Below are 576716 nucleotides of genomic sequence, written 5' to 3'. Positions count from 1 at the left end.
GAAGGAAGCCTTGCCTTCCAGTGTACAATATATACACAAATATAGAAGGGAAAAAAGGGGGGGGGGGGGACCTGGACTGCACATCCTATTACTAAAGATATTAAGAAGTCCCATCATGCTGTGGCTTCTAATACTATGCTGGTGGAAGAGAAATGCAGATGCACACTCCTAGCACTAAGATAACTGATTTTAAGAATAATTTATATAAACCCTCATAATTAACATGGAGTATAACTGAAGTTCTTAGCGCACATTTGCGCAAATATGCGGGCCCACGTACTGCGACCAGGATCACATGGGTTCCTAACATCCTTAATACTATCACATTATATAAATGTATTCAGGACTTACCTCTAAATAGTGCCCTTATTAATGTGTGATCTGAAGTGCAGGAACCTTGCTAATTAAAACACCTGAGGGTGAATGAGAGGGGTTCCAATACCAAAGGAAGGGAGCTTTGCCTTCCAGTGTACAATATATACACAAATATTGAGGGGGAAAAATTAAAGGGAAGTGAGGGAGGGAGAGGGGCGGGGGGGGCGAGCGCCTGGACTGCACATACTGGAGTATGACAGAAATAGCTCTTCCTCACTTCACCCTATGTCACTGGGTGATAGACATCACCCTCCTCTGACGCTGCACACCCAAATAAAATGTGCTACGCACACCTATGCCTGTCAGTGTGCATTACATGTATGAACATTGCAAACAAGAGCAACAGACAGTGAGCACTAGGTGTGTGATCTGTAGCAAAAGCCAGCATGTATTATATATGTGATCTGTGACGGGATCCAGTCTTTAGGTCGACAAGAATTAGGTCGACAATGTCTAGGTCGACCACTATTTGTTGACAGTAAGTAGGTCGACATGGTTTCTAGGTCGACATGGACTCTAGGTCGACATGTACTAGGTCGACATGACAAAAGGTCGACATGAATTTTTCACACTTTTGTTTTCATTTTTTGAACTTTTTCATACACTATGATCCACGTGGACTACAATTGTGAACGGTAACCTGCCCAAAGCATGGCGAGCCAAGCGAGCAGGGTGGGCCACCCTGCTAGCTCGCACCTAAAACCGCCACTGGCGGGATCCCCTAAGCTGGATGACCAGTGACCCTCCTCGCAGCCAACACTCCAACGCCGCCAACAAGGCCCCCCAGTGCACAAATGCACAAGGGCTGAGTGTCCACAGACATGCAGATCACCTGCCTGAGTATAGCCTCCAATGTGAGCAACCCAGTCTGTGCACGCAACTAATCCCAGCAACATGCCCATGTCACCACACACACACACACAAAGCCTGCCCCCCCACTCCCTATACACACACACAGCCTGTTTCCACAGTCCCTACACACACCACACCATCACACACATACAAAGCCTGTTCCACCCAGCCCCCCACACACACCCACACACACACAGCCTGTCCCCTCCAGTCACCATATACACACTCTCTCCCTGTTCACCCCTGTCCCTACAAACACCCCCAGCCTGTCCCTTCCAACACAAATACCCAGTTCACCACAGCCCTCCCACTCTCCCCCGTTTCCCCCAGTCACTGAACCTTTCGGACACAGCAGGAGTACTAGACAGACCGACCAGGAAAGTCAGGGGCATGGCCTAATTACGGACCCGTGACCAAGCCCCCTTTAAGGGAAAACCCCCTACCATTAAGCAAACATCACTAGCCGGCCCCGCAGAGGGGTCACGAGACCAGACGAGCGGCTAAGTCACACTGCATCACGGCAAGCAAGAGGAGCAGCAGAGAAATCTTTCGGCACAGGTAGACTTTCTGTTGCTACTGACTTGCTGTAACAGGAAAAACATTTTTTCCTGTTTCCAGCAGCAGGGAATCCTGTGGGCCTATTTTGATGGGGTGGCCTGGAGCTGCAGTTCCATCCACCCCATTGTTAATCCGGCTTTGGGTATCTGTGTGCAAGACAAAGAGTGGGCACAATGTGCCCTTTACATGTGAGGAGAATGTGGCCTTGATCACGTGAGACATACGCCATTATGACTACCTCTATGGTCGCTACTCCTCCAGGACCAGTAGCCAGAAGAAGTCTTCTCTGTAGTAGCAGATCATGGAGGAGGTCAACTGCTCTGGCACACTTTAGCACACTGTGGAGGTGGCCAAAGTAAAAGGTTGTGTGAAGCGTAAGATGGACACAGCGTCTAGGCTGAATAGGCAGAGTGGCAATCGCTCCAGTCCGAGCAGGAGTGGCTGGAGTACAAAGAGCCACTGCAGGACATAATTACACCCAAAAGTGGTTCAGGCGCTCCATATGCAGGACACGGATGCCCAACAAAAACAAGGTGCGTAATATGCTAAAGCTAACCTTTCTCATGTTAGTATAATTTGCTCAGTGTGTTTGCAAATTTGGCCCAAATTCTGCATAGTGCTTTACTACTAGTAACATGTTTTGTGTTGGACTGAAAATATAAACTAGTCACATTTTCAAATATATATGTCCACAGACACCATGCCATTTTGGTTTTTGTAGCCTATTTTGTATTTGGTTGGTTTTGTAAAGAAAACGTTACCTTTATTAGTGTGAAAGAAAGGGCAGGTTTGTTTTTTGTTCCATCAGTAAATGCATTACAACTCAGTTGCCATCTGCAAAAAGTTTTACATTAATTCTATACAAAGTAAAGCTGCTTATCGGCTCTGGTGATGATTAGGCCAATGTACATTGGATGGCTCTCATTGTTTTTGCCAATTTTTTTCTAGGAAATCATTTTGTAATTTTTTTTTAACCCCACTCGAAATATATTTTCAGAGGTAAAAGTGATAAAGTGCAGAGAAAAATGTCCCGGCCATCCAAAAGCCAGGTTCAGCATCAGTAAGTACAGATGCCTTCTTCACTGGGGAGTGGGGAGGAGCACCAAGTTGAAGTGCCAAACACACCTCCATTTGAGAAGCCATTTGGTGAGTATCTACAAAAGGAATGAAAAAGGTTTAAATTTGCTCTTTCAAACAAATGTGTTTTTCTCTACTTTGATTTTACAAATGTTAAGTTATTAATACATTTTCAAAGCTGTTTTACCAACCAACTTAGTTTTTTTTATCCAGACACCACAATTGGTCATTCTGCTGTTTGTCCCCTTGTATTTCCCCCATTCACTTATACTGACCTCATGTTTTTCTTAAGCCTCACAGTGTAATGAGCCTCAATCAGGATGGGACTTTCACTTTAAATTGTTTGCCTTAACACCACTACAGTCCCAAACTTTGAGGCCACCCAGCCCAGACTTATAGGAGCCAACAATACAAGCAGGTTCTGATGCTGCATTTGTCTTCCTGTCCTCCATGACTACATTACATGACTGTCATCAGACACTATAAGACACACAAATGAAGCACTTGTCAAAAATATGTCATTTGCAAAAAACATGATCTTACAAAAATGTATCCAAATTTTATGCTTTTAAATGAAAATGTTTGTAGTCTGAATTAAAATGTCAGCCATGTTAATACCAATTTTACTGAGAGTTTTGGTGTTATGACCAGAATCTTAGAAGCAAACCACAGTCTTTTAGAGGCACAAATTCAAATATGGCCTTTCAACAAAATTTTATATGCCTGTTTTAAAGCGAAAACAATCTTCTTAGGGGAAAGAATGAAAATTTTGGATCATTAGGACAACAAAATAATAGTCGCCTCCCGAGGCATAAAGTATCTCCAGTAGTATTGCCCACCCCTCACCTGCACCAACCCCCACCCAGATATTGGGACCACACTAGAGGCAGTGCTCCTGGTCGTTGCTCCTCCACTAGCCACCCACCTAAAAGAAGACATTGATAAAAATTTGTGTCAATACTCCCCATGGGAGTGTGTATCAGTAGCGATATAATGCATACCGACTGGACGATAAAATGACTTTGACATAACAATATGTTGTTATCGGCAAGTTTGTTTAAAATGTTGTCCACTGTTTGCCCAGCTTTAGAATTTAGAATGTTTTACCTTCCAAAGTCTTTCCAACCTTAAAGGTGATTTATATGAAGTCTGAAAATCACTGAGTGGATGGACACTTCCATGGATGGATTGACAGCTCATGGTGCTAGGTAGTCAGTGGTTGTTCTTTGTGGTTCTATATTTCTGCTCTCTTTATCTTTAATGTCTACCCTATGGCAGGGTTTTTATTAGAGATGTGCGACAGGCACTTTTCGTGTTTTGTGTTTTGGCTTTAGTTCTGGTTCCATGCTCGTGTTTTGGATCTGGATTAGATTTTCCAAAACCATCCTTTTGTGTTTTGGTTTTTGATCTGGGTGATTTTTGAAAAAAACATAAAAACAGCTAAAATCACAGAATTTGGGGGTAATTTTGATCCTACGATATTATTAACCTTAATAACTTTCATTTCCACTCATTTCCAATCTATTCTGAACACCTCATAATATTGTTTTTAGGCCAAAAGGTTGCACCAAGGTGGCTGTATGACTAAACTAAGTGACACAAGTGTGTGGCAAAAACACTTGGCCCATCTAGGAGTGGCACTGCAGTGTCAGACTGGATGGCACTTAAAAAATATAGTCCCCAAACAAGCACATCATGCAAAGAAGTGAAAGAGGTGCAATGAGGTAGCTGTATGACTAAGCTAAGCAACACAAGTATGCGGCACAAACACCTGGTCCATCTAGGGTTAGCACTGCAGTCCCACTGCACTAATGGCGGATACCAGATGCACGTCTAACACCAACATAGATGTCAAGGCCTCAGTTATCCGCTTTGAAACAGGATGACTGCTGTCATATTTCATCTTCCTCGCAAAGGACTGTTGGACAGTCATTTGCTTAGTTGAAGTAGTACAAGTGGTCTTCCAACTTCCTCTCTGGGATGACTATCGACTCCCAGCAGCAACAACAGCAGCAGCGGCAGCAGCAGCAGTAGGAGGAAGTGGTTCTTTATCTTTCCCTATTTTATCCTCCAAATTTTTGCTCTCCATTATTTTTCTGGAGTTATAGAACAAAATGCAGCAAAGGAGAGCATACCTCTACACCACACAGGGCAAACCCTGTACAAATTATTTGGATCAAATATTAATAACCCCTTGATAAAGCTAAATATTTATCTTATATAACACCCTTTATGAGGTCTAAGAACACTGTACGCTATTCACGTATGGAGTACCGTAAGGGTACGCACGTTGCGTAACAATCGCTTAGCCGTAGTCGAGACGCTCAAGCGTCACGTTTGCTCACGGCCAAGAGATCACAGGCAGGCACGCTATTGGCTGCCGACTAACGTAATGATTCGCTATAGCGTAGCGGACGCTCGGGACCACGAGGAGATCACCAGCGGCGCTGACGCTCACAATGTATAACCTTTGTATCTAAACCATAAACAGTGTAATATGCAGCAAAACCTTAGTGTAGTGATAGAGTGTAGATGCAACCTTGTGTAGCCTGATTATCTTAAAAGCTGATTGAGCGTCACCGACGCTCTGAAAATACTTAACACTATAAGAAATACACCGATACCGTGCTTAGGGTCTAACGCCTTATATGAATGTTATTACTTGCAAAAAGAATAATACAATACAAGTCACACACTACAATATAACATAGACTAACTAACCAGATAACTACGCAGGAAATACAATATAATACAATTACGTTTGTAGGAAAATTAAGAGAGAAAGGGGAGAAGAGAGAGAGAGAGAAATGGCCCACAGTAACAAGAAATACAATATGATTGCGGAGAAAAACTTACGCACAAAGGGGAACGATCGCATGCGCCTCTGGACATCCAGCTCCCGATTATCAGCAATGAGAACCGTTGAAGAGTGAGAGCTGGATGTGATCGGCTTGTCTATTTATGCCCCACACACAATACAATTCAATGGTCCCTACAATCTCATTGTTCATTGGACACAGGAATTCCTCCTCGCATTATAACAAAAGGTCATAGGTTGATTCATACAGGTGGGCTGTGACAATTTCCAACTGCTCAGGTGGGTGGGAAACTAGGTTTCCCGCCGCATGGATAAGTAAGTGCAAATAATAGTAAATGGACATAAACTTCTTATGTCCATAACTATTCGCACGAGCGATTAATTCGCTTCAAACCAACACCGGAATATTGCTAATTAAATACTCTTCCGATGGATACTAAACACCACTGTATTACTCCTGTCTGACCCTTCGTATCAAACAAAGAGGGATTTCTCTGTCCATGAACATTCTACATTAACCAAACTTTCAGATTCTATCAAAGGGACGATAATCTACAAAGTACATTATATGGTGAAAATATGTAACGAAAGAGTCGCCCGCTAGACGCATACAATCTCTACCGTAAATGCGCATACCGTGCGCCTGCGGGTGCCCGCAACAGCGAGTATGCGCACGCACGGGAGAGCGCACGCATGCGCAGCAGGGACACATATGAGGTGCAAATATGGCAGTGTGCATAGTGATATTTTTCTGACTTTGACAGTCCACCCTTTGGCAGTCAACAATAACTGCCACTTCCTAAAACATTTCAAAAAGAGAAAAATATATGTCAGGGGTTAATACATTTCCATGGTTGGGTAAGGGAGGAGAGAGGAGAAGGTGTGAAGAGGGTATGACCTAGTGAGATAGCAGAAGCATGTGTGTATGAATCCATGTTTGGGGGTCATGTATCATCGTGCCGTACGTGTTTTAAGTCAAGCTTCGAGGTATTGCGAAGTATACATTTGAATTCCTTCTTATCCCGTGGTACGGGTCTGTGGATGGGCTGTCAAACTTTACCGAGCTCTTTTCGGATTTTGGTTGCAACAAAATGGGGAGCACATTTTAGTTGATGATACATGAATGGGGGAATATGTGATTGCTGATATCTGTGCCTGTATTCCCTATCGACTATGTGTGTAATTACCTGAAGGTTGTAGAGATGAAGAAAAGACATAATTACGGTAAATGCAGTGGTATTCTATGTCAGGTTAATGAACATTTGTCGGTTGAAGTCTTGTTCGGTGTCTGTTGAATGCAGTCTTCTTTGTGCTTTTGCCAAAAGGCGTGTGGGCAAAAAGCTTTGTCAATGTCCATAGGCTTACAAAGGTGTTGGGCTAGCGTAATTTTAAAATTTCTAGGGAAACTGGGGGTCTATGGCATTGTTCATCAAAAATCTGTGTATAAGGTTGTCAAAACTTCTTCTTTAATCCATCAGTTGTCTGTATACAGGATCATCAAATTCCTCGTCAAAAGTGGGTCTTTTTACCTTGGAAAAACCAGAAAAACAGGTGAAAGAAACGGACCGTAGAAATCGCATTTTCATCACATCATTGTTTCTACATTTGGGTCGCAAATCAAATCCATTGGAATTACAATTTCTTCACTCCTTAAACTCATCACCCTGGTACTTTGTTTGCACTTCATTAAAGCCTGACCGCATCTAAATATCAAGCCAATCGATATGACAACACCTAAGATACATAGGAGAAACTTCCCTACATCCATTATGACTCCTTGAGCCCATTCTCCTAAACCAGAGAACCAATTTCGCGGGTTCAACCATGACACCCAACCAGTCAGCTTATTACCTACAGCAGCAAGAGTGAGATTGTGTCTCCTGCGAAATTCCCACTTCAATTGGAGAATATCGTCCATCTTTTGGTCTATGACCTCGACCGGGTCCTCGGTACTATTCGTTATATATGTGCAGCATTTCACGCCGTACTGCGTTGCCAGTGTGACACAATATCCGCATGTTACTGCCGTGAGATAATTGAGAACAATTCTATGCTGGACCAGTTCTGTTTTATAAGCTTGAAGTTCTCTTCCAGTATACCTAAACGTGTCATCATACATTTCTGTGATATTGTCTAACAAATTTGCAAGCGCAGATATGTATTTATAATTCAACACTCCTCTGGCGGTGCGAGTGATGTCTAACGCGATTAGAAACTGAATCCCGGTGGATTCATGGATCACGTCAGAGGCCGGATGCTCTGTTCTTTCTATCAGGTGCCGTTTAACTACGTGCTCGTAGTGGGTGTGAGTATAAGGAGCTTGGGCAACACGGTGTATATCTTTCATTTTGGCATGTAATACAGTCATTACTTCAGGCAGTATTTTTCCAATATAACACAATCCTTCAGAGTTTGGGGCAAGCCACTTATACGCCTTCCTCCCGCATATGAAATATGCATCATCGGGGAGAACATATGGGACGGAGTAGGACATAACCATATTACACATCTTCCATGTGAAATCTCCTAACCCTAATGCTCCCATCTGTTTAGTACACGTATCAGTTTGTACGATATGTGCGCAGTATCCTGGTGATACCTCTCCAACTCTCGTAATCCTACTTCCTAGGGTATACCTATATCGGAAAGATTTTTCTCTACTGGCTATGTGGCGTATAAGCTCTGTATCTGTAGGCATTCTATCTGCTCTATATGAAAAGGTCATGGTTTGGTTACTCCATGACACTTCCCAATTTCCCGGCTTTCGGGGATTGGAGATGTTAAAACATATTAGGGATCTATCCACATGATATTGGTGGAGCTTCAAACTAGGAGGACTGGAGATATTAAACCTCCTGTCCACCGGTCTCCCACCCTTTAGCTCAAGTACCTCCCCTATCGTTAAAGGAAATGGTACTAGTCCTGATTTGCTATGACCTTGAGGTACTTGAGAGCATACCCAACAATCTGTTTGATTTAACACACTACCCACTAAGGAGTGATAGTCACTCAAGGGGTGCCGGTCCATGTGGATATTAAAACTGGATTGGCATTTCTTGATGCACCCATCCTCAACTACGTTGTCACAGAGCCTACAGATACAGTTTTCTTCAGCTAACAATCCTTCACAATTCCTTCTATTGTCAATGCAATCGGATCGTTTTCTGATACTCGCCTTTACTTGTTGATTAGGTTGCTCTTGGAAAACTACGCCTCCATCTTTGTCATCAGAACCCATTCCAGAACCTTTCTCGACCTCCATGGTACTCTCGCCGGAACAGACTGCTCTGGTCAACATCATGGTCAACAGGAAAATCCGGATCACAGTCTCTTGAGGCAAGTCCATCTTATAGGAGGAAACGGAGAAGAATGAGAAGGGGGAAAAATAATTTGAGGGAGAGGGGATGGGAAGTGGATAAAAACAATAAAAGGGAACAGGGAATCGACAACTGCTTTTGATCTTGTGATTTTTCAATGCTCAGGTGCCGCCTCAGTCCTCCTGGAACAGACACTCCAGTGATACAACTTCCTCTACCGTCTGTTCCTTATCACGGGACCTCTCTGGATCAGCAACCTTCTTACAATGGGACGAATGAACCCAAGTCTCTCTCTCGGCAACTTTCAATGCTGTAGTGCTAGTCAATAAGACTTGGTATGGTCCTTCCCATCTGTCAATAAGGCAACCTGAGCGTAGAAAATTCCGTATCATTACATAATCCCCAGGTTCAATGTCATGACAATTACTACCTGGTAAATCAGGAATCACCAACTTCAAATTATCATTTTGATTCCTTAGCTGTTTACTCATGTTAATCAAGTATTTCACAGTCACTTCATTGTTACACTTCAAATCATCCTGAGGGTTAATCATAACATGCGGTTGTCGACCAAACAAGATTTCAAAGGGAGACAGATTAAGAGGGGGCCTGGGAGTGGTTCTGATGCTGTACAGTACAATGGGTAAAGCTTCTGGCCATGTCAATCCTGTCTCTGCCATAACTTTGCTCAGTTTATTTTTAATAGTGCTGTTCACTCTTTCCACCTTCGCACTCGCCTGTGGACGGTATGGAGTGTGCAGCTTGCTATCAATTCCCATCAACTTACACATTCCTTGAAAGACATCACCTGTAAAATGGGTACCCCTATCACTTTCGATAATTCTAGGGATACCATATCTACATACAAATTCCTGCACAATTTTCTTAGCAGTAAACATAGCGGTATTTGTGGCCGCAGGAAATGCTTCGACCCAATTTGAAAAAACATCTATACAAACAAGTACATATTTCAAATTTCGACAAGGGGGTAATTGGATAAAGTCAATCTGTATTACCTGAAAAGGGCCGCCTGCAGGTGGGATATGAGATGGTTCAGTTGGTATTGCCTTTCCGATATTCTTTCTCAAGCATGTAAGGCATGACATTGCTCTCTTACCTGCATGAGATGAAAATCCTGGGGCGCACCAATATGCTCTTACCAACTTGCACATTCCTTCCTTGCCCAGATGAGTCAGCCCGTGAGCTGCCTCAGCTAAACATGGAAGATATGCTCTGGGGGCCACCGGTTTACCATGTCCATCCGTCCAGAGTCCTGAGGACTCCTGGCCATATCCCTTTGCCTTCCAGACTGCCTTTTCCTGTGTGGAACACAAATTTTGCATTTCACACAACTTCTGTGGGTTGATGGTATTAAATACCATCAGTTGTGTGGTGTCTGTCTGTCTGGGGGTACCGGCTGCTAACTTAGCAGCTTCGTCTGCTCGGCTGTTACCAAGTGATACTGGATCTTGACTATATGTGTGTGCTTTACACTTGATAACAGCCACTCTGTCGGGTTCCTGTATCGCTGTTAGAAGCCTTTTGATGTGAGCTGCATGCGCTACCGGTGTACCAGCTGCCGTCATGAAATTTCTGAGGCGCCATAGGGCTCCGAAATCATGGACTACCCCGAATGCATATCTAGAGTCGGTGTAGATATTGGCTGATTTGCCCTTAGCCAATTCACATGCTCTGGTTAGGGCGACCAGTTCAGCAACCTGGGCTGAGTGAGGTGGGCCTAGCGGTTCTGCTTCTATGGTGCCTTGGTCATCTACGACTGCGTATCCAGTACACAAGTCTCCCGAGTCTGACTGTCTGTGACAACTACCGTCCGTGTACAAAGTTAGATCTACATCTTCCAGTGGGTTGTCACTGATGTCAGGCCTTGCGGTAAAATTTTGGGTCAAATATTCCATACAATCATGTGTGTCCTCCTTTGTGTTAAATTCTCCTTCCCCACCACTCTCATCCTCCACCCTTTGTGCCTGTCCAGGCACACCTGGGAGATATGTTGCAGGATTTAATGCACTGCATCTCCTTATGGTGATGTTTACGGGGGCCATTAGTGCCAATTCCCATCTTGTAAACCGCGCTGATGAGACGTGCCTGGTTTGGGCAGAATTTAGCAAGGCTGACACTGCATGTGGTGTATGAATTGTGAGGTTGTGACCTAGCACTACATCTTCGCTTTTCGTTACTAGCAATGCTATCGCAGCAACGCTTCGCAAGCATGTGGGGAGGGATCGCGCTACCGTATCTAGCTGAGCGCTGTAGTATGCTACCGGCCTGCTGGCATCACCGTGCTTTTGGGTTAAGACGCCTGCCGCGCAACCAGCGCTTTCTGTTCCGTACAGCTCAAAGGGTTTCCCATAGTCTGGCATACCTAATGCTGGTGCCTGCGTTAGGCACTGTTTAAGTCTCTCAAATGCCATCTCGGACTAGTCTGTATGCGAAATCCGATCAGGTTTGTTTGAGGAGACCATCTCTTGCAAAGGTAACGCTAGAATGGAAAACCCTGGGATCCAGTTACGGCAATACCCACACATTCCTAAAAATGTTCTGATCTGTTGCTGGGTTTGTGGCAGAGACATGTCTCTAATTGCTTGAATTCTATCAGCGGTCAGGTGTCTCAGTCCTTGTGTTAGACAGTGTCCCAAATATTTTACCTTAGTTTGGCATAATTGCAACTTGTCTTTGGAAACCTTGTGTCCTGTGTCTGAAAGATGAAACAGGAGCTGTTTCGTATCCTTCAGGGATGCTTCCACTGAATCAGAACACAGTAGTAGATCATCCACGTACTGTATTAATACTGATCCACTCTCTGGTTGGAAAGACTGTAAACAATCATGCAAAGCCTGGGAAAATATACTTGGACTGTCTATGAAACCTTGTGGTAATCGAGTCCAGGTGTATTGGACTCCTCTGTATGTGAATGCAAACAAGTATTGGCTGTCAGGGTGCAGAGGTACCGAAAAGAAAGTGGAGCAGAGGTCAATAACAGTGAAAAATTTCGCAGTGGGAGGGATTTGCATAAGGATGACAGCTGGATTTGGCACTACGGGGAACTGACTCTCAACTATTTTGTTAATCCCCCTTAGATCCTGCACTAGCCGGTAACCCCTCCCCCCACTCTTTTTAACAGGGAAGATGGGACTATTGGCAGTGCTGGACGTTCTTACCAGAATGCCCTGTTGTAGCAAGCGCTCTATTACGGGATACACTCCTAACTCCACCTCTGGCTTCAGAGGGTATTGTGGGATTTTTGGAGCTATCCTACCATCTTTTACTTGTACAACTACTGGAGCTACGTTTGCCATTAATCCAGTGTCCTGTCCATCTTTAGTCCAAAGTGACTCTGGTATCTGGGATGTCATTTCTTCTACTTGGGATGGAGTCCTATTTGTCATAATGGTATGTGACATTAATTTTGATGGGGAGTCTAACATGTCTCGCACTTCCTGAGCGTGATTCTCAGGTATGTCCAAGAATACACCTTCAGGAGTACAATAAATGACGCACCCCATTTTACACAATAAGTCTCTTCCCAGGAGATTAGTCGGTGCCGATGCAGCCAGCAAAAAGGAATGCTTGGTATGTAAAGGCCCTATTGTAATCTCGGCTGGTTTGCTAACAGGGTAGTGCTGGACTACTCCCGTTACTCCTATGGCGTGAATTGTCTTACCAGTGGTTCTCATGCCCACTGTCGAATTTATCACTGATTTGGCCGCCCCCGTATCTACAAGAAAGTTTAATGTTTTACCAGCTACATTCATTGCAATCTCGGGTTCACTTCCAAGATTTGCAATCAGTTTTACTGGCTGGAGATTACAGGTATGGCCACACCCCTATTGGGTATGGTGACCTCCCTGAATCCCGCTGGAAGCAACTACTTGTGAGGGAGTTAGCTGGGAACTACCAGAGGCGTGCCAGTCTCTGTTCGGGGGGTATCTTTTTGTTTCCCCTGTATGTGGCTCATAACTCCGTCTCTGCGGACCTTGATCCCAATGTCGTGTGTCGTGTCGTTGTCTAGGGGGTTGGTATGATCTTTGCGAATTTTTCGCTCTACAGTCTCGTGCTATGTGTCCCTGTTTATGACAAAAATAACATGTTACCACATTTGACTTACCCACAGGGTTTGGTGATATAAACACAGGCTGTTTTGTGGTCAGGGCCTGTATACTTACTGACATTAACTTATCACCTTGTGACTCCCTGTGTCTGGTGATATTCCGGTCATGATCAATAGCAGCCTCTCTCAAAGTAGCCACCGACAGACCTCGCCAACATGGTTGTGTGGTCTGTACCCTGGTCTTTAATGCCTCTTTTAAACCATCCATTAGCACAGATACTGCTACTTCTTGATGGTTTGCATTGGTCCTAATGTCCTCTATGCCAGTATACTTTGCCATTTCTAATAATGCCCGGTGAAAATAATCAGCAGCTGTTTCTGACTCTTTTTGTTTAATGGAAAAAATTCTATTCCATTTGGCTACAGCTGGGAAATACTCCTTTAACTGTAAATTTATTCTTTTTACATTGTCTTTGTTGTACACATCTGTAAGAGGTACATCCTGATCCAGTCCACAGTCAGCTAAAAATTGAGCTGCGTCGACATTGGAGGGTAAACAAGCCCTCAGCAATATCTGCCAATCTTTGTTATTGGGCTCTAAAGTGTTTCCTAGGTCTCTGATGTATTTTTGGCTAGCAACTAAGTCTTTTCTAGGATCAGGGAATTCAGACACTATGGTTCTTAATTCCATTCGGGAAAACGGGCTGTACATGGCAATGTTCCTGATAGGAGTGACTCCTGTGGTGTCCGTTTTCCCATTTGGGACTGCTATTACCCTCACGGGAGCAAGTTTAACAACATCATTCTGTGTAGATTCTACAGTCTGTGGTGAAATAGTTTCAGCATAATGTATGGTGCCGTACTTACCCGTTGATACGACCTCACCTGTCCCTCCGCTAGGGGGCTTTGTTACTAATCTTATGGGTTGGGCCGTGCCTACTGTCGTTTCTGATATAGTGGCTGCTAGAGAGAGCGCCGATATTGTTGCCGATTCGTCCTCTTGATCACACTCCTGGGGAAAGTTCAAAACAGGGTACAACTTGCACGGGTTAATACTTGCATGGGTTAACTTATTAACATTATCCTTAACATTTATACAGTTGCTAAGTGCCTGTTTGTTACCCCCTGATGCGTCATTCTCCGCAACCAATTTCTCTCCTGATATGTATGGTGGCGGTGGGGCCGTGGCTATCAGTTTCCTGATAGGGCCAGATCCCGCCGCCTGAGCCAATCCTCTCTGTATTTCACCCTCCTGTTGCCATAACTGCAAATAATCATAATGTTGGATTCGTCTCTTTGCTGATTTAATGAGACATATCCTTCTCCTTAAATTTTGCAACACTTCTGGGCTAAAGCTACCTATTCTTGGGAATTTCTCCCCGTCATGTACAGTCATTTTCTCCCATTCATCACATAAAATTTCTGTGTGTCTTCCGTATTTTTCACACATTACATACCTTGCCGACCCGACTGGTCGGTTTACAGAATCAACCCGAACCGAGGTTGATCGCCCCCTTCCTGAACAACTGGCCCCCATAATTTGCAGGTGTTGCTTGCTCTACCTCTGACCTTTATATCAGGGTGTTCAGCGAACCCTTACAAAAAAACAAAATATTCAAAGATAGGTTGACGGTGAAGTTTACCGAGCACCTCACTCACTCGCCCACGCCGACCAATATGCCCACACACTGATATAGTGCTGGCGTACTCGACCCAGGGCCCCTATTAACCTTAGTTTACTGGAACATGTAGGTATGATCCGAAGAGCATTAACCCTTTCCAGTAAAGGTGGGGTTGTCGGATAGTTCTAGAGTGACCAGCGAACTTCCCTTTTTGAAAAAATAAAAAATTACACAAATCACGTCAGAATGTACAAATAGCGTTTGTGACCGGGTTTGTACACAAATGGTACTGGTCAGGTTACTAACTAATGCACACAATTACGTGCGGTGCAATCGTTCAGTACATAAGCAACTAATCTTATGTACGGAGCGACCAGTGGAATCGACATTCGGCAGCTGCGAATTCCTTCAGCCTGAGCTTTATTGTCCTATATGGGTGTTGCACCAACCCTTCTTGGTGTTGTGCCTTGTCTCTATAGCGGACTTCTTTGTACCTAGACCTCCTGGTCTGTTATACGACCTCCTGGTCTGCTATACCTCCTGGTCCGCTACACTCTAATGCTCAAATTTTATGTTTAACCAGGGATGCCTCCCTAGCCACCGTGCATGTCACTTACACGTATGTACCTTCACGAGAACTCGATGATTTCTGTGGTTCAATCCCCAAAATTGTAAAAACAAACACTCACTCACCACATATACACTTTTTTTTCTATTTCTATTTCTGCGCAGAAATTTTCTTTAGACCAGATGTGTTGTAAATTTGGAGAAGGATCTGTTAATTTAAATTTCGAATACTAAAATAAACTTGCGCTATTTATCGCCTGTTGCGCTACTTATCGCCTGTTGCGCTATTTATCGCCTTGCCACCTTTTCGCTTGTTAAAAATCAACACTATCGTGTGACTTGAGTTACGTGGGCGTACCCAGACGCTCCGTTGCGTAATTTACGCTGCGTGCGTCGGCCTTTGCGTACACGAGTCTCAGCCCTTTGTTAGAGACACGTGTACACAAAGCCAATGTCCACCGTAACACAATGTACACGTTTATCAATGTAGATGATCCTCGATCCTCTACTGAACCCCACACCAATCTCTCCTTGTACCTTTAGGTAGAGCTGCGTGTGTGCTTTACACTTTATCCCTTAATATTACTTTTACACTTTAACTACGAAATAGCGACAAATCTCTCTTAGCACGTTTTTATCAATTTAAAAAATGGCAAACAGGAGAGTGATATATGAAAATACACGAAAAAGAAATGCAGATATGCGTGTGTGCGTACGCAAGATAGAAAAAAACAGTTTTAAAAGACACTAGCGTGTTGTTCTTACCTCCGGTTCCGGATTCCCTCAGCACCCTTTACTAAGCGAAGCAGACGCTTATCCCGTCAGCACTGCGAAGAATATGATCTCCCGCCCTTTGCTGATGGATAATGTCTGCTGAAATTACCTAGCAGAGATATGTGAAGGACAGGACGAGCCGCCAATTGATAAAGCTAAATATTTATCTTATATAACACCCTTTATGAGGTCTAAGAACACTGTACGCTATTCACGTATGGAGTACCGTAAGGGTACGCACATTGCGTAACAATCGCTTAGCCGTAGTCGAGACGCTCAAGCGTCACGTTCGCTCACGGCCAAGAGATCACAGGCAGGCACGCTATTGGCTGCCGACTAACGTAATGATTCGCTATAGCGTAGCGGACGCTCGGGACCACGAGGAGATCACCAGCGGCGCTGACGCTCACAATGTTAAACCTTTATATCTAAACCATAAACAGTGTATTATGCAGCAAAACCTTAGTGTAGTGATAGAGTGTAGATGCAACCTTGTGTAGCCTGATTATCTTAAAAGCTGATTGAGCGTCACCGACGCTCTGAAAATACTTAACACTATAAGAAATACACCGATACCGTGCTTAGGGTCTAACGCCTTATATGAATGTTATTACTTGCAAAAAGAATAATACAATACAAGTCACACACTACAATATAACATAGACTAACTAACCAGATAACTACGCAGGAAATACAATATAATACAATTACGTTTGTAGGAAAATTAAGAGAGAAAGGGGAGAAGAGAGAGAGAGAGAAATGGCCCACAGTAACAAGAAATACAATATGATTGCGGAGAAAAACTTACGCACAAAGGGGAACGATCGCATGCGCCTCTGGACATCCAGCTCCCGATTATCAGCAATGAGAACCGTTGAAGAGTGAGAGCTGGATGTGATCGGCTTGTCTATTTATGCCCCACACACAATACAATTCAATGGTCCCTACAATCTCATTGTTCATTGGACACAGGAATTCCTCCTCGCATTATAACAAAAGGTCATAGGTTGATTCATACAGGTGGGCTGTGACAATTTCCAACTGCTCAGGTGGGTGGGAAACTAGGTTTCCCGCCGCATGGATAAGTAAGTGCAAATAATAGTAAATGGACATAAACTTCTTATGTCCATAACTATTCGCACGAGCGATTAATTCGCTTCAAACCAACACCGGAATATTGCTAATTAAATACTCTTCCGATGGATACTAAACACCACTGTATTACTCCTGTCTGACCCTTCGTATCAAACAAAGAGGGATTTCTCTGTCCATGAACATTCTACATTAACCAAACTTTCAGATTCTATCAAAGGGACCATAATCTACAAAGTACATTATATGGTGAAAATATGTAACGAAAGAGTCGCCCGCTAGACGCATACAATCTCTACCGTAAATGCGCATACCGTGCGCCTGCGGGTGCCCGCAACAGCGAGTATGCGCACGCACGGGAGAGCGCACGCATGCGCAGCAGGGACACATATGAGGTGCAAATATGGCAGTGTGCATAGTGATATTTTTCTGACTTTGACACCCTTTATTTGGAGTAAATAATATACAGCACAGGACAGCACCACTGAACTTATATGGCAGCAACACTGGACTGGACTTATACGGCAGTACCACTGGACTGGATTTATACGCCAGAACCACTGGATTTATACGGCAGTACCACTGGACTTATATGGCAGTACCACTGGAGATATACAGCAGTATCCCTGGAATTATATGGCAGTACCACTGGACATGTACAGTAGTATCACTAAAATTAAACGGCAGTATCACTGAACATATAACACAGTATCACTGGACTGGATTTATACGCCAGTACCACTGGATTTATACGGCAGTACCACTGGACATATACAGCAGTATCACTGGACATATACTGCAGTACCACTGGACTTCTACAGCAGCACAGGGACACCACCACTGGACTGATGCAGGACAACACAGCACCACTGCAATGGACTGGACTTATACAGCAGCACTGGACATATGGCAGCAGAGGACACCACCACTGTGACTGGACAGATGCAGCACAAGACATCATCACTGGACTGATGCAGCACAAGACACCACCACTGGACTGATGCAGCACAACACAGCACCACTGGACTGGACTTATACAGCAGTACTGGACATATGGAAGCTGAGGACACCACCACTGTGACTGGACTGATGCAGCACAAGACACCAGTGCCGTAACTAGGCATTTTAGCACAGTGTGCAAGAAATAGCATTGGCGCCCCCCCCATGCATGACAGGGGCAGTGTGCGCCGCAGGCGCGCAAAAAATATATAGTGGCGTGGCCACAAAATAATACCAATTCATACTACGGTGCACAGTAGTCTCTATTATTCAAATTACGCCACACAGTAGCGCCACTACACCAGGTAGAGCCCCTTTTACACATTACGACAGACAGCGTCCCCTTTTTACAGAATACGGCAGCCAGCGTCCCCTTTTTACACATTACGGCAGCCAGCGTCCCCTTTTTACACATTACGGCAGCCAGCGTCCCCCTTTTTATACCTTATGGCAGACAGCGTCCCCCTTTTTACATCTTACGGCAAACAGCGTCCCCCTTTTTACGCCTTACGGCAGCCAGTCCCCCTTTTTACACATTGTGGCAGAAGAGAGAGAGAGGGGAGAGAGTGTTAGGGAGAGAGAGGGAGGAGTGTTAGGGAGAGGAAAAAGAGCAGTGCCAGATATGCACATGCCCCCACAGCGCCAGATACGCACATGCCCCCACAGCGCCAGATATGCACATGCCCCCACAGCGCCAGATATGCACATGCCCCCACAGTGTCAGACATGCCAACACAGCGCCAGATACGCACATGCCCCCACAGCGCCAGATATGCACATGCCCCCACAGTGTCAGACATGCCAACACAGCGCCAGATACGCACATGCCCCCACAGCGCCAGATACGCACATGCCCCCACAGCGCCAGATACGCACATGCCCCCACAGCGCCAGATACGCACATGCCCCCATAGCACCAGATACGCACATGCCCCCACAGCACCAGATACGCACATGCCCCCACAGCACCAGCACTCTGTTATTGGTGGAGCCTTCAGTATATATACACACATCTGTACATATACTGTATATAGTCATACATACAGCATACTTCCAAACATACACACAGCATACATACTGTATATACATAGCATATACATTACATACACATAACAGACACACACATATCACATACACATACAGACTACCTCCCCTCTACTGAGTCCCGGATTTAAGAGGCACCTGACTGCTGCAGACTCCGTGGGAGCGTTGGAGGCAGCCATTCACAGCTTTGCCCCTCCACCGATTCCAGTGCAGTGGCTCATCCGGCTGCCTCTCTGCCTGAGAGGAGCTCAGCTGCGCGCTGCTACTGCAGCTCCAACTACAGGCAGCCAGCGGTCACTAGCTCCCCACTCCCCACAGCGCCAAATTTGAAGTGGCAGGCAGAGAACCGGGAGCTGGCACCTGTGACAGCGCTCCAGATTCACTTGAATTGGCGGCGGTGATGAAGACGGAAAACATGCTGCAGTGCTGGCGGGACTCGGAGTGACTGCCCGAGTCCTTTGCAGAGGCGGCGCGGAGGTCACGAGGCGGCGGGAGACAGGCTGCGGCGCCGGCAGGACAAGTATTGAAGTTAATGACTGGTGCTAGCGGACGTGCGCGGGGGGGGGGGGGGGAGGGTTGGTGCCGATGGTGCGCCTTCAGTACATTTGCGCTGTGGGCAAGGCACCTTCGGCACATAGGTAGTTACGGCTCTGCAAGACACTACCACTGGACTGATGCAGGACAACACTGCACTGGACTTATACAGCAACACTGGACATATGGCAGCAGAGGACACCACAACTGTGACTGGACTGATGCAGCATAAGACACTACACTGGACTGAGCAGCACAAGACAGCACTGGAATCGCCACACTTTCCCTACCGCACAGACACGTCCTCTCGCTACACTCTCCAAAGCCGGAGTGGAAATGGCAGTGGCGTGCGGCTCCTTATATGGAATCCAAACCCCATGAGAATCCGACAGCGGGACGATGACGTTTTGCCTCATTCTGGTTTCCGAGTCAGGCGGGATAACCCTCAGGGAACTGAACCCATTCATCTCTAGTTTTTATTCTACCTTTATTCTATCTTCCTTTCCATCTTTCTGTTTTGTGTCTAGTGTTTGGAAATATTGGCAAATATGTGTCACGATCCGGGTATCTGGACGCCATTTCTTACCCATCAGATGCCTCCTAAGGCTGGCTCAGCGCTCCAGGACCGGATTCCATCTGTTATCCTGATGTGTACATTCCTGTATCCTCTCCTGTCACTCTGGGACGCTGTCACAGTAAACGCCATATTACACCTGGCATGGCGTCTCCCGCGGCCTCCGCCGCCGTCCCTGAACTTCTGCATGCAGAGTGTCTGAGTGGCGATTACGTCAGCCGCGGCCTCCGCTGTGTCCGCGTGGTTGGATGTGCATCTGTCAGCCTGGCGCCTCCTGTCTCCGGTGGCCGGCGCCGCCATTACTGTTTTCATTACCACATGGATTACAAACCAAACTTCCCTCCAAGTGTCTGCATGGGCGCAGCCATCTTGGATTCTGTCAGCTGATCATTTCCACCAATCTGTTCTCAGTATTGATAATCTGCATAATTGCCTAGCCAATCCCTTCCTTGCTGCAGGTATAAATACACTGTGCCTGAGCAAGGAAGGCGTCAGTGCTTTGGTTGTCAAACCTAGTTCCTGTTTGTCTCTCTCCTGTGATTGTCTTCCAGGTTCCAGCTCCTGTCTCAAGACTTCCACCATAGAGACCCGCACCAGCATTCCACCTGCGGTGTAGCCTGACTCTCCAATCCATTGTGGATTCATCTGTTTCCAGCTACAACATTACCTGCTTCCAGCTCAGCTTTCAGCAGAGTACAGCTTCCCTTAAAGGGCCGGTGTCCTTTCTACACTTTACCACTCTCCACCGGTATTATTATTTCTCCGCTCTCAAGTTCTACATTTCAGTTCATATTTCATCGCTCCCAAGTTCATCTATTATTTAACTGGTTCCAGCCAGTATCCACTCCGTGCTAACAACAGTCTGGTTCCAGCCAGTATCCACAGCAGCTGTTTTACCTTCAGCAACCCAGCTTTTCCTGGAACACCAGCTGGCACAATCCTGGGTTATCTCCATTGCTACAGTCGGGCCTGGTAAGGACTTTCCATCTAGAAGATCATAAGAACTATCTCACACTACCAGTGCCCTGTGGCTCCTGCCATCCTGTAGTACCCAGGAACTGTATTTATTCTTTGCTGACTTTTACGTTTTCTTTTACTGCTGCTGTGTTGCGGAGTTGTCATAATAAACATCATTGACTTTTATCCAAGTTGTCGTGGTCACGCCTTCGGGCAGTTATTATTCATGTTACTTACATGTCCAGGGGTCTGATACAACCTCCCAGGTTCCGGTACATCTCAGCCCCTACAACTGAGGCTGCCTCCCGTCAGCTCAGGCCCTCAGTTGTGACAGTAAGCACTGACCTAATGAATCCAGCCGGAGACCAGGATCAAGCGGCCAGGCCGATGCAAGAACTGGCAGCCCGACTAGAACATCAGGAGGCTGCACAGGGCCACATCATCCGCTGTCTCCAGGATCTCTCTACTCGGCTGGATGGGATTCAGACAACTCTCCGTGGATCAGGCGCATCTGGTGCGTCAACCACAGTGACTCCAGTTATAACCCCACCCACCTTACCCATTTCTGCTCCACGTCTTCATCTTCCAACGCCAGCAAAATTTGACGGATCTCCAAGATTCTGCAGGGGATTTCTCAACCAGTGTGAGATTCAGTTTGAGCTACAACCTGGCAATTTTCCCAGTGACCGTACAAAAATTGCCTACATTATCTCTCTTCTCAGTGGCTCCGCCCTTGACTGGGCATCACCGTTATGGGAGAGGTCCGACACCCTGCTATCTTCTTACACTGCATTCGTGTCAACATTCAGGCGCATCTTCGACGAGCCAGGTCGGGTAACCTCAGCTTCATCCGAGATTCTCCGTTTACGCCAGGGGTCACGTACTGTAGGACAATATCTGATACAGTTCCAGATCCTGGCATCCGAACTGGCATGGAACGACGAGGCCCTGTATGCTGCATTCTGGCATGGCTTATCTGAGCTTATTAAAGATGAGTTAGCTACCAGAGACTTACCTTCTAAGTTAGATGAGCTAATCTCACTCTGCACGAAAGTTGATTTACGTTTCAGAGAGAGAGCAACTGAGCGTGGAAGATCATCTGCTCCAAAATCTTCTGCTCCTCCTCCTCGTCAACTGTCACCATCTAAAGATGAGCCCATGCAAATTGGCCGTTCCCGTTTAACTCCTGCTGAGCGCCGAAGACGCCTCTCTGAGTCTCTTTGTCTTTACTGTGCAGCTCCGTCTCACACCATCAATGCCTGTCCCGAACGTCCGGGAAAACTCCAAACCCTAGCTCGCCCAGGAGAGGGCCGGCTAGGAGTAATGATCTCCTCTCCATCTCCTCATGATTGTAATCTCCCAGTCTCGCTTCAAGTTGCTCAACGTTATCGGAACGTCATTGCCCTCCTTGATTCCGGAGCAGCTGGGAACTTTATTACTGAAGCCTATGTTAAACGGTGGTCCCTACCCACCGAGAGACTTCCTTCCTCCTTTTCCTTAACTGCCGTGGATGGCAGTAAAATTTTTGATACTGTTATTGCTCTAAGGACTCTACCAGTTCGTCTGAGAGTGGGAGTTCTTCATTCCGAACTTATTTCACTTTTAGTGATTCCAAGAGCCACACATCCTGTGGTCCTGGGCCTTCCATGGCTCCGTCTTCACAATCCTACAATTGATTGGACGACTACGCAAATCCTGGCATGGGGTTCCTCCTGTGCAGAGACATGTTTGTTTAAAGTATTGCCTGTCTGTTCTTCCTCCCCCAGGTCGTCTGATGTTCCACCTCCTCCATATCAAGATTTCACGGATGTGTTCAGTAAAGCTTCTGCTGATATCCTTCCTCCTCATAGAGAATGGGACTGCCCGATTGATCTCGTTCCAGGGAAGGTTCCACCTCGAGGCCGAACTTATCCGTTGTCTCTGCCTGAGACGCATTCTATGGAGGAATACATTAAAGAGAACCTAGCAAAGGGGTTCATTCGACCTTCTTCTTCCCCAGCCGGCGCAGGCTTCTTTTTTGTAAAAAAGAAAGATGGTGGTCTGCGGCCGTGCATCGACTACAGAGGTTTGAACGACATTACCATCAAGAACCGTTATCCTTTACCCCTGATTACTGAGCTCTTTGACAGAGTTAGCGGAGCTACCATCTTTACAAAGCTGGACTTGCGAGGTGCATACAATCTCATCCGGATCCGTGAGGGTGACGAGTGGAAGACCGCCTTTAACACCCGTGACGGACATTATGAGTACCTCGTCATGCCCTTCGGATTGAGCAATGCTCCAGCTGTCTTCCAGCATTTTGTCAATGAGATCTTCAGAGACATTCTATACCGTCATGTCGTGGTCTATCTAGACGATATCCTCATTTTTGCCAACGATTTAGAGGAACATCGTTTTTGGGTTAAAGAGGTTCTGTCCCGTCTCCGTGTCAATCATCTCTATTGCAAATTAGAAAAATGCGTCTTTGAAGTCAAGTCCATTCCGTTTCTAGGGTACATTGTGTCCGGTTCCGGACTAGAGATGGATCCTGAGAAACTACAAGCAATTCAGAATTGGCCGGTACCCTTAACCCTCAAAGGGGTCCAGAGGTTCTTAGGGTTCGCCAATTATTACCGAAAGTTTATACGAGACTTTTCCACCATTGTGGCGCCTATTACTGCTTTCACCAAGAAGGGTGCTAACCCGTCCAAGTGGTCTGAAGAAGCCATGCAAGCTTTTCATCTTTTAAAACAGAGGTTCATCTCTGCGCCTGTCCTGAAACAGCCTGACATCGACTCTCCTTTCATCCTAGAGGTGGATGCCTCCTCCGTTGGAGTAGGAGCGGTGTTATCTCAGAGGGCTAAAGATGGCCATTTACATCCTTGCAGTTTATTCTCCCGGAAGTTCTCCCCAGCTGAGCGCAACTATGCCATTGGCGACCAGGAGTTGCTAGCCATCAAGCTCGCTCTAGAAGAGTGGAGGTATCTGTTGGAGGGAGCTTCTCATTTAATCACCATACTTACAGACCACAAGAACCTTTTATACCTGAAGGGCGCACAATGTCTCAACCCTCGTCAGGCCAGATGGGCACTTTTCTTTTCCAGGTTCGACTTTAAACTCCAGTTCTGTCCGGGCTCTCAGAATCGCAAGGCCGATGCCCTTTCCCGCTCATGGGAGCAAGAAAATGAGTCAGAGTCTTCAGACAAGCATCCTATTATAAATCCGTTGGCATTCTCCACGGTAGGGATGGACTCTACGCCCCCATCAGGGAAAAGTTTTGTGAAGCCGATGCTAAGGAAGAAGCTCATGCATTGGGCCCATGCTTCCCGTTTTGCCGGACATACAGGTATCCAAAAAACCCTGGAGTTTATCTCTAGGTCCTATTGGTGGCCAACTCTGAAAAAAAGACGTCTTGGAGTTTATTGCATCTTGCCCAAAGTGTGCCCAACATAAAGTATCCCGCCAGTCGCCTGCGGGGCAACTGGTTCCACTATCCGTTCCCCGTCGACCATGGACCCACTTGTCGATGGATTTCATTACAGACTTACCCATGTGCAACAAGTTCAATACCATCTGGGTGGTAGTTGACCGGTTCACCAAGATGGCACACTTCATTCCTCTCACCGGCCTTCCGTCAGCTTCCAAGTTGGCTCAAGTATTCATACAAGAGATCTTCCGACTCCACGGTCTTCCTGAAGAAATTATCTCAGATCGAGGAGTTCAATTCACAGCCAAATTCTGGCGAAGTTTATGTCAAGTCCTCCAAGTCAAGCTAAAGTTTTCCACGGCTTACCATCCTCAGACCAATGGTCAAACCGAGAGGGTGAATCAGGACTTGGAGGCCTTCCTCCGCATCTATGTGTCCTCCTCTCAAGATGACTGGGTTCAATTACTTCCCTGGGCCGAGTTCTGTCATAACAACCAGTATCATTCTTCATCTTCTTCAACACCATTCTTCACCAACTTTGGATTCCACCCTAAAGTCCCTGAGTTCCAACCGCTTCCAGCAACTTCTGTTCCCGCAGTGGATATCACCTTGCATCAGTTTGCCAATATCTGGAAGAGCGTACGATCAGCTCTGCTCAAGGCATCGTTCAGGTACAAGAAGTTTGCGGATAAGTAGCGTCGAGCAGTTCCTGCTCTCAAGGTGGGTGATCGGGTATGGTTATCCACGAAGAATTTGAGGTTAAGAGTTCCCAGTATGAAGTTTGCACCTCGCTATATCGGTCCTTTCAAGATTGAACAAGTCATCAATCCTGTTGCTTACAGACTCCAGTTGCCTCCCTTCTTAAAAATACCCAGGACATTCCATGTTTCCCTGTTGAAACCGCTGATCTTGAATCGGTTTCATTCCTCACTTCCTCCAACTCCGAAAGTCCAAACTCAACGAGGCGTTGAGTATGAAGTGGCCAAGATCCTGGACTCACGTCACCGTTATGGTCAACTACAGTATCTTATTGACTGGAAGGGTTACGGCCCTGAGGAACGTTCATGGACCAATGCTTCTGATGTCCATGCTCCTGCCTTGGTCCGGAGATTCCATTCCAAGTTTCTTCAAAAGCCAAAGAAGTGTCCTGGGGCCACTCCTAAAGGGGGGGTGCTGTCACGATCCGGGTATCTGGACGCCATTTCTTACCCATCAGATGCCTCCTAAGGCTGGCTCAGCGCTCCAGGACCGGATTCCATCTGTTATCCTGATGTGTACATTCCTGTATCCTCTCCTGTCACTCTGGGACGCTGTCACAGTAAACGCCATATTACACCTGGCATGGCGTCTCCCGCGGCCTCCGCCGCCGTCCCTGAACTTCTGCATGCAGAGTGTCTGAGTGGCGATTACGTCAGCCGCGGCCTCCGCTGTGTCCGCGTGGTTGGATGTGCATCTGTCAGCCTGGCGCCTCCTGTCTCCGGTGGCCGGCGCCGCCATTACTGTTTTCATTACCACATGGATTACAAACCAAACTTCCCTCCAAGTGTCTGCATGGGCGCAGCCATCTTGGATTCTGTCAGCTGATCATTTCCACCAATCTGTTCTCAGTATTGATAATCTGCATAATTGCCTAGCCAATCCCTTCCTTGCTGCAGGTATAAATACACTGTGCCTGAGCAAGGAAGGCGTCAGTGCTTTGGTTGTCAAACCTAGTTCCTGTTTGTCTCTCTCCTGTGATTGTCTTCCAGGTTCCAGCTCCTGTCTCAAGACTTCCACCATAGAGACCCGCACCAGCATTCCACCTGCGGTGTAGCCTGACTCTCCAATCCATTGTGGATTCATCTGTTTCCAGCTACAACATTACCTGCTTCCAGCTCAGCTTTCAGCAGAGTACAGCTTCCCTTAAAGGGCCGGTGTCCTTTCTACACTTTACCACTCTCCACCGGTATTATTATTTCTCCGCTCTCAAGTTCTACATTTCAGTTCATATTTCATCGCTCCCAAGTTCATCTATTATTTAACTGGTTCCAGCCAGTATCCACTCCGTGCTAACAACAGTCTGGTTCCAGCCAGTATCCACAGCAGCTGTTTTACCTTCAGCAACCCAGCTTTTCCTGGAACACCAGCTGGCACAATCCTGGGTTATCTCCATTGCTACAGTCGGGCCTGGTAAGGACTTTCCATCTAGAAGATCATAAGAACTATCTCACACTACCAGTGCCCTGTGGCTCCTGCCATCCTGTAGTACCCAGGAACTGTATTTATTCTTTGCTGACTTTTACGTTTTCTTTTACTGCTGCTGTGTTGCGGAGTTGTCATAATAAACATCATTGACTTTTATCCAAGTTGTCGTGGTCACGCCTTCGGGCAGTTATTATTCATGTTACTTACATGTCCAGGGGTCTGATACAACCTCCCAGGTTCCGGTACATCTCAGCCCCTACAACTGAGGCTGCCTCCCGTCAGCTCAGGCCCTCAGTTGTGACAATATGTCTACATGCAGGTGATTATTTGATACCAGCTCTCTTAAACTCATAGTCCAGTGGGTTCATGCATCACCTGAATACGTTGCAAACATTGTCCAGGTCTTTAAATGAAAACAACATTTTATTTATGCTTTTCCATGTAATCTAGACTGTATTGTAGTGTGTAGGTAGATAGATACATAACATCATTTATCCTGCTTTATTTGGGAAATGTATGTTTTGGCTAATGGGTCTGTTTATTAATTATCTTGTTTTATACCCCATAAGTATAATCTCTTATTAGCTCTTGTCGTTATAATAAGAAATTCTGAACAGCCAGGATGTATTAAGAAACACACGCAGGGACAGGGGCTAATGTGATCACTTTAATTTCTTCTTCGGGGACCAGAGTGTGCTGTTCATTGTAAATTAAATTGTGCAAACTGTATCCCATAGGTACAATGGCTACTAGGGCCAACCTCCAGAATGTGAAATGAACAATTTTCAGCAGTTATCAGTTTAGAAAACCCCTGGGGGTTCTGCAGCTGGACTTAAAGGCCATGGGGAACTAATAACTTTAATCTATAAAGTGAAGGAAATGGACAGTGTGTTTGACAGTCCAAGGAAGAGATCTACACTCCCTAGAGGTGGAGCTCAGCTTAATAGACCCACATGTGAGAGTGCCCATGAGTGATTCCCGCAAAGTACAGACAGAAGATAATAGAAAGCCAAAGAGCAGCACCCTCCAGAACCTGAGAGAGCTAACAGCCGGGATAGTCTGTATTCCAAAGGAGGCTGTGAGCAGAGCATGCTGGGAAGTATGGAGCTGAGTCGACTGCAGGATCTGCTGAGGAAGGAGCGTCTACAAGCAGGTCATATTGGTGGAAGTTGCTTCATATAAGTAGAGGTGGTTAAATTACATATCTCTGATTAATAAGAGTGGTTTGGACTGTGTTTGGCCATTAGGGCTGAACAGATACTGTATGGTCAGAAAGGGGTGTAGGAGCCAGGGGCGTTTTAGCAGCTTAGGGGGACCGTGTGCACCTCCGAGTGGGCCCCCTCCTCTGTACATAACAGTAGTCTCTGGCATTGTGGAAATATGGTGCCCGCCCTGTTCCGGAGACCAATTTGGCTACTGCGCATGCGCGGTGGCCATTTTGGTGGTGATTTTCGCCATGACTGCAGCACCCAATGCTGGACTCTGGAAAGGTAAGTAAGATTCAGGGGCCCGTGTGCACCGCACACATTGCACCCATTATAGAAATGCCTATGGTAGGAGTGAAGACACTCTGTGTTTGAGCCACGTTGCATCTCAAACACTGGAGTTGTTGTATGTAGAGAGTTGAAGAACTAAAAGCACAGCAGGGGCGTAACTAGAACTTTGTGGGCCCCATAGCAAGATCTTATTGCTGTGGGTATTCTTTTATGGATAGACCAACCCTTTACATTACAATAAAGGGGGTGTTATACTGTATATACAGTATATTATAAATAAATAGAGCGAGAGAGATAAATACAGGTAAACCACCAATAATCTGGCACCCTCGGTTCCAGCACTATGCCGGATTATTAGTATTGCCAGATTATCTGTGGTATTGCTGACAGTGGTGTCGGTGGTATCCTTACCTCCCCCTGCAGCCTAATCCTCTCAAGCGTGTCTCCCATAGCCTAACTCTGGCCACACATCCAGACTCCCCACCAGCAGTACGACTCCCTGCCCACAGCCCAACTCCCCGCCGCAGCCCAACTACCCACCACAGCCAGACTCCCCCACCCACAGCCTAATTAAGCATCCCGCTGCCTAAGTACTTCCCGCAACCTATCTGGATCCTCTCACCTCCTAAGTCAAACTAGCAGCCTAACTTCCCTCGGCACCTGATTGTCACGAACCGGTCTCTTACCTCTGCGGGTTCTGGGGTTCATCCGTTGCCAGTGCGGTTGCTCGCGGTGCTGTGCGCCCGTGTGGGGACACGGCGTGATCAATGGCACAGGTAATGCAGAGTCTGGGAACTGTGAGTGCGGGGACCAAATGGCCTAAGGCACTGCGGTGTGTCTGCTGTATAGGAGGTGGCCATGTTGGAGACCAAATAGCTAATACAGAGCACTTGTGAAAACACCTGTGGGCAGGTGTAAGCCAATCCCGTGCTTGTGCTGCCTTTAAGTAGGCTGGGATTATGTTACTCTGGGCCAGTGCTTTGTTGTATCAAAGCTGTGCTCTAGCTCTGAGCTCTCTCCGTGCATTCCTGTGTGTTTCCCGTGGTCCAGATATCGCCTCCGTTCCCAGAGGTCCGTCTGCAGCCTTCACTGCTGAAAGATCCACCGGCTCTCTGCTGTGCTGTCAGTTAATTGCACTCCTATTGGAAATAGTTGGATTCCCAGTGTCCTGCATGAGGTTACCTTGTCAGTCTGCCTATCATTCAAAGTCTGGAGGATTCTGTTTCTCTCAGCTGTTCGTTTGTTCAACTCTGCATTTAACCCATTCATCACCTTGTCTTCTACTACAGTTTCACAGTGATCTCCGGAACCCGCAAGTAACCCAATTCAGTACTTTTATTTGCTATGTTGTCATAACAAGGATAATTCTTCAGTCTCTCAGTTAACTCTCAAAACTCCATTGCAAATCCTTACAGTTATCTCTTCATGTCTGCATTATCCAGTTAATAACATTCTGCAGTTCAGCATCAAAGCTTGTTTATATTTGCTATGTTGTCATAACAAGGATAATTCTTCACAGTCTCTCAGTTAACTCTCAAAACTCCATTGCAAATCCCTACAGTTATCTCTTCATGTCTGCATTATCCAGTTAATCATATTCTGCAGTTCAGCATCAAAGCTCGTTTATATTTGGACAATCCAACATTTATTCATCAGCTTGTTTTGCATATGTTTCCATGAACATTTCTTTTATGTATTTTTGAGTTTTCTCTTGCATATTATTCCTGCAATACTTCAGTATAATATGATGATTAACAACTTGTCAGTTAACTCTTTACTGAATTGTTATTTTGAATAAATATATGAATCGGAACTTTCTTCGTCCTCCCTGCTTTCTTCATAGCCCAGCACCTACACCTGTGGTTGGTCCCGGGTTAACGGATTCACAAAAACACCCGGGCCTGACAGTAAGCACTGGCCACATGGATCCGTCAAGTGACCAATTCGCAGGAGGCGGTGCTACGTCAGATATCCTTTCCCGTCTGGAAAACCAGGAGTCTATACAGACACAAATAGTGCAGTTTATGCAAACTATGGCAGACCGTTTAGAGACTCTTCATACGGCTATTAAAACGTTCCAAGTCCAGATTCCAACCCCAGATGTCCCAGTTACCACTACAGCTTCTCCTGTGACGCTGCCTACGTCCCGCTTGCAGTTACCCTCTCCGAGTAAGTTTGACGGAACTCCAAAACTTTGCAGAGGATTCCTGAATCAATGCGAGATCCAGTTTGAACTGATGTCTGCCAGTTTCCCATCAGCTCGTTCTAAGGTTGCATATATTATTGCCCTCCTTTCCGGTCAGGCTCTGGAGTGGGCATCACCATTATGGGAGAGAGGTGATCCTATCCTCTCTAATTACAAAGAGTTCGTATCTTCCTTCCGGAGAATCTTTGACGAACCAGGCAGGACCACCTCAGCATCCTTGGAGATTCTCCGTCTACGTCAAGGTTTACGTCCTGTCAGTCAATATATTATTCAGTTTCGCACGTTGTCTTCAGAGTTAAACTGGAATGAGGAGGCCCTGATCGCCGCGTTTTGGAATGGACTTTCAGAAAGAATCAAGGATGATTTAACTATCCGGGATGTGCCAATTAAACTGGATGAATTGATTTCTCTCTGTAACAAACTTGATCTACGTTACAGGGAGCGATGTTTAGAGAAATCCAGGGCAGAGCAATCCAGTCCACGTGATCATCCTAGACCTCGACAAGATTCTTCATCACAGTCTCCAGTAATGACTGAAGAACCTATGCAGATTGGGCACTCTCGCCTCACAGAGGAGGAACGACTTCGTCGTCGACAGGGTAACCTCTGCATGTACTGTGGGTCCTCCGAACATTTAGTTAAATTCTGCAAACTCCGACCGGGAAACTCTCGCCTCCTAGCTTATTCAAGAGAGGTTAAGCTAGGAGTTACTTTAGAATCACGTTCTGGGAAAGAGCCAACCTTGTCTATTCAATTAGAAGTTCCAAGTTCTACAGTGAAAGTTTCAGCCCTCCTAGATTCCGGGGCAGCCAAGAACTTCATCTCCTCAGCCTTTGTCATACGGTCTAAAGTTCAAACCATGCCCCTGGAAGCAGCAGTTGCTGTTACAGCAGTGGATGGAAGTCGAATTCCAGATGGTATAATTACTCATCGAACCGTATGTCTCAAGATGAAAGTTGGTGAGCTCCATTCCGAATACCTCTCCTTCTACGTGATTCCCAAAGCCTCTCAAGATGTGATACTTGGTTTACCTTGGCTGCAGAAACATAATCCTCAACTTAATTGGCAAACCATGGAAGTCCTTTCATGGGGTAAATCTTGTACCAAGGACTGTGTAGCTACAATTGTACCTCTTCGGTCAATTAGCCTTTCCGATCTACCTCCGGTGTATCAATCCCTTGCGGATGTTTCCAGTAAGCAAGCAGCAGACTCTCTACCTCCTCATCGTGAATGGGACTGCCCAGTCGTCCTGGTTCCGGGCAAGACCCCTCCTAGGGGACGAATTCATCCGCTATCCATCCCAGAGACGCGAGCTATCCGGGATTGGTCCACTCCTACAACTCTCAAGGGGATTCAGCAATTTCTCGGCTTTGCTAATTTCTATAGGAGATTCATTAAGAATTATTCTACGTTAGCTGCTCCCATCACAGCCCTAACTCGCAAGGGAGCAAATCCTACGAACTGGTCTTCTGAAGCAATCAAAGCCTTCTCTGATTTAAAGCAAGCCTTTGTGTCAGCCCCCATTCTTCGACAGCCTGATTTGAATCGTCCCTTTCTACTAGAGGTGGATGCATCTACAGAAGCAGTAGGAGCTGTGTTATCACAAGTCTTTGAAGATAAAAAGGTCCATCCCTGCGGATATTTCTCCCGTAAGTTCCTCCCGGCCGAACGTAATTATGCAATCGGTGAGCAAGAATTACTTGCCATCAAGTTGGCATTTGAGGAGTGGATATACCTTCTAGAAGGAGCACAACATCGCATTACAGTTTATACTGATCATAAGAATCTTCTGTATCTGCAGTCAGCTCAGTGTTTGAATCCACGACAAGCTAGGTGGTCGCTTTTCTTCACACGATTTGATTTCAAGCTCACCTATCGTCCAGGGTCTCAGAACAAAAAGGCAGATGCCCTTTCCCGGTCCTTTGCTTCTTCTGAATTAAATGATGCTACCACGAATCAAGCCATTGTGAATCCTACGTCCTTCTTAATGACTCGAACCTCTCCAGTTCCTCCGCCTGGCAAGACCTTTGTCGCCACAAGTCTTCGAAAACGGCTGCTTACCTGGGCTCACTCCTCTTCCTTCATGGGTCATCCTGGGGTTCTAAAGACTCTCAAATTTATTCAACAGTCTTATTGGTGGCCACGTCTCAAAGCCGATGTCCAAGAGTTTATAGCAGCATGTCCTAAATGTGCCCAACATAAGAGTCCAAGAAGTTCTCCACCAGAGTTTCATCCATTGCCAGCCCTAGAGGTTCCAGCAGCAGATCAAGAGCTTCAACGTCTATCTAGCATCTGGAGTTGTGTACGTAAGTCCTTGGTCAAAACTTCCGCTCGTTATAAATCTTTTGCAGATAGAAAACGTAAAGCTGTACCGAGTTACAAAGTGGGAGACAAAGTTTGGATTTCTACGCGCAATCTCAAGTTCAAAGTTCCTTCTAAGAAATTTGCTCCCAAGTTTATTGGTCCATTTCCCATTGTTAAGGTACTCAACCCTGTGTCATACAAAGTCAAGTTGCCACCGTCTTTGAGAATTCCTAACGCCTTTCATACATCTTTACTGAAGCCTTTGATTCTCAATAAGTTCCGTACTACCCAGTCCAAATCTCCTAAAGTTCACTCTTTGCAGAATGAGGAATTTGAAGTTAAAGAGATTGTGGACTCACGTTCCCGATATGGACGTTTACAGTTTCTGGTCGACTGGAAGGGTTACGGTCCAGAGGAAAGATCCTGGGTTTTCTCTGAAGATGTTCATGCTCCAAGACTGGTACAGAAATACTTCTCCAAAAATCCTGATAAGGTTCAAAGGTGTTCGGAGACCACCCTTAGAGGAGGGGGTACTGTCACGAACCGGTCTCTTACCTCTGCGGGTTCTGGGGTTCATCCGTTGCCAGTGCGGTTGCTCGCGGTGCTGTGCGCCCGTGTGGGGACACGGCGTGATCAATGGCACAGGTAATGCAGAGTCTGGGAACTGTGAGTGCGGGGACCAAATGGCCTAATGCACTGCGGTGTGTCTGCTGTATAGGAGGTGGCCATGTTGGAGACCAAATAGCTAATACAGAGCACTTGTGAAAACACCTGTGGGCAGGTGTAAGCCAATCCCGTGCTTGTGCTGCCTTTAAGTAGGCTGGGATTATGTTACTCTGGGCCAGTGCTTTGTTGTATCAAAGCTGTGCTCTAGCTCTGAGCTCTCTCCGTGCATTCCTGTGTGTTTCCCGTGGTCCAGATATCGCCTCCGTTCCCAGAGGTCCGTCTGCAGCCTTCACTGCTGAAAGATCCACCGGCTCTCTGCTGTGCTGTCAGTTAATTGCACTCCTATTGGAAATAGTTGGATTCCCAGTGTCCTGCATGAGGTTACCTTGTCAGTCTGCCTATCATTCAAAGTCTGGAGGATTCTGTTTCTCTCAGCTGTTCGTTTGTTCAACTCTGCATTTAACCCATTCATCACCTTGTCTTCTACTACAGTTTCACAGTGATCTCCGGAACCCGCAAGTAACCCAATTCAGTACTTTTATTTGCTATGTTGTCATAACAAGGATAATTCTTCAGTCTCTCAGTTAACTCTCAAAACTCCATTGCAAATCCTTACAGTTATCTCTTCATGTCTGCATTATCCAGTTAATAACATTCTGCAGTTCAGCATCAAAGCTTGTTTATATTTGCTATGTTGTCATAACAAGGATAATTCTTCACAGTCTCTCAGTTAACTCTCAAAACTCCATTGCAAATCCCTACAGTTATCTCTTCATGTCTGCATTATCCAGTTAATCATATTCTGCAGTTCAGCATCAAAGCTCGTTTATATTTGGACAATCCAACATTTATTCATCAGCTTGTTTTGCATATGTTTCCATGAACATTTCTTTTATGTATTTTTGAGTTTTCTCTTGCATATTATTCCTGCAATACTTCAGTATAATATGATGATTAACAACTTGTCAGTTAACTCTTTACTGAATTGTTATTTTAAATAAATATATGAATCTGAACTTTCTTCGTCCTCCCTGCTTTCTTCATAGCCCAGCACCTACACCTGTGGTTGGTCTCGGGTTAACGGATTCACAAAAACACCCGGACCTGACACTGATGTGTCCGGATTAAAAGAGTGCCAGACCATAAGGTGCCGGATAATCAGTGGTGTACCTGTATAATATATATATATATATATATATATCATACTTGCCAACTTTCTAAAGACCTGCTCTGGTAGAGACCATAGCGGTGGCCCTGCCTCCCACTGTTTAAAGCTGTGGTTTATAGCATTTTACAGTGGAGATAGGGCTACACATCATTGGGGCCAAACCCCCTACTATAGGATGACACAATTCAATGCAAGACACTTCATTCAACCTCCTGGCTGAAGTGGGTGGCACTGGGACATTAGCTAAATTTGTCGGGAGGTCTGAAGAGCCTCACAAATTTGTGACCCTCCCGGATCCTTCTAGAAGAGTTGGCAAGTGTGACACATATGCACTGCTTACTCTTTTTTCTTTGTATATGTTTTATTGGGACTGCAGATTTCCTGAAGCAGCTGCTATAATAACCTGTTTAGTGCATATAAGGTTTATATTTATGTTGTTTTGTTTATCTGGCCTGCCTGTTCCTGTCTGTCTGTGAACCTAGCCTTCCTATTAGCTTTCTCTGATCTTGTGCTGCCCATCACTGCTTGACCTGTGGATCAGGGCTGTCTTAACAGCAGTGTAGGCCCCTGAGCAAAGCAATGCACTGGGGCCCCTACCAATCCTCCAGCAGTATGGGTGGAAGGCAGTTTTGATGTCTCGCAGGCAGTAGGGGGTGTTCTATCGTCCGTTCAGCATGTAGGACCTGGAGCAGTAATTTCTGCTAATTACTCCTTTACTGCACAGACGGTGGGAGATGGGGTGGGAAGGAGAACACTAATCTGTAAGAGGGGACATTGGGACTAAATGGGCCCCAGTGCATGACTTCCAGGGTGGTAGGTGGTGTTTAATACGCAGGGGAGGGGTGGATAGTGGAGTGGGTTTAATATTCATTTTCCGGTCAGAGGGCAACTTGCTTGACTGAAGAAATCTCCAGTTCCTGGACATAGATTTATTAGATTTCAATTGGATAAAACACTAGAGAGTCCCACATTTTAGGAGGTACTGGGGACTTGGGGATCAGAGTTCAGGAGCCAGAGCAATCCACTATCGAACATATAAAACTGCATACCAGGCGTGTGGAGCTGGAGCAGGGACCGTCTGCTGGAAGGCTGATATCTCTGGTTCTGAGCATAGTAGAGACAAGCTGCTAGTGTTCACCAAAAGGGTAGTATCCCAGCTCTTGGTGTATACCCTTAAAAAAACTCTAAGTAAGACAGAACCCGAGATATCTTGCTAGGAACAGCAATTAACAGTCTCAGATGGGGACCACTGCTTTGAAGTCAGATATCTTCGGTTCCCCAGGGCCTATTTTCAAAAATCTGGTACCCCTGGAAAGAGGGTACCTCATCTATCAGCTCAGGGCCCTTATACTCCTGGGGCCTTTGGGTAAGTGCCCATTGAGCCCATACAGAAAGACGGCCCTGCTGTGGATCCTATGTTAGATACACTGTTTTCTTCTATTTTAGCATTTGCACAGTGGAGCAAACCTTGGTGACTCACTGTGAAGTCCATGACCTCCTTGCATGAATCTCTGATAAAGACAGGGCATATATATGATTCCCTGTCTCAGGTAAATTAGCCTTAACCACTGGTCTGGCAGTGGGTCCACAACCACAGCCTTTGACCCTCAGCTTGTGCCAGTGTGATTATATAGTGTATTATGGTATGATATACTGTAATCAGTAAAATTAAACAAACTAGAGATGTGCGGCTGGCACTTTTCGTGTTTTGTGTTTTGGTTTTGGCTCTAATTCCACTTTCGTGTTTTGGTTTTGGCTTGGTTTTGCCAAAACCACCCTTTCGGGTTTTGGTTTTGGATCTGGATTTTTTTTTTTTTAAACATAAAAACGTCTAAAATCACAGAATTTGGGGGTAATTTTGATCCTACAGTATTATTAACCTCAATAACATTAACTTCCACTCATTTCCAGTCTATTCTGAACCCCTCACAATATTGTTTTTAGGCCAAAAGGTTGCACCGAGGTTGCTGGATGACTAAGATAAGCGACACAAGTGGACAACACAAACATCTGGCCCATCTAGCAGTGGCACTGCAGTGTCAGACAGGAGGGCAGATATAAAAAAAAAAAAAAGCCCCAAACAGCACAAGATGCAAAGAAGAAAAAGAGGTGCACCGAGGTTGCTGTATGACTAAGCCAAGTGACACAAGTGTGTGGCACAATCACCTGGCCCATCTAGGAGTGGCACTGCAGTGTCAGACAGGATAGTCAAAAACTGGGCCCCAAACAGCACCTCATGCAAAGATGTAGAAGAGGTGCAATGAGGTAGCTGTATGACTAAGCCAAATGACACAAACAATTGGCCCATCTAGGAGTGGCACTGCAGTGGCAGACAGGAGGGCAGATAGATATATATATATATATATATATATATATATATATATAAAGGCCCCAAAAAGCACCTCATGCAAAGATGTAGAAAGGTGCAATGAGGTAGCTGTATAACTAAGCCAAGCGACACAAACAATTGGCCCATCTAGGAGTGGCACTGCAGTGGCAGACAGGAGGGCAGATATAAAAAAATGCCCCAAACAGCACCTCATGCAAAGATGTAAAAGAGGTGCAATGAGGTAGCTGTATGACTAAGTCAAGCAACATAAACAATTCCCACTGGAATTTTACAGCAATATCACTGAATTTATATGGCAATATCACTGGAATAATATGGCAGTACCACTGGACATATACGGAAGTGTCAGACAGGATGGCACTTTAAAAAAATAGTCCCCAGACAGCACATGATGCAAAGAAGAAAAAGAGCTGCAAGATGGAATTGTCCTTGGGCCCTCCCACCCACCCATATGTTGTACAAATAGCACATGCACACTTTAACAAACCAATCATTTCAGCGACAGGGTCTGCTGAAATGACTGGTTTGTTTGGGCCCCCACCAAAAAAGAAGCAATCAATCTCTCCTTGCACAAACTGGCTCAACAGAGGCAAGATGTCCACCTCATCCTCATCATCCAATTCCTCACCCCTTTCACTGTGTACATCCCCCTCCTCACAGAGTATTCATTCGTCCCAACTGGAATCCACCATCACAGGTCCCTGTGTACTTTCCAGAGACAATTGCTGGTCAAGGTCTTCCTGGAGGAATTTATAATTAATTTTGATGAACATCATCTTCTCCACATTTAGTGGAAGTAACCTCCTACGCCGATCGCTGACAAGGTTAACGGCTGCACTAAACACTCTTTCGGAGTACACACTGGATGGGGGGCATCTTAGGTAAAATATAGCCAGTTTGTGCAAGGGCATCCAAATTGCCTCTTTTTACTTCCAGTATTCATATGGACTGTCTGACATGCCTACTTGGATGCTGTCACTCATATAATCCTCCACCATTCTTTCAATAGTGACAGAATCATATGCAGTGACAGTAGACATGTCAGTAATCGTTGGCAGGTCCTTCAGTCCAGACCAGATGTCAGCTTTTGCTCCTGACTGCCCTGCATCACCGCAAGCGGGTGGGCTAGGGAATCTTATCCTTTTCCTTGCAGCCCCAGTGGTGGGAGAAATTGAAGGAGGAGCTGTTGACGGGTCCCATTCCGCTTGAGATGACAATTTACTCACCAGCAGGTATTTGCACCGCTGCACACTTGTGTCTGCCGGAAAGAGAGATACAATGTAGGATTTAAACCTAGGATCGAGCACGGTGGCCAAAATGTAGTGCTCTGATTTCAACAGATTGACCACCCTTGAATCCTGGCAAAGCGAATGAAGGGCTCCATCCACATGTCCCACATACTTATCGGAATCGCTCTGTCTTAGCTCCTCCATTAATTTCTCCAGCTGCTTCTGCAAAAGCCTGATGAGGGGAATGACCTGACTCAAGCTGGCAGTGTCTGAACTGACTTCAAGTGTGGCAAGTTCAAAGGGTTGGAGAACCTTGCACAAGACGGAAATCATTCTCCACTGCGCTTGAGTCAGGTGCATTCCCCCTCCTTTGCCTATATTGTAGGTGGATGAATAGGCTTTAATGGCCTTTTGCTGCTCCTCCATCCTCTGAAGCATATAGAGTGTTGAATTCCACCTCATTACCACCTCTTGCTTCAGTTGATGGCAGGGCAGGTTCAGGAGTGTTTGCTGGTGCTCCAGTCTTCGGCACGCAGAATGTCGAACGTGGGCTGCAATTTTTCGGGCCACCGACAGCATCTCCTGTACACCCCTGTCATTTTTCAAAAAATTCTGCACCACCAAATTAATTGTATGTGCAAAACATGGGACATGCTGGAATTTGCCAGTTGTAATGCACGCACAATATTGTTGGCGTTGTCCGATATCACAAATCCCCTGGAGAGTCTAAGTGGGGTAAGCCAATGTGCGATGATGTCCCTCAGTTTCCGTAAGAGGTTGTCAGCAGTGTGCCTCTTACGGAAAGCGTAGCCTGCCCAGAAACGAGTTTGGATTTGCGAGATGGTGCTACTGGTACCGCTGCTGCTGTTATTGCTGCAGGAGGCATACATCTACCCAGTGGGCTGTCACAGTCATATAGTCCTTAGTCTTCCCTGTTCCACTTGTCCACATGTCCATGGTGAAGTGGGCACTGGATACAACCGCATTTTTTAGGACACTGGCGACACTTTTTCTGACGTCTCTGTACATTCTCGATATCGCCTGCCTAGTGAAGTGGAATCTAGATGGGATTTGGTACCGGGAACACAATACCTCCATCAATTGTCTAAATCCCACCGCACTAATGGCGGATACCGAACGCACGTCTAACACCAACATAAGTGTCAAGGTCTCAGTTATCCGCTTTGCAACAGGATGACTGCTGTCATATTTAATCTTCCTCACAAAGGACTGTTGCACAGTCAATTGCTTAGTTGAAGTAGTACAAGTGGTCTTCCGCCTTCCCCTCTGGGATGATGATCAACTCCCAGCAGCAACAACAGCAGCGGCGGCAGCAATAGCAGCAGGAGGCGTACCACTCAAGGATCCTCCCGAGGAATCCCAGTTAAGAGAGGACTCGTCAGTCTTGCCAGGGACATGGCCTGCAGGACTACTGATGTTCATGGCTGAGGAGGAAGTTGACGTTGAGGGGGTTGGTGGTGTGGCTTGCAGGAGCTTGGGTACAACAGGAAGAAGGGATTTAGGTGTCAGTGGACTGCTTACGCTCTTACCCAAAGTTTCACAACTTGACACTGACTTATGATGAATGCGCAGCAGGTGACGTATAAGGCAGGATGTTCCTAGATGGTTAACGTCCTTACCCCTACTTATAACAGTTTGACACAGGCAACACACGGCTTGACACCTGTTGTTCAGATGTAAACTTCCTCCTCAGCGCCAGCAACACCCATATCCTCATCCTGGTGTACTTCAACAGTGACATCTTAAATTTCAATATCAGGAACTGGACTGTGGGTGCTCCTTCCAGCACTTGCAGGGGGCGTGCAAATGGTGGAAGGAGACACCTTTTTCCATCCAGTGTTGGGAAGGTCAGGCATCGCATCCGCCGACACACTTGGACTCTCCTTGGGGATTTGTGATACCATCTTAGAACGCACAGTTCTTTGCTGTGCTTTTTCCAGCTTAACTCTTTTCATTTTTCTAGCGGGAGGATGAGGGCTTCCATCGTCATGTGAAGCTGAACCACTAGTCATGAACATAGGCCAGGGCCTTAGTCGTTCCTTGCCACTCCGTGTCGTAAAAATTGCATATTGGCAAGTTTACGTTTATCCTCAGACCATTTAAATTTCTTTTTTTGGGTCTTTTTACTGAACTTTGGCTTTTTTGATTGTACATGCCCTCTACTATGACATTAGGCATCGACCTTGGCAGACGACATTGATGGCATTTCATCATCTATGTCATGACTAGTGGCAGCAGCATCAGCACTAGGAGGAAGTGGTTCTTGATTTTCCATATGTTATCCTCCAAATTTTTGTTCTCCATTATTTTTCTGGAGTTATATAACACAATATGCGGCACAGTAGAGTGTACCCCTACACCTCACAGGGCAAACCCTGTAAAAATTATTTGGATTAAATATTAATAACCCCTTTATTTGGAGTAAATAATATATAGCACAGGACAGCACCACTGAATTTAAATGGCAGCACCACTGGACTGGATTTATATGGATTTATATGGAATTATATGGCAGGATCACTGGAATTATATGGCAGGATTACTGGAATTATATGGCAATATCACAGGAATTGTACGGCAATATCACAGGAATTATACGCCAGTATTCCGAGAATTATACGGCAATATCACAGGAATTATACGCCAGTATCACGGGAATTATATGGCAATATCACTGGAATTATACGGCAATATCACAGGAATTATATGCCAGTATTCCGAGAATTATACGTCAATATCACAGGAATTATACGCCAGTATCACGGGAATTACATGGCAACATTACTGGAATTATACGGCAATATCACAGGAATTATACGCCAGTATTCAGAGAATTATATGGCAATATCACAGGAATTATACGCCAGTATCACAGAAATTATATGGCAATATCACAGGAATTATACGGAAATATCACAGGAATTATACGCCAGTATCACAGAAATTTTATGGCAATATCACAGGAATTATATGGCAATATCACAGGAATTAAACGCCAGTATTCCTAGAATTATACGCAATATCACAGGAATTATACGCCAGTATCACAGGAATTATACGGCAATATCACAGGAATTATACGGCAATATCACAGGAATTACACGCCAGTATTCCTAGAATTATACGGCAATATCACAGAAATTATACGCCCGTATTCCTAGAATTATACACAATATCACAGGAATTATATGCCAGTATCACGGGGATTATATGGCAATATCACAGGAATTATACTGCAATATCACTGGAATTATATGGCAATATCGCAGGAATTATACGGCAATATCACAGGAATTATCCGCCAGTATTCTGAGAATTATACGGCAATATCACAGGAATTATACGCCAGTATCATGGGAATTATATGGCAATATCACAGGAATTATACGGCAATATCACAGGAATTACACGCCAGTATTCCTAGAAGTATACGGCAATATCACAGGAATTATATGCCAGTATCACGGGAATTATATGGCAATATCACAGGAATTATACGGCAATATCACAGGAATTATATGGCAATATCACAGGAATTATACGGCAATATCACAGGAATTACACGCCAGTATTCCTAGAAGTATACGGCAATATCACAGGAATTATATGTCAGTATCACGGGAATTATATGGCAATATCACAGGAATTATACGGCAATATCACAGGAATTGTACGCCAGTATTCCAAGAATTATACGGCAATATCACAGGAATTATACCCCAGTATCCCGAGAATTATACGGCAATATCACTGTAATTATACGCCAGTATCACAGGAATTATACGGCAATATCACAGGAATTATACTGCAATATCACTGGTATTATACACCAGTAACACTGGATATATGGCAGCAGAGGACACCACCACTGTGACTGGTCAGTGGACTGATGCTGCACAAGAGAGACACTACCCTTTGTCTGATGCAGGACAACACAGCAAAACTGCAAGGGATTTATACAGCAGCCAGCAGCGCTGGAGACATATAGCAGCAGAGGACACCAACACTGTGACTCGCTGGACTGATGCAGCATAAGACACTGACTACACTGAACTGAGCAGCACAAGACAACACTAGAATCACCACCCCACTTTCCCGCCCACACAGACACTGAGGACGGAGACACGTCCTCTCACTACTCTCTCCGAGACTGTAGTGAAAATGGCCACGACGCGCGGCTCCTTATATGGAATCCAAATCCCGCTAGAATTCGACAGTGGGATGATGACGTTTTGCCTCGTTCTGGTTTCCGAGTCAGGCAGGAAAACCCGAGCCGGACTCAGATCCGGACTCGGGTAGGGAGTTTCGGTAGGGTTCGGATCTCAGGGATCCGAACCCGCTCATCTCTAAAACAAACATGTACAATTAATCTTCTACACTATCTTTAGAATGTATGCTCTCACAAACAGGGCCCTCAACCCATATGTGCTTATCCTTCTCTTACTTAAACCATGCTCGATGGCACCTAATTCCGCGGTTTTCTGCCACCCTTTTACTTATCAAGAAAAAAAGGCAATTGGTTTCCCCCAGCACCCTGAATGATAACAGTAACTAGATGTAAATCCCACATAATAATAGAATTCAGAGATCTTCGTTACACATATTTGCGCAAATGTGTGGTTAAGCCCCAAAGCCGCATCAAGGCGTCTCTGTATATTTGGGGTCCCTAGCGCTATATCTAGGTGCAGGGTGTGGCACCCCAAAACACCAGCATAAGCCAGAAAGCCCAGCGTAGCATACCAGTGAAAAAACTATAGTGTTAATAAATTAGTATTTAGGAAGCCGAAACTATAGAGAGGGTGATACAAACATGAAATGTAATTAAAATAGAGAAATAGTGTTAAAAAATTAATAAGTGAAAAATGTTAATAGAATGTAAATGTATGCCACAATAAAGCCATCCAGCTCAGCCAGTCCAGAGGCACCACACCTCACACCTCCATTACCCCAATCTGGGTCTAATATTAACCAGCAAGGAGCCACATGATAATGGCTCCTTACTACAATATGTCTAAGGTAAGAGCTACCTACCTTGGAGCAACCCCATAATGCTCCATGTGGCATGTCAGGGCCTGCACCTCCTCCTAATGCAGGAACCTCTCTGCCTCTCACAACAGACATATATTGGTAGATGCTCAATTAGCTTAGTGATATCATTGAGGTGCTCGAAAGGGAGGGGTATTTCTGAGCAAGAAAAAAAGGCATTTAGTTTCCCCCAGCACCCTGAATGATAACAGTAACTAGATGTAAATCCCACATAATAATAGAATTCAGAGATCTTCGTTACACATATTAGCGCAAATGTGTGGTTAAGCCCCAAAGCCGCATCAAGGCGTCTCTGTATATTTGGGGTCCCTAGCGCTATATCTAGGTGCAGGGTGTGGCACCCCAAAACACCAGCATAAGCCAGAAAGCCCAGCGTAGCATACCAGTGAAAAAACTATAGTGTTAATAAATTAGTATTTAGGAAGCTGAAGCACCTCTCTTTCAAGCACCTGAATGATATCACTAAGCTAATTGAGCATCTACCAATATATATGACCCTTTTACTTATGTCAGTGTTATTTACCCTGCACTTGTCCTATATTGTCTTCAACTGTTAGTCACTATTGTCCTGTTTTGATTTTTAATTTATGTACTCTGTAATTGGGCGCTGCGGATCCCTTGTGGCGTGATATAAAGGATAATAATAAAATGATACACAGTATACTTCCTAAATTCCTTATTACCCAAAATGCCTACACCAATCATGCATCATGCTTTCTGTGTGCTCAAGGTTTTCTTTTATGTCTGTGTGGCCAATCTTCTGTATTATGTGCATAGTTTTAGATGTCTGTAAAGCGCCCTTGAGTCCTGTTGAAGAAAGAGCGCTATATAAATAAAATAATAATTATTATTATTATTAATATTATTATTAAAACTCTTATCACTTAGAGCATCCCAAGTTGTACATTATTTTATGATTATTAATAGTGTTTCCTCTTTAAGTAACCTGCAGTCCATAATGTATCCGCAAATTATTAACCCCCACAAAACTCTTCTAATTACAAAGTTTTGAGCAACAATTCATACTTTCACTTGTTGGTGTTTAACTTTATTTTTATTTTTTTTATATTTATGTTGAATACAGGTCAACTGAATTATAATTGCTTGTTACAGTGAAAATAAATTGATTATCCTAAATTATGTACACATTTAAGTGATTTAAATAGCTACACCCCAGGGAAGCTGTACTTTGGATTTGGACAAGAAAACAAATTTTTGTTTTAAAGTAGTGCAGTGTTTTTCTGCTGTGCTGCAGACTTTGTTCTTGCTAAGAAAACTGTCCCTTTTGGCACAGTGTATAGGTAACTGTGGCTTTTTAGTCAAAGATGCCAAGATATAAATTAAAAAAACACTGTTTTGTTAGTGCTCACAGTAAGAGCAATTATTTGAAACACTCATTTAGCATGCATTATGTTGCTGTACATGAAATACAGATTTCTGTACAAACTGGGATCGTCTAGGTATTCTGAACAGATCATCTCTTTGGTGATTCAGATTTACAGTCAGGGTCAGACTGGCCTACAGGGGTACAGGGTAAAGCTCCCCAAGGGATCAGGTTCCATATTGTGAACTTGAATCATGCATATGTTACATTATACTGCACAGGACTATGGTGCATTCCTGTTTTTAATCTGGTACAGTATCATGCATGCACTAGCAGTATTTACAATATATATTTATCAAGGGGCCCAGCCCATGCACTCTCTATTACCCAAAGCCTCTAGGCATGGGCCCCTATCACTGCATTCCACCAGTGCGCCCTTTATGCCCCAGTCTGACACTGTGTACAGTAGATGGTTAAAAAACAGGGGGAATGTGACAAAGCTATTTTCCTAAACTGCTGATCTACTGCATGGTACACAGCTATGGATGAACTACCAAATAGCCTTCATGTTTGGTGTTATTTCATGCATAGAAATCTTATACATTGCCATGTTCAATGGGAGCCAGGTGTTTACCCTACCCCAACGGCTTCCATTGCATTGATGGGACAGACCAGCTGAAGAGGAGGACCACTGTGCCGGGAATATGGTATGTGATAAAGCGGGATGGGAGGGGGAGAACAAGGAGAGGAGTGGGGAGGACTGTGGTGATCCGGCATATTGCAGGTCCAATATACTAGTAAAATATACACAATGGTATTATATTTTCTGTGGGTACTCATATAGTTTACACACAGTGATGGGTGTGGTATATTTTGTCGACATTCATGTCAACATGAGGATGTTGACATTCTACTGTTGACATAGTTAGAATATTGTCAAAATGTCCTTGGTGTTATAGTGGTGATTTATCTGGTATGGTAGGTGGCTCCAGTGGTGTCTTTCGGGGCAGGAGGTGACGGTCTGATGATTTGTGGGCACTTCCAGTAGTGAGTATGCTTCACCCCTGACCCTCCCCTAGTGCACAACCCTAGTGTCCAACCGTTCAACCCAAAGTCTAACCGTAACCCTAGGGTGCCGTAATCCACCCGATGGTGACTGAGTGATCCAGAGCAGTGTCCTAGGGTGCAGCTCAGATCACTACTGCAGCAGGAGGTGTCTGATTGTAATAGACGCCTCCTGCTTCCCGCTGCATTACCATACAGTGCAACCACATCTGTATCGGGCCCAGTATGCAATATCAATAGAATTATTATCATTTCTTAACATAGAGCCACCATATTACTCAGAGTAGTATCCTATACACCACTCCTCAGGTACTCTGTCCCCACAACCATATGTACCAGGTAGGAGAGATGGAGAGTAGCAAGGCATCCGCAGACTGAGGGGCTAAATCAGAGTTGGGAGAAAAAGAAAAAAAACTGTAACTGTAACTGGGCAAAACCATGCAGCACTGCAGGTGGGGCAGATGTAACATATAGGGATCAGTATGAATTACCGACGGTCGGGATGCTGGCCATCAATATACAGACAACGGCATCCCGGTCGTCAGTATGCCTGCAGCGGGGTGAACACAGAGAGTCCCCTTGCGAGCTCGCTATACTTGTTATTCCCACTCTATGGGTGTCGTGGACACCCACGAGTGGGAATAGCCCCTGTGAGCCGGGATTCCAGCTAGCAGCATTGTCAGCAGTCGGGAATCCAGCGTCGGTATCCTGACTGCCGGGATCCCAACTGCCTGCAATTGAATTGCTTCCTAACATGTGCAGCAGAGAGATATATGTGAGAGGTGCATGTCCAAATGTAATTCTAAATTGAGGTGTAAAAAGTACAGCTGTCCAGCATTTGTAATAAGAACAATGGTCTGCTTTTGGATTCCATAGGGGCTCTTACAGAAACTAGGTGATATTTTGTGTAAACACTTTGGCAGACACTTATAGTGAAAATTGTTCTTTTTTTCAAGTAGAATCTGTGAAGGAGATATTACAGTAAATGGTGTACAGAAGCCATAGCACTTATAGAAAGAGCTAAAATGCATGTCACACTTAACACAAGTGATAATTATACAGGATAGTGAGAGGTAGAGGGTGCGATTAGAGTCAGCAGCGTGGGTTTCTTCAGGAGGGCCTTAAATCTTTCCTGCCAAGTAAAAGGTACTGGCTGTAACAGGCAGATGAACGTAGAATAAGGAAAACTTTTAAACTTAAAGCTGATGATTTATTTTTACCCAATGCTTAAAATAACATGAAAATGGGACTGTAAAAAACAAAGCTTAAACTATAATAATGCACTTACAATATAATGAATTAATTATAAAAATAACATTGTTTTTGAAACTCAGGAAGATTGTTTATGAGCTTCCTCTATAAACCGACAACACCTGCGGTGACATGAATGCTGCTTGGCACATACTGGAGCCTCACAGAGGTGAGCAGTGGGTAGGAACGAAAGCGCATTCCAACTTTATTTCACATCAATTCTAAAATTACAAGTACATATGTTAAAGGAGCCCATCGCCTCTCAGACATTTATTCTCTTCATAGCAGAAGCAAACAGCTGCAACATTCTATAAATGTGTGATCTGCTGGAGGACTGACAAGCTGGCACTGATACTACTCTTCCTGTGCTTTTTATGTCTGCCAGCCAACAGTGCTCAGGTGAGGGACCTCAGGCTGGGGAGGCACTATAAGACAAGCCAGGGCATAGGTGTCATCAATTTAACACCAGTTCCATGAACACTTTGTTGTGGCTAGATGTTTCTAAGAACATCACATACTGTGCTATATACTGCAGGACAGTTTTGGTGCATTCCAGTTCCTGTCTGACATCATTACTATACATCTGTGTAGTGTAATTGTATTTTCAAACTCATCCTTGGAAATGCCGGAGAATAAGAACAGATACTGAGAATCACAGCCACATTACAGCATAGGACAAGTTGTAATGCGCAGTGGGCTAAAGAGGAATGCTTTCTGCGAAATGTTTACAAAGTTATTAAACACCACACCACAAAAGAAAAAAAATGTGTTGCTACCATAGGTGCAGGCAGTGCAGCTGCTATGGGGCCCAGAGCTGAGAGGGGCCCATCATCCCTGTCAAAGTTACATGTGTTACTGTATATAAATTTTTCAGGTGTGGTTCGTTTTATCGACAGTATCTAGGTCGACAATGTTTAGGTCGACCACTATAGGTCGACAGTCACTAGGTCGACATGGATGGAAGGTCGACAGAGTTTCTAGGTCGACATGTGCTAGGTCGACAGGTCTAAATGTCGACATGAGGATTATTATTTTTTGTGTCGTTATCTTCGTAGAGTGACCGGGATCCCAAATTAGTGCACCGCGTTCGCTCGCCATGCTTCGGGCATGGTGCCTTCGCTCCGCTACCGCTTCGCTCGGCACACTTTACCGTTCCAATCGTAGTCCACGTGGATCGTTAAGTATGAAAAAATCCCCCCCCCAAAAAAATGTGAAAAACTCATGTCGACCTTTAGACCTGTCGACCTAGCACATGTCGACCTAGAAACCCTGTCAACCTTCCATCCATGTCGACCTAGTGACTGTCGACCTATAGTGGTCGACCTAAACATTGTCGACCTAGACACTGTCGATCTTCAGACCGGATCCCCAATTTTTCGCCATTGGGTGGTACGTAGGGGTCCTTTCAAACTTTTTCCTTAGGGCCTGCAATATATCTAGGTATGCCCCTGGACCTGCTCATTGTAGTGTGGTATAAAATTAACTGTAGGGCATTTTAATGTTATATAATATGAACCGGGGCTCTGTAATGAGGCAATGAGGCACAATATGAATGGGGAGCACTATATATAATAATGTGACTTGGGGTACTGTGTGGCATAATATGCACTGGCAGCTCTGAAGTGTGACATACAGTACTGTAGGGTGAACTTATTCACTACTATGATTCATAAAAGAAACTAGGGCACTACTATGGGGCATAACATTAAATAAGGCTCTGCTATGGTTCAGAAAATAAACTACAGTACTGTAGGACACTATTATAAGGCATAAAGGGGGTCATTCCGAGTTGTTCGCTCTGTATTTTTTTCTCGCAACGGAGCGATTAGTCGCTAATGCGCATGCGCAATGTCCGCAGTGCGACTGCGCCAAGTAAATTTGCTATGCAGTTAGGAATTTTACTCACGGCATTACGAGGTTTTTTCTTCGTTCTGGTGATCGGAGTGTGATTGACAGGAAGTGGGTGTTTCTGGGTGGAAACTGGCCGTTTTATGGGAGTGTGTGAAAAAACGCTACCGTTTCTGGGAAAAACGCGGGAGTGGCTGGAGAAACGGAGGAGTGTCTGGGCGAACGCTGGGTGTGTTTGTGACGTCAAACCAGGAACGACAAGCACTGAACTGATCGCAGATGCCGAGTAAGTCTGGAGCTACTCAGAAACTGCTAAGAAGTGTCTATTCGCAATTCTGCTAATCTTTCGTTCGCAATTTTGATATGCTAAGATTCACTCCCAGTAGGCGGCGGCTTAGCGTGTGCAAAGCTGCTAAAAGCAGCTTGCGAGCGAACAACTCGGAATGACCCCCAAAATTAACAACTGCTGCAGATAAGTGTCTCTCTAGAAGCATTGTGATGGGGGCCCTTTCAAAATGTTGCTATGGGGCCCACAAAGTTCTGGCCACGCCGCTGGGATAATCTAATACAGTGGTTCTCAAACTCTGTCCTCAGGACCCCACACAGTTCACATTTTGCAGGTCACCTAGCAGGTGCACAGGTGTATTCATTACTCACTGACACATTGCAGTGCAGCTCATTATTTCACTAGTGATTCTGTGAGTAGACCTGGAAAACATGAACTGTTTGGGGTCCTGAGTTTTAGAACATGTGATCTAATAAGTACGTGGCCTGCTACTTAAATACATTCTTTATATATGCAATATTTCAATTATAAGGGAAATTCTAATCAGGGCTGCAGTGCCACCGTAGATCTATGCTTCAGCATCTCTTGTGGCCCAAGTCTTTACCTGTGACACCCATGCCAGTTCTGTGGGCACTGCAGTTCAGCATATCTGCAGAGCCACCCACAAGTGACAGGCATCAGCAATCTGTGCTGCCTCTGCCTGTCAAAACATTGCGATTACGTCACTGCTGGCTCAGACTGCAAACCTTTCATGAAGGTGCCAGCTTTGAAAATTAGGTGCCTCTTGGGTCCTGACTGCAATGAGGTAGATGGCAGTCAGGACCCAATTCCCCCTCCCCTCCACATCCCACACCCCAAATCTCTATCCGTGACCCCCCTGCGGTTCTAAGAAAAATAATGTCAGCTGCTGTGATGCAGAGGGTGGAAGACAGCTGTGCTATACTTGTGGCGATCCTAAGAAAGTGCCTCCCATGCCTAATGATAAATCCGTCACTGAATGTAAGCTTATTTTTTAACCTAAATGTTAGATTAGATAGAAAATGGATATTAGTGGTGAAATGCAGGTAGGATATGATTTTTAACAACAACAACAACAACAACAACAACAACAGACTGATCATGTGACTTACTATAGAACTGTCACTTATCAATTGTATATGTTATTATGCATACTTACTATGCAATGGAAGTTTACTTTACTATAAATGTTAGATAGATAGATAGATAGATAGATAGATAGATAGATAGATAGATAGATAGATAGATAGATAGATAGATAGATAGATGGGATCAGTACGAAATCCCGCCGGACGGGATCCCGGTGGTCGGAATACCGACACCGGAATCTCGACCGGCACAATCCCGACAAGGGAGCGAGTGCAATGCAGCCCCTTGCGGGATCGCTGCATTCGCCACGCTGTGGGCACGGTGCCTCGCTACGCTCGGCACACTAATTTATTCTCCCTCTATGGGTGTTGTGGACTGTCGGGATTCCGTCCGTCGGGATCTTGACCGCAACCCAGATAGATAGATAGATAGATAGATAGATAGATAGATAGATAGATAGATAGATAGATAGAAACTAAATAAACAGCAATGTTAAAATGCAGACATGATGTGATATTTAAAATTAGTATGTTGATCATGTTACTTTCTTACATCATAAACAGCTTTTGTGATGTCACTCTGCCTTGTTAGATAGGTCACTGTTTTGTAAAGAACTGTCATATCAACTGTATCTGCTAAGATGACATTTTACAGTGTAAGGTAAGCTTATTTAAACCCAAATAGTAATGGAAATGTTAGATGAATACAGATAGATAAATATTAGTGGTAATATTTGAAATAATTTGGGAGTCCTTATACATCTGCAAAATGTTTTAGTATGGATTTGCTCTATGATTCTGCAGATATATAGCGATATTCATTCCTGGTCAGTACAGATACTGGACATAGTGGTCATTATTTTAGTTTACAAATAAAATACAAACTTGGCAGGAACAGAGACAATAACAAATACGTTTGATAGGCAAAATTTGTAAATAAATGACCAGTTGTATTGCTCCAATGCACCTACTTTTTGACGGGATGCAGTCAATGTACCTGCTGTCTGGATCCCAGCATCCAGGAGACCAACGCCGAAATCCCGACAGCCTGCATTTTACCGACAAATTGAATCCCGACACCCGCCCGGTATTCCCTCTTGGTTGGTGTGTCCACGCCACCAACCAATTGGGAATAGAACCTGTGGCGAGCGCAGCAAGCCACTGGGTACAATGCGTGGCGAGTGCAGTGAGATCACGAGAGGACTCGCTGCCGGGATTCTGGCAGAGGGGATGCACACATTAAGACAAACTTGCATTTTCATGAGTATGCAGATGTTTTAAAATTACTGCATTTTATCATATTGAATTATATATTTTTACATCATCAAATATGCAGTTCATTGGAGAATTTCATGCTTAAGAAAAAAAAACTATTTGAGATGTCTCAAAATTGTCTGCAGTGTTTTTTTTAACATTAAATTTTTATTGAAGTTTTTAGAATAAAAATTAACATACAGAAAAGAACCTACGTAAAAGAAAAGGGGGAAAAAATTAAATAAAACGAAACACGGTACAACCAAAACCATAGAGATGGTAGAATACAGAACACAGAATGTCAAGGGGAGGGAGGGGCAGGCAGTACTCAATGGAAGTACATTAATGAACAGCACAGTCATAAAGAACATGGGTATGCTAAGAAAACAGTGGTAGAATGATTAACTGTCCATAACGAAAGACTCTAATAAAAATGATATATATACTGTACGTAGTGACTAGTATAAAGTTACGTAACAAAAATTTGAACAAAGGGTTCAGTGAACAAGAGAAGATTAGTGAGCAGGTATGAAGCCATGAAAACCGGGAATGCTAAACACCTGTGTAGGCTATGGTGTTAGAAGCCAATGAGGAATAAACATAGGTGGGATTACCAAAAAGGGCAGCCTAAAGGAACACAACAATAATACCAGTGAAAATAACAAAACTTCAATGGAAAATGAAATACTGTAAGTAGATATCGCAAGCATTCAAAGAAATCAACATGAAAAACAAAATCGCAGAGGCAATACTGGCCGTCAGAATCTTGGGTCCAGGGCAAGCAGCAGAGAGCTGGGAAAGACATACTTAGGTGGGGCAGCCCGCCATGGACCAGAAACCAGACACGGACTGCTGGGCCCTTTGGAGGAAATCTCTTAGAGATTCCAAGAGACCAACAATTTAATGCTAACGTGTCACCATTGTCGCTAAGCCATTCCACCTTATGAGCGGTTTCATTGGAAATCCCCAGCGGTGTGGAATTTCAGTCTTCCGAAGAGCCCTTGTAACTGGGTAAAAGGATCTGCAAACGGCCAGGGTGGTAGCGAAAAGGTCCCCAAATAGCTGGAGGTCCCCCAGAATGGTCTGAAGGTCTCGTTGCATGTAGAATTTGTTCCTTAACGTGAAAGTAGTGAAGTTGCATCAGAGTTTCTCTAAGGACATCAGCTTGCGCATTCCTCACCTTGGGCAGACTGTGAATATAGTCTAGGAGAAAGTCAGTAATAGAGACAATGGGTAGCAACTTCATAAAGAGAGTCGTAACATATTCCTGAAGGTCAGTGTTGGAATCTCTTACATCTCGATGTTGTTAAGACGCAACCTATCCTCCAAGTCGCTCATTTTGCTTCTTAGGGCCGCAACCTCTGCCTGGAGCTTCTCGTGGAGGGAAATCAGATAATTGTGTGACTTGACGACTTCTTCCAGTTTATTTTTGAGGTGGTCCGTTCGGCTACCAAGCGGATCAACTGACTGTAACGCAGCAGCAAATTTGTTAGCAGTTGGGCAAAACCATGTACACTGCAGGGGGGCAGATATAACATGTGCAGAGAGAGTTAGATTTGGGTGGGTTATTTTGTTTCTGTGCAGGGTAAATACTGGCTGCTTTATTTTGACACTGCAATTTAGATTTCAGTTTGAACACACCCCACCCAAATCTAACTCTCTCTGCACATGTTATATCTGTCCCCCCTGCAGTGCAGATGGTTTTGCCCAACTGCTAACAAATTTGCTGCTGCACCTTGACATGCCCATGTTCTTTGGTCTATCTGGCAATGAATTGAAGTGGTTTCTCTGAAGTTTGATTTGTTTATCTTTTTGTGTATATTGTGTTTACCGACCCATAATTTCTTTCCAGACAATTCATCACACTAGACATATATTAAAAAGATCACCTGTGGATTCGATTGAATTTTATGGACTTCATCTGATTTGTTTACACCCTGAAAAAAGGAAGAAAACATCTACATCCTTTAATTCTCATATGTGTCAAAATAATTTATTATGTCTGATCTCTTTGTATTATTCTAAGGGAAGACTATATTGATGTCACATTTCCATTGTTAATAATGTTGTGTATATTACTATAATTGCAATTTAAGATCTGTTAGTAATTTCCTCTAGTAATCCACTGTCATGTTTGTAGCAGCAGGCTCCGCTGGAATCAGCAAAAAAAGGAAAAAGAGGTAATGGTGGCGCTGGCAGGCCTGTGTGTGTGTGCACCCTGGGATTAGCTGCCACCTGGTGAGGAGGTAGCCGGCCTCCTCAACAAACAAAGCAATTAGGAAAATTACCAGGTCGGCGCTTAATACCAATTGGTGAACACAATGATAAAAATTAAACCAATTTATTGACAACAAATCACAAAAAACACATAAAAATAAATAAAATTATACATAAACAGGACCACAATATAATAATATAAAACTGAGGTTCCAGGAACCTCTAAATTAAGCAGTAAATTGAACCTTAATTGGGTATACTCAGAGGGCCGTCACAGTACCTATGTTAAAGGATAATTCTTTTTTAGCTGTTTAGCTACATGAAGTTTTCTTGCCAAGATGTAAAAAGGCACAACAGTACTTAGCACAATTGTGCATATAGGTGTCCTCACTTTATAATTTATTTTCCAATTGGGAAAAGTTCATCACTTGCCAATTTTAGTGTGGACTGTGCAGAGGTAAGCAGTAAAGGGATAGCTGTTACTCACAAACTGGACGGTATTTTCTCTTGTTGTACCGCAATGGTACCGGCGTGCATAGCCGCTCTCTATCACCCTTAGCACGGGTGAGACATCCGTCAGCGGTAGGACTCGTCCGTGACGTGAGTAGTTGGTAGCGTCAGCTAAACGACCGCTCTCTCCTCCGGCAAAGTGTGAGTATACCGGTACAGCGTGTTCCACTCTCAGTATTGGTGGAATGATGTTCACCAAATTCAGGTGTTCCCAGTGTGATCCGAGGGACTAAACACTTCAGTTCTTATTGGCAGTAGGTACTGGGGCTCCTTCTCTCTGTATCCTCCACTCTGAGGATACAGAGAGAAGGAGCCCCAGTACCTACTGCCAATAAGAACTGAAGTGTGTCCTCCCAGCAGCTTATCAAAAACCATTGCCGGTAATTGCTACACTTTCTAGCGTGACTGATTCATTTAGTCCCTCGGATCACACTGGGAACACCTGAATTTGGTGAACATCATTCCACCAATACTGAGAGTGGAACACGCTGTACCGGTATACTCACACTTTGCCGGAGGAGAGAGCGGTCGTTTAGCTGACGCTACCAACTACTCACGTCACGGACGAGTCCTACCGCTGACGGATGTCTCACCCGTGCTAAGGGTGATAGAGAGCGGCTATGCACGCCGGTACCATTGCGGTACAACAAGAGAAAATACCGTCCAGTTTGTGAGTAACAGCTATCCCTTTACTGCTTACCTCTGCACAGTCCACACTAAAATTGGCAAGTGATGAACTTTTCCCAATTGGAAAATAAATTATAAAGTGAGGACACCTATATGCACAATTGTGCTAAGTACTGTTGTGCCTTTTTACATCTTGGCAAGAAAACTTCATGTAGCTAAACAGCTAAAAAAGAATTATCCTTTAACATAGGTACTGTGACGGCCCTCTGAGTATACCCAATTAAGGTTCAATTTACTGCTTAATTTAGAGGTTCCTGGAACCTCAGTTTTATATTATTATATTGTGGTCCTGTTTATGTATAATTTTATTTATTTTTATGTGTTTTTTGTGATTTGTTGTCAATAAATTGGTTTAATTTTTATCATTGTGTTCACCAATTGGTATTAAGCGCCGACCTGGTAATTTTCCTAATTCCGCTGGAATCAGCGGCTCATTTTCCCTTCTAAACCAGGAAGTCGCGGTGGAACGCATATTTGCGCGTGGTGGAACGCAAATCGCGGCACCACGTAACTTCCGGTTTCGGCACGCACTTCCGTTCAATGGAACGCAAATGTGCGCCACGATGGTACAGAGGGGTTTGTGGTGTACTGACAAAAGTTTGTCAGCCATGTGGAACCACTTCTCCTGGCACTAATGGCGGGGGGATTATTTACATTGGTGCACTTCCTCTAGATTCGTCCTGTTCCGGAATTATATGTCTATAATCAGTTTAATATATATTGAGTATGCAGTTTTTTGGTTAATATGTGGATCTCTTTTTTATAAATACGTTTTTTACGTTGAAAGAATCAACGTTTTGATTATTTCATACACTAATTGGTCATTCACCTGTGAGGTCATTTCCTGTTACCTCATTGGCCAGTGCCCAAATAAATAGCATGGGGTTTCACAGTGCCCACATGTCTTGAGGAAGGCTCCTGCTGAGCCGAAACGCGTCGACAATTTTGGGCACTGTGCAACTTTTCAAAAAACCAGCCTTCAAGGTATTTCTTTGTTCTATTTTGATTTATACGCTGTGGAAATTTTTTTTTCCTGTGTCTGCATATTCCAGCTTTGACAATTTTTATTCTCCTCTTGTGGAGTGTTTTTATTTTCATGTACTCCTTTCCCAACTATGGGATTTTGTACCTATTAAAAAAGTTTTTATTGAAAGAAATGGATTGATTGGCACCATTTTTTCTTTTTGGATTTACCACTGCTCAAATACCTATTGGCATCTTGAGGCCCGAAACAGCTGTGGATCCAAAAGATACCTTGATAGGAACATCTCCACATTTCTTTCTGTGAGTGTGGTACGCATCTTCACTTTGATATAGGAATATATATGAAAGATACCTTTATATACTTACCGCATCTTCACTTTAATGTGAGTTTAGGTATGCTTATCTACGCATACTTTTTGGTGGAGGACACACGGAAAGGGTGAAGAGCTTCAAAAGAAACCTTTATGTGCACACATTCGTTCTTCCTAGTGTGAGTTGGGGTACGCACTGCATACAGACCCCCTATTCATACTACCACTTTCCTGCTCTATCTGATGGGATAAAAGGACTTTCTTTGAACAGCTTGTAAAAACAATAGTACACATTGTATGTTTTGTTCTTTTTCATGTAACTATGAACGGACATTAATCATACCGACTGAGAACCTCTGCTGAACTACTGAGGACTTCCATCCTGAATACTCTTAAGGGACGTATATTTTAGTTTCATCTTTAATTTACATTGGGCGCTTATACTGAGAAAAGATTGTCTTCCTTTTGTGTTGAATTTCTGTTTTCTGTGGGGTGTGGTGGCATCCCATTAGACAATCTATACTTGTTAAAGCTGCCCTGCGCACATTTCAAACATCCCAAAAATTCCCCTGGTTATCTGGCAAGACCATTCGCCCATTTCGTGAGAGAATGGCTAATCACGACTCTCAATCAGGAATGCAATAACAAGTGGTAACTCAGATAAACCGGTCACCAGACACTTCTGTGAAGCTCGTCACTCTTTAGCGACCTTGAAGAGTATGGTGATAGACAGAGTTCAATTACCAAAGAGAGGTGTAAATCGGGCTAAACTTCTGCTGAAACGTGAGACAGCTTTGATCTATAGACAAGACATGATGCGACCTCGTGGTCTCAATGATGGGATACACTACAGTATTTTCCTGGAAAAAAAATGACTACAACTGAATGTTTTGAATGTCTTGTCTTTTCTGCTACATATCATTACATTTTTATTTTTAATATTTTTCTAATTTTTTGAAAAGTTCCTGTCCTCAGCCCTTTTTCCTATACAACAGTCTGGCATCTGACTTTTTCATCTGGTTCAATTTATATTTGATGGACTCTTTTGAATAATTTATACTAGCTATTCTATGAACATTGAGAAGATATAATGATGATGCTATTATATATTGAATTCATAATATGATGGGTTAATTTTGATGGACTTCATTATATACCCACTATATGTCACTCTCTCTAGTGTCGTGAACTGTGTATTGTTAGATCATATCCCTGCCTTGCAGATCAGCCTTGTTTATTTACATTAATATTTGGATTTACTTAGAGTTATATTGACTAATGTGCCCTATGTGTTAGTGAAGCACCGTTAGGTGCCTTAATATTCTGCACTTTAGAGTGAGCATGATTGTGCTGGCTTAGGCGCGCTGACAACTTCTTGTTGCCTTGGATCACATAGACTTCCAGTCATGTGACCCGGAAGATGCGTTCCATGGACGGGAAGTGCGGCTGGCGGTGGAACGCATGCCACTGCACCTGGTCTGTGCTATGATACAATGCTGCAGCTGCAAGCAGGGGATGGGAGAGACACTGGCCACATGGATTTGGTATGAATAATTGTAATCTTTGTATGTTTTTAATACTTATATAATAGTTTGTATTTGTCTGATATGGGGTGTTGGGGGAGTTGCTGAGATTAACTAGGGGGAGGGTCTATGATAGAGATGTGCGACTGGCACTTTTCGTGTTTTGTGTTTTGGTTTTGGTTCTAATTCCACTTCCCTGTTTTGGTTTTGGCTTGGTTTTGCCAAAACTACCCTTTGGGGTTTTGGTTTTGGATCTGGGTGAATTTTGAAAAAACCATAAAAACAGCTAAAATCACAGAATTTGGGGGTAATTTTGCTCCTACGGTATTATTAACCTCAATAACATTCTTTTCCACTCATTTCCAGTCTATTCTGAATGCCTCACAATATTGTTTTTAGGCCTAAAAGTTGCACCGAGGTGGCTGTATGACCAAGCTAAGCGACACAATTGTGCGGCACAAACACCTGGCCCATCTAGGAGTGGCACTGCAGTTGCAGACAAGATGGAACTATTCAAAAACTAGTCCCCAAACAGCACATGATGCAAAGAAGAAAAATAGGTGCGCCGAGGCTGTTGTATGACTAAGCCAAGCGACTCAAGTGTGCGGCACAAACACCTTGCCCAGCTAGGAGTGGCACTGCAGTGTCAGACAGGATGGCACTTTTCAAAAACTAGGTCCCAAACAGCACCTCATGCAAAGATGTAGAAGAGGTGCAATGAGGTAGCTGTATGACTAAGCCAAGCAACACAAACAATTCCCATTGGAATTTTATGTCCATATCACTGGAATTTTATGTCCAAATCACTGGAATTAAATGGCAAAATCACTGTAATTATATGACAAAATCACTGGAATTATACTGCAAAATCACTGGAATTATACTGCAAAATCACTGGAATTATACATCTAAATCACTGGAAATATACGTCCAAATCACTGGAATTAAATGGCAAAATCACTGGAATTATACTGCAAAATCACTGGAATTATATGTCCAAATCACTGGAATTATACGTCCACATCACTGTAATTAAATGGCAAAATCACTGGAATTATACGTCAAAATCACTGGAATTATACGGCCAAATCACTGGAATTAAATGGCAAAATCAATGGAATTATACTGCAAAATCACAGGAATTATACTGCAAAATCACTGTAATTATACTTCCAAATCACTGGAATTAAATGGCAGTGCCACTGGACATATACGGAAGTGTCAGACACGATGGCACTTTAAAAAAATAGTCACCAAACAGCACATCATGCCAAGAAGTAAAAGAGGGCAATGAGGTAGCCATATGACTAAGCTAAGCGACACAAGTGTGCCGCACAAACACCTGGCCCATCTAGGGTTGGCACTGCAGTTCCACTGCACTAATGGTGGATACCGGACGCACGTCTAACACCAGCATAGTTGTTATGGCCTCAGTAATAGGCTTTGCAACAGGGTATATATATATATATACCGCAGTATCACTGGACTGGACTTATACACCAGTACCACTGTAATTATACGGCAGGATCACTGGATTTATACGGCAGGATCACTAGATTTATACGGCAGTATCACTGTAATTATACGCCAGTACCACTGTAATTATACGGCAGGATTATTGGAATTATACGGCAGGATCACTGGAATTAAATGGCCAAATCACTGAAATTATACTTCCAAATCACTGGAATTAAAAGGCAAAATCTCTGGAATTATACTGCAAATCACTGTAATAATACTGCAAAATCACTGGAATTATACGTCCAAACCACTGGAATTAAATGGCAGTACCACTGGACATATTCGGACGTGTCAGACAGGATGGCACTTTAAAACAATAGACCCCAAACAGCACATGATGCAAAGAAGAAAAAAAGGTGCACCTAGGTTGCTGTATGACTAAGCTAAGCGACACAACCACCTGTCGAGAGTGGACCGCAATTGTTCAGTCCACTGACAGCATCTTCAGCACGTCCCTGTCATTTTTAAACATTTCTGCAATTGGTGGACTTATACGGCAGTACCCCAGGACTAATACAGCAGTACCCCTGGACTCATACGGCAGTGTCAGACAGGATGGCCCTTTTCAAAAACTAGGCCCCAAACAGCACCTCATGCAAAGATGTCGAAGAGGTGTAATGAGGTAGCTGTATGACTAAGCCAACCGACACAAACAATTACCACTGGAATTATATGTCCAAATCATTGGAATTATACGTCCAAATCACTGGAATTAAATGGCAAAATCACTAGAATTAAATGGCAAAATCACTGGAATTATACATCCAAATCACTGGAATTAAATGGTAAAATCATTGGAATTATACTGCAAAATCACTGTAATAATTAGAGATGAGCGGGTTCGGTTCCTCGAGATCCGAACCCCCCCGAACTTCACCTATTTTACACGGTTCCGAGGCAGCCTCGGATCTTCCCGCCTTGCTCGGTTAACCCGAGCGCGCCCGAACGTCATCATCCCGCTGTCGTATTCTCGCGAGATTCGTATTCTATATAAGGAGCCGCGCGTCGCCGCCATTTTCACTCGTGCTTTGGAGATGATAGCGAGAGGACGTTGCTGTATTCTCTCAGTTTCTGTGTTCACTGTTCAGTGTGCTGCAAATATCTGTGCTCAGTGTGCTGCAAATATCTGTGCTCAGTGTGCTGCAAAATATCTGTGCTCAGTGGGCTGCAAATATCTTCGTTCTCTGCCTGAAAACGCTCCATATCTGCGCTGCATTGTAGGAGGATAGCGCAGAATTTTGCTGACCACCAGTATATATATATAAAGCAGTACGATACAGTAGTCCATTGCTCTACCTCTGTGTCGTCAAGTATACTATCCATATCTGTGCTGGATTGTAGTTGTGCGCAGTATATAGTAGGAGGACAGTGCAGAATTTTGCTGAACACCAGTATATAATAAGATTTTACTCACCGGTAAATCTATTTCTCGTAGTCCGTAGTGGATGCTGGGAACTCCGAAAGGACCATGGGGAATAGCGGCTCCGCAGGAGACTGGGCACAACTAAAGAAAGCTTTTAGGTCACCTGGTGTGCACTGGCTCCTTCCACTATGACCCTCCTCCAAGCCTCAGTTAGGACACTGTGCCCGGACGAGCTGACATAATAAGGAAGGATTTTGAATCCCGGGTAAGACTCATACCAGCCACACCAATCACACCGTATAACTCGTGATACTATACCCAGTTTAACAGTATGAAAACAACTGAGCCTCTCAACAGATGGCTCAACAATAACCCTTTAGTTAACAATAACTATGTACAAGTATTGCAGACAATCCGCACTTGGGATGGGCGCCCAGCATCCACTACGGACTACGAGAAATAGATTTACCGGTGAGTAAAATCTTATTTTCTCTGACGTCCTAGTGGATGCTGGGAACTCCGAAAGGACCATGGGGATTATACCAAAGCTCCCAAACGGGCGGGAGAGCGCGGATGACTCTGCAGCACCGAATGAGAGAACTCAAGGTCCTCCTCAGCCAGGGTATCAAATTTGTAGAATTTTGCAAACGTGTTTGCCCCTGACCAAGTAGCAGCTCGGCAAAGTTGTAAAGCCGAGACCCCTCGGGCAGCCGCCCAAGATGAGCCCACCTTCCTTGTGGAATGGGCTTTTACTGATTTAGGATGCGGCAGTCCAGCCGCAGAATGCGCCAGCTGAATAGTGCTACAAATCCAGCGAGCACCCAGCAGGAGCACCCAGTTTGTTGGGTGCATACAGGATAAATAGCGAGTCAGTTTTCCTGACTCTAGCCGTCCTGGAAACATAAATTTTCAAGGCCCTGACTACGTCCAGTAACTTGGAATCCTCCAAGTCCCTAGTAGCCGCAGGCACCACAATAGGTTGGTTCAAGTGAAAAGCTGATACCACCTTAGGGAGAAACTGGGGACGAGTCCTCAATTCCGCCCTATCCATATGGAAAATCAGATAAGGGCTTTTACATGACAAAGCTGCCAATTCTGACACACGCCTGGCTGAAGCCAAGGCCAATAACATGACCACTTTCCACGTGAGATATTTTAGATCCACGGTTTTAAGTGGCTCAAACCAATGTGATTTTAAGAAACTCAACACCACGTTGAGATCCCAAGGTGCCACTGGAGGCACAAACGGGGGCTGAATATGCAGCACTCCTTTCACAAACGTCTGAACTTCAGGTAGTGAAGCTAGTTCTTTCTGGAAGAAAATCGACAGAGCCGAGATCTGTACCTTAATGGAGCCTAATTTCAGGCCCATAGTCACTCCTGCTTGTAGGAAATGCAGAAATCGACCTAGTTGAAATTCCTCTGTTGGGGCCTTTTTGGCCTCACACCAAGCAACATATTCCCGCCATATGCGGTGATAATGCTTTGCAGTTACATCTTTCCTGGCTTTAATCAGCGTAGGAATGACTTCCTCCGGAATGCCCTTTTCCTTCAGGATCCGGCGTTCAACCGCCATGCCGTCAAACGCAGCCGCGGTAAGTCTTGGAACAGACAGGGCCCCTGCTGCAGCAGGTCCTGTCTGAGCGGCAGAGGCCATGGGTCCTCTGAGATCATCTCTTGAAGTTCCGGGTACCACGCTCGTCTTGGCCAATCCGGAACCACGAGTATTGTTCTTATTCCTCGTTTTCTTATTATTCTCAGTACCCTTGGTATGAGAGGCAGAGGAGGGAACACATAAACCGACTGGTACACCCACGGTGTCACTAGAGCGTCCACAGCTATCGCCTGAGGGTCCCTTGACCTGGCGCAATATCTCTCTAGTTTTTTGTTTAGGCGGGACGCCATCATGTCCACCTGTGGCCGTTCCCATCGATTTACAATCAGCGTGAAGACTTCTGGATGAAGTCCCCACTCTCCCGGGTGGAGGTCGTGCCTGCTGAGAAAGTCTGCTTCCCAGTTGTCCACTCCCGGAATGAACACTGCTGACAGTGCTAGTACGTGATTTTCCGCCCATCGGAGAATCCTTGTTGCTTCTGCCATTGCCATCCTGCTTCTTGTGCCGCCCTGTCGATTTACATGGGCGACTGCCGTGATGTTGTCTGACTGGATCAGTACCGGCTGGTGTAGAAGCAGGGATTTTGCCTGACTTAGGGCATTGTAAATGGCCCTTAGTTCCAGAATATTTATGTGTAGGGAAGTCTCCTGACTCGACCATAGTCCTTGGAAGTTTCTTCCCTGTGTGACTGCCCCCCAGCCTCGAAGGCTGGCATCCGTGGTCACCAGGACCCAGTCCTGTATGCCGAATCTGCGGCCCTCTAGAAGATGAGCACTCTGCAGCCACCACAGCAGAGACACCCTGGTTCTTGGAGACAGGGTTATTAGGCGATGCATCTGAAGATGCGATCCGGACCATTGGTCCAACAGGTCCCACTGAAAGATTCTGGCATGGAACCTGCCGAAAGGAATTGCTTCGTAAGAAGCCACCATCTTTCCCAGGACCCGCGTGCAGTGATGCACCGATACCTGTTTTGGTTTCAGGAGGTCTCTGACTAGAGATGACAGCTCCTTGGCTTTCTCCTCCGGGAGAAACACTTTTTTCTGGACTGTATCCAGAATCATACCCAGGAACAGTAGACGTGTCGTCGGAACCAGCTGTGATTTTGGAATATTCAGAATCCAACCGTGCTGGTGTAGCACCTCCTGAGATAGTGCTACTCCCACCAACAACTGCTCCTTGGACCTCGCCTTTATTAGGAGATCGTCCAAGTACGGGATAATTAAAACTCCCTTTTTTCGAAGGAGTATCATCATTTCCGCCATTACCTTGGTAAACACCCTCGGTGCCGTGGAGAGTCCAAACGGCAGCGTCTGGAATTGGTAATGGCAATCCTGTACCACAAATCTGAGGAACTCCTGGTGAGGATAGTAAATGGGGACATGCAGGTAAGCATCCTTGATGTCCAGGGATACCATGTAATCCCCCTCGTCCAGGCTTGCAATAACCGCCCTGAGCGATTCCATCTTGAACTTGAATTTTTTTATGTATGTGTTCAAGGATTTCAAATTTAAAATGGGTCTCACCGAACCGTCCGGTTTCGGTACCACAAACAGTGTGGAATAGTAACCCCGTCCTTGTTGAAGTAGGGGCACCTTGATTATCACCTGCTGGGAATACAGCTTGTGAATTGCCGCTAGCACAGCCTCCCTGTCTGAAGGAGTAATCGGCAAGGCAGATTTTAGGAACCGGTGGGGTGGAGACGCCTCGAATTCCAGTTTGTACCCTTGAGATACTATTTGCAGGATCCAGGGATCCACCTGTGAGCGAGCCCACTGATCGCTGAAATTTTTGAGGCGGCCCCCCACCGTACCTGGCTCCGCCTGTGGAGCCCCACCGTCATGCGGCGGACTTGGAAGAAGCGGGGGAGGACTTTTGCTCCTGGGAACCTGCTGTTTGTTGCAGCCTTTTTCCCCTACCTCTGCCTCTGGACAGAAAGGACCCGCCTTTTCCACGCCTGTTTTTCTGAGTCCGAAAGGACTGTACCTGATAAAACGGCGCCTTTTTAGGCTGTGAGGGAACATGGGGTAAAAATGATGACTTCCCAGCAGTTGCTGTGGAAACTAGGTCCGAGAGACCATCCCCAAATAACTCCTCACCCTTATAAAGCAAAACTTCCATGTGCCTTTTTGAATCTGCATCCCCTGTCCACTGGCGAGTCCATAAGCCTCTCCTAGCAGAAATGGACAATGCACTTATTTTAGATGCCAGCCGGCAGATCTCCCTCTGTGCATCTCTCATGTATAAGACTGAGTCTTTTATATGCTCTATGGTTAGCAGAATAGTGTCCCTGTCTAGGGTGTCAATATTTTCTGACAGGGAATCTGACCACGCAGCGGCAGCACTGCACATCCATGCTGACGCAATAGCTGGTCTAAGTATAATGCCTGAGTGTGTATATACAGACTTCAGGATCGCCTCCTGCTTTCTATCAGCAGGTTCCTTGAGGGCGGCCGTATCCGGAGACGGTAGTGCCACCTTTTTTGACAAACGTGTGAGCGCTTTATCCACCCTAGGGGGTGTCTCCCAACGTGACCTATCCTCTGGCGGGAAAGGGAACGCCATTAGTAACTTCTTAGAGATTACCAATCTTTTATCAGGGAAAGCCCACGCTTCTTCACATACTTCATTTAATTCTTCTGATGGGGGAAAAACTACGGGTAGTTTTTTCTCCCCAAACATAATACCCTTTTTAGTGGTACCTGGGTTTATATCAGAAATTTGTAACACCTCTTTCATTGCTTCAATCATGCAACGAATGGCCTTAGTGGACATTAGACTAGACTCATCGTCGTCGACACTGGTGTCAGTATCCGTGTCGACATCCGTGTCTGCCATCTGAGGTAGCGGGCGTTTTAGAGCGCCCGATGGCCTTTGAGACGCCTGGACAGGCACGAGCTGAGAAGCCGGCTGTCCCGCATTTGGCATGTCGTCAAATTTTTTGTGTAAAGAGTCGACACGTGCACGCAATTCCTTCCATAAGTCCATCCACTCAGGTGTCTGCCTCCACATCATTATCCTCATCAAACATGTCGACACAGCCGTACCGACACACACAGGGAATGCTCTAACAGAGGACAGGACCCACAAAAGCCCTTTGGGGAGACAGAGTGAGAGTATGCCAGCACACACCAGAGCGCTATATAATGCAGGGACTAACTGAATTATGTCCCCTATAGCTGCTGTTATATATACTGCGCCTAAATTTAGTGCCCCCCCTCTCTTTTTTACCCTTTTCTGTAGTGTAGACTGCAGGGGAGAGCCAGGGAGCTTCCTTCCAGCGGAGCTGTGAGGGAGAAATGGCGCCAGTGTGCTGAGGGAGATAGCTCCGCCCCTTTTTCGCAGACTTTTCTCCCACTTTTTTATGGATTCTGGCAGGGGTAATTATCACATATATAGCCTCTGGGGCTATATATTGTGGTATTTTTGCCAGCCAAGGTGTTTTTATTGCTGCTCAGGGCGCCCCCCCCCCCCTAGCGCCCTGCACCCTCAGTGACCGGAGTGTGAAGTGTGTATGAGGAGCAATGGCGCACAGCTGCAGTGCTGTGCGCTACCTTGGTGAAGACTGATGTCTTCTGCCGCCGATTTTCCGGACCTCTTCTTGCTTCTGGCTCTGTAAGGGGGACGGCGGCGCGGCTCCGGGACCGAACACCAAGGCCAGTTCCATGCGGTCGATCCCTCTGGAGCTAATGGTGTCCAGTAGCCTAAGAAGCCCAAGCTAGCTGCAAGCAGGTAGGTTCGCTTCTTCTCCCCTTAGTCCCTCGCTGCAGTGAGCCTGTTGCCAGCAGGTCTCACTGTAAAATAAAAAACCTAATTATATACTTTCTTTTTAGAAGCTCAGGAGAGCCCCTAGTGTGCATCCAACCTCGGCCGGGCACAAAATCTAACTGAGGCTTGGAGGAGGGTCATAGTGGGAGGAGCCAGTGCACACCAGGTGACCTAAAAGCTTTCTTTAGTTGTGCCCAGTCTCCTGCGGAGCCGCTATTCCCCATGGTACTTTCGGAGTTCCCAGCATCCACTAGGACGTCAGAGAAATATATATATATATATATATATATATATATAGCAGTACGGTACAGTAGTCCATTGCTCTTCCTCTGTGTCGTCAAGTATACTATCCATATCTGTGCTGCATTGTAGTTGTGCGCAGTATATAGTAGGAGGACAGTGCAGAATTTTGCTGACCACCAGTATATATATTGTAAATACCAAATTGCTTTCTAACAAATATTTAAAATGCCCGCTCTAATATATATTGTAGACGCCTGCACATCTTATTACCATGTGCCATGAATGTGCGCTATACATCGCAAAACACTGCATCCCATAAGAGAAAACAATACACCCACACATTATCTGAGTTCCAAAGCTCATTGATGTATATATTTGTTATTAAAAGGATATGGATTCAATATATTACAATGTACAGTATACATATAGTTAAATGGTTACAATTCATACAGTAAGCAGTTAATACATACAGTTACAGACCAGCATACCATACCATTCCCTCAATGCATCTCCCTCTTAATATATCTCTCTCTCTCAGCAAATAAATACAGGAACTGGTCTGGCAACATCTCCACCATTGTCTGGGACAAAAACAGCAACTGGCAACTGTGTGTCTCTGTAATGTGTTATCTAGTTTGGGGGAGGGAACTTTCTCATTCATGATGAGTCACTAGTCTGTTCGTATGCTAAACCGGTTCAGCATTGAAGACATCAAAAGGGGCTGGCCTGAGCTTCCTGTCCACCACCTGTTTCTGTAAATGTCTATTGTCCTAATAAAAATGACTTTAGCTTTCATACATTTAATAACTATTTGTTGCAATATCCTGCAACTTAATAACAAGTATCAAATGAATCTACACATTAATGTGCTTGCTGTCATACCAAATATGACAGGTGTATCTTGCTTCGTTCCAATAATACACATATATTACATTACTCCATTATATAATTTTCAATCATTATGAGGTCTGGCGCTTGATATTATTATAATTATGTACTGTATGAAATAAGTGTCGAATCCATCTCTGTGGCATGTCCGTGTAAATGTGTGTGTTACCAAATATTGCTGTGCTCGCTGCACGTATTTGCAAGCATAGCGACATATATGTGTGGAGTCTGTATGTTTTTTCTATGTAATTATTTTTTTACTTCGACAGTCCACCCTTTGGCAGTAAACAATAACTGCCATCAATTATTAACATAAGAAAAAAAAATATTTCAGATAATAATCGGTGACCATTACCCAAGTATGTATTCATTTCGCAAATCAGACACTTGACTATATTTGGGGAAGACAGGGAGGAGGACGAGACATCCTCTATATGCACTCGGCGGTCACGGGACCACTGGTTGGGTGTGGGACAACATTCAACCTAGAGAGTATGCTGGGACAGTGCTTTGGCCTATAATGTCTGATTTGTGACGAACATTTCACACATACATGTACCTACGTCTTTGTACACTGATGTTTGGATTCGATTGAGGTTCTGCTGGGTAGATGAAGAAGACACAATCAAATCGTGAAAGTGACATATAACATTTTCATGATCTACATATTCCTATCATTTTCTGAACATTCATTCATATTGGTAGATGCTCAATTAGATTAGTGATATCATTCAGGTGCTCGAAAGGGAGGGGTATTTCTGAGCAAGAAAAAAGGCAATTGGTTTCCCCCAGCACCCTGAATGATAACCGTAACCAGATATAAATCCCACATGATAATAGAATTCAGAGATCTTTGTTACACATATTTGCGCAAATGTGTGAATAAGCCCCAAAGCCGCATCAAGGCGTCTCTGTAAATTTGGGGTCCCTAGCGCTATATCTGTTAGGTTCCTGGTGCTCAGAACAAGGGAGATGTTGCGTAGTGAGTCCAGAGCACCAGAACGTGACGCTGAAATAAGGTGTGGTGTGGAAATAGCCCCTAGCACCCTACCTCCATTGTTTCACCCGTGTGGTCAGTTCACGCCTGAGTGACTATGGTTTCTTGGGCCCATGGCAGCCGCATTTGAAGGGCGGATTAGGTCTGCCCAACTCCGATGCCCCCAGGTCTTAGAGTGAGACAAGGCGTGAACCGAGACAGGATAATAACAAGGGGACCTCTAACTAAAGCAAACAGAAGGCTAGGGGCTACTAACAACACTAAAACTAAATATATGTGCGGCACGCCGCCAAAGGAAAAGAACAACAAAGGAAATGCTGTCCACTCGCCGACACAATACTGTTGTGTACCGGCGGTGACAGCATAAGCAGAACCCTCTGCAAAACACCAGTAACAAAATATAACCAAAGAATACTGCGGCCTAGGTCGACGGACGCGGCAAAGCCGCTACTCATGGAACTGGTACCAATACTGGCAAACGGACAGGAACCCCCAATGTAGCCGACACAGACTCTCAGAACCGGAGGACAGGCAGAATCCCAAACGACAGACCGGTGGACACCAAGAAGCCAGATACTCGACCAGGCACAGACAAAGCCACAGGACTTCTGGACAGGAACGCTTCACGGCAGGACACGGGATCAGACACTGGAACCGACACTGGAACCGGCACTGGAACCGACACAGGAACCGACACAGGAACCGACACTCGAAGCAGCTAGACAGGAGCTCAGGAACTGGCAGGGACTAGCTCAGAACTCAAGAACCCTGGAAATATCACCAGCGTCTGTGAATTGCACAGAGCCAGAATATAACAGAGAGTCTTAATTAATTATGTCGTGCAGCTGCCCTGCTGCACAACTGAGAGGTGCAATCAACAGACAGGTGAGGCTGAACACATGGGAACAAGCTGCAATTACACAGACTCACCACCGGCAGCAAACAAGAGTTAGTTTCTCAAACCAGAGCAACGGGAAATCCTGGCCTGCAAGACAACTATAAACATAGAATAGGAATGAACCACCACCTGTGGTTCATAACAGTACCCTCTCCTTAAGGGTGAGCTGCGAACACCCCATGACACCCACGGGAACATAAACAGAAGTATAACATAAAATACATAACCAAAATGCAAAACAGGAATGAGCCCAGCCGTGGCTCATAACAGTACCCCCCCCCCCCCTTGAGGAGGGGGTCAAAGGACCCCAAAATTCAGACTTTCCAAAACAAGGGATACAAAAATAAACCTGTCACACTGGTCGAACAGACACAAGCTGTGGCAACAGCTTGTAACGGTGCCCCCCCCCCCCTTGAGGGTGGCCACTGGACACAAGACAAGGGAAAAAAAAATTTTTTTTTTATTTTTATATCAAGGCAAGAGTCAATAATTATTTCTTTTTCTTCTTCTTCTTATTTTTACAAAGTTCTTGAGGTCTGACCAAGGTAATTCCCCAAACATTGTCTGAACTGATGGTACCTCCCAGCAAAGCTGGGTTCAAATCAGAGATTGGTTTCTTAACCTTGGGAGCTGAACATTCAGGCAAAGTACTACTATTAGAAGAAGACAGAAAAGCACATCCTGCAGTCAAAACAACGGGCTGAGACTCTTGTGCCGAGTTTACAGTATATAGTGAACTCTCAGCAGATAAGACGGGTGACGTAGAGGAACCTTAACCAATTTCTTTGGAACCATATATTTTAATAACTGCATCACTGAATGCTAGGGGATCCTGAAGAATGGGATTTTCAGCTTTCATTAGGCTGGTCGCCCACTCAAAAGGCTCTCCTCTAAAGGAATATATCAGATAGAGCACTAGGTTCTCTGAAGTGATGCCCAGAAATGGTCTAGACAACAAAATGGTGTAATAGTGTTTGTAAAGCGCCAGAAATTGGACTAAGTCCCCATCAAAGATTATAGATGTTGAGATATCAACAGAGTCAGGATCTGCTTCCTTCCCATCTGACTGACTAGAGTGCTTTGCTAGGACCTGGTCACTATTGACCTTACTCGAAGCTGAGACTTTCTGAACCCCACCTGAGGCAGTGGCCCTCGGAACCCCACCCGGGGTAGTGACTTTCTGAACCCCACCCGGGGCAGTGACTTTCTGAACCCCACCCGGGGCAGTGACTTTCTGAACCCCACCCGGGGCAGTGACTTTCTGAACCCAACCCAGGGTAGTGACTTTCTGAACCCCACCTGGGGCAGTGACTTTCGGGAACCCCGCTGGGGCAGTGGCCTTCGGGAACCCCGCTGGGGGAGTGGCCTTCGGGAACCCCGCTGGGGTCAGCACCTCGGATTCTTTTACTGGGACCGGGCCGTCAGCCTCCCTCTCTGGGACCGGGCCGTCAGCCTCCCTCTCCGAGTCGATAATTATCAAAACTTCTCCCGGGACAATGACTTCCGGGACTTTTGCTGAAGCTATAACCTTCAGAACCTCCACTAACGCTATGCATCTTGAGTCCTTTCCTGGGGATGCGACTTCTAGACCCTTCTTTGGGGCTTTGTCTCTCGAGACCCCACTTGGGGATATTACTTCAAAGATCCCTTCTGGGGTTTTGCATCTCGAGTTCCCTTCTAGAACTATGGTTTTAGACACCTTCTCTGGAGTTGCGCTTTTCAAGTCTCTACCTGGGGTAACAACTTCTGAGACCCCTTCTGGTATTGACACCTGAGCTATAATATTCGATGTCCCTCTATAACCTAGAGCATCGGGTACCGCTCCAGGACTCTGGGCATCGGGTACCGCTCCAGGACTCTGGGCATCGGGTACCGCTCCAGGACTCTGGGCATCGGGTACCGCTCCAGGACTCTGGGCATCGGGTACCGCTCCAGGACTCTGGGCATCGGGTACCGCTCCAGGACCCTGGGCATCGGGCACCGCTCCAGGATCCTGGGCATCGGGCACCGCTCCAGGACCCTGGGCATCGGGCACCGCTCCAGGACCCTGGGCATCGGGCACTGCTCCAGGACCCTGGGCATAGGGCACCGCTCCAGGATCCTGGGCATCGGGCACCGCTCCAGGACCCTGGGCATAGGGCACCGCTCCAGGACCCTGGGCATCGGGCACCGCTCCAGGACCCCGGGCATCAGGCACCACTCCAGGACCCCGGGCATCAGGCACCGCTCCAGGGGTTTGCAACTCTGCTTCAACAGGAAAATCAAGAGAGGAGAGAAACATTCTCCTTTGGTTCCTGAATCTATAATGGGGCTCCCTAGCCCAAGGACCCCAATTATAGGACAGAGTGCTTTTTAGTGTGGGTTGTGTGACAAGTACCTCTGCCACAGTAGAGACAGGAGTAGGTCTTGTATCCTGACTCAACTTGGCCAGAGGGCAGGACTTGTCGCCACACTTTGGCTTGCGCAACTCACAGGTCTGCAGATAGTGGCCTAAACCCCCACAATATAGGCAGAAATCTAAGTTTCTGTGACGCAGACACTCCTCTTCTGAGAGCCTGGGCCGCAGAAAACTTTCAAACTTTTTCTCTCTAATTAAACCTGAGGATTCACTTGTCACCATACTGTGAACAAGAGTCTCTTTAGAGAATGAACTCTCAACTACTTCTGGCAAAATAAGCAAAATTTTGGTCAGAAGGTTTTGCAGTTGCTTTAAGGATTGCTGCAAAATTTCCAGCCGCTCAGGTTTCAAAGCACTGAAAGCAGAGTTCAGGGCTGAGACAGATGCTTGCAGGGCTTGCATAGTAGGCATAGGAGGATTTCAAACTAGACAAGACAAGACTAAACTAGACTAGACAAGACTGGACTGGATTTTTAAACTAGACAAGACAAGACTGGATTTTTAAACACCGGACTGGATTCTGCACACTGAGTTCTAGACAGGACTGGATTCTAAACACCGGACTGGATTCTGCACACTGAATTCTAGACAGGACTGGATTCTAAACACCGGACTGGATTCTGCACACTGAATTCTAGACAGGACTGGATTCTAAACACCGGACTGGATTCTGCACACAGTTCTAGACAGGACTGAATTCTTGACAGGACTGGTTTCTAGACTAGACACTGGACCAAAAAAGAAAACATTACTATTTAGCTTTGTTTCTTTTTTTGTTGTATGGCTGGTGATAATGTTAGGTTCCTGGTGCTCAGAACAAGGGAGATGTTGCGTAGTGAGTCCAGAGCACCAGAACGTGACGCTGAAATAAGGTGTGGTGTGGAAATAGCCCCTAGCACCCTACCTCCATTGTTTCTCCCGTGTGGTCAGTTCACGCCTGAGTGACTATGGTTTCTTGGGCCCACGGCAGCCGCGTTTGAAGGGCGGATTAGGTCTGCCCAACTCCGATGCCCCCAGGTCTTAGAGTGAGACAAGGCGTGAACCGAGACAGGATAATAACAAGGGGACCTCTAACTAAAGCAAACAGAAGGCTAGGGGCTACTAACAACCCTAAAACTAAATATATGTGCGGCACGCCGCCAAAGGAAAAGAACAACAAAGGAAATGCTGTCCACTCGCCGACACAATACTGTTGTGTACCGGCGGTGACAGCATAAGCAGAACCCTCTGCAAAACACCAGTAACAAAATATAACCAAAGAATACTGCGGCCTAGGTCGACGGACGCGGCAAAGCCGCTACTCACGGAACTGGTACCAATACTGGCAAACGGACAGGAACCCCCAATGTAGCCGACACAGACTCTCAGAATCGGAGGACAGGCAGAATCCCAAACGACAGACCGGTGGACACCAAGAAGCCAGATACTCGACCAGACACAGACAGAGCCACAGGACTTCTGGACATTAACGCTTCACGGCAGGACACGGGATCAGACACTGGAACCGACACAGGAACCGAAACTCGAAGCAGCTAGACAGGAGCTCAGGAACTGGCAGGGACTAGCTCAGAACTCAAGAACTCTGGAACTCTGGAAATATCACCAGCGTCTGTGAATTGCACTGAGCCAGAATATAACAGAGAGTCTTAATTAATTATGTCGTGCAGCTGCCCTGCTGCACAACTGAGAGGTGCAATCAACAGACAGGTGAGGTTGAACACATGGGAACAAGCTGCAATCACACAGACTCACCACCGGCAGCAAACAAGAGTTAGTTTCTCAAACCAGAGCAACAGGAAATCCTGGCCTGAAAGACAACTATAAACATAGAATAGGAATGAACCACTACCTGTGGTTCATAACAGTACCCTCTCCTTAAGGGTGAGCTGCGAACACCCCATGACACCCACGGGGAACATAAACAGAAGTATAACATAAAATACATAACCAAAATGCAAAACAGGAATGAGCCACAGCCGTGGCTCATAACAATATCTAGGTGCAGGGTGTGGCACACCAAAACACCAGCATAAGCCAGAAAGCCCAGCGTAGCATACCAGTGAAAAAACTGTAGTGTTAATAAATTAGTATTTAGGAAGCCGAAGTCTCTCTCTTGGCTACTTTCACTGGGATAGTGCTGTCAACAAAACTTGGTATGGTCCTTCCCACCTATTAGGCAACCTGAGCGTAAGAACAATCACACAGTCTCTTGGTTCACAATCAAGACAGTTAGTATTTGGCATACCAGCAATCAACAGTTTCAAGTTCTTTTGTCAAGTTCTCAAATGCTGGCTCATCTCTATAAAGTATTGTACTGTCACCTCATTGGTGTATTTCTGATCATTGGGGGTAATTCCAAGTTGATTGCAGCACGAAATTTTTTAGCAGTTGGGCAAAACCATGTGCACTGCAGGGGAGGCAGATATAACATGTGCAGAGAGAGTTAGATTTGGGTGGGTTATTTTGTTTCTGTGCAGGGTAAATACTGGCTGCTTTATTTTTACACTGCAATTTAGATTGCAGATTGAACACACCACACCCAAATCTAACTCTCTCTGCACATGTTATATCTGCCTCCCCTGCAGTGAACATGGTTTTGCCCAACTACTAACAAAAATTCTGCTGCGATCAACTCAGAATTACCCCCATTGTGTGGATCAATCATGACATGAGGTTGTCTTCCAAAAACAAAAAAACAAAAACACAAATACCAAAACAAAAACAAATTTCGAAGAGGGTGATTCATTAAGTGAAGATCTGGGAGTGGTTCCGATGCTACATAATACTAGTGGCAGTATCTGTGATCACAATGGTACAATTTCAAGCTTTGCTCCTACTTCTAGGGGTACCATTATCTACACACAAATTTCTGCGCATTTTTTCTTTGCGGTAAACACAGCAGCATCCGTGGCGGCAGGAAATGCCTCTACCCAGTTTGAGAAAACATCATTGCACACCAATACATAACAATAATTCCTAAAGGGTGTTAACTGTACAAAGTCGATTTGTATTTCCTGAAAAGATCCGTCTGCAGGAGGGATATGGGATGGCTCTGTTGGTATTGCCTTACCAATATTCTTCCTCAAGCAAGTAAGACAGTTCATTGCTTTCTCACCTGCATGAGAATAAAACCCTGGTGCACTCCAGTAGGCTCTTACCAGCTTGCACATACCTTCCTTACCCTAGGTGAGTCAGACCATATGCCGGCTCAGCTAGGCTTGGGAGATATGCTCTGGGGGCCACTGGCTTACCGTGTCCACCTCTCCAGAGTCCTGGGGACTCCTAACCATACCCCTTCGACTTCCAGACCTCCTTTTCCTGTGGAGAACACAAATTTGTATCTTAATTTAACTGTTGTGTGTTTGCAATGTAGAGTATCATGAGCATAACTCAAAAAAAAGAAAAAGAAAAAAGAAACATCTCTAGAGGAGAGAAGGAAGAAGAAAATGAAAAAGAAAATGTCAGGTTTGCCATTCACCAACAGGCATATCAGTGTCTATACAAAATTTCCCTTCAGCAGTATTCTCATGCTTCCTCCACCCTTTGTGTATGACAAGGCACACTGCAGTAATACTGGTGTTATCGTGCTGTTGATATATTCTGGGTTTGGGCAGAACTCTGAAGGACCTAGGCATCTGGAGTTTGAACTGTACTTGGGTCCATGTATTGTACCACCCTGTGTGAATGCAAAAGATGAAGAGGAAACTGTAAAGAAACAGAATAGAGGCTGACAGATGAGTTTGCAGAGGTGGAGAAGATTTTATAAAAATTTGACAACTGGATTGGGCACTACGGGGAAGTGATTCTCTACTTGGTCTACTCCCCTTAAAAAAATGTCTGTGTTTATCGTATTGCTATTGGGACTATCCCAGCCATCAATCCAGTGTCCTGTCCATCCTAAGTTCATAGGGAACCCGGTATCTGTGAGACAATTTCCTCTACCTGTGATGGACATGAATCTAGAACCATGAAATGTAACATTAGTCTTCGTGGGATATGTGTATCATATCTAACAAAGCTCCTGTTAAGTTAATCAGGGGCCATTTCTGCTAGGAAAAAGAAGCAAAAGTTTAGAGGCCCCATCTTAACCCCAGCAAGTTTTGTCAAAAGGGTAAAGTTGCATTTATTCTGTTCTTCCCATTAACCGAATCTGTGTTTTCTATATGGCTTGTGATTCCTTACTATATGTCCCTTGGTCCTGTCTATGTGTTTAATAATGTGGCTTGTGTTTTCTGTCTAGGGGGTCTATATTGACTATGTGTTCTACTACTCCTACAATATCTGCCAAAATGCCCTTCCTTCCTACAAGTGTAACATATTATTGACCATTAGGGATCTGGGGTTTGGACTGATGGGTCTTTCCTGTATGTGCCAGTATACTTATCATCCTCAACCTCTCCACCTGTTGTTCTCTGCGCCTAGCACTATTCTTGTGATGTTCAATAGCACACTTTCTAAGATTAGCTACTGTGACCCCTTTCCAATTTTGCAAAGAAGTCTGCACCCTGACCGTCAATGCCTTATTGAGCCCGTCCATTAGCACAGAGACTGCCACCTCCCATTTGTCGAATTAGTGTTTACCAGTGATCTTATCCAGATGGAGAGTTTTCTATTACTGCGAAAGACAAAAAAAATAAAAAAAGTTTAACAAGCTTCTAGGTCATGCGAAGTATTCATTCAATCCTTCTCATCCCGTATTAAGGGTCTGTACATGGTCCAACAAACATTTCCGAGCTCATCTTGACTAGGGGCATTACTAGGAATTAATACTTCTTATATGGTAACTGAAAGAAATACCCGGAGGTCCCCTTGTCTCTGTCCGCTTTCCTACTGGCAAATACTAATGTGCGGACAGGTTTTTTTTCCATTTCTGATGTTACTTTCTTGATTTTTTTGTTTTATTTTTGGGTTTTACTATATATGTACACGAATGATACCATACTTACCTGTTCCACTGGTCTCAGCCACTTCCCCCGCAGGCTACTGCTCTTCTTTTACCGGTTGGATACTCCTCTGGGTGCATGAGAAATGGCTGAAAACAATCAGGTCACCTTCTCCTAAATAAAACTTCAACATTCATTAGTACATATATAGGTTACAGTCATATTTTTCATATTTTTATTATTTTCTATAGTTTGTATGCTGGCCGTAACTGCTTCCATATCTACATAAGGCGGTGTACTTGCATTCTCTTTTTTTCTTCCTACTTGTTTATTGTTGCTACAAGTTCAAACAGTTCTTATATTTCCATTCTTGTCTTATATGACTTTTGTGAGACATACCACCTGCAATACCTTAGGATCAAACTCACCAACCCCTCTTGCTGCCACAGGTTTAAACAATTTGTATGTCTGACCCTTTGTTTTCTGGATTTTATCAGACATATTTTAATACCTACATTCTGCAGTACCTCTGGTTCAAAGATGCCCACCCTAGGGAATGATACCCTATCGTTGTCAGTCATACGTACCCATTCATCACAATAAACTTCAGCGTGTGGACCATATTTTCCACACATAATAAACCTTGCTGACCCTCTCGGCCACAATTCTGACCTTCTCGGTCCCAACTCTTCTGCCTGAACCCTGGCTACCATACGTCCCTTAGTTGAGCAACTGGCTCCCATAATTTGTGGGTCTTGCTTTCTCGGCTAATCCCACAAATAACAAAATACTCAATATAAGGTGACGGTGAAAGTTCTCTGAGTGCTTCCACCCACTCTCGTCCACGTTGGCTGGTACTACCATACACTGTCGATAGCGAAGGCGATGTACCCAACTTAGGGCTCCTATCAGACCTTACAGCACCATGATTTCTCTCGGTGGAGGTTCTGTTGGAATATTTTCCTGAGAGAGGCAGCGAAAAATTCCTTTTCGGTATCTTTCAACTGGAATTGTTTGTAGGGTGAAAAACAGAGAAATTAGATAACTATCCTTCACCTTTTCCAGTGGAAGCCCACCAGGGAGATTTCCCGACGTTATCAAAGAAAAACCTCTTTGTCTATACAATCACGTCTGCGTATGCTTTTCCACAGCGCATATGACACAATGGTATCACGTTGTGCTGTGCAGAACACACGGACATGCGATGCAATAGCACAGCCTATAGATACTAGTTATCTATATGCCCTACGATTGCTGTAGACCACCTAGCCTAGACCACTCCAGATCACCTAGTTGTATGGGACACCTAGACCACTTCAGATCACTTAGTTCTAATCACGCAAGGTAGCAAACCCTATGCCACCGGGCCTCTACTAACCCAATGTTACCACTTCAGCCACTTAGACCACTTCAGTTCCTGGGTTCAGCTCCACTCGCTCCGCTTTCACTCACTCAAATACGCTTTGTTTTTCTGTACAGAAAATTTTCACTCGTTCTGATTGGCAGCTTTACCCCCAGAGGTGCTTACAGTTTTTAAACTAAATTTAGAGTAACCTGCTTTTGAAATCGGATAGTTATGTGCTATTGTATTAAATGTCTACTATCCCACCTTAGTTGAACAAATATCATGTGCTTTTATTATGTGCACACAACCCTACGCAAGCTTGCGTAATTACGCAACCGTGCGTACCTCTATGCCACGTGTGCGGCCTTGCGCCATTTTTGTACGCTGTCCTCACGTTCCATACCACGTGTACCAATGTGCGTACGCAATAAAACAAATCACACAACTCTATAAATGTGAGCGATACTAACTATACTCGCTCACAAGCACAACTACTTGTTCTGTGCAACCTTTAACGACCGGGCCAGACCTGCGTGTTGTGCTTTATATTCACTTCCTTAAACACTTTTATTTCAAATTTAACTATATAACAATCAAATGTATAAAATTTCACACAGATCTATAATGACTGCAATAATCTATAATTTAAATGATATGATTCAGATTGGATAGCTATCTTGCAGAACATACACTGATATAAATATACACATAATTATAGTAATATAATATATATGTATCATTCACTGGCCTTCTATGTGACACCTTACCTCTTATTTGTATATCAAAGCTATGTGCTTTCACTGCTAAAAAAAAAAGCAATTACACAGGTTAATTTGCATTTCAATGGCTTTCCTCCCTAGTAAGCAGATTCTACAAGTCTTGGTAGGAAAAAAAACCAAAACCAAAACACTTTCTTTCCTTTTTCTATCTGTGTGCAACCCCCCACTTGATACACAGACAAGAAGGAAAGAAAAAAAAAACTTATCTCACCATTTACTCTCACTAGGCCCAATTGAAACTATTTGTAATTGACTATGGCATGGGTTAAATAAATGCATTGGTAACTCATAAATGGTGCTTGATGTGACAAAAGAAAACTGATTGGTCTGAGCAGACTGAAAATCAGCTATTTAGAAAATGACCTTCCTAAAATGGCCACTGCTCCTCCCCCTTCCACATCCATGAGGTTTACACAAGATGGTGGACAGGCCATGTGGTTAGTCCAAAATGGAGGACAGACCATGCGGCTTCCTTTGTCACAAAGAAATCACAAATCATACAAGCACCAGAAGTTATTTTAGGCCTGAGTTTTACAAAAAAAACGATATCAAGGCTATGCAGCAACTTTTAAATGTACATTTAAATCTACTTAACAGATAAACAATCCAATCTGAATCAAACACAATATGACTTATTTGAACTTTGTTTTGCAACAATAAAAATACATTTTAGCATCTTAAATATTATGAGAAACACATTGTCCCTTGAATTTTCATATCATTGGCTTACTGATAACACAACAGAACACACGGATATGATTTTCTCAGCGTCACGATGCATCCACCACAAGCTGATCGACCACAGCGTCGCGTTTGTAATGTACAGTGCATCATTAAGACCATGATATCGCGGACGAGCCCTCATCTGTAAATACCAAATTGCTTTCTAACAAATATTTAAAATGCCCGCTCTAATATATATTGTAGACGCCTGCACATCTTATTACCATGTGCCATGAATGTGCGCTATACATCGCAAAACACTGCATCCCATAAGAGAAAACAATACACCCACACATTATCTGAGTTCCAAAGCTCATTGATGTATATATTTGTTATTAAAAGGATATGGATTCAATATATTACAATGTACAGTATACATATAGTTACATGGTTACAATTCATACAGTAAGCAGTTAATATATACAGTTACAGGTCAGCATACCATACCATTCCCTCAATGCATCTCCTTCTTAATATATCTCTCTCTCTCAGCAAATAAATACAGGAACTGGTCTGGCAACATCTCCACCATCGTCTGGGATAAAAACAGCAACTGGCAACTGTGTGTCTCTGTAATGTGTTATCTAGTTTGGGGAGGGAACTTTCTCATTCATGATGAGTCACTAGTCTGTTCGTATGCTAAACAGGTTCAGCCTTGAAGACATCAAAAGGGGCTGGCCTGAGCTTCCTGTCCACCACCTGTTTCTGTAAATGTCTATTGTCATAATAAAAATGACTAGCTTTCATACATTTAGTCATAACTATTTGTTGCAATGTCCTACAACTTAATAACAAGTATCAAATGAATCTACACATTAATCTGCTTGCTTTAATACCAAATATGACAGGTGTATCTTGCTTCGTTCCAATAATACACATACATGACATTACTCCATTATATAATTTTCAATCATTATGAGGTCTGGCGCTTGATATTATTATAATTATGTACTGTATGAAATAAGTGTCGAATCCATCTCTGTGGCATGTGCGTGTAAATGCGTGTGTTACCATATATTGCTGTGCTCGCTGCACGTATTTGCAAGCATAGCGACTTATATGTGTGGAGTCTGTATGTTCTTTCTATGTAATTTTTTTTTACTTCGACAATATATGGCAGTACGGTACAGTAGTCCATTGCTCTACCTCTGTGTCATCATATATACTATCCATATCTGTGCTGCATTGTAGTTGTGCGCAGTATATACCGTATTTCCCCGATAATAAGCCCTACCCCGAAAATAAGCCCTACCCCTGCTTTTGGAAACTGGTCCAAAATAAGCCCTACCCCGAAAATAAGCCCTATCAAAATTCCCGTTCCCTGAGTCCGTGCACTAAATTCAATGCCCCCCGCTCCACCCCCGCTAACCCCCTTCACCGCTGCCCTGCTTGATGGATGCTGTACAGTACGGTACTGTATCAGCCGTTGCAGACTCCAGCTCCCGGTCCCAGGGATGCATTGTGCCCTGCGCATGATGTCACCGCGCACATCACGCGGCTTCTGTACACGGCGGGAGCGGAGTAGCGGTGCTGGCGGAAAGCAAGAAGAAGCAACGAACTGGAAAGTGCTGTAGGTGAGGAGCAGGATTGGGGGCATGATGGGGATAAAAGCAGGAATGGGGGCATGATGGGGATAAAAGCAGGAATGGGGGAGCATACTGGTAACAGTCATCATTTTATTTACCATATTATTCTGTCTGTTTTGACCCCCAGACATGAGTGCAAAAAGGAAGAGCTATACAATCGGGTACAAGAAAGCAATTGTGGAGGATTCAGAGGGCAAGAATCTTTCATCTTTCTGTAAAGAAAAGATGTTGGATCTCCGAATGGTCCGAAAATGGAGAGCGGAGTACAATAACCTCAGTCAGCAGGTGGATGAGGGAAAAGCTAAGAAGCGCAGGTCTGGATCAGGTCGGCAACCCTTATATCCTGAGCTGGAAGACATTATTGGTGAATGGATTGCTGACAGGAGAGCAAAGGCGTTGGTTGTGCGCAGGGCTAATATTCAAGCATTTGCCCTTGCAATGGCACCACAGTACGAAATGGTCCCAGAAGGATTCAAAGCATCACAACACTGGTTGGATGGTTTCCTTCAGCGATATGAACTGTCTCTAAGAAGATCAACAACACTGTTTAAGCTGGAAGATGTTGAAGTTATTAAACGTGCACTTGCATTCAAGTCCTTTGTTGATGGGATCGACTTTTCTAAATACCAAACCTGCAATATGATCGCTATGGATGAAACTGCAGTGTTTATGGGTCAAGCGTCTCAAACAACAGTTCATCACAGGGGTGCCACATCAATCTACATTCCCACCACTGGCTACGAAAGTGCACAGGTTACCTGTGTTTTGGCAATTCGTCTGGATGGAAAGAAAGCCACACCTCTAATCATCAGTAAGGGCAAGAAAGATAAGATTGAACGTGTATCAGGCATTTACGTTCTTGAAACCGAAAAAGCCTGGTGCACACAAGCAGTTATAAGGAAGTGGCTGGATTTAATGCTGCCACTTGTTTTGCGAGGTGACCAAAGAGGTCTGCTAGTCTGGGATTCAGCCAGCACTCACCGCGCTAAAGACATGAAGAACTTCCTTGCAGAGAGAAGAATAGATCAAGTAATGATTCCCGCAGGAATGACTGCCTATCTCCTGACGCTTGATATTGCAATAAACAAGCCATTCAAGGACTATTTGCGCATAGAAGTCAATGACTACATTGAAAATAGAATGGAAAGAAATCAGCGTGGAAACTTTGTGAAGCCCCGTCTGCAAGAGGTCGTGACTTGGGTGAAGAAGTCATGGGATAAAATTACTGACAGCTGTGTCGCCAATGCACTACGAGCAGGCTACCTGGACAAGACCTGCTCATTTAAGGAGAGCTATATTGCTGGACATGACAGATTGGGTCCACTTCTCCTGAAGGAAATGGAGGCACAAGAAATCCAGGCCGGAATTCGGGGTATGGACACTTATGATGATGTTATTGAAGAAGATGACATGACCATTTTTGAATAAAGGTTTTTTTTTTTTACACTTACGGTACCTGTTTATTGAAATTGCTGGCACCTGTTTTTTGAAATTTGCTGTCAATGTTAATTAAAATAAGCCCTACCCCAAAAATAAGCCCTATGGTGTTTTTTGTCGGAAAAAAAAAATAAGACAGTGTCTTATTATCGGGGAAACACGGTAGTAGGAGGACAGTGCAGAATTTTGCTGACCACCAGTATATATATATAGCAGTACGGTACAGTAGTCCATTGCTCTACCTCTGTGTCATCAAGTATACTATCCAAATCTGTGCTGCATTGTAGTTGTGCGCAGTATATAGTAGGAGGACAGTGCAGAATTTTGCTGACCACCAGTATATATATATATAGCAGTACGGTACAGTAGTCCATTGCTCTACCTCTGTGTCGTCAAGTATACTATCCATATCTGTGCTGCATTGTAGTTGTGCGCAGTATATAGTAGGAGGACAGTGCAGAATTTTGCTGACCACCAGTATATATATATAGCAGTACGGTACAGTAGCCCATTGCTCTACCTCTGTGTCGTCAAGTATACTATCCATATCTGTGCTGCATTGTAGTTGTGCGCAGTATATAGTAGGAGGACAGTGCAGAATTTTGCTGACCACCAGTATATATATATATAGCAGTACGGTACAGTAGGCCATTGCTATTGATATATTACTGGCATATAATTCCACACATTAAAAGATGGAGAACAAAAATGTGGAGGGAGTCCGGCCACTTGGGTCGCTTAGCTTAGCCATCCAGCGACCTTGGTGCACCTCTTTTTTACTTTGCATCATGTGCTGTTTGGGGACAATTTTTTTAAGTGCCATCCTGTCTGACACTGCAGTGCCACTCCTAGATGGGCCAGGTGTTTGTGCCGGCCACTTGGGTCGCTTAGCTTAGCCATCCAGCGACCTTGGTGCACCTCTTTTTTTCTTTGCATCATGTGCTGTTTGGGGACAATTTTTTTAAGTGCCATCCTGTCTGACACTGCAGTGCCACTCCTAGATGGGCCAGGTGTTTGTGCCGGCCACTTGGGTCGCTTAGCTTAGCCATCCAGCGACCTTGGTGCACCTCTTTTTTCTTTGCATCATGTGCTGTTTGGGGACAATTTTTTTAACTGCCATCCTGTCTGACACTGCAGTGCCACTCCTAGATGGGCCAGGTGTTTGTGCCGGCCACTTGAGTCGCTTAGCTTAGTCATCCAGCGACCTTGGTGCAAATTTTAGGACTAAAAATAATATTGTGAGGTGTGAGGTGTTCAGAATAGACTGGAAAAGAGTGGAAATTATGGTTATTGAGGTTAATAATACTATGGGATCAAAATGACCCCCAAATTCTATGATTTAAGCTGTTTGTGAGGGATTTTTGAAAAAAAACACCCGAATCTGACAAAAAAATTTCAGGGAGGTTTTGCCAAAACGCGTCCGAATCCAAAACACGGCCGCGGAACCGAATTCAAAACCAAAACACAAAACCCGAAAAATTTCCGGTGCACATCTCTAGTAATAATACTGCAAAATCACTTTAATTATACATCCAAATCACTGGAATTATATGTCCAAATCACTGGAATGAAATGGCAAAATCACTGGAATTAAATGGCAAAATCACTGGAATTATACGTCCAAATCACTGGAATTAAATGGCAAAATCTCGGTATCGACTGCCTAGTGAGGTGGAATCTAGATGGGATTTGGTACCAGGGACACAATACCTCCATCAATTGTCTATATCCCACTGCACTAATGGCGGATACCGGACGCACGTCTAACAACAACATAAGAGTCAAGGCTTCAGTTATGAGGGCTTCCATCATCATGTGAAGCTGAACCACTAGTCATGAACATAGGCCAGAGCCTCAGCCGTTCCTTGCCACTCAGTGTCGTAAATGGCATATTGGCAAGTTTACGTTTCTCCTCAGGCCAATAAATTTCTTTTTTTGGATCTCTTTACTGAACTTTGGCTTTTTGGATTTTACTTGCCCTCTACTATCACATTGTGCATCGGCCTTGGCAGACGACGTTGCTGGCATTTCATTGTCTATGTCATGGCTAGTGGCAGCAGCTTCAGCACTAGGAGGAAGTGGTTCTTGATCTTTCCCTATTTTATCCTCCAAATTTTTGTTCTCCATTATTTTTTTGGAGTTATATAACACAATATGCGGCACAGGAATGACTGATGGCTGATGGCCAGGACACTACCACTGGTCTGATGCAGCACAACACAGGAACACTGTAAGGGACTTGTTGTTGTTATTATTATTATTATATGGCAGCAGTGGACATATAGCAGCAGCGTATACCACTGTGACTGCCTGGTCACTGGAATGACTGATGGTCAGGATACTACCACTGGTCTAATGCAGCACAACACAGCAACATTGCAAGGGACTTGTTGTTGTTGTTGTTGTTGTTGTTGTTGTTGTTACTATTATAATACAGCAGCAGTGGACATATAGCAGCAGCGTATACCACTGTGACTGCCTGATCACTGGAATGACTGATGGTCAGGATACTACCACTGGTCTAATGCAGCACAACACAGCAACATTGCAAGGGACTTGTTGTTGTTGTTGTTGTTGTTACTATTATAATACAGCAGCAGTGGACATATAGCAGCAGCGTATACCACTGTGACTGCCTGATCACTGGAATGACTGATGGTCAGGATACTACCACTGGTCTAATGCAGCACAACACAGCAACATTGCAAGGGACTTGTTGTTGTTGTTGTTGTTGTTGTTGTTGTTGTTGTTGTTGTTACTATTATAATACAGCAGCAGTGGACATATAGCAGCAGCGTATACCACTGTGACTGCCTGATCACTGGAATGACTGATGGCCAGGACACTACCACTGGTCTAATGCAGCACAACACAGCAACACTGTAAGGGACTTGTTGTTGTTGTTATTAATTATTATTATTATTATTATTATTATTATTATTATTATTATTATAATACAGAAGCAGTGGACATATAGCAGCAGCGTATACCACTGTGACTGCCTGGTCACTGGAATTACTGATGGCCAGGACACTACCACTGGTCTGATGCAGCACAACACAGCAACACTGTAAGGGACTTCTTGTTGTTATTATTATTATTATTATTATTATTATAATACGGCAGCAGTGGACATATAGCAGCAGCGTATACCACTGTGACTGCCTGGTCACTGGAATGAGTGATGGCTGATGCACAGGACACTACCACTGGACTGATGCAGCACAACACAGCAGCAATGGACATATGGCAGCAAGAGAACACAAGCACTGTGACTGGACAAATACAGCACAAGACACTACCACAGAGGACACTGAGTACGGAGACACGTCCTCTCTCTACACTCTCTAATGCCGGAGTGAAAATGGCGGGGACGCGCGGCTCCTTATATGGAATCCAAACCCCGCGAAAATCCGACAGCGGGATGATGACGTTTTGCCTCGTTCTGGTTTCCGAGTCAGGTAGCAAAACCCGAGCCTGGCTCGGAACCGGACTCAAATGGTGAAGTTCGGTACGGTTTGATTCTCTGAGAACCGAACCCGCTCATCTCTAGTCTATGAGGGGTATATAGGTAACACACGCTCACTTCACTAGTATCTTGAAGGTCAGAACTAGGGCCCTCATTCTGAGTTGTTCGCTCAGTAATTTTCTTCGCATCGCAGCGATTTTCCGCTAATTGCGCATGCGCAATGTTCGCACTGCGACTGCGCCAAGTAAATTTGCTAAGAAGTTTGGTATTTTACTCACGGCATTACAAGGTTTTTTCTTCGTTCTGGTGATCGGAGTGTGATTAACAGGAAGTGGGTGTTTCTGGGCGGAAACTGTCCGTTTTCTGGGAGTGTGTGAAAAAACGATGCCGTTTCTGGAAAAAACGCGGGAGTGGCTGAAGAAACGGGGGAGTGTCTGGGCGAACGCTGGGTGTGTTTGTGACGTCAAACCAGGAACGACAAGCACTGAACTGATTGCACTGGCAGAGTAAGTCTCGAGCTACTCAGAAACTGCACAGAGAAATCTTTTCGCAATATTGCGAATCTTTCGTTCGCAATTCTGCTAAGCTAAGATTCACTCCCAGTAGGCGGCGGCTTAGCGTGTGCAATGCTGATAAAAGCAGCTTGCGAGCGAACAACTCGGAATGAGGGCCTATAACCGAAGCGTTGATGTGAACTAAATGGTGATGGTCTGATTAAAACCACCGATAAATGAAGAATACTTAGAGATCCGAGTTCATGGGGCATAACACAGAAAGAATACAGCTTACAAATGTAATCACAATACATTCTAAATAAACACAATGAGTGCTTTCTAAAATTATAGAGTGTTGCAGAAGCATACCAAGGGACTGGTACATATGCTACTAGTTCACCATCAGGAGCACTCTCTCTTGTGTCATAAACCTTTCCACGCAATGCTGTTTGAAAAAGTTTACAATACAAAAGGTTTACAACACATTTTCAAGAAAGAGCAGGCAATTCAACATAACCAAAACAATTAAATAACACAGAAGTAAAATTAGCCAATCATATGAGTATCATATTAAGCATATGGAAAATAAAGAAATCATGATTAACAGTAGAAAAGTATACAACTGAGGAGAAAGAAAGGAAGGAGGAAAGAGACACAATGCAGGTATTCAGGACTTCGGAAGCAGTGATTTATATGTGTATGACCAGAGGCGTAACTAGGGTTTTTGGAGCCCAGGGCAAGATCAGTAATGGCGCCCTCCCCCCAACAAAAAAAAAAAACTACAAAAGGAAAGTATGTGCACATGCCATCAGTGTCACTGTATATAAAGATGTCAGGGTGTGTATGTATAGATGTAGGTGCAGTGGTCAAAGTGTAATTTTTGAAAAGGGAATGAAAAAGTAAAGGTAGCAATTATGCGCGCGCTCCAGAAAAGGGGGTGTGGTCACTCAAAAGGGGCGAGTCTTCAGTGTAGTAGGACCCCTTTTACTATCTAGTACTGGTGCCCCTTTCACATTATAGCACACGGTATGAGCCAAAATTCACATTATAGCACACGGTATGAGCCGAAATTCACATTATAACACACAGTATGAGCCGAAATTCACGTTATAGCACATGGTATGAGCCAACATTCACATTATAGAGTGAGGGAATCCTACCCCCTTAATTAACACTGTGGTGAAGGGAGCCTACCCCCTTAATTGACTAATTGCAGAGTTTAGCAGCGGAAGGGTTGCAGCGGTTTCTCACCCCAAGCTGCGGCGCTTCTGCCACCTCTGACAGTCCACGTCTTTGGCGCCACCCGGGATGCAGAGCACCACACCTGGGATGCACCCTTTTCAGTGTGGTCTGCTGCGCTCTGAAGGGGGATCTTCTCTCCTGCTGCAGGATCCCGATCTGCGCCGTCCTCCCCGCTGTTACTGCAACGGTAAGCATTAGTATCGTTTACCGCAGAGGCCATTTACTGAGGCATATGTATTAAACCTCGGGAACGGAGATGCCCTTCTCACCGTACAGCTGTGTGGCCGAGCTGGGCGGGGGGACAGCCAGCAGCAGCATGCCGGATATCAGCAGCCAAGGGTGCGGGCTGTACATACTTGAGGCAGCTGTATATTCAGCAGTGCTGAGGGCCTCCGAAGCCTGCACCCCCCCGGAGCTGCAGTACACCGACAGAGGACACCCATCCCCCAAACCCTGCGTAGCCCAAAGCCGGAGATCAGCAGAATGTTCAATGCGGAAGCAGAAGCCGCTTGTTGCCGGCCAACATGCTGCCGATCTCTGGCTTTGGGCTACGCACCGCTTCGCAGGTGCCTTTCAGCCGGCACCCTCGGCTGCTGATATCCGGCAGGCTGCACCTGCTGCTAGCTTTCCACCTGCCCGGCCACCCAGCTGGATGGTGAGTGAGAAGGGCATCTCAGTGCCCGTGGTTTAATACGTATCCCTCTTCGGTAAATGGCCTCTGCGGTAAATGGTACTAATGCTTACCGTGGCGGTAAGCATTAGTACATCCCGCCCACACACACAGACTGCCCCACCCCCTTATTTACACACACACACACACACACACACACTGGCCACCCCCAAACCCCCCACACACCCACTCAGACTACACACGCACTCATACTTTCCCCTCCCCTACACACACTGGACTGCAATAATTAACACACATTCACACTTTTCTTCCCCCCCCCCCACACACACACACACACACACTGGAGTGCAAAAATGAACACACTCACACTGTCTCGCACCCGCCCCACCCACACACTGGAGTGCAAAAATTAACACGCTCACACTGTCCCGCACCCGCCCCCCGACCCCACCACACTGACCATCAAGGCCACACTGTGTGCAGCCTGCAGTACACAGGGAAAACGGTACAGGGACTCTCCCTCCGCCGCCAGTGTCTCCTGTCAGCTGGGTGCTGGACCCCGTCAGCCAGCCAGGCAGCTGTGGTGGCAGCAGGGATATGTGTTGTTTGTTGCCTCTGCTGGAACAGGACAGGCTGTATAGAGCTGGAGAGCAGAGGGAGCTCCCAGCACAGCACACTGCCCGGCTCCGAATACATGGCGCAGCACCGCTTTGCAAGAGAACCTGCCCCATTCTGTCCCTGCCTCTGGGTGGATGTACAATCCTCAGCAGTGCCCTGAGACTGTACGGCCAGCCCAAAGCCCACACGCCGAGGACCCGCTGCCCCGCTCTCTACTAATGTCGCTTCCGGCTTCTTTCTCACTGTTTTCCATGAAACCCTGACGCATGGGGTGAGCGGGCCGTGCAGGTGCCGGTGGAGCCCCACCTCTGCCGTGCCCTGCTCGCCCCATGCTAGTTACGCCTCTGTGTATGACATCTTAAAGTCAATCCAGGCAAACCCCATTTGTTGGGTGTGGATAGAAAGATATTCTCCATAGTCATATAAAAGAAAGGTATTGCACCAATCACATATGGACGGAGGGGGGGGGGGGGGGGGGGGTGTCACTGGGGTCAATTACACCTGTTTTGCTACATGGGCTGTACAAGGATGTCTGAAAAGAGGGTGTGGACTTGCAGGACGGAGGCATAACCACGTGACCCAACCTCATTTTCAAATCATAAAGCTGATATATTATCACATTAGTGGTGAAATTCACTAGGGGATATGACTTAGATAGGAAAAAAACAGACTGACTTTTCAAACAATTGAGTACACCCCAAAATGTCAATAGGCTGATCATCTGAATTGTTTTAAGATGTTTAGTTATTAAATGTATCTCCTGGTGTCTGTTCAAGTATAATTTAAGAAAATGTTAGATTAGCTAGATAATGGGGATTAGTGTCGAAATGCAGATAAGATATAATTTTATAACCTTAATAGACCGATCATGTGATGTGATGTGACGTGCTATAGATCTGTCAGTTATCAATCTCCTGATATGTCTTTTCACAGCGTAATGTAAGCTTATTTTAACCTACATATTAGATAAATGGATAGATAGATAGATAGATAGATAGATAGATAGATAGATAGATAGATAGATAGATAGATAGATAGATAGATAGATAGATAGATAGATAGATAGACAGATAGATATGATGAAATGCAGTCAGGTTGTGATTTATAACCTAAATAGGCTAATTATGTGATTTGCTATAGAACTGTCAATTGCCATCTGTATCTGTTAATGTCTACTGACCATTCATTGTCAGTTTATTTAACCTAGATGTTAGATACAGTAGGTTGATTACAAATAGATAGCAATAGTAAAAATGCAAGCATGATGTGATTTTTTTTCTCTAAGTATGCTGATCATGTGACTTGCTTACATAATAAACAGCCTTTGTGATGTTACTCAGATTTGATAGAAAGGTCTCTGCTTTGAAGAGAACTGTCAGATAATGGTAAAGTACTAGCCACTTCTCTCACAGTCTCGGTGGTCCTAACACTACATGATAATAGTATTCAGTTTGGACCATATATTTGTGCATTGTTAATGGTATATGATACTAGCACATATATTTATGTATTTCTAAATTGAGAGTTAAAGGGGACATGTACTAAGCAGTGATAAAAGTGGAGACGTGAGCCAGTGGAGAAGATACCCATGGCAAACAATCAGATGCTCTGTATGTGTTTATAGTATGCAAATGATAAGTGTTACGTCAATGCTCATTGGTTATCATGGGAAACTTCTCCACTGGCTCACTTCTCCAGTCACCTAGAGACACCCCAAGATCATCCAAATATCACTACAAAAAGTGGCATGCCTTCCAACTACTGATCCCATACATACCTCTCAGAAAAGTGATACAAAAAAATGGCAGCCCCTCCCGGGAAAGCACATGTAATGGACCAATAATTTGTTTTTAACAACTTGCTATAGAATGGTCACTTTGGGGTAAATTTACTAAGGTGGGAATTTTTTAGAACTGGTGATGTTGCTCATAGTAACCAATCAGTTTCTACTTAACATTTATCTAGCTGCTTCTAGGAGATAATAGATAGAATCTGATTGGTTGCTATGGGCAACATCACCGGTTCTAAAAATAAAAACCTCCCACCTTAGTAAATTTACCACTTATAATCTGTTTCTATTAATATGTGTAAGATTTTGTAACCTAAAAATGTTAGATAGCTAGATTATAAATACATAGCAATTTGAAAAATCAGAGGATGTGATATTTCAACTTAGTATGCTGATCATGTGACTTGCTTACATTATAAACATCCTTTGTGATGTCACACAGCCTTGGTAGAAAGGTCACTGCTAGAGAAAGTAGAGAACTTTAAGATATCACCGATATCTGCTAATATAACATTTTGCAGTGTAAAGTAAGCTCAATTAAATAGTATATGAAAATGTTAAATGAATACATAAAGATGAATACGATGGATAGAAAGATTACAGATAGAGAAGGCAGATAGGATATGATTTATAACCTCAATACACTGACCATGAGACTTGATGTAGATCTGTTGGTAATATTATTACTATTATTATTAATCTTTATTTATATATCGCCGCAAGGGATCCACAGCGCCCAATTACATAGTACATAAACAAATCAATAAGAAAACAGTTCAAGACAATATAGGACAAGTACAGGGTATATAAAGAGGTTAGGTACGATATCCCGGCGGAGTGGACAGAATACTGATGACGGCATCCCGAAGTTGAAGATACCGACAGGGGTGAGTTAAGGCTTTTAACTCCCCACCCTAACCCCCTAACCCTCCCTTACCGCAGACTAACCCTAACCTCCCCCCTTAGTTCCTAACTCTAACCTCCCTGGTTAGGGCCTAAAACTAATCCCCCACTTAATGCAGCCTAACCCTACAGACTGGCCACACAGTACTGACAATCACATGACTGACATGTCAGATGCTGTGGTGCAGCCAGTGCTGCCTGTGCACCTGGACAATGCCCTCTCCTTCCTCCCTTACTACACAGGGTAATTGGCTGCTGCATTGGACGGCTCGATGGGCTGGGTGGATCAGCAATGGCTGGACTGAACTCCTCACCACCACCCCCCTCCCCCACCGACCACCACTTGAACCTCCACCTGCCAGAGGGCCTAATTCAGACGTGATCGTAGCAGCAAATTTGTTAGCAAATGGGCAAAACCATGTGCACTGCAGGGGGGGGGGGGGCAGATATAACATGTGCAAAAAGAGTTAGACTGTATTTACCCTGCACAGAAACAATATAACCCACCCAAATCTAACTCTCTCTGCACATGTTATATCTCCCCCCCCCCCCCCCCCCCGCAGTGCACATGGTTTTGGCCATTTGCTAACAAATTTGCTGCTACAATCAGGTCTGAATTAGGCACATTAGCTGCTACCTAGGGGTATTGTTATTCAGAAGGCAAGGGCACGCTGGTGACTTGCATGCACCTCCTATGCATTCAAGGGGATCATCAATCACTGCTTTGGGCAGAGGCTCCACAACAGCTCTCTCCAGCAGTACCACTTCCTATTCCTTACAAGCCTGAATCCTGTGTGACTGCAGATGGCATAAACATAGTTCCGCAAAGCTAAAAAGAATAATAGGATAAACTATGTGTGTTTCATTATACGGTAAAGGGAATTTGTATTGTACTGTATGGTTGGCTTAATGTTTTCATTGGGGTTAAAACTTGGTTCTTTTGATTAGATTAAGTGGATTGGGATGCTTAATGAAAACAAATGTAATTCATAATGTTAGAGTATGGTAGGTGTGAGGGGACTAATAATTAATTAAGTGGATAATTATATTGAATGGGGTTGTTGCTGAAGAAATTAATGATTTTTGAGGAAGGAAACCTAATGATGACATGATATGTACTGTATGGAAGTCACAAAAATGCTCTCCATATTGTAGGGCGTTCAAAAAAATGCTCTTAGTATTTTGTGTGGCAGTCAGTAAAATGCTCTCATTATTATATGGTGGTGACTAAAATGCACTTGGTATTACATGGTGGTCTTGTAGACAATGTTAATGTTATTGTTATTATTGTTATACTGTTATTATATTCATAATTTATGTTATAAATTAATCTAAAAATTAATATAATAATATTTAAAGAAGTCAATTATGTATGTGAATGGCTAGGCACATGGTATTGGTGGGAGCAGAGGCTGTATTGGGTACCTTTGCCTAGGATGTTGTTAATGCAGATTAACATACAGGACAGAAAAGCAATACCTTTTACACTGAAATTCGAGCCGCTGCGGCTGCTGGATGTAATCCTTAACCTACTTACTTTTTACTCACTTACAGTACACACACACCGACACGCTGTAAGCACAATGCAGCTACATGTGTGGCTGAAATACACTTTAAGCCTTAGCAGGAAAGAGACACGACATCAATTGTATTTAAAATGCTGGGATCCGACCCACCAACATATATTTGCTAAAAGGGGGTTACAACAGATATACAATCACAATAAGTGAAAAGAGGCTACAATCAATGGTACATACGTTTTGTTTCGCCAGCGCCACACGGTCCTGGTGCTCAGTCAATCAAGTTAGATGACCTTCAGAGAGAGAGAGTGACCGGCCAGGCAGCTTGGCTTTTTATACATTTGGCTAAAACATAATACAATAGAAACTGTAATCTCTTCACCTGTAGGTCAAAGGGCTGGTCATTTACAGTACAGGAGGGGTCATAGGTTGGTTTGAATAGATGGGCGATGCCTGGTCCAGGTGCATTTGCAGTTGGTCTCCACTGGGTTCCCGCTGAATATCAGAGTACAGTAAATGCAGTATAATATCAATATTCTGTTCCTGCGCATATCTATGCGCAGGAGCATGCTATCTTCTGAAAACTGCCCCGGAATGTTGCCCTTAAAATACCCTACAGCTGGATACCAAACACCACCTCCTAACCTAATGCTGTCCCCTCATATCCTGTAAAGGTGAATCCCTTTGTTGTTGTTCCTTTTAAACAAGTATAACTCACTGGTGTGGTGCATGTGGGCTATGTGTACATTGTTCACTATGTGGATTAAATATGAGATATGTCTTTGTTGCTTTTCCGTGCGAATACAAATGCTACCGTAATTACTCATACCACGCGCTAATGCGCAGGACTGCTTGAGCGGTTATACGCAATTTGCAAATATGCGCACGCACGGCAGAACAAGTACGTACGCGGAGGCCATCTGTGTGGTGTTTGTACGTGATGTGTGTACCATAATATTTTCGACTTCGACAGTCCACCCTTTGGCAGTCATCAATAACTGCCACTCTTAACTAATACACTGAAAATATTATCTATACAATATATATATACAAAGTTTGGATGATCGGGGGAGAGTTGTAGGTGGGAAATGTATAGCCTAGTGGGATAGTAAAAAGCATGTATGTATGAATCAATGTCTGAGGGGCATGTATCATTGTGCCGTATATGTTCTAAGTAAGCTTTGAGGTATTGTGAAGTATACATTAAATCCTTCTTATCCCGTATTAAGGGTCTGTACTTGGGCAACCAAAGACTACCGAGCTCCTTTCGGGCAAGGGCTTTTGACCCTCACCTTTTCGGCTTCTAATACCAACAAATGGGGAGCACATTTATCTGATTATACATGGAGGAGGAACATATGTGAATGCTACTATATGTGGGTAACACCTGTCGACTAAGTGTGCCATTAACTGGAGGTTGTAGAGATGAAGATAAGACACATATGAAAAAACTACATTCACGTAAACATTGGGTAGGGTTGACATCTTTTCCGGTTGGATGTTTCTGGGTAGAGGGGGTGACAGAGAAAAAAATGGTGAAAGAAACAGGCCATGAAATTCATTTGCAATCCTTATCATAACACTGTTTCTACAGATGGGTCATAAATCAAATCTGCTGCGGTAACAACGCCCTCACTCCTTAGACTCATCAAATTTGTGCCGTGCTTGCGCAGCGTTAGAATTCGAACACACCTGAATATCAAACCAATAATTATGATGACTCCCAGGATACAAAGGAGAAACTTTCCCACACTCATAATTACATTCTGTGCCCACTCTCCTAACCCTGAGAACCATTTGCGTGGGTTTAACCATGAGACCCAGCCGGTAAGTTTATTACCCACAGCCGTCAAGGTAAGGTTGTGTTTCCTCCTAAACTCCCACTTCAACTGCAAGATCTCATCCATCTTTTGATCGATGATCTCCGTGGGGTCGTCAGTGCTATTCGTAATATACGTACAGCACTTCACACCATATTGAGTTGCCAGGGTAACACAGTACCCACCTGTCACAGCCGTAACGTAATTAAGGACCATCCTGTGCTGGATCAGTTCCTTCTTGTAGGCTTGTAACTCCCTACCCGTATACCTGAAGGCTGAAGGTGTCATCATACATCTCGGTGATATTATCTATCAAGTTCACCAGCGCATGGATGTACTTATAATTTATAGTTCCTCTGGCAGTACGGGTGATATCTAATGCGAGAAGGAACTGAATCCCGGTGGATTCATGGATCAAATCAGAGGCTGCGTGCTCTGCCCTATCTATGAGGTGTCTCTTGATGATGTGTTCATAATGGGTATGAGTATAAGGCGTCTGAGCGTTGCGGTGAACGTCTTTCATTTTGTCGTGGGTTATGGTCATGACCTCTGGTAGTACTCTCCCAATATAACACAATCCCTCTGAGCTCGGAGTAAGCCACTTGTACGCTTTCCTCCCACATATGAAATAGGCATCATCTGGGAGAACATAGGGGACAAAATGTAACAACACCATATTGCAAATCTTCCATGTGAAGAAACCAATCCCTAGTTCTCTCATTTGTTCAGTACAAGTATCGGGCTGGATGACATGGGCACAATACCCCTGCGATACCTTTCCAACCCACATGGTTTTGCTTCCACGTGTATACCGGTACCGAAAATACTTCCCACTGTTGGCTATCTTGTGTACAAGTTCAGAGTCGATAGGTATCCCATCAGCTCTGTGCGAAAAGGTCATTGTCTGGTTATTCCACGTTACTTCCCAATATCCTGTTTTTTGGAAATTGGAAATATTAAAACACAACAGTGACCTATCTACATGATACTGGTGGAGCTTCAAGCTAGGGGGCCTAAATATATTGAATTTCTTGTCCACCGGTCTCCCACCCCGTAATTCGAGTACCTCATCTATTGCTAAAGGTTATGGCACTAATCCTGACTTACTCTGTCCTTGAGGTACCTGTGAGCACACCCAACATTCTGTCTGGTTTAAAACCTTACCCACTAATGAGTGGTAATCACTCAACGGATGTCGGTCCATGTCAATATTAATATTGGACTGACATCTCTGGATGCACCCATCTTCGACTATGTTCTCGCAATATCTACATATACAATATTCATCAGACAATAACCCCTCACATTGCCTCCGAGCTCCGTGACTACCAGAGCGCTTACTGATACCAGCCTTTACTAGAGTGATGTGCTGCTCCTGAGATCCTACAAATCAGAACCCATTCCAGATCTTTGCTCGATGTCTCTGGGACCCTCACCAAAACAGATTGTCCTGAGCAAAAACAGAATTACCAGACAAACCCGAAACGCAGTCTCTTGAGGTAGATCCATTTCATTAGGGAAAACGAAGGAAAATAAGAAGGGGGGGGGGAGAAAAATGCAGTGGGAGGTGAAAAAAAGAAAAATGGTACGACAACCATCTTTGATCTTGTTGTTCTCCGCACTCAGGTGTCGTTTCAACAGTCCTGCCTCTCAGCTTTCCCGGAACAAACACTCTAGTGATACGAGGTTCTCTTCACCTTGCTCTTTGTCACACGTTTTCTCCGGGTCAGAGACCTTCTTGCAGTGGGACGAGTGGATCCAAGTCTCTCTTTCGACGACCTTTAGTGCTGTCGTGCTGGTTAACAAAACTTGATACTGTCCTTCCCACCTGTCTATGAGGCAACCTGAGCGTAAAAAAATTTGAATTATCACATAATCCTCAGGCTCAATGTCATGACAATTACTGTTCGGTAGGTCAGTAATCACCAGCTTTAGATTTCTTTGTTGATTTCTCAGCTGCTGGCTCATCCTAACCAAATATTTCACAGTTATTTCATTATTGCATTTCAAATCATCCTGGGGGTCTATCATTACATGTGGTTGTCGACCAAAAAGAACTTCGAAGGGTGATAAGTTAAGCGGTGATCTGGGAGTGGTTCTGATGCTGTGCAACACTAACGGTAAGGCCTCTGGCCACAACAATCCAGTTTCAGCCATCACTTTGATCAGCTTGTTCTTAATAGTGCTGTTCATTCTCTCTACCTTCGCACTCGCCTGTGGACGGTATGGAGTGTGCAGCTTGCTATCAATACCCATCAGTTTGCACATGACCTGAAAGACTTCACCTGTTAAACGGGTACCCCTATCACTTTCAATCATTCTAGGGATACCATATCTGCACACAAATTCCTGCATGATTTTCTTTGCAGTGAACACAGCGGTATTTGTGGCAGCGGGGAATGCTTCTACCCAGTTGGAAAACACATCAGTACATACCAACACATATTTCAAAATTCTACAGGGTGGTAACTGTATGAAGTCGATTTGTATTACCTGAAAAGGTCCATCTGTAGGAGGGATATGGGATGGCTCCGTTGGTATTGCCTTACCAATATTCTTCCTCAAGCAAGTAAGACATGTCTCTCATCAGGCACTGTCCCCTCTGCCTTCAAGCATGCACTCATCTCTCCTATTCTTAAAAAACCTACCCTTGATCCAAACACTCTCTCCAACTACCGACCCATCTCTCGCCTCCCTTTTGCCTCCAAACTCCTTGAGCGTATTGTCTACAACCGCCTTACTGCCTTTCTTTCCTCACACTCACTACTTGACCCATTCCAGTCTGGCTTCCGTCCTCTCCACTCCACTGAAACTGCCCTTACAAAAGTATGCAATGACCTCCATGCTGCTAAATCTAAGGGACACTACTCTCTACTTATTCTACTTGATCTCTCTGCTGCTTTTGACACTGTGGATCATCTTCTCCTACTGCAAATCCTTCACTCCATTGGTCTGCGCGACACTGCCCTCTCTTGGCTGTCTTCCTACCTCTCTGACCATTCATTCTCTGTCTCTTCTCATGGCTCCACCTCCCCCTCACTTCCACTAACTGTAGGTGTACCCCAAGGTTCTGTCCTTGGTCCTCTCCTCTTCTCTCTATATATGTCCTCACTAGGTAAGCTCATTAGTTCTTTTGGTTTCCAATATCATCTCTATGCTGATGACACCCAAATCTATCTTTCCTCTCCAGACCTCTCCCCTGCTCTCCTCACTCGTATCTCCAACTGTCTCTCTGCTACCTCTTCCTGGATGTCCCAGCGCTTTCTTAAACTTAACATGTCTAAGACCGAACTGATCATCTTTCCTCCCTCCCGCATAACCTCACCTCCTGCAATCTCACTATCTCCTCTAGCCCCCAAGTGCGCTGTCTTGGAGTAATCCTTGACTCCTCCTTCTCCTTCAAACCACACATTCAGCACCTCTCACAAACCTGCCGTTTTCATCTAAAAAATATTTCCAGGATCAGACCCTTTCTGACCCAGGATGCTACTAAGACTCTTATCCACTCACTGGTCATCTCCAGACTGGATTACTGTAATCTCCTCCTGACTGGCATTCCTGACAAACACCTCTCTCCACTCCAATCTATCCTCAATGCTGCTGCCCGGCTCATATGCCTCACCAAACGCACTACGTCTACCTCTCCTCTCTTACTAGACCTTCACTGGCTCCCCTTCCCTTTCAGAATCCATTTCAAGCTTCTCACACTCGCTTACAAAGCCCTCACCCACTCCTCTCCCATCTACATCTCTGATCTTATCTCCCTTTACATTCCCACATGTCCTCTTCGCTCTGCTAATGCACAACGACTTTCCTGCCTACGGATCACCTACCTCCAAGATTTTTCACGTGCTGCACCACTTCTCTGGAATTCCCTACCTCTCCCCCTCAGACTCTCCACCTCTCTACAAAACTTCAAACGGGCTCTCAAGACCCACTTCTTCACCAAACCCAGCCAAATCTCATCTTAACCCTCTGTTCTACACTCTCCATGTACCACATCTGTGTCACCCCTGTCTGTCTACCCCTCCCCTTTAGAATGTAAGCTCTCACGAGCAGGGCCCTCTTCCCTCATGTGCTTATCCTTTCTTACTTTAATAATCTTCAACTGCATCAACTCCAGCAGTCTTCTGCCACCTGATACTTATTCCAGTGTCATCTGCTGATGTAACTATGTTTATTTACCCTGTACTTGTCCTATACTGTCATCAACTGTAACTTGCTGTTTTCCTATTTGATTATTCATGTACTCTGTAATTGGGCGCTGCGGAACCCTTGTGGCGCCATATAAATAAAGGATAATAATAATAATAAAATGTCATTGCTTTCTTACCTGCAGGAGAAGAGAATCCTGGCGCACTCCAGTAGGCTCTTACCAGCTTGTACATACCCTCCTTGCCCAGATGAGTCAGACCGTGTGCCGCCTCAGCTAGACTTGGAAGATATGCTCTGGGGACCACTGGCTTACCGTGTCCATCTGTCCAAAGTCCTGAGGACTCCTGACCATATCCCTTCGCCTTCCAGACTGCCTTTTCCTGTAGGGAACACAAATTTTGAATATTTCAATTTAACTATTTTGTGTTATCAGTTGTGTGAAGTAAAAACATCTCTGGATGAGAGAAGAGAGGGGAGGAAAAAGAAGAAAAATAGGAAATGTCAGGTTTGAAATTCACCAACAGGCTGGAGCATGCCATTCCCCATCATGCATATCAGTGTCTGTACACAATCTCCCTTCACCAGTTTTCCCATTCTCCACCCTTTGTGCGTGACAAGACACACTGCAGTAATACTGGTGTCATCCTGCTGGTGAGATATACTGGGTTCGGGCAGAACTCTGAAGGACCGAGTAGGCATGTGGTGTTTGAACTGTAATCGTGTCCATGTATTGGACCCTTCTGTAGGTGAACGTAAGAGATGGAGAGGGAACTGTGAAGAACAATGACATATAGGTTGGTAATAGATAAGTTTGTAGAGGTAAAGAAGATTTTATAAAAATGACAACTGGATTGGGCACTACGGGGAAGTGATTCTCTACTTGGTCTACACCCCTTAAAAAAAAAAAAATTCTGTGTTTGTTGTATCGCTATTGGGACTATCCCAGCCATCAATCCAGTGTCCTGTCCATCCTAAGTTCATAAGGAACCCGGTATTTTTGCGAGACAATTTCCTCTACCTGTGATGGACATGAATCTAGAACAGTGAAATGCAACATTAGTCTTCGTGGGTGTATGTATGTAATGTATGTAATGTATGTTAGATACATTGTACTTCCTGAGCGGGAATACATTATATGTATATCATATCTAACAAAGCTCCTGTTAAGTTAATCAGGGGCCATTTCTGCTGTAAAAAGAAGCAAAAATTTAGAGGCCCCATCTTAACCCCAGCAAGTTTTGTCAAAGGGTAATGTTGCATTTATTTTGTTCTTCCCATTAGCTGAATCTGTGTTTTCTATATGGCTTTTGAATCCTTACTATATGTCCCTTGGTCCCATCTATGGCCCTCATTCCGAGTTGATCGCTCGCAAGGCGATTTTAGCAGAGTTACACACGCTAAGCCGCCGCCTACTGGGAGTGAATCTTAGCTTCTTAAAATTGCGACCGATGTATTCGCAATATTGCGATTACTAACTACTTAGCAGTTTCAGAGTAGCTTCAGACTTACTCTGCCTGTGCGATCAGTTCAGTGCTTGTCGTTCCTGGTTTGACGTCACAAACACACCCAGCGTTCGCCCAGACACTCCCCCATTTCCCCGGCCACTCCTGCGTTTTTTCCGGAAACGGTAGCGTTTTTTCCCGCACGCCCATAAAACGGCCTGTTTCCGCCCAGTAACACCCATTTCCTGTCAATCACATTACGATCGCCGGAGCGATGAAAAAGCCGTGAGTAAAAATACTATCTCCATTGTAAAATTACTTGGCGCAGTCGCAGTGCGAATATTGCGCATGCGTACTAAGCGGAATTTCACTGCGATGCGATGAAAAATACCGAGCGATCAACTCGGAATGAGGGCCTATGTGTTTAATAATGTGGCTTGTTTTCTGGTCTAGGGGGTCTATATTGACTATGTGTCCTACTACTCCTACAATCCTGAGCAAAATGTCCTTTCTTTCTACAAATGTAACATATTATTGACCGTTTCTCATCATCAGGGGTCTGTGGTTTAGGCAGATGGGACTTTGCCGTAAGAGCCTGTATGCTTACAGTCCTCAACCTCTCCTCCTTTTGTTCTCTGCGTCTGGAAATATTCTTGTGATGTTCAATAGCGCACTCTCTGAGATTAGCTACTGTGACCCCTCTCCAATTAGGCAAAGAAGACTGTGCCCTGACCCTCAATGCCTTATTGAGCCCATCCATTAGCACAGAGACAGCTACCTCCCTGTAATTTGTATCGTTCCCTATATCCGATACCCCAGTGTATCTAGCCATTATTTGCAAAGCCCTATGGAAATATTCAGATATTTCATTTTCTCTCTGTTTTATGGAGAAAATTTTGCTCCACTTAACAGCCGTAGGGAAATACAATCCTAGTTGTATGTTAATTCGTTCCACGTTCTCCTGATTGTGTTCGTAAGTCAGAGAACCGTCTGACTCTAATTTACAATCCGTAATAAATTTTTGGGTGTCAATATTAGGGGGTAGGCATGCTTTCAAAAGTGTCCGCCAATCTTTGCAGGTTCGTGGGTATTACCCAGATCCTTGATATACTTCTGACATCTGGCTAAATGCTTCCGGGGATTGGGGAATTCTGAAATGATTGACCGCAGATCTTTTCTGGTCCAAGGACAATACATTACATTATTCCTGGTGAGGGTTACTCCCTGACTATCGGTTCTCCCATTGGGAGTTACTATTTCCAAGACAGGATGTAACATAACCATTCCATTCCTAATTTGCTCACTGTGAGGTGTTAATGACTCTGTGTAATGAACAGTCTCACACTTACCGGTAGCTGTGATCTCACCAGTCCTTTCAGTGGGGGATACTGTTACTGTTCTTACTGGTTGGGCCGGGCCCACCTGAGTTTCCTGTAAGGCTACTGCCTGAATGAGAGCTAAGATTAGGCTGGATCCTTCATCTTCCTGTGACCTATAACCTTGGAGAGAATTCAAAACAGGATACAATATACAGGGCCGTTTCTAGACAATTTGGCTCCCAGTGCGAGATTTCAAAATGCGCCCCCCCCCCCCCTATTGCTATAAAAAAAATTGCGTCCCCCCCCCCCCATATAGCCATAAAAAGAAAAAGCACGCGCGCGCGCTCCCGACAAAGGTGTGTGGCCTGATTAAAATGGGCGTGGTCTCATTAAAACGGGCGTGGTCTCGTCTGATATCATCACACCCACCACAGGGGGAAAAAAATAAAAATAAAAAAGTCCCCTTTTTACACATTACAGCAGGCAAGTGTCCCCATTTTACACAGCGCGGCAGGCAGGTGTCCCCATTTTACACAGCGCGGCAGGCAGGTGTCCCCATTTTACAAAGTGCGGCAGGCAGGTGTCCTCATTTTACACAGTGCGGCAGGCAGGTATCCCCATTTTACACAGTACGGTAGGCAGATATCCCCATTTTACACAGTACACAGGCAGGTGTCCCCATTTTACACAGTGCGGCAGGCAGGTATCCCCATTTTACACAGTACGGCAGGCAGATATCCCCATTTTACACAGTACGCAGGCAGGTGCCCCCATTTTACAAAGTGCGGCAGGCAGGTATCCCCATTTTACACAGTGCGGCAGGCAGGTATCCCCATTTTACACAGTGCGGCAGGCAGATATCCCCATTTTACACAGTGCGGCAGGCAGGTATCCCCATTTTACACAGTACGGCAGGCAGATATCCCCATTTTGCACAGTACGCAGGCAGGTGCCCCCATTTTACACAGTGCGGCAGGCAGGTATCCTCATTTTACAAAGTGTGGCAGGCAGGTATCCCCATTTTACACAGTGCGGCAGGCAGGGGTCCCCATTTTACACAGTGCGGCAGGCAGGTATCCCCATATTACACAGTGCGGCAGGCAGGTGTCCTCATTTTACAAAGTGCGGCAGGCAGGTGTCCTCATTTTACACAGTGCGGCAGGCAGGTATCCCCATTTTACACAGTACGGTAGGCAGATATCCCCATTTTACACAGTACGCAGGCAGGTGTCCCCATTTTACACAGTGCGGCAGGCAGGTATCCCTATTTTACACAGTACGGCAGGCAGATATCCCCATTTTACACAGTACGCAGGCAGGTGCCCCCATTTTACAAAGTGCGGCAGGCAGGTATCCCCATTTTACACAGTGCGGCAGGCACGTGCCCCCATTTTACACAGTACGGCAGGCAGATATCCCCATTTTACACAGTGCGGCAGGCAGGTATCCCCATTTTACACAGTACGGCAGGCAGATATCCCCATTTTGCACAGTACGAAGGCAGGTGCCCCCATTTTACACAGTGTGGCAGGCAGGTGTCCCCATTTTACACAGTGCGGCAGGCAGGTATCCCCATTTTACACAGTGCGGCAGGCAGGTATCCCCATTTTACACAGTGCGGCAGGCAGGGGTCCCCATTTTACACAGTGCGGCAGACAGGTATCCCCATTTTAAACAGTGCGGAAGGCAGGTATCCCCATTTTACACAGTGCGGCAGGCAGGGGTCCCCATTTTACACAGTGCGGCAGGCAGGTATCCCCATTTTACACAGTGCGGCAGGCAGGTGTCAAGTGGGGGGGAAGGAAGGGGGAAAGAGAGAGAGATAGAGATAATACTTACATCTTCCCGCTCTTCGGGTCCCGCCGACTCACGGCCCTCGCGCCGGCCGCCTCCTCCTTCCAGGCTTATCTCCTCTCCTCCCTCTCCCCGAGCACTCCTGCTCGGGGGGCGGGGCTTCGCGGAATGATGCGTTTGCGTCGTGACGTCACGACGCAAACGCGTCATTCCGCGAAATTCCGCCCCCCGAGCAGGAGCGCTCGGGAAGAGGGAGGAGAGGAGATAAGGAGTCACAAAGTGCCGTGGCGGGCTCCCCGTGCGGTTGCACGGCTCGCCCGCCGCTAGAAACGGCACTGACAATATACATGGGTTAGGGTTAATACATTATACATGAATTTCCCTATCGTTTTCCAATGCAACATTGATTGTAGCCATTTTCTCTAGAGATGAGCGCCGGAAATTTTTTTCGGGTTTTGTGTTTTGGTTTTGGGTTCGGTTCCGCGGCCGTGTTTTGGGTTCGACCGCGTTTTGGCAAAACCTCACCGAATTTTTTTTGTCGGATTCGGGTGTGTTTTGGATTCGGGTGTTTTTTTCAAAAAACCCTAAAAAACAGCTTAAATCATAGAATTTGGGGGTCATTTTGATCCCAAAGTATTATTAACCTCAAAAACCATAATTTCCACTCATTTTCAGTCTATTCTGAATACCTCACACCTCACAATATTATTTTTAGTCCTAAAATTTGCACCGAGGTCACTGTGTGAGTAAGATAAGCGACCCTAGTGGCCGACACAAACACCGGGCCCATCTAGGAGTGGCACTGCAGTGTCACGCAGGATGTCCCTTCCAAAAAACCCTCCCCAAACAGCACATGACGCAAAGAAAAAAAGAGGTGCAATGAGGTAGCTGTGTGAGTAAGATAAGCGACCCTAGTGGCCGACACAAACACCGGGCCCATCTAGGAGTGGCACTGCAGTGTCACGCAGGATGTCCCTTCCAAAAAACCCTCCCCAAACAGCACATGACGCAAAGAAAAAAAGAGGCGCAATGAGGTAGCTGACTGTGTGAGTAAGATAAGCGACCCTAGTGGCCGACACAAACACCGGGCCCATCTAGGAGTGGCACTGCAGTGTCACGCAGGATGTCCTTTCCAAAAAACCCTCCCCAAACAGCACATGACGCAAAGAAAAAAAGAGGCGCAATGAGGTAGCTGACTGTGTGAGTAAGATAAGCGACCCTAGTGGCCGACACAAACACCGGGCCCATCTAGGAGTGGCACTGCAGTGTCACGCAGGATGGCCCTTCCAAAAAACCCTCCCCAAACAGCACATGACGCAAAGAAAAATAAAAGAAAAAAGAGGTGCAAGATGGAATTGTCCTTGGGCCCTCCCACCCACCCTTATGTTGTATAAACAAAACAGGACATGCACACTTTAACCAACCCATCATTTCAGTGACAGGGTCTGCCACACGACTGTGACTGATATGACGGGTTGGTTTGGACCCCCCCCAAAAAAGAAGCAATTAATCTCTCCTTGCACAAACTGGCTCTACAGAGGCAAGATGTCCACCTCATCATCATCCTCCGATATATCACCGTGTACATCCCCCTCCTCACAGATTATCAATTCGTCCCCATTGGAATCCACCATCTCAGCTCCCTGTGTACTTTGTGGAGGCAATTGCTGCTGGTCAATGTCTCCGCGGAGGAATTGATTATAATTCATTTTAATGAACATCATCTTCTCCACATTTTCTGGATGTAACCTCGTACGCCGATTGCTGACAAGGTGAGCGGCGGCACTAAACACTCTTTCGGAGTACACACTTGTGGGAGGGAAACTTAGGTAGAATAAAGCCAGTTTGTGCAAGGGCCTCCAAATTGCCTCTTTTTCCTGCCAGTATAAGTACGGACTGTGTGACGTGCCTACTTGGATGCGGTCACTCATATAATCCTCCACCATTCTTTCAATGTTGAGAGAATCATATGCAGTGACAGTAGACGACATGTCCGTAATCGTTGTCAGGTCCTTCAGTCCGGACCAGATGTCAGCATCAGCAGTCGCTCCAGACTGCCCTGCATCACCGCCAGCGGGTGGGCTCGGAATTCTGAGCCTTTTCCTCGCACCCCCAGTTGCGGGAGAATGTGAAGGAGGAGATGTTGACAGGTCGCGTTCCGCTTGACTTGACAATTTTCTCACCAGCAGGTCTTTCAACCCCAGCAGACTTGTGTCTGCCGGAAAGAGAGATCCAAGGTAGGCTTTAAATCTAGGATCGAGCATGGTGGCCAAAATGTAGTGCTCTGATTTCAACAGATTGACCACCCGTGAATCCTTGTTAAGCGAATTAAGGGCTCCATCCACAAGTCCCACATGCCTAGCGGAATCGCTCCGTGTTAGCTCCTCCTTCAATGTCTCCAGCTTCTTCTGCAAAAGCCTGATGAGGGGAATGACCTGACTCAGGCTGGCAGTGTCTGAACTGACTTCACGTGTGGCAAGTTCAAAGGGCATCAGAACCTTGCACAACGTTGAAATCATTCTCCACTGCGCTTGAGACAGGTGCATTCCACCTCCTATATCGTGCTCAATTGTATAGGCTTGAATGGCCTTTTGCTGCTCCTCCAACCTCTGAAGCATATAGAGGGTTGAATTCCACCTCGTTACCACTTCTTGCTTCAGATGATGGCAGGGCAGGTTCAGTAGTTTTTGGTGGTGCTCCAGTCTTCTGTACGTGGTGCCTGTACGCCGAAAGTGTCCCGCAATTCTTCTGGCCACCGACAGCATCTCTTGCACGCCCCTGTCGTTTTTTTAAAAATTCTGCACCACCAAATTCAAGGTATGTGCAAAACATGGGACGTGCTGGAATTTGCCCATATTTAATGCACACACAATATTGCTGGCGTTGTCCGATGCCACAAATCCACAGGAGAGTCCAATTGGGGTAAGCCATTCCGCGATGATCTTCCTCAGTTGCCGTAAGAGGTTTTCAGCTGTGTGCGTATTCTGGAAACCGGTGATACAAAGCGTAGCCTGCCTAGGAAAGAGTTGGCGTTTGCGAGATGCTGCTACTGGTGCCGCCGCTGCTGTTCTTGCGGCGGGAGTCCATACATCTACCCAGTGGGCTGTCACAGTCATATAGTCCTGACCCTGCCCTGCTCCACTTGTCCACATGTCCTTGGTTAAGTGGACATTGGGTACAGCTGCATTTTTTAGGACACTGGTGACTCTTTTTCTGAGGTCTGTGTACATTTTCGGTATCGCCTGCCTAGAGAAATGGAACCTAGATGGTATTTGGTACCGGGGACACAGTACCTCCAACAAGTCTCTAGTTGGCTCTGCAGTAATGATGGATACCGGAACCACGTTTCTCACCACCCAGGATGCCAAGGCCTCAGTTATCCGCTTTGCAGTAGGATGACTGCTGTGATATTTCATCTTCCTCGCAAAGGACTGTTGAACAGTCAATTGCTTACTGGAAGTAGTACAAGTGGGCTTACGACTTCCCCTCTGGGATGACCATCGACTCCCAGCAGCAACAACAGCAGCGCCAGCAGCAGTAGGCGTTACACGCAAGGATGCATCGGAGGAATCCCAGGCAGGAGAGGACTCGTCAGAATTGCCAGTGACATGGCCTGCAGGACTATTGGCATTCCTGGGGAAGGAGGAAATTGACACTGAGGGAGTTGGTGGGGTGGTTTGCGTGAGCTTGGTTACAAGAGGAAGGGATTTACTGGTCAGTGGACTGCTTCCGCTGTCGCCCAAAGTTTTTGAACTTGTCACTGACTTATTATGAATGCGCTGCAGGTGACGTATAAGGGAGGATGTTCCGAGGTGGTTAACGTCCTTACCCCTACTTATTACAGCTTGACAAAGGCAACACACGGCTTGACACCTGTTGTCCGCATTTCTGTTGAAATACTTCCACACCGAAGAGCTGATTTTTTTGGTATTTTCACCAGGCATGTCAGTGGCCATATTCCTCCCACGGACAACAGGTGTCTCCCTGGGTGCCTGACTTAAACAAACCACCTCACCATCAGAATCCTCCTGGTCAATTTCCTCCCCAGCGCCAGCAACACCCATATCCTCCTCATCCTGGTGTACTTCAACACTGACATCTTCAATCTGACTATCAGGAACTGGACTGCGGGTGCTCCTTCCAGCACTTGCAGGGGGCGTGCAAATGGTGGAAGGCGCATGCTCTTCACGTCCAGTGTTGGGAAGGTCAGGCATCGCAACCGACACAATTGGACTCTCCTTGTGGATTTGGGATTTCGAAGAACGCACAGTTCTTTGCGGTGCTTTTGCCAGCTTGAGTCTTTTCATTTTTCTAGCGAGAGGCTGAGTGCTTCCATCCTCATGTGAAGCTGAACCACTAGCCATGAACATAGGCCAGGGCCTCAGCCGTTCCTTGCCACTCCGTGTGGTAAATGGCATATTGGCAAGTTTACGCTTCTCCTCCGACAATTTTATTTTAGGTTTTGGAGTCCTTTTTTTACTGATATTTGGTGTTTTGGATTTGACATGCTCTGTACTATGACATTGGGCATCGGCCTTGGCAGACGACGTTGCTGGCATTTCATCGTCTCGGCCATGACTAGTGGCAGCAGCTTCAGCACGAGGTGGAAGTGGATCTTGATCTTTCCCTAATTTTGGAACCTCAACATTTTTGTTCTCCATATTTTAATAGGCACAACTAAAAGGCACCTCAGGTAAACAATGGAGATGGATGGATACTAGTATACAATTATGGATGGACTGCCGAGTGCCGACACAGAGGTAGCTACAGCCGTGGACTACCGTACTGTACTGTGTCTGCTGCTAATATAGACTGGATGATAATGAGATGTAGTATGTATAAAGAAAAAAAAAAAACCACGGGTAGGTGGTATACAATTATGGATGGACTGCCGAGTGCCGACACAGAGGTAGCTACAGCCGTGGACTACCGTACTGTACTGTGTCTGCTGCTAATATAGACTGGATGATAATGAGATGTAGTATGTATAAAGAAGAAAGAAAAAAAAACCACGGGTAGGTGGTATACAATTATGGACGGACTGCCGAGTGCCGACACAGAGGTAGCTACAGCCGTGGACTACCGTACTGTACTGTGTCTGCTGCTAATATAGACTGGATGATAATGAGATGTAGTATGTATAAAGAAGAAAGAAAAAAAACCCACGGGTAGGTGGTATACAATTATGGATGGACTGCCGAGTGCCGACACAGAGGTAGCTACAGCCGTGGACTACCGTACTGTACTGTGTCTGCTGCTAATATAGACTGGATGATAATGAGATGTAGTATGTATAAAGAAGAAAAAAAAACCACGGGTAGGTGGTATACAATTATGGATGGACTGCCGAGTGCCGACACAGAGGTAGCTACAGCCGTGGACTACCGTACTGTACTGTGTCTGCTGCTAATATAGACTGGATGATAATGAGATGTAGTATGTATAAAGAAGAAAGAAAAAAAAACCACGGGTAGGTGGTATACAATTATGGACGGACTGCCGAGTGCCGACACAGAGGTAGCTACAGCCGTGGACTACCGTACTGTACTGTGTCTGCTGCTAATATAGACTGGTTGATAATGAGATGTAGTATGTATAAAGAAGAAAGAAAAAAAAACCACGGGTAGGTGGTATACAATTATGGATGGACTGCCGAGTGCCGACACAGAGGTAGCTACAGCCGTGGACTACCGTACTGTACTGTGTCTGCTGCTAATATAGACTGGATGATAATGAGATGTAGTATGTATAAAGAAGAAAAAAAAACCACGGGTAGGTGGTATACAATTATGGATGGAGTGCCGACACAGAGGTAGCTACAGCCGTGGACTACCGTACTGTACTGTGTCTGCTGCTAATATAGACTGGATGATAATGAGATGTAGTATGTATAAAGAAGAAAGAAAAAAAAAACCACGGGTAGGTGGTATACAATTATGGATGGACTGCCGAGTGCCGACACAGAGGTAGCTACAGCCGTGAACTACCGTACTGTGTCTGCTGCGACTGGATGATAAATAATGATATAAAAAATATATATATATCACTACTGCAGCCGGACAGGTATATATTATATAATGACGGACCTGCTGGACACTGTCTGTCAGCAGAATGAGTTTTTTATAGAATAAAAAAACACCACACAAGTCACACGACGAGTGTTTAACTTTTTCAGGCAATCACAATATAGTATACTATACTGGTGGTCAGTGTGGTCAGGTCACTGGTCAGTCACACTGGCAGTGGCACTCCTGCAGCAAAAGTGTGCACTGTTTAATTTTAATAATATGTACTCCTGGCTCCTGCTATAACCTATAACTGCTCCCCAGTCTCCCCCACAATTAAGCTGTGTGAGCACAGTCAGATATTATACATAGATGATGCAGCACACTGGGCTGAGCACAGATATGGTATGTGACTGAGTCACTGTGTATCGTTTTTTTCAGGCAGAGAACGGATTATATTAAATAAAACTGCACTGGTGGTCACTGGTCAGTGGTCAGTCACTAGTAAACTCTGCACTCTCTAGTACTCCTAAGCTCCAGTAAATCAAGTGTCTCTGTCTCAATCTCACTCTCTCTCTTCTAATCTAAATGGAGAGGACGCCAGCCACGTCCTCTCCCTATCAATCTCAATGCACGTGTGAAAATGGCGGCGACGCGCGGCTCCTTATATAGAATCCGAGTCTCGCGATAGAATCCGAGCCTCGCGAGAATCCGACAGCGTCATGATGACGTTCGGGCGCGCTCGGGTTAACCGAGCAAGGCGGGAAGATCCGAGTCGCTCGGATCCGTGTAAAAAAAGCTGAAGTTCGGGCGGGTTCGGATTCCGAGGAACCGAACCCACTCATCTCTAATTTTCTCCCCTTCGACCTGTGTCGGTAATGGTGTGTTCGTCCTCACATTCCTGCTAGGTTTGGAACTTATTGTGCGAGTCCCTTTGCACCTCCCCCCTCTTGCTGCCACAGATTTAAAAAGTCGTTATGTCTGATCCTTTGTTTTCTAGATTTGATCAGACATATTCTAATACCTACATTCTGCAGTACCTCTGGTTCAAAGCTACCCATCCCAGGGAATGATGCCCTATCATCAGCAGTCATACGTACCCATTCATTGCAATAAGCCTCCGCGTGTGGACCATATTTCCCACACATTATAAACCTTGCTGACCTTCTCGGCCGCATCTCTTCTGCCTGAACCCTGGCTATTGAACGTCTCTCACTTGAGCAACTGGCTCCCATATTTGTGGGCTTTACCTTCTCGGCCGTTCCCACAAACACCAAAATACACAATGCAAGCAGACGGTGAAAGTTCTCTGAGCGCTCTTCACTCGCTCTCGCCCACGTTGGCCAGTACTGCGATACACTGTTGATAGTGGAAGGCAATGTACCCAACCTAGGGCCCTATCAGACCTTACAGCACCGTAATTTCTTTCTGTGGAGGTTCTGTTGGAATCTTTTCCTGAGAGAGGCAATGAAAAAATTCCTTTTTGGTATCTTTCAACTGGAATTTTTGTAGGGTGAAAAAACAGTTTCCTAATAACTATTGCTCACCCTTTCCAATGGACTTCCACCAAGGAGATTTCCCGACGTTATCGAAGAAAAACCCCTTGTTTACACAATCACATCTGCGTATGCTTTTCAACATCGCATATGACACAATAGTATCACGTTGTGCTGTGTAGAACACACGGACGTGTGGTTCAATCGGACAGCCTATAGATACTTGTTATCTATATGCCGTACAATCGCGGGAGTCGAATCCACAAGCTGTGCTCCTCAGCCGGAGCGTAACAAAAAATCTATATGTTTGGGATTCACCTTTACTTCAATTCACAATTACGCTCCTCTGCAAATCTCGTCACAATTTGCGTACTTCCACAATATGTTCACATAAGGTAGCGGTCCTTACGCCACCGGGCCTCTACTAACCCAGTGTTCACCATGGGTTCCCGAATTCCCTGTTCAATACATCCACTTCTACTTTCACTCACTCAGATACACCGTGTTTTTCTTTTCTGTACAGAAAATATCACTCCTTGTGACCGGCTACTTTACCCCAGAGGTAATACAGTTTAAACAAAATATCAAGGTAATCTGCTTTTGAAATCAGATAGTTATGTGCTATTGTGTTAAATATATACTATCCCGCCTTTAATTGAACAACTATCGTGTGATTTATTCTTTGTGTCTGCAATCCTATGCAACCTTGCGTAAACACGCGACCGTGCGCACCTTTACGCCACGTGTGCGACCCTGCGCTACGTGCGCGCTCCTGTACTTTGTCCGTACCACGTGTGCAAACGTGCGTCCGCAATAAAACCACACAATCACTATAAATGTGAGCAATGCAAACTATTATCGCTCACTAACACAACCCACACTTGTTCTGTATAAACCTTTAACGACCAGGCCAGAACTGCGTTTTGTGTTTTATGATTACACCCTTAATACACTTATTTCAAATATATCTATATAGCAAACAAATGTGTCCGATTTCACACAGATCTAAATTGACTGAAATAACCTATGGATCTATGGCAGCAGTATGTGGGAGAGTATGCAAAGTATCAGTACGCTTTGTGTACGCTTTTGGCGCCAAAAATTTTACACGCAAATTTTAAATAGCTTTTTTTCCTTTTTTTACACACAGATTTTTAAATAGCTTTTTTCCTGTTTCCTCCGGGTTCTATCAGCACTTCTGTAGACTAGACAGAGCAGACGTGATCTAATCAGCACAAAAGAGGGTTTTAAAACACCCAAGCAACCAGGAAAAGGTTTTACTGAAAGATGCGTCTCTACCCATTGCTGATAAATCAAAGTCTGCTATGGTCTGCAAGTCTCTATGAATGTGTGAAAGACTGGCCGAGCTCCCAATTGTTAATGCTGATTAACATACAGGACAGAAAAGCAATACCTTTTACACTGAAATTTGAGCCGCTGCGGCTGCTGGATGTAATCCTTAACCTACGTACTTTTTACTCACTTAGAGTACACTCACACTGACACGCTGTAAGCACAATGCAGCTACACGTGTGGCTGAAATACACTTTAAACCTTAGCAGGAAAAAGACACGACACCAATTGTATTTAAAATGCTGGGATCCGACCCACCAACATATATTTGCTAAAAGGGGGTTACAACAGATATACAATCACAATAAGAGAAAAGAGGCTACAATCAATGGTACATACGTTTTGTTTCGCCAGCACCACACGGTCCCGGTGCTCAGTCAATCAAGTTAGATGACCTTCAGAGAGCGAGAGAGTGACTGGCCAGGCAGCTTGGCTTTTTATACATTTGGCTAAAACATAATACAATAGAAACTGTAATCTCTTCACCTGTAGGTCAAAGGGCTGGTCATTTACAGTACAGGAGGGGTCATAGGTTGGTTTGAATAGGTGGGCGATGCCTGGTCCAGGTGCATTTGCAGTTGGTCACCACTGGGTTCCCGCCGAATATCAGAGTACAGAAAATGCAGTATAATATCAATATTCTGTTCCTTCGCATATCTATGCGCAGGAGCATGCTATCTTCTGCAAACTGCACCGGAATGTTGCCCTTAAAATACCCTACAGCTGGATACCAAACACCACCTCCTAACCTAATGCTGTCCCCTCATATCCTGTAAAGGTGAATCCCTTTGTTGTTGTTCCTTTTAAACAAGTATAACTCACTGGTGTGGTGCATGTGGGCTATGTGTACATTGTGCATTATGTGGATTAAATATGAGATATGTCTTTGTGGCTTTTCCGTGCGAATACAAATGCTACCGTAATTACTCATACCACGCGCTAATACGCAGTACCGCATGAGCAGTCATACGCAACTTGAGAATATGCGCACGCACGGCAGAACAAGTACGCACGCGGAGGCCATCTGTGTGGTGTCTGTACGTGATGTGTGTACAATAATATTTGCAACTTCGACAGTGTGTAGAAACCTTGCACCGTCCCTGCATGTGACTTGCTATAGTACTGTCATTTATCAACTGAAGCTCCTGATGTGTCTTCACACCATAACGTAAGCTTAATTTTATCTACTGTACATGATAGATAGATAGATAGATAGATAGATAGACAGACAGACAGACAGACAGACAGACAGACAGACAGACAGACATATAGATAGATAGATAGATAGATAGATAGATAGATAGATAGATAGATAGATAGATAGATAGATAGATAGATAGATAGTGAAATGCTCCAGAGATTGATGATCAATACTGAAAGTAACCTAAGAGTCTGATATATTAAAATTTGGTATGATTGCTTGGTACATTTTGACTTAAAGTTACTGGTCCTCAGGGGCAGACTGGGTCGCCGGGATGCCAGGTCAGTTTCCGCTTAGCCGGTCCCGACGTCCCCTCAGTGGCCTTCACTCACTCACTCACCCCTGTGTTGGGCCGGCTGCCGCGATCGGCAGCGTTGGGAGACATCTTCTGCGCATGCGCAGAAGCTTCAGCAGGCTTAGATGTGCCACGCTACCTCACGCCCCTCTGCACTCACAGGCCAGGAGGTCTCCACTGCCACCACTCTCCCTGTGTCTTGGGACCCCCTCAATCAGATCACCACACACAGCCCTACCCTCCTCACACAGCACCCCCCACTCAGATCCCCACACACAGCCCTACCCTCCTCACACAGCAACCCCCACTCAGATCCCCACACACAGCCCTACCCTCCTCACACAGCACCCCCCACTCAGATCCCCACACACAGCCCTAACCTCCTCACACAGAACTCTCCCACTCAGATCCCCACACACAGCCCTACCCTCCTCACACAGCCCCCCACAGCTCTCCCCCCACTCAGATTCCCACACACAGCCCTACCTTCCTCACACAGAACCCCACCATAGCTCTCTCCCCTCACTCATATCCCCACACACAGTCCTACTCTTCTCACACAGCCCCCTCCACAGCTCTCCCCCCACTCAGATCCCCACACATAGCCCTACCGTCCTCACATAGACCCCCCTCACTCAGATCCCCACTCACAGCTTTCTCCCTCCCACAGCTCTGCGTCTTCCCACTCAGATCCCCCAACACACCTCTCTCCCTCTTACACAGCCCTCCCCTTGAGTTAGATCCCCCCTCATAGAGCTCTCCCCTCCTCACACAGACCCCTCCACACACACTGCTCTGCCTCGCCCCCGCACTCAGATCCACCCACACAGCTCTCCTTCCCTTACGTAACTCATCGCTAAATATATTTACAGGAAGCGATGAGAGGGTCTTACACCTATGATGGGATGGTAATGATATCCCGGCGGACGGGATGCCGACTGTCAGTATACTGATAGCAGCATCCCGACACCAGAGAACCAGCAGTGGGACAAGCGTAAAGAGTCCCCTTGCGGGCTCACTGTGCTCGCAATGCTGCAGGCGCGGTGGCTCAGGTTTTATTCACATTCTATGGCTGTCATGGAAACCCACAAGTGGAATAGCCGTGGCGAGCACTGTCGGCATTCCCAGCTGTCTGGATTTCAGCATCGGGATCACCGTTATGTTAACTACATCCCACATGGATATATCAGCATACAGTATGTCCCCCAGCATATACAGTAGTGGCCCGTGTTAGTTGCTGAGGAGGTCAAATGAATAGTATTTTTTTTTTAACGGGGTGGTCATGCCTCTCCATATTTGGCCACACCCCACTAGTACTACGATCCATATCCGCTCTCCGCTGCCCTGACCCCACCCCCAATTTAGGGCTGCTTCCAGAAATTTCCCGGGCTGGTATTGTATCCCAATCCGCCCCCTGCTGGTCCGTTGCTTGAAATGGTTACTTAGTGCCTGATGCCTTGTTAGGTTGGGAAGGGAGGATCTGCAGGCTGGTACCCCCTCTACATGGCCTACTTTCAAGAGATGTGATTGATAGATGACTTAGGGGTCTATTCATAAAGAAAACGAAAATGGAATTGTTACTTTTCACTATACATCTCATCGGTTCGATGCGATGTTTAGCTGGTATAAGTAGCAATTCATGTATACTCACCTCTCAGGCGAAGCGCTGCGGTGTCCTGGCCTCTAGCAATGCTGCCTCCTCCAGCGGTCCCCTCCTGCTATGTCCGGAGTCAGCCAGCGGGTCGATCTGCGCATACGCTGCCTGTTGACCACCCGACATGCCGCAATGGCTGCTGGGAGGTCGAGAGGGCGGAGCCAGCGCCGGGTGTGGACAGAGAGCAAGGAAGTATTGTGCTTCCCTTCACTTACCACACCACAGTTCAGGTTACGCCATCCTGAGATGGCGAACCTGAACTCCATGGAGTAGCGGAATTCAGAGCTTTCCGCTCCTTCATGAATCGCACTCACCATACTAAAGTATGGTGATGCGATTCAGGCACGGCGCGGACTTGCCACTGCAGAAGTCAGGGACTTCTCCACGGTAAGCCGCTCTGTGAATTGCGGTAAGAAAAGCCCTGTTTAACGCAAAACAGGGCTTTTCTCTGCTTTATGAATAGACCCCTTAATGGGATGCTACCAGATGCTAACTACTGCAATATTTCTGGCCTGGGGGGAGGAGGGGGGACTTTTGCTTTGGGATTCACCTCATCCTCCATTGCAATATGAGTACAACATATTGCCGTGGCACATGTGTATAGACTAACGTTTCATAGACGTACCTTAAAATTCAATATTCTCGGATCTTACACTGCACTAGACCCCTTTTTTATTTATTTTTTGAAAATTTGTTTTCTTTCTCCTAAATTTATTTCCTCTTCATACATTTATTGCACTTGTTCTATTGTTTTGAACTAAATTTGCACACAATGGACAGGATTCAAATCTTCTGTCCCCCCCTCCCGCCCCCATCGTGCCCGCCGGCAGTATTCAAATGTTACTGCCGATGGGTGCGATATCAGCATTTCAGCTCACCACCCCCAGGGGCGGTGAGCTGAAATGCGTAAAAAGTGACCCGTTTGGATGTCAAAACTGGACTTTTCATGATTGTGCCCATGTGTTTAGTCAGGTTTAACTGCTTTACGCGGCTAAACCCGTCTCTTATGTGCGCAATCGGCGCGATAACGGGGGGCCATAGAATATCGCCCCACGATCTCCCGTCACTTTAGACGGGAGATTGGGGGCAATAAAAGATTTGAATCCCGCCCAATGTTTGTACTTCTCCTGTTCATGTTTTGGCCACATTGGCGGAGCATCCCCTCTGACTGAGACGGGGATCCTTATTCATTTAAGAAGGGTAATTTGAGTGACCCATATTTGTTCTTTTTTGTTAAAAAAGTAAATGTATTACTTTACTACGCTGTCAAATTTGTGTGGAACCGTTTTACTTGTCATTGGGAGGGAGTGTCGGGGGCACGCGGGAAGGCCCGGGTTCAGGGGTCCTAATATTGGGTACCTCTTGGGAAAACTACTCCTTGGGAAGAAACTTTCCCAATTATGTGTAACTTACTTTGATTGGTGCAATTTCTCCTCCTGTCAATTATTATTGGCGGATAATAGAGACACTAGAAATAACACTAGGGAAATCTCCCATATCTCTATATCATCATGGAATGGGGGGTGGGGGGGGTTTAAATACTCCAATTAAAAGGAAAAATATTCTTACTCATATACGTCGGAAACGTCCGGCAATAGCTTTTCTGCAGGATACTCATTGGAGGGTGGGGGATGATCCCAGTTTATGCGCACCATAGCTGGCTGAATGTTTACAATCATCCCACTCTTCCAAATCTAGAGGGGTAGCAATCTTATTTCACAGAAATCTAAGGTATTGGATACTGAACTAAATTCCAGACTGGGGGGGGATTTAATTATAGATGTTATAATTGAAGGGCAAAAATTCATATTGGTGAATTTATATGCCCCCAATGTGGCAATAGGGGAGTTTCTCTGCCACCTCACCCAGATTCTGGCACGACGAGTAAATTACTCTTTGGTAGTGGGTGGAGACTTTATCACGGTGGATGACCCGATGTTGGACAAGTCATCTCAAATCTCTCGGCTATCCTCCTCATGTTGGAAATATATACAGGAACTAAAAGAGGCTTTACAACTCAGTGACCCATGGCGTCTGTTACACCAGAACGGAAGATCCTATAGTCATTTATCTAGAGTCCATGGATCCATGTCCTGGATTAATTACTTGTTAACTGCTAATAATTTGCTTAGCCAAATTAAAAAACAACAAAACAACATAAGACGATATAATTATATCAGACCATGCACCAATAATTCCAGCGTTAACGTGGAGGACCCCAGACAACAGCGGACCGTCTTTGGCGTTTTCCGGATTATTTGTTTAATTCAGATGATTAAAAAAAATACCTGGTACAGTCTTAGACTAATTTTGTAGACGATAATATTGAACACTGGGATAATCCTGCGCTATTCTGGGAAACGTCAAAGGCGGTAATGAGGGGACATGTGTTGGGGTACAAAGCTAGATTGCACAAGGATAATGTGTGGAAATATTGCACTTTGAATGAAGCATTGTCCCTTAGCTTTAACGCTTATAAGAACAATCCTACAGAGGAATTACTTGACACATATCTGCGTGATATAAAGCTATTGGACTCCTTCTTAACTGCCCAAGCGCAGCAATGCTTGGATTATACTAGATATAAGTATTATAAATGGGGAAATAAGACAGGACAGTTGTTGGTGACAATGTCCAAACCATGGAAAAAACAATCTTTTGTTACAGCTATAAAGGATGACCTCCTAGACACGACCTACACCGATACAGTACATATCTTGGCACATTTTAGTAAGTTTTACTCTGACCTCTACAATCCCATTCCTCCTCAGTAAGCTTTACAAAGGGATTTAATGTTAGCAGCGAACTTACCTGAACTAACCCCAGAACAGCTAGAGTTATTGGATAGGGACATTACGGAGGAAGAACTGGCGGAGGTTATCTCCAACTTGCAATAGCACAAATCGCCACTCTGAGGTATCCATCATTTACCCAGGCATACACAACTTTAATTCCAAAACCGGGCAGGGATCCGCTAATGAATTACCCTCCTCAGTTCAGACTTTACACTTCTCACTAAGATAGTGGCCAATAGATTACAAGTAATGCTCCCAGAGTTATTAACAGAACACTAGTTTGGTTTTGTCCGGGGGTGCCAGTCAGTCAAAGCTATACATACGGCTATAGCAGCAACGGTAGCCTCAGTCAACAAGACTGGTTCCAAACACGTTATTCAGTCTTGACACTCACAAAGCATTTGACACAGTAACGTGGCACAACTGTTTTGAGTGTAGCGGCTTTGACAAAAGATTTGTGGGTCTTATTAAATATTTATACACGTCTCCAATGACTTCTTTGTTGGTAAATGGTAAGCGTGTGGATCTGATAATTATGCAGAAAGGAACGAGGCATGGCTGCCCATTGTCACCACTCCTTTTTAACTTATCAATTAACCCTCTTTTTCTAATCTTACAGGCATCGCCAACATACCAAGGTATCCAAGTAGGGGAAAAAAGAAATAAAACTATCAGCATTTGCTGATGACATGTTATTATACATAGGTAAACCAAAAGACTCACTGACGGGGATCCTTGAATTGTTAGATAGATTTTGTAAAAGTGTCTGGCTTTGAATTTAATCTAAGTCGGTACTGTAGGTTTATATTTAGGAGCGGAAACTGTTTGGCCAGGATGGGGTAGGCAGTTACCAATAACTTGGGCCAAGTCTTACATTACCTACCTGGTATCAAGCTTCCAAAATATCCCTCGGAACTATATCGAAGAAATGTGAAAGAAGCAATAAAGTCTATAACTTCTGAACTAGATAGTTGGAAACATTTAATGCTGTCTTATTTGGTGAGGGCAAACTTAATCAAAAATGTGTATTTTTTCCATGACTGTTGTATGTTCTGCAGTCCCTGACGGTGATAAGTAGCAGAACAGACCTGACCAAACTTACAATGCTATTAAGACAATTCATTTGGAAAGGAAAGAGCATAGCAATGGTGAAACTCCAGCAAACAAAATTTTATGGTAGAATTAATTTCCTGAACATGCAACTTTATAATCATGCATCTTTATTGAGATTTTTGAGGAATTGGTTTAAATGATACAGAACATACTTTAACACACAGTTAAAAACACAATTTGCAAAAAATGGTAATTTGATCACATTCCTTCATGAGATGGAGGCTGAATTTGATCAGGAACTGAATGATAAACTGTCCACAGCAGGGGGTTATCGCCTTTGGCACATTCTCCGATGTTCTAGAAACATGGGTTCACATTAGTCGTTATATCTCATGTTTTTGGGAAATTACGACTTCTAGCAAGGAATGCAGGTTGAGTATCCCAATGCTTGGGACCAGAAGTATTTTGGATATCGGATTTTTCCGTAGTTTGGAATAATTGCATACCATAATGAGACATCATGGCGATGGGACCCAAGTCTAAGCATAGAATGCATTTATGTTTCATATACACCTTATACACAAATCCTGAAGGTTATTAAATACAATATTTTTTAATAACTTTGTGTATTTAACAAAGTTTGTGTACATTGAGCCATCAGAAAACAAAGGTTTCACTATCTCAGTCTCACTCAAAACATTCCGTATTTCGGAATATTTGGATATGGGATACTCAACCTGTATATATATTATGGATATATTATTTAAAAAAATGTAGCTAACTCATATAAATTAATTCCCTCTGCACAATACCATGACATGTTCTACAATATACAAGAACATATTACTCTGCACATAGGCAATGCTTAGCGGGTTTGACTGATTCGGACAAATGCCATGAATGTCGCACTCCAAGGGTTGATCTATTACACTGCTTTTTGTCTTGTTCTGTGCTACGTAGATTTTGGCTCCAAATCCGAAATTTAACTACTGACCAGTAAGTGAATTTTCTTCCCTTTACAGCTGAATGGGCGATCTTTGGGATCACTCCAGAAAGACAGAGAATTACAAAAGGCTGCAAGACCCTACTGATGGCAATAAGTGCGGCAGCTCGCAAAGCCATATTGCAATCATGGATTCTGCATAACCCCCCGACATTATCTCTATCCAAGTGGAAATTTCACCATATATTTCAGATGAACTGGTTAGAGACATCATTGAATAAGGATAAATTGGTAGGAAAGTTCTGGAAGAGCTATATTGTCACTCTAAAGGTAGAATATGAAACTCATTAAAAAAATACAGAATGGTATGAAACAAAGTTGTTACTTTGAAACCCCCATAGTGCTGGAAATGTACGTTTCTATGGACCCTGGGGGAGGGGGACGTCTCCAGGCCCTGGCCTTCTCGCGTGCTTGGGATGAATTGAACAGTGGGGTTTGTACTATAAAAATCGAGATGTAATGTATTCAAAACCCTATAAAGGAGATGAATGTCACTGTATCTGTACTGACTGTCATGATCTGTATAGCATGCTTGATATGCACCCGAATCTATTTATATTTTATGTAAATCTGTCACTCTTATTTTTTTTCCTTCTGTTGACAAGTATTGTAATGTGAAGTGATGCGTTAATAAACATATGTTTTCTTAAAAAAATTAAGACAGGATGCGATATTTCACCTCAATAGGCCGATCGTGCGATTTGTTATAGGACTTTTAGTATTAACTGTATCTCATGATGTGTTTGTAATGTAAGATTATTTTAAACTTAATGATAGATAGATAGATAGATAGATAGATAGATAGATAGATAGATAGATAGATAGATAGATAGATAGATAGATAGATAAGATAGATAATGGGTATTAGTGGTGAAATGCAGGTAGGATATGATTTATAACACCAATAGACTGATCATGTGATTTGCTAAAGAACTGTCAGTTATCAGTTGTATCTGTTAACACTTGCCTGGCATGGTCGCATCAGATGCTACCATGCCTGCAAGTGCTTTATCTGACCTGGTCACACAGATTGCAACCAGTCAGATAAACAGTGCTAGCAGCGGCAGGGAAGGGAAACTTCCCTCCGCTGCTGCTGTCAGAGGGACGAGAAGGTCCCTCTGACTCCCCGCACTCTCCACCAGTGTTTGCCATGCTGGCGATCCCCCCTCCAGTGGCTGCAGACAATAGCAGCCACTGGGGAGTGTAAATTAACCCCCCCAAGCCACCCCCAGATCTCACCCTGTATACCTGGAGGCTGTCTAAATGAAATCCGCGATGGTCGCGATGTTTCCGATATTCCGATGGTCGCTATGTTCCCGATCAATGTTTCGATGTTTGAAGAAAAAAAACTTTTTTTTTTCTTTTCTTTTTTACTAAAATCATTGTGGATAGGGATAGGGTTAAAGTCTTGTTCTTCACCAAATTCCCTCATAAAAAATCTGATCATTTCAGAGCGGTTTTTTGGGGGGGAAATTGTCAGTTAAGTGGTTAATTTGTCTTCTGATAGGGGTTAGGTCTCCACTAGCCAGAACATTCTTGCCTCCCACCCAACTAAAAAAAAATGGTGTTGCCTCCAGTAATTTGAAAAGATAAAAGAAGACAGAGTACTTCTTGGGAAAGTTTAGGTCATTAACATTAACTGAGACTAACTTGGTATCCGGACTATAGATCTAAAAAGGTCTACACTAAAAAGGTCTACAGTCAATAGGTCTACTGCTAATGGTAGACATGCATTAGGTCGACAGGGTCAAAAGGTCGACATGGTCAAAAGTCAAAATGTAAAAGGAAGACAGTTCAAAAGGTTGACAGGGTCAAAAGGTCAACATGACAATGATCGACACACATAAGGTAGATACAGTCTTTTTTTCAATTCAACTTTTTCATACTTTACCATCCACGTGGACTACAATTGGGAATAGTAACCTGTGCCGAGTTTAGTGGTAGCGGAGCGAGGCACCTTGCCCAAAGCATGGCAAGCCATGCGAGGGGACGTGGTACATTAATGGGGCTTGTTTGTGGCAGAAAAGTGACAAAATACCCCCCAAAAAATATTGTCTACCCTTTTTGTGTCAACCATTTACATGTTGACCTTTTGACCCTGTTGACCTTTTGACACTGTTGACTTTTCCTACTCACTAGTCTATGTCGACCTTTTTACCCTGTCAACCTTTTGACCCTGTCAACCTAATGCATGTCTACCATTAGTGGTAGGCCTATTGACTGTAGACCTTTTTAGTGTAGATCTAATAATCCACACCCGACTAACTTCAGGGGTATTTGGAAAAAGACTTACCAGAACATGACTACCAGCTAGACCAAGTTCTCAAGGGTCAAAGCAGAGAATACTGAGGATGACCCAAGAGTGAGCATCCAAATATGAATGAGATAAGGGAACAGGAACAATCCCTCAACAAAGGGCCAGGGATTGAAAAAAAGGGCCAGGGGAGAAAATGCACAAAAAGACCAATATGGCGGGAAAACATAATGAGAAATAGGGTGGGATCTAGCCTATAAAGCTAGTTAGGGTTAATAATCAAAGGGAAATCTGGGCAACTGAGCAAAAAGGATAATTCAAGGGACAAACATCAGAAAGATGGTCAAGTGAAGGCCCAGAAGGAAAGGAGTGAAACACATCTATAGCAAAGGATACAGCGAAATAGGGCAAACTAACAAGAAATCACCAAGGAGTATAAATAAAACACTTGTCAATGTCAAATGCAACATAGTAAGACACTAGGCCAGCAGCAGGCAAGGAGGTGCTGGCCGGCAGGATGCAGAATCAGCAGAGCAGACTGGCGGGGTATGAGCAGCCGATAAAAATAAATAAAAAAAATGGTACTTACCAGAATGGTGGTATCCACGGCTCCCAATCATCTCCCCATTGGCAAGGGGGCTGCTGGAAGGCGAGGGGGCTGGACTAAGTTCTCTCTGCTGTTGTCTCCAGGGGGGTTAAACACACATGGAGGTCACACACTGATACTTACACACACTCACACATACTTACACAAACACACACACACTCACACATATATACACACTGCTACTGCAGAAGACTGAATCCAGGCGCTGGAGGAAGAAGACACCGCTTTGGAAGGTGAGTAAATAAGGACTAATTAAGCTAGCTGGAAACTTCGAATTGCTTAATTAGTCATTAGGGGGGTACCAGAGCAAGTCCTGGGGATTTCTTCTATAAATAGTGATTTTAGGAAAAATTAGACTTTCTTTGGGAGTGCATGAAAAAGACACTGCGTCTCATTTTCTCTTCTTTAATTAAATAGGAAAAACTACAGCTGAGGGAAAATACCAGGGTTTTTCAAAACTCCTCTCTCTTAATTGAATATGCCCCTTTGTCAGCTGCTTTCCTCAGTGTTTTATAGCTAATATGCTTGGTGGAGGTCTTAAGGGCCCTACACATTTAACGATACGCCGCCGAGCAGCCCGATGGCAGATACGGCCGACGGGTGACCCGGCGGCGGGGGGGCAGTGACGGGGGGAGTGAAGTTTCTTCACTCCCCCCCCCAGTCACCCGGCTCCATAGAAGTGCAGGCAAATATGGACAAGATCATCCATATTGGCCTGCATGCACAGCCGACCGGGCACCAGCGATGAACGAGCGCGGGGCCGCGCATCGTTCATGGCTGGTGACTCCACACTCAAAGATATGAACGTTATCTTGTTCAATAATGAACGAGATCGTTCATATCTTTGAGGATTATCGGCCAGTGTGTAGGGCCTATTACTTTTAAAAGCCAGTGTGCACGTGAGCCTCACATTAGGAAGCATGCCTTATGTTTAACAATAATGTGATAGCAACTGCAATGGTTGTAATTTTGAAAAATAAGGCAGGACTTACCAGATGGGGATGACTTAGATGTAATTGGCAAGGTTACAAGTATATGGTTTAGAGAATACAGTGTCTACAATATATATATGGTGAGTGCAGAACGTCTACACACACACACACACACACACACACACACACACACACACACACACACACACACACACACACACACACACACACACACACACACACACACTGTAAATAAACAATTCAGTAAGATGCTCTTTATTCACATCCTAAACTGAACTGTTGCCAGCAGCAAAACATACAGATGGTGACCCCTGATGGTGGACAATGGATGAAAGAGGGCAACTGCTGAGTAACCTTCTGTGGATTTACAGCTTCTGATAATCATTTCCTGTGCAAAGCAGGATACCTGAATAGAAGGTGACTGACTCATACCATTCTGGATGTTGTTAGATGTCCTTTATCATTTTAACTGTACTTACAATCCCTTTATTGAATATTCTGGAATGAGTGAAAACAGCCGTCTGTAGTTTGTTAGTAACTTGTTATAAATGTATCTTAGATCCTACTAAAATGTTATGTATTCTCTAATAAGTGAGAATTCTTCTATATTTCTTGGTTCTGTATATTGTAAAATGGAGATATAGGGACAGGCCCTTAAATGGTCTGCGGCAGCCAGATCTACTACTTGATATTAGAGCCAAAGCGGGTCATTCCGAGTTGATCGTAGCGGTGCTAAGTTTAGTCCGCCCCGCATGTCTGTGCCGGCCCCCCCGCACAAATACAAAAGCATCGCACAGAGGCGATGCCTTTGTATCTGTGGAGGAACTCCCGGCCAGCGCAGCTCCTGCGGCTGACCGGGAGTTGTGTGTCGCTGCCGCTGGCCACAGCGGCTGCGTGAGATGTCACGCAGCCGCTGCCCCACGCCCCCCAACGGTCTGGCCACATCTGCGTTGGCCGGACCGCGCCTACTAAACACCGGCTTAACGTCGCAGTTCAGCCCCCTCCTGTCCAGCGACCGCCTCTGTCTCAGAGGCGAACGCTGGGCACCGACGACTGCGGCTCCGGCGCATGTGCTGCGACAAACTGCAGCGAGCGATCGGGTCGGAATGACCCCCAATATCTGGCAGTCTGTGCGAGTATCCATCAATCTTCATCAACTGTTTTTCATTTGCATTTGTATCGGCACTTACATCCACCCCATGCTGGATACAATAGATCCATCTGAAACAAGCATTCCTTCTCCATGCACACACTGATACAAGCCCACGATACTCACGAGACGGATCAGTTCCTTCCATGCAGGGGCGTTTCAACAGAGGAGGGGGCCCGTGTGCACCTCCAGGTGGGCCCCCTCCTCTGTACGGAGCTGTAGACTACGGCATTGTGCCAGAGTCTACTGCGCATTCGCAGTACTCCGGAAACATGGCACCCACTATGATCCGGAGACCAATTTGGCTACCGCGAATGCGTGGTGGCCAAATTGGAGGCGGGGTATCCGTCGTGATCGCAGTGGATACCGCGACCAAATTGCGGAAAGGTGAGTGTTAAAATGGGTGCAGTGTGTGCCGGAGTCTACTGCGCATGTGCAGGTCTCCGGAAATATGGCGCCCGCCATGGTCTGGAGACCAATATGGCTACCACGCGTGCATGGTGACCAAATTGGCGGAGGTATCCGCCGCGATTGAGGCGGATATCGTCGCCAAATTGCGGAAAGGTATTAAAATGGGTGCAGTGTGTGTGGTGTGGGCCACCCCTGGACCAAGGGGCCCGTGATCCAGAGAGGCACCAACAGGCTAAAGCGTTAGGCAGTCCCATGATGCATTGTGGGGCCTCCTCTATAACCCCGCCTCCAGGCACTGTGGGCTCAGTTTTTCAGTTGGTGCTGCAGCAGCATGTCACCTAACAGGAGGGCTGTACTGGGCAGCCCTGAAAAAGCTTTTTCTGACAAAAAATTTCTTCAAAACTGGGCTGTCAGCGCTGTATGTCATGGTGACACTTCAGCGCTGCAGCTCCATCACCTCCCAAGCGGTGTCGCATACTCCCGCAGCCTGTTCCCGGGTACTTGCGGCGGAGACACTCCGGCTCTAGGCACACGGTCACAGACACTCTCCTGGTTCACGTGGCTGCTACGGGGAGGAGGTAGAGGGTTCCCCAGGCGGGACCCGCAACTAAATCGCGTTCCTGACGCAGTCTAGGGAGACAGACTGCGACGCTGGCGTGGACACTGTAACCGTGCATGGACTGCACTATATCCACCAGGGCATAGGTGTACAGGTCGGATATACTAATATCCATTTTAATAAGACTCCATAGTACCAGGTGGTGCAGTCCACCATAGGGGAACCGGAGCTTGACCTTGAACTTCATCCCCTGGCCCAGAGTGCCATCTACTGCTGGTGTTCCCGCCCTGGAGCTGCCTCACACTCTCCCTCACTACCTGACTGAGACGCTGGGCACCGTTTTCTAAAATAGATGCGACTGGTCTCCTTTGTAAACCCACCTGTACATCAGCACCATGGTTTTACAAGCACTTAAGTATTCTACATGTCGATATTACGACAGCTTTAGTTAAGAACAAGTGTATCTGTGCCAGAATATATTGTATGAGTATTCTGATATATACATCCGGTCTCAGACCGTGCATTGTTATATACAGTATAATATACATATACATGTCCGTGTACAGTTTTATTGTATTACTAGAATAATTACAGTGTCTGCATTGTCACTGTGACTGTGTGTGCCTGTATCTGCTGTGTGGATTTCACTTTCAGTGTATCCCAGCTATATCTATCACTGTATTCTGTACCCTAAGGGACTAGGCGCGTCAGGGTCCATATATAGTGCTTCACAGTATTTACCGATTAAAGTGTACTCTACTGTGTACTCAGTCAACTAATGCCGGAATTATTCGCTGGTGTTGTGTACTGTGGGCTCAGTCGCATAATACCGGACTTATTCGCTGGTGTTTTTGTACTGTGTACGCAGTCACATACTAGGGAATGTATTCGCAGGTATTGTACTCTGGCTGTATCGTACTAATACGCTCTGTGGTTGCATTCACTAATAATGTCTAACACAAAAGGCGGGAAATCCGAGGATGCTCCTGCATCCTGCAGCGCATGCGCCAAGGATTTGCCTGAGGGGGACGTTTTGTATGACGGTCAGTGTACTATGTGCCATACATCTCCCAGTCAGTCCGCGGCTCCTGTAACCAATCAGGAGCCACCTTGGGCGGCGTTCTCAACTATGCTCAATATGCTTGTGACACACCTTACGCCCCCTATGGGACCTCCTGTGCAATTACAGCCACATATTGTCCCTATGGTAAATTCGCCTTGGGCAGATAATTTGTCTACCCAGTTGCAGCAATGGAGTCACTCCTTGGTTAGACATAAAACTGCCCCAAGTCACTCTCGCGTCACGGAGTCATCTAAGCGGGGTACTTCCTCCTCACAATCCACTAATCTCTCAGAAGATTCTTCTGATAAGGATGGGGAGTATACTGTCCTGTCAGACACTGACACAGCTGCTTCTGACGAGGAATCCACTACTCAGGTTGATGTCCCTAACTTAGTGGTTGCTATTAAGCAGATCCTACAAATCATTGATGATGACGAGGATTCCACTATGGTGTCTAAGAAACCTGATAGGTTTGAACATCAGAAGGTAACTAAAACGTTATTACTTCTGACCATCTAGTGGACATACGACAAGAACCCTGGTCTCTTCCAGGAATTAAATTCTCCCTGTCTAAAAGGTTGGTAGCTCGCTATCCTCTCCCTACAGAGTTGTGTAACAAGTGGGAAAATTCACCACCGGTGGATTCCCATGTCACCCGTCTACTGGTGTCGTCTACTCTGCCTGTCACCACTGTTACCTCACTGAAGGAACCGACAGATAAGCGTGTGGAAGGATGCCTGAAGTCTATTTACTCCCTTATATGTGCTGTACATAGACCCACTATAGTAGCCTCTTGGGCTGCAGAAAGGAATTGAAGCATGGGTTTAGGCATTAGAGGAAGAGCTGCCTCAGGATATATCTGACATTGCCAGACAGTACCTGTCTCACATGACCACCACGGGTGTAGTATGTCTGACCGGCGGTCAGGAGACTGCCGGTCAGCATACCGACGCCGGTATCCCGGCAGCATACCGACGCCAGGATCCCGGCGGGGAGGGGCGAGCGCAGCAAGCCCCTTGCGGGCTCGGTGGCGACCTGTAGTCGCCACGGGTTCTATTCCCACTCTATGGGTGTCGTGGACACCCACGAGTGGAAATAGTCCCTGTTGGTCGGCATGCCGACCATCGGGATAGTGAGGGGGCGGGATGTCGGTGGAGGTCATGTGACCGTCGGTCTCCCGACCGCCGGTCACATGAATACCACCCGACCACCACCACCTATTACACTCAGAAGGCATCCTCTGAGGCAGGTGTATTTTGCGGCCAAGGCATCGACTACGTCCATCCTGGCTCGCCGTATTCTGTGGTTGAGGTCATGGAAGGTGGACCTGAAATCCAAAAAGACCTTGGAGGTACTCCCTTTTAAGGGAGACATCCTGTTTGGGGAAGACCTCAATAGAATTGTGGCTGACTTGGCGGCTGCTAAGACCGCCTTTCTCCCTAACACTGGCCCTCATTCCGAGTTGTTCGCTCGATAGCTGCTTTTAGCAGCATTGCACACGCTAGGCCGCCGCCCCCTGGGAGTGTATCTTAGCTTAGCAGAATAGCGAACGAAAGATTAGCAGAACTGCTACTAAATAATTCTTTGCAGTTTCTGAGTAGCTCCAGACCTACTCACAGATTGCGATCAGCTCAGTCCGTTTAGTTCCTGGTTTGACGTCACAAACACGCCCTGCGTTCGGCCAGCCACTCCCCCGTTTCTCCAGACACTCCCGCGTTTTCCCTGACACGCCTGCGTTTTTTAGCACACTCCCGGAAAATGCTCAGTTACCTCCCAGAAACGCCCCTTTCCTGTCAATCATTTACCGATCAGCAGTGCGACTGAAAAGCTTCGTACGAACACCAGCAAAACTGTTTTTTGGTTAAATAACGTACCATGCGCATGCGTATTTAGCAACAAAATGCAGCAGAGCGAAAATCGGCAACGAGCGAACAACTCGGAATGACCACCACTACTCCTTCTGCACAGAAGGCAAAAGGTACAGTACCACTTTTCGCGCCTTTCGGCCTCAAGGGAAAGCAAAAGGTCAGGCATACCCGAGACAATCTCGTGCTTCCAAAAACCACAAAGCCCAAGGCTAAACAATCCTGGGCATCCCGTCAGCCTGCTTCTAAACACCACAAGTCTGCTGCATGATGGGACATGCCTCCCCATGGGGGACCCCAGGGTGGGAGGCCAACTTCTGTGATTCACCCAGGTCTGGTCAAAGACCACTTCAGACGCATGGATATGAGAAGTTGTGTCTCACGGGTACGCAGTCTTTTTCAAGATTCATCCCCCTTTGCCAGTTCTGCACAACGGTTATCCCTTCGGATCCGTTACAGGTGCAAGCTCTACAAATGGTTGTGAGTTCCCTCCTGGATACAGGAGTGGTGGTGCCGGTACCTCTATCCCTGAGAGGCAGAAGATACTACTCGACCCAGTTTCTAGTACCGAAACCCAGTGGGGCCAACAGATGGCTCATCAACTGGAAGAAGTCCTTGCTGGTCCCTGCTTGGAGCATGGTGCACCCGGGGGCACTGCTGGACACACACAGTAAACGTCTGTTTCTGTCTCCAGAGTAGGTCCTGAAGCTTCAGGACAGGATAAGATACTTCCTCTCTCGCCCAAGAGTGTCGATACACTCGGCGCTACAAGTACTAGGCCTGATGGTGTCGGTTTGCGACATGGTAGAGTATGCTCAATTTCATTCCCGCCCTCTGCAGAGGTTAATCCTTTCCAAGTGGGAAAGGTCTCACATGATCTCCTTGACTCTGGAGGTTCGTCTCTCGCTGACCTGGTGGTTACAGGACCAGCAGTTCAACAGGGGCCATTTCTTCTGGATTCCCAACTGGGTCTTACTGACTACGGATGTCACTCTGAGGGGCTGGGGCGCAGTGTTGGAGCAACACTCTTTCCAGGGTCAGTGGACCAGGAGGAGTCACTCCTCCCGAAAACATTCTGGAATTGCTGGCAGTGTTCAATGCTTTGTCTTTTGCCCTGCCTCTGTTAAAGAACAGGCCTGTTCAAGTATGGTCAGACAACGCCACCGCGGTGGTATACATAAACCATCAAGGAGGCACTCGAAGTCGCATGGCAATTATGGAAGTGTCAAAAATCCTTCGTTTGGCGGAACGCCATCTGCCTGCAATATCGGCAGTGTTCTTTCTGAGAGTTCTCAACTGGGAAGAGGATTTCCTCAGTCGTCAGGACGTGCATGCCGGAGAGTGCGGTCTTCATCAGGAAGTCTTTTAACTCCTAGTGGACAAGTGGGGCCTACCAGATGTAGACCTGATGGCGTCTTGACACAATCACAAAGTTCCGTTCTTCAGATCAAGAACCAGAAATCCTCAAGCAGCGTTTGTGGATGCACTGGCAATTCCATGGAACATTCGGCTGTCCTATGTGTTCCCTCCAGTGTCACTCCTGCCCAGAGTACTACGGAAGTTCAAACAAGCAGGAGGAATACTACTTCTAGTCGCTCCAGCGTGTCCCAGACGGCATTGGTTCTCAGATCTGCAGGGTCTATCGCTAGAGCATCCTCTTCTACTTCCTCAATGCCCAGACCTCCTCATTCAGGGCCCGTGTGTACACCGGACCTGGCCAGACTGGCTTTGACGGCTTGGCTCTTGAAACATCACTCCTGAGGGCCAAAGGATTCTCCGAGGCAGTTATCCAAACTATGCTAAAGGCCCGAAAACCTGCATTTGCACGGATATATTACAGGGTCTGGAATTCTTACTTCACCTGGTGTGCTGCTAAGAATTCTGGCTTTTCTACAACAAGGCCTAGACTTCGGCTTTCGTATGGTGTCCCTCAAGGTTCATATATCTGCCTTGTTGGTGTGGTTTCAGATAAAAATTGCGTCTATTCCTGATGTTCATACTTTCACTCAGGGTGTTTTGCGGATTCAGTTGCTGTATGTCCCTCCTGTGGCTCCATGGGATCTGTCTGTTGTCCTGAATGCCCTGCAAGAGTCTCCATTTGAACCTCTTGAGTCAGTGGACCTTAAATGGCTCACTGTCAAGGTCCTGTTCCTACTGGCTATTGCCTCTGCTAGGAGGGTGTCAGACCTAGGCGCTTTGTCCTGTCGTCCACCTTTCCTGATATTTCACTGTGACCAGGCAGTTCTTAGAACTTGCCCTGGTTATTACCTAAGATGGTGTCATCTTTTCACCTAAAATACAAGATTGTGATTCTGACCTTCATCTCTTCTGGTTTGTCCTCCAAAGAGCGGTCTTTGGATGTGATACGGGCTATCCATATATACGTGGAGAGGACTGCCTATATCTGGAGGTCAGATTCCCTTTTTGTACGGTTTGGTTTTCACAAACATGGCTGGCCTGCGAATAAGCAATCCCTGGCCAGATGGAATAGAATGGTGAATCCACAAGTTAAAGCACAGGCTGGACTCCCAGTTCCTGCTACTATTATTGCCCATTCTACTCGGTCTGTTGGACCTTCTCGAGCGGCCCGCCGTGGCGCGTCTGCTGAAAATTGTGCAAGGCGGCTACGTGGTCCTCAGTGAACACGTTCATTACGTTATATGCCTTTGATACTTCCGCCTCCCAGGATGCTTCCTTTGGACTCCGGGTTCTCATACCCGCAAGGCATGTTCCCTCCCTTGAGGAACTGCTTTAGGACATCACCCTTTGTTTCCCTGTGGAAACCAGTGTACCCTGCTGCAGAAAAGGAGATTTATGGTAGACTTACCATTGTTAAATATCTCTTCCTGCAAAGTACATTGGGTTCCACAGGGCGCCCACCTTGACGCACCTAGCTTCTATGGGTTTGTATGGCATTAGCCGCTGGTCCCTTCTCCTATCGTGAGAATGTGCTTTTATGTGACTAACATCTGCCTTCTCTTTTGCCTGCTCCTACATTGGACTGGTTAACAAAACTGAGCTCATAGTGCCTGGAGGCAGGGTTATAGAGGAGGCCCCAATGCATACTGGGACAGCCTAAAGCTTTAGCCTGTTGGTGCCTCAGGATCAAGATCTACTGTACACCCTGATGTTTCCCTGGGGAACCCAATGTACCTTGCAGAAAGAGAGTTAACAATGGTAAGTCTACCATAACTCTCCTTTTTTAATTTGTTTAAATTACTCGTGCTATGCTATACGTTTTAGATTTTAGGTATGGCAGGTACATTTCAGTTCTGCTGCCTTGTAAATGCTGAAGCATTTGCTTGCTCTGTAGTCATCGGGATCGCTTTACAGTCTCTGTTTTTGGGGTCCCAGTGGACCTTGTCCACTAGTTCTCCTCTCACTCTTCTTTTGCCCAGCTCCCCTTTTCCGTTCTGACATGCCCATCTCCTGTTTCTCTCCTCAGATGCCCAGCTCCCCTCTCCCTCCTCAGATGCCCAGCTTCACTTTCCCTCTTCTGATACCCAGCTTCCCTCTCCTTCTTCTGATACCCAGCTCCCCTCTACCTCCTGACATCCCCAACTCCCATCTTCCTCCTGACATGCCCAGCTCCCCTCTCCTTCTTTAGATGCCAAGCTCCCATCTCCCTCCTGATATGCCCAGCTCCCCTATCCTTCTTTACATGCCAAGCTCCCATCTCGCTTCTGACATGCCCAGCTCCTCTCCCCTTCTTTAGATGCCAGCTCCCATCTCCCTCCTCAAATACCCAGCTCCACTCTATGTCTTCTGGTATCCAGCTCCCCTTTCCCTCCTGACATATGCATCTCCCATCTCTCTCCTACAATGCCCAGCTCCCCTCTCCCTCCTCAGATGCCGGCTGCATGCATTCCCAGTTCTGGGCTTCCCGCCATCGCTGCAGTCAGCAGTTCACTCTGCACTGGCCCTGGGAAGGCTAGAGGTCTCTAGTGGGGGTCTGTTGAAAGAGAGGATATTAACAAAATAAAAAAGATAAAACAGCAAAATAGTAACATGAATAGTGATAATACAATGAAGTACAGAGGTGTGTGCTAACACAGTGATGAGGTTTGCATAGTTGTGCATTTATTTCCTACTGCACTTGTGCAATTTTTTTTTAAAACCCCATTGGTGCAAGCATTACCCTGACTGCAAGCACAAAGGTGCTGTTGTGTACAGAGGTGGTGGTCAGAGACGGCCAAGCAATGTGATGGGTATTCTTGGGCAGTGTCTGGGAGGTGGCCTAAAGGGAACACAAACAAAGGCTGTCTTGTGGATGTGTCTCAGGCATGTCACTGCAAGAGGCCTGCGTTCTCAGACACAGAGCCGCTGCCACAGAGTACATGTTCAGATGGAGACACTGCACCTGCAATAGGGCTGGGGCAACTGTATATGCAAGATGTGATTATGCGCCGATGATGGACTGTGTGCAGCCGCCAGTAACACATAAAGTAAGCTTGTACATTCTGGCACAGGCATCTGCACTGAGCGAAGGATTTTGCATATTATCATCGGTGTTACTCCACAGACAAATGCATGTGCAGATGCAGCAGAGTCCACCTCTGAATAAGGCTCTCTATGTGGAGCACCTTAATAAAAGAAAAAGCTAGAGCTATGGTAGACTTACCTTTGTTAACTCTCTGTCTTCGAGGTTCATAGGGTCCACAGGGGGCTGTAGGTGGTGGATGAGGTAGGTGGTGGATGAGAGTCCGGGCACCAAACAGTTAAGCTTCTGGCTTCCCAGAATGCTCAGCTCCTCTCCCCCCATAACCCCGCCTCCATGCTCAGGCAGGTCAGTTTTGTTAACAAGCCCAAAGTAGGAAGTGGATAGGAGAGAAGAAAGATATTCTACACATAACAACACATTCTCTCAGACAGGAGAAAGGAACCAGTGGCTAATGCCACAAAAACCCAGAGAGGCCAGGTGCGTCTTGGTGGGCGCCCTGTGAACCCTATGAACCTCGAAAAAAAGAGAGTTAACAAAGGTAAGTTTACCATAACTTTTGTTTTCTTCTTCAGGATTCAGAGGGCTCCACAGGGAGAACATCGGAGATGTCCTAAAGCAGTATTTTTAAGGGAGGGGACGCGCCTGAGATGATAACAGAATCCTGACAAAGGAAGCATTCTGGGATGCAAAGGTATCAAATGAGTAGAATTTTAGAAACGTGTGAATGGAAGACCATGTAGTGCCCTTACATAATTGCTCAGGAGATGCATTCCACCCATGAGGGACCTACAAATCTGGTAGAATGGGCAGAAATTGACTTTGGGACAGGCAAATCAGTTTGATTGTATGCTTGTGCAATAACCATCCTAATCCATCTGGCCAGAGTCTGTTTGTTAGCTGGCCAGCCATGCTTGTGAAATCCAGAAAGTATGAATAGAGAGTCGGATCTTCTGATAAAACTGGTTTGGTCTATGTAGATACATAGGGCATGTACTACATTCAAAGACCGTTCTTTTGCTGAAAGATCTGGTGAGACCAAATGCCAGGACTATAATTTCCTGATTAAGGTGAAACCTAGAGACCACTTTAGGAAGGTACCCAGATCTAGTGCGTAGAACAGCCCTGTCATGATGAAAAATCAGGAAAGGTGGATGACAGGAGAGAGTTTCCAAGTCTGACACCCTCCTGGCAGAAGCAATAGCCATCAGAAATTTTGTCTTAGCCATCAACCATTTGAGGTCCACTGACTCTAAGGGTTCAAATGGGGGCTCTTGAAGTGCCTCCAATACTACAGAGAAATCCCATGGAGCTACAGGGGGCACATATGGAGATTGTACACGTATGACCCCTTGAAAAAAAGTACTTATATATCCGGTAGTGTAGCAATTTTTCTCTGAAACCATACTGATAGGGCAGAAATGCAAGGTGTAAACCTAGATTCAATCTTCTTTGAAGAAAAGACGGTATTCTTGATACTTTAAAAACATTTGTATCGTAGCGCTTAGAAGTGCACCATGTAAAATAGATATGCCATATTCTATAATATATACTTGCTGAAGCAGGCTTGCGTGCCCTAAGCATTGTTTGAATTACAGAGGTTGAAAATCCTTCTGCTCTTAAAATGGATGATTCAAGAACCACGCCATCAAAGACAGACAGTTCAGGTCCGGATGTAGACATGTCCCCTGAAATAGAAGGTCCTGTCGCTGAGAAAGTTGAACGGGTTGCCCTACTGAAAGGCTCTTTAGGTCAGAGAACCAGTGCCATTTGGGTCACGCTGCGGTTATCAGAATGAGATTTCCTCCTTCTTGTAAAATTTTCTTATTACCCTTGGCAGAAGGGCTATTGGGAGAAATATGTACGGTAGATGAAAGGTCCATTGTACTGCTGAAGCATCCACAAATGCTGCTTGTGAATCTCGTGACCTGGATCCATATACATGAGGCCTTGTGGTTGTGACATATACCATCAGATCCTCGTCTGGCCAATCCCACCTGTCCACTGGAGAGCCCATTCGCCCGTGTGCACATCCTGATGACTGAGGAAGTTTGCTTCCCAATTCAGGAGGCCTGTTATGAACACTACTGATATGGCGGTAAGATTACAGTCATCCCACTTTAGTATTTTGGCTACCTCTTGCATTTCCCTTTTGCTGCGAGTGCTGCCTTGGTGATTGATATATGCAACTGCTGTGGTGTTGTCGGATTGAATTTGCACAGGTCTGCCTTAGAAAATGCTGTATGCCAGTGTTAATGCTTTGTATACAGCCATCAGTTCCAGTACATTGATTGGTAACAGACTCAGCCAGGCTTCATCTCCCTTGAAATGAGTGTTGTTCGGTTACAGCTCCCCAACCATAAAGGCTGGCATCTGTAGTGAGAACCACCCAATTTGTGATCCAGAAGGGGCAATTCCTGTCTAGGTGATTGCTGTGGAGCCACCAATAATGATAAGCAAACCTCTGGAGTCAGAGTTACTATCTGCTACTTGATCTCATGAGGCTGGTCACTCCATTTGGCTAAAATCAACCTTTGTAAAGGGCAAGAGTGAAATTGGGCAAATTCTACAATGTCAAAAGTAGATACCATCAGGCCAAGGACTTGCATGGTCAAGTGAATTGACACCTGAGGATTGTGAAGGAACCACTGTATTTTGTCCCTTAGTTTTGATATATTTGTTCATTGGTAGAAACAGTCATTGATTTTGAGAGTCTAGCAGGGCTCCCAGATGTACCATCCTTTGGAACGGTATGAGTGAGGAATTTTTCCAGTTGTTAAGCCAACCGTGACTTTGTAGGAAGGATATCATTGTATGTAATTTGCTGTGCAATACCTCCTGTGAACTGGCCAGGAGCAGTATGTCATCCCGATAAGGAAGTATCCTGATTCCCTGATGACGCAGGTGTGCTGCCATGACTGCCATGACTTCTGTAAATGTTCTGGGCGCTGTAGCCAGGCCAAACGACAGCGCCTGGAACTGATAGTGTTGGTTTAGGACAGGTATAGTTGATATGACACCGCAATAGGTATATGCAGATATGCATCTTGTATGTCCAATGACACCATGAATTTCCCCGGCACCATTGCTAGAACTATGGAATATAGGGTTTCCCTGCAAAACTTGGAAATTTCTGCAAATCTGTTGAGAGATTTGAGATTGAGAATAGGCCTGTATGTCCCATTTGGCTTTGAACAAGAACGAATAATACCCCTTCCTTTTTGAGCATGAGGAACTGGCACTATTACTTCTGACTGAGTGATTGAACCACTTTTTGTAGTATCAGAGACTTTTCTGTGTCTGATGGAGAGCTCGTGCAAAATTACTGCTGAGGGGACATTCTTTGAAAGAGATGGCGTACCCATGAGAGACTACCTCTTGCACCAAAGTGTCTGAAGTGGTTTTGATCCAGACTTGTGCAAAGTGAATAAGTTGGCCTCCCACCCTGAGGTACCCCGGGGGTGGATTGGCGCGTCCCATCAGGCTGTGGGTTTATCAGGTTTTGCTGGGGGTTTTCTTGCTGCCCATGGCTGCTTAGTCTTCTGCTGCCAACACACCAGTATCAGATAGTGCTTCCCCAATGTAAGAAGTCGATTTCTTGATACAATCCAGATATATTCTTCACTGTTCGTATATAACTAGAGACAATTTATCCTCTATTGCCTGCAACCAAGATACAATAGCCTTTGCTGCCCATGACGCTGCTATTGTAAGTCTATTTACAGCACCCGTCAGTGAAAAGATAGACTTGAGGCAATTTTCAATGCGTCTATCTGTGGGTTTCCCTAATGATGAAATGGTTGTAATAGGTAAGGTAGATGTTTTTACCAAATGTGTGATATGAGAATCCACTGGAGGAGGAATCTCCCACTTCGCACTATCCGCCTAAGGGACAGGATAGTGAGATGAGAGTCGTTTAGACAGAGGAAACTTCGTACCAGGGGTATTCCATGGTTCCTGTCTAGTTTCCATCAAATGGCCAGAATTTGGAAATCCTGATATGATCGTTTTCTGTCATTTAAATACATCAATTTTCCTAGCAACAGCCGCAGGTTCATCTGCAGATAACTGAAGGATCAGTTTAATGTTTAATTGCATCTATTAATGCCAGTACATCTACAGTAATAGAAGCCTTCGCCTCTGCTACACATGAATCCATGACAGAGAGTGTTCTCTTCACCTTCCTCCTCAGATGATTCGTTTTCGTCTGATATAATACTGGACTGAGAGGAAGATGTAGTATTTCTAGTTAATCTAGAATGCTGTTTATTCCCTGGCGACATCTTTTGAAAAGTTATGGATGTCTGTGCCAGACTTTAAATTGAACTTACCAGAGTTTCCACCCAGGGTGGATTTGTATCTGGGGCTGGTACTGAAATAGGGCGACCCATGGCTGGTGTAAGTATGTCCACCAGGGTACCCAATAACTGTGTAAAGAAAGCCCAAGAAGGTTCCTGGGTAGGTACAGGAGTACAGTAGTTGACTGACCATGAGGTGTTTGACATTTAACATAGTCCATCTTGTACAACCACATGGCAGAACCCCACAGAGCACATTTTACATGAAAGCAATAATAGGGTTTCTGACTGTTTGTAGTATGTGGCAAAAGTCAGCAATTGCACTGCTGCCCAGAATAATCCTGAAAGCACCTGTCTAACATATATTATATTAAAAAAAAAATATATATATATATATAACTTTTACTATACTATACAGTTATACTATACTGTATATGAGAACCAGAGGGACATTTATAACTGAAAAGATAACTTTGTCCGTTGCTGTGAGGTGATGAAACCGGACGATAGCATGCCTGGGAGGTTGGAGCACCCTGTGAGTGTAATAAAATTTGAGGAAGTCTGTGGTGAGGCCAGGGACTAGTTGGAGTAATAAGCCCTCCAGGTATTCTGGAAGCACCTCTGCAGTCAGTCTGAGGAATATTTCTGATGTGGATGTTGTTGCTATGGTTCTGGTATTCCATATCTTTCAGCTGGTGCTTTTAGCACTCAAACTGCTGGGCTGAGGAGAAAAGCTGCAGCTGCTGCTGCCAGGCAAGGGGGAGGGGGCCCGGGGGGCCCCCCACTGGACTCTCATTGGGCCCCTTCATCAGACCTGGGCCCAGGCAATTAGTACCCTCTCCCTCGCCTCTCGGCACCACTGTACAGCCGCGCTTCTGAATTCACGGACTGAGCCACCCACTTTGACCATCGACAAAACCAGGAAAGGGAAGTGGGGGGAATAGCATTCTATAAGGTAGCCAGGGTTTTAAAATGTTTTGGCTATCAATTCTTTACTCCTTATAACTTGTGACTGATCTTATAGTGCTTATTAATAAGTTACTGGACAGGATATTCATTCTGTATCCTCCAGGACTATGGAGTCAGAGTGTGAGTTTTACTAACACTAAACTTTCTTAAATGCAGCAATTTTTATATACCACCCTTGCTATCAAAACTAAAGAAGAACATTGGTATTGTCTCTTTTCTGTGATGTTTACTGGTGTTTATCTAGCATTGTCAGCACCAGATCCAGAAAGAGAGAATGGCTTATGCACCCCTGGATACAGATATTCAATTATGAACTAACTAGTGGATTACATTATAATAACTTTTTTTTTTTAAGGTCTGACATTGTCACATCTATAAACTAGCATATATCATTTTCAGTAATGGTATAAAGCCTTCATCTCCCTATCTTGTGGTTTTGGCACAGAGAGCAAATAGTAATGAGGATGTGCCAGCAAACATTAGTCTAAGTACTCATTGTGTGTCGCTGAATATGTTTTCCCATTGTCAGATGTAACAGATAATATGTTACAAAATGGTTTCATATTATTACTGTTATTAATGTCATTAAACATGTACCAGGAGAGTGATTATTTATCAGACACCAGAAATATAGTCTAATGTAATGTTTGACAAAAACAAAAATGACTCTGTCTGTGGTTAGACAAGACGGTGCCCCAGATACGATAGGAGAGAGACCCTGCACATATTATTAGTAAGGTGATAATACCATGTGCAGAACAAGCCATAGGGATTTCACTGGATTATTTTATGTTGGCTATTTGAGGAGAAAGGGGAGGGCGCAGGGCTCATTCAATATACATATATAAATAGTACTAACTGAGGCTATTGCAACATGCAAAACCAGCAATGCTTTTCAATTTCTACCTGTCTAGCAAGCGAATAGTTAATGCCAGAACATGATTGTAAGGTTTTGCCAGGTTCTAAGTCTGGAGCTCTGGGGTTCAGCAACTGATCCTTAGGCTCTAAGCTATTGAGGAAGGTGCAGGGACTGATTCTGAGTTGCATGGAATTTACACGCAATGTTGAGTCCTGTTGGAGCGCTATATAAATAAAATTCTTATTCTTATTTGATGCTCACTTAGTTGAGTGTTTATTTGCAACTATGCATGTGCAAAAAGTTCTAAATTCCCCTAAGATGCATGCATTACACAGAGTATATGCACAAAGGTGCTGTTGTGATCAAGATAGATGGTATCAGAAAGGTGGCAGGAAAGTGATGGGTGTTACTGGCTGATGAGTGGACGGTGGATAATAGTGCATGCAAAAGTGGTCCATTCATTAGGCATACTATGGGAGTGTCATATATGTGCCAACACAAGGGACTGCAGTAACAGCTGCAAGCATAGGAGAGCATGCTCAGACTGAGAAACTGTACTTGCAGGGGCGGACGGGGATGGAAAACCAGCCTGGGAAACCTCCAGAAGCAGCCCCAATAGAAACAGGGTCTGATAAGGGGGGCAGGACCCATGGTGGGGATGGTATGATGTGGTATCAGATCCCCCCCCCCCCCCCCAAACCGACAGGTCCCAACTCCGGGCCAGACACAGCCATCAGCCATAGCCCTCTCCACATCCCCCGCCATTTCTGCGACTCTGTGCCTACACTGCCAAAAAGCCACTCCCCAGTGGCTTTTTGCACCCGAACACACAACAATAATGCGTCTCTAGATGCCTCCATCGGTTACATCACCCCCATGCTAGGGTTCAGATCACCTGCCCGAGCATGGACTCCAATGTGAGCAACCCAGAGACTCTGCATGCAACCAGCCCCAGCAGCATGCCTATTACCACAACAACACACCCACACCATGCCACATCTGTGTTTGACCAGCCAACTCACGAAACCTCCCAGAAACGTCCAACACAGCTCCAACACACCTCACCCTGGGTGCATCTGAATGTGCACTGCAACTCACCACGAACACCATCGAAAGGCACGTACAGATGAAAAATGCTGCAGAAGAATAGAACAAAATACATTGGCTCCCACAGGAAAAGAATACACACACCACTCCCCACAGGAAAAAAACCCAAAACACATTGGCCCTGATATGAAAAGACAATATACTGACCTCCACAGGAAACAAAACAAACATGTTTCACCGTGATGCCCATCGCTATGCACCCATACTGCCAAAAAGATCAGATTACACACGTTGCGCCAACAATCTTCAATTCACCAACCCACTGCAGGCGTGGGCATCCTAGCACAACTGTCATCACTCTCTACACAACACTGGCAGTTCTGTGCAGGCTACATACAGCCAGATTCAATACTACCAAAAGGCATACATGCATATGAGACAACAGGAGTCACCGATCTGTAAATGATCTGCATGATACACCGATGTGCATAGAAAAACACTGGGCAAAGGGAAATGATCTCTGCCTGCTCCACGTGACATAGACACATCCATGGCAGACCCCAAACCTGTGAGCCTTGTGGCCTCAGTCACTTAGTGTAGTCAGAGACAATCCGACGCCAAGCAGACATGGCAGGGATCCTACTCCACTCATCACCAAAGCTCATGGCAGCTGAAGCCCTGTGGCCCCCGGAAGCTGAATCCCCAGAAAAAGCAACACCATGCAGATGACCTCCATAGTTCCAATGCCTACATGCCATGACAACAGCCACCAACACCAAATAAAAATAATGACAAAATGCCATCAAATGCACAGTACTGCAAATCACAATCAGCAATTTCAAAAACACTCTCAAAACAAAATCCACAATTCAGCATGCACACCGCACTGCCACTAATGCCATCAACACACAAATTACCATGGACACCGCCAGTGCCCCAATGTCAACAAAGCGAATCACCTCAACCACCAAAAATGCACTGAGTAGCACAACATGCTGGAACACATCCAGAAAACACGTCCTGAAAAGCACCACCGCCTGGGATAACCATCTCATGTCTGCAAGTAACGAAATCCCACCATTCCTACAAACCACAACACCACTCGTAGTCCCCCACGCCAACATGCCAAGACCAGTGCAAGTGCACAGCTATACTGAAAGACACCGCACTGACCCTGCTCCTCTGACCCTTCAAACAAAGTACCACTGAGTCCCTGCAAGAATCTGGCATTGGAACACCCAAGTGACTGGACACACAGATACATACACACACATGGTATACAGCTTACAATGTTAGCAATGTGTCACACCCAGAATACTGTAATTGAGCACATGGAACACACACACACACACACATGGTATACCGCACCACACAGAGACGGATTTACACTGCATGAGGCCTTAGGTAGGTTACTGATCTGGAGACCCCCATCCATCCCTAAAAGAAAAAAATAAATACAAATCGAACATAAAGTAAATATAAGCTGAAAGGAATAACACATTTTTTCAATGATTTTAGTCTCTTGAAAGAACAGGTATTGTGACAATACAAGTACCGCCATTATACTTGTGCTGTTCACTGTTGAAAAGTAGCATATTTTACTGCCCTCAAGGGTTTTACAAGCGACAGCAGCATTAGAGAGAAACAGAAGATTGTACTCACCTGCTGTCCTCAGGTTTCTCGCCACTTCTGATCGTCAGCCAGCAGTGCTCTATCGCCTTCAGTACAGAAGGAGGAGAAAGGTAAGGAGTGAAGAAGGAACAAGTCAAAGAAAAGGGGGTGGCAGAAGGAGGAGCAGGGTAAAAGGAACAGTGATTTGTGAGTGGCACAATGGAAAGGTGCGGGTAGTGGTGGCACAGGAAGAGATGGGAGTTTGGGGATAAATTATATAATTAGGTGAGGTAAAGCGACAGCTCCTACGTACATTTACTAGAAGGGCTGTCGCTATCCCCCAGTCGCTCACTTTGTGCTGTGGGCGGGGCTAAAGGTGATGGGCACAATGCATCACTGTACCTGCCCCCAACTGCCAATCAATGCTGGTGGCTCTACCCAAACCATGCCCACTGTCTAAAGGAGAAAGAGCAGGCAGGGCTGTAAACAGACCACCTGGGACTCGGCAAAGAAAGGGCATAGCCCAATCACAGAGGTGTGGCCACACCCCCTTAAAAAACCACAACCATGCAGCAGGAACTGCAAGCTGGCCCAGCACAGGGGCAAGGGACCACCCAACAGGAAGCTACCCGCCATCCCTGCAATCCAATCCGCCCCTGTGTACTTGCCATAGGGCTTGTACAATTTGCAACCAATTGTGGTGTATAAGAACGCAGCATTATTACATTGTGCACGGGCATTAAAAGTGAGCACCTCAGTATTGTGCCACTATGATGCTTTCCTGCTTCCTCGATAGCTGCAGGTGTGTGAATGGCCCCACAGCGCTAATAATGACGGGATCATAGTGTCATTTAGCACACATTCGCACATTAATACATGCGGGATAAGCGGTGTCAGCGCACAAACCATTTCTCCCCCCCTAAAATCGACTCTTAACACATGTGCCCTTGGTTCTTACCGTGGTAGGTGCACCTGCAGTTTTGGCCAAACTCAGAAACCTTTTTAATACTCCATGTCAAATTATACAGTATATTATAATTGTTCTGATTATCAGTATTCTTAGTGCGCAGATGCATTTTTCTTTTTTTTACCTCCCACCTGTCCCGATTATCGTGGGACAGTCACTTTTTTGGGCACTGTCCCACCGCCGGGTCGCAGCATCTATTCATGGGAGGCAGAGGAGCTGGGGGCACAACCAGCAGCTCACAGAGCGCTGGGCGTGCCCCCTCAGTGACAAAAAAATGAGAGGCTTGTTATTGCACTTGCAACATTCCCACAAAGCCACGCCCCCTTTTCCCGATGCCATGACCCCTTTTCGGGCACGCACATGGCTTCACCGTGCGAGGGAGCCCGCGATGATACTTTAGAATCTTGGGAGGTATGTAAGTCTCAGAATGGTAGCAACCCCCCATTTTTGTCCAGGGAACTGGAATTACAAGGTAAAATACATAACATATTAAAATGCATCAAATCCTGACTCATACCTATATGCGCACCAATTGTTGACGTTTCTTTTTTGGATTGTATCTGCGACATCTAATGTAATTATTTGGACTGTGCATGACTGGAATACATATGATATCACAGCAGACGGGATGACAGCTGTCAGTATATAACCACAACAGCCATATAGCTAGTCCCCTCATGGCTTCGCTGCGCTCACCATGCTTTGCATCTCCCACTCAGTTGGTGACGTGGACCCACCAACTGAGTGGGAATGCCTGGCAGTGGTCGGGATTGCGGGCTTCGGTATTTCACCAGCTGTTGGGATTCCATTGTCGGTCTCCTGAATGCCGGGATCCCGACAGACGGTATTTTAACTGCATCCCGTATGACTATGGTTCTTCTGTCTGAAGTTATGTGTATTACTTTCTAAGCTAGGCGTTACTCTATTAATAGTATTATTTTTTTGAGTGAGTTGCTGTATCTCCCTTTCTCCTCCTCCCTTTTTTCCTTTTGTCTTTCCTCCCTCCCTCCCTCCCTTCCTCCCTCCCATTTTACGTTGTTTTTGAAAATCCTTTCTATAAACATTTTTATTAATTTATTGAAATAAAAATCTTACTATATTTACAGTATTATATGTTACATTAATTATTATCATAAGCAATTCACTACTGAATTATTTATTTCATTTCTAGAAGACATTGTTATTGCATTAGAATTAGCTACATTCTTGGAATATAAAGAACTATGTCTAGAATTGACAATATTTTTTCTCTTAGCGCTCACCCCAGCAGTGTCACCCAGGTCTTCCAGCCACAATGCACTCGCTAACTTTAGTTGTCCTATTAGTAGTTGTGTTTATATTGAAACTTCTCTCCCAAATGCCTCATAATAGATGTACTAACTGTCTCTGAAACCCCAGTAGCGTCTCAGGCATCTGAGTGACCCCACAGGTTAATGGCAGTCATTAAAATAAAGTGCCCATGAATGCTTTATATGTGTGTGAGGAGGAAGTGGCTGAAAGCACACAACCATTGTTATATGTCCCTTAGATGCCTAGAGAGACTATAATACAATTATAGAAAAGCATAAACTATACTCCGTTCTTTCACATAATACTTATATAGAAAGAAACATCATATTTTTATTTTGGTTTTTACTACATCTTAAAGCAATAGGTAATCTAATTATATTAGTAGTAAGTTCATATTTCGGGCATTTCTATCTAAATGAATACTGCTTTCCAAACCTTTGACCGTAGACCATTCTGTCTGAACATGAACTATTGTTACAATCCAGTCAGTTAAAAATCTGTGTTATGCTTCTAATCACAATACAGACACGTTATGCTTCTGTCGTGTTGTCTGGTACAAAATGCAAAGCAATCTTATAAAGTTTGATAACAACTGCAAAATTGTTTTGATGATGCTCAGTATGGCTATGTGCGTATGTACCCACTATTGCTGGCTTAACACTGGACGATATACCGTTCAGCCCATCTGCACATGTGTACACACAATATATCTGTGAACGACTTCTTTCACAGCTATATAAAGTATCACATCAGCCATGCTGCATAGCAGATGAGATATATCATACTGATATATCTTTCACATCTTATAGTGTATACACACGATCAAATGACCTCATGTCATGTTGGCTGCAGGAACCATTGCAAACAATATCAAAAGTGGGAAGGCATATTTAAATGGTTATTCTGGCCATATATATCATGCAGCCGAAGTGTGTATGCTTACCAAAATCAGTCGATCATTCCCTCCGTTGTCTAAATGAGTTGCCCGGAAACCCCCCTCCTCTTGGTAAGTGGCTCATATTATGACAATAATAGCAATGGTATGTAATACGATTACTAGAGCTGCCGCCACACCATGCAATTTAAGGAACAGAGCAGAGCTGCTGCACATGACCAGTGGTAGCAGCTTCTTCTATCAAGTTTGGATCATAGAGTAGCTAACAGGAAGAAGAGACAGGAGCCTTTCCATGAGGTGGGAGAATGTGTGCTTAGAAAGTGCAGCACTGGTTCTATTATGTTTGTTTATTTTATTATGGTATGTTTAACCTTTTCCTGACCTCTTATGTTATTTATATTATTTAAATACAATACTATAGACCATCTATTGTGTTAAATAATAATACTGTATTCCATACAGTATGCAGTGTATAAAAAGACCCATGTTTACATTAATGTCCAGGGTCATTACTAGGTTATTCTACCGCTTCCCCAGACTCCCGCACTTGCCCCAATGTTCCATAGAGTAAGAGATTGTGAATTGCATTTGGAAACCTCCCTCTAGAAATCTTGCGTTTGCAACTGCTACCATCCCTCCACAACCAAAAACCATACTTTTCAGCTGCTCACATATGACTTTTGGTATCTAAAAATAATAGTTTTTTACCATTCCCTGTATCCTACAGGCTTCATTCCTATTGATTTATTGAATCATATTTATATATTATATTAATATTTAATATATTACATATGATTATTAATATATAGATACATTTTAATTAATATGCGTTTATCACATATATATTATGTCAGGCTTACAAACAAGGTGGCTGATAAATATATGCAGTACTTATACATATGAAATATGAAATTATGAAGTTATGATTCCTTACAGAGATTTCAGGCTTCAAATTACCGCTCTTATCATCTGATTGTTTATTTACAGGCAAAATCAAATCATACAGAATAAGATATACATAGTGGAGATATATATACTAATAATATTTATGCTTCATTAATTATAGAACACAAAACAACATGAAGACAATTGCTGACATAAAGTGTATATTTGCAAGTACATTGGCCCTCATTCCGAGTTGTTCGCTCGCTAGCTGCTTTCAGCAGCCGTGCAAACGCTAAGCCGCTGCCCTCTGGGAGTGTATTTTAGCTTAGCAGAAGTGCGAACGAAAGGATCGCACAGTGGCTACAAAAAAATTTTGTGCAGTGTCAGAGTAGCTCCAGACCTACTCAGCGCTAGCGATCACTTCAGACTATTCAGTTCCTTTTTTGACGTCACGAACACGCCCTGCGTTCGGCCAGCCACGCCTGCATTTCCCCAACCATGCCTGCGTTTTTATCTGGCATGCCTTCGGTTTTCCACACACTCCCTGAAAACGGTCAGTTGACACCCAGAAACGCCCACTTCCTGTCAATCACTCTGCGGCCAGCAGTGCCACTGAAAAGCTTCGCTAGACCTTGTGTGAAACTACATCGTTCGTTGTAATAGTACGACGCGCGTGCGCATTGCGGTGCATACGCATGCGCAGAAGTGCCTTTTTTTGCCTGATCGCTGCGCTGCGAACGAAATCTGCTAGCGAACAACTCGGAATGACCCCCATAGTTACCATCCTAAAGATAATTTCTTATGTGTGAACATCCCTCTTCCTGCACTTAGCTTCTTCTTAACTCTGCATCTTCTCTCCTTCTGACTTACTTCATCTTCTGACCTCCCTTCCTCCTGACTTCTTTCTCTACCACTGACTGAACTCATGTATATAACTTAACCATCTGCTGGTATATTCTCATAGTGTTTTCAATGCAATAGATAATTATAGGTTTGCCGTCTACATTTCAAGGTGTCATAAAACATGCTCTGCTCAAGTGGATTGTTCTACTCAAGCAGGCATGGTGTCATAAAACGTCCGATGCCCAATTTAGCCCAATCTGCCTCAAGCCTGGAGAGTATTATAAAATTCAGAATGTCTTTTCATCCAAGTTTACCTGGAGTGGTTTAGACCATGTTATATCAAAGGATGTGATCTCTTTTCATAGTAGTTAATTTATGATCCCTAGATTGGCCTATACTGGACAATAGTCAAACCATTAATAAAAAAAAAAACACAGCGCTTATTAATCCACCAAAAAATCTATACACATATACCACTTCAATAAATAACAAATCTCTGCAGCTCCTACTGGCGGTACTGTTCCACCCACTGCAAAACAGAATTACAAAAAAGAATTTATAGGAGCGCTGAAAAAATTTAATTCAATTACTTAATAATAGTTTTATTTAAATACATTCATAAGACAAAATAAAAATACTTTAAAATTGTGCAATTTGATTCAAGCCCATGTCCATATCTCCTTAAAAAGCCATCTCAAAAGGCTATATATGTACCAGTCCAACTGACTGTTTGTAACAGACTTGTGTCTCAGTGCTCCAATGGACACCAAATCTCTTTATGTTACAGTTTTATACAGTCTCTGTGGTACCACTTAAATTTGTATCCAAGCACGGGGGAGAGCGCTGTGACTGCCTGAATAACCACAGCGGTATGCTACGACTCCTAGTTTTTGCAGCCGTAATATGGAGAGCTTGTTGCTCACGGCTGTCACGGTTGTTCACGGCTGTCACGGCTTTAGCGTCTCTTGCAAGAGGAGTGGACCAGTTTTATGATTGCCAAAGGTTTTCTGAAGCTTGATTTCAATCTATCTGTAAGCTCACCTGTGAATTCCAGTATCCAAGTGACAAAAATACTTCTCAGTCACATACCTAACCTCATTTATGGCTTGAGCAGTATAAACCTGTTCCCTACAGTAACACAAATATATATCCATATATAAACAAGCTACTAAATGCTCTAAACATATAACTAACATGTTCAAACCTATTTCATATCTATTCCTTACGATAAAAAATATTCACTACACTATTCACTATGGTTGAAATCACCTTTTATCATTAATGATATTTTCATTCAAACAATATTTGTTTTATCTCAATATTCCTAAATTAAATTTTATGCAAATAGTTACCTATCTGGCAACAATTCTGAAAAAATTACCATTACTGGGTTCCGCCACATCCCGCTCTCGATGACTTACCTACTTACTCAGGCATCTCAATAATATCTACTGTTACGCTGGTTTTGTATTTTTTGCTTTAAAAGCAAATGGAAAGCACTTTGAGTTATCTTAGGAGAAAAGTGCTATATAAATATTATTATTATTATTATTATTATTATTATTAATAATAATAATAATATGTATTGTAAATTAGACAATGAAAGCAAATATAATATTAAATGCAGTGTTAGTAAATGACCATCACTAGATTTAAAAATGTATATTGTTAAATATATTTTTTTTAAATTAAATAAAAGTATCTGTGTTCACTATGTTCCTCTACTGTAACTGTGTTATGCTGTTTGCTGTCCTTACTATCGCTTCCTCTAAATCCCAGAGGAATGTCCGCCTTCACATTACTGAAAATAGTCGCATTACTACACTAGAGTAACACGTCTACAGATGGTGATGTGTGAAGAGATTTCCTAAAAAGATATATTTCTGCTGTGGTAATCTCTTAGCGAGACATTTATATTAAACACATATTAAAAACGTTTTTAAAATAAAGTGTGTGCTAATATTACCCATTATGAACATGCCTACAGTATTGTCACTCAGTAGGAAACGTCAGGATTGATCACTGTGCTCTTCTTACTGTATGTTATTTATCAGTTATTTTTCAGAAAAGATATAACTATCAATCATTTTACCAGAACAACATGGTGGTGACATATGGGGTATACTTATTAAAGTATGGTTTTATAGTCATGAAGATGTTGTCCATAGCAACCAATTAGATTATATCTATTATCTTCTATAAGGTGCTAGATAGATAAGTAAAAGAGTAGATCTTTTGAAATAGCCAAATTAAATTAGTACTAATAGAATATAATGCCTGATTCAGATGCAGTTGAAAAGCGGCTATTGTACGCATATTAGTCAATGTTTTCTTACTGCGCATGCGTCTGAGCTGCAGTGTGCACTTGCAGTGAGTCAATTGCGATGGCGGTCGCACCGAGGAATTAGTTGCAAATTGAGTAACAGGAAGACAGTGTTTGGGGGTGGTAACGGGGAGTGGTCGGCCAAACGCAGACGTGTCAGAGCCATTCAGGCGGCATTTTCTGGGCATACATAAATTAGCAGTTGTGATCTTACGTGCTACTGGAGAGCCCTTTGTGTCGAAGGAAAGCAGCTCAGGTTGCCAGGCCTCAGAGGCTATCAGACTCTGCGACATGTTCTGATTTGCGATGATGGCACTGATCTATCAGCAAGTATATGCCATTGGACAGCAATGATGCAACAGCAGTGGGTGTCCCTATCCTCGGGTTAGCTTCTGCCCATATTAGCATATAATCGCAATTGCTTACGGAAAAAACATAGCAGCAGAAGCAAGAACAACCACATCTGAATCAGGCCCATGATAACTAATTGAAGCAATTGGATGCATACAGTTTTATTTTCAGGAATAACACCCCCTCTGATTATAGTTATTTTCTGGAATGTCAGATTTTCTACATTTCCCATATTGGACTGGTACTGATTTGGGTTACAGGGCCTTAACTAGGTGTGTGAGGAGGGGGCACCACACATAGCGCTGCTGTATGGGGCACTGTTGGTGGCACTCGTCAATTATCTGTTTTAATTACTTTCACTTGCAGCTTGCCCCCTTTTTGAAGACCAGTATCTCCTGACCACTGCTGTCTCCTACCCTGACCCCTTCTGTTGCTAATACCTATACATCATTCATGAACTCAACCTGAGCTGTCTACCCTTGCATAGAAAGGTAGATCATTCTAAGCTAGAGAATTCTAACTATTTGAAGCTTACCTTGTACTTTGTGAAAAATGATCAGCATTGCGGCTGAGCAGATCTATGTAGTGTGTGGCTGCAAGAGATTGGATGTGTGGCTGCACACTACATAGATCTGCTCAATTACAATGCAATTTTTTTTTTTTTTTTTTACAAAGTACTAGTAGCTTCATATAGTGTTCATAGTTTTTATGCAGGATCAAATATCTCAATAAGTAGGGTGTTTGATTAGAATTCAACAGGAATTAGGTCTGAATCCTGGGTATGGCAGTATATTGCAATGTGTTATTTAATAAAGGGTATTGTAACTGACTAACTAACCAGCTCTCAAGCTAAATGCTTGAATGTCGTATAAAGAGGATTTGTGTCCAAATCCATTTTCTTGCAGTGGTCTATAAATGTGTATGTATTATGAGTGGGGGGGACAAGCTCTTTCTCTGGCACAGGGCACCAAAAAGTCTAGATATGGCTCTGTTGGGTTGCATCAGTTTATGTCACTTTAGTTCAATCCATGTTTATATTTGCTAGAGATGGAGAAGCATAATGACAGTTTGACAGCTGGTCTTTAAACTGAAGTGACATATGAGGGGAACCGGACACTGAACAAAAATGCATTTTCTATTTGTAAAATACAAAATCAACTTCTAATATGAAAGTGTTCACTGTTTTCATTAAGTAATTAATTTACAATTAATATAATTGTTAAATTCAGAGTTATGCTCTTTATATTGAAATAAGATATATATTACAGATCTACCTACATGTCTGTATGTCTATCAATTAAATAATTTACTGAGCACCAATATGCCCAAAACCCTAAAACAGCTACAGGGAGGTGTCCTGTTAGCAGATTGTCTCCAAAGCTGTAATTGGTGCAGAAGACCTGACCCTCTTCTGTTCTGAGAATCATGTACTGTGATATAATAGTATTCAGACCCTTTATCCCAGATCTTACTGATAACCATAACCTGAAATCAGTGTGGGACTGGGGCACGAAAGGCCCACTAGGGGAATACAGTGGTAGGGGCTCATGTTTATTGGTGTGGCCAGCCTCCAGAGGGGGTGTGGGCAGCCACCACATTGGTTTGCTGGGCCCCTTGATAAATACATACAGTAAATACTGCTAGTGCTGCATGATAATGTACCAGTACTGTAGAATGTACTGTAGGAAACAGACCATAGACCTGTGCAGTATAAGGTAATATATGCAGGCTTGGACTGGCCCACAGGGGTACAGGGGAAACCGCCGGTGGGCCCCACTGCCTGGGGCCCCACCTCCTGCTCTAAGGATCAGATTACAGACTGTGCACTTGAATTATACATTATACTGTACATATGTTACATTATACTGGACTATGGTGGATTTTCTACAGTGCATTGCTGTTATTAATCTGGTACATTATGCATGCAGCAGCTGAATTTACTGTATATATTTATGAAGGGGCCCAGATGTTGCACTCTCTAATGGTTAGTCAAACCAATGAGGTGGCAGGCCACACCCTCTCTGCAGACTGACCACACCCCTAAACATGGGCCCCTACCACTGCATTCCCCCGGTGGACCCTACATGCCCCAGTCCGACACTGAATATATGTATAATGTATAATTCAAGTGCATAGTCTGGAACCTGATCCCAAGAAGAGGAGGTGATCCTCCCCCAAGCAGTGGGACCCACTGGGGGTTTCCCCTGTACCCCTGTGGGCCAGTCCAACCTTGCCTGAAATATACTTCTATTATCTGGTAGCAAAAAGCTGCACAAGTAGAAAAATGATTAACTCAGGATATAATATTCTTGCCATTGGCATGTGCTTTTTCACCACTGAAATCATTTGTGTTTAATAACTACAGACCAAAATAAATAACAGTGTCTGTGTAAGGACGATTGGTGAGACAAGGAATCTCAACGAAATATGCTAAAACTAAGACAAAAAAAAAAGTCAAAGCTGACGACCTGCAAGTCTGACGCTCCGCACATGCTCTCATACAGAATGAACTGAATCCTTATCCATTTTGGCCACACATTATGCTCATTATCATTCTAAGCCAGGTTAAGGACGTTAGGTATAATGGAATTAGTAATAATGAACAAATTAGGAAGAGGGTAAAATTATATGACAGTGTTTGGATCACCCTGTGCAAGGTCTCTCTACACCCTAGCGCCCCCTAACCTGCAATCCCACCACCACCATCTCTCGGAGGGGAGATGCCATGTAACCATTATGTGGGCTGGGGTGAATTGCCTCATTATATGTGTACATATACACTCAAGGACATTTAAAGTGGAAAAAGTATATTGTAAACAAAGGGGTCTATTTACTAAGCTTTGTACAGAGCTAAAGAACCAACCAGGGGCGTCGGAATAGGGGGGGCAAGGGGGCAGCTCGCTCCCCCCAAACATGAGAGAGGCGCCTCTGCAAAGCAGGGAGGCGCTCTCCGGGCTCCCTGCTTTGCTACTCTGCAGCAGCCGATTGCCGCTGTGCCTGTCACACTGCATGACAGGCAGCAGCGCTGGCATCACAGGGAAGGGAGGAGGGGTTAGCTTGTACTCACTGAGAGCAGCAGCAGGGGAAGTCCCTGCAACTCACTGCGGTGCCTCGTCTCCTCCCCTACCTGGTATCAGCAATAAGGTCAGAAGAACATGTGCCGAGCAGTGATTGGAGGAGCTCGGCACATGCTGATTAGAAGAGCCCCTGATTGGAGGAGCTGTCACATGCCGCTCCTCTGACCCCTGGAACACGGAGGATGTCACACAGCATGGCCCTTGTCTAAATGTGAGTAATGTATTCAACCTGACTCCTCTGTCTCCATAGCTCCTGCCTGTCTCTGCCACCCTCTCTATGCAGCTGCTGTCTCTCTCTCTCTCTCTCTCTCTGACTGCTACATGGTTTTCTCTCTGTCAAGCATCTGCCTCCCCTCCTGTCTCTCTGCCCAGCATCTGCCACCCCTCTCCGCAGCATCTGTCCCCCCCTCTCTCTGCCCATCATCTGTCCCCCTCTCTGCAGCATCTGTCCCCCCTTCTCTCTGCCCAGCATCTACTCCCCCTCTTTCTGACCATCATCTGCCCCCCTCTCTGCAGCATCTGTCCCCCCTTCTCTCTGCCCAGCATCTGCTCCCCCTCTTTCTGCCCATCAACTGCCCCCCTCTCCGCAGCATCTGCCTCCCCTCTCTCTGCCCAGCATCTGCCCCCTCTCCGCAGCATCTGTCCCCCCTCTCTCTGCCCATCATCTGTCCTCTCCACAGCATCTGTCCCCCCTTCTCTCTGCCCAGCATCTGCTCCCCCTCTTTCTGCCCCCCTCTCCGCAGCATCTGTCCCCCCTCTCCGCAGCATCTGTCCCCCCTTCTCTCTGCCCAGCATCTGCTCCCCCTCTTTCTGCCCCCCTCTCCGCAGCATCTGTCCCCCCTCTCCGCAGCATCTGTCCCCCCTCTCTCTGCCAATCTGCCCCCCTCTCTCTGCCTAGCATCTGCCCCCCTCTCCACAGCGTCTGTCCCCACTCTCTCTGCCCATCATCTGTTCCCCTCTCCGCAGCATCTGTCCCCCCTTCTCTGTGCCCAGTATCTGCTACCCCTCTTTCTGCACATCATCTGCCCCCCTCTCCACAGCATCTGTCCCCCCTCCCTCTGACCAGCATCTGCCTCCGCTCTCTCTGCCCATCATCTGCCCCCCTCTCCGCAGCATCTGTCCACCCCTCTTTCTGCCCATCATCTATCCTCCTCTCCGCAGCATCTGTCCCCCCCCCTCTGTCCATCATCTGCTCCCCCTCTCCGCAACATTTGTCACCCCTTCTCTCTGCCCAGCATCTGCTCCCCCTCTCCGCAACATTTGTCACCCCTTCTCTCTGCCCAGCATCTGCTCCCCCTCTCCGCAACATTTGTCACCCCTTCTCTCTGCCCAGCATTTGCTCTCCTCTTTCTGCCCATCATCTGCCCCCCCTCTCCACAGCATCTGTCCCCCCTCTCTCTGCCCAGCATCTGCCACCCTCTCCGCAGCATTTGTCCCCCCTCTCTCTGCCCATCATCTGTCCTCTCTGCAGCATCTGTTCCCCCTCTATCTGCCCAGCATCTGTCCCCCTCTCCGCAGCATTTGTCCCCCCTTCTCTCTGCCCAGCATCTGCTCCCCTTCTCTCTGCCCATCATCTGCCCCCCTCTCCGCAGTATCTGTCCCCCCTCTCTCTGCCCAGCATCTGTTCGTCCTCTCTCTGTCCATCATCTGTCCTCTCCACAGCATCTGTCCCCCCCTCTCCCTGCCCATCATATCTGCCCCCCTCTCCGCAGCATCTGTCCCCCCTCTCTCTGCCCAACATCTGCCTCCCCTTCTCTCTCTCTGCCTGGCATCTTCCTCCCGCTGATGGTGCTCCTGTATACCAGCGCCTCTGCCCCTGCTCACGCCGGCACTGGGAGCGCTGCGATTGGATACCTGCCGCGCAGCGGCGGAACTACTGCATCGGTGCCCAAAGCAACACAAGGGCCCACAGCAGTAGTATGAGCAGTACTAATAATGAGTCAAACTGACCAATTATAGTACTCCAAGTACGCAGCCGGCTGCAGGACATGACAAAGAGGAAGGAGGCGGTCCGGGGGCTTCTGTTTCCTTCCATCCCCTCCTCTCTCCTCTGACCTCCTCCGCTGGTGCTGACACACTGCTGCTTCTGGCTGAGGTCTGACTGTGACATCTGATCTCATGACGTCCCCAGTGCAGAAAATTGAGGAGAGGACACCCACTGCAAGGTACCTGCTTTTGCAAGTTTGGCAATATACCAGAAAGCAGCCAGTGCTTACCAAGCACTATGAGATATTAACTTATGTACTGTATGTGGGGCTGAACTGTCAAGCTGACACAGAGACCAGCCAGGGTACAGTATATATTATTCAACAGCCTGCACACTGTCAGAACACCTAACGCTGCATCCCCATGCACAGAATCCGACACCTGGGAGTTGTGTGTCCTAACCCTCCCCCTCTACCCCCCTAACCCTCCCTACCTGCAGCCTCACCCTAACCCTCCAATCCCCGCAGCCTAACCCTCCCTCACCGCAGTCGAACCCTAACCCCCCGCCCCTCTTTAGTGCCTAACCCTCCCCCCTTAGTGCCTAACCTTCCCTCCGCCTAACCCTCCCCCTTAGAGCCTAACCCTCCCCACCCCGTAGACTAATCCTCCCCGGGGGTGCATAACCCTAATCCCCCCTTCCCATGGCCTAAACCTAACCTCCCCCCCTCCCCGCAGCCTAACCCTAACACCCACTTCCCGCAGCCTAAACCTAACTCCCCCCACTTCCACCCTCCACGGCTTACTTCTTCGGTTGCACATCACACAGACATCTAGGATCCGGCGTCGGGATTGTGATCCTATTCAGGATGCCAACGCCAGCATTCCGAGCAGTGTCGGGATTCCGACGTAGGTATTTCAAATGCCGGGATCCAAACCAGATCCCATGTTTACCATGTTGCTGGTAATGCTAATAATCTTAATGATGCACCGACACCTATGCCTTTCATGTCACCCACTGTCACACTGTTCTGGGAAGCGAGGGGCGCCAAACTCAGATTATATCTTGCCCCCCCCAACCTAAAAACGTTCTGACGCCCCTGGAACCAACCAATCAGCTCCTAACTGCCATGTTGCAGGCTATGTTTGAAAAGTGACAGTTAGGAGCTGGTTGGCTGGTACTTTATCTCCATGCACTTTATCTCCATCCAAGGCTTAGTAAAAAGGCCCCAAAGTCACAAAATTACCCAGCGACACTGCTGGGTGCAGACATGTAGTCAGGTGCTGCTTGCTGCTGGAGAGCCGGGATCCAGGAGCGGCCATGGGGGTGCCCCTCAGGAGCCATACTTACAATTGCCTCCTATGTGCTTTCACATGACTTGATGTTACACATGTCGGTACTGAGGTAGCGCTGAGACACTATGGGGTATATGCAATTGCGGTCGAATTGCCGCAAATGTCGAAAAACGGGGCATTTTCGACACAAAAAAAAAATTTGACAATGCATTACAGTACTTTTCGACAAAAAAAACGGACGTTTAAGATTCGACTTTTTGAAATTCGACAGTTGTCAAATTCGACATGTCTGCAATGGTAAAAATGCGGCTTTTCGACAAAAGTATATTCAATTGAAGAATGTCGATTCGACAACAGTGCTTTTCGACAGTAATTTCGTCAATTTCATTCTGCCTCACTTTGCTGGCGGAATCTAATAAAAAAAATTAAAAACATGTTTTTTTGTGTTTTTTTTATTGCTAATAGCATATCTATATATATTAGAAGGGATTATGTACTTGGTTTGTCTATTAGGAGACACAAGTGTTATTTATATATTTTTTAAAAGAATATATATTTTTTCAAACTGACTAAAATAATATGGAGAGATAAGAGCATGGTTTTCAGTGGGAAGGGGTGGGAATGGGTTAAAATCAAGAAAAAAAAATGCGTGGGGTCCCCCCTCCTAAGCATAACCAGCCTCGGGCTCTTTGAGCCGGTCCTGGTTGTAAAAATACGGGGGGGGGGGGGGGGGGAATGACAGGGGATCCCCCGTATTTTCACAACCAGCACCGGGCTCTGCATCCGGTCCTGGTGCCAAAAATACGGGGGACAAAAAGCGTAGGGGTCCCCCGTATTTTTAACACCAGCACCGGGCTCCACTAGTCAGAGAGATAATGCCACAGCCGGGGACACTTTTATATCGGTCCCTGCGGCCCTGGCATTAAATCACTAACTAGTCACCCATGGCCGGGGTACCCTGGAGGAGTGGGGACCCCTTAAATCAAGGAGTCCCCCCCTCCAGCCACCCAAGGGCCAGGGGTGAAGCCCGAGGCTGTCCCCATCATCCATGGGCTGCGGATGGGAGGCTGATAGCCAAGTGACACAAAGAAAGAATATTGTTTTTTGTAGCAGAACTACAAGTCCCAGCAAGCCTCCCCCGCAAGCTGGTACTTGGAGAACCACAAGTACCAGCATGTGAGGGGGAAACGGGCCCGCTGGTACCTGTAGTTCTACTACAAAAAAATACCCAAATAAAACTTTATTACATACATGCCGACACACACATACTTACCTATGTTGACACGAGGTTCGGTCCACTTCTCCAGGTAGAATGCACGGTGTACTTGAAAATAAAATTATACTCACCAAAATCCAGTGTAGATCTGTCCTCTTCTGTTTTGTAATCCACGTACTTGGCAAAAAAACAAACCGCATTTACCCGGACCACGCACTGAAAGGGCCTTTCCCCGAATGCCGGGACCCCCTGTGACTCCTGTCACAGAGGGTCCCTTCAGCCAATCAGGGAGCGCCACGTCATGGCACTCTCCTGATTGGCTGTGCACGTCTGAGCTGTCAGACGGCACATCGCACAGCCGCTGCATTATCTTCAATGGTGGGAACTTTGCGGTCAGCGGTGAGGTTACTCGCGGTCAGCCATATGTAATAAAGCCGTATGTAATAAAGTTTTACTTTCAGGGTGTCTGTGTACTGTTTTTATTTGGGTATTTTTTTTGTAGTAGAACTACAGTTACCAGCGGGCCCGTTTTCCCCCGCATGCTGGTACTTGTGGTTCTCCAAGTATCAGCTTGCGGGGGAGGCTTGCTGGGACTTGTAGTTCTGCTACAAAAAACAATAATCTTTATTTCTCTATCGTCCTAGTGGATGCTGGGGTTCCTGAAAGGACCATGGGGAATAGCGGCTCCGCAGGAGACAGGGCACAAAAAGTAAAGCTTTACGATCAGGTGGTGTGTACTGGCTCCTCCCCCTATGACCCTCCTCCAAGCCTCAGTTAGATTTTTGTGCCCGGCCGAGAAGGGTGCAATCTAGGTGGCTCTCCTAAAGAGCTGCTTAGAAAAGTTTAGCTTAGGTTTTTTATTTTACAGTGAGTCCTGCTGGCAACAGGATCACTGCAACGAGGGACTTAGGGGAGAAGAAGTGAACTCACCTGCGTGCAGGATGGATTGGCTTCTTGGCTACTGGACATTAGCTCCAGAGGGACGATCACAGGTACAGCCTGGATGGTCACCGGAGCCTCGCCGCCGGCCCCCTTGCAGATGCTGAAACGAGAAGAGGTCCAGAATCGGCGGCAGAAGACTCCTCAGTCTTCTTAAGGTAGCGCACAGCACTGCAGCTGTGCGCCATTTTCCTCTCAGCACACTTCACACGGCAGTCACTGAGGGTGCAGGGCGCTGGGAGGGGGGCGCCCTGGGAGGCAAATGAAAACCTATTTTGGCTAAAAATACCTCACATATAGCCTCCGGGGGCTATATGGAGATATTTAACCCCTGCCAGAATCCACTAAAGAGCGGGAGACGAGCCCGCCGAAAAAGGGGCGGGGCCTATCTCCTCAGCACACAGCGCCATTTTCCTCACACAGCTCCGCTGGTCAGGAAGGCTCCCAGGCTCTCCCCTGCACTGCACTACAGAAACAGGGTAAAACAAGAGAGGGGGGGGCAAAATTGTGGCAAAATTATATTATTAAAGCAGCTATACAGGGAGCACTTATTATAAGGCTATCCCTGTCATATATAGCGCTTTTTGGTGTGTGCTGGCAAACTCTCCCTCTGTCTCCCCAAAGGGCTAGTGGGGTCCTGTCTTCTTTAAGAGCATTCCCTGTGTGTCTGCTGTGGGTCGGTACGTGTGTGTCGACATGTATGAGGACGATATTGGTGTGGAGGCGGAGCAATTGCCAAATATGGGGATGTCACCCCCTAGGGGGTCGACACCAGAATGGATGCCTTTATTTATGGAATTACGGGATAGTGTCAACACGCTAAAGCAGTCGTTTGACGACATGAGACGGCCGGACAATCAATTAGCACCTGTCCAGGCGCCTCAAACACCGTCAGGGGCTGTAAAACGCCCTTTGCCTCAGTCGGTCGACACAGACCCAGACACAGGCACTGATTCCAGTGGCGACGGTGATGAATCAACCGTATTTTCCAGTAGGGCCACACGTTATATGATTTTGGCAATGAAGGAGGCGTTACATATTGCTGATACTACAGGTACCACAAAACAGGGTATTATGTGGGGTGTGAAAAAACTACCTATAGTTTTTCCTGAATCAGATGAATTAAATGAGGTGTGTGATGAAGCGTGGGTTGCCCCCGATAAAAAAATGCTAATTTCAAAGAAGTTATTGGCTTTATACCCTTTCCCGCCAGAGGTTAGGGCGCGCTGGGAAACACCTCCTAGGGTGGACAAGGCGCTCACACGCTTATCAAAACAAGTGGCGTTACCCTCTCCTGAGACGGCCGCACTTAAAGATCCAGCAGATAGGAGGATGGAAAATATCCAAAAAAGTATATACACACATACAGGTGTTATACTACGACCAGCTATAGCGACAGCCTGGATGTGCAGTGCTGGGGTAGCTTGGTCAGAGTCCCTGATTGAAAATATTGATACCCTGGATAGGGACAATGTTTTACTGTCTTTAGAGCAAATAAAGGATGCATTTCTTTATATGCGTGATGCACAGAGGGATATTTGCACACTGGCATCACGGGTAAGTGCTATGTCCATTTCGGCCAGAAGAAGTTTATGGACGCGACAGTGGTCAGGTGATGCGGACTCAAAACGGCATATGGAAGTTTTGCCGTATAAAGGGGAGGAGTTATTTGGTGTCGGTCTATCGGATTTGGTGGCCACGGCTACAGCCGGGAAATCCACCTTTTTACCTCAAGTCACTCCCCAACAGAAAAAGACACCGACTTTTCAACCGCAGCCCTTTCGTTCCTTTAAAAACAAGAGAGCAAAGGGATATTCATATCTGCCACGAGGCAGAGGAAGGGGGAAGAGACTGCAACAGGCAGCTCCTTCCCAGGAACAGAAGCCCTCCCCCGCTTCTACAAAAGCCTCAGCATGACGCTGGGGCTTCTCAAGCGGACTCGGGGGCGGTGGGGGGTCGTCTCAAAAATTTCAGCGCGCAGTGGGCTCACTCGCAGGTAGATCCCTGGATCCTGCAGATAATATCTCAGGGGTACAGGTTGGAACTAGAGACGGATCCACCTCGCCGTTTCCTGAAGTCTGCTTTACCAACGTCCCCCTCCGACAGGGTGACGGTCTTGGAAGCCATTCACAAGCTGTACTCTCAGCAGGTGATAGTCAAGGTACCTCTTTTACAACAAGGAAAGGGGTATTATTCCACTCTATTTGTGGTACCGAAGCCGGATGGCTCGGTAAGACCTATTCTAAATCTGAAATCCTTGAACCTGTACATAAAGAAGTTCAAGTTCAAGATGGAGTCACTCAGAGCAGTGATAGCGAACCTGGAAGAAGGGGTCTTTATGGTATCCTTGGACATCAAGGATGCGTATCTCCACGTTCCAATTTACCCCTCACACCAGGGGTACCTCAGGTTCGTCGTACAGAACTGTCACTATCAGTTTCAGACGCTGCCGTTTGGATTGTCCACGGCACCTCGGGTCTTTACCAAGGTAATGGCCGAGATGATGATTCTTCTTCGAAGAAAAGGCGTATTAATTATCCCATACTTGGACGATCTCCTAATAAGGGCAAGGTCCAGAGAACAGCTAGAGATGGGATTAGCACTGTCTCAAGAAGTGCTAAAACAGCACGGGTGGATTCTGAATATTCCAAAATCCCAGTTAATTCCGACAACACGTCTGCTGTTCCTAGGGATGATTCTGGACACGGTTCAGAAAAAGGTTTTTCTCCCGGAGGAAAAAGCCAAGGAGTTATCCGAACTTGTCAGGAACCTCCTAAAACCAGGAAAGGTGTCTCTACATCAATGCACAAGAGTCCTGGGAAAAATGGTGGCTTCTTACGAAGCAATTCCATTCGGCAGATTCCACGCAAGAATTTTCCAGAGGGATCTGTTGGACAAATGGTCAGGGTCGCATCTTCAGATGCACCAGCGAGTAACCCTGTCTCCAAGGACAAGGGTATCTCTTCTGTGGTGGTTGCAGAGTGCTCATCTATTGGAGGGCCGCAGATTCGGCATACAGGATTGGATCCTGGTGACCACGGACGCCAGCCTGAGAGGCTGGGGAGCAGTCACACAAGGAAGAAACTTCCAGGGCGTGTGGTCGAGCCTGGAAACGTCTCTTCACATAAACATTCTGGAACTAAGAGCAATCTACAATGCTCTAAGCCAGGCAGAACCTCTGCTTCAAGGAAAACCGGTGTTGATCCAGTCGGACAACATCACGGCAGTCGCCCATGTGAACAGACAGGGCGGCACAAGAAGCAGGAGTGCAATGGCAGAAGCTGCAAGGATTCTTCGCTGGGCAGAGAATCATGTGATAGCACTGTCAGCAGTGTTCATCCCGGGAGTGGACAACTGGGAAGCAGACTTCCTCAGCAGACACGACCTTCACCCGGGAGAGTGGGGTCTTCATCCAGAAGTTTTCCACATGCTGGTAACCCGTTGGGAAAGACCAATGGTGGACATGATGGCGTCTCGCCTCAACAAAAAACTGGACAGGTATTGCGCCAGGTCAAGAGATCCGCAGGCAATAGCTGTGGACGCGCTGGTAACGCCTTGGGTGTACCAGTCGGTGTATGTGTTTCCTCCTCTGCCTCTCATACCAAAAGTATTGAGAATTATACGGCAAAGAGGCGTAAGAACGATACTAGTGGTTCCGGATTGGCCAAGAAGGACTTGGTACCCGGAACTTCAAGAGATGATCACGGAAGATCCGTGGCCTCTACCTCTGAGAAGGGACTTGCTTCAGCAGGGTCCCTGTCTGTTTCAAGACTTACCGCGGCTGCGTTTGACGGCATGGCGGTTGAACGCCGGATCCTAAAGGAAAAAGGCATGCCGGAAGAAGTCATTCCTACTTTGATTAAAGCAAGGAAGGAAGTAACCGCGCAACATTATCACCGCATTTGGCGAAAATATGTTGCGTGGTGCGAGGATCGGAGTGCTCCGACGGAGGAATTTCAACTGGGTCGATTCCTACATTTCCTGCAATCAGGATTGTCTATGGGTCTCAAATTGGGATCTATTAAGGTTCAAATTTCGGCCCTGTCGATTTTCTTCCAGAAAGAATTGGCTTCAGTTCCTGAAGTCCAGACTTTTGTTAAGGGAGTGCTGCATATACAGCCCCCTGTGGTGCCTCCAGTGGCACCGTGGGATCTCAATGTTGTTTTGGACTTTCTCAAATCTCATTGGTTTGAACCACTAAAAACTGTGGATTTGAAATATCTCACATGGAAAGTGACCATGCTACTAGCCCTGGCTTCGGCCAGGAGAGTGTCAGAACTGGCAGCTTTATCTTACAAAAGCCCATATCTGATTTTCCATTCGGACAGGGCAGAACTGCGGACTCGTCCGCATTTTCTCCCTAAGGTGGTGTCAGCATTTCATCTGAACCAACCTATTGTAGTGCCTGCGGCTACAAGCGACTTGGAGGACTCCAAGTTGTTGGACGTTGTCAGAGCTTTAAAAATATACATTTCAAGGACAGCTGGAGTCAGGAAATCTGACTCACTGTTTATACTATATGCTCCCAACAAGTTGGGCGCTCCTGCGTCTAAGCAGACTATTGCTCGCTGGATTTGTAGTACGATTCAGCTTGCACATTCTGTGGCAGGCCTGCCACAGCCAAAATCGGTAAAAGCCCACTCCACAAGGAAGGTGGGTTCTTCTTGGGCGGCTGCCCGAGGGGTCTCGGCATTACAACTCTGCCGAGCGGCTACGTGGTCGGGGGAGAACACGTTTGTAAAATTCTACAAATTTGATACCCTGGCTAAGGAGGACCTGGAGTTCTCTCATTCGGTGCTGCAGAGTCATCCGCACTCTCCCGCCCGTTTGGGAGCTTTGGTATAATCCCCATGGTCCTTTCAGGAACCCCAGCATCCACTAGGACGATAGAGAAAATAAGAATTTACTTACCGATAATTCTATTTCTCGGAGTCCGTAGTGGATGCTGGGCGCCCATCCCAAGTGCGGATTATCTGCAATAATTGTACATAGTTATTGTTACCTAATTCGGGTTATTGTTGTAGGGAGCCATCTTTCAGAGTCTCCTCTGTTATCATACTGTTAACTGGGTTTAGATCACAGGTTGTACGGTGTGATTGGTGTGGCTGGTATGAGTCTTACCCGGGATTCATAAATCCTTCCTTATTGTGTACGCTCGTCCGGGCACAGTATCCTAACTGAGGCTTGGAGGAGGGTCATAGGGGGAGGAGCCAGTACACACCACCTGATCGTAAAGCTTTACTTTTTGTGCCCTGTCTCCTGCGGAGCCGCTATTCCCCATGGTCCTTTCAGGAACCCCAGCATCCACTACGGACTCCGAGAAATAGAATTATCAGTAAGTAAATTCTTATTTTTGTCACTTGGCAATCAGCCCCCCATCCGCAGCCCTTGGATGGGGGGGACAGCCTCGGGCTTCACCCCTGGCCATTGGGTGGCTGGAGGGGGACCCCTTGATTTAAGGGGTCCCCACTCCTACAGGGTACCCCGGCCAGGGGTGACTAGTTAGTGATTTAATGCCAGGGCCGCAGGGACCGATATAAAAGTGTCCACCGGCTGTGGCATTATCTCTCTGACTAGTGGAGCCCGGTGCTGGTGTTAAAAATACGGGGGACCCCTACGCTTTTTGTCCCCCGTATTTTTTGCACCAGGACCGGACGCAGAGCCCGGTGCTGGTTGTGAAAATACGGGGGATCCCCTGTCAATTTCCCCCCCGTATTTTTAAACCAGGACCGGCTCAAAGATCCAGAGGCTGGTTATGCTTAGGAGGGGGGACCCCACGCAATTTTTTTTCTGGGTTTTTTAATCATTTTTGTGCTGTCCAAAAAGTCGAATCCAGGACGCACATATCCGTCAATTGGTACGTTTTTCGACAGCGGGACTGTCGAATCCGTTTTTTATTGAATATGTCGAATTTGGGTCCCGGCGGGAGGGTATGTGACTGTCGAATTGTGTTGAATTTAAAAACGGTCGAATTCCAGCCGGAATTCGACCGCAACTGCATATACCCCTATGGGGTAAATTTACTAAGATGGGAGTTCTGTTTAAGATGGGATGTTGCCCATAGCAACCAATCAGATTCTACTTTTCATTTATCTAGCACCTTCTAGAAGATAATACCTGGAATATGATTGGTTAATAGGTGCAACATCCCATCTTAACTAGAACTCACATCTTAGTAAATTTACCCCTATGTTGGGACAGCCTGATAGCAACGACTGCACCTGATTAGACTCGCAGCAGCAGCCAGCACAGTGTAAAAGGAGGAGGCCGCATACAGCGATCCTTCAGTTTTTTGTTAGATGAATTCAGTGGCGCCCTCCAGGGGCCTGCGCCCCTAGGCAGCCGCCTAAAGCTGCCTAATGGTAGAGCCAGCCCTGCCTGTGAGCACCATTGGTTCAGTGCTCACAACATGGAACCTGCATTATACCATATATACTTTGCTTAGAACAATCTGTCTCCCAAATTACAAGGTAACACTGGCCTCCCTGCGAGAGTATAAGGGGCTGCAGAGGTAAGTAGAAGCACGCATGGAGTCTATTAAATATAGCTATAATATCCGTTATCTGCAAAGACTCTAAGCTGTTTTATTCTATTTAATTACATATGACAATCTCCTATATAATAGCCCAGATCTGTGACTCTGTGCCTGTGTGTATAATGCTGGGCGTGGCTAGGAGCTCTCATTGGGTTAGCAGCAGGTCTATCACACCGAGCCCACAGCTGATTGGGTGAGAAACGTCCTCCCACACAGGTTACATCCAATGGGAGGCTCTGCCCTTTGGCTGCTGTGTGTTCCCAGAGCTGGATTAACAATGGGGCTGATGGAGCTGCAGCTCCAGGTCCACTCCCCAAAATAGGCCCACTGCATCTTCAGCAACATACCCTCCAGCAATTTACACATAAATATCGCTACAAATTCGAAAAGGGGGCATGGCCACGGGTAAAGTGGCATGACCATGCCCCTTTTCCTATACTTTCAATGGAAGTCTGGAGAGCCAAAAACCGGTACAGACCATAAAAAAAGGTCCTGTACCTGCCAAAAAGGTGCAGCTGGAGGGTATGCCACTGCATCTGCAGCAAGTCCCTGTGCGGTAAATAGGGAAGGGGGGGGGGAATCCTTTTACTTCAGTGTCCTATGTCCTGCTCCCAGTCCGCCTGCCCCCTCTGGCATCAACAATCCCCACTCCTTAGCCACGGTGCAGGTGGAACAAATGCTGCTGCATCCACCGGCATAGATGTGTATGAAAGCGGCGCAGTGGAAGGCTTTCATGGCCCTCCCTGCGCCACATACTCTCTGAGCCCGAGCCTCTTCTGAGCGTGATGTCACAAAAGTACCTCCCCGCCACAGCCGCCGCGCCCGTATCCCCAGAGGCCCTGACTCCGCAACACAGCACCTGGGCTGCCGGCCTGGAAACCCCGAGATGGCTAATGTAACAGATAGAGTGGGTGACATCGCGGAGGGTAATGTCTGGATGCTGAATCAATGTAAAAGGTGACAGTGCTGTGCAGTGCAGTGGCAGTGCGGTAAGTAGACATTTTAGCACTGTGTGCAAGAAATGGCATTGGCGCCCCCCCTTTATATAAAAAAGAGGCAGTGTGCGTCGTAGGCGTGTGCAAAAAAATAAGAATTTACTTACCGATAATTCTATTTCTCGTAGTCCGTAGTGGATGCTGGGGACTCCGTCAGGACCATGGGGAATAGCGGCTCCGCAGGAGACAGGGCACAAAAGTAAAAGCTTTAGGATCAGGTGGTGTGCACTGGCTCCTCCCCCTATGACCCTCCTCCAAGCCTCAGTTAGGATACTGTGCCCGGACGAGCGTACACAATAAGGAAGGATTTTGAATCCCGGGTAAGACTCATACCAGCCACACCAATCACACTGTACAACCTGTGATCTGAACCCAGGTAACAGCATGATAACAGCGGAGCCTCTGAAAAGATGGCTCACAACAATAATAACCCGATTTTTGTAACAATAACTATGTACAAGTATTGCAGACAATCCGCACTTGGGATGGGCGCCCAGCATCCACTACGGACTACGAGAAATAGAATTATCGGTAAGTAAATTCTTATTTTCTCTGACGTCCTAAGTGGATGCTGGGGACTCCGTCAGGACCATGGGGATTATACCAAAGCTCCCAAACGGGCGGGAGAGTGCGGATGACTCTGCAGCACCGAGTGAGAGAACTCCAGGTCCTCCTCAGCCAGGGTGTGTCCCTGACCAAGTAGCAGCTCGGCAAAGTTGTAAAGCCGAGACTCCTCGGGCAGCCGCCCAAGATGAGCCCACCTTCCTTGTGGAATGGGCATTTACATATTTTGGCTGTGGCAGACCTGCCACAGAATGTGCAAGCTGAATTGTACTACACATCCAACTAGCAACCGTCTGCTTAGAAGCAAGAGCACCCAGTTTGTTGGGTGCATCCAGGATAACAGCAAGTCAGTTTTCCTGACTCCAGCCGTCCTGGAAACCTATATTTTCAGGGCCCTGACAACATCTAGCAACTTGGAGTCCTCCAAGTCCCTAGTAGCCGCAGGTACCACAATAAGCTGGTTCAGGTGAAACGCTGACACCACCTTAGGGAGAAACTGGGGACGAGTCCGCAGCTCTGCACTGTCCGAATGGACAATCAGATATGGGCTTTTGTGAGACAAAGCCGCCAATTCTGACACTCGCCTGGCCGAGGCCAAGGCCAACATCATGGTCACTTTCCATGTGAGATATTTCAAATCCACAGATTTGAGCGGTTTAAACCAATGTGATTTGAGGAATCCCAGAACTACATTGAGATCCCACAGTGCCACTGGAGGCACAAAAGGGGGTTGTATATGCAGTACTCCCTTGACAAACTTCTGGACTTCAGGAACTGAAGCCAATTCTTTCTGGAAGAAAATCGACAGGGCCGAAATTTGAACCTTAATGGACCCCAATTTGAGGCCCATAGACACTCCTGTTTGCAGGAAATGCAGGAATCGACCGAGTTGAAATTTCTTCGTGGGGCCTTCCTGGCCTCACACCACGCAACATATTTTCGCCACATGTGGTGATAATGTTGTGCGGTCACCTCCTTCCTGGCTTTGACCAGGGTAGGAATGACCTCTTCCGGAATGCCTTTTTCCCTTAGGATCCGGCGTTCAACCGCCATGCCGTCAAACGCAGCCGCGGTAAGTCTTGGAACAGACATGGTACTTGCTGAAGCAAGTCCCTTCTTAGCGGCAGAGGCCATGAGTCCTCTGTGAGCATCTCTTGAAGTTCCGGGTACCAAGTCCTTCTTGGCCAATCCGGAGCCACGAGTATAGTTCTTACTCCTCTACGTCTTATAATTCTCAGTACCTTAGGTATGAGAAGCAGAGGAGGGAACACATACACCGACTGGTACACCCACGGTGTTACCAGAACGTCCACAGCTATTGCCTGAGGGTCTCTTGACCTGGCGCAATACCTGTCCAGTTTTTTGTTCAGGCGGGACGCCATCATGTCCACCTTTGGTCTTTCCCAACGGTTCACAATCATGTGGAAGACTTCCCGATGAAGTCCCCACTCTCCCGGGTGGAGGTCGTGCTGAGGAAGTCTGCTTCCCAGTTGTCCACTCCCGGAATGAACACTGCTGACAGTGCTATCACATGATTTTCCGCCCAGCGAAGAATCCTTGCAGTTTCTGCCATTGCCCTCCTGCTTCTTGTGCCGCCCTGTCTGTTTACGTGGGCGACTGCCGTGATGTTGTCCCACTGGATCAATACCGGCTGACCTTGAAGCAGAGGTCTTGCTAAGCTTAGAGCATTGTAAATTGTTCTTAGCTCCAGTATATTTATGTGGAGAGAAGTCTCCAGACTTGATCACACTCCCTGGAAATTTTTTCCTTGTGTGACTGCTCCCCAGCCTTTCAGGCTGGCATCCGTGGTCACCAGGACCCAGTCCTGAATGCCGAATCTGTGGCCCTTTAGTAGATGAGCACTCTGCAGCCACCACAGAAGAGACACCCTTGTCCTTGGAGACAGGGTTATCCGCTGATGCATCTGAAGATGCGATCCGGACCATTTTCCCAGCAGATCCCACTGAAAAGTTCTTGCGTGGAATCTGCCGAATGGAATCGCTTCGTAAGAAGCCACCATTTTTCCCAGGACCCTTGTGCATTGATGCACTGACACTTGGCCTGGTTTTAGGAGGTTCCTGACTAGCTCGGATAACTCCCTGGCTTTCTCCTCCGGGAGAAACACCTTTTTCTGGACTGTGTCCAGAATCATCCCTAGGAACAGCAGACGTGTCGTCGGAGACAGCTGCGATTTTGGAATATTTAGAATCCACCCGTGCTGTCGTAGAACTACTTGAGATAGTGCTACTCCGACCTCCAACTGTTCTCTGGACCTTGCCCTTATCAGGAGATCGTCCAAGTAAGGGATAATTAAGACGCCTTTTCTTTGAAGAAGAATCATCATTTCGGCCATTACCTTGGTAAAGACCCGGGGTGCCGTGGGCAATCCAAACGGCAGCGTCTGAAACTGATAGTGACAGTTTTGTACCACGAACCTGAGGTACCCTTGGTGAGAAGGGCAAATTGGGACATGGAGGTAAGCATCCTTGATGTCCAGGGACACATATAGTCCCCTTCTTTCTGGTTCGCTATCACTGCTCTGAGTGACTCCATCTTGATTTGAACCTTTGTATGTAAGTGTTCAAATATTTCAGATTTAGAATAGGTCTCACCGAGCCGTCTGGCTTCAGTACCACAATATAGTGTGGAATAATACCCCTTTCCTTGTTGTAGGAGGGGTACTTTGATTATCACCTGCTGGGAATACAGCTTGTGAATTGTTTCCAATACTGCCTCCCTGTCGGAGGGAGACGTTGGTAAAGCAAACTTCAGGAACCTGCGAGGGGGAGACGTCTCGAATTTCCAATCTGTACCCCTGGGATACTACTTGTAGGATCCAGGGGTCCACTTGCGAGTAAGCCCACTGCGTGCTGAAACTCTTGAGACGACCCCCCACCGCACCTGTTTGTACGGCCCCAGCGTCATGCTGAGGACTTGGCAGAAGCGGTGGAAGGCTTCTGTTCCTGGGAATGGGCTGCCTGCTGCAGTCTTCTTCCCTTATGGGGACGAAAGGACTGAGGCTGAAAAGACGATGTCTTTTTCTGCTGAGATGTGACTTGGGGTAAAAAGGTGGATTTTCCAGCTGTTGCCGTGGCCACCAGATCCGATGGACCGACCCCAAATAACTCCTCCCCTTTATACGGCAATACTTCCATGTGCCGTTTGGAATCTGCATCACCTGACCACTGTCGTGTCCATAAACATCTTCTGGCAGATATGGACATCGCATTTACTCTTGATGCCAGAGTGCAAATATCCCTCTGTGCATCTCGCATATATAGAAATGCATCCTTTAAATGCTCTATAGTCAATAAAATACTGTCCCTGTCAAGGGTATCAATATTTCCAGTCAGGGAATCCGACCAAGCCACCCCAGCGCTGCCCATCCAGGCTGAGGCGATCGCTGGTCGCAGTATAACACCAGTATGTGTGTATATACTTTTTAGGATATTTTCCAGCCTCCTATCAGTTGGCTCCTTGAGGGCGGCCGTATCTGGAGACGGTAACGCCACTTGTTTTGATAAGCGTGTGAGCGCCTTATCCACCCTAAGGGGTGTTTCCCAACGCGCCATAACTTCTGGCGGGAAAGGGTATACCGCCAATAATTTTCTATCGGGGGGAAACCCACGCATCATCACACACTTCATTTAATTTATCTGATTCAGGAAAAACCACATGTAGTTTTTTCACACTCCACATAATACCCTTTTTTGTGGTACTTGTAGTATCAGAAATATGTAACATCTCCTTCATTGCCCTTAACAAGTAACGTGTGGCCCTAAAGGAAAATACGTTTGTTTCTTCACCGTCGACACTGGAGTCAGTGTCCGTGTCTGTGTCTGTGTCGACCGACTGAGGTAAAAGGACGTTTTAACGCCCCTGACGGTGTTTGAGACGCCTGGACAGGTACTAATTGGTTTGCCGGCCGTCTCATGTCGTCAACCGACCTTGCAGCGTGTTGACATTATCACGTAATTCCTTAAATAAGCCATCCATTCCGGTGTCGACTCCCTAGAGAGTGACATCACCATTACAGGCAATTGCTCCGCCTCCTCACCAACATCGTCCTCATACATGTCGACACAAACGTACCGACACACAGCACACACACAGGGAATGCTCTGATAGAGGACAGGACCCCACTAGCCCTTTGGGGAGACAGAGGGAGAGTTTGCCAGCACACACCAAAAACGCTATAATTATACAGGGACAACCTTTATATAAGTGTTTTTCCCTTATAGCATTTTATTATATATATACATATCGCCAAATAAGTGCCCCCCCTCTCTGTTTTAACCCTGTTTCTGTAGTGCAGTGCAGGGGAGAGCCTGGGAGCCTTCCCACCAGCATTTCTGTGAGGGAAAATGGCGCTGTGTGCTGAGGAGAATAGGCCCCGCCCCCTTTTCGGCGGGCTTCTTCTCCCGTTTTTCTGAGACCTGGCAGGGGTTAAATACATCCATATAGCCCCCAGGGGCTATATGTGATGTATTTTTAGCCAGAATAAGGTACTATCATTGCTGCCCAGGGCGCCCCCCCCCAGCGCCCTGCACCCTCAGTGACCGCTGCTATGAAGTGTGCTGACAACAATGGCGCACAGCTGCAGTGCTGTGCGCTACCTTATGAAGACTGAAAAGTCTTCTGCCGCCGGTTTCTGGACCTCTTCACTTTTCGGCATCTGCAAGGGGGTCGGCGGCGCGGCTCCGGGACGAACCCCAGGGTGAGACCTGTGTTCCGACTCCCTCTGGAGCTAATGGTGTCCAGTAGCCTAAGAAGCCAATCCATCCTGCACGCAGGTGAGTTCACTTCTCTCCCCTAAGTCCCTCGATGCAGTGAGCCTGTTGCCAGCAGGACTCACTGAAAATAAAAAAACCTAACAAAACTTTTACTCTAAGCAGCTCTTTAGGAGAGCCACCTAGATTGCACCCTTCTCGGCCGGGCACAAAAATCTAACTGAGGCTTGGAGGAGGGTCATAGGGGGAGGAGCCAGTGCACACCACCTGATCCTAAAGCTTTTACTTTTGTGCCCTGTCTCCTGCGGAGCCGCTATTCCCCATGGTCCTGACGGAGTCCCCAGCATCCACTTAGGACGTCAGAGAAATATAGGTTCATGGGGAAGGGGTGTGGCCACAAAATAATACCAATTCATATTATGGTGCACAGTAGTCTCCATTATTCAAATTACGCCACACAGTAGCGCCACTACACCAGGTAGAGACCCTTTTACACATTACGGCAGACAGCATTTCCCTTTTTACACATTACGGCAGACAGCGTCCCCATTTTATACATTACGGCAGTCAGCGTCCCCTTTTTACACATTACGGCAGACAGCGTCCCCTATTTACACATTAGGTAGACAGCGTCCCCTTTTTACAAAATACGGCAGACAGCGTCCCCTTTTTACACATTACGGCAGACTGCGTCCCCTTTTTACACAATACGGCAGACAGCATCCCCTTTTTACACATTACGGCAGACTGCGTCCCCTTTTTACACAATACGGCAGACAGCGTCCCCTTTTTACACATTACAGCAAACAGTATCCCATTTTTACACATTGTGGCAGACAGCATCCCCTTTTTACACATTATGGCAGACAGCGTCCCCCTTTTTACACATTACGGCATACAGTCCCCCTTTTTACACATTACGGCAGCCAGTCCCCCTTTTACACATTAGGTAGAATAGATAGATAGATAGATAGATAGATAGATAGATAGATAGATAGATAGATAGATAGATAGATAGATAGATGGATAGATAGATGATACTTACCATCTCTCCGCTGACTCAGGCAGTCAGGCTCCTCGGTGCATGCAGTCAGGCAGATCCCGGGCAGGGGAGGGGGAGGAGGGAGCCGCAGCAGCACACTGTAATTGGTAGTGGCGCCACATGCAGCTGTCCGCCGCCGCTGTGAATGCTGGGATGAGGGAAGCGCATCCCAGTATTCACAGCGGCGGTGGCCAGCCTATGTGGAAGCAGAGGGTCAGCTGCAGCGGTGCCGCTACCAATTACATAGCACTGCTGCAGCTCCCTATTCCCCTTCCCTCCTCCTTCTCTGCTGCCTCCGGAGCTGCTGCTCCTCTCCTCCTCTGGCGCACACAGGCGGCTTGTAATGAGTCAATTTGACTCATTACAAGCCGCTGACTTGGAATGTGGGCAGTTGCACCCTAAGAGCGACTGCGCTGTGTGCCAGGCACACCTGGCACACACGTAGTTACGGCTGTGTGCAGTGGCATACCTCCCAACATGACCCTCTCCAGGAGGGACAGAATGCTCTGCTCCTGGATTTCCCACTTAATTTATGATCACCATCACCTGTGCTGAAACACCTTTCTTATCCATTTACCTGTTCAAAACAGGTGCTGGCAATCATACAATAAGAGAAAAGTCCAGGAGCAGAGCAATTTGTCCCTCCTGGAGAGGGTCATGTTGGGAGGTATGCAGTGGGAGTGCAGTGTCACTGACACTGCACAGCACTCTCACCTTTTACATTGATTCAGGGAGTCAGTCAGTTCTGCCAGCCAGTCACTATTGTTAGCGCCAGTGTGCCAACGCGCCGCATTACAGGGAAGTAGACACACTAAATAAACTACAGCTCCCAGCAGCCCTTAGCGCCGAAGCATTCCAGCGCTAAGGGCTGCTGGGAGCTGTAGTTTATTGAGTGCATCTTCTTCCCTGTAATGCGGCGCGTTGGGACACCGGCGCTAATAATAGTGACTGGCTGCATGGCTTCTGTGCGAGTCTCCGGGAGTGCCACTGCCAGCTTAGCTGCTTCCAAGAGGAGAAGCAGAAGCATTACCCACCCCTCCCCCACTTGCAGTACCTCCAGGCCCCATCCGCGTGCACCCCCACACCCCCCCTCCATCACCCACGCTGGCTACAAACCCCCTCCCTCACCTGCAGCACGCCCGCACCCGCCCCTCTCTCACCCCTGCACCCCCCCACCCGCGGCACCCCACAACCGCTCCTCCCCCACCCGCGGTGGCTCCGGACCCCCTCCCCCACCCACGGCACCACTGCACCAACCCCTCCCCCACCCACGGAACCCCCGCAAACTGCCCCTCTTCCACCTACGTCTCCCATGGACCCCCACACATCTGCGTCTCCCCCGCACCCGCCACTCCCCCTCCCCCAACCACAGCACCTACTAGGTGATTCATCAGGCCATGCGTGCGCTATTCACGCCATTGCAAGGGGCTACAACCCCTTAACCATTGCACGTCCTTTGTCCATGCAATATTTAACCACTCACACAATTATTATTGGAGGTAATACTCCATATAAAAATATATTGCACACCACAAGGGCATGCAAGCGTTAAGGGGGCATAGCCCCTTACGACAGTGTGAAGAGTGCCCGTAGGGTGCGATGAATCACCTAGTAAATGATATAAGACTTATTTGATAAATCTTTTGGTCAAATTGTGTGAAACTAACTGAATTAACTTTTCTTTCAAACCAATCCTGTGATACCATACATTATGTAGATATCAGGTATAAGCATGGATAATGTTGAGTTGAACTACAACATGAAACATAATTTCATACTTTTATACTCATTTATAATCGCACATGAGTGTGTCTGCATAGTCAGAGTGTGTCTGCATAGTCAGAGTATGTCTGCTTGGACAGAGTGTGTCTGCATAGTCAGAGTGTGTCTGCATGGTCAGAGTGTGTCTGCATAGTCAGAGTGTGTCTGCTTGGACAGAGTGTGTCTGCATAGTCAGAGTGTGTCTGCATGGTCAGAGTGTGTCTGCATGGTCAGAGTGTGTCTGCATAGTCAGAGTGTGTCTGTTTGGTCAGAGTGTGTCTGCATAGTCAGAGTGTGTCTGTTTGGGCAGAGTGTGTCTGCATAGTCAGAGTGTGTCTGTTTGAGCAGAGTGTGTCTGCATAGTCAGAGTGTGTCTGCATGGTCAGAGTGTGTCTGCATAGTCAGAGTATGTCTGCTTGGACAGAGTGTGTCTGCATGGACAGAGTGTGTCTGCATGGTCAGAGTGTGTTTGCATAGTCAGAGTTTGTCTGTTTGGTCAGAGTGTGTCTGCATAGTCAGAGTGTGTCTGTTTGGGCAGAGTGTGTCTGCATAGTCAGAGTGTGTCTGCATGGACAGAGTGTGTCTGCATGGTCAGAGTGTGTCTGCATGGTCAGAGTGTGTCTGCATAGTCAGAGTGTGTCTGTTTGGTCAGAGTGTGTCTGCATAGTCAGAGTGTGTCTGTTTGGGCAGAGTGTGTCTGCATAGTCAGAGTGTGTTTGGGCAGAGTGTGTCTGCATAGTCAGAGTGTGTCTGCATGGTCAGAGTGTGTCTGCATAGTCAGAGTGTGTCTGTTTGGTCAGAGTGTGTCTGCATAGTCAGAGTGTGTCTGTTTGGGCAGAGTGTGTCTGCATAGTCAGAGTGTGTCTGTTTGAGCAGAGTGTGTCTGCATAGTCAGAGTGTGTCTGCATGGTCAGAGTGTGTCTGCATAGTCAGAGTATGTCTGCTTGGACAGAGTGTGTCTGCATGGACAGAGTGTGTCTGCATGGTCAGAGTGTGTCTGCATAGTCAGAGTGTGTCTGTTTGGTCAGAGTGTGTCTGCATAGTCAGAGTGTGTCTGTTTGGGCAGAGTGTGTCTGCATAGTCAGAGTGTGTCTGCATACAGAGCCGGCCATAGGCATAGGCAAACTAGGCAATTGCCTAGGGCATTTGATATGCCCAGGGGCATCAGCAGCTTCTGCTGATTAAAATGATATGCGGCATGCCTATATTCTGTGTGTAGCATTTCATATGCAGATACAGCCACAGTCTCACACAGTATATAGGCATGCTGCATATCAGTTTAATCAGCAGAAGCTGCTTGTGCATCCTAGGAACATAGCAATGCAAATAATATGCATTTTCATAAAAAAAAGGTATAACCGGCGTTAGCATTGAGGCAAGATTTGAGGACACATCTGTATCCAGGCAGAGGCAGAGGTCACAGTGTTAGTGGCAGTGTGAGTGCTTTGTGCATGTGAGTGGGTTGGTTGTGCAGTAGTGTTCAGAATGTGTGTAAGGAGCATTTTGTGTCATGTAAAAATGCATTAATAATGTGCAACATATGTGTATTGGGCACTATGTGTGTCATTATGTGTATAAGGGCATTAATAATGTGCAGCATATATGTAACAGGGTACTACTGTATGTGTGTTATTATGTGTATAGGGGCACTAATAATGTGCGGCAAATGTGTAGGGGGCACTATGTGTGTCATTATGTGTATAAGGGCATTAATAATGTGCGGCATATGTGTAAGGGACATTATGTGTAAAAGGGCATTAATAAAGGTTGTCATAATGTGTAAGGCGCATTATGTTCATAAGGACATTAATAAGGTGTCTCATATGTGTAAGGGGCATTACTGTGTGGAATTAGGTGTATAAATGCATTACTAATGTGTGGCATTATGTGTATAAGGTGCTCTACTATGTGGCATTGCGTATAGAAAGGGCACTACTGTGTCGTCTAATGTGAATAAAGAGCAATAGGGTGTGGTGTAATGTGAATAAGGAGCAATTCAGTGTGATGTAATGTGAATAAGGGGCTCTATTGTGAGGAGTAAAGTTTATAAGGTAATGTGATACTATTGTGGGATGTAATATGAATTATGGACACTATCGCATGATCAAATGTGAATAAAGTGGCAGTACTGGGTGGCGTAATTGGATTTGGGGTTACTATTGTGTGGCCATGCCCCTTGCCAGCAAAACCACCCCCCTTTTTGGGCTGTGCGCCAAATGTGGGAACTGTTCCTATTTAAAATATAGGGGGTACAAACACCAAAAAAAGGACTTCTATGGGTGAGGGGTGATGGTGCTGGGAAAGAGGTGCAAGGTCAGAGGCGGAACCAGCAGTGGTGCTAGGGGGCACCAGCCAAAATCTTGCCTAGGGCATCATATTGGTTAGGGCCGGCTCTGTCTGCATAGTCAGAGTGTGTCTGCATGGTCAGAGTGTGTCTGCATAGTCAGAGTGTGTCTGTTTGAGCAGAGTGTGTCTGCATAGTCAGAGTGTGTCTGTTTGGGCAGAGTGTGTCTGCATAGTCAGAGTGTGTCTGTTTGGGCAGAGTGTGTCTGCATAGTCAGAGTGTGTCTGCATAGTCAGAGTGTGTCTGTTTGGGCAGAGTGTGTCTGCATAGTCAGCAGTGCCATAACTAGGCATTTTAGCGCTGTGTGCAAGAAACGACAGTGGCACACCCCCCCCATGTAAGACAGGGGCAGTGCGCGCCGTATGCGCGCCAAAAATTTAGAGGGGTGTGGCTTCATGGGGAAGGGGCGTGGCCACAAAATAATAGCACTTCATACTACGGTGCACAGTAGTCTACATTATTCAAATTACGCTGCACAGTAGCGCCACTCTCACCAGGTAGAGCCCCTTTTATACATTACAGCAGACAGCGTCCCCCTTTTGACACATTACAGCAGACAGTCCCCCTTTTTACACATTACAGCAGACAGCGTCCCCGTTTATACACATTACGGCAGACGGTGTCCCCCTTTATACACATTGCGGCAGCCAGGCCCCCTTTTTACACATTACGGGAGCCAGTCCCCCTTTTTACACATTGCGGCAGCCAGGCCCCCTTTTTACACATTACGGCAGACAGTCCCCCTTTTTACACATTGCGGCAGCCAGTCCCCCTTTTTACACATTGCAGCAGCCAGTCCCCCTTTTTACACATTGCGGCAGACAGTCCCCCTTTTTACACAATGCGGCAGCCAGTCCCCCTTTTTACACATTGCTGCAGCCAGTCCCCCTTTTTACACAATGCGGCAGCCAGGACCCCTTTTTACACAATGCGGCAGCCAGGACCCCTTTTTACACATTGCGGCAGCCAGTCCCCCTTTTTACACAATGCGGCAGCCAGGACCCCTTTTTACACAATGCGGCAGCCAGGACCCCTTTTTACACATTATGGCAGACAGGACCCCTTTTTACACATTATGGCAGACGGTGTCCCCCTAAAAGAGAGAGAGAGAGAGAGATACTTACCTGACAGGCTCCTCGTGCAGGCAGCTCCCTCGGTGCAGGCAGTGAGATGAGAAGGAAGAGGAGGGAGGGGGAGCAGAGAGCCGCAGCAGCGCTATTTGATTGGTAGTAAGCGCCGCTGCAGCATCCCCCTCTTCTTCTGTATTGGCTGCCTGGCGCTGCTGTGGATGCTGGGATGAAGGAACCGCATCCCAGCATCCATAGCAGCGCCGGGCAGCCAATACAGAAGGAGAGGGGGATGCTGCCGCGGCGCTTACTACCAATCAAATAGCGCTGCTGCGGCTCCCTGCTCCCCCTCCCTCCTCCTCCTTCTCTCCGCTGCTCGGCGCTTCTGTCTTCCCCTCCACAGCGCGGCGGCGGCGCACACAGCAGAGGCGGCATGTAATGAGTCAATTTGACTCATTACATGCCGTTGGCCGTTGCGCCCTCAGGGCAACTGCGCTGTGTGCCTAGCCCCCTTGGCACACACGTAGTTACGGCCCTGATAGTCAGAGTGTGTCTGCATGGTCAGAGTGTGTCTGCATAGTCAGAGTGTGTCTGTTAGGGCAGAGTGTGTCTGCATAGTCAGAGTGTGTCTGCATAGTCAGAGTGTGTCTGTTTGGGCAGAGTGTGTCTGCATAGTCAGAGTGTGTCTGTTTGGGCAGAGTGTGTCTGCATAGTCAGAGTGTGTCTGTTTGGGCAGAGTGTGTCTGCATAGTCAGAGTGTGTCTGCATAGTCAGAGTGTGTCTGTTTGGGCAGAGTGTGTCTGCATGGTCAGAGTGTTGGTCAGAGTTAGACGGGATTCCGGCTGGTGGCATTGTCAGTGGTCAGGATTCCGGCATCGGTAACCTGTCTGCCGGGATCCCGACTGCCGGCAACCTAACTGCATCCCCTCAAAAGGGATGTCGTTAAGTTCCTGACAGTCGGGATCCCAGCGGTCAAAATACTGACGCCGGAATCCTGACAGCAGTCAAAATGTCGGCAGTCGGAATCCCGCCCACCGCCCGGTATTCCCTTTAGGGTAGTGGTCCAAGCCAACACACGAGGGAGAATATAATAGTGTGGTGAGTGAAGCTTGCCTCCGAGCCTGCGAGGGGACACACTGTGCTTGATGTCGGGATTTTGACTGTCTGGATTCTGTCATCGGTATTTTGACTGTCAGGAAATCATACTGAATCCGCTCAATATTGTGCCACTACCTCCACCCAATATGTTCTTAGGCCTTCTCTCCCGGCTCACCCAACAGGGGATGTCATTGTATTGCATCCACTAGTAAAAACTCAACAGGTGCCGGGGGCAATGGCGGGTAGTCATGGTCCGAATTCCAGGGGCACTCCAGTGTGCCGCAGCAATGGAGTAGAAAAATCGCTGAAATAAGGTCTATCGTGGTCTTATTGATTACATTTAAACTAAAGTCTGCATGATTTTCCAAAGCTTTGATATGCAAATATTATTGTTTTAGTGAACAATGAGGCTACAGTGTGACACATCAATATGGAAATAAGCATTCGCTGTATAATGTCTCATTAAACAGTTAATATTTTCAGCTTCAGAAATAGTATTATATATTCCTTAGGTACAGTTATCTACTTATTTACTTGCAAAATTCATTCCATAAGCACGTAGCACCCTTATTTTTCATTTAGATAAAGCACTTTGCCATTAGTAAACTAAACGTTTGTAATAATAAGAATTTACTTACCGATAATTCTATTTCTCATAGTCCGTAGTGGATGCTGGGGACTCCGAAAGGACCATGGGGAATAGCGGCTCCGCAGGAGACTGGGCACAAAAGTAAAAAGCTTTAGGACTACCTGGTGTGCACTGGCTCCTCCCCCTATGACCCTCCTCCAAGCCTCAGTTAGGATACTGTGCCCGGACGAGCGTACACAATAAGGAAGGATTTTGAATCCCGGGTAAGACTCATACCAGCCACACCAATCACACCGTACAACTTGTGATCTGAACCCAGTTAACAGCATGATAACAGAAGGAGCCTCTGAAAAGATGGCTCACAACAACAATAAGCCGATTTTTGTAACAATAACTATGTACAAGTAATGCAGACAATCCGCACTTGGGATGGGCGCCCAGCATCCACTACGGACTATGAGAAATAGAATTATCGGTAAGTAAATTCTTATTTTCTCTAACGTCCTAGTGGATGCTGGGGACTCCGAAAGGACCATGGGGATTATACCAAAGCTCCCAAACGGGCGGGAGAGTGCGGATGACTCTGCAGCACCGAATGAGAGAACTCCAGGTCCTCCTCAGCCAGGGTATCAAATTTGTAGAATTTAGCAAACGTGTTTGCCCCTGACCAAGTAGCTGCTCGGCAAAGTTGTAAAGCCGAGACCCCTCGGGCAGCCGCCCAAGATGAGCCCACTTTCCGTGTGGAATGGGCTTTTACAGATTTTGGCTGTGGCAGGCCTGCCACAGAATGTGCAAGCTGAATTGTACTACAAATCCAACGAGCAATCGTCTGCTTAGAAGCAGGAGCACCCAGCTTGTTGGGTGCATACAGGATAAACAGCGAGTCAGATTTTCTGACTCCAGCCGTCCTGGAAACATATATTTTCAGGGCCCTGACTACGTCCAGCAACTTGGAATCCTCCAAGTCCCTAGTAGCCGCAGGCACCACAATAGGCTGGTTTAAGTGAAAAGCTGAAACCACCTTAGGGAGAAATTGAGGACGAGTCCTCAATTCTGCCCTGTCCGTATGAAAAATTAGGTAAGGGCTTTTATAGGATAAAGCCGCCAATTCTGAAACACGCCTGGCTGAAGCCAGGGCTAACAGCATTACCACTTTCCATGTGAGATATTTTAAGTCCACAGTGGTGAGTGGTTCAAACCAATGTGATTTTAGGAATCCCAAAACTACATTGAGATCCCAAGGTGCCACTGGAGGCACAAAAGGAGGCTGTATATGCAGTACTCCGTTGACAAACGTCTGAACTTCAGGAACAGAAGCTAGTTCTTTTTGGAAGAATATTGACAGGGCCGAAATTTGAACCTTAATGGACCCTAATTTGAGGCCCATAGACAGTCCTGTTTGCAGGAAATGCAGGAATCGACCCAGTTGAAATTCCTCTGTAGGGGCCTTCCTGGCCTCGCACCATGCAACATATTTACGCCAAATACGGTGATAATGTTGTACGGTCACATCCTTCCTGGCTTTGATCAGGGTAGGGATGACTTCATCCGGAATGCCTTTTTCCTTCAGGATCCGGCGTTCAACCGCCTTGCCGTCAAACGCAGCCGCGGTAAGTCTTGGAACAGACATGGTCCCTGCTGGAGCAGGTCCTTTCTTAGAGGCAGAGGCCACGGTTCTTCCGTGAGCATCTCTTGAATTTCCGGGTACCAAGTCCTTCTTGGCCAATCCGGAGCCACGAGTATAGTCTTTACTCCTCTCCTTCTTATGATTCTCAGTACTTTTGGTATGAGAGGAAGAGGAGGGAACACATACACTGACTGGTACACCCACGGTGTTACCAGAGCGTCCACAGCTATTGCCTGAGGGTCCCTTGACCTGGCGCAATACCTGTCCCGTTTTTTGTTGAGGCGGGACGCCATCATGTCCACCTTTGGTTTTTCCCAACGGTTCACAATCATGTGGAAGACTTCTGGGTGAAGTCCCCACTCCCCCGGGTGAAGATCGTGTCTGCTGAGGAAGTCTGCTTCCCAGTTGTCCACTCCCGGAATGAACACCGCTGACAGTGCTATCACATGATTTTCCGCCCAGCGAAGAATCCTTGCCACTTCCGTCATTGCCCTCCTGCTTCTTGTGCCGCCCTGTCTGTTTACGTGGGCGACTGCCGTGATGTTGTCCGACTGGATCAACACCGGCTGACCCTGAAGCAGAGGTCTTGCCTGACTTAGGGCATTGTAAATGGCCCTTAGTTCCAGGATATTTATGTGAAGTGACGTTTCCATGCTTGACCACAAGCCCTGGAAATGTCTTCCCTGTGTGACTGCTCCCCAGCCTCTCAGGCTGGCATCCGTGGTCACCAGGACCCAATCCTGAATGCCGAATCTGCGGCCCTCTAGGAGATGAGCACTCTGTAACCACCACAGGAGAGACACCCTTGTCCTTGGAGACAGGGTTATCCGCTGATGCATTTGAAGATGCGATCCGGACCATTTGTCCAGCAGATCCCACTGAAAAGTTCTTGCGTGGAATCTGCCGAATGGAATCGCTTCGTAAGAAGCCACCATCTTTCCCAGGACCCTTGTGCATTGATGTACTGACACTTGGCCTGGTCTTAGGAGATTCCTGACTAGGTCGGATAACTCCCTGGCTTTCTCTTCCGGGAGAAACACCTTTTTCTGTACTGTGTCCAGAATCATTCCTAGGAACAGCAGACGTGTCGTCGGAATCAGCTGCGATTTTGGAATATTTAGAATCCATCCGTGCTGTCGTAGTACTACTTGAGATAGTGCTACTCCGACCTCTAACTGTTCCCTGGACCTTGCCCTTATCAGGAGATCGTCCAAGTAAGGGATAATTAAGACGCCTTTTCTTCGAAGAAGAATCATCATTTCGGCCATTACCTTGGTAAAGACCCGGGGGGCCGTGGACAATCCAAACGGCAGCGTCTGAAACTGATAGTGACAGTTCTGTACCACAAACCTGAGGTACCCTTGGTGAGAAGGGCAAATTGGGACATGGAGGTAAGCATCCTTGATGTCCAGACACACCATATAGTCCCCTTCCTCCAGGTCCGCTATCACTGCTCTGAGTGACTCCATCTTGAACTTGAACCTTTTTATGTAAGTGTTCAAGGATTTCAGATTTAAAATGGGTCTCACCGAGCCGTCCGGCTTCGGTACCACAAACAGCGTGGAATAATACCCCTTTCCCTGGTGAAGGAGGGGTACCTTGATTATCACTTGCTGGGAATACAGCTTGTGAATGGCTTCCAATACCGCCTCCCTGTCGGGGAGAGACGTTGGTAAAGCAGACTTCAGGAACCGGCGAGGGGGAGACGTCTCGAATTCCAATTTGTACCCCTGAGATACTACCTGCAGGATCCAGGGGTCCACTTGCGAGTGAGCCCACTGCGCGCTGAAATTCTTGAGACGGGCCCCCACCGTGCCTGAGTCCGCTTGTAAGGCCCCAGCGTCATGCTGAGGACTTGGCAGAAGCAGGGGAGGGCTTCTGTTCGTGGGAAGAGGCTGTCTGCTGCAGTCTTTTTCCCCTTCCTCTGCCCCGGGGCAGATATGAGTGGCCTTTTGCCCGCTTGCCCTTATGGGGACGAAAGGACTGAGCCTGAAAAGACGGTATCTTTTTCTGCTGCGAGGTGACTTGGGGTAAAAAGGTGGATTTCCCAGCCGTTGCCGTGGCCACCAGGTCCGATAGACCGACCCCAAATAACTCCTCCCCTTTATACGGCAATACTTCCATATGCCGTTTGGAATCCGCATCACCTGACCACTGTCGCGTCCATAACCCTCTTCTGGCGGAAATGGACATCGCACTTACTCTTGATGCCAGAGTGCAAATATCCCTCTGTGCATCACGCATATATAGAAATGCATCCTTTAAATGCTCTATAGTCAATAATATATTGTCCCTGTCCAGGGTATCAATATTTTCAGTCAGGGAATCCGACCAAGCCACCCCAGCACTGCACATCCAGGCTGAGGCGATTGCTGGTCGCAGTATAATACCAGTATGTGTGTATATACTTTTTAGGATATTTTCCAGCTTCCTATCAGCTGGTTCCTTGAGGGCGGCCATATCCGGAGACGGTAACGCCACTTGTTTTGATAAGCGTGTGAGCGCCTTATCCACTCTAGGGGGTGTTTCCCAACGCGCCCTAACCTCTGGCGGGAAAGGGTATAATGCCAATAATTTTTTAGAAATTAGCAGTTTTTTATCGGGGGAAACCCACGCTTCATCACACACCTCATTTAATTAATCTGATTCAGGAAAAACTACGGGTAGTTTTTTCACACCCCACATAATACCCTTTTTTGTGGTACTTGTAGTATCAGAAATGTTCAAAACCTCCTTCATTGCCGTGATCATGTAACGTGTGGCCCTACTGGAAAATACGTTTGTTTCCTCACCGTCGACACTGGAGTCAGTGTCCGTGTCAGTGTCTGTATCGACCTGAGGTAACGGGCGTTTTATAGCCCCTGACGGTGTTTGAGACGCCTGTACAGGTATTAACTGATTTGCCGGCTGTCTCATGTCGTCAACAGTCTTTTGTAAAGTGCCGACACTATCACGTAATTCTTTCCATAAGACCATCCAGTCAGGTGTCGACTCCCTAGGGGGTGACATCACTAACACAGGCAATTGCTCCGCCTCCACATAATTTTCCTCCTCATACATGTCGACACAGCGTACCGACACACAGGACACACACAGGGAATGCTCTGATAGAGGACAGGACCCCACTAGCCCTTTGGGGAGACAGAGGGAGAGTTTGCCAGCACACACCAGAGCGCTATATATATACAGGGATAACCTTATATAAGTGTTTTTCCCTAATATAGCTGCTGTATATATTAATATGCCAATTTAGTGCCCCCCCTCTCTTGTTTTACCCTGTTTCTGTAGTGCAGGACTGCAGGGGAGAGTCAGGGAGCCTTCCTCCAACGGAGCTGTGAGGAAAAAATGGCGCCAGTGTGCTGAGGAGATAGGCTCCGCCCCCTTCTCGGCGGCCTTTCTCCCGCTTTTTAATGGAAAAATTGGCAGAGGTTAAATGCATCCATATAGCCCAGGAGCTATATGTGATGTATTTTTTTGCCGAACAAAGGTTTTTTATTGCGTCTCAGGGCGCCCCCCCCAGCGCCCTGCACCCTCAGTGACCGGAGTGTGAAGTGTGCTGAAAGCAATGGCGCACAGCTGCGGTGCTGTGCGCTACCTTATTGAAGACAGGACGTCTTCTGCCGCCGATTTTCCGGACCTCTTCACTCTTCTGGCTCTGTAAGGGGGCAGGCGGCGCGGCTCCGGGACCCATCCATGGCTGGGCCTGTGATCGTCCCTCTGGAGCTAATGTCCAGTAGCCTAAGAAGCCCAATCCACTCTGCACGCAGGTGAGTTCGCTTCTTCTCCCCTTAGTCCCTCGGTGCAGTGAGCCTGTTGCCAGCAGGTCTCACTGAAAATAAAAAACCTACTTTAAACTTTTTCACTAAGCAGCTCAGGAGAGCCCCTTAGCCTGCACCCGTCTCGTTCGGGCACAAAAATCTAACTGAGGCTTGGAGGAGGGTCATAGGGGGAGGAGCCAGTGCACACCAGGTAGTCCTAAAGCTTTTTACTTTTGTGCCCAGTCTCCTGCGGAGCCGCTATTCCCCATGGTCCTTTCGGAGTCCCCAGCATCCACTAGGACGTTAGAGAAAGTTTTTGTTGGGATTAATCCTGTTAATGGACAGTAGATGTATTTGTTTATCTTGTGCACAATCTGTGTCTGGGCAATGTGGTATGGATGATCTGCATGTCACTCATAAATCGTCCTTTAGCTCTTCCTTCTCCAGTCTGCTAGCAGAATACCTAGAAGTGACAGCAGACACTGTTATCTGCTAGAGAAGGTGTCAGGTTGCATCTCAGCTCAAACTCCTGTGTGCAGAATGTCAGTCACAGGCATCTTCCACAACTATAGCCCTCTCTACTGCGCCTTCGGGGTGAGGGATGCTATGACAAGGACACGCAAGCACAATGAGCAATGTCAAGGCAATAGGTGTGTATAAGTAGAACGTATTAACATTCACAGTCTGAAATAGCAACTCCTGCAAGCATTTAAAAATGTAATAGTATTTTATGTTTTGAATGTGTTACTTGCAAATACACACATACAATATATGATGCAATGTATGTATATATGTGCATGTTTTACTAATTGTAAAGCACTATACAAATTGTTCCCCGATTAGAAGTACTGTATAGTATAACAGTAAAAACTGTAAGGTGCTTTTTTTAATTAGTACTTTCCACTGGACACTGGACATTTTATATGCAACCACATACTTTATAACACATTTAATTTATTTTCATTAATATCATTAAATGAATTTACTAAAAGCTTATTCCACTAAAAAGTAAAACACTTTAGTGCAGAAACCATGAGTCACTGCAGTTGAGGCCGATGTAACATGTGCAGAGAGATTTCCTCTGTGAGATCCTGGAAGGGGCGGTCCCAGGGCCAACTGTGGGGGTTGTGGCAACATGCTTTGTATGATCTTGGCTCTGCCTTCAGGTGTCCTGAAGGGCAAGTATGACGAATATATTTTCAGTTCAACAGAAATGAGTGACTAGTTAATAGTGATTTCATAGGCCACATTCAGTGCTGGGCGGTCTCCACACTGTAGGCAACAGGTTTACTGATACTCCTGAGAAAATGAATGGCATACATAGGGGTCCATGTAGTTAGGGGAGATAAGGGGGCTGAAAGGAAAAGACAGAGAAAACATTTCAGTCGTACAATAGTATAGTATTTCTTATAGCCATAAACTTTGCAGGCTCAAGTTCAGAACATGGGCTTCTACTGTAATCCACGTGGACATCTATTGGAAATAGTAACTTGTGGCGAGCGGATTGAAGTAAGCCACCTTGGCCGAAGCATGGCGAGAGTACGCTTTTACTGTTCTGAACTAGAGATGAGCGGGTTCGGTTTCTCTGAATCCGAACCCGCACGAACTTCATGTTTTTTTTCACGGGTCCGAGCGACTCGGATCTTCCCGCCTTGCTCGGTTAACCCGAGCGCGCCCGAACGTCATCATGACGCTGTCGGATTCTCGCGAGACTCGGATTCTATATAAGGAGCCGCGCGTCGCCGCCATTTTCACACGTGCATTGAGATTGATAGGGAGAGGACGTGGCTGGCGTCCTCTCCATTTAGATTAGGAGAGAGAGAGAGAGATTGACCTGAGGCTGATACTGTAGAAGAGAGTGCAGAGTTTAGTGACTGACCACAGTGACCACCAGCAGTGCAGTTGTTTTATTTAATATATCCGTTCTCTGCCTGAAAAAAACGGTACACACAGTGACTCAGTCACATACCATATCTGTGTGCACTGCTCAGCCCAGTGTGCTGCATGCCTGCATCATCTATGTATATATTATATATCTGACTGTGCTCAGCTCACACAGCTTATAATTGTGGGGGAGACTGGGGAGCACTGCAGTGCCAGTTATAGGTTATAGCAGGAGCCAGGAGTACAAGACAGTCACATACCATATCTGTGTGCACTGCTCAGCCCAGTGTGCTGCATCATCTATGTATATATTATATATCTGACTGTGCTCAGCTCACACAGCTTATAATTGTGGGGGAGACTGGGGAGCACTGCAGTGCCAGTTATAGGTTATAGCAGGAGCCAGGAGTACATATTATATTAAAATTAAACAGTGCACACTTTTGCTGCAGGAGTGCCACTGCCAGTGTGACTGACCAGTGACCTGACCACACTGACCACCAGTATAGTTAGTAGTATACTATATTGTGATTGCCTGAAAAAGTTAAACACTCGTCGTGTGACTTCACTTGTGTGGTGTTTTTTTTTTTATTCTATAAAAAACTCATTCTGCTGACAGACAGTGTCCAGCAGGTCCGTCATTATATAATATATATACCTGTCCGGCTGCAGTAGTGATATATATATATTTTTTATATCATTATTTATCATCCAGTCGCAGCAGACACAGTACGGTAGTTCACGGCTGTAGCTACCTCTGTGTCGGCACTCGGCAGTCCATCCATAATTGTATACCACCTACCCGTGTTTTTTTTTTCTTTCTTCTTTATACATACATACTACTACATCTCTTTATCAACCAGTCTATATTAGCAGCAGACACAGTACAGTACGGTAGTTCACGGCTGTGGCTACCTCTGTGTCGGCACTCGGCAGTCCGTCCATAATTGTATACCACCTAACCGTGGTTTTTTTTTCTTTCTTCTTTATACATACATACTACGACATCTCTTTATCAACCAGTCTATATTAGCAGCAGACACAGTACAGTACGGTAGTTCACGGCTGTGGCTACCTCTGTGTCGGCACTCGGCAGTCCGTCCATAATTGTATACCACCTAACCGTGGTTTTTTTTTCTTTCTTCATTCATTCATACATACTACGACATCTCTTTATCAACCAGTCTATATTAGCAGCAGACACAGTACAGTACGGTAGTTCACGGCTGTGGCTACCTCTGTGTCGGCACTCGGCAGTCCGTCCATAATTGTATACCACCTAACCGTGGTTTTTTTTTCTTTCTTCTTTATACATACATACTACGACATCTCTTTATCAACCAGTCTATATTAGCAGCAGACACAGTACAGTACGGTAGTTCACGGCTGTGGCTACCTCTGTGTCGGCACTCGGCAGTCCGTCCATAATTGTATACCACCTAACCGTGGTTTTTTTTTCTTTCTTCTTCATACATACATACTACTACATCTCTTTATCAACCAGTCTATATTAGCAGCAGACACAGTACAGTACGGTAGTTCACGGCTGTGGCTACCTCTGTGTCGGCACTCGGCAGTCCGTCCATAATTGTATACCACCTACCCGTGGTTTTTTTTTCTTTCTTCTTTATACATACATACTACTACATCTCTTTATCAACCAGTCTATATTAGCAGCAGACACAGTACAGTACGGTAGTTCACGGCTGTGGCTACCTCTGTGTCGGCACTCGGCAGTCCGTCCATAATTGTATACCACCTACCCGTGGTTTTTTTTTCTTTCTTCTTCATACATACATACTACGACATCTCTTTATCAACCTGTCTATATTAGCAGCAGACACAGTACAGTACGGTAGTTCACGGCTGTGGCTACCTCTGTGTCGGCACTCGGCAGTCCGTCCATAATTGTATACCACCTAACCGTGGTTTTTTTTTCTTTCTTCTTCATACATACATACTACGACATCTCTTTATCAACCAGTCTATATTAGCAGCAGACACAGTACGGTAGTTCACGGCTGTAGCTACCTCTGTGTCGGCACTCGGCAGTCCGTCCATAATTGTATACTAGTATCCATCCATCTCCATTGTTTACCTGAGGTGCCTTTTAGTTGTGCCTATTAAAATATGGAGAACAAAAATGTTGAGGTTCCAAAATTAGGGAAAGATCAAGATCCACTTCCACCTCGTGCTGAAGCTGCTGCCACTAGTCATGGCCGAGACGATGAAATGCCAGCAACGTCGTCTGCCAAGGCCGATGCCCAATGTCATAGTACAGAGTATGTCAAATCCAAAACACCAAATATCAGTAAAAAAAGGACTCCAAAACCTAAAATAAAATTGTCGGAGGAGAAGCGTAAACTTGCCAATATGCCATTTACCACACGGAGTGGCAAGGAACGGCTGAGGCCCTGGCCTATGTTCATGGCTAGTGGTTCAGCTTCACATGAGGATGGAGGCACTCAGCCTCTCGCTAGAAAAATGAAAAGACTCAAGCTGGCAAAAGCAGTAGCACCGCAAAGAACTGTGCGTTCTTCGAAATCCCAAATCCACAAGGAGAGTCCAATTGTGTCGGTTGCGATGCCTGACCTTCCCAACACTGGACGTGAAGAGCATGCGCCTTCCACCATTTGCACGCCCCCTGCAAGTGCTGGAAGGAGCACCCGCAGTCCAGTTCCTGATAGTCAGATTGAAGATGTCAGTGTTGAAGTACACCAGGATGAGGAGGATATGGGTGTTGCTGGCGCTGGGGAGGAAATTGACCAGGAGGATTCTGATGGTGAGGTGGTTTGTTTAAGTCAGGCACCCGGGGAGACACCTGTTGTCCGTGGGAGGAATATGGCCGTTGACATGCCTGGTGAAAATACCAAAAAAATCAGCTCTTCGGTGTGGAACTATTTCAACAGAAATGCGGACAACAGGTGTCAAGCCGTGTGTTCCCTTTGTCAAGCTGTAATAAGTAGGGGTAAGGACGTTAACCACCTCGGAACATCCTCCCTTATACGTCACCTGCAGCGCATTCATAATAAGTCAGTGACAAGTTCAAAAACTTTGGGTGACAGCGGAAGCAGTCCACTGACCAGTAAATCCCTTCCTCTTGTAACCAAGCTCACGCAAACCACCCCACCAACTCCCTCAGTGTCAATTTCCTCCTTCCCCAGGAATGCCAATAGTCCTGCAGGCAATGTCACTGGCAATTCTGACGAGTCCTCTCCTGCCTGGGATTCCTCCGATGCATCCTTGCGTGTAACGCCTACTGCTGCTGGCGCTGCTGTTGTTGCTGCTGGGAGTCGATGGTCATCCCAGAGGGGAAGTCGTAAGCCCACTTGTACTACTTCCAGTAAGCAATTGACTGTTCAACAGTCCTTTGCGAGGAAGATGAAATATCACAGCAGTCATCCTGCTGCAAAGCGGATAACTGAGGCCTTGACAACTATGTTGGTGTTAGACGTGCGTCCGGTATCCGCCGTTAGTTCACAGGGAACTAGACAATTTATTGAGGCAGTGTGCCCCCGTTACCAAATACCATCTAGGTTCCACTTCTCTAGGCAGGCGATACCGAGAATGTACACGGACGTCAGAAAAAGACTCACCAGTGTCCTAAAAAATGCAGTTGTACCCAATGTCCACTTAACCACGGACATGTGGACAAGTGGAGCAGGGCAGGGTCAGGACTATATGACTGTGACAGCCCACTGGGTAGATGTATGGACTCCCGCCGCAAGAACAGCAGCGGCGGCACCAGTAGCAGCATCTCGCAAACGCCAACTCTTTCCTAGGCAGGCTACGCTTTGTATCACCGGTTTCCAGAATACGCACACAGCTGAAAACCTCTTACGGCAACTGAGGAAGATCATCGCGGAATGGCTTACCCCAATTGGACTCTCCTGTGGATTTGTGGCATCGGACAACGCCAGCAATATTGTGTGTGCATTAAATATGGGCAAATTCCAGCACGTCCCATGTTTTGCACATACCTTGAATTTGGTGGTGCAGAATTATTTAAAAAACGACAGGGGCGTGCAAGAGATGCTGTCGGTGGCCAGAAAAATTGCGGGACACTTTCGGCGTACAGAAGACTGGAGCACCACCAAAAACTACTGAACCTGCCCTGCCATCATCTGAAGCAAGAAGTGGTAACGAGGTGGAATTCAACCCTCTATATGCTTCAGAGGTTGGAGGAGCAGCAAAAGGCCATTCAAGCCTATACAATTGAGCACGATATAGGAGGTGGAATGCACCTGTCTCAAGCGCAGTGGAGAATGATTTCAACGTTGTGCAAGGTTCTGATGCCCTTTGAACTTGCCACACGTGAAGTCAGTTCAGACACTGCCAGCCTGAGTCAGGTCATTCCCCTCATCAGGCTTTTGCAGAAGAAGCTGGAGACATTGAAGGAGGAGCTAACACGGAGCGATTCCGCTAGGCATGTGGGACTTGTGGATGGAGCCCTTAATTCGCTTAACAAGGATTCACGTGTGGTCAATCTGTTGAAATCAGAGCACTACATTTTGGCCACCGTGCTCGATCCTAGATTTAAAGCCTACCTTGGATCTCTCTTTCCGGCAGACACAAGTCTGCTGGGGTTGAAAGACCTGCTGGTGAGAAAATTGTCAAGTCAAGCGGAACGCGACCTGTCAACATCTCCTCCTTCACATTCTCCTGCAACTGGGGGTGCGAGGAAAAGGCTCAGAATTCCGAGCCCACCCGCTGGCGGTGATGCAGGGCAGTCTGGAGCGACTGCTGATGCTGACATCTGGTCCGGACTGAAGGACCTGACAACGATTACGGACATGTCGTCTACTGTCACTGCATATGATTCTCTCACCATTGAAAGAATGGTGGAGGATTATATGAGTGACCGCATCCAAGTAGGCACGTCACACAGTCCATACTTATACTGGCAGGAAAAAGAGGCAATTTGGAGGCCATTGCACAAACTGGCTTTATTCTACCTAAGTTGCCCTCCCACAAGTGTGTACTCCGAAAGAGTGTTTAGTGCCGCCGCTCACCTTGTCAGCAATCGGCGTACGAGGTTACATCCAGAAAATGTGGAGAAGATGATGTTCATTAAAATGAATTATAATCAATTCCTCCGTGGAGACATTGACCAGCAGCAATTGCCTCCACAAAGTACACAGGGAGCTGAGATGGTGGATTCCAGTGGGGACGAATTGATAATCTGTGAGGAGGGGGATGTACACGGTGATATATCGGAGGGTGATGATGAGGTGGACATCTTGCCTCTGTAGAGCCAGTTTGTGCAAGGAGAGATTAATTGCTTCTTTTTTGGGGGGGGTCCAAACCAACCCGTCATATCAGTCACAGTCGTGTGGCAGACCCTGTCACTGAAATGATGGGTTGGTTAAAGTGTGCATGTCCTGTTTTGTTTATACAACATAAGGGTGGGTGGGAGGGCCCAAGGACAATTCCATCTTGCACCTCTTTTTTCTTTTCTTTTTCTTTGCGTCATGTGCTGTTTGGGGAGGGTTTTTTGGAAGGGACATCCTGCGTGACACTGCAGTGCCACTCCTAAATGGGCCCGGTGTTTGTGTCGGCCACTAGGGTCGCTAATCTTACTCACACAGTCAGCTACCTCATTGCGCCTCTTTTTTTCTTTGCGTCATGTGCTGATTGGGGAGGGTTTTTTGGAAGAGACATCCTGCGTGACACTGCAGTGCCACTCCTAAATGGGCCCGGTGTTTGTGTCGGCCACTAGGGTCGCTAATCTTACTCACACAGTCAGCTACCTCATTGCGCCTCTTTTTTTCTTTGCGTCATGTGCTGATTGGGGAGGGTTTTTTGGAAGGGACATCCTGCGTGACACTGCAGTGCCACTCCTAAATGGGCCCGGTGTTTGTGTCGGCCACTAGGGTCGCTAATCTTACTCACACAGTCAGCTACCTCATTGCGCTTCTTTTTTTCTTTGCGTCATGTGCTGATTGGGGAGGGTTTTTTGGAAGGGACATCCTGCGTGACACTGCAGTGCCACTCCTAAATGGGCCCGGTGTTTGTGTCGGCCACTAGGGTCGCTAATCTTACTCACACAGTCAGCTACCTCATTGCGCCTCTTTTTTTCTTTGCGTCATGTGCTGATTGGGGAGGGTTTTTTGGAAGGGACATCCTGCGTGACACTGCAGTGCCACTCCTAAATGGGCCCGGTGTTTGTGTCGGCCACTAGGGTCGCTAATCTTACTCACACAGTCAGCTACCTCATTGCGCCTCTTTTTTTCTTTGCGTCATGTGCTGATTGGGGAGGGTTTTTTGGAAGGGACATCCTGCGTGACACTGCAGTGCCACTCCTAAATGGGCCCGGTGTTTGTGTCGGCCACTAGGGTCGCTAATCTTACTCACACAGTCAGCTACCTCATTGCGCCTCTTTTTTTCTTTGCGTCATGTGCTGATTGGGGAGGGTTTTTTGGAAGGGACATCCTGCGTGACACTGCAGTGCCACTCCTAAATGGGCCCGGTGTTTGTGTCGGCCACTAGGGTCGCTTATCTTACTCACACAGTCAGCTACCTCATTGCGCCTCTTTTTTTCTTTGCGTCATGTGCTGATTGGGGAGGGTTTTTTGGAAGGGACATCCTGCGTGACACTGCAGTGCCACTCCTAGATGGGCCAGGTGTTTGTGTCGGCCACTAGTGTCGCTTAGCTTAGTCATCCAGCGACCTTGGTGCAAATTTTAGGACTAAAAATAATATTGTGAGGTGTGAGGTATTCAGAATAGACTGAAAATGAGTGGAAATTATGGTTTTTGAGGTTAATAATAATAATATGGGATCAAAATGACCCCCAAATTCTATGATTTAAGCTGTTTTTTAGTGTTTTTTTAAAAAAACACCCGAATCCAAAACACACCCGAATCCGACAAAAAAAATTCGGTGAGGTTTTGCCAAAACGCGGTCGAACCCAAAACACGGCCGCGGAACCGAACCCAAAACCAAAACACAAAACCCGAAAAATTTCAGGCGCTCATCTCTATTCTGAACAAGTTTAATGATGTTCTGAAGCTGTTTAGTAATGGTTGAACCACTTTGTAAACTAATGCTTTAGGAAACCTATTGCAATAACACATCACTTCTTTTCCTCGTTATATTTGTAGAAAATAATATTGATAAATATGCCCTTATGTGACTCTATATTATGATGCTGTATTAACTACCAGGCAACCTCCTATGTTCAGTTCTACGACCTCACAAGTATATAAGTATTTAATGTTTACTAATATATATACTACAGCAGTAAAAATCCTATTCTTCTTTAGGAGTGAAACAGCCTTCCTCACGCAGCTACCGTATGCCCTATAGCGCTGCTCTCCAGCTTACTTAAAAGGTCACAATTTGCACATAATCCACACATGAGCACCTTGTGAAAAGCAGTGGGGTTGCCTTACATGTGCTCTCATTTGGCTGTTCTTAAATATGACCTTACAGGTATGCGTGCTAGCTGGAACTCTGATAATTAAATGTACCTAAAATAATGTGTTTTTATCTTGAATAGATTTTGTAACGTGTGATAACAGTTCTGATTGCTTAAAAGCTTATTGTGGACATGGAGAAACATTACTGTGAAGGCCACTGCAACACGGACCTCCTGGACTTATGTACTCTCAGCATTCATTACACAGTATACTAAATGTCACTATTTCTAAATGGTATATAATCATTACACCTGCTAGAAGGACAACTTCTGCCAATACCTCATATCGGAATCAAGGGGTTTGTGCAGTGATGTTGGAAAAAGACTGCAAATATATATTTATATATACAAGGAAAAAACATTGCATAAGCAAACACATAGGTGGAGATGGGAAGCTACCAGTTGCTGAAATCATGACCACAATAGTAGTAGTATAAAATACAAAAGGGAGGTGGGGGCGCTTCTGCACAGAATTGTGATATTGGCCCTGCCCCCTCCCTACACATATTGGCCCTGCCCCCTCCCCACAAATCACGGAATTACATCACTAGGGGGCAGGGACCACAACCAGCGTGCAAAAAATTGTGTGTGGTTCTGGGTACTCAGGAAAAAAACAGCGTGCACGCATAAATCTTTGTTCTGACTTCAGATCTATTTATACACAAGATTTACAAAGGTAAAGAAACCTTGTTTTCTTAACTTGTTAATGAGGTTGCCCACATCAGGCCCTCTTTTGACTCTCGACTCCTATAGTACAGTATGTGCTTCTTACATTGAAATCCCAAATGTTTACACCTGTGGTTCTCTACCTCAACTCTCTCGGTTTCCTAACAGGTCATGTTTTGAGGATTTCTGCCTGTGGAAGCAGGTGGGATAATTACTGACCCAGCTAAACAGATTAAACCTACCTGTGCATGATTACAGAAATCCATCTAACATGACATGTTGTGGTACACAAGGACTGGAGTTGAGAACCATTGGTTTTCACACACTCAAGATGTGGTTTGACTAGTAAGTTGTTCAGTAGAAATTCCGTATTTACATAAGGTGCCTCTACCCTTTTTTATGGATCACAGGCGTTTATACACGTTTGCCGCTACTGCCTGGCACTGTGCTATACTAGTCAGCTTTCAGTGAAGTAGTATTCCTAAATGCTTTCCCATGTCTTCTCCCCTCCCCCCCACACACAAAATTGTTCCATTGAATGTGTAAGTAAATAATAAAAATGTGTAAATTAAACTTTTATTTATCTACTGTACATTAAATTTCATATGCCACTTCAAAGTCCACTTCCATAAGCATTCAGTAGAGAGTTACTATCTTGTTGATAATGTTGATATTACTACACAGCTTAGTGTCATCAACTAAGGAGACCTTTATTACTGGGTTATCCACAAGGTCATGTCAGATTCTTTATGTGTCGTGGGAACAGAATAATATGAATTAAAACCGGGTATGCTACTTTGCAGTGGTAGCTAAGTACTGGATATATCGTTCCGACGTGGATCGTAACGGTCTATCGGCCATATAAACTAATGTGTATCCACAATCTCATGCTCCCGTGGGTCGTTTGCTAGGTTGTCTCGTCTGTCATGCTGCACACCCAATGGGACGATCCTGGTAACGTCAGCATGCATCCTAAATGCAGCCGTGAAAATTATATATTCTAAAAGGACAGAACATTAATGCACGCTTTTCATTGCATTTTAATTATTCATTTCATCACATAATGATATCATGTACAAATAAAATTCATTTGAGAGTATCCATCAAGAAGTGATCCATTACTTGGATTATATAAAATAGACACGATGGGGTAAGAAATACTAGTCCAGCATAATGGCCCTCATTCCGAGTTGTTCGCTCGCTAGCTGCTTTTAGCAGCATTGCACACGCTAAGCCGCCGCCCTCTGGGAGTGTATCTTAGCTTAGCAGAATTGCGAACGAAAGATTCGCAGAATTGCGAATAGAAATTTCTTAGCAGTTTCTGAGTAGCTCCAGACTTACTCAGCCATTGCGATCAGTTCAGTCAGTTTCATTCCTGGTTTGACGTCACAAACACACCCAGCGTTCGCCCAGACACTCCCGCGTTTTTCCCAGAAACGCCAGCGTTTTTTCGCACACGCCCAGAAAACGGAAAGTTTCCGCCCAGAAACACCCACTTCCTGTCAATCACAGTACAATCACCAGAACGATGAAAAATCCTTGTTATGCCGTGAGTAAAATACCTAACTTTTGTGTAAAATAACTAAGCGCATGTGCTTTGCGAACCTTGCGCATGCGCAGTAAGCGACTAATCGCAATATAGCGAAAATCGGCAACGAGCGAACAACTCGGAATGAGGGCCAATATCCGAAATCGTCAAAATACTAAGACGTTGACATTGTTTCATTATACTCTAATAGTATGTCTAACACTATATATAAAATTGTGGGACATCATACATTAGGTCACATGGATCGGATGTGTTATCCGAATACCAGTCTAATGTGGAACGGAGGATTGCCGATAACACAGTGATCCAGAAGTTATACAAAGAATTGGGATTTCTAAGTATACATCACAGTAATCCATTATACTAATTAACAGGATTATCTATACATATCAGAGTAATTGATCCTAACGGACTTTAGCGCTCAATACGTTTTGAATGACCCGTGTGACATACTGATTGGCCGCGGGCAGGTTAAATAGAGTTTCCGGCCCCAGCCTCCGGTTACCCAGATGAAGCGAAAATGCGAAACGTACTTAGGACCTAGTTGAGCGTCCTACGTGTCTACACTTATTATATGTTATTGTAATTTCTATGCTCATGTGTTAGAATCCATGTAGGCAGGATAAAATTGCACAGCCGGTTTATAAGTGATGCAGATACATCCTTAATAAGGAGCAACATTCTCTGTCAGTGGCGTAGTAGCACAACTATGTGTATGTCTGCCATCGCAACAGGCTGCTCATAATTACTGATGGGGTAACAGTTACAATCCTGCGACAAGGACCGCGATTACAGCATGGCATTCTTCATTGTATACCTTGTTATTTAATCACAATATACATAAAAAATGGCCCAATGAATAAAGGAATAAATACTCCTAATAGGGAACAGGAATCGGTGTCTATATCTTAGTAGCATATTTCTCCTTGATAATCCCTGACAGAGTGACAGTTGCAATCTCCTGGTTGTGACCGCTATTACAGCATAGTACCCCTCAATATAAACTGAGGTATCAAATCACTATATATATCAGGAACGGCCTGAATAATAAAGGAATAAACACTCCAAATAAGGAGTAGGAATCAGTGAACAGGTAACCATATAAAAGAGAACCTACAGAAAAGTCAACGCACTGAGGCGGGCGCCCAATATCCATTACGGGCTACAAGAAAAGGATTTACCGGTAGGTAATTAAAATCCTATTTTCTCTAGCATCCATAAGGGATATTGGGGAGACTTAGTATGATGGGGCTTCCAAAGCTTCCAGAACAGGCGGGAACGTGCGGAGACTGCTGCAGCATCGCCTGCCCAAACTGGGTATCCTCTTTGGCCAGGGTATCAAACTTGTAGAACTTAACAAAAGTGTTCTTCCCCAACCAGGTAGCAGCTTGGCATAGTTGCAAGGCCGAGACTCCACGGGCAGCCGCCCAGGAAGAGCCCACCGATCTTGTAGAGTGGGCCTTCAGAGACTTAGGAACAGGTAATGCTACTGACACATAGTAGCAAATGCACTGTACTTAAGGTATTTTAATGTCACTTAATGTCTTGGCCAATCCGGAGCATGTTAAGCAACATGCTATGTCTAAATACAAAGCACACCGCAGGAGCTCCGTATGTCACTCTCTCACTGTGACAGCGTGTCGGAGCGGTGGGTGCTTACCACTTCCAGGGATGTTCTAGCGGCACTGACAGGTGACCGGGCGCCGCTCGCTCCAGCGGCTTAGTCTGTCGCTCTCTCACTGTGACATGTCAGAGCGGTTACCGCTCGCTGCTTCCAGGAGTTCTGGCGGTGCTGAAGATCACCAGGCGCCGCTGGCACCAAGAGGGTTAGCGGACAGCCACGGTCCCCGTGTTAGCAAGGGGGACTAGCGCAGGTGGCTACAATCGGACAGCCTGGCGGTATTGCAAGTGGAATAAATGAGGCCGTGGAACTGTAGAGAGTGCTAGGATCCTGATGCAGCCCTGATGCGTTTCTCGACCGGCACACACTGGTCGTTTCCTCTGAGGAAACGACCAGTGTGTACCGGTCGAGAAATGCGTCAGGGCTGTTACTCTTACTACGGAACTGATTTATGAGTGCTATCTGAAATCTCCCTAATAAAGCCAGCAGTTGTGAGCACTTTAAATATGAACTGAAGGATATATTGGTTCCATATAAGGATCATTACATCAGCCAATTGGGCATTACTAGTGCACTAGTTCTGTGGGAACATTTAGGTGCCTTTTCTTTGGTAGGTTTTGCACTGACACATAGGCCTGTTGGATTGTAAGCCTAAACCAATGAGCAATGGACTGCTTTGAAGCAGGGCAACCCTTTTTCTACACATCATAGAGTACGAACAAGGAATCCGTCTTTCTGATTCGAGCCGTTCGCTTGACATAGATCTTCAAGTCTCGCACAGCATCCAATTCTTCCAGAGGAGCAGGAGTGCCAGAACTAGACAGAACCACAATAGGCTGATTCAAGTTCAAACGCAGCGACAACCTTCGGCAGGAACTGCTGCCTAGTCCTGAGCTCCGCCCTGTCCTCGTAAAAAGACCAAGTAGCAGATGCCAGGGCCAGTAACATCACCGTCTTCCACGTGAGTTACTTGTCTTCTACCGTTATCAGAGGTTCAAACCAGGAAGACTGTAGAAATTCCAACACCACATTCAAATCCCAGGGTGCCGTAAGTGGCACAAAAGGAGGTTGTATGTGGAGCATCCCTTGCAAGAAGGTCTGAACTTCTGGCAACACTGCCAATTTTTTCTGAAAGAATATTGAGAGAGCTGAAATCTGGACCTTAACGGAACCCAGACGTAAGCTCTTATCCACAACAGCCTGCAGGAAACATAAGAAACGTCCCAAGTGGAACTCTGCAGGTGGATACGTGCGTTCCTCGCACCAAGAGACATATCTTCTCCAGAAATGATGATAGTCTTTCGACGTCACAGGTATCCGGGCCTGAACCATGGTAACAATAACCTTCTTGGAAAGGCCCTTGTGAGCTAGGATGCCAACCTACATGCCATCAAACGAAGTCGCCGTAAGTCCGGGTAGACAAACGGCCCTTGCTGAAGAAGATCTCTTCTTAATGGTAGAGGCCAAGGGTCTTCGACGGACATGTCCAGAAGATCTGCATACCACGCCCTCTGAAGCCAATCCAGGGCAATCAGAACTGCCTGCACTCCCTGATTTCTAAATCGCTTGAGCACCCTTGGGAACAATGGAATCGGGGGAAACAGGTAGACCAGCTGGTAAGGACAAGGCGACGTCAGAGCATCTACTGCCCTCGCCTGAGGGTCCCTGGTTCGTGAGCAATACCAGTGAAGCTTCTTGTTGAGTCGAGAAGCCATCATGTCTATTTGTGTGCAGCCCCACCGGTTGATGATCTGCTGAAACACCTGATGGTGGAGCCCCCACTCCCCCGGGCAGAGATTGTGATGATTCAGGAAGTCTTCCCAGTTGTCCACTCCCGGAATGAAGATTGCTGACATTGCTCTTGCATTTCTTTCCGCCCAGAGGAGTATCTTTGACACCTCACGCATGCAGGCTCGGCTTTTTGTCCCTCCTTGCCGATTGATGTACGCCACTGCTGCGGCGTTGTCCAACTGTACTTGGATCGCGTGATCCTTGAGCAGAGGAGAGGCCTAAAGCAGAGCATTGTAAATCACCCGAAGTTCCAGAATGTTGATCGGAAGGAGGGCTTTGTGGGCTGACCACCTGCCCTGGAACTGAGCCCCCCATCCTCTCAGACTCGCATCCATGAGGAGGATCCAATGAACCCCAAAACTCCAGCCTTCCAGGAGATTGGTGGACTGCAGCCACCATTGGAGGGAAATCCTGGCCTGAGGGGACAGCCGTATTATCTGGTGCATCTGAAGATGTGATCCGGACCACTTGCTCAGGAGATCTGGCATGGAACCTCCCATATTGGATAGCCTCGTATGAGGCAACCATCTTCCCCAACAATCTTATGCAAAGATGGATGGATACTCGTGCAGGTCAGAGCGCCATGCGGATCATCTCCTGAAGTGTTCTCACTTTGTCACCCGGGAGGAACGCCTTCTGGGCCACAGTATCCAGTAACATCCCCAGGAACAGGAGCCGCTGAGTTAGCTCCAGGTGGAACTTCTAAATTGAGAATCCACCCATGGTACGACAGAAGTTGGATAGTGCGGTCGATATGGAGCAATAAAAGTTCCCATGATCTTGTTTTTATCAGAAGATCGTCCAGGTAAGTGACAACATTGACCCCCTGAACCCGCAGCTGGAACATCATCTCCGCCATTACCTTTGTGAATACCCTCGGAGCTGTGGACAGGTCGAAGGGTAGTGCCTGGAACTGGTAGTGATCGTCCAGTAGGGCAAGCCTAATGAGGTGGCCAAATTGTAATATGAAGGTAGGTGTCCTTGATATCCAAGGAAACCATGAATTCCTGTTCTTCCAGGCCCGCAATCACCACTCTCAAATTTTCCATTTTGAACTTGAAAACCTTTAGGTAAGGGTTCAAGGACTTTAGATTCAAAATGGGTCTTACCGAACCATCCGGCTTCGGTACCACAAACAGGTTGGAGTAATAAGCCTTCCCTCATTTTGGTATTGGTACTGGAACAATGACGTGGGACTGGACCAACTTTTGGATGGCCTGTTGCAATGTAACTTGCATATCCTCCAAAGCTGGTAAGCTTAATTTGAAAAATTGTTGGGGAGCACCGTCGAACTCCAGATTGTAGCGCTGAGAAATGAGGTCCTTGACCCAGGTATCCTGGCAGGAAAAAACTCCCAGACACGGCTGAAGTGATGGAGCCAAGCTCCCACCTCGAGATCCCCTCGGGGTGGGTGGGCACCGTCATGCTGAGGACTTAGTGGAAGTAGAACTGGTGCTCTGTTCCTGACAACCGGTTCTTCTTGTCTTAACTATGGTTCTTCTAGCCACATTGGAGACACCTCTGGCCTTAGATCGAAATCTGTTAGACTGAAAGGACTGAACAGACGGCTCTGGGTAGGAACGCCTAGCCGAGGGGGGGGGGGGGCAGAGGGGAGAAAATAAGATTTTAAACCTGCCGGTAAATCTATTCCTCCTAGTCCGTAGAGGATGCTGGGGACTCCGTAAGGACCATGGGGTATAGACGGGCTCCGCAGGAGACATGGGCACCTAAAAAGAACTTTTCCTATGGGGGTGCACTGGCTCCTCCCTCTATGCCCCTCCTCCAGACCTCAGTTAGAGAACTGTGCCCAGAGGAGATGGACAATACAAGGCAGGATTTAAAAATCCAAGGGCAAGATTCATACCAGCCCACACCAATCATACCATGTAACCTGGAACATACATAACCAGTTAACCGTATGAACTACAACAGTGACGGTCCAAGACCGACTCCAACTGTAACATAACCCTTATGTAAGCAACAACTATATACAAGTCTTGCAGAGTTTCCGCACTGGGACGGGTGCCCAGCATCCTCTACGGACTAGGAGAAATAGATTTACCGGTAGGATGCTGGGGACTCTGTAAGGACCATGGGGTTTATACCAAAGCTCCCAATCGGGCGGGAGAGTGCGAATGACTCTGCAGCACCGACTGAGCAAAAGCTAGGTCCTCGTCAGCCAGGGTATCAAACTTGTAGAATTTAGCAAAGGTGTTTGACCCCGACCAAGTCGCCGCACGGCAAAGCTGTAATGCCGAGAGGCCTCGGGCAGCCGCCCAAGAAGAGCCCACCTTCCTAGTGGAATGGGCCTTAACCGAATTTGGAACCGGCAATCCAGCCGTAGAATGAGCCTGCTGAATCGTATTACAGATCCAGCGAGCAATAGTCTGCTTCGAAGCAGGTGCGCCAATCTTATTAGCAGCATACAGGACAAACAGTGCTTCTGTTTTCCTAATTCTAGCCGTTCTGGCTACATAAATCTTCAAAGCCCTGACTACGTCCAGGGACCTGGAATCCTCCAAGTCACTCGTAGCCACAGGCACCATGATAGGTTGGTTCAGATGGAATGCAGAAACCACCTTAGGCAAAAATTGAGGGCGTGTCCTCAATTCCGCTCTATCCACATGAAAAATCAAGTAGGGGCTCTTGTGTGACAAGGCCCCCAATTCTGACACTCGCCTTGCCGATGCCAAGGCCAACAACATGACCACCTTCCAGGTAAAAAATTTCAACTCAACCTTGTTAAGTGGTTCAAACCAGTGTGATTTTAGGAACTGCAACACCACGTTCAGGTCCCACGGTGCCACTGGAGGCACATAAGGAGGCTGGATGTGCAGCACTCCCTTTACAAACGTCTGGACTTCTGGAAGAGAAGCCAATTCCTTCTGAAAGAAAATCGAAAGGGCCGAAATCTGTACCTTAACAGAACCTAATTTCTTGCCCATATCCACTCCTGTCTGCAGGAAGTGGAGAAAACGCCCCAAATGAAAATCTTCCGTAGGCGCGTTCTTGGTTTCACACCAAGACACATACTTTCGCCAGATACGGTGATAATGTTTCACAGTCACCTCCTTCCTAGCCTTTATTAAAGTAGGGATGACCTCCTCCGGAATCCCCTTTTCCGCTAGGATTCGGCGTTCAACCGCCACGCCGTCAAACGTAACCGCGGTAAGTCTTGGAATATACAGGGCCCCTATTGCAACAGGTTCTCCCTCAGAGGGAGAGGCCAGGAATCTCCTGTGAGCATCTCTTGAAGATCTGAGTACCAGGCCCTTTGAGGCCAGTCTGGAACAACGAGTATCGTCTGTACTCTTCTTCGCCTTATGATCATCAACACTTTTGTGATGAGAGGAAGAGGAGGAAACACGTAGACCGAGTGGAACACCCACGGCGTTACCAGGGCGTCTACTGCTACTGCCTGAGGGTCCCGAGACCTGGCACAATACCTCCAAAGCTTTTTGTTGAGGCATGACGCCATCATGTCTATTTGAGGAATTCCCCAAAGACGTGTTATGTCTGCAAAGACTTCTTGATGAAGTCCCCACTCTCCTGGATGGAGATCGTGTCTGCTGAGGAAGTCTGCTTCCCAGTTGTCCACTCCCGGAATGAAGACAGCCGACAGAGCGCTTACGTGATTTTCCGCCCAGCGAAGAATCCTTGTGGCTTCCGCCATCGCGACTCTGCTTCTTGTCCCGCCTTGGCGGTTCACATGAGCCACTGCTGTGACATGGTCTGATTGAATCAGAACTGGTAGGTTTCGAAGAAGACTCTCCGCTTGTCGAAGGCCGTTGTATATGGCCCTGAGTTCCAACACATTGATGTGTAGACAGGACTCCTGGTCTGACCACAGTCCCTGAAAATTTCTTCCTTGGGTGACTGCTCCCCATCCTCGGAGGCTCGCGTCCGTGGTTACCAGGATCCAGTCCTGAATTCCGAACCTGCGACCCTCTAGCAGGTGAGCACTTTGCAGCCACCATAGGAGAGAGACCCTGGCCCCTGGGGACAGAGTTATTTTCCGATGTAAGTGCAGATGCAACCCGGATCATTTGTCCAGAAGGTCCCATTGAAACGTCCTCGCATGGAACCTGCCGAAGGGGATGGCCTCGTAGGCCGCCACCATTTTTCCCAGAACTCGAATGCATTGATGAACTGACACCCTTTTCGTTTTTAGCAGGTCTCTGACCATGTTCTGGATGTCCTGGGCTTTTTCCAACGGGAGAAAAACCTTCATTTGTTCCGTATCCAGTATCATACCTAGGAACGTTAGTCGAGTTGTCGGAATCAACTGTGACTTCGGTAGATTCAGAATCCAACCGTGTTGCTGGAGCACTCTCAGAGAGAGCGTTACACTGCTCAGCAATTTCTCTCTTGATCTCGCCTTTATCAGGAGATCGTCCAAGTATGGGATAATTGTGACTCCATGCTTGCGCAGGACCACCATAATTTCCGCCATTATCTTGGTGAAAATCCTTGGGGCCGTGGAAAGCCCAAACGGCAACGTCTGAAATTGGTAATGACAATCCTGTACAGCGAATCTCAGGTACTCCTGATGGGAGGGATATATGGGGACATGAAGGTACGCATCCTTTACGTCCAGTGACACCATAAACTCCCCCTCCTCCATACTGGCTATAATCGCCCTGAGCGATTCCATCTTGAATTTTAATCTTTTCATGTACAGGTTTAGGGATTTTAGATTCAAAATAGGTCTTACCGAACAGTCCGGTTTCGGGACCACAAAGAGGGTTGAGTAGTAGCCTCTTCCCTGCTGGTTCAAGGGAACCCTGATAATTACTTGCTGTAGACACAGCGTTTGAATTGCAGCTAACACTACATTCCGTTCTGGTGTAGAAGCTGGTAATGCCGACTTGAAAAATCGGCGCGGGGGCACCTCTTCGAATTCCAGTTTGTAACCCTGGGAAACTATTTCCAACACCCAAGGATTCAGGTCTGAGCTGACCCAGGCCTGGCTGAAAAGTCGAAGACGTGCCCCCACCGGTGCGGACTCCTGCAGGGGAGCCCCAGCGTCATGCTGAGGGTTTTGTAGTAGCCGGGGAGGACTTTTGTTCCTGGGCACCGGCCGAAGCGGGTGCTCTTTTCCTTCTTGCCTTACCTTTGGCAAGGAAGGAGGACCCCCGACCTCTTCTGGACTTTTGCGACCGAAAGGACTGCATCTGATACGGTGGTATTTTCTTTTGCTGTTGGGGAATAAATGGTAAAAAATTTGATTTACCTGCGGTAGCTGTGGAAACCAGGTCCGTCAGCCCATCCCCAAACAATACGTCTCCCTTATAGGGTAGGACTTCCATATGCTTTTTTGAATCCGCATCACCCGTCCATTGGCGAGTCCATAAGGATCGTCTCGCTGAGATAGACATGGCATTGGCTCTGGAAGCCAGCAATCCAATATCCCTTTGAGCATCTCTCATAAATAAGACTGCATCTTAATATGGACTAGAATTAACAATACAGTATCTCTATCCATGGTATCAAATTCAGCCGTCAGATCATCTGTCCATGCTGATATTGCACTACATACCCATGCCGACGCAATTGTCGATCTTAGCACAGCTCCAGTATGCGAATAAATAGACTTTAAAGTAGTCTCCTGCCTGCGATCCGCAGGATCCTTGAGGGCCGCTGTGTCTGGAGACGGTAGCGCGACTTTCTTGGACAGGCGCGTTAAGGCCTTGTCCACAGTGGGAGGTGATTCCCAACGCACCCTGTCCTGTTTAGGGAAGGGGTATGCCATAGAAATTCTTTTGGGGATCTGCTGTCTCTTTTCCGGAGTCTCCCAAGCCTTTTCAAAGAACTCATTTAGTTCATGAGATGTGGGAAAATGTATAATCTGTTTCTTTCCCTTAAACATGTGTACCCTCGTGTCAGGAGCAGAGGGTTCATCAGCAATATGCAACACATCCCTTATTGCCACAATCATACACTGAATGCTTTTTGTCACCTTAGGGTGCAATTTTACTTTATCATAGTCGACACTGGAATCAGAGTCCGTGTCGGTAGTAGTGTCCACAATTTGTGCTAAGGGACGTTTTTGAGACCCCGACGGGCCCTGTGAATCGGTCCAATCCGAGGATTGACCCCCTGATGCCTCTCCTGATTCAGCCTTATCAAGCCTCTTATGTAAAGATGCCACACTTGCATTCAACATATGCCACATGTCCATCCATTCCTGAGTCGGCACAACCGACGGGGACACACCACTCATTTGCTCCACCTCCTCCTTGGAGAAGCCTTCCGCCTCAGACATGTCGACACGCACGTACCGACACCCCACACACACAGGGATAAACCTATAAGGGGACAAGACCCCAACCAGGCCCTTAGGAGAGACAGAGAGAGAGAGTATGCCAGCACACACCCAGCGCCTAAATAACACTGGAAAAAAATTACCAGAAAGCGCTTTTTTATATATACTATCCAAATTCCTACTCACTGCGTTACCAAGGTGCCCCCTCCTTTTTCCAGCCTGTGAAGTGTTCAGCAGGGGAGAGACCGGGGAGCCAGCGTTCTCATGCAGCTTCTGTGGAGAAAATGGCGCTGGTTAGTGCTAAGGATCAAGCTCCGCCCCCCCAACGGCGGGCTTCGGTCCCAGTGCAATTGTAATAAAATGGCGGGGGATCTGTGATTTACTACCTCCGCAGCCTAATCATACTCTATTGTGCCCAAAATTGAGGATTATTGCTGCCCAGGGCGCCCCCCCTGCGCCCTGCACTCTGGGAGCAATGGCGCACAGCGGTACTTACCTCACGAAGATCTGAAGTCTTCTGTCGCCTGAGATGTCTTCTATCTTCTCATACTCACCCGGCTTCTATCTTCCGGCATCTGTGAGGAGGACGGCGGCGCGGCTCAGGGACGAACCCCAGGGTGAGACCTGTGTTCCGACTCCCTCTGGAGCTAATGGTGTCCAGTAGCCTAAGAAGCAGAGCCTATCAGTTAAGTAGGTCTGCTTCTCTCCCCTCAGTCCCACGATGCAGGGAGCCTGTTGCCAACAGGACTCCCTGAAAATAAAAAACCTGACAAAATTATTTTTCTACAGAAAACTCAGGAGAGCTCTCTGCAGTGCACCCATTCTCCTCTGGGCACAAGATCTAACTGAGGTCTGGAGGAGGGGCATAGAGGGAGGAGCCAGTGCACACCCATAGGAAAAGTTCTTTTTAGGTGCCCTATCTCCTGCGGAGCCCGTCTATACCCCATGGTCCTTACGGAGTCCCCAGCATCCTATAGGACGTAAGAGAAACATGGATTTCCCTGCAGTGACTTTGGAAATCCACGTATCCAACTCAACCCCAAAGAGCAATTCTCCAGAAAAGGGGAGAGATTCCACACTGCGCTTGGACTCTGCGTCCGCTATCCCCTGACACAACCACAAGGACCTGCACGCTGACACTGCCATGGCAGAAGTCATAGCATTAATATTGGCCATCCCCTTGAGCGAGTAACACAGGATGTGTGCAGTGTTTTGAATGTGCTTCAGGAGTCACCGTAGTGACCAGAGGCATATCCCCCGGAGAGGCCCTTCTGAATTTGAGAAGCCCACGTGTGAATGGCATGGGTCTTCCATCAACCTGCTATGAACGGACTTTGCAATACACCTGCTGCTGTGTAGATAGACTTTAGTGTAGTCTCTAGTTTTCTGTCCCCAGGGTCCTTTATGGTAAAGGAGGCCGGGGCAGGCACCAACACCTTTTTTGGCAGTTGAGAGATTGATACGTCAACTCCCGGGGGCTCTTCCCAGAATTTCCTACCTTCAGGGGCTAGTGGGAAAGTGTGCAAACATCTTTTTGACACTTGGTATTTTTTATCTGGATTTTTCCAGGCTAACTTAAATAGGTCATCTAACTCTGCAGAATCAGGGAAAGTGACATTAGGCTTGTTTTGTGTAAAGAAAAACGGCTGCTATGATGCAGCGTCCTCTAGAGGGAGTTTTAATACGTCCCGTATAGCCAGAATGAGGGGTTCAATACCCACTAACGGGATTCAATCCTCCCCATCCTCCTGTATATCCTCATCTGAATCAGAGACTAGAGTAGGTAAACCACGTTTTTGTGGTCCTGAGTCTGCAACAGCCTGTTGTAGTAGCTGAGTTTTTTTGAACATTAGCAGTGAGTTGTGATGACATACCAGACATCATATTCTTAAGGGCCCCTAGCCAGGAAGGCTCTTGACCCTCTCCCCCAGCCCCGTACTGAGATGTGAAGATTGGCTGCATTGTTCACATGAAACAGAATCAGATGATAAGGGAGAGAATCTGGTGTGGCATATACTGCATAGTTTGTGTTTACCCATGTTCACAGTAAATCACAATGACATACACATACACACAGACAGTAAAACTTATCAAGCCTGCCCTTACTGTATGTGAGAGGGAGACATACAGAGAGAGAAGACCAGCACACCCCAGCTACACAGACCCAGAGAGGCTGTCAGCTTACAATATCACAGTGAAACACTTATGATTTCTGTCCTGTATAGGACACGTTGCTGCAGTAAGCAGTGGAAGGCGCAAAAATGCTGCTGGTCCCACTCTGAGGTAGCTCCACCCCCCAATGGCGCCGGAGCTAGAGAGATTTTTATACTGGCAATAGGGGTGATTTCCGACTTGATCGTAGTTGTGCTACATTTAGCACAGCTACGATCAGGAACACAGACATGCAAGGGGACGCCCAGGACAGGGCTAGCCCGCCCTGCATGTCAGTCCCTGCCCCGTCGCTTTAGTATAAAAGCATTGCACAGCGGCGATGCTTTTGTACTTCAGGAGTAGCTCCCGGCCAGCGCAGCTTTTGCGTGCTGGCTGGGAGCTACTCATTGCTGACGTCATGCAGCCGCTGCGGCCCGCCCCCTACACGGTCCGGCCATGCCTGCGTTGGCCAGACCGTACCCACAAAACGGCGGCCAAACACCGCCGTGCTACCCCCTCCCACCCAGGCAGGCATAGGCAATCGCTAGGCAACGACAGCCATCGGCTGTCAACCATGCTCCGGCGCACTGCGGCGCATGCGCAGTTCTGACCTGATCGCTGCGCTGTGAAGAACTGCAGCAAGCGTTCAGGTCAGAATGACCCCCAATGTCTCCTAAAGTACTTAAAAACATCACACAAGTACTAGTTTAAGCCACCGCTAGCCAGTTTACACAGGGGGCTCTAGCGGGTCCCCCCCCAGGAGGGTCCCATATGCCGCACCCGCGTTCAGCAGCACCATGATCAAGGGGACACCCTAGCAGAACCCCCGGTTTGTACTCGCCACTGCCATCACCTTCAGGCATCTATTAGGGTGTGCGGCATGCTGCGATTGCGACAGCTAAATCGCAGTGCCCCGCTGAACAAACAACCTCTCAGGACGGTGGTCCTGCAGCGGGGAAGCGACTCTGACACCTCGCAAGGCCAGTGACCATCCACCCCCTAACACCCACGGTGCAGGTATGCGGTTGCCCAAACAGCATACCAAAAATAACAAACATTTAAAATAAACTGAAGAAAGCTCTCTGGAGCTCCAGAGTGTGTATCCTCTCCTGAGGGCACTTTTTTCTAAACTGCCTGTGGGAGGGGGCATAGAGGGGAGGAGCCAGCACACCCAGTGAAGAAATTTAAAGTGCACTGGCTCCTTTGGACCCCGTCTATACCCCATCGTACTAAGTCTCCCCAATATCCTTTATGGCTGCTAGAGAAATATGCATAAATATATGAACACAGATGGTGAATGATTTATAATAAAACCATCATCTTGGTCTGATATAGAAATAGATAGTCTTTGTGTGGGACCCAAGTAACATTTTTTTCTGGGATAACAATTGTTCTGGATGGCATACATTATATAGTGAGAGACCCAGCACATAGAGCATATAATCACTGGAGCCACTAACATTGAGTCTTTGGGTACCAATCTCACACACTACATATCTATTGGTGGTAACACATTCCTCAAAATCCTTGATAATTTGATCTGCCATTTCAGTATCATAAGAACCAGAACCGGCCATAGGCATAGGCAAACAAGGCAATTGCCTAGGGCATTTGATATGCCTGGGGGCATCAGCAGCTTCTGCTGATTAAAATGATATGCAGCATGCCTATATTCTGTATGTAGCATTTCATATGCAGATACAGCCAGACTCACACAGTATATAGGCATGCTGCATATCAGTTTAATCAGCAGAAGCTGCTTGTGCATCCTAGCCACATAGCAATGCAAATAAGATGCATTTTAATTGCCCGACGTTAGCATTGATGCAAGATTTGTATTCAAGCAGAGGCAGAGGTCACAGTGTTAGTGGAAGTGTGAGTGCTGTGTGCATGTGAGTGGGTTGGTTGTGCAGTAGTGTTTGGAATATGTGTAAGGAGCATGTGTGTCATGTAAAAATGCATTAATAATGTGCAACATATGTGTAAAGGGCAACTATGTGTGTCATTATGTGTATAAGGGTATTAATAATATGTGGCATATGTGTAACAGGGTACTACTGTATGTGTGTCATTATGTGTATAGGGGCACTAATAATGTGCAGCAAATGTGTAGGGGGCACTATGTGTGTCATTATGTGTATAAGGGCATTAATAATGTGTGGCATATGTGTAAGGGACATTATGTGTAAAAGGGCATTAATAAAGGTTGTCATAATGTGTAAGGCGCATTATGTTCATAAGGACATTAATATGTCTCATATGTGTAAGGCGCATTACTGTGTGGAATTGTGTATAAATGCATTACTAATGTGTGGCATTATGTGTATAAGGTGCTCTACTATGTGGCGTTGCATATAGAAAGGGCACTACTGTGTCGTCTAATGTGAATAAAGAGCAATAAGGTGTGGTGTAATGTGAATAAGGAGCAATTCAGTGTGATGTAATGTGAATAAGGGGCTCTACTGTGAGGAGTAACGTTTATAAGGTAAAGTGATACTACTGTGGGATGTAATATGAAATATGGACACTATCGCAAGATAAAATGTGAATAAAGTTGCAGTACTGTGTGGCGTAATTGGAATTGGGGTTACTATTGTGTGGCCATGCCCCTTCCCAGCAAGAAGATACCCCTTTTTGGGCTGTGCGTCAAATGTGCGAACTGTTCCTATTTAAAATATAGGGGGTACAAGGACTGCTATCAGTGAGGGGTGATGGTGCTGGGAAAGAGGTGCAAGGTCAGAGGCAGAACCAGCGGTGATGCTAGGGGGCACCAGCCAAAATCTTGCCTAGGGCATCATATTGGTTAGGGCCGGCTCTGATAAGAACAAATGGTTGAATAGGCATCCTGCCAAGATTGCTGTATGAGCAATTTAGCACCATTTGTTGCCACGTTTTAGAAACAATAATATGTATTGAGACAGAATTATAACAGTTACTATATACATGGATACAAGAAAGTAGACACAATAAAGACGCTCAATATTTTAAAATCTTTATTAATTTTCTCTTTAGTTTTCACCTTGTCTTTGTATCCATACTCTGCTTGAATGTGTTTTAATATATTTCGCATATGAGTTTGTTTTCCTGGTGGTATCATCATCCATCTTTTATTTGACTTAATAAAAGTTATATTTTAAACATTTAGTGCACCCTAAACAGATCCTTTTCTTTCCTTCTTACCCCTGAAGCAGTTAACTAGTATTAGCCAGTAGAGCAGTTCCGTCTGCAAGAAAGGTAAACTGGCACTGGTAGTGGTTAGTATGCAGGTAATATTGGGAACTGCACACAGGAATCTGTAATGAGTAAAGGTGCATAGTGTGTATGGCCGGGTGATGAGCGGTGAATGCTGATGCGCGTTCCCGCATCATCGCTGGTCGCCGCCATCCGTCGGCCTGTTTTACCAGCCGAGTGAACCATTTTCTACCTACTGTGGAAAGTGGTTCACATCCGTGAAAATCGCTGGGCCGGGTGAAAATCGCTTAGTGTGTATGCACTGTGCGATTTTCTGACCAGCGATATTCCACATCACTCAACATACACACTGGGCAAAAACGCCCAGTGTCTATGCACCTTAAGACTGTAGTTAGCAGTGCTGAATAATAATGCAGGAAATGTTGGAGACAGGATGATACAATTAATACATTATGGGCAGGATGTGCTATATCGGGTAAATAGCTGCGGTAATAATGCCACTATGTGCTTTTCCAAAAAGAGCTGTTCCTTGCAATGTTCGTACTTCCAGATTTCATTGCCAAGAGAAAGATGAGAGACATGAGATCGAACAATGCAGAAAAACTGAAGGCCGCTATTGGAGCATCCTGGTCTTCCATAACACCTCAGCAGTGCCACAGGCTGATAGAATCCATGCAACACCGCATTGAGGCAGTAATTCATGCAAAAGGGGCCCAAACCAAGTACTGACTACATATGCATGATTATACTTTTTAGAGGACATTTCTCTATTTAAAATCCTTTTTTGTATTGATTTTATGTAATATTCTAATTTTCTGAAATTTTGGATTTGGGGTTTTCTTAAACTGTAAGACACAATCATCAAAAATATATCAAATATAGGTTTGAAATATCTCACTTTGCATGTAACGAGTCTATATAATATATTATTTTCACCTTTTAAGCTGAATTACTGAAAAAAATGAACTTTTGCACGATATTCTAATTTTCTGAGTTTCACCTGTAAATAGCATTTGAACACAATCCAGACCTCTATCAAACCAACACCCACAGAGAACAACAAAATAAACTTTACAGATAGCATTTTTTTTTTCTCTAACACCATTCATAACTACACTTGTTAGGCATGACATAACAAGAGTCAGACTCACAACTCACAAGTTTATAATAAAGAACAATTCACAGAAAGTTAGCTTTTAACTTGCATCCCTCTTCATGCTCTTGGCTTACCGTTTTTGGCCCCAAATTTGTGTGCACTAAATGTAGGTGTTTTGTGTTTTTCTTATGCTTACTGGTGAAGATTGTGCATGTAAACATTATGTTTGTAAGCACTGTATTGCTTGTCCTTATATATTGGGGAGCTACAGTATATGATATTGATTTACTTTGAGGTGTCTGATCTTTTACATTGAATAAAACCTGAAGTCATTGTAGAGGTGATCCATAGATATTTATGGGCTAATTCAGAGTTGGGGAAGCCAACAAAAGGAGTATACCATCATAAAACCATGCTATACTGCAGGTGGGGGGAGATTAATATATGCAGAGAGATTTAGATTTGGGAGGGGCGTTAGGTGAAATCTAAATTGTAAAATAAAGCTATCCATCATTTTCAGGCTACATGCTAAAGTAATGTAGTATTTACTTTGCATGCAAAAAAAGAAAATGTTTTTGCACCACTTACATTACAACATGGTTTGACAAGTGCAAAGTTACTCCCTTGTTTTGCTGTGCTACCAATCCAGAATCAGCCTGATTGTTCTGGTAAGTAATATGGAAGAAAAGACTTAATATTTTTAGGTAAATAGAAATAGTGAATATGACATCATGGACAATGGCAAATTTTATCCTGGTAAGATTACTAAGGACAATATATTTTAGGGCCATAATTCCAGAATATTATATTAATTTTAGTACATAAAAACACATTATTTAATTTCAGTACATAAAAACACATTCATTCTATCTAAAGGTCTAATTAATGTTAGCAAAGTTATAAAAAAAAATAAAAAATAAAGAATACCTAATAAATAAATACATACATATGGATTGCCCAGGTTTCAAAGATTTTATGGCTTTATTATACATCATCATAAACTACATCTTTGAAAACGTGTGTGTGTGTGTGTGTATATATATATATATATATATATATATATATACACACACACACACAAAAATAAGCATTATGTTTTATACATTTTTAAAAAAAAGTTACAATGCAGAAAAAAAGTCAAACCACAACTTCCATGAAATATATACACAAAACTCCATACAAACAAGTAGTTTTAGTTAAAGCAAAAAAAAAAAAAAAAGAATGTGCTTGCGTAAAAGATACAACTGCAGGTCTGCAGCAAATAAGTACTACAACTGATGGAGTTGTGAAATATTTATGGTAGATGATATGCTTTATGTATTTCAGTTTTAAGGATCCAAATTATGTGTATGTAGCTGTGGTGACCCCTTCTGGTCATTTAAGTAATACTAGTGATGTTGCTTTCTGATTACAGTGTATTTCAGTTATATGAATGTAAATACAAAATAGAAAACCTACATATTACACATAGTAACAATGTTTTAACAGTTGGTCAGAACAAAAGATACTTTAAGTAAGGATTTTATCATCATGTTACACATTTTTTTCTCCCTAATTTACAAAAGACTTAAATGTATCGGACAGCAAAATGTGGAGAAACTTTGTCTGGATTAGCATATACCAAAGTTTTATGTTGTAAATATAGGGGTTCCTTTTCTTCACACTGACCATATGAAACAGTTTTCGTGGTTTATTCTTTTTTGCGAACTTTTGACCTTGGAGCTGAAAGGGTAAAAGGGAAAACATTAATTGTGAACTACCATATTTAAAATGTGGAAAGAGATAAAGATACACCTACCATTAGGATTTTCTTGCCTGTAGAAGTTTTTAAGCATCTCCACAGCTTTGTTAGCTTTGTATCCATCTATGCACTGCTAACACAACAGTATGTAATGTTACATATAAAAGAACATTAAAACTGATACATACAGTGGATGATAAATATAGTATACCACGTTCCTTTGCCTATAAGCTGTGTTTCATATTAGGGTGGGCCTACTACAGCCACATACTGTATACTAGTGTATCCACACAGTAATGATTTGCCCTAGACATAATACCATACAGACTATCAACACTACACCAACTGGAGCATAGGGGCATACTGTATGTATCAAAGCTAGAAAGAGATAAAGCACCAACCAATCAGCTCCTGTCATTTTTAAAACATAGCCTGTACGGGTGTGGTATGGAAGGTAGATAGTTACTAGGTCGACAGTGTCTAGGCCGACCAATATTGGTCGACAGTAACTAGGTCGACAGGGCCTCTAGGTTGACATGTTCTAGGTCGACAGGCCAAAAGCTCATCAAGGTTACCGTTCCCAATTGTAGTCCACATGGATCGTTACGTATGAAAAGGTTCAATAAAAAGAAAAAATACGTGAAAACCTCATGTCGACCTTTTGACCTAGAAGATGTCGACCTAGATACCCTGTTGACCTAGAAACCCCGTCGACCTAGTTACTGTCGACCAATAGTGGTCGACCTAGTTACTGTCGACCTAGAGACCGGATCCCGCCTGTACAGTAACAGGAGCTAATTGGTTGGTACTGTATCTCTCCCCACTTTTTCTCTATGCAAGCTTTGATATATATGCTCCTTAGTTCTTAGAACCACGGGAAGAGAATTTTATTATGTTACAAAACTCTAGTAGACCATGTCACATAAAAAACAGACACTTCTGTAGGAGTGCGACATGGTAATATTGTTTTCAAAAGACCTTTGGCATAATGCTGTTCTGTACAGATAGAATATGATCTTAATCACAGTAATGATTAACACTTTACACTCTTTATCATCAGAGGTTTGTTACAGAGGGAGAGATCAAAGTAGAATGATGCTTGATTTATAGTGCTGCTGCCAGCTATATGGCCTTGTATACTTAACAGGTTCTGTTCCAAGAATGGTCATAAAATAGCATAATTTGTCTAGCTTTGCATTACCTATTTATACCAGGGAACAGTGGCATAACTACAGCCCCCGCAGCCACTGCTGAGGCTTGGAGGCGCAGGGCAGCGTGGGCGCCGCCGCTGATTCAGTGCAGATTGACATGCAGACAATCTGTTAAATGTCCTTCTCAAAATCGCCGCCGCCATGGAGGGCCTCAGAAGCCAGGGCCTCAGAAGCCAGGGTCATACTTGACCTCTGGCTTCTGAAAGAGCCAGGAAGTGCTGGGACCCAAGAGCGCATAGCACAGGGTAGTGCTGGCGGCCGCAGCAGCCTTACACCCTTGGCGACGAGCATGAAAACCCCATGGCAACTAGCGTTATACACCCAGCGTATGAAGCCCCTGGCAACAAGCATTACCCCTTCACAATGAGCAGTACACATCCAGCGCATGAAACCTCTGGCAACAAGCATCACCCCTTGGCAACGACCATGAAAACCCCTTGGCAATGAGCATAACACACCCAGTGCACGAAGCCCCTGGCAACAAGCATTACCCCTTGGCAACGAGCAATACACACCCAGCGCAGGAAACCAAAATCTTTTTGGCTTGGAGGAGAAAACATTCTAGTTACACAACTGCCAGGAAACCATGCTTAGGGGAATATTATATTTATGGCAACCCTATAAATAGGATTGTGTAAGTACATGATGCCTGCTCCATCCTCCCCCACATCATACACATGGAACAGTTGTACAATATTCTATTGAATTCTTTATGATGCTCATGATTGTACTGTAGATTATATTTCCAATTATTTGGTGCAATCAATAACATTTTCTCAGATTTGATTTGAGTGTTCTTTAATAATCATGATTAAACAAATAATGTTCTGTCTCTTATTTTGTTGCATCATTATATATATTATACACCCATCAACCATAAGATTAAAAAAACCCCTGCCAAACATTGTGTGGGTCTCTCTCGTGCTGCCAAAACAGCTCTGACCCGTCAAGGCATGGATTCCACAAAATCTCTGAAAGTGTCCTGTCGTATCTGGCACCAAGACGTTGGCACTTGATCCTTTATTTCCTGTAAATTGTGATATGGGGCCTCAGTGTATTTCCAGCACATCACACAGATTTTTGATCGGTTTGAGATCTGGGAAATTTGAGCAGGTACCATTTTATATTACCTTTCTATCATAGCCAGCATTAGCTTTTTCAGCAATTTGTACTGCAGTACCTCTGTCATTTTGGACGAGATGGGCTAGCCTTCGCTCCCCATGTGCATCACTGAGTGTTGTGCGCCCGTGACCACTTTGCTGGTTCACAGATTGTCCTTCCTTGGACCACCTTTGGTAGGTACTAACCACTGCATACCGGTAACATCTCACATGACCCGCCAGTTTGGAGAAGCTCTGACTCGTGTGGGTAGCCATCACTATTTAGCCCTTGTTAAAGTCGCTCAGATCCTTATGCTTGCTGATTTTTCCAGCGTCCAACACATTAACGTCATGAACAGAGTGTTCACTTGCTGTCTAATATATCCCAACCCTTGACAGGTGACACTGTAACAAAATAATTAATGTATTCACTTCACTGTCATGGACCGTGGACTCACCTCCGGTGATGGTCTCCGGGGGCTCTCTGTCAGATGGTTAGCGCTGCGGCGGCAGAGCTCTGTGAGGGCTGCTGGTGTGCTGCAGCTGAGAGGGAGCTGGTGACTATGCGGCCTGCTGGCACTGGAGCACTGTGCAGGGAGGCTGACTGTGTAAGATCCCATGCTCTGGAGCACTGTGCAGGGAGGCTGCCTGAGCAAGATCCCCTTTCTCTGGCGTGTCTGCAGTACTGGGGGTCGCTATGTTGGAGACCAATTCATAGTATACCAATGGGATTTGATTTCTGGTCTCTTCCAGCCAATCACAGGCTGAGCTATCTGGAAAAAGGGGGCAGTCCGGTTTCAAACCTTGCCAGTGCTTTATGTCCCAGTACAGGTGTCTTAGCTCTGTGCTCCCACAGGTCCACCTGTGTGCCTTTCAGTGTCCCTTGGATTTTTAGCTCCATGGAATTGTCACCTCAGCTGTCATTTGCTGCACAACTGCCAGTGGTTGCACCGGTCCCGCAGGTCACAACCTGCCACTTACGACAGTGTCTCCTGGAGTTCTATCCGTAAAGGATTTCCCAGCAGTCCTGCAGTGCTCTTCAGCCACGTCTAATAATCATCCATTCTGCAAAACTCCTTCAATGCCCTTCAGCCACGTCTAACAATCATCCATTCTGCAAAATCCCTTCAGTGTTTTTCAGCCGTGTCTAATAATCATCCATTCTGCAAAACTCCTTTGGTGTTCTTCAGCCACGTTTAATAATCATCCATTCAGCAAAACCCCTTCAGTGTTCTTCAGCCACGTCTAATAATCATCCATTCTGCAAAACTCCTTCAGTGTTTTTTAGTCACGACAATTAACTATCCAACGTACAAACTCTTCAGTATTCACTAGCCATATCAGACAATCATTATACAGACTCTTTCAATAACTCTGCCCATGAATACTCTGCGTCCTAATCTTTTGGAATTCTTCATCTTTGTTCTTTAAATATTTGCTCTTATATGTCTCTTCTTTAATAAAAGCATATGAGACGAAACTACATGCGACCACCTCGTTTTCTCAACCGCAGAGGCATGCAATTCTACTGCTAGCACACATCCAATGGATTCACAAATTCTACCAACTGTGACATTCACCTTTCAGTGGTTTTGATGTTATGGCTGATGGGTGTATATTACATAACTGTATCCATAACATGTCCTTATTACATAGCACTGCAATATGGTGCACAGACTTTATGTACGTCTTCTGTATTTGCAATACATAACTTTAAATTAAGTCCCTCCTGTATCCTAGTTCTTCCTATTCATGTACTTTCTCCTATTGCATACAAGCAGTGTGTTTCCCACATACAAAAAGCTACCGGCAGTAGTGAGAACAGTGCAAACACCAGATTCTACTTGCTTTTTGCGGCACCGGTGCGCCCTATGGTATTCCTTTGCTTTCGTATAGGAAGTGTTTGGGTGCAACTGTTTCACAATCTTTTTCTCAACTGAAATCCCTACCATATAGCGGTTATGACTGAGCCTTGCAGAAGTTCTTGGGCTCACCTAGCTAGTTGATCACAAACAAGAACATCATTTTTCAAGTCTTAAAGTACAGGTATTCATACCTTGAACTGTGCTCCTGTATTTGGAATATTATTGCCAGCTATATCCAAAACTGATCCACACCCGCCAAACCGCTCGTTGTTGCATCCGTATACTACCAAAGGGATTTATAAGCCATTGTCAAGGAGATTTAGCTGTACAGTATATAATACAGTAGATAAAAATGTACACCTAATAACTGCTTATTGAGGTTTGTGAGAGAAATGTGAAAGGGTGGTATGCTGTGTCCTATGCAGGTTGAAAAATTATTTGAACTTATAACACAATTTCTTTCATTTGAATTTGTTTACTTTTCTATTTACCACTTCTTCATTAAAAAATAAATTAAAAATAAATAAATTAAAAACACTTGTTCACGACACTCTAGACGATCTATGGTATTAATTTTCAAAACTTGTGCACAAACAACTATGAAAAAATGTGCTGCAATCCATACAAATCAGATTGCTGCTCTTTAAATTATAGTTTAGATCAGGGATGGGGAACCTCCGGCCCTCTAGCTATTGTTGAACTACACATCCCAGCATGCCCTGCAACAGTTTTAGCATGGCCAAATAGCAAAACTGTAGCAAGGCATGCTGGTATGTGTAGTTCAACAACAGCTGGAAGGACAAAGGTTCCCCATCCCTGGTTTAGATAATGAAACCAACATTTAATTTGACTGCCGTTTGCTGCCACAGAAATGTTTGCAATTGTTTTTACACTGTATAAATGTCCCCCAGTGTCTCTGAAGCATATATAACGCTGGGTGACCAAAGCCATTAGGTCAGAAAATAGGATTTTAATACCTACTGGTAAATCCTTTTCTCTTAGTCCGTAGAGGATGCTGGGGACTCCAAAAGGACCATGGGGTATAGACGGAATCCACAGGAGACATGGGCACACTATAAGACTTTGAATGGGTGTGAACTGGCTCCTCCCTCTATGCCCCTCCTCCAGACTCCAGTTATAGAACTGTGCCCAGGGAGACGGACATATCGAGGAAAGAATTCATTGGTTAAACACGGTGAGTGTCATACCAGCTCACACCTCGAACTTGTCGCAGAACGTGGCATTCAACAGAACACCCAGCCGACGGCATGAAAAATATACAGCAACATGCTGACCGAAAATGTAACACAACCTGTGTGTAAACAAGACCAATAAAAGCATACCGCATGCCATGGCATGAATAACGTCAGCAACAGACTGACTGAAACACAACATGTGTAACCATAACCAATAACTGCAGATACAGTACGCACTGGGACGGGCGCCCAGCATCCTCTACGGACTAAGAGAAAAGGATTTACTGGTAGGTATTAAAATCCTATTTTCTCATACGTCCTAGAGGATGCTGGGGACTCCAAAAGGACCATGGGGTCTATACCAAAGCTCCAGAACGGGCGGGAGAGTGCGGACGACTCTGCAGCACCGATTGCCCAAACAAGAGGGCCTCAACCGCCAGGGTATCAAACTTGTAGATTATTTGCTAATTTGTTTGAACCCGACGAAGCCGCTGCTCTGCAAGGCTATACACTCGAGACCCCTCGGTTATCCGCCCAGGACGAGCCCACCTTCTTGGTAGAATGGGCTTCACCGATTTCGGTAATGGCAATCCAGCCGTAAAACGAGCAAGCTTAATCGTAAATCAGATCCAGCGTACAATAGTCTGCTTGGAAACAGGAACCCCAATCTTGTTGGGAGCATATAGGATAACAGATCTTCCGTTTTCCTGATCTGAGCCAATCTGGCAACCCAAATTTTCAAAATTCTGACCACATCGAGATACTCCGATGTCGTCTATGCGTCAGTAGCCAACGGCACCACAATAGGTTGGTTCAAGTGAAACCGATGAAACCACTTTTGGCAGAAACTGCTGCCGAGTTCTCAACTCCGCTCTATCTTCATGGAAGATTAAACATGGCTCTTGTGAGACCAAACCGCCAACGCAGACACCCGCCTTGCGGATGCCACGGTCATCCGCATGACCACTTTCCAATTGAGGAATTTCAACTTAACCATACTGAAAAGTTCAACCAAAGAAATTGCAGGAACTGCAACACCACGTAAAGATCCCATGGTGACACAGAGGCACAAAGGGAGGATGGATGTGACAGACTCCTTTTACGAAAGTATTAAACTCTGGAAAGGAGGCCAATTGTTTCTTGGAAGAAACCTGATAAGGCTGAAATCTGAACCGTAATCTAGCCCAACTAAAGATCGCCTCCACACAATCTTGTAAGAAAAGAAGATAGAAACGATCCAACTGAAATTTTCCGTAGGAACCTTCTTGGATTCACACCAAGACAGAAATTTTTCCCCCAAACATGGTGGTAATGATATTACGTTACTTCTTTTTCTGACTGAAGAGAGTAGGGAAGACCTCACTGGAAATACCCTTCCGGGCTGGGATCCGACGTTCAATCTCCAAGTCGTCAATGGAAATCGCAGTAAGCCTTGGAACACCCACGGCCCCTGCCATAACAGATCCTCTCGCAGAGGAAAAAGGACAGGGATTTCCTATGAGTAAAATGCTGAAGATCCGGATACCAGCCCTACTTGACCAGTCTGGATCAAGGAGGATCATCTGAACTCTTGTTCCTCTTATAATCTTTAACATTTTTGGAAAGAGTGGAAGTGGAGGGAACACATAGACCGACCGAAACACCCACGGTGTCACTAGGGTGTCCATCGCTATTGCTTGAGGGGACCCCCGACCCGTAACAAAATTTCTGAAGTTTCTTGTCGAGGCAAGACGCCATCTTGTCTATTTGCAAAATTCTCCAAAGACTTATCACTTCTGTGAAAAAACCGCTTGATGAAGACTCAACCTTCCTGAATGGAGAACGTGTCCGCCAAGGAAGTCTGCTTCTCAGTTGTCCACTCTTGGAACGAACATTGCTGATATAGCGCGTAAATGTTTTTGTCGCCTAGCGGAAAATCTTTCTGGCTTCTGCCCTTTCTTCTCCGGTTTTTGTCTGTAGAAAACCGTTATAAATGGCCCTTAACTCTAGACCGTTAATGGGGCGACAAGTATTCTAACATGACACTTGTCCTCAGTGAGAATTGCGCCGTTACCACAGGATCAACATACTGGTCATGAAACCATGATTAACCCAGGTAGAAACCTGACCACTTGTCCAACAGGTCCCGCTAAACACTCAGGTCTGGAACCTGCCCACTGAATGGCCTCGTAGGCTCCAACCATCTCTTCCAGCAACTGACTGTATCCACGGATAGACACTGGTACAGGTCTGCCAGACTCTGAATTCTCAGAGCTTCCCCATTATTTTCTTTTTTAAAGCAAATAAACTCTTCTCAGTACTGCCTCTAATAATATTGCCCAAGCCGATCACCGCATCGTTGGGACCAACAGGGATTCTGGCCAGTCCTGTTGTTGAAGAATTGTCAAGGAGAAAACAACGTTTCGCACCATTTGGCTTCTTGATCTCTCCATAATTCGGAGAGCGATCCAGTATAGAATAAATATGACTCCTTACTATCGAAGGAAACCCATCCCACCGACATCACCCTGGTGAAATGGTAACAACAATCCTGAATCGCAAACCTCAGGTAAGCCTAATGCAGAAGAAACCATAATTAGACCTCCTTACTTCACTTTCAGAGTGGAGAACCCTGCCATGAGATATTAACTCATGAAGATTAAGTAGGAAAAATTGGGATTTGTCTGACCGAGTCGTCCGGCCTCGGGAGCACGAAAAAACTTGAACCACAGCTTCTTCTTTTTTTTTTTTTTTTCTTTATGACCGGAACAGCAGGACAATGACCTGATCCAGACACAACTCTTGTATTGCATCACATACTACCTCCCTGTCATGAGGAGGATCGGTAAGGTTGATTTGAAAAAATCAGTGAGGTTAACGTCAGGAACTCCCGTATGTCCCCCTAGGGACTCTATCCTTAACTCACTGGTCCATGTCCTTTCCAGAACTGACTGACGAGTTTTAGACTAGGTCCCACCTGTGTGGGCCCCCGCAAGAGAGACCCAACGTCCCACGGTGGACGTGGCAGAAAACAATGGATGATTTCTGCTCCTGTGAACGTGAAAAGGCAGCTGACCCCTTACCTTCCTTTACCTGCAGAGAAAGGGGAATCCTTATCTATTCGGTCGAAAGGACTGCATCCTACAACAATGCGTCACCAACCGTTGTGAGGGAACATAGGGCAAGAAAGGTAAATTTACCCGTGGCACCTGCCTAGAGCCTATGAACAAGGCCATCACCAACCAGGCTTCCCATCATGGGAAAGAGACTCCACTTCTTTTCGGATTCAGCATTTGCATGTCTTTGGTGAATCCACAACGCCCTCCTAGCCGAGACCGCCATGGAAGTGGTCCACGCACCCAAGAGTCCCATCCCTTGTAGTCGCACGGTAGTATGTTGCAATGTCCTAGACATGACCCAGCTCAAGGGGTAACACATCTCTCCTCAGGGTAATTATATCGGATGACCAAGTAACCGACCATTTCTGAATACAATTACACCCCCCTGCGCATGCAATGCAAGTATAATCAAAGCATATCATTAAAAATCACTTAGCTTCCTGTAAACGATCCTTTGTGACAGAGCCCTGTGCAGAACAGGGGTTGACTCTCACTTTATTCTATCCATGGCGGGAAAAGAATAAACACTCGGACTCCTCGTGATGATTTGAAACCGTCTTGTCACGGCTGACCTAGAGTTATTCAACAGAGCGACCAGCACATGAGAAGGAAAAAAGTTTACTTCAGCGTTCATTATAATTTTTTTTGTATAAAATACACATTTAAATACACATAAAACACACGTATATCTATATATACATATCTCCTATACATATATATATTTTTGTCAGGAACAGCAGGGTCGCTAGTGACATTAATGCATTCTTAATGCGTATGAACATGTACTGAATGCCGATGTTGTGGATCTAATCAGGAGACATTATGGTCGACAAAAGACATAGTATTCGTGTCGTCAACAAGGAGTAGTAACTGGGCAAAATAACATTTTTGTGACCCTGAGGGGTCTGAGGGAAATATATACATAATTTTAATATTACTCCCCCACAAATATTACCACATCTATGCTCGAGCTACAGCTCAATGTAACCGCACCATACATATACGTAAACATATATATATATATATACATATATATACACACACACACACACACACACACACACACACACACGTATAGCTTTTTTACATTATCATGTTAACTTATACCCAGTCATATTAGTTGGTGCCGACAGGGTCACCCACATACGTCTGTGTCTCCCATATAGTGTTTTCTTTGGAAAAGCTTACAACTACTGACATGCTGACACTTAATCTCATGAATCAAGTACCATCAGGAGTCGGCAGTGCCGACAGAGGGATCCCCATAGCTGTTTGTGGCAGAGCACTCACACATGCCGACACACGTGTACTAAACACCCACCGACAGTACACTTACTATAATGGGTAGATCCCAGTATCTGACAGGGAAAACACAGAAACCGTTTACCAACCCATTTACCACACGCTCATTATATATACAGTATATATATCTAGTGCATCATTTTTGTATTTATATTGCACTAAACAACTGTGCCCCCCCTCGTTTTACACTGTGAGCTGTTCAAAAGTGTTTTTGGCGGGGCCAGCGTCTCTGTGAGGAGAAAATGGCGCTGGATAGAGTTGTGAGGGCTAAGCCACGCCCCCTTATCGGCGCGCTTCAGTCCCGCTAGTTTTTCACATTTTATACTGGCGGGGGTCTGTATACAGTGCCTATGCACTGTATACCTCTTTGCCAGGATATATGATGTATAATTGCTGCCCATGGCGGCCCCCCTGCGCCCTGCACCCGTGTAGTGCCGCAATGGCGCGCAGCGCGACCACTGCGCGGTACCTCAGAGACACTGAAGTCTTCTGCCGTCACTGAAGTCTTCTGTTCTTCTAATACTCACCCGGCTTCTTTCTTCTGGCTCTGTGAGGGGGGTGACGGCGCGGCTCCGGGAACGAGCAGCTAGGCGAACCAAGTGATCAGACCCTCTGGAGCTAATGGTGTCCAGTAGCCTAAGAAGCAGAGCCTTGAAACTCACAGAAGTAGGTCTGCTTCTCTCCCCTCAGTCCCACGATGCAGGGAGCCTGTTGCCAGCAGTGCTCCCTGAAAACAATAAACCTAAAAAAGTTTTTTCTCAGAGAAACTCAGGAGAGCTCCCCTGGTGTGTGTCCAGTCTCTCTGGGCACAGAGTCTAACTGGAGTCTGGAGGAGGGGCATAGAGGGAGGAACCAGTTCACACCCATCTATACCCCATGGTCCTTTTGGAGTCCCCAGCATCCTCTAGGACGTATGAGAAAACGGTCTACAGTATGTGGTGCCTCAAGAAACTTTGGGCCTAATCCAGACCTGATCGCAGCAGCAAATTTGTTAGCTAATGGGCGAAACCATGTGCACTGCAGGGGGGGGGGGGGGGGTGGGGGGGGGGGGGGCAGATATAACGTGCAGAGTTAGATTTGGGCGGGCTGTGTTCAAACAGAAATCTAAATTGCAGTGTAAAAATAAAGCAGCCAGTATTTACCCTGCATTGAAACAATATAACTCACCCAAATGTAACTCTCTGCACGTTATGTCGGGTGTGGTATGGAAGGTCGACAGTGTCTAGGTCGATCACTATTGGTCGACAGTAACTAGGTCGACAGGGATGCTAGATCAACAGGGTTTCTAGGTCGACAGTTCAAAAGGTCAACATGAGGTTTTTTTATGTTTTTTGGTGTCGTTTTCTCCATATAGTTTCAGGTAACCCCAATTAGTGCACCGTGTTCGCTTGCCATGCTTCGGACAAGGTGCCTCGCTCTGCTACCGCTGCGCCCCGCACAGGTTACTATTCTCAATCGTAGTCCACGTGGATCGTTAAGTATGATAAAGTTCAAAAAAAGAAAAAAAATGGTGAAAAACTGTCGACCTTTTGACCTGTCGACCTAGAACATGTCGACCTAGAGATCCTGTTGACCAATAGCGGTCACCTAGACAGTGTCAACAGAGAGACCGGATCCCATTATATCTGTCCCCCCCTGCAGTGCACATGGTTTGCCCATTAGCTAAATTTGCTGCTGCGATCAGATCTGAATTAGGCCCATTATCTGAAAACGATCTAACATTCAGCTAGCTATAGCGGACAGCCACTTCCTTAGATGTGCCAGTGCTTGCATTGTCTGCCTAGAGCAGGGATTCCCGACCACGGTCCTCAAGGCACACTAACAGTCCATTCTTTAAAGATAGCCATACTTAAGCAGGTGATTTCATTAGTACCTCAGTTTTTGTTTTACTTAAACACCAAGTTCAAGCATGGATATAATCTGGAATGTTAGTCTGCCTTGAGGACTAAGGTTGGGAAAACTGGCCTAGAGAATTTCACTGTACACACCCACTAATCATCAGTCTATGCCTACTATAGATTTGCAGGTCATACGGGTGATGAGGAAAATGCACATGGTAGAAACATACCAGATTTAGGGGTATATTCAATAACTGTCGGAAGCTGCCGTCTTGTCGGAAAGACAGCAGCTTCCGACAGTTTTAGGTCGGAAGGGGTTCCGACCTATTCATTATGGCCCCATTTATTCCGACAAGCCGGGAAACCTGACTTGTCGGAATGCACGCTGATTGGGTGGCTTCAGCCGCCGATCAGCGTTGCATTGTCGGAAGCGGGGCCAAACCTGACATGTTTTAGTCCCGTTTCGACAATCTCAATCCGACTTTAAAAAAGTCGGATTGAGATGAGTTGAGAGCAGGAGACAGGGGAGCAGTGGGGAGAGCAGGGACCCAGCAGCAGCGCCCACCCGGCTCCAGCAAGTGAGGTCCTGCTTGCTGAAGCCGGGTGGACGCTGCCGTGAGCCGCAGCCGCTGCTCCCCCGTGTCCTTCCCCGTCCGATCTGTCTCCTCCGCTGCTCTCCCCCCTGGCGCCACAGACATCACCTGCTCCCGGCGCCGAAGACATCTATTCTTCCAGACGGCCGGCGCTGCTGACAGCTCTTATCCCCCGGTGCCGCTGACAGCTGCCCCCGCTGCTGACAGCAGCAGCAGAACACGGGAGCGGCCAAATCCGACAGTCGGATTTGGCTGCTCCTTTGAATAGGGGTTGTCGGGTCCATTCCGACAACTGCATGTTGGAGTGGACCCGACTCTTATTGAATATACCCCTTAGGATATAAATGAATCAGGACAGTCAGGGGACACTGGCTCTGTCTTTATTACATGTTTTGCTTTTTTAGGTCTAAAAATTCTTATTTATTTGCTTGAAGTGCTCCGAGAAATGCATCGGCAAGGTGCTAACGTTGACATAGAGGCTGATGCGGAGTAGAAATCAGTGTCGATGGCACATGCAGTTGGGTGATGTCAAGTCTGTGCATGCGTCCCAATTGTTACTACTCAGACATGCAGAACAGCATCGGACGTAGGGTCTATGGAATACAGTGGGCGTTTCTGGGAGGTAACAGTTGCGTGTCTAAGCATAAGCGTGTGTGTTGCTGCAATCGCCTGCATCCAAAGATGCATAACCACTCACAAAGGAGGCCATGTTCAGACAGAGCACTGCACCTACCATAGAACTGGTGCAAGTTTCGATGGTGTACTGATGGTGGATGTAAATACGCACCAAGATGGACTTGCACTGCCGCAAGATGCTTCAGCTGGGTGTTTCTGGATTCACCAACTCGTACACGACAGTAGCATACAGAAGCAAATGCGACTGCAGCAAGAGACTCAGAATCAGCTCCACAGTCTATAGAACATGAGAGGTAACTAGGGATTGAAGCATTTTATGGGAGTAAAACACTGTGTGCAACCTGGCAAAGCAGGGGACATCCTGCAAATACACCCACCACCGCCTCTCACTTATTTATATAATCCTGTCCAGCAAGCTGAAATTTAGTTTTTCTACTTGTTCAATTAGGCACATGCTATGCAAGGCATCTAATCAGCTTCTGTTATTTCTCTAGCACAGTCTATAAAATGACAGATATAAGCTGATAGGTTGGTAAGAGCAATGTACTTGATTTAGACTTTTTCGCTAAAGTGGGGCCACACGGAGATTCCAGATTATCGTGAATCTGTGGCTGTGCAACTCCCATTTTTCCCATTTGCAGAACTGGCCTTGCGATGGCGCCTGTAGTTCTCTGCCTGATTGACACGCAGCGGCGTCGAGGGGGTGGGGAGGGGAGGGGTCTGAGGGAGGGCTGCATTTTCTGGGAGGAGAGAGCCAAGGGTCTGTGCTGGCCCTGCACCCTGCTTTCGTTGGCCAGCTGTGTAAACAGAGGCTTACTCAGCTCTCCTTTAATGCAAAGGTAGGCCAGCGAATTTACAACTGTTTGCATTGTACAGGTTGACCTCTAAATAACTGAATAGTATGGCCAGGATAACTCGAGATAATTTTTTTCTAAATATCACACTATCAACCACAGAATTGTTACAAAGGAAGGAAGGCTTTATTGACATTTTCTTAAATATTATATACTGTATATCTCACATATTAATGTTATGTCTTTTAAATACAAATCTGTGGCCTTAGCTCATACAACAATGTTTCTGCATGTCTAATATTCAAACAACAATTTGTAAATTTACTAAATGTCGGTTTCACCCAGGGATTGAAACTGGATCCCATTGTTCTGGCCTCCAAACGGCTGTAGTTACCATTCAGCAGTGGTCATCCTCAAACTGCCAGAGGTTTATACGGTATATGGCCAAACCACTGGAGGTTTGGCTAAAACTATTGTGAGGAGTCACAATACACTTATAATGAGGGCACTCCTTATGTAATGAATAAGGAGGCAAATAATAGGATTTTGATAACCTACCGGTAAATCCTTTTCTCCTAGTCCGTAGAGGATGCTGGGGACAACATCAAGACCATGGGGTATAGACGGGATCCGCAGGAGACATGGGCACTCTAAAGACTTTTCATTGGGTGTGAACTGGCTCCTCCCTCTATGCCCCTCCTCCAGACCTCAGTTGTAGGAATTGTGCCCAGGGAGACTGACATTTCGAGGAAAGGAATTACTTAACTAGTAGTGAGATATCTACCAACTCACACCCTCAACCATGCCATTCAACATAACACACGCCAACAGACATGAACTAATTGCAGCAACATGCTGAAACCAAGATAACACAACTTGTGTAACTGTAATAACTAAACTGCTGGTAAAGTATGCACTGGGACGGGCGCCCAGCATCCTCTACGGACTAGGAGAAAAGGACTTACCGGTAGGTTATCAAAATCCTATTTTCTCATACGTCCTAGAGGATGCTGGGGACGACATCAAGACCAAGGGGTCTATACCAAAGCTCCAGTACGGGTGGGAGAGTGCGAATGACCCTGCAGCACCGATTGACCAAACTTTAGGTCCTCATCGGCCAAGGTGCCAAACTTGTAGAACTTAGCAAATGTGTTTGACCCTGACCAAGTAGCTGCTCGGCAAAGATGTAATGCCGTGCCCCTCGGGCAGCCGCCCAGGATGAGCCCACCTTCCTAGTGGAGTGGGCCTTTACCGACGTCGGTAACGGCAATTCAGCCGTAGTATGAGCTTGCTGAATCGGATTTCTAATCCAACGTGCAATAGTCTGGTTGGAAGCAGGACAGCCAATCTTGTTGTGATCATACAGGACAAACAGAGCCTCTGTTTTCCGTATACGAGCTGTTCTAGCAACATAGATTTTCAAAGCTCTAACCACATCTAGAGACTTTGAATCAGTGAATGTGTCAGTAACTACTGGCACCACAATAGGTTGGTTTATGTGAAAAGCAGAAACCACCTTTGGAAGAAAATGTTGGCGAGTTCGCAACTCTGCCCTATCTTCATGGAAAATCAGGTAAGGTCTCTTGTGCGACAAGGTCCCCAATTCCTTGCGGATATCAATGCCAAAAGCATCACCACTTTCCAAGTGAGAAACTTCATCTCTATCTTTTGTAGAGGATCAAACCAATCCGATTGAAGGAACTGCAATACCACGTTAAGATCCCATGGTGCCACTGGAGGCACGAATGGAGGCTGGATGTGCAGAACCCCTTTCACGAAGGTCTGAACCTCTGGAAGAGAGGCCAATTGTTTTTGGAAGAACACTGACAAGGCCGAAATCTGGACCTTGATTGATCCCAATCGTAGGCCCGTCTCCACACCATCCTGCAAAAAATGGAGAAAACGTACTAAGTGAAACTCTTCCGTAGGAGCTTTCTTGGATTCACACCAAGACACATATTTTCTCCAAATACGGTGGTAATGTTTTGACGTTACTCCCTTTCTGGCCTGAATAAGGGTGGGGATGACCTCCTTAGGAATACCCTTCCTGGCGAGAATACGACGCTCAACAGCCATGCCGTCAAACGTAGCCGCGGTAAGTCTTGGTACACACACAGCCCCTGCTGCAGCAGGTCCTCCCGAGGAGGAAGAGGCCGAGGATCTCCTATGAGTAACTGCTGAAGATCTGGGTACCAAGCCCTTCTTGGCCAGTCTGGGGCAATTAGGATTACTTGAACCCTTGTCTTTCTTATGATCCTGAGTACTTTTGGGATCAGCGGAAGTGGAGGGAAAACATACACTGACGGAAACACCCACTGGGTCACCAGTGCATCCACTGCTACTGCTTGAGGGTCTCTCGACTTGGAACAGTATCACTGAAGCTTCTTGTTGGGACGAGACGCCATCATGTCTAGTTGAGGAACTCCCCAAAGACTTGTTACCTCTGCGAAGACTTCTTGGTGGAGGCCCCACTCTCCTGGATGGAGATCGTGTCTGCTGAGGAAGTCTGCTTCCCAGTTGTTTACTCCCAGAATGAATATTGCCGACAGAGCTTATAGATGTTTTTCTGCCCAGCGGAGGATTTTTGTCGCCTCTGCCATTGCCGCTCTGCTTTTCGTTCCGCCCTGCCTGTTTATGTATGCGACTGCTGTTACATTGTCCGCCTGGATCTGTACGGGACGATCTTGAAGATGTACCACTTGTTGAAGGCCGTTGTAAATGGCTCTTAGCTCCAGAACGTTTATGTGAAGGCAGGCTTCCTGTTGTGACCAACGTCCCTGGAAGTTTTCTCCCTGAGAGACTGCTCCCCAGCCTCGGAGACTTGCATCTGTGGTTACTAGGACCCAGTCCTGAATCCCAAACCTGCGTCCCTCTAGCAGGTGAGAGCTATGCAATCACCACAGAAGCGAAATCCTGTTTTTTGACGACAGGATTATCTTTCTGTACATGTGTAGGTGTGACCCCGACCACTTGTCCAACAGGTCCCACTGGAATACTCTGGCATGGAACCTGCCAAACTGTTTGGCCTCGTAGGCCGCCACCATCTTCCCCAACAACCGAATGCACTGATGGATCGACGCACTTGATGGTTTCAATATCTGTTTTACCATTTTCTGGATTTCCAGAGCCTTTTGCAGCGGAAGAAATAGTCTCTGAACTTCTGTGTCCAGAATCATCCTGAGGAAAGACAACCTTGTCGTCGGTTCCAACTGTGACTTTGGGTAATTTATGATCCACCCGTGTTGTTGGAGTATTGACAGGGAGAGGGATATGTTTTGTAATAACTGCTCCCTGGATCTCTCCGTTATCGGGAGGTTGTCCATATAAGGGATTATATTGACTCCTTTCTGACGAAGGAGGACCATCATCTCCGCCATCACCTTGGTGAATACCTTCGGCGCCGTGGAGAGACCGGAAGGTAACGTCTGGAATTGGTAATGGCAATCCTGAATCACGAATCTCAGATAAGCCTGGTGAGGAGGATAAATGGGAACATGCAGGTAAGCATCCTTTATGTCCACCGACACTAAGTAGTCCACCTCCTACAGACTGGCAATCACCGCCCGAAGTGATTCCATCTTGAACTTGAACCTTTTCAGGAAGAAATTCAGATCTTTTAGATTTAGGATCAGTCTGACCGAGCCGTCCGGCTTCGGAACAACAAAGAGGCTTGAATAAAAACCCCGTCCTTGTTGTGACAACGGTACCAGGACTATAACCTGGTCTTGACATCATTTTTGGTTTGCCGCTGTTACTACTTCTCTCTGTGGCGGAGAAGCTGGCAAGGTCGATTTGAAAAATCGGCATGGGGGAACGTCTTGAAACTGTAGTTTGTATCCCTGGGATACTATTTGCAACACCCAGGGATCCGGGCCAGACAGAATCCAATTCTGGCTGAAGAGTTTGAGATGTGCTCCCACCCGAGCAGCCTACCGCAAGGGAGTTCCAGTGCCATGCTTGGGATTTGGCAGAATTAGGGGTAGACTTCTGCTCTTGGGAACCTGGAGAAGGTGTGGGCTTCTTTCCCCTTCCCCTACCTGCAAAGAAGGGGGAACCACTCGCCTTTTTGTATTTATTGGGCCGAAAGGACAGCCTTTGCGGGTGATAGGTCTTTTTTGCCGATGCAGGCGCAGAGGGCAAAAATGTTGACTTACCTGCGGTAGCCGCCGAGACTAACGCATCCAGGCCATCGCCAAATAAGGCCTCAACTTTATATGGGAGAGCCTCCATGTTTCTTTTGGAATCTGCATCCGCGTTCCACTGGCGAATCTATAACGCCCGCCTAGCCGATACTGCCATGGTAGCGGCTTGTGAACTCAAGAGTCCAATATCCTTCATTGCTTCCAGCATGTAGGCGGCAGCGTCCTTGATATTCCCTAACTTAAGTAGTATCTCATCTTTATCAATCGTGTCAATTTCTGATGACACGCTTTCTGACCATTTTTCAACAGCGCGACTCACCCATGCGCAGGCAAAAGTGGGCCTGAGCAGTGTACCATTGGTAACATAAATGGATTTCAATGTCGTTTCCATTTTGCAGTCTGCCGGCTCTTTAAGAGAAGCCGTGCCAGGTGCAGGGAGAATTACCTTCTTTGTCAACCTGGAAAGTGCACCGTCTAACACAGGGGGTGACTCCCATTTTTTCCTGTCTTCAACCGGGAAAGGATAAGCTATGTGAATCCTTTTGGGGATACAAAATATTTCTCTTACGTCCTAGAGGATGCTGGGGACTCCAAAAGGACCAGGGGGGAATAGACGTGATCCGCAGGAGCTTGGGCACACTAAAAAGACTTTGACTGGGTGTGAACTGGCTCCTCCCTCTATGCCCCTCCCCCAGACCTCAGTTAGACTTTGTGCCCAGGAGTGACTTGACACACACTAGGGGAGCTCTCCTGAGTTTCTCTAGAAAGACTTTTGTTAGGTTTTTTATTTTCAGGGAGACCTGCTGGCTACAGGCTCCCTGCATCGTGGGAGTGAGGGGAGAGAAGTCAGACCCACTTCTTCTTAGTTAAGGGCTCTGCTTCTTAGGCTACTGGACACCATTAGCTCCAGAGGGTTCGATCACTTGGTTCACCTAGCTGCTTGTTCCCGGAGCCACGCCGTCACCCCCCTCACAGAAGCCAGAAGAAAGAAGCCGGGTGAGTATTAGAAGAACCGAAGACTTCAGTGATGGCAGAAGACTTCAGTAACGAGGTACAGCGCAGCGGTAGTGCTGCGCTCCATGCTCCCACACGTATCACTAACGGCACTCGCAGGGTGCAGGGCGCTAGGGGGGAGCGCCCTGGGCAGCAGTTACTGGGGTCGGTGGCTGGTAAAAACGGATTATACAGTGTCCCCCACCAGTATAAAAAAAAAAGAATTTAAGTGGGCTACAGCGCGCCGGGAAGGGGCGGCGCTTAGCCGCACATTGCTCACCAGTGCCATTTTCTCTATCGCTACAGTGCTGCAGAGACGTTGGCCCTCCAAGCTCCCGCAAGTAACAGGTAGGAAAAAACGGGGGTGGGGGGGTTGGCACATAAAATTTGGTGCTTTCATCCTGTTTAGTCAGCGCTGATCATATATACTATTTCTTTTAGTGTATGGGTGCTGGGGTGTGAGCTGGCATACTCCCTCTGTGTTTCTCTCTACAGGCTTCCCTGCGTGTTTGTGGCCTGTGTGAGTGTGGGTGTGTCGGTACTCTGTGTCGACATGTCTGAGCCTGGGTGTTCCTCCCCGGAGGAAGTTATTGGGTGTGCAGAAAAGGATTTAGGTATGTCTCTTTTGGAACAGCCGACTGCTGATTGGATGACTATGCTGAATGCAAATGTGGCTTTATTGTCTAAGAGACTGGATAAATCTGATTCTCAGACACAAACATGGAGAAAATCCGTGGAGGAGGCTTTGTCTCAGGTACAGACAGTCTCAGGGTCACAACAGCGTTCTTTCATCCAGATGGCAGATACAGGTACCGACACGGACTCTGATTCCGATGTCGATTTTAATGAGGCTTCTTTACATCCACGGGTTGTCAAGAGTATTCAGTTCATGATTATAGCCATTAAAGATGTTTTACATATCTCTGAGGAACCTGCTGTTCCGGACACAAGGGTTTGCTTATTTAAAGGGAAAAGGCCTGAGGTAAAATTTCCCCCCTCTCATGAAATGAATGCGTTTTGTGAAAAGGCTTGGGAGTCGCCTGACAAACGGTGGCAGATTCCCAAGACAATTTTGATGGCATATCCTTTCCCCTCTGACGTCAGGGAAAAATGGGAGTCGTCTCCCAATGTGGACAAGGCTCTCTCGTGATTGTCCAAGAAGGTGGCGCTTCAGTCTTCTGACACGGCTGCTCTCAAGGATCCAGCGGATCGCAAGCTGGAGACGACATTGAAGTCCATTTTCGTTAATACTGGTGCATTGCTCAGACCTGCTGTGGCGTCGGTATGGGTGAGTAGTGCTATTGCTAAGTGGGCTGAAAATTTGGCTTCTGATATGAATACTCTTGATAAGGATAATATTCTTTTGACTCTTGGTTATATCAAGGATGCTGCAGATTACCTAAAGGATGCGGCGAGGGATGTTGGCCTCTTGGGATCAAGAGCCAAAGCCATGGCGATTTCGGCCAGGAGGGCGCTGTGGATTCATCAATGGAATGCTGATGTCGACTCCAAGAAGAATATGGAAGCTCTACCTTTTAAAGGTAGTGTCTTGTTCGGTGAAGGCCTGACTGACCTGGTGTCTACCGCTACTGCGGGTAAGTCATCTTTTCTTCCCTATGTTCCCACACAACAGAAAAAGGCACCCCATCAGCAGATGCAGTCCTTTCGGCCTAATAAATACAAAAAAGAGGTAAGGGCTCGTCCTTCCTCGCTTTAAAAGGTAGAGGAAGGGGAAAGAAGTCACCTGCAGTGTCAGGCACCCAGGACCAAAAGTCCTCCCCCGCCTCTACCAAGTCCACCGCATGACGCTGGGGCTCCCCTGTGGGAGTCCCTACCGGTGGGGGGGCCGTCTCCGATTCTTCAGTCAGGTCTGGGTTCAATCGGCCCTGGATCCTTGGGTCTTAGACATAGTGTCCCAAGGGTACAGACTGGAGTTTCAGGAGATGCCCCCCAGCCGTATTTTCGTGTCGGCCTTGCCAGTTTCTCTTCCTGAAAGAGAAGTGGTAAGGGCTGCGATACAAAAGTTGTGTCAACAGAGGGTCGTTGTGCCGGTTCCCCCGTCCCAACGGGGGGAAGGGTTCTATTCGAGCCTCTTTGTTGTGCCGAAGCCGAACGGCTCGGTCAGACCGATTCTGAACCTAAAACCCTCAATCCATACTTGAAAATGTTCAAGTTCAAGATGGAGTCTCTTCGAGAGGTGATCTCCAGCCTCGAAGGGGTGGATTTTATGGCGTCAGTCGACATAAAGGATGCTTACTTGCACATCCCGATATACCCTACTCATCAAGCCTTCCTGAGGTTTGCGGAACAGGACGGTCATTACCAATTTCAGGTGTTGCCGTTTGGACTTTCCACGGCCCCGAGGGTTTTCACCAAGGTAATGGCGGAGATGATGGTGCTAGACACGGAACTACAGAGAGTATTTCTTCTGGAGGACAAAGCTCTGGAAATCCAGACCATGGTCAGGGAGCTTCTGAGGCTCAAGTGTGTCGATTCATCAATGCACTCGGGTACTAGGGAAGATGGTGGCGTCTTACGTAGCCATTCCGTTTGGCAGGTTTCATGCCCGGGTGTTTCAGTGGGATCTGCTAAACAAATGGTCCTGGTCTCACCTACACCGGAAAATAAGTCTTTCTTCCAGGGCCAGGATCTCTCTCCTGTGGTGGCTGCAAGGCTCTCACCTCCTAGAGGGACGCCGATTCGGAATCCAGGACTGGGTCTTGCTGACAACGGATGCAAGTCTCCGAGGCTGGGGCGCGGTCACGCAAGGAAGAAATTTCCAGGGAAAGTGGTCAAGCCAGGAATCTTATCTCCACATAAATGTTCTCGAGTTAAGAGCCATTTACAACGGCCTGCTGCAAGCGAAGAACCTTCTTCAGGGTCTCCCTGTCCTGATCCAGTCGGACAACATAACAGCGGTGGCGTACGTAAACCGCCAAGGCGGAACAAGGAGCAGGGCGCCAATGACGGAGGCCACAAGAATCTTTTGCTGGGCAGAACAACACGTGAGCGCTCTATCAGCAGTTTTCCTTCCGAGCGTGGACAACTGGGAAGCAGATTTCCTCAGCAGACACGATCTCCATTCGGGAGAGTGGGCTCTTCATCAAGAGGTATTTGCAGAAGTGACAAGGCGTTGGGGAATTCCTCTAATAGACATGATGGCGTCGCACCTCAACAAGAAGCTTCCGAGGTATTGTTCCTGGTCAAGGGACCCCCAAGCCAGTGCATTGGATGCCCTGGTAACTCCGTGGGTGTTTCGGTCGGTGTATTTCGCTCCGCTTCCTCTCATTCCAAAGGTGCTGAGGATCGTACGACGAACAGGGGTTCAGGCAATACTCGTTGTTCCAGATTGGCCACAAAGGCCTTGGTATCCGGATCTTCAGGAATTGCTGGTAGAAGATCCTTGGCCGCTTCCTCTAAGAGAGGACCTGTTACTGCAGGGGCCCTGCGTGTTTCCGGACTTACCGCGGCTGCGTTTGACGACGTGGAAGTTGAACGCCAAATCCTAGCTCGGAAGGGAATTCCTGGGGAGGTCATTCCCACTCTCCTTAAAGCTAGGAAGGAGGTCACGGCAAAACATTATCACCGTATTTGGAGGAGGTATGTATCCTGGTGTGAAACCAAGGCAGCTCCTGCGGAGGAGTTTCATTTGGGTCGTTTCCTCCATTTTTTGCAGGCAGGCCTGAAATTGGGTTTCATCAAAGTGCAGATTTCGGCTTTATCTATTTTTTTCAAAAAGAATTGGCTGTCCTTCCTGAGGTTCAAATTTTCGTGAAGGGAGTGCTGCATATACATCCTCCATTTGTGCCACCCGTGGCACCGTGGGACCTTGAAGTGGTGTTACAGTTTCTTATGTCTCACTGGTTTGAACCTTTGCGTAAGGTTGAGTTAAAATTTCTCACTTGGAAAGTGGTCATGCTTTTGGCTCTGGCGTCTGCTAGACGAGTGTCCGAGTTGGCGGCTTTGTCTCACAAGAGCCCATATTTGATCTTTCATTCTGATAGAGCGTAATTGAGGACTCGTCAACAATTTCTGCAGAAGGTGGTTTCTTCGTTTCACATAAACCAACCTATTGTGGTACCTGTGGCTACGGATGCTGTGGCGGTTCCAAAATCTCTTGATGTTGTAAGAGCCTTGAAGATTTATACATAGTAACATAGTATCTGAGGTTGAAAAAAGACAATTGTCCATCGAGTTCAACCTATTTGTGGTGTCCTCTGCATGATGGATTTGACTAAATAGTAACTATAATGCATGACTATGCACCATACCCCTGGATATCCTTATCCAATAGGAATTTATCTAACCCATTCTTAAAGGTGTTGACAGATTCCGCCATTACAACTCCCTCGGGCAGGGAATTCCAAACACGTATTGTCCTTACCGTGAAAAAGCCTTTACGCCGTATTGTGCGGAATCTCCTCTCCTCTAACCTGAGCGAGTGTCCACGAGTCCTCTGTGTTGATCTAACCAAAAACAGGTCCCGCGCAAGCTCTGAGTATTGTCCCCTTATATATTTGTAGATGTTGATCATATCCCCTCTTAGTCTCCGCTTTTCCAATGTAAACATGCCTAGTCTTTCAAGCCTTTCCTTGTATTCCATCGTCTCCATGCCCTTAATTAGTTTGGTCGCCCTCCTTTGTACCTTTTCAAGCTCCAGGATATCCTTTTTGTAGTACGGTGCCCAGAACTGTACACAGTATTCAAGGTGTGGCCTCACTAGTGATTTATATAATGGGAGTATAATACTCTCGTCCCTAGCATCAATACCCCGTTTTATGCATGCTAATATCTTATTAGCCTTCTTTGCTGCAGTCCTACTTTGGGTACTACTGCTTAGCTTGCTATCTATGAGGACACCTAAGTCCTTTTCCAGTACAGAATCCCCTAGTTTAACCCCATTTAGTAGGTAGGTGTAATTTTTGTTCTTGTTACCACAGTGCATTACCTTACACTTGTCTGTGTTGAAGCGCATTCTCCATTTGGCTGCCCATGCTTCTAATTTAACTAAGTCGTTCTGAAGAGACTCGGCATCCTCCTCTGTATTTATAGCCTTACACAATTTGGTATCATCTGCAAAAATTGACACCATGCTCTCTAGACCTTCTGTTAGGTCGTTAATGAAAATATTGAACAATAGCGGTCCTAATACTGAGCCTTGCGGCACACCACTTAGCACTTCAGTCCAAGTTGAAAAATATCCATTAACCACAACGCGCTGCTTCCTATTATCTAACCAGTTTTTGACCCAAGTGCATATTGTGCTTCCTAGCCCTGATTCTTGTAGCTTGTATATAAGTCTCATGTGTGGTACAGTATCAAACGCTTTGGCAAAGTCTAAAAAGATTACATCCACGTCTTTACCCTGATCTAGGTTTGCGCTTACTGTTTCATAAAAGCCAAGTAAGTTGGTTTGACAGGATCTGTCCTTCATAAACCCATGTTGATTCCTTTTAATGACCTTATTGGTTTCAAGGAACTTCTGAATACTATCTCTTAGAATACCTTCCAATACTTTCCCCACTATAGATGTAAGACTAACTGGTCTATAATTACCTGGTTCAGCTTTACTTCCCTTTTTGAATATAGGCACTTCTTCCGCTATACGCCAGTCCAGCGGTGGCCAACCAGTGGCTCTTGAGCCGCATGAGGCTCTTTCTTTATTTAAATGTGGCTCCCAACACTCTAAATCATGTGACCACAACAGATACAGAAACTGCTACACTCCAGCCAGACATGCAGCAGCACTACAGGGACTGAAAATTGAAGGAGCCAGATACTAGAGGTGAGACACCCACTGGCAAACAGAGAACAGATTAGGGGCTGCAGCAGTGGCACGACTTGGTGGGGGAACTTTAGTGACACATGAGGGTGGGCTAGAGTGACACAAGGCGGAGCTGGCTGGAGTGACACAGAAGGGTCCTGACAGGAGTGACACATGGAGGAGCTGACTGGAGTGATGAAGGAGGGAGCTGGAAGTAGTGACACATGGGAAAGCTGGCTGGAGTGAAATAGGAGGGTGCTAGCAGGAGTCTCACACGGGGAGCTGGCTGGAGTGACATAAGAGGGTGGTAGCAGGAGTGTCACATGGGGAGCTGGCTGGAGTGACACATGGGGGAAGTTAAGTTTATTATGTGAATCTGGCTTTTTCAGTTATTTTATGTGAAAGTGGCTTTTTCAATGGATCTGACTTTAAATTTTTTTATTTTATGTCATTCTGGCTTTTTCAATGTATTTTATACCAGGGGCGTGGTCTAGCAGGCACAAGGCCACATTCCATTTTTGCATGCACGCCTTCGGCTCGATGGCGGCTCTTTGACGTACCTAACAAGGTTTTTTGGCTCTTTGTCACCGACTGGTTGGCCACCCCTGCGCCAGTCTTTGGGAGCCATACCTGATATAACTGAATCCTCAAAGATCAGAGATAGCGGTTTTGCCAGTTCAGAGTGAAGCTCCATTAGAACCCTTGGATGAATACCATCGGGCCCTGGTGATTTATTAATCTTTAAATGTTTTAATCGGTGACAGACTACTTCCTCGCTTAAATAAGTACCTATCAGTGTGATATTGTCCTTATTGAGATTGTGTGTCAGTCCCTGAATTGGGTCCTCTCTAGTGAATACTGTTGAAAAAAACTCATTTAGTGTGTTTGCTATGTCATTATCATTTTTGCTTAAGACTCCCAACGTGTCCTTCAAAGGGCCTATACTCTCCTTTTTTAATCTCTTGCTATTGATGTATTTAAAGAATTTTTTGGGATTTGCTTTGCTTTCCTTTGCTACTAGTTTTTCAGTTTCTACTTTAGCCGCTCTTATTTCCTTTTTGCAATTTTTGTTACATTCCTTATAGTGCTGAAATGACTCTGCTTCCCCGTCAGATTTGTATTTTTTAAATGCTCGCCTTTTCTTGCCCATAAGTTCCTTAATCTTTTTGTTAAGCCACATCGGTTTATGATTTTTATTCCCTTTTTTGCTACTCATAGGAATATATTTGAGTGTATTTTTAGCTAGCAGGAATTTTAGTACCTCCCATTTCTCCGTAGTATTTTTTCCTAAAAACAAACCATCCCATTCAATATCCCTGAAAAATACCCTCATCATTTCAAAATTTGCTTTGCTAAAATTTAAAGTCCTAGTTGAGCCAGTATAGGGCTGTTTGTAGAAACTGATATTGAATGTGACCATATTATGGTCGCTGTTTCCTATGGGTTCCCCTACTATAATACCCGATACCAAATCCTGATTGTTTGTTAATACCAGGTCTAAGATTGCATTGTACCTAGTTGGTTCCTCAATTAGTTGGACTAGGTAGTTATCATTTAGTGTGTTTAAAAACATACTGCCCCTAGCAGTATCACATGAATCGTTTTTCCAGTTTATCTCTGGATAGTTAAAATCTCCCATCACTACTATGTCTCCTACTCCTGCTGCTTTTTCAATTTGCTTTAGTAACAATTCATCATCAGATGCGTTGATACCAGGCGGCCTATAGCATACACCCAATACTAACTTTTTTGTTCCTTTTTCCCCGCATGCAATTTCTACCCATAGTGTCTCAACAGTGTCTACAGTACCCTCCTGAGTATCTTCCCATATATTAGGTTTTAAAAACGGCTTTACGTACAGACACACCCCTCCACCCTTTTTATTTAGTCTGTCTCTCCTAAACAGTGTATAGCCCTCTAGATTGACTGTCCAGTCATGAGATTCATCCCACCAAGTTTCAGTAATGCCTATAATATCATACTGTTTGCTTGCTGCAAGTATTTCTAGTTCACCCTTTTTACCAGTAATGCTTCTGGCGTTTACATACATACAACTAAGATAAGTATTTTCCCTTGCATTAGGGACATCTTTCACCTTATGTGGCAAGGATGACCTGTAATCATCATTGGTTAGTGCTTTGGTAAAATCCCTTTTAGTACCCATGTTAATAACCTTACTGCCTGCTCTTACCCTCCCCCCAACTTCTCCCCCATTTTGTTTACTACCGCCATCCCCACTATTCTCACTGCATGACCCATAGTTTTTAGCTAAACCCTCCCCCCAGGCTCCTAGTTTAAAATCTCCTCCAACCTTCTAACCATCCTTCCCCCCAGCACCGCTGCCCCCTCCTCAGTCAGGTGCAATCCGTCACGACAAAAGAGATGGCGTCTGACTGAGAAGTCCGCCCAGTGTTCCAGGAACACAAACCCCTCTTTCCTGCACCAATCCCTAAGCCACACATTTACCTCCCTAATCTCCCTCTGCCTCCCTGGACTAGCGCGTGGCACGGGTAATAATTCCGAGAATATTACCTTAGATGTCCTTGCCTTCAGTTTCTTTCCTAAGTCCCTATAATCTTTCTTAAGGACATCCCACCTTCCGCTAACTTTGTCATTGGTGCCAACGTGCACCAAGACCGCCGGGTCTTTGCCAGCCCCTCCCAACAATCTATCTACCCGGTCCGCGATGTGCCGCACCCGAGCACCCGGGAGACAACAGACTGTACGGCGATCACGGTCCCGGTAGCAGATTGCCCTATCTGCCTTCCTGATGATAGAATCCCCTACCACCACCATTTGACTAGGTACCTCTCTATCTTTTATCCCAACCGCGCCAGAGGGACCGCACCTCTGGATGCTAGAGGGAGCAGTCTCCTCCGGCACCGTCATTTCTTCGCTATCATCCTCCGATTCCTCGTCCAATCGGGCAAATTTGTTCGGGTTTGATAGTTCGGAGATGTCGTGCCTCCCCCTCTTATTCTTCCTTCTAACTGTGACCCAACTGGCTACCTGATCATCATCCTCTTCTACCAGTGACCCCTCCCGCAACTCCTCCACCGTTCTGTCTAAACTACGCTCGAGATTGTGAATCTCCCTCAGTCGCGTAACCGTTTGCTCTAGATCAGTTACCTGGGCTTCCAGGGCAACAGTTCGCACACACCTCGTGCAGATGTATTCACACTGGGCCGGTAGCTCCAGGTGTGCATACATCTTGCACGACATGCACTGAGTGAGGTCCTCAATCACAGCCCCTCCCATATTGTTTGCAAGGTCTAACTCCCTGTTACACTCAAAGAAAAAGCAGCAAAAATAAAAAATAGAAGACAAGCAATATCACTTATACAATAATTAAGCTGGCTTATACTTATCTATCTTTGTGCGGTTCTTGGTCCTTCACTTTTATGCAGCCGTAGTGCTCTCACCTGCGGCACCTATACTCCACTTAGCAGTTGCAGTTGTACCAGCTCACTGCTCCTCCTTTTCACTCGGCTTCCAGCTCCTGTTAGAAATCCCAGCAGCACTTTGAAGAGACCAGCCCCACAGAGCAGGTTGCCAGAATGGCTCTTACTAGGAAAACTGAGGCTCTGTTTGTCCTGTATGCTCCCAACAAGATTGGAAATCCTGCTTCTAAGCAGACTATTGCACGCTGGATTTGTAATACGATTCAGCAAGCTCATTCTTCGGCTGGGCTACCGTTGCCGAGGTCTGAAAAGGCCCATTCTACCAGGAAGGTGGGCTCATCTTGGGCGGCTTCCCAATGGGTCTCGGCACTTCAACTTTGCCGAGCAGCTACGCGGTCGGGTTCAAACACTTTTGCCAAGTTCTACAAGTTTGATACCCTGGCTGACGAGGACCTCATGTTTGCTCAAGCGGTGCTGCAGAGTCGTCCGCACTCTCCCGCCCGGTCTGGAGCTTTGGTATAGACCCCATGGTCCTTTTGGAGTCCCCAGCATCCTCTAGGAGGTAAGAGAAAATAGGATTTTAATACCTACCGGTAAATCCTTTTCTCCTAGTCCGTAGAGGATGCTGGACGCCCATCCCAGTTCCTTGCCGTTGTAGTGTTACTGGTTATTTTTTGGTTACACGTGGATTGTGTATCGGTTATATTCAGCTTGTTGCTGTTGTTAGTTCATACTGTTATCTGGTTTCCTGCTACTCCGGTTGTACGGTATGTTTGTGGTGTAGGCTGGTATGTGTCTCGCCCTTAATTTAACAAAAATCCTTTCCTCAAAATGTCCGTCTCTCCTGGGCACAGTTCCTATAACTGAGGTGTGGGGGAGGGGCATAGAGGGAGGAGCCAGTTCACACCCAGTCAAAGTCTTTTTAGTGTGCCCAAGCTCCTGCGGAACCGGTCTATAACCCCCTGGTCCTTTTGGAGTCCCCAGCATCCTCTATGGACTAGGAGAAAAGGATTTACCGGTAGGTATTAAAATCCTATTTTTATCAGGATTCACCCATATCCCTTCAAACAGAGCATTTAGTTTGTGTGACGGAGGGAACGTGACTTTGGATTTCTTTTCCTTACATAAATAAGCTTTCTCCTGAGGTACAGGAGTGCTTTCTGTAACCTCCAACACGTCCCTTATAGCCACAATCATATATTGTATACTTTTTGCCAATTTATGATCTATCTCTCTGGATTCACTATTGTCGACACAAGAATCAGAATCCGTGTCGGTATCAGTGTTTACAACATTTGCAAATGGTCTCTTATGTGACCCAGAGGGGCCACCCGCATAAGGAATAACAGCATCCTGAAAAATCACATCTTCCACATATTTTCTCCAGCATGCAGCCTTAGATTCAGACTTATCTAATCTACGGTTAATCAGATGCATACTGTCACGTAGCTCTTTCACCCATGCAGGCTCTTGGTGTGCCGGTAGCGCCACCACATTACAACTCTGTGTCCCAAAAAATGGCTTCCTCCGGGGAGGAACTCCCTGCCTCAGACATGCCTCACACGTATACACCACACTCACAGACACACTGGGACTTATTTTGGGGACAGACCCACAGTAAAATCTGTCAGAGGGACACAGGATAGGAGCAGCCAGTTCACAAACCCAGCGCCAGTATTGCCTGTGAACACAGTGTGTCCACAGCCCAAAAGCGCTTTTAAATAGTAAGATACACTATCAAATGCACCACAATCGCTTTGTGCCCCCCCTTTATAGCACCCTGTACTTGTCAGAAGTGGGGGAGAGGACCAGCGTGTTCTCTGCAGCCTGACGAGAGAGAGAAAATGGTGCCGAGTAGTGTGCTGGCTGCCTGAGGAAGAAGCTCCGCCCCTCAGTATCCATAACAATATTTATACTTGCGGGGGTAGGGCTGTGCCAGCGGCATCTTATGCCCCCTTTTAGCCAGTTTGAGGAATTTTTCTTGCTGCCCAGGGCGCCCCCCCCCCCCGCCTTGCACCCTGAAGTGCCTGTGTGTGTGGGCAGCAATGGCGCGCTACGCTCCCGTCAGCCGCGCCGCACCTCAGCCGTCACTTACTTGATTGAAGATCATTCTTCTCATACTCACCTGTCTTCTGGCTCTGTGAGGGGGGCGACGGCGTGCTGTGGTTGTGAGCATCTAGACACGGCTAGCATTCAGTTTCCTTCAGGAGCTAATGGTGTCCTGTCAGCCAGAAACAGAGCCATAAAACTCTGAGGAAGTTGGTTCTGCTTCTGCCCCCTCAGTCCCACGAAGCAGGGAGTCTGATGCCAGCAGATCTCCCTGAAAATAAAAAACCTAACATAAGTCTTTTCAGAGAAACTCAGTAGAGCTCCTCAGAGTGCATCCAGTCGACCTGGGCACATTTCTAAAACTGAGGTCTGGAGGAGGGGCATAGAGGGAGGAGCCAGTTCACACCCAATGAAAAGTCTTTGGAGTGCCCATGTCTCCTGCGGATCCCGTCTTTACCCCATGGTCTTGATGTCGTCCCCACCATCCTCTAGGACGTATGAGAAAACATTAATTCTTTTGTGGGACAATATTATTGCATTAATATATTAGAGGGCAACATTAAAGTTTTGCTTTAGAGAGCAATATTATGTATTTGTTTTTATAACAGGCACAGATGGTGTAATGTTTAGCACTACTTACTTACTTTCCTCTCCAAAAATATACTGGTAGGTTAATTAGCCCCCAACAAAAAATTAACCCTAGTGTGTAAGTGTGTGCATGTACATGAGCAGACTAGATGGGCCAAGTGGTTATAATCTGCTGTCAAATTCTATATTTCTATGTAACACTATTTTATGATGTGGGCACCATTAATATACCAATAAAATAATGCCTGTCATAAAAACATTTTTACACCAATAAAATAATAAATATTGCTTGTCATAAATAAAACATTTTTACACCAATTAACAATTATATTGCCCTTTAAAATAATGAATACTGCGATTAAACATTAATTTTATAATAGAATAATATTGCCGCCTAAGAGAATTGTTATTTGCCACCATATTTAATACATATTGTGTGTGACAGAGTCTGTATACGGAGCAGTATTGAAAAAAAAAACTGCCGCTGCTACATTGTAGAACTTTGTATTCAGATTCAGAGACTCAGTCGTACACAGATATACAAGTGTCATATAATATTAATCAGCACAGTCTCCTCGTGCGTCCTAGTTGCATTGCGTTGCGACTAAGGAGCATTTTCAGCAAAAAAAAAGCAAAACAGATGTCCGACGTTAGAAGATTCTCACGCGACCTGGTGTGCAAAGAGGGGCTGTTTGGTGTGACTGCAGCAAAAATGTATGACGACATATCTGAACTTTTCATTTATCTGACATGCATATTATGATTTATTTTTCAGGGTGCCAACAGATGGCAAACTTTCAGTATAGCACTTTGGGAAACACACAACACATGCAGTGTTTTCTTGATAGAGCTAGCTTCAGAGTAATCACATAAGGAGATCTCCTGCATTTTGTGACTAGTACTTTAGCTACAGCTTCCCATGACTAAACACGTGCTACCGTTACCAAATATATTGTTGCTAATTTAGGCATAAGCGTATTTTTGACTGCAAATGCACTATTTTTTTTTTACTATGCAACAAGAGTCTTATGCACTCATCCATATGTAGATTTGGAACTTATTGTGCACGACTCCTTACAGTTACAGTGGCAGAATGGAGGATGTAGGAGGTGTGTGAAAGCACTGGCTGCACACAGCGTGTTCATACCAATGCGTCTCATTCAGACCACAACAAAGACACTAGTGTCTGGAGGAGTAGAACTTGTGGGTGCTTCACCGTGGTGCAAAATATATAACGGCAATCAGTAGCTGTTAATATTTATGACTGATAATGTATTGAGCTTTCTGATTGATAATATTACTAGTATAGATGCTATGATCTATACAAATTATTTCATATTAACTAAAGCAGATGTAATAATAATTATACTAATAACAACCTTATGAGTATATTTATTCTGGCATTACATCTCCATTTAATCATATTTCTTAATAGTACTGCCCAGAATTATCTAACATATTAATTGGGTACTGGAACTTTAACAAAAACTATTACCTGCATTAATCCACATTTCCTGAGGTAAACCAGGCCCATATTCTACTTTATTTTCCTGGCATCATTTTCCAGCGTAAAACTAGCACATATTCTACTGTTCTTTTCTGAGTATTACTGTGCAACATGCATCTTTTTCAGGTTGCATTATATGGGTGTGTTATGGAAGGTCGACCACTATTGGTCGGCAGTAACTAGGTCGACAGGGGTTCTAGGTCGACAGGTCAAAAGGTCGACGTTTTTTCTTTTTTTTTTAAATTGTGTAGTTTTCTCCGTACAGTGACTGGGAACCCCAATTAGTGCACCGTGTCCCCTCGCGTGGCTCGCTGTGCCCGGCACAGGTTACCGTTCCCAATTGTTGTCCACGTGGATCGTTAAGTATGAAAAAGTTCAAAAAAAAAGAAAAAAATTGTGAAAAACTTATGTCGACCTAGAACATTTCGAACTAGAGACCCTGTTGACCTAGAAACCCTGTCGACCTAGTTACCGTCGACCAAAAGTGGTCGACCTAGAGACCGGATACCCATTTTACACCCTAATTTATGTCTGATAAGTGTTTTATTATGTAAAGAGCAGGGTAAACATGTTAAAAACCATACCTGTGTGTAAGGTTTTTAAGGTTAATAAATGTGTTTGATATTTAAAATACACAGCTGCAAAAGGCAGATTAGATCTAAACAGAGTCTGAAGTCCCAAGATCAAAGTGTCACTCACAACTGCAGTTACATCTTAGAGATGGGTTTAAAGAAACATGACACACTGAAAGAACTCAACCTGCCACAGAATTCATTAAACAGAAAGTCTACTATTTACTGAGCCATATTATAATGGATTGTGTAGGCACATTTTAATAATACATAATAATAATAATAATAATAATAATAATAATAATAATAATACAGTGTCAATTAATGGGGGAAATTCAATTAGATGCTGTCATTTATTGCAGGGGTAAAGGGTAGTAATGAGGGGCTTTAATGCCCAGTACTATTTCATTAGAGCCCCTTTCCTTGCCTGGTAAATTACCTGCTTAGGCTCAAAAGAAATTGCCATTAACTGCAGTCCGCGGGCTACCGCTGGCTCTAACTTAATAGCCAGGTGGAAGCTGCAGGAGAGGGATTATAATATCCCCTACTGCAGGTATACCTCCATAGGCATAAGGCAGTTTACGCCATCTGAAGATGGCGTACACCTTCAGGGCCAAACTCCAAAAAGCGTAATGAGCCTTCTGCAGGAGATTTCTGTGAAATCTCTTGATGTTAACACATATTGGGAATACATAACCTTGCTGTTTCTGCTTAAATTTATGAAAAATGGGCTTAATAAATATTCCCCTAAGTCCATATGTTCTAAACCTGCACTTAGAATATATGGATTTATTATTTAAATGTCATGCAAGTATTAAATAAAAACTACAACATTTCCACTGAGGTGCATCTGCTTGCACAGCAAAACTGTCCCCTCTCCTAGAGAAGCAGCAAGTTGCTCGGGTAGAGAGGAAGAGTTGGTTATATTGACAGAGTTCTTAGCCAAGTATGGAGGATTAAAATGAAAAGAAGATGAATGGATACTGTACTTTTATGGCATCAAATTTCCAGGTGCACGCCAAGCAATGTCACAAACCAGGATAACCCGGCATTATTTTTAAAAAGTTCAAACTTTACTCCCCTGAAATGAGTAATTCTACATTTATAGGAAGTGTCAATTTTGCATATGGGGTAACTGAGCTCCTTTAGCTCCAGAGAGAGGGGAGGATGTGAGCATCTTGTTGTGTGAACCATCAAGAACAAAGCCAGATTAGCAACACGATTATCGCCTAGCCCCCCACTCCACCTACTCATAGCTACATCACCTACTGTGGTGTACAGTATGTGAACTGTAGTCACTATATTTGTGGTGCTGGGAGTAGTTACACAACACTTTTTAATAACATTGGCAGCATATCATATTGACAATTTTACTGGTGGGCCTCATACACCTAGATGCCCTGTGACCCCATAAGCAATAACCCAGCCCTGATGAAGAAGCACCTAAGCAAAATTTATAATTTCAATGTGTATATCATCAATAACAACTAGTAGGTAGTTTACAATAGGACAAACAGAACGACACACATACATTTAATTCCACTGTGATACATATACAGAAACAGAAAATAAAACTTAACGTTTTCTTGATGTTTAATGAAAGAGATAGGAAAATCACTTCAGGCGATTCCTAATATTCTATTTACATCTCTCTTCTATTTACTACATAAGTTTGCAATCACAACAAAATCAGTGAAACATCACTGAAATCACAATTATCCACGTAGGCTAGGTTTCTTTTCAGAAGTAATACATGAAAAATGACTGCTGTCTTATAATGTCTTGATGTGCGATACTCACACAGATCAATGCAATGGACATATTGGCAGAGGGTGGCTTATCGGTTCATTCATAATATAACAGCAAAATTATGTAGTAAAGAGAGGAAATTTCCTGTCGAAAAAGAAAATAGGATTTTAATACCTACCGGTAAATCCTTTTCTCTTAGTCCGTAGAGGATGCTGGGGATGCTTCAAGAACCATGGGGTATAGACGGGATCCGCAGGAGACATGGGCACACTATAAGACTTTGAATGGGTGTGAACTGGCTCCTCCCTCTATGCCCCTCCCCCAGACTCCAGTTATAGGAACTGTGCCCAGGGAGACGGACATTTCGAGGAAAATAAGATTTTACTTACCGATAAATCTATTTCTCGGAGTCCGTAGTGGATGCTGGGGTTCCTGAAAGGACCATGGGGATAGCGGCTCCGCAGGAGACAGGGCACAAAAAGTAAAGCTTTTCCAGATCAGGTGATGTGCACTGGCTCCTCCCCCTATGACCCTCCTCCAGACTCCAGTTAGGTACTGTGCCCGGACGAGCGTACACAATAAGGGAGGATTTTGAATCCCGGGTAAGACTCATACCAGCCACACCAATCACACCGTACAACCTGTGATCTAAACCCAGTTAACAGTATGATAACAGCGGAGCCTCTGAAAGATGGCTTCCTTCAACAATAACCCGAATTATACAATTTATGCAGATAATCCGCACTTGGGATGGGCGCCCAGCATCCACTACGGACTCCGAGAAATAGATTTATCGGTAAGTAAAATCTTATTTTCTCTATCGTCCTAGCGGATGCTGGGGTTCCTGAAAGGACCATGGGGATTATACCAAAGCTCCCAAACGGGCGGGAGAGTGCGGATGACTCTGCAGCACCGAATGAGAGAACTCCAGGTCCTCCTTAGCCAGAGTATCAAATTTGTAAAATTTTACAAACGTGTTCTCCCCTGACCACGTAGCTGCTCGGCAAAGTTGTAATGCCGAGACCCCTCGGGCAGCCGCCCAAGATGAGCCCACCTTCCTTGTGGAGTGGGCCTTTACAGATTTAGGCTGTGGCAGGCCTGCCACAGAATGTGCAAGTTGGATTGTGCTACAGATCCAACGAGCAATCGTCTGCTTAGACGCAGGAGCACCCATCTTGTTGGGTGCATACAATATAAACAACGAGTCAGATTTTCTGACTCCAGCTGTCCTTGCAATATATATTTTTAATGCTCTGACAACGTCCAGTAACTTGGAGTCCTCCAAGTCACTTGTAGCCGCAGGCACTACAATAGGCTGGTTCAGATGAAATGCTGACACCACCTTAGGGAGAAAATGCGGACGAGTCCGCAGTTCTGCCCTGTCCGAATGGAAAATCAGATATGGGCTTTTGTAAGATAAAGCTGCCAATTCTGATACTCTCCTGGCAGAAGCCAGGGCTAGAAGCATGGTCACTTTCCAAGTGAGATATTTCAAATCCACCTTTTTTAGTGGTTCAAACCAATGAGATTTTAGAAAGTCCAAAACCACATTGAGATCCCACGGTGCCACTGGAGGCACCACAGGAGGCTGTATATGCAGCACTCCCTTAACAAAGGTCTGGACTTCAGGGACTGAAGCCAATTCTTTTTGAAAGAAAATCGACAGGGCCGAAATTTGAACCTTAATAGATCCCAATTTGAGACCCATAGACAATCCTGATTGCAGGAAATGTAGGAATCGACCCAGTTGAAATTCCTCCATCGGAGCACTCCGATCTTCGCACCACGCAACATATTTTCGCCAAATTCGGTGATAATGTTGCACGGTTACTTCCTTCCTTGCTTTAATCAAAGTAGGAATGACTTCTTCCGGCATGCCTTTTTCCTTTAGGATCCGGCGTTCAACCGCCATGCCGTCAAACGCAGCCGCGGTAAGTCTTGAAACAGACAGGGACCCTGCTGAAGCAAGTCCCTCCTTAGAGGTAGAGGCCACGGATCTTCCGTGATCATCTCTTGAAGTTCCGGGTACCAAGTCCTTCTTGGCCAATCCGGAACCACTAGTATCGTTCTTACGCCTCTTTGCCGTATAATTCTCAATACTTTTGGTATGAGAGGCAGAGGAGGAAACACATACACCGACTGGTACACCCAAGGCGTTACCAGCGCGTCCACAGCTATTGCCTGCGGATCTCTTGACCTGGCGCAATACCTGTCCAGTTTTTTGTTGAGGCGAGACGCCATCATGTCCACCATTGGTCTTTCCCAACGGGTTACCAGCATGTGGAAGACTTCCGGATGAAGTCCCCACTCTCCCGGGTGAAGATCGTGTCTGCTGAGAAAGTCTGCTTCCCAGTTGTCCACTCCCGGGATGAACACTGCTAACAGTGCTATCACATGATTCTCTGCCCAGCGAAGAATCCTTGCAGCTTCTGCCATTGCACTCCTGCTTCTTGTGCCGCCCTGTCTGTTCACATGGGCGACTGCCGTGATGTTGTCCGACTGGATCAACACCGGTTTTCCCTGAAGCAGAGGTTCTGCCTGGCTTAGAGCATTGTATATTGCTCTTAGTTCCAGAATGTTTATGTGAAGAGACGTTTCCAGACACGTCCATACTCCCTGGAAGTTTCTTCCTTGTGTGACTGCTCCCCAGCCTCTCAGGCTGGCGTCCGTGGTCACCAGGATCCAATCCTGTATGCCGAATCTGCGGCCCTCCAATAGATGAGGACTCTGCAACCACCACAGAAGAGACACCCTTGTCCTTGGAGACAGGGTTATCCGTAGGTGCATCTGAAGATGCGACCCTGACCATTTGTCCAACAGATCCCTTTGGAAAATTCTTGCGTGGAATCTGCCGAATGGAATTGCTTCGTAAGAAGCCACCATTTTTCCCAGGACTCTTGTGCATTGATGTACAGACACCTTTCCTGGTTTTAGGAGGTTCCTGACAAGCTCGGATAACTCCTTGGCTTTTTCCTCCGGGAGAAAAACCTTTTTCTGAACCGTGTCCAGAATCATCCCTAGGAACAGCAGCCGAGTTGTCGGCATTAACTGGGATTTTGGAATATTCAGAATCCACCCGTGCTGTTTTAGCACTTCTTGAGACAGTGCTAATCCCATCTCTAGCTGTTCTCTGGACCTTGCCCTTATTAGGAGATCGTCCAAGTATGGGATAATTAATATGCCTTTTCTTCGAAGAAGAATCATCATCTCGGCCATTACCTTTGTAAAGATCCGAGGTGCCGTGGACAATCCGAACGGCAGCGTCTGAAACTGATAGTGACAGTTTTGTACAACGAACCTGAGGTACCCCTGGTGTGAGGGGTAAATTGGAACGTGGAGATACGCATCCTTGATGTCCAAGGATACCATAAAGTCCCCCTCTTCCAGGTTCGCTATCACTGCTCTGAGTGACTCCATCTTGAACTTGAACTTCTTTATGTACAGGTTCAAGGACTTCAGATTTAGAATAGGCCTTACCGAGCCATCCGGCTTCGGTACCACAAAAAGAGTGGAATAATACCCCTTCCCTTGTTGTAGAAGAGGTACCTTGACTATCACCTGCTGAGAGTACAGCTTGTGAATGGCTTCCAAAACCGTCTCCCTTTCGGAGGGGGACGTTGGTAAAGCAGACTTCAGGAAACGGCGAGGTGGATCTGTCTCTAATTCCAACCTGTACCCTTGAGATATTATCTGCAGGATCCAGGGATCTACCTGCGAGTGAGCCCACTGCGCGCTGTAATTTTTGAGACGACCGCCCACCGTCCCCGAGTCCGCTTGAGAAGCCCCAGCGTCATGCTGAGGCTTTTGTAGAAGCCGGGGAGGGCTTCTGTTCCTGGGAAGGAGCTGCGTGTTGCTGTCTCTTCCCTCGACCTCTGCCTCGTGGCAGATATGAATAGCCCTTTGCTCTCTTATTTTTAAAGGAACGAAAGGGCTGCGGTTGAAAAGTCGGTGCCTTTTTATGTTGGGGAGTGACTTGAGGTAGAAAGGTGGATTTCCCGGCTGTAGCCGTGGCCACCAAATCTGATAGACCGACTCCAAATAACTCCTCCCCTTTATACGGCAAAACTTCCATATGCCGTTTTGAATCCGCATCGCCTGTCCACTGTCGCGTCCATAAAGCTCTTCTGGCCGAAATGGACATAGCACTTACCCGTGATGCCAGTGTGCAGATATCCCTCTGTGCATCACGCATATAAAGAAATGCATCCTTTATTTGTTCTAACGACAGTAAAATAATGTCCCTGTCCAGGGTATCAATATTTTCAATCAGGGACTCTGACCAAACTACCCCAGCACTGCACATCCAGGCAGTCGCTACAGCTGGTCGTAGTATAACACCTGCATGTGTGTATATACTTTTTTGGATATTTTCCATCCTCCTATCTGATGGATCTTTAAGTGCGGCCGTCTCAGGAGAGGGTAACGCCACTTGTTTAGATAAGCGTGTTAGCGCCTTGTCCACCCTAGGAGGTGTTTCCCAGCGCTCCCTAACCTCTGGCGGGAAAGGGTATAATGCCAATAATTTCTTTGAAATTATCAGCTTTTTATCAGGGGCAACCCACGCTTCATTACACACGTCATTTAATTCTTCTGATTCAGGAAAAACTATAGGTAGTTTTTTCACACCCCACATAATACCCTGTTTAGTGGTACCTGTAGTATCAGCTAAATGTAACGCCTCCTTCATTGCCAAAATCATATAACGTGTGGCCCTACTGGAAAATACGGTTGATTCGTCACCGTCACCACTGGAGTCAGTGCCTGTGTCTGGGTCTGTGTCGACCGACTGAGGCAAAGGGCGTTTCACAGCCCCTGACGGTGTTTGAGTCGCCTGGACAGGCACTAATTGATTGTCCGGCCGCCTCATGTCGTCAAACGACTGCTTTAGCGTGTTGACACTATCCCGTAGTTCCATAAATAAAGGCATCCATTCTGGTGTCGACTCCCTAGGGGGTGACATCCTCATATTTGGCAATTGCTCCGCCTCCACACCAATATCGTCCTCATACATGTCGACACACACGTACCGACACACAGCAGACACACAGGGAATGCTCCTAACGAAGACAGGACCCACTAGCCCTTTGGGGAGACAGAGGGAGAGTTTGCCAGCACACACCAAAAGCGCTATATATATATCAGGGATAGCCTTATAATAAGTGCTCCCTTATAGCTGCTTTGTTATATCAAAATATCGCCATAAATTTGCCCCCCCCTCTCTGTTTTACCCTGTTTCTGTAGTGCAGTGCAGGGGAGAGACTTGGGAGCCGTCCTGACCAGCGGAGCTGTGAGAGGAAATGGCGCCGTGTGCTGAGGAGATAGGCCCCGCCCCTTTTCTGGCGGGCTCGTCTCCCGCTATTTAGAGAAATCAGGCAGGGGTTAAATATCTCCATATAGCCTCTAGGGGCTATATGTGAGGTATTTTTAGCCTTTATATAGGTTACATTTGCCTCCCAGGGCGCCCCCCCCCCAGCGCCCTGCACCCTCAGTGACCGCGTGTGAAGTGTGCTGAGAGGAAAATGGCGCACAGCTGCAGTGCTGTGCGCTACCTTTAGAAGACTGCAGGAGTCTTCAGCCGCCGATTCTGGACCTCTTCTGACTTCAGCATCTGCAAGGGGGCCGGCGGCGCGGCTCCGGTGACCATCCAGGCTGTACCTGTGATCGTCCCTCTGGAGCTTGATGTCCAGTAGCCAAGAAGCCAATCCATCCTGCACGCAGGTGAGTTGACTCCTTCTCCCCTCAGTCCCTCGCTGCAGTGATCCTGTTGCCAGCAGGAATCACTGTAAAATAAAAAACCTAGCTAAACTATTTCTAAGCAGCTCTTTAGGAGAGCCACCTAGATTGCACCCTTCTCGGCCGGGCACAAAAATCTAACTGGAGTCTGGAGGAGGGTCATAGGGGGAGGAGCCAGTGCACATCACCTGATCTGGAAAAGCTTTACTTTTTGTGCCCTGTCTCCTGCGGAGCCGCTATCCCCATGGTCCTTTCAGGAACCCCAGCATCCACTAGGACGATAGAGAAAAGGATTTATTTAATTATTTTGAAACTAAGGTGAGATACATACCAGCTCACACCTCCAACACGCCGTACAACATGGCATTCAACAACAATGCATGTAACGGCATGATCAACAACAGTCACAGATTGACTAAACTCAACGCTACATGAGCGTAACTATAACCAAACTGCAGATACAGCCCGCACTGGGACGAGCACCCAGCATCCTCTACGGACTAAGAGAAAAGGATTTACCGGTAGGTATTAAAATCCTATTTTCTCATACGTCCTAGAGGATGCTGGGGATGCTTCAAGAACCATGGGGTTTATACCAAAGCTCTAGAACGGACGGGAGAGTGCGGATGACTCTGCAGCACCGATTGACCAAACAAGAGGTCCTCCTCAGCCAGGGTATCAAACTTGTAAAACTTCGCAAAGGTGTTTGATCCCGACCAAGTAGCAGCTCGCCAAAGTTGTAACGCCGAGACTCCTCGGGCAGCCGCCCAGGACGAGCCCACCTTTCTGGTAGAATGGGCTTTCACCGATTATGGTAACGGCAATCCTGCCATAGAATGAGCCTGCTGAATCGTATTACAAATCCAGCGTGCAATAGTCTGCTTAGAAGCAGGAGCCCCAATCTTGTTGGGAGCCCAAAGAACAAACAGAGCCTCTGTTTTCCTAATCTGAGCCGTTCTGGCAACATAAATCTTCAAAGCTCTGACCACATCAAGAGACTTTGATTCCGCCAAGGCATCAGTAGCCACTGGCACCACAATAGGCTGGTTCACTTGAAATGATGAAACCACTTTCGGTAGAAATTGCTGACGCTCTCAACTCCGCTCTATCAGCACGGAAAATTAAATAGGGGCTTTTGTGAGACAAAGCCGCCAACTCAGACACTCGCCTTGTGGACGCCAAGGCCAACAACATGACTACCTTCCAAGTAAGGAATTGTAACTCAACCTTGCGCAAAGGTTCAAACCAATGCGATTGCAGGAACTGCAACACCACATTAAGATCCAACGGTGCCACAGGAGGCACAAATGGAGGTTGGATGTGTAGCACGCCTTTCACGAAGGTCTGAACTTCTGGAAGGGAGGCCATTTCTTTCTGAAAAAAGATCGACAAGGCCGAAATCTGTACTTTAATAGAGCCTAACTTTAGGCCTGCATCCACACCTGCTTGTAGAAAATGGAGCAAACGCCCCAGGTGAAATTCTTCCGTAGGAGCTTTCTTGGATTCACACCAAGACACATATTTTCTCCAAATACGGTGGTTTTGCTTTGCCGTTACTTCTTTTCTAGCCTGAAGAAGTGTGGGAATGACTTCACTGGGAATACCCTTTCGGGCTAGGATTTGGCGTTCAACCGCCACGCCGTCAAAACGCAGCCGTGGTGTTGCCTTATAGGTAATTGTCTGCACTTAGTATAATATTAGGGCAATGGATATTGTCTGAATCAAAATATAATTCATTATAAATAGGCGATGTTACCATAGTGGACAGTATACTGGATATATATAGTAAGGAATAGATATGAAATAAGTTTGAATGTATGAGGTAATGTTTAGCTGATTTAAGAGATTAGGTTTGTGTATGTGTTTATATAGATATACTGTATATTTGTGTTTTACAGCAAGATGGTAAAAAATAGTGTAGGGAACAGGTTTATTCTGCTCTAGTCATAAATAAGGCCAGAGAGGTTACAGTAAGATCAAGAGTCATTGTAGAGAAAAGGTATTAGGCCATAAATGATAATAGGTATGTGACAGAGCTCTGTTGGTCATTGGAATTCACAGGTGTGCTTACAGTAGATCAGAATCTACTGGTTTGTCTATTGTCCAGTGAAGGTTAAAAGCTAGGGAGTATAAATTAACTACTATGAAAAGAGATCACATCCATTGATAAAACATTGTGTAACCGACCCCAGGAAAACTTGTCAATACAACAGAACTTTGGATGAAAAGACATTCCAGATTTTACAATACTATACTTGCTTAAGGCAGTGTGGACACCACACTTTTATGACACCATGCCTCCGTGAACAGGACACGACAGCCCAGTTCAATGTTTGTTTTATTACACCTTGGAATCTGACAAACCTATAATTACCTATTCCATTGGAAACTATGAGAATATGATAGTTTGAATTGGTAAAATATGAGATAAAAGGACCAGACTTGTAGTTAGGAGTTAGAAGGAAGAGGGAGAGGGAGAAGAAGAAGGAGAAGGAAGGAAGTCAGTCAGGAGGAGAAGTCATGGAGAACATGCAGAAGGAATGATTCTTGGGATGGCAATCTTTAACTTGCAAGTATACATTTTATGTTAGCAATTGAAACTGTTTGTGAAACTTATGTCATGTTGTTTTATGTTATGTAACGAAGGAAGCATATATAATTATAATTAGTATATATATCACTACTGTGTATATCTTATTCTGTACGATTTGATCTGCCTGTAAATAAAGAATCATATAAAAAGAGCGGTAATATTCAAGCTTGAACTCTCTTTAAGGAATCTTAACTTAATAACTTCATAAGTCATATGTATAAGGACTGCATATATGTATCAGCCAATTAGTTTGTAAGCCTGACATAATATATTTGCAGATATATATGATAAATGCATATTAATTGAAATATATCCATATATTAAATACCATATATGATATATTAAATATTAATATTCATAAATATGATTCCATAAAGCAATATTGGCGACCACGAATTGGACTTGTTATTACTGAATCTGATTATCTGATTTATAATATTTATGAGGAGTAGCAAATGCTATAAGCTGGCTACCAAATCTGCAGAATCACGGTGGGGATGTATCTATGAAAATTTATTACCATTGTGTAATGTCAATTTTGTATTCTGTATAACCTAGGATAAATGTGTTAGTGCAATATACGTTATTTTAACTAACATAATATCTATTAGGAAGCAGCACCAAAGGCTATAAGCCTGCTGGCAAAATACAAGATCACAGTGGAATAGGTTACAAATGAGAATAAAGAATTTAAAGGCCTAGAATAGAAAATGTGCACAGTGGAAAAGAGTATTTCCAAATAAATGTATAAATGTACCAGGTATTAGAGTTTAACCTTAAGACACCGGTCAATCTTAAGGAGAGGATACCTTCAGTACTAAAAACAAAGAATATATAAATTTAGCATTGAAATGTTAAAAATGCAAAAGTTTTCTGTAGCATTTAGAAAAATGCGCAGAACTGCGGCTCTAGAAGCCAAACAGAAATGTAAAGAAGAATCAGGTTCACGTCTTCGTAAGGCGTGCCTGACCATTAATGCAAAAATGCATTCGTTATTTAAGTCCCTTAAACAGAAAAAGTTTGGGGCAGAAGCGAAAAGCCTGACAGTTTGTAATCAAATTGTCAAGATCTCTGATGAAGAGATAACATCCAGCAAGCAAGCTGAGATAGAAACACCAAACAGGAATAGTGTTGAGGTATGTGAAACTCTGTACACAGAGTCTACAGGAGTCAGAAATGACTTAATCAGTCAAGATCCTAAAATTAAGGAAAGTTACATGTTGCAGGACTGCATCAATGTGCAGCGCATGGAGTCTGCTATGGTCACACAGACCACCAGCAGAACAGCCTCTGTGGTAAAGGAAGAAAGTAGCAATGTGCCGGATGTGTCTATCATCAGACAGCACATTAATGTAAAGGAGGTAGCAGCAATAGGAGATGTCCCCTATACTGTGTCTAGTAAGGGGGAAGATCATTGTAACTCAGATTATGAGTATTCTGCTGAATACACTCTCAGAGTTCCCAATGTAAATGAAGAATTTGTTATGCCCTTAGGCAAAGGTGAATTGTCAGCAGATTTAAACACTGATAGCAGCAGTACAGTGCACACAGGGGTGGGGAAGTTCCCCATGGTGAAAACTCCCATGGCAACCAGAGTTGCAAACCTTGAAATGTATTCACCTGGAAACATGTTTAAAGGGAAAATCCATGAAATTAATTCAGGAATGCATGTTTACAAACAAAGTTCCCAAACTTATGTAACCCCCACAGAGCACTCAGAGACTTCTAGTGATGGTGCAAATGTTTGCATGCTCTCAGAGAGACCACATGCAGAGTGTCATTCTGCAAACCACACACCAATTAACAATGACAAAAAGGATCACCAGGATGAAAATGTTTTTATGCCCTGGTGCCATAACCATTTTATTACAGGTGTGGAAAGACAGAAAGCCCTGGGACCTGCAATACATATTTGGCAAAGTTTAACAAGTTTCTCTCCCCACAAAAGTAGGTTTTTTCAGAAGCTCCAAGATTCTTCCAAACTAAGGAGCCACACCAAGCAGCAAACGCTATGGTTAAAGACAGTCTGGGACCAGGCTGCATCACAAGGGAGTATGGTCACAAGTGAATACGGTAGTATCATTCCTTTACTTGTTAGATCCAATGAAGCCATTGTTTGCTTTGATGTTCAAACAGCCACAGTTTCCAAATTAAACCTGCATCATATCTGCAGCGACAATTGTGCTGTCATTGACACACAATGTGACAGGAAAGATTGGCACAGGCCAGAAACAATTGTTTGTTTGTTATTCAATCGTTAAAAGACACATTTGTAAATTCTGTACCTGATAACATGCAGCAGATAGGACAGAATGCATAGCAAGCTATGTTAAATCACTGTATAAATATCCGTGATAGTCATTGTATGTATTTTTGTTTGATTCATAGTAATCCTGGCAACCTGTATACAGAATGGTGCAAGACTCCAAAAAGACTCCAATTTACAAGGGAAAAGGTCTTCATTAACCCTTTCATCGCTGCTATCCAGCAAAATCTACATAGCATCCCTAAAGACTGATATATGGACAAATCCTCAAGGAGTTTTCCAGTTTCACAAGAAAGGGGAAGGTTTTCATTAACCCTTTCATCACAAGTAATCATTTACTTGTCTTTCAAACTACATGTACACTCCCACAACAGTGTACAGCACATCTCATCACTGTGATTATACAGAACTGTCTCATCCCTTCATATACCTTAATCACATATATGTAAACATTTGTCTGAGATATATTTTATATCATTGCATATATACCTTGTAAATATTTTATGTTTTTTTTATATATTACACAATAGATACTACCTATGCTTCCTTCGTAAAAGCTTCAAAAGTAATTAAATATCTAATACAGGATGGTATACCGCGTTATAACAAATTGGGCCGAGATTATTAAGTGGGATGAATAATTCTCTTAATAAAGACTGTCACAAGTCTAAGATAATTATTTGTAGCATAACAGGGTCACTGTATATGCACATGGCTGCATATAAAATAATATTGGATGGAATTAGATATATTTAAAGCCATTCCTAAATGATATTTAATATCTGTTTGAAGCAAAATTATATTCATTTATTGTATTGATAGGATGTTACTATATACACATCAAAAGCATTTTAAATAATTATTAGTCAAAATATAGGTAGGATAGAAAACGCCTTTATATGGGTTAAACTGGTATAAGTTTATGTAAGATTGAGATGTATAAATAGGTACAAGGTAGAATAAGGAGATTTAAGACTGCATGGTAATTTATTCAGTGAGGAAATACAGAACAGAGTAGGTGTACTACTCACAGCCATTTGTGGTACTATTGCCCGAAGACAATTAAGACCTACTATTAACAAGCAAGGAAAGAAAGAAAGAAAGAAAAAAAAAAAAAGACTGTTTCATATATGCCTGTTCTATTCAAAATCACAACCTGTTTGTGCAAAAGCAATATGGACACTGGTCACAACTGCGGCATTGGATAAACGCAAAGGAAACAGAACTGCTAAAGACTGTATAAAGACTATTACTATTACTGAGGGTCGTCACAAGTACTGAATGTTCAAGACACAGCACTCGACGTACACAGCCCTCTGCCTCAAACAGCGAAATGGCAAGCAAAGGAGCAGCTGCTACGAAGAATTCTACTTCTAGTAATGGTGCAAATGTTGCAAACGCAAGGCCATAATGCAAACGCAAGGCATCTCCAATTGCAAGCAAACCACGCAGATGACAGTCTTATCCCAGTAAAATTGCTACATACAAGAACAGCAAAAATGTCCAAACGTACTGATCCAGATACAGAAAAAAGGTCTACAATTGGGCTATGGTATTCCAAATGTCTGTAGAAATTAGTTTTCCTCATGAATACTGAATAAAAACCTCAGTTTTGTCTGCTTTAGTTAAAAGTAGAATAAGGTTAGGTAAGCTAAGAATTTTTAGAGATTTTTAAAATCATAATGGTTATTATTATTACACTTATGGTATATATTATGGTTACAACGAAAGTTATGTTTGAAGGAATATTTTGAAATGTATTTGGAAGCAATTACGCTAGTTTAAGGTGTGGCCAATCAAAAGAATTTCTCATGGCCACAAGGGGGCGACTGTTGCCTTATAGGTAATTGTCTGCACTTAGTATAATATTAGGGCAATGGATATTGTCTGAATCAAAATATAATTCATTATAAATAGGCGATGTTACCATAGTGGACAGTATACTGGATATATATAGTAAGGAATAGATATGAAATAAGTTTGAATGTATGAGGTAATGTTTAGCTGATTTAAGAGATTAGGTTTGTGTATGTGTTTATATAGATATACTGTATATTTGTGTTTTACAGCAAGATGGTAAAAAATAGTGTAGGGAACAGGTTTATTCTGCTCTAGTCATAAATAAGGCCAGAGAGGTTACAGTAAGATCAAGAGTCATTGTAGAGAAAAGGTATTAGGCCATAAATGATAATAGGTATGTGACAGAGCTCTGTTGGTCATTGGAATTCACAGGTGTGCTTACAGTAGATCAGAATCTACTGGTTTGTCTATTGTCCAGTGAAGGTTAAAAGCTAGGGAGTATAAATTAACTACTATGAAAAGAGATCACATCCATTGATAAAACATTGTGTAACCGACCCCAGGAAAACTTGTCAATACAACAGAACTTTGGATGAAAAGACATTCCAGATTTTACAATACTATACTTGCTTAAGGCAGTGTGGACACCACACTTTTATGACACCATGCCTCCGTGAACAGGACACGACAGCCCAGTTCAATGTTTGTTTTATTACACCTTGGAATCTGACAAACCTATAATTACCTATTCCATTGGAAACTATGAGAATATGATAGTTTGAATTGGTAAAATATGAGATAAAAGGACCAGACTTGTAGTTAGGAGTTAGAAGGAAGAGGGAGAGGGAGAAGAAGAAGGAGAAGGAAGGAAGTCAGTCAGGAGGAGAAGTCATGGAGAACATGCAGAAGGAATGATTCTTGGGATGGCAATCTTTAACTTGCAAGTATACATTTTATGTTAGCAATTGAAACTGTTTGTGAAACTTATGTCATGTTGTTTTATGTTATGTAACGAAGGAAGCATATATAATTATAATTAGTATATATATCACTACTGTGTATATCTTATTCTGTACGATTTGATCTGCCTGTAAATAAAGAATCATATAAAAAGAGCGGTAATATTCAAGCTTGAACTCTCTTTAAGGAATCTTAACTTAATAACTTCATAAGTCATATGTATAAGGACTGCATATATGTATCAGCCAATTAGTTTGTAAGCCTGACATAATATATTTGCAGATATATATGATAAATGCATATTAATTGAAATATATCCATATATTAAATACCATATATGATATATTAAATATTAATATTCATAAATATGATTCCATAAAGCAATAGTGGTAAGTCTTGATACACGCACGGCCCCTGTTGCAACAAGTCCTCCCGAAGAGGAAGAGGCCAGGCATCTTCTATGAGCAACTCCTGAAGATCTGGATACTAGGCCCTTCTTGGCCAATCCGGAACAGTGAGTATCGCCTGAACCCTTGTTCTTCTTATAATTTTTATCACCTTTGGAATGAGTGGAAGTGGAGGGAACACATATACCGACGGAAACACCCACGGTGTCACTAGGGCGTCCACCGCTATCACTTGAGGGTCCCTTGACCTGAAACAATATTTCTGAAGTTTCTTGTTGAGGCAGGACGCCATCATGTCTACTTGAGGAACTCCCCAACGACTTGTCACTTCTGCAAAGACCTCTCGATGAAGACCCCACTCTCCTGGATGGAGATCGTGTCTGCTGAGGAAGTCTGCTTCCCAGTTGTCCACTCCTGGAATGAAGACTGCTGACAGAGCGCTGGCATGTCTTTCCGCCCAGTGAAGAATTTTCGTGGCCTCGGCCATTGCCGCACTGCTCCTTGTTCCGCCCTGGCGGTTTATGTACGCCACTGCTATCACGTTGTCTGACTGAATCAAGACAGGCAGACCTCGAAGAAGATGTTCTGCTTGCAGGATGCCGTTGTAAATGGCCCTTAATTCCAGAATGTTTGTGTGTAGACAAGCTTCCTGGCTTGACCACTTTCCCTGAAAGTTTCTTCCCTGTGTGACTGCTCCCCAGCCTCGGAGTCTTGCATCTGTGGTCACCAGGATCCAATCCTGAATCCCGAACCTGCGTCCCTCCAGAAGGTGAGAACTGTGCAGCCACCACAGAAGGGAGATTCTGGTCCTGGGAGATAGAATTATTTTCCGGTGCATGTCCAGGTGAGACCCGGACCACTTGTCCAACAGGTCCCACTGAAACACCCTGGCATGGAACCTGCCATACGGAATGGCCTCGTAGGCTGCCACCATCTTCCTCAACAACCGAGTGCATTGAAGAACTGACACCTTTGCTGGTTTCAGAATCTGTTTTACCATGTTCTGTATTTCCAGAGCTTTTTCCACTGGAAGAAAAACTCTCTGCAATTCTGTATCCAGACTCATACCCAGGAACGACAGCCGTGTCGTCGGATCCAACTGTGATTTTGGCAAATTTAGGAGCCAACCATGTTGTTGCAGAATCATCAGTGAAAGGGCAACATTTTTCAGCAATTGCTCCTTGGATCTCGCCTTTATGAGGAGATCGTCCAAGTACGGGATAATTGTAATTCCCTGCTTGCGCAGGAGAACCATCATTTCCGCCATTACTTTGGTGAAAATCCTCGGAGCCGTGGACAGACCAAACGGCAACGTCTGAAATTGGTAATGACAATCCTGAACAGCAAATCTCAGGTAAGCCTGAAGTGGAGGATATATGGGGACATGCAAGTAGGCATCCTTTATGTCGATCGACACCATAAAATCCAGCTCATCCAGACTGGAGATCACTGCTCGGAGAGATTCCATCTTGAATTTGAATTTTTTTAGAAAGAGATTGAGGGATTTTAGGTTCAGAATCGGTCTGACTGAGCCATCCGGCTTCGGGACCACGAAAAGGCTTGAATAAAAGCCTTCCCCCTGTTGTGACGTGGGCACTGTGACAATTACTTGATTTTGACACAACTTTAGTATCGCAGCGCTTACTACCTCTCTTTCTAGAAGAGAAGCTGGCAAGGCCGATTTGAAAAATCGGTGAGGGGGCATGTCTTGAAACTCTAACCTGTATCCTTGGGTTACTATTTCTACTATCCAAGGATCCAGGTCCGAGTGCACCCAGACCTAACTGAAGAGTTGGAGACGTGCCCCCACCGGTGCGGACTCCCGCAGAGGAGCCCCAGCGTCATGCGGTGGATTTGGTAGAAGCCGGAGAGTACTTCTGCTCTTGGGAACTTGCCACAGCCTGTGACCTTTTTCCCCTTCCTCTTCCCCTCGCAGCAAGAAAGGAGGACCCTCGTCCTTTTTAGAATTTATTGGTTCGAAAGGACTGCATATGATAGTGAGGCATTTTCTTCTGCTGTGCAGGAACATAAGGTAAAAATGAAGACTTACCCGCGGTAGCCGTAGACACCAGGTCAGTGAGGCCGTCACCAAACAAGACCCTACAGTTAAACGGTAGAGACTCCATTACCTTCTTAGAGTCAGCGTCAGTTTTCCATTGATGAATCCACAATGCTCTCCTTGCTGAGACTGCCATGGCATTGGCTCTTGATCTCAAAAGGCCAATATCCCTTACAGCTTCTTTTTAAAAAGCTGCCGCGTCCCTGATATGACCCAGAGTCAAAAGCACGCTATCCCTGTCTAGGGTATCTATCTCAAATGACAAGTTATCTGCCCACCTTTCAATAGCGCTACTCACCCACGCTGAAGCAACGGCAGGCCTGAGTAGCGACCCTGTAGTGACATAAATGGATTTTAGTGTATTTTCCTGCTTACGATCTGCAGGATCTTTTAGGGCTGCCGTGTCAGGAGACGGAAGCGCCACCTTTTTGGATAGACGCGATAAAGCTTTGTCTACCGTGGGGGTTGACTCCCACCGTTCCCTGTCCCCAAATGGAAACGGATACGTCACTGGAATTCTTTTGGGAACCTGTATCTTCATGTCAGGATTTTCCCAAGCCTTTTCAAAAAGTGCGTTCAGTTCATGAGAGGGAGAAAACGTTACCGCAGGCTTCTTTCCTTTAAACATACAGACCCTTGTATCAGGAACAGCAGGGTCCTCTGTTATATTCAACACTTCTTTTATCGCCACAATCATGTACTGAATACTCTTAGCCAGTTTTGGATTTATTCTGGCATCACTATAGTCGACACTGGAATCAGAGTCCGTGTCTGTATCTGTATCAGCTATCTGGGTAAATGCACGTTTCTGTGACCCCGAAGGGGTCTGGGCTTGCAACAACGCATCCTCCATGGATTTCCTCCATGTCTGGTTCTTAGACTCAGATTTATCAAATCTCTTAGTCAACCGAGTCACATTTGCATTTAAAACACTCAACATATTTACCCAATCATCCGTCAGCGGTGCCGACACGGTCACTCTCACAGTGTTTTCTGTCCCCACTCCAGCCTCCTCCTGGGAAGAGCACTCAGCCTCAGACATGTCGACACACACGTACAGACACCCACAACCACACTGGGGCTATAGGGGCTATAGGAGACAGACCCACAACCAAGCCTGTAAGAGAGACACAGAGGGAGTTCTGCCAGCTCACAACCCAGCGCCTATCCAGTTACTGAAGCGAGTAAAAAGACTGCACAGACCTGTTAGCGCTTTATATATATATATTAACTAGCACCAAATCACTTGTGCCCCCCCCCCGTTTTGCACCCTGTTACTTGTACAGCAGTGTGGAGGTCAGGGCCAGTGTCTCTGCAGCTTCTGTGAAGAGAAAATGGCGCTGGTCAGAGCTGTGTGGGCTAGGCCCCGCCCACTACATGGCGCGCTTCAGTCCCGCTTAAATTCATATTTATACTGGCGGGGGTCCCTTAACTAGTGCCTAGGCACTGTTTTTACTTGTGCCAGTGCTGTTTGAGGGTCCAATGCTGCCCAGGGCGCCCCCCCCTGCGCCCTGCAGTGCCGCGTTATGTGTGGGAGCATGGCGCGCAGCGCGGTACCTCAAACGCCGTCTGATCTTCCTATACTCACCCGGCTTCTGTCTTCTGGCTCTGTGAGGGGGGTGACGGCGCGGCTCCGGGAACAAGCAGCTAGGCGCACCAAGTGATCGAACCCTCTGGAGCTAATGGTGTCCAGTAGCCTAAGAAGCAGAGCCCTTGAACTCAGAAGAAGTAGGTCTGCTTCTCTCCCCTCACTCCCACGATGCAGGGAGCCTGTTGCCAGCAGGTCTCCCTGAAAATAACAAACCTAGCTAAGTCTTTTTCCTGAGAAACTCTGGAGAGCTCCTCAGTGTGCATCCAGTCTCACTGGGCACAGAATCTAACTGGAGTCTGGGGGAGGGACATAGAGGGAGGAGCCAGTTCACACCCATTCAAAGTCTTATAGTGTGCCCATGTCTCCTGCGGATCCAGTCTATACCCCATGGTTTTTGAAGCATCCCCAGCATCCTCTAGGACGAGAAAAGAATATAAAGTTGCCTCAGAGTGATGATCCTACATTATCTGTGTTCCTACAGATTAAGGGGGTTATTGAGAGTTGTTAACAAACCAAAAAAGTTAGCAATTGGGCAAAACCACAATGTAAACACTGGCTGCTTAATTTCTATACTGCAATTTAGATTTCAGTTTGAACACACCCCACCCAAATCTAACTCTCCCTGCACATGTTTTATCTGCCCAACCTACAGTGCAACATGGTTTTGTCTAATTACCTGTACTAGCAACTCTGAATAACCTCCTAAGTTTCTCCTGCGAATTCCAACATTACTACTTGGCAGAAGTTAAGGGTACTACAGCTGGGTGTGGTTCGTTTTATCGACAGTGTCTAGGTCGACAATGTTTAGGTCGACCACTATAGGTCGACAGTCACTAGGTCGACATGGATGGAAGGTCGACAGGGTTTCTATGTCGACATGTGCTAGGTTGACAGGTCTAAAGGTCGACATGAGGATTTTATTTTTTTTGTGTCGTTTTCTTCGTAAAGTGACCGGGATCCCAAATTAGTGCACCGCGTCCCCTCGCATGGCTCGCTTCGCTCGCCATGCTTCGGGCATGGTGCCTTCGCTCCGCTACCGCTTCGCTCGGCACACTTTACCGTTCCAATCGTAGTCCACGTGGATCGTTAAGTATGAAAAAATCCCCCCCCCCCAAAAAAAATGTGAAAAACTCATGTCGACATTTAGACCTGTCGACCTAGCACATGTCGACCTAGAAACCATGTCGACCTTCCATCCATGTCGACCTAGTGACTGTCGACCTATAGTGGTCGACCTAAACATTGTCGACCTAGACACTGTCGATCTTCAGACCGGATCCCACTACAGCTACCTTGTCATTTAATGTATTATATGCACACACATAGAATTTACTGTTTCCTGCAACTCCTATAAATTGCACTTCTTCTGTGAAAAGGATACGGAGAAGACGCAGAGCCCCTGCACACATGATGCATGGTTCCACTGTTACATACAGAATTGTGTTTTCAAACACCTGCGCTGAGTTCTTCCCATTCTTCCTGCACCAATCCAATACCTGGTCAATAGCCACCATTTCTGCATGGCGTGTAGCCTATAACAGATGAGGCAGGATACACTTTGGAAATAACAGGCAAATATGAAGCACTTACCAATTAAAATATAAATATAATCACATGTCCAGTTTATGGATTGTTATAAAATATAGTAATTATTTAAAAGGATAAATTCATTTTAGCCCAACAACTCCCACGTAGAAGAAATCTGCAGCAACACTTATTACAGGTTGAGTATCCCATATCCAAATATTCCGAAATACGGAATATTCCGAAATACGGACTTTTTTGAGTGAGATAGTGAAACCTTTGTTTTCTGATGGCTCAATGTACACAAACTTTGTTTAATACACAAAGTTATTAAAAATATTGTATTAAATGACCTTCAGGCTGTGTGTATAAGGTGTATATGAAACATAAATGAATTGTGTGAATGTAGACACACTTTGTTTAATGTACAAAGTTATAAAAAATATTGGCTAAAATTACCTTCAGGCTGTGTGTATAAGGTGTATATGTAACATAAATGCATTCTGTGCTTAGATTTAGGTCCCATCACCATGATATCTCATTATGGTATGCAATTATTCCAAAATACGGAAAAATCCCACATCCAAAATGCCCCTGGTCCCGAGCATTTTGGATAAGGGAGACTCAACCTGTACCACGTTAACAACAAGGAAAAAACAGGATTTTAATTACCTACCGGTAAATTATTTTCTTGTAGTCCGTAGATGATACTGGGGTCTATTTAGTACCATGGGGTATAGACAGGTCCACTAGGAGCCATGGGCACTTTAAGAATTTGATAGTGTGGGCTGGCTCCTCCCTCTATACCCCTCCTACGAGACTCAGTCTAGGAAACTGTGCCTGAGGAGAAGGACATACTTTGAGAGAAGGATAGATTCCGAACCAGCACACACAAGAAGAGGAAAGCCAAGCTAACCAAACTTGAAACAGGAACAGCAACGGCTGAACCAACATTACTTAACCAAGTAACAGTGCAGGAAGAACGAACTATGGGGGTCATTCCGAGTTGATCGCTAGCTGCCGTTGTTCACTGCGTAGCGATCAGTGAAAAAAAAATGGCTAATTTGCACATGCGTATGCACCGCAATGCGCACGCGTGACATACGGGTACAAAGAGCATCGTGGTTTTGCAAAGCTTTCAGTCGCACAGCCGATCGCAAGGAGATTGACAGGAAGAGGGAATTTCTGGGTGTCACTGACCGTTTTCTGGGAGTGTTTGGAAAAACGCAGGCGTGGCCGGGCGGGTATCTGACGTCATTACCGTGTCACTTGTCGCAGCAATCATCGCACAGGATAAGTAACTACAGGGCTGGTCTTGTTTTGCACAAATTGTAGGCACACTGCTGCACAGGCGTTCGCACTCCTGCAAAGCGAAAATACACTCCCCCCGTGGGCGGCAACTATGCGTTTGCACGGCTGCTAAAAACTGCTAGTGAGCAATCAACTCGGAATGACCCCCTATGAGAAAAGGATTTACCGGTAGGTAATTAAAATCCTATTTTCTCTTACATCGTAGAGGATACTGGGGTCCATTTAGTACCATGGGGATGTACCAAAGCTCCCAAACCAGGTGGGAGTGCTGAAGTTCCTGTAGAACTGATTGACCAAACTGAAGGTCCTCAGAGGCCAAAGTATCAAACTTGTAGAACTTAGCAAACGTGTTCGAACCTGACCAAGTAGCTGCTCGGCAGAGCTGTAAAGCAGAGACACCCGGGGCAGCAGCCCAGGAAGAACCCACCGACCTAGTAGAGTGGGCCTGTACAGATTTTGGACAAGGCAAACTTGCCGTGGAATAAGCATGCTAGATAGTAAGTCTGATCCAGAGTACAATTGTCTGCTTTGAAGCAGGACACCCAATCTTATTGGGATCATAAAGAACAAATAGCGAGTCCGTCTTTCCGTGACAAGCTGTTCTTTTCACATACACCTTCAAAGCCCTCACAACATCCAAAGACTTTGAAGTAGCAGAGGTGTCGGTGACAACCGGAACCACAATAGGTTGTTTGATGTGAAATGCGGACACCACTTTAGGAAGAAATTGCTGATGAGTTCAGAGTTCAGTTCTGTCCTCATGGAAAATTAAATAGGGACTTTTGTGAGACAAATCCCCCAGCTCCGACACACGTCTTGCTGAAGCCAAGGCCAACAGTGTGACGGTCTTCCACGTAAGATATTTTATGTCCACCTCCTGTAACGGTTAAACCAGTCCGATTGGAGGAACTGCAGCACCACATTTAGATCCCAAGGTGCCGTGGGAGGCACAAAGGGAGGTTGGATGTACAGAACACCTTTCAAGAACGTCTGGACCTCAGGGAGAGAAGCCAATTGTTTCTGAAAGAAAATGGACAAGGCCGAAATCTGGACTTTTATGGAGCTCAGACGCAGACCCACATCCACGCTTGCCTGCAGAAAAAGCAGGAAACATCCCAAATGAAATTCCACTGCAGAATAATTTCTGCTCTCATACCAAGAGACGTATTTATTCCAAACACGATGGTAATGCTTAGACGTTACCCCCTTCCTGGCTTGGATCATAGTCGGGATAAACTTGTTAGGGATCCCTCTCCTGGCTAGAATCAGCCATTCAACTTCTATGCCGAACAGGCCCTGTTGCAGAAGATCCTCGCGAAGAGGTAGAGGCCACGGATATTCGAGGAGCATCTCCAGAAGGTCCACGTACTAGGCCCTTCGTGGCCAGCCCGGAGAAAGAAGGATTGCTTGAACCTTTTCCCTTTTTATTCGTTTTAGAATTCTTGGAATCAGAGGAAGTGGAGAAAACACGTACACCATCTGATAGACCCATGGAGTTGTCAGGGCATCTATTGCCACCGCCTGTGGGTCTCTCGACCTGGAACAATACCGCCTGAGCTTCTTGTTGAGACGAGAGGCCATCATGTCGATCTGTGGATATTCTCATCGACTTGTCAAGCACCTGAACACTTCCGGGTGAAGGCCCCACTCCCCCTGGGTGCACGTCGTGTCTGCTGAGGAAGTCTGCTTCCCAGTTGTCTACTCCCGGAATGAAAACCGCTGACAACACAACAGCGTTTCTTTCTGCCCAGTGGAAAATTCTTGACACCTCTGACATTGCCGCTCTGCTTTTCATTCCACCCTGTCCGTTTATGTACGTTACTGCCGTCACATTGTCCGACTGGACGATGAATTGCCCGATCTTGAAGAAGATGTGAGGCCTGCAGAAGGGCGTTGTATATGGCCCTGAGTTCCAGAGTGTTGATTGGAAGGATGACTTCCTGACCTGACCATCTTCCCTGAAACTGCACCCCCTGAGTGACTGCTCCCCAACCTCTGAGGCTTGTGTCTGTGGTTCACAGAATCGAGTTCTGAAATCCGAACCGCCGTCCTGCGACGAAGTGAGAAGACTGTAGCCACCACAAAAGGGAGATCTTTACCTTTGGCGACAGACAGATCCTCTGGTGCATGTGAAGATGCAATCCGGACCATTTGTCCAACAGATCGAGCTGGAAGGGTCTTTCGTGAAACCGTCCGTATTGAAGTGCCTCGTAAGAGACCACCATTTACCCCAGAAGGCAAATTCACAGATGCACCGATATCCAGGTTGGCTTCAGGACATCTTGAACCATCCACTTGATTACCAATGCCTTTTCCAAGGAAGGAACACCTTTTGTGACTCCATGTCCAGTATCATTCCCAGGAATGGGAGCCTCCATGTTGGCTCTAGGTGAGATTTTGGAAGGTTCAGAATCCACCCATGATCCTGGAGGAGTTTGCTTGAGAGAGCAACCTCTCCCTGGACGGCGCTTTTATCAGGCGATCGTCCAGGTACGGAATTATGTTCACCCCCTGTTTGTGGAGTAGAAACATCATCTCTACCATCACCATGGTGAACACCCTCAGTGCCGTGGAGAGACCAAATAGCAGGGCCTGGAACTGGTAATGACAGTCCTGCAGTGCAAACCGGAGATAAGCCTGATGAGGCGGCCAGATTGGAATATGAAGGTACGCATCCTTGATATCCAGAGACACTAGGAATTCCCCCTCCTCCAGAACTAAGATCGCCGCTCTCAGAGACTCCATCTTGAATTTGAACACTCGTAAGTACGGGTTCATTGACTTGAGGTTCAGAATTGGTCTTACCGAACCGTCCGGCTTCGGTACTACAAACAAGTTGGAACACCTTGTTTAGAAGATGAGGTGGAACTGGAACAATGACCTGAGTCTGTACCAGTTTTTGAATGGTGTCCTGTAAAGTTATGCTTGCCTCTTGCGAAACTGGTAAGCCTGATTTGAAGAATCTGTGAGGTGGGAGGTTTTGGAACTCCAGCCTGTAGCCCTGGGAAATAAGATCTTTGGCCCAGGGATCCAGGCACAAATTTCACCAGATCTGACTGAAGAATTGTAGTCGGGCTCCCACCTGACAGCCTTCCAGGCATTGCGGTCCACCGTCATGCTGAAGTCTTTGAGGAAGCAGAGCCTGAGCTCTGTTCCTGAGCACCTGCTGTTGCTGGTTTGCGTGGTTTATTTCTTGTGCCACTGTTGGACGTAGAAGCACCTCTGGATTTACCCTTGAACTTGGCCATCCGAAAGGACTGTAACTTAGAAGCTGAATAAGTCTTCTTGGTTGGGGGGGCTGCGGAAGGAAGATACGTAGACTTACCCGCAGTAGCTGTGGAGATAAATTTGTCTAATTCATCTCCAAACAAGTCCTCTCCCGTGAATGGTAGGCCTTCCACGCCTTTACTTGAGTCCGCGTCAGCAGTCCACTGGCGAAGCTACAAGCCTCTGCGTGCCGACACTGCCATAGCGGTGGTTCGTGTGTAAAGGACGCCTATTTCCTTTATGGCTTCCACCATAAAGTTCCCAGAGTCATGTATATGCTGCAGGAGTAAGACAACAGAGATAAGGAATTTAACCCCTCAATTAGGTTACCTGACCATTTAGCAATGGCTTTAGTGATCCACGCACATGCAATAGTGGGTATTTGGGCCACCCCAGCAGCTGTGTACAATGATTTGAATGTAGTCTCAATTTTACGATCAGCCGTGTCTTTCAGGGAGGCTGCACCAGGAACAGTCAATACAATTTTACGTGACAGCCTAGAGACTGATGCGTCCACTATCGGTGGATTTTCCCATTTTTTCCTATCCTCCAGCGGAAAAGGAAAGGATGAGAGCAACCTTTTAGGGATCTGAAATTTCTTATCAGGATTAACCCATGGTTCTTCAAACAGGGTATTCAATTCCTTTGACACAGGAAAAGTAACTGAGGACTTCTTTTTTACATTAAAATAAGATTCTTCACACTCCTCTGACCTTATCAGGATTATGCAGAACATCTATGATAGCCTCTATAAGAGCCTCTATTACCTGAGACAGAGCTGCATCCCCCCCCCCCCCCCCCCCTCTGAGTCCACCTCACCCTCCTCCATGTCTGACCTGTCAGCATCAGAGTCAGACTGCAGGATATGGGCCAGAGATCGCTTTTGTGGACAAATGGGAGGGGATTGAGACGCTGTTTTGGGGACTGAGTCTCTTTTCATAAAAACTCAACCACAGTATGTTTTAAGTATTGCGTCTCTTTCTCACTGCGGGACAATTTTGTAAAAAGAGTGGAGATTATTCCTTTAAGAGAACTAACCCACTCCAGTTCAGCCCAGCTATTCTGTGAACCCTGAGTACCCAGTAGTGAGCCCCATGGTGAAGAGGAACACTCAGCTGTACAAGAAACACACTCTTTGCTTGACATAATGTAAATGTGACAGCACACACACACAGGAAAAGGTTAAGCACACGTAACCCACAAAAAGCCTTTCAGGGAGACACAGAGTTGTTTGGAGTCAGCCCCCACCGCGCCCTTACCGCTAATGCCAAGCTTAGCCTGGTCGCAGACTAAGTACCCTGATAGGGGACTTAGTACACTAATAGTCACTCCCCCCCTCCTACTATGACCACCTGGTACCAATAAGGTAGTCTGGAGTCACACCGGAGGAGCTACGCGTCCCTGTCAGTCAGCGTCTGTGTCCACTACAGAGGGAAAATGGCGCTGGTGAGCTGCTGGATCCTCTCATAGTGAAGTCCCGCCCCTTCAATGGCGTGCGGTCATCCCGCTTTTTTATACTGGTTGAGGTAATTTTTGTGCTTAAAATGGAGCAGAACCGTTTTAAGGCTGTGTTTGCCAGTTTGGGTACTCTGTACAGTGTACTGAGACGCAGTTGTGTACTGTGTCTGGAGACGCATTCCGCCCCGTTTAGAAGCCGTGCATCTCCATAACCTTGTGCCGCCATAATGGCCGGCGCCCCCGCTAACCGGGATGCCAGCTCAGTACTCACTACCCTTCATTCTTCTAGTTCTGATAGGGGTGGTGGAGTTCTTTGGGAATATACGCTCGCTATGGTGGGGCTTGCGAATAGTTCCCTCAGGAGCTCAGTGTCCTGTCAGCGGGGAATGGGACCATTAACCTCTCAAGAGGTTGGTCCATCCTTCCCCCTTAGAAAATAAATGCAGAAAACTCTTCAGGAGCTTCATTCAGCGTGACCGGCTCCTCCAGGCACATTTTCTAAACTGAGTCTGGTAGGAGGGGTATAGAGGGAGGAGCCATCCCACACTATCAAATTCTTAAAGTGCCCATGGCTCCTAGTGGACCCGTCTGTACCCCATGGTACTAAATGGACCCCAGTATCCTCTAGGACATAAGAGAAAGGGAGGTTTAAGTCAAGATGCCGACTGTCGGGATCCCGGCAGTCAAAATACAGACGCCACAATCCTGACATCCATTGGAATCCCGATGCCGGAAAGGGCCAGGAGACCAACGCCAGAATCCCTACAGCTGGCATCCCGACCATAAGTACAGCCGGAGGGTTAGGTTGAGGGATAGGAAGAGGGGGTGGGGGGGGGGGGGGGGGTGAGGGTTTAGGCACCACACAGGGGTGTTAGGGATAGGCTGCGGGGGTGGAGGGAGGGTTATGTTTAGACAGCGGGGATGCCGGAACAGAGGGTTAGGGTTAAGGGGACAGGGGGAAGTAGCCTCTACTCGCCTCTGTTGGGATTTCATTCAAGGGATCCCGGCATCAGTATTATGAACGCCGGGATACCGTGCGCCAGCATTACATACTTTTTCCGTTAGAACCTGTAGCTTGGGTTTGCACTGTTCCCAGTATAGTGAGGTCAGATTACAAAATACTTCAATTTGATTGGTTACAAAACATTGGCAATCGCTGCATGTTACTAAAAAACAATACAGAGTGATTGACCAACACAGAGTGGAATCAACATCTCGTTTGTGTAATATCATGCCCGGTTTTTCTTCCTATTTCATTTATTATGATCTATGACTGATTTTGGATACAATTAATATCCGATTCACGTATATTATACTATGATTAGTTTTAGAGTTTCACAGTCTGAGACTGCCTTGTGGCACTACTTATACTGATCACTGTGACTATTATTATATTCATGTGTTGATACAATTTTATTTACAAGTGTTTTTTTAATTACTATAAGCAGCTTGTAACGGGCCTCTAATTATAAATTGGAATAACCCATATCTGACTAATCTATGTCAGTTAACCGTGCATTTTATTTTAATTAGAGATTTAAGATTTTAAAGCACAATGTATATATGTTGGTGCATTATAAATAAATGTTAATAAATTGTGGTTATTAGAAGAAGAAAAAAATTGTTACTTGATCTTGGAGGGAGTATGTACAGTATCTATATCTACAGCTCAGATTGTTGCCCTGTGCTTTGTAGGTCTTTTTGTTTAATTTCACTTTTTGATGTTTAAAGTTAAGTTGACTTTTTCTTTTTGAAGCAGTGGTCTCTATTTGCTAAACTATTGTTTCTTTAGTCTATTAAAAATAATTTCTATACATTATTTGTATTGCAATGTAAAGTATATTTTTAATACAGTCATACTTGTTGCTTTTTTTGTCTGTGATATTATTATATACAGTAAAGGTGCATACACACTGTGCGTTTTTGCCCAGCGTGTATGCACAGCGATGATCGTGGACACAGGGGGGTGAAGCACTAGGAGACTAGGAGACTGTGGAAAGTGCTTCACTCGGCTGTACAAACAGCCTGACGAATGGCGGCGGCTAGCGATGATGCGGGAGCGCGCATCAACGCTCACCACTAGCCCACACACACTGGCCGAGTTTGAGCTCAAAGTGCCATAAGTGTGCTACTTTGAGCTCGAAATCGCCCAGTGTGTATGGGGCTTAAGTCCCAATGAGGGAGTATGAAAGATTCTTATTCGCAGAGGATGATGGATTTACATAGAATAACAGAAAGGCACATATTATACCACTGTCATGGGGTCATTAATAACATAGTTATTATTAATGTATGAGAATGTACAGCTTTCAAATCTCAACTGAAAAACATTGGATTATCTTGAGACAAATTAGTGTCCTGATTTAATGACTGACTCAATCATATTACTGTAAATTATTAAACCCCATTTTGTATATTATTCCTGTTTGTAAATTATTCAGATAATATCACAAATGCTATGGACGAGATCCAATTAAGCGTGGAGTTTCAACGCCAATGTGCCTGTAACTACAGGAGGTAAACTTTGCTTATTGTTTTGCATGCACCTCTATGAACAACTACCGTAGAATTAGTGTGCAAAGTTCCAACCGTACTTAATTGAATCTCATGTAGTGTAAAGAATAAACCATTTGTTATGTGGAATATATACGAAGCTTAACTACTTAACTTGCTAATATTTTTTCCAAAATACGCTTAAAGATTGTCTGTATGTTTTATGACTGAATTAGGTTAAGAACATTTAAAACTTATCTCAAATGATTTTATTTAAAAAAATCAAAGCGGAACAGGACTTTATAATTTCAATCTTCATACAGACATACATTGCTCTGCAGCAGCAGCAGCAGCGCCGCTTATTTTATTACTTCTCCTCTATGCAGCCTCAGGGTGGGGGCACCACCGGGCTGACCGCTCACTGCGACCAGCATTAGTGGTGCAAGTATGCAGGTATGCTCGGGTACGGAGTACCCTTAAGAATTTGGCAGCAGGCACGCTGTACCACCCACTGTACACTTTGCACCTGTGACTGCCATTACCGCAATTATAATGAGCTGCCGAGCAACAAGATCATGGTGTTCAGCAGCATGACGGTGCCTCCCACTTTGTCAGGGCTACAGGGATTGCGACGGTGATGTCATGAGATCACATTACGCTTCCTCTCCTGGCGTGATGTGGGGCTGGCATGAAGAGAGGAGCTTGGGGACTGGGCTGGGTGCCTTTTCCCGCAGCGTCCAGCTGTTTCCCTTCACTCGGCTCAAGTGACGCATCGGTACTGAGCGGCTTTTGTTCTTCACAGGCTGGGCTGCTGGACATGTCACTGGCTTCACTGTGTGGGATAATTCATTTTTTAATATAATGTGGACTCTAATATATATATTTTTATAGTTATGGGGGCATTACTATATATTGCTATTGTTATGGGGGCATTACTATATATTTTTATTATCATGGGGGCATTACTATATGTGTCTATTATTATGGGGGCATTACTATATTTTTTTTTGTAATGTGGGACACTACTATATATTTTTATTATTATGGGGGCATTACTATATATTTCTTTTGTAATGTGGGACACTACTATATATGTCTATTATTATGGGGGCATTACTATATATTTATTTTGTAATGTGGGCAGTGATCGCGCTGAGCCCCCAAAAAAGTGGGTCCCAAGGACCCCTCACTTTTAAAAATTATATATTTCTATTATTATGGGGGCATTATTATATATTTCTATTATTATGGGGGCAGTACTACATATTTATATTGTAATGTGGAACACTAGTATATATTTATATTGTAATGTGGGACACTACTATATACTTCTATTATTATGGGGTCATTACTATATATTTCTATTATTATGGGGGCATTACTATATATTTCTATTTTAATGTGGGACACTACTATATATGTCTTATTATGGGGTCATTACTATATATTTATATTATTATAGGGCAGTACTATATATTTCTGTTATTATGGGGGCATTACTATATATTTATATTATTATGGGCCACTACTATATACTTCTATTATTATGGGGGCATTACTATTTTTTTCTATTATTATGGGGGCATTACTGTACTATATATTTCTATTGTAATGTGGGACACTACTGTATACTTATATTATTATGGGGGCATTACTATATATTTCTATTGTAATGTGGGACACTACTACATACTTCTATTATTATGGGGGCATTACTATATATTTCTATTATTATGGGGGCATTACTATATATTTCTATTGTAATGTGGGACACTACTATATATGTCTTATTATGGGGGCATTACTATATATTTCTATTATTATGGGGGCATTACTATATATTTCTATTGTAATGTGGGACACTACTATATACTTATATTATTATGGGGGCATTACTATATATTTCTATTGTAATGTGGGACACTACTACATACTTCTATTATTATGGGGGCATTACTATATATTTCTATTATTATGGGGGCATTACTATATATTTCTATTGTAATGTGGGACACTACTATATATGTCTTATTATGGGGGCATTACTATATATTTCTATTATTATGGGGGCATTACTATATATTTATATTGTAATGTGGAACACTACTATATATTTCTATTATTATGGGGCATTACTATATATTTATATTGTAATGTGGGACACTACTATATATTTCTATTATTATGGGGGCATTACTATATATTTATTTTGTAATGTGGGACACTACTATATATGTCTATTATTATGGGGCATTACTATATATTTATTTTGTAATGTGGGCAGTGATCGCGCTGAGCCCAAAAAAAAGTGGGTCCCAAGGACCCCATACTTTTAAAAATTGGGGTCCTACCGGTTCTTTTCTGGGTTCTATCGGTATTAAGGTTTTTATTAATATTAATCTTATTTGGACACTACAAAAGTGTTGCAAGGTGGGGGAATTGGGTGACAATGCTGCTGGCCTGTGTAGCATGCAGGACACTCTGCCCCAGAGCTGTAACTAGATATTTTGGTGCCCTTTGGCAGAAAGTGAATTGGAGCTCCACCTCCCAGATTCGAAACTACAGGCGGTGCGCGCCGCAGGCACGTCGCAAAAATTTAGGGGCATGGCTTCATGGGGAAGTGGCGTGACCAGGTAGAGCACGTTATACGCAATGCGCCAGGTAGAGCACGTTATACGCAATGCGCCAGGTAGAGCACGTTATACACATTGCACCAGGTAGAGCACGTTTTACACATTGCACCAGGTAGAGCACGTTATACACTATGCACCAGGTAGAGCACGTTATACGCAATGCGCCAGGTTGAGCACGTTATACGCAATGCGCCAGGTTGAGCACGTTATACGCAATGCGCCAGGTAGAGCACGCAGTTCTACACATTGCGCCAGGTAGAGCACGTCGTTCTACACATTGCACCAGGTAGAGCATGCAGTTATACACATTGCATCAGGTAGAGCACGCCGCATCACAGTAGAGAAGACCATATACCTTAATGCAATATATACTAAAGACTCTGTACATGGGGCACACTTACTACAAAGCTACTGTAGAGAGCACAGATTACTCCAGGTGATCAACTCGGTTACATACCCATGGACATGAAAGCTAGGACTCAGTGCCGCTACCATGCATGCACCTCACTCCCCCTCTGCCGCCTGCTATATGGGAACGTACCTTCCGCACCAGGGCCCTGTGCTGTCACTGCTGCTTCCGTCAGGTAAAAGAAGTGAGAAGAAGTTTGAAGGGGGGGGGGGAGGGTGTACCCAATGCAGCCACCTCGGGAACTGGCTCCCCTGTCACAGGCCCGCTAGCTGGGCATCCGTAGGAATGCTGGGGACACCTGATGGTAATGGTGCAGCCCGCTCTTCTCACGGCAGCAGTATGGTGGCAGAGCACGGCAGGGGCTGGAGGTGAGGTTCCTGGCCGGCCACTGCTGCTCTCCTTCACACAGATCGCGGGAGAGCACACTGGAGGCAGCCGAGAGGGAGGCAGATATCGGGTTGGGAGGGAGCTGCAGTTCACGGTCTTGGCGAGTCACCTCCCGCCCGCAGCACAGCGTACAGCAGCCGCAGAGCCGTCTTCTCTCTCTGCCCGGCCCCCGTGTGAAGCCGCTGCACGTGACCAGGAGGGGGAGGGGGCACCGCCAGACTGCCAGTGGTAAGGCTCTACCTCCGCTCTGTACGGGTAAGAAGCGCCGTCAGTTTACAAGGAGTTGGCTGCAGCGGAGCGCGTCACCGGGGACCCTCACATATTTTGAAAAGTGAGTCCCCGCCCTCAGATCCGAGTAAAATACGCGCTATAGCGCGTATTTGCGAACACTGTGTGGGCACTACTATATATGTCTATTATTATGGGGCATTACTATATATTTATTTTGTAATGTGGGAACTACTATATATGTCTATTATTATGGGGCATTACTATATATTTATATTGTAACGTTGGACACTACTACAGTACATATTTCTATTATACCGGGGGCACTACTACAGTATATATTCCTGTTATAATGGGGGCATTACCAGTGTTCGATAACTGACAGCGGTGACTCCAAAAAAAAAAACCGCAGGGTCCCACAGGACGCGCTCTGACCAATCAGCAGCGCTGTCCTGTGCTGTCAGTCACTTTAACTCTCCAATGGCAGAGGAAGGGGAGGAGACCATGGATAGCGTGATCTCCCGCCTTCCCCTCTCTGCTCTGTACGGGACCCGGAACATCCAGCCCGCTGTGCGTGGCTGGAGGCTGTCATCTCCGGCTGGGCATGAAGCTTTGCCACATCGGTCATCCACAGGAGCCAGCAGAGGAAGCCGTTCGCGGGGATCAAAAACGGGGAAGATGCAGCGGGAGGTGGCTGGGGGCACTGGCGCACGTAGGGGAAATGGTAGTGTGTGCTCTGAGTACCTACCCCCCGCAAGTCCGATCCATGCTGCTGCTGCACAGATAGTTTATTTCTTCAGATGCAGCCGCAGTGCTGCACTCGGGGCTTTAGTCAGGGACCGCGGCAGGGGGGCAGCCATGGAGGTTTCGGAAAGCTGCTGCAGAGCAAACTGTAGCTTTTTACAGCGCAGCAGCTGACTGACTGCACTCATCTCCTCAGCTCCGGACACAGGGTGAGAGTGCGGGGCCAGTGAGTGAAGTGGGTGGTGGCTGGGTTTGCCTAGGGGGGTTCCCGCGGCATCTGGGGGTGGAGGGAAACTGGGGGTCTGAGGTGGTGGCTGCAACTTGTAAGTGCTCTACCTGGCGCAATGTGTATAACGTGCTATACCCGGTGCAATGTGTATAACTGATGTACCCGGCGCAATGTGTATAACGTGCTGTACCCGGCGCAAAGTGGGTAACGTGCTGTACCCGGTGCAATGTACATAACGCGCTGTACCCGGCGTAATGTGTATAATGTGCTGTACCTGGCGCAATGTGTATAACGTGCTGTACCTAACGTGCTATGGGGGTAATTCCAAGTTGATCGCAGCAGAATTTTTTTTTTCAGTTGGGCAAAACCATGTGCACTGCAGGGGGGTGCAGATATAACATTTGCATTTGAGAGAGTTAGATTTGGGTGGGTTATTTTGTTTCTGTGCAGGGTAAATACTGGCTGCTTTATTTTTACACTGCAATTTAGATTGCAGATTGAACTCACCACAACCAAATCTATCTCTCTCTGCACATGTTATATCTGCCTCCCCTGCAGTGCACATGGTTTTGCCCAACTGCTAACAAAGTTCCTGCTGCGATCAACTCAGAATTACCCCCCATACCCGGTACAAAGTGTATAACGTGCTGTACCCGGCGCAAAGTGTATAATGTGCTGTACCCGGCGCAAAGTGTATAACGTGCTCTACCCAGCGCAAAGTGTATAACGTGCTCTACCCGGCGCAAAGTGTTTAACGTGCTCTACCCGGCGCAAAGTGTATAACGTGCTCTACCCGGCGCAAAGTGAATAACGTGCTCCACCCGGCGCAAAGTGTATAACGTGCTCTACCTGGCGCAAAGTGTATAACGTGCTCTACCCGGTGCAAAGTGTATAATGTGCTCTACCTGTGTGGTGTAATGTGAATTGGTACTGTTATGTGGCCATGCTCTTTCCCATGAAGCCACGCCCCTACATTTTTGGTGCACGCCGTTAAAGTGTGGCAGGGGGAGCACCAATTTACTTTCTGCCAAAGGGCACTGAAATGTCTAGTTACAGCTCTGGGGCAGAGTGTCCTGCATGTTACACAGCCCAGCAGCATTGTCATCCCATCCTCACACTTTTGTAGTGTCCAAATCAAGTCTGTTTTTATATTTGAATAATTAATAAGATTAATATGAACCTTCATTCCGATGGGACCCAGAAAAGGACAGATAGGACCCCAATGTTTAAAAGTGAGGGACCGTGGGACCCACTTTTTTTTTGGGCTCAGCGCGATCACTGATTACTATGTATTTTTATTAAATTGGGGGCATTATAATATATTTCTATTATACTGGAGGCAGTACTATATATTTCTAGCCTTGCCTCCAGAGTGCAAAAGGGACTATGCTGTATGGCCACACCCCTAGTGTCATGTGGTCATGCCCCCTCATGAAACGTGACCACGCCCATTTTTCGGCACACTCAGTAGCACTAAGAAAATATTTCTACTTGCACCACTGAAAGGCACACATAGTCAGAAGAGCTATAAGTGCAGAGGGCCGAGTAGGGGCTATTTTGACTAAAGTGCGGGTTTATAGAAGTGGAGATGTTACCCATAGCTACTAATCAGATTCTATCTATTATCTTCTAGTAGGGGCTAGATAAATAAGTAGAATCTAATTGGTTGCTATGGTCAACATTTCCACTTCTATAAACCCGTAAATATACCCCTAGAAACTACAAATGACAGCACATTTCAAATACCTTCAATTATTTAGGCTAATTATTATTCTAGTGTAAACTCGGACACAGAAATAAACGCTGGCATTCAAATATGTTATATACTGTACTAGGCGTAATCTTATCAAATATCATAACACATGTTGTATATGGATTCTGAACATGATAACATACATTCTTTGTTTCATTTACTTCATTTCTCCCTTGTCCCACAATCTGTTTGTCATGAACCATGAGGCATCCAACAGGGACTTCGCCATTATCCAAGGCAACCTGGGCCTGAAAATAGAAAATGAGAAAAGTCCAGCAGTTCACGGACAGCCACTTCATTTTTATTTTTTTTAATCCTTTTTATGGGAGGGTTTTTAAGATATAAACAGAGAGCAATATTACATAACAGTTAATATTGATAAAATAATTTGCATACAAAAACAGAAGAAATAAAAAGCCAAAAATGTGACTGTAACAAAACATCGATAAATATTGGATAAAATAACAGTGCAGTCAAAACCTAAACAGACGATATGACTACAATGGTATAACAGTAAGGGGTGAAAGGGGGCCAAAGTGGGGTAACAGAGGGGAGGTGAATAACAGGAAGGGAAGGGGGACCAGTCAGTGTGAGTTGCCTGCTGTTTAAGAGGTAAGTATAAGAGAGGTGAAGCTACAGATGGGTCCATGTTTATCTTGACCTTTAATAGGATTAACTGAGACTGGGCAATCGGACTTAATCCCCTGCTGTAATGACTTAATCCCCTGCTGTATTGTTCTCTCTGTATTGTATTGCAGCTGAGAACAATAGATGAAGGGTTTATGTTAATAAACCATGTTGTGCCTAGGCGCAGAAAACTAGCCAAGATAACCGTGGACCCATCTGTAAGTAGTAATTAATGTAGGTACATCATCAAAGTGAGCCGTCCAAGGAGTCAAAGTGGTCTGGGGTAACAGCCATTTCATTTTTCTACATGTATTTATTATTACATTTACTGTCAGACAGGATGTTAATAGCTCCCTATAGCAGCTAGAATCGCTCCCTATTTGTGCAGGGATTTATGTGCATGACTAAGGTCTGTTATAGAGGCTCTGAGTGGCAACAATCAAAAAGAAAGATGCATAACCCCCTACCAGCAATGAAGTGGCATATATTTGTACTGAGATCCTACAGTTATCACGCTCAGGGTAAATTTAAAAGGAATTTAAGGAAATATAATTTTAGAGGACAAAGAAACAATCAAGTGGTCTATTAAGATGCAATTGTCAGCTCCATAATGGTGTAATAATCTGCAGTAACAATGCAGAGGAGTTCAAGATGTACATAGGAAACAGCTTTTAGACTGAAGCTGGGTACACATTAAACGATACTTACCAAGCAAGATCTCATTAGTTAGCTCATTAGCTGACATACACACCTGAGGATTCTGGCAACGAAGAGCGTTGGCGCGTGCGTGGGGGTTATAGGAGCGGTGGCAATGCTGCATTTGGTCTGATGGAGGTTGTCACCGACAAAGCACATAAGCACGCATCGTCAGCGACACAGTGCATACACACTAGACGATATCGTGAGCGATACAGTATGTCGGAATCGGGCACATCGTTCACAATATCGTCTAGTGTATACCCGCCTTAAAAGGTTAGAATTTTAAATAATGCATCAATTATGGTGTGTACACACGGTGAGATATTTTCTTACGATTTTGACTATATAGTCAAAATCGTAAGAAAAGTTAGTGCAGATTGCAAGGTGAAAGTCACCTTGCGATCCCGATTCGATGCCGAATAGATAGACTGTGCAGGCAAGTCAATTTTGACTATCTCTGAAGAAGAGATAGTCAAAACTGACACTTAGCCAAAATTGCACATAAGTCAGTATCGCAAGCACATGCTGAGTGTGCTTGCGATACTGACTATGTGCCGACCTAGCCCCTGTCGCATAGTGAGAATCGGGCATAGCCCGAATCTCACCGTGTGTATGGGCCTTTACTGAGACTGTGACTAAGAAATGTTTTGGCACAGCTACATAGGTAAACAATGCAATGCTTAGAAATACACCAATCAGCCATAATATTAAAACTTCTGACATGTGAAGCTGCAAATTTTTCCCTTCTCGATCTTGGCAGTTGCAACCACTGTGGGGGGGCATGTCTCCGGCGCACTTTCCGGCTTTCACTGCATACTGTATGTCAGAGAGAGGAAGACCTAGGATTATTATATGGCAGACCAATTTTACTGAACAAGAAAGGGATGAATTGAAGAAGTTGAGATAAACTTGCAGTAAAACGTCTGAAAAGTATGGAGAAGATCTGATTAGTTACAGAAATAGGTTACTGGAAAATACATTTTCTGGTACTAATTGTCAAAACCCAGCCACTTCAGATGACGAGACCCTTGATGGTCTAATGCAGTGGTTTCCAAACTATTTTGAATCACGGCACCCTAGAATATCAGAATTTTTTTCACGGCACCCCTAGGCCATAAATTTCTTATTGAGAAATTTAGAAAGAAATATTACATTAAGTAGATCGCGTTTATATGTCATCCTTAGGGTCAGTTGTGTGGTGAGGGACAAGATTTGCTTCTGTTTGGCCACATATTTTATGACTGGCATCCACCAGCACTGGTTTTGCCTATTATATTGACCATGAATGACTTGAATTGGTCCTGGACCACCAACCCAGGGCACCCCTGCAAGTGTCCCGAGGCACCCCAGGGAGCCACAGCACACAGTTTGGGAACCTCTGGTCTAATGACTGAGCTGGAAAATATTTTAATCAAAGAGAACAGGATCTGGTGGGAGATTGTGACACTAGAACAATGGGGGTCATTCCGAGTTGATCGCACACTGCCGATTTTCGCTGCGCTGCAATCAGGTCTCTATTGCGTATGCACCGCAATGCGCACGCGCGTCGTACGGGTACAATGCGTATCGTTGCTGAGCTATGGATTTAACGAAGAATCCATACGCACAGCCGATTGCAAGATTGACAGAAAGAGGGCGTTTATGGGTGTCAACTGACCGTTTTCTGGGAGTGGTAGGGAAAACGCAGGCGTGTCCGGGAATTTGGAGGGCGGGTGTGTGACGTCAATTCCGACACAAAAGAGACTGAAGTGATCGCAAGGGCTGAGTAAGTTCAGACCAACTCTGAAACTGCACAAAATGTTTTTGCAGAGCTCGGGTGCACAGGCATTCGCACACTTGCAAAGCAAAAATACACTCCCCCGTGGGCGGCGACTATGCGTTTGCTCAGCTGCTAAAAACAGTTAGTAAGCGACCAACTCAGAGGGCCAATATACAGATAGTCAGATCATAGGTTAAAAATAGATAAGAAAGCTTCTATCGGGGCGTGGCTTGACACAGCATGGTGTAGGCAGCTTCCTGCCAGAGCTCCTGCTAATATCCTGATCTATCTCCTGTTTCCCTGGTGTTCTGTGGCTGAAAATTTCTGCAAGAGTGCAGTACCCCCCTCTGCTCCTGCAGTGTGAATTTGGGGATCCTCTGTGCCAAGAGTCCTAACTTACTGGCTGGTGAAGTCTGTGACTGGATCCTGAGGAAGACTCTGCTCTCAGTGTGGCTGTTTCTCCTGCTGCAGCTCTGCCCTCACTCAGCTGCTGGGGCCAGTGTGCCACTGCTCAGGGCTGGTGAGCTTGTATTATACACAGCACACATTCCACTGCTTGTCCCCTGAGCACATAGTATTACAGAGACAACACTCCCTGTGAATTTGGGACAGAGCTTTAACTATAACCATAGTGCAGGGAAGAGCACTGTATGCCTGGCTCCCTCTCACCTCTAGAACACATGTGCTGGACTCACACCCCTGCGTTATTTGGATGAGCTGAGCTCCTGTGTGTATAACTCTGCTCCCTTTCTACCAGTGGATCTTCCTCTTGCTCCTACAGTATACTGCTTCTTCCACCTGCAGCCATGTTTAATCCTGTTCATATTTCTGGACAATCGGTCTCAATCATCCTGAAGGCTATCGCGGAATCTGAGCAAAGGGTTCTTAATATGTTTGGAGAAGAGACTGTTGCAGTAACTGGTTCTCCTGTGGGGTCCACCTGCCCGCCAGTGCTGCTACCCTCGGAACCTTTGGGGGAGCTTGTATCTGTGGTGCCTGCCACTCCGCTACAGTCGATGCTTAATGCTGGAGGTTCCTCCGACGAACGCATTGTGAACAAAATGGGGGAGTTGCGGATTCTTCCTGCGCATATTCACCGTTATTTGCAGTGGGTGATGGCGCGTGGGATGTCGGTGACTGCCTCCGTCTCATCGTTGGTGACTGTATGGACCTCCATTGCAATTTTCTTTGAGGCTCCGCAGTGTGACCTCCTTGATAATGGGGGAGAACGGTATTGTATCATTTCGCAGTTAGTTGTGATGTTTGGGAGACGGATGGTTCTCCATTCTACATTTACCATGGAACTGTGGCCTATCCTCTTATCTATCTGGCTAATGCTGTGCGGGATGGTTGCTGGCTCCACTACCTTCCTGACTACTGCTCGTGTACCGCTAAATGACTTGATTCCAGAGTGGGCTTATCCTCCGGACTGATTTTCTTTCTTTCCAAGTCTGTATAATACCTCACTGGTTACCGGGTCCTTGGCTGTGTTCCATTTTATTGTTGATACTTTCTTAAATACTATGTTCTATTCTGTTTTTTGTATGTCTTACCATTGATATAATTTCGTTATTTGATGGTTCTAAGATATGTTTTATTTGACCATCGCTTATTTAAGGGTTACATATCCATATATACTGTTGTATCTGTAAGGTGCCACCAGCACTATTCCTTATATTTCCAGGTCGCTTATCATATCTCAATATTTGCATATTAATTTTGTATTTGTATTTCTCATATGAGGGAGATCTACTCTATTTACTGTTTGGCCATATTTCTTCTTTTTTTTATTTGCCCCAGTCAATTATTTTTTCATTTATCCTGGTATTAGGGAAGGGAGGGAGGGGGGTGTTAGACAGTTAGGTCATGTAGTTTAATGGGGGGTGGGGGGTTTGGGGATCCAGGTATACCTAGGTTGGGGATAGGCTATACAGGGTGGGGGGTTTTGAGGTGGTTTGTTTTGGGGTTTTTGTTTTTTTTTCTGTTTTGTAGGGATTTTTGTTTTATCTCTATGAGCAGCAGAGGTCTTAGGATTTTAATTATTTCTTATCTTTTTTTTCCCTGTATACTAAGGCAGGTGTTTTATCTATAGTTTGCAGTGCCAATACTTTTGTATTTTTCTACGCCTCATGGGTCAGTCTTTTTTTATTTTATTTTATCATTTTATCCTCAATGTGTGAGCTCACATGGCGCCTGTGGGCTCTTACTCTTTCTGCTTATTGCTATAATGTGGGGCGTATTGTATATCCTGTACTATTAGACGTGTACTGCAGTTGTATTCTGTGTCTCCTGTCTGACCGTACTTCTGCTTGCATCCTGCATACTTTACTATACCTGCCGGTATTGTTTGTTTTATATGTATACTTTTTTTTTTTTCATATTATTCTTTTTGGGATGTTCATTTAAAACTTTCAATAAAAAATATGCAATTTAAAAAAAAAGAAAGCTTCTATCACCAGTACCTCGGAATCATTTAAAAACAAATGGGATCAGATTATCGCCAATTGTTCCTTTTCATTGATAGAGTTAATATTACATAAAAGGCAAAATTAAATTAAAAAATTAGAAGACCAAATCACACATTAGGAATTATTAGCTAGCCCTTTTAGAGATATGGAAGATTACAAACTACTAGAGGGTTGTATAATGCATAAAATAAAATAAAACGAAAGGGAATTAGTGAATAAAAAGAAAAAGAAGTTCTTAAGGGATAAAATCATTAAAGAACATAATGGAGAGGCACCAATTGCAGAGCAAGTAGAGACAAAAATCCAACCCAACCACATGCGGCGCAAAATAAAGCAATCTTTTGCGCAATCTGGGCCTGTTTATCAGTAAAATACCCTTCCACCTAAAGACAAACAGTATAATACCCCCTATAGGAATAGACCATTTAATAATAGGGGAATGAATAGATATGTCCATCAAAAAAAGAATCCAACTTCAACCAGTGGTCCCACAGGGAAAGATTGGATTCGTACAATCAACGCCCTTCAAATAGGAGATTTGAGGGTGGTCAAAATAATAAACAACCACTTTCCACTCCAAACTGAATGGCAGTATGACATACAAATGATCGAGGAGGGAACCAGAGTTTTTTAGGGAGAACTTACTTCCACAGGAGATACCATTAATGTTTAATCCCTCTGTGATAGCTAAAACAGAACAAAGAAAGAAAACATAGGAAAAGGGGAAAAAGAGGAGGGAATTCTAAAAAGAATAGACAGAATAAAAGTGAAAAACCAATTGTTAATAAAAAATGAATGTTATCACTAACCCCCTCCTTTAACATCTCACCCTCTGGAGAAAGTGAGGAATTGGGAATTAAAATATTCAATCTGAGCAAATACATGCTCAGTGAAATTGAATCTCGTGTTAAAGAAGGGACTTAAATTTTGATGTTAACCATTTTACGGCTGTATTCAATAAGTGTCGGAAGCTGCCGTCTTGTCGGAAAGATGGCAGCGTCCGACAGATTTAGGTCGGAAGGGGTTCTGATCTATTCATTAGGGCCCCGTTTTTTCCTACAAGTAGGGAAATCCGACTTGTCAGAAGCCTTTCGGAATACACACCGATTGGTGGCTTCACCCGCCGAGCCGCGTGTATTGTCGGAAGCGTGGCCAAACCCGACAGGTTTTAGCCCCGTTTCTGACAATGTCAATCCAACTTTAAAAAGTCTCAGGAACGGGCCAAACCTGTCGGGTTTGGCCGTGGCACTGAATACTCGAAAGGATCCGACAGGTATTAAATATACCCCTTAATCTGTACATTGATTTACAAAAGTTTGTTCGAAAGGCTCACAGTAAAATGTATTTTTTCAACGATACAGTACAGCCAGAAAACCCAGTTGGTGGTTCAACTTTTAAGAAAAAGTCCATCTTGTATCCCACACACAATAGGGGTTGTTTTGTAGAGACTTTTCAAAAGAGTGTTCGTGAGGATTTCAATTCCCTGAGGGAAATTGCACCCAACAGGGTAAATAACCTCAATAAAAAAAAGAGCGAGAATCCTTAAAAATCTACAGGAGAACCAGGAGATCATTATTAAACAGGCAGATAAGGGGGGAGGAATTATTTCAGATAAAAAGGCCTATATAAAGGAGGGTCTACGCCAACTTAATGATGGGGTAACATGTAATACTGAAAAGTGACCCCTCTACAAACATCTTTAAAGCATATGAAAATCTAATTGTTCAACAGGTTTTTTGGGGGGTTATTAATACCGACAGTTCTCAATATTTAATTAATTAGAATTTTTCCGTACCAGTACTTTATCTTTTGTTAAAGATACACAAATGTATCATTGACAGGCCTATTGTGACCGGAACAAATTTGATCACTTCAAGTTTGTCTGCATATATTGATTTCCAATTACAACCATTTGTCATTAAGGAGAGATCCCATTTAAAGAATACTAAGGAAATTCTTAACCATCTTTCAGAATTATAGTGGGTGGAGGATTTCTACTTCGCCACTGCAGATGTATCATCTCTGTATACGATTATTTCCATGAAGATGGCATAAATGCCATTAAAACTACATTAGAACGGGATAAAATGGATGCGATATTGGTCAATTTCATTTTGGATGGGATCTCTTTCATCCTTAAGAATCATTACTTTAATTTTGATGGCTCATTTTATAAACAACTCGTCGTTACCGCCATGGGCACTAGGTTTGTGGACAACTATGCAAACTTGCTCATGTCCAGATGGGAAGACTCAGATGTATGGACTGGGCATGGCTGAGGTGCAAACCTGGTGCAGTGGTGGCGGTATATCGACAATATTATTTTTATATGGAGGAGAAATGAATCTGATCTCAATGATTTTTGTCAATATCTTAACTGCAATGACCTAAGTATTTCTCCGACATTAGCTATAAGCAAAATTTCTGTGCATTTCCTAGATCTCAACATAGAAGTAATTGATGGTAGGATAGTAACCAGTAATTATGTCAAACCTACTGATTTCAACACTTACATCAATTCAGACAGCAATCAATCCCCCCTTTGGCTTAATAATGTGCCCAAGGGGCAACGGTTGAGATTACGGAGGAATTGTTCTAATGATAAGAAATTCAACGAACAAGCAGAACAGATGATGAATAATTTTGTTGAGAAGGGATATGAACAGACCAAACACAAGCAAATTATTGAGGAAGTAGTTTCTGTAGACAGGGCAACACTACTGAAGGGGGACAATAAAAATGGAAACAAAAACAATAATACCAATTTTCAAGTCTCCTTTCATACCCAATTTAACAAACAATAAGAAATTAGAGGGCATTGTAAAGAAGAATTGGAATATCTTGCTAAAGGATGAGATTTAAAAAAAAAGTCTCACCCCAAAAACCAACGTTTACATATAGCACAGCACCTAATATTAAAAAAGTATAGTGTCCAGTGCCCTCCATATGGATGGGACCCGGTTACTCCCAAGAAACAAAAGGTTTTTATCGTTGCAGTGAGTGCAAGATGTGCAAATCTTGCCCCAGTAATAAGTCCAGAGAATTTGTCTTTAAGGACAAAGAGATGAAAATTGGTGACTTTATTACTTGTCATACTGATTACGTGGTCTATGGGATTGTTTGCACATGTAATTTACTGTACATAGGCAAAATCAAAAGACAAGTAAAATTAAGATGGGCAGAGCATGTTTGGAATATCATTAAGGGTAACGAGAATCACTCTTTCTCGTTACACTTTAAGGAGAAACATGCTAGTTCCATTAAGGGGTTAAGGAGTTTTGGTGCAAATTCATAGGTAAAAAATAATTGGAGAAATAGAGACAGAGATACTAAACTTGCAAAAACGGAAATGAGACATATATATAAATTTAAAACTCTGAAGCCACATGGTCTTAACCATGATTTTGAAATTAGTTTATTTGACCAATTTCATTTGTCTCATTACGCATTGGCTTTTTGTTCTTTTACTGTTTTTGTGATTTAAATGTTAATTTTCTGTGTGTTTATGTAAAAGGTATAACCTGAGGTATTATATAGTCTATGGGATTTATTTTATACAACATGTTAGGACATACTATTAAATCGCCATAGTCCCTTATATTGTGTACACAGTACACACAGTAAGTTGTTGCTAGGGCAACCACTATACTATGAGGTTTTCACATGTGACAGTTTGTCACATGACTATGTCATCCATTGTTTACATTCCTGTATGGCATACTACTAAGTCCAAGCAGCCATACTGCTATTGAATGGCATGACGCCAGTGGTCACGTGATGCGGCGCGTCCATTATGTGGACGTCATCGCAGTCACTTGATCGCGGCAATTGGGTGCCCATAGATTATTACTCGGCCCGTCCATCACGTGGGTGTCTTTGCGGTCATGTGATCGAGGAAATCGGACGCCTGGAGACTATGAACGTGTCTCTGGCGTCTTCCTGTATTTAATCACATCTAGCTTTAATTGGCTAACAGCCACTGTGAGAGGCATCAAGCATACTATTGGTGCACATTAGTGGTTGCCTGGCAACATCCGGGATATAAGCACTTTCTAAGTGCATTATATGGTTGTTTCTCAGATAAACTAACCGGCTACAAGCTGCCAGCAGACATCGGTGGTATGTAATATTCTAGTGATGGTTTCGTATTTTTATGTATAACCCACCTATTAGAATATGGAAAAACAGGTTGAGTATCCCATATACAAATATTCCGAAATACGGAATATTCCGAAATACGGACATTTTTGAGTGAGATAGTGAAACCTTTGTTTTTTGATGGCTCATTGTACACAAACTTTGTTTAATACACAAAGTTATTAAAAATATTGTATTAAATGACCTTCAGGCTGTGTGTATAAGCTGTATATGAAACATAAATGAATTGTGTGAATGTAGATACACTTTGTTCAATGCACAAAGTTACAAAAAATATTGGCAAAAATTACCTTCCGGCTGTGTGTATAAGGTGTATATGTAACATAAATGCATTCTGTGCTTAGACTTGGGTCCCATCACCATGATATCTCATTATGGTATGCAATTATTCCAAAATACGGAAAAATCCGATATCCAAAATACCTCTGGTCCCAAGCATTTTGAATAAGGGATGCTCAACCTGTAATAGGATTTTGATACCTACCGGTGAATCCTTTTCTCGTAGTCCATAATACAGGGGGTTCACTTAATACGATGGGGTACAGATGGGGTCCAAAGGAGCTGGTGCACTTTAAATTTCTTCAACTAGGTGTGCTGGATCCTCCCCTTTATGCCCCCTCCTAAAGCCAGTATACAGTAGGTAAAACTATGCCTGAAGCAGAATGGACATACTTGAGAGAAGGAATATAGCAACGAGTGGTGAGATTCATACACCAACACACCAATAACAAAACGACCAGCAACGGCTGGTAACAAACAGCAAAAGCTGAACAGGTAAACTTTTTTAAAAGAAAAACCTGCAGACTCGTCAACGCACTGAGGCAGGCGCCCAGTATCCCTTGTGGACTACGAGAAAAGGATTTACTGGTAGGTATCAAAATCCTATTTTCTCTAACATCCATAAGGGATACTGGGGTTCACTTAATACGATGGGGATGTCCCAAAGCTTCCAGAACGGGCGGGAAAGTGCGGAGAAGTCTGCAGCACCGCCTGCCTGAACTGGGTATCCTCTTTGGCCAGGGTATCAAACCTTTAGAACTTCACGATTGTGTTCTTCCCCGACCAGGTAACAGCTTGCCATAGTTGCAAGGCCGAGACTCCACGGGCAGCCACCCAGGAAGGCCCCACAGATCTTGTAGAGTGGGCCTTCAAAGACTGTGGAACAGTTAAGGCTGCCGACACACAGGCTTGTTGTATAGTCAACGAGCAATGGACTGCTTAGAAGCATGGCAACCCTTTTTCTGCGCATCATAGAACGCAAACAAGGAATCCGTCTTTCTTATCCGAGCCGTTCTTTTGATATAAATCTTGAAGGCTCGTACAGCAACCAATGACTCCGGAGGAGAAGAAGTGCCAGAACCTGCCGGGACAACAGTTGGTTGATTCAAGTGAAATGCAAGACAACCTTCGGCAGGAACTGCTGCTTAGTCCTGACCTCCACTCTGTCCTCGTAAAAGACCAAGCAAGGACTTTTACACGTTAGGGCCCCCAATTCTGAAACATGTCTAGCAGAAGCCAGGGCCAGTAACATCACCATCTTCCACGTGAGGTACTTGTCTTCTACCGTCATCAGAGGTTCAAACCAGGAGGACTGTAGAAAATCCAACACTACAATCAAATCCCAGGGTGCCATGGGTGGCACAAAAGTAGGTTGCATGTGAAGTACCCCTTGCAAGAAGGTCTGAACTTCAGGCAACACTGCCAATTTCTTCTGGAAGAAAAAAGCTGAAATCTGGACTTTGATAGAACCCAGACATAAGCCCTTATCCACACCAGCCTGCAGGAAACGAAAGAAACATCCCCAGTGGAACTCTGCAGATGGATACGTGTGTTCCTCACACCAAGAGACATATCGCCTCCAGATATGATAGTGTTTTGACGTCACAGGCTTCCTGGCCTGAACTATGGTAGCAATAACCTTTTTGGAAAGGCCTTTGTGAGCTAGGATGTTCCGCTCAACCTCCATGCCGTCAAACGAAGTCGCCGTAAGTCCGGGTAGACGAATGGTCCTTGTTGAAGATCTCTTCTCACTGGCAGAGGCCAAGGGTCTTCGACGGACATTTCCAGAAGATCCATGTACCACGCCCTCCGAGGCCAATCCGGGGCAATCAGAAATGCCTGGACTCTTTGATTCCTGATTCGCTTTAGCACCCTTGGGAGCAATGGAATCGGGGGAAACAGGTAGACCAGCCGGTAAGGCCAAGGCGACGTTAGTGCATCTATTGTCCTCGCCTGAGGGTCCCTGGTTCGTGAGCAATTCCAGTGAAGCTTCATGTGGAGTTGAGAAGCCATCATGTCTATTTGTGGGCAGCCCCACAGGTCGATGATCTGCTGAACCACCTGTTGGTGGAGACCTCACTCTCCCGGGTGGAGATTGAGATGACTCAGAAAGTCCGCTTCCCAGTTGTCCACTCCCGGAATGAAGATTGTGGATATTGCTCTTGCATTTCTTTCTGCCCAGAGGGAAACTTTGACACTTCTCGCATGCAGGCTCTGCTTTTTGTCCCTCCTTGTCAAGTTATGTAAGCCACCGCCGTGGCATTGTCCGACTGAACCTGGATCGCATGATCTCTGAGCAGAAGAGAGGCCTGAAGCAGAGCATTGTAGATCGCCCGCAGTTCCAGAATGTTGATAGGAAGCAGGGCTTCGTGGGCTGACCACCTACCCTGGAACTAAGCCCCGTGGGTGACAGCTACCCATCCTCTCAAACTTGCATCTGTCGTGAGGAGGATCCAATCCTGGAACCCGAAACTTCAACCTTCCAGTAGGTTTGAGGACTGTAGCCACCACAGGAGGGAAATCCTGGCCCGAGGTGACAGCCGTATTATCCGGTGCATCTGAAGATGTGAGCCGGACCACTTGCTCAGGAGATCCAAATGAAAGGTTCTGGCATGGAACCTTCCGTACTGGATCGCCTCGTATGAGGCTACCATTTTCCCCAACAATCTTATAAAAAGATAGATGGATATCAGAGTAGGCCGTGGAACCATTCGGACCATCTCCTGGAGTGTTCTTGCTTTGTCCTCTGGGAGGAACACCTTCTGAGCAACCGTATCCAGAAACATTCCCAGGAACAGGAGCCGCTGAGTAGGCTCCAGGTGGGACTTCTGTAAATTGAGGATCCACCCATGGTGTGACAGAAGCTGAATAGGGTGGTCTATATGGAGCAATAAAAGCTCCCTAGATCTCGCTTTTATCAGGAGATCGTCCAGGTAAGGGACAATATTGACCCCCTGGACCCGGATCATCATGTCCGCCATCACCTTCGTGAAAACCCTCGGAGCTGTGGACAGGCCGAAGGGTAGCACCTGGAACTGGTAGTGATTGTTCAGCAGGGCAAACTGCAGGTAAGCCTGGTGAGGCGGCCAAATCGGGACATGCAGATAGGCGTCCTTTATATCCATCGAGACCATGAACTCCCGTTCTTCCAGACCCGCAATCACTGCTGGCAAGGACTCCATCTTGAACTTGAAAACATTTAGGTAAGGGTTGAAGGATTTTAGATCCAGAATGGGCCTTACTGAACCATCCGGTTTCAGTACCACGAACAGGTTGTAGTAACCCTTTCCCTGACCAGATGTGCCAAGTGGTTCTTATCTGCCGTCAAATTCTATGTTATTGTAGTGGCACTGGAACAATGACTTGGGACTGGACCAACTTTATGATGGCCTGTTGCAGCGTAACTCGTGTAGCCTCCAAAACGGGTAAGCTCGATTTGAAAAACCGTTGGAGAGGAGCATTGTCGAACTCCAGCTTGTAGCCCTGAGAAATTAGGTCCTTTACCCAGGCATCCTGGCAGAAGCTTTCCCAGATGCGGCTGAAGTGACGCAGTCGAGCTCCCACCTCGAGATCCTCTTGCGGTGGGTGGGTGGGCACCGTCACGCTGAGGCCTTAGTGGAAGCTGAACTGGTGCTCTGTTCCTGAAAACCTGCGGCTGCTGGTTTTCTTGACTAACCTCTGGTGCCTCTCGTTGCATTGGAGGCACCACTGGCCCTAGGCCTAAATCTGGTAGTCCAAAAGGACTGGGTAGACGGCTCCAGGTAGGAACGTCTAGCCGGCAGGGCCCCAGACGGGAGAAACGTGGATTTCCCCACATAAAACCTTAGAAATCCACGTATCCAACTCAACCATGAATAACCACTCACGAGAAGGGAAGAGACTCCACACTGCACTTGGAATCTGCGTCTGCTATCCACTGACCTAGCCTCAGGGCTCTGCGTGCCGACACTGCCATGGCAGTAGTCCTAGCATTAAGAGCGCCTATTTCCTTGAGAAAATCACACAGGACGTGTGCAGTGTCTTATGAGGGTCACTGTAGTAACCAGGGGCATATCCCCCCCCCCAAAGACCTTCTTGAATTTGAGTCGCCCATGTATGAAAGGCATGTGTCATCCAGCAAAGCACAAGTCTTTGTGATACGACAGCGGCTGTGTAAATTGACTTTAGTGTAGTCTCTATTTTTCTATCCCCAGGGTCTTTTAACGTAAAGGAGCCCGGAGCTGGCAGTAGCACCTTTTTAGATAGGCGGGAGACTAATACGTCCACGGCTGAGGTTCTTCCTACCTTCTGGGGCAAATGAGAAAGTGTGCAAAAACCTTTTTTTCACCGGATATTTTTTATCAGGATTTTTCCAGGCTTGCTTAAACATGTCATCTAGTTCCGGAGAATAAGGGAAAGTGACACTGAGTTTTCTCTGTGCTAAGAAAAACGACTGCGGTGCTGCATCGTCTTCTAAAGGGATTTTTAACACATCCCTGATAGCCAGTATGAGGGGCTCAATACCCTGTGCAGAAATTGAATCCTCCGTAGTAGGATCTAATTCCTCCCCCTCCTCTTGTACCTCTTCCTCAGAATCTGAGCGTAAATCAGGAAGCCCATGTTTATGTGGCCCTGAACTAGGGAGGGGGGGTTGTTTATCACCTGCCTTTGCAGCTAGGTCTGCGACAGCCTGCTGCATCTGTTGTGCCTTCTGATTATTAGTAGGGAGCTGGGATGACATATCTGCCATCATAGTTTTTATGGCACCGAGCAAGGAAGGCTCCTGACCCTCCCCCCCAAGCCTCCTCACTAACCTGGGAGGACTGACTGCATTATTCACATGATAGGGAACCAGCCGTAGAGGGAGAGAATCTGGTGTGACATAAACTTCATAATTGGTGTTTGACCATGTTTACAGTACACAACAGTCACACACACAGACAAGTATTACAATAGCAAGCCTGCCTTACTGTATGTGGGGAGGAGACATATAATGAGAGAGGAATAGCACACCCAAGCTTGTCAGGCTCAGTGAGTCTGCAAGCTGTATATATACCACAGTGAAACACCGAGTTATTTTCCTTTTCAGGACACTAATCATGTACAATAGTGGCTCTCCCCCTTATTTACACCCCTGTACCAGTTTCCTGAGTATCATTGAGTGTTTGGAGGAGCTGTGTGTCCTTGCTGCTGAAGCTGTAAGCAGAGGAAGGCGCCAAGATGCCGCTGGTCCAGCTCTGAGGAAGCTCCGCCCCCTGTAATGGCGCCAGAGCTATGTAGTTATTTATACTGGCAATGTCTCCTATTTAGTGTAAAAGATCACATAAATGCTAGTTTTCACCACCGCTGCCAGTGTACACAGGGGGGCTATAGCGGCTCCCCCCAGGGAGGGTTCCGTATGCCAGCCCTGCGATTGCGCCGCAACAAGAAGGGGCCCCGGGTTTGTACTCACCACTCATCTCACCTTCAGGCTATGTTAGGGGTGTGCGGCGTGCTGCTATTGCGTTCACTAAGGCGCAATGCCCTGCGGTACCAACAACCTCTCAGGACGGTGGTCCTGCAGCGGGGAAGCGGCTCTGACGCCTTAAGAGACCAGTGTTTTGATACTGGGATGACAACCTAAAACCGTATTTCCGATCCCACTGTATACCGATACCCGAGTTACATCTTCCAATGGATTACATTTAACATCTACAGTATATGCTGCCTAATTCAGACCTGATCGGTGTCGTCTCAGTCCTGCGATCGCCTCTGTCTGATTAAAAGGCATTCGCTGGGCGGGAGGGGGCGGGCTGGCAGTGGCGTTTGGCCGCCTGTGCTGGGTGTCCCCCCCGCATGTCAGGGAAGCTGATCGTAAATTTAGCACATCTACGATCAGGTCTCAATTAGGCCGTGTGCTAAGGTTGTTTTTGTCCCATTTTTATTGCTTTGCTATTTGAATAAATAGTTTTGTTTTAATACGGTCCTTTTCTGGCTTCATACTTATGTGATGAGAGACATCAGCCTCCACTTATACCCAGTGAGAACCTATCAGAGGCCTAAAAAAACCTTTATGTGCTTCGCATCCTTCTGTCACAAGTAAGCATACATGTAAGAACTTTACTCAAGTTTCACATCTACCACCACTTTGGGTGTCAATGGAAGGTAAGAAGATTTTTTTTAACTGGATTGGGACTATTCTCATATTCATCTCTTTCCTACAAACATAGTGGATGGAACGGTGTCCATATACAGTATTACACTATTATATGTTTATTTCTTTTTATGTGATCATCTTTGGATAACGTACCATTTGACTCCATTGTGCAATCATTACACTAAGGATCAGCTATATTGTTGGACAATTTGGAGTGCAAGTGAGATTGTACCTTTTTCTTTGTATATGTATTTTTAGGTTTGGGTGACATCTTTGTACCATCTCGTGCTGCTTCATTGTGCAGCGCCATAGGAAGAACTATTTTTTCTACACCTCTCCACTCTGGTTGCAGTGAAGTGGTCAAGAACTGCACCTAATGGTTCTTGGCCACCCAATTCCCATTCACAAAACTGCAAATGTACAGTTCATTGCTGGAGCATTGCTGAGAAGAAAAGCTGTAACATGGTATTGGTATAGACCAGTATGACCCCCTGCATGGAAAGACACCATAAAAAGTATTTGCATCAGTAATACATATTTTCATGTATAGGTCTGTGAGCTACAGTGCATTATGTACTTTACATGAGTCAATGACAATTTAAGGTAAAACCTGGATGCGGATTATGGCTAGGAAAGAGTTAGATGAAGCCATATTGGCCTGTTAACTGGAAAAACCTGCACAATGTTCGGATTTATAAAAATCTTGTGTCAATGCTCATACCATTTGAAAAGCCTTGTCCATCCAACTTTTCATCTCTTCAGTCATCTCTGGTTGATCCTTTGGACAACATTTATGGTCCATTTCTTCATGCAGTAAAAAGCACTGAAATAGAGATTTCACTACTTTCATCTTCAACTGACCAAAAACAAAAGAAAATCTAGATACAAATATGTTTTTACTGGGTACACACTATACAATATATAATTCGTACAGTTAATGAACTATATATTATAGAACCAATCAGCACTTGTGTACACACAATATATCTGTGAATGACGTATTTCGCAGTTATACAGGTTGAGTATCCCTTATCCAAAATGCTTGGGACCAGAGGTATTTTGGATAACGGATTTTTCCGTATTTTGGAATAATTAGATACCAAAATGAGATTTCATGGTGATGGGACCTAAATCTAAGCACAGAATGCATTTATGTTTCATATACACCTTATACACACAGCCTGAAGGTAATTTTTGCCAATATTTTTTATAACTTTGTGCATTAAACCAAGTGTGTGTACATACACACAATTCATTTATGTTTCATATACACCTTGTATACACAGCCTGAAGGTCATTTAATACAATATTATTAATAACTTTGTGTATTAAACAAAGTTTGTGTACACTGAGCCATCAAAAAACAAAGATTTCACTATCTCACTCTCACTCAAAAAAGTCCGTATTTCGGAATATTCCGTATTTCGGAATATATGGATATGGGATACTCAACCTGTATCACATTGGCCGTGTGACACTGCTGATGCAATTGATCGTTCATATCTTATAGTGTGCACACATGACCAAATGACCAAGTTATGTTGGCTGTAGAAACCATTGCAAATGACATCAAAAGTGGTTCTTCTTGGAAGACATATTGTGCGGTTAATTGTGTATGCTTACCAAAATTGTTACATCGGTCAACCGGTCAATGTGTCATTCTAGTGTATACCCCACAAAGAGTAAGTCTACACACTTAAATATTTTGATTATTTTCTCAATCTGCTAAATTTGTAGACAGCGTGCTCTCCACATTGATTGGAACAAGTGGATGGGGTACTTAGTGATCATTCCTGAGTGTGACATTATTATACCTCTTTTACACCGCATACTGCGGTGTAAAAGGCCCCTTTCCCACCGCTGAATTCAACCCGGCATATTGCTGGATTGGCGACGTCAGCAGTGACGCTGTGGGGGCGGCGCTTGGAGATCACATGATCTCCAAGCGCCGCCCGTACATTCACTGTTTACACAGCACAGTTAGCCGGGTTGAGCCCGAGTTCAACCCTGCAAACTACCCGAGTTGGAATACCGGGTTACTCGACCAGGATTATTCCAACTCGACCCTTTTACACCGCACAGCAACACGGGTTATGCACGTTCATGTGCAATAACCTGTGTTATATGCTGGCGGTGTAAAAGGGTTATTAGTAAGAAGCCTCAACAGATTGTTTTTTTACTGTCTTACTTTGGGAACCTTCTAAATAACAGATTTTTTGGAGACTAGGTTGCATACGTGTAATAGTATTAATTGGCTTGCTGTAAGGTACATTAGCTGTACAATATGCTGCCACAACATTTTTCAACCCAATTAAAGTCAACCTATAAATTCTACAGTAAACACCACTAAAATTAAAAACATAAGAATTTAAATAAAAAAAGTAAAACCCAAAAACATAATTTCACACACTAAACTAACCAACTTTGTATATATTGGGATTCCAAAATGCCTTAGTTTTATCTGTGTGATGGTAAAGGTTTACAAAATGAAAATACTCTCTTACCAGATTGTCATTCGTAAAAATAAGATTTTACTTACCGGTAAATCTATTTCTCGTAGTCCGTAGAGGATGCTGGGGACTCCGTAAGGACCATGGGGAATAGACGGGCTCCGCAGGAGATAGGGCACTTTAAGAAAGCTTTGGACTCTGGGTGTGCACTGGCTCCTCCCTCTATGCCCCTCCTCCAGACCTCAGTTAGGGAAACTGTGCCCAGAGGAGATGGACAGTACGAGGAAGGATTTTTGTAAATCTAAGGGCGAGATTCATACCAGCCACACCAATCACACCGTATAACTTGTGATAAACTTACCCAGTTAACAGTATGAACAACAACATAGCCACGGTACCACCGAAAACTATAACATAACCCTTATGTAAGCAATAACTATATACAAGTATTGCAGAAGAAGTCCGCACTTGGGACGGGCGCCCAGCATCCTCTACGGACTACGAGAAATAGATTTACCGGTAAGTAAAATCTTATTTTCTCTAACGTCCTACAGGATGCTGGGGACTCCGTAAGGACCATGGGGATTATACCAAAGCTCCCAAACGGGCGGGAGAGTGCGGATGACTCTGCAGCACCGATTGAGCAAACAGGAGGTCCTCCTCAGCCAGGGTATCAAACTTATAGAACTTTGCAAAGGTGTTTGTCCCCGACCAAGTAGCTGCTCGACACAACTGTAATGCCGAGACCCCTCGCGCAGCCGCACAAGAAGAGCCCACTTTCCTAGTGGAGTGGGCCTTAACCGATTTCGGTAACGGCAATCCTGCCGTAGAATGCGCCTGCTGAATCGTGTTACAGATCCAGCGAGCAATAGTCTGCTTTGAAGCAGGAGCGCCAAACAGAACGAACAAAGCTTCAGTCTTCCTGATTCTAGACGTTCTGGTCACATAAATCTTCAAAGCCCTGACTACATCCAGGGACTCGGAATCCTCCAAGTCCCGTGTAGCCACAGGCACGACAATAGGTTGGTTCACTTGAAAAGATGAGACCACTTTTGGCAGAAAGTGAGGGCGAGTCCTCAACTCTGCCCTATCCACGTGAAAAACCAAGTATGGGCTTTTATGTGATAAAGCCGCCAATTCGGAAACACGTCTTGCCGAAGCTAACGCCAACAACATGACCACTTTTCACGTGAGGTATTTCAACTCCACAGTTTTGAGTGGTTCAAACCAAGGTGACTTGAGGAACCGTAACACCACGTTAAGATCCCAAGGCACCACCGGAGGCACAAAAGGAGGCTGAATAGGCTGCACTCCCTTCACAAACGTCTGTACTTCAGGGATAGAAGCCAATCCTCTTTGAAAGAAAATGGATAAGGCCGAAATCTGGACCTTTATGGACCCTAATTTTAGGCCCAACGTCACTCCTGTTTGAAGGAAGTGGAGTAGACGGCCCAAATGGAACTCCTCCGTAGGAGCAGCTCTGGCCTCACACCAAGAAACATATTTCCGCCATATACGGTGATAATGTTTTAATGTCACATCTTTCCTAGCCTTGATCAGGGTAGGAAGGACCTCCTCCGGAATCCCTTTTTCCGCTAGGATCCGGTGTTCAACCGCCATGCCGTCAAACGCAGCCGCTGTAAGTCTTGGAACAGACAGGGCCCCTGCCGCAGCATGTCCTGCCTTAGAGGAAGAGGCCACGGATCCCCTGCGAGCAACTCTTGCAGCTCCGGATACCAAGTCCTCCGTGGCCAATCTGGAACAATGAGTATTGTTCTGACCCTGCGTCTTCGTATTATTCTCAACACCTTGGGTATGAGAGGAAGAGGAGGAAACACATAGACCGATCTGAACACCCAAGGTGTCACCAGAGCGTCTACCGCTACCGCCTGAGGGTCCCTTGACCTGGCGCAATACCGCTTTAGCTTTTTGTTGAGACGGGATGCCATCATGTCAATTTGAGGCAGTCCCCACCGATCCGTGATCTGTGCGAAGACTTCTTGATGAAGTCTCCACTCTCCTGAATGCAGGTCGTGCCTGCTGAGGAAGTCCGCCTCCCAGGATGAACACCGCTGACAGCGCGCTTACATGGCCTTCCGCCCAGCGTAGAATCCTGGTCGCTTCTGCCATGGCCATTCTGCTCCTTGTTCCGCCTTGGCGGTTTATATGAGCCACTGCCGTGACATTGTCTGACTGAATCAGAACCGGTTTTCTCCGAAGCAATTCCTCCGCTTGACGCAGGGCGTTGTATATGGCCCTCAACTCCAGGACGTTGATGTGGAGACAAGACTCTAGGCTTGACCAGAGACCTTGGAAATTTCTTCCCAGTGTCACTGCTCCCCAGCCTCGGAGGCTTGCGTCCGCGGTCAACAGGACCCAGTCCTGAATGCCGAACCTGCGACCTTCTAGTAGGTGAGCACTGTTCAGCCACCACAGGAGAGATACCCTGGTCCTGGGAGACAGTGTGATCTTTTGATGCATTTGTAAATGCCACTTGTCCAAAAGGTCCCATTGAAAGGTCCTCGCATGGAACCTGCCGAACGGGATGGCCTCGTAGGAAGCCACCATCTTCCTCAGGACCCGCGTGCAATGATGCACTGAAACCTATTTTGGTTTTAATAGGTTCCTGACCATGGCTATGAGTTCCTGAACCTTTTCGATCGGAAGAAAAACCTTTTTCTGGTCTCTGTCTAGAATCAGCCCCAAAAAGGTCAGACGCGTTGTAGGGACTAGCTGGGACTTCGGTATATTGAGAATCCAGCCGTTTAACTGCAACGTCTTCATGGACAGAGACACGCTGTCCAGCAACCTCTCCCGAGATCTCGCCTTTATGAGGAGATCGTCCAAGTATGGGATAATTGTGACCCCCTGCCTGCGCAGGAGCACCATCATTTCCGCCATTACCTTGTTGAAAATTCTCGGGGCCGTGGAAAGCCCAAACGGCAACGTCTGAAATTGGTAGGGACAGTCCTGCACTGCAAATCTCAGGAACGCCTGATGCGGGGGGAATATCGGAACATGAAGGTAAGCATCCTTTATGTCCAGGGAGACCATCCAATCCCCCCCCTGCAGGCTGGCGATGACCGCCCTGAGTGATTCCATTTTGAACTTGAACCTCTTCAAGTACAGGTTCAGAGATTTCAGGTTTAAAATGGGTCTGACCGAACCGTCCAGTTTCGGGACCACAAACAGGGTTGAGTAATATCCCTCTCCTTGCTGGAGATGAGGAACTGTGACAATCACCTGTTGAGTATACAATTTTTGGATTGCTGTCAACACTAGCTCTCTCTCTGACGGGGAAGTCGGCAGAGCCGATTTGAAAAATCGGCGAGGAGGCAAGTCTTCGAATTCCAGCCTGTATCCCTGGGAAACAATCTCTAATGCCCAGGGATCCACCTGCGAGTGAACCCAGACGTGGCTGAAAAATCGAAGACGAGCCCCCACCACATCTGCCTCCCCCCGGAAAGCCCCAGCGTCATGCGGTGGACTTTGCCGACGCGGGGGAGGACTTCTGCTCTTGGGTACTAGCTGTGTGCAGCTTTTTTCCCCTGCCTTTCCCTCTGGCAACAAAGGATGATCCACGTACCTTCTTGTTTTTATTGGAACGAAAGGACTGCATTTGATAATGAGGTGCCTTTTTTGTATGCTGCGGGGGGACATAAGGTAAGAAATTTGACTTACCAGCCGTAGCCGTAGAGACAAAATCCGAGAGGCCGTCTCCAAACAACTCCACCCCCTTGTAAGGCAAGGACTCCATATGCCGCTTTGAATCGGCATCTCCCGTCCACTGTCGGGTCCACAAGAGCCGCCTAGCAGAAATAGACATAGCATTTATTCTGGAGCTTAATAAACAAATGTCTCTCTGAGCATCCCTCATATACAAGGCAGCATCTCTGATATGCTCTATGGTCATTTGAATGGCGTCCCTATCTAAGGTGTCAATTTCCGTAGATAAGGAATCTGCCCATGCTACAACCGCACTACAAACCCAGGCCGACGCCATAGCCGGTCGAGCAAAAGTACCGGAATGATTGTAAATGTGCTTTAAGGTAATTTCCTGCCTGCGATCAGCAGGTTCCTTGAGGGAAGCCGTATCCTGAGAAGGCAGTGCCACCTTTTTGGACAAACGTGTCAGCGCCTTGTCAACTTTTGGTGAAGGTTCCCAGCGTATCCTATCAGTTTTTGGAAAAGGATACGCCATGAGAATCCTTTTGGGAACTTGTGGTCTCCTATCCGGAGATACCCAAGCCTTTTCGCACAAGTCACTTAATTTAAATGAGGATGGGAAAGTGACTTCAGGCTTTTTCCCTTTATACATGTGTACCCTCGTGTCAGGGACAGGGGGTTCCTCAGTAATATGCAAAACCTCTTTAATGGCCATAATCATGTACCGTATACCCTTAGCCACCTTTGGCTGTAATTTTGCATCTTCATAGTCGACACTAGAGTCAGTATCTGTGTCGGTATCTGTGTCATCGATCTGGGATATGGTGCGCTTCTGAAACCCCGAAGGACCTGGCGCCCCAGGGACAGGCATGGACTGGCTACCTGACTGATCCCTAGCTTTTGCCTTGTCTAATCTTTTATGCAATAGATTGACATTTGCATTCAAGACATTCAGCATATCCACCCATTCCGGTGTCGGCGTTGCTGACGGCGACCTGACATTCAAGCACTCCCCCTCCACATTAAGCAAGCCTTCCTCGTCAAACATGTCGACACAAGCGTACCGACACACTTCACACACACACAGAGGGAACCCCTTTCCTGAAGACAGTATCCCTGTCAAGGCTCTTTGGAGAGACAGAGAGAGAGTAAGCCAGCACACACCCCAGCGCAATAACCCTGGAGACCAACACAAATAGTTTTTCCCCAGCAGCACTGTATAATATGTAAACCGCCAATTATGTGCCCCCCCCCCCCCTCTCTTTTAAGCACCCTTTTACCGTGTGTAAGCAGGGGAGAGTCCGGGGAGCTTCCTCTCAGCAGTGCTGTGGAGAGAAAATGGCGCTGGTGAGTGCTGAGGGAGAAGCCCCGCCCACTCGGCGGCGGGCTTCTGTCCCGCTCAAACTTAGTGAAATATGGCAGGGGCTCCTTTATATACATGTACAGAGCCCCACAGGTGTACTCCAAGTACCAAAACAGCGCTGAATGAATAATTAAATATGCAGACAGGTGGAAAGGATCAATCAATATTTAATAAAGTCTCGTTTAAAAAATATTTTGTGCACATAGAGAGCATCATAAGAACAAGTTAAAACATGACTGACTTTAATAAAGCCAGGGGATCTTGTGTGGGACACAAATGATTGAGTAAGCCAGTGGTTGGTGGACCTAAGTATTCTGGGCCAAACAGAAGTGAGTCTCTCTGTTGATAATTACCAATCCTGGAGGAACCAGTGCCAGATTCCATGGTGATGTCTCAGCAAATGGAGATAACAGCACACCAGTTGAGGGAAAGATAGGTCCTCCGTTTAGCAGCAGATGGGTCGTTAGAGAGGGTCCCAAGTTGTTTAAAAGGTCCACCGTCCAAATATCCTGGATGATATTGATAAAGCTGCCCCTGGAAGCCAGCGAAACGCGTAAGAACCTACATTTTGGATCTTGGGACATTATCATCCAGGATATTTGGACGGCTTTGTTAAAGTCAGTCATGTTTTAACTTGTTCTTATGATGCTCTCTATGTGCACAAAATATTTTTTAAACGAGACTTTATTAAATATTAAATATTGATTGATCCTTTCCACCTGTCTGCATATTTAATTATTTAATTATTCATTCAGCACTGTTTTGGTACTTTGAGTACAACTGTGTGGTTTTGTTTAGTTTGGAGTGATGGTCCAATTTTTACAGCTGCTTAGGAGAATCAGCCCTGACAAGCGCGAGGTAGACCCACTCTTGCGAGTGAGGTTAGGTTTCATTTTTTTGTTGATGTACAGAGCCCACCTGTACATGTATATATTCTTTATGCCATGCAGAGGTTTATATTGCCGCCCAGGGCGCCCCCCCCTGCGCCCTGCACCCTTACAGTGACCGGAGTATGTGAGGTGTATGGGAGCAATGACGCACAGCTGCAGTGCTGTGCGTTACCTCAGTGAAGCTGAAGGCTTCTGCCGCCTGACGACTTCTGTCTTCTGTACTTCAGCTCTGTGAGGAGAACGGCGGCGCGGCTCCGGGGGTGGACGCCCAGTAAGAACCTGCGTTCACCCCCTCTGGAGCTAATGGTGTCCAGTAGCCGAGGAAGCAGAGCCTATCTTTGACAAGAAGGTCTGCCCCTCTCTCCTCAGTCCCACAATGCAGGGAGCCTGTTGCCAGCAGTGCTCCCTGTGAACAAACAAAAATGCTTCAAGGCAGAGAACTCTGGAGAGCTCTCTGCAGTGCACCCATCTTGCTCTGGGCACAGTGTAAAACTGAGGTCTGGAGGAGGGGCATAGAGGGAGGAGCCAGTGCACACCCAGAGTCCAAAGCTTTCTTAAAGTGCCCTATCTCCTGCGGAGCCAGTCTATTCCTCATGGTCCTTACGGAGTCCCCAGCATCCTCTAGGACGTTAGAGAAATGTAGAATATTCCTATGTTACATTATGGCTAACCACTTGTGTGTCCTCAACTAACATCCCTAGCAGGTCAAAATGAGGTCAATGTTCCCTTTCCCCATTGTGTAATTAAAAAATGTGCATAATATGGTACAAACTGGGTTGCCATAGCTGTACAATGGTGTATGTAAAATGTCTCTATAGAAAAAGTTGTGTTTTAAAAGAAATATTATATCATATACTGTTCTGTAAAGTTTGTGTAGGTTCAAGTTATTTCATTAGGTAGTATACTATACACCTTTGATTGTGATTTTACAGGGCTGACAACAATCAAAATGTGACATTACAATTTGGTATCTTTAACGCATGGGCGTTTCTATAATGGGTGCAAGGTGTGCAGTGCACACGGACCCCTGGATCCAGGGGGACCCATACTGCACACCCTACACAAATATATTATACTCCCCTCCATCCTGCCGCATAGACCCTGCACTGCAGACACAAATCACTTGGAAAATGGCTGTCACAGGCATTCCAAGTGATTTGCGCACTGGAGATGTCCCCAGGAACAAGGCACAGGCGCTATGCTCCGGGAGACCTGTGCATGCTCAGTAGACTATGGCATAATGCCAGAGTCTACTCGCTACTAGAGAGGAGAGGACCCATAACATACCCTGCACCCTCTCCTCTCTTAGAACGCCCCTGCTTTAACATTTTCTGTAACTAATCAGACCTTCTTCATAATTTTCAGATGTTTCACGACAAGTTTATCTCAACTTCTTCAATTCACCCCTTTCTTGTTCAGTGAAATTGGTCTGCCATATAATAATCCTAGGTCTGTCCTGTCTCCGACATACAGTATGCAGTGAAAGCCGGAAAGTGCGCCGGACACATGCCCCCCCACAGTGGTTGCAACTGCCAAGATCGAGAAGGGAGAAGTTTGCAGCTGTTAGTAAGCGGAGAGAGTGTAACCCTGCAGCGCCGTCACAGGGTATGTATAAGAGCAATGGAAAGTTGGGATTGGGGTGGCATATGCTGGATACAAACTATTTGTTTATTAATATGAACTTTTTCTCACACTAACTTCGCAAATGTGCTGATCTAATCACCCGTCATGTAGTTGGAATAAAATGCATATGGGGTATTGAGATTTGTTGTTGACATCTATGCATGGCTACTAGTTAAGAAGATTTCTGAAAGTATTGTATTTGCTTAGAGTAAATTCCCACAATAACTTTTGTAGGTCCATATATTAGAGATGAGCGGGTTCGGTTCCTCGGAATCCGAACCCGCACGAACTTCATGTTTTTTTCACGGGTCCGAGCAGACTCGGATCCTCCCGCCTTGCTCGGTTAACCCGAGCGCGCCCGAACGTCATCATGACGCTGTCGGATTCTCGCGAGACTCGGATTCTATATAAGGAGCCGCGCGTCGCCGCCATTTTCACACGTGCATTGAGATTGATAGGGAGAGGACGTGGCTGGCGTCCTCTCCATTTAGATTAGGGTTGAGAGAGAGAGAGAGAGAGATTGACCTGAGGCTGTGATACTGTAGAAGAGAGTGCAGAGTTTAGTGACTGACGACCACAGTGACCACCAGACAGTGCAGTTGTTTGTTTTATTTAATATATCCGTTCTCTGCCTGAAAAAAACGATACACACAGTGACTCAGTCACATACCATATCTGTGTGCACTGCTCAGCCCAGTGTGCTGCATCAATGTATATATATATATCTGACTGTGCTCAGCTCACACAGCTTATAATTGTGGGGGAGACTGGGGAGCACTGCAGTGCCAGTTATAGGTTATAGCAGGAGCCAGGAGTACATAATATTATATTAAAATTAAACAGTGCACACTTTTGCTGCAGGAGTGCCACTGCCAGTGTGACTAGTGACCAGTGACCTGACCACCAGTATATATAATATTAGTAGTATACTATCTCTTTATCAACCAGTCTATATTAGCAGCAGACACAGTACAGTGCGGTAGTTCACGGCTGTGGCTACCTCTGTGTCGGCACTCGGCAGCCCGTCCATAATTGTATATACCACCTAACCGTGGTTTTTTTTTCTTTCTTTATAGTCATACTAGTTACGAGTATACTATCTCTTTATCAACCAGTCTATATTAGCAGCAGGCACAGTACAGTGCGGTAGTTCACGGCTGTGGCTACCTCTGTGTCGGCACTCGGCAGCCCGTCCATAATTGTATATACCACCTAACCGTGGTTTTTTTTTCTTTCTTTATACATACATACTAGTTACGAGTATACTATCTCTTTATCAACCAGTCTATATATTAGCAGCAGACACAGTACAGTGCGGTAGTTCACGGCTGTGGCTACCTCTGTGTCGGCACTCGGCAGCCCGTCCATAATTGTATATACCACCTAACCGTGGTTTTTTTTTTCTTTCTTTATACATACATACATACTAGTTACGAGTATACTATCTCTTTATCAACCAGTCTATATATTAGCAGCAGACACAGTACAGTGCGGTAGTTCACGGCTGTGGCTACCTCTGTGTCGGCACTCGGCAGCCCGTCCATAATTGTATATACCACCTAACCGTGGTTTTTTTTTCTTTCTTTATACATACATACTAGTTACGAGTATACTATCTCTTTATCAACCAGTCTATATTAGCAGCAGACACAGTACAGTGCGGTAGTTCACGGCTGTGGCTACCTCTGTGTCGGCACTCGGCAGCCCGTCCATAATTGTATATACCACCTAACCGTGGTTTTTTTTTCTTTCTTTATACATACATACTAGTTACGAGTATACTATCTCTTTATCAACCAGTCTATATATTAGCAGCAGACACAGTACAGTGCGGTAGTTCACGGCTGTGGCTACCTCTGTGTCGGCACTCGGCAGCCCGTCCATAATTGTATATACCACCTAACCGTGGTTTTTTTTTCTTTCTTTATACATACATACTAGTTACGAGTATACTATCTCTTTATCAACCAGTCTATATATTAGCAGCAGACACAGTACAGTGCGGTAGTTCACGGCTGTGGCTACCTCTGTGTCGGCACTCGGCAGCCCGTCCATAATTGTATATACCACCTAACCGTGGTTTTTTTTTCTTTCTTTATACATACATACTAGTTACGAGTATACTATCTCTTTATCAACCAGTCTATATATTAGCAGCAGACACAGTACAGTGCGGTAGTTCACGGCTGTGGCTACCTCTGTGTCGGCACTCGGCAGCCCGTCCATAATTGTATATACCACCTAACCGTGGTTTTTTTTCTTTCTTTATAGTCATACTAGTTACGAGTATACTATCTCTTTATCAACCAGTCTATATTAGCAGCAGACACAGTACAGTGCGGTAGTTCACGGCTGTGGCTACCTCTGTGTCGGCACTCGGCAGCCCGTCCATAATTGTATATACCACCTAACCGTGGTTTTTTTTTCTTTCTTTATACATACATACTAGTTACGAGTATACTATCTCTTTATCAACCAGTCTATATTAGCAGCAGACACAGTACAGTGCGGTAGTTCACGGCTGTGGCTACCTCTGTGTCGGCACTCGGCAGCCCGTCCATAATTGTATATACCACCTAACCGTGTTTTTTTTTTCTTTCTTTATACATACATACTAGTTACGAGTATACTATCTCTTTATCAACCAGTCTATATATTAGCAGCAGACACAGTACAGTGCGGTAGTTCACGGCTGTGGCTACCTCTGTGTCGGCACTCGGCAGCCCGTCCATAATTGTATATACCACCTAACCGTGGTTTTTTTTTCTTTCTTTATACATACATACTAGTTACGAGTATACTATCTCTTTATCAACCAGTCTATATATTAGCAGCAGACACAGTACAGTGCGGTAGTTCACGGCTGTGGCTACCTCTGTGTCGGCACTCGGCAGCCCGTCCATAATTGTATATACCACCTAACCGTGGTTTTTTTTCTTTCTTTATACATACATACTAGTTACGAGTATACTATCTCTTTATCAACCAGTCTATATATTAGCAGCAGACACAGTACAGTGCGGTAGTTCACGGCTGTGGCTACCTCTGTGTCGGCACTCGGCAGCCCGTCCATAATTGTATATACCACCTAACCGTGGTTTTTTTTTCTTTCTTTATACATACATACTAGTTACGAGTATACTATCTCTTTATCAACCAGTCTATATATTAGCAGCAGACACAGTACAGTGCGGTAGTTCACGGCTGTGGCTACCTCTGTGTCGGCACTCGGCAGCCCGTCCATAATTGTATATACCACCTAACCGTGGTTTTTTTTCTTTCTTTATACATACATACTAGTTACGAGTATACTATCTCCTTATCAACCAGTCTATATATTAGCAGCAGACACAGTACAGTGCGGTAGTTCACGGCTGTGGCTACCTCTGTGTCGGCACTCGGCAGCCCGTCCATAATTGTATACTAGTATCCAATCCATCCATCTCCATTGTTTACCTGAGGTGCCTTTTAGTTGTGCCTATTAAAATATGGAGAACAAAAATGTTGAGGTTCCAAAATTAGGGAAAGATCAAGATCCACTTCCACCTCGTGCTGAAGCTGCTGCCACTAGTCATGGCCGAGACGATGAAATGCCAGCAACGTCGTCTGCCAAGGCCGATGCCCAATGTCATAGTACAGAGCATGTCAAATCCAAAACACCAAATATCAGTAAAAAAAGGACTCCAAAACCTAAAATAAAATTGTCGGAGGAGAAGCGTAAACTTGCCAATATGCCATTTACCACACGGAGTGGCAAGGAACGGCTGAGGCCCTGGCCTATGTTCATGGCTAGTGGTTCAGCTTCACATGAGGATGGAAGCACTCAGCCTCTCGCTAGAAAAATGAAAAGACTAAAGCTGGCAAAAGCAGTAGCACCGCAAAGAACTGTGCGTTCTTCGAAATCCCAAATCCACAAGGAGAGTCCGACTCCAATTGTGTCGGTTGCGATGCCTGACCTTCCCAACACTGGACGTGAAGAGCATGCGCCTTCCACCATTTGCACGCCCCCTGCAAGTGATGGAAGGAGCACCCGCAGTCCAGTTCCTGATAGTCAGATTGAAGATGTCAGTGTTGAAGTACACCAGGATGAGGAGGATATGGGTGTTGCTGGCGCTGGGGAGGAAATTGACCAGGAGGATTCTGATGGTGAGGTGGTTTGTTTAAGTCAGGCACCCGGGGAGACACCTGTTGTCCGTGGTAGGAATATGGCCGTTGACATGCCTGGTGAAAATACCAAAAAAAATCAGCTCTTCGGTGTGGAAGTATTTCACCAGAAATGCGGACAACGGGTGTCAAGCCGTGTGTTCCCTTTGTCAAGCTGTAATAAGTATGGGTAAGGACGTTAACCACCTCGGAACATCCTCCCTTATACGTCACCTGCAGCGCATTCATAATAAGTCAGTGACAAGTTCAAAAACTTTGGGTGACAGCGGAAGCAGTCCACTGACCAGTAAATCCCTTCCTCTTGTAACCAAGCTCACGCAAACCACCCCACCAACTCCCTCAGTGTCAATTTCCTCCTTCCCCAGGAATGCCAATAGTCCTGCAGGCAATGTCACTGGCAATTCTGACGAGTCCTCTCCTGCCTGGGATTCCTCCGATGCATCCTTGCGTGTAACGCCTACTGCTGCTGGCGCTGCTGTTGTTGCTGCTGGGAGTCGATGGTCATCCCAGAAGGGAAGTCGTAAGCACACTTTTACTACTTCCACCAAGCAATTGACTGTCCAACAGTCCTTTGCGAGGAAGATGAAATATCACAGCAGTCATCCTGTTGCAAAGCGGATAACTGAGGCCTTGACAACTATGTTGGTGTTAGACGTGCGTCCGGTATACGCCGTTAGTTCACAGGGAACTAGACAATTTCTTGAGGTAGTGTGCCCCCGTTACCAAATACCATCTAGGTTCCACTTCTCTAGGCAGGCGATACCGAGAATGTACACGGACGTCAGAAAAACACTCACCAGTGTCCTAAAAAATGCAGTTGTACCCAATGTCCACTTAACCACGGACATGTGGACAAGTGGAGCAGGGCAGGGTCAGGACTATATGACTGTGACAGCCCACTGGGTAGATGTATGGACTCCCGCCGCAAGAACAGCAGCGGCGGCACCAGTAGCAGCATCTCGCAAATGCCAACTCTTTCCTAGGCAGGCTACGCTTTGTATCACCGGTTTCCAGAATACGCACACAGCTGAAAACCTCTTACGGCAACTGAGGAAGATCATCGCGGAATGGCTTACCCCAATTGGACTCTCCTGTGGATTTGTGGCATCGGACAACGCCAGCAATATTGTGTGTGCATTAAATCTGGGCCAATTCCAGCACGTCCCATGTTTTGCACATACCTTGAATTTGGTGGTGCAGAATTTTTTTAAAAACGACAGGGGCGTGCAAGAGATGCTGTCGGTGGCCAGAAGAATTGCGGGACACTTTCGGCGTACAGGCACCACGTACAGAAAACTGGAGCACCACCAAAAACTACTGAACCTGCCCTGCCATCATCTGAAGCAAGAAGTGGTAACGAGGTGGAATTCAACCCTGTATATGCTTCAGAGGTTGGAGGAGCAGCAAAAGGCCATTCAAGCCTATACAATTGAGCACGATATAGGAGGTGGGATGCACCTGTCTCAAGCGCAGTGGAGAATGATTTCAACGTTGTGCAAGGTTCTGATGCCCTTTGAACTTGCCACACGTGAAGTCAGTTCAGACACTGCCAGCCTGAGTCAGGTCATTCCCCTCATCAGGCTTTTGCAGAAGAACCTGGAGACATTGAAGGAGGAGCTAACACGGAGCGATTCCGCTAGGCATGTGGGACTTGTGGATGGAGCCCTTAATTCGCTTAGCAAGGATTCACGGGTGGTCAATCTGTTGAAATCAGAGCACTACATTTTGGCCACCGTGCTCGATCCTAGATTTAAAGCCTACCTTGGATCTCTCTTTCCGGCAGACACAAGTCTGCTGGGGTTCAAACACCTGCTGGTGAGTAAATTGTCAAGTCAAGCGGAACGCGACCTGTCAACAACATCTCCTCCTTCACATTCTCCCGCAACTGGGGGTGCGAGGAAAAGGCTCAGAATTCCGAGCCCACCCGCTGGCGGTGATGCAGGGCAGTCTGGAGCGACTGCTGATGCTGACATCTGGTCCGGACTGAAGGACCTGACAACGATTACGGACATGTCGTCTACTGTCACTGCATATGATTCTCTCAACATTGAAAGAATGGTGGAGGATTATATGAGTGACCGCATCCAAGTAGGCACGTCACACAGTCCGTACTTATACTGGCAGGAAAAAGAGGCAATTTGGAGGCCCTTGCACAAACTGGCTTTATTCTACCTAAGTTGCCCTCCCACAAGTGTGTACTCCGAAAGAGTGTTTAGTGCCGCCGCTCACCTTGTCAGCAATCGGCGTACGAGGTTACATCCAGAAAATGTGGAGAAGATGATGTTCATTAAAATGAATTATAATCAATTCCTCCGTGGAGACATTGACCAGCAGCAATTGCCTCCACAAAGTACACAGGGAGCTGAGATGGTGGATTCCAGTGGGGACGAATTGATAATCTGTGAGGAGGGGGATGTACACGGTGATATATCGGAGGATGATGATGAGGTGGACATCTTGCCTCTGTAGAGCCAGTTTGTGCAAGGAGAGATTAATTGCTTCTTTTTTGGTGGGGGTCCAAACCAACCCGTCATATCAGTCACAGTCGTGTGGCAGACCCTGTCACTGAAATGATGGGTTGGTTAAAGTGTGCATGTCCTGTTTATACAACATAAGGGTGGGTGGGAGGGCCCAAGGACAATTCCATCTTGCACCTCTTTTTTCTTTTCTTTTTCTTTGCGTCATGTGCTGTTTGGGGAGGGTTTTTTGGAAGGGACATCCTGCGTGACACTGCAGTGCCACTCCTAGATGGGCCCGGTGTTTGTGTCGGCCACTAGGGTCGCTTATCTTACTCACACAGCTACCTCATTGCGCCTCTTTTTTTCTTTGCGTCATGTGCTGTTTGGGGAGGGTTTTTTGGAAGGGACATCCTGCGTGACACTGCAGTGCCACTCCTAGATGGGCCCGGTGTTTGTGTCGGCCACTAGGGTCGCTAATCTTACTCACACAGCTACCTCATTGCGCCTCTTTTTTTTTTTGCGTCATGTGCTGTTTGGGGAGGGTTTTTTGGAAGGGCCATCCTGCGTGACACTGCAGTGCCACTCCTAGATGGGCCCGGTGTTTGTGTCGGCCACTAGGGTCGCTTATCTTACTCACACAGCGACCTCGGTGCAAATTTTAGGACTAAAAATAATATTGTGAGGTGTGAGGTATTCAGAATAGACTGAAAATGAGTGGAAATTATGGTTTTTGAGGTTAATAATACTTTGGGATCAAAATGACCGCCAAATTCTATGATTTAAGCTGTTTTTTAGGTTTTTTGGAAAAAAACACCCGAATCCAAAACACACCCGAATCCGACAAAAAAAATTCGGTGAGGTTTTGCCAAAACGCGGTCGAACCCAAAACACGGCCGCGGAACCGAACCCAAAACCAAAACACAAAACCCGAAAAATTTCCGGCGCTCATCTCTACCATATATATTTCAAACATTATTATTAAGTGCAAATTTCAGACCTTTATTTATTAGCAAAATTTGTGCCAGTGTTACTTTGTGATTGCTTGTGATTTGGGGTACTGACTTTGTAAAAACTGAAAATGATATTTGCAACCTACATTCCTTTTATATATATTTGAGTTTCTTCTTAGTGAGAATAGGGCTATTCTGTTGGGAGCTTATACTGTACTCCCCCACTTCATGCTTACGTACATTCTGGCTGCTCTCTGCGGGAGAGAGCAGCCAGGTCGGCTCAGAGGGCGGGCAGGGGAGGCTGTGACTCGGATGAGGGGGTGGACCGGAGGCGGGACGGGGGCGGAGTCACAACAACACCTCTTTTAAGCCACGCCCCCACTCTTTAATGCCGCAATCACCGGCATTACACTGCAGGGGGCGTGGCTATGATGACGTGATTCAGCAAGAATCGCGTCATCAACTGCCCGGACCGCCCACTTTACACACTACGTGGGCGGACGGGCAGGGGGACCACGCGAATCGGGAGACTTGCCTGCTCTTCCGGGGGGCCGGGAGGGTCACACGATTTTCGGGAGCCTCCCGGCCATTCCGGGAGAGTAGGCAAGTATGCCCCACTTATTCATGGCTAGTAATGATTAATAGCTGTCCCAGATTTAGTAACTGCTTTCATCGTCATTCTTAATCCTGTCACCTGGATGTGATGGGATAATCTCAATGCTTTGGTCTCTGGAGGAGCTCAGAAGATAAAACTTCAGTCATGTTATCCAGTTAGGGCCTGATCACGTTTGTAAGAAAAGCAAAAAAAGCACTCAACTGGGCAAAGCCATGTTGCACTGCAGGTGTGGCAGATGTAACATGTGCTGAGAGATTTAGATTTCGGTGGGGTGTGTTCAAACTGAAATCTAAATGTAAATTTACCGTATATACTCGAGTATAAGCCGACTTTTTCAGCACTTTTTTGTGTGCTGAAAAAGCTTCCTCTTGCTTATACTCGAATCAGTGGGAAGGAGTGACAAGGAGGGCACAGCGCGTGCCTCTCCTGTATCCCTCCTGCGTCCCCGGTGCGTGAGCTCTGATTGGCTCACGAACCGGCACTTCATTTAACAGACCCGCCGCCGGAGACGCAGGAGGGACACAGGAGAGGCGCGCGCTGTGCCCTCCGTGTCCCTCCTTCACAAGACAGCAGGGGAGCGGGGAGGGTAAGTTGTACCTGGCACTGGGGGAGCATATTTGGCTCATCTCTAGCAGGTCTCAGTATTGTGTGTGCAACTGCTGTAGAGACCACACTATGGTGGTCATTCCGAGTTGATCGCAGCCAGCAACTTTTTGCTGCTCGTGCGATCAACTAGACGCCGCCTATGGGGGAGTGTATTTTAGCATAGCGGGGCTGTGATCGCTAGTGCAGCCCTGCTATGCTAAAAAAGTTTCCTGCAAAACAAGACCAGGGTCAGACTTACTTACCCTATGCAACGGATCCAGCAACGAAGATCTCGGGATTGACGTCAGACATCCACCTTCCAAACGCCTGCATTCGGATCTCCACGCCCGGAAAACGGTGAGTAGAAGCCCTGGAACGCCTCCCCACCGTCAATCTTCTTGCGATCACCGCTGCGATCACTTTCAGCGCTGGCAGCGACGACCGTCGCCAGGCAATGACGTGAGTGCGCATTGCGGGTGGCGTGCAGCCGCAATCCCGACCCGTTCGCACCGCTTCGAAGAACCGCTGCGTGCGAATGGGTCGGAATGACCCCCTATGTAACCAGGTGTTTAGTCTGAATTTATCAGGGCAAGTACAAAAGGAGCTAGTGGCCTGCCCTAGACTGATCCATAGTTGCTGAATGTTACAGTGCAGGTTTGCCATAGTAAAGCAACGAAGGTCATCTGTGGTCCCTTCATTCTATTTCCTAAGCTCGTCTAGGGTGACCAATTTTTACAGGGCCAACTCCGGACACAACCTTACCATACCAAAAAAGTAAAAGTTGACAAAAATGCTTTCTTTCACTTTCATTTTATTTGATGGCAGAGAAACTAAGAAGACCAGGGCTAATTACAACATCCAGATATTGCGTTTAACTACACGGACAAATTGAACAAACTATGCCTCTTCAGAGCTTGCTGAACTAGAAAATTAGTGGATCCCTATACCAGCATTCTGCTTGGGTTCACTACGGCTGGCCAGTGGTCGGGCTCCCGGCGACCAGCATACCGGCGCCGGGAGCCCGACCGCCGGCTTACCGACAGTGTGGCGAGCGCAAATGAGCCCCTTGCGGGCTCGCTGCGCTCGCCACGCTACGGGCACGGTGGCGCGCTACGCGCGCCACACTATTTTATTCTCCCTCTATGGGGGTCGTGGACCCCCACGAGGGAAAATAAGTGTCGGTATGCCGGCTGTCGGGCTCCCGGCGCCGGTATACTGAGCACCGGGAGCCCGACCGCCGGCATACAGAAGACCACCCATTCTGCTTCGGTGTATCAGGTAAGTAGATTTCAGCGTGCAGCGTGTATACCCTGCTGCAGCTGACCAACGGACATTTCCCCTGTTCCTTCCCATGTGAAGAAATGGGGAAATGTCTCCTCCCTGAGGGTGGACTGCCGATATCACAGCCAATACACTGTGAGAGGTATCAAAGTGTATATCTATGATATCTGCAGTGTGACATAAAATATATGTCGGTCTGACAGGCATTTTATCTGCCTGTGTATGCACAGCATAAGGAGAGTGTGATGAAACAATGGATGATCTGTTAAAATAAGATTTTACTTACCGGTAAATCTATTTCTCGCAGTCCGTAGAGGATGCTGGGACTCCGTAAGGACCATGGGGAATAGACGGGCTCCGCAGGAGATAGGGCACTTTAAGAAAGCTTTGGACTCTGGGTGTGCACTGGCTCCTCCCTCTATGCCCCTCCTCCAGACCTCAGTTAGGGAAACTGTGCCCAGAGGAGATGGACAGTACGAGGAAGGATTTTTGTAAATCTAAGGGCGAGATTCATACCAGCCACACCAATCACACCGTATAACTTGTGATAAACTTACCCAGTTAACAGTATGAACAACAACATAGCCACGGTTCCACCGAAAAACTATAACACAACCCTTATGTAAGCAATAACTATATACAAGTCTTGCAGAAGAAGTCCGCACTTGGGACGGGCGCCCAGCATCCTCTACGGACTACGAGAAATAGATTTACCGGTAAGTAAAATCTTATTTTCTCTAACGTCCTACAGGATGCTGGGACTCCGTAAGGACCATGGGGATTATACCAAAGCTCCCAAACGGGCGGGAGAGTGCGGATGACTCTGCAGCACCGATTGAGCAAACAGGAGGTCCTCCTCAGCCAGGGTATCAAACTTATAGAACTTTGCAAAGGTGTTCGTCCCCGACCAAGTAGCTGCTCGGCACAACTGTAATGCCGAGACCCCTCGGGCAACCGCCCAAGAAGAGCCCACTTTCCTAGTGGAGTGGGCCTTAACCGATTTCGGTAACGGCAATCCTGCCGTAGAATGCGCCTGCTGAATCGTGTTACAGATCCAGCGAGCAATAGTCTGCTTTGAAGCAGGAGCGCCAACCTTGTTGGCCGCATACAGAACGAACAAAGCTTCAGTCTTCCTGATTCTAGCCGTTCTGGTCACATAAATCTTCAAAGCCCTGACTACATCCAGGGACTCGGAATCCTCCAAGTCCCGTGTAGCCACAGGCACAACAATAGGTTGGTTCACATGAAAAGATGAGACCACTTTTGGCAGAAAGTGAGGGCGAGTCCTCAACTCTGCCCTATCCACGTGAAAAACCAAGTATGGGCTTTTATGTGATAAAGCCGCCAATTCGGAAACACGTCTTGCCGAAGCTAACGCCAACAACATGACCACTTTCCACGTGAGGTATTTCAACTCCACAGTTTTGAGTGGTTCAAACCAAGGTGACTTGAGGAAACGTAACACCACGTTAAGATCCCAAGGAGCCACCGGAGGCACAAAGTGAGGCTGAATATGCAGCACTCTCTTCACAAAGGTCTGTACTTCAGGAATAGAGGCCAATTCTCTTTGAAAGAAAATGGATAAGGCCGAAATCTGGACCTTTATGGACCCTAATTTTAGGCCCAAAGTCACTCCTGTTTGAAGGAAGTGAAGTAGACGGCCCAAATGGAACTCCTCCGTAGGAGCAGCTCTGGCCTCACACCAAGAAACATATTTCCGCCATATACGGTGATAATGTTTTAACGTCACGTCTTTCCTAGCCTTGATCAGGGTAGGAATGACTTCCTCCGGAATCCCTTTTTCCGCTAGGATCCGGCGTTCAACCGCCATGCCGTCAAACGCAGCCGCGGTAAGTCTTCGAACAGACAGGGCCCCTGCCGCAGCAGGTCCTGCCTTAGAGGAAGAGGCCACGGATCCCCTGCGAGCCACTCTTGCAGCTCCGGATACCAAGTCCTCCTTGGCCAATCCGGAACAATGAGTATTGTTCTGACCCTGCTTCTTCGTATTATTCTCAACACCTTGGGTATGAGAGGAAGAGGAGGAAACACATAGACCGATCTGAACACCCAAGGTGTCACCAGAGCGTCTACCGCTACCGCCTGAGGGTCCCTTGACCTGGCGCAATACCGCTTTAGCTTTTTGTTGAGACGGGATGCCTTCATGTCGATCTGAGGCAGTCCCCAACGATCCGTGATCTGTGCGAAGACTTCTTGATGAAGTCCCCACTCTCCCGGATGCAGGTCGTGCCTGCTGAGGAAGTCCGCCTCCCAGTTGTCCACCCCCAGGATGAACACCGCTGATAGCGCGCTTACATGGCCTTCCGCCCAGCGTAGAATCCTGGTCGCTTCTGCCATGGCCATTCTGATCCTTGTTCCGCCTTGGCGGTTTATATGAGCCACTGCCGTGACATTGTCTGACTGAATCAGAACCGGTTTTCTCCGAAGCAATTCCTCCGCTTGACGCAGGGCGTTGTATATGGCCCTCAACTCCAGGACGTTGATGTGGAGACAAGACTCTAGGCTTGACCAGAGACCTTGGAAATTTCTTCCCAGTGTCACTGCTCCCCAGCCTCGGAGGCTTGCGTCCGTGGTCACCAGGACCCAGTCCTGAATGCCGAACCTGCGACCTTCTAGTAGGTGAGCACTGTTCAGCCACCACAGGAGAGATACCCTGGTCCTGGGAAACAGGGTGATGCTTTGATGCATTTGTAAATGGGACCTGGACCACTTGTCCAAGAGGTCCCATTGAAAAGTCCTCGCATGGAACCTGCCGAAAGGGATGGCCTCGTAGGAAGCCACCATCTTCCCCAGGACCCGCGTGCAATGATGCACTGAAACCTTGTTTGGTTTTAATAGGTTCCTGACCATGGCTATGAGTTCCTGAACCTTTTCGATCGGAAGAAAAACCTTTTTCTGGTCTCTGTCTAGAATCAGCCCCAAAAAAATAAGAATTTACTTACCGATAATTCTATTTCTCGTAGTCCGTAGTGGATGCTGGGAACTCCGTAAGGACCATGGGGAATAGCGGCTCCGCAGGAGACTGGGCACAAAAGTAAAGCTTTAGGACTACCTGGTGTGCACTGGCTCCTCCCCCTATGACCCTCCTCCAAGCCTCAGTTAGGATACTGTGCCCGGACGAGCGTACACAATAAGGAAGGATTTTGAATCCCGGGTAAGACTCATACCAGCCACACCAATCACACCGTACAACTTGTGATCTGAACCCAGTTAACAGCATGATAACAGAGGAGCCTCTGGAAAGATGGCTCACAACAACAATAACCCGATTTAGTTAACAATAACTATGTACAAGTATTGCAGACAATCCGCACTTGGGATGGGCGCCCAGCATCCACTACGGACTACGAGAAATAGAATTATCGGTAAGTAAATTCTTATTTTCTCTGACGTCCTAGTGGATGCTGGGAACTCCGTAAGGACCATGGGGATTATACCAAAGCTCCCAAACGGGCGGGAGAGTGCGGATGAATCTGCAGCACCGAATGAGAGAACTCCAGGTCCTCCTCAGCCAGGGTATCAAATTTGTAGAATTTAGCAAACGTGTTTGCCCCTGACCAAGTAGCTGCTCGGCAAAGTTGTAAAGCCGAGACCCCTCGGGCAGCCGCCCAGGATGAGCCCACCTTCCTTGTGGAATGGGCTTTTACAGATTTTGGCTGTGGCAGGCCTGCCACAGAATGTGCAAGCTGAATTGTACTACAAATCCAACGAGCAATAGTCTGCTTAGAAGCAGGAGCACCCAGCTTGTTGGGTGCATACAGGATAAACAGGGAGTCAGATTTTCTGACTCCAGCCGTCCTGGAAACATATATTTTCAGGGCCCTGACAACGTCCAGCAACTTGGAGTCCTCCAAGTCCCTAGTAGCCGCAGGTACCACAATAGGCTGGTTCAGGTGAGATGCTGAAACCACCTTAGGGAGAAATTGTGGACGAGTCCTCAATTCTGCCCTGTCCGTATGAAAAATCAGGTAAGGGCTTTTATAAGATAAAGCCGACAATTCTGACACGCGCCTGGCCGAAGCCAGGGCCAACAGCATGACCACTTTCCATGTGAGATATTTCAAATCCACAGATTTAAGCGGTTCAAACCAATGTGATTTTAGGAACCCCAAACTACATTGAGATCCCAAGGTGCCACTGGAGGCACAAAAGGAGGCTGTATATGCAGCACCCCCTTGACAAACGTCTGAACTTCAGGAACTGAAGCCAGTTCTTTCTGGAAGAAAATCGACAGGGCCGAAATCTGAACCTTAATGGATCCTAATTTTAGGCCCATAAACACTCTTGTTTGCAGGAAATGCAGGAATCGACCCAGTTGAAATTCCTCCGTTGGGGCCTTCCTGGCCTCGCACCACGCAACATATTTCCGCCAAATGCGGTGATAATGCTTTGCGGTCACATCCTTCCTGGCTTTGATCAGGGTAGGAATGACTTCTTCCGGAATGCCTTTTTCCTTCAGGATCCGGCGTTCAACCGCCATGCCGTCAAACGCAGCCGCGGTAAGTCTTGGAACAGACAGGGTCCTTGCTGGAGCAGGTCCCTTCTTAGAGGTAGAGGCCACGGGTCCTCTGTGAGCATCTCTTAAAGTTCCGGGTACCAAGTCCTTCTTGGCCAATCCGGAGCCACGAGTATAGTTCTTACTCCTCTCCGTCTTATAATTCTCCGTACCTTGGGTATGAGAGGCAGAGGAGGGAAACACATACACTGACTGGTACACATATGGTGTTACCAGAGCGTCCACAGCTATTGCCTGAGGGTCCCTTGACCTGGCGCAATACCTGTCCAATTTTTTTGTTGAGGCGGGACGCCATCATGTCCACCTTTGGTTTTTTCCAACGGTTTACAATCATGTGGAAGACTTCTGGGTGAAGTCCCCACTCTCCCGGGTGGAGGTCGTGCCTGCTGAGGAAGTCTGCTTCCCAGTTGTCCACTCCCGGAATGAACACTGCTGACAGTGCTATCACATGATTTTCCGCCCAGCGAAGAATACTTGCAGCTTCTGCCATTGCCCTCCTGCTTCTTGTGCCGCCCTGTCTGTTCACGTGGGCGACTGCCGTGATGTTGTCCGACTGGATCAGCACCGGCTGACCTTGAAGCAGAGGTCTTGCTTGGCTTAGGACATTGTAAATGGCCCTCAGCTCCAGGATATTTATGTGAAGTGATGTCTCCAGGCTTGACCACAAGCCCTGGAAATTTCTTCCCTGTGTGACTGCTCCCCAGCCTCGCAGGCTGGCATCCGTGGTCACCAGGACCCAGTCCTGAATGCCGAATCTGCGGCCCTCTAGAAGATGAGCACTCTGCAACCACCACAGGAGAGACACCCTTGTCTTTGGTGACAGGGTTATCCGCTGATGCATCTGAAGATGCGATCCGGACCATTTGTCCAGCAGGTCCCACTGGAAAGTTCTTGCGTGGAATCTGCCGAATGGGATTGCTTCGTAGGAAGCCACCATTTTTCCCAGGACCCTTGTGCATTGATGCACTGACACTTGGCCTGGTTTTAGGAGGTTTCTGACTAGTTCGGATAACTCCCTGGCTTTCTCCTCCGGGAGAAACACCTTTTTCTGGACTGTGTCCAGGATCATCCCTAGGAATAGAAGACGTGTCGTCGGGATCAGCTGCGATTTTGGAATATTGAGAATCCAACCGTGCTGCCGCAACACTACTTGAGATAGTGCTACCCCGGCTACCAATTGTTCCCTGGATCTTGCCCTTATCAGGAGATCGTCCAAGTACGGGATAACTAAAACTCCCTTCCTTCGAAGGAGTATCATCATTTCTGCCATTACCTTGGTAAAGACCCGGGGTGCCGTGGACAAACCAAACGGCAGCGTCTGAAACTGATAGTGACAGTTCTGTACCACAAACCTGAGGTACCCTTGGTGAGAAGGGTAAATTGGGACATGGAGGTAAGTCTCCTTGATGTCTAAAGACACCATATAATCCCCTTCTTCCAAGTTCGCAATCACCGCTCTGAGTGACTCCATCTTGAATTTGAACCTGTGTATGTAAGTGTTCAAGGATTTCAGATTTAAAATAGGTCTCACCGAGCCGTCCGGCTTCGGTACCACAAACAGTGTGGAATAATACCCCTTTCCCTGTTGCAGGAGGGGTACCTTGATTATCACCTGCTGGGAATACAGCTTGTGAATGGCTTCCAATACCGCCTCCCTGTCGGAGGGAGACGTCGGTAAAGCAGACTTTAGGAAACGGCGAGGGGGAGTGCCTGAGTCCGCTTGTAAAGCCCCAGCGTCATGCTGAGGACTTGGCAGAAACGGGAGAGGGCTTCTGTTCCTGGGAACTGGCTGTTTGCTGCAGCCTTTTTCCTCTCCCTCTGCCACGGGGCAGAAATGAGGAGCCTTTTGCCCGCTTGCCCTTATGGGGTCGAAAGGACTGCGCCTGATAATACGGCGTCTTATGTTGAGAGGCTACCTGGGGTAAAAATGTGGATTTCCCAGCAGTTGCCGTGGCCACCAGGTCTGATAGACCTACCCCAAATAACGCCTCCCCTTTGTAAAGCAATACTTCCATATGCCTTTTGGAATCCGCATCACCTGACCACTGCCTCGTCCATAACCCTCTTCTGGCAGAAATGGACAGTGCACTTACTCTTGATGCCAGTCAGCAAATATCCCTCTGTGCATCACGCATATATAGAAATGCATCTTTCAAATGCTCTATAGTCAGTAATATACTGTCCCTATCTAGGGTATCAATATTGTCAGTCAGGGAATCCGACCAAGCCACCCCAGCACTGCACATCCAGGCTGAGGCGATTGCTGGTCGCAGTATAACACCCGTGTGAGTGTATATACATTTTAGGATATTCTCCTGCTTTCTGTCAGCAGGTTCCTTAAGGGCGGCCATATCAGGAGACGGTAGTGCCACCTGTTTTGACAAACGTGTGAGCGCTTTATCCACCTTAGGGGTTGTTTCCCAACGTGCCCTATCCTCTGGCGGGAAGGGGTATGATGCTAATAACCTTTTAGGAATTATCAGTTTTTTATCGGGGGAAACCCACGCTTCATCACACACTTCATTTAATTCCTCAGATGCAGGAAAAACTACAGGCAGTTTTTTCTCACCAAACATAATACCCTTTTTAGTGGTACTTGTATTATCAGAAATATGTAAAACATTTTTCATAGCATCAATCATGTAACGTGTGGCCCTACTGGAAGTCACATTCGTCTCTTCATCGTCGACACTGGAGTCAGTATCCGTGTCGGCGTCTGTATCTGCCATCTGAGGTAACGGGCGTTTTAGAGCCCCTGATGGCTTTTGAGACGCCTAGACAGGCACGAGCTGAGTAGCCGGCTGTCTCATGTCATCAACCGTCTTTTGTAAAGAGCTGACACTGTCACGTAATTCCTTCCATAAGCTCAGCCACTCACGTGTCGACTCCCTAGGGGGTGACATCTCCATTACAGGCAATTGCTCCGCCTCCACACCATTTTCCTCCTCATACATGTCGACACAATCGTACCGACACACAGCACACACACAGGGAATGCTCTGATAGAGGACAGGACCCCACTAGCCCTTTGGGGAGACAGAGGGAGAGTATGCCAGCACGCACCAGAGCGCTATATATATATACAGGGATAACCTTATAGAAGTGTTTTTTCCCTTATAGCTGCTGTTTTATTTATACTGCGCCTAATTAGTGCCCCCCTCTCTTGTTTTACCCTTTTCTGTAGTGCAGGACTGCAGGGGAGAGTCAGGGAGACGTCCTTCCAGCGGAGCTGTGAGGGAAAATGGCGCCCGTGTGCTGAGGAGATAGGCTCCGCCCCCTTCTCGGCGGACTTTTCTCTCGCTTTTTGCTGTATTCTGGCAGGGGTTAAAATACATCCATATAGCCCTGGGGGTTATATGTGATGTATTTTCGCCAGCCAAGGTGTTTCTATTGCTGCTCAGGGCGCCCCCCCCCAGCGCCCTGCACCCTCAGTGACCGGAGTGTGAAGTGTGCCTGAGGAGCAATGGCGCACAGCTGCAGTGCTGTGCGCTACCTTGGTGAAGACTGATGTCTTCTGCCGCCGATTTTCCGGACCTCTTCTTGCTTCTGGCTCTGTAAGGGGGGCGGCGGCGCGGCTCTGGGACCGGACTCCGAGGCTGGGCCTGTGTTCGGTCCCTCTGGAGCTAATGGTGTCCAGTAGCCAAGAAGCCCAAGCTGGCTGCAAGCAGGCAGGTTCGCTTCTTCTCCCCTTAGTCCCTCGATGCAGTGAGCCTGTTGCCAGCAGGTCTCACTGAAAATAAAAAACCTAAAACTAAACTTTTTCTAAGAAACTCAGGAGAGCCTCCTAGAATGCACCCTTCTCGGCCGGGCACAAAAATCTAACTGAGGCTTGGAGGAGGGTCATAGGGGGAGGAGCCAGTGCACACCAGGTAGTCCTAAAGCTTTACTTTTGTGCCCAGTCTCCTGCGGAGCCGCTATTCCCCATGGTCCTTACGGAGTTCCCAGCATCCACTAGGACGTCAGAGAAAGGTCAGACGCGTTGTAGGGACTAGCTGGGACTTCGGTATATTGAGAATCCAGCAGTGTATCTGCAACGTCTTCATGGACAGAGACACGCTGTCCAGCAACCTCTCCCGAGATCTCGCCTTTATGAGGAGATCGTCCAAGTATGGGATAATTGTGACCCCCTGCCTGCGCAGGAGCACCATCATTTCCGCCATTACCTTGGTAAAAATTCTCGGGGCCGTGGAAAGTCCAAACTGCAACGTCTGAAATTGGTAGTGACAGTCCTGCACTGCAAATCTCAGGAACGCCTGATGCGTGGGGAATATCGGAACATGAAGGTAAGCATCCTTTATGTCCAGGGAGACCATCCAATCCCCCCCCTCCAGGCTGGCGATGACCGCCCTGAGTGATTCCATTTTGAACTTGAACCTCTTCAAGTACAGGTTCAGAGATTTCAGGTTTAAAATGGGTCTGACCGAACCGTCCGGTTTCGGGACCACAAACAGGGTTGAGTAACATCCCTCTCCTTGCTGGAGATGAGGAACTGTGACAATCACCTGTTGAATATACAATTTTTGGATTGCTGCCAACACTAGCTCCCTCTCTGACGGGGAAGTCAGCAGAGCCGATTTGAAAAATCGGCGAGGAGGCAAGTCTTCGAATTCCAGCCTGTATCCCTGGGAAACAATCTCTAATGCCCAGGGATCCACCTGTGAGTGAACCCAGACGTGGCTGAAAAACCGAAGACGAGCCCCCACCAGATCTGCCTCCCCTCGGAAAGCCCCAGCGTCATGCGGTGGACTTTGCAGACGCAGGGGAGGACTTCTGCTCTTGGGAACTAGCTGTGTGCAGCTTTCTTCCCATGCCTTTCCCTCTGGCAACAAAGGATGATCCACGTACCTTCTTGTTTTTATTGGAACGAAAGGACTGCATTTGATAATGAGGTGCCTTTTTTGTATGCTGCGGGGGGACATAAGGTAAGAAATTTGACTTACCAGCCGTAGCCGTAGAGACAAGATCCGAGAGGCCGTCTCCAAACAACTCCACCCCCTCGTAAGGCAAGGACTCCATATGCCGCTTTGAATCGGCATCTCCCGTCCACTGTCGGGTCCACAAGAGCCGCCTAGCAGAAATAGACATAGCATTTATTCTGGAGCTTAATAAACAAATGTCTCTCTGAGCATCCCTCATATACAAGGCAGCATCTCTGATATGCTCTATGGTCATTTGAATGGCGTCCCTATCTAAGGTGTCAATTTCCGTAGATAAGGAATCTGCCCATGCCACAACCGCACTACAAACCCAGGCCGACGCCATAGCCGGTCGAGCAATAGTACCGGAATGATTGTAAATGTGCTTTAAGGTAATTTCCTGCCTGCGATCAGCAGGTTCCTTGAGGGAAGCCGTATCCTGAGAAGGCAGTGCCACCTTTTTGGACAAACATGTCAGCGCCTTGTCAACTTTTGGCGAAGATTCCCAGCGTATCCTATCAGTTTGTAGAAAAGGATACGCCATGAGAATCCTTTTGGGAACCTGTGGTCTCCTATCCGGAGATTCCTAAGCCTTTTCGCACAAGTCACTTAATTCAAATGAGGATGGAAAAGTGACTTCAGGCTTTTTCCCTTTATACATGTGTACCCTCGTGTCAGGGACAGGCGGTTCCTCAGTAATATGCAAAACCTCTTTAATGGCAATAATCATGTACCGTATACCCTTAGCCACCTTCGGCTGTTATTTTGCATCTTCATAGTCGACACTAGAGTCAGTATCTGTGTCATCGATCTGGGATATGGTGCGCTTCTGAGACCCCGAAGGACCTGGCGCCCCAGGGACAGGCATGGACTGGCTACCTGACTGATCCTTAGCTTCTGCCTTGTCTAATCTTTTATGCAATAGATTGACATTTGCATTCAAGACATTCAGCATATCCACCCATTCCGGTATCGGCGTTGCCGACGGCGACCTGACATTCAAGCACTCCCCCTCCACATCAAGCGAGCCTTCCTCGTCAAACATGTCGACACACGCGTACCGACACACTTCACACACACACAGGGAACCCCTTTCCTGAGGACAGTATCCCTGTCAAGGCCCTTTGGAGAGACAGAGAGAGAGTATGCCAGCACACACCCCAGCGCAATGACCCTGGAGACCAACACAAAATGTTTTTCCCCAGCAGCGCTGTATAATATGTAAACCGCCAATTATGTGCCCCCCCCCCCCTCCCCTCTCTTTTAAGCACCCTTTCACCGTGTGTAAGCAGGGGAGAGTCCGGGGAGCTTCCTCTCAGCAGTGCTGTGGAAAGAAAATGGCGCTGGTGAGTGCTGAGGGAGAAGCCCCGCCCCCTCGGCGGCGGGCTTCTGTCCCGCTCAAACTTAGTAAAATATGGTGGGGGCTCTTTTATATACATGTACAGAGCCCACCTGTACATGTATATAGTCTTTTTGCCATGCAGAGGTTTATATTGCTGCCCAGGGCGCCCCCCCCCCCCCCCACGCCCTGCACCCTTACAGTGACCGGAGTATGTGAGGTGTATGGGAGCAATGACGCACAGCTGCAGTGCTGTGCGTTACCTCAGTGAAGCTGAAGGCTTCTGCCGCCTGACGACTTCTGTCTTCTGTACTTCTAGCTCTGTGAGGAGAACGGCGGCGCGGCTCCTGGGGTGGACGCCCAGTAAGAACCTGCGTTCACCCCCTCTGGAGCTAATGGTGTCCAGTAGCCGAGGAAGCAGAGCCTGTCTCTGACAAGAAGGTCTGCTCCTCTCTCCTCAGTCCCTCGATGCAGGGAGCCTGTTGCCAGCAGTGCTCCCTGTGAAAAAGTAGTAAAAGGTAGAAAAAAAAAAATCCAAACAAAAATGCTTCTAGGCAGAGAACTCTGGAGAGCTCTCTGCAGTGCACCCATCTTGCTCTGGGCACAGTGTAAAACTGAGGTCTGGAGGAGGGGCATAGAGGGAGGAGCCAGTGCACACCCAGAGTCCAAAGCTTTCTTAAAGTGCCCTATCTCCTGCGGAGCCCGTCTATTCCCCATGGTCCTTACAGAGTCCCAGCATCCTCAAGGACGTTAGAGAAACTGTATATTATACCCCTTTCAGACTCACATAGCCGGGTCGCACCTGGGAATGTGTACACAGGTGCTTCCCAGGTCCGACTCGGCTTGAGACCCCTTTCAGACTCGACCCGGCATATTGCCAGGTTGGTGACGTCACCGGAGGCTGCGCTTGGAGATGATCATCTCCAAGCACCGCCTCCTCCTATGCAGAGAACGGGTGCCGGGTCTCCTTGACCCGGCTTACCCGTTCACACTGCACGCCTCCCGGGTCGATTCCGGCTTCAACCCAGGTCACAACCTGGGATAAAATGGCGGGAAGCTCAACTCGGGATATTCTTTCAGGACCCTTTCACACTGAGCAAATTCCTGGGTTGATGCACATTCATGTGCAATAACTCGGGAAATATTTGTCAGTGTGAAAGGGGTATAACTCACTGCAAATGGTGTTGTACCAAACAGTAGTGTTGCTTTCGGCCTCTGTGTTTTTTTATTTTTAAAGCCACTGCATGGCTGTTACATTTACTTTCACAAAAGCCAGGATTTGGGGTGCAATTCACTTTTTTTTTTTTTAAATCGCTCTGATGGCACCCAGACAGGCTGGGTTTCTCCGTGTAAAACGGCTAAACCCGACCAAACTGCTGTGCGCAACGCAAAAAGTGCCGTTTGGGTGCCCAAATGGGTCACTTTTCAGCTAGCCAGCATGGGGGGCTGTGAGCTGAAATGTGTCTTCCTGCGGCTCAGCGTGCCTCAATGGAGCAACAATTGAATTGCTCTGTTGAGTGCCATCTAGTGTCAGCTGTGGAGAGAAACACTACACGATCTCCCATACAATGACTTGATACATTGTGATGTGTGTAAACGACAGACTACACAATGGTTTTGCTTAGTGGTTGCAGGTACCATGATTGCACAACATATCGTTTAGTGTGTACGCAGGTCACCATATATGTACCAAAATCCTGAAATAAAGTGATATTTCTGGCTACACATGTAAAACTTGAAACAAACAAATCCAGGAATAAGTAAGCAATGAGGGCAAAGGGAAACAGACAACAAGCAGAAGGCTTCAATACCACATAAGTTAAAACAAAATATAACTATACCTAAACTTGTCTCACACCAAACTGATAGGGGTATAGGTCATTAGGTCGACCACTATTGGTCGACATGGTCACTAGGTCAACATAAACAAGGTCGACATAGTTAGTTGTTTTTTTTTTTACTTTTTTTGGTGTTGTTTTCTTCGTAAAGTGACCTGGAACCCCAATTAGTGCACCGTGTCCCCTCGCATGGCTCGCTTCACTTGCCATGTTTCGAGCAAGGTGCCTCGCTGCGCTCGGCACAAGTTACTATTACCAATCGTAGTCCACGTGGATAGTAAAGTATGAAAATTTTCAAAATAGAAAAAAAAAAACATGAAAAACACGTCGACCTAGTGACCCTGTCGACCTAATGACTATCTACCTAAGTGTGGTCGACCTAATGACCGTATCCCACTGATAGACACCGATATTATCAGGCTAATTGTTGAAAAAAAAAAAAACTATCAACGAATATGATGTGTGTATAATATATGTTTATTACGGTGATATGGACCAAATTATGAGAGGGCTTATGATAGGGAGAGGGGAAATGATAAGAGGGTCTCATATAACCAAACTCTCCCCCCTCCCTCAGCTTCACATGGGGATGGGAACACGAGGCTGAAGTTAACTTCTTACTCGGCCAGCTTCTTATCGTGATGAGTACCATGGAGTACATACATCATGTGCAGCAACTTATGGGCTCCTCTCTGTCCCTCAGCATGCCCCTCAGACCGCCGTACATAGCGCAGGATCATCGCCGATAACATTTCTGATATTCCCAACCCCAGGGCCAGCACCAGCACTGTCTCTCTGCCTCCCCTGCTTACCTGCTCAGGGAGGAATCATGCGTGACAGTCACATGTCAGCCGGGCCCGGAACCAGGAAGCGGTGTCTCTGTATCCGGGGGGAACCAGCTGGTGGGTGCACTCTCTGTGTCCACTGTCCACACTTGTTTTACTTCGGGGAGGTGGAGAGCGGCGGCTGAGAGCTGAGTATGAGGCACACACATGACACACAGGCACTGGCCAGATAGAAACCACATACACGGGGCGGGGAGGGGGCCATGACACATGTAACGCGGTCCGCTCACTCTCACTCTGTGCTGCAGCTGTAACACCTGCCTGTGCCTGTCCCCTCTCCTGTACCTAATGTGTGCTGCGAGAGACCGGCTGCTAGGTGAGAGCTGAGGCAGTATATTGCACCAACAGAGCTGGCTGTGCATTGCCCCAGTGGTACACACAGTGCACTAGTGATAGTAAGGGTGCATCTGCTGTCCCAGTGTATGTTTTACTGATTTCCCCCAGTGTCTGTATTTCTAAAACTAGACAGGCTGTACCTGATAAACCTGTGCGTTGCCAAACATTCCCAAAATCCCTTACAAGTGATGTATAGTCAGGGACATGTTCCCTCGCTGCTGCGCCCTCTCCACCCCCATATTGTTATAGTGGGGGCTTCTGCCATGGGATACCTCATGTCACCTACAGTATGTACAGAATTCTTAGCTAACTATCCATACTGAAAACCCTATTAGTTGTATTCCATGTTGAAGTAGCTTAGATCCCAACAAATGAGTAATTGAGTCATTTTCTCATAGAAAAAAAAAATCATATGTAACTCTTCAAAGACTACATATTATATGGACTTTGAAGAAGAAATATCTTTGTGAACAATAATAATGACAGACGTACATGTATTATTTCAAATATCTTTACACTTTATTTAAATGAGAGAATTACCCAGATTTCATTTACATTGTACTCTTTGCCGAACATCCATTAATATGTTTTAAATATGGGTATATTCTAACCCCAATTCCCCGGGAAACGTATAATTTGCTGGACCATTAACTGCCCCCATAATACCACTAATTTACAAGAGATACTTATGTCTTTTGCTTTGGGTTTCAGAATGACGTTTTTCCTTTTGTCTTATGTCATTTGTAGGTCTGCTTTTAAGTCAGCTATGCTCTCTGTTTGGAATTTCTTGAAACGCCATAAGAAAAAGTTTATCTACTTTGGTGCTTTTGCTGGAGGTAAATTCTTGTAATGTTTGCTCAGTCCTAGAGTAAGCTTCCTACAAATAAGTGAAGGGAATAGAAATTAAAGGTGTTCTCAAACCAAGATAGGTCTTTTTACTAACGTGTGTGGGACACTTAAAATGTATTCAAAGTGTTTTACATTCCTGGCTGCTACCATATGCCATTGCAGTGTGTAGAAAACATTTAGATTTATTTACTAAAAGGCAGTCGTGTGGTCCTGATGTACTTTTGCCATTTTCTCATATCATGTACCTATTTTTAGGTAATATTCCATCTACAGTGGTTGGATGAAGTAATGTAGAATTAAATATGCCAGTACTATCAGTTATTAAACCAGGGAAGATGAGCATCAATTGACATCAGATTTTAGGCACTTTAGCCGTTTAGATCTCAGGATTTCGCTAGCCCTGTCTATGGAATGCAATTTTCTGCATTGACTGATAATAGTAGTTAGAACAGAGACATTCCAGGCTTAATATGACCCAACATACCCAAATGCAAAAAGGCCACGATTTAACCAGGACAAATTATTTACATGAGATCCAAGGGGTGAAGACCACACATTTACAAATATGTTCTCTGCTTTCTACTATGAATTATACAGGAAAAGTACAAATGACGCAGGGCACAGCAGCTTCCCAAGAGTTTGATGCCATCTCCCAATTTTAGGTAGTGTGGCAAACTGCTACCTGTGATTTATCAATTCCTGATGTATAAAATAGAAAGACTGATACACTTGTACAAAAAAGGCATTGCTTAAAATATAATTTCTCTGACGTCCTAGTGGATGCTGGGAACTCCGTAAGGACCATGGGGAATAGACAGGCTCCGCAGGAGACTGGGCACTCTAAGAAAGAATTAGGACTACTGGTGTGCACTGGCTCCTCCCTCTATGACCCTCCTCCAGACCTCAGTTAGAATCTGTGCCCGGCTCGAGCTGGTTGCACACTAGGGGCTCTCCTGAGCTTCTAGTAAAGAAAGTATTTATTAGGTTTTTTATTTTCAGTGAGATCTGCTGGCAACAGACTCACTGCTACGAGGGACTTAGGGGAGAGAAGCGAACCTACCTGCTTGCAGCTAGCTTGGGCTTCTAGGCTACTGGACACCATTAGCTCCAGAGGGATCGAACACAGGCCCAGCCTCGGTCGTCCGGTCCCAGAGCCGCGCCGCCGTCCCCCTTGCAGAGCCAGAAGCAAGAAGAACGTCCTGGAAATCGACGGCTGAAGACTCCGGTCTTCATTAAGGTAGCGCACAGCACTGCAGCTGTGCGCCATTGCTCCCTATGCACACCACATACTCCGGTCACTGATGGATGCAGGGCGCTGGGGGGGGCGGCGCCCTGGGCTGCAATTAGAGTACCTTAAAATGGCAAAAACACACATAATATAGTCTAATAAACTATATATGTGTAAAAATTCCCTGCCATAATATTAATAAAAGAGCGGGAGAAGCCTGCCGAAAAAGGGGCGGGGCTATCTCCCTCAGCACACTGGCGCCATTTCCTCTTCACAGCTCCGCTGGAAGGACGCTCCCCAGGCTCTCCCCTGCAGTTTCCAGGCTCAATAGGGTAAAAAAGAGAGGGGGGGCACTAAATGTAGGCGCAAAACTGTGTATTATTGCTGCTATAGGGAAAATCACTTTGTGTAGTGTAAATCCCTGTTTATATAGCGCTGTGGTGTGTGCTGGCATACTCTCTCTCTGTCTCCCCAAAGGACTTTGTGGGGTCCTGTCCTCAGTCAGAGCATTCCCTGTGTGTGTGCGGTGTGTCGGTACGGCTGTGTCGACATGTTTAATGAGGAGGCTTATGTGGAGGCGGAGCAGGTGCCGATAAATGTGATGTCACCCCCTGCGGGGTCGACACCAGAGTGGATTGATATGTGGAAGGTATTAACCGACAGTGTCAACTCCTTACATAAAAGGTTCGATGACATAACAGCTGTGGGACAGCCGGCTTCTCAGCCAGTGCCTGCCCAGGCGTCTCAAAGGCCATCAGGGGCTCAAAAACGCCCGCTACCTCAGATGGCAGACACAGATGTCGATACAGAGTCTGACTCCAGTGTCGACGACGACGAGACTAATGTACATTCCACTAGGGCCATCCGTTGCATGATTACGGCAATGAAAAATGTGTTGCACATTTCTGACATTAACCCAGGTACCACTAAAAAGGGTATTATGTTTGGGGAGAAAAAGCAACCAGTGGTTTTTCCCCCTTCAGATGAGTTAAATGAAGTGTGTGAAGAAGCGTGGGCTTCCCCCGATAAAAAACTAGTGATTTCTATAAAGTTACTAATGGCGTTCCCTTTCCCGCCAGAGGACAGGGTACGTTGGGAGACATCCCCGAGGGTGGATAAAGCGCTCACACGCTTGTCAAAAAAGGTGGCACTACCGTCTCAGGATACGGCCGCCTTAAAGGAGCCTGCGGATAGAAAGCAGGAGGCTATCCTGAAGTCTGTATATACACACTCAGGTACTATACTGAGACCTGCTATTGCTTCAGCATGGATGTGCAGTGCTGCAGCAGCGTGGTCTGATTCCCTGTCTGATAACATTGATTCCCTTGACAGGGACACTATATTGCTAACCATAGAGCATATTAAAGACGTAGTCTTATACATGAGAGATGCACAGAGGGATATTTGCCGGCTGGCATCTAGAATAAATGCTATGTCCATTTCTGCCAGGAGAGTATTATGGACTCGGCAGTGGACAGGTGATGCGGATTCTAAAAGGCACATGGAGGTTTTGCCTTACAAGGGTGAGGAATTGTTTGGGGATGGTCTCTCGGACCTCGTTTCCACAGCGACAGCTGGGAAGTCGACATTTTTACCCCAGGTTCCCTCACAGCCAAAGAAAGCACCGTATTATCAGGTACAGTCCTTTCGGCCCCAGAAAGGCAAGCGGGTTAAAGGCGCGTCCTTTCTGCCCAGAGGCAGGGGTAGAGGGAAAAAGCTGCACCATACAGCCAGTTCCCAAGAACAGAAATCCTCCCCTGCTTCCACTAAATCCACCGCATGACACTGGGGCTCCACTGGTGGAGCCAGGTGCGGTGGGGGCCCGTCTCTGAAACTTCAGCGACCGGTGGGTTCGCTCACAGGTGGATCCCTGGGTTCTACAAGTGGTATCTCAGGGATACAAGCTGGAATTCGAGACGTCTCCCCCTCGCCGTTACCTCAAATCAGCCTTGCCAGCTACTTCCCCGGACAGGGAGGTAGTGCTGGCGGCAATTCACAAGCTGTACCTCCAGCAGGTGATAATAAAAGTTCCCCTCCTTCAACAGGGATGGGGTTACTATTCCACAATGTTTGTGGTACCGAAACCAGACGGTTCGGTGAGACCCATTCTAAATTTGAAATCTTTGAACACTTATATAAGAAGGTTCAAGTTCAAAATGGAATCGCTCAGGGCGGTTATTGCAAGCATGGAAGAAGGGGATTACATGGTATCACTGGACATCAAGGATGCTTACCTGCATGTCCCCATTTACCCACCTCACCAGGTGTACCTCCGTTTTGTGGTACAAGACTGCCATTACCAATTCCAGACGTTGCCGTTTGGTCTGTCCACGGCACCGAGGGTATTTACCAAGGTAATGGCCGAAATGATGATACTCCTTCGAAAGAAGGAAGTTATAATTATCCCATACTTGGACGATCTCCTTATAAAGGCGAGGTCCAGGGAGCAGTTGTTGGTCGGAGTAGCACTATCTCAGGAAGTGCTACAACAGCACGGCTGGATTCTGAATATTCCAAAGTCGCAGCTGGTTCCTACGACGCGTCTGCTGTTCCTGGGTATGATTCTGGACACAGAACAGAAGAAGGTGTTTCTCCCGGAGGAGAAGGCCAAGGAGTTGTCATCTCTGGTCAGAGACCTCCTGAAACCAAAACAGGTGTCGGTGCATCACTGCACGCGAGTCCTGGGAAAGATGGTAGCTTCTTACGAAGCAATTCCATTCGGCAGGTTCCATGCAAGGATCTTTCAGTGGGATCTGTTAGACAAGTGGTCCGGATCGCATCTTCAGATGCATCGGCTGATCACCCTGTCCCCGAGGGCCAGGGTGTCTCTGCTGTGGTGGCTGCAGAGTGCTCATCTTCTAGAGGGCCGCAGATTCGGCATACAGGACTGGGTCCTGGTGACCACGGATGCAAGCCTCCGAGGTTGGGGGGCAGTCACGCAGGGAAGAAACTTCCAAGGACAATGGTCGAGTCAGGAGGCTTCCCTACACATAAATATTCTGGAACTAAGGGCCATTTACAATGCCCTAAGTCAGGCAAGACCCCTGCTTCAAAACCAGCCGGTGCTGATTCAGTCAGACAACATCACGGCGGTCGCCCATGTAAACCGACAGGGCGGCACAAGAAGCAGGATGGCGATGGCAGAAGCCTCAAGGATTCTCCGATGGGCAGAAAATCACGTGATAGCACTGTCAACAGTGTTAATTCCGGGAGTGGACAACTGGGAAGCAGACTTCCTCAGCAGGCACGACCTCCACCCGGGAGAGTGGGGACTTCATCCAGAAGTCTTCCAACTGATTGTAAACCGTTGGGAAAGGCCACAGGTGGACATGATGGCGTCCCGCCTAAACAAAAAGCTAAAAAGATATTGCGCCAGGTCAAGGGACCCTCAGGCGATAGCTGTGGACGCTCTAGTGACACCGTGGGTGTACCAGTCGGTTTATGGGTTTCCTCCTCTTCCTCTCATACCAAAGGTGCTGAGGATAATAAGAAAGAGAGGAGTAAGAACTATACTCCTCATTCCGGATTGGCCAAGAAGGACTTGGTACGCGGAACTACAAGAAATGATCTCAGAGGACCCTTGGCCTCTGCCTCTCAGACTGGACCTGCTGCAGCAGGGGCCCTGTCTGTTCCAAGACTTACCGCGGCTGCGTTTGACGGCATGGCGGTTGAACGCCGGATCCTGATGGAAAAGGGCATTCCGGTTGAAGTCATTCCTACGCTGATAAAAGCTAGGAAAGATGTGACAGCAAAGCATTATCACCGCATATGGCGAAAATATGTTGCTTGGTGTGAGGCTATGAAGGCCCCCACAGAAGAATTTCAGCTAGGTCGATTTCTGCACTTCCTACAGTCAGGAGTGACTATGGGCCTAAAATTGGGATCCATTAAAGTCCAGATTTCGGCCCTGTCTATTTTCTTTCAAAAAGAACTGGCTTCACTGCCTGAAGTTCAGACGTTTGTTAAGGGAGTGCTGCATATTCAGCCCCCTTTTGTGCCCCCAGTGGCACCTTGGGATCTCAACGTTGTGTTGGATTTCCTAAAATCACATTGGTTTGAGCCACTTCAGACCGTGGAATTAAAATATCTCACGTGGAAAGTGGTCATGCTTTTGGCCTTGGCTTCGGCTAGGCGGGTGTCAGAATTGGCGGCTTTGTCCTGTAAAAGCCCCTATCTGATCTTCCATATGGACAGAGCAGAATTGAGGACGCGTCCCCAATTCCTCCCTAAGGTGGTATCAGCGTTTCATTTGAACCAACCTATTGTGGTGCCTGCGGCTACTCGGGACTTGGAGGCTTCCAAGTTGCTGGACGTAGTCCGGGCCCTGAAAATCTATGTTTCCAGGACGGCTAGAGTCAGAAAGACTGACTCGCTGTTTATCCTGCATGCACCCAACAAGTTGGGTGCTCCTGCTTCTAAGCAGACTATTGCTCGCTGGATCTGCTCCACGATTCAACTTGCACATTCTGCGGCTGGACTGCCGCATCCTAAATCAGTCAAAGCCCATTCCACAAGGAAGGTGGGCTCTTCTTGGGCGGCTGCCCGAGGGGTCTCGGCTTTACAACTTTGCCGAGCTGCTACCTGGTCGGGATCAAACCCGTTTGCAAAATTCTACAAGTTTGATACCCTGGCTGAGGAGGACCTTGAGTTTGCTCATTCGGTGCTGCAGAGTCATCCGCACTCTACCGCCCGTTTGGGAGCTTTGGTATAATCCCCATGGTCCTTACGGAGTTCCCAGCATCCACTAGGACGTCAGAGAAAATAAGAATTTACTCACCGGTAATTCTATTTCTCGTAGTCCGTAGTGGATGCTGGGCGCCCATCCCAAGTGCGGATTGTCTGCAATACTTGTATATAGTTATTGCCTAACTAAAGGGTTATTGTTATGAGCCATCTGTTCGTGAGGCTCAGTTGTTATTCATACTGTTAACTGGGTATAGTATCACGAGTTGTACGGTGTGATTGGTGTGGCTGGTATGAGTCTTACCCGGGATTCCAGATCCTTTCCTTATTGTGTCAGCTCTTCCGGGCACAGTTTCCCTAACTGAGGTCTGGAGGAGGGGCATAGAGGGAGGAGCCAGTGCACACCAGTAGTCCTAATTCTTTCTTAGAGTGCCCAGTCTCCTGCGGAGCCTGTCTATTCCCCATGGTCCTTACGGAGTTCCCAGCATCCACTACGGACTACGAGAAATAGAATTACCGGTGAGTAAATTCTTATTTATTGTTTGCATTGTATTGTGTAGAGAACATCATTGTTGATTTAGCGTAGTGTCATGTTTGCGGTATTAGTAAACTGTGTAAAAGTGTGTATAGATTATATTGTGACTTTGTTTAATGTGTCAAAAACGTTTTTCTGGTTCTGGTGCAGGGACATAATTTGTGTATATATATGTATATGTATGTATGTGTATGTATATGTATATATATATATATATATATATATATATATATATATATATATATATATATTTATTATTATATTATTATTTTTTTATTATATATATCATTTTTTTTTTTTTTTATATACAGGTTGAGTATCCCTTATCCAAAATGCTTGGGACCAGAAGTATTTTGGGTATCAGATTTTTCCGTATTTTGGAATAATTGCATACCATAATGAGATATCATGGCGATGGGACCCAAGTCTAAGCACAGAATGCATTTATGTTTCATATACACCTTATACACACGGCCTGAAGGTCATTTTAGCCAATATTTTTAATAACTTTGCGCATTAAACAAAGTCTGTGTACATTGACCTATCAGGATTCACTATCTCACTCAAAAAATTCCGTATTTGGGAATATTTGGATATGGGATACTCAACCTGTATATACACTGCTCAAAAAAATAAAAGGAACACTAAAATAATACATCCTAGATCTGAATGAATGAAATATTCTTATTAAATACTTTGTTCTTTACATAGTTGAATATGCTGACAACAAAATCACACTAAAATTATCAATGGAAATCAAATTTATTAACCCATGGAGGTCTGGATTTGGAGTCACACTCAAAATTAAAGTGGAAAAACACACTACAGGCTGATCCAACTTTGATGTAATGTCCTTAAAACAAGTCAAAATGAGGCTCAGTAGTGTGTGTGGCCTCCACGTGCCTGTATGACCTCCCTACAACGCCTGGGCATGCTCCTGATGAGGTGGCGGATGGTCTCCTGAGGGATCTCCTCCCAGACCTGGACTAAAGCATGCGCCAACTCCTGGACAGTCTGGTGCAACGTGGCGTTGGTGGATGGAGCGAGACATGATGTCCCAGATGTGCTCAATTGGATTCAGGTCTGGGGAACGGGTGGGCCAGTCCATAGCATCAATGCCTTCGTCTTGCAGGAACTGCTGGCACACTCCAGCCACATGAGGTCTAGCATTGTCTTGCATTAGGAGGAACCCAGGGCCAACCGCACCAGCATATGGTCTCACAAGGGGTCTGAGGATCTCATCTCGGTACTTAATGGCAGTCAGGCTACCTCTGGCGAGCACATGGAGGGCTGTGCGGCCCCCCAAAGAAATTCCACCCCACACCATTACTGACCCACTGCCAAACCGGTCATGCTGGAGGATGTTGCAGGCAGCAGAACGTTCTCCTTGGCATCTCCAGACTGTCACGTCTGTCACATGTGCTTAGTGAGAACCTGCTTTCATCTGTGAAGAGCACAGGGCGCCAGTGGCGAATTTGCCAATCTTGGTGTTCTCTGGCAAATGCCAAACGTCCTGCACGGTGTTGGGCTGTAAGCACAACCCCCACCTGTGGACGTCGGGCCCTCATACCACCCTCATGGAGTCTGTTTCTAATCGTTTGAGTAGACACATGCACATGTGTGGCTTGCTGGAGGTAATTTTGCAGGGCTCTGGCAGTGCTCCTCCTGTTCCTCCTTGCATAAAGGCGGAGGTAGCGGTCCTGCTGCTGGGTTGTTGCCCTCCTACGGCCTCCTCCACGTCTCCTGATGTACTGGCCTGTCTCCTGGTAGCGCCTCCAAGCTCTGGACACTACGCTGACAGACACAGCAAACCTTGCCACAGCTCGCATTGATGTGCCATCCTGGATGAGCTGCACTACCTGAGCCACTTGTGTGGGTTGTAGACTCCGTCTCATGTTACCACTAGAGTGAAAGCACCGCCAGCTTTCAAAAGTAACCAAAACATCAGCCAGAAAGCATAGGAGCTGAGAAGTGGCCTGTGGTCACCACCTGCAGAACAACTCCTTTATTGGGGGTGTCTTTGCTAATTGCCTATAATTTCCACCTGTTGTCTATTCCATTTGCACAACAGCATGTGAAATTGATTGTCAATCAGTGTTGCTTCCTAAGTGGACAGTTTGATTTCACAGAAGTGTGATTGACTTGGAGTTACATTGTGTTGTTTAAGTGTTCCCTTTATTTTTTTGAGCAGTGTATATATATTCCATCAATAAGGTTGGCTCACACACTAATATCATAGCAGCCACCTGGGGTACTCACCCAGTACTCCTCATTTCCGCTAAGCAGTATCCAATATACTTTCCATAATAAAGGTGCACTCACCAGGGACTTTTTCATGCAAACAGCTCCATAAGGAATTTTATTACTCACATCACCAGTGCAAAAACATGGTAGATCAACGTTTCGGTTAGCTTACTGTAACCTTTTTCAAGACAGCATATCCGGACAATAGGAGAGACAGAGACAATCTGTGAGCTGCCCTGAGCCTCCCTATATACCCATCCTCATTAATCAATCAGCCCCTCCCCCCTCATGAGCAACTTACTGAAAGGCACCTTATAAACATCATTACTTTCCTGAAGATACAAGGAATCATCATAGGTGCAGCCCCTAATGTGTACAATATCTCTCAATAATTATACCTGGTAGTGCCTGACCATAAAAAACGTAATAACACGATCAGCGCCGCTGGACTTCAAGTCTGCGATCCACCAGACCGAAAGTAAGCCACGAGTGCGTTCCACCGACCGGAAGTGCCACTGGAAACGCCCACATAGCGATCTACTGCAAATACAATTCCCGTTGCTCAGAAAACAAATCCAAATGGAATAAAAAGTAACACCATCGTTACCATCAGGTTATTACTCAATAGTCCGGGCAGAATATAAGGATCTCAAGGCATCTCATGGACACAAATAATAGCAAACATCAAAACTTTAAAAAAAACATCTAAAAACACAGTGCAAATACCATAGTCTGAGGCAATAGATGAACTAAATAAAAAAATTTTTAGGTACACAAAATTAATTATAGTAAAAATTGTACATATATGTGTGTGTGTGTGTGTGTGTGTATATATATATATATATATATATATATTTCTCATACGTCCTAGAGGATGCTGGGGATGCTTCAAGAACCATGGGGTATACACGGGATCCGCAGGAGACATGGGCACTTTAAGACTTTAAATGGGTGTGAACTGGCTCCTCCCTCTATGCACCTCCTCCAGGCCCCAGTTAGATTCTGTGCCCAGTGAGACTGGATGCACACTGAGGAGCTCTCCAGAGTTTCTCAGAAATAAGACTTTGTTAGGTTTATTATTTTCAGGGAGACCTGCTGGCAACAGGGTCCCTGCATCGTGGGACTGAGGGGAGAGAAGCAGACCTACTTCTGTGAGTTCAAAGGCTCTGCTTCTTAGGCTACTGGACACCATTAGCTCCAGAGGGTCCGATCACTTGGTACGCCTAGCTGCTCGTTCCCGAAGCCGCGCCGTCACCCCCCTTGCAGAGCCAGAAGACAGAAGTCGGGTGAGTAGAAGAAGGTTAGAAGACTTCTGTGACGGCAGAAGACAGCTATTGAGGTACCGCGCAGCGGCCGCGCTGCACGCCATGCTCCCACACACAGACCGGCACTGAAGGGCGCAGGGGGGGCGCCCTGGGCAGCATAAATCCTCAAATAGCGACTGGCTGAAGTGTATAAAATGCCTGGGCACTAATTACAGACCCCCGCCAGTATAAAGATGTAAAATTAAGCGGGACTGAAGCGCACCATTAAGGGGGCGTGGCTTAGCTCTCACAGCTCTGACCAGCGCCATTTTCTCTTCACAGAAGCTGAGCCTGGCCTCCCACACTGCTGTACAAGTAACAGGGTGCAAAATGGGGTGTGGGGGGGGCACAAGAGATTTGGTGCTAATTATTTGAAAGTAAAAGCGCTAACAGGTCTGGGCAGTATTTTACTCGTTTCAGAACCGGGATAGGCGCTGGGTTGTGAGCTGGCAGAACTCCCTCTGTGTTTCTCTAACAGGCTTTGTTGGGGGTCTGTCTCCTATAGCCCCAGTGTGGTTGTGGGTGTCAGTACGTGTGTGTCGACATGTCTGAGGCTGAGTGCTCTTCCCAGGAGGAGGCTGGAGTGGGGACAGAAAGGCTGTGGGAGTGACCGTGTCGGCACCGCCGACGGGTGGACGGGTGATTGAGTAAATATGTTGACTGTTTTGAATGCAAATGTGGCTCGGTTGACTAAGAGATTAGATAAATCTGAGTCTAACAATCAGACATGGAGGAAATCCATGGAGGATGCATTGTCACAAGCTCAGACCCCTTCGGGGTCACAGAAACGTGCATTTACCCAGATATCAGATACGGATACCGACACGGACTCTGATTCCAGTGTCGACTATAGTGATGCCAGATTGAATCCTAAACTGGCTAAGAGCATTCAGTACATGATTGTGGCGATAAAAGACGTATTGCATATCACAGAGGACCCTGCTGTTCCTGATACAAGGGTCTGTATGTATAAAGGAAAGAAACCTGAGGTAACGTTTCCTCCCTCTCATGAACTGAACGCGCTTTTTGAAAAGGCTTGGGCTAATCCTGACAAGAAGATACAGGTTCCCAAAAGAATTCCAGTGGCATATCCGTTTCCTTCTGGGGACAGGGAAAGTGGGAGTCAACCCCCACGGTAGACAAGGCGCTGTCGCGTCTATCCAAAAAGGTGGCGCTTCCGTCTCCTGACACGGCAGCCCTAAAGGATCCTGCGGATCGTAAGCAGGAAAATACACTAAAATCCATTTCTCTTACGTCCTAGAGGATGCTGGGGACTCCGTAAGGACCATGGGGTATTGACGGGCTCCGCAGGAGACATGGGCACTATAAAGAACTTTAGATGGGTGTGCACTGGCTCCTCCCTCTATGCCCCTCCTTCAGACCTCAGTTAGATGCTGTTCCCAGAGGAGACTGGGTGCACTACAGGGGAGCTCTCCTGAGTTTCTCTGAAAGAGAATTTTGTTAGGTTTTTTATTTTCAGGGAGCACTGCTGGCAACAGGCTCCCTGCATCGTGGGACTGAGGGGAGAGAAGCAGACCTACTTAAATGATAGGCTCTGCTTCTTAGGCTACTGGACACCATTAGCTCCAGAGGGTCGGAACGCAGGTCTCACCCTCGCCGTTCGTCCCGGAGCCGCTCCGCCGGCCTCCTCACAGAGCCGGAAGATAGAAGCCGGGTGAGTATAAGAAGAAAGAAGACTTCAAAGGCGGCAGGAGACTTCAGATCTTCTCTGAGGTAACGCGCAGCGGTAACGCTGCGCACCATTGCTCCCACACACAACACACACAGCGGGCACTGAAGGGTGCAGGGCGCAGGGGGGGCGCCCTGGGCAGCAATAATAAACCTATAGGGACTGGCATATATATATATATATATATATATATATATATATATATATATATATAGCCTGCGGAGGCAGTATATATTATAATCCCCCGCCAGTATTGGAAATTTGAGCGGGACCGAAGGGGGTGGAGCTTGATCCTCCAGCACTAACCAGCGCAATTTTCTCCACAGCACACTGCAGAGAAGCTGGCTCCCCGAACTCTCCCCTGCTGAACACGGTGACAGAGGGCAATAAGAGGGGGGGGGGGGGGGGGGGGGCACTTTTTATTGGCGCAGTGAGTGTATGTATGTATGTATATATATATATATATATATATATATATATATATATATATATATTGATATAAAAGCGCTGTTTTATCTGGGAATTTGTTTCTAGTGTCAGTTGGCGCTGGGTGTGTGCTGGCATTCTCTCTCTCTCTGTCTCTCCAAAGGGCCTTATTGTGGAACTGTCTCCATATAGATATATCCCTGAGGGTGTGGGGGTGTCGGTACGTGTGTGTCGGCATGTCTGAAGCGGAAGGCTCATCTAAGGAGGAGGCGGAGCAGATGATTGTGGTGTCTCCGTCGGCAACGCCGACACCTGATTGGTTGGATATGCTGAATGTTTTAAATGCAAATGTGTCTTTATTACATCAGTGGTTGGACAAAGCAGAGTCCAGGGATAGAACAGGGAGTCAATCCATGGCTTTGGCTGTGTCACAGGGCCCTTCAGGGTCTCAGAAAAGTCCCCTGTCCCAAGTAGCAGACACTGATACCGACACGGATTCTGACTCTAGTGTCGACTACGATGATGCGAGGTTACACCCAAGGGTGGCCAAAAGTATTCATTATATGATTATTGCAATAAAGGATGTTTTACATATCACAGATGACCCCTCTGTCCCTGACAAGAGGGTACACATGTTTAAGGAAAAGAAACCTGAGGTAACCTTTCCCCCATCTCATGAGCTGAACGCGTTATTTGAAAAGGCTTGGGAAACTCCAGACAAGAAACTGCAGATTCCCAAAAGAATTCTTATGGCGTATCCTTTCCCTGCGCAGGACAGGTTACGGTGGGAATCATCACCCAGGGTGGACAAGGCGTTAACGCGCTTGTCCAAAAAGGTGGCGCTACCGTCTCCAGACACGGCAGCCCTCAAGGATCCTGCTGATCGCAGACAGGAAACTACCTTAAAATCTATTTATACACATACGGGGGGCCTTGCTCAGACCGGCAATAGCGTTGGCTTGGGTTTGTAGCGCTGTTGCGGCTTGGACGGATACTTTGTCAGCTGACATTGATACCCTGGATAGGGATACCATTTTATTGACCTTAGGTTACATTAAAGACGCAGTCTTATATATGAGAGACGCTCAGAGAGACGTTGGTCTGCTAGGTTCGAAAGCCAACGCCATGGCGATTTCTGCTAGGCGAGCCCTGTGGACCCGCCAATGGACGGGTGATTCCGACTCAAAGAAGCATATGGAAGTTTTACCTTACAAAGGTGAGGATTTATTTGGGGAAGGTCTTGCGGACCTGGTTTCCACAGCTACCGCGGGTAAATCTACTTTTTTAGCTTATGTTTCCCCACAGCAAAAGAAAACGCAGCAATATCAGATGCAGTCCTTTCGGTCGCATAAGTCCAGAAGAGGTCGGGGCTCTTCCTTCCTCGCCAGAGGTAAGGGAAGAGGGAAAAAAATGCCTGCTACGGCTAGTTCCCAGGAGCAGAAGTCCTCCCCGGCTTCTAAATCCACCGCATGACGCTGGGGCTCCACTGAGGGAGTCTGCGCCAGTGGGGGCACGTCTTCGACTCTTCAGCCACGTCTGGGTTCAGTCAGACGTGGATCCTTGGGCAAGGGAAATTGTATCCCAGGGTTACAAGCTGGAATTTGAAGACGTGCCTCCTCGACGGTTTTTCAAATCGGCTCTACCAGCTTCTCCCCCAGAGAGGGAGATAGTTTTAGCTGCAATTCAAAAACTGTGTCAACAACAAGTGGTTGTCGAGGTTACCCTAGTTCAACAGGGGAAGGGATACTATTCAACCCTATTTGTGGTCCCGAAACCGGATGGCTCGGTCAGACCCATTCTAAATTTAAAATCCCTAAACCTGTACTTGAAAAAGTTCAAATTCAAGATGGAATCGCTCCGGGCAGTGATCTCCAGCCTGGAAGGGGGGGAATTTCTGGTGTCACTGGACATAAAGGACGCATACCTTCATGTCCCCATATATCCCCCTCATCAGGCGTATCTGAGATTCGCTGTACAGGATTGTCATTACCAGTTTCAGACGTTGCCGTTTGGGCTTTCCACGGCCCCGACGATTTTCACCAAGGTAATGGCGGAAATGATAATGCTCCTGCGCCGGCAGGGAGTCACAATTATCCCGTACTTGGACGATCTCCTGATAAAGGCGAGATCGAGAGATCAGTTGCTGAAAAGTGTGGCGCTCTCCCTGAGTGTGCTGCTGCAACATGGCTGGATTCTGAATCTACCAAAGTCACAGTTGGTTCCAACAACTCGGCTATCTTTCTTAGGCATGATTCTGGGCACGAAACAAAAGAGGGTTTCTTTCCCAATGGAAAAAGCCCAGGAACTCCAGAACGTGGTCAGAGACCTGTTAAAACCGAAAGGAGTGTCAGTCCATCAATGCACTCGAGTACTGGGGAAAATGGTGGCGACCTACGAGGCCATCCCCTTTGGCAGGTTTCATGCAAGGACGTTTCAGTGGGACCTTCTGGACAAGTGGTCCGGGTCCCATCTTCAAATTCATCAGAAAAAAAGCCTGTTCCCCAGGGCCAGGGTGTCTCTCCTGTGGTGGTTGCAGAGTGCTCACCTTCTAGAGGGTCGCAGGTTCGGCATTCAAGACTGGGTTCTGGTGACCACGGACGCGAGCCTCCGAGGATGGGGAGCAGTCACACAAGGAAGAAACTTTCAGGGGATATGGTCAAGCCAGGAGGCTTGTCTACTCATCAACGTACTGGAATTGAGGGCCATATACAATGGCCTACGTCAAGCGGAGAATCTTCTTCGCGACCTACCGGTTCTGATTCAATCAGACAACGTCACAGCCGTGGCTCATGTAAACCACCAAGGCGGAACAAGGAGCAGAGTGGCAATGGCGGAAGCCACCAGGATTCTGCGCTGGGCGGAAAATCACATAAGCGCTTTGGCAGCAGTCTTCATTCCAGGATTGGACAACTGGGAAGCAGACTTCCTCAGCAGACACGATCTCTATCCAGGAGAGTGGGGACTTCATCAAGAAGTTTTTGCAGAGATAACAAGTCATTGGGGACTTCCTCAAATAGACATGATGGCGTCACGCCTCAACTAGAAGCTTTGGATGTATTGTGCCAGGTCAAGGGACCCTCAGGCAGTAGCAGTGGACGCCCTGGTGACACCGTGGGTGTTTCAGTCGGTCTATGTGTTCCCTCCTCTTCCACTCATCTCAAAGATATTGAGAATCATAAGACAAAAAAGAGTGCAGACAATACTCATTGTTCCAGATTGGCCTCGAAGGGCCTGGTATTCCGATCTTCAGGATATGGTCACAGAAGATCCATAGCCTCTTCCTCTCAGAGAGGACCTGTTGCAACAGGGGCCCTGCGTGTTCCAAGACTTACCGCGGTTACGTTTGACAGCATGGCGGTTGAACACCGAATCCTAGCTGGGAAAGGCATTCCGGAAGAAGTCATCCCTACTCTGATGAAGGCTAGAAAGGAGGTGACGGCGAAACATTATCACCATATCTGGAGAAAGTATGTGTCTTGGTGTGAATCCAAGAATGCTCCTACGGAAGTTTTCCATCTGGGCCGTTTTCTCCACTTTCTACAGACAGGAGTGGATATGGGTTAAAATTAGGCTCCATTAAGGTACAGATTTCGGCCCTATCAATTTTCTTTCAGAAGTAATTGCCTTCTCTCCCAGAAGTCCAGACTTTTGTAAAGGGAGTGCTGCACATACAGCCTCCTTTTGTGCCCCCAGTGGCACCATGGGACCTTAACGTGGTGTTACAGTTCCTGAAATCTCACTGGTTTGAACCTCTTAAAACGGTTGAATTAAAATTTCTCACTTGGAAGGTGGTCATGTTGTTGGCCTTGGCATCTGCAAGGCGGGTGTCTGAATTGGCGGCTTTGTCTCAAAAGCCCCTATCTGATTTTCCATGTGGATAGAGCAGAATTAAGGACTCGTCCTCAATTTTTGCCTAAGGTGGTTTCATCGTTTCATATGAACCAACCTATTGTGGTGCCTGTGGCTACGGGTGACTTGGAGGATTCCAAGTCCCCTGATTGTAGTCAGGGCCTTAACAATTTATGTAGCCAGGACGGCTCGGGTTAGGAAAACAGAGGCGCTGTTTGTCCTGTATGCAGCCAACAAGGTTGGCGCTCCTGCTTCTAAGCAGACTATTGCTCGCTGGATCTGTAACACGATTCAGCAGGCTCATTCTACGGCTGGATTGCCATTACCAAATTCGGTAAAGGCCCATTCCACTAGGAAGGTGGGCTCTTCTTGGGTGGCTGCCTGAGGCGTCTCGGCATTACAGCTTTGCCGAGCGGCGACTTGGTCGGGTTCAAACACTTTTGCTAAATTCTACAAGTTTGATACCTTGGCTGAGGAGGACCTCATGTTTTCTCAATCGGTGCTGCAGAGTCATCCGCACTCTCCCGCCCGGTCTGGAGCTTTGGTATAATCCCCATGGTCCTTACGGAGTCCCCAGCATCCTCTAGGACGTAAGAGAAAATAAGATTTTAAACCTACAGGTAAATATTTTTCTCCTAGTCCGTAGAGGATGCTGGGCCCCCGTCCCAGTGCGGACATATTTCTGCAAGGCTTGTATATAGTTATTGCTTACATAAGGGTTATGTTACAGTTAAGATCAGTCTTTCGCTGATGCTGTTTTGTTCATACTGTTAACTGGTTGCGTATATTTCATGTTATACGGTGTGGATGGTGTGGGCTGGTATGAATCTTGCCTTTATATTAACAAAATCCTTTCCTCGTACTGTCCGTCTCCTCTGGGCACAGTTTCTCTAACTGAGGTCTGGATGAGGGGCATAGAGGGAGGAGCCAGTGCACACCCATCTAAAGTTCTTTATAGTGCCCATGTCTCCTGCGGAGCCCGTCTATACCCCATGGTCCTTACGGAGTCCCCAGCATCCTCTACGGACTAGGAGAAAAAGATATACCGGTAGGTTTAAAATCTTATTTTATGTCACTACGGGTTCGCTACTCAGGCCTGCCGTTGCTTCGGCATGGGTGAGTAGCGCTATTGAAAAGTGGGCAGATAACTTGTCATCTGATATGGATACCCTAGACAGGGATAGTGTGCTTTTGACTCTGGGTCATATCAGGGACGCTGCAGCATATTTAAAAGAAGCTGTAAGGGATATTGGCATTTTGGGGTCAAGGGCCAATGCCTTGGCAGTCTCAGCTAGGAGAGCATTGTGGATTCATCAATGGAATGCTGATGCTGACTCTAAGAAGGCGATGGAGTCTTTACCATTTAACGGTTGTGTCTTGTTTGGTGACGGCCTCACTGACCTGGTATCTACGGCTACCGCGGGTAAGTCGTCATTTTTACCTTATGTTGCTGCACAACAGAAGAAAACGCCCCACTATCAGATGCAGTCCTTTCGGCCCAATAAATACAAAAGGACGAGGGTCCTCCTTCCTTGCTGCAAGAGGAAGAGGAAGGGGAAAAAGGTCACAGGCTGTGGCAAGTTCCCAAGAGCAGAAGTCCTCTCCGGCTTCTACCAAATCCACCGCATGACGCTGGGGCTCCTCTGCGGGAGTCCGCACCGGTGGGGGCACGTCTCAAACTCTTCAGTCAGGTCTGGGTGCACTCGGACCTGGATCCTTGGACATTAGAAATAGTAGCCCAAGGGTACAAATTAGATTTTCAAGACGTGCCCCCTCACCGATTTTTTTTAAATCGGCCTTGCCAGCTTCTCTTCCAGAAATGGAGGTAGTATGCGCTGCAATACTAAAGCTGTGTCAAAATCAAGTCATTGTCACGGTACCCCCGTCACAACAGGGGGAGGGATTTTATTCAAGTCTGTTCGTGGTCCCGAAGCCGGACGGCTCAGTCAGACCGATTCTGAACCTAAAATTCCTCAATTTCTTTCTAAGAAAATTCAAATTCAAGATGGAATCTCTCCGAGCAGTGATCTCCAGTCTGGAGGAGGGGGATTTTATGGTGTCGGTCGACATAAAGGATGCCTACTTACACGTCCCCATATATCCTCCACATCAGGCATACCTGAGGTTTGCTGCTCAGGATTGTCATTACCAATTTCAGACGTTGCCGTTTGGTCTGTCCACGGCTCCAAGGATTTTCACCAAGGTTATGGCGGAATTGATGGTTCTCCTGCGCAAGCAGGGAATCACAATTATCTCGTACTTGGACGATCTCCTCATAAAGGCGAGATCCAAGAAGCAATTGATGAAAAATGTTGCGCTATCGCTGACGATTCTGCAACGACATGGTTGGCTCCTAAACTTGCCAAAATCACAGTTGGTTCCGACGACACGGCTGTCGTTCCTGGGCATGATTCTGGATACAGAATTACATAGAGTTTTTCTGCCAGTTGAAAAGGCTCTGGAAATACTGAACATGGTAAAACAGATTCTGAAACCGGCAAGAGTGTCGATTCTTCAATGCACTCGGTTGCTGGGGAAGATGATGGCGGCCTACGAGGCCATTCAATATGGCAGGTTCCATGCCAGGGTATTTCAGTGGGACCTGTTGGACAAGTGGTCCGGGTCTCACCTGGACATGCACCGGAAAATAATCCTATCTTCCAGGACCAGGATCTCCCTCCTGTGGTGGCTGCACAGTTCTCACCTTCTGGAGGGACGCAGGTTCGGGATTCAGGATTGGATCCTGGTGACCACAGATGCAAGTCTCTGAGGCTGGGGAGCAGTCACACAGGGAAAATGGTCAAGCCAGGAAGCTTGTCTGCACATAAACATTATGGAATTAAGGGCCATTTACAACGGCATTCTGCAAGCGGAACATCTTCTTCGCGGTCTGCCCGTCTTGATTCAGTCAGACAACATAACAGCAGTGGCATACATAAACCGCCAGGGCGGAACAAGGAACAGAGCAGCGATGGCCGAGGCCACAAAATTTCTTCGCTGAGCGGAGAGACATGCAAGCGCTCTGTCAGCAGTCTTCATTCCAGGAGTGGACAACTGGGAAGCAGACTTCCTCAGCAGACACGATCTCTATCCAGGAGAGTGGGGTCTTCATCAAGAGGTCTTTGCAGAAGTGACAAATCATTGGGGAATTCCTCATAGACATGATGGCGTCCCGCCTCAACAAGAAACTTCAGAGATATTGTTCCAGGTCGAGAGACCCTCAAGCAATAGCGGTGGACGCCCTAGTGACACCGTGGGTGTTTCCGTTGGTCTATGTGTTCCCTCCACTTCCACTCATTCCAAAGGTGATAAAGATCATAAGAAGAACAAGGGTTCAGGCGATACTCATTGTTCCAGACTGGCCAAGGAGGGCCTGGTATCCAGATCTTCAGGAGTTGCTCATAGAAGATTCCTGGCCTCTTCCTCTGAGAGGACCTGTAACAACAAGGACCGTGCGTGTATCAAGACTTACCGCGACTGCGTTTGACGGCATGGCTGTTGAACACCAAATCCTAGCCCGAAAGGGTATTCCTAGTGAAGTCATTTCCACACTTCTTCAGGCTAGAAAAGAAGTAACGGCAAAGCATTACCACCGTATTTGGAGAAAATGTGTGTCTTGGTGTGAATCCAAGAAGGCTCCTACGGAGGATTTTCAGCTGGGGCGTTTTCTCCATTTTTTGCAAGCAGGTGTGGATACGGGCCTAAAGTTAGGCTCCATTAAAGTACAAATTTCGGCCTTATCCATTTTCTTTCAGAAAGAATTGGCCTTCCTTCCAGAAGTTCAGACCTTCGTGAAAGGCGTACTGCACATCCAACCTCCCTTTGTGCCCCCAGTGGTACCATGGGATCTTAATGTGGTGTTGCAGTTCCTGCAATCTCATTGGTTTGAACCTTTACGTAAGGTTGAGTTAAAATTCCTTACTTGGAAGGTAGTCATGTTGTTGGCCTTGGCATCTGCAAGGTGGGTATCTGAATTGGCGGCTTTGTCTCACAAAAGCCCCTATTTAATCTTCCATGCTGATAGAGCGGAGTTGAGGACTCGTCAGCAATTTCTGCCAAAAGTGGTTTCGTCGTTTCACGTAAACCAGCCTATTGTGGTGCCAGTGGCTACTGACGCCTTGGCGGAATCGAAGTCTCTCGATGTGGTCAGAGCTTTGAAAATCTATGTCGCCAGAACGGCTCAAATTAGGAAAACAGAGGCTCTGTTTGTCCTATGGGCTCCCAACAAGATTGGGGCTCCTGCTTCCAAGCAGACTATTGCACGCTGGATCTGTAATACGATTCAGCAGGCTCATTCTACGGCAGGATTGCCGTTACTGAAAACGGTGAAGGCCCGTTCTACCAGAAAGGTGGGCTCATCCTGGGCGGCTGCCCGAGGGGTCTCGGCATTACAGCTTTGCCGAGCTGCTACTTGGTTGGGATCAAGCACTGTTGCAAAGGTTTACAAGTTTGATACCCTGGCTGAGGAGGACCACTTGTTTGGTCAATCGGTGCTGCAGAGTCATCCGCACTCTCCCGCCCGTTCTTGAGCTTTGGTATAAACCCCATGGTTCTTGAAGCATCCCCAGCATCCTCTAGGACGTATGAGAAAATATGATTTTAATACCTACCGGTAAATCCTTTTATCTTAGTCCGTAGAGGATGCTGGGCGCCCGTCCCAGTGCGTACTGTATCTGCAGTTATTGGTTATGGTTACACACATGTTTTATTGAGTTCAGTCAGTCTGTGGCTGATGTTAGTCATGCCGTTGCATGCGTTGTTGTTGAATGCCATGTTGTACGGCGTGTTTGAGGTGTGAGCTGGTGTGTATCTCACCTTAGTTTAAAAAAATTAAATAATTCCTTTTCCTCAAAATGTCCTTCTCCCTGGGCACAGTTCCTATGTCTGGAGGAGGGGCATAGAGGGAGGAGCCAGTTCATACCCATTTAAAGTCTTATAGTGTGCCCATGTCTCCTGCGAATCCCGTCTATACCCCATGGTTCTTGAAGCATCCCCAGCATCCTCTACGGACTAAGAGAAAATGATTTACTGGTCGGTATTAAAATCCTATTATATATATATATACATATACACACACACACACACACACACTCACACTGCGGCAAAAATGTATTTGGATAGCCACCGATTGTGCAAGTTGACCCACTTAAAAAGATGAGAGAGGTCTGTAATTTCCATCATAGGTACACTTCAACTGTGAGAGACAGAATCTGAAAAAAACCTCTTGAAGAGTTAATGGTCCCGTTCCCCCCCCCCTTCCTAAGGACACTGAGCTCCTGAGGGAACCATTCGCAAGCCCCACCACGGCGAGCGTACATTCCCACAGCACGCTCCCACCCCTAACAGAGCCAGAATATAGAAGAGTGGTCATTATGGCGGCATGAGGGTACAGAGACGCACGGCTTCTACGTGGGGCGGCTGGGTCTCCAGACTTAGGGAGTAATTCCAAGTTGATTGCAGCAGGATTTTTGATAGCAATTGGGCAAAACCATGTGCACTGCAGGGGAGGCAGATATAACAAGTGCAGAAAGAGTTAGATTTGGGTGGGTTATTTTATTTCTGTGCAGGGTAAATACTGGCTGCTTTATTTTTAAGCACTAAAATTACCTCGGCTGTTACGTACACCTCTACTACTTCAAAGTATTTGGATGTTGTGAGGGCTTTGAAGGTGTACGGAAAGAGGACAGCTCGTTACAGGAAATCTGACTCACTGTTCGTTCTCTCTGATCCCAATAAAATTGGGTGTCCTGCTTCAAAGCGGTCTATTGCATGCTGGATCAGGCTCACTATCCAGCATGCTTATTCCATGGCAGGATTGCCGGTTCCAAGATCTGTAAAGGTCCACTCTACTAGGTTAGTGGGTTCTTCTTGGTCTGCTGCCCGGGCTGTCTCGGCTTTACAGCTCTGCCAAGCAGCTACTTGGTCAGGTTCAAACACGTTTGCAAAGTATTACAAGTTCGATACTTTGGCCTCTACCTTCAATCAGTTCTGCAGGAACCTCAGCACTCTCCCACACGGTTTGGGAGTTTTTGTACTTCCCCCATGGTACTAAATGGATTCCCAGTATCCCCAAGGACGTAAGAGAAAATAGGATTTTAATTACCTACCGGTAAATCCTTTTCTCGTAGTCCGTAGGGGATACTGGGCGCCCGCCCGGTGCTTCGTTCTTCCTGCACTGTTACTTGGTTAAGTATTCTGGTTTGTTCAGCTGTTGCTGTTCATGTTTCAAGTTTGGTTAGCATGGCTTTCCTATTGTTCTGCGTGCTGGTTTGTAATCTCACCAGTTTTCTTATCTATCCTTCTCTCAAAGTATGTCCGTCTCCTGGTGCACAGTTTCCTAGACTGAGTCTGGTGGGAGGGGCATAGAGGGAGGAGCCAGTGCACACTATCAAATTCTTAAAATGCCCAAGGCTCCTAGTGGACCCGTCTATACCCCATGGTACTAAATGGATTCCCAGTATCCCCAAGGACTACGAGAGAAGGATTTACCGGTAGGTAATTAAAATCCTATTTATCCCCATATTTCGGCAAAATATCATTGTTCTCCTATTTATCCATAAAAACGTTGGCATACGCCAGGGGCCAAATTAGACACCATTGTGGTGCCAGACAGCTGCATGTAAAATTCATTACTATACATAAAATGGTTCTGTTCAAGGACAAGCAAAACAAAGAGATAATAAATTCAATCGGAAGTCCTGTATATGGACCTTTCAAAAGTGCACTGCTGTAATTTGTTAGTAGTTGGGCAAAACCATGTGCACTTAAGGTGTGGCAGATATAACATTTGCAGAGAGAGTTAGTTTTGGGTGGGTTATTTTGTTTCTGTGCAAAGTAAATACTGGCTGCTTTATTTCTACACTGCAATTTAGATTTCAGTTTGAACATACCCACCCAAATCTAACTCTCTCTGCACATGTTATATCTGCCCCCCCTGCAGTGCACATGGTTTTGCCCAACTGCTAACAAATTTGAAGCTACGATCAGGTCTGAATTACCCCCATTGTGCGATATAACTGTGTATAGTGAACACACATCAAGAGTGGTAAGCAAACCCCCATCCAATCTAACACCATCATTGTTCAATGCATGCCCACATTTAGATATGACCCATTTGATTGGTCAGTTGACCATTAAAAATTGGATAGGAAACTAAGACTTTGTGTGTTCTTTAAGGATAAGACTTGTGATATTATGATACCTGCAAATGTGTTTAAGAAACCACCCACCATCTGTAAATGCCAGTTTAAAAACATTTTTACGCATGGTGGATATGGATGTGAAAAGTGAGAACAATGTCAATACCAATATCTTTAACAATTTAAACCCAGAGAAAAAGGCGGCATTATCTTCCTTGCATAGAAATAATTAACTGGTTATCAGAAAAGCTGGTAAGGGCAGGGCCGTGGTTCTGCAGGACTTATTTCCATTTCTTACCACATGCAACAGCTCCCAAATTACTTCTGCCAATGTAAAATGAGCTCCATTTACCGCTTATCCCGCAATGCAATTAGAATCCAATATAAAGCATTAGGATAATTCTTGTTTTTTAAGACTCTTCATCCAGCGTCCCTACATTATTTGATGCAAGCAATGTATGTAGTAGTAGTTTTTTGCTTTGTAATAATTTTTTTTTCTTTTATTAACTTCATTTCTAGGTGTTTACCTACTGGGAAAGTATGCACAAAGAAAAATTGGAGAAATTCAGGAAAGAGAAGCAGCTGAATATATTGCACAGGCACGGAGACAGTATCATTTTGAGAGCAACCAGAGAACATGTAACATGACAGGTCAGTATTATTCTTAAACAAATGTATCCTTCAATAAGTGATCTTTAAAGGGGAACTGAATACCCAAAATAGAAAACTGATAAACAGGAGAAGGATAGGTTGAAATGAAAATGCATATTATACCAGCAATAGTACTGCAGTCAGGATGTGAAAAAAACAAACATGATTTAAGTAAAGAAAAAAAAAAAATATTTAAATCGGATTTTTAAAAAAAATGTAAATCCGATTTTTTTATTTCAACTTTTTATTAAAAATTATCAAGTAAACAAATAAACCAAGTAAAAACAATAATACAAGTTCTTTTAAAATGCTGTAACTTTAATAATATATTTAATTTAAATGACTTGAGAGTGTCACATGAATCATGGCATGGCACAGAAAACTTCACACAAACTGCAAAAGGAAAGAAACAACAATGATGTTAAAACAGTTGGCAATTGACTTGTCTGATTTGTGAATCTGAATAAGCCTACACATTAGGTTTTTTTGAATACCTTAAAAAGAAACACAAGTTTTGGAGCTTTGTCAGTACCCAAGCAGTTTCTTAGTTTTGACTGCCCCAAACCAAATGTGGAAAATATTCTTTCTACTGAAGCTGATGATGCTGCAGCTGTTGGCAGTTGCTCTACTGCTACCATGATATTTTCATCACCAGCTACAGTTTCTGAACCAGTGTGCATTTTCCACGAATCTATTGGTGCCACTGTTGACACAACATCGTGGTCAAACAAGAGGTCATTAAACGGGGTTGCTTTTGCTTGGAAGTTGACTAGTGTTGGTAGAAGGCTATTTGAATGTGGATATTTTTCTTTGCCAATCTAAAGAGCTTCTAACTTTTCTTCTGCAGTTCCACAACTACCACAGTAACTTGGGTCCATGAAGCAAGAAAATGTGCAGGTCCCAATGCTTGATTATAGCAGTCCAAAGATTTCTTCATGCTTGGTTTGTCTAGATTTAGGCCCAGATTTATCAAGCCTTGGAGAGTGATAAATTGCATTGTGATAAAGTATCAGCCAATCAGCTCCTAACTCATGTTACGGGCTGTGTCTGAAAAAATGACAGGAGCTGATTGGTTGGTACTTTATCACCGTGCAATTTATGACTCTCCAAGAATTGTAAATCTTCGCCTTAATTCCTTCAAACTATCCTCTAATTCTTTCCACACATGTACAGCACAACGTTTTTTATTTAAATCGAGTCACAAAAAAGTATTTTACACAAAATCAGTTTGTTTTGATGTTAAAATGTGTTTGGGAAAAATCTTTTATGTTTTAAACTGGTTACATAATTAATGGCATTAAAATACATTCAGGAGGCGATTCAGTTGTTTTTTGCTGTCCTCTGCTAAGTGTCTGTATGAATTGGCGTCCGACGAAGCAATTCAAGTGTTGCTTTGTTTGGTTACCCATTAGTATTGACATACCCAAAAGCACCAGGTTTAGCTGTGAAAAAGCCGCAAAACCAGTCTAAAGCAGTGGTTAGGGCACCCAAACGGACTTTATAAACATTTCTTCTCCCACCTCAGGAGGCTACAAGAAAAAATGTGTCTCCCACGGCTAATGGGCGCTCAAACGAAGCGCTCATTAGTTTATATGCCCATCGGGGTACATGGCAAACAATTGAATCGCCTCAACAGAGCAATGTTGAACCTAGCTGATTAATTACTAGCCTCATATTACCCCCCGACAGTGAAAGAGAAGGAGTAGCACTATTTCTCTATCGTCCTAGTGGATGCTGGGGTTCCTGAAAGGACCATGGGGAATAGCGGCTCCGCAGGAGACAGGGCACAAAAAGTAAAGCTTTTCCAGATCAGGTGGTGTGCACTGGCTCCTCCCCCCATGACCCTCCTCCAGACTCCAGTTAGATTTTTGTGCCCGGCCGAGAAGGGTGCAATCTAGGTGGCTCTCCTAAAGAGCTGCTTAGAAAAAGTTTAGCTTAGGTTTTTTATTTTACAGTGAGTCCTGCTGGCAACAGGATCACTGCAACGAGGGACTGAGGGGAGAAGAAGTGAACTCACCTGCGTGCAGGATGGATTGGCTTCTTGGCTACTGGACATCAGCTCCAGAGGGACGATCACAGGTACAGCCTGGATGGTCACCGGAGCCGCGCCGCCGGCCCCCTTGCAGATGCTGAAGTCAGAAGAGGTCCAAAATCGGCGGCTGAAGTCTCCTGCAGTCTTCTAAAGGTAGCGCACAGCACTGCAGCTGTGCGCCATTTTCCTCTCAGCACACTTCACACGCAGTCACTGAGGGTGCAGGGCGCTGGGGGGGGGCGCCCTGGGAGGCAAATGTAACCTATATAAAGGCTAAAAATACCTCACATATAGCCCCCAGAGGCTATATGGAGATATTTAACCCCTGCCTGGATTCACTAAATAGCGGGAGACGAGCCCGCCAAAAAAGGGGCGGGGCCTATCTCCTCAGCACACGGCGCCATTTCCTCTCACAGCTCCGCTGGTCAGGACGGCTCCCAGGTCTCTCCCCTGCACTGCACTACAGAAACAGGGTAAAACAGAGAGGGGGGGCAAATTTATGGCGATATTTTTATATATATATAAAGCAGCTATAAGGGAGCACTTATTATAAGGCTATCCCTGTTATATATAGCGCTTTTGGTGTGTGCTGGCAAACTCTCCCTCTGTCTCCCCAAAGGGCTAGTGGGTCCTGTCTTCGTTAGGAGCATTCCCTGTGTGTCTGCTGTGTGTCGGTACGTGTGTGTCGACATGTATGAGGACGATATTGGTGTGGAGGCGGAGCAATTGCCAAATATGAGGATGTCACCCCCTAGGGAGTCGACACCAGAATGGATGCCTTTATTTATGGAACTACGGGATAGTGTCAACACGCTAAAGCAGTCGTTTGACGACATGAGACGGCCGGACAATCAATTAGTGCCTGTCCAGGCGACTCAAACACCGTCAGGGGCTGTAAAACGCCCTTTACCTCAGTCGGTCGACACAGACCCAGACACAGGCACTGACTCCAGTGGTGACGGTGACGAATCAACCGTATTTTCCAGTAGGGCCACACGTTATATGATTTTGGCAATGAAGGAGGCGTTACATTTAGCTGATACTACAGGTACCACTAAACAGGGTATTATGTGGGGTGTGAAAAAACTACCTATAGTTTTTCCTGAATCAGAGGAATTAAATGACGTGTGTAATGAAGCGTGGGTTGCTCCTGATAAAAAGCTGAAAATTTCAAAGAAACTATTGGCATTATACCCTTTCCCGCCAGAGGTTAGGGAGCGCTGGGAAACATCTCCTAGGGTGGACAAGGCGCTAACACGCTTATCTAAACAAGTGGCGTTACCATCTCCTGAGACGGCCGCACTTAAAGATCCATCAGATAGGAGGATGGAAAATATCCAAAAAAGTATATACACACATGCAGGTGTTATACTACGACCAGCTATAGCGACTGCCTGGATGTGCAGTGCTGGGGTAGTTTGGTCAGAGTCCCTGATTGAAAATATTGATACCCTGGACAGGGACAATATTTTACTGTCGTTAGAACAAATAAAGGATGCATTTCTTTATATGCGTGATGCACAGAGGGATATCTGCACACTGGCATCACGGGTAAGTGCTATGTCCATTTCGGCCAGAAGAGCTTTATGGACGCGACAGTGGACAGGCGATGCGGATTCAAAACGGCATATGGAAGTTTTGCCGTATAAAGGGGAGGAGTTATTTGGAGTCGGTCTATCAGATTTGGTGGCCACGGCTACAGCCGGGAAATCCACCTTTCTACCTCAAGTCACTCCCCAACAGAAAAAGGCACCGACTTTTCAACCGCAGCCCTTTCGTTCCTTTAAAAATAAGAGAGCAAAGGGCTATTCATATCTGCCACGAGGCAGAGGTCGAGGGAAGAGACAGCAACAGGCAGCTCCTTCCCAGGAACAGAAGCCCTCCCCGGCTTCTACAAAAGCCTCAGCATGACGCTGGGGCTTCTCAAGCGGACTCGGGGACGGTGGGCGGTCGTCTCAAAAATTACAGCGCGCAGTGGGCTCACTCGCAAGTAGATCCCTGGATCCTGCAGATAATATCTCAGGGGTACAGGTTGGAATTAGAGACAGATCCACCTCGCCGTTTCCTGAAGTCTGCTTTACCAACGTCCCCCTCCGAAAGGGAGACGGTTTTGGAAGCCATTCACAAGCTGTACTCTCAGCAGGTGATAGTCAAGGTACCTCTTCTACAACAAGGGAAGGGGTATTATTCCACTCTTTTTGTGGTACCGAAGCCGGATGGCTCGGTAAGGCCTATTCTAAATCTGAAGTCCTTGAACCTGTACATAAAGAAGTTCAAGTTCAAAATGGAGTCACTCAGAGCAGTGATAGCGAACCTGGAAGAGGGGGATTTTATGGTATCCTTGGACATCAAGGATGCGTATCTCCACGTTCCAATTTACCCCTCACACCAGGGGTACCTCAGGTTCGTTGTACAAAACTGTCACTATCAGTTTCAGACGCTGCCGTTCGGATTGTCCACGGCACCTCGGGTCTTTACAAAGGTAATGGCCGAGATGATGATTCTTCTTCGAAGAAAAGGCATATTAATTATCCCATACTTGGACGATCTCCTAATAAGAGCAAGGTCCAGAGAACAGCTAGAGATGGGATTAGCACTGTCTCAAGAAGTGCTAAAACAGCACGGGTGGATTCTGAATATTCCAAAATCCCAGTTAATGCCGACAACTCGTCTGCTGTTCCTAGGGATGATTCTGGACACGGTTCAGAAAAAGGTTTTTCTCCCGGAGGAAAAAGCCAAGGAGTTATCCGAGCTTGTCAGGAACCTCCTAAAACCAGGAAAGGTGTCTGTACATCAATGCACAAGAGTCCTGGGAAAAATGGTGGCTTCTTACGAAGCAATTCCATTCGGCAGATTCCACGCAAGAATTTTCCAAAGGGATCTGTTGGACAAATGGTCAGGGTCGCATCTTCAGATGCACCTGCGGATAACCCTGTCTCCAAGGACAAGGGTGTCTCTTCTGTGGTGGTTGCAGAGTGCTCATCTATTGGAGGGCCGCAGATTCGGCATACAGGATTGGATCCTGGTGACCACGGACGCCAGCCTGAGAGGCTGGGGAGCAGTCACACAAGGAAGAAACTTCCAGGGAGTATGGACGAGCCTGGAAACGTCTCTTCACATAAACATTCTGGAACTAAGAGCAATCTACAATGCTCTAAGCCAGGCAGAACCTCTGCTTCAGGGAAAACCGGTGTTGATCCAGTCGGACAACATCACGGCAGTCGCCCATGTGAACAGACAGGGCGGCACAAGAAGCAGGAGTGCAATGGCAGAAGCTGCAAGGATTCTTCGCTGGGCAGAGAATCATGTGATAGCACTGTCAGCAGTGTTCATCCCGGGAGTGGACAACTGGGAAGCAGACTTCCTCAGCAGACACGATCTTCACCCGGGAGAGTGGGGACTTCATCCAGAAGTCTTCCACATGCTGGTAACCCGTTGGGAAAGACCAATGGTGGACATGATGGCGTCTCGCCTCAACAAAAAACTGGACAGGTATTGCGCCAGGTCAAGAGATCCGCAGGCAATAGCTGTGGACGCACTGGTAACGCCTTGGGTGTACCAGTCGGTGTATGTGTTTCCTCCTCTGCCTCTCATACCAAAAGTATTGAGAATTATACGGCAAAGAGGCGTAAGAACGATACTAGTGGTTCCGGATTGGCCAAGAAGGACTTGGTACCCGGAACTTCAAGAGATGATCACGGAAGATCCGTGGCCTCTACCTCTAAGGAGGGACTTGCTTCAGCAGGGTCCCTGTCTGTTTCAAGACTTACCGCGGCTGCGTTTGACGGCATGGCGGTTGAACGCCGGATCCTAAAGGAAAAAGGCATGCCGGAAGAAGTCATTCCTACTTTGATTAAAGCAAGGAAGGAAGTAACCGTGCAACATTATCACCGAATTTGGCGAAAATATGTTGCGTGGTGCGAAGATCGGAGTGCTCCGACGGAGGAATTTCAACTGGGTCGATTCCTACATTTCCTGCAATCAGGATTGTCTATGGGTCTCAAATTGGGATCTATTAAGGTTCAAATTTCGGCCCTGTCGATTTTCTTTCAAAAAGAATTGGCTTCAGTCCCTGAAGTCCAGACCTTTGTTAAGGGAGTGCTGCATATACAGCCTCCTGTGGTGCCTCCAGTGGCACCGTGGGATCTCAATGTGGTTTTGGACTTTCTAAAATCTCATTGGTTTGAACCACTAAAAAAGGTGGATTTGAAATATCTCACATGGAAAGTGACCATGCTTCTAGCCCTGGCTTCGGCCAGGAGAGTGTCAGAACTGGCAGCTTTATCTTACAAAAGCCCATATCTGATTTTCCATTCGGACAGGGCAGAACTGCGGACTCGTCCGCATTTTCTCCCTAAGGTGGTGTCAGCATTTCATCTGAACCAGCCTATTGTAGTGCCTGCGGCTACAAGTGACTTGGAGGACTCCAAGTTACTGGACGTTGTCAGAGCATTAAAAAATATATTTCTCTGACGTCCTAGTGGATGCTGGGGACTCCGTCAGGACCATGGGGATATAGCGGCTCCGCAGGAGACAGGGCACAATAATAAAAGCTTTAGGATCAGGTGGTGTGCACTGGCTCCTCCCCCTATGACCCTCCTCCAAGCCTCAGTTAGATTTTTGTGCCCGACGAGAAGGGTGCAATCTAGGTGGCTCTCCTGAGCTGCTTAGAATAAAAGTTTAAGTTAGGTTTTTTATTTTCAGTGAGTCCTGCTGGCAACAGGCTCACTGCTACGAGGGACTTAGGGGAGAGAAGAAAACTCACCTGCGTGCAGGATGGATTTGCTTCTTAGGCTACTGGACACCATTAGCTCCAGAGGGAGTCGGAACACAGGTCTCACCCTGGGGTTCGTCCCGGAGCCGTGCCGCCGACCCCCCTTGCAGATGCCGAAGTTGAAGAGGTCCAGAAACAGGCGGCAGAAGACTTTCAGTCTTCATAAGGTAGCGCACAGCACTGCAGCTGTGCGCCATTGTTGTCAGCACACTTCACCAACAGTCACCAACTGTCACTGAGGGTGCAGGGCGCTGGGGGGGGCGCCCTGGGCAGCAATGTATAATACCTTTTTATGGCTAAAATACATCACATATAGCCCTTGAGGCTATATGGATGTATTTAACCCCTGCCAGATCTCACAAACTCCGGGAGAAGAGCCCACCGAAAAGGGGGCGGGGCCTATTCTCCTCCGCACACGGCGCCATTTTCCTGCTCAGCTCTGCTGTGAGGAAGGCTCCCAGGCTCTCCCCTGCACTGCACTACAGAAACAGGGTTAAAACAGAGAGGGGGGGCACTTATTTGGCGATATGATTACATATATAAAAATGCTATAAGGGAAAACACTTGTATAAGGGGTTGTCCCTGTATAATTATAGCGTTTTTGGTGTGTGCTGGCAAACTCTCCCTCTGTCTCCCCAAAGGGCTAGTGGGGTCCTGTCCTCTGTCAGAGCATTCCCTGTGTGTGTGCTGTGTGTCGGTACGTGTGTGTCGACATGTAGGAGGACGATGTTGGTGAGGAGGCGGAGTAAATTGCCTGTATTGGTGATGTCACTCTCTAGGGAGTCGACACTGGAATGGATGGCTTATTTAGGAATTACGTGATAATGTCAACACGCTGCAAGGTCGGTTGACGACATGAGACGGCCGGCAAACAAATTAGTACCTGTCCAGGCGTCTCAGACACCGTCAGGGGCTTGTAAAAACGCCCATTTACCTCAGTCGGTCGACACAGACACGGACACTGACTCCAGTGTCGACGGTGAAGAAACAAACGTATTTTCCTTTAGGGCCACACGTTTCATGTTAAGGGCAATGAAGGAGGTGTTACATATTTCTGATACTACAAGTACCACAAATAAGGGTATTATGTAGGGTGTGAATAAACTACTTGTAGTTTTTCCTGAATCAGATAAATTAAAGTGTGTGATGATACGTGGGTTTCCTCCGATAGAAAATTATTGGCGGTATACCCTTTCCCGCCAGAAGTTAGGGCGAGTTGGGAAACACACCTTAGGGTGAATAAGGCGCTCACACGCTTATAAAAACAAGTGGCGTTACCGTCTCCAGATACGGCAGCCCTCAAGGAGCCAGCTGATAGGAAGCTGAAAAATATCCTAAAAGTATATACACATATACTGGTGTTATACTACGACCAGCAATCGCCTCAGCCTGAATGTGCAGCGCTGAGGGGGCTTGGTCGGATTTCCTGACTGAAAATATTGATACCCTTGACAGGGACAAGATTTTATTGACTATAGAGCATTTTAAGGATGCATTTCTATATATGCGAGATGCGCAGAGGGATATTTGCATTCTGGCATCAAGAGTAAATGTGATGTCCATATCTGCCAGACGACAGTTGTCAGGTGATGCAGATTCCAGACGGCACATGGAAGTATTGCCGTATAAAGGGGCGGTCCATCGGACCTGGTGGCCATGGCAACAGCTGAAAAATCCACCTTTTGTTACCCCAAGTCACATCTCAGCAGAAAAGGACACAGTCTTTTCAGTCTCAGTCCTTTCGTCCCCATAAGGGCAGGCGGGCAAAAGGGCCAGTCATATCTGCCCAGGGGTAGAGGAAAGGGAAGAAGACTGCAGCAGGCAGCCCATTCCCAGGAACAGAAGCCCTCCACAGCTTCTGCCAAGTCCGCAGCATGACGCTGGGGCCGTACAAGCGGACTCAGGTGCGGTAGGGGGTCATCTCAAGAGTTTCAGCACGCAGTGGGCTCACTCACAAGTGGACTCCTGGATCCTACACGTAGTATCCCAGGTGTACATTGGAAATTCGAGACGTCTCCCCCTCACAAGTTCCTGAAGTCTGCTTTACCAACGTCTCCCTCCGACAGGGAGGCAGTATTGGGAACAATTCACAGGCTGTATTCCCAGCAGGTGATAATCAAAGTACCCCTTCTACAACAAGGGAAGGGGTATTATTCCACACTATATTGTGGTACTGAAGCCAGACGGCTAGGTGAGATCTGAAATATTTGAACACTTACATACAAGCGTTCAAATCAAGATGGAGTCACTCAGAGCAGTGATAGCGAACCAGGAAGAAGGGGACGATATGGTGTCACTGGATATCAGGGACGCTTACCTACATGTCCAAATTTGCCCTTCTCACCAAGGGTACCTCAGGTTCGTGGTACAGAACTGTCGCTATCAGTTCAGACGCTGCCGTTTGGATTGTCCACGGCACCCCGGGTCTTTACCAAGGTAATGGCCGAAATGATGATTCTTCTTAAAAGAAATATGGACGCTTTCCTGATAAGGGCAAGGTCCAGAGAACAGTTGGAGGTCGGAGTAGCACTATCTTAAGTAGTTCTACGACAGCACGAGTGGATTCTAAATATTCCAAAATCGCAGTTTTTTCCGACGACACGTCTACTGTTCCTAGGGATGATTCTGGACACAGTCCAGAAAAGGATGTTTTCTCCCGGAGAAGAAAGCCGGGGAGTTATCCGAGCTAGTCAGGAACCTCCTAAAACCAGGAAAAGTATCAGTGCATCATTGCACAAGGATCCTGTGAAAAATGGTGGTTTCTTACAAAGCTATCCCATTCGGTAGATTTCACGCAAGAACCTTTACGTGGGATCTGCTGGAAAAATGGTCCGGATCGCATCTTCAGATGCATCAGCGGATACCCTGTCTCCAAGGACAAGGGTGTTTCTTCTGCGGTGGCTGCAGAGTGCTCCTCTATGAAAGGGCCGCAGATTCGGCATCCAGGACTGGGTCCTGGTGACCACGGATGCCAGCCTGAGTGGCTGGGGAGCAGTTACACAAGGAAAAAAATTTCCAGAGAGTGTGATCGAGTCTGGAGACTTCTCTCCACATAAATATACTGGAGCTAAGGGCAATTTACAATGCTCTAAGCTTAGCAAGACCTCTGCTTCAAGGTCAGCCGGTATTGATCCAGTGGGACAACATCACGGCAGTCGCCCACGTAAACAGACAGGGCGGCACAAGAAGCAGGAGGGAAATGGCAGAAACTGCAAGGATTCTTCGCTGGGCGAAAAATCATGTGATAACACTCTCAGCAGTGTTCATTCCGGGAGTGGAAAACTGGGAAGCAGACTTCCTCAGCAGGCATGACCTCCACCCGGGAGAGTGGGGACTTCATCGGGAAGTCTTCCACATGATTGTAAACCGTTGTGAAAAACCAAAGGTGGACATGATGGCGTCCCGCCTGAACAAAAAACTAGATATTGCGCCAGGTCAAGGGACCCTCAGGCAATAGCGGTGGACGCTCTGGTAACACTGTGGATGTACCAGTCAGAGTATGTGTTCCCTCCTATGCCTCTCATACAAAAAGTACTGAGAATCATAAGAGGGAGATGAGTAAGAATGATACTCGTGGTTCCGGATTGGCCAAGAATGACTTGGTACCCGAAACTTCAAGAGATGTTCACGGAAGACCCGTGGCCTCTACCTTTAAGAAAGGACCTGCTCCAGCAGGGGCCTTGTCTGTTCCAAGACTTACCGCGGCCGCGTTTGACGGCATGGCGGTTGAACGCCGGATCCTGAAAGGGCATTCCAGATGAAGTCATCCCTACCCTGGTCGAAGACAGGAAGGATGTAACCGCAAAACATTTTCACCGCATTTGGCGAAGATATGTTGCGTGGTGTGGGGCCAAGAAGGCCCCTACAGAGGAATTCCAACTGGGTCGTTTCCTACATTTCCTGAAAACAGGACTGTCTATGGGCCTAAAATTAGGGTCCATTAAGGTTCAAATTTCGGCCCTGTCGAATTTCTTCCAGAAAGAACTGGCTTTAGTGCCTGACGTTCAGATGTTTGTAAAAGGGGTACTGCATATACAGCCTCCTTTTGTGCCCCAGTGGCACCTTGGGATCTCAATGTTGTTTTGAGTTTCCTAAAGTCACATTGGTTTGAACCACTCACCACTGTGGACTTAAAATATCTCACATGGAAGGTGACGATGCTATTAGCCCTGGCTTCAGCCAGGCGTGTGTCAGAATTGGCGGCTTTATCATATATAAAGCCCTTACTTAATTTTTCATTCTGACAGGGCAGAATTGAGGACTCGTCCTCAATTTCTCCTTAAGGTGTTTTCTGTTTTTCACATGAACCAACCTATTGTGGTACCTGCGGGTACTAGGGACTTGGAGGACTCCAAGTTACTTGACGTTGTCAGGGCCCTGAAAAATATGTTTCCAGGAAGGCTGGAGTCAGAAAATCTGACTCGCTGTTTAGCCTGTATGCACCCAACAAGATGGGTGCTCCTGCTTCTAAGCAGACGATTGCTCGCTGGATTTGTAATACAATTCAGTTTACACATTCTGTGGCAGGCCTGCCACAGCCAAAATCGGTAAAAGCCCATTCCAAAAGGAAGGGGGCTCATCTTGGGCGACTGCCCGAGGGGTCTCGGCTTTACAACTTTGCCGAGCAGTTACTTGGTCAGGGGAAAACACGTTTGCTAAATTCTACAAATTTGATACCCTGGCTGAGGAGGACATGGAGTTCTCTCATTCGGTGCTGCAGGGTCATCCGCACTCTCCCGCCCGTTTGGGAGCTTTGGTATAATCCCCATGGTCCTGACGGAGTCCCCAGCATCCACTAGGACGTCAGAGAAAATAAGATTTTACTTACCGATAAATCTATTTCTCGTAGTCCGTAGTGGATGCTGGGCGCCCATCCCAAGTGCGGATTGTCTGCAATACTTGTACATAGTTATTGTTACAAAAATCGGGTTATTCTTGTTGTGAGCCATCTTTTCAGAGGCTCCTTCGTTGTTATCATACTGTTAACTGGGTTCAGATCACAGGTTGTACGGTGTGATTGGTGTGGCTGGTATGAGTCTTACCCGGGATTCAATATCCTTCCTTATTATGCACGCTCGTCCGGGCACAGTATCCTAACTGAGGCTTGGAGGAGGGTCATAGGGGGAGGAGCCAGTGCACACCACCTGATCCTAAAGCTTTTATTATTGTGCCCTGTCTCCTGCGGAGCCGCTATATCCCCATGGTCCTGACGGAGTCCCCAGCATCCACTACGGACTACGAGAAATAGATTTATCGGTAAGTAAAATCTTATTATTGCAAGGACAGCTGGAGTCAGAAAATCTGACTCGTTGTTTATATTGTATGCACCCAACAAGATGGGTGCTCCTGCGTCTAAGCAGACGATTGCTCGTTGGATCTGTAGCACAATCCAACTTGCACATTCTGTGGCAGGCCTGCCACAGCCTAAATCTGTAAAGGCCCACTCCACAAGGAAGGTGGGCTCATCTTGGGCGGCTGCCCGAGGGGTCTCGGCATTACAACTTTGCCGAGCAGCTACGTGGTCAGGGGAGAACACGTTTGTAAAATTTTACAAATTTGATACTCTGGCTAAGGAGGACCTGGAGTTCTCTCATTCGGTGCTGCAGAGTCATCCGCACTCTCCCGCCCGTTTGGGAGCTTTGGTATAATCCCCATGGTCCTTTCAGGAACCCCAGCATCCACTAGGACGATAGAGAAAATAAGATTTTACTTACCGATAAATCTATTTCTCGGAGTCCGTAGTGGATGCTGGGCGCCCATCCCAAGTGCGGATTATCTGCAATAATTGTACATAGTTATTGTTAACAAATTCGGGTTATTGTTGAAGGAAGCCATCTTTCAGAGGCTCCGCTGTTATCATACTGTTAACTGGGTTTAGATCACAAGTTGTACGGTGTGATTGGTGTGGCTGGTATGAGTCTTACCCGGGATTCAAAATCCTCCCTTATTGTGTACGCTCGTCCGGGCACAGTACCTAACTGGAGTCTGGAGGAGGGTCATGGGGGGAGGAGCCAGTGCACACCACCTGATCTGGAAAAGCTTTACTTTTTGTGCCCTGTCTCCTGCGGAGCCGCTATTCCCCATGGTCCTTTCAGGAACCCCAGCATCCACTACGGACTCCGAGAAATAGATTTATCGGTAAGTAAAATCTTATTTTAACAACAGGAAATGCTCTCATTTTTAATAATTTTTATAAGTGAATTTGTCTTTTTGCAATACGATGTATATGTAAATTCAGTTGATTTGATTGCATCAGTATGATTTACTGAACGCCGGGATTCTGGTCATCAGTGTACCGACAACGGCATCCCAGCCGCCAGTATGCCAGCAGCAAGTCGAGTGTAAAGAGTCCCCTTGCGGGCTAGGTGGCTCGCTGCACTTGCCACAGGTTATATTCCCACTCTATGGGTGTTGTGGACACCCACGAGTGGAAATAGTCCCTGGTCGCCGGGATTCCTGCTGTCGGGATTCCGGCGTCAGTATCCTGACCGTCGGGATACAGACAGTCGGCAAATTAACTCTATCCTGATTTGATATTATGATTTTTTTTTTCTCATCCCTTGGCCACTATCGGCACATGCGCTACATTAATAGAATGTTAGTTTGTAAGCATACAGTATGTTTATTTTCCCCCACAATGAGTAATTATTTTTGTTATATTCATAATTTGACACTATTAATCCAGTGCTGTTGGCCGCAGCTTTGTGGTGCGGTGAGTGCAGCAGATATATCTGTACTGACAGACTTTGCACTGCACTTTGTGATTCAACACAGTCTCCCTGCAAACTGTCTGAGGGACCTTTGCATTAGGGCAGCGGCACCTCATAATTGTTAAAAAGCGCCATAAGAAAATGTGTAGCTGTAAGAAAGGTAATTACAGTGCACCATGCAGTGTCCATCAGCAGCTGTCTACAGGTGAAAGGAGTGCAGCAACAGTCTGGAAACAGTTGGAACAATTATTTTCTATTTTAAGCTGTTTTGTCAAAGAGCATCAACTTCAGAAGTTAAGCTACAATGCCGTCCTTGCGTTACATCTGCTGAACTATTGCTGTGTTCTATGGGCATTGTAGTTTTGTATTCAAGTTCTTGCTGCTGCATTCTGTGTCACCGCTCACAGGTCGTTTTTGATCACAACATTTTGTTCAGTACTATTCATTTTTGCAAAGTGTATTCCCATTTATGGCATGTGTGCATACAGGTTTATTCTGGCCACCAGAGACTCTACTCATGTGGTTACATTATCATGGAATACTCCGGTGTCGTTACCAAGGAATAGCTTTTGAATGGGATCTGGTCTCTAGGTCGACAAAACTTAGGTCGACAGTGTCTAGGTCGACCACTATTGGTCGACAGTAAGTAGGTCAACATGGTTTCTAGGTCCACATGTAGTACTGTACTAGGTCGACAATGCAAAAGGTTGACATGAGTTTTTCAGTCTTTTTTTTTTTTCTTCTCGTTTTTTGAACTTTCATACTTTACGATCCACGTGGACTACAATTGGGAACGGTAACCTGTGCCGAGCACAGCGGTAGCGGAGCCATGCGAGGGTATAAGGTGCACTAATTGGGGTTCCCCGTCACTCTATGAAGAAAACGACACAAATTGTGTGTTTTAAAAAAAAAAAAGCCTCATGTCGACCTAGAGTCCCTGTCGACCTAGAAACCATGTCGACCAATAGTGGTCGACCTAGACACTGTCTACCTAAGTCTATTCTATCTAACATACCACACCCCTTTTGAATCAGGAATGATTAGCTTGTAAAGTAACATGTAATAGAGGCCCTTTAATAATCCTTTCTCTAACGTCCTAGTGGATGCTGGGAACTCCGTAAGGACCATGGGGAATAGCGGGCTCCGAAGGAGGCTGGGCACTCTAGAAAGATCTTAGACTACCTGGTGTGCACTGGCTCCTCCCACTATGACCCTCCTCCAAGCCTCAGTTAGATTTCGTGCCCGGCCGAGGTTGGATGCACACTAGGGGCTCTCCTGAGCTCTTAGAAAGTTATAGTCTTAGAATTTGTTATTTTCAGTGAGACCTGCTGGCAACAGGCTCACTGCAGCGAGGGACTAAGGGGAGAAGAAGCGAACTCGCCTGCTTGCAGCCGGATTGGGCTTCTTAGGCTACTGGACACCATTAGCTCCAGAGGGATCGACCGCAGGCCCAGCCTTGATGTTCGGTCCCTGAGCCGCGCCGCCGTCCCCCTTACAGAGCCAGAAGCAAGAAGATGGTCCGGAAAATCGGCGGCATGAAGACTCTGTCTTCACCAAGGTAGCGCACAGCACTGCAGCTGTGCGCCATTGCTCCTCTCACACACTTCACACTCCGGTCACTGAGGGTGCAGGGCGCTGGGGGGGGCGCCCTGAGGCAGCAATAAAAACACCTTGGCTGGCTAAAATACCTCAATATATGGCCCCAGGGGCTATATATGAGGTAAATACCCTTGCCAGAATTCCATAAAAAACGGGAGAATAGGCCGCGAAAAAGGGGCGGAGCCTATCTCCTCAGCACACTGGCGCCATTTTTCCCTCACAGCTCGGCTGGAGGGAAGCTCCCTGGCTCTTCCCTGCAATTCTACAGTACAGTAAGAGGGAAAAGAGAGGGGGGGCATTAAAATTGGCACGGTATACAGTATATTATATAAAAGCTATTAGGGACATAACTCAGTTAGTCCCTGTATATATATATAGCGCTCTGGTGTGTGCTGGCATACTCTTACTCTGTCCCCCCAAAGGGCTTTTGTGGGTCCTGTCCTCGTTTAGAGCATTCCCTGTGTGTCTGCGGTGTGTCGGTACGGCTGTGTCGACATGTTGAATGAGGAGGCTTATATGGTGACAGAACAGAGGCCGATATATGTGATGTCGCCCCCTGTGGGGCCGACACCAGAGTGGATGGATAGGTAAAAGGTATTAACCGACAGTGTCAACTCCTTACATAAAAGGGTGGATGACGTAACAGCTGTGGGACAGCCGGCTTCGCAGCCCGCGCCTGCCCAGGCGTCTCAAAGGCCATCAGGGGCTCAAAGATCCCGGCAATAAAAAATGTGTTATACATTTCTGACTTTAACCCAAGCACCTCTAAAAATGGGTTTTAGGTTTGGGGAGAAAAAACAGGCAGTGTTTTGTTCCCCCATCAGATGAATAAATGAAGGGTGTGAAAGCGTGGGTTCCCCCGTTAAGAAACTGGTAATTTATATAAAGTTACTGATGGCGTACCCTTTCCCGCCAGGTGGATAAGTTACGCTGGGAGATATCCCCTAGGGTGGATAAGGCGCTCACACGTTTGTCAAAAAAGGTGGCACTGCCGTCTTAGGATACGGCCACTTTAATAGGTACCTGTTGATAAAAAACAGGAGGCTATCCTGAAGTCTGTATTTACACACTCAGGTACTAGACTGAGACCTGCAGATAGTGCTGCTGCAGCGTGGTCGGTGACCCTGTCAAACAGGGATACTAGTTGGCAAACATAAAAACATATTAAAGACGTCGTCTTATATATGGGGGATGCACAGAGGGATATTTTGCCGGCTGGCATCCAAAATAAATGTAATGTCCATTCTGTCAGGAGGGTATTAGAGACCTGTCACTGGACAGGTGATGCTGACTTAAAAAGCGCATAGAGAGCCTTATAAGGGTGAGGAATTATTTGGGGATGGTCTCTGGGACCTCGTATCCACAGCAACTGCTGGGAAGAAATAATTTTACCTCAGGTTTCCTCACAGACAAAGGTACAGTCCTTTCGGCTTCAGAAAAGCAAGCGGGTCAAATGGCGCTTCCTTTCTGTACAGAGACAAGGGTAGAGGGAAAAAAGCTGCACCAGTCAGCCTGTTCCCAGAATCAAGATTCTTCCCCCGCCTCCTGTGAGGCCACACCATGATGCTGGTGCTCCACAGGTGTAGCCAGGTACGGTGGGGGGCCGTCTCAAAAATTTCAGCAATTAGTGGGCTCGCTCACAGGTGGATCCCTGTTTCTTTCAAGTAGTATTTCAGGGGTACAAGCTGGAATTCGAGATGTCTCCCCCCAGCCGTTTCCTAAAATATGCCTTGCTGACAACTCCCTCAGGCAGGGAGGCTGTGCTAGAGGCAATTAATAAGCGGTATTCCCAGCAGGTAATACTCAAGGTGCCCCTACTTCAACAAGGACGGGGTTACTATTCCACACGGGTTGGGGTACCGAAACCGCATGGTTCGGTGTGACCCATTTTATATTTAAAATCCTTGAACACAAAAATTCAAGTTCAAGATGGAATCGCTCAGGGCGGTTATTCCAAGCCTGGACGAGGGGGATTACATGGTATCCTGGGACATCAAGGATGCTTACCTGCATGTCCCCATTTACCATCCTCGCCAGGAGTACCTCAGATTTGTGGTACAGGATTACCATTACCAAGTCCAGACACTGCCGTTTGGACTGTACATGGCACCGAGGGTGTTTTATCAAGGTAATGGCCGAAATGTTGATACTCCTTCAAAAAAAGGGAGTTGTAATTATCCCGTACTTGGACAATCTCGTTATAAGGGCGAAGTCCAAGGAGCAGTTGGTAGTCGGGGTAGCACTATTTTGGAAAGTGCTACAACAGCATGGTTGGATTCTAAACAGTCCAAAGTCACAGCTGGTTCCTATGACACGTCTACTGTTCCTGGGGATGGTTCTGGACATAAACCAGAAATAGTGTTTCTCCCGGAGGAGAAAGCCAAGGAGTTGTCATCTCTAGTCAGAGACCTCCTGAAGCCAAAATAGGTAGCGGTGCATCATTGCACGCGAGTCCTGGGAAAAATGGTAGCTTCCTACGAAGCAATCCCATTAGGCAGGTTCCATACAAGAACTTTTCAGAGGGACCTGTTGGACAAGTGGTCCGGATCGCATCTTCCGATGCATAGGCTGATAACCCTGTCTCCAAGGACCAGGGTATCTCTACTGTGGTGGCTGCAGAGTGCCCATCTTCAAGAGGGCCGCAGGTTCGGCATACAGGACTAGGTCCTAGTGACCATGGATTCCAGCCTTTGAGGCTGGGAGGCAGTCACACAGGGAAGAAATTTCCAGGGACTTTGGTCAAGTCAGGTTATTTCCCTACACATAAATATTCTGGACCTGAGGGCCATTTACAATGCCCTGAGGCCGGCAAGGCCTCTGCTTCAAAACCAGCCGGTACTGATCCAATCAGACAACATCACGGCAGTCGCCCATGTAAACCAACAGGGCGGCACAAGAAGCGGGATGGCGATGGCAGAAGCCACAAGGATTCTCCGATAGGCGGAAAATCATGTGTTAGCACTGTCAGCAGTGTTCATTCCCGGAGTGGACAACTGGGAAGCAGATCTTCTCAACAGACACGACCTCCACCCGGGAGAATGGGGACTTCCTCCAGAAGTCTTCCAATAGGATTGTACACCATTGGGAAAGGCCACAGGTGGACATGATGGCGTCCCGCCTCAACAAAAAGCTATAAAAGATATTGCACCGGGTCAAGGGACCCTCAGGCGATAGCTATGGACGCTCTGGTAACACCGTGGGTGTACCAGTCGGTTTATGTGTTCTCCCCTCTGCCTCTCATACCAAAGGTACTGAGAATAATAAGAAGGCGAGGAGTAAGAACGATACTCGTGGATGGCCAAGAAGAGCTTGGTACCCAGAACTTCAAGAATTTATATCAGAGGACCCATGGCCTCTGCCACTCAGACAGGACCTGCGGCAGCAGGGGCCCTGTCTGTTCCAAGACTTACCGCAGCTGCGTTTGTTGGCATGGCGGTTGAACGCCGGATCCTGAAGGAAAAGGGCATTCCGGAGGAAGTCATTCCTACGCTTACTAAAGCCAGGAAAGAGGTTACAGCAACTCATTATCACCGCATATGGCGAAAATATGTTGCATGGTGTGAGGCCGAAAGGGCCCCAACAGAGGAATTTCAAATAGGTCGATTTCTGCATTTCCTGCAAGCAGGAGTGACTATGGGCCTTAAATTGGGTTCCATTAAGGTACAGATCTCGGCTCTGTCGATTTTCTTTCAAAAAGAACTAGCTTCAGTACCTGAAGTTCAGACATTTATAAAAGGAGTGCTGCAGAGTCAGCCCCCGTTTGTGCCTCCTGTGGCACCTTGGGATCTCAACGTGGTGTTGAGTTTCTTAAAATCACATTGGTTTGAACCACTAAAAACCGTGGATCTGAAATATCTCACGTGGAAGGTGGTTATGTTATTGGCCTTGGCTTCTGCCAGGCGAGTATCAAAGTTGGCGGCTTTGTCTTGTAAAAGCCCTTATTTGATTTTCCATATGGATAGGGCAGAATTGAGGACTCGTCCCCAGTTTCTCCCAAAGGTGGTGTCAGCGTTTCACCTGAACCAGCCTATTGTGGTGCCTAGGCTACTAGGGACTTGGAGGACTCCAAGTTGCTAGACGTTGTCAGGGCACTGAAAATATATGTTTCCAGAACGGCTAGAGTCAGAAAATCTGACTCGCTGTTTATCCTATATGCACCTAACAAGCTGGGTGCTCCTGCTTCTAAGCAGACTATTGCTCGTTGGATTTGTAGTACAATTCAGCTTGCACATACTGTGGCAGGCCTGCCACAGCCAAAATCTGTCAATGCCCATTCCACAAGGAAGGTGGGCTCATCTTGGGCGGCTGCCCGAGAGGTCTCGGCTTTACAACTTTGCCGAGCAGCTACTTGGTCAGGGGCAAACACGTTTGCAAAAATTCTACAAATTTGATACCCTGGCTGAGGAGGACCTGGAGTTCTCTCATTCAGTGCTGCAGAGTCATCCGCACTCTCCCGCCCGTTTGGGAGCTTTGGTATAATCCCCATGGTCCTTACGGAGTTCCCAGCATCCACTAGGACGTTAGAGAAAATAAGAATTTACTCACCGGTAATTCTATTTCTCGTAGTCCGTAGTGGATGCTGGGCGCCCATCCCAAGTGCGGTTTATCTGCAATACTTGTACATAGTTATGGTTAACTAAATCGGGTTATTGTTGAGCCATCTGTTGAGAGGCTCTATTGTTTCATACTGTTAACTATGTTTCATATCACGAGTTGTACGGTGTGATTGGTGTGGCTGGTATGAGTCTTACCCGGGATTCAAAATCCTTCCTTATTGTGTACGCTCGTCCGGGCACAGTACCTAACTGAGGCTTGGAGGAGGGTCATAGTGGGAGGAGCCAGTGCACACCAGGTAGTCTAAGATCTTTCTAGAGTGCCCAGCCTCCTTCGGAGCCCGCTATTCCCCATGGTCCTTACGGAGTTCCCAGCATCCACTACGGACTACGAGAAATAGAATTACCGGTGAGTAAATTCTTATTTTCTAGCTTCTCTCTCTCTTTTCCTTCATAGTGTTATCAATGCTCCCAGCTCTGAGAGAAGCTTTAATGCAACAGCTGAATTCAGAGAGTCTAACCAGTCTTCTGAAAAACAGGTATTATTTTTTTATTAATCTCTCTTTATAGAGCAGTTTCCTGAAACTCTTTATTTTGGTTCAAAATGCAATTTATTTTTTAACAAATAGTTTAGCATATTATTTATTTATAAACATTTATATAGCACCAGTATACTGCGTAATGCTTTAAATTGGGATCAAACACTGTTATAAAATGAGATTGGGTAATAAGAGATAGACAGAGAAGTGAGAGGGCCCTGCTCGCAAGCTTATAGACTGTAGGATAACATGAGTGTATTACATGAGGTTAAGTGCTACAAATGATATATTAGTCAAACTAAACTACAAGAGTAAAAAATGCTTGGTGGGTTTTCTGATTCAGTCACACAGCAATGCTGGTCTAGGGTCAGATGCTTGGTTGAGTATACAATAGTAATACACATCATTTTTGTGTGATCCGTGTAGTGTAGGGGTACACTGGGCTCCACAGGGAATAACATTGGGGGTGTAGAGTAGGATCTTGATCCGAGGCACCAACAGGCTAAAAGCTTTGACTGTTCCCAGAATGCATAGCGCCGCCTCCTCTATAACCGTGCCTCCGTGCACAGGAGCTCAGTTTGTAGTTGGTGCCATGCAGTGCAGGCATACAACAGGTAGGGCTGCTACAGCAGCCCTCAGAGGAGCTTTTTTAAGTGAAATCTGAAGTCTTCAAGGGCTGCAGCAGAGACACTGGGTGTGTTAGATGTCAGTCAGACATCTCCTGCTGCAGCTCCATCACCTCCCCCAGTGGCGCTGTATACTCCCACGCCCTCGTTGCCGGGTACTTACAGCGGAGGATCCGGTTTGCTTCAGTCAGTCACACACCTCGCCGCAGCTCTCCAGGATCGCGTGGCCGCACTTTGGGAGGAGGTTAAGAGGGTCCCCCAGGCGGGACCCGCTGGAAACCGCGATCTGGCACGGCCGGTGGGAGGCTGGCCGCGCGCTGGCGTGGACACTGTGGTAGTACAGGGACCCCACTAGACCACCAGGGCAAGGGCACAGGTCAGTTTTACTAAAAACCGTTTGTTACATAGCCCACAGTACCCGGTGGTGAAGCCCAGGAAGGGAATAAGGCTTTCACCTGTAGCCCCTCCCCCGCCCCAGGGTGCCATTTAGAGTAAATGTTCCCGCCCTGGAGCTGCATCTCTCTTTCTCCCTCACTCCCTGTCAGCGTTTGGGCGCCATTACCTCAAGCTGAGCTGATCCTGGGACTGTTTGGGCAAATCCTCCTCTGTATAGCCGCCTGCATGTCAGCGCTGTGCATTTTACAGGACACTTAGTAAGGGTCAGGGTTATTTAGTACAAGTACCCTGTGATATACATCCAGTCTTTACTGTGCATTGTTATATCTATTGATTATATACCTGTACTTAGTATTGCTAGTCCAGTGCAGTTTTATTGCATGTCATAATTTCTGCATTGTACATGTGACTATGTGTGTGTGCATATAGCTGCTGCGTGACTTCCATTTTGTGTATCTCACTCAGATTGCTGTCCCTATATTCTGTACCCTGAGGGGGCTACGTGCGTCAGGGTTATTGTTTAATATAGGTGTTTCACAGGATATACTTACTGTGTATTTTTCTCTGTGATTTTCAGTCACCATATACCTCTTGAATTCTCTGTTTGTGCTCATACACTGCACAGGGGGTTCTTGTTAAGGTATTAGGCTGCTGATATTGTACTGGGTTGCCCGTGAATTGAGCTTTCAGACATGTCAGCTACAAGGGGCGACAGAACTGGGGCTGATCCAACATTGCGTGGTGGTGACGCTGCAGACATATTAGAGGAAAACATAGCAGCAGAGTGTTCAGGTTCTGGGGGTTCCCTGCCCCTCAGTGGAACTGTAGCAACTGGGGTTCATAACGACCCGCCTTGGGCTACTTTCTCCACATTATTAAGTACGCTGGTAACTAGACTTGCGCCCCCTATGGGACCTCCTGTGCCGGTTAATCCGCCTTAGGCAGATCAACTGTCCACTCAGTTGCAGCAATTGAACCACTCACTGACTAAACAGACGTCTAACCCTCGCCCGCCTAAGACCCAGGGGTCCTCTAAGCGGGCCATTACTTCCTCACAATCCACCCACGTCCCAGACACCTCGTCTGATGAAGAAGGCGTATATACTGACCCCACAGACAATGATCCAAATAATTCTGATGGGGAATCGGTCTCTCAGGTGGATGTTCCTAACTTATTGGAGGCTATCAGGCTAATTCTTCAAATTAATGATGACCCAGAGCCTGATGCTACCTCTAAGAAACCGGACAGATTTAAACGTCAGAAGGTTGTTAAACAAGTTTTACCTCATTCTGACCATTTGGTTGAAATACGTCTGGAATCCTGGGAAAATCCAGGAAAGAAATTCACACCTCACAAGAAGATGCTCATTCGCTATCCCCTCGCTGCGGAGCTAAGTAAAAATTGGGAAACACCCCTGCAGTGGATTCGCAAGTGGCGCGGCTGGTGGTGTCCTCAGCTCTGCCTGTAACTACCGTCACTTCCCTGAAAGAACCGACTGATAAGCGTGTGGAGGGTTGTTTAAAAGCGATTTACATCCTAGCAGGTGCTGTGCATCGGCCCACTATTGCAGCAACAAGGACTGCAGAGGCTATTGAAGCATGGGCTCAGGAGGTGGAAGCAGAGCTGCCATCCAACTTTTCTGATAATGCTAGACAATGTCTTTCGTATATTGTCACAGCATCTCATTACATTAAGGAGGCGGCCTCTGATGCCGGTATTCTGGCGGCCAAGGCCTCTACTACGTCCATTTTGGCTCGCCGGATTCTCTGGTTACGGTCCTGGTCTGTGGATCTGGACTCTTAAGAAAACCCTGGAGGTGCTCCCTTTTAAGGGAGACATTCTTTTTGGAGAGTTATAGTGGCTGACTTAGCTTCTGCTAAAACAGCGTGTCTACCTAGTACTGCTCCTTCGGTACCGAAGGCTAAGAGTACTTCCTTTCGTCCTTCAGGCAAAGCAAAAGGTATGGCGTACCCGAAACAGGCTCGCACTTTAAAACTGCTAAACCCAAACCTAAACAGGCCTGGGCTGCCCGTCAGCCTGCTTCCAAAACGGACAAGCTTGCTGCATGACGGGACGGGCCTCCCTCTGGGGGATCCCAGGGTGGGGGGCCAACTTCTAGGGTTTACCCAGGAATGGTTGAAGACCACTGCCGATGCCTGGGTACGGGAAGTCGTCACTCGAGGTTACGGCGTATCCTTCAAGAATCGTCCCCCTCTTCAATTTTGCCTGACAGACGTCCCTTCGGATCAGGTGAAGGCAAAAACTCTTCATTCGGTGGTACAGTCCCTCCTGGACACAGGAGTGATAGTACAGGTGCCTCTGGCTCAGAGAGGCAAGGGGTACTATTCACCGCTATTCCTAGTCCCGAAACCAAATTAGTACTCTCGGCCCATTCTCAACCTCAAGTCCTTGAACAAATATGTGAGTATCCAAGTTTCGTATGGAAACTCTTCGCTCTATTGTTCTGGCTTTGGAACTCGGGGATTTATATGGTCTCCCTGGACATACAGGATGCTTACCTGCATATTCCTATTGCAATGTCGCATCAGCAGTATCTGAGGTTTGCTGTTGGCAACCTCCATTACCAATTTCGGGCAGTACCTTTTGGCTTGACCACGGCCCCGCGAGTCTTCACCAAGGTCATGGCGGTAATGACGGCTGTACTCCGCCGTCAAGGGGTCAGGATCCTCCCGTATCTGGACGACTTGTTGATCCTGGCGAATTCCCCAGAAATTCTCCTACGCCATCTGGATCTGACGCTCCAGTTTCTGCAAGCCCACGGGTGGCTCATCAACTGGAAGAAATCCTCCCTGGTCCCTGCGCAGAGCATGGTGCACCTGGGGGCGTTGTTAGACACTCGCAACCAGCGGTTGTTCTTGTCTCAGGAGAAGGCAAAGATAGAATTTTTCCCGGCACTAACCAAATACCCAGGTTTTATATAAACAGAATTGTCGCAGCCTTCATATAATTAAGGGATACTCTACCCTTATAGAAACAATAAAACACAGGAAGATTTTAAAGCGCTGACACTCTGTATATATGTATATATAAAATATATTTATTTATTTTAACTTGAGTTTCTTAATTCCACACAATAAAATACAAGAAATATAAAATCAGCAATACATTTAAAAACACAATTTATCCATATAGTAAACCATGTATATAACCCTCTTTTCTGGTCCCTAGAGACTGATAGCAACTACTGGTTACTTTATTCTAAACACAATTGTGTCAATTAAGTCTCTGTGGAACAGAAAAGCTCCTTATTCCCTGCAACACAATATCTTTACTCACTTTGTAACTATTTGTACAGGACAGAAACACATGTAAGGTTTCCAATTATTCTTATTAGAACACCATAACACTCCTTTTTTATAATAACATTCTAAGGTCCACAATATGAAGATTTCCTTTGCTTGGTAATTGAATTTTGTTTAACGTTCTGACGCCAGATTTTAATCAGGAGAATGAACTGCAGTATGTTGGAGTCTTTGATTCAAAGATTAAACAGCGTGCACGCTGCTAGGGTATTTCGACTGTCTCCCAGCACAAGCAAAAGTCAATTGCACATATGATGTTGAAACATGGCCATGTATAGATTAAGCAACAACTTTACCCCTCTTGGTGTCCGTGGAGAATTATCACTGGTCAATAGAACTCCCGGCTCTGGTAGCTAAATTCCATTTACTTGAGCCAAGTCTGGAGATCCAAATCCAGTTCCACGTGGGTTCACAAGGCTTACAAGGATAGCCGTTAAACGTGTTTGCTGATGCTGCTAAAACGCGTTTCTCCGCCTCACATCACCATCGGCGGCTTCATCAGTTAGTATTGACCAGTGATAATTTGAATCAAAGACTCCAACATACTGCAGTTCATTCTCCTGATTAAAATCTGTGAGTAAAGATATTGTGTTGCAGGGAATAATGAGCTTTTCTGTTCCACAGAGACTTAATTGACACAATTGTGTTTAGAATAAAGTAACCAGTAGTTGCTATCAGTCTCTAGGGACCAGAAAAGAGGGTTATATACATGGTTTACTATATGGATAAATTGTGTTTTTAAATGTATTGCTGATTTTATATTTCTTGTATTTTATTGTGTGGAATTAAGAAACTCAAGTTAAAATAAATAAATATATTTTATATATACATATATACAGAGTGTCAGCGCTTTCAAATCTTCCTGTGTCTCAGGAGAAGGTCCTGTGTCTCAGGAGAAGGTCCTGAAACTTCAGGACAGGATTCGATGCTTCCTGTCTCGTCCGCAAGTGTCAATATATTCAGCGATGCAAGTGCTAGATCTCATGGTGTCTGCTTTCGACATGGTGGAGTACGCTCAATTCCATTCCCACCCTATACAGAAATTTATTCTTGCCAAGTGGGACGGCCTGCCTCACCGGATCAGGTCACACATGATCTCCTGGTCTCCGGAGGTCCGTCTGTCACTGAGCTGGTGGCTTCAGGACCAACAATTGAGCAGGGGTTGTCCCTTCTGGACCTCCAACTGGGGCCTTCTGACAACGGATGCCAGTCTGAAAGGTTGGGGCGCGGTGTTGGAGCAACACTCCCTTCAGGGTCTGTGGACCAAGGAGGAGTCTCTCCTCCCGATAAACATTCTGGAACTGCGGGCGGTGTTCCACCCGGGAGTCCTAAACTGAGAAGCGGATTTCCTCAGTCGTCAGGACGTACACGCCGGAGAGTGGAGCCTCCATCCAGAAGTATTTCAACTCCTAGTGGACAAGTAGGGCCTCTCAGATGTGGACCTGATGGCGTCTCGACAAAAACACAAGGTTCCGGTCTTCGGAGTAAGGACAAGGGATCCTTAAGCAGCGTTCGTGGACGCTCTGGCAGTTCCATGGAACTTTCGGCTGCCGTACGTGTTCCCTCCGGTGCCACTCCTGCCCAGAGTAATAAGGAAGTTCAAGCAAGAAGGAGGAATCCTACTTCTGATCGCTCCAGCTTGGCCCAGACGGCATTGGTTCTCAGACCTCCAGGGTCTCTCATTGGAGCGTTCTCTTCTGCTTCCACAACGACCAGACCTCCTCGTTCAGGGCCCTTGTGTTTACCAGGATTTGGCCTGTCTGGCTTTGACGGCGTAGCTCTTGAAGCTTCCATACTAAGGGCCAAAGGTTTTTCTGAGGCGGTCATTCAGACTATGTTGAAGGCCCGTAAGCCGGCTTCTGCTCGGATTTACCATAGGGTCTGGAATTCTAAATTTATTTGGTGCGCATCTAATAATCATGACGCTTACAAGTTTAGTACAGCCAAACTTTTGGCCTTTCTGCAACAGGGCCTGGACTTAGGTTGTCATCTGGCCTCCATCAAGGTTCATATTTCTGCCTTGTTGGTTTGGTTTCAGAGAAAAATTGCCACTCTGCCTGATGTTCATACGTTCACTCAGGGTGTGTTACGGATTCAATCTTCTTACGTCCCGCCTGTGGCTCCTTGGGATTTGTCGGTGGTTCTGGAGGCTTTACAAGAGTTTCCGTTTGAGCCTCTTGAATCTGCAGACCTTAAGTGGCTTTCCCTTAAGGTATTGTTTCTGCTGGCTGTTGCCTCTGCGGGACGGGTGTCGGATTTGGGTACCTTGTCTTGTAGGACCCCCTATCTGATTTTTCACCGTGACCGGACGGTTCTTAGAACATGTCCCGGGTACCTACCTAAGGTGGTGTCTTCTTTCCACCTTAATCAGGAGATTGTGGTTCCGTCCTTTGTCTCTCCTGAATTGTCTTCCAAAGAGCAGTCTTTTGATATGGTACGGGCTCTCCGTATCTATGTGAAGAGAACAGCTCTTATCAGGAAGTCTGATTCTCTCTTTGTACTGTTTGGTTTTCACAAATGTGGTTGGCCTGCTTACAAGCAGACCCTGGCCAAATGGATTAGAATGGTGATTGCACATGCTTTTGTACAGGCTGGCCTTCCAGCTCCTGCTACCATCAAGGCCCATTCTACTCGGTCGGTTGAACCTTCTTGGGCGGCCCGCCGTGGTGCGACCCTTGAACAATTGTGCAAGGCGGCTACGTGGTCTTCAGTGAACACGTTCATAAGGTTCTATGCCTTTGATACATCCGCTTCCCAGGATGGTTCCTTTGGACACCGGGTTCTTGTGCGGCTACAGTGCGTCCCCTCCCATGAGGAACTGCTTTAGGACATCCCTGATGTTATTCCCTGTGAAGCCCAGTGTACCCCGCAGCAGAAAATTAGATTTATGGTAAGAACTGACCGTTGTTAAATCTCTTTTTGCGAGGTACACTGGGCTCCACAGGTCGCCCACCCTGACGTACTTAGCTTCTTTGGGTTTGTATGCCATTAGCCGCTGACATCTTCTCCTGTTGTGAGAATGTGGTGTTTGTGGCTACTAACGGTTGTCGTCTCTTTTTGCCTGCTACTGCATTGGGCTGGCTAACAAAACTGAGCTCCTGTGCACGGAGGCGGGATTATAGAGGAGGCAGCGCTATGCATTCTGGGAACAGTCAAAGCGTTTAGCCTGTTGGTGCCTCGTATCAAGATCCTACTGTACACCCCCGATGTTATTCCCTGTGGAGCCCAGTGTACCTCACAGAAAGAGATTTAACACGGTAAGTTCTTACCATAAATCTCGTTTTTTGTGTGATCTGTGTAGTGCAGTGTTAACTCCACTGTTTGAACTGTTGTCTGCGCTGCAACTGCCACTGGAGTGGAGACATTTATCTCCATCTCCATACAACATAAATATCGCATTTTCCAACTTTTATGACATAATTATGTTTTATTAAATATCCCCCTTGGTCACTGCAGGGGTGCAGTTGTACTAGTTTGTAAGTGACGCTTACTGTGACAAACATTGTCTTATGTGGCAAACTGTATATTCTTGTGGTTTAGTAGATTGACCTAGGAAAAATAATTAAGTGATATACTTTTGCTCTCACAAAATCAGAGACATTTTCTGTACCATTTCCAGTATACCATTTCCAGAATATTTAAAAGTTGTTAAAATAGGGTTTCTCAGATTAAATGTGAATAGGTGATTTCTGGCAGGTTTTTGTCAATGAATTAATTGATCAAACTCTGATTTATGTTCTGCAGACCTTCAAACAAGATAGAAATCTGGGAAGATTTAAAGATTATTAGTAAGTCAGAATGAGATTTGTTTGCTCTGTTTCATCTCATTTATTGTTTAAATTAAACTAAAGCCGTTAAGTGAAAAGAGTTCATTGTTTTGATTTAAGTGGTTTGTGAGTAGTAAAGGTGTAAATTTTCAAAGTTGCATGATGTATATTGCATACATTGGATGTACATTTTTTCTATTGTTAAGTTTTAGTGTAAGAAAACAGAATTGAGAATTATCCATAAAGCCCGAGTATGTACAGGTAGTGTACAAACAATGCAAACACCTTGGCAGATGAGGTACACCCTGGGGTAAATTTACTAAGATGGGAGTTCTATTTAAGATGTGATGTTGCCCATAGCAACCAATCAGATTCCAGGTATTTGGGTATATGCAATTGCGGTCGAATTCCTGAAATTGTCGAAAAACTGGACTTTTTCGCCCAAAAAAAAAATTCGACAATGCAATTTAGTAAAAAACGGACTTTCAAAATTCGACTTTTTGAAATTCGACATTTGTCAAATTCGACATTTCTGCAATGGTACAAATGCGGCAATTCGACAAAAGTATATTCAATTGAAGTTTGGAAATTCGACAACAGTGCTTTTAGACAGTAAATTCGTCATTTTCAATCCGCCACACTTTGGTGGGTGAATCTAATAAAAAAAAATGAAAACATGTTTTTTTTTTGGTGTTTTTTTTATTGGTAATAGCATATCCATTTATATTAGAAGGGATTAGGTACTTGGTTTGTCTTTTTGGGAGGCACAAGTATTATTTATATATTTAAAAAAAAAATATATATATTTTTTTTTAAGATGGAATTGTGAAATCCCGGAAAAAAATGGCGTGGGGTCCCCCCTCCAAAGCATAACCAGCCTCGGGCTCTTCGAGCCGGTCCTGGTTCTAAAAATCCGGGGGGAAAATGGACAGGGGATCCCCCGTATTTTTAAAACCAGCACCGGGCTCTGCGCCTGGTGCTGGTGCAAAAAATACGGGGGACAAAGAGTAGGGGTCCCCCGTATTTTTTACACCAGCATCGGGCTCCACTAGCTGGACAGATAATGCCACAGCCGGGGGTCACTTTTATACAGCGCCCTGCGGCCGTGGCATTAAAATATCCAACTAGTCACCCCTGGCCGGGGTACCCTGGGGGAGTGGGGACCCCTTCAATCAAGGGGTCCCCCCCCAGCCACCCAAGGGCCAGGGGTGAAGCCCGAGGCTGTCCCCCCCCCCCATCCAAGGGCTGCGGATGGGGGGCTGATAGCCTTGAGAAAATGACAAGAATATTGTTTTTTTTCCCTGTAGTACTACAAGTCCCAGCAAGCCTCCCCCGCAAGCTGGTACTTGGAGAACCACAAGTACCAGCATGCGGGAGAAAAATGGGCCCGCTGGTACCTGTAGTAGTACTACTGGAAAAAAAATACCCAAATAAAAACAGGACACGCACACCTTGAGAGTAAAACTTTATTGCACACCTGCCGACACACACATACTTACCTATGTTGACCCGCCGACTGCCACGTCTCCTGATCCGACGATCCGGGGTACCTGTGAATAAAATTATACTCGCCTCAATCCAGTGTCCAGATATAAATCCTCGTACTTGGCAAAAAAAATAAACGAACACCCGACCAAGCCGGACTGAAAGGGGTCCCATGTTTACACATGGTACCCCTTTCCCCGAATGCAGAGACCCCCCCCGACCCCCCCCGTGACTGCTGTCACAGAAAGGTCTCTTAAGCCAATCAGCGAGCGCAACGTCCTGGCACTCTGCTGATTGGCTGCACGTCTGAGCTGTCAGACAGCGCATCGCAAAGCCTCTCCATTATACTCAATGGTGGGAACTTTGCGGGTAGCGGTGAGGTCACCCGCGGTCAGCGGCTGACCGCGGGTAACCCCACCGCTGACGGCAAAGTTCCCACCATTGAAAGTAATGGAGGGAGCTGTGCGATGCGCTGTCTGAGCTCACACGGGCATACAGCCAATCAGGTGAGTGCAACGAAGTAGCGCTTCCTGATTAGCTGAAGGGACCTCTGTGACAGGAGTCACATGGGGTCCCGGCATTCGGGGAAAGGGGTTCCATCATGTGTAAACATGGGACCCCTTTCAGTCCACTGGTCCGGGTGTTTGTTTATTTTTTTTGCCAAGTATGAGGATTTATATCTGGACACTGGATTGAGGTGAGTATAATTTTATTCACAGGTACCCCGGATCGTCGGATCAGGAGACGTGGCAGTCGGCGGGTCAACATAGGTAAGTATGTGTGTGTCGGCAGGTGTGCAATAAAGTTTTACTCTCAAGGTGTGTGTCTCCTGTTTTTATTTGGGTATTTTTTTTCCAGTAGTACTACAGGTACCAGCGGGCCCGTTTTTCTCCCGCATGCTGGTACTTGTGGTTCTCCAAGTACCAGCTTGCGGGGGAGGCTTGCTGGGACTTGTAGTACTACAGGAAAAAACAATATTCTTGTCATTTTCTCAAGGCTATCAGCCCCCCATCCGCAGCCCTTGGATGGGGGGGACAGCCTCGGGCTTCACCCCTGGCCCTTGGGTGGCTGGGGGGAGGGACCCCTTGATTGAAGGGGTCCCCACTCCCCCAGGGTACCCCGGCCAGGGGTGACTAGTTGGATATTTTAATGCCACGGCCGCAGGGTGCTGTATAAAAGTGACCCCCGGCTGTGGCATTATCTGTCCAGCTAGTGGAGCCCGATGCTGGTGTAAAAAATACGGAGGACCCCTACTCTTTTTGTCCCCCGTATTTTTTGCACCAGCACCAGGCGCAGAGCCCGGTGCTGGTTTTAAAAATACGGGGGATCCCCTGTCCATTTTTCCCCCGGATTTTTAGAACCAGGACCAGCTCGAAGAGCCCGAGGCTGGTTATGCTTTGGAGGGGGGACCCACGCCATTTCCCCCCCCGTTTTTTCCCGTTTTTTAAAAATCGGAACAAAATCCGTCAAATCGGCCGTTTTTCGTCAGCGGGACTGTCGAATCCGTTTTTTATTGAATATGGTCAATTTCGGCACCCACTTGCCGAAATTAGACGGTCGAATTGTGTCGAATTAAAAAACGGCCGAAAAATTGCCGCGATTCGCCGCTAATTGTATATACCCCATTATATTCTAGAAGGTGCTAGATACATGAGAAGTAGAATCTGATTGGTTGCTACGGGCAACATCCCATCTTAAATAGACCTCCCATTTTAGTCAATTTACCCCTATATATGCTGAAAACATGCGCTTCCATACATGTTTGTTTATCCAGTAAATAAGCAAATAACATCCAAGCATGGTCAGGGCCATGTAACAAGAAAATGCCCTTCGTAATGACTATCATGGTTGCGAGAGGAGACTTCAATGACTTTAAAAGAGGGGTTATTGTTGGGGTGCATTTGCCAGGCGCTTCAATGAGCAAGACTGTTCTGCTTGTTTCGTGAGCAACTGGCTGTCAAAGTAGTCCTAGGCGTGTTGGCATATATCTCCAAGAGTTTAACATTAGATAGCAAAGAGCTACAGTGCATGGAAGCACATTTTTCAGTGTTGCGATACCTGTCAATTCATTAATAAAGAAAGGCAAAATGTGGGCAACTGCAGATCAGTTCATTTCAACTGCTGGCGCAAGTATTATAAAGTTCACAGAGCAGGCTTTACTAGTCTGTTTGCAGCACATACCGGCAGGTACCAAAATCCTATTTCTCTATCGTCCTAAGTGGATGCTGGGGTTCCTGAAAGGACCATGGGGAATAGCGGCTCCGCAGGAGACAGGGCACAAAAAAGTAAAGCTTTACTAGGTCAGGTGGTGTGCACTGGCTCCTCCCCCTATGACCCTCCTCCAGACTCCAGTTAGATTTTGTGCCCGAACGAGAAGGGTGCAATCTAGGTGGCTCTCCTAAAGAGCTGCTTAGAGAAAGTTTAGTTTAGGTTTTTTTCTTTACAGTGAGTCCTGCTGGCAACAGGATCACTGCAACGTGGGACTTAGGGGGAAAGTAGTAAACTCACCTGCATGCAGAGTGGATTTGCTGCTTGGCTACTGGACACCATTAGCTCCAGAGGGATCGAACACAGGCCCAGCCGTGGAGTCCGGTCCCGGAGCCGCGCCGCCGACCCCCTTGCAGATGCTGAAGCGTGAAGAGGTCCGGAAACCGGCGGCTGAAGACTCCTCAGTCTTCATAAGGTAGCGCACAGCACTGCAGCTGTGCGCCATTTTCCTCTCAGCACACTTCACTGGGCAGTCACTGAGGGTGCAGAGCGCTGGGGGGGGGCGCTCTGAGAGGCAAATATAAACCTTATACAAGGCTAAAAATACCTCACATATAGCCCATAGGGGCTATATGGAGATATTTAACCCCTGCCTGACTGGAAAAATAGCGGGAGAAGAACCCGCCGAAAAAGGGGCGGGGCCTATCTCCTCAGCACACGGCGCCATTTTCTGTCACAGCTCCGCTGGTCAGAACGGCTCCCAGGTCTCTCCCCTGCACTGCACTACAGAAACAGGGTAAAACAGAGAGGGGGGGCACATTAATGGCTATATATATATATATTAAAGCAGCTATAAGGGAGCACTTAATATAAGGATATCCCTTGTATATATAGCGCTTTGTGGTGTGTGCTGGCAGACTCTCCCTCTGTCTCCCCAAAAGGGCTAGTGGGTCCTGTCTTCATTAGAGCATTCCCTGTGAGTTTGCGGTGTGTGTCGGTACGTGGTGTCGACATGTATGAGGACGATATTGGTGTGGAGGCGGAGCAATTGCCAAATATGCAGATGTCACCCCCCAGGGGGTCGACACCAGAATGGATGCCTTTATTTGTGGAATTACGTGATGGTTTATCTTCCCTTAAACAGTCAGTTGAGGACATGAGGCGGCCGGACAATCAATTAATGCCTGTCCAGGCGCCTCAAACACCGTCAGGGGCTGTAAAACGCCCTTTGCCTCAGTCGGTCGACACAGACCCAGACACGGGCACTGATTCCAGTGACGACGGTAGAAATTCAAACGTATTTTCCAGTAGGGCCACACGTTATATGATTTTGGCAATGAAGGAGACGTTACATTTAGCTGATACTACAGATACCGTAAAACAGGGTATTATGTATGGTGTGAAAAAACTACAAACAGTTTTTCCTGAATCAGAAGAATTAAATGACGTGTGTGATGAAGCGTGGGTTGCTCCTGATAAAAAGTTGATAATTTCAAAAAAGTTATTGGCATTATACCCTTTCCCGCCAGAGGTTAGGGCGCGCTGGGAAACACCCCCTAAGGTGGACAAGGCGCTCACACGCTTATCCAAACAAGTGGCGTTACCCTCTCCTGAGACGGCCGCACTTAAGGATCCATCAGATAGAAAGATGGAAGTTATTCAAAAGAATATATACACACATGCAGGTGTTATACTACGACCAGCTATAGCAACTGCCTGGATGTGCAGTGCTGGAGTAGTTTGGTCAGAATCCCTGATTGAAAATATTGATACCCTAGATAGGGACAATGTTTTACTGTCGTTAGAACAAATAAAGGATGCATTTATCTATATGCGTGATGCACAGAGGGATATTTGCACACTGGCATCTCGGGTGAGTGCTATGTCCATTTCAGCCAGAAGAGCCTTATGGACACGACAGTGGACAGGCGATGCGGATTCAAAACGTCACATGGAGGTTTTGCCGTATAAAGGGGAGGAGTTATTTGGAGTTGGTCTATCAGACTTGGTGGCCACGGCTACTGCCGGGAAATCCACTTTTTTACCTCAAGTCACTCCCCAACAGAGAAAGGCACCGACTTTTCAACCGCAGCCTTTTCGCTCCTACAAAAATAAGAGAGCAAAGGGCTTGTCGTACCTGCCACGAGGCAGAGGAAGAGGGAAGAGACACCAACAGGCAGCTCCTTCCCAGGAACAGAAGCCCTCCCCGGCTCCTGCAAAAACCTCAGCATGACGCTGGGGCCTCTCAAGCGGACTCGGGGACAGTGGGGGGCCGTCTCAAAAATTACAGCGCGCAGTGGGCTCACTCGCAGGTAGACCCCTGGATCCTGCAGATAATATCTCAGGGGTACAGGTTGGAATTAGAGACGGATCCTCCTCATCGTTTCCTGAAGTCTGCCTTACCAACCGTCTCTTCCGAAAGGGAGAGGGTGTTGGAAGCCATTCACAAGCTGTACGCTCAGCAGGTGATAGTCAAAGTACCCCTATTACAACAAGGAAAGGGGTATTATTCCACTCTATTTGTGGTACCGAAGCCGGATGGCTCGGTAAGGCCTATTCTAAATCTGAAGTCCTTGAACCTCTACATAAAAAAGTTCAAGTTCAAGATGGAGTCACTCAGAGCAGTGATAGCGAACCTGGAAGAAGGGGACTTTATGGTATCCTTGGACATCAAGGATGCGTATCTACACGTTCCGATTTACCCCGCACACCAGGGGTAACTCAGGTTCATTGTTCAAAACTGTCACTATCAGTTTCAGACGCTGCCGTTCGGATTGTCCACGGCGCCTCGGGTCTTTACCAAGGTAATGGCCGAGATGATGATTCTTCTTCGAAGAAAAGGCGTATTAGTTATCCCATACTTGGACGATCTCCTAATAAGGGCAAGGTCCAGAGAACAGCTGGAGACAGCTTTAGCACTATCTCAAGAGGTGCTAAGACAACACGGGTGGATTCTGAATATTCCAAAATCCCATTTAATCCCGACAACTCGTCTGCTGTTCCTAGGAATGATTCTGGACACGGTTCAGAAAAAGGTTTTCCTTCCAGAGGAAAAAGCCAAGGAGTTATCCGATCTGGTCAGGAACCTCCTAAAACCAGGAAAAGTGTCAGTACATCAATGCACAAGAGTCCTGGGAAAAATGGTGGCTTCTTACGAAGCAATTCCATTCGGCAGATTCCATGCAAGAATATTCCAAAGGGATCTGTTGGACAAATGGTCAGGGTCGCATCTGCAGATGCACCTGCGAATAACCCTGTCACCAAAGACAAGGGTGTCACTTCTGTGGTGGTTGCAGAAGGCTCACCTATTAGAAGGCCGCAGATTCGGCATTCAGGATTGGATCCTGGTGACCACGGACGCCAGCCTGAGAGGCTGGGGAGCAGTCACACAAGGAAGAAACTTCCAGGGAGTATGGACGAGTCTGGAAAAGTCTCTTCACATAAACATTCTGGAACTAAGAGCAATCTACAATGCTCTAAGCCAGGCGGAACTTCTCCTGCAAGGAAAGCCGGTGTTGATTCAGTCGGACAACATCACGGCGGTCGCCCATGTAAACAGGCAGGGCGGCACAAGAAGCAGGAGTGCAATGGCAGAAGCTGCCAAGATTCTTCGCTGGGCGGAGAATCACGTGATAGCACTGTCAGCAGTGTTCATCCCGGGCGTGGACAACTGGGAAGCAGACTTCCTCAGCAGACACGATCTTCATCCGGGAGAGTGGGGTCTACATCCAGAAGTCTTCAACATGTTAATAGACCGTTGGGAAAGACCAATTGTAGACATGATGGCGTCTCGCCTCAACAAGAAACTGGACAAATATTGCGCCAGGTCAAGAGATCCACAGGCAATAGCTGTGGACGCACTGGTAACTCCTTGGGTGTACCAGTCAGTGTATGTGTTTCCTCCTCTGCCGCTCATACCAAAGGTATTGAAGATCATACGGCAAAGAAGAGTAAGAACAATACTAGTGGTTCCGGATTGGCCGAGAAGGACTTGGTATCCGGAACTTCAAGAGATGCTCACGGACGAACCGTGGCCTCTACCTCTGAGAAGGGACCTGCTACAGCAGGGTCCCTGTCTTTTTCAAGACTTACCGCGGCTGCGTTTGACGGCATGGCGGTTGAACGCCAGATCCTAAAAGGGAAAGGCATTCCAGAAGAAGTCATTCCTACCTTGATTAAGGCACGGAAGGAAGTCACCGTGAAACATTATCACCGCATTTGGCGAAAATATGTAGCGTGGTGCGAGGATCGGAAGGTTCCGACGGAGGAATTCCAACTGGGTCGTTTCCTACATTTCCTGCAATCAGGATTATCTATGGGTCTCAAATTGGGATCCATTAAGGTTCAAATTTCGGCCCTGTCAATATTCTTCCAAAAAGAATTGGCCTCTGTCCCTGAGGTCCAGACTTTTGTCAAGGGAGTACTGCATATACAGCCTCCTGTGGTGCCTCCGGTGGCACCGTGGGATCTAAATGTAGTTTTAGATTTCCTCAAATCCCATTGGTTTGAACCATTGAAAAAGGTGGATTTGAAATATCTCACATTGAAAGTGACTATGTTACTAGCCCTGGCCTCTGCCAGGAGAGTATCTGAATTGGCGGCTTTATCTTATAAAAGTCCTTATCTAATCTTCCATTCGGATAGGGCAGAACTGCGGACTCGTCCGCATTTTCTCCCTAAAGTGGTATCAGCATTTCATCTGAACCAACCTATTGTGGTGCCTGCGGCCACTAGCGACTTGGAGGACTCCAAGTTGTTGGACGTTGTCAGAGCCTTAAAAATATACATTGCAAGGACGGCTGGAGTCAGAAAATCTGACTCGCTGTTTATATTGTATGCACCCAACAAGTTGGGCGCACCTGCTTCTAAGCAGTCGATTGCTCGTTGGATTTGTAACACAATTCAACTTGCACATTCTGTGGCAGGCCTGCCACAGCCTAAAACTGTAAAAGCCCACTCCACAAGGAAGGTGGGCTCATCTTGGGCGGCTGCCCGAGGGGTCTCGGCATTACAACTCTGCCGAGCAGCTACGTGGTCGGGGGAGAACACGTTTGTAAAATTTTACAAATTTGATACCCTGGCAAAGGAGGACCTGGAGTTCTCTCATTCGGTGCTGCAGAGTCATCCGCACTCTCCCGCCCGTTTGGGAGCTTTGGTATAATCCCCATGGTCCTTTCAGGAACCCCAGCATCCACTTAGGACGATAGAGAAAATAAGAATTTACTTACCGATAATTCTATTTCTCGGAGTCCGTAGTGGATGCTGGGCGCCCATCCCAAGTGCGGATTATCTGCAATACTTGTACATAGTTATTGTTAACTAATTCGGGTTATTGTTAAGGAGCCATCTTTAAGAGGCCCTTTCTGTTGTCATACTGTTAACTGGGTTTAGATCACAAGTTGTACGGTGTGATTGGTGTGGCTGGTATGAGTCTTACCCGGGATTCAAAATGCCTCCCTTATTGTGTATGCTCGTCCGGGCACAGTACCTAACTGGAGTCTGGAGGAGGGTCATAGGGGGAGGAGCCAGTGCACACCACCTGACCTAGTAAAGCTTTACTTTTTTGTGCCCTGTCTCCTGCGGAGCCGCTATTCCCCATGGTCCTTTCAGGAACCCCAGCATCCACTACGGACTCCGAGAAATAGAATTATCGGTAAGTAAATTCTTATTTTCTCTGACGTCCTAGTGGATGCTGGGGACTCCGTAAGGACCATGGGGAATAGACGGCTCCGCAGGAGACTGGGCACATCTAAAGAAAGATTTAGGTCTATCTGGTGTGCACTGGCTCCTCCCCCTATGACCCTCCTCCAAGCCTCAGTTAGATTTCTGTGCCTGGCCGAGCTGGATGCACACTAGGGGCTCTCCTGAGCTCCTAGAAAGAAAGTATAGTGTAGGTTTTTTATTTTACAGTGAGACCTGCTGGCAACAGGCTCACTGCAGCGAGGGACTAAGGGGAGAAGAAGCGAACCTACCTAAGTGGTGGTAGCTTGGGCTTCTTAGGCTACTGGACACCATTAGCTCCAGAGGGATCGCACACAGGACCCGACCTCGTCGTCCGTTCCCGGAGCCGCGCCGACGTCCCCCTTACAGAGCCAGAAGCAAGAAGGTCCGGAAAATCGGCGGCTGAAGACTTCTGTCTTCTCCAAGGTAGCGCACAGCACTGCAGCTGTGCGCCATTGCTCCTCATGCACACCACACACTTCGGTCACTGATGGGTGCAGGGCGCTGGGGGGGGGGGGGGGGGTTGCCCTGCCCTGCCCTGCCCTGAGCAGCAATATTAACACCTTGGCTGGCAAAACTGACACCATATATAGCCCCAGAGGCTATATAGGTGTAAATTACCCCTGCCAGAATAACACAAAAAGCAGGAGAAAGCCCGCCGAAAAAGGGGCGGAGCCATCTCCCTCAGCACACTGGCGCCATTTTCCCTCACAGCTCCGCTGGAGGGATCGCTCCCTGGCTCTCCCCTGCAGTCCTGCACTACAGAAAGGGTAAAAAAAGAGAGGGGGGGCACAAATTTAGGCGCAGTATAATATATATATATATATATATGCAGCTATAAGGGAAAACACTCTTTATAGGTGATATCCCTGTGGTATATAGCGCTCTGGTGTGTGCTGGCATACTCTCCCTCTGTCTCCCCAAAGGGCTTTGTGGGGTCCTGTCCTCTGTCAGAGCATTCCCTGTGTGTGTGCTGTGTGTCGGTACCGCTGTGTCGACATGTATGATGAGGAAAATTATGTGGAGGCAGAACAAATGCCTGTAAATGTGTTGTCACCCCCTGAGGGGTCGACACCTGTGTGGATGGACTTATGGAAGGAATTACGTGACAGTGTCAGCTCCTTACATAAAAGGTTTGACGACATAGGACAGCCGGCTACTCAGCTTGTGACTGTTCCAGCGTCTCAAATGTCATCAGGGGCTTTAAAACGCCCGCTACCTCAGATGGCAGACACAGATGTCGACACGGATACCGACTCCAGTGTCGACGACGATGAGACTAGTGTACCCTCCAATAGGTCCACCCGTTACATGATTGAGGCAATGAAAAATGTATTACACATTTCTCTGACGTCCTAAGTGGATGCTGCGGACTCCGTCAGGACCAGGGGGATTAGCGGCTCCGCAGGAGACAGGGCACAAAAGTAAAAGCTTTAGGATCAGGTGGTGTGCACTGGCTCCTCCCCCTATGACCCTCCTCCAAGCCTCAGTTAGATTTTTGTGCCCGGCCGAGAAGGGTGCAATCTAGGTGGCTCTCCTAAAGAGCTGCTTAGAGTAAAAGTTTTGTTAGGTTTTTTATTTTCAGTGAGTCCTGCTGGCAACAGGCTCACTGCATCGAGGGACTTAGGGGAGAGAAGTGAACTCACCTGCGTGCAGGATGGATTGGCTTCTTAGGCTACTGGACACCATTAGCTCCAGAGGGAGTCGGAACACAGGTCTCACCCTGGGGTTCGTCCCGGAGCCGCGCCGCCGACCCCCTTGCAGATGCCGAAAAGTGAAGAGGTCCAGAAACCGGCGGCAGAAGACTTTTCAGTTTTCATAAGGTAGCGCACAGCACTGCAGCTGTGCGCCATTGTTGTCAGCACACTTCATAGCAGCGGTCACTGAGGGTGCAGGGCGCTGGGGGGGGCGCCCTGGGCAGCAATGATAGTACCTTATTCTGGCTAAAAATACATCACATATAGCCCCTGGGGGCTATATGGATGTATTTAACCCCTGCCAGGTCTCAGAAAAACGGGAGAAGAAGCCCGCCGAAAAGGGGGCGGGGCCTATTCTCCTCAGCACACAGCGCCATTTTCCCTCACAGAAATGCTGGTGGGAAGGCTCCCAGGCTCTCCCCTGCACTGCACTACAGAAACAGGGTTAAAACAGAGAGGGGGGGCACTTATTTGGCGATATGACTATATATATTAAAATGCTATAAGGGAAAAACACTTATATAAAGGTTGTCCCTGCATAATTATAGCGTTTTTGGTGTGTGCTGGCAAACTCTCCCTCTGTCTCCCCAAAGGGCTAGTGGGGTCCTGTCCTCTATCAGAGCATTCCCTGTGTGTGTGCTGTGTGTCGGTACGTGTGTGTCGACATGTATGAGGACGATGTTGGTGAGGAGGCGGAGCAATTGCCTGTAATGGTGATGTCACTCTCTAGGGAGTCGACACCGGAATGGATGGCTTATTCAAGGAATTACGTGATAATGTCAACAGAGACGGCCGGCAAACAAAATAGTACCTGTCCAGGCGTCTCAAACACCGTCAGGGGCTTTAAAACGCCCATTTACCTCAGTCGGTCGACACGGACACTGATTTCAGTGTCGACGGTGAAGAAACAAACGTATTTTCCTTTAGGGCCACACGTTACTTGTTAAGGGCAATGAAGGAGGTGTTACATATTTCTGATACTACAAGTACCACAAAAAAGGGTATTATGTGGGGTGTGAAAAAACTACCTGTAGTTTTTCCTGAATCAGATAAATTAAATGAAGTGTGTGATGATGCGTGGGTTTCCCCCGATAGAAAATTATTGGCGGTATACCCTTTCCCGCCAGAAGTTAGGGCGCGTTGGGAAACACCCCTTAGGGTGGATAAGGCGCTCACACGCTTATCAAAACAAGTGGCGGTACCGTCTCCAGATAGGGCCGTCCTCAAGGAGCCAACTGATAGGAGGCTGGAAAATATCCTAAGAAGTATATACACACATACTGGTGTTATACTGCGACCAGCGATCGCCTCAGCCTGGATGTGCAGAGCTGGGGTGGCTTGGTCGGATTCCCTGACTAAAAATATTGATACCCTTGACAGGGACAGTATTTTATTGACTATAGAGCATTTAATGGATGCATTTCTATATATACGAGATGCACAGAGGGATATTTGCACTCTGGCATCAAGAGTAAGTGCGATGTCCATATCTGCCAGAAGATGTTTATGGACACGACAGTGGTCAGGTGATGCAGATTCCAAATGGCACAAAGAAGTATTGCCGTAAAAAGGGGAGGAGTTATTTGGGGTCGGTCCATCGGACCTGGTGGCCACGGCAACTGCTGGAAAATCCACCGTTTTTACCCTAAGTCACATCTCTGCAGAAAAAGACACCGTCTTTTCAGCCTCAGTCCTTTCGTCCCCATAAGAGTCATATCTGCCCAGGGATAGAGGAAAGGGAAGAAGACTGCAGCAGGCAGCCCATTCCCAGGAACAGAAGCCTCCACCGCTTCTGCCAAGTTTCTCAGCATGACGCTGGGGCCGTACAGGACCCCTGGATCCTACAAGTAGGATCCCAGGGGTACAGATTGGAAAGTCGAGACGTTTCCCCCTCGCAGGTTCCTGAAGTCTGCTTTACCAACGTCTCCCTCCGACAGGGAGGCAGTATTGGAAACAATTCACAAGCTGTATTCCCAGCAGGTGATAATCAAAGTACCCCTCCTACAACAAGGAAAGGGGTATTATTCCACACTATGTTGTGGTACTGAAGCCAGAAGGCTCGGTGAGACCTATTCTAAATCTGAAATATTTGAACACTTACAAAGGTTCAAATCAAGATGGAGTCACTCAGAGCAGTGATAGCGAACCAGGAAGAAGGGGACTATAGGGTGTCCCGGGACATCAGGGATACTTACCTCCATGTCCCAATTTGCCCTTCTCACCAAGGGTACCTCAGGTTCGTGGTACAGAACTGTCACTATCAGTTTCAGACGCTGCCGTTTGGATTGTCCACGGCACCCCGGGTCTTTACCAAGGTAATGGCCGAAATGATGATTCTTCTTCAAAGAAAATGGACGACCTCCTGATAAGAGCAAGGTCCAGAGAACAGTTGGAGGTCGGAGTAGCACTATCTCAAGTAGTTCTACGACAGCACGGGTGGATTCTAAATATTCCAAAACCGCAGTTGTTTCCGACGACACATCGGCTGTTCCTAGGGATGATTCTGGACACAGTCCAGAAAAGGGTGTTTCTCCCGGAGAAGAAAGCCAGGGAGTTATCCGAGCTAGTCAGGAACCTCCTAAAACCAGGAAAAGTGTCAGTGCATCATTGCACAAGGGTCCTGGGAAAAATGGTGGCTTCTTACGAAGCGATTCCATTCGGCAGTTTTCACGCAAGAACTTTTCAGTGGGATCTGCTGGAAAAATGGTCCGGATCGCATCTTCAGATGCATCAGCGGATAACCCTGTCTCCAAGGACAAGGGTGTTTCTTCTGCGGTGGCTGCAAAGTACTCATCTACTAATGGGCCGCAGATTCGGCATTCAGGAAGGGTCCTGGTGACCAGGGATGCCAGCCTGAGAGGCTGGGGAGCAGTCACACAGGGAAAAAATTTCCAGGGAGTGTGATCAAGTCTGGAGAATTCTCTCCACATAAATATACTGGAGCTAAGGGCAAGTTACAATGCTCTAAGCTTAGCAAGACCTCTGCTTCAAGGTCAGCCGGTATTGATCCAGTGGGACAACATCACGGCAGTCGCCCACGTAAACAGACAGGGCGGCACAAGAAGCAGAAGGGCAATAGCAGAAACTGCAAGGATTCTTCGCTGGGCGGAAAATCAGGTGATAGCACTGTCAGCAGTGTTCATTCCGACGCCCGGGAGAGTGGGGATTTCATCGGGAAGTCTTCCACATGATTGTGAACCATTGGGAAAGACCAAAGGTGGACATGATGGCGTCCCGCCTGAACAAAAAACTGGACAGGTATTGCGCCAGGTCAAGAGACCCTCAGGCAATAGCTGTGGACGCTCTGGTAACACCGTGGGTGTACCAGTCAGTGTATGTGTTCCCTCCTCTGCTTCTCATACCCAAGGTACTGAGAATTATAAGACGTAGAGGAGTAAGAACTATACTCGTGGCTCCGGATTGGCCAAGAAGGACTTGGTACCTGGAACTTCAAGAGATGCTCACAGAGGACTCCTGGCCTCTGCCGCTAAGAAGGGACTTGCTTCAGCAAGTACCATGTCTGTTCCAAGACTTACCGCGGCTGCGTTTGACGGCATGGCGGTTGAACGCCGGATCCTAAGGGAAAAAGGCATTCCGGAAGAGGTCATTCCTACCCTGGTCAAAGCCAGGAAGGAGGTGACCGCACAACATTATCACCACATGTGGCGAAAATATGTTGCGTGGTGTGAGGCCAGGAAGGCCCCACGAAGAAATTTCAACTCGGTCGATTCCTGCATTTCCTGCAAACAGGAGTGTCTATGGGCCTCAAATTGGGGTCCATTAAGGTTCAAATTTCGGCCCTGTCGATTTTCTTCCAAAAAGAATTGGCTTCAGTTCCTGAAGTCCAGAAGTTTGTCAAGGGAGTACTGCATATACAACCGCCTTTTGTGCCTCCAGTGGCACTGTGGGATCTCAACGTAGTTCTGGGATTCCTCGAATCACATTGGTTTAAACCGCTCAAATCTGTGGATTTGAAATATCTCACATGGAAAGTGACCATGCTGTTGGCCCTGGCCTCGGCCAGGCGAGTGTCAGAATTGGCGGCTTTGTCTCACAAAAGCCCATATCTGATTGTCCATTCGGACAGGGCAGAGCTGCGGACTCGTCCCCAGTTTCTCCCTAAGGTGGTGTCAGTGTTTCACCTGAACCAGCTTATTGTGGTACCTGCGGCTACTAGGGACTTGGAGGACTCCAAGTTGCTAGATGTTGTCAGGGCCCTGAAAATATAGGTTTCCAGGACGGCTGGAGTCAGGAAAACTGACTTGCTGTTATCCTGTATGCACCCAATAAACTGGGTGCTCTTGCTTCTAAGCAGACGATTGCTAGTTGGATGTGTAGTACAATTCAGCTTGCACATGCTGTGGCAGGCCTGCCACAGCCAAAATATGTAAATGCCCATTCCACAAGGAAGGTGGGCTCATCTTGGGCGGCTGCCCGAGGGGTCTCGGCTTTACAACTTTGCCGAGCAGCTACTTGGTCAGGGGCACACCCTGACTGAGGAGGACCTGGAGTTCTCTCATTCGGTGCTGCAGAGTCATCCGCACTCTCCCGCCCGTTTGGGAGCTTTGGTATAATCCCCATGGTCCTGACGGAGTCCCCAGCATCCACTTAGGACATCAGAGAAAATAAGAATTTCTCTATCGTCCTAAGTGGATGCTGGGGTTCCTGAAAGGACCATGGGGAATAGCGGCTCCGCAGGAGACAGGGCACAAAAAAGTAAAGCTTTACTAGGTCAGGTGGTGTGCACTGGCTCCTCCCCCTATGACCCTCCTCCAGACTCCAGTTAGATTTTGTGCCCGAACGAGAAGGGTGCAATCTAGGTGGCTCTCCTAAAGAGCTGCTTAGAGAAAGTTTAGTTTAGGTTTTTTTCTTTACAGTGAGTCCTGCTGGCAACAGGATCACTGCAACGTGGGACTTAGGGGAAAAGTAGTAAACTCACCTGCATGCAGAGTGGATTTGCTGCTTGGCTACTGGACACCATTAGCTCCAGAGGGATCGAACACAGGCCCAGCCGTGGAGTCCGGTCCCGGAGCCGCGCCGCCGACCCCCTTGCAGATGCTGAAGCGTGAAGAGGTCCGGAAACCGGCGGCTGAAGACTCCTCAGTCTTCATAAGGTAGCGCACAGCACTGCAGCTGTGCGCCATTTTCCTCTCAGCACACTTCACTGGGCAGTCACTGAGGGTGCAGAGCGCTGGGGGGGGGCGCTCTGAGAGGCAAATATAAACCTTATACAAGGCTAAAAATACCTCACATATAGCCCATAGGGGCTATATGGAGATATTTAACCCCTGCCTGACTGGAAAAATAGCGGGAGAAGAACCCGCCGAAAAAGGGGCGGGGCCTATCTCCTCAGCACACGGCGCCATTTTCTGTCACAGCTCCGCTGGTCAGAACGGCTCCCAGGTCTCTCCCCTGCACTGCACTACAGAAACAGGGTAAAACAGAGAGGGGGGGCACATTAATGGCTATATATATATATATTAAAGCAGCTATAAGGGAGCACTTAATATAAGGATATCCCTTGTATATATAGCGCTTTGTGGTGTGTGCTGGCAGACTCTCCCTCTGTCTCCCCAAAAGGGCTAGTGGGTCCTGTCTTCATTAGAGCATTCCCTGTGAGTTTGCGGTGTGTGTCGGTACGTGGTGTCGACATGTATGAGGACGATATTGGTGTGGAGGCGGAGCAATTGCCAAATATGCAGATGTCACCCCCCAGGGGGTCGACACCAGAATGGATGCCTTTATTTGTGGAATTACGTGATGGTTTATCTTCCCTTAAACAGTCAGTTGAGGACATGAGGCGGCCGGACAATCAATTAATACCTGTCCAGGCGCCTCAAACACCGTCAGGGGCTGTAAAACGCCCTTTGCCTCAGTCGGTCGACACAGACCCAGACACGGGCACTGATTCCAGTGACGACGGTAGAAATTCAAACGTATTTTCCAGTAGGGCCACACGTTATATGATTTTGGCAATGAAGGAGACGTTACATTTAGCTGATACTACAGATACCGTAAAACAGGGTATTATGTATGGTGTAAAAAAAAAAAAAAACTACAAACAGTTTTTCCTGAATCAGAAGAATTAAATGACGTGTGTGATGAAGCGTGGGTTGCTCCTGATAAAAAGTTGATAATTTCAAAAAAGTTATTGGCATTATACCCTTTCCCGCCAGAGGTTAGGGCGCGCTGGGAAACACCCCCTAAGGTGGACAAGGCGCTCACACGCTTATCCAAACAAGTGGCGTTACCCTCTCCTGAGACGGCCGCACTTAAGGATCCATCAGATAGAAAGATGGAAGTTATTCAAAAGAATATATACACACATGCAGGTGTTATACTACGACCAGCTATAGCAACTGCCTGGATGTGCAGTGCTGGAGTAGTTTGGTCAGAATCCCTGATTGAAAATATTGATACCCTAGATAGGGACAATGTTTTACTGTCGTTAGAACAAATAAAGGATGCATTTATCTATATGCGTGATGCACAGAGGGATATTTGCACACTGGCATCTCGGGTGAGTGCTATGTCCATTTCAGCCAGAAGAGCCTTATGGACACGACAGTGGACAGGCGATGCGGATTCAAAACGTCACATGGAGGTTTTGCCGTATAAAGGGGAGGAGTTATTTGGAGTTGGTCTATCAGACTTGGTGGCCACGGCTACTGCCGGGAAATCCACTTTTTTACCTCAAGTCACTCCCCAACAGAGAAAGGCACCGACTTTTCAACCGCAGCCTTTTCGCTCCTACAAAAATAAGAGAGCAAAGGGCTTGTCGTACCTGCCACGAGGCAGAGGAAGAGGGAAGAGACACCAACAGGCAGCTCCTTCCCAGGAACAGAAGCCCTCCCCGGCTCCTGCAAAAACCTCAGCATGACGCTGGGGCCTCTCAAGCGGACTCGGGGACAGTGGGGGGCCGTCTCAAAAATTACAGCGCGCAGTGGGCTCACTCGCAGGTAGACCCCTGGATCCTGCAGATAATATCTCAGGGGTACAGGTTGGAATTAGAGACGGATCCTCCTCATCGTTTCCTGAAGTCTGCCTTACCAACCGTCTCTTCCGAAAGGGAGAGGGTGTTGGAAGCCATTCACAAGCTGTACGCTCAGCAGGTGATAGTCAAAGTACCCCTATTACAACAAGGAAAGGGGTATTATTCCACTCTATTTGTGGTACCGAAGCCGGATGGCTCGGTAAGGCCTATTCTAAATCTGAAGTCCTTGAACCTCTACATAAAAAAGTTCAAGTTCAAGATGGAGTCACTCAGAGCAGTGATAGCGAACCTGGAAGAAGGGGACTTTATGGTATCCTTGGACATCAAGGATGCGTATCTACACGTTCCGATTTACCCCGCACACCAGGGGTACCTCAGGTTCATTGTTCAAAACTGTCACTATCAGTTTCAGACGCTGCCGTTCGGATTGTCCACGGCGCCTCGGGTCTTTACCAAGGTAATGGCCGAGATGATGATTCTTCTTCGAAGAAAAGGCGTATTAGTTATCCCATACTTGGACGATCTCCTAATAAGGGCAAGGTCCAGAGAACAGCTGGAGACAGCTTTAGCACTATCTCAAGAGGTGCTAAGACAACACGGGTGGATTCTGAATATTCCAAAATCCCATTTAATCCCGACAACTCGTCTGCTGTTCCTAGGAATGATTCTGGACACGGTTCAGAAAAAGGTTTTCCTTCCAGAGGAAAAAGCCAAGGAGTTATCCGATCTGGTCAGGAACCTCCTAAAACCAGGAAAAGTGTCAGTACATCAATGCACAAGAGTCCTGGGAAAAATGGTGGCTTCTTACGAAGCAATTCCATTCGGCAGATTCCATGCAAGAATATTCCAAAGGGATCTGTTGGACAAATGGTCAGGGTCGCATCTGCAGATACACCTGCGAATAACCCTGTCACCAAAGACAAGGGTGTCACTTCTGTGGTGGTTGCAGAAGGCTCACCTATTAGAAGGCCGCAGATTCGGCATTCAGGATTGGATCCTGGTGACCACGGACGCCAGCCTGAGAGGCTGGGGAGCAGTCACACAAGGAAGAAACTTCCAGGGAGTATGGACGAGTCTGGAAAAGTCTCTTCACATAAACATTCTGGAACTAAGAGCAATCTACAATGCTCTAAGCCAGGCGGAAATTCTCCTGCAAGGAAAGCCGGTGTTGATTCAGTCGGACAACATCACGGCGGTCGCCCATGTAAACAGGCAGGGCGGCACAAGAAGCAGGAGTGCAATGGCAGAAGCTGCCAAGATTCTTCGCTGGGCGGAGAATCACGTGATAGCACTGTCAGCAGTGTTCATCCCGGGCGTGGACAACTGGGAAGCAGACTTCCTCAGCAGACACGATCTTCATCCGGGAGAGTGGGGTCTACATCCAGAAGTCTTCAACATGTTAATAGACCGTTGGGAAAGACCAATTGTAGACATGATGGCGTCTCGCCTCAACAAGAAACTGGACAAATATTGCGCCAGGTCAAGAGATCCACAGGCAATAGCTGTGGACGCACTGGTAACTCCTTGGGTGTACCAGTCAGTGTATGTGTTTCCTCCTCTGCCGCTCATACCAAAGGTATTGAAGATCATACGGCAAAGAAGAGTAAGAACAATACTAGTGGTTCCGGATTGGCCGAGAAGGACTTGGTATCCGGAACTTCAAGAGATGCTCACGGACGAACCGTGGCCTCTACCTCTGAGAAGGGACCTGCTACAGCAGGGTCCCTGTCTTTTTCAAGACTTACCGCGGCTGCGTTTGACGGCATGGCGGTTGAACGCCAGATCCTAAAAGGGAAAGGCATTCCAGAAGAAGTCATTCCTACCTTGATTAAGGCACGGAAGGAAGTCACCGTGAAACATTATCACCGCATTTGGCGAAAATATGTAGCGTGGTGCGAGGATCGGAGGGTTCCGACGGAGGAATTCCAACTGGGTCGTTTCCTACATTTCCTGCAATCAGGATTATCTATGGGTCTCAAATTGGGATCCATTAAGGTTCAAATTTCGGCCCTGTCAATATTCTTCCAAAAAGAATTGGCCTCTGTCCCTGAGGTCCAGACTTTTGTCAAGGGAGTACTGCATATACAGCCTCCTGTGGTGCCTCCGGTGGCACCGTGGGATCTAAATGTAGTTTTAGATTTCCTCAAATCCCATTGGTTTGAACCATTGAAAAAGGTGGATTTGAAATATCTCACATTGAAAGTGACTATGTTACTAGCCCTGGCCTCTGCCAGGAGAGTATCTGAATTGGCGGCTTTATCTTATAAAAGTCCTTATCTAATCTTCCATTCGGATAGGGCAGAACTGCGGACTCGTCCGCATTTTCTCCCTAAAGTGGTATCAGCATTTCATCTGAACCAACCTATTGTGGTGCCTGCGGCCACTAGCGACTTGGAGGACTCCAAGTTGTTGGACGTTGTCAGAGCCTTAAAAATATACATTGCAAGGACGGCTGGAGTCAGAAAATCTGACTCGCTGTTTATATTGTATGCACCCAACAAGTTGGGCGCACCTGCTTCTAAGCAGTCGATTGCTCGTTGGATTTGTAACACAATTCAACTTGCACATTCTGTGGCAGGCCTGCCACAGCCTAAAACTGTAAAAGCCCACTCCACAAGGAAGGTGGGCTCATCTTGGGCGGCTGCCCGAGGGGTCTCGGCATTACAACTCTGCCGAGCAGCTACGTGGTCGGGGGAGAACACGTTTGTAAAATTTTACAAATTTGATACCCTGGCAAAGGAGGACCTGGAGTTCTCTCATTCGGTGCTGCAGAGTCATCCGCACTCTCCCGCCCGTTTGGGAGCTTTGGTATAATCCCCATGGTCCTTTCAGGAACCCCAGCATCCACTTAGGACGATAGAGAAAATAAGAATTTACTTACCGATAATTCTATTTCTCGGAGTCCGTAGTGGATGCTGGGCGCCCATCCCAAGTGCGGATTATCTGCAATACTTGTACATAGTTATTGTTAACTAATTCGGGTTATTGTTAAGGAGCCATCTTTAAGAGGCCCTTTCTGTTGTCATACTGTTAACTGGGTTTAGATCACAAGTTGTACGGTGTGATTGGTGTGGCTGGTATGAGTCTTACCCGGGATTCAAAATGCCTCCCTTATTGTGTATGCTCGTCCGGGCACAGTACCTAACTGGAGTCTGGAGGAGGGTCATAGGGGGAGGAGCCAGTGCACACCACCTGACCTAGTAAAGCTTTACTTTTTTGTGCCCTGTCTCCTGCGGAGCCGCTATTCCCCATGGTCCTTTCAGGAACCCCAGCATCCACTACGGACTCCGAGAAATAGAATTATCGGTAAGTAAATTCTTATTTTACTTACCGATAATTCTATTTCTCGTAGTCCGTAGTGGATGCTGGGCGCCCATCCCAAGTGCGGATTGTCTGCAATACTTGTACATAGTTATTGTTACAAATATCGGGTTATTATTGTTGTGAGCCATCTTTTCAGAGGCTCCGCTGTTATCATGCTGTTAACTGGGTTCAGATCACAGGTTGTACAGTGTGATTGGTGTGGCTGGTATGAGTCTTACCCGGGATTCAAAATCCTTCCTTATTGTGTACGCTCGTCCAGGCACAGTATCCTAACTGAGGCTTGGAGGAGGGTCATAGGGGGAGGAGCCAGTGCACACCACCTGATCCTAAAGCTTTTACTTTTGTGCCCTGTCTCCTGCGGAGCCGCTAATCCCCCTGGTCCTGACGGAGTCCCCAGCATCCACTACGGACTACGAGAAATAGAATTATCGGTAAGTAAATTCTTATTTTCTGATAGTACCCCAGGTACCACAAAAAAGGGTATTATGTTCGGTGAGAAAAAACTACCAGTAGTTTTTCCTGCATCTGAGGAATTAAATGAGGTGTGTGAGGAAGCCTGGACTTCCCCCGATAAGAAATTGATCATTTCTAAACGGTTATTGGCAGCGTACCCTTTCCCGCCAGAGGATAGGTCACGTTGGGAAACATCCCCTAGGGTAGATAAAGCGCTTACACGTTTATCAAAACAGGTGGCACTACCGTCTCCGGATACGGCCGCCCTAAAGGATCCTGCTGATAGAAAGCAGGAGGCTACGCTAAAAGCTATATATACACACACGGGCATTATATTGCGACCAGCGATTGCATCAGCATGGATGTGCAGTGCTGCTGCTGCGTGGTCAGATTTCCTGTCGGATAATATTGATACCCTGGATAGGGACACTATTTTGCTAACAGTAGAGCATATAAAAGACGCTGTCTTATACATGCGTGATGCACAGAGGGACATTTGCCGGCTGGCATCAAAAATAAGCGCAATGTCCATTGCCGCCAGAAGGGGGTTATGGACTCGGCAGTGGTCAGGTGATGCCGATTCAAAAAGGCACATGGAAGTTTTGCCTTATAAGGGGGTGGAACTGTTTGGGGATGGTCTTTCAGACCTCGTTTCCACAGCTACGGCTGGGAAATCGACATTTTTGCCACAGGCTACCCCACAGCAAAAGAAGGCACCGTATTATCAAGTACAGTCCTTTCGGCCCCATAAACACAAGAGGGCTCGAGGCGCATCCTTTCTGCCGAGAGGCAAAGGTAGAGGGAAAAAGCTGCAACATACAGCCAGTTCCCAAGAGCAAAAGTCCTCCCCCGCGTCCGGTAAGTCCACAGCATGACGCTGGGGCTTCACAGGCGGATCCGGGTACGGTGGGGGCCCGTCTCAGAAATTTCAGCACACAGTGGGCTCTCTCACAGGTGGATCCCTGGACCCTTCAAGTAGTATCTCAGGGGTACAGGCTGGAATTCGAGACCCCCCCCCCCCCCCCGCCGTTTTCTAAAATCTGCCTTACCAGCAACTCCCTCTGCCAGGGAGGCAGTGTTGGTGGCTATCCAAAAACTGTATTCACAGCAAGTGATTGTCAGGGTACCCCTCCTTCAGCAAGGGAAGGGTTACTATTCCACAATGTTTGTGGTACCGAAACCGGACGGTTCGGTGAGACCCATCTTAAATTTAAAATCCTTGAACACTTATATCAAAAGGTTCAAGTTCAAGATGGAATCGCTCAGGGCGGTTATTGCGAGCCTGGACGAGGGGGATTACATGGTCTCCCTGGACATCAAGGATGCGTACCTGCATGTCCCCATTTACCCTCCTCACCAGGAGTACCTCAGATTTGTGGTACAGGACTGTCACTATCAGTTCCAGACGCTGCCGTTTGGGTTATCCACGGCACCGAGGGTCTTTATCAAGGTAATGGCCGAAATGATGATACTCCTTCGCAAGAAGGGAGTTTTAATTATCCCGTACTTGGACGATCTCCTGATAAAGGCGAGGTCCAAGGAACAGTTGGTAGTGGGGGTAGCACTTTCTCGGGAAGTGCTACAACAGCACGGCTGGATTCTCAATATTCCAAAGTCACAGCTGGTCCCGACGACACGTCTTCTGTTCCTGGGAATGATTCTGGACACAGACCAGAAAAAAGTGTTTCTTCCAGTGGAAAAAGCCGAGGAGTTGTCATCTCTAGTCAGAGACCTCCTAAAACCGGGACAGGTGTCGGTACATCAATGCACACGAGTCCTGGGAAAAATGGTAGCTTCGTACGAAGCAATTCCATTCGGAAGGTTCCACGCAAGGACTTTCCAGTTCGACCTGTTGGACAAATGGTCCGGGTCCCATCTCCAGATGCAACAGCGGATAACCCTGTCGGCAAGGACCAGGGTGTCGCTGCTGTGGTGGCTGCAGAGGGCTCATCTACTAGAGGGCCGCAGATTCGGAATACAGGACTGGGTCCTGGTGACCACGGATGCCAGCCTTCGGGGCTGGGGCGCAGTCACACAGGGAAGAAATTTCCAAGGACTGTGGTCAGATCAGGAGATTTCGCTTCACATAAATATTCTAGAGCTAAGGGCCATTTACAATGCCCTAAGCCAAGCAAGGCCCCTGCTTCAGAACCAGCCGGTACTAATCCAATCAGACAACATCACGGCGGTCGCCCATGTAAACAGACAGGGCGGCACAAGAAGCAGGAGGGCAGTGGCAGAAGCCACAGATATTACGCCAGGTCAAGGGACCCTCAGGCGATCGCTGTGGACGCTCTGGTAGCACCGTGGGTGTACCAGTCGGTTTATGTGTTTCCTCCTCTGCCTCTCATTCCCAAGGTACTGAGAATAATACGAAGGCGAGGAGTGAAAACTATACTCGTGGTTCCGGATTGGCCAAGAAGAGCTTGGTACCCGGATCTTCAAGAGATGCTTTCAGAGGACCCTTGGCCTCTGCCGCTCAGACAGGACCTGCTGCAGCAGGGGCCCTGTCTGTTCCAAGACTTACCGCGGCTACGTTTGACGGCATGGCGGTTGAACACCGGATCCTGAAGGAAAAGGGCATTCCGGAGGAAGTCATCCCTACCCTGATCAAAGCCAGGAAGGATGTCACCGCAAAACATTATCACCGCATTTGGCGGAAATATGTTGCTTGGTGTGAGGCCAGGAAGGCCCCAACGGAGGAATTTCAACTGGGTCGATTCCTGCATTTCCTGCAAGCAGGGGTGACGTTGGGCCTCAAATTGGGGTCCATTAAGGTCCAGATTTCGGCCCTGTCGATTTTCTTCCAGAAAGAACTGGCTTCACTGCCTGAAGTTCAGACTTTTGTCAAAGGAGTTCTGCGTATTCAGCCTCCTTTTGTGCCCCCAGTGGCACCTTGGGATCTCAATGTGGTTTTGGAGTTCCTGAAATCACATTGGTTTGAACCACTTAAGACTGTGGATTTGAAATATCTCACGTGGAAAGTGGTCAGAATTGGCGGCTTTTTCCTATAAAAGCCCTTATCTGATTTTCCATATGGATAGGGCAGAGTTGAGGACTCGTCCTCAGTTTCTCCCGAAGGTGGTATCAGCGTTTCACTTGAACCAGCCTATTGTGGTGCCTGCGGCTACTAGGGACTTGGAGGATTCCAAGTTACTGGACGTAGTCAGGGCCCTGAAAATTTATGTTTCCAGGACGGCTGGAGTCAGGAAAACTGACTCGCTGTTTATCCTGTATGCACCCAACAAACTGGGTGCTCCTGCTTCTAAGCAGACTATCGCGCGCTGGATTTGTAGCACTATTCAGCTGGCGCATTCTGCGGTGGGACTACCGCAGCCTAAATCTGTAAAAGCCCATTCCACAAGGAAGGTGGGCTCATCTTGGGCGGCTGCCCGAGGGGTCTCGGCTTTACAACTTTGCCGAGCTGCTACTTGGTCAGGGGCAAACACGTTTGCAAAATTCTACAAATTTGATACCCTGGCTGAGGAGGACCTGGAGTTCTCTCATTCGGTGTTGCAGAGTCATCCGCACTCTCCCGCCCATTTGGGAGCTTTGGTATAATCCCCATGGTCCTTACGGAGTCCCCAGCATCCACTAGGACGTCATAGAAAATAAGAATTTACTCACCGGTAATTCTATTTCTCGTAGTCCGTAGTGGATGCTGGGCGCCCATCCCAAGTGCGGATTGTCTGCAATACTTGTAAATAGTTATTGTTACACAAATTGGGTTGTTATTGCGAGCCATCTGTTCAGAGGCTCCGTTGTTATCATACTGTTAACCGGGGTTCCTATCACGAGTTATACGGTGTGATTGGTGTGGCTGGTATGAGTCTTACCCGGGATTCAAAATCCTTCCTTATTGTGTCAGCTCTTCCGGGCACAGTGTCCTAACTGAGGCTTGGAGGAGGGTCATAGGGGGAGGAGCCAGTGCACACCAGATAGACCTATATCTTTCTTTAGATGTGCCCAGTCTCCTGCGGAGCCGTCTATTCCCCATGGTCCTTACGGAGTCCCCAGCATCCACTACGGACTACGAGAAATAGAATTACCGGTGAGTAAATTCTTATTTTTCTTCTTTGGTCTTTATCCGTCTGCAGTCCTAAATGGAAAAAGTAATAATTACCACCCATTTGTAATCGATATAGGACTAGACTTTACAGTACACTAGGGAAGATGACAACAGGTACTGAGATCAAAAACTTGGAAACTACGTATGTTTGACTTGATGATTTTGTTAGTTCTCATCAAATGCTCAAGTTATACGTAATATATTTTTGCTTTGGCAAAAGTAGCTCTTTTAGTGGTCTTTAATGTTCTTTTGAGGTGATTCAAATGTTTTTCGTGTGCCCTGCGGTCGACGGAGAAATGTAATTGTTGCTTCGATTGGACATGCATGCTGCTGGTGCCCATCATTTCTGCTCTCTCCTTCTGATGGGGCGAGCAGAAATGTGCAAAAAGCCCGGCTTTTCAAACGTTTTTTTTATTTTTTATTTTTTTTATTCCGAAAACTAGCCCTGTTTAGCTGCTTTGCTCGGCTAATTAGCGCGAAAAAGTGTCAGGGGCTGGAAAAAACATTTGTATATCATACCGTGTAGTGACGGGTGATATAAAAATATGGCACCCATAAAACATGTGAATCGCCCCCTTTGTGTCTATGCCATGTATACAGGTTTGTGTTACAGTATTCAAGGAGTGTACTTCTTTTTCATTTCCCAGGTTTCACTAGAAGTGTAGTAGCTGTTTACAGTACATGTATGCTTGTTGTTCTCCTTCGAGTTCAGTTAAACGTTATCGGTGGATATATCTATCTGGACAATTCTGGGGGAAAAAACTGTAATGTAAGTAAGAAGCACTCTCTGGCATGTTAGTTGGTCTTTTAAACTTTGAGATTGCTTATGTTTGTTATATTATTATAATACTAATGTTATATGTATCAATCTTATATATAAGGTATGTTTGAGCAGTACATTTTGATGTCTTTACTCCTAGTAGGTGAGTGTTCATTAGGAAAACTTGTGTACGGTATTATGACCAATAAGGTACTTCCTACTGTACTACGGGTGGTATTCATGTGACCGACGGTCACATGACCTCCTCCAGCATCCCGACCCCCACTATCCCGATGGTCGGCATGCCGACCAACAGGGACTATTTCCACTCGTGGGTGTCCACGACACCCATAGAGTGGGAATAGAACCCGTGGCGACCATAGGTCGCCACCGAGCCCGCAAGGGGCTTGCTGCACTCGCCCCTCCCCGCCGGAATCCCGGCGTCGGTAAGCTGACCGGCGGTCAGGAGACCGCCGGTCAGCCATACTACACCCTGTACTACTGTACTTCCTACTTTACAGTGGTGGAGATTACAGATAGCTGGATCATTTCAACAGATCATACTTTTAACTATTTCATTTTTACCTTAAGTATACTAAATAGGATATAAAAGCTGACTACAAAGATTCAACTTCATTTCTTCATCTCATCTCATCTTTTGAAAATGTCAGAATTGTGTAAATTGTGGCACTTGTGAAAATGAAAAAAAAAAATCTAATTTAACAGGCCAGGCTTAAGATATTTTTAAAAAACAAATATTTTTTATTTTCATACTCCCCTTCAACATCGCCCAATTACTCTCTTAAATATGGACTTTAAAATGTTAGTTTTAAGATTATGGCAAATCACCTGAGAGCCATTTGTACGTGGCTGTTACTTGGTCAGGTTACTGAGTATAGATGCCCATAAGGCTTTTGATACAGTCTCTTGTCCATTCATGGTCAAAATATCAATGGTCAGGTACTTTGGGACAGACAGTACAACTCTTATTTTTATACTATGCCTTCTACCTCATTGCTCATTAACTGTTCTTGGGGTCACTTGTTAAAAATTACACATAGCAGCAGGCAGGGCAGTCCTCTTTTCCCAATTAAGTTCTCATTAGATCCCATGTTACAAGTGTTACAGAACTGGCCAACACTCCAGGGCACTCTGATGGAGACTGCATAGGTCATAATCTCAGTGTTTGCTGATGATCTTTTATTTTATAGCTCTAAACCCGCTACTTCTCTGTATGGAGAAACTAGCAGAATTACAGCAGATCTCTGGCTTCAATGTCAATTTACAAATCCATAGCTTATATTTCTAAGGCTGGGTATAACTAAGCCCTCTTGGGATGCATACACTCCATTGAAATGGGTGTCTCGGTCAATAACATATCTGGGCTCACAGTTACCTAAAACCTGGCTGACCTCTACAGTTATAATGTTACTACAGCATATTTCTCCGGCAGGGTCCACAGGTTATCCACAGGATAACAATGGGATATAATGGAGCGACAGCAGATTGGCACCAAACAATCACAAACTGTCAGGCCTCCCAGGATGCAACGGGCCCATATATATATATATATATATATATATATATATATATATATATATATACATACATACATACATACATACATACATACATACATACATACATAATGTGTGTGTGTATGTATGTATGTTTGGTGCGGCAGGAGCCGGACCATGGTCAGAGGGCTGCTGTTCTATGGCAGCCCTAAGTGTTCTTATTTTATTTTTATAGTCTTACTATGTCTTTGAGCGATCTTTCTTAACAGTGTCTTATACGCATATTGGAAAGAGTCGCTCCAACAACTCTCCGCCGGGTCGCAACAATGCTTACCCATGTTTACAGTGCTGTCTCGGCGGGCGTCTGTGTCGGATATACTAGCAGGTCCAGCAGACGTTACCAGGCTGTGGCCGGACCATGGGGAGAAGGTAAGACATCGGTTGTCCGTAGTCAGGGAATACGGACACAGCCGCACTGTATTGGAAGGAGACTACCAAACAGTAGCTGACGTGCCGCCACCACGGGTGCTCCGGCGCTAGGCCTTAGGGATCATTAGGCACCAGGAATAGTAGAAGGCTGTGATCCCTAGGGTTGATGTCTGCGTTGGGGAGATAGACGCTCTCCTGGTCGCCCCTCCCCCCAGTTCATGACCAGTTTCCGCGAGTCTCCCGCCATGAACTGTTGCCTCACTTCCGTCTCAGACGCTACCACGAGGGGTCTCGGTCGCAGCATTAGCCACTGCGCCTGTGTTCACTAAGCGCTACCGCGAGGAGACCCGGTTGCAATACAGGCGTCTGTATGGCCGGTGTGTCTGTATGCACAGTGCATCTGTGTTCACTAAAAGTTTCCGGCGCGGCGGTGTACACTAGTAGCGTCTGGATCCACTCAGCGTTCGCTAATGTATTGATCGATCTTGGAAGTGAGGCGAGTCTCCCTGTATCCCACTCTACTGAGTACGGGTTATACAGCACTAAATTTCTATCTACTTTTGTCAGTATGAATAGTCAAATTTAAGTGCCTATTGCATATGAGTCTGTGCACATTACTGTGGTTTTCTTTTCATTGCGTCTGAATACTATAAGATCTGTTTAAAACAGAATTCAGTAATATGTACTTTTACATACTTTAAAATGTGTTCATAGTTGATTATGTGCTCATATGACTAATATATAACGTGACTGACTGCTAGTGTGATTGCTGACTTTTATATATGTCAGTTGGTCTTCTGATCCTCAATGCGGGTGCATGGGTAAGAGTCAGATTGATATCACTTTAGAACGATAAAGTGGTTACAGTCACAAATTGTGCAGTACACTGTGAAAGTGCTGATTATTTATCATGGCAAAGGTGACGAGAGTACACTTACAGTAACACCGACACTCATATCATATTGTCTTGCAAAACCGGTGTTATTCTCTCTGATCTGGTACAGGATGGTTTATGTGTAAAATGGTTTGCTTTTCAGCATAATACAAGGCAGAGCCCTGATCTACGTCAAGTACAGATAGATCCCCCTTGGGCGATGTTTGCACAGACCTTGTCCAGTATAGCTAAAAGGTTAATTCCTACAGCGTCAATACCAGGAATAGGGTTCACTATTAACCCATACATGCAGCTGTCTACCTACGGTATCCCCAATAGCTTCTCCAATAAAACAAGCTGATAAACCAAGTGTAAATAAATCATCAACTGCACAGGCTACACATGATGATTCATCAGACGATGAAAGCTCTACATACTCTACTTCGGCATACAAAGAACAGGTAGAGGGTATCAGCTCAGTGAATAGCTGAAATAATGAGAGCAGTAAAGGCCTTTCTGTCCTCAGAGGATCAGCAGAACCTGTGTTAAAAATAAGGTACCTAGGTTTAAACATCCCAAAAAATAGGGCCTCCTTATGGGTGACCCCAGCAGCTGATGGAAATCATGGAAAAGGTTTGGGCTATACCCAATAAGGAATATACCGTATTTTTCGGTCCATAAGACGCACCTGACCATAAGACGCACCTAATTTTTAGAGTAGGAAAACTGGAAAAAAAATATTCTGAACTAAATATATAAACTATAACAGAATAGCCCTGCCTCCCTAGTTTTCACCGACCTCTAAGAGATATTTCCAGTTCTGTGTGATTTCTCAAGACTCGTACAAGTATTCTGTACAGTGCAGCCTTCTGTTAGAGCCAGCATACACAGACAGACACACACACACACACACACACACACACACACACACACACACACACACATCAGAGCCAGCATACACATAGACAGACACACACACATACATACATAGACAGTACCAGTGGTTCCCCGCGTCCAGGCTCTCAGCTAACGCTGCCCGCTGTGCACTCCTGAGGAGGGAGGAGGTGGATGGGAGCGGGGGGAGTCACATGATGCCCGCTCTGCTGCTGGGCTCTGAGATGCGGGCGCTCTGCTGATGACGTTGCAGCAGCAGCAGCATACAGGACCCGGCGCTACTCGCCGGCGCTACCCGCTACCTGCAACCTCCATCTGTGCTGGCTCTCATTCGCTCCATAAGACGCACATACTTTTTCCCCCATAAGTGCGTCTTATGGTCCGAAAAATACGGTAGGTTCCCAGTAAATGGGATTCCAAATATCCTTTTCCAGCTGGGGACTGTTTAAAAATAGGAAGTGCCTCCTAAAGTAGATACGCTCATCATTGATAGTGCGAAAATCTATATGGCCTTTGCCGTCAACGTCAAAAGAGGGATGGTTTTCTGAAAACCATATTGTCTCTGTCTGGGGCAGTCATTTGGCCAGCCATGACTTCACCTTGCAATCTACAGCCACACCGCACTGGATAGACCCAATCTCACTAGATCTTTGGAAGCTAAGCTGTGTTGGGCCTTAGTTCTTGTATGGGAGACCACCTTGGAATACCAGGTACTGTAGGTACACTGGGCTGAGGTACTGGAAGACAGGTATTCAGTGCTTGCAAGGGAGCAAGAATCCCATATAGCTCATATGGACGCTAATGTTCTAGGGCAACAGCATTAACAATAGCTGCTCGCAGAGCAGTTTTGCTTACATACATGGAAAGCTGATTCAGAATCAAAGAAGGTTTTGGAAACTTTGCCTTGGCTGGAAGTTTCTGTTGGGGAAGGAGTTAAGTTATTCTGGAGTCAGAAACAGACTCCAAGAAGGTCACGTTTCCTTCCACATATAACCCCAAACAACGGGGTCCGGTTTCGGCCTTGTCGGTCATAAAGGAACGTAACAGTTCCAGGAGGGCCAGTTTCTAAACCAGAAGGGGGCCGACTTCTTCAGTTTGCACAGATCTGGTAGTAGTCTACAAATGCCTGGGTGCAAGAAGCGGTATCTCTAGGTTATGCTTTCCCTTCTAGAAGCATCCTACTCGAAGGTTCTTCTGTTTCAGCCCGTCTCGGGTAGAGGCGTAGGCGAGGGATTTGCATGAAGCAGTTCAGAAATTGCTTTGGTTAGGAATAGTCATTCTGGTAACCCATGCACAATGGGTGGGTTTACTCCAACCTGGGTCCTTCGCCCCATTCTCAATCTCAAAAAGTCTAAACATAAATTTGGGTACCACGGTTCACATAGAGACATGGCACTACATAGTTGGAGGAGAGCCAGTAGAATACATAGTATTCCTGGATAAGTCAGGAACCTTACCTTCATGCTCCTATAGCACTGTCCATCAGTGTTATCTCAGGGTTACTATCCTTCAGAAACGTTTCAGTTTTTAGGCCTTACCCTTTGTGTTAGCCACAGCCCCAGAGTATTTACCAAAATGATTATGGCAGTTTATCTCCGCTAGCAGGGGATAAGAAAATTGCCATACCATGACCACCTTTTTATCCTGGCACAAATACAAGAAAGGTTTCTGTGCCATCTACAACACACAATAACTTGTCTGCAGAGGCACGGGTGGTTCATATATTGGCAAAATAATCTCTGGTTCCGTAACTACGGATGGCTCACGGTGGGGCTGTACTGAATTCAAGTATGCAGAAAATAGTTACCTCGGAACAAGATATCCAAGGTGCAGTTAAGGACTCAGGAGTTGTTACACAGTCAAACAATATCAATTCACGCAGCAATGCGAATGATGTGTGTGATGGTGAATAGACATGGTGGAGTGGCACAATTCCACTCAAGACCTCTCCAGCATCTGTTTCCATCTACAGCCGCATCACACTGGATATGCCCAATCTCATTGATGTTGGAAGTTAAGCAGTGTTGTGCTTGTTTAAATTCTCTGATAAGAGACTACCTGTGAATACCAGGGGATGTAGGTGGGCCAGATGGACAATAACCATCTACAGCCATACCACACTGGATATGCCCAATCTCACCTGATCATGCAAGCTAAGCAGTGTGGGGCCTGGTAGGTACTTGGATGGGAGACTACCTGGGAACACCAGGTGCTGTCCGTATAACACAAACAAGTACGTGGGACTGGCAGAAAGGGTAAGAAAGTCAGTAGCCTGGGGGCTACAGACATTCCATCTAGGCTAGAGGACACCCCTTTTTTGGATATCAGGTTGGGAGATCCTGACATCATATGCCAGTCTTCAGGGCTGTGGGGGCCATTGTCCAGAAGATTATGATTCAGGGGACTATGGGCCACAGAAGAAAGTTGCCTGCTAATAAACCTGTTAGCACCTTGGGCCATATACTGGGTCCTGATTCAGGCACGTGATATTCCTAAAGGTAAACCGGTCCAGATCCGCAGGGATAAGGAAATGGCAGTAGTGTACCTCAGCATCAGAGAGGAAAACGCAGCTAAACAGTAAGGAAGGAGGTAAGTCACATACTGAAGTGTGCAGAACTCCATCTTCTAGCCTTGTCCACAGTGTTTGTTCCGGGAGTCCTAAACTGAAGAGCAGATTTCTCAGTCCACGCGCCATTCACGTAAGCGAATGGGCTTTATACCCTAAAGTCATTTTCAGACTCAGGTAGACAAGTGTGGTTGGCCAGAGATAGATCTCATGGAGCCCCATCTGAACAACAAAGAGCCCATAATCGGGTCAGGAACAAAGGATCAGGGAGTGATCTTTGTGGACGTCTTTTTAATGGGAATTTCATTTCACTTATGTGTTTTCTCAAATCATCTTGCTACCCAGGATAGTGAGGAAAATACAACAAGGAGGCCGGGATTCTAATAGCTCCGGCTTAGCCCAGAAGGCGTTGGTACACAGATCCGCAGAAAATGTTGAATGCCATTTCTGTTTCCTCTACGCCCAGATCTACTAATGCAGGGCCCTTGTTATCACAGATATCTGGATCGACTGTCATGACGGCATGGCTCTTGAAGTCTATATCCTGAAGTCCAGAGGATTCTCACAGATGCTCAGAGCAAGGGAAACTTCCTTGGCTCGTATTTATCACCAAATATAGCAAGCCTATATTCATTGGTGTAATGGTAGAGGTATTGATCCTAAATCTTTCAGAGTTTCCAGGGTTCTAGCGTTCCTTCAGGCAGGAATGGAAAAAGGTTTAAGGGTGGCTTCCTTGAGAAGGCAAGTGTCAGCATTGACTGCATGGTTCTGAAAGAAAAATTGCCAAATTGCAGGATGTGCGCACTTTTTTCCAGGGAATGCTGCGCATTCAACCTCCCTTTGTTCCTACTACAGTACCTAGAGATTTAAGTCAAGTCCACAAAGCCCTTCAAGTTGCTCTGTTTGAACCACTAAATAAAGTGGCTTTTAAATGGTTGACAGTTAAAGTTCTCTTCCTGCTGACTATGGCATCGGATAGAAGAGTCAGATTTAGGAGCACTGTCATGTTAATCTCCTTGTCTGATGTTTATCCAGATAAAATAGTTCTCAGAACTAGGTCTGGGTATCTTCCTAAGGTGGGGTCTAGATTCCACCTTAATGAGGAAAATGTAGTCCCGGTTTTTTAGGAATCGTGATTTTCTGCGGAAGATGCGTCCCTTGACGTAGTCCGGCCATTAAGGATCTACGTGGATCATACCAATGCCATCAGAAAGACAGATTCTCTCTTCATCCTCTACGGATTTCACAAGAGGGGATGGCCTGCTACTAAACAGACGCTAGAAAGATGGCTTTGAATGACGATTTCAGAAGCATATTCTGAAGCTGATCTCCCTGTTCCAGCTAATGTCTCTGCTCACTTTACAAAGGTTAGTCCTTCATGGGCATCACAACATGGTGCTTCAGCAGAACAGATTAATGTAAGGCAGCCACATGGTCTTCCAATAACACATTCAATAGACATTATGCCTTGGATACTTTTGCCGCTCATGATGCTGAATTCGGGCTTAAGGTTCTCCTATCTAATCAGGAGCGTCCCCACCACTAAAAATTGCTTTGGGAAGTCCCATTGTTATCCTATGGATAACCTGTGGACCCAGCTGGAGAAATATACGTTATGGTAAGCACTTACCGTTGACAACGGTATTTCTCCTATGCCCACAGGTTTCCACAGGGCTCCCACGCTGACGCACCTGATTTGAGAATCTTTTATACTTACTAAACTCTTCCCTCTTGCATGGAAGGGTGTGAATGTGTGTTCTACTCGCCTGAATAGGGCGAGAAGAACACACAAGAATATAATGCTCCTGCCTAAATGTTTTGGAATACAACTGATTTGCCTGAGCCAGTGGACGGGGATATATGGACGAGCCCGTTGCATCCTGGGAGGACTGAAAGCTTGTGATCGCTTGGTGCCAATCCGCTGTCGCTCCATCATATCCCATTGTTATCCTGTGGAAACCTGTGGACATAGGAGAAATACTGTTATCAATGGTAAGTTCTTACCATAACGTATATTTCACTACCACTTTTAAAGCCAGTTTAATGCATTTCATAGCAATAAAGGACATGCATAAATGCAAAAGACCCTATCCTTTCAGTGTAGGGTTCCTACAGGTTAAAAGAAAAAAATATAAAAAATATTATAGATATTGTAAACTAACTGGAGCAATTATCTGTTATGCTCACATATATGCAATCTTGCATATTAAATCCAAAAAGTATACCCTTTTTTATCTTCACTATTTCCACTACTGCAAAATATTAGATTGTATTTAAGACATAAGGAGCACAAAGTTAATGCTATGGCATTCCACATAAAGTGTTTACTCTGCATCTAATGAAATGTTATGCTGTTTTTTTTCCAGGAGCTCCAAGCATCACCTGAGGTGCAACAGCAATATTTGTCCAGTATTCAGCACCTACTAGGAGATGGTATGACAAAAGTACACACTTTGCTGGCGTTAAGCTAGCTGATTTTAGAACTGTTACTTTGTGCCAGAATATCTGAGACTGCACAGAAAGCAAGAGACCTAATCTGTCGTTTATTTTACCTCAGGTCTTACCGAGCTGATAACACTTGTGAAACAGGCAGTCCAAAGGGTGTTTGGCAGGTAAAGTTAATAAGGTTTAAAGTACTTATGCTACAGTTAAGCACTATTTATAGAGATCCATGTTTATAAGTCCTACTACTGTATTAGTCTGTCACAGACAGAGAGGGGATCCATGATAGGGGGAGGTTAGCGGTACTAGACATATTTGCGGGCATGGTCTCACTACAAGGGGTGTGTGGCCTCACAGGATTTGCTATCCACAGTACATCATCCGCCTGCTGCTATAATGTCCACAGCGCATCACACCGCACACTGCTTCCCTCCTTTAATGATCACAGCACATTAATAACCACCTCTCATAACATTGTTTTCCCCATCTGCGGCGCATTCAAACTTCCTGGCGTTGCACTGTCTGACACTCTGTGCTTAGGCATTGGTGTACTTTTGCAGTTGCCAAAGGTTGGGATTGATTTGCTGGCGTTCGGGATGCCGGCGGTCAGAATACAGAACGCAGAATTCCGATGGTTAGAATCCCAACAGGGGAAGGGAAACATACATACCCTCTCGCTCTGGCCTCCTAACCCAAACGCTGTCACCAACAGCCCTCCTGCCGTCCCCGCAGCCTAACCCTAATCCTCCCTGGAGGTGCCTAAACCTAACTTCCCCTGGTGCACAGTCCAACACTAACCCACCCCACGCAGCCTAAACCGAACATAAACCTAAAACCAACCCCCCACCCCATGTGTGTGGGTTACCTCCATGGCGTGGCGGTAGCTGCTCGTTCGGGATTCCGGTGCCGTGCTGGAGACCCTCTTCGGCAATCCGAATAGTATTAAATTCCAGCATTGATATTCTGACTGCCAGCATCCTGATGGGTCCTGTTGCTGGGCGGCAAGGACGGTTTGGGAGGGAATAACAGCCCAGGAAACTTCTGGGGGCAGATACATCATCCTCATAAGGCGAGATTGTGAGTTGGATGCAGTTGTGGCCTTCCTTGAGTTTTTTGCTGCAGTTACGTCTGGGACTTTATGATAATGCTGCTAAAGCCTCTCCCTGGTGTACATTCATAGGGCCCAATGTGAGACGTCCACTTTCACTGTCTACAGATGCTGCAATCATGCTTTGTGTGTCATTAGACGCCATCATCGGTTGCACCATTGAAACTTGCACTGGCCCTACGTTAAATACGAATCATCCTCCTGAGTATGGCCTCCAGTGTGAGCGATTTAATGCCTCTGTACACAACAACTGAAAGCATCTGCAACTGTAACAACCCATGAAAGCACAACACATTCCCAGTATGCTTTTTTGTGCTTGAATCAGAATCTGTACTGCAACTCTGTATGAACACCATTGTGATGCATACATGGTGCAACTCAAACACATGCGCAGATTAAAAAAATTACACAAAAAAAAAAAATACATTGTTCCCACAGGAAAAACAATACACATTGTCCTTCACAAAGAGCGGGTGATAGAGAGAGACAGTGATTGACAGGGAGAGGCAGTGGGTAACATCACAAAGAGGTAATGGGGAGAGGGTGACAGGGGGAGTCGATTAGTTACCAGGAGAGGGTGATGGAGAGATAGAGACAGGGAGAGACAGTGGTTGATGCCAGGGGTGACAGAGAGAGGGTGAAGGAGGGAGGCAGTGGGTCACGTCAGGGAAATCATGACTGTGACAGGGAGAGGGTGTGGGTGATGCCAGGGAGAGTTACTGGAAGAGTCTGAAAGAGAGAGGATGACACCAGTGACAGGTAGAGGATTATGGAGACAAGTATTGGGTGAAAGAGGGAGTGTGTGATGGAGAGAGGCAGTGGGTGGCGCCAAGGAGAGGATGACAGACATTGGATGAGAGGGTGACAGGCAGTGTGTGGCAAATACATTACAGTTTACTTACCTGGACCCAGTACTGCAACGCGTGTTGGGATTTAACGCCGGGGTTGGTTGCGTGATCCCTGGCGCTGGTGACAAGGATAGCCTGACAGAGAGGAACTGGAAGAAGCTGTGGTTGGAGTAATGCGAGCAGAGGGGAAGAGCTGGGAGGTGAGGGAAATGTAGCCCCTCCTCTTTCTCCAACCGTACCGTCACTGCACGCTCTATCTCAGCTGATGCTGCTCTTTATACTGTATGTTACTGGCAGCCTGCAGAGCAGATTCGTTTAGGTGGCATATAATAAGTAATTGTGCCTCATAATTCCGCAGGCTCCTTCATTTACACGCCCCCCGCCCCTCCCCCTCTGGTTTCCGCTGTTCGAGTCACGGTGGGTCATAGCTCCCACCGGCTATATACATTCTGACTGCTGCTGCTCTCCACTAACAAAAAAACAAATACCCCCAGAAACGGCTGGGGAGGGCATGGGCCCCGTGACCCCCCTGGATCCACCTGTGATCACAGGAGAGAATAAATAACAGCAAGTCTGGCTGCGTCTGCACAGGCCTGGAAGTTTTAGATAGATAGAGATATATAGATAAGCTATACTATACTATACAAAAGTTTTAGGTAAGTGTGGAAAAATACTGCAATGTAAGAATGCTTTCCAAAATTGAAGTGTTAATGGTGTATTTTTTTTTTATTTTCAATTTAAAATTCAAGGTGAAGGAACAGAAAAGAAATCTAAATCAAATCAATATTTGGTGTGACCATTCTTTGTCTTCAAAACAGCATCAAATCTTCTAGGTATACTTGCACACAGTTTTTGAAGGAACTTGGCAGGGAGGTGGTTCCAAACATCTTGGAGAACCAACCACAGATTTTCTGTGAATGTAGACTTGGGCAAATCCTTCTGTCTCTTCATGTCATCCCAGACAGACTCGATGATAAGATCAGGGCATTGTGGTGGCCATATCATCACTCCCAGGACTCCTTGTTCTTCTTTACAGTAAAGATAGTTCTTTATGACATTGGCTGTATGTTTGGGGTCGTTGTCCTGCTGCAGAATAAATTTGGAGCCAATCAGACACTGATGTTATTGCATGATGGATAAGTACCTGCCTGTATTTCTCAGCATTGAAGCACAAAGAAATGGGCAACGTTGAGGACAGTAGGCACAGTGGACAGTCAAGGAAACTTAGTGCACCAGATGAAAGATCATGCTTAATTCCCTTCAAAATCGGAAAATGTCTAGCAATGCCATCAGCTCAGAACTGGAAGAAACCAGTGGGACCCAGGTACACCCATCTACTGTTGAGAGAAGTCTGGCCAGATGTGGTCTTCATGGAAGAATTGTGGCCATGCTTTCGACGTGTAAACAAGGCCAAGCGACTCAACTATGCATGATACTGGGGTGCAGAAAAATAGCAGCAGGTGCTCTGGACTGCAAATATTTGGCTGTAACAGCAGGCAGTTTGTTCACTGGAGAGCGGTACAATAATGAGTTACTGCAGACAACAGTGAAGCATGCTTGAGGTACCTTGCAAGTGTGGGACTGCAATTCAGTAAATGGAGTTGGGGATTTGGGGGGTTATTCAGGTTTGTTTGCAAACCAAAAAAGTTAGCAATTGGGCAAAACCATGGGGCTAATTCAGACCTGATCACAGCAGTGATCAGGTATGAACTGTGCATGCGCCGGTGCCGATCAATCAGGCAGGGGCGGTTGCTGGGTGGGAGGGGGCAGTCCGGGGGGGGGGGGGGCGCATCGGCTGCATAACGTCACACGTAGCCGCTGCGACCCTCACAGCGATGAGTAGCTCATTGCCAGCTTGCAGGTGCTGCGCTAGTAGGGAGCTACTCTTCCAGTACAAAAGCATCACCGCTGTGCAATGCTTTTTTACTTGTGCAGGGGAAGGGGGGTCGAGCCTGACGTGGGGTGGACTAGCCCTGTGCTGGGCGTCCCCCCGCATGTGTGAAAACTGATCGTAAATGTGCTATGATCATGTCTGAATTAGGACCCATGTGCAGTGCAGGTGGGCGCAGATGTAACGTGCAGAGATTTAGATTTGGGTGGGTTTTATTGTTTCTAGGCATTATAAATACTGGCTGCTTAATTTCTACACTGCAATTAAGATTTCAGTTTGAACACACCCCACCCAAATCTGACTCTCACATGTTACATTTGCCCCACCTTCAGTGCAGCATGGTTTTGCCTAATTTCTGAATAAGGCCCTTGGTCAGGATTAATGGTGTCCTCAATGCTAAGAAAATATATCCATCATGCAGTACCATCAGGGAGGCATCTGATTGGCTCCAAATTTATTCTGCAGCTGGACAATGACCCCAACATACAGCTAATGTCATTAAGAACTATCTTCAGCATAAAGAAGAACAAGGAGTCCTTGAAATGATGATATGGCTCCCCACAGAGACCTGATCTCAACATCATTGTATCATTCTGGGATTACTTGAAGAGACAGAAGGTAAACAATAGCATCTCTAACAGAGACTCTACTCACAGAGCAGCCCTACGGACAGCAGCACTTCCCCGCCTCCCTGTGACAGCAGAGCATCCCCGCCTCCCTGTGACAGCAGAGCATCCCCGCCTCCCTGTGACAGCAGAGCATCCCCGCCTCACTGACACCTATTCTATATCTGTTTCACCACACAACATCTCTACGTAGAACTATTTTGTCACAACAGGTGCCATTATATAAGACCGCTAATTCACTGTTGAATGTGCGATAGGGCTCTGATGTACACATGCCTTTGGTGGTTGAACACACTTGGCCTTCAGCCTCGTGCATCACATCTCACACCAAGGCCTGCGTATATCTGAGCGTAACCACACACCCAAGAGTGGTGTATGTGTGTGTATGTATGTATGTGTGTATGTATATATATATATATATATATATATATATTTCTCCTGCAGGGTCCACAGATTATCCACAGGATATACATTGTGATATGAGGTAGCGTCAGCGGATTGGCAACAACGATCAAAACCTTTTGGCCTCCCAGAATGCAACGGGCCAGTCCACTATATCTCCGCCTCCTGGCTCAGGCAAGTCAGTTTTTCTTGGTGCGGCAGGAGCTGGACCACGATCTTTGGGCTGCTGGTTTTGGCAGCCAAAAGCTTGTTATTTAATTTATTTTTATAGTCTTACGTTTTTTTAACCAGTTTTCTAAAAAGCGTCTTATATGCAACTTAGAGCCGCTCCAACAACTCTCCACCGGGTCGCGACAACGCTTACCCACGTGTACAGTGCTGTTTCGGCGGGCGTCTGTGTCGGATGTGCTAGCAAGTCCAGCTGACATTACCAGGCTGTGGCTGGGGCACGGGGAGAAGGTAAGGCGTCAGTTTCGCTTAGCGGGGGAGACTCGAGACGCAGCCGCAGAGCCTTTGTTAAAATCATTAAATAATGTTACGGATAGAAAATAGATGTTTTTAAAAAAAAAAAACATTTTCTCCTTGTCGGGCAATTGTAAGACCAGCCATGGCTTCAGTCTGGATGGCAAAAGCAGTGGCTGCCTGGGCTGATGCATTGGAGGATGATCTCTCATTGGCATCTAGAGAGCAAAAATCCCATATTGCACATATTAAACAGGCGGCTTTTTTTATGGAAGAAGCAGCCTTGGATATGGGTACTATTGCCTCTCAAGCATCAGCCTCAGCAGTAGCAGCTCACAGAGCTGTCTGGCTACGTACATGGAAGGCTGACTCAGAGTCCAAGAAGGTTCTAGAGTCTTTGCCTTTTACTGGAGATATTAGTTTTGGTAAAAAGTTAAACAGTATTTTGGAGTCAGAGGTAGACCACAAATCCAAACCTAGGTTTCCAGCTTTTCAGACCCAAGGAAAAGCAAAAGGAAAGGGTTATGGCAAACAGTTCCAATCTGATAAGTCTGGTAAGACTGAAAAGCATCGGGCTACCAGAGGACCTGCTTCTAAGTCAGAAGATAAGCCATCAGCATGATAGTGCTGGCCTCCACCTTGGGGACCCCAGGGTGGGAGGCCGACTTCTTCATTTTGTACAGATCTGGCAGCAGACCACCACAGATGCATGGGTGCAAGAAGCGGTATCTCACGGTTATGCGTTTGCCTTCAAGAAACACCCTCCACAAAGGTTCTTTTGTACCAGCCCGTCTTCAGTAGAAACGAAAGCCAGGGCCTTACAAGAGGCAGTTCAGAAGTTGCTTCAATCAGGAGTGATAATTCCAGTTCCTCCTGCGCAACAAGGTCAAGGTTTCTATTCCAACCTGTTTCTAGTTCAGAAGCCGAATGGGTCGTTCCGGCCCATACTCAATCTCAAGGTGCTGAACAAGTACATGGGTGCCTCGCTTTCATATGGAGACTTTACGTTCCATTATTTTGGCCGTGGAGCCGGAGGATTTTATGGTATCCCTGGATATCCTGGATGCATACCTACATGTTCCTATAGTACAGTCCCATCAGTGCTATCTCAGGTTTGCTATCCTCCAGCAACACTTTCATTTTCAGGCCTTACCATTTGGACTGGCTACAGCTCCAAGAGTGTTCACCAAAATTATGATGGTAATGGCAGCTAATCTCCGTCGACAGGGGATAAGGATTTTTCCATACCTCGAAGACCTATTAATCCTGGCACAGTCTCAGGAATTGCTTCAGTGTCATCTGCAACAGACAATAGCTTGTTTACAGAAACACGGTTGGCTCATAAATTGGACAAAGTCATCCCTGGTCTGTCAACGCACTTGGGGGCTGTATTGGATGCCGGTCTTCAGAGAGTGTTTTTACCTCTGAACAAAATATCCACAATACAGTCGAGGATTCAGGAGCTGCTACACAGTCAAATTCGCTTGGACAATGCAACGGCAGAAGTGTACCTCAATCATCAGGGAGGAACTCGCAGCCAAAAAGCAATGAAGGAGGTAAGCCGCATGTTAAGGTGGGCAGAACTTCATCATCCAGCCTTGTCTGCAGTGTTCATTCCGGGAGTCCTAAACTGGGAAGCAGATTTTCTCAGTCATCACATCATTCATGCAAACGAATGGGCTTTACATCCCGAGGTCTTCCAGACTTTGGTAGACAAGTGAGGGTTACTAGAGATAGATCTCATGGCTTCCCGTCAGAACAACAAAGTTCTCGCATACGGGTCAAGGACAGAGGATCCCAAAGCGACCTATGTAGATGCCCTGTCAGTAAGATGGAACTTTTGTCCGGCCTGTGTGTTTCCACCAATCGCCCTCTTGCCCAGCGTGATGCAAAAGGTAAAACAGGGAAAGGGCGCCGTGATACCAATAGCTCCGGCTTCCCCCAGAAGACATTGGTACACAGATCTGCAGAGGCTGTCGGTGGATACTCCATTCCTACTCCCTCAATGTCCAGATCAACTGTCTCAGTGTCCTTGCTATTACAAGCACCTGGATCGGCTGTCTTTGACGGCGTGGCTCTTGAGACTTCCATCCTGAAATCAAGAGGATTCTCACAATAGGTAATTCAAACAATCCTTAGAGCAAGGAAACCATCCTCAGCTCGCATTTATTACCCAATATGGCAGGCCTATATACAATGATGCAGTGACAGGAAATTTGACCCTAGATCTTTCAGAGTTTCCAGAGTCCTAACATTCCTTCAGGCAGCAATGGACAAAGGTCTACAGGTGGCTTCCTTGAGAGTTCAGGTGTCAGCATTGACTGTATGGTTTCAAAAGAAAATTGCTAATATATAGGATGTTCGCACTTTTTTCCAAGGAATGCTTTACATCCAACCTCCTTTTGTTCCTCCTACAGCTCCTTGGGATCTAAGTTTAGTTCTAAAGGTGCTTCAAGTTGCCCCATTTGAACCACTGAAGCAAGTGGATCTTAAATGGTTGACAGCCAAAGTTCTCTTTGTACTGGCTATTGCTTCAGCTAGAAGAGTTTCAGATTTAGGGGCATTGTTATGTCGCTCTCCTTTCCTGATATTTCATCCAGATAGAGTGGTTCTCAGAACCAAATCTGGTTATCTTCCTAAGGTGGTGTCTAAATTCCACCTTAACAAAGAAATTGTAGTCCCGGCTTTCCAAGGGCTGGAACCTTCTGCGGGAGATGCATCATTGGACGTAGTCCGTGCTTTAAGGATCTAGGTGGATCGTACCAGTGCCATCAGAAAGACAGACACTTTCTTTGTTCTCTACAGATTTCATAAGAGAGGATGGCCTGCTGACACGCAGACACTGGGAGGTGACTTCGGATGACTATTTCAGAAGCATATTCTCAAGCTGATCTCCCTATTCCGGCTAATGTCTCTGCTCACTCTACTCGTAAGGTAGGTCCTTCATGGGCAGCACAGCGTGGTGCTTCAGCTGAACAGATATGTAAGGCAGTCACATGGTCTTCCATTAGCACATTCCTTAGACATTATGCCTTTGATCCCTTTGCCTCTCAGGACGCTGCATTCAGGCGAAGGATTCTCCTGTCCAATTAGGAGTGTCCCCTCCACTAAAATTGCTTTGGGACATCCCAATGTTTATCCTGTGGATAATCTGTGGACCCTGCTGGAGAAATACGTAGTTATGGTAGACTTGCAATTGATAACTCTATTTCTCCTAAGTCCACAATGTCCACAGGGATCCCACCCTGACGCACCTGATTTGAGGATCTTTACACCTACTAACCTCTTCCTCCTTGTACGGAAGTGTGTGCATGTGTGTTCTTCTCGCCTGATTAAGACTCTCTGTGATGCTACTGCCTTGAGCTTTGGAAAACAACTGAATTGCATGAGCCAGGAGGCGGAGATATAGGGGACTGGCCCGTTGCATTCTGGGAGGCCGAAAGCTTTTGATCGTTGTTGCCAATCCGCTGACGCTACCTCATATCCTGTGGATACTGTGGACTTAGGAGAAAGTTATCGACGGCAAGTCTACCATAACTAAGTGTGTGTGTGTATAATATATATATATATATATATATATATATATATATATATATATATATAGTGTAAACAATACAGTTCGGCACTCCTAATGAAAAAGTTGCAGCATGCTCCGGTGCCCTGTCTGGCAATAGCAGTATAAGGACCCAAATTGGCTGGCACTCAAAGAGACTTGTAAATGATCACAGACGCAGTTGCTTTTCAGCAACTGCGTCTGTGATCATTTACAAGTCTCTTTGAGTGCCAGCCAATTTGGGTCCTTATATATATATATATATATATATATATATATATATATATATATATATATATATATATATATATAGAAATAAAAAGCTGCGCATTCACCACACTTTCCTTAAAAATGCTTCCAGTCCTTGATTTTTATCCTGGATCCCGTTTTCTATATGATGTGTGCTGCTGCTGCCTCCTTTAGGGAATGGAGCCACCACTCCCAGCGTGCATATAGTGAAAGAAGAAATGGAGGGCGCAGATTTAAATATAAAAGTTCACAATTCCATTTAATTCTAACATATGCTCACATACATCTTAGTTAAAAACGGTGCACTTAGTCCTCCGGTCTGTCCAGCATCGGACCCGATCTCACCCGTCGATGAATCTCCTTCAACCGCAGGGATCACGGATACCGTTCGCTTCTCCACCGGGACCAGGATCAGTTTTGGACCGTCTGTCCTTTGCTCCACAGGCCACGCCCAACGCGTTTCGTCAATGGACTTCGTCACCCCCTGACGAAGTCCATTGACGAAACGCGTTGGGCGTGGCCTGTGGAGCAAAGGACAGACGGTCCAAAACTGATCCTGGTCCCGGTGGAGAAGCGAACGGTATCCGTGATCCCTGCGGTTGAAGGAGATTCATCGACGGGTGAGATCGGGTCCGATGCTGGACAGACCGGAGGACTAAGTGCACCGTTTTTAACTAAGATGTATGTGAGCATATGTTAGAATTAAATGGAATTGTGAACTTTTATATTTAAATCTGCGCCCTCCATTTCTTCTTTCAATATATATATATATATATATATATATATATATATATATATAGAAAGATGGTTTTTTGTAAAGTAGACTGAGCATTTTCATGGTGGCCTATATTTTTTCATGAGCAAAAAATGTAGGCAGCTATGTTAAAAATCAATTTTAACTTTTATGGTAATGTGTATAAATAGAATAAAAAAAGTTTAATCACGTAATATTATGGAATAATGTTTAGACCCAAGTTTTTGTTCCTGGTTGTACATTATGTATATTCCGTGCAGTAAAACTGTACTTAATAGAAGAGGTGGATTTAGGGGATAAGGGCCCCTAGGCATAACATTATTGGCCAGCCCCCCCATCCCCACCCCTACCCTCTCTAAAAAAAAAAAAAAAAATTGTCTCTTATTGTTACCTCCCTCCATATATCCCCATCACCTTCTCATTACCTCTGTCATAGCTCTCTCCACTTCCCTCCAAATTTCACTGCCCTCCCCCTACACAGCCCACACTGCTCTCCTTGCACATCACTATCCCCACAGCTCACATTGCTCCCATCAAAGCTCAATGCCCCATCAACTTCCCTCAACACACTTTCCCCCTACTGCTTACACAATACACACACACACACACACACACACACTGCACATATAAACATACTCTGCACACACATAAACTCTACACGCATACTCACACATTTACCTCACAAGCAGCCAGGGATCTACAGCAGCCCTGCTGGTTCCATGTAGCTCTGCCCCTGCTTATACTTCACTCTGCCTCTTCTCTCCTGGAAAAAACAAAGGGGGGCATGCTGCTCAGATGTGTAGGGGGCCAGCCTGCTGTGCTGCCGTCAGCAAGTGGCGTCCCAAAGCACCACTTGGAGTGCCAGTGTCCTCCCAAAGAGGTTTCTTCTTTTGCATTAAACAGTATGGATGAAATATATCTTTGTTCATTTGGATCCTAAAAATAGACCCTCATACCAGAAGTGCCCCAGAAAAATGGCCAACGGTCACTCATTATGTAGTATTCAATTAAATAGTTTAATAAATTTTTTTTTGGGCGTATAAAAATATTCTTACTGCATTCTTAGAGTTTTTTTATTAGCCCACTACAGCAAGATGGTATCAACCTCTTGTGTCATTCCACTACAGGATGTGAGCTTGTGACAGTAGTGACACCCAGCAAAAGTTACTTCTACAACTCTACCCTACAGGGCATAGTATGCTTTCCAATAGAGATATGTGTCTTCAGTCCTCTCTGCAACTACACTATAGAAGCCCTCCTGGTGTGTTTTTTTTTTTAATTCATCTTTATAGACCGAAAAAGAATTATGTATTGCACATTTAGTTTAATTAGCCCTTTAGCGCAAGATAAAGGTGTTTTAGGGAAAAAAATATGGTCAAGTGCTGACGCTATATAAGTAAATAGCAACTGTAATAAATCATTCACTTGCACAGGTACCATCAAACAAAATGCTAAATGTTCAGCTTGATTTACACAGATTATTTACTTCCATCAGCTTGTCTCTAAAGCACTCCCTTTCACTCACGGATTTGGAGCAACATGTTAAGGAAATCCGTAGGCTGGTAGAAGAGTGTAATCAGACCTCGGGTCTCAAAGACCCACCCAACAAGTCACATTTATGCCGATACATGATGCCTGATGAAGAGAACCCATTGACATCACAGGTATTTACAGACTGAATCTGGCTTGTTTTTGTTACCTGCATGTTAATTATTTTGTGCTGTATTGTTAACATTGTATAACTCCCGCCAGATTTACTGTTGCTTAATCATAAAGATATCATGAGCATGCTAATCCTTGGGAAACCTCTTTTGAAGTGATAAGTATAAGCATGTTGAGAGATGTAGTGGTGCTTACTACTTTTTTTTTTTTCTTTCTTTTTTTAAAATGTCCTTGCATGCCACCCTTTCTTTGTCAGTTGGATTCACTACACTGAACAAACTGGGACTGCACTGATTACTGCTCAGTTTAGTGCTTTGCTGTATTCTGGCAAAGTGAGTCTGGGCTCTATACGTAGGAGACTGCATTTCCTAAGGTTAAAATGTGTGCTATATTTTGTATTGGTAATGCGGGATTGTATAAAGATGGTGGGGAAAAATGTGTGATTTAAGAAAAATAAATAAGTCATTTTTTAACTGATCATTTTCCCTATAAATTGCTTGTTTATGGTCTACCACCTAACATGTTTCTTTCTTTCTAAAAGTTTAAAATCATATATGTAATCTTCGAGTTGCTGTAATTTACCGTCCACCTGGCATTTCCTCCAAATTCCTCGACAACTTTGCTTCCTGGCTACCTCACTTCCTCTCTTCTGACATTCCCTCCATTATTCTAGGTGATTTCAACATCCCTATCGATAACCCCACAAAATCACCTGCCTCTAAACTCCTTAACCTCACCTCTTCACTTGGTCTCTCCCAGTGGACCACCTCACCCTCCCATGTGAACGGGAGCTCACTGGATCTGGTTTTCACTCACCGCTGTGATATTTCTGATTTCTCCAATTCCCCTTTTCCCCTCTCTGACCACCACTTGCTCTCTTTAAACTTATCTATCTCTGCTTCCCCATCTCTCCCTCCTAAGGCTACCATCACGAAGCGTAACATTGAGGCTATTGACACCTCATCCCTATCCTCCCTGTTTGACTCCCTTCTCTCTCCTCTTCTCTCTCTCACATGCCCTGAACAAGCCACATCCCTATACAATGCATCTCATACTTCTGCCCTTGACTCTGTTGCTCCGCCAACCACTATTCACCCTCGCAGATCAACACCTCAACCCTGGCACACCAAATGCACCAGATATCTACAAAAATGCTCACGTACTGCCGAGCAACAGTGGAGGAAATCACGCTCTAAAGCAGACTTCCTCCATTTCAAATTCATGCTCTCATCCTTCAGTACTGCCCTTTCCCTTGCTAAACAATCATACTTCAAAATCCTCATTTCTACCCAGTCTTCCAACCCCCGGCGCCTCTTTGCCACTGTTAACTCCCTCCTCTGCCCACCATCACCTCCTCTCCCTTCCTCATTGTCTGCTCTTGACTTTGCCACTTATTTCACATCCAAGATTGACTCCATACGTCAGGATATCACATCCCACCAGACCAGCAACCAGCCACCACCCATCCCTTGCCACCCCTCCCCTTCCCTCTTACCAACTCTGACATCTTTCTCCCATGTATCTGGCGAGGAAGTCATGGCCCTCATCCATCCCCCCCCCCCCCCACACACACAACCTCCCCGCTTGACCCTATCCCCTCCCACCTCCTCCGCTACCTCTCTCCTTCTGCCTGTTCCCATCTTGCCCACCTTCTCAATCTCTCCCTTTCATCAGGCACTGTCCCATCTGCCTTCAAGCATGCTCTTGTCTCCCCTATTCTTAAAAAACCTACCCTTGATCCTAACACTCTCTCCAACTATCGACCCATCTCTCTCCTCCCCTTTGCCTCCAAACTTCTTGAGCGTATTGTCTATAATCGCCTCACTGCCTTTCTTTCCTCTCACTCACTGCTTGATCCATTCCAGTCTGGTTTCCGTTCTCTCCACTCCACTGAAACTGCCCTCACAAAAGTCTGCAATGACCTCCATGCAGCCAAATCTATGGGCCACTACTCTCTGCTTATTCTTCTTGACCTCTCTGCTGCTTTTGACACTGTGGACCACCCTCTCCTTCTGCAAATCCTTCACTCTCTTGGTCTGCGTGATACTGCCCTCTCCTGACTGTCCTCCTACCTCTCTGATCGTTCCTTCTCTGTCTCCTCTCATGATGCTACCTCCCCCCCACTTCCACTAACTGTTGGTGTCCCCCAAGGCTCTGTTCTTGGTCCTCTCCTTTTCTCTCTCTATACGTCCTCTTTAGGTGAACTCATTAGTTCTTTTAACTTCCAATGCCACCTCTATGCTGATGACACTCAAATCTACCTCTCCTCCCCTGATCTCTCCACGGCTCTCCTCACTCGTACCTCAAACTGTCTTTCTGCTATCTCTTCCTCGATGTCTCAGCGCTTTCTTAAACTCCATGTCTAAGACTGAGCTGATCATCTTCCCACCCTCCCGCACAGCCTCACCTCCCACAATCTCATTATCCATTGATGGCACGACTATCTTCCCTAGCCCCCAAGTACGCTGTCTTGGCGTAATCCTTGACTCCTCCCTCTCCTTCAAACCACACATTCAGCACCTCTCACAAACCTGTCATTTTCATCTCAAAAACATTTCCAGAATCAGACCTTTTCTCACCCAGGATGCCACTAAGATCATTATTCACTCACTGATTATTTCCAGACTGGACTACTGTAATCTCCTAACTGGCCTCCCTGACAATTACCTCTCTCCACTCCAATCTATCCTCAATGCTGCTGCCCGTCTCCTACAGGCCCTCCACTGGCTTCCCTTCCCTTTCAGAATCCAATTCAAACTTCTCACACTCACTTACAAAGCTCTCACCCACTCCTCTCCCATCTACATCTCTGACCTTATCTCCCTTTACTCTCCCACCCGTCCTCTTCGCTCTGCTAATGCACGCCGACTCTCCTGTCTTTTGATTACTTCCTCCCACTCCTATCTCCATGATTTTTCACGTGCTGCTCCCTTTCTCTGGAATTCTTTACCTCTCCCCCTCAGACTCTCCACCTCTCTACAAAACTTCAAACGGGCTCTTAAGACCCATTTCTTTACCAAACCCAGCCAAATCTCAACCTAACCCTCTGTTCCACGCTCTCTATGTACCCCATCTGTGTCACCCCTGTCTGTCTACCCCTCCCCTTAGAATGTAAGCTCTCACGAGTAGGGCCCTCTTCCCTCATGTGCTTATACGTTTCTTACTTTAATAATCCTCAACTGCCCAGATCCCGCAGTTTTTTGGCCACCTGGAACTTATCTCTATGTTTACTGGTGTAGTTATGCTTAGTTGCCCTGTACTTGTCCTATATTGTATTCAACTGTAAGTCACTGTTTTCCTGTTTTGATTATGTGCATATGTACTCTGTAATTGGGCGCTGCGGAACCCTTGTGGTGCCATATAAATAAAGGATAATAATAAATAATAATAATATAGGGAAGAACTTATTAATGGTTAGTGTCATTTGTGATCAGCAGACATAGGAAACTTATGCAAATGAGGATCATATTTGAGAATTGGCTTGGAATTATATGTTTCATATCAAATCAAGCCCATAAATTCATAGTTAAATTTTTTTCTCATGTTACTGATCAGTGTTGGAATGTGACTGCTGAGGTGAAAGTGATAAGCTATAGGAATAACTAGCTTTATGTGCCATATTTACACAGCAGCAAGTATTTATTTTCCTTATCAGTATGTGATCGTAGCCCCTGGTATGTCAGCTTTATCTATTTTAGAGGCGTTATTGATTGGCGTGGAGATCCCTCTATTATTTAACTCTGTGCTATTGATGCAACATGGATATGTATTGCTATCTATTATTTTCCTCAATTCCAAATATAGTGTAAGGGAAAATAAACAAAACAGACTCTTAATAGCACGGTAGTAACAATGAATAATAGCAGTACAGGTTGAGTATCCCATATCCAAATATCCGAAATACGGAATATTCCGAAATACGGACTTTTTTGAGTGAGAGTGAGATAGTGAAACTTTTGTTTTTTGATGGCTCAATGTACACAAACTTTGTTTAATACACAATGTTATTAAAAATATTGTATTACATGACCTTCAGGTTGTGTGTATAAGGTGCATATGAAATATAAATGAATTGTGTGAATGTAGACACACTTTGTTTAATGCACAATGTTATAAAAAATATTGGCTAAAATTACCTTCAGGCTGTGTGTATAAGGTGTATATGTAACATAAATGCATTCTGTGCTTAGATTTAGGTCCCATCGCCATGATATCTCATTATGGTATGCAATTATTCCAAAATATGGAAAAATCCGATATCCAAAATACCTCTGGTCCCAAGCATTTTGGATAAGGGATACTCAACCTGTATATTGAAAAAGTAAATTGCTAACATCAGTTAATCTAACTTTCTCTGACGTCCTAAGTGGATGCTGGGACTCCGTAAGGACCATGGGGAATAGCGGCTCCGCAGGAGACTGGGCACAACTATAAAGAAAGCTTTAGGTCTAACTGGTGTGCACTGGCTCCTCCCACTATGACCCTCCTCCAGACTTCAGTTAGAATCTTGTGCCTGGCTGAACTGGATGCACACTAGGGGCTCTCCTGAGCTCCTAGAAAGAAAGTATATTTGGGTTTTTTATTTTACAGTGAGATCTGCTGGCAACAGACTCACTGCAGCGAGGGACTAAGGGGAGAAGAAGCGAACCTACCTAACAGGTGGTAGTTTGGGCTTCTTAGGCTACTGGACACCATTAGCTCCAGAGGGATCGACCGCAGGACCCGACCTTGGTGTTCGTTCCCGGAGCCGCGCCGCCGTCCCCCTTACAGAGCCAGAAGCATGAAGAGGTCCGGAAAATCGGCGGCAGAAGACTTCGGTCTTCACCAAGGTAGCGCACAGCACTGCAGCTGTGCGCCATTGCTCCTCATGTACACCTCACACTCCGGTCACTGATGGGTGCAGGGCGCTGGGGGGGGGCGCGCCCTGAGGGCAATATATGACACCTTGGCTGGCAAATCTACATCATATATAGTCCTAGAGGCTATATAGATGTAAAAATACCCCTGCCAGTATTCCAGAAAAAGCGGGAGAAGTCCGCCGGAAAAGGGGCGGGGCCATCTCCCTCAGCACACTGGCGCCATTTTTCCCTCACAGCTCCGCTGGAAGGAAGCTCCCTGGCTCTCCCCTGCAGTCTGAACACTACAGAAGGGTAAAAAGAGGGGGGGCACTAAATTTAGGCGCAGGATATATATATATATATATATATATATATATATATTGATATATAAAAAGCAGCTATAAGGGAATACACTCATTTATAGTGGGATCCCTGCGTTATATAGCGCTCTGGTGTGTGCTGGCATACTCTCTCTCTGTCTCCCCAAAGGGCTTTGTGGGGTCCTGTCCTCTGTCAGAGCATTCCCTGTGTGTTTGCGGTGTGTCGGTACGGCTGTGTCGACATGTTTGATGAGGCTTATGTGGAGGCGGAGCAGATGCCTGTAAATGTGATGTCACCCCCTGCGTGGTCGACACCTGAGTGGATGGTGCTGTGGAAGATATTACGTGACAGTGTCGACTCCTTGCATAAAAGGTTTGACGACATACCTAATGTGGGACAGCCGGCTTCTCAGCCTGTGCCTGCCCAGGCGTCTCAAAAGCCATCAGGGGCTCTAAAACGCCCGCTACCTCAGATGGCAGACACAGATGTCGACACGGATACTGACTCCAGTGTCGACGACGATGAGACTAATGTAACTTCCAGTTGGGCCACACGTTACATGATTGAGGCAATGAAAAATGTGTTGCACATTTCTGATGTTACCCCCGGTACCACAAAAAAGGGTATTATGTTTGGAGAGAAAAAACTACCAGTAGCTTTTCCTCCATCTGAGGAGTTAAATGAAGTGTGTGAAGAAGCGTGGGCTTCCCCTGATAAAAAGCTGGTAATTTCTAAGAGGTTACTAATGGCGTACCCTTTCCCGCCAGAGGATAGGTCACGCTGGGAAACATCCCCTAGGGTGGATAAAGCGCTCACACGCTTGTCAAAGAAGGTGGCACTACCGTCTCCGGATACGGCCGCCCTGAAGGAATCTGCTGATAGAAAGCAGGAGGCTATCCTGAAATCTATATATACACACACAGGTGTTATACTGAGACCGGCTATTGCTTCAGCCTGGATGTGCAGTGCTGCTGCTGCATGGTCAGATTCCCTGTCAGAAAATATAGATACCCTGGACAGGGACACTATATTGCTAACCGTAGAGCATATAAAAGACGCACTTTTATACATGAGGGATGCACAGAGGGATATTTGCCGGCTGGCATCCAAAATTAGTGCAATGTCCATTTCTGCCAGGAGAGGATTATGGACTCGGCAGTGGACAGGAGATGCAGATTCCAAAAGACACATGGAAGTTCTGCCTTATAAGGGTGAGGGGATGGTCTCTCGGACCTTGTTTCCACAGCAACAGCTGGGAAGTCTACATTTTTACCCCATGTTCCCTCACAACCAAAGAAAGCACCGTATTATCAGGTACAGTCCTTTCGGCCCAATAGGGGCAAGCGGGTTAAGGGCGCGTCCTTTCTGCCCAGAGGCAGAGGTAGGGGAAAGAAGCTGCAGCATACAGCCAGTTCCCAGGAGCAAAAGTCCTCCCCCGCTTCCTCTAAGTCCACATCATGACGCTGGGGCTCCACAGGCGGAGCCAGGTACGGTGGGGGCCCGTCTCAAATATTTCAGCAATCAGTGGGCTCGCTCACGGGTGGATCCCTGGATTTTTCAGATAGTATCTCAGGGGTACAAGCTGGAATTCGAGACGTCTCCTCCCCGCCGTTTCCTCAAATCTGCCTTGCCAACCACTCCCTCAGGCAGGGAGGCAGTGTTACAGGCAATTCACAAGCTGTATTCACAACAGGTGATAGTAAAGGTACCCCTACTTCAACAAGGACGGGGTTACTATTCCACAATGTTTGTGGTACCGAAACCGGACGGTTCGGTGAGACCCATTTTAAATTTGAAATCCTTGAACACATATATAAAAAAAAATCAAGTTCAAGATGGAATCGCTCAGGGCGGTTATTGCAAGCCTTGACGAGGGGGATTACATGGTATCACTGGACATCAAGGATGCTTACCTGCATGTCCCCATTTACTATCCTCACCAGGAGTACCTCAGATTTGTGGTACAGGATTGCCATTACCAATTCCAGACACTACCGTTTGGACTGTCCACGGCACCGAGGGTGTTTACCAAGGTAATGGCAGAAATGATGATACTCCTTCGAAAAAAGGGAGTTTTAATTATCCCGTACTTGGACGATCTCCTGATAAAGGCGAGGTCCAGAGAGCAGTTGTTGGTCGGGGTAGCACTATCTCGGGAAGTGCTTCAACAGCACGGCTGGATTCTAAACATTCCAAAGTCACAGCTGGTCCCTACGACACGTCTACTGTTCCTGGGGATGGTTCTCGACACAGAACAGAAAAAAGTGTTTCTCCCGGAGGAGAAGGCCAAGGAGCTGTCATCTCTAGTCAGAGGCCTCCTAAAACCAAAACAGGTGTCGGTGCATCACTGCACGCGGATCCTGGGAAAAATGGTAGCTTCCTACGAAGCGATTCCATTCGGCAGGTTTCATGCAAGAACCTTTCAGTGGGACCTGTTGGACAAGTGGTCCGGATCGCATCTTCAGATGCATCGACTGATAACCCTGTCTCCAAGGACAAGGGTGTCTCTGCTGTGGTGGCTGCAGAGAGCTCATCTTCAAGAGGGCCGCAGATTCGGCATACAGGACTGGGTCCTGGTGACCACGGATGCCAGCCTTCGAGGCTGGGGGGCAGTCACACAGGGAAGAAACTTCTAAGGACTATGGTCAAGTCAGGAGACTTCCCTGCACATAAATATTCTGGAACTAAGGGCTATTTACAATGCCCTAAGTCAGGCAAAACCCCTGCTTCAAAACCAGCCGGTACTGATCCAGTCAGACAACATCACGGCGGTCGCCCATGTAAACCGACAGGGCGGCACGAGAAGCAGGACGGCAATGGCAGAAGCCACAAGGATTCTCCGATGGGCGGAAAATCACGTGTTAGCACTGTCAGCAGTGTTCATTCCGGGAGTGGACAACTGGGAAGCAGACTTCCTCAGCAGGCACGACCTCCACCCGGGAGAGTGGGGACTTCATCCAGAAGTCTTCCAAATGATTGTAAACCGTTGGGAAAGTCCACAGGTGGACATGATGGCGTCCCGCCTAAACAAAAAGCTAGAAAAGTATTGCGCCAGGTCAAGAGACCCGCAGGCGATAGCTGTGGACGCTCTAGTGACACCGTGGGTGTACCGGTCGGTTTATGTGTTCCCTCCTCTTCCTCTTATACCAAAGGTACTGAGGATAATACGGAGAAGAGGAGTAAGAACTATACTCATTGTTCCGGATTGGCCAAGAAGAGCTTGGTACTTGGAACTTCAAGAAATTATCTCAGAAGGACCCATGGCCTCTACCGCTCAGACAAGACCTGCTGCTGCAGGGGCCCTGTCTGTTCCAAGACTTACAGCGGCTGCGTTTGACGGCATGGCGGTTGAACACCGGATCCTGAAGGAAAAGGGCATTCCGGAGGAAGTCATTCCTACGCTGATTAAGGCTAGGAAAGAAGTAACCGCAAACCATTATCACCGCATATGGCGAAAATATGTTGCGTGGTGTGAGGCCAGGAAGGCCCCAACGGAGGAATTTCAGCTGGGCCGTTTTCTGCACTTCCTACAGTCAGGGGTGACTATGGGCCTCAAATTGGGTTCCAGTAAGGTCCAGATTTCGGCTCTATCGATTTTCTTCCAGAGAGAACTGGCTTCACTACCTGAAGTTCAGACTTTTGTTAAGGGAGTGCTGCATATTCAGCCCCCTTTTGTGTCTCCAGTGGCACCTTGGGATCTCAACGTGGTGTTGGATTTCCTAAAGTCACATTGGTTTGAGCCATTGAAAACCGTGGATTTGAAATATCTCACGTGGAAAGTGGTCATGTTGTTGGCCTTGGCTTCGGCCAGGCGTGTATCAGAATTGGCAGCTTTGTCATGTAAAAGCCCTTATCTGATTTTCCATATGGATAGGGCAGAATTGAGGACTCGTCCCCAGTTTCTCCCTAAAGTGGTATCAGCGTTTCATCTGAACCAACCTATTGTGGTGCCGGCGGCTACAAAAGACTTGGAGGCTTCCAAGTTGTTGGACGTAGTCAGGGCCCTGAAAATATATATGTTTCCAGGACAGCTGGAGTCAGAAAGACTGATTTGCTATTTATCCTGTATGCGCCCAACAAGTTGGGTGCACCTGCTTCAAAGCAGACTATTGCTCGCTGGATCTGTAGTACAATTCAGCTTGCACATTCTGCGGCTGGACTGCCGCATCCTAAATCAGTGAAAGCCCATTCCACGAGGAAGGTGGGCTCTTCTTGGGCGGCTGCCCGAGGGGTCTCGGCTCTTCAACTTTGCCGAGCAGCTACTTGGTCGGGGTCAAACACGTTTGCTAAATTCTACAAGTTTGACACCCTGGCTGAGGAGGACCTAGAGTTTGCCCATTCGGTGCTGCAGAGTCATCCGCACTCTCCCGCCCGTTTGGGAGCTTTGGTATAATCCCCATGGTCCTTACGGAGTCCCAGCATCCACTTGGGACGTCAGAGAAAATAAGAATTTACTCGCAGGTAATTCTATTTCTCGTAGTCCGTAGTGGATGCTGGGCGCCCATCCCAAGTGCGGATTGTCTGCAATACTTGTATATAGTTATTGCTTAACTAAAGGGTTATTGTTGAGCCATCTGTTGAGAGGCTCAGTTGTTATCATACTGTTAACTGGGTATTGTATCACGAGTTATACGGTGTGATTGGTGTGGCTGGTATGAGTCTTACCCGGGATTCAAAATCCTTCCTTCTTGTGTCAGCTCTTCCGGGCACAGTATCATAACTGAAGTCTGGAGGAGGGTCATAGTGGGAGGAGCCAGTGCACACCAGTTAGACCTAAAGCTTTCTTTATAGTTGTGCCCAGTCTCCTGCGGAGCCGCTATTCCCCATGGTCCTTACGGAGTCCCAGCATCCGCTACGGACTACGAGAAATAGAATTACCGGTGAGTAATTTCTTATTTCTCTGACGTCCTAGTGGATGCTGGGAACTCCGTAAGGACCATGGGGAATAGCGGCTCCGCAGGAGACTGGGCACAAAAGTAAAGCTTTAGGACTACCTGGTGTGCACTGGCTCCTCCCCCTATGACCCTCCTCCAAGCCTCAGTTAGATTTTTGTGCCCGGCCGAGAAGGGTGCATTCTAGGAGGCTCTCCTGAGTTTCTTAGAAAAAGTTTAGTTTTAGGTTTTTTATTTTCAGTGAGACCTGCTGGCAACAGGCTCACTGCATCGAGGGACTAAGGGGAGAAGAAGCGAACCTGCCTGCTTGCAGCCAGCTTGGGCTTCTTGGCTACTGGACACCATTAGCTCCAGAGGGACCGAACACAGGCCCAGCCTCGGAGTCCGGTCCCAGAGCCGCGCCGCCGGCCCCCTTACAGAGCCAGAAGCAAGAAGAGGTCCGGAAAATCGGCGGCAGAAGACATCAGTCTTCACCAAGGTAGCGCACAGCACTGCCGCTGTGCGCCATTGCTTCTCAGGCACACTTCACACTCCGGTCACTGAGGGTGCAGGGCGCTGGGGGGGGGGCGCCCTGAGCAGCAATAAAAACACCTTGGCTGGCGAAAATACATCACACATAACCCCCATGGCTATATGGATGTATTTTAAACCCTGCCAGAATCCATAAAAATGCGGGAGAAAAGTCCGCGAAAAAGGGGCGGAGCCTATCTCCTCAGCACACTGGCGCCATTTTTCCTCACAGCTCCGTTGGAGGGAAGCTCCCTGGCTCTCCCCTGCAGTTACTACACTACAGAAAGGGTTAAAAAAGAGAGGGGGGCACTAATTAGGCGCAGTATTAATAAAACAGCAGCTATAAGGGGAAAAACACTTCTATAAGGTTATCCCTGTATATATATATAGCGCTCTGGTGTGTGCTGGCATACTCTCCCTCTGTCTCCCCAAAGGGCTAGTGGGGTCCTGTCCTATATCAGAGCATTCCCTGTGTGTGTGTGCTGTGTGTCGGTACGATTGTGTCGACATGTATGAGGAGGAAAATGGTGTGGAGGCGGAGCAATTGCCTGTAATGGAGTTGTCACCCCCTAGGGAGTCGACACCTGAGTGGCTGAGCTTATGGAAGGAATTACGTGACAAAAATGATGACATGAGACAGCCGGCTACTCAGCTTGTGCCTGTCCAGGCGTCTCAAAAGCCATCAGGGGCTCTAAAACGCCCGTTACCTCAGATGGCAGATACAGACGCCGACACGGATACTGACTCCAGTGTCGACGATGAAGAGACGAATGTGACTTCCAGTAGGGCCACACGTTACATGATTGAGGCTATGAAAAATGTTTTACATATTTCTGATAATACAAGTACCACTAAAAAGGGTATTATGTTTGGTGAGAAAAAACTGCCTGTAGTTTTTCCTGCATCTGAGAAATTAAATGAAGTGTGTGATGAAGCGTGGGTTTTCCCCGATAAAAAACTGATAATTCCTAAAAGGTTATTAGCATCATACCCCTTCCCGCCAGAGGATAGGGCACGTTGGGAAACACCCCCTAGGGTGGATAAAGCGCTCACATGTTTGTCTAAACAGGTGGCACTACCGTCTCCTGATACGGCCGCCCTTAAGGAACCTGCTGATAGAAAGCAGGAGAATATCCTAAAATGTATATACACTCACACGGGTGTTATACTGCGACCAGCAATCGCCTCAGCCTGGATGTGCAGTGCTGGGGTGGCGTGGTCGGATTCCCTGACTGAATATTGATACCCTAGCAGTGATCGCAAAAACGCGCTATAGCGCGTTTTTTATCCGTTTTTGATGACATGGGACTCCAGTTTACAAAGTGGGCGGGTCCCCGGGGACGCGCTCCTCATTCCGCCAATCTGTAAGGGGGATTTGTTTAACTGACATGCAGGCCTCGTGCTGCATGATATAAAGAGGAGGTGGGGCCAGTTTCCCCTCCTCTTTGGCGCCAGGATGCTTGCGGAGGCCGGGTGACTCGGTGTCCGTAAGTTTAAGTTTATAGTGCGTATAGGGGACGGGGGTTGCCACAGGGACTCTTTTGAGGTGCTGGCAATTATGTGCAGGGATCGGAGTCCGTGATCTAGTGGGTAAAGCTGGACAAAATGCCTGGGGCTTCCCGCGGTGCCGTCTGAGGCAGTGGCCGCGCTACCGCTCTTGCCTTTGATGTGTTCTCTCAAAGCAAGAGCGGTAGCACGGCCACTGCCTCAGACGGCACCGCGGGAAGCCCCAGGCATTTTGTCCAGCTTTACCCACTAGATCACGGACTCAGATCCCTGCTGACAAGTGGTGCGTTCAAATCCCGTCAGTCAGTCCGCTATGGCCACCCGGTGAAGTATGGTGGCGGTATTCGTATAGCTGCGGCCGTGACTAACACGTGTGAGTGTTTGCCTGGGTTTGTTATGGGGTCCGGGGTTCCCGCGGCGACGGTGCAGCTGGTGCAGGGACTCAAGTAGGAAGTGTTCGGTGACTAACTAGCTCCTTTATTGCAGCTGTAAAGGTTCCCTGGCTGGCGTCTTCTGAGGGAGGGGGGCTGGAGCTGTGGTCGGCTGTGTTTTTCCCCAAAGGTGATGTGATGGATTGCCTGATAGTTTTTTTTTTTTTTTTTTGGTGGGGGGGGGGGGGGAGGGGGAAGAGAGAGAGAGGGGGGGGGGAGAGGAGGAAGAGAGAGAGGGGAAGGGGGAAGCAAGTGGGAGAAGAGAACTACTGGCTGCCAGAATGCTGTGGGTCCCACAGTGAGATAGAGGGGGCTGGTGATTGATTTTGCTGACACTGTTAATTGGGGCAACTCTTGTGGGTGACCCCAATTAACTTTGCACAGCCAATCAGGAGAGTGCCATGACATGGCGCTCCCTGATTGGCTGGAGGGACCTTCACTGACAGAAGTCATGGGGGTCCCGCAAGTCGGGGATAGGGGTTCCATGGAACCCCTTTAAGTGGGTGGTTCGGGTTATTCGTTTTTTTTTTTAATCGAGTTCCTGGATTACAACATTAAAGAGGCCAGTGATTGCAAAAACGCGCTATAGCGCGTATTTTACCCAGTTTTGAGTTCAGGGGACTCACTTCTCTAAAATGGGAGGGTCCCTGGGGACGCGGTCCGCTGCGGCCAATTACAATCATGTTAAATGAGTGATTCCACTGTGGGGGGAGGAGGGGAGTAACACGGAGGCGCCGATTCGTCACTTATGGACGCGGCAGACTGAGCGCTGCTGTTGTTGGATACCTTCGCTTTGGCGCCCTCGGATCGTTCCCGCACTCGTGTACTGAGCGGGCCGCCTCTAAAATGGTCAGTGTCCCCGCCGCTACGATCAGCAGAACTAAGCGCTGGACGGTGTGTGTACAGTGTATATCTCACACCATATCCCGGTCTCTGCGCTGCCGTGTACTGACCACTTGCTGCCCGCTGTATTTGTGCCTGCATATGGGCTCACGCTGTGCCAGGGTGTAAGTGGAGGGGGCCAGTTACATGCATGTGTGCCCGCGATTGTAAGGGGAGAGGGTCAATGTGTGCCCAGGGTATAAGAGGTGGAGGATTATGAGATGAGCAGCTGCTGTGTGTGTGTGTCTGGGGTATGAGGTGTGTGTATGTGTGTCTGGGGTATGAGGTGTGTGTATGTGTGTCTGGGGTATGAGGTGTGTGTATGTGTGTCTGGGGTATGAGGTGTGTGTGTGTCTGGGGTATGAGGTGTGTGTGTCTGGGGTATGAGGTGGGCAGCTTCTGTGTGTGTGTCCAGGGTATGAGGTGGGCAGATGCTGTGTGTGTGTGTGTGTGTGTGTGTGTGTGTGTGTGTGTGTGTGTGTCCGGGGTATAAGGTGGGCAGATGCTGTGTGTGCGTCCGGGGTATAAGGTGGACAGACGCTGTGTGTGTGTGTGTGTGTGTGTGTGTGTGTGCGTCCGGGGTATAAGGTGGTCAGATGCTGTGTGTGTGTGCGTCCGGGGTATAAGGTGGGCAGATGCTGTGTGTGTGTGCGTCCGGGGTATAAGGTGGGCAGATGCTGTGTGTGTGTGCGTCCGGGGTATAAGGTGGGCAGATGCTGTGTGTGTGTGCGTCCGGGGTATAAGGTGGGCAGATGCTGTGTGTGCGTCCGGGGTATAAGGTGGACAGACGCTGTGTGTGTGTGTGTGTGTGCATCCGGGGTATAAGGTGGTCAGATGCTGTGTGTGTGTGTGCGTCCGGGGTATAAGGTGGACAGACGCTGTGTGTGTGTGTGTGTGTGTGTGTGTGTGTGTGTGTGTGTGTGTGTGTGTGTGTGTGCGTCCGGGGTATAAGGTGGTCAGATGCTGTGTGTGTGTGTGTGCGTCCGGGGTATAAGGTGGACAGACGCTGTGTGTGTGTGTGTGTGTGCGTCCGGGGTATAAGGTGGTCAGATGCTGTGTGTGCGTGTGTGTGCGTCCGGGGTATAAGGTGGGCAGATGCTGTGTGTGCGTCCGGGGTATAAGGTGGGCAGATGCTGTGTGTGCGTCCGGGGTATAAGGTGGGCAGATGCTGTTTGTGCGTCCGGGGTATAAGGTGAACAGATGCTGTGTGTGTGTGCGTCCGGGGTATAAGGTGGGCAGATGCTGTGTGTGTGTGCGTCCGGGGTATAAGGTGGGCAGATGCTGTGTGTGTGTGCGTCCGGGGTATAAGGTGGGCAGATGCTGTGTGTGCGTCCGGGGTATAAGGTGGACAGACGCTGTGTGTGTGTGTGTGCATCCGGGGTATAAGGTGGTCAGATGCTGTGTGTGTGTGTGCGTCCGGGGTATAAGGTGGACAGACGCTGTGTGTGTGTGTGTGTGCGTCCGGGGTATAAGGTGGTCAGATGCTGTGTGTGTGTGTGTGCGTCCGGGGTATAAGGTGGACAGACGCTGTGTGTGTGTGTGTGTGTGTGCGTCCGGGGTATAAGGTGGTCAGATGCTGTGTGTGCGTGTGTGTGCGTCCGGGGTATAAGGTGGGCAGATGCTGTGTGTGCGTCCGGGGTATAAGGTGGGCAGATGCTGTGTGTGAGTCCGGGGTATAAGGTGGGCAGATGCTGTGTGTGCGTCCGGGGTATAAGGTGAACAGATGCTGTGTGTGTGTGCGTCCGGGGTATAAGGTGGGCAGATGCTGTGTGTGCGTCCGGGGTATAAGGTGGGCAGATGCTGTGTGTGCGTCCGGGGTATAAGGTGGGCAGATGCTGTGTGTGCGTCCGGGGTATAAGGTGGGCAGATGCTGTGTGTGCGTCCGGGGTATAAGGTGAACAGATGCTGTGTGTGTGTGCGTCCGGGGTATAAGGTGGGCAGATGCTGTGTGTGCGTCCGGGGTATAAGGTGAACAGATGCTGTGTGTGTGTGCGCGTCCGGAGTATAAGGTGGGCAGATGCTGTGTGTGCGTCCGGGGTATAAGGTGGGCAGATGCTGTGTGTGCGTCCGGGGTATAAGGTGAACAGATGCTGTGTGTGTGTGCGTCCGGGGTATAAGGTGGGCAGATGCTGTGTGTGCGTCCGGGGTATAAGGTGAACAGATGCTGTGTGTGTGTGCGCGTCCGGAGTATAAGGTGGGCAGATGCTGTGTGTGCGTCCGGGGTATAAGGTGGGCAGATGCTGTGTGTGCGTCCGGGGTATAAGGTGGACAGATGCTGTGTGTGTGTGTGTGTGTGTGCGCGTCCGGAGTATAAGGTGGGCAGATGCTGTGTGTGTGGTGGGTAGCTGCTGTGTGTGTGCCTGGGGTATGATGCACTGTGTCTCGGCGCTCTACCTGGTGCAATGTGTCTCGGCGCTCTATCTGGTGCAATGTGTCTCGGCGCTCTATCTGGTGCAATGTGTCTCGGCGCTCTACCTGGTGCAATGTGTCTCGGCGCTCTATCTGGTGCAATGTGTCTCGGCGCTCTACCTGGTGCAATGTGTCTCGGCGCTCTACCTGGTGCAATGTGTCTCGGCGCTCTACCTGGTGCAATGTGTCTCGGCGCTCTACCTGGTGCAATGTGTCTCGGCGCTCTATCTGGTGCAATGTGTCTCGGCGCTCTATCTGGTGCAATGTGTCTCGGCGCTCTACCTGGTGCAATGTGTCTCGGCGCTCTACCTGGCGCAATGTGTATAACTTGCTCTGCCTGGCGCAATGTGTATAACTTGCTCTGCCTGGCGCATTGTGTATAACTTGCTCTGCCTGGCACAATGTGTGTAACGTGCTCTGCCTGGCACAATGTGTAACGTGTTCTGCCTGGTGCAATGTATATAACGTGCTCTACCTGGTGCAATGTATATAACGTGCTCTACTGGGTGCAATGTGTATAATAATGCACTCTAACGTGCACAATGTGTATAAAGTGCTCTACCTGGCGTAATGTGTATAACGGGCTCTGCCTGGCGCAATGTGTATAAAGGGCTCTACCTGGTGCAATGTGTATAATGTGCTCTACTTGGAGCAAAGTGTATAGCGAGCTCTACCTGGTGCAATATGTATAACGTGCTCTACCTGGCGCAGTGTGTATAGGAGGTTCTACCTGGTGCAATCTGTATAAGCGGCACTACTGTGATGTAATGTGAATTTGCACTATTATGTGGTCACGCCCCTTCCCCATGAAGCCACGCCCCTCAAATTTTGCGGCGCGCACTGCCTGTGCTTTACGATCTAGTAAGGTGGAGCACCAATTCACTTTCTGCCTAAGGGCACCAAAATGTCTAGATACAGCTCTGGTGCAGGGTGTCCTGCATGCTACATAGCCCAGCAGCATTGTCACCCCATCCCCCCACCTTGCAACACTTTTGTAGTGTCCAAATAAGATTAAGATTAATAAGAACCTTCATTTCGATGGGACCCAGAAAAGGACCGGTAGGACCCCAATTTTTGAAAGTGAGGGGTCCCTGGGACCCACTTTTTTTGGGGGATTAGCGCGATCACTGCCTAGATAGGGACAGTATATTACTGACTATAGAGCATTTAAAAGATGCATTTCTATATATGCGTGATGCACAGAGGGATATTTGCCGACTGGCATCAAGAGTAAGTGCGCTGTCCATTTCTGCCAGAAGAGGGTTATGGACGAGGCAGTGGTCAGGTGATGCTGACTCCAAAAGGCATATGGAAGTATTGCCTTATAAAGGGGAGGAGTTATTTGGGGTAGGTATATCAGACCTGGTGGCCACGGCAACTGCTGGGAAATCCACATTTTTACCCCAGGTAGCCTCTCAACATAAGAAGACGCCGTATTATCAGGCGCAGTCCTTTCGGCCCCATAAGGGCAAGCGGGCAAAAGGCTCCTCATTTCTGCCCCGTGGCAGAGGGAGAGGAAAAAGGCTGCAGCAAACAGCCATTTCCCAGGAACAGAAGCCCTCTCCCGTTTCTGCCAAGTCCTCAGCATGACGCTGGGGCTTCACTAGCGAACTCGGGCACGGTGGGGGCCCGTCTAAGGAATTTCAGCGTGCAGTGGGCTCACTCACAGGTGGACCCCTGGATCCTTCAGGTGGTATCTCAGGGGTACAAATTGGAATTCGAGACGTTTCCCCCTCGCCGTTTCCTAAAGTCTGCTTTACCGACGTCTCCCTCCGACAGGGAGGCGGTATTGGAAGCCATTCACAAGCTGTATTCCCAGCAGGTGATAATCAAGGTACCCCTCCTGCAACAGGGAAAGGGGTATTATTCCACGCTGTTTGTGGTACCGAAGCCGGAAGGCTCGGTGAGACCTATTTTAAATCTGAAATCCTTGAACACTTACATACAGAGGTTCAAATTCAAGATGGAGTCACTCAGAGCGGTGATTGCGAACCTGGAAGAAGGGGATTATATGGTGTCTTTGGACATCAGGGATGCTTACCTCCATGTCCCAATTTACCCTTCTCACCAAGGGTACCTCAGGTTTGTGGTACAGAACTGTCACTATCAGTTTCAGACGCTGCCGTTTGGTTTGTCCACGGCACCCCGGGTCTTTACCAAGGTAATGGCCGAAATGATGATACTCCTTCGAAGGAAGGGAGTTTTATTTATCCCTTACTTGGACGATCTCCTGATAAGGGCAAGATCCAGGGAACAGTTGGTAGTCGGGGTAGCACTATCTCAAGTAGTGTTGCGGCAGCACGGTTGGATTCTCAATATTCCAAAGTCGCAGCTGATCCCGACGACACGTCTTCTATTCCTAGGAATGATCCTGGACACAGTCCAGAAAAAGGTGTTTCTCCCGGAGGAGAAAGCCAGGGAGTTATCCGAACTTGTCAGAAACCTCCTAAAACCAGGCCAAGTGTCAGTGCATCTATGCACAAGGGGTCCTGGGAAAAATGGTGGCTTCCTACGAAGCAATTCCATTCGGCAGATTCCACGCAAGAACTTTCCAGTGGGACCTGCTAGACAAATGGTCCGGATCGCATCTTCAGATGCATCAGCGGATAACCCTGTCACCAAAGACAAGGGTGTCTCTCCTGTGGTGGTTGCAGAGTGCTCATCTTCTAGAGGGTCGCAGATTCGGCATTCAGGACTGGGTCCTGGTGACCACGGATGCCAGCCTGCGAGGCTGGGGAGCAGTCACACAGGGAAGGAATTTCCAGGGCTTGTGGTCAAGCCTGGAGACATCACTTCACATAAGTATCCTGGAGCTAAGGGCCATTTACAATGCTCTAAGCCTAGCAAGACCTCTGCTTCAAGGTCAGCCGGTGCTGATCCAGTCAGACAACATCACGGCAGTCGCCCATGTAAACAGACAGGGTGGCACAAGAAGCAGGAGGGCAATGGCAGAAGCTGCAAGAATTCTTCGCTGGGCGGAAAATCATGTGATAGCACTGTCAGCAGTGTTCATTCCGGGAGTGGGCAACTGGGAAGCAGACTTCCTCAGCAGGAACGACCTCCACCCGGGAGAGTGGGGACTTCACCCAGAAGTCTTCCACATGATTGTGAACCGTTGGGAAAAAACTGGACAGGTATTGCGCCAGGTCAAGGGACCCTCAGGCAATAGCTGTGGACGCTCTGGTAACACCGTGGGTGTACCAGTCAGTGTATGTGTTCCCTCCTCTGCCTCTCATACCCAAGGTACTGAGAATTATAAGACGGAGAGGAGTAAGAACTATACTCGTGGCTCCGGATTGGCCAAGAAGGACTTGGTACCCGGAACTTCAAGAGATGCTCACAGAGGACCCGTGGCCTCTACCTCTAAGAAGGGACCTGCTCCAGCAAGGACCCTGTCTGTTCCAAGACTTACCGCGGCTGCGTTGACGGCATGGCGGTTGAACGCCGGATCCTGAAGGAAAAAGGCATTCCGGATGAAGTCATCCCTACCCTGATCAAAGCCAGGAAGCATGTAACCGCAAAACATTATCACCGCATTTGGCATAAATATGTTGCGTGGTGCGAGGCCAGGAAGGCCCCTACAGAGGAATTTCAACTGGGTCGATTCCTGCATTTCCTGCAAACAGGAGTGTCTATGGGCCTAAAATTAGGATCCATTAAGGTTCAGATTTCGGCCCTGTCGATTTTCTTCCAAAAAGAACTGGCTTCAGTTCCTGAAGTTCAGACGTTTGTCAAGGGGGTGCTGCATATACAGCCTCCTTTTGTGCCTCCAGTGGCACCTTGGGATCTCAATGTAGTTTTGGGGTTCCTAAAATCACATTGGTTTGAACCGCTTAAATCTGTGGATTTGAAATATCTCACATGGAGAGTGGTCATGCTGTTGGCCTTGGCTTCGGCCAGGCGCGTGTCAGAATTGGCGGTTTTATCTTATAAAAGCCTTACCTGATTTTTCATACGGACAGGGCAGAATTGAGGACTCGTCCTCAATTTCTCCCTAAGGTGGTTTCAGCGTTTCACCTGAACCAGCCTATTGTGGTACCTGCGGCTACTAGGGACTTGGAGGACTCCAAGTTGCTGGACGTTGTCAGGGCCCTGAAAATATATGTTTCCAGGACGGCTGGAGTCAGAAAATCTGACTCGCTGTTTATCCTGTATGCACCCAACAAGCTGGGTGCTCCTGCTTCTAAGCAGACTATTGCTCGTTGGATTTGTAGTACAATTCAGCTTGCACATTCTGTGGCAGGCCTGCCACAGCCAAAATCTGTAAATGCCCACTCCACAAGGAAGGTGGGCTCATCTTGGGCGGCTGCCCGAGAGGTCTCGGCTTTACAACTTTGCCGAGCAGCTACTTGGTCAGGGGCAAACACGTTTGCAAAATTCTACAAATTTGATACCCTGGCTGAGGAGGACCTGGAGTTCTCTCATTCGGTGCTGCAGAGTCATCCGCACTCTCCCGCCCGTTTGGGAGCTTTGGTATAATCCCCATGGTCCTTACGGAGTTCCCAGCATCCACTAGGACGTCAGAGAAAATAAGAATTTACTTACCGATAATTCTATTTCTCGTAGTCCGTAGTGGATGCTGGGCGCCCATCCCAAGTGCGGATTGTCTGCAATACTTGTACATAGTTATTGTTAAATAAATCGGGTTATTGTTGTTGTGAGCCATCTTTCCAGAGGCTCCTCTGTTATCATGCTGTTAACTGGGTTCAGATCACAGGTTGTACGGTGTGATTGGTGTGGCTGGTATGAGTCTTACCCGGGATTCATAAATCCTTCCTTATTGTGTACGCTCGTCCGGGCACAGTATCCTAACTGAGGCTTGGAGGAGGGTCATAGGGGGAGGAGCCAGTGCACACCAGGTAGTCCTAAAGCTTTACTTTTGTGCCCAGTCTCCTGCGGAGCCGCTATTCCCCATGGTCCTTACGGAGTTCCCAGCATCCACTACGGACTACGAGAAATAGAATTATCGGTAAGTAAATTCTTATTTTTTCTCTTTCCTTCATCTGGTGGACACTTGTTACCATGGGGTTAGGGAGGAATAGGGGAGCCAGCACTTAATGAGTTTACTTTTTTAGGGTTTATATAGCTCCTACCCTCTAACCCTTTCCCAGTTTTCATTAAGGGGGTTGTTCAGGAGCGGTCGGATTTGCTATGACTGCTACTTCCTTGGAATTGGAATTTTTGAGGCCACAGGTACGAAAAGTTCTTTCCTGCCATCAGGAAGGTCTTTCAAGATTAAAAAAAAAAAGGCTTTTTGCCCAATCTTCAAGCAACAGGCAACGCAGACCTTTTTTGGGACAGGGGTCCGTTTTCCACGTCATGAGGTTTTGGTTATAGAGGAAGACAGACTAAGGCGGCTTATCAAGGCATTTGTTACTGTACTGCACCGAGTGCTGGCTCCTGACAGCTCCCGGTGCAGCGCTGACCTCCGGCTCCTTGGTCACATGACCACTCCCCATCATGTGACCACTGCCGCGGGAGGAGGAGGTCTCGGCGCTGAGTGACGGCTCCGGGCCAAGGAGCTCCCTCACTGCAAGTCCAGCCTGCTGCTGCGGCGGGCATAGGACACTGACGGCCCACTGCGGTTTCTCAGGGATTTTTTTCTTCACCTGCCTCACTGAACCTGTGTGTTTTCGGGAGGAAAGCTATTTTTTTACGGACGATCCTAATTGGATAGCCTGTACAAAAAAAAACATTGGTGAAACATCGGGAAAAAAAGTGTGAAAAACTGATGTTTTTCGTACCCGATGTTTTGTCTCCCGTAATAGGATACTGCTCTAAGACAGTTATGAAGGAGCAAGGAAAATAGGTTTCCAAGCTCCAGGATAAGTCTGTATGATTGGGAGGGCATACACTCAGAAGTTTCTTGGTTAGGTGCCCGTCAAATGTTATTCAGGCACCAATGGAGGTTGTCTTCCACAGAGAAATGTGTAATGGCTGTAATGGAAAGAGGTTACATTATCACTGTCTCTTGTCTGCCACTATAAGATTTTTTTTGTAACATAGTCGCCGAACAACTGACAGAAATGTCTCGAGTTAGGTCTGGCCATAAGGAATCTTAAAGATTCAGGGGTAATTGTCCTTTTAACCACAGGTCAAAGAAATGTGTGTTTCTATCCAAATCGTTTTTTTGTCCAAAATTCCAAATGGGAGTCCCAGACCCATTGTAAATGTAAAATAATTAAGATAAAGATAGAAAAGTTCAGAATGGAGTCTATAATGTGAGGTTAGTTATAACTAGAATGGAGGCAAATGAGGTTTTGGCATGTATAAACATGAAGTCTATCTTCATGTACCTATTTGGGAGGGCTATCAAAGAAAGGTACTTCCAGTCCAGCACCTCTAGTTTTTACAAATATCATGTCAGCCATAAAGATGATTCCTTATTTAGATGATTTATTCAGAAATTGCACTTTAGTCAGATTTTCTGAGAGCACTAGAAGTGTTGCAGGCCATGGCTGGGTTATCTATCGATATATGTTGCATGAAACACCTAGGAATTTTTTTTTTTATAAATCCAATATGCAAGATTGCATTCCAGAATGAATTGGTCCAACTATTAGTTAGCAAATCAGTTAATTACCCGAGTGGTCTCTAAATGCGGTCCTTAAGGTTCCCCAATAGTCCAGGATTTAGGAATATCCCTGCTTGTGTACAGATAGTATAAGCAAACTGACTGAGGTACTAATTAAGTATGGATATCCTTAAAACTTGGACTGTTGGGGTGCCATGAGGACCGCGTTTAGGAACCACTGCATTACCTTGTTCCCGGAGACAAGACAGTCGCTCAGGTGGTGGGCTGAATTGGAAATCTGAACAAGGGCAGGAGTTTCTTTACCCAGGACTGGTTAGTAATCACTACAGATGTCAGCCTTTAAGGCTAGGGGACATGACGAACCATCATTTTCAGGGCCAGTGGTCCAATATGGAATCTAGGCTCCCCATCAATGTGTGAGAACTAAGGCGGAAGATCTGCTTCTGGGAAAACCGATAAGAATCCAGTCTGACAGTGCTACAGCAGTAGCATACATAAATCACCAGGGAGGGACAAGAAGTTCCTTAGCCATGATGAGAAACGTTTCAGATTCTGTCCTAGGCATAGAGCAGGATCCCAGCAATATCAGCAATTTTTATTTTGGGGATAGAGAATTAAAAGGCAAACTTTTTAAGTTGCCAGACTATTCTTGCAGAAGAATGGTCTCTGCATCTGGAATTTTTTAACAGTCTGGTTATGAGATGGGGGCAACCAGTGATAGATTTAATGGCTTCCTAGTTCAACAACAAGGTGGGCCGGTTTTGTTGCATAACCAGGGATCCACTAGCATTCTTAATAGATGCAATGGAAGTTCAATGGAACTTTCAACCAGTCTACATATTTCCACTGATACCAATGATTCTGTGTGTTCTAAGGAAAATAAAATGGATAAGATTCAGTGATCACAAAATACGCGCTATAGCGCGTTTTTACGCGCTACAAGCAGAGAGGGACTCTTTTTTTTTTATTTTAATGAGCGGATCCCGTGGGATGCGCTGTCTCTAACTGATCAGTGCGTTACTGCCTATACTGTTCTTCAGTGCCTCTCTCCCCGTCCAATCGCGCTGCTCATTCAAGCGCGGCTGGCATCCCTGCCCGCCAGCGTGCTCGCCGTGCTCTGCCTGGCGCAAAGTGTATGTAGGGATCTGGCTTTGTGAGGAAGGGGCATGGCCACATAATAGTGCCAATTCACATTACACCACACAGTAGCTCAGCTTACACACATTGTACCAGGTAGAACCTCCTATACACACTGTGGCAGGTAGAGCACATTATACACATTGCGCCAGGTAGAGCACGTTATACACATTGCGCCAGGTAGAGCACGTTATATACATTGCGCCAGGTAGAGCACGTTATACACATTGCGCCAGGTTGAGCACATTATACACATTGCGCCAGGTAGAGCATGTTATACACATTGCGCCAGGTAGAGCACGTTATACACATTGCGCCAGGTAGAGCACGTTATACACATTGCACCAGGTAGAACCACCTATACACACTGAGCCAGGCAGAACACGTTATACCCACTGCGCCTGGCAGAGCACATTATACACTTTACGCCAGGTAGAGCATGTTATACACACTGCGCCAGGTAGAGCACATATTACACATTGCACCAGGTAGAACCACCTATACACATTGCGCCAGACAGAGCACGTTATACACATTGCGCCAGGCAGAGCAGGTTATACACATTGCGCCAGGCAGAGCAGGTTATACATACACTTTGCGCCAGGCAGAGCACGTTACACACTTTGCTCCAGGCAGAGCACGTTACACACATTGCTCCAGGCAGAGCACGTTATACACATTGCGCCAGGCAGAGCAGGTTATACACATTGCGCCAGGCAGAGCAGGTTATACACATTGCGCCAGGCAGAGCAGGTTATACACATTGCGCCAGGCAGAGCACGTTATACACATTGCGCCAGGCAGAGCACGTTATACACATTGCGCCAGGCAGAGCACGTTATACACATTGCTCCAGGCAGAGCACGTTATACACATTGCTCCAGGCAGAGCACGTTACACACATTGCGCCAGGCAGAGCACGTTATACACATTGCGCCAGGCAGAGCACGTTATACACATTGCGCCAGGCAGAGCACGTTATACACATTGCGCCAGGTAGAGCACGTTATACACATTGCGCCAGGCAGAGCACTTTATACACATTGCGCCAGGCAGTGCAGGTTATACACATTGCGCCAGGCAGAGCAGGTTATACACATTGCGCCAGGCAGAGCAGGTTATACACATTGCGCCAGGCAGAGCAGGTTATACACATTGCGCCAGGCAGAGCACGTTATACATACACATTGCGCCAGGCAGAGCACGTTACACACATTGCGCCAGGCAGAGCACGTTACACACATTGCGCCAGGCAGAGCACGTTACACACATTGCGCCAGGCAGAGCACGTTACACACATTGCGCCAGGCAGAGCAGGTTATACACAGCGCCAGGCAGAGCAGGTTATACACATTGCGCCAGGCAGAGCAGGTTATACACATTGCGCCAGGCAGAGCAGGTTATACACATTGCGCCAGGCTGAGCACGTTATACACATTGCGCCAGGCAGCGCACGTTATACACGTTGCGCCAGGCAGAGCACGTTATACATACACTTTGCGCCAGGCAGAGCACGTTATACATACACTTTGCGCCAGGCAGAGCACGGCTGCAGCGGCGATCAGGTCTGAATTAGCCCCAATAATCGGCCGATCTGCATTTTTGTAATTTTGCAAATGAACCTGAATAAGACCCATAGTCACTAAAACCTATTTTACCACCAGACAACATAGTTACTGTATTTGCTCCCCCCCTTTTCTCACTGTGTGCATGTTGGAAATGTGTATGGTCTCCGCATCAGTCATTTTTTTACCTACTTTTATCATTCTTTAGCATGGTTCATTTTGTCTTAAGTATATTACAGTACTAACTTGTGGGGGCAGGGCATTGCATTCAATTTGAGGATATTCGATTCACTTTGAGTTTAAAGTATTTTCTCTAACGTCCTAGTGGATGCTGGGAACTACGTAAGGACCATGGGGAATAGCGGGCTCCGAAGGAGGCTGGGCACTCTAGAAAGATCTTAGACTACCTGGTGTGCACTGGCTCCTCCCACTATGACCCTCCTCCAAGCCTCAGTTAGATTTCGTGCCCGGCCGAGGTTGGATGCACACTAGGGGCTCTCCTGAGCTCTTAGAAAGTTATAGTCTTAGAATTTGTTATTTTCAGTGAGACCTGCTGGCAACAGGCTCACTGCAGCGAGGGACTAAGGGGAGAAGAAGCGAACTCGCCTGCTTGCAGCCGGATTGGGCTTCTTAGGCTACTGGACACCATTAGCTCCAGAGGGATCGACCGCAGGCCCAGCCTTGATGTTCGGTCCCGGAGCCGCGCCGCCGTCCCCCTTACAGAGCCAGAAGCAAGAAGATGGTCCGGAAAATCGGCGGCATGAAGACTCTGTCTTCACCAAGGTAGCGCACAGCACTGCAGCTGTGCGCCATTGCTCCTCTCACACACTTCACACTCCGGTCACTGAGGGTGCAGGGCGCTGGGGGGGGCGCCCTGAGGCAGCAATAAAAACACCTTGGCTGGCTAAAATACCTCAATATATGGCCCCAGGGGCTATATATGAGGTAAATAACCCTGCCAGAATTCCATAAAAAACGGGAGAATAGGCCGCGAAAAAGGGGCGGAGCCTATCTCCTCAGCACACTGGCGCCATTTTTCCCTCACAGCTCGGCTGGAGGGAAGCTCCCTGGCTCTTCCCTGCAATTCTACAGTACAGTAAGAGGGAAAAGAGAGGGGGGGGCATTAAAATTGGCACTGTATACAGTATATTATATAAAAGCTATTAGGGACATAACTCAGTTAGTCCCTGTATATATATAGCGCTCTGGTGTGTGCTGGCATACTCTTACTCTGTCCCCCCAAAGGGCTTTTGTGGGTCCTGTCCTCGTTTAGAGCATTCCCTGTGTGTCTGCGGTGTGTCGGTACGGCTGTGTCGACATGTTGAATGAGGAGGCTTATATGGTGACAGAACAGAGGCCGATATATGTGATGTCGCCCCCTGTGGGGCCGACACCAGAGTGGATGGATAGGTGAAAGGTATTAACCGACAGTGTCAACTCCTTACATAAAAGGGTGGATGACATAACAGCTGTGGGACAGCCGGCTTCGCAGCCCGCGCCTGCCCAGGCGTCTCAAAGGCCATCAGGGGCTCAAAAACGCCCGCTCTCTCAGATGGCAGACACAGGTGTCGACATAGAGTCTGACTCCAGTGTCGACAAGGTGGAGACATATACACAATCCACTAATAACATCCGTGACGTGATCCCGGCAATAAAAAATGTGTTATACATTTCTGACTTTAACCCAAGCACCTCTAAAAATGGGTTTTAGGTTTGGGGAGAAAAAACAGGCAGTGTTTTGTTCCCCCATCAGATGAATAAATGAAGTGTGTGAAAGCGTGGGTTCCCCCGTTAAGAAACTGGTAATTTATAAAAAGTTACTGATGGCGTAACCTTTCCCGCCAGGTGGATAAGTTACGCTGGGAGATATCCCCTAGGGTGGATAAGGCGCTCACACGTTTGTCAAAAAAGGTGGCACTGCCGTCTTAGGATACGGCCACTTTAATAGGTACCTGTTGATAAAAAACAGGAGGCTATCCTGAAGTCTGTATTTACACACTCAGGTACTAAACTGAGACCTGCAGATAGTGCTGCTGCAGCGTGGTCGGTGACCCTGTCAAACAGGGATACTAGTTGGCAAACATAAAAACATATGAAAGACGTCGTCTTATATATGGGGGATGCACAGAGGGATATTTTGCCGACTGGCATCCAAAATAAATGTAATGTCCATTTTGTCAGGAGGGTATTAGAGACCTGTCACTGGACAGGTGATGCTGACTTAAAAAGCGCATAGAGAGCCTTATAAGGGTGAGGAATTATTTGGGGATGGTCTCTGGGACCTCGTATCCACAGCAACTGCTGGGAAGAAATAATTTTACCTCAGGTTTCCTCACAGACAAAGGTACAGTCCTTTCGGCTTCAGAAAAGCAAGCGGGTCAAATGGCGCTTCCTTTCTGTACAGAGACAAGGGTAGAGGGAAAAAAGCTGCACCAGTCAGCCTGTTCCCAGAATCAAGATTCTTCCCCCGCCTCCTGTGAGGCCACACCATGACGCGGGTGCTCCACAGGTGTAGCCAGGTACGGTGGGGGGCCGTCTCAAAAATTTCAGCAATTAGTGGGCTCGCTCACAGGTGGATCCCTGTTTCTTTCAAGTAGTATTTCAGGGGTACAAGCTGGAATTCGAGATGTCTCCCCCCAGCCGTTTCCTAAAATATGCCTTGCTGACAACTCCCTCAGGCAGGGAGGCTGTGCTAGAGGCAATTAATAAGCGGTATTCCCAGCAGGTAATACTCAAGGTGCCCCTACTTCAACAAGGACGGGGTTACTATTCCACACGGGTTGGGGTACCGAAACCGCATGGTTCGGTGTGACCCATTTTATATTTAAAATCCTTGAACACAAAAATTTAAGTTCAAGATGGAATCGCTCAGGGCGGTTATTCCAAGCCTGGACGAGGGGGATTACATGGTATCCTGGGACATCAAGGATGCTTACCTGCATGTCCCCATTTACCATCCTCGCCAGGAGTACCTCAGATTTGTGGTACAGGATTACCATTACCAAGTCCAGACACTGCCGTTTGGACTGTACATGGCACCGAGGGTGTTTTATCAAGGTAATGGCCGAAATGTTGATACTCCTTCAAAAAAAAGGGAGTTGTAATTATCCCGTACTTGGACAATCTCGTTATAAGGGCGAGGTCCAAGGAGCAGTTGGTAGTCGGGGTAGCACTATTTTGGAAAGTGCTACAACAGCATGGTTGGTTTCTAAACAGTCCAAAGTCACAGCTGGTTCCTATGACACGTCTACTGTTCCTGGGGATGGGTCTGGACATAAACCAGAAATAGTGTTTCTCCCGGAGGAGAAAGCCAAGGAGTTGTCATCTCTAGTCAGAGACCTCCTGAAGCCAAAATAGGTAGCGGTGCATCATTGCACGCGAGTCCTGGGAAAAATGGTAGCTTCCTACGAAGCAATCCCATTAGGCAGGTTCCATACAAGAACTTTTCAGAGGGACCTGTTGGACAAGTGGTCCGGATCGCATCTTCCGATGCATAGGCTGATAACCCTGTCTCCAAGGACCAGGGTATCTCTACTGTGGTGGCTGCAGAGTGCCCATCTTCAAGAGGGCCGCAGGTTCGGCATACAGGACTAGGTCCTAGTGACCATGGATTCCAGCCTTTGAGGCTGGGAGGCAGTCACACAGGGAAGAAATTTCCAGGGACTTTGGTCAAGTCAGGTTATTTCCCTACACATAAATATTCTGGACCTGAGGGCCATTTACAATGCCCTGAGGCCGGCAAGGCCTCTGCTTCAAAACCAGCCGGTACTGATCCAATCAGACAACATCACGGCAGTCGCCCATGTAAACCAACAGGGCGGCGCAAGAAGCAGGATGGCGATGGCAGAAGCCACAAGGATTCTCCGATAGGCGGAAAATCATGTGTTAGCACTGTCAGCAGTGTTCATTCCCGGAGTGGACAACTGGGAAGCAGATCTTCTCAACAGACACGACCTCCACCCGGGAGAATGGGGACTTCCTCCAGAAGTCTTCCAATAGGATTGTACACCATTGGGAAAGGCCACAGGTGGACATGATGGCGTCCCGCTTAAACAAAAAGCTATAAAAGATATTGCACCGGGTCAAGGGACCCTCAGGCGATAGCTATGGACGCTCTGGTAACACCGTGGGTGTACCAGTCGGTTTATGTGTTCTCCCCTCTGCCTCTCATACCAAAGGTACTGAGAATAATAAGAAGGCGAGGAGTAAGAACGATACTCGTGGATGGCCAAGAAGAGCTTGGTACCCAGAACTTCAAGAATTTATATCAGAGGACCCATGGCCTCTGCCACTCAGACAGGACCTGCGGCAGCAGGGGCCCTGTCTGTTCCAAGACTTACCGCGGCTGCGTTTGTCGGCATGGCGGTTGAACGCCGGATCCTGAAGGAAAAGGGCATTCCGGAGGAAGTCATTCCTACGCTTACTAAAGCCAGGAAAGAGGTTACAGCAACTCATTATCACCGCATATGGCGAAAATATGTTGCATGGTGTGAGGCCGAAAGGGCCCCAACAGAGGAATTTCAACTAGGTCGATTTCTGCATTTCCTGCAAGCAGGAGTGACTATGGGCCTTAAATTGGGTTCCATTAAGGTACAGATCTCGGCTCTATCGATTTTCTTTCAAAAAGAACTAGCTTCAGTACCTGAAGTTCAGACATTTATAAAAGGAGTGCTGCAGAGTCAGCCCCCGTTTGTGCCTCCTGTGGCACCTTGGGATCTCAACGTGGTGTTGAGTTTCTTAAAATCACATTGGTTTGAACCACTAAAAACCGTGGATCTGAAATATCTCACGTGGAAGGTGGTTATGTTATTGGCCTTGGCTTCTGCCAGGCGAGTATCCAAGTTGGCGGCTTTGTCTTGTAAAAGCCCTTATTTGATTTTCCATATGGATAGGGCAGAATTGAGAACTCGTCCCCAGTTTCTCCCAAAGGTGGTGTCAGCGTTTCACCTGAACCAGCCTATTGTGGTGCCTAGGCTACTAGGGACTTGGAGGACTCCAAGTTGCTAGACGTTGTCAGGGCACTGAAAATATATGTTTCCAGAACGGCTAGAGTCATAAAATCTGACTCGCTGTTTATCCTATATGCACCTAACAAGCTGGGTGCTCCTGCTTCTAAGCAGACTATTGCTCGTTGGATTTGTAGTACAATTCAGCTTGCACATACTGTGGCAGGCCTGCCACAGCCAAAATCTGTCAATGCCCATTCCACAAGGAAGGTGGGCTCATCTTGGGCGGCTGCCCGAGAGGTCTCGGCTTTACAACTTTGCCGAGCAGCTACTTGGTCAGGGGCAAACACGTTTGCAAAATTCTACAAATTTGATACCCTGGCTGAGGAGGACCTGGAGTTCTCTCATTCAGTGCTGCAGAGTCATCCGCACTCTCCCGCCCGTTTGGGAGCTTTGGTATAATCCCCATGGTCCTTACGGAGTTCCCAGCATCCACTAGGACGTTAGAGAAAATAAGAATTTACTCACCGGTAATTCTATTTCTCGTAGTCCGTAGTGGATGCTGGGCGCCCATCCCAAGTGCGGTTTATCTGCAATACTTGTACATAGTTATTGTTAACTAAATCGGGTTATTGTTGAGCCATCTGTTGAGAGGCTCTATTGTTTCATACTGTTAACTGTGTTTCATATCACGAGTTGTACGGTGTGATTGGTGTGGCTGGTATGAGTCTTACCCGGGATTCAAAATCCTTCCTTATTGTGTACGCTCGTCCGGGCACAGTACCTAACTGAGGCTTGGAGGAGGGTCATAGTGGGAGGAGCCAGTGCACACCAGGTAGTCTAAGATCTTTCTAGAGTGCCCAGCCTCCTTCGGAGCCCGCTATTCCCCATGGTCCTTACGGAGTTCCCAGCATCCACTACGGACTACGAGAAATAGAATTACCGGTGAGTAAATTCTTATTTTAATAAATTTAGAGAAACTAGTATTTACTTTTAGTAAATTTATAATCCTTTATGGGCTAAATTGATTCCAATAAGTTTTTTGGGTGAGGTTATAACTAGTAAATTAAAATCTACAGTACAGGACAATAAGTATTTAGTAATTACGAACAACAGAGAGGATGTACAATGTAAGATCACTGTGGTAATACAACAAGGTGGTCATACAGTAGGCTATATGATTCGTAGCAGAAGGGTGGTGTATTCCCCGAGCAGAAGACCAAATGAAATATAGTGACATATGAATTGCTAGCCTGGAGTTCTTTTAAACCATTTGCTGAATAAATATGTAAACATTTGTTTTTATTAGGCATGTGGACTAACCGAGAAAGATGTCACCACGATTCGGCTACTGAATGAAACCAGGGACATGTTGGAAAGGTACAGAATGGATGTTGAGAGCAGTTTCTGCTTTGAATTATACTTCAATACGTTTGTTCTAGACATAGGAGACTAACTTTACATGAAACTGCGTGTTGATGTACAGTTCTTTTTGACACTTAAAGGCTGATTCGATTGCCCGCGAGTGTGGCAGCATTGCGGGATATGTTATAGAGGCTGATTTCTGCTCACAGCCTATGAAGGCGCAAGCAGAGATCATCCTACAGTAATTGCGCTTATAAACTTATTGGTGATAGTAATTATTAATGGTCTAATTGAATCAGCCCCTAGGTTTTATAGATAGTTTTGTAGGTATTTGCCACATGTGAAAACACGTTGTTTGGTGCATTCTTCCTCTGTTTATGTTCACACTCCACATTTTAACTCATGGCATTACAGTATTAAAAAATTCTTATTCCCAGGTCAAATTTATTAACACCTTGTAACCACATAACAGTTTTAATTCTATACAAAATATGTTTAACCCCTTAAATGGGATTTATCATGGATTTCAAAGCAGATAGTAAGATAGATGAGTCATTTCTTGGTCTTCCTTTTATATTTAGTTTTGTCATGTTATATTTTTACTTTTATTTTAGAACAGTCACCCCCGGTTTGCTAGCTATTGTGCCCAGCATTGCCGTGGTTTATTTTTCCTCTTCTTCCTACTCTCCTTGTCTCTCCCACTATGGGGTCTAGGGTCTATTAATTTCAAGTCGGAATTCCCGACTTGTCGGATAAACGTCAGTTTCCGACAATTTAAGGTTGAATCCAGATTCGACCTATTCAATCAAACTGCCATTTATCTGACAAGTCAGAAATTCCTGACTTATCAGAAAACCCGTAGATCGGTGGATTAGCCGCGGATCCACATGTTTTGTCAGACTCGTGGCCAAATCCGACAAGTTTTAGCCCCGTTTCCGATAATGTCAATCCGACTTTAAAAAAAGTTGGATTGACGTTGTCAAGAACGGCCAAAACCGGTCTGATTTGGCCGCAAATAGAGTATTGCATTGTCGGATCCTTTCCGTCGGAAAGGATCCGACATGCATTGAATAGACCCCTATTTATTCATCCTGCAGTCTCTCCCTATTCCTCCTGACTCTCCCCCCATTTATTTATTTCTCACATCTTTCCCAGTATTTATTTATTTATTCCTCCAATTTCTCCCTATTTCCTCCCTTCTCTCCCCCTATTTGTTTCTCCCATATCTCCCTATTCCTTCTTTCTCTCCCCCTATGCATTCCCTTGTAACAACTTACTTGTCTATTATTTTATTTATTTATTACCAGTTATTTATATTGCGCACACATATTCCGCAGCGCTTTACAGAGAACATTTGGCCATTCACATCAGTCCCTGCCCCAGTGGAGCTTACAATCTATATTCCCTACCACATGTACACACACACACATTCACACTAGGGTTAATTTTTGTTGGAAGCCAATTAACCTACCAGTATATTTTTGGACTGTGGGAGGAAATTGGAGTACCCAGAGGAAACCCACGCAAGTACGCGGAGAATATACAAACGCCACACAGTTAGGGCCATGGTGGGAATCGGAGCCATGACCTCCGTGCTGTGGTGAAGTAGTGGTAACCATTACACAACTATTAAAATTATTTGTTTGTAGATGTGAACAGGAGACTGTCAGACATCACCTTTTGTTGTCTACATGTGTAATCTACTGCTGATTCACCCCAATCCAAGTCTTCCTTCTCGTTCTGTTGTGTACAGTGAGGAAGTAACTGCAAGTAATAATTGTGAGCCAGTGTGTCTAAATGGCAATAACATGTCTACATTTTTAATAATTAGCAGTACAGTATGAATGTTGGCTAATCCCTAGATGATTCTATACAACTACAGATGTATGTCTTTTTACGTTCTTTATATGGGGCTCTAGTAGAAGCCAGTTGTATATTCCATTTTATTAATGCGTGATTACATGATTCAGTGCTTGTTGATGAAAAGTCATCCCATAAGTAATAGAATTTTGGTCTGAAGGCCTATAGAACACACGTATGTCTACTGCTTTACCATTCTATAAAATATTATCTTCCCAAAAAGTCACTTGTTACACATCAAAGGAATGGTAAGTGTCCAAATCTATAGAGGTAAAGAGGTGTCTGTCTATGATGTGCAGTAAGAGTTCCCTTGCTGACAGCTCCTACTTCCCTTAACAAAGCTCAACATGCCAATCATGTAGCCCACCCTGGCCCAGCTTGGTCAGCCCACCCATCTTTCCCTCCAAGTTACAGAACCATACTCCTGCCACACACTATTTGCCCACTTAAGCGAAGAACTTGAATCACTCGCACTCATCTATGCAGCGATGTGCAGGGCTTATGGTCATTATTGTTAGGATATACATTAGACAGCTAAGAGAAAAGGAAAGAGAGATGAAAATACATGAGAGGGACATGAGCAGAAATATGGGGGCGAGAGAGTGAGTGTTAATGGGGCACTAAGGGGAGAGTACGGAATGTGTGGTTCGGGGAAAAAGAAAAAACAGAGAAGCAGGGCACAGCTGTTGGCCCAGCAAATGACATGTCAAAAATACTACCAATATCTAGGTATGTGGATACTATTAGCCATACATGAAAACATTACTAGCTTTAGTAGTGGCTCACAGAAATAAGGCTGCAAACAGTGTTTCTCTTACGTCCTAGAGGATGCTGGGGACTCCGTAAGGACCATGGGGTATAGACGGGCTCCGCAGGAGATAGGGCACCTAAAAAGAACTTTGACTATGGGTGTGCACTGGCTCCTCCCTCTATGCCCCTCCTCCAGACCTCAGTTAGATTCTGTGCCCAGAGGAGAAAGGGTACACTGCAGAGAGCTCTCCAGAGTTTTCTGTTTTAAAAGAATTTTATTAGGTTTTTTATTTTCAGGGAGTCCTGTTGGCAACAGGCTCCCTGCATCGTGGGACTGAGGAGAGAGAAGCAGGGCTGGCGTTACGGTTGGGCTCTGTTTCTAGGCTACTGGACACCATTAGCTCCAGAGGGTGTCGGAACACAGGTCTCACCTGGGGTTCGTCCCGGAGCCGAGCCGCCGTCCTCCTCACAGATGCCGAAGATAGAAGCCGGGTGAGTATGAGAAGGCAGAAGACATCAGGCGGCAGAAGACATCAGATCTTCATGAGGTAAGGCGCGCGGCGGTAAGCTGCGCGCCATTGCTCCCACTATACACACACACAGCAGCACTGAAGGGTGCAGGGCGCTGGGGGGGGGCGCCCTGGGCAGCAATATTCCTCACTTCTGGGCATGTTAACATGGATTAGTCTGCGGAGGCAGTAAATCCAAGAATCCCCCGCCATTTTAATAAAAAAAGCACTGGGACCGAAGCCCGCCGTCGGGTGGGCGGGTCTTGATCCTCAGCACTAACCAGCGCCATTTTCTCCACAGAAGCTGCATGCTGAACGCTGGCTCCCTGGTCTCTGCCCCGCTGAACTTCACAGGCTGGAAAAAAGAGGAGGGGGGCACATTAGCGACGCAGTGAGTGGGAATTGGTATATTATATATATAAAAAAGCGCTATCTGGTCATATTTTTTCCAGTGTTTTTAAGCGCTGGTGTGTGCTGGCATACTCTCTCTCTGTCTCTCCTAAGGGCCTGGTTGGGGTTTTGTCCCCTTGTAGGTTAATCCCTGTGTGTATGGGGTGTCGGTACGTGGTGTCGACATGTCTGAAGCGGAAGGCTTCTCCAAGGAGGAGGTGGAGCAAATGAGTGGTGTGTCCCCGTCGGTTGTGCCGACTCCGGAATGGATGGACATTTGGCATATGTTGAATGCAAATGTGGCATCTTTACATAAAAGGCTTGATAAGGCTGAATTAGGGGGGACATCAGGGGGTCAATCCTCGGATTGGACCGACTCACAGGGCCCGTCGGGGTCTCAAAAGCGTCCCTTAACACAAGACACTACTACCGACACGGATTCTGATTCCAGTGTCGACTATGACGAAGTAAAATTGCACCCTAGGGTGACTAAAACCATTCAGTGTATGATTGTGGCAATAAGGGATGTGTTGCATATTGAGGATGAACCCTCGGTCCCCGACACGAGGGTACACATGTTTAAGGAAAAGAAACAGATTATTAATTTTCCCACATCTCATGAATTAAATGATTTCTTTGGAAAAGCTTGGGAGACTCCGGAAAAGAGACCGCAGATCCCCAAAATAATTTATATGGCATACCCCTTCCCTAAGCAGGACAGGGAGATTTGGGAATCACCCCCCACTGTGGACAAGGCCCTGACGCGCTTGTCCAAGAAAGTGGCGCTACCGTCTCCTGACACAGCGGCCCTTAAGGACCCTGCAGATCGCAGGCAAGAAACTACCTTAAAGTGTATTTATTCTCATACGGGTGCTGTGTTAAGACCGACAATTGCGTTGGCATGGGTGTGTAGCGCAATTGCAGCTTGGACAGATGAGCTGACAGATCAATTTGATAATATGGATAAGGATACTATATTCTTAACTCTAGCCCATATTAAAGACGCAGTCTTATTTATGAGGGATGCTCAAAGGGACATTGGACTGCTAGCTTCTAGGGCCAATGCCATGTCTATCTCGGCGAGAAGATCCTTATGGACTCGCCAATGGACGGGTGATGCGGATTCCAAAAAACATATGGAAGTACTACCCTATAAGGGTGAGGTATTGTTTGGGGATGGGCTGACGGACCTGGTTTCCACAGCTACAGCAGGTAAATCAAATTTTTTACCATATATTCCCCAACAGCAAAAGAAAGTAACACCCTATCAGATGCAGTCCTTTCGGTCGCACAAGTCCAGAAGAGGTCGAGGATCCTCTTTCCTCGCCAGAGGTAAGGGCAGAGGCAAAAGAGCACCTGCTTCGGCAGGTGCCCAGGACCAAAAGTCCTCCCTGGCTGCTCCAAAACCTACAGCATGACGCTGGGGCTCCCCTGAGGGAGTCCGCACCGGTGGGGGCACGTCTTCGACTTTTCAGTCAGACCTGGGTCAGATCAGACCTGAATCCCTGGGTGTTGGAAATAGTTTCCCAGGGGTACAAACTGGAATTCGAGGAGGTGCCCCCGCGCCAATTTTTGAAATCGACCCTACCAGCTTCCACATCGGAAAGGGATGTAGTGTTAGCTGCAATTCAAACGCTGTGTATACAGCAAGTGATAATCAAGGTTCCCCTGCACCAGCAGGGAAGAGGTTACTACTCAACCCTATTTGTGGTCCCGAAACCGGACGGTTCGGTCAGACCTATTTTGAATCTGAAATCCCTAAACCTGTACATAAAAAGATTCAAATTCAAAATGGAATCACTCAGAGCGATAATAGCCAACATGGAGGAGGGGGAGTTTATGGTGTCTCTGGACATAAAGGATGCGTACCTGCATGTCCCCATATGTGCCCCCCCCCCCCATCAGGAATACCTGAGATTCGCTGTACAAGATTGTCATTACCAATTTCAGACGTTGTCGTTTGGACTTTCCACGGCCCCGAGGATTTTCACCAAGATAATGGCGGAAATGATGGTGGTCCTGCGCAAGCATGGAGTCACAATTATCCCATACTTGGAGGATCTCCTGATAAAAGCGAGATCAAGGGAGAAATTTGCTGAGCAGTGTGGCGCTCTCTCTGAGAGTGCTCCAGCAACACGGTTGGATTTTAAATCTACCGAAGTCACAGTTGATTCCGACAACTCGACTACCGTTCCTAGGTATGATACTGGATACGGAACAAATGAAGGTCTTCCTCCCAATAGAGAAAGCCCAGGACATCCAGAACATGGTCAGAGACCTGCTAAAACCGAAAAGGGTGTCAGTTCACCAATGCACTCGAGTTCTGGGAAAAATGGTGGCGGCCTACGAGGCCATTCCCTTCGGAAGGTTCTATGCAAGGACTTTTCAATGGGACCTTCCGGACAAGTGGTCCGGGTCCCATCTGCACTTGCATCGGAAAATAACTCTGTCCCCAGGGGCCAGAGTGTCTCTCCTGTGGTGGTTGCAAAGTGCTCACCTGCTGGAGGGTCGCCGGTTCGGAATTCAGGACTGGATCCTGGTTACCACGGACGCGAGCCTCCGAGGATGGGGAGCGGTCACACAGGGAAAAAAATTTCAGGGACTTTGGTCAGACCAGGAGTCCTGTCCTACACATCAATGTGTTGGAACTCAGGGCCATTTACAACGGCCTTCGACAAGCGGAAAGTCTTCTTCGAAACCTACCGGTTCTGATTCAATCAGACAATGTCACAGCAGTGGCTCATGTGAACCGCCAAGGCGGGACAAGAAGCAGAGTCGCGATGGCGGAAGCCACCAGGATTCTTCGCTGGGCAGAAAATCATGTAAGCGCTCTGTCGGCTGTCTTCATTCCGGGAGTGGACAACTGGGAAGCAGACTTCCTCAGCAGACACGATCTCCATCCAGGAGAGTGGGGACTTCATCAAGAAGTCTTTGCAGACATAACACGTCTTTGGGGAACTCCTCAAATAGACATGATGGCGTCACGCCTCAACAAAAAGCTTGGGAGGTATTGTGCCAGGCCGCGGGACCCTCAGGCAGTGGCAGTAGACGCTCTGATAACACCGTGGGTGTTCAAATCGGTCTACGTGTTTTCTCCTCTTCCTCTCATCACAAAGGTGTTGAGGATCATAAGGCAAAGAAGAGTACAGACGATACTCGTTGTCCCAGACTGGCCTCGAAGGGCCTGGTACTCAGATCTATAAGAGATGCTCACAGGAGATCCCTGGCCTCTTCCTCTGAGGGAAGACCTGTTGCAACAGGGGCCCTGTGTATTTCAGGACTTACCGCGGTTACGTTTGACGGCATGGCGGTTGAACGCCGAATCCTAGCGAAAAAGGGGATTCCGGAAGAGGTCATCCCTACTTTAATAAAGGCTAGAAAGGAGGTGACGGTTAAGCATTATCACCGTATCTGGCGAAAGTATGTGTCTTGGTGTGAGACCAAGAATGCACCTACGGAAGATTTTCATCTGGGTCGTTTTCTCCACTTCCTACAGACATGAGTGGATATGGGCCTGAAATTAGGCTCTGTTAAGGTTCAGATTTCGTCCCTCTCGATTTTCTTTCAGAAAGAATTGGCTTCTCTTCCAGAAGTCCAGACGTTTGTAAAGGGAGTGCTACACATCCAGCCTCCTTTTGTGCCTCCAGTGGCACAGTGGGACCTCAACGTGGTGTTGCAGTTCCTACAATCACACTGGTTTGAACCCCTTAACAAGGTTCAGTTGAAATTTCTTACTTGGAAGGTGGTCATGTTGTTGGCCTTGGCATCAGCAAGGCGAGTATCAGAATTGGCGGCTTTGTCACACAAAAGCCCCTACTTGATTTTTCATGTGGATCGAGCTGAATTGAGGACACGTCCGCAATTTTTGCTTAAAGTGGTTTCTTCATTCCATGTGAATCAACCTATTGTTGTGCCTGTGGCTACAAGTGACCTGGAGGATTCCAGATCCCTGGACGTAGTCAGGGCCTTAAAGATTTATGTAGCCAGGACGGCTAGAATTAGGAAAACAGAGGCTCTGTTTGTCCTGTATGCGGCCAATAAGATTGGCGCACCTGCTTCGAAGCAGACTATTGCTCGCTGGATCTGTAATACGATTCAGCAGGCTCACTCTACGGCTGGATTGCCGGTACCAAATTCGGTTAAGGCCCATTCCACTAGGAAGGTGGGCTCTTCTTGGGCGGCTGCCCGATGCGTCTCGGCATTACCACTTTGCCGAGCGGCGACTTGGTCGAGGTCAAACACTTTTGCTAAATTCTACAAGTTTGATACCCTGGCTGATGAGGACCTAGCGTTTGCTCAGTCGGTGCTGCAGAGTCATACGCACTCTCCCGCCCGATTGGATGCTTTGGTATAAACCCCATGGTCCTTACGGAGTCCCCAGCATCCTCTAGGACGTAAGAGAAAATAAGATTTTAAACCTACCGGTAAATCTATTTCTCCTAGTCCGTAGAGGATGCTAGGCGCCCGTCCCAGTGCGGAAACTCTGCAAGACTTGTATATAGTTGTTGCTTACATAAGGGTTATGTTACAGTTGAAATCGGTCTTGGACCGTTACTGTTGTTGTTCATACGGTTAACTGGTTATGTATGATCCAGGTTACATGGTATGATTAGTGTGGGCTAGTATGAATCTTGCCCTTGGATTTCTAAATCCTGCCTTGTATTGTCCATCTCCTCTGGGCACAGTTTTCTAACTGAGGTCTGGAGGAGGGGCATAGAGGGAGGAGCCAGTGCACACCCATAGTCAAAGTTCTTTTTAGGTGCCATATCTCCTGCGGAGCCCGTCTATACCCCATGGTCCTTACGGAGTCCCCATCATCCTCTACGGACTAGGAGAAATAGATTTACCGGTAGGTTTAAAATCTTATTTTCTTACTGATAGGTCCTACTGGAGTGTACATGTCTCTTACTTCAGTCCTTCACATCTTCCTCAAAGATCTGATGCTTTCAGGGGGAAGTCCATGATGAAAGAGTTAGGCTTCCGGGATCAGCAGGGTGAGCACTAGACAGATCTGGTCACAGAGGCAGATTGGCCATAGGGTCTACAGGGAAGATCCCCGGTGGGCCGGCTCCCCGTGGGGCCTGTTTTGTTTGAGGACATTTGGTCCTTTTTATAGACATAATGGGGTAAATTTACTAAGATTCGTATTTTCCCGTTTCAGGTCAAAGTTCAATCACGAATGACATCGAAAGTGTAAAACTGCAACTTTTTGAATTTATTACGACTAATTTACTAAGCTGCCGTATTTTGCCTTTTCGGGTTTTCCGATGTCGATGTCCTTCGTTTTTTTTTTCAGTTTTTTACGGCAGTGATTAGCAAAACACTGCCGACTTTTTAAAAATAAATCTCGGCCGGATCTGTGTGATCCGTGCTGGGGTTCATTTTTTTTTTTTAATTAAACAGTGTAAAATCATATAAAAAATTGCGTGGGGTCCCCCCTCCTAAGCATAACCAGCCTCGGGCTCTTTGAGCCGATCCTGGTTGCAGAAATATGGGGGGGAAAATTACAGGGGTTCCCCCATATTTAAGCAACCAGCATCGGGCTCTGCGCCTGGTCCTGGTTCCAAAAATACGGGGGACAAAAAGAGTAGGGGTCCCCCGTATTTTTAAAACCAGCACCGGGCTCCACTAGCTGGACAGATAATGCCACAGCCGGGGGTCACTTTTATATAGTGCCCTGCGGCCGTGGCATCAAAAATCCAACTAGTCACCCCTGGCCGGGGTACCCTGGGGGAGTGGGGACCCCTTCAATCAAGGGGTCCCCCCCCCCCAGCCACCCAAGGGCCAGGGGTGAAGCCCGAGGCTGTCCCCCCCCATCCAATTGGCTGCGGATGGGGGGCTGATAGCCTTTTTTGAAAATGAAAAGATATTGTTTTTAGTAGCAGTACTACAAGGCCCAGCAAGCCTCCCCCGCATGCTGGTACTTGGAGAACCACAAGTACCAGCATGCGGTGGAAAAACGGGCACGCTGGTACCTGTAGTACTATTACTAAAAAAATACCCAAAAAAAGACAAGACACACACACCGTGAAAGTAAAGATTTATTACATACATGCACACAAACATACATACATACTTACCTTATGTTCACACGCAGGTCGGTCCTCTTCTCCAGTAGAATCCAAGGGGTACCTGTTGAATAAATTCTACTCACCAGATCCCGGGTCCCAGGGTCCTCGGGGCAACCATTTGTAATCCAGGTACTTGAATAAAATAACAAAACGGATACCCGAGCCACGAACTGAAAGAGGCCCCATGTTTTCACATGGGACTCCTTTCCCCGAATGCCAGAAACCCACTCTGACTTCTGTCTAAGTGGGTTTCTTCAGCCAATCAGGGAGCGCCACGTTGTAGCACTCTCCTGATCGGCTGTGTGCTCCTGTACTGAGTGACAGGCGGCACACGGCAGTGTTACAATGTAGCGCCTATGCGCTCCATTGTAACCAATGGTGGGAACTTTCTGCTCAGCGGTGACGTCACTTTAGGTCAACCGCAGGGCAGAAAGTTCCCACCATTGGTTACAATGGAGCGCATAGGCGCTACATTGTAACACTGCCGTGTGCCGCCTGTCAGACAGTACAGGAGCACACAGCCGATCAGGAGGGTGCTACAACGTAGCGCTCCCTGATTGGCTGAAGAAACCCACTTAGACATCAGTCAGAGTGGGTTTCTGGCATTCGGGGAAAGGGGGCCCATGTGCAAACATGGGTCCCCTTTCAGTGCGTGGCTCGGCTTTCCGTTTTTTTATTTTATTAAAGTACGTGGATTACAAATGGATGCTACGAGGAGCCTGGGACCCTGGATCTGGTGAGTAGAATTTATTCAACAGGTACCCCATGGATTCTACTGGAGAAGAGGACCGACCCTCGTGTGAACATAAGGTAAGTATGTATGTATGTTTGTGTGGATGCTTGTAATAAAACTTTACTTTCAAGGTGTGTGTGTCTTGTCTTTTTTTGGGTATTTTTTTAGTAGTAGTACTACAGGTACCAGCGGGCCCGTTTTTCCGTCGCATGCTGGTACTTGTGGTTCTCCAAGTACCAGCATGCGGGGGAGGCTTGCTGGGCCTTGTAGTACTGCTACTAAAAACAATATCTTTTCATTTTCACAAAAGGCTATCAGCCCCCCATCCGCAGCCAATTGGATGGGGGGGACAGCCTCGGGCTTCACCCCTGGCCCTTGGGTGGCTGGGGGGGGGGGACCCCTTGATTGAAGGGGTCCCCACTCCCCCAGGGTACCCCGGCCAGGGGTGACTAGTTGGATATTTGAAGCCACGGCCGCAGGGCACTGTATAAAAGTGACCCCCGGCTGTGGCATTATCTGTCCAGCTAGTGGAGCCCGGTGCTGGTTTTAAAAATACGGGGGACCCCTACTCTTTTTGTCCCCCGTATTTTTGGAACCAGGACCAGGCGCAGAGCCCGATGCTGGTTGCTTAAATATGGGGGAACCCCTGTCAATTTTTTCCCCATATTTCTGCAACCAGGATCGGCTCAAAGAGCCCGAGGCTGGTTATGCTTAGGAGGGGGGACCCCACACAATTTTTTTAAAGAAAATAACCACTTTCCCACCCCTTCCCACTGATATACATGCACGGATCTCATGGATCCCTGCATGCCTATACAATCACGGATTAAAAAAGCAGGTCTGGGTTTTTTTAGCACTTTTTTACGAGTTGTAATTTTTCACGGCAGTGTTTTTTTTTTTTTTGCTTTGCACTTCTTAGTAAATTACCGAGATTCATACTTAAACAGCCGCGTTTTGACCGATGGTGTATTCATTTGTATTTTTTTTGTTGGACTTCCAAAAAATTACGAATGCCCTCATCACTGCCGTGATTATTGCTTAGTAAATTACCGAGATGACACTTTGATGAAAAAACGGCATCTCGGTCAAAATCGGGACCTTAGTAAATATACCCCAATGAATAAGATGCAAAATAATTTGCATATATGAAAATTACTTTGCCACTTAGCCTGTGATTGCAGATGATCTAGTGTATACTCTGTCTGCCTCTTGGCTGACATATAAGATTGAGTGAATAGTGATTGGGATATGGTTGGTGTAATAAGTAAGAAAATATATCTTTCTAAAGAATGATATAGTTTCCTAAATTCTGAAGGCGTATCATATAATGTGCTCATAATATTTAATTTTATTTCTTTTTAACTTCTCCCTTGATGCTGGACATGCCCACTATCTGGAAAGTCTTGGGGGGAGGGTGCTGCTGCCATGGCTAGACCTTACACCTCTGGTGCTGCCCATGTGGGGCCACTAGTACAATTTTTTCTCTGGCTGGATCCACAGGATTATCCACAGGATAACATTAGGATATTGTCGAGTGACAGCGAAAATGGCACCAACACGGTCACAAGCTTTCTGGCCTCCCAGGATGCATTGGGGGCCTCCACTATATATTCCCACCCACTGACTCAGTCAGATCAGTTTTTTGCTTGGTGCGGCAGGAAGCCGCATGGTCATAGAGCTGCTGTGGAGCAGCCTCAAGCTTTTATTATTTTATTTTTATAGACTTACTATATTTTTTTTTTGAGCGACTTATCTTAACAGCGTCTTAAACGCATTCTAGAAAGAGTCGCTCCAACAACTCCCCACCGGGTCGCAACAACGCTTACCTTCGGGTATCAGTGCTGTCTCAACGGGCGTCTGTGTCGGATGTTCTAGCAGGTCCAGCAGACGTAACCAGGCTGTGGCCGGAGCATGGGGAGAGGGTGAGTCTATGGACTTCCTCTTACTAGGGGGGTCCGGACACAGCTACACTGATTTTGGTGGAGGCTACAAACAGTATGTTGATGCGCCGAACATCTAGAGTGCGATAGCGCTACGCTCCGGGGATCATAGGCGCCAGGACTAGGTAGTGGCCGCGATCCTGGGAGAGTTTAAGTCAACAGGGGGATTCAGACGCTCTCCTGGCCGTCCCTCCTCCGAGTTCATGGCCAGTTCCCGCGTGTTTCTCGTTTCATGAACCTAATGACCTCACTTCCGGCTCAGATGCTACCAAGAGGGTACTCGGTCACAGCTTAGACGCTGCGGTTGTGTACACTGGAGATAAACCCGCCCAGACCGAGTCGCAGGCCTTAGCGTCTGCATACACGTGGAAGTCGCCCAGTGTCCGTGTCCGTTGGTGAGCGTCCGTGTCCGTTATCAGTTATCAAGAGCGGCAGTGTACATCAGTAGCGTCTGAATCCACTCAGCGTCTTACAAGCGTATTTGCTTGGATATGGAAGTGTGGTGAGTCTCCCTGTATCCCGCTCTACGGAGGCAGGGTATACAGTACTAAAAATTCTCTCTACTTCTTAGTATGCATTGTTAATTTTTAGTACCTATTGCATATGAGACCTGTGTATTACTGTGTTTTCTGCATGCTATGTTGAAAAAAGAACCAGTTTAAAACAGAAGTACAATTTTCCTACTTATGTATAAGTTGTTATGGAGGTTGTATTCTCATATGGCAATGTCTAATGCTTTAACATGTGACTGACTGCTAGTATGTGTGCTGACTTTTCTGTGTAATGTCAGTCTTGTTCTGACCCTCAAATCAAGCCTCTACAAGCAACCAAGGGACAGGTAAGACTAAGACAGATACGTCTGTGTGGCAGACTACACAAGATGACACATCGGATGATGATGATACAATAGATTCAACTCCGTATGATGATCAGTCGCAGAGCTTTAGTTCAGAAGATGTAGCTGAACTTATTAATGCTGTGAAGGCTGTTCTCTCGTTGGAAGAGCCAGCCAAGACGGTGTTAAAAGCTAAAGCACCTGTATTTAAACAAACAAAATCAGTGAAAGCTGAATTCCCAGCGTCAGATGAGCTGACGGAAATGATGGATGAGTTTTGGGCAGCGCCCAGTAAAAAGTATAAGATTCCTAAGAGATGGGATTCTTATTATCCATTTTCTGCTGTGGATTGTTCGAAAAGAGAAGTTCCTCCAAAAGTAGATGCACATGTTCTGCGACTCGTGCATAAATCTGCTTTACCACTGTCATCTACCTCATTGAATGATGTCACAGACAGAAGGGTAGAGAGCCTGTTGAAAAATATTTTTTCTCTAGTAGGAGCAGTGGTAAGACCTGCTTCGGCTTGGGTAGCAAAGGCAATGGGCGAATGGATAGAGGAACTAGAGAATGACATCCCTTCTCCTACTAGGGAGCAAGAGGATCGTTTTTGCCGTTTAAGACAATCTGCCCAGTATTTGGAAGAAGCAGCAATTGATGTAGGGGGTTCCCATTCAGGAGGCAGCCTCCTCAAAGAATTTTTTGCACAAGCCCGTCTCGTATAGAGTCGAAGGCCAATGCCCTGCAAGAAGCAGTCCAAAAATTACTGCAGTCTGGTGTGAATGTCCCAGTACCTCCATCACAAAGGGGACAGGGGTTTTACTCCAATCTATTTCTAATCCAGAAGCCAAATGGGTTATATCGACCAATTCTAAATCTGAAAATGTTGAACAAATACATATGGATCCCGAAGTTCCACATGGAGACGTTACGCTCCATAATGTTGGCTATGGAACCAGGAGATTACATGGTATCTCTGGATGTACGGGATGCTTACCTGCATGTGCCTATAGCACTGTCGCATCAGTGTTACCTCAGGTTTGCCATCCTCCAGGAACATTTCCACTTCCAAGCTCTGTCTTTCGGGCTAGCTACAGCACCCAGGGTGTTTACCAAGATCATGATGGTTATGGCAGCTTGTCTGCGCAAACAGGGAATAAGAATATTCCCATACCTAGACGACCTGTTAGTCTTAGCACAGTCGCAAGATTTACTGTTGAGCCATCTTCAACAGACGATAGTTTGTTTACAGAGACACGGGTGGCTCATAAATTGGAAAAAGTCGTCTCTGAATCCATCACAGCGGATGGTTCATTTGGGAGCCATATTGGATTCAGACCTACAGAAAGTTCTCTTACCAGAGAAAAAGATAGTCAAGGTGCAGGTCATGGCTCAGGAAGCGTTGCACGTCCAGACAATGTCAGTCCATGCAGCAATGCGACTGTTGGGTCTGATGGTATCAACCTTCGACATGGTGCAATATGCGCAATTCCACTCCAGACCATTGCAGCACCTTATTCTGACCAAATGGAATGGAAATCATCAGACGATAAAGAAGCAGATGATAAAGATTCCAGTAAATGTAAAAAGGTCTCTAGCGTGGTGGCTACAGACAGACCATTTAAACAAGGGGAGACCCTTTTGGATAAAAGAGTGGCAAGTCCTGACAACAGATGCCAGCCTGCAGGGCTGGGGGGCGGTACTCGGAAGCCTATGGTTCCAAGGAAAGTGGACCCCAAGGGAAAGTCGTCTGCCAATAAATCTGTTAGAAATAAGGGCCATTTACTTGGCTCTGGTTCAGGCAAAGGACAATCTACAAGGAAGACCAGTCCAGATCCGCTCAGACAATGCAACAGCAGTAGCATACCTCAATCATCAAGGAGGAACTCGCAGCAAGAGACTGATGGAGGAAGTAACTCCCATTCTAAAATGGGCAGAACTCCATCTCCCAGCATTGTCAGCAGTATTTGTCCCGGGTGTACTAAACTGGGAAGCGGATTTTCTCAGTCGACACAGCATTCAGGAAACTGAATGGGCACTACACCCAGAAGTGTTTCAGACACTGGTGAACAGATGGGGTCTACCAGAGATAGACCTTATGGCGTCTTGTCTAAACAACAAAGTTCCAAGGTATGGATCGAGAACAAGGGACCCAGGAGCGGTCCTTGTAGACGCACTGTCAGTAGAATGGAGGTTTCAGCTGGCGTATATGTTCCCGCCAATATCTCTATCAGAGTAGTGAGAAAGATAAAACAGGCAAAAGGAGCCATCATTCTAATAGCTCCAGCTTGGCCAAGAAGGCATTGGTACACAGATCTGTTGAGAATGTCCATGGAAGCACCGATACTGCTCCCTCAACGTGCAGATCTGCTAATGCAGGGTCCTTGTTGTCACAGTCATCTCGATCGCCTATCGTTGACGGCGTGGCTGTTGAAACCTCTATCCTAGAGGCTAAAGGATTTTCGAAACAAGTAATCCAAACTATGCTTAGAGCAAGAAAGCCTTCTTCGGCCCGTGTGTATCATAGAATATAGCAAGCCTATATTCACTGGTGTACTGGAAAAAATGTCAATCCGAGATCTTTTAAAGTAGCTAGGATTTTGGATTTCCTTCAGGCAGGATTGGATAAAGGGTTGAAAGTTGCTTCCTTGAGGGTTCAAGTATCAGCGTTAACTGTATGGTTTCAGCAGAAGACTGCTGATTTACAGGATGTACGTACGTTTTTTCAAGGAGTAGTACATATTCAACCTCCATTTGTTCCTCCTGCAGCTCCCTGGGATTTGAATTTAGTTCTTAAATTTCTCCAGGGTCCTCTGTTTGAACCACTTGAGAGAGCAGATCTTAAGTGGTTAACGGTTAAAGTTCTTTTTTTACTGGCAGTGGCGTCAGCCAGAATAGTGTCAGATTTAGTAGCATTATCATGTAAGTATCCTTTCCTAAGTTTTTTTCCAGACAGAGCAGTTCTCAGAACGAGATCTAGCTATCTTCCAAAGGTGGTATCAAAGTTTCACCTGAATGAAGAGATTGTAGTCCCAGCTTTTCAGGTATCGGGACTATCTGCGGGAGAAGCGTCGCTGGACGTGGTCCGGGCTTTAAGAATCTACATAGATCGTACTAGTGCCATCAGGAAAACAGATTCTCTCTTCATCCTCTACGGATTCCATAGAAGAGGATGGCCTGCTAGTAAACAGACGCTGGCGAGATGGCTCCGAATGGTAATATCAGAAGCTTATTCTCATGCAGATCTCCCTATTCCGGCTAATGTCTCTGCACACTCTACACGTAAGGTAGGTCCTTCATGGGCAGCACAACAGGGTGCTTCAGCAGAACAGATATGTAGGGCAGCCACATGGTCTTCCATAAACACATTCATCAGATATTATGCCTTGGATACTTTTGCCTCTCATGACGCAGACTTCGGGCGAAAGGTCCTCCTGTGCAATCAGGAGCGTCCCCACCACTAAAATGGCTTTGGGAATCCCAATGTTATCCTGTGGATAATCCTGTTTACCCAGCCAGAGAAATATACGTTATGGTAAGAACTTACCGTTGATAATGTGATTTCTCTTATGTCCACAGGTATCCACAGGGATCCCACCCTGACGCATCTGATTTGAGGATCTAGACAATCACTAAAACCTCTTCCTTCTTGTATGGAAGGGTGTGCATGTGTGTTCTTATCGCCTAAACAGGTCTCTACCTGATGTTCCTGCCTAAAATCGCTGTGGAAAGAACTGATCTGACTGAGTCAGTGGGCGGGACTATATAGTGGAGACCCCAATGCATCCTGGGAGGCCAGAAAGCTCGTGACCGTGTTGGTGCCTTTTTCACTGTCGCTCGACAATATCCCAATGTTATCCAGTGGATACCTGTGGACATAAGAGAAATCGCGTTATCAACGGTAAGTTCTTACCATAACGTATATTTTCAGGGCCGCTTTTTGTTCCCAATCTGTCCCTGTCTGGTCATAAGCAAGTCAATGACCGGTGGTCATCCTGTGTATGTCTGAATGAATTGAAGGGATTGTTGTCTTTTTTTCGGGTAAGCGTAGCAGTTCAGTTGTATTGCAGCCCTCTGTATGGGTAGTTGGGCTTAACATAGGAATGAGGCAGAACACTACGCATGTGCTATGTAATATAATGGAATTGGATGTAGCCACATTATATGAAGTACAGCATGCAAGTGGAATGGATCTATTGTATAAAGTTTAAATAACAAAAACATATTCTTTATATTGTATTAAAGTGCACTGTAGATTTCACATAATGTTTTTACAGTCACGACTTTAGCACAGTGTTGAATTCATGCCTAAGTCGAGGCTTTGGAAGGCTTCTTGACAGCATTGCTGAGTTCTTTCGACCTAACGAGCAAGAACTGAATCAAAACAGCTCAGCGCACAGGTACGTTCTTACTCTTCATAAACATTCCCTTACTCATAAAATGAAAGCTGAGAAAAAAATCTATCTTCACTGCTTGCAGCCTTAATTTTAGCAGGTGGATCAGAGTGTAAAAGTATTAGGTCACATGCTACTTTATAATGTGTGTGTGTGTATATATATATATATATATATATATATATATATAGAATATATGTTGTCCATAGCAGCCGGCACTCCTACTCATCAGAAACAACAGGTCCCGTGCCAGTGTAATCACATGTATAACTTTCCAAAAATCACGGCACTGGAGACAATTGCAATGAAAACACCAAACTTGTATTGCAGGTAGACGCACGTTTCAGAGCTACAGCTCCGTCCTCAGTACCATACAAGAAATGAATGACATAGACCAACATACATTTAAATACCTGTACAGGTCCCGCCAAACTCCGCCGCCATCCCCCTGGCTCCCGTTCACGGCCGCCGCGTCCACTTCCGTTTCCGCTCCCGACATCATGTTGCCAAGGCAACGCACAGCTTGCGCGTCACCAGCCCCACTGTCTGCAGAGCAGGAAATGCCCGGTGTTGCAGCTCCGGAACCGGTTCCCCCGGGGCTTGCAGCTACAGCCTGGCAGGGACCAAAGACAAAAACAAAACATAACTGACATCTTAAAACATGACACAAAAAAAATATATATACATTAAACAGACCCAAACCAACAGTTACCATAGGGTATAACATATTACCACTGCTCAGATGGGGGTCATTACAAAACTATACCAAAAGTCTATAGAAACGAATTATTGAATGCAGTTCCCAAATACAAGGAACAGCACCATCATCACCAAGGAAGCCACCCCAACCAATTCATGGAGATACACCCCCAAAATTACCATAAAGGTAAAGTACTCACAACCTACAAACAAAACCTGCACCTGCTTGTAACATAATTATACAGCATTCCAATTGATCTTGTCATTCAGACCAAACGGAGCAAATGTGTTCAGCGTCATAATCCATCTTGATTCCTTCTCGAGCAAGTATCTAGCCCTATCACCTCCCCGCAAAGTAAGTGGTACATAATCTATACCAAAGTATCTGAGATCACACAATTTATGGCCAGCTGATTTGAAATGACGTGCCACCGGTTGGTCAACCGTCTGTCCCTCAAGTGTCAGTTTGATGGCCGAACGATGCGCCGCCATCCTTTCACTTAGCTTACGCGTAGTCTGGCCTATGTAATAAAGACCACAAGGACAGACGATAGCGTATACTACAAATGAAGTATTACACGAGATCACATGTCTAATGGTGTACTTTTTTTCTCTATTATGTGGATGGTTAAAATCCTTGCACACCACCATATATCGACATGTGGCACATTTAGGGCATCTGTAACAACCCGGGGCTTTATGTTGAACATTTGGTTCATCAGCCATCCCCATCCCAGTGATATCTGTACGTACCAATCGGTCCCTTAAATTCCGACCCCTCCTGAACGCAGCTATTGGTCTAATGTTTTTAAGCCCAGGGAGTTCAGGGTCAGATGTCACTATGGGCCAAAGTGCTTTAGAGGCCCTATGGATAATGGGACTAACTACCGAGTAGTCACTACTCCAAGGTAGAATGTTTTTCTCCTTACTGGTGGTCGGCTTCAACAATACATCTCGGGTCATACCCAGTACTTTCTGTTTCTGTGCTTCAAGGAGTTGTCTATCATAACCCCGGTGCTCAAATCTAGAAATAATTTCATCCAACAGTTGTGGTATCTTGGTCTGGTCACTAGTGATACGAGCCACCCGCATCATTTGTGATGCCGGTAGGCCCTTCTTCAAAGCAGGAGGGTGATGGCTAGAAGCCATCAATAGAGTATTCCTATCGGTGGGCTTGGTGTATAACTCTGAATGTAATCCACCATCCACCAACTTCACTTTAACATCCAAAAAATTGGCCACTGTGTTGTTACACGAATATGTGAACTTAATCGGGGATGGTAAGTTGTTAATCTCCGTCATTAAAGACTCAAAGGTTTCCAGGCTACCCCCCCACAGTAGGAATACATCATCAATGTATCTAGTGTACATCAGTATCTTGTTACTCACTTCAGGGTTATTGAAGAACATCTTGTGTTCTTGGTCAAACATATATACATTAGCATACGAGGGTGCTACCGATGATCCCATCGCGCACCCTCCCAACGTATTAGGAGGGATATCTCGAAGTGCTTGCAATTGCAATTTAAATTGCAAGCACTTCGAGATATCCCTCCTAATACGTTGCTATGTTGTTTAGATGTTCATAGCCTATACACGTCAATTCCGCACCACGATGGGATGCGAGCTATGAAAGCATTTCTTGAAATGAACCTTGCCTCTAATATATTTGATCATGAATTGTTCCTGACTTTGTGAGAGCTTACTTTACATCGTAATTATTTCTTGTTTGACAGGGAATTTTATTTACAGCTGCGAGGGTGCGCGATGGGATCATCGGTAGCACCCTTGTATGCTAATGTATATATGTTTGACCAAGAACACAAGATGTTCTTCAATAACCCTGAAGTGAGTAACAAGATACTGATGTACACTAGATACATTGATGATGTATTCCTGCTGTGGGGGGGTAGCCTGGAAACCTTTGAGTCTTTAATGACGGAGATTAACAACTTACCATCCCCGATTAAGTTCACATATTCGTGTAACAACACAGTGGCCAATTTTTTGGATGTTAAAGTGACGTTGGTGGATGGTGGATTACATTCAGAGTTATACACCAAGCCCACCGATAGGAATACTCTATTGATGGCTTCTAGCCATCACCCTCCTGCTTTGAAGAAGGGCCTACCGACATCACAAATGATGCGGGTGGCTCGTATGAATACATTTGCTCCGTTTGGTCTGAATGACGAGATCAATTGGAATGCTGTATAATTATGTTACAAGCAGGTGCGGGTTTTGTTTGTAGGTTGTGAGTACTTTACCTTTATGGTAATTTTGGGGGTGTATCTCCATGAATTGGTTGGGGTGGCTTCCTTGGTGATGATGGTGCTGTTCCTTGTATTTGGGAACTGCATTCAATAATTCGTTTCTATAGACTTTTGGTATAGTTTTGTAATGACCCCCATCTGAGCAGTGGTAATGTTATACCCTATGGTAACTGTTGGTTTGGGTCTGCTTAATGTATATTTTTTTTTTTTGTGTCATGTTTTAAGATGTCAGTTATGTTTTGTTTTTGTCTTTGGTCCCTGCCAGGCTGTAGCTGCAAGCCCCGGGGGAACTGGTTCCGGAGCTGCAACACCGGGCATTTCCTGCTCTGCAGACAGTGGGGCTGGTGACGCGCAAGCTGTGCGTTGCCTTGGCAACATGATGTCGGGAGCGGAAACGGAAGTGGACGCGGCGGCCGTGAACGGGAGCCAGGGGGATGGCGGCGGAGTTTGGCGGGACCTGTACAGGTATTTAAATGTATGTTTGTCTATGTCATTCATTTCTTGTATGGTACTGAGGACGGAGCTGTAGCTCTGAAACGTGCGTCTACCTGCAATACAAGTTTGGTGTTTTCATTGCAATTGTCTCCAGTGCCGTGATTTTTGGAAAGTTTTATATATATATGTATATATATATAATGTGTGTGTAACAAAAGTAAGGCTATATATTATTTTATTCATGCAATCTTTTATTCTTACAGCATGATACAGAGATTATCACTATATAAATGTAATAAAATATAATACTTTTCACCTGTGTTCTTTAATAATGTGTTTTTTGTTCTATTTTTTTACAGCCTCTCCAGCATTAGTCTTCCTGTAGCCAAAATTATTCCTATAGTTAATGGACAGATCCACTCGATATGTAGTGAGATGCCCAATCACTTTGTACAGGTAAAACACATACATTTATACTTCACAATGCATTTGATTAGTTGTGCCTAGAATATGTAAATGTGTAGGCTATACAGCTTGAGTCTTCCATATCCAAAATGCTTATGAGCATAGATATTTTAAATTTCTGATTTATCCGTATTTTGGTATCTTAGAGCCAAGTCTAAACACGAAATGTATTTATATTTCATACATACACCTTATACACATAGCCTGAGTGTCATTTTATACAATACTTGTAATCATTTTGTGCATGGAACAAAGTTTGTGTACATTGACCCATCAGAAAGCAAAGTAGTCACTATCTCCGTTGCACTCAAATAATGGGGCAGATGTATTAAGCTTGGAGAAGGGATAAAGAAGTGATAAATCAGTGATAAGTGCAAGGTGATAACGCACCAGCCGGTCAGCTCCTAACTGTCATTTTTCAAACCCGTAATGATTGGCTAGTGCGTTATCACCTTGCACTTATCACCGCTTTATCACTTATTTATCCCTTCTCCAGGCTTAATACATCTGCCCAAATTTTGGATATCGGATTTTCGGATATGGGAGACGCAACCTGTACATTATGTTATGTTTTCCATCTGTGTAGACTATAAGCAGTTGATTCAGATAAGTATACCTGCTCTGACATATTTCTATCCTTTTCGAGACCTGACCATGCCCCCTGTAAAATTACAAACATTAAGGGTCATAGAAATTATTTAACGTTCTATAAACAGAGTTCTGTTTATGCGTTCATCCTTTTAATATTTACATTGGCTAAGTAGAAAAGTACAGTGTTTTTTAGATTTTTGCAAACTGATCCTTTGTAAATATAAGAGGTGCAAACCCTTTTACTGGACATTGATAAAGAGTAAGGACTCTGGTTGTCAGTGACATGGGGTCAAGTCAGGGTGCCACTCTGACAACAAAGGAAAGGGAAGTCCTGGCTCATGCAATTAATAAAAAATATATTTTTAATAAATGCACATAAAATTACATAAAAACATACATGTGGATTTGGTCTAAAAAGTCCTAATGCTTAACACATCCCAGGAAAGGTTATCCCTGTGAAGTCCACACAGCCAATCCGGTCTCTGCCTCCGTTGTTCCACCGTCAGCCTCTACACGGCATTTGGATACAGAGAGGAGCATACTCCTTTTCCTCCACTGCACTGTACACCGGGAAGTTTATTGCTATTGAACTCCAGCAGCGGTGAGCATAAGAGAACTATTCTTCAAATACCTGATTAATAGTTTGTGGAACTCTATCTAAATACAGTAGAAAAGGCAATTAATTAATGGGACTGCGACTGATTCACAGTCAATTACCGGATCACTAAGATTATGTGGGACTTTCCTGGGATGTGTTAAGCATTAGGACTTTTTAGACCAAATCCACATGTATGTTTTTATATAATTTTATGTGCATTTGTTAAAAATATATTTTTTATTAATTGCATTTGCACTCCCATTTATATTAATAATATTGATTCTAATTAGGTGAAAATCCAAATCACCCCTTGAGAGCTGCAATTACAATTATATTACATTTCAAGTGTTCAGTATTTTACATAATACTAGGAAATTTGCGCCCCAATAACAAGTGTTGTTTTTTTAATATAAGTCCTGGCTCATCACTAAGAATTTCCCTATCAGTGAGCAGAGATTCAGATAGTTCTGTTAAGAATTGCCCTGTATTATACTAAAAGAACAAGATAATCTGTATTAATATAGTGGTAATATCCATGGAATGGAGTGTGGTATAGCTGAGATAGCTGGTAATGACACCTCCTCTGCTCTCAAACAGGGGCCATAAGGAACAGATTTGTTTTTTATCACAATTGATTTTTGTGAGTGTCTGTTTTACTTTATATTGCCACCATTTCATTATGATTATTTCCTAGGAACTCTTACTCATGGAGCAAGTAAAGGACTTCGCTGCCAACGTGTATGAGGCTTTTAGCACACCCCAACAGCTTGCAAAATAACCTTTTATCCGGCCGTGTGCTCATGTAATAGTCCACTGCTAAGGACCCAGTGGAACACCAATGTTTACAGACTGTATATGACATTCCTATTCATTGAAATAAGGTAAAATGTCTGTGCTGACGGGAAGAATGAACACTTCCTGCTATGTACCATGTCGACGTGGCAATGGAAATATTTGCTATTCAGTCAGTACAGCATGAAGCACCTGTTTTATATCATTCACCAGGATGTCATCTGCGACAAGTCTATGATATAGAATACCTTAATAATATAATAGATTTATTTATGAATCTGCATTTTGGGTACAGAAAAGAACATAAACTTTATAGTATAAACAAAATGAATGTGGCATGATTTTCCCAAAAGGCCTTAGCACTATCTTGGTTATAACCAGCATATTGTTCAATTGTATTTGATTTTAATGTTATTGATTAAATTATTAATGGTAAACGGAGGGTTGTATTAAAAAATAAAATAAGTTGTGGCTCCTGCCACCCAAAGCATTTGTTAATGAATACATTATGCAAGTTTGTATCACTTCTGTGCTGGACGATAGTCCTATTGTCTGTAGAGACAGGGCGGTGTTCTGTATTGAGCATTATCTTTCCTATTTCTCACAGTCAAATAAAACTTTCATTCTCTGAAAATAAATTGCATTAAGAATTAAAAAAAATAAGTTTCCCCCCCTAGAGTGTACTACACAATCACAACATACAAGACCAGCATATGTAAAATCAATATACTTACAGTTGTGAATACAGTAATCAGACAAGGGCCAACAGGTAATCCTAGGAAAATAAATGAGTTATTTACTGTTTTCATCAGTTCAACCACATTTATAAATTCATCTGGGACAGATGCTTCTATGTTTTTGTAGACTGATTAAAATTTTGCTCGAGTAATAGATCTCCACTGTATGTTGTCCCTAATGTAGTGGTTTATCTATCAAGAGTGGAGAAGTTGTCCATCGCAAGCAATTAACTTTGAGGTAGCGTTGAGGAAGTACATTCTATAAAAGGATAGGTAGAAGCTAGTTGAATGCCATGGGCAACTTCTTCACTGGTTCACTACTCCACTCTTTTCACTGTTTGATACATCAGCCCCTTAATTACATAAATGGAACTGTAGCTGTATAGACAACACACATTTACAGTTCTTTATGTTTCTATCACTATTGTACACTCATGGGAAAACATCGTTTTTTGGCTTGACTTGATGAAATTTGAAACCTGGAGATCTATAAATGTTATGTAGCGCTCCTTCATGTTATTACTTAACAATACACTAAGGTTAAGCTATTAGATTAATTTTGCTTTTTTGAGTGCAGTAATTGATATTCTAATGTATTTTACTTATTCAAGCTGTTTATTATGAGAGCTTTGAATACTGTAACCCAGTTGCTGTATGCAGCCCACTGTAGATATTTTTTTATTGAAAAGTGGCAGTTTAGCCTATGAAATGTCTGTACTTCAATAAAGTGGCTTTTTTAAGTAATAACCTGTCTGCTACACTTATGTGCAGAAGTCAGCATATAAAACATTTTTAATATGCTTACATTATTCCTAATACCTGTTGCATTTTAGTGATCAGAAGATCTAATAATGTTATTACAAGTTTTATGTATTATACATCAGAAACGGTAACACTGTATTTGACAAATGATATAGCAAAAATATATATCTATATAATAAATTAATTAGTGAAACTAAATACGTATTCATCCATTTGCTATTATTTGTCTACTGCTCAACTGGAGTCTATGGGGTGTATTCAATAAGAGTCGGAAACTGCCGTCTTGTCAGGAAGACGGCAGTTCCGGCTGGAATAGGTCGGAAGGGGTTCCGACCTATTCAGTATGGGCACATTTTCCCCGATGAGTCGAGAAATCCAACTTGTCGGAATGCTGTCAGAAAGCTGGTGGATCGGTGGAATATCCGCCTGCTGCTGTCGGAAACGGGGGCCAAATCCGACAGGTTTTGGTCCCCTTTCCGACAATCTTTAAAAAAAGTCGTATTGAGCAGGGTATCCACCCGGCCAGGCTCCTTACTCCATGCAGCGCCACCCCTCTGCCGCAGACAACTCCCCCCGCCGCCGCACACATTAACCCCCGACGCAGCCAGCTCCCCCCGCTGCTGCACACATTAACCCCCGCCGGCGCACACATTAACCCCTGCCGACGCCGCCAGCTCCACCCGCCGCTGCCATCTCCTCCTGCTGCCGATGACAGCGCACCCGGCAGCCGCTGACCGCGACTGCAGTCCAGAACCCCGGAACGGCCAAATCTGACAGTCGGATTTGGCCGTCCATTGAATAGGGGTTGTCGGATCCATTCCAACAATTGCATGTCGGAATGGATCCAAATCTTATTGAATATACCCCTATGACATAATTGTTTGCTCAAAATACATTCTGAAATCTACGTAAACAGTTTTGGTGTGTTAAATATACTGCTAATGTCAAGGAGCCCAGGCAGTGTGAATTCTGGGATTTAAGGTAACTTTCTGCATAGATCTGTGCCAGTGTTCCAGTGTCCTGGTTATCTATATCTTGAACTCTGTTTAATTTTGTGCATCTGATCCAACTTGGCTCCTGACATTTCTCCTGTCTGCTGACTTCACACGGATTCTGAATATTTGGTTCTGACCCAGCTTATACTGACTCTTTTCTGGTGACCCACATGGCTTATCCACAATCCGCTTCTGTATCAGGCCATCAAACTTCTTAGTTCCTGGCAGAGTGCGGTGAAGAGCAGGGGCTTGTTAGTCGTTGCTAGTGCTAAAGTCAGCACAAATTCAGATTAATGCAAGTGGATATGCTAAAGTCTGTTAAATCTATGACATGTACTTAGCAACTTTGTAAACATGTAGTGGCAAAACATTCATAATTAAAATACTTGGCTAACCCATAAACAGAAATATTGTAGCCCACCCTGTACAGATAAGTATAATATGCTGTAATGTCCAAAAATAGAGATTGGTTTTAGACTATTTATATCAAGTGCATATAGAGGCGCGGCGTAGTGCCTGGAACAAGTGCATGTCATGGGGTGCCCCTCCCCTGTACTGAGCTGTGCCAGTAGGGTCTGGCCAGCATGTGGGGGAACAGTGAAGTGAAAGACAGTGACAGTGGGCTAGATTCTGAGTCACATGCAATCCACAAGCAGCGCCAGTGTTCACAATGTTTAACGTCTTCTTGCAACTGCTGAAGTGCACAGTTGTTAGAAATTTCTCCCGAAGCATGCGATACACAGAGTGTGCACAAAGGTGCTGTTGCGATCAGGTAAGATGGTATCAGAAATGGGAGGTGGCTAGAAATGCACGCAGAAATGTGCATCTCATAGGCTAGTAATGGGAGTGTCGCAGGCGTGACAGGTGTACAACCATAGAAGGCCACAGTCAGATGCAGGACCTGTAGCTGCCATGAGGCTGGTGTATTATATATTTCTCTAACGTCCTAATGGATGCTGGGGACTCCGTAAGGACCATGGGGAATAGAGACATGGGCACTTTAAGAAAGAATTTAGATTCTGGTGTGCTCTGGCTCCTCCCTCTATGTCCCTGCTCCAGACCTCAGTTTGAATCTGTGCCCGGACGAGCTGGGTGCTGTTCAGTGAGCTCTCCTGAGCTTGCTGTAAGAAAATAAGATTTTACTCACCGGTAAATCTATTTCTCGTAGTCCGTAGTGGATGCTGGGGACTCCGTAAGGACCATGGGGAATAGCGGCTCCGCAGGAGACTGGGCACAGCTAAGAAAGATTTAGGACTACCTGGTGTGCACTGGCTCCTCCCACTATGACCCTCCTTCAGACTTCAGTACTGTGCCCGGAAGAGCTGACACAATAAGGAAGGATTTTGAATCCCGGGTAAGACTCATACCAGCCACACCAATCACACCGTATATAACTCGTGATAATATACCCAGTTAACAGTATGAACATAACAGAGCCTCTCAAAAGATGGCTCAACAATAACCCTTTTAGTTAACAATAACTATATACAAGTATTGCAGACAGTCCGCACTTGGGACGGGCGCCCAGCATCCACTACGGACTACGAGAAATAGATTTACCGGTGAGTAAAATCTTATTTTCTCTGACGTCCTAGTGGATGCTGGGGACTCCGTAAGGACCATGGGGATTATACCAAAGCTCCCAAACGGGCAAGAGAGTGCGGATGACTCTGCAGCACCGAATGAGAGAACTCAAGGTCCTCCTCAGCCAGGGTATCAAATTTGTAGAATTTTGCAAACGTGTTTGCCCCTGACCAAGTAGCAGCTCAGCAAAGTTGTAAAGCCGAGACCCCTCGGGCAGCCGCCCAAGAAGAGCCCACTTTCCTCGTGGAATGGGCTTTTACAGATTTAGGCTGCGGCAGGCCAGCCACAGAATGCGCAAGCTGAATTGTGCTACAAATCCAGCGAGCAATAGTCTGCTTTGAAGCAGGAGCACCCAGCTTGTTGGGTGCATACAGGATAAATAGCGAGTCAGTCTTCCTGACTCCAGCCGTCCTGGAAACATAAATTTTCAAGGCCCTGACTACGTCCAGTAACTTGGAGTCCTCCAAGTCCCTAGTAGCCGCAGGCACCACGATAGGTTGGTTCAAGTGAAAAGCTGATACCACCTTAGGAAGAAACTGGGGACGAGTCCTCAATTCTGCCCTATCCATATGGAAAATCAAATAGGGGCTTTTACATGACAAAGCCGCCAATTCTGACACACGCCTTGCCGAAGCCAAGGCCAAAAGCATGACCACTTTCCACGTGAGATATTTTAAATCCACGGTTTTGAGTGGCTCAAACCAATGTGACTTTAGGAAACCCAACACCACGTTGAGGCACAAAAGGAGGCTGAATATGCAGCACTCCCTTGACAAATGTCTGAACTTCAGGCAGTGAAGCCAGTTCTTTTTGGAAGAAAATCGACAGAGACGAAATCTGGACCTTAATGGAACCCAGCTTTAGGCCCATAGTCACCCCTGACTGTAGGAAGTGCAGAAATCGACCTAGCTGGAATTCCTCCGTTGGGGCCTTCCTGGCCTCACACCACGCAACATATTTTCGCCATATGCGGTGATAATGTTGTACGGTTACATCTTTTCTAGCTTTAATGAGCGTAGGAATGACTTCCTCCGGAATACCCTTTTCTTTTAGGATCCGGTGTTCAACCGCCATGCCGTCAAACGCAGCCGCGGTAAGTCTTGGAACAGACAGGGCCCCTGCAGCAGCAGGTCCTGTCTGAGCGGCAGAGGCCATGGGTCCTCTGAGATTAATTCTTGAAGTTCCGGGTACCAAGACCTTCTTGGCCAATCTGGAACAATGAGAATAGTTCTTATTCCTCTTTTCCTTATTATCCTCAGTACCTTGGGTATGAGAGGAAGAGGAGGAAACACATAAACCGACCGGTACACCCACGGTGTCACTAGAGCGTCCACAGCTATCGCCTGAGGGTCTCTTGACCTGGCGCAATATTTTTCTAGCTTTTTGTTTAAGCGGGACGCCATCATGTCCACCTGTGGCCTTTCCCAACGGTTTACAATCAGTTGGAAGACTTCTGGATGAAGTCCCCACTCTCCCGGGTGGAGGTCGTGCCTGCTGAGGAAGTCTGCTTCCCAGTTGTCCACTCCCGGAATGAACACTGCTGACAGTGCTAACACGTGATTTTCCGCCCATCGGAGAATCCTTGTGGCTTCTGCCATCGCCGTCCTGCTTCTTGTGCCGCCCTGTCGATTTACATGGGCGACTGCCGTGATGTTGTCTGACTGGATCAGGACCGGCTGGTTTTGAAGCAGGGGCTTTGCCTGACTTAGGGCATTGTAAATGGCCCTCAGTTCCAGAACATTTATGTGTAGGGAAGTCTCCTGACTTGACCAAAGTCCTTGGAAGTTTCTTCCCCGTGTGACTGCTCCCCAGCCCCGATGGCTGGCATCCGTGGTCACCAGGACCCAGTCCTGTATGCCGAATCTGCGGCCCTCTCTGAGATGAGCATTCTGCAGCCACCACAGCAGAGACACCCTGGTCCTTGGAGACAGGGTTATCAACCGATGCATTTGAAGATGCGATCCGGACCATTGGTCCAACAGGTCCCACTGAAAGGTTCTGGCATGGAACCTGCCGAATGGAATTGCTTCGTAGGAAGCTACCATCTTTCCCAGGACTTGCGTGCAGTGATGCACCGACACCTGTTTTGGTTTCAGGAGGCCTCTGACTAGAGATGACAGTTCCTTGGCTTTCTCCTCTGGGAGAAACACTTTTCTCTAACGTCCTAGTGGATGCTGGGGACTCCGTCAGGACCATGGGGATTAGCGGCTCCGCAGGAGACAGGGCACAAAAATAAAGCTTTAGGATCAGGTGGTGTGCACTGGCTCCTCCCCCTATGACCCTCCTCCAAGCCTCAGTTAGGTTTTTGTGCCCGTCCGAGCAGGGTGCAATCTAGGTGGCTCTCCTAAAGAGCTGCTTAGAAAAAGTTTTTAGGTTTTTTATTTTCAGTGAGTCCTGCTGGCAACAGGCTCACTGCATCGAGGGACTTAGGGGAGAGAAGTGAACTCACCTGCGTGCAGGATGGATTGGCTTCTTAGGCTACTGGACACCATTAGCTCCAGAGGGATCGAACACAGGCCCAGCCATGGAGTCCGGTCCCGGAGCCGCGCCGCCGACCCCCCTTGCAGATGCCGAAGATTGAAGAGGTCCAGAAACAGGCGGCAGAAGACTTTTCAGTCTTCATGAGGTAGCGCACAGCACTGCAGCTGTGCGCCATTGTTGTCAGCACACTTCACACAGCGGTCACTGAGGGTGCAGGGCGCTGGGGGGGGGGCACCCTGGGCAGCAATGTATAATACCTTTTTTATGGCTAAAAATACATCACATATAGCCCTTGAGGCTATATGGATGTATTTAACCCCTGCCAGATCTCACAAACTCCGGGAGAAGAGCCCGCCGAAATAGGGGGCGGGGCTTATTCTCCTCAGCACACAGCGCCATTTTCCTGCTCAGCTCCGCTGTGAGGAAGGCTCCCAGGACTCTCCCCTGCACTGCACTACAGAAACAGGGTAAAACAGAGAGGGGGGGCACTTTTTTGGCGATATTACTATATTTAAGCTGCTATAAGGATACAACACTTATATAGGGTTGTTCCCATATATATTATAGCGCTTGGGTGTGTGCTGGCAAACTCTCCCTCTGTCTCCCCAAAGGGCTAGTGGGGTCCTGTCTTCAATAGAGCATTCCCTGTGTGTCTGCTGTGTGTCGGTACGCGTGTGTCGACATGTATGAGGACGATGTTGGTGTGGAGGCAGAGCAATTGCCGGTAATGGTGATGTCACCCCCCAGGGAGTCGACACCGGAATGGATGGTTTTGTTTATGGAATTACGTGATAATGTCAGCACATTACAAAAATCAGTTGACGACATGAGACGGCCGGCAAACCAGTTAGTACCTGCCCAGGCGTCTCAGACACCGTCAGGGGCTGTAAAACGCCCTTTACCTCAGTCGGTCGACACAGACCCAGACACGGACACTGAATCTAGTGTCGACGGTGAAGAAACAAACGTATTTTCCAGTAGGGCCACACGTTATATGATCACGGCAATGAAGGAGACTTTACATATCTCTGATACTGCAAGTACCACAAAAAGGGGTATTATGTGGGGTGTGAAAAAACTACCTGTAGTTTCTCTATCGTCCTAGTGGATGCTGGGGTTCCTGAAAGGACCATGGGGAATAGCGGCTCCGCAGGAGACAGGGCACAAAAGTAAAGCTTTCCGATCAGGTGGTGTGCACTGGCTCCTCCCCCTATGACCCTCCTCCAAGCCAGTTAGATTTTTGTGCCCGGCCGAGAAGGGTGCAATCTAGGTGGCTCTCCTAAAGAGCTGCTTAGAAAAGTTTAGCTTAGGTTTTTTATTTTACAGTGAGTCCTGCTGGCAACAGGATCACTGCAACGAGGGACTTAGGGGAGAAGAAGTGAACTCACCTGCGTGCAGGATGGATTGGCTTCTTGGCTACTGGACATCAGCTCCAGAGGGACGATCACAGGTACAGCCTGGATGGTCACCGGAGCCTTGCCGCCGGCCCCCTTGCAGATGCTGAAGTAAGAAGAGGTCCAGAATCGGCGGCAGAAGACTCCTCAGTCTTCTAAAGGTAGCGCACAGCACTGCAGCTGTGCGCCATTTTCCTCTCAGCACACTTCACACGGCAGTCACTGAGGGTGCAGGGCGCTGGGAGGGGGGCGCCCTGGGAGGCAAATGAATACCTATTTTGGCTAAAAATACCTCACATATAGCCTCCGGAGGCTATATGGAGATATTTAACCCCTGCCAGAATCCGTTAAGAGCGGGAGACGAGGCCGCCGAAAAAGGGGCGGGGCCTATCTCCTCAGCACACAGCGCCATTTTCCCTCACAGAAAGGCTGGAGGGAAGGCTCCCAGGCTCTCCCCTGCACTGCACTACAGAAACAGGGTTAAAACAGAGAGGGGGGGGCACTAATTTGGCGTTAGAAATATATAAAAAAGATGCTATAAGGGAAAACACTTATATAAGGTTGTCCCTATATAATTATAGCGTTTTTGGTGTGTGCTGGTAAACTCTCCCTCTGTCTCTCCAAAGGGCTAGTGGGTCCTGTCCTCTATCAGAGCATTCCCTGTGTGTGTGCTGTGTGTCGGTACGTGTGTGTCGACATGTATGAGGACGATGTTGGTGAGGAGGCGGAGCAATTGCCTGTAATGGTGATGTCACTCTCTAGGGAGTCGACACCGAAATGGATGGCTTATTTAGGGAATTACGTGATAATGTCAACACGCTGCAAGGTCGGTTGACGACATGAGACGGCCGACAAACAATTAGTACCGGTCCAGACGTCTCAAAAACACCGTCAGGGGTTTTAAAACGCCCGTTTACTTTAGTCGGTCGACACAGACAGGGACACTGAATCCAGTGTCGACGGTGAATAAACAAACGTATTCCTTATTAGGGCCACACGTTAAAGGCAATGAAGGAGGTGTTACATATTTCTGATACTACAAGTACCACAAAAGAGGGTATTATGTGGGATGTGAAAAAACTACCGTAGTTTTTCCTGAATCAGATAAATTAAATAAAGTGTGTGATGATGCGTGGGTTCCCCCCGATAGAAAATTATGGGCGGTATACCCTTTCCCGCCAGAAGTTAGGGCGCGTTGGGAAACACCCCTCAGGGTGGATAAGGCGCTCACACGCTTATCAAAACAAGTGGCGGTACCGTCTATAGATAGGGCCGTCCTCAAGGACCAGCTGACAGGAGGCTGGAAAATATCATAAAAAGTATATACACACATACTGGTGTTATACTGCGACCAGCGATCGCCTCAGCCTGGATGTGCAGAGCTGGGGTGGCTTGGTCGGATTCCCTGACTAAAAATATTGATACCCTTGACAGGGACAGTATTTTATTGACTATAGAGCATTTAAAGGATGCATTTCTATATATGCGAGATGCACAGAGGGATATTTGCACTCTGGCATCAAGAGTAAATGCGATGTCCATATCTGCCAGAAGATGTTATGGACACGACAGTGGTCAGGTGATGCAGATTCCAAACGGCACAAAGGTGTATTGCCGTATAAAGGAAGAGGAGTTATTTGGGGTCGGTCCATCGGACCTGGTGGCCACGGCAACTGCTGGAAAATCCGCCGTTTTTACCCTAAGTCACATCTCTGCAGAAAAAGACACCGTCTTTTCAGCCTCAGTCCTTTCGTCCCTATAAGATCATATCTGCCCAGGGATAGAGGAAAGGGAAGAAGACTGCAGCAGGCAGCCCATTCCCAGGAACAGAAGCGTTCCACCGCTTCTGACAAGTTCTCAGCATGGCGCTGAGACCGTACAGGACCCCTGGATCCTACAAGTAGTATCCCAGGGGTACAGATTGGAATGTCGAGACGTTTCCCCTTCGCAGGCTCCTGAAGTCTGCTTTACCAAGGTCTCCCTCCGACAAGGAGGCAGTATGGGAAAAAATTCACAAGCTGTATTCCCAGCAGGTGATAATTAAATTACCCCTCCTACTACAAGAAAAGGGGTATTATTCCACACTATATTGTGGTACTGAAGCCAGAAGGCTAGGTGAGACTTATTCTAAAAAATTTTTTTGAACACTTACAAAGGTTCAAATCAAGATGGAGTCACTCAGAGCAGTGATAACGAACCAGGAAGAAGGGGACTATATAGTGTCCCGGGACATCAGGGATGCTTACCTCTATGTCCCAAATTTGCCCTTCTCACTAAGGGTACCTCAGGTTCGTGGTGCAGAACTGTCACTATCAGTTTCAGACGCTGCCGTTTGGATTGTCCACGGCACCCCGGGTCTTTACCAAGGTAATGGCCGAAATGATGATTCTTCTTCGAAGAAAAGGCGTCTTAATTATCCCTTACTTGGACGATCTCCTGATAAGGGCATAGTCCAGGGAACAGTTGGAGGTCGGAGTAGCACTATCTCGGATACTGCTACAACAGCACGGGTGGATTCTAAATATTCCAAAATCGCAGCTGATCCCGACGACACGTCTGCTGTGCCTAGGGATGATTCTGGACACAGTCCAGAAAAAGGTGTTTCTCCCGGAAGAGAAAGCCAGGGAGTTATCCGAGCTAGTCAGGAACCTCCTAAAAACAGTGCATCATTGCACAAGGGTCCTGGTAAAAATGGTGGCTTCCTACGAAGCAATTCCATTCGGCAGATTTCACGCAAGAACTTTTCAGTGGGATCTGCTGGACAAATGGTCCGGATCGCATCTTCAGATGCATCAGCGGATAACCCTATATCCAAGGACAAGGGTGTCTCTCCTGTGGTGGTTATAGAGTGCTCATCTTCTAGAGGGCCGCAGATTCGGCATTCAGGATTGGATGCTGGTGACCACGGAGCCCAGCCCGAGAGGCTGGGGAGCAGTCACACAAAGAAAAGGAAAAAAAAAAAAAAAATTTCCAGGGAGTGTGATCAAGTCTGGAGACTTTTCTCCACATAAATATACTGGAGCTAAGGGTAAATTTATAATGCTCTAAGCTTAGCAAGACCTCTGCTTCAAGGTCAGCCGGTATTGATCCAGTGGGAAAAACATCACGGCAGTCGCCCACGTAAACAGACAGGGCGACACAAGAAGCAGGAGGGCAATGGCAAAAACTGCAAGGACTTTTCGCTGGGCGGAAAATCATGTGATAGCACTGTCAGCAGTGTTTCATCCCGGGAATGGAAACTGGGAAGCAGACTTCCTCAGCAGGCACGACCTCCACCCGGGAGAGTGGAAACTTCATCGGGAAGTTTTTTCCACATGATTGTAAACCGTTGGGAAATACCAAAGGTGGACATGATGGCGTCCCGTCTGAACAAAAAACGGGACAGGTATTGCGCCAGGTCAAGAGACCCTCAGGCAATAGCTGTGGACGTTCTGGTAACACCGTGGGTGTACCAGTCGGTGTATGTGTTCCCTCCTCTGCTTCTCATACCTAAGGTGCTGAGAATTATAAGACGTAGAGGAGTAAGAACTATACTCATGGCTCCGGATTGGCCAAGAAGGACTTGGTACCCGGAACTTCAAGAGATGCTTACAGAGGTCTTATGGCCTCTGCCGCTAAGAAGGGACTTGCTTCAGCAAGTACCATGTCTGTTCCAAGACTTACCGCAGCTGCGTTTGTCGGCATGGCGGTGGAAAGCCGGATCCTAAGGGAAAAAGGCATTCCGGAAGAGGTCATTCCTACCCTGGTCAAAGCCAGAAAGGAGGTGACCGCACAACATTATCACCACATGTGGCGAAAATATGTTACGTGGTGTGAGGCCAGGAAGGCCCCACAAAGAAATTTCAACTCGGTCGTTTCCTGCATTTCCTGCAAACAGGAGTGTCTATGGGCCTAAAATTGGGGTCCATTAAGGTTCAAATTTCGGCCCTGTCGATTTTCTTCCAGAAAGAATTGGCTTCAGTTCCTGAAGTCCAGAAGTTTGTCAAGGGAGTATTGCATATACAACCCCCTTTTGTGCCTCCAGTGGCACTGTGGGATCTCAACGTAGTTCTGGGATTCCTCAAATCACATTGGTTTAAAACCAGTCAAATCTGTGGATTTGAAGCATCTCACATGAAAAGTGACCATGCTCTTGGCCCTGGCCTGGACCAGGCGAGTGTCAAATTGGTGGTTTTTTCTCAAAAAAGCCCATATCTGTTTGTCCATTCGGACAGGGCAGAGCTGCGGACTCGTCCCCAGTTCTCTCCCTAAGGTGGTGTCAGTGTTTCACCTGAACCAGCTTATTGTGGTGCCTTGCACCTACTAGGGACTTGGAGGACTCCAAGTTGCTAGATGTTGTCAGGGCCCTGAAAATATGTTCCAGGACGGCTGGAGTCAGGAAAACTGACTTGCTGTTATCCTGTATGCACCCAACAAACTGGGTGCTCTGGCTTCTAAGCAGACTATTGCTAGTTGGATGTGTAATACAATTCAGCTTGCACATTCTGTGGCAGGCCTGCCACAGCCAAAAATATGTAAATGCCCATTCCACAAGGAAGGTGGGCTCATCTTGGGCGGCTGCCCGAGGGGTCTCGGCTTTACAACTTTGCCGAGCAGCTACTTGGTCAGGGGCAAACACGTTTGCTAAATTCTACAAATTTGATACCCTGGCTAAGGAGGACCTGGAGTTCTCTCATTCGGTGCTGCAGAGTCATCCGCACTCTCCCGCCCGTTTGGGAGCTTTGGTATAATCCCCATGGTCCTTTCAGGAACCCCAGCATCCACTAGGACGATAGAGAAAATAAGAATTTACTTACCGATAATTCTATTTCTCGGAGTCCGTAGTGGATGCTGGGCGCCCATCCCAAGTGCGGATTATCTGCAATACTTGTACATAGTTACAAAAATCGGGTTATTATTGTTGTGAGCCATCTTTTCAGAGGCTCCGCTGTTATCATACTGTTAACTGGGTTTAGATCACAAGTTGTACGGTGTGATTGGTGTGGCTGGTATGAGTCTTACCCGGGATTCAAAATTCCTCCCTTATTGTGTACGCTCGTCCGGGCACAGTACCTAACTGGCTTGGAGGAGGGTCATAGGGGGAGGAGCCAGTGCACACCACCTGATCGGAAAGCTTTACTTTTGTGCCCTGTCTCCTGCGGAGCCGCTATTCCCCATGGTCCTTTCAGGAACCCCAGCATCCACTACGGACTCCGAGAAATAGAATTATCGGTAAGTAAATTCTTATTTTTTCCTGAATCAGAGGAATTAAATAACCCAGATAGAAAAGTGCTAATTTCAAAAAAGTTATTGGCATTATACCCTTTCCCGCCAGAGGTTAGGGCGCGCTGGGAAACACCCCCTAGGGTGGATAAGGCGCTCACACGCTTATCAAAACAAGTGGCGTTACCGTCTCCTGATACGGCCGCCCTCAAGGATCCAGCTGATAGGAGGCTGGAAACTACCTTAAAAAGTATATACACACATACTGGTGTTATACTGCGACCAGCCATCGCCTCAGCCTGGATGTGCAGTGCTGGGGTGGTCTGGTCGGATTCCCTGACTGAAAATATTGATACCCTGGATAGGGACAGTATTTTATTGACTTTAGAGCAATTAAAGGATGCTTTTCTTTATATGCGAGATGCTCAGAGGGATATTTGCACTCTGGCATCGAGAGTAAGTGCGATGTCCATATCTGCCAGAAGAAGTTTATGGACGCGACAGTGGTCAGGTGATGCGGATTCCAAACGGCATATGGAAGTATTGCCGTATAAAGGGGAGGAATTATTTGGCGTCGGTCTATCGGATCTGGTGGCCACGGCAACTGCCGGAAAATCCACCTTTTTACCTCAGACCCCCTCCCAACAGAAAAAGACACCGTCTTTTCAGCCGCAGTCCTTTCGGTCCTATAAGAACAAGCGGGCAAAAGGACAGTCATATCTGCCCCGAGGCAGAGGAAAGGGTAAGAGAGGGCAGCAAGCAGCTCCTTCCCAGGAACAGAAGCCCGCCCCGGGTTCTGCAAAGCCCTCAGCATGACGCTGGGGCTTTACAAGCGGACTCAGGAGCGGTGGGGGGTCGACTCAAGAATTTCAGCGCGCAGTGGGCTTGCTCACAGGTGGACCCCTGGATCCTGCAGGTAGTATCTCAGGGTTACAGGTTGGAATTCGAGAAGTCTCCCCCTCGCCGGTTCCTAAAGTCTGCTTTGCCAACGTCTCCCTCAGACAGGGCGACGGTATTGGAAGCCATTCACAAGCTGTTTTCTCAGCAGGTGATAGTCAAGGTACCCCTCCTACAACAGGAAAAGGGGTATTACTCCACACTATTTGTGGTACCGAAGCCGGACGGCTCGGTAAGACCTATTCTAAATCTGAAATCTTTGAACCTGTACATACAAAAATTCAAGTTCAAGATGGAGTCACTCAGAGCAGTGATAGCGAATCTGGAAGAAGGGGACTTTATGGTGTCCCTGGACATAAAAGATGCTTATCTGCATGTCCCAATTTGCCCTTCACATCAAGGGTACCTCAGGTTCGTGGTGCAAAACTGTCATTATCAGTTTCAGACGCTGCCGTTTGGATTGTCCACGGCACCTCGGGTCTTTACCAAGGTAATGGCCGAAATGATGATTCTTCTGCGAAGAAGAGGCGTATTAATTATCCCTTACTTGGACGATCTCCTGATAAGGGCAAGGTCCAGAGAACAGCTGGAGGACGGAGTAGCACTAACCCAAGTAGTGCTGCAACAACACGGGTGGATTCTGAATTTTCCAAAATCTCAGTTGACCCCGACAACACGTCTGCTGTTCCTGGGAATGATTCTGGACACGGTTCAGAAAAAGGTGTTTCTTCCGGAGGAGAAAGCGAAGGAGTTATCCGAACTTGTCAGGAACCTCCTAAAACCAGGAAAAGTGTCTGTGCATCAATGCACAAGAGTCCTGGGAAAGATGGTGGCTTCTTACGAAGCGATTCCATTCGGCAGATTCCACGCACGAACTTTTCAGTGGGATCTGCTGGACAAATGGTCCGGATCGCATCTGCAGATGCATCAGCGGATAACCTTATCGCCACGGACAAGGGTGTCTCTTCTGTGGTGGTTGCAGAGTGCTCATCTGTTAGAGGGCCGCAGATTCGGCATACAGGACTGGGTCCTGGTGACCACGGATGCCAGTCTGAGAGGCTGGGGAGCGGTCACACAGGGAAGAAACTTCCAGGGAGTATGGTCAAACCTGGAGATATCTCTTCACATAAATATACTGGAGCTAAGAGCGATTTACAATGCTCTAAGCCTGGCAAAACCCCTGCTTCAGGGTCAGCCGGTGTTGATCCAGTCGGACAACATCACGGCAGTCGCCCACGTAAACAGACAGGGCGGCACAAGAAGCAGGAGAGCAATGGCAGAAGCTGCAAGGATTCTTCGCTGGGCGGAAGATCATGTGATAGCACTGTCAGCAGTGTTCATTCCGGGAGTGGACAACTGGGAAGCAGACTTCCTCAGCAGACACGATCTACACCCGGGAGAGTGGGGACTTCATCCAGAAGTCTTCCACATGATTGTGAACCGTTGGGAAAAACCAAAAGGTGGACATGATGGCGTCTCGCCTCAACAAAAAACTGGACAGGTATTGCGCCAGGTCAAGAGACCCTCAGGCAATAGCTGTGGACGCTCTGGTAACGCCGTGGGTGTTCCAGTCAGTGTATGTGTTTCCTCCTCTGCCTCTCATACCAAAAGTACTGAGAATCATACGGCAAAGGGGAGTAAGAACGATACTCGTGGCTCCGGATTGGCCAAGAAGAACTTGGTACCCGGAACTTCAGGAGATGCTCACGGAAGATCCGTGGCCTCTACCTCTAAGACGGGACCTGCTTCAGCAGGGACCGTGTCTATTCCAAGACTTACCGCGGCTGCGTTTGACGGCATGGCGGTTGAACGCCAAATTCTAAGGGAAAAAGGCATTCCGGAAGAGGTCATTCCTACACTGGTAAAAGCCAGGAAGGAGGTGACTGCACAACATTATCACCGCATTTGGAGAAAATATGTTGCGTGGTGTGAGGCCAGGAAGGCCCCCACGGAGGAATTTCAATTGGGTCGATTCCTACATTTCCTGCAAACAGGATTGTCTATGGGCCTCAAGTTGGGGTCCATTAAGGTTCAAATTTCGGCCCTGTCGATTTTCTTCCAAAAAGAATTGGCTTCAGTTCCTGAAGTCCAGACTTTTGTAAAAGGAGTACTACATATACAGCCCCCGGTTGTGCCCCCAGTGGCTCCGTGGGACCTTAATGTAGTTTTGGATTTTCTCAAATCCCATTGGTTTGAGCCACTCAAATCGGCGGATTTGAAATATCTTACATGGAAGGTAACCATGCTACTGGCCCTGGCTTCAGCCAGGAGAGTGTCAGAATTGGCGGCTTTATCGTATAAAAGCCCATATCTGATTTTCCATTCAGACAGGGCAGAACTGCGGACGCGTCCTCATTTTCTGCCTAAGGTGGTGTCAGCGTTTCACCTGAACCAGCCTATTGTAGTGCCTGCGGCTACTAGCGATTTGGAGGATTCCGAGTTGCTGGACGTTGTCAGGGCATTGAAAATATATATTTCAAGGACGGCTGGAGTCAGAAAATCTGACTCGCTGTTTATACTGTATGCACCCAACAAGCTGGGTGCTCCTGCTTCTAAGCAGACGATTGCTCGTTGGATTTGTAGCACAATTCAACTTGCACATTCTGTGGCAGGCCTGCCACAGCCTAAATCTGTCAAGGCCCATTCCACAAGGAAGGTGGGCTCATCCTGGGCGGCTGCCCGAGGGGTCTCGGCATTACAACTCTGCCGAGCAGCTACGTGGTCGGGGGAGAACACGTTTGTAAAATTCTACAAATTTGATACCCTGGCTAAAGAGGACCTGGAGTTCTCTCATTCGGTGCTGCAGAGTCATCCGCACTCTCCCGCCCGTTTGGGAGCTTTGGTATAATCCCCATGGTCCTGACGGAGTCCCCAGCATCCACTAGGACGTTAGAGAAAATAAGATTTTACTTACCGATAAATCTATTTCTCGTAGTCCGTAGTGGATGCTGGGCGCCCATCCCAAGTGCGGATTGTCTGCAATACTTGTACATAGTTATTGTTACAAAAAAATCGGGTTGTTCTTGTTGTGAGCCGTCTGTTCAGAGGCTCCTACGTTGTCATACTGTTAACTGGGTTCAGATCACAAGTTGTATGGTGTGATTGGTGTGGCTGGTATGAGTCTTACCCGGGATTCAATATCCTTCCTTATTGTGTACGCTCGTCCGGGCACAGTATCCTAACTGAGGCTTGGAGGAGGGTCATAGGGGGAGGAGCCAGTGCACACCACCTGATCCTAAAGCTTTATTTTTGTGCCCTGTCTCCTGCGGAGCCGCTAATCCCCATGGTCCTGACGGAGTCCCCAGCATCCACTACGGACTACGAGAAATAGATTTATCGGTAAGTAAAATCTTATTTTTTCTGGACTGTGTCCAGAATCATCCCCAGGAACAGTAGACGTGTCGCTGGAACCAGCTGAGACTTTGGAATATTCAGAATCCAACCGTGCTGGTGTAGCACCTCCTGAGATAATGCTACGCCGACCAACAACTGCTCTCTGGACCTCGCCCTTATCAGGAGATCGTCCAAGTATGGGATAATTAAAACTCCCTTTTTCCGAAGGAGTATCATCATTTCGGCCATTACCTTGGTCTGGAATTGGTAATGACAATCCTGTACCACAAATCTGAGGTACTCCTGGTGAGGATGGTAAATGGGGACATGCAGGTAAGCATCCTTGATGTCCAGAGATACCATGTAATCCCCCTCTTCCAGGCTTGCAATAACCGCCCTGAGCGATTCCATCTTGAACTTGAATTTTCTTAAATATGTGTTCAAGAATTTCAAATTTAAAATGGGTCTCACCGAACCGTCCGGTTTCGGTACCACAAACATTGTGGAATAGTAACCCCGTCCTTGTTGAAGTAGGGGCACCTTGACTATCACCTGCTGGGAATACAGCTTGTGAATTGCCTCTAACACAGCCTCCCTTTCTGAGGGAGTCGTTGCTAAGGCAGATTTGAAGAAACGGCGGGGGGGGAGGGGGTCTCGAATTCCAGCCTGTACCCCTGAGATACCACTTGAAGGATCCAGGGATCTACTTGTGAGCGAGCCCACTGATTGCTGAAGTTTTTGAGACGGGCCCCCACCGTACCTGGCTCCGCCTGTTGAGCCCCAGCGTCATGCGGCGGACTTAGCAGAAGAAGCGGGGGAGGACTTTTGTTCCTGGGAAGTGGCTGTATGCTGCAGCTTTTTTCCCCTACCTCTGCCTCTGGGCAGAAAGGACGCGCCTCTACCCCGTCTGCTCTTTTGGGGGCGAAAGGACTGTACCTGATAATACGGTGCTCTCTTTGGTTGTGAGGGGACATGTGGCAAAAATGCTGATTTCCTAGCCGTTGCTGTGGACACTAGGTCCGAAAGACCTTCCCCGAACAACTCCTCACCCTTATAAGGCAAAACCTCCATGTGCCTTTTAGAATCTGCATCACCTGTCCACTGCCGGGTCCATAACCCTCTCCTGGCAGAAATGGACAGTGCACTTATTTTAGATGCCAGCCGGCAAATATCCCTCTGTGCATCTCTTATGTAGAAGACAGCGTCTTTAATATGCTCTACATTTAGCAATATAGTGTCCCTGTCTAGGGTGTCAATGTTTTCTGACAGGGAGTCTGATCATGCAGCTGCAGCACTGCGCATCCATGCTGAGGCAATAGCTGGTCTCAGTATAATACCAGTGTGTGTATATATAGCTTTCAGGAGAGCCTCCTGCTTTCTGTCAGCAGGTTCCTTTAGGGCAGCCGTATCCTGGGACGGCAGTGCCACCTTTTTTGATAAGCGCGTAAGTGCTTTATCCACCCTAGGGGGTGTTTCCCAACGTGACCTATCCTCTGGCGGGAAAGGGTACGCCATTAGTAATTTTTTTGAAATTACCAATTTTTTATCGGGGGAAGCCCACGCTACTTCACACACTTCATTTAATTCTGCAGAAGGGGGAAAAACTACTGGTAGTTTTTTCTCCCCAAACATAATACCCTTTTTTGTGGTACCTGGGGTCACCTCAGAAATGTGTAAAACATTTTTCATTTCCTCAATCATATAACGAGTGGCCCTATTGGACATTACATTAGTCTCTTCGTCGTCGACACTGGTATCAGTATCCGTGTCGACATCTGTGTCTGCCATCTGAGGTAGCGGGCGTTTTAGAGCCCCTGATGACCTTTGAGACGTCTGGGCAGGCACGGGCTGAGAAGCCGGCTGCCCCGCATTTGGCATGTCGTAAAAAAATGTATGTAAGGAGTCGACACTTTCGTCGGGGGTGACAACACATTTATAGGCACCTGCTCCTCCTCCACATAAATCTCATCAAACATGTCGACACAGCCGTACCGACACACCGCGCACACACAGGGAATGCTCTGACAGAAGACAGGACCCCACAAGGCCCTTTGGGGAGACAGAGAGAGAGTATGCCAGCACACACCAGAGCGCTATATAATACAGGGATTAACTAAATTATATCCCCTTATAGCTGCTATATGTATATTGCGCCTAAATTTAGTGCCCCCCCTCTCTTTTTTACCCTTTCTGTAGTGTAGACTGCAGGGGAGAGCCAGGGAGCTTCCTTCCAGCGGAGCTGTGAGGGAGAAATGGCGCCAGTGTGCTGAGGGAGATAGCTCCGCCCCTTTTTCGGCTGACTTTTCTCCCGCTTTTTTATGGAATCTGGCAGGGGTATTTATCACATATATTGCCTCTGGGGCTATATATTGTGATATATTTGCCAGCCAAGGTGTTTTTATTGCTTCTCAGGGCGCCCCCCAGCGCCCTGCACCCTCAGTGACCGAAGTGTGAAGTGTGTATGAGGAGCAATGGCGCACAGCTGCAGTGCTGTGCGCTACCTTGGTGAAGACTGATGTCTTCTGCCGCCGATTTTCCGGATTCTTCTTGCTTCTGGCTCTGTAAGGGGGCCGGCGGCGCGGCTCCGGGACCGAACATCAATGGCCGGTTCCATGCGGTCGATCCCTCTGGAGCTAATGGTGTCCAGTAGCCTAAGAAGCCCAAGCTACCACCAGTTAGGTAGGTTCGCTTCTTCTCCCCTTAGTCCCTCGCTGCAGTGAGTCTGTTGCCAGCAGATCTCACTGTAAAATAAAAAACCTAAAATATACTTTCTCTCTAGGAGCTCAGGAGAGCCCCTAGTGTGCATCCAGCTCAGCCGGGCACAGGATTCTAACTGAAGTCTGGAGGAGGGTCATAGTGGGAGGAGCCAGTGCACACCAGGTAGTCCTAAATCTTTCTTAGCTGTGCTCGGTCTCCTGCGGAGCCGCTATTCACCATGGTCCTTACGGAGTCCCCAGCATCCACTAGGACGTCAGAGAAAGTATTTTGTTAGGTTTTTTATTTTCAGGGAGCTCTGCTGGCAACAGACTCCCTGCATCGTGGGACTGAGGGGAGAGAAGCAGCCCTACTCTCTGCAGATAGGTCCTGCTTCTTAGGCTACTGGACACCATTAGCTCCAGAGGGATCGTACACAGGATCTCACCCTCGTCGTCCGATCCCGGAGCCGCGCCGCCATCCCCCTCGCAGAGCTGGAAGACAGAAGCCGGGTGATAAGAAGGCGGCAGAAGACTCCAGTCTTCACTGAGGTAGCGCACAGCACTGCAGCTGTGCGCCATTGCTCCCACACTACACCCACATACTCCGGTCACTGTAAGGGTGCAGGGCGCAGGGGGGGGGGCGCCCTGGGCAGCAATTAGAGACCTCTTTGGCAAAAGTTTGCATATATACAGTTGGGCACTGTATATATGTATGAGCTCCCGCCAAAAATTGTACATGAAAGCGGGACAGAAGCCCGTCGTCGAGGGGGCGGGGCTTCTTCCTCAGCACTCACCAGCGCCATGTTTTTTCTCCACAGCACCGCTGAGAGGAAGCTCCCCAGCCTCTCCCCTGCAGTTACACGGTAGAAGAGGGTAAAAAGAGAGGGGGGGCACATAATTAGACGCAAAAATCAATATAAACAGCAGCTACTGGGTTAACATTAAGTTACTGTGTTATTCCTGGGTAATTAGCGTTGGGGTGTGTGCTGGCATACTCTCTCTCTGTCTCTCCAAAGGGCCTTATGGGGGAATTGTCTTCAGATGAGCATTCCCTGAGTGTGTGGTGTGTCGGTACGTGTGTGTCGACATGTCTGAGGTAAAAGGCTCCCCTAAGGAGGAGATGGAGCAAATATGTGTGTGAGAGGGTGTCTCCGTCGACAACGCCGACACCTGTTTGGATATGTGTAATTAAGTGCTAAGGTGAATTTATTGCACAAAAGATTAGAGAACAGACAGGGAATCTACCCATGTCTGTCCCTATGTCGCAGAGACCTTCAGAGTCTCTAAATGATCACTGTCCAAAATAATAGACACTGATATCGACACGGAGTCTGACTCCAGTGTCGACTACGATAATGCAAAGTTACAGCCAAAATGGCAGAAAAGTATTCAATATATGATTATTGTAATAAAAGATGATTTGCATATCACTGATGACTCATCTGTCCCTGACACAAGGGTACACATGTTTAAGGGGAAGAAAGCTGAGGTAAATTTCCCTCCTCTCATGATGAAAAAGAGCGGGAATCTCCAGAAAAGAGACTGCAGTTTCTCACAAAGAATTCTCAGGGAGTATCCTTTCCCCACTAGGGCCAGGATACGTTTGGAATCTTCCCCTAGGGTGTCACGTTTGCCCAAAAGGTAACCCTGACGTAACAGCTATTCTCAGGGATCCTGCAGATAGCGTGCACATTCTGGTACACTACTCAGACCGGCGATTGTGTCGGCATGGGTTTATAGCGCTGTGGCAGCGTGGACAGGTACCTTATCAGCAGAGATTGAGACCCTAGTATGTATATATATATATATATATCAGAATTACCAGCTATAGCTGTGGAGACCAGGTCCGAGAACCCTTCTCCACACAATCCTCAGCCTTCCATATGCCTCTTAAGTCGGCATCATCTGTCCATTGCATATTCTACAGGACACGTCAAGCAGAAATCGACATAGCTTTGACTCTAGGACCCAGTAGACTCATGTCTCTTTGGGCATGTTTTATATATATATCTCTTAAGACAGCATCTTTAATATATATATCTCTATATATACATATATATATATATATTTTGCCTTATATTCCTGCACAGCCTAGGAAAGCACGACATTATCAAATGCAGCCTTTCGAACAAAGAAACAAGAAAGTCCGAGGTGCGTCCTTTCTTGCCAGAGGCGGGGGCAGAGGAAAGAAGCTGCACAACACAGCTAGTTCCCAAGAGCAGAAGTCCTCCCCGGCTTCTACAAAATCCATCGCATGTCGCTGGGGCTCCACAGGCTGAGCTAGGCCCGGTGGGGGCACGCCTTCGTAAGTTCAGCCACAAGTGGGTTCACTCCCTGTTAGATCCCTGGGCAATAGATATTGTGTCTCAGGGATACAAGCTGGACGTTGAGGAGATGCCCCCTCACCGACGGCCCTGCCGGCTTCCCCCCACGAGAAGGAAACAGTGTTAACTGCAATTCACAAATTGTATCTTCAACAGGTGGTGGTCAAGGTTCCCCTCCTTCAACAAGAAGGGGGTTATTATTCGACCATGTTGTAGTCCCGAAACCAGACGGTTCGGTCAGACCATATTGAATTTAAAATCCCTGAACATATACCTGAAAAGGTTCAAGTTCAAGATGGAATCGCTAAGAGCGGTCATTGCAAGCCTGAAAGGGGAAGAATTTATGGTGACTCTGGACATAAAGGATGCATACCTTCATGTCCCCATTTATCCACCTCATCAGGCGTACCTCAGAATTGCGGTACGGGATTATCATTACCAATTTCAGACGTTGCCGTTTGGTCTCTCCACGGCCCCGAGAATATTCACCAAGGTAATGGCGGAAATGAGGGTGCTCCTGCGGAAGCAAGGTGTCACTATTATCACGTACTTGGACGATCTCCTCATAAAAGCGAGATCAAGAGAGCAGTTGCTGAACAGCGTATCACTTTCTCTGGAAGTGTAACGGCAACACGGCTGGATTCTATATATTCCAAAGTCGCAGTTGGTTCCTACAGCTCATCTGCCTCTCCTAGGCATGATCCTAGACACAGACCAGAAAAGGGTTTATCTCCCGATAGAGAGAGCTCAGGAGCTCATGACACTGGTCAGGAATCTATTTGTCACAATCCATGCAGTTTCTCCTCCATGCCTGCGGTGGCGCTCTCTGCTCTGGTGCTCAGCACTCTGCTCGGTATCTGCAGCTTGGTAATTAGCTGTTAACACAGCTGTGAGCAGCACCTGAACTCACTACTTAGGCCAGCCACACAGGCTCCCTGTTGCCAGTTCATCGTGTCAAAGTTGTTTCAGCTCCTGGTCCTGGTTATGCTGGTCTCTACTACTAAATCGTCCATAGAACTACCAGACTCTACCACAGTGCAATCCTGTCATCCTGCTACAGTGCAATCCTGGTACGTGCATACTCTACCACAGTGCAATCCTGTCATCCTGCTACAGTGCATATTCTACCAGTGCTATTCTGTGATCCAGCTACAGTGCAATCCTGGTACATGCCTACTCTACCACAGTGCAATCCTGTCATCCTGCTACAGTGCATATTCTAGCAGTGCTATCCTGTGATCCAGCTACAGTGCAATCCTGGTACGTGCATACTCTACCACAGTGCAATCCTGTCATCCTGCTACAGTGCATATTCTACCAGTGCTATCCTGTGATCCAACTACAGTGCGTCAACAGTACAGATTTCCTCTTGTTTTTCCTCATCAGTGCGTCAACAGTACAGATTTCCTCTTGTTTTTCCTCATCAGTGCGTCAACGGTACAGATTTCCTCTTGTTTTTCCTCTCAAACTCCTGTTCATATACACTGTAGTTGACAGCACCCCCTTACACAATAATAGTATTAACTATTGGGAAGAGGGGTTTCCATCAAGTGGGTATATGTCGATGAACTACATATACCCATGATATTCTAATACTATAAGAGTGTGCAGATACCAAGTTTGTGTGCATCCTGCTATGGTGCAATATCCACTGCTGAACAATTCTATTGCAAAGTGCCTTCACAGTCCACAGTGTCTCTAGTATTTCCACAGTGTACACCGTTTTCAAGTACTCAGTCTCCTGGCATCCCATGTCCCCTCAGTTCTCCCTTTCTTTTGTGTTCTCTAGTTATTCCTGGTTGATATTTATTGTTTACAGTTGTACACTGCTTTATTAAACTTACTTTCTCTGACATCCTAGTGGATGCTGGGACTCCGTCAGGACCATGGGGAATAGCGGCTCCGCAGGAGACAGGGCACAAAATTTAAAAGTTTGACCACTAGGTGGTGTGTACTGGCTCCTCCCCCTATGACCCTCCTCCAAGCCTCAGTTAGGTTTTTGTGCCCGTCCGAGCAGGGTGCAATCTAGGTGGCTCTCCTAAAGAGCTGCTTAGAAAAAGTTTGTTAGGTTTTTTATTTTCAGTGAGTCCTGCTGGCAACAGGCTCACTGCAACGAGGGACTTAGGGGAGAAGAAGTGAACTCACCTGCGTGCAGGATGGATTTGCTTCTTAGGCTACTGGACACTAGCTCCAGAGGGACGATCACAGGTACAGCCTGGATGGGTCACCGGAGCCGCGCCGCCGACCCCCTTGCAGATGCCGAATAGAGAAGAGGTCCAGAAACCGGCGGCAGAAGACGTCTCAGTCTTCATGAGGTAGCGCACAGCACTGCAGCTGTGCGCCATTGCTCTCCGCACACTTCACACCAGCGGTCACTGAGGGTGCAGGGCGCTGGGGGGGGCGCCCTGGGCAGCAATGTAATATACCTATTCTGGCTAAAATATATCACATATAGCCCCTGGGGCTATATGGATGTATTTAACCCCTGCCAGGTTCCAAAAAAACCGGGAGAAGAAGCCCGCCGAAAAGGGGGCGGGGCCTATTCTCCTCCGCACACAGCGCCATTTTCCTGCCCAGCTCCGCTGCGAGGAAGGCTCCCAGGACTCTCCCCTGCACTGCACTACAGAAACAGGGTAAAAACAGAGAGGGGGGGCACTTATTGGCGATATTTATAATATTTGAGCTGCTATAAAGGGAACACACTTATTAAGGTTGTCCCTATATATATTTATAGCGCTTGGGTGTGTGCTGGCAAACTCTCCCTCTGTCTCCCCAAAGGGCTAGTGAGGTCCTGTCTTCTATCAGAGCATTCCCTGTGTGTCTGCCGTGTGTCGGTACGTGTGTGTCGACATGTATGAGGACGATGTTGGCGTGGAGGCGGAGCAATTGCCTGTAATGGTGATGTCACCCCCTAGGGAGTCGACACCAGAATGGATGGCTTTGTTTATGGAATTACGGGATAGTGTCAGCACGCTACAAAAGTCGGTTGACGACATGAGACAGCCGGCAAACCAGTTAGTACCTGTCCAGGCGTCTCAGACACCGTCAGGGGCTGTAAAACGCCCTTTACCTCAGTCGGTCGACACAGACCCAGACACTGACACTGAATCCAGTGTCGACGGTGAAGAAACAAACGTATTTTCCAGTAGGGCCACACGTTATATGATCACGGCAATGAAGGAGGCTTTGCATATCTCTGATACTGCAAGTACCACAAAAAGGGGTATTATGTGGGGTGTGAAAAAACTACCGATAGTTTTTCCTGAATCAGAGGAACTGAATGAAGTGTGTGATGAAGCGTGGGTTACCCCAGATAGAAAACTGCTAATTTCAAAGAAGTTATTGGCATTATACCCTTTCCCGCCAGAGGTTAGGGCGCGCTGGGAAACACCTCCTAGGGTGGATAAGGCGCTCACACGCTTATCAAAGCAAGTGGCGTTACCGTCTCCTGATACGGCCGTCCTCAAGGATCCAGCTGATAGGAGGCTGGAGAATACATTAAAAAGTATATACACACATACGGGTGTTATACTGAGACCAGCAATCGCCTCAGCCTGGATGTGCAGTGCTGGCGTGGCTTGGTCGGAGTCACTGTCTGAAAATATTGATACCCTGGATAGGGACAGTATTTTACTGACTATAGAGCAGTTAAAGGATGCATTTCTTTATATGCGAGATGCACAGAGAGATATTTGCACTCTGGCATCAAGAGTAAGTGCGATGTCCATATCTGCCAGAAGGAGTTTATGGACGCGCCAGTGGTCAGGTGATGCGGATTCCAAACGACATATGGAAGTATTGCCGTATAAGGGGGAGGAATTATTTGGGGTCGGTCTATCGGATCTGGTGGCCACGGCAACGGCCGGAAAATCCACCTTTTTACCCCAGGTCACCTCCCAGCAGAAAAAGCCGCAGGCTTTTCAGCCGCAGTCCTTTCGTTCCTATAAGAACAAACGAGCAAAAGGACATTCCTATTTGCCCCGAGGCAAAGGAAAGGGTAAGAGACTGCAACAAGCAGCTCCTTCCCAGGAGCAGAAGCCCTCCCCGGCTTCTACAAAGGCGTCAGCATGACGCTGGGACCTTACAAGCAGACTCAGGGGCGGTGGGGGGTCGCCTCAAACATTTCAGCGCACAGTGGGCTCACTCGCAGGTGGACCCCTGGATCCTGCAGGTAGTATCTCAGGGTTACAGGTTGGAATTCGAGAAGTCCCCTCCTCGCCGTTTCCTAAAGTCTGCTTTGCCAACGTCTCCCTCCGACAGGGCGACGGTATTGGAGGCCATTCACAAGCTGTATTCTCAGCAGGTGATAGTCAAGGTACCCCTCCTACAACAGGGACAGGGGTATTACTCCACGCTATTTGTGGTACCGAAGCCGGACGGCTCGGTAAGACCGATTCTAAATCTAAAATCTCTGAACCTGTACATACAAAAATTCAAGTTCAAGATGGAGTCACTCAGAGCAGTGATAGCGAATCTGGAAGAAGGGGATTTTATGGTGTCCTTGGACATCAAGGATGCTTACCTTCATGTTCCAATTTGTCCTTCACACCAAGGGTACCTCAGGTTCGTGGTCCAAAACTGTCATTATCAGTTTCAGACGCTGCCGTTTGGATTGTCCACGGCACCCCGGGTCTTTACCAAGGTAATGGCCGAAATGATGATCCTTCTTCGAAGAGAAGGCGTCTTAATTATCCCTTACTTGGACGATCTCCTGATAAGGGCAAGATCCAGAGAACAGCTGGAGGTCGGAGTAGCACTAACCCAAGTAGTGCTCCAACAACACGGGTGGATTCTGAATTTTCCAAAATCCCAACTGATCCCGACGACACGTCTGTTGTTCCTAGGGATGATTCTGGACACTGTTCAGAAAAAGGTATTTCTTCCGGAGGAGAAAGCCAGGGAGTTATCCGATCTAGTCAGGAACCTCCTAAAACCAGGAAAAGTATCTGTGCATCAATGCACAAGAGTCCTGGGAAAAATGGTAGCTTCTTACGAAGCGATTCCATTCGGCAGATTCCATGCACGAACTTTTCAGTGGGATCTGCTGGACAAATGGTCCGGATCGCATCTGCAGATGCATCAGCGGATAAAATTGTCCACAAGGACAAGAGTGTCTCTGCTATGGTGGTTGCAGAGTGCTCATCTGTTAGAGGGCCGCAGATTCGGCATACAGAACTGGGTCCTAGTGACCACGGATGCCAGCCTGAGAGGCTGGGGAGCGGTCACACAGGGAAGAAACTTCCAGGGCGTGTGGTCAAGCCTGGAGACGTCTCTTCACATAAATATACTGGAGCTAAGAGCAATCTACAATGCTCTAAGCCTGGCAAAACCTCTGCTTCAGGGTCAGCCGGTGTTGATTCAGTCGGACAACATCACGGCAGTCGCCCACGTAAATGGCGTCCCGCCTCAACAAAAAACTGGACAGGTATTGCGCCAGGTCAAGAGACCCTCAGGCAATAGCTGTAGACGCTCTGGTAACACCATGGGTGTACCAGTCAGTGTATGTGTTTCCTCCTCTGCCTCTCATACCAAAAGTACTGAGAATTATACAGCAAAGGGGAGAAAGAACGATACTCGTGGCTCCGGATTGGCCAAGAAGAACTTGGTACCCGGAACTTCAGGAGATGCTCACGGAAGATCCGTGGCCTCTACCTCTAAGACGGGACCTGCTTAAGCAGGGACCGTGTCTATTCCAAGACTTACCGCGGCTGCGTTTGACGGCATGGCGGTTGAACGCCGAATCCTAAGGGAAAAAGGCATTCCGGAAGAGGTCATCCCTACCCTGGTAAAAGCCAGGAAGGAGGTGACTGCACAACATTATCACCGCATTTGGAGAAAATATGTTGCGTGGTGTGAGGCCAGGAAGGCCCCGACGGAGGAATTTCAACTGGGTCGATTCCTACATTTCCTGCAAACAGGATTGTCTATGGGCCTCAAATTAGGGTCCATTAAGGTTCAAATTTCGGCCCTGTCGATTTTCTTCCAGAAAGAATTGGCTTCAGTTCCTGAAGTCCAGACTTTTGTAAAAGGAGTACTACATATACAGCCCCCGGTTGTGCCCCCAGTGGCACCGTGGGATCTTAATGTAGTTTTGGATTTTCTCAAATCCCATTGGTTTGAGCCACTCAAATCGGTGGATTTGAAATATCTTACATGGAAAGTAACCATGCTACTGGCCCTGGCTTCAGCCAGGAGAGTGTCAGAATTGGCGGCTTTATCGTATAAAAGCCCATATCTGATTTTCCATTCGGACAGGGCAGAACTGCGGACGCGTCCTCACTTTCTGCCTAAGGTGGTTTCAGCGTTTCACCTGAACCAGCCTATTGTGGTGCCTGCGGCTACTAGCGATTTGGAGGATTCCAAGTTGCTGGACGTTGTCAGAGCATTGAAAATATATATTTCAAGGACGGCTGGAGTCAGAAAATCTGACTCGCTGTTTATACTGTATGCACCCAACAAGCTGGGTGCTCCTGCTTCTAAGCAGACGATTGCTCGTTGGATTTGTAGCACAATTCAACTTGCACATTCTGTGGCAGGCCTGCCACAGCCTAAATCTGTCAAGGCCCATTTTACAAGGAAGGTGGGCTCATCTTGGGCGGCTGCCCAAGGGGTCTCGGCATTACAACTCTGCCGAGCAGCTACGTGGTCAGGGGAGAACACGTTTGTAAAATTCTACAAATTTGATACCCTGGCTAAGGAGGACCTGGAGTTCTCTCATTCGGTGCTGCAGAGTCATCCGCACTCTCCCGCCCGTTTGGGAGCTTTGGTATAATCCCCATGGTCCTGACGGAGTCCCAGCATCCACTAGGACGTCAGAGAAAATAAGATTTTACTTACCGATAAATCTATTTCTCGTAGTCCGTAGTGGATGCTGGGCGCCCATCCCAAGTGCGGATTGTCTGCAATACTTGTACATAGTTATTGTTACAAAAAAATCGGGTTGTTATTGTTGTGAGCCGTCTGTTCAGAGGCTCCTACGTTTGTCATACTGTTAACTGGGTTCAGATCACAAGTTGTACGGTTTGATTGGTGTGGCTGGTATGAGTCTTACCCGGGATTCAAAATCCTTCCTTATTGTGTACGCTTGTCCGGGCACAGTATCCTAACTGAGGCTTGGAGGAGGGTCATAGGGGGAGGAGCCAGTACACACCACCTAGTGGTCAAACTTTTAAATTTTGTGCCCTGTCTCCTGCGGAGCCGCTATTCCCCATGGTCCTGACGGAGTCCCAGCATCCACTACGGACTACGAGAAATAGATTTATCGGTAAGTAAAATCTTATTATTATACCGTGAACATCAGTCCCTGCTAATATGTTCTCAAAATGGGAAATCCAAACGGATTCTGACACTATTAAAACCAAAACAGGTGTCAGTGCATCACTGCACTCGAGTCCTGGGAAGGATGGTGGCATCATACGAGGCCATTGCCTTCGGCAGGTTCCATGCCAGGACCTTCCAATGGGACTTATTGGACAAGTGGTCCGGCTCACATCTTCAGATGCATCGGTCTATCACCCTATTCCCCAGGGCCAGGGTGTCTCTCCTGTGGTGGCTGCAGAGTGCTCACCTTCTCGAAGGTCGCAGATTCGGCATTCAGGACTGGGTCCTGGTGACCACGGATGCAAGCCTCCGAGGGTGGGGGGCAGTCACACAGGGAAGAAATTTCCAAGGGCTGTGGTCAAGTCAGGAGACTTGCCTTCACATCAACATCCTGGAATTAAGGGCCATATACAACGCCCTACGTCAAGCGGAGTCCCTGCTTCGCGACCAACCGGTTCTGATTCAGTCAGACAACATCACCGCAGTGGCTCATGTAAACCGCCAAGGCTGCACAAGGAGCAGGGTGGCGATGGTAGAAGCCACAAGAATTCTTCGCTGGACGGAGAATAACGTAAGCACACTGTCAGCAGTGTTCATTCCGGGAGTGGACAACTGGGAAGCAGACTTCCTCAGCAGGCACGACCTCCACCCGGGAGAGTGGGGACTTCATCAAGAAGTCTTCACGCAGATTGCAAGTTGGTGGGAACTGCCACAGGTGGATATGATGGCATCCCGCCTCAACAAAAAGCTGCAGAGATATTGCGCCAGGTCAAAGAACCCTCGGGCGATAGCTGTGGACGCACTGGTGACACCGTGGGTGTTCCAGTCGGTCTCTGTATTTCCTCCTCTTCCTCTCATACCCAAGGTGCTGAGAATTATAAGGAAAAGAGGAGTGAGAACAATACTCATTGTTCCGGATTGGCCAAGAAGGACTTGGTATCCAGATCTCCAAGAAATGCTCACAGAGGACCCGTGGCCTCTGCCTCTAGGACAGGACTTGTGCAACAGGGGCCCTGTCTGTTCCAAGACTTACCACGGCTGCGTTTGACGGCATGGCGGTTGAACGCCGGATCCTAGCAGAAAAAGGCATTCCGGATTAGGTCATTCCTACGCTGATAGAGGCTAGGAAGGATGTGACGGCTCAACATTATCACCGTATATGGCGAAAATATGTGGCTTGGTGTGAGGCCTGGAATGCCCCTACGGAGGAATTCCAGCTGGGCCGTTTCCCTTCACTTCCTACAGTCGGGAGTGACTTTGGGCCTTAAATTGGGTTCCATAAAGGTTCAGATTTCGGCCTTATCCATTTTCTTTCAATAAGAACTGGCTTCTCTGCCTGAAGTTCAGACGTTTGTAAAGGGAGTGCTGCATATTCAGCCCCCTTTTGTGCCTCCAGTGGCACCTTGGGATCTTAACGTGGTGTTGAGTTTCCTGAAATCACACTGGTTTGAACCACTCAAAACGGTGGAAGTAAAATATCTCACGTGGAAGGTGGTCATGCTATTAGCCTTGGCTTCGGCTAGGCGTGTGTCAGAATTGGCGGCTTTCTCACATAAAAGCCCTTATCTGGTTTTCCATGCGGATAGAGCAGAATTGCGGACCCGCCCACAATTTCTGCCGAAAGTGGTTTCATCCATTCATATAAACCAACCTATTGTGGTGTCTGTGGCTACTACTGACTTGGAGGATTCCGAGTCACTGGATGTAGTCGGGGCTTTGAAGGTTTATGTAGCCAGAACGGCTAAGGTCAGGAAAACAGAATCTTTGTTTATCCTGTATGCTTCCAACAAGCTTGGGGCGCCTGCTTCAAAGCAAACTATTGCTCGCTGGATCTGTAACACGATTCAGCAGGCTCATTCTGCGGCTGGGTTGCCGCTGCCTGAATCAGTTAAGGCCCATTCCACAAGGAAGGTGGGCTCTTCTTGGGCGGCTGCCCGAGGGGTCTCGGCATTACAGCTTTGCCGAGCGGCTACTTGGTCAGGTTCAAACACCTTTGCAAAGTTCTACAAGTTTGATACCCTGGCTGAGGAGGACCTTGTGTTTGCTCATTCGGTGCTGCAGAGTCATCCGCACTCTCCCGCCCGTTTGGGAGCTTTGGTATAATCCCCATGGTTCTTACGGAGTTCCCAGCATCCACTAGGACGTTAGAGAAAATAAGATTTTACTTACCGGTAAATCTATTTCTCGTAGTCCGTAGTGGATGCTGGGCACCGTCCCAAGTGCGGACTTCTTATGCAATGCTTGTATATAGTTATTGCTTAAATAAGGGTTATGTTATAGTTGCATCAGAGTTTATCTGATGCTCTGTGATTGTTCATACTGTTAACTGGGTAAAGTTATCACAAGTTATACGGTGTGATTGGTGTGGCTGGTATGAGTCTTACCCTGGATTCCCAAAATCCTTTCCTTGTACTGTCAGCTCTTCCGGGCACAGTTTCTAACTGAGGTCTGGAGGAGGGACATAGAGGGAGGAGCCAGAGCACACCAGAGTCTAAATTATTTCTTAAAGTGCCCATGTCTCCTGCGGAGCCCGTCTATTCCCCATGATCCTTACGGAGTCCCCAGCATCCACTACGGACTACGAGAAATAGATTTACCGGTAAGTAAAATCTTATTTCTCTGACGTCCTAGTGGGTGCTGGGGACTCCGTAAGGACCATGGGGAATAGACGGGCTCCGCAGGAGACTGGGCACTCTATAAGAAAGATTTGGTACTATCTGGTGTGCACTGGCTCCTCCCTCTATGCCCCTCCTCCAGACCTCAGTTAGATTTCTGTGCCCGGCCGAGCTGGATGCACACTAGGGGCTCTCCTGAGCTCCTAGAAAGAAAGTATATGTTAGGTTTTTTATTTTACAGTGAGACCTGCTGGCAACAGGCTCACTGCAACGAGGGACTAAGGGGAGAAGAAGCGAACCTACCTGCTTGCAGCTAGCTTGGGCTTCTTAGGCTACTGGACACCATTAGCTCCAGAGGGATCGACCGCAGGACCCGTCCTTGGTGTTCGTTCCCAGAGCCGCGCCGCCGTCCCCCTTACAGAGCCAGAAGCAAGAAGATGGTCCGGAAAATCGGCGGCAGAAGACTTCAGTCTTCACCAAGGTAGCGCACAGCACTGCAGCTGTGCGCCATTGCTCCTCATACACACTTCACACTCCGGTCACTGAGGGTGCAGGGCGCTGGGGGGGGGGGCGCCCTGAGCAGCAATAAAATCACCTTGGCTGGCAAAATAACCACAATATATAGCCCCAGAGGCTTAATAAGTGGTAATTACCACTGCCAGAATACAGAAAAAAGCGGGAGAAAAGTCCGCCGAAAAAGGGACGGAGCCATCTCCCTCAGCACACTGGCGCCATTTCTCCCTCACAGTTCCGCTGGAAGGAAGCTCCCTGACTCTCCCCTGCAGTCTACACTACAGAAAAGGGTAAAAAAGAGAGTGGGGGCACTAAATTGAGGCGCAGTAAATATTATAGCAGCTATAGGGGACATAATTCAGTTAGTCCCTGCATTATATAGCGCTCTGGTGTGTGCTGGCATACTCTCTCTCTGTCTCCCCAAAGGGCTTTTGTGGGGTCCTGTCTCCTTTAAGAGCATTCCCTGTGTGTGTGTGCGGTGTGTCGGTACGGCTGTGTCGACATGTTTGATGAGGAGACTTATGTGGAGGCGGAGCAGATGCCTATAAATGTGATGTCACCCCCTGCGGGGCAGACACCTGAGTGGATGGACTTATGGAAGGAATTACGTGCAAGTGTCGACTCCTTACATAAAAAATTTGACGACATGCCAAATGCGGGACAGCCGGCTTCTCAGCTCGTGCCTGCCCAGGCAATTCAAAGGCCATCAGGGGCTCTAAAACGCCCACTACCTCAGATGGCAGACACAGATGTCGACACGGATACTGATACCAGTGTCGACGACGATAAGTCAAATTTAATGTCCACTAGGGCCATTCGTTGCATGATTGAGGCAATGAAAGAGGTATTACACATTTCTGATATAAACCCAGGTACCTCAAAAAAGGGTATTATGTTTGGGGAGAAAAAACTACCAATAGATTTTCCCCCATCTGAGGAATTAAATGAAGTGCGTGAAGAAGCGTGGGCTTTCCCCGATAAAAAATTGGTGATTTCAAAAAAATTACTAATGGCGTTCCCTTTCTCGCCAGAGGATAGGTCACGTTGGGAAACTCCCCCTAGGGTGGATAAAGCGCTCACACGTTTGTCTAAAAAGGTGGCACTACCGTCTCCGGATACGGCCGCCCTAAAGGAACCTGCTGATAGAAAGCAGGAGGCTATCCTAAAGTCTATATATACACACACTGGTGTTATACTGAGACCAGCTATTGCTTCAGCGTGGATGTGCAGTGCTGCTGCTGCTTGGTCAGATTCCCTGTCGGAAAATATTGACACCCTAGACAGGGACACTATATTGCTAACCGTAGAGCATATAAAAGACTCAGTCTTGTACATGAGAGATGCACAGAAGGAGATCTGCCGGCTGGCATCTAGAATAAGTGCATTGTCCATTTCTGCTAGGAGAGGCTTATGGACTCGGCAGTGGACAGGGGATGCAGATTCTAAAAGGCACATGGAAGTTTTGCCTTATAAGGGTGAGGAGTTATTCGGGGATGGTCTCTCAGACCTTGTTTCCACAGCAACAGCTGGGAAGTCAGCATTTTTGCCCCATGTCCCCTCACAGCCTAAGAAAGCGCCGTATTATCAGGCACAGTCCTTTCGACCCCAGAAAAACAGGCGGGGAAAAGGCGGGTCCTTTCTGTCTAGAGGCAGAGGAAGGGGAAAAAAGCTGCAACACGCAGCAGGTTCCCAGGAACAAAAGTCCTCCCCCGCTTCTTCCAAATCCGCCGCATGACGGTGGGGCTCCACAGGCGGAGCCAGGTACGGTGGGGGGCCGCCTCAAAAATTTCAGCGATCAGTGGGTTCGCTCACGGGTGGATCCCTGGATCCTTCAAGTAGTATCTCAGGGGTACAAGCTGGAATTTGAGGCGCCTCCCCCCCGCCGTTTCCTCAAATCGGCCTTACTGACAACTCCCTCGGGCAGGGAGGCTGTACTAGAGGCAATTCACAAGCTGTATTCCCAGCAGGTGATAGTCAAGGTACCCCTACTTCAACAAGGACGGGGTTACTATTCCACACTGTTTGTGGTACCGAAACCGGACGGTTCGGTGAGACCCATTTTAAATTTGAAATCCTTGAACACATACATAAAAAGATTCAAGTTCGAGATGGAATCGCTCAGGGCGGTTATTGCAAGCCTGGACGAGGGGGATTACATGGTATCCCTGGACATCAAGGATGCTTACCTGCATGTCCCAATTTACCTTCCTCACCAGGAGTACCTCAGATTTGTGGTACAGGATTGCCATTACCAATTCCAGACACTACCGTTTGGACTGTCCACGGCACCGAGGGTGTTTACCAAGGTAATGGCAGAAATGATGATACTCCTTCGAAAAAAGGGAGTTTTAATTATCCCGTACTTGGACGATCTCCTAATAAAGGCGAGGTCCAGGGAGCAGTTACTGGTCGGAGTAGCACTATCTCGGGAAGTGCTACAACAGCATGGCTGGATTCTAAACATTCCAAAGTCACAACTGGTTCCTTCCACACGCTTACTGTTCCTGGGGATGATTCTGGACACAGAACAGAAAAAAGTGTTTCTCCTGCAGGAGAAAGCCAAGGAGCTGTCATCTCTAGTCAGAGACCTCCTACAACCAAAACGGGTATCGGTGCATCACTGCACACAAGTCCTGGGAAAAATGGTGGCTTCATACGAAGCAATTCCATTCGGCAGGTTCCATGCAAGGACCTTCCAGTGGGACCTCTTGGACAAGTGGTCGGAATCGCATCTTCAGATGCATCAACTGATAACCCTGTCTCCAAGGACCAGGGTGTCTCTACTGTGGTGGCTGCAGAGTGCTCATCTTCTAGAGGGCCGCAGATTCGGCATACAGGACTGGGTCCTGGTGACCACGGATGCCAGCCTTCGAGGCTGGGGCGCAGTCACACAGGGAAGAAATTTCCAGGGACTTTGGTCAAGTCAGGAGTCGTCCCTACACATAAACATTCTGGAACTGAGGGCCATTTACAATGCCCTAAGTCAGGCAAGGCCCCTGCTTCAAAACCAGCCGGTTCTGATCCAATCAGACAACATCACGGCAGTCGCCCATGTAAACCGACAGGGCGGCACAAGAAGCAGGGTGGCGATGGCAGAAGCCACAAGGATTCTCCGATGGGCGGAAAATCACGTACTAGCACTGTCAGCAGTGTTCATTCCGGGAGTGGACAACTGGGAAGCAGACTTCCTCAGCAGACACGACCTACACCCAGGAGAGTGGGGACTTCATCCAGAAGTCTTCCTACTGTTGGTAAACCGTTGGGAAAGGCCACAGGTGGACATGATGGCGTCCCGCCTCAACAAAAAGCTAAAGAGATATTGCGCCAGGTCAAGGGACCCTCAGGCGATAGCTGTGGACGCTCTAGTGACACCGTGGGTGTACCAGTCGGTTTATGTGTTCCCTCCTCTGCCTCTCATACCAAAAGGTACTGAGAATAATAAGAAGGCGAGGAGTAAGAACAATACTCGTGGTTCCGGATTGGCCAAGAAGAGCTTGGTACCCGGAACTTCAAGAAATGTTATCAGAGGACCCATGGCCTCTACCGCTCAGACAGGATCTGCTACAGCAGGGGCCCTGTCTGTTCCAAGACTTACCACGGCTGCGTTTGACGGCATGGCGGTTGAATTCCGGATCCTAAAGGAAAAGGGTATTCCGGAGGAAGTCATTCCTACGCTGATAAAAGCCAGGAAAGAAGTAACCGCAAACCATTATCACCGCATTTGGCGAAAATATGTTGCGTGGTGTGAGGCCAGGAAGGCCCCTACTGAGGAATTTCAGCTGGGTCGTTTTCTGCACTTCCTACAGTCGGGAGTGACTATGGGCCTAAAATTGGGTTCCATTAAGGTCCAGATTTCGGCTCTGTCGATTTTTTTCCAGAAAGAACTGGCTTCACTGCCTGAAGTTCAGACTTTTGTAAAGGGAGTGCTTCATATTCAGCCCCCTTTTGTGCCTCCTGTGGCACCTTGGGATCTCAATGTGGTGTTGAGTTTCCTAAAATCACATTGGTTTGAACCACTTAAAACTGTGGATCTGAAATATCTCACGTGGAAAGTGGTCATGTTATTGGCTTTGGCTTCGGCCAGGCGTGTGTCAGAATTGGCGGTTTTGTCATGTAAAAGCCCTTATCTGATTTTCCATATGGATAGGGCAGAATTGAGGACTCGTCCCCAGTTTCTCCCTAAGGTGGTATCAGCTTTTCACTTGAACCAACCTATTGTGGTGCCTGCGGCTACTAGGGACTTGGAGGATTCCAAGTTACTGGACGTAGTCAGGGCCTTGAAAATTTATGTTTCCAGGACGGCTGGAGTCAGGAAAACTGACTCGCTTTTTATCCTGTATGCACCCAACAAAATAGGTGCTCTTGCTTCTAAGCAGACTATTGCTAGCTGGATTTGTAGCACAATTCAGCTGGCGCATTCTGCGGCTGGATTGCCGCATCCTAAATCAGTGAAAGCCCATTCCACGAGGAGGTGGGCTCATCTTGGGCGGCTGCCCGAGGGGTCTCGGCTTTACAACTTTGCCGAGCTGCAACTTGGTCAGGGGCAAACACGTTTGCTAAATTCTACAAATTTGATACCCTGGCTGAGGAGGACCTTGAGTTCTCTCATTCGGTGCTGCAGAGTCATCCGCACTCTCCCGCCCGTTTGGGAGCTTTGGTATAATCCCCATGGTCCTTACGGAGTCCCCAGCATCCACTAGGACGTCAGAGAAAATAAGAATTTACTCACCGGTAATTCTATTTCTCGTAGTCCGTAGTGGATGCTGGGCGCCCATCCCAAGTGCGGATTGTCTGCAATACTTGTATATAGTTATTGCCTAACTAAAGGGTTATTGTTGAGCCATCTGTTGAGAGGCTCAGTTACATTTCATACTGTTAACTGGGTATAATATCACGAGTTATACGGTGTGATTGGTGTGGCTGGTATGAGTCTTACCCGGGATTCAAAATCCTTCCTTATTGTGTCAGCTCTTCCGGGCACAGTATCCTAACTGAGGTCTGGAGGAGGGGCATAGAGGGAGGAGCCAGTGCACACCAGATAGTACCAAATCTTTCTTACAGAGTGCCCAGTCTCCTGCGGAGCCCGTCTATTCCCCATGGTCCTTACGGAGTCCCCAGCATCCACTACGGACTACGAGAAATAGAATTACCGGTGAGGAAATTCTTATTTTTTCTGATCATTTAACTTCAATTAACAGAATAAATGTACAACAGTGCAATTACACTTGATGTGTAGCTTATTCTTATGGCTACTGCCCCACACAGCTATTGCTGGAGTGGAGGTAGCTCTGGAATCTCCCTTCTCAGCTATGCTCCCACTAAGAAGCTATATACTGCAGCTGTATTTATGTGAGTTCTGCTGTCCTTGTCATGCTCTGTCTACCACCAGTACTATTATTTCAGGTCTTGTGGTCACGACTGGGAATACCCATCTCCTTACTCCAAATAGCAAAGCAGATGGGTCACTTTATATCCCATGAAGAACAATTAATGAGGAAAGGAGGTCGGTTCAAATAGGAGAAGGGAGACAGGAAAAATCCCATTAAAGAGAGGGGGATGTGAAGATTGCCAATAAGAAAGGAGAGAGTAGGGGCAAAGAGCTCATTATGGCGGGGAGGGAATAAAAGAGGAGAGACATTAATGGAACCTACCAGAGATAATAGGGCAGGAGAAAGAAGCTGATCACAGAGAGGGACGGAGGGGAGGTTATCCTAGTGGCGAAAGGGAGAATGAAGGTAGAAACGGATCTCTGATCCATACTGTAGTTTGTAGAGCAGTGAATAAAACCGACAGGTGTCCACCATGCAGGGCATGCTCCATGATTTCCAGCACCCTGTGTGGCCTTGTCACCTGTGGCACATATTCCACTGGCACTACCCACAAGTACATCTATATAATTAGAGAATACTGTAGAATGCAACAGCAATTAAAGAGTAAATCAACGATTATAGTGCCTCTGGAGTCAGAACACTGGATACATTGATTTCAGAGAGTTAATGTTGGTGGTGCATTTGTACATAATCTTGACGGCAGAGCCGGCGCTAGCAAATGGCAGCCCAAAGCAGCTGCCTAAAAATGAAAAAGAAGGATTTCTCTTAGACTTCCGGTTCCGGCGCCCATGTGAGGAGAAGCTGATTGCTGCAGCTCTCCTGCACCCTCGGTAACCGGAGCACACAGCGCCTCCCGCTCGCGGCTTTTCTCCGCGCCTGGCGCACACTACCTGTGGGAAGGTGCTGGGGATTGGATGGAAAGGTTTCTGTCCTCCCCCATGCCCCCTAAAGCCCAGAGATCGAGTTCTGAAAAACGGCCGGGGGAATCCAAGATGGCCGCCGCACCTAACTCACAAACCAGGCTGCTGGCAGCATTAAACAGGCTTCTGCAAAACACATTTCTCCCTCAGGTGAGCCTGGCTGTTCCCCTGCCTCTCCAGTGACTTATGCTGATGTAGTGAGAGCTGTTAGGGATGCCATGGAGCCTATCATGGATGCACATGCTGCTAAAATGCAGCAGGCAGTAAAAGATCTAAAATCCCAAATCAAGCAGTTATCTAAGACTGTTCTTACAAATGAACAAAGGCTGGGGGAGACTTTTCAGGATGTTGGGGATCTTAAGCACAGATATGATGAGCTCCAGAAATCTCACTTCCAGCTGCTGAACAAGGTTGACGATCTTGAAAATAGATCAAGATCGAATCTTCGGGTGCTGGGGCTCCCTGAGTCACTGAAAGGTCCTGATTTGACTCTTTTTTTTTTTTACAAACGTCCTCCTTGATTTACTGCATATCCAAGATGAATGCACTGGCTTAGTTATCGAGAGAGCCCACAGACTGGGTCTAGAGATGTGCACCGGAAATTTTTCGGGTTTTGGTTTTGGGTTCGGTTCCGTGGCCGTGTTTTGGGTTCGAACGCGTTTTGGCAAAACCTCACCGAATTTTTTTTGTCGGATTCGGGTGTGTTTTGGATTCGGGTGTTTTTTTCAAAAAACCCTAAAAAACAGCTTAAATCATAGAATTTGGGGGTCATTTTGATCCCAAAGTATTATTAACCTCAATAACCATAATTTCCACTCATTTTCAGTCTATTCTGAACACCTCACACCTCACAATATTATTTTTAGTCCTAAAATTTGCACCGAGGTCGCTGGATGACTAAGCTCAGCGACCCAAGTGGCCGACACAAACACCTGGCCCATCTAGGAGTGGCACTGCAGTGTCACGCAGGATGGCCCTTCCAAAAAACACTCCCCAAACAGCACATGACGCAAAGAAAAAAAGAGGCGCAATGAGGTAGCTGTGTGACTAAGCTCAGCGACCCAAGTGGCCGACACAAACACCTGGCCCATCTAGGAGTGGCACTGCAGTGTCACGCAGGATGGCCCTTCCAAAAAACACTCCCCAAACAGCACATGACGCAAAGAAAAAAAGAGGCGCAATGAGGTAGCTGTGTGAGTAAGTTAAGCGACCCTAGTGGCCGACACAAACACCTGGCCCATCTAGGAGTGGCACTGCAGTGTCAGGCCGGATGGCCCTTCCAAAAAATACTCCCCAAACAGCACATGACGCAAAGAACAAAAAAAAGAGGCGCAATGAGGTAGCTGTGTGACTAAGATAAGCGACCCTAGTGGCCGACACAAACACCTGGCCCATCTAGGAGTGGCACTGCAGTGTCACGCAGGATGGCCCTTCCAAAAAACACTCCCCAAACAGCACATGACGCAAAGAAAAAAAGAGGCGCAATGAGGTAGCTGTGTGACTAAGCTCAGCGACCCAAGTGGCCGACACAAACACCTGGCCCATCTAGGAGTGGCACTGCAGTGTCACGCAGGATGGCCCTTCCAAAAAACACTCCCCAAACAGCACATGACGCAAAGAAAAAAAGAGGCGCAATGAGGTAGCTGTGTGAGTAAGCTAAGCGACCCTAGTGGCCGACACAAACACCTGGCCCATCTAGGAGTGGCACTGCAGTGTCAGGCCGGATGGCCCTTCCAAAAAATACTCCCCAAACAGCACATGACGCAAGGAAGAAAAAAAAGAGGCGCAATGAGGTAGCTGTGTGACTAAGCTAAGCGACCCTAGTGGCCGACACAAACACCTGGCCCATCTAGGAGTGGCACTGCAGTGTCAGGCCGGATGGCCCTTCCAAAAAATACTCCCCAAACAGCACATGACGCAAAGAAGAAAAAAAAGAGGCGCAATGAGGTAGCTGTGTGACTAAGATAAGCGACCCTAGTGGCCGACACAAACACCTGGCCCATCTAGGAGTGGCACTGCAGTGTCACGCAGGATGGCCCTTCCAAAAAACACTCCCCAAACAGCACATGACGCAAAGAAAAATGAAAGAAAAAAGAGGTGCAAGATGGAATTGTCCTTGGGCCCTCCCACCCACCCTTATGTTGTATAAACAGGACATGCACACTTTAACCAACCCATCATTTCAGTGACAGGGTCTGCCACACGACTGTGACTGAAATGACGGGTTGGTTTGGACCCCCACCAAAAAAGAAGCAATTAATCTCTCTTTGCACAAACTGGCTCTACAGAGGCAAGATGTCCACCTCATCATCATCCTCCGATTCATCACCGTGTACATCCCCCTCCTCACAGATTATCAATTCGTCCCCACTGGAATCCACCATCACAGCTCCCTGTGTACTTTGTGGAGGCAATTGCTGCTGGTGAATGTCTCCATGGAGGAATTGATTATAATTCATTTTAATGAACATCATCTTCTCCACATTTTCTGGAAGTAACCTCGTACGCCGATTGCTGACAAGGTGAGCGGCGGCACTAAACACTCTTTCGGAGTACACACTTGTGGGAGGGCAACTTAGGTAGAATAAAGCCAGTTTGTGCAAGGGGCCTCCAAATTGCCTCTTTTTCCTGCCAGTATACGTACGGACTGTCTGACGTGCCTACTTGGATGCGGTCACTCATATAATCCTCCACCATTCTTTCAATGGTGAGAGAATCATATGCAGTGGCCGTAATCGTTGTCAGGTCCTTCAGTCCGGACCAGATGCCGGCATCAGCAGTCGCTCCAGACTGCCCTGCATCACCGCCAGCGGGTGGGCTCGGAATTCTGAGCCTTTTCCTCGCACCCCCAGTTGCGGGAGAATGTGAAGGAGGAGATGTTGACAGGTCGCGTTCCGCTTGACTTGACAATTTTCTCACCAGCAGTTCTTTGAACCCCTGCAGACTTGTGTCTGCCGGAAAGAGAGATCCAAGGTAGGTTTTAAATCTAGGATCGAGCACGGTGGCCAAAATGTAGTGCTCTGATTTCAACAGATTGACCACCCGTGAATCCTTGTTAAGCGAATTAAGGGCTCCATCCACAAGTCCCACATGCCTAGCGGAATCGCTCAGTGTTAGCTCCTCCTTCAATGTCTCCAGCTTCTTCTGCAAAAGCCTGATGAGGGGAATGACCTGACTCAGGCTGGCAGTGTCTGAACTGACTTCACGTGTGGCAAGTTCAAAAGGTTGCAGAACCTTGCACAACGTTGAAATCATTCTCCACTGCGCTTGAGACAGGTGCATTCCACCTCCTATATCGTGGTCAGTTGTATAGGCTTGAATGGCCTTTTGCTGCTCCTCCAACCTCTGAAGCATATAGAGGGTTGAATTCCACCTCGTTACCACTTCTTGCTTCAGATGATGGCAGGGCAGGTTCAGGCGTTTTTGGTGTTGCTCCAGTCTTCTGTACGTGGTGCCTGTACGCCGAAAGTGTCCCGCAATTCTTCTGGCCACCGACAGCATCTCTTGCACGCCCCTCTCGTTTTTTAAATAATTCTGCACCACCAAATTCAAGGTATGTGCAAAACATGGGACGTGCTGGAATTTGCCCATATTTAATGCACACACAATATTGCTGGCGTTGTCCGATGCCACAAATCCACAGGAGAGTCCAATTGGGGTAAGCCATTCTGCGATGATCTTCCTCAGTTGCCGTAAGAGGTTTTCAGCTGTGTGCGTATTCTGGAAAGCGGTGATACAAAGCGTAGCCTGCCTAGGAAAGAGTTGGCGTTTGCGAGATGCTGCTACTGGTGCCGCCGCTGCTGTTCTTGCGGCGGGAGTCAATACATCTACCCAGTGGGCTGTCACAGTCATATAGTCCTGAGTCTGCCCTGCTCCACATGTCCGTGGTTAAGTGGACATTGGGTACAACTGCATTTTTTAGGACACTGGTGAGTCTTTTTCTGAGGTCTGTGTACATTTTCGGTATCGCCTGCCTAGAGAAATGGAACCTAGATGGTATTTGGTACCGGGGACACAGTACCTCAATCAAGTCTATAGTTGGCTCTGCAGTAATGATGGATACCGGAACCACGTTTCTCACCGCCCAGGATGCCAAGGCCTCAGTTATCCGCTTTGCAGCAGGATGACTGCTGTGATATTTCATCTTCCTCGCAAAGGACTGTTGGACAGTCAATTGCTTGGTGGAAGTAGTAAAAGTGGTCTTACGAGTACGACTTCCCCTCTGGGATGACCATCGACTCCCAGCAGCAACAACAGCAGCGCCAGCAGCAGTAGGCGTTACACTCAAGGATGCATCGGAGGAATCCCAGGCAGGAGAGGACTCGTCAGAATTGCCAGTGACATGGCCTGCAGGACTATTGGCATTCCTGGGGAAGGAGGAAATTGACACTGAGGGAGTTGGTGGGGTGGTTTGCGTGAGCTTGGTTACAAGAGGAAGGGATTTACTGGTCAGTGGACTGCTTCCGCTGTCGCCCAAAGTTTTTGAACTTGTCACTGACTTATGATGAATGCGCTGCAGGTGACGTATAAGGGAGGATGTTCCGAGGTGGTTAACGTCCTTACCCCTACTTATTACAGCTTGGCAAAGGGAACACACGGCTTGACACCTGTTGTCCGCATTTCTGTTGAAATACTTCCACACCGAAGAGCTGATTTTTTTGGTATTTTCACCAGGCATGTCAATGGCCATATTCCTCCCACGGACAACAGGTGTCTCCCCGGGTGCCTGACTTAAACAAACCACCTCACCATCAGAATCCTCCTTGTCAATTTCCTCCCCAGCGCCAGCAACACCCATATCCTCCTCATCCTGGTGTACTTCAACACTGACATCTTCAATCTGACTATCAAGAACTGGACTGCGGGTGCTCCTTCCAGCACTTGCAGGGGGCGTGCAAATGGTGGAAGGCGCATGCTCTTCACGTCCAGTGTTGGGAAGGTCAGGCATCGCAACCGACACAATTGGACTCTCCTTGTGGATTTGTGATTTCGAAGAACGCACAGTTCTTTGCTGTGCTTTTGCCAGCTTAAGTCTTTTCATTTTTCTAGCGAGAGGCTGAGTGCTTCCATCCTCATGTGAAGCTGAACCACTAGCCATGAACATAGGCCAGGGCCTCAGCCGTTCCTTGCCACTCCGTGTGTTAAATGGCATATTGGCAAGTTTACGCTTCTCCGACGATTTTATTTTAGATTTTTGAGTCCTTTTTTTTACTGATATTTTGTGTTTTGGATTTTACATGCTCTGTACTATGACATTGGGCATCGGCCTTGGCAGACGACGTTGATGGAATTTCATCGTCTCGGCCATGACTAGTGGCAACAGCTTCAGCACGAGGTGGAAGTGGATCTTGATCTTTCCCTATTTTTGGAACCTCAACATTTTTGTTCTCCATATTTTAATAGGCACAACTAAAAGGCACCTCAGGTAAACAATGGAGATGGATGGATACCAGTATACTTATGGATGACGAGTGACTGACGACACAGAGGTAGCTACAGCCGTGGACTACCGTACTGCGTCTGCTAGTATAGAGATGATAATGATATAAAAAATATATATATATCACTACTGCAGGTATATATAATATAATGACGGACCTGCTGGACACTGTCAGCAGACTCCTAAACTACTAGTATGAAGAAGATAGAGAAAAAAAAACCACCACAGGTAGGTATACAATTATGGACGAGCACTGACGACACAGAGGTAGCTACAGCCGTGGACTACCGTACTGTGTCTGCTAGTATAGAGATGATAATGATATAAAAAATATATATATATCACTACTGCAGGTATATATAATATAATGACGGACCTGCTGGACACTGTCAGCATACTCCTAAACTACTAGTATGAAGAAGATAGAAAAAAAAAACCCACCACAGGTAGGTATACAATTATGGACGAGCACTGACGACACAGAGGTAGCTACAGCCGTGGACTACCATACTGCGTCTGCTAGTATAGAGATGATAATGATATAAAAAAAAATATATATATATATATGTCACTACTGCAGGTATATATAATATAATGACGGACCTGCTGGACACTGTCAGCAGACTCCTAAACTACTAGTATGAAGAAGATAGAAAAAAAAACCCACCACAGGTAGGTATACAATTATGGACGAGCACTGACGACACAGAGGTAGCTACAGCCGTGGACTACCGTACTGCATCTGCTATTATAGAGATAATGATATAAAAAATATATATATATCACTACTGCAGGTATATATAATATAATGACGGACCTGCTGGACACTGTCAGCAGACTCCTAAACTACTAGTATGAAGAAGATAGAAAAAAAAACCCCACCACAGGTAGGTATACAATTATGGACGAGCACTGACGACACAGAGGTAGCCACAGCCGTGGACTACCGTACTGCGTCTGCTAATATAGAGATGATAAAGATGATAGAGATGAACAAAAAAAATATAACACTACTGCAGGTAAATATTTATATAATATAATGAATGACGGACCTGCTGGACACTGTCAGCAGAATGTGTTTATAGAATAAAAATAAAAAAACACCACAGGAGTGTTTAACTTTTTCAGGCAGACAATATACTGGTGGTCACTGGTCAGTCACACTGGCAGCAAAAGTGTGCACTGTACTCCTGCTATAACTGCACCCCAGTCTCCCCCACAATTCAGCTGTGTGAGCAGTGAGCACTCAGCACAGTCAGATATACATATAGATGATATTATCATGCAGCACACTGAGGCTGAGCACAGATATGGTATGTGACTGTGTATCGGTTTTTTTCAGGCAGAGAACGGATTATATTAAATAATAAATAAAACTGGTGGTGGTCAGTCACTAGTAACTATCAGCAAAACTCTGCACTCTGAGTACTCCTAATGCTCCCCAAAATTACTAAGTAATCAACTCAAGTGTCTCTATCTATTCTAACGGAGAGGACGCCAACCACGTCCTCTCCCTATCAATCTCAATGCACGTGTGAAAATGGCGGCGACGCGCGGCTCCTTATATAGAATCCGAGTCTCGCGATAGAATACGAGCCTCGCGAGAATCCGACAGCGGGATGATGACGTTCGGGCGCGCTCGGGTTAGCCGAGCAAGGCGGGAAGATCTGAGTCTGCCTCGGACCCGTGTAAAAAGGCTGAAGTTCGGGGGGGTTCGGATTCCGAGGAACCGAATCCGCTCATCTCTAACTGGGTCCCCCACGTTCTTCGCCTAATAGCAGACCACGTGTGGTTATATTTAAATGTCTGAACTTTCTCCATAAGGAGGCAATATGGACGGCATCCAGGAGGCATAGGAATTTACAATGGGAGGGAGCTCGTTTGGCCATTTTCCAGGACTACTCCGCGGAGGTTTCCCGAGCACGTCGGGAATTTACCCCCCTTTGCTCCCATTTGGTAAAGGCGAATAAAAAATTTGCTCTGCTCTTCCCTGCAAGACTACGCCTGTTTGATGGAAATTCTTTCCGGGACTTTACAAATCTTGCAGATGCAGAGGCTTATGTTCCCGAGGCATCCAAGGCAGATGACGACTCCTCTCAGGCGGATGACACCCTGGATCGAGATGGCTGAGTATTGCTCCTGGACTTCTCTGTTTCCGGTTATGTCTGCCAATTTAATTATTGCTGTAGAATCTGCTGCAGGTGTTTTTTCCCCCAAAAGAGACTTTGGTCTTATACAGCGGGCTGAACCTTTTTGCCTTGTTTTACGTTTTCGATTTTTCTTATTCATCTGTTGTCTTTTTGTGGCTATGTAATCTTTCTAGAATGCTTATATATGCTTAGCGGAGATATCTCCCCCTTCTTCTTATGTGACAGGCTGCGTTTTTTTTCTTTTTCTGTAACATGCTCTGTGTGCTCTGATACTTTCTTGTTATTTTTCCTATGTATATTTTCATATATTATGTTGCCGAGGGTGGGTAAGGGCGCCCCCTCCCTTATTTTTTCCTCAGGTTTTCAAATTCTGGCTGGCTCCTTGGCGGTGTATGATGGCCTCTGTGCTTGCTTGAACCGGTTGTTCTCGTCTTCTGAAGTTATGATTGTCCTTAGCAGGACTTTCTTTCACAATGTTAATGTTATATTTTGTGTGTTTTCTATGTTTCTGTCCCTCTTTTCTTCTCCCCCTCCCCTTCTTCTCCTTATGTGTCCACCCCGGTATGATTGGTATCCGTTTTTCGGCGGCTGCAGATATTATGGTTGCTGCGCAGGTTTTCAGGTTTTCCCAGTTCATTTGATGCATGGCTAGTTTGAGTGTCGGCACGTGGAATGTGGGAGGGATCACCTCCCCTGCTAAACGCAGAAAGATTTTGCTCTATCTTCGGAAGGTGGGGATGGATGTTGTTTTCATTCAGGAATCTCACCTTATGCCAAATGAGGTGGTAAAACTGAACACTATGGGTTGGTCTGTGGTAGCCTCTTCCTCCTCCTCTTCTAAGGCTAGGGGAGTGATTATTTTAGCACGGCACACCGTCCCTATCTCTGTCCATGCGATTTTAGATGACACTCAGGGTCGGTATGTACTGGCAGATGTCACATTGTATGCATCCACGTTCCTACTTTGTAATATTTATGCTCCCAATCAGTACTCTAAGCAATTTTATACGAACATGGTCACTAAGCTACTAAGCTGCTCTGAAATTCCCATAATCCTGGGTGGAGATTTTAATTTATATTCTTCTCCAACCTTGGATAAATCCCCCCCCCCCCCCTCGCGCTCCCCCCCTCGTTACCACGTATTGGTATCCCCTATATTTGCTCGCAGTTGTACTTAGTGGATGTGTGGCGCGCATGCTACCCATTAGAAAGGGAATTTACATGCCTCTCAGCTGCGCACCACACGTTCTCGAGGATTGACTATCTGCTGTTATCTGACTCCTTTTTCTCAAAAGTGGCTGACTCTAAAATTGAGGATATCTGTATTTCGGACCATGCTGGATGAAATTGATGCTCCTCTCAGAAAAATCCCCTTTTCGCTCCTGGCACTTCCCCTCTCATTTAAGTGGCTCTCTGAAATTCCGCTCCTCATTAGATGCAGCGTGGCTGGATTATCATACGCACAATGGAGAAACTCTGAGCGATGATCCTGCTCTTTTCTGGCAGGCGTCAAAATCAGTTATTCGGGGGCACATTATGTCCTATAGTAAAAAAAGGGATTTAGATTTAAACTCACAATATTTGGAAGCCCAGGCGGCTCTTACTCACTCTTTTCAGGAATTTAAATCCTCCCCCTCCCCTTCTACTAGGGAACGATACCTTACACAAAAAACACTGTTTGATACCCTCCTTTCTCAAATGGAAGCTAAATATTAATTTTCAAGAGAGTGTGGCATTTACAGATATGGCAACAAGTCTGGCAAACTGTTATCCCGTTTGTTAAAAGGCAGACACCCTAAAGTGGTCATTCACTCTCTGCTCACCCAAGGTGGGGACAGAGTACGGACCTCGGCCGAGATTGCTGAGGTGCTACAGTCTTTTTATACCACTCTTTATGCACGTCCTGTTATTAACCAGACCCACAAGTCTAGCTTTTGGTCTTCTACTGATCTGCCCCAAATGTCAGTCGCACTGTACCTCTCTTCTTGCACCTATCACCACTGAGGAAGTTTCTTTAGCAATAGCTGGACTGAAGACTGGGAGGACTCCGGGTCCTGACGGTTTCGCCAATGACTACTATAAAATTCTATCTACTAAACTGTGCAAACCTCTTTCTGTCTTATTTAATTCTTTTATGCAGGGTGCTTCCTTGCCCCAATATTTTAATTCCGCAGTCATAAAGGTTATCCCGAAGCCTGGCCGGGATCCCTAGTCTCCCAGTTCTTATCGTCCGATCTCCCTTCTAAACACGGATTATAAATTGTTCACTAAAATCCTCTCTAATAGACTCAAATTCATAGTCCCTGATATAGTTCATACAGACCAGACTGGATTTGTCTGGGGTCGGCAATCAGTGAGCAATATCCGAAAGGTCTTGACTGTTATGCAGGCCTTTCAGCTTTCCAAACCCACTGACACTAATGTATTATTGTCACTTGATGCCGAAAAGGCGTTCGACCTGGTTACCTGGGACCATCTGTATGAAACGCTTCACCGCTTTGGTGCACCTGAGGACTTTGTCTCTCTTATTTCCCGATTATATGAATCTCCCTCCACTCAAGTTTTGGGGAATGGTATCCTCTCATCCCCTTTTCTTATCCAGAGTGGCACACGTCAGGGCTGCCCCTTGTCACCTTTATTATTTGCCTTAGCTTTAGAACCCCTAGCTGTTTCCCTGAGAAATTCTCCCAGATTTACAGGCATAAAAATAATGGACACCACAGTAAAATTATCACTGTATGCTGACGACATGCTTCTATTTATTTCTCATCCTGATACGTCCATCCCTGCGATTGTCTCCCTGATTGAACAATTTGGTTCCTTTGCGGGATACAAAATTAATATATCTAAATACGAGCTTCTCCTCCTTTCAGGAGACTCTTCCCTCTTTCCATTACACCCGGTCCTGTCCCGATTTTCAGTGGCTCGAGATAGTCTTAAGGTGGGTACACACTATTAGATATATCTGCAGATCAATTGATCTGCAGATATATCTATGTACGGATCGGGCAGTGTGCTGTGCATACACACAGCCCGATCCGTCGGGGGACTGACGTCATGAACTGGGCGGGCGGGCGCTCGCGCCCGCCCAGTTCACCTGTCAATCACCGCCGGCCGCCGCAGCATGTGTACGGGCGGTCGGACGACCGCCCCGTAAACACACAGCGACGGGCCAATATATCGTTAGATATATTGGCTGTCGGCTGTGCTGCCCGGCCGACGCGATACGTCTGTGAACGACGGAGTTCACAGACGTATCGCCCGTACACACTGGCCGACGGTCCCGCGATGTATCGGCCGTTCAAGAGAACGGCCGATACATCGACCAGTGTGTACGGGCCTTTAGATATTTAGGGGTTCAGATCCCTACTTCCCTCCCGGATCTATATGCGGTTAATTTTGGTCCTATTTTGTCCAAGGTGTCTAAAATCCTCACAGACTGGGCGTCTCTTCCCTTGTCTCTTATGGGTCGCGCAGAAGTTATTAAATCTGTTGTTTTTCCCAAGATTGCTTATTTTCTTCTTATGCTCCCTATTGCCCTTGTTGAGAAAGATGTCCTTTTTTTTAAACAGTGTTTCACTAGATTTCTATGGGCAGGTAAACGACCAAGAGTCCCCTACGCTAGGTTGCAGCTATTACGTGAAGAGGGAGGTATGGGAATCCCGGATCCTGTCCTATTTAGTAGAGCAGCGATGTACCGGTATATCACAGATTGGCTCTGGGGCAGATCAGTATTTACAAACTTGCCACTTGAACTGGCCGTATTCCATCCCTTTCTCCCCTGCTGCACTCTTACACACCCCAAACTCCCGTCTCCCATCTAAGATAAAACATAATATTTTATTTTGGCATACATATCGAGCATGGCAGGCCACACTAAAACCCAGAGAAAACCTGACACCTCTCTTCACACTACGTTTTGGGGTAACCCATGTTTCCTTCCTGGCCTTGATAACGCACATTTTTTGAGTTGGAGAGAAAAGGGGATCGCAGCTATTAGAGACATATACGACCCAGGAGGCAACGCAGTGCTTTCTTTCTCTGATATCCAGATAAAATTCGGTATTTCCCACCGTGAATTTTTTATGTACTTGCAGGCTAGACACTTTGCTCAATCCCAGTCTCACCCAATGATTTCTGAGGCTACCACAGACCCGCTGCGCACCTTAATGGTGCTTACTAAAGATTGTCCTTACCATCTTAGTTACTTCAGAAACACCTTTAGGGTCTCATATAGAGACCGGCTCTGGGATTCCGCGTTGTCTTCATGGTCCAGAGATATCCCCAATATGGGATCGTGCGCTGAATTGTTAGATAACATTTTACTCACTTTTAGGTTCTTATACTCTGCCTCTTTGCAAGAGGTTCACTTGAAGACGCTCCAAAGGGCATATATAGCACCTAATCAGAGGGCACACATGGTCCTAGACGACACTGGCTGTTGCATCAAATGTACTGCGCAGAGTGCCACCTTGTACCACAATATGTGGTCTTGCCGGAAAATATCTAAGTTTTGGTACAAGGTGGTCGCTTATCTCAACACAGTATTTAACTTACGGTTAATAAAACGCCCGAAGGCTTGTTTGCTACTTGATTTTAGGGAGTGGTCTCTTGGGCCTGAAGATAGAGATATTGTTCCGGTACTCTCTGTTATCCTGACAATTGCCGAGAAACAAATTCTTAATAATTGGATCAAACCGTCTACCCCTTCTTTGATGGCTGTGAAACACATGACCCTCCGGATTATTTATTTTGAGAGGCGTGCCACTCTTCCTGATATTGAATTGGGGGTCAGGTGGTTTGCCAAGAAGTGGGAGAAGTATATTGATACTCTAGACCCGGATGTACAGTTGTTCATCTATGAACTTTTTGAGACCACAACGTGGTATCTATATAGACAAATCGATAGGGCCTCTTAACAACCTAGGCCCATGTACTGTTCCTTTGGGACCTCCTGCTGTTTTCTTAGGAAATGCAATTATATTAGTTTTAATACCCCATGCTGTATGTTTAGTCTGATGCCATATGGGTACTGAACCTTCTCTTTGGTTAGAATGGCTAACCATGCCTGAATTACTTCTTTAATATTTTTACTTAAGACTTCTTTGGCCGCTACTCATTCATGATATGATTATACTTGTATTGTTTTCCCCATTTGTTTCTCCCCCCACCCCCACCCCCCTCCTGTCTGTCTTCTTTACTGACCTCTCGGGTATACTGATGTCCTGTGAATCCTTAGGTAGAATCGTATGCTTAGCCTTAGGTATATGGTGATTTCTTATGCTGAGACGCACGTCGGTAATGTCTTCAATTACCGACTATGTATCTGTGATTTCACTGATGTGGCTTAAAAGCACTTTACGGTGGATTATTGTAACTATACCGGTTTCTCTCCGGTTTTTGGTATGTCTGTATCATGAAGGTCTTCCCTGTTCTTGTATTTCTATAAAAAAATCTAATAAAAATTGTTGAATTAAAAAAAAAAAGAAGGATTTCTCTTTAGTACTGGCAAGCCCCAGCCCTGCACACTTATCTGTAAGCACGGTAGACTAGAGTCAGCAGGGCTGGTGGATGCTCCTTCACTCTCCTGCAATCCTCTCCTACTCTCCGGGTGCTGTTAGCCTGTCACAATCGCATATGAAGCTCTGCCCGTAAGCAACACGCGGAGGAGCTGCTGCATGGAGCCACCTAAGGCATGTCTGTTGATTTTTAGGAGAAAGGATTAATGGGTGGGCTGAGTTTGTGTAGGTGGTGGGGTGCTTGTGTGTGTTAATGAGTGCTGATAGGGCTAGCGTGTGGGGTTGGATTTATTGAGTGCTGACAGGGTAAGTGTGTGTGGGGGAAGGGGAAGATTTATTGAGTGCTTGACAGTGTGTGTGGGGGAGTTTAATGAGTGCTGGCAGGGTAAGTATATGTTGGACAGTGACGTGGGGTGAGACAGAGCCTTTCCTGTAATACTAATGTTTGTACCAGAGTTTTGACTGTATAAAGTATATGAAATATACAAAGAATAGGTTTGAAATATCCTTCTTTGCATTATTCTAATAATTTTTATAGCCAAAACTCTGGAGTAAAAAGTCTATGGCAGGTGAGGCTGACATTTTCTGCACTTCTCAGATCTCACCAAATTTCCAGGAGTTTATACTGCTGCACCTGTGTATAATGACCCAGATGTACCCTTTGGCTCATATATTGCGTTTAAATCTGTCTCTGGTGCTAGCTAGTGCCTCCTGAGCCATTTAGCTCACCGCACGTCCCTGATGTAGGATTGGATTTATTGAGCGCTGACAAGGGTGTGTGCGTGTGCATGGGGGTGTTAATGTGTTCTGGCAGGGTGAGTGTGGGGTTAATATGTGTGGGGGTTTTAACGAGCACTGGCAGGGTTTGTTGGAGTTGGTTAATGAGTGCTGGAAGTGTGTGTGTGTTGGAGTCCTGCCAGGGTTAATGTGTGAGCAGGGGGTGGGGTGGGGGGATGTTTATGGGTGCACGGATGTGTAGCATAAATGCTATGCAGTTGAGTTGCTGGCAGTCGGGATACCGCCACCGGGATCCTGACCGCTGACAATGCTGCCAGCCGGAATCCCAATTAACGGGCTATTCCCACTCATGGGTGTCCACGACACCCATAGACTGGGAATACAACCTGTGGCCAGCGCAGCCACAGGGTGCCCAGAAACCTTGCACCTGCCCTGCTGTGAGGGGAAGACCTCCTTTTAGCAAATAATCTTATGGCCATATATTAGAGGAGCCCAGGGGATAAATTCATCAAGCAGAGTTTCTCATACGTCCTAGAGGATGCTGGGGACACTTCAAGAACCATGGGGTATAGACAGGATCAGCAGGAGACATGGGCACTTTAAGACTTTGAATGGGTGTGAACTGGCTCCTCCCTCTATGCCCCTCCTCCAGACTCCAGTTTAGAATTGTGCCCAGGGAGACTGGTCACACACAGGGGAGCTCTACTGAGTTTCTCTGAAAAGACTTTGTTAGGTTTTTTATTTTCAGGGAGAACTGCTGGCAACAGTCCCCCTGCTTCGTGGGACTTAGGAGAGAGAATTCATTTGGCTAATATAAGTTATAAAAGCGCTAGAAACAGGTCTGGGCTTTATATTAAGGCTTCAGTACTGGGTTTGAGCGCTGGGTTGTGAGCTGGCAAACTCCCTCTGTGTTTCTCTGACAGGCTTTACTGTGGGTCTGTCCCCTATCTGCCCAGTGTGTCAGTGGGTGTCGGTACACGTACACGGCATGTCTAGTGTTCTTCCCAGGAGGAGACTGTGTTAGGGACAGAAACGGCTGTGGGAGGGACCATGTCGGCACCGCCGACTCCTGATTGGGTAAATGTGTTGAATGCTAATGTGGCTCCTATTAATAAGAGATTGGATAAATCTGAATCTCAGAACCAGGCATGGAAGAAATCTGTGGAGGATGTGTTATCACAGGTCCAGACCCCCTCGGGGTCACATAAACGTTCGTTTGCTCAATTAGCAGACACAGATACCGACACGGACACTGATTCCAGTGTCGACTGCCAGATTAGACCCAAAATTGGCAAAGAATATTCAGTACATGATTGTGGCAATAAAAGACGTGTTAAATATCACTGAGGACCCTGCTGTTACTGATACTCGGGTCTGTATGTATAAGGGAAAGAAACCTGAGGTAACATTTCCGCCCTCTCATAAACTGAATACTTTTTTTGAAAAAATGTGGGAAAATCCTGACAAAAAGTTTCTGATTCCCAAGAGGAAAAGTGGAAGTCATCTCCCATTGTGGACAAGGCCCTATCAATGTTGTCTAAAAAGGTGGCTTTACCGTCTCCTGACACGGCAGCCCTTAAGGATCCTGCGGATCGTAGACAAGAAAGTACGTTAAAATCCATTTACGTCACCACAGGTACACTGCTCAGACCGACCATTGCATCGGCGTGGGTGAGTAGTGCTATCGAAAAGTGGGCAGATAACTTGGCATCTGATACCCTAGATAGGGATAGCATCCTGTTAACTCTGGGTTATATCAGGGACGCTGCGGCCTACCTAAAGGAGGTGGCGAGGGATATTGGCATTTTGAGAGCAAAAACCAATGCCATGGCAATTTCAGCTAGGATGGCATTGTGGATTCATCAATGGAATGCTGATGCTGACTCTAAGAAAGTTATGGAGTCGCTCCCATATTAAGGTGGTGTCTTGTTTGGTGACGGTCTCACTGAGCTAGTATCTACGGCTACCGGGGGTAAGTCGTCTTTTTTGCCTTATGTTCCTCCACAACAAAAGAGAGGCCATTTTCAGATGCAGTCCTTTCGGCCAAATAAATACAAAAAAGGCAGAGGTTATTCCTTCCTCGCTAATAGGGGGAAGAGGTAAAGGTAAAAGATCTCCGTCCGTCGCATGTTCCCAGGAGCAGAAGTACTCCCCGGCTTCTGCCAAATCCACTGCATGACGCTGGGGCTCCACTGAGGGAGTCCTTACCGGTGGGGGCACGTCTCAAGCTCTTCAGTCAATTCTGGGCTTGTTCGGCCCTGGACCCATGGGTTTTAGAAATAGTGTCCCAGGGGTACAAACTGGAGTTTCAAAGACGTTCCCCCTCACCGATTTTTCAAATCGGCCTTACCAGCTTCTCTTCCGGACAGGCAGGTGGTATGCGATGCAATACAAAAATTATGCCTAAATCAGGTCATTATCAGGGTTCCCCAGTCTCAGCGGGGAGAAGGCTTTTATTCTAGCCTGTTTGTGGTCCCAAAGCCGGACGGTTCGGTCAGACCAATTCTGAACCTAAAGTCCCTCAATCTTTACCTAAGAAAATTCAAATTCAAGATGGAATCTCTCCGAGCAGTGATCTCCAGTCTGGAGGAAAGGGATTTCATGGTGTCTGTCGACATAAATGATGCCTACTTACACATCCCCATTTCTCTAACGTCCTAGTGGATGCTGGGGACTCCGTAAGGACCATGGGGAATAGACGGGCTCCGCAGGAGATATGGGCACTTTAAGAAAGAATTTAGATTCTGGTGTGCTCTGGCTCCTCCCTCTATGTCCCTCCTCCAGACCTCAGTTTGAATCTGTGCCCGCACGAGCTGGGTGCTGTTCAGTGAGATCTCCTGAGCTTGATGTAAGAAAGTATTTTGTTAGGTTTTTTATTTTCAGGGAGCTCTGCTGGCAACAGACTCCCTGCATCGTGGGACTGAGGGGAGAGAAGCAGCCCTACTCTCTGAAGCTAGGTCCTGCTTCTTAGGCTACTGGACACCATTAGCTCCAGAGGGATCCGTACACAGGATCTCACCCTCGTCGTCCGATCCGAGAGCCGCGCCGCCGCCCCCCTCGCAGAGCCGGGCCGCCGCCCCCCTCGCAGAGCCGGAAGACAGAAGCCGGGTGAGTATGAGAATTAAGAAGACTTCGAAATCGGCGGCAGAAGACTTCGTTCCTCACATGAGGTAACGCACAGCACTGCAGCTGTGCGCCATTGCTCCAAACACACCTCACATACTCCGGTCACTGTAAGGGTGCAGGGGGGGCGGGCGCCCTGGGCAGCATATGGACCTCTTTTGGCAAAAAGTACACATATATACAGTTGGGCACTGTATATATGTATGAGCCCCCGCCAAGTAAATGTATATTTAAGCGGGACAGAAGCCCGCCGTCGAGGGGGTGGGGCTTCTTCCTCAGCACTCACCGGCGCCATGTTTTTTCTCCACAGCACAGCTGAGAGGAAGCTCCCCAGCCTCTCCCCTGCAGATACACGGTAGAAGAGGGTAAAAAGAGAGGGGGGGCACATAATTAGGCGCAAAAATCAATATAAACAGCAGCTACTGGGTTAACATTAAGTTACTGTGTTATTCCTGGGTTAATAGCGCTGGGGTGTGTGCTGGCATACTCTCTCTCTGTCTCTCCAAAGGGCCTTGTGGGGGAATTGTCTTCAGATGAGCATTCCCTGAGTGTGTGGTGTGTCGGTACGTGTGTGTCTGATAAAAGGCTCCCCTAAGGAGGAGATGGAGCAAATGTGTGTGTGAGGGGTGTCTCCGTCGACACCTGTTTGGATATGTGTAATTAAGTGCTAAGGTGAATTTATTGCACAAAAGATTAGAGAACAGACAGGGAATCTACCCATGTCTGTCCCTATGTCGCAGAGACCTTCAGAGTCTCTCAATGCTCACTATCCAAAATAAGACACTGATATCGACACGGAGTCTGACTCCAGTGTCGACTACGATAATGCAAAGTTACAGCCAAAATGGCAGGAAAGTATTCAATATATGATTATTGTAATAAAATATGATTTGCATATCACTGATGACTCATCTGTCCCTGACACAAGGGTACACATGTTTAAGGGGAAGAAAGCTGAGGTAAATTTCCCTCCTCTCATGATGAAAAAGAGCGGGAATCTCCAGACAAGAGACTGCAGTTTCCCACAAAGAATTCTCAGGGAGTATCCTTTCCCTACTAGGGCCAGGATACGATGGGAATCTTCCCCTAGGGTGTCACGTTTGCCCAAAAGGTAGCCCTGACTTAACAGCTATCCTCAGGGATCCTGCAGATAGCGTGCACATTCTGATACACTACTCAGACCGGCGATTGTGTCGGCATGGGCTTATAGCGCTGTAGCAGCGTGGACAGGTACCTTATCAGCAGAGATTGAGACCCTAGTATGTATATATATATATATATATATATATACCGTATATATATATATATATATATATATATATATATAGATATATATATAGAGATAGATATAGAGATAGATATAGATAGATAGATATATTAAAGATGCTGTCTTGAGATATATATATATAAAAAAGGCCCAAAGAGACATTAGTCTACTGGGTTCTAGAGTCAACGCTATGTCGATTTCTGCTTGACGTGTCCTGTAGAATATGCAATGGACAGGTGATGCCGACTTATGGGGCATATGGAAGGCTGAGGATTGTGTGGAGAAGGGATCTCTGACCTGGTCTCCACAGCTATAGCTGGTAATTCTGATCTTTTGCCTTATATTCCTGCACAGCCTAGGAAAGCACAACATAATCAAATGCAGCCTTTCGATCACAAAAAAACAAGAAAGTCTGAGGTGCGTCCTTTCTTGCCAGAGGCAGGGGCAGAGGGAAGAAGCTGCACAACACAGCTAGTTCCCAGGAACAGAAGTCCTCCCCGGCCTCTACAAAATCCACCGCATGTCGCTGGGGCTCCACATGCGGAGCTAGGCCCGGTGGGGGCACGTCTTCGTAATTTCAGCCACAAGTGGGTTCACTCCCTGTTGGATCCCTGGGCAATAGATATTGTGTCTCAGGGATACAAGCTGGACTTTGAGGAGATGCCCCCTCACCGACGGCCCTGCCGGCTTCCCCCCCCACGAGAGGGAACTAGTGTTAACTGCAATTCACAAATTGTATCTTCAACGGGTGGTGGTCAAGGTTCCCCTCCTTCAACAAGGAGGGGGTTATTATTCGACCATGTTGTAGTCCCGAAACCGGACGGTTCGGTCAGACCCATATTGAATTTAAAATCCCTGAACATATACTTGAAAAGGTTCAAGTTCAAGATGGAATCGCTAAGAGCGGTCATCGCAAGCCTGAAAGGGGGAGATTTTATGATGTCTCTGGACATAAAGGATGCATACCTTCGTGTCCCCATTTATCCACCTCATCAGGCGTACCTCAGATTTGCGGTACAGGATTGTCATTACCAATTTCAGACGTTGCCGTTGGTTCTCTCCACGGCCCCGAGAATCTTCACCAAGGTAATGGCGGAAATGATGGTGCTCCTGCGGAAGCAAGGTGTCACAATTATCCCGTACTTGGACGATCTCCTCATAAAAGCGAGATCAAGAGAGCAGTTGCTGAACAGCGTAGCACTTTCTCTGGAAGTGTAACGGCAACACGGCTGGATTCTAAATATTCCAAAGTCGCAGTTGGTTCTTACGGCTCATCTGCCTTCCTAGGCATGATTCTAGACACAGACCAGAATTGGGTTTATCTCCCGATAAAGAGAGCTCAGGAGCTCATGACACTGGTCAGGAACCTGTTAAAACCAAAACAGGTGTCAGTGCATCACTGCACTCGAGTCCTGGGAAGGATGGTGGCATCGTACGAGGCCATTCCCTTTGGCAGGTTCCATGCGAGGACCTTTTCAATGGGACTTACTGGACAAGTGGTCCGGATCACATCTTCAGATGCATCGGTTAATCACCCTATCCCCCAGGGCCAGGGTGTCTCTCCTGTGGTTGTTGCAGAGTGCTCACCTTCTCGAGGGCCGCAGATTCGGCATTCAGGACTGGGTCCTGGTGACCACGGATGCAAGCCTCTGAGGGTGGGGAGCAGTCACACAGGGAAGAAATTTCCAAGGTCTGTGGTCAAGTCAGGAGACTTGCCTTCACATCAACATCCTGGAACTAAGGGCCGTATACAACGCCCTACGTAAAGCGGAGACCCTGCTTCGCGACCATCCGGTTCTGATTCAGTCATAAGCCACCAGAATTGTTCGCTGGGTGGAGAATCACGTAAGCGCACTGTCAGCAGTGTTCATCCCGGGAGTGGACAACTGGGAAGCAGACTTCCTCAGCAGGCACGACCTCCACCCGGGAGAGTGGGGACTTCATCAAGAAGTCTTCACGCAGATTGCAAGTCGGTGGGAACTGCCACAGGTGGACATGATGGCATCCCGCCTCAACAAAAAGCTACAGAGGTATTGCGCCAGGTCATGGGACCCTCAGGCGATAGCTGTGGACGCACTGGTGACACCGTGGGTGTTCCAGTCGGTCTATGTATTTTCTCATCTTCCTCTCATACCCATAAGAAAATAAGAATTTACTCACCGGTAATTCTATTTCTCGTAGTCCGTAGTGGATGCTGGGAACTCCGTAAGGACCATGGGGAATAGACGGCTCCGCAGGAGACTGGGCACATCTAAAGAAAGATTTAGGACTATCTGGTGTGCACTGGCTCCTCCCCCTATGACCCTCCTCCAAGCCTCAGTTAGGACACTGTGCCCGGAAGAGCTGACACAATAAGGAAGGATTTTGAATCCCGGGTAAGACTCATACCAGCCACACGTATAACTCGTGATAGGAACCCCGGTTAACAGTATGATAACAAAAGGAGCCTCTGAACAGATGGCTCGCAATAATAACCCGATTTGTGTAACAATAACTATTTACAAGTATTGCAGACAATCCGCACTTGGGATGGGCGCCCAGCATCCACTACGGACTACGAGAAATAGAATTACCGGTGAGTAAATTCTTATTTTCTCTGACGTCCTAGTGGATGCTGGGAACTCCGTAAGGACCATGGGGATTATACCAAAGCTCCCAAACGGGCGGGAGAGTGCGGACGACTCTGCAACACCGAATGAGAGAACTCCAGGTCCTCCTCAGCCAGGGTATCAAATTTGTAGAATTTTGCAAACGTGTTTGCCCCTGACCAAGTAGCAGCTCGGCAAAGTTGTAAAGCCGAGACCCCTCGGGCAGCCGCCCAAGATGAGCCCACCTTCCTTGTGGAATGGGCTTTTACAGATTTAGGCTGCGGTAGTCCCACCGCAGAATGCGCCAGCTGAATAGTGCTACAAATCCAGCGCGCAATAGACTGCTTAGAAGCAGGAGCACCCAGCTTGGTGGGTGCATACAGGATAAACAGCGAGTCAGTTTTTCTGACTCCAGCCGTCCTGGAAACATAAATTTTCAGGGCCCTGACTACGTCCAGCAACCTGGAATCCTCCAAGTCCCTAGTAGCCGCAGGCACCACAATAGGTTGGTTCAAGTGAAAAGCTGAGACCACCTTTGGGAGAAACTGAGGACGAGTCCTCAATTCTGCCCTATCCATATGGAAAATCAGATAAGGGCTTTTACAAGACAAAGCCGCCAATTCTGAAACCCGCCTGGCCGACGCCAGGGCCAACAGCATGACCACTTTCCACGTGAGATATTTTAAATCCACAGTCTTAAGTGGTTCGAACCAATGTGATTTTAGGAATGCCAAAACCACATTGAGATCCCAAGGTGCCACTGGGGGCACAAAAGGAGGCTGAATCTGCAGAACTCCTTTGACAAAAGTCTGAACTTCAGGTAGTGAAGCCAGTTCTTTCTGGAAGAAAATCGACAGAGCCGAAATCTGGACCTTTATGGACCCCAATTTGAGGCCCAACGACACCCCTGCTTGCAGGAAGTGCAGGAATCGACCCAGTTGAAATTCCTCCGTCGGGGCCTTCATGGCCTCACACCAAGCAACATATTTCCGCCAAATGCGGTGATAATGTTTTGCGGTAACATCCTTCCTGGCTTTTATCAGGGTAGGGATGACTTCCTCCGGAATACCCTTTTCCTTCAGGATCCGGTGTTCAACCGCCATGCCGTCAAACGCAGCCGCGGTAAGTCTTGGAACAGACAGGGTCCCTACTGCAGCAGGTCTTGTCTGAGCGGCAGAGGCCAAGGGTCCTCTGCAAGCATCTCTTGAAGTTCCGGGTACCAAGCTCTTCTTGGCCAATCCGGAACCACGAGTATGGTTTTCACTCCTTGCCTTCTTATTATTCTCAGTACCTTTGGTATGAGAGGTAGAGGAGGAAACACATAAACCGACTGGTACACCCATGGTGTCACTAGAGCGTCCACCGCTATCGCCTGAGGGTCTCTTGACCGGGCGCAATATCTTTTCAACTTCTTGTTGAGGCGGGACGCCATCATGTCTACCTGTGTTTTTTCCCACCGGTTGACCAGCATTTGGAAGACTTCTGGATGAAGTCCCCATTCTCCCGGGTGGAGGTCGTGCCTGCTGAGGAAGTCTACTTCCCAGTTGTCCACTCCCGGAATGAACACTGCCGTCAGTGCTAACACATGATTCTCTGCCCATCTGAGAATCCTTGTGGCTTCTGCCATAGCCATCCTGCTTTTCGTGCCGCCCTGTCTGTTTACATGGGCGACCGCCGTGATGTTGTCTGACTGGATCAGTACCGGCTGGTTTTGAAGCAGGGGTCTTGCCTGGCTTAGGGCATTGTAAATGGCCCTTAGCTCCAGGATATTTATGTGAAGAGAAATCTCCTGATTTGACCACAGTCCTTGGAAATTTCTTCCCTTTGTGACTGCCCCCCAGCCCCGAAGGCTGGCATCCGTGGTCACCAGGACCCAGTACTGTATTCCGAATCTGCGGCCCTCTAGTAGATGAGCCCTCTGCAGCCACCACAGCAGCGACACCCTGGTTCTGGACGATAGGGTTATCCGCTGTTGCATCTGGAGATGGGACCCGGACCATTTGTCCAACAGGTCCCACTGGAACGTCCTTGCGTGGAACCTTCCGAATGGAATTGCTTCGTATGAAGCTACCGATTTTTCCCAGGACTCGTGTGCATTGATGTACCGACACTTTTCCTGGTTTTAGGATGTCTCTGACCAGAGACGACAATTCCTCGGCTTTTTCCAGTGGAAGAAACACTCTTTTCTGGTCTGTGTCCAGAATCATTCCCAGGAACAGAAGACGTGTCGTCGGGACCAGCTGTGACTTTGGAATATTGAGAATCCAGCCGTGCTGTTGTAGCACTTCCCGAGAAAGTGCCACCCCCACTATCAACTGTTCTTTGGACCTCGCCTTTATCAGGAGATCGTCCAAGTACGGGATAATTAAAACTCCCTTCTTGCGAAGGAGTATCATCATTTCGGCCATTACCTTGGTAAAGACCCTCGGTGCCGTGGATAACCCAAACGGCAGCGTCTGGAACTGATAATGACAGTCTTGTACCACAAATCTGAGGTACTCCTGGTGCGGAGGGTAAATGGGGACATGCAGGTACACATCCTTGATGTCCAGGGAGACCATGTAATCCCCCTCCTCCAGGCTCGCAATAACCGCCCTGAGCGATTCCATCTTGAACTTGAACCTTTTGATATAAGTGTTCAAGTCTTTTAAATTTAAGATGGGTCTCACATAACCGTCCGGTTTCGGTACCACAAACATTGTGGAGTAGTAACCCTTTCCTTGCTGAAGGAGGGGTACCTTGACAATCACTTTCTGTGAATACAGTTTTTGAATAGCCACCAACACTGCTTCCCTGGCAGAGGGAGTTGCCGGCAAGGCAGATTTTAGGAAACGGCGGGGGGGAGACGTCTCGAATTCCAGCCTGTACCCCTGAGATACTACTTGAAGGACCCAGGGATCCACCTGTGAGAGAGCCCAGTGTGTGCTGAAAAACCTGAGGCGTGCCTCCACCGTTCCCGGTTCCGCCTGAGCAGCCCCAGCGTCCTGCTGTGGACTTACCGGACGCAGGGGAGGACTTCTGCTCCTGGGAACTAGCTGTGTGCTGCAGCTTTTTTCCCCCTTCCTCTGCCCCTCGGCAGAAAGGATGAGCCTCTAGCCCTCTTATTTTTCTGGGGCCGAAAGGACTGTACCTGATAATACGGTGCTTTCTTTTGCTGTGGGGTAGCCTGTGGCAAAAAAGTCGATTTCCCAGCAGTAGCTGTGGGAACGAGGTCTGAAAGACCTTCCCCAAAAAGTTCCACCCCTTTATAGGGTAAAACTTCCATGTGCCGCTTGGAGTCGGCATCACCTGACCATTGCCTAGTCCATAACCCCCGTCTGGCGGCAATGGACATAGCGCTTATTTTTGATGCCAGCCGGCAGATATCCCTCTGTGCATCACGCATGTATAAGACCGCGTCTTTTATATGGTCAATCGTCAGCAAAATATTGTCCCTATCCATGGTATCAATGTTTTCCGACAGGGAGTCTGACCACGCAGCTGCAGCACTGCACATTCAAGCTGATGCAATAGCGGGTCTCAATATAATGCCAGTGTGTGTGTATATAGCTTTTAGGGTACTTTCCTGCTTTCTATCAGCAGGTTCTTTTAGGGCGGCCGTATCCGGAGATGGTAGTGCCACCTTCTTTGATAAGCGTGTCAGCGCTTTATCTACCCTAGGGGGTGTTTCCCAGCGTGACCTATCCTCTGGCGGGAAAGGGTACGCAGCCATTAACCGTTTAGAAATGATCAATTTCTTATCTGGGGAAGACCACGCTTCCTCACACACCTCATTTAATTCGTCAGATGCAGGAAAAACTACTGGTAGTTTTTTCTCACCAAACATAATACCCTTTTTTGTGGTACCAGGGGTATCATCAGAAATGTGTAAAACATTTTTCATTGCCTCAATCATGTAACGGGTGGATCTATTGGAGGGTACACTCGTCTCATCATCGTCGACACTGGAGTCGGTATCCGTGTCGACATCTGTATCTGTCATCTGAGGTAGCGGGCGTTTTATAGCCCCTGATGACATTTGAGACGCTTGGACAGGCACAAGCTGAGTAGCCGGCTGTCCTATGTCGTCAAACCTTTTATGTAAGGAGCTGACACTGTCACGTAATTCCTTCCATAAGTCCATCCACACTGGTGTCGACCCCGCAGGGGGTGACATCACATTCACAGGCATTTTGCTCCGCCTCCACATCATTATCCTCATCATACATGTCGACACAGCAGTACCGACACCCAGCAGACACACAGGGAATGCTCTTACAGAGGACAGGACCCCACAAAGCCCTTTGGGGAGACAGAGGGAGAGTATGCCAGCACACACCAGGGCGCTATATAACACAGGGATATCACCTATACAGAGTGTTTTCCCTTATAGCTGCCTATATAATATATATATTGCGCCTAAATTGTGCCCCCCCTCTATTTTTTACCCTTTCTGTAGTGCAGGACTGCAGGGGAGAGCCAGGGAGCTTCCTTCCAGCGGAGCTGTGAGGGAAAAATGGCGCCAGTGTGCTGAGGGAGATGGCTCCGCCCCTTTTTCGGCGGGCTTTCTCCCGCTATTTTTCTCGTTTCTGGCAGGGGTTAATATACACCTATATAGCCCCTGAGGCTATATATGGTGTTAGTTTTGCTAGCCAAGGTGTTAATATTGCTGCTCAGGGCGCCCCCCCCAGCGCCCTGCACCCATCAGTGACCGGAGTGTGTGGTGTGCATGAGGAGCAATGGCGCACAGCACTGCAGCTGTCTTGGAGAAGACAGAAGTCTTCAGCCGCCGATTTTCCGGACCACCTTCTTGCTTCTGGCTCTGTAAGGGGAACGGCGGCGCGGCACCGGGAACGGACGACGAGGTCGGGTCCTGTGTTCGATCCCTCTGGAGCTAATGGTGTCCAGTAGCCTAAGAAGCCCAAGCTACCACCAGTTAGGTAGGTTCGCTTCTTCTCCCCTTAGTCCCTCGCTGCAGTTAGCCTGTTGCCAGCAGGTCTCACTGTAAAATAAAAAACCTAAACTATACTTTCTTCTAAGAGCTCAGGAGAGCCCCTAGTGTGCATCCAGCTCAGCCGGGCACAGAGATCTAACTGAGGCTTGGAGGAGGGTCATAGGGGGAGGAGCCAGTGCACACCAGATAGTCCTAAATCTTTCTTTAGATATGCCCAGTCTCCTGCGGAGCCGTCTATTCCCCATGGTCCTTACGGAGTTCCCAGCATCCACTAGGACGTCAGAGAAAAAGAGGAGTGAGAACAATACTCATTGTTCCAGATTGGCCAAGAAGGACTTCGTATCCAGATCTGCAAGAAATGCTCACAGAGGACCCGTGGCCTCTTCCTCTAAGACAGGACTTGTTGCAACAAGGGCCCTGTCTTTTCCAAGACTTACCGCGGCTGCGTTTCACGGCATGGCGGTTGAACGCCGGATCCTAGCGGAAAAAGGCATTCCAGATGAGGTCATTCCTACGCTGATAAAGGCTAGGAAGGACGTGACAGCTCAACATTATCACCGTATATGGCGAAAATATGTGGCTTGGTGTGAGGCCAGGAATGCCCCTACGGAGGAATTCCAGCTGGGCCATTTCCTTCACTTCCTACAGTCAGGAGTGACTTTGGGCCTAAAATTGGGTTCCATTAAGGTCCAGATTTCGGCCCTATCCATTTTCTTTCAAAAAGAGCTGGCTTCTCTACCTGAAGTTCAGACGTTTGTGAAGGGAGTGCTGCGTATTCAGCCCCCTTTTGTGCCCCCGGTGGCACCTTGGGATCTTAACGTGGTGTTGAGTTTCCTGAAATCCCACTGGTTTGAACCACTCAAAACGGTGGAATTGAAATATCTCACGTGGAAGGTGGTCATGCTACTAGCATTGGCTTCGGCTAGGCGTGTGTCAGAATTAGCGGCTTTTGTCACATAAAAGCCCCTATCTGGTTTTCCATGCAGATAGAGCAGAATTGCGGACCCGTCCACAATTTCTGCCAAAAGTGGTTTCATCCTTTCATATAAACCAACCTACTGTGGTGCCTGTGGCTACTACTGACTTGGAGGATTCCGAGTTACTTGATGTGGTCAGGGCTTTGAAGGTTTATGTAGCCAGAACGGCTAGGGTCAGGAAAACAGAATCTTTATTTATCCTGTATGCTTCCAACAAGCTTGGTGCTCCTGCTTCAAAGCAAACTATTGCTCGCTGGATCTGTAATACGATTCAGCAGGCTCATTCGGCGGCTGGATTGCCGCTGCCAAAATCAGTTATTACAGCTGTGCCGAGCGGCTACTTGGTCAGGTTCAAACACTTTTGCAAAGTTCTACAAGTTTGATACCCTGGCTGAGGAGGACCTTGTGTTTGCTCATTCGGTGCTGCAGAGTCATCCGCACTCTCCCGCCCGTTTGGGAGCTTTGGTATAATCCCCATGGTCCTTACGGAGTCCCCAGCATCCACTAGGACGTTAGAGAAAATTTACTTACCGGTAAATCTATTTCTCGTAGTCCGTAGTGGATGCTGGGCGCCCGTCCCAAGTGCGGACTTCTTCTGCAATACTTGTATATAGTTATTGCTGCAATAAGGGCTATGTTATTGTTGCATCAGGGTTGAACTGATTCTCCGTTGTTGTTCATACTGTTGACTGGGTAAGTTTATCACAAGTTATACGGTGTGATTGGTGTGGCTGGTATGAGTCTTGCCCTGGATTTCCAAAATCCTTTCCTTGTACTGTCTGCTCTTCCGGGCACAGTTTCTCTAACTGAGGTCTGGAGGAGGGACATAGAGGGAGGAGCCAGAGCACACCAGAATCTAAATTCTTTCTTAAAGTGACCATGTCTCCTGCGGAGCCCGTCTATTCCCCATAGTCCTTACGGAGTCCCCAGCATCCACTACGGACTACGAGAAATAGAATTACCGGTAAGTAAAATCTTATTTTTTCCTGGGTCATTAGCGCTGGGTGTGTGCTGGCATACTCTCTCTCTGTCTCTCCAAAGGGCGTTAGGGGGGAACTGTCTTCAGATAAGAGGATTCCCTGAGTGTGTGGTGTGTCGGCATGTCTGAGGTAGAAGGCTCTCCTAGGGAGGAGGTGGAGCAAATGACTGTGGTGTCTCCGTCGGCAACGCCGACACCTGACTGGTTGGATATGTGGAATGTTTTAAGTGCTAATGTGAATTTATTGCACAAAAGGTTGGACAAAGCTGAGTCCAGGGAATGTACAGGGTGTCAAGCCCTGCCTGCCCCTATGTCACAGGGACCTTCGGGGTCTCAAAAGCGCCCACTATCCCAAATAGTAGACACTGATACCGACACGGATTCTGACTCCAGTGTCGACTACGATGATGCAAAGTTACAGCCAAAATTGGCTAAAAGTATTCAATATATGATTATTGCAATAAAAGATGTTTTGCATATCACAGAGGATCCCCCTGTCCCTGACACGAGGGTACACATGTATAAGGAAAAGAAACCTGAGGTAACCTTTCCCCCGCCTCATGAGCTGAACGAGTTATTTGAAAAGGCTTGGGAATCTCCAGACAAAAAACTGCAGACTCCCAAAAGGATTCTTATGGCGCATCCTTTCCCGAATAAGGACAGGATACGGTGGGAATCCTCCCCAAGGGTGGACAAAGCGTTGACACGCTTATCCAAAAAGGTGGCGCTGCCATCCCAAGATACGGCTACCCTCAGGGATCCTGCTGATCGCAAGCAGGAGGCTACCTTGAAGTCCATTTACACACATTCTGGTACCTTACTCAGACCGGCGATAGCGTCGGCTTTGGTTTGTGGCGCTGTGATAGCGTGGACAGATACCTTGTCGGCGGAACTTGATACCCTGGATAAGGATACCATTTTATTGACCCTGGGTCATATTAAAGATGCTGTCTTATATATGAGAGATACTCAAAGGGGACATTGGCCTACTGGGTTCTAGAGTCAACGCTATGGCGATTTCTGCTAGACAAGTCCTATGGACCCGGCAATGGACAGGTGATGCCGACTCAAAGAGGCATATGGAGGTTTTACCTTACAGGGGTGAGGAATTGTTTGGGGAAGGTCTCTCGGACCTGGTTTCCACAGCTACGGCAGGTAAATCTAATTTTTTGCCTTATATTCCCTCACAGCCTAAGAAAGCGCCACATTATCAGATGCAGTCCTTTCGGTCAAATAGAAACAAGAGAGTACGAGGATCGTCCTTTCTTGCCAGAGGTAAGGGCAGAGGGAAAAAGCTGCCTACCACAGCTAGTTCCCAGGAGCAGAAGTCCTCCCCGGCCTCTACAAAATCCACCGCATGACGCTGGGGCTCCGCTGAGGGAGTCCGCCCCAGTGGGGGCACGTCTCCGACTTTTCAGCCACATCTGGGTTCACTCACAGGTGGATCCCTGGGCAATAGAAATTGTTTCCCAGGGGTACAAGCTAGAATTCGAAAAGGTGCCTCCTCGCCGGTTTTTCAAATCGGCCCTGCCAGCTTCTCCCCCAGAAAGGGAGATAGTTTTAAATGCGATTCACAAATTGTGTCTTCAACAGGTGGTGGTCAAAGTTCCCCTGCTTCAGCAATGGAAGGGGTATTACTCAACCCTGTTTGTAGTCCCGAAACCGGACGGTTCGGTCAGATCCATTTTAACTTTAAAATCCTTGAACCTATACTTGAAAAGGTTCAAGTTCAAGATGGAATCGCTCAGAGCAATCATCGCCAGCCTAGAAGGGGGGGATTTTATGGTATCCCTGGACATAAAGGATGCATACCTTCATGTTCCCATTTATCCACCTCATCAGGCGTACCTGAGATTTGCGGTACAGGAGTGTCATTACCAATTTCAGACGTTGCCGTTTGGGCTTTCCACAGCCCGAGGATTTTCACCAAGGTAATGGCGGAGATGATGATGCTCCTGCGCAAGCAGGGTGTCACAATTATCCCGTACTTGGATGATCTCCTCATAAAAGCGAGATCACGAGAGCAGTTGTTGAACAGCGTGTCACTTTCGCTGAAGGTGTTGCAGCAACACGGCTGGATTCTCAATATCCCAAAGTCACAGTTGGTTCCTACGACTCGTTTGACCTTCTTAGGCATGATTCTGGATACGGACCAGAAAAGGGTTTATCTGCCGATAGAAAAGGCCCAGGAACTCATGACTCTGGTCAGGGACCTATTGAAGCCAAAACAGGTGTCAGTGCATCACTGCACTCGAGTCCTGGAAAAGATGGTGGCGTCTTACGAGGCCATTCCCTTCGGCAGGTTCCATGCGAGAACTTTCCAATGGGACCTACTGGACAAGTGGTTCGGGTCACATCTACAGATTCATCAGTTGATCACCCTGTCCCCCAGGGCCAGGGTATCTCTTCTGTGGTGGCTGCAGAGTGCTCACCTTCTAGAGGGTTGCAGGTTCGGCATTCAGGATTGGATTCTGGTAACCACGGACGCGAGCCTCCGAGGTTGGGGAGCAGTCACACAGGGAAGAAACTTCCAAGGTCTTTGGTCAAGCCAGGAGACTTGTCTTCACATCACATCAATGTCCTGGAGCTGAGGGCCATATACAACGCCCTTCGTCAAGCGGAGAATTTGCTTCGCGATCGACCGGTTCTGATTCAGTCATACAACTCACCGCAGTGGCTCATGTAAACCGCCAAGGCGGCACAAGGAGCAGAGTGGCAATGACGGAAGCCACCAGGATTCTTCGCTGGGCGGAAAATCATGTAAGCGCACTGTCAGCAGTGTTCATTCCGGGGGTGGACAACTGGGAAGCAGACTTTCTCAGCAGACACGATCTACATCCAGGAGAGTGGGGGCTTTATCAGGAAGTCTTCGCACAGATTGCAAGTCAGTGGGGACTGCCCCAAATAGACATGATGGCGTCCCGCCTCAACAAAAAACTACAGAGGTATTGCGCCAGGTCAAGAGACCCTCAGGCGGTGGCAGTGGACGCCCTGGTGACACCGTGGGTGTTCCAGTCGGTCTATGTGTTTCCTCCTCTTCCTCTCATCCCCAAGGTGTTGAGAATCATAAGAAAACGAGGAGTACAGACAATTCTCATTGTTCCAGATTGGCCGCGAAGGGCCTGGTATCTGGATCTGCAGGAAATGCTCACAGAAGATCCGTGGCCTCTTCCTCTAAGACAGGACCTGTTGTAATAGGGGCCCTGTCTGTTCCAAGACTTACCGCGGCTGCGTTTGACGGCATGGCGGTTGAACGCCGGATCCTCGCGGAAAAGGGCATTCCGGATGAGGTCATTCCTACTCTGATAAAGGCTAGGAAGGGCGTGAAAGCAAAACATTATCACCGTATATGGCGGAAGTATGTTTCTTGGTGTGAGGCCAGGAATGCTCCTACGGAAGAATTCCATCTGGGCCGTTTCCTTCACTTCCTACAAACTGTAGTGAATTTGGGCCTAAAATTAGGCTCCATTAAGGTTCAGATTTCGGCCCTATCCATTTTCTTTCAGAAGGAATTAGCTTCTCTCCCTGAAGTACAGACTTTTGTGAAGGGAGTGCTGCATATTCAGCCTCCGTTTGTTCCTCTGGTGGCGCCTTGGGACCTTAACGTGGTGTTGAGTTTCCTTAAGTCCCACTGGTTTGAACCCCTTAAAACGGTGGAATTAAAATATCTCACTTGGAAAGTGGTTATGTTGTTAGCCTTGGCTTCGGCTAGGCGAGTGTCGGAGTTGGCGGTTTTGTCTCACAAAAGCCCCTATCTGGTGTTCCATGTGGATAGAGCAAAATTGCGGACTCGTCCTCAATTCTTGCCCAAGGTGGTTTCATCTTTTCATATGAACCAACCTATTGTGGTGCCTGTGGCTATGCGAGACTTGGAGGATTCCGAGTCCCTTGATGTAGTCAGGGCTTTGAAAATTTACGTGGCCAGAACGGCTCGGGTCAGGAAAACAGAGGCACTGTTTGTCCTGTATGCAGCCAACAAGGTTGGCGCTCCTGCTTCTAAGCAGACTATTGCTCGCTGATCTGTAACACAATTCAGCAGGCTCATTCTACAGCTGGATTGCCGTTACCAAAATCGGTCAAGGCCCATTCCACTAGGAAGGTGGGCTCTTCTTGGGCGGCTGCCCGAGGGGTCTCGGCATTACAACTGTGCCGAGCTGCTACTTGGTCGGGTTCAAACACCTTTGCAAAGTTTTACAAGTTTGATACCCTGGCTGAGGAGGACCTCTTGTTTGCTCAATCGGTGCTGCAGAGTCATCCGCACTCTCCCACCCGTTTGGGAGCTTTGGTATAATCCCCATGGTCCTTACGGAGTCCCCAGCATCCTCTAGAACGTAAGAGAAAATAAGATTTTAAACCTACCTGTAAATTTGTTTCTCCTAGTCCGTAGAGGATGCTGGGCGCCCGTCCCAGTGCGGACTACTTCTGCAAGACTTGTATATAGTTATTGCTTACATAAGGGTTATGGTACAGTTTTGTTCAGTCTCTGACTGATGCTGTGTTGTTTCATGCTGTTAACTGGTTCGTATAACCCAAGTTATACGGTGTGAATGGTGTGGGCTGGTATGAATCTGGCCCTTGGATTAACAAAAATCCTTTCCTCGTACTGTCCGTCTCCTCTGGGCACAGTTTCATTAACGGAGGACTGGAGGAGGGGCATAGAGGGAGGAGCCAGTGCACACCCATTCCTAAAGTTCTTTTTTTAGTGCCCATGTTTCCTGCGGAGCCCGTCTATCCCCATGGTCCTTACGGAGTCCCCAGCATCCTCTACTGACTAGGAGAAAAAGATTTACCGGTAGGTTTAAAATCTTATTTTCTGCAAGCAGGTGTGGATGCGGGCCTGAAGTTAGGCTCCATAAAAGTACAAATTTCGGCCTTATCAATTTTCTTTCAAAAAGAATTGGCCTCCCTTCCAGAAGTTCAGACTTTCGTGAAGGGCGTTTTGCACATCCAACCTCCTTTTGTGCCCCCAGTGGCACCATGGGATCTTAATGTGGTGTTGCAGTTCCTTCAATCTCATTGGTTTGAACCTTTACAGAAGGTAGAGTTGAAATTTCTCACTTGGAAAGTGGTCATGTTATTGGCCTTAGCATCCGCAAGGCGGGTGTCTGAGTTGGCGGCTTTGTCTCACAAGAGTCCGTATTTAATCTTCCATGAAGATAGAGCAGAGTTGAGGACTCGTCAACAATTTCTGCCGAGGGTGGTTTCATCGTTCCACATGAACCAGCCTATTGTGGTGCCGGTGGCTACTGACGTCTTTGCTGAATCAAAATCTCTCGATGTGGTCAGGGCTTTTAAGATTTATGTCACCAGAACGGCTCCACTTAGGAAAACTGAAGCTTTGTTTGTCCTGTATGCTTCCAACAAGATTGGAAATCCTGCTTCCAAGTATACTATTGCGCGCTGGATCTGTCATACGATTCAGCAGACTCATTCGACGGCTGGATTGCCGTTACCGAAATCAGTTAAGGCCCACTCTACCAGAAAGGTGGGCTCATCCTGGGCGTATGCCCGGGGGGTCTCGGCATTGCAACTCTGCCGAGCAGCTACTTGGTCGGGTTCAAATACTTTTGCAAAATTTTACAAGTTTGATACCCTGGTTGAGGAAGACCTCATGTTTGGTCAATCGGTGCTGCAGAGTCATCCGCACTCTCCCGCCCATTCTAGAGCTTTGGTATAAACCCCATGGTTCTTGAAGTGTCCCCAGCATCTTCTAGGACGTATGAGAAAATAATCCTTTTCTCTTAGTCCGTAGAGGATGCTGGGCGCCCGTCCCAGTGTGCGTACTGTATCTGTAGTTATTGCTTATTAGTTATTCGTTAGGTTACACACAGGTTGTGTTTCTGTTATAGTCAGCCTGTTGCTGACATGTTTCATGCCGTTGACAGGTTTTCTGTTAAATGCCAGGTTGTATGGCGTGTTTGAAGTGTGAGCTGGTATGTATCCCACCTTAGTTAACAATAAATACTTTTCCTCAAAATGTCCGTCTCCCTGGGCACAGTTCCTATAACTGGAGTCTGGAGGAGGGACATAAAGGGAGGAGCCAGTTCACACCCATTCAAAGTCTTAAAGTGCCCATGTCTCCTGCGGATCCCGTCTATACCCCATGGTTCTTGAAGTGTCCCCAGCATCCTCTACGGACTAAGAGAAAAGGATTTACCGGTAGGTATTAAAATCCTATATTTTTTTTTGCGTGGCCTTCAAATCGTCACATATTGCTGATGATTTTGCCCTACAAACCACCAAATGTATTAGCCAGTTGCTTGGAGGGTAAAAACAAATCATTTGCAATAATCCCGTAATCACATGCAGTGTAGGAGAAATAGCCATTATTACAACAGCAGACATTGACAATTGGAATATACTACTTGGTCCTGGTCCTAGGGCCCATAGCTAAAATGGTGGTTTGAAGTGTAAAATAACTAGCGATATGCACCGATTTCAAGCCCACACAGAAAAGCTGCTTAATAGATCCTTCTGTAACACCGGCCTACAGGTAGGAGGGAATAAATAAACCATACTGCACATATTGTTTGATTATAAAATGCATGCCTCTGTTTTGGTAAAGTAATGTAAAATACTACTGGTGCCATATACAGTACTTACTTCCCAACCATCCTGATTTGAGGGGACTGTCCTGCTGTCCAGCAATCATCACATTTCTCCTGATTTATGGGAGATATGTTACATTGTAGCAGAGTTGAGTAATTCCGCTAAATTCGGCAATAAAACCGTGTTTTAGGACTGACCCCACCCACTGTAATGTAGTCACACCCCTGTCCCAATTACTAATGTAATATATAAACTGATCCTTCTGACTGTTGGGTAATATATTGTTGTATTCTCTTGGGTTTAACATTAAATGGCAATATCAAGCAGAGCTGTTGTAGACATACAGTATGTGTCTGTACTCTGTAACCACAGTAAACTACATTCAGGCACTGGTAATATTTTGTTGTTGTTGGGCTGGTTGAGACACATTTAGATTTCCTCTAAGAGGAAGCACCCAAGGGTGCGAAACGCATTAGAGAAATTACCCTACATCCCCAAGAAGGACCTGCACACCCGCTGCGAACATCTGCCTGCACACTGACATCCATTTTCAGCCCTCCTGCATTCACGGCCAGCACTGGGACAGTGGGACGCCACAAGTTAGAGGCGCCTATCGTGAAGTAGCCATCCGGAATTGGAGCTGATAGCGGGCCTAGAGTGCAGGGGTCGGACGCGGCCCCAGCACAGGAGAGATCTCTGGCGGCTGGTGCACACCGCTGGGAGACGCGCCTGTCCCGAACAGCAGTGGAGTGGCATACAAGTAGAGATGAGCGGGTTCGGTTTCTTTGAATCCGAACCCGCACGAACTTCACTTTTTTTTCCACGGGTCCGAGCGACTCGGATCTTCCCGCCTTGCTCGGTTAACCCGAGCGCGCCCGAACGTCATCATGACGCTGTCGGATTCTCGCGAGACTCGGATTCTATATAAGGAGCCGCGCGTCGCCGCCATTTTCACTCGTGCATTGAGATTGATAGGGAGAGGACGTGTCTGGCGTCCTCTCCATTAGAATAGAGATAGATAGATTAGATAGAGAGAGATTGTGCAGAGTCGCAGACAGAGTTAGTTTACCACAGTCAGTGACCAGTGCAGTTGCTAGTTAACTTTTATTTAATATAATATATCCGTTCACTTCTCTCTGCTATATCCGTTCTCTGCCTGAAAAAAAAAACGATACACAGCACAGTCAGTCACACAGTGTGACTCAGTCTGTGTGCACTCAGCTCAGCCCAGTGTGCTGCACAGTCATCAATGTATAAATTAAAAGCTTATAATTAATTGTGGGGGAGACTGGGGAGCACTGCAGGTTGTTAGCAGGAGCCAGGAGTACAATTATATTAATTAACAGTGCACACTTTTGCTGCAGGAGTGGTGACCAGTGCCTGACCACCAGTATAGTATTGTTGTATACTACTAATATCTCTTTAAATATCAACCAGTCTATATTAGCAGCAGACACAGTACAGTGCGGTAGTTCACGGCTGTGGCTACCTCTGTGTCGGCACACGGCAGGCAGTCCGTCCGACCAGAATTGTATTATTTATTATTATATACCTACCACCTAACCGTGGTTTTTTTTTCATTCTTTATACCGTCATAGTGTCATCCTAATTGTTACGAGTATACTACTATCTCTTTATCAACCAGTGTACAGTGCGGTAGTTCACGGCTGTGGCTACCTCTGTGTCGGCACACGGCAGGCAGTCCGTCCGACCAGAATTGTATTATTTATTATTATATACCTACCACCTAACCGTGGTTTTTTTTTCATTCTTTATACCGTCATAGTGTCATCCTAATTGTTACGAGTATACTACTATCTCTTTATCAACCAGTGTACAGTGCGGTAGTTCACGGCTGTGGCTACCTCTGTGTCGGCACACGGCAGGCAGTCCGTCCGACCAGAATTGTATTATTTATTATTATATACCTACCACCTAACCGTGGTTTTTTTTTCATTCTTTATACCGTCATAGTGTCATCCTAATTGTTACGAGTATACTACTATCTCTTTATCAACCAGTGTACAGTGCGGTAGTTCACGGCTGTGGCTACCTCTGTGTCGGCACACGGCAGGCAGTCCGTCCGACCAGAATTGTATTATTTATTATTATATACCTACCACCTAACCGTGGTTTTTTTTTCATTCTTTATACCGTCATAGTGTCATCCTAATTGTTACGAGTATACTACTATCTCTTTATCAACCAGTGTACAGTGCGGTAGTTCACGGCTGTGGCTACCTCTGTGTCGGCACACGGCAGGCAGTCCGTCCGACCAGAATTGTATTATTTATTATTATATACCTACCACCTAACCGTGGTTTTTTTTTCATTCTTTATACCGTCATAGTGTCATCCTAATTGTTACGAGTATACTACTATCTCTTTATCAACCAGTGTACAGTGCGGTAGTTCACGGCTGTGGCTACCTCTGTGTCGGCACACGGCAGGCAGTCCGTCCGACCAGAATTGTATTATTTATTATTATATACCTACCACCTAACCGTGGTTTTTTTTTCATTCTTTATACCGTCATAGTGTCATCCTAATTGTTACGAGTATACTACTATCTCTTTATCAACCAGTGTACAGTGCGGTAGTTCACGGCTGTGGCTACCTCTGTGTCGGCACACGGCAGGCAGTCCGTCCGACCAGAATTGTATTATTTATTATTATATACCTACCACCTAACCGTGGTTTTTTTTTCATTCTTTATACCGTCATAGTGTCATCCTAATTGTTACGAGTATACTACTATCTCTTTATCAACCAGTGTACAGTGCGGTAGTTCACGGCTGTGGCTACCTCTGTGTCGGCACACGGCAGGCAGTCCGTCCGACCAGAATTGTATTATTTATTATTATATACCTACCACCTAACCGTGGTTTTTTTTTCATTCTTTATACCGTCATAGTGTCATCCTAATTGTTACGAGTATACTACTATCTCTTTATCAACCAGTGTACAGTGCGGTAGTTCACGGCTGTGGCTACCTCTGTGTCGGCACACGGCAGGCAGTCCGTCCGACCAGAATTGTATTATTTATTATTATATACCTACCACCTAACCGTGGTTTTTTTTTCATTCTTTATACCGTCATAGTGTCATCCTAATTGTTACGAGTATACTACTATCTCTTTATCAACCAGTGTACAGTGCGGTTTTTTTATACCGTGGTTTTTTTATACCGTGGTTTTTTTATACCGTGGTTTTTTTTATACCGTGGTTTTTTTATACCGTGGTTTTTATACCGTGGTTTTTTTATACCGTGGTTTTTTTATGCCGTGGTTTTTTTATACCGTGGTTTTTTTATACCACCTAACCGTGGCAGTCCGTCCATAATTGTATATATAGTATACTAGTATCCAATCCATCCATCTCCATTGTTTACCTGAGGTGCCTTTTAGTTCTGCCTATAAAATATGGAGAACAAAAAAGTTGAGGTTCCAAAATTAGGGAAAGATCAAGATCCACTTCCACCTCGTGCTGAAGCTGCTGCCACTAGTCATGGCCGAGACGATGAAATGCCAGCAACGTCGTCTGCCAAGGCCGATGCCCAATGTCATAGTACAGAGCATGTCAAATCCAAAACACCAAATATCAGAAAAAAAAAGACTCCAAAACCTAAAATAAAATTGTCGGAGGAGAAGCGTAAACTTGCCAATATGCCATTTACCACACGGAGTGGCAAGGAACGGCTGAGGCCCTGGCCTATGTTCATGGCTAGTGGTTCAGCTTCACATGAGGATGGAAGCACTCAGCCTCTCGCTAGAAAAATGAAACGACTCAAGCTGGCAAAAGCACAGCAAAGAACTGTGCGTTCTTCGAAATCCCAAATCCACAAGGAGAGTCCAATTGTGTCGGTTGCGATGCCTGACCTTCCCAACACTGGATGTGAAGAGCATGCGCCTTCCACCATTTGCACGCCCCCTGCAAGTGCTGGAAGGAGCACCCGCAGTCCAGTTCCTGATAGTGAGATTGAAGATGTCAGTGTTGAAGTCCACCAGGATGCGGAGGATATGGGTGTTGCTGGCGCTGGGGAGGAAATTGACCAGGAGGATTCTGATGGTGAGGTGGTTTGTTTAAGTCAGGCACCCGGGGAGACACCTGTTGTCCGTGGGAGGAATATGGCCGTTGACATGCCAGGAGAAAATACCAAAAAAATCAGCTCTTCGGTGTGGAGGTATTTCACCAGAAATGCGGACAACAGGTGTCAAGCCGTGTGCTCCCTTTGTCAAGCTGTAATAAGTAGGGGTAAGGACGTTAACCACCTCGGAACATCCTCCCTTATACGTCACCTGCAGCGCATTCATAATAAGTCAGTGACAAGTTCAAAAACTTTGGGTGACAGCGGAAGCACTCCACTGACCAGTAAATCCCTTCCTCTTGTAACCAAGCTCACGCAAACCACCCCACCAACTCCCTCAGTGTCAATTTCCTCCTTCCCCAGGAATGCCAATAGTCCTGCAGGCCATGTCACTGGCAATTCTGACGAGTCCTCTCCTGCCTGGGATTCCTCCGATGCATCCTTGCGTGTAACGCCTACTGCTGCTGGCGCTGCTGTTGTTGCTGCTGGGAGTCGATGGTCATCCCAGAGGGGAAGTCGTAAGACCACTTTTACTACTTCCACCAAGCAATTGACTGTCCAACAGTCATTTGCGAGGAAGATTAAATATCACAGCAGTCATCCTACTGCAAAGCGGATAACTGAGGCCTTGACATCCTGGGTGGTGAGAAACGTGGTTCCGGTATCCATCATTACTGCAGAGCCAACTAGAGACTTGTTGGAGGTACTGTGTCCCCGGTACCAAATACCATCTAGGTTCCATTTCTCTAGGGTTGCGATACCGAAAATGTACACAGACCTCAGAAAAAGAGTCACCAGTGTCCTAAAAAATGCAGCTGTACCCAATGTCCACTTAACCACGGACATGTGGACAAGTGGAGCAGGGCAGGGTCAGGACTATATGACTGTGACAGCCCACTGGGTAGATGTATGGACTCCCGCCGCAAGAACAGCAGCGGCGGCACCAGTAGCAGCATCTCGCAAACGCCAACTCGTTCCTAGGCAGGCTACGCTTTGTATCACCGGTTTCCAGAATACGCACACAGCTGAAAACCTCTTACGGCAACTGAGGAAGATCATCGCGGAATGGCTTACCCCAATTGGACTCTCCTGTGGATTTGTGGCATCGGACAACGCCAGCAATATTGTGCGTGCATTACATCTGGGCAAATTCCAGCACGTCCCATGTTTTGCACATACCTTGAATTTGGTGGTGCAGAATTTTTTAAAAAACGACAGGGGCGTGCAAGAGATGCTGGCGGTGGCCAGAAAAATTGCGGGACACTTTCGGCGTACAGGCAGCACGTACAGAAGACTGGAGCACCACCAAAAACGCCTGAACCTGCCCTGCCATCATCTGAAGCAGGAGGTGGTAACGAGGTGGAATTCAACCCTCTATATGCTTCAGAGGTTGGAGGAGCAGCAAAAGGCCATTCAAGCCTATACAACTGACCACGATATAGGAGGTGGAATGCACCTGTCTCAAGCGCAGTGGAGAATGATTTCAACGTTGTGCAAAGTTCTGATGCCCTTTGAACTTGCCACACGTGAAGTCAGTTCAGACACTGCCAGCCTGAGTCAGGTCATTCCCCTCATCAGGCTTTTGCAGAAGAAGCTGGAGACATTGAAGGAGGAGCTAAGACAGAGCGATTCCGCTAGGCATGTGGGACTTGTGGATGGAGCCCTTAATTCGCTTAACAAGGATTCACGGGTGGTCAATCTGTTGAAATCAGAGCACTACATTTTGGCCACCGTGCTCGATCCTAGATTTAAAACCTACCTTGGATCTCTCTTTCCGGCGCACACAAGTCTGCTGGGTTTCAAAGACCTGCTGGTGAGAAAATTGTCAAGTCAAGCGGAACGCGACCTGTCAACATCTCCTCCTTCACATTCTCCCGCAACTGGGGGTGCGAGGAAAAGGCTCAGAATTCCGAGCCCACCCGCTGGCGGTGATGCAGGGCAGTCTGGAGCGACTGCTGATGCTGACATCTGGTCCGGACTGAAGGACCTGACAACCATTACGGACATGTCGTCTACTGTCACTGCATATGATTCTATCACCATTGATAGAATGGTGGAGGATTATATGAGTGACCGCATCCAAGTAGGCACGTCACACAGTCCGTACTTATACTGGCAGGAAAAAGAGGCAATTTGGAGGCCCTTGCACAAACTGGCTTTATTCTACCTAAGTTGCCCTCCCACAAGTGTGTACTCCGAAAGAGTGTTTAGTGCCGCCGCTCACCTTGTCAGCAATCGGCGTACGAGGTTACATCCAGAAAATGTGGAGAAGATGATGTTCATTAAAATGAATTATAATCAATTCCTCCGCGGAGACATTGACCAGCAGCAATTGCCTCCACAAAGTACACAGGGAGCTGACATGGTGGATTCCAGTGGGGACGAATTGATAATCTGTGAGGAGGGGGATGTACACGGTGATATATCGGAGGATGATGATGAGGTGGACATCTTGCCTCCGTAGAGCCAGTTTGTGCAAGGAGAGATTAATTGCTTCTTTTTGGGTGGGGGTCCAAACCAACCCGTCATTTCAGTCACAGTCGTGTGGCAGACCCTGTCACTGAAATGATGGGTTGGTTAAAGTGTGCATGTCCTGTTTTGTTTATAGTTACAACATAAGGGTGGGTGGGAAGGGCCCAAGGACAATTCCATCTTGCACCTCTTTTTTCTTTTATTTTTCTTTGCGTCATGTGCTGTTTGGGGAGGGTTTTTTGGAAGGGACATCCTGCGTGACACTGCAGTGCCACTCCTAGATGGGCACGGTGTTTGTGTCGGCCACTAGGGTCGCTTATCTTTCTCACACACACAGTCAGCTACCTCATTGTGCCTCTTTTTTTCTTTGCGTCATGTGCTGTTTGGGGAGGGTTTTTTGGAAGGGACATCCTGCGTGACACTGCAGTGCCACTCCTAGATGGGCCCGGTGTTTGTGTCGGCCACTAGGGTCGCTTATCTTTCTCACACAGTCAGCTACCTCATTGCGCCTCTTTTTTTCTTTGCGTCATGTGCTGTTTGGGGAGGGTTTTTTGGAAGGGACATCCTGCGTGACACTGCAGTGCCACTCCTAGATGGGCCCGGTGTTTGTGTCGGCCACTAGGGTCGCTTATCTTTCTCACACAGTCAGCTACCTCATTGCGCCTCTTTTTTTCTTTGCGTCATGTGCTGTTTGGGGAGGGTTTTTTGGAAGGGACATCCTGCGTGACACTGCAGTGCCACTCCTAGATGGGCCCGGTGTTTGTGTCGGCCACTAGGGTCGCTTATCTTTCTCACACAGTCAGCTACCTCATTGCGCCTCTTTTTTTCTTTGCGTCATGTGCTGTTTGGGGAGGGTTTTTTGGAAGGGACATCCTGCGTGACACTGCAGTGCCACTCCTAGATGGGCCCGGTGTTTGTGTCGGCCACTAGGGTCGCTTATCTTTCTCACACACACAGTCAGCTACCTCATTGTGCCTCTTTTTTTCTTTGCGTCATGTGCTGTTTGGGGAGGGTTTTTTGGAAGGGACATCCTGCGTGACACTGCAGTGCCACTCCTAGATGGGCCCGGTGTTTGTGTCGGCCACTAGGGTCGCTTATCTTTCTCACACAGTCAGCTACCTCATTGCGCCTCTTTTTTTCTTTGCGTCATGTGCTGTTTGGGGAGGGTTTTTTGGAAGGGACATCCTGCGTGACACTGCAGTGCCACTCCTAGATGGGCCCGGTGTTTGTGTCGGCCACTAGGGTCGCTTATCTTTCTCACACAGTCAGCTACCTCATTGCGCCTCTTTTTTTCTTTGCGTCATGTGCTGTTTGGGGAGGGTTTTTTGGAAGGGACATCCTGCGTGACACTGCAGTGCCACTCCTAGATGGGCACGGTGTTTGTGTCGGCCACTAGGGTCGCTTATCTTACTCACACAGCGACCTCGGTGCAAATTTTAGGACTAAAAATAATATTGTGAGGTGTGAGGTGTTCAGAATAGGCTGAAAATGAGTGGAAATTATGTTTTTTGAGGTTAATAATACTTTGGGATTAAAATTACCCCCAAATTCTATGATTTAAGCTGTTTTTTAGTGTTTTTTGAAAAAAACACCCGAATCCAAAACACACCCGAATCCGACAAAAAAAACCCGGTGAGGTTTTGCCAAAACGCGGTCGAACCCAAAACACGGCCGCGGAACCGAACCCAAAACCAAAACACAAAACCCGAAAAATTTCCGGCGCTCATCACTACATACAAGCAAGGCTGCTCACCAAACTCTCCCGCTGGAAGGTAACTGTTTCTACACCAGAGATTACAGTTACATGCATCTCTCACCTCCAGATATCAGCATTTGGGAGCGGTGAGTTTAGAGCTGCAGAGAGCAGAGGCAGGTGAGCTTACCACTAGTGGAGACACAGCTGATTGTTTCATATTTACTTTACATTGTATCACATTGGACTACAACTATGATACAAAGTTTAAACTTTGAGGACACAATTATTGAAATGAGGACTTCTTCATACATATGATGTGTCTAATAGAGACACGATAACAGTCACGTGACTAATATTTTTATATTGTAGCACTGGATGCCGTTCATTGAGTTGTTTTAAGTGATATAAAATGTTTGTTCATAAAAAAGCATTTAATGCATGATATAAAGAGATATATATGTACATTAATTGCAACAGTGTGTGGTCAGTCATTTATGCACCTGGAATCCATTAGCGCATATAGTCACAATTGAATTGATTTGTAAAACAAACTAGACTGGGATGGCTTAATTCCTGCCAGTTCTCCTTATGTAGTAGATTAATACAGATTCTGATTAGGCCTCAGAAACAATCTGTAACCTACCAAAATGCATAATCTGAAAAATTTTATTTTCAAAATATTCTAAACATAAATATGCCAATGTGTTTACTAATCAGGCCCCAGTTACAAAATTATTACATGATCCCGTGGTTTTCTGCCACTCTGATACTTATGTCAGTGTTATTTACCCTGTACTTGTCCTATATTGTCTTCAACTGTAAGTCACTATTGTCCTGTTTTGATTTTTCATTTATGTACTCTAATTGGGCACTGCAGATCCCTTGTGGCGCCATATAAATAAAGGCTAATAATAATTTCTCTTACATCCTAGAGGATACTGGGGTCCACATTAGTACCATGGGTATAGACGGGTCCACTAGGAACCTTGGGCACTTTAAGAAATCAATAGCGTGCACTGGCTCCTCCCTCTATGCCCCTCCTACCAGACTCAGTTTAGAAAATGTGCCCGGAGGAGCTGCTCACGCTTGAGATGCTCCTGAAGAGTTTTCTGCATTTATTTTCTTTTTTGTTATTCTCAGGCAGCTCTGGCTGGCACCAGACTGCCTGCTTCGTGGGACCTGGGGGCCCAACCTTCCTAGGGTTAATGGTCCCGTTACCCGCTGACAGTGAGCTCCTGAGGGTCCTATTCGTAAGCCCCACCACGGCGTAAGACCCTCAGCACGCCGCCACCCCTAACAGAGACAGAAGATAAAAAAGTGGGGAGTAGGTGGCCAGCTGTAATGGCGGCATGAGGGTAGAGCGCAGCGCTGCATGCACGCTGCGCTCCGGCTTCAGGGACACTGCAGAGACCGCTGTGAGGGGCGACTGAAGCCATGCTTATTACCCACGACTGGCACGGTTTACAGGGGTTCTAACCCACTGTAACCCTTATAATTCAAGTTACCTCAGCCTGTATAAAAGCGGGAAGGCCGCGTGCCATTAAGGGGGCGGGGCCTTCACTATGATCGGATCTAGCTGCTCACCAGCGCCATTTCCTTTCTGCAAGCTTACATGGGCAGCCTGACTGGACGGTGCAGCTCCTCCACGCGGACTCCAGAGCACCTCAGTGGTACCAGGCGGTCATAGCAAAGGGAAGGGGGGGGAGCAATAATTTGGTATACTAAACCCTATTAAGGATTTTTAGTTGGCGGCCCAGCTAGGTCTATACATTAGGTATAGGGGCGTGGTGTGGCTGGCTCCATTTCTCTGTGTCTCCCTAGAAGGTTTCTGTGAGGGTTAACTGTTCTTTTAACCTATTCCTGTGTGGGTGGGTGTTCTTCTGCATTATCATGTCAAAGGATTGTGTATCTTGCATAGCAGAGTGCTTTTCTCAAACGGGGATCATTACAGTGTACTCAGGATCATATACATTCTCAGGCTCGTGGATCTGAACCAGTATGGTTAGATTCATTAAAAGGAATTATTTCAAATAAATTATCCCAAAATCTGTAGATGACCTGATGAATAGAGATTCAGTGGTCGTTCCGGCGTCTCAGAACCCTGCTATTTGTCCACAGAAGCGTACTCTGGCCCAAATCATGCAGGCTGATACCGATGATGATGTATCAGACCCAGAGGAAGGGGGAGGTGGACTTGGTGGGGGGATGCAGCTTTAGCACAGGGAATACAGGCCCTGATTGAAGCTAGGACAAGGAGGAATCCTTTTTTTAATGGAAAAAGAAATCCTCTGCTACTTTTCCTGCTTCCAAGGAATTAAATTCCCTTTTTGAAGCAACTTGGTTAATCCTGACAGGAAGTTTCAGATTCCAAAACTGTTGATTACATCCTTCCCGTTTCCTCAGGATGACAGGAAAAAATGGGACAACCCGCCGATAGTGGATGCGTCAGCTTCCAGGCTGTCACGTAAGACTGTTTTACCGGTTCCTGGGGCAGCTTCGTTGAAGGATGCTGCAGACCGCAAAATTGAGACCACTCTCAAATCTCTGTACACAGTGGCGGGTGTGGCCCAAAGACCCACTAATGCTTGTGCATGGATCACTAGAGCCATTGCAAAGTGGTTTGGTACTCTAATTGACGGGTTAGATTCCTTGTCCCGGGGGGAGATTATTTCTCTGACGTCCTAGTGGATGCTGGGAACTCCGTAAGGACCATGGGGAATAGCGGCTCCGCAGGAGACTGGGCACAAAAGTAAAAGCTTTAGGACTACCTGGTGTGCACTGGCTCCTCCCCCTATGACCCTCCTCCAAGCCTCAGTTAGATTTTTGTGCCCGAACGAGAAGGGTGCACACTAGGTGGCTCTCCTGAGCTGCTTAGAGTAAAAGTTTGTTAGGTTTTTTATTTTCAGTGAGTCCTGATGGCAACAGGCTCACTGCATCGAGGGACTAAGGGGAGAAGAAGCGAACTCACCTCCGTACAGAGTGGATTATGCTTCTTAGGCTACTGGACATTAGCTCCAGAGGGACCGATCACAGGCCCAGCCATGGATGGGTCCCAGAGCCGCGCCGCCGGCCCCCTTACAGAGCCAGAAGACAGAAGAGGTCCGGAAAATCGGCGGCAGAAGACGTCCTGTCTTCAACAAGGTGGCGCACAGCACCGCAGCTGTGCGCCATTGCTCTCAGCACACTTCACACTCCGGTCACTGAGGGTGCAGGGCGCTGGGGGGGGGGGCGCCCTGAGACGCAATAAAAACACCTTGGATGGCGAAAAATGCATCACATATAGCTCCTGGGCTATATGGATGCATTTAACCCCTGCCAGTTTTCCTTAAAAAAGCGGGAGAAAGGCCGCCGAGAAGGGGGCGGAGCCTATCTCCTCAGCACACAAGCGCCATTTTCCCTCACAGCTCCGCTGGACGTCTCCCTGACTCTCCCCTGCAGTCCTGCACTACAGAAACAGGGTAAAACAAGAGAGGGGGGGCACTAAATTGGCATAAGAATCTATACAGCAGCTATATAAGGGAGAAACACTTATATAAGGTTGTCCCTATACATTATATATAGCGCTCTGGTGTGTGCTGGCAAACTCTCCCTCTGTCTCCCCAAAGGGCTAGTGGGGTCCTGTCCTCTATCAGAGCATTCCCTGTGTGTGTGCTGTGTGTCGGTACGTTTGTGTCGACATGTATGAGGAGGAAAATGGTGTGGAGGCGGAGCAATTGCCTGTAATAGTGATGTCACCCCCTAGGGAGTCGACACCTGACTGGATGGTCTTATGGAAGGAATTACGTGATAGCGTCAGCACTTTACAAAAGACTGTTGACGACATGAGACAGCCGGCAAATCAGCTAGTGCATGTCCAGGCGTCTCAAACACCGTCAGGGGCTCTAAAGCGCCCGTTACCTCAGATGGTCGACACAGACCCAGACACGGACACTGACTCCAGTGTCGACGGTGAGGAGACAAACGTGACTTCCAGTAGGGCCACACGTTACATGATCACGGCAATGAAGGAGGTTTTGAACATTTCTGATACTACAAGTACCACAAAAAAGGGTATTATGTGGGGTGTAAAAAAACTACCCGTAGTTTTTCCTGAATCAGATGAATTAAATGAGGTGTGTGATGAAGCGTGGGTTTCCCCCGATAAAAAACTGATAATTTCAAAAAAAAATTATTGGCATTATACCCTTTCCCGCCAGAGGTTAGGGCGCGTTGGGAAACACCCCCTAGGGTAGATAAAGCGCTCACACGCTTATCAAAACAAGTGGCGTTACCGTCTCCTGATACGGCCGCCCTCAAGGAACCAGCTGATAGGAAGCTGGAAAATATCCTAAAAAGTATATACACACATACTGGTGTTATACTGCGACCAGCAATCGCCTCAGCCTGGATGTGCAGTGCTGGGGTGGCTTGGTCGGATTCCCTGACTGAAAATATTGATACCCTGGATAGGGACAGTATATTATTGACTATAGAGCATTTAAAGGATGCATTTCTATATATGCGAGATGCACAGAGGGATATTTGCACTCTGGCATCAAGAGTAAGTGCGCTGTCCATTTCTGCCAGAAGAGGGTTATGGACGCGACAGTGGTCAGGTGATGCGGATTCCAAACGGCATATAGAAGTATTGCCGTATAAAGGGGAGGAGTTATTTGGGGTTGGTCTATCGGACCTGGTGGCCACGGCAACGGCTGGGAAATCCACCTTTTTACCCCAAGTCACCTCTCAGCAGAAAAAGACACCGTCTTTTCAGGCTCAGTCCTTTCGTCCCCATAAGGGCAAGCGGGCAAAAGGCTCCTCATTTCTGCCCCGGGGCAGAGGAAGGGGAAAAAGACTGCATCAGGCAGCCTCTTCCCAGGAACAGAAGCCCTCCCCCGCTTCTGCCAAGTCCTCAGCATGACGCTGGGGCCTTACAAGCGGACTCAGGCACGGTGGGGGGCCGTCTCAAGAATTTCAGAGCGCAGTGGGCTCACTCGCAAGTGGACCCCTGGATCCTGCAGGTAGTATCTCAGGGGTACAAATTGGAATTCGAGACGTCTCCCCCTCGCCGGTTCCTGAAGTCTGCTTTACCAACGTCTCCCTCCGACAGGGAGGCGGTATTGGAAGCCATTCACAAGCTGTATTCCCAGCAGGTGATAATCAAGGTACCCCTCCTGCAACAGGGAAAGGGGTATTATTCCACGCTGTTTGTGGTGCCGAAGCCAGACGGCTCGGTGAGACCTATTTTAAATCTGAAATCCTTGAACACTTACATACATAGGTTCAAATTCAAGATGGAGTCACTCAGAGCAGTGATAGCGAACCTGGAAGAAGGGGACTATATGGTGTCTCTGGACATCAAGGATGCTTACCTCCATGTCCCAATTTGCCCTTCTCACCAAGGGTACCTCAGGTTTGTGGTACAGAACTGTCATTATCAGTTTCAGACGCTGCCGTTTGGATTGTCCACGGCACCCCGGGTCTTTACCAAGGTAATGGCCGAAATGATGATTCTTCTTCGAAGAAAAGGCGTCTTAATTATCCCTTACTTGGACGATCTCCTGATAAGGGCAAGGTCCAGGGAACAGTTAGAGGTCGGAGTAGCACTATCTCAAGTAGTGTTACGACAGCACGGGTGGATTCTAAATATTCCAAAATCGCAGCTGATTCCGACGACACGTCTGCTGTTCCTTGGGATGATTCTGGACACAGTCCAGAAAAAGGTGTTTCTCCCGGAGGAGAAAGCCAGGGAGTTATCCGAGCTAGTCAGGAACCTCCTAAAACCAGGTCAAGTGTCAGTGCATCAATGCACAAGGGTCCTGGGAAAAATGGTGGCTTCTTACGAAGCGATTCCATTCGGCAGATTCCACGCAAGAACCTTTCAGTGGGATCTGCTGGACAAATGGTCCGGATCGCATCTTCAGATGCATCAGCGGATAACCCTGTCTCCAAGGACAAGGGTGTCTCTCCTGTGGTGGTTGCAGAGTGCTCATCTTCTAGAGGGCCGCAGATTCGGCATTCAGGACTGGGTCCTGGTGACCACGGATGCCAGCCTGAGAGGCTGGGGAGCAGTCACACAGGGAAGAAATTTCCAGGGCTTGTGGTCGAGCATGGAAACGTCATTTCACATAAATATCCTGGAACTAAGGGCCATTTACAATGCCCTAAGTCAAGCAAGGCCTCTGCTTCAGGGTCAGCCGGTGTTGATCCAGTCGGACAACATCACGGCAGTCGCCCACGTAAACAGACAGGGCGGCACAAGAAGCAGGAGAGCGATGGCAGAAGCTGCAAGGATTCTTCGCTGGGCGGAAAATCATGTGATAGCACTGTCAGCAGTGTTCATTCCCGGAGTGGACAACTGGGAAGCAGATTTTCTCAGCAGACACGATCTCCACCCGGGAGAGTGGGGACTTCATCCAGAAGTCTTCCAATTGATTGTAAACCGTTGGGAAAAACCAAAGGTGGACATGATGGCGTCCCGCCTCAACAAAAAACTAGACAGGTATTGCGCCAGGTCAAGGGACCCTCAGGCAATAGCGGTGGACGCTCTGGTAACACCGTGGGTGTACCAGTCAGTGTATGTGTTCCCTCCTCTGCCTCTCATACCCAAGGTACTGAGGATTATAAGACGGAGAGGAGTAAGAACTATACTCGTGGCTCCGGATTGGCCAAGAAGGACTTGGTACCCGGAACTTCAGGAGATACTCACGGAGGATCCGTGGCCTCTACCTCTAAGAAGGGACCTGCTTCAGCAAGGACCCTGTCTGTTCCAAGACTTACCGCGGCTGCGTTTGACGGCATGGCGGTCGAACGCCGGATCCTGAAGGAGAAAGGCATTCCAGATGAAGTCATCCCTACCCTGATCAAAGCCAGGAAGGATGTAACTGCACAACATTATCACCGTATTTGGAGGAAATATGTTGCGTGGTGCGAGGCCAGGAAGGCCCCGACAGAGGAATTTCAACTAGGTCGTTTCCTGCATTTCCTGCAAACAGGACTGTCCATGGGCCTAAAATTAGGATCCATTAAGGTTCAAATTTCGGCCCTGTCGATTTTCTTCCAGAAAGAATTGGCTTCAGTTCCTGAAGTCCAGACTTTTGTAAAGGGGGTACTGCATATACAGCCTCCTTTTGTGCCTCCAGTGGCACCCTGGGATCTCAATGTGGTTTTGGGATTCCTAAAATCACATTGGTTCGAACCACTTGCCACAGTGGATTTAAAATATCTCACATGGAAAGTGGTAATGCTGTTAGCCCTGGCTTCAGCCAGGCGTGTCTCAGAATTGGCGGCTTTATCCTATAAAAGCCCTTACCTAATTTTTCATGCGGACAGGGCAGAATTGAGGACTCGTCCTTAATTTCTCCCTAAGGTGGTTTCAGCATTTCACTTGAACCAGCCTATTGTGGTGCCTGCGGCTACTAGGGACTTGGAGGACTCCAAGTTGCTGGACGTAGTCAGGGCCCTGAAAATATATGTTTCCAGGACGGCTGGAGTCAGAAAATCTGACTCGCTGTTTATCCTGTATGCACCCAACAAGCTGGGTGCTCCTGCTTCTAAGCAGACTATTGCTCGTTGGATTTGTAGTACAATTCAGCTTGCACATTCTGTGGCAGGCCTGCCACAGCCAAAATCTGTAAAAGCCCATTCCACAAGGAAAGTGGGCTCATCTTGGGCGGCTGCCCGAGGGGTCTCGGCTTTACAACTTTGCCGAGCAGCTACTTGGTCAGGGGCAAACACGTTTGCTAAATTCTACAAATTTGATACCCTGGCTGAGGAGGACCTGGAGTTCTCTCAATCGGTGCTGCAGAGTCATCCGCACTCTCCCGCCCGTTTGGGAGCTTTGGTATAATCCCCATGGTCCTTACGGAGTTCCCAGCATCCACTAGGACGTCAGAGAAAATAAGAATTTACTTACCGATAATTCTATTTCTCGTAGTCCGTAGTGGATGCTGGGCGCCCATCCCAAGTGCGGATTGTCTGCAATACTTGTACATAGTTATTGTTAACTAAATCGGGTTATTATTGTTGTGAGCCATCTTTTCAGAGGCTCCTCTGTTATCATGCTGTTAACTGGGTTCAGATCACAGGTTGTACGGTGTGATTGGTGTGGCTGGTATGAGTCTTACCCGGGATTCAATATCCTTCCTTATTGTGTACGCTCGTCCGGGCACAGTATCCTAACTGAGGCTTGGAGGAGGGTCATAGGGGGAGGAGCCAGTGCACACCAGGTAGTCCTAAAGCTTTTACTTTTGTGCCCAGTCTCCTGCGGAGCCGCTATTGCCCATGGTCCTTACGGAGTTCCCAGCATCCACTACGGACTACGAGAAATAGAATTATCGGTAAGTAAATTCTTATTTTTACTCCTACAGCAGATACAGGATTCTGCTAACTTTATGGTGAAGGCCATAAAGAAGGTTGGATTGCTCAATGCGCGCACTACTGCAATGGCAGTGTCAGCACATAGGGGCTTGTGGCTACGCCCGTGGACTGCGGATGCGGATTCCAGGAAAGGCGTGTAAACCCTACCTTTCACAGGTGAAACACTTTTTGGAGATGAACTGGATACGTGGATAGCCAAGGCTACGGCGGGTAAGTCT

At 46.6% G+C, this 576716-nt stretch overlaps 2 protein-coding genes and 1 pseudogene across 9 annotated transcripts; 2 read left to right on the top strand and 1 right to left on the bottom strand.

Annotated features, from left to right (window-relative positions):
* Window positions 1-212962: 212962 nt before the first annotated feature.
* Window positions 212963-331735, bottom strand: ADAT2 (adenosine deaminase tRNA specific 2). 4 transcript variants are annotated; one of them, XM_063917484.1, is made up of 7 exons: window positions 331576-331735; window positions 298811-298912; window positions 282146-282232; window positions 266930-267080; window positions 218109-218215; window positions 213799-213874; window positions 212963-213722 (listed from the first exon to the last, which is right to left on the bottom strand). In XM_063917484.1, the coding sequence occupies exons 2-7, from the start codon at window positions 298889-298891 to the stop codon at window positions 213691-213693; spliced, it is 534 nt and encodes a 177-aa protein (XP_063773554.1). In that variant the 5' UTR covers window positions 298892-298912; window positions 331576-331735; the 3' UTR covers window positions 212963-213690. The 4 variants fall into 4 exon arrangements, with proteins under 4 accessions (XP_063773554.1, XP_063773553.1, XP_063773551.1 ...); XM_063917483.1 differs by having other exon boundaries at window positions 218109-218200; window positions 282128-282232; window positions 331576-331733; XM_063917481.1 differs by having other exon boundaries at window positions 282128-282232; window positions 331576-331728.
* Window positions 331553-488216, top strand: PEX3 (peroxisomal biogenesis factor 3). 5 transcript variants are annotated; one of them, XM_063917480.1, is made up of 14 exons: window positions 332696-332780; window positions 333391-333455; window positions 356411-356542; window positions 357390-357439; window positions 376668-376749; window positions 384840-384883; window positions 411461-411582; window positions 420220-420286; window positions 420411-420465; window positions 431684-431852; window positions 463132-463202; window positions 480550-480672; window positions 484433-484529; window positions 486422-488216. In XM_063917480.1, exons 5-14 carry the CDS (start codon window positions 376676-376678, stop codon window positions 486503-486505), a joined length of 906 nt encoding a protein of 301 aa, XP_063773550.1. In that variant the 5' UTR covers window positions 332696-332780; window positions 333391-333455; window positions 356411-356542; window positions 357390-357439; window positions 376668-376675; the 3' UTR covers window positions 486506-488216. The 5 variants fall into 5 exon arrangements, with proteins under 5 accessions (XP_063773547.1, XP_063773545.1, XP_063773548.1 ...); XM_063917477.1 differs by lacking the exons at window positions 333391-333455; window positions 357390-357439 and adding an exon at window positions 331553-331665 and having other exon boundaries at window positions 332692-332780; XM_063917475.1 differs by lacking the exons at window positions 333391-333455; window positions 357390-357439 and adding an exon at window positions 331660-331740 and having other exon boundaries at window positions 332692-332780.
* LOC134912502 (5S ribosomal RNA) lies at window positions 417390-417508 on the top strand (annotated as a pseudogene).
* Window positions 488217-576716: the final 88500 nt, after the last annotated feature.

The sequence above is a fragment of the Pseudophryne corroboree genome, chromosome 4 (genome assembly GCF_028390025.1).
Source record: "Pseudophryne corroboree isolate aPseCor3 chromosome 4, aPseCor3.hap2, whole genome shotgun sequence".
In the NCBI taxonomy this organism is placed as follows: domain Eukaryota; kingdom Metazoa; phylum Chordata; class Amphibia; order Anura; family Myobatrachidae; genus Pseudophryne; species Pseudophryne corroboree.
The sequence above is the reverse complement of the archived record's forward strand: the minus strand, read 5'-3'. Positions and strand labels throughout refer to the sequence as shown.

Coding starts and splice junctions, on each gene's coding strand:
- ADAT2 (XM_063917481.1), bottom strand. CDS start 298,891: ATGGACCATAAATGTTGTCCAAAGGATCAACCAGAGATGACTGAAGAG. Junction 282,233..298,810: donor TGGACAAGGCTTTTCAAATG/GTATGAGCATTG, acceptor TTCTATTTTCAG/GCCCAGGTTGCCTTGGATAA. Junction 267,081..282,127: donor AAGTAAATGAAACAAAGAAT/GTATGTTATCAT, acceptor CATCTGTTATAG/GCTACACGCCATGCAGAAAT.
- PEX3 (XM_063917477.1), top strand. CDS start 332,711: ATGCTCTCTGTTTGGAATTTCTTGAAACGCCATAAGAAAAAGTTTATC. Junction 356,543..376,667: donor GAGAACATGTAACATGACAG/GTCAGTATTATT, acceptor TTTCCTTCATAG/TGTTATCAATGCTCCCAGCT. Junction 411,583..420,219: donor CTGGGGGAAAAAACTGTAAT/GTAAGTAAGAAG, acceptor TTTTTTTTCCAG/GAGCTCCAAGCATCACCTGA.